Below are 576,716 nucleotides of genomic sequence, written 5' to 3'. Positions count from 1 at the left end.
CTGCCTCTCTCCTCCTTTCTCTGCTTTGCTCTCTGCTCTGCTTCACTTCTGTTCATTTGTGCTCCTTCTGCTTCGCACTACACTCTTCCTCGTTTTTATCTCACTCTGCTCTCTTTCTCTCACTTTCACTCTCTCCTTCTCTCTTTCCCTGCCGCTGCTGCCCCTGTGGCACCAACCCCCTCCTCTCTGTCTCGCACTGCACTCCCGCTGCTGCCCCTGCAACCCTGCCCCCTTGTTTGCGGCCCACACCCTTTTTTGCGCTGTTTTTCTCCCCGTTCCCGCCTCCCAGCTGTCCTCTCCTCCCCCCCACCTCCCTGCTTAATGATGGCCAAAGGCAAGCCCATCTACGCCCATCCACGTCTGGACCGCACCTAGCGCCACAACCTCTGGCTCCCGTCCCTCACACCACTGCCACTCATGTCTGCACTACGACACCGCCACCCTCTGCGCCCTCAACACCAGCCGCTCTCCCACCTGCCTTCAAGCCTCCCCGCATACCACCCATGGACCCTTCTCCTGCCGGAACTGCACCTTCACCAGCCTCCATTCCAATGACCCACCCACCAAGACAGGATGCAACCATCTCAGATGTATCCTCCTCAACACCCGCTCCATCCAAAAGCACGCAGAAGAGCTCTGGAATCTGCTCGACTCAGCCTCCCCAGACATCGCTTTCCTGACCGAGACCTGGATGAACCCCTCCTCAGCACCTGGCATCGCCATAGCCATTGTGGACAGCTACAAGATCACCCGCAGGGACCGCTCCAACAAACCAGGAGGAGGCGTAGCCATCATCCACAAGAACACCCTCAGTGTCACGACCAGCAACGAAGACACCCTCAGCACCGCCGAACACCTGCACTTCCAGATCCACACTGACGCAAACACCACCCTCAGAGGGACTCTCATCTTAAGGCCCCTCAGCCCCCAACAGCAGTTCATCGACTCCATCACCGACATCATCAGCATGCACATTCTTGCATCCACTGACTACATACTCCTCGGGGACTTAAACTTCCACCTCGAGAACACCAACGACAACAACACTGCCACCCTGCTCAACAACCTCTCCAACCTCGGCCTCAAACAGCTCGTCACGACACCAACCCACTACGCAGGACACACACTCGCCCTATTTTCTCTGCCAGCAATCATGTCTCCTTCAGCCACACCACCAAACTCCACTGGACAGATCACCACTGCATCCACTTCTCCTTCAAGAAACCCACAACACACCACCACCCTACAACGGATCCCCCACCGCAGTTGGAACAAGGTCACCAAAGACCAACTTATCACGACCCTCTCCCGGAACCCACCCATCCACACCACCAACACTGATTTAGCTGCCTGCAACTTCAGGCAATGGGTCAACACCTGTGCCAATACTCTCACCCCAATCAAGAATCCCTCCAACAGACGAACCGACAGAAAGGCCTTCTGGTTTACCGCCGACCTTCACAAATCTAAGCAAATCTGCCAAAGACTCGAAAGAAAGTGGCACCAAGATCAGACTCTGTACAACCACGCAGCCTTCAAAAACACCACCCTCAGACACACCAACTATTCCAAGCCTCCAAGAAAACCGCCTTCAAAGACCGAATCAACAACAACACACAGCTACAAGGAGCTCTTCAACGTTGTGAAGGAATTCTCCAACTAAATATTGGAGACCTAGGCACTCATATTATATATCAATATAGTATTAAATAAAGCTCTAACATACAGTGTAGTATAATTCACTAATTAATGGAGCAAGTTGATTGACGAATCCATCCTTTATTGTGACAATGAACCAGCCCGTGACTTTATCAAGGCTGTAAAGAACCCAATATACAATATATATTTAAATTGAAATTATAAATAACAATGCATGTTCACACGTATTTAATTACCAATATTAGTTGTCAAAGCAGGAAATAAAGCTTACAACAGAACGGCAATAGCCAGCTCTTCATTATAATACAATTAGAAACAAATTCAAAAACTAATCATGTAATACATGCCATAACATATGAATATACATTTTTTGAAGGTAACAACCATCACAGCCCAGTGTGACAAACGAGAAAAGGAGACCAAGGCAACACCCACAGTTAACCAACTCTCATAGTGAAAAAGTGAACTAAGTTCAACATTTTAGCCAGTGTGAACAATGTTTACAAATGACCCATCAAAAAACCTTCCAATAAAGTGACAATAACCAGTGTGCAAAGTGTCAAGAACATATAAAACCCCAGTGAAATTGTCATACCTCAATCAATAATAATGCAAGAAGACTTTGTGCTGCTATCATCGTAATCAGCATATATCTCATCAAATGCTGAAAATAAAATACAATACGAGGTATAACAGGTGGCTAAAGAACTATAATGGTCAAGTGCTTTCCCTAATATCAATATCGAGCACCTACCCGCTTAAGGCCATCCAGCCATATCAACGTTAAGATGAAAAAGAATATCCACAACGTCTTACTGTCGAAAATATTACCGAAAAAGCGATTAGAACAATATCGTATTTAAAGTGATTATCAATGTTAACAAGCACCCATATAACTATAACCAGTATTAGTATCTTACCAAATCTTCTTACAAAATACATATGAAAGACCGGAACCGAAAATTGCAGTTCCGATCGCACCGGCCGTAAAAGAAACCTGACTCCATTACGATAACTCCTTAAATAACCCCCATTGGCCGGCGCGCGTTTTGCAAATCAGAAAAGAAAGAGGTGCGCGACTTGTTAAAGTGTCGATTCCAAATTGCCGGCAACTCGCGGGCGCCATCTTGAAAAATAATAAAGCCATCATTCATTGCTACCCCGACATCCTCAAACTATTATAGTTGCTATCATTGGTATCAACCCTAAAATAAGATCAGAAGAAAACAAAAACCAAGCGTAATCAGTACAGAAAATATAAAAATATACCGATTGTAATTATAAAACAGAAAATAATCACGCACATAATTCAATCCACCAAGGTATACCATTGAACAGTTATCTCCTCATGTATCTGAGCAACAATTTAAAAGTCACAAAGATAAACTAACACTTTGCCTTGGCCCCTGTCTCTAAAGTCAAGCCGGGCAGTGATAGGTCAATTGAAATTACAACAGTTAATATCAGCTATATAAGTATCATAGCGACTCTACAATAATCCAGCAACATCAAATGGAGAAGGCTATTTAATAAAAAGAAAAACCTTTTATATGCTTGAGATAAGTGTACCATACTATAAATGCAGTACATGATAATCATCTAATACAATGGTTATTAATGTTGTTTTTGTATTTCATTTTGAGATGGAGAAGACCCATATATTAATGTCAAAACAGCAATATAATAACATAATACCTTCAGTTATATTCCATCAGTCTAAATAGTATTCCATTTCATAATTCGAATTCAGACCCATTTCTACTGCTCTAAGCTTGAGAATCCATTGGCATTCCCTCTTCCTTAGTTGTAACTCCCAGTTTCCGCCACGTGGATTGGCACCAACAGTCTCAAAGCCAAAAAATTCAAAGGTCCATCTGTCCGTCTGATTCGGACACTGACTCATATGTGTAGTAATGGGATAACACTCATCTCGATATGTAAGAGCTCTGTAGTGCTCACTAATTCTAACTTTTAGGGGTCTAATAGTACTGCCAATGTAGTATAAGCCACATTTACAAATTATCATATATATGGTGAAACAGCTATCACAAGTGATGTGAGTAGTAATAGAGAATTTATCTCCCATCAAACTGACAAAATTAGAAATACCAGATCTACTAAGCTTGCACATCGCACATCGGCCACATTTGAAAAACCCCTTGTTATGGGTAGTGAGCCAATTATCATGTAGTAAAAACTTAGGGTAGCTTGGACATAGGATATTCTTAAGTGTTTTACCTCTACGAAAAGTAAATAGCGGTGAATCGGATAAAAGATCCTTAAGAGTTGTGTCTGCCTTAAGTATATACCAAAACTTCCTCATACATCTCCGTAGAGCCATTGTAGCAGGGGTATAATCAACTACACATCTAATGTGTTTATCTGAAACTGAATTTTTATGCTTTAAGGTTTCTACCCTGGGGACACACATAATTTTGTCACATGCTTTCTCCAAAACCCCAGTAGGGTACCCTCGTGATTTGAATCTAGCTGTAATGTCACGAACATTTTCAATAAAATCTGACTCAACACTACAGTTTCTTCTAGCACGTATCATTTCCCCATAAGGAATAGAAAAAATCTGATGTCGCGGATGTGCGCTGTTAGCGTGAAGAATTGAATTACAAGCGGTACTTTTTCTGTGTAGTCGACTTTCAATTTTATCTTGAAGAATAAAGAGTTCCACATCAAGAAATGTAATATTAGTGTTACTATATTCCCAGGTAAACCTAATGTTGAATTGATTGGAGTTTAAATATTCAACAAACTCCTTCAATTGGATAATGTCTCCAGTCCAAATCATGATAACGTCATCGATATACCGACCCCAGAAAAGTATATATGAATTCCATATTTGTGCTTCAGGACCCCATATGAGTTTGTGTTCAAGATACCCCATAAATAGGTTTGCATATGATGGAGAAAAGCGAGATCCCATAGCTACACCCCTCTTTTGACGAAACCAATTGTTTTTGAATAGAAAAAAGTTGTTATCCAATATCAATCTAATCATCTCCAACACCATTGTAGTGTGTCCATGTAAACTGGCCGATTGGCTGTATAGAAAATGACGTAAAGCTATCATACCTAAGTCGTGATCAATACTAGTATATAATGAGGTCACGTCTAACGTCACTAGTGTCATGCCCTGTTCCCAAGTGATATCACTTAGGATACCAAGAATATGTTTGGTGTCCTTAATGTACGAGGGGAGATTGCTAACAAATGGCTGTAAGAATATATCTACATATTCGGACAACCTCTCAGTCAGACCACCCATTCCCGATACAATAGGTCTGCCCGGAGGTGAGCAAGCATCTTTGTGAATTTTGGGTAACGTGTACAGACAGGGAAATCTAGGTCTGCATACCTGTAAATATAGGTACTCATCCTCCCTCAGTAACCGTTGATCAAAACAAGCTTTAAGAAATTTATTGATCTTATTAGAAAGAGCTGTATGGGATTATGATGAATTTGTTCATAACAGGCAGGATCCTCTAATTGTCTCAAAATCTCTAAATTATAATCATAGGTATTCATTATCACAATGTTGCCACCTTTGTCTGCCTCCCTTATGGTAATATCCTCACAAGTACGTAAGCTTTTAAGACATTCCATTTCATTCTGAGTTAAGTTATTATGCTGCTTCCGATAGTGAGCCTTGTTTTTACATTCAGACTTCAAAAAATCCTGCCACACCAATTTGAAAAAGGTATCTACGCTGTTGCCTCCACTCAGAGCAGGTATCCATCTAGATCTAGATTTCAAGCCACTTGCTCTAGTCTCTGGTACCACATCCAAGTCTTCTAACACCTTAGTCACTACCATGGGATCCTGCTCATAATCTGTAATAGAGAGCAATACCGCTGTGTCATGTATATCTTTAATAGAAAGAGGGTAATAATCCTTATTAACAGCCGAAAGGATGTCCCTATCCGTAGTCTTATTGTTAGCACTAAAAAACTTTTTAAGTTTTAGTCTCCTCACAAACTTTAAAAAATCGATTTTGGTTTTTTGAAAATCCCCAGAACTAGTCGGGCAAAAGCCTAGTCCCTTGGTAAGTAATGTAATGGCATGAGTAGAAAGTTCAAAATTCGATAGGTTGACAATATCAATGGACCCATCGTTTGTGTCCCTCATTTTCTCCTGTTCCAAGATCTGGTTTGAACCCCTACTCTGGTTTCTTTTTGCCCCCCCCTCTCTTACTTCTTCTAGTTTTGCGGGGTCTTCTACCCTTCTGTTTGTTTCTCTTTGTCCCTGTCTGAGTCTCTGCATTTCGGTTAAAAAAGACCTTGTTCCCTGTTTATTAGAAACTTCCTGATCTGAGATATTAGAAACCTCACTGGATTCACTATTAGTGGCAGAAATATTACTAAGTGATGACTGCGAGCTCGAAAGTTGGGCCGGTTTGCCATCACTATCCTTGATTAAATGATCATATCTATGTGAAAAAGTAAAAACTCTACCTCTCACTGATTTAGCTGCCTGCAACTTCAGGCAATGGGTCAACACCTGTGCCAATACTCTCACCCCAATCAAGAATCCCTCCAACAGACGAACCGACAGAAAGGCCTTCTGGTTTACCGCCGACCTTCACAAATCTAAGCAAATCTGCCAAAGACTCGAAAGAAAGTGGCACCAAGATCAGACTCTGTACAACCACGCAGCCTTCAAAAACACCACCCTCAGACACACCAACTATTCCAAGCCTCCAAGACAACCGTCTTCAAAGACCGAATCAACAACAACACACAGCTACAAGGAGCTCTTCAACGTTGTGAAGGAATTCTCCAACCCCAGCTCCAACGCCAACAACATCCCGCCATCCCAAGACCTCCACGACTCCCTAGCCTCCTACTTCACTGCAAGATTGCAGACATCCACAACAGCTTCAGCACCCAGACCCCCCAGGCAAACACCACCATAACAGATTCACCTCCGACTAACCTCCTGCTCTCCTGGACCCCCGTCAATGAAAACTACACCATCGAAATCATGAACACCATCCACTCCAGCTCTCCATCTGATCCCTGCCCTCACCACAACCTCAACAAAGCAAGCTCCATCATCGCACCTCAACTACGGAAGATCATCAATAGCTCCTTTGAGTCCGCCACCTTCCCGGAGAGGTGGAAACACGGCGAGATCAACACCCTCCTCAAAAACCCAAGGCAGACCCAAAGGACTTCAAGAACTTCCGGCCTATCTCTCTGCTCCCCTTCCTGACAAAACTCTTCGAGAAGGCTGTCAACAGACAACTAACCCGCTTCCTCGAGGAGAACTGCAACCTTGACCCTTCCTGTTGGAATATTTTGCTTATGCAGGGTCATCCCCAATCTTTTTGCCTCCTGCCTCCTACTTTTTTCTGACATGTTGCTGTTGGTTTTTTAACTCTGAGCACTTTACCACTTCTAACCAGTGCTAAAGTGTATATGCTCTCTGTGTAAATTGTATTGTTGATTGGTTAATCTGTGATTGGCATATTTGATTTACTAGTAAGTCCCTAGTAAAGTGCACTGGAGGTGCCAGGGCCTGTAAATCAAATGCTACTAGTGAGCCTACAGCACTGGTTGTGCCACCCACATAAGTAGCTCTGTAATCATGTCTCAGACCTGCCATTGCAGTGTCTGTGTATGCTGTGTTAACTGTAAATTCGACTTGGCAAGTGTACCCACTTGCCAGGCCTAAACCTTCCCTTTTCTTACAAATCAGACACCCCTAAGGTAGGCCCTAGGTAGCCCCAAGGGCAGGGTGCAGTGTATGGTTAAGGTAGGACATATAGTAATGTGTTTTATATGTCCTGACAGTGAAATATTACTAAATTAGTTTTTCAGTGTTGCAAGGCCTGTCCCTCTCATAGGTTAACATGGGGCTACCTTTAAATCTGATTAAAGTGTAGATTCCCTTTGGGAGCGGATGGACATGTGGAGTTTGGGTTCTCTGCGCTCAGAATTTAAAAATACACCTTTTAGTAAAGTTGATTTTAAGATTGTGTGTTTGAAAATGCCACTTTTAGAAAGTGAGCATTTTCTTGCTTATAACATTTCTGTGACTGTGCCTGTTTGTGGATTCCCTGTCTGGGTCAGTTTGACATTTGGGCTGGTTGCACCTCACACTAGACAGTGACACAAAAGGAGCTGGGGTGCAGTCTGCATTTCCTGATGAGCCATCAGTGCTAGGAGGGAGGGGGGGAGTGGTCACTCACACCTGAAAGGGCTGTGCCTGTCCTCACACAATGCAGTCTCCGACCCCCTGGAGAGTGTCTGGGGCCTGGCCTGGGCAAGGCAGGATTTCACATTCAAAAGAGACTTTACTTTGAAGTAGGCCTACTTCGAAGGAGAAATTGGATAGAAGAAGGGCACCCAAAACCACAGACTTTAGATCACTTCTTGACATCAAGAGTAACCTCTACCGGGAGAAGAGCTGAGGAGAAGTGCTGCGCTGCCTGTGACTGTGCTTTGTGGAGCTATCCTGCAGTTGCTGCTTCTGCCAGAATAAGAGGGCAAAGACTGGACTTTGTGTGCCTTACATCTTGTGAAGAAATCTCCAAGGGCTTGATTTAGAGCTCGCCTCCTGTTGTTTGAAGTCTCAGGGACAGCAAAGACTTCTCTCTGCCAGCACCTGGAGTCTCTGGAGAGACTCCTGCTCTGACAAGTGGTGCCCTATCCAGTCCCTGGGCCCTTGAAAGGAAAGTTGGTGTAAATCCAAGGAAATCGACTTCGGACGACTTCGGACTGACGTCGCTGCTGAATCCGGTGACGCCGCCTGCAACCGACATTGTGATCTTCGCTCGAAGTGCGCGGATTCAACTTTTCGCACAGATGCCGCGATCCCCGACTTCGCACATCGACTTGTTTTTACTCTTCACCAAAGGTACTGTACTTGGGGGTCTACGCGACTCGTGTCCGGCACCGCTGGTGTCGGCTTGTTGGGAACGACTCTGTCACGACGCCGTGTTAACACCTCATTGAAGCAGTTTCGTGTTTCTAAGCGCTATTTTTTAGTTTAATCTTTAAAAATTCATAACTTGACTTGTATATGTCTGATTTTTGTCGTTTTGGTCTTGTTTTGATAAATACTTCCTATTTTTCTAAACTGGTTTTGTGTCATTTTGTAGTGTTTTCATTAAGTTACTGTGTGTGTTGGTACAAATACTTTTCACCTAGCACTCTGTAGTTAAGCCTACTGCTCTGCCAAGCTACCAAGGGGGTAGGCAGGGGTTAGATGAGGGTGATTCTCTTTTACCCTGACTAGAGTGAGGGTCCTTGTTTGAACAGGAGGTAACCTGACTGTCACCCAAAGACCCAATTTCTAACACTTCCTAATCCGGATTCTGCAGCAACCTCCCTCGTCGCCGCCACCGACGACATCACAACCATACTGGACAACGGCGAAACCACGGCCCTCATCCTCCTGGACCTCTCAGCCGCATTCAACACCGTCTGCCTCCTCACCCTACTCTCACGCCTCAGTAATGCAGGAATCCGTGACAGAGCCCTGGACTGGGTCACCTCCTTTCTCACCGGCAGAACCCAGAGAGTCCGCCCCCCCATTCCGCACGGATGCCACCAAAATCATCTGCGAACCCAGGGTTCGTTCCTCAGCCTGACCCTCTTCAACGTCTACATGGCCCGGCTCCCTAACATCGCCAGATCCCACAACCTCAAAATTATCTCATATTCCGACCACACCCAGCTGATCCTCTCCCTCACCAAGGACTCCGCCAAAATCAACCTCCACAAAGGAATGAAGGCCATCGCCAAGTCCTCATCTTCGGCTCCACTACCTCCACATGGGAGGACTCCTGGTGGCCTGCCACTCTCAAAGCCGCTCCAACTCCCACCAACCACGCACGCAACCTAGGACTCATCTTGGACTCCTCATTATCCATGACCCAGCAAGTCAACGCCATCTCCTCCTCCTGCTTCAACACCCTCTGCATGCTCCGAAAGATCTACAAATGGATACTCACTGAAACCAGAAGAACAATCACCCAAGCCCCAATCGCATTGCACCCCCAAGGCTCTCAGAGGATAACGTTTATAGCAAGGTGAAAAGTAGATGATAAAGGTATGGGCTTCACTGTTTCTTTAAGGTGTGGGGAGTGTTTTTATGAAGGGCTTTCAAAACGATGAATGGGATGTGGAAACAAGACTTAGGTTGCTCATTCTCTTTGACAATGATTTGGATTAATGTGATGAGCAACACAGATCATGAAAATAGAGAACTAAGATGTTGAATTACGGAAAAAGCAACTGTTTGTGTAAGTAAGGATTATTATGATATGGCAATGATTATGATTGGGCTTGAAAGCGGCAATTATGGATGATTTCCATGTATTGAGATATGAATCCTCATTGGTGATAACTCGTGTGATGAGATATGAATCCTCGTTGGTGATAATATGCAAAATTATGACAGTGATTTAGTAACAATGTGATGCGTAACATTGAACATGAAAAAGAAGAACTAAATTGTGGTATTCTTGAAAAAGTCATTGCCTGTGTAAGTAAGGATTACTGTGATATATCAATGACCATGTTTTGGTTTAAAGGGGGCCATTATATAAGACATTTAGGTAACTAATGTGTCGAGATATGAGTCTGTTTTTTTGTGTCAATATGTAGAATGTTGATAATAGGGTTGTGATTGTCCCTCTTAATAGAGATATATTGAATGTCACTGCGGGAGATATAGATGTTAGGCAACTACATGTAGATGTACAGATACCCTGTGGGTATACTTACTTTTATGAAGATTAATATAAAAAAAAAAAAAAATGTTTTAGTTAGTGTATCATAGATTTTGATTTGTATTTTGTATGACTGTTTTGTATGTCCTGAAGATGTCTCTGTTTAGAGATGAAACGCTTTGGCTTGGTCTATGGCTGGGATTACTGTCATGGAAAATTGAAAATAAGGATTGCACCATAAAGACATGGAGAACATTTCTGTGACATATGATGGATAGAGATTTGTGAGATAAGAGAGACCAACCATCAATTGATGTTTGAGATGTTTATTCAAGGAAAACGGTGTAGATACTCCTGTTCTAGCTACAGTTCTGGCCCATACCTGAATCCAGAAAATAGAAACCTTTGGGCATAGCAAAAACAATTGAACGTAGGAGACAGATTGGGAATTACAACACCAACAAGTATCTTCTTTGAGAAGCTTGAGCTTAAAATCGAGCTGGAGTGTAAAATAATCTATTGGTAAGTAGTCTAATGTTTGTGTTAAATTGGCCGGATGATCAGTGGAATTAATTTTCATCCAAAGTTTGTCCCAAATAGAGAGAGGTCAACTGGACTGTAAATCAGATTCCCACAAACTTTACTGCTTGGACTTAGATCTATCATGATGAGTGTAGTGAGTTTTTGGAAACGAGTAAAGCTGTACACGTTATAGTTGGTGAGAAAGGAGTAGACGGCATATTATTGGTTCGAGCTAAAGAATATAAGAAGGATTTAAGTGTATTTAGAAGACAATCTTTCAGTAACTTTTCAGTAACTTACACTCTCTAAGGAATGTAGATGGTAGATTGGATGAATGAGGGGGGAATTCAGAGAGAAGAGCTGAATTGTTGTAAATGAGTTGTGATATAGTAAAAAGCTCCCTATCAATCCATCTCCTCCACATGAGAGGCTTCCCATTTATTATGAGCTGTTTATTATAACAGATGGGGCATTGCAGAAATTGGCCATATGAGGATTTGTTGGAGATAAATAATGGTTTGAGCAGGGAACAAGAATGCTACATTACTAATGACAACCAAAGGGTGAATAAGGCACACTCAGGTTACCATAGGAATATTTCCCTAGTTCTGGTAAATCCTAGGGACCTTGTCAATAGTTTGCATTAATTCACTGCAGGACCTTAGGTCAATCTAACTTAATGAGAAACCAGAAAATTCAAAATATTTAAAAGGGTGTCATGCTTCATCATCGGCCATCCTACCACACCACTGCATTCTCTAGTGGCGGGTCAGCTTCACCAATTATATAATTGGGAGCCTATCTTGGAAGAAGGCTGGGTTGGGATCCACAAAAAACACAGAGAATAAATATTCCAGAGACACTTACAAAGGTCTGCCTTTATTTGGTGCTAAGAGTGGTGGGATGAATAATATCAAATATACAGCGATGAGTGAAAGTCTCCACTACTCCAGCATCTATTAGGTAAAAAAGTTTCAACCAGTTGGGCCAGAAGGTCCACGGCTTTCTTTAGGGCTAGGTGCCGTTATTCCCTTTATTCTAAACTCATAACTAAATGCACGTAGGTACACATGCGCATCATACCCATTGGTATAAGTCTTTATTTTCTTCTGCTAATTGCAGCTGCACTTAGCATGTAGTTTATGAGGTACTGCAGAGACATAGAGACATAAATAAATGGGAATTTTAACAGATAGAAAATCAAATGATAAACAAAAAACATGTAGCCAGGAGGGATTGCTCCTTAATAGCCACTGAATTCAGAATCTCATAAGATGAAAATGAGGTCAAATGCACTTCAAAAATGAAACAAGGTCAAATGCACTTCACTGCACAACGTGAAAAAATGGAGAGTGTTCCAAATGCAGTGCAATATGGTGTTTGAAATGCATCAGTGATGATCGCACACCTGCATGCAAAAGTTATGGTGCACGATCTTATGTACATACTCGGTACTAAACTGGGGAACTCCCCATGGAGGAGATAAACAAGGGTGGCCCTGTAGTCACGCACTGAAAATGAGAGATGTTACAAAAAACACAATCAAGTAATTACACAAGCATGCTAGAAAGGCCCATGGTTATGAGACCGGTATTGCTATTCCCTTTATCAAAGGTTACACCCTTCTAATTTAAGGCGTCTGGTCTTACCCCTAACGATGCGGGGTGTGTAGGAGGGCCAGGCTATATGCAGAAAGCAAAGCATATGCTGAAGTCAAATGGGAATGTTGCATTGTGTGATCGTGTGCATGCAATGGGGTAGGCCTAAAAGTGGTCACATGAGAGGCAGGATCATGTGTACGCAATGGTGTAGGCCTAAAACGGGTCACATGAGAGGCAGGATTTCTGGTATTTTGAGCCTGTCCTTTGACGATTCAGGAATAGTTTCAAGTAAGGAATCTATAGTATTGTTACAGGCACGTTTCTTTGCTTTCTTCAGAATTTTCTTGGGAAATAGTCTAGTCTAGTCATTAGCTTGTTGGTAAGGTTCTGAACCTGTTCATCAAAAGTTGCTATATCGATCAATTTCACCTGATACAGAGAAACTGTCTGAAATGGAGGTTCTCCGTGAGTGATCTTGGATGGAAACTGTAAAGAGTGAACGGAGAGCCACGCGGGCTCTCCGTGTTTCAGTAGCGTGCTCAACGTGTCCGGGAGGGGCACTGAGCACTAAGCTATAAATAAAGGACGGAACTGTGGTGACGCAGTTCCGAGTGTGGCAGCTAAGATACTGGTCTATGCGTGGTCTTTAAACAATACTGCGCCACGAGTACAATGGCGAAGAGCGGGATGCGAGTCATCGCGCAATAATTACCAAATATAAAAGGTTGTAAAAGCCTGAGAAAAAAAAAACGACGTACCGAATGAATGGTGCAGACAGCTGCTGGAAAAGTAAACCATGTGGCGCGGCGTCAACCCGGTGAGGAGCGAAGCCCGTGGCCTCCTGGTGTGCCTCGCATTAGCGGAGGCTGGTGCCGTCTGATTTCCCGATCGGGGAAACCCAGGAAGGTGAGCCCTGCCCCGCTCCGCCCCCAGAAGAGGATCGTGGACGGGAGCGAATCGCTCCGTAGAGTGCCCTGCCCTAGGGCGTGTCCTTGCTGCCGGGAGAGCAGCTGAAATTGACGAGGCTCGTCAATTTCAGCTGAGCGCTCTCTCTCTGAGCGTCTCCAGACGGAGTGAAAGCGGCGAGTGAGGAGCGCTTTCCCCGAGGCTGGGGAACCTTTGGAAATAGACGTGTTTTCCCCGAGGCTGGGGAATTCCTAAAATCGACGGAGCGCTTTCCCCGAGGCTGGGGAATTCCTAAAATCGACGGAGCGCTTTCCCCGAGGCTGGGGAATCTTTGGAAATCGACGTGTTTTCCCCGAGGCTGGGGAATTGTTAAATAAAAATAAAAAAAAACGGACACATGTGCTCCCTGAGACTGAGGTATCATATATAAAAAAAAAAAGGAAAAAAAAAGGTAGAAGACCTGCCAAAAGGAAAAAAAAACTAGAAAAAGGGAAGGAGATATCTTAACCTGTGCAAAGCACTAGAGTGAGACAGTGCAAATATGAGTGCCCCACTACAAGACAATGCTAATAATGCCAATCCTCCTCAACCACCAGGAAATCCTCAACTTCCAGCACAACTAAATAATAGTATTCACTCCTCACTTACTTCTTTACCACCGTTTAGCCAGCTGATTGATCCAGCCACAGCTGCGCCAAGGTGGCGTCTGTGGATAAATCGCTTAGAAAATTATTTTTGTGCTACCCGAGAGACGGATGGAGCAGTAAGCAGGTCTGTGATGCTTTTGATGGGTGGAGATGAGTTACAGGAGCTTTTTGATTCTCTCCCTGATACAGGGGATAAATCTGATTTTGACGCAGCGGTGACTGCTTTGAATAGGCATTTTGATCCTCAACTTAACTCCGATTATGAACGTTTTAAGCTCAGACAGGCGCAACAGACCGAGGTAGAATCGATGGATATGTTTTATGCCAGGTTGAGAAAACTGGTAAGTTCGTGCACGGGTCTCAACCAACAAGAAGAGATCCGAGCACAGATCATTCAAGGACGTCGGTCGAATGCTTTGAGAAAACTTATCCTTCGGCAACAGGGAATGTCCCTTGATGACATTCTGATTCTGGCGAGGTCGCATGAACTGTCGGCGGTACGAGCAGATGCCATGGCGGCAGTGAGAGGTCAGTCAATGGCTGCAGCGTCATCGACTCGCGTGGTTCAAGTTAAGGAGGAACAAGTAGATGCCGTCCAGACACGTCCGACAACACCTCGTAAGCTGAACCCCTCTAAACCTAGCGAGAGAGCCTGCGGAAGTTGTGGCTATGAACATCGATCGAATGCTGGGTGTCCCGCAAAAGGGCAATCATGTAACCGCTGTGGTAAGCCGAACCATTTTGCTAAAATGGGCAGGTCCAGGAGAAACAAGCCAGGTGAACAGAAAGGAAGAGAAACGAATGTCAGAGCTGTATCCAAAAGTGCGGAGGAAGCAAGGGATCAGGCGACAGCGAGTGGTCCGGTATTTGAGGAAGATGAAGATGAGGACATTTTTGTTATATCTTTCACGGGAGGAAAACCAGGGAAAAAGAGGCCGCCGCCCATGAGTGATGTCTACGTCAATGGCACGCGGGTTTCTGTACTTATTGACACTGGAGCGTCTGTCAATGTCATGGATGAAACCCTTTTCAAAAAATTAGTACCTGCCCCGCCACTTATGTCAACAGCTACTAAAATATATAATTATGGGGGAAGAGAGCCACTTCCCCTCAAAGGAATCGTGGAAGTGGCCGTAAGCAGTGGAGATAGATCAGCAGATGCAAAGTTCTATGTCGTAGCCGGGGATCGCGGCACTTTGCTAGGGTGTCACACGGCTGAAGAGTTAGAGCTGGTATTCTTTGCGCGTCAAATTTATGACACTCAAGTGGAACGCCTCCTCCATGAATTCTCACAGTTGTTTGAGGGACTAGGACGTTTGAAAGGAAAACGCATCAAGTTGCACATAGACCACACTGTGGTTCCTGTGGCTCTACGACATCGTCGGGTGCCTTTTCATCTACGGCCAGTTGTTGAGGAAGAGTTGCGGTCGTTGGAAGAACAAGGAGTCATTGAAAAAGTGGATGGGCCTACGCCATGGGTATCACCGTTGGTGATCGCACCGAAGCCGAAACAGCCGGGAGCGATTCGTCTATGTGTTGACATGCGCCTGCCAAACAAGGCCATCAAGAGAGAGAGGCACATAACCCCCACTATGGATGACATTATTGCGGATCTGAATGGGGCCCAATGGTTCTCCAAGTTAGATCTTAATGCAGGGTATCATCAGTTGGAGTTGGACCCTGAAAGTAGGAACATTACTACTTTCTCGACACATGTGGGGCTAAGAAGGTACAAGAGACTGAGTTTTGGAGTGTCGTCAGCTGCTGAAGTATTTCAGAATGCGATTCGAGAAACGTTGTCCGGATTGCCCGGGGTAATTAACTTAAGCGATGATATCTTGATATACTCCAAGACGAGAGAAGAGCATCATCGTCATTTAAGGTCAACGTTGAAACGATTGATGGAAGCAGGGCTAACACTTCATAAGAAGAAATGTGCTTTCTATCAAAACTCGGTAGAATTTTTCGGATATGTATTTTCAAAAGATGGTTTGCAAGTGGATCCCCGGAAAGCTGAAGCGATCCGTCAAGCCGCTGTTCCGCAAAATCCAACGGAAGTTCGTAGTTTTCTAGGGATGGCCACGTATTGCGGAAGGTTTATACCACAACTTGCCACCATGTCTGAACCTCTTCGACGACTCACAAAAGGGCAACACAGGTGGGACTGGACTCCGGATGCGCAACAAGCATTTGTGGACATTAAAAATGCGTTGCTGGATAAAGCGACTATGGCTTATTTCAACCCTGGGAGGAAAACTGAAGTGGTGGTGGATGCGAGCCCCGTTGGGCTTGGAGCTGTGCTCTTACAAGAACAGAGGCATCAAGAGTGGGTCCCTGTTGCCTACGCTAGTAGGGCGCTGTCGACAGTTGAAACCCGGTATGCGCAAATCGAGCGTGAAGCTCTAGCCATTCGCTGGGCGTGCCGCCATTTCCACCTATATTTGTATGGGCATGAGTTTCAAGTAGTGACTGACTACAAGCCGTTGGTTCCCTTGTTTGCGGGTAGTCCACGTTTGGCACCTCCGAGGATTGAACGGTGGGCTGTTCTACTTCAACCTTATAGGTTCACGGTTGTATATCGGCCTGGTGTGAACAATCCTGCAGATTATCTGTCTCGACACCCGCCTCCGAAGTTGTTTGATGATCATCAAGAACAAGATGAAGAAAACACTGAACTTTTTGTTAGCATGGTTGTGCAGTCGGCATGCCCTAATGCACTTCTCGTAACTGACATTGTGAACGCTACCCAGGAAGATGTAATGTTGAGTCACGTCAAAGAAGCATTAAGTCACAAAACGTGGAAATATTTTCTAGAGAAGACCCACATGTCCTGCCCTGATCAAAGAGTTGCTATGCAGAGTATTTGGAAGGTACAGGATGAGTTATCTACTGACAATGATGGGTTGGTTCTGAGAGGAAGGCGAATTGTGCTTTCCCAATGTCTCTGGTCGAAGGTGATCGAGCTGGCTCATCAAGGGCACCAAGGAGCTGCTAAAACCAAAGCGAGACTACGGGCGAAAGTTTGGTTCCCAGGTATGGATACTCAGGTTGATGAAATGGTAGGGAGATGTCATTCCTGCATTATCACGTCAACAGAACCTTCGAGCTGCCCAGTAATAACTGAACCGGCCACTCTGAAACCATGGGCTAAAGTGAGCATGGACTTTGGGAGCTTCCCAGATGGCCGACTGACTGCTGTTTTGATTGATTCATATACCAAGTTCCCAGTGGTAGAAGTTGTAGCGTCAACGGCGTTTGAAAATGTACGACCCGTTCTACAAAAGACGTTTGCTTTGTTTGGTTTGCCTGACGAAATCCGAACTGATAATGGTCCTCCCTTCCAAGGGCAAGAGTTTAGATCCTACCTTGACTGTCTGGCAATTCGTCATCGTAAGATAATGCCTTACTGGCCCCAGGCAAACGGGGACGTGGAAAGGTTCATGCGAACTTTGAACAGAGCTCTAAGGATTGGAGTAGAACAAAATGAAAATAGTGAACAGTGTCTGTATCAATTCTTGAGTGCGTATCGTCAAACGCCTCATAGCACCACTGGCTGTGCTCCCTCCTCTTTGATGTTCAAAGTGTCTCCACATGATTGTATTCCTTCCAGTTCTAAATGGAAACCTCCTGCATTGGACGTAAAGGCCACTCAGAACCGGCGAGAAGCCACCAACCAACGAGCGAGTGTCCGACGGCGAGCGAAGTATCGAGGGTTCCAAGAAGGGGATCGAGTGGTCGTGAAACATCGGTGAGGAGGAGGAAAGTTCCGAACGCCGTTTGAGCCGGACGTATGGAAAGTAATTGGCATGAAAGGGTCCATGATAACTGCAGCAAAAGGGAGACAAAGGGTAACACGAAATGTATCGCATTTTAAGAGGGCTGGTCTGAAAGAGTCGGCCAATGATGAAGGAGAGATAGAGGACTTTTCCGATGATATACCACTACCGGCTGAGGAAAGGAAGGATGCTACAGAGCCAACAAGGATCGAGCAAACTAGACCTCGTTGTGCTCTTGAACACGGGAGTGGTAGCACCAGAAGTGCGAGGTATAACTTACGCCCTAATCCTGTGCCGAATAGTCAGCTGAGAGACTTTGTTTGTTGAACAAGGTGCAATGACCTCCCGCCATCTAATTTGGACCTTGTGAGTGACATGAAGGTTTAGGGTGCTAAGAAACAAGTTTGTAGTGTTCTCAGTTATTAATTATTTGTGTTTATTCATTCAATTTTATATTGAGGGTTGTTTCGAATGGAAATGTTTTCGTTAATTGTTTAAGTTCATTTTGTTTGTCCCCTTCCATGTGGAGTAAAACATGGGAGGGATGTAAAGAGTGAACGGAGAGCCACGCGGGCTCTCCGTGTTTCAGTAGCGTGCTCAACGTGTCCGGGAGGGGCACTGAGCACTAAGCTATAAATAAAGGACGGAACTGTGGTGACGCAGTTCCGAGTGTGGCAGCTAAGATACTGGTCTATGCGTGGTCTTTAAACAATACTGCGCCACGAGTACAGAAACTGTGGAAACATAATAAGCCATTCTTATCTACAGGCTTCTCAAAGACCTTAGTGACGAATTGGCCATTCCTTACTTCTATATTCAGGTCAAGAAAAGTGATGTTCCTATTTGCAGTAGCATGGGTAAATTGAAGATAGGGGTCAATGGTATTGACCCATGCAATGAACTGTAGAGCTGACTCCTCATCTTCCTTCTGAATAATGATGATATCATCATTATATCTGCATCAGATTATAATATGCTCCGAGAAAAGATTAGTCAGAGGGTAGATGTAGTCAGTTTTAAACTGATGTGCATACAGGCAGGCATATTTAAGGCAAAAGTACCGTCCGTCAATGTCCCCTGTATCTGGTGGTATATTGTTCCCTTTATACTCAAAGTAGTTCTCAGTCAGGGCAATGCTTGCACATTACATTACAAATTCAATAGGGGTGATGCTATCCACTTCGGTTTGTCTGAGTGTAGTCTCTACTACCTCTAGTGTGCATGCTTGTGAGATACTGGTATACAGGGCTTCTATGTCCATGGCAATGAGGAGAATGTTAGTCATATCAGCGTGCCAATCCTACTGAAGGAACAAGAGGTCTTTGTGTCTTTAACCTATGAAGGGCCAGGGGATTGGGAAACCAATCACAAAATTGTGAAAGGGACTCCAGAATTGTGCCAATCGCAGACACTATTGATCTGCCAGGAGAGGGAAACGTATTCTTGTGTATCTTGGGGAAAATATAGAACTGTGTAGTGTGAGGATCCTCTGCGACAAGAAACTCGCCCACTTGTTTTGTGATCCACCTACAAGATAATGCTTCCTCTGTGATACTGACAATAATATTCCTGTGTCTTCAATTTGGTGCATGGTTTAGAATTTCATAGTGATTGGTGTCAAATTGGAGACAAATACATTCAGCGTCATACATCTCTCCATCCATGACAATAGCACCATCCTTGTCAGGTGGTTTAATTGCAATTGTCTGGTCGTTTTTCAAATCTCTAAGAGCATTCCTTTCTTTTTTTGGAGAAAGTATCAAAGACATGTTCAACTCGGGTGTCTATGAATCCTATTCACTTGGTGACTGCTCTTTTGAATGTGATTACCTCTGATGGTATAGATGAGAGGGGAGTTTGGAAAGTGGACTTAGATCTCAATCCAGTATTCACTTCATGGTCAGCTGTGATAGTTTCAACATCATTTTAGAAAAAAGCTTTAAATGGAATTTTCGTGAAAAATTGTGCCAATTTGAATCTGAGTCCCAATCAATCATGTTGAGAAGTGGTTATAAACCCTAGCCCTTTGTTCAATACCTGTACCTCCTTTTCAGTCAATGTTACCATTGACTGCTAGGACTGGGCTGATTGCCCTTCAGTTTGATCCATGTTATTATTTGTGGTTAGTCTGTCCATTCGACATTGGTGTTCTCTTTTGTGTTCCCCTTCCATGTCATCTGCCTCTCCCTAAAAAAGTAGGGGTGCAGAATTAACAGCCCATAGCACTTTTTGTGATGCTCCGGTGGGGCTAACCACTGCTCCATATTTACAAGGAGGTGTAACGCCACGTTTTTGTGGTGCCACGCCCCATTGTAAATATGGGCCCCTTCGATTGAGTTTTCCGCATCAGAGGGGCGTGCACTGGGTGCTGCTGTGGGTGTTCCACAACAACACCCATTGCTTTTGATGCTGCCTCTGATATGCAAGCTGTCGTAAACCTGAGGCAGCGCCAAAAACTAACACCACTCCAGGGGTGGCGTTAGCATAGCAAAACGAAGGGAATGCTTTTATTCCTCCTCATTTTATGTTTTTTTCTATGTGTGCTGCATTTTGCAGAACACATACAAGAAGCAAAATGCCATGGATGATTGTGTATGTGCAGTAAGGATGTGCTTCTTGCACATAAACAATCATTCCAAAATTACGCTTTGGTACTTCTATGTGTTCTGAATTTTGCAGCCCACACAGAAGTGCCAAATCACCATAATAGATTGTTTATGTGCAGGAAGGGACACCTTCCTGCACTTGGTTATGTGCAGGAATGGGCACCTTCCTGCACATAAACAATCTATCCCCTCAACGCAGACACCCTTGCACTACCGTGCAAGGATGCCTGCATTGGTGCAGGCAGCTTAACTTAACACAGGCGCAAGTGGAAACGCAGGGCTGCGCCATATTCCTCTAAATACAGCATATCCTTGCATTTCAAAAGTGCCACAACGCTGAACCACTTTGGCTTAAATCAGGGCATAGATCTTCTTTGGGAAAAGGGGAACCTTGGAAGAAATGATTTGAAAGGGCTGTACCAGGGATCATAATGGAAGTCCAGTTATGGAAACATGGAAGGTAGATAAGGTTGGTAATTCCCGCTATCTCTTTCGTCACTGCTACTACTCTGGTCATCTGAGCTGAATGTCCGATTCTGTAGTCTCGGTCTCTTTTATATTTGGCTTCTAGGTAAATCAGGTTTCTCGACCAGCATCATAATATTCTTCTGTAGTGTATGGATAGGTAGTGGCATGACTTTTTTATGTCTTTTTAAAGTTTGTTCATTTTTGTCTGCAAAAGAAACTCTCTATATTGTGGCACATCTTTATTGATTTTGTCAAGTCTGTTCTTGTATACTAAGATCTTCACAGTGGTTTTAATGTCATTCTCACTGGTATGGATCCAGACTAGCATTGCATCAAAATATCTTTTGCCCTGTTAACAATCAGACCCCACCAGTCTCTTGTACATTTCCAACTGATGAAAGACCATTCTTTTTGGAAGCTACCACCATCAAGGAAAATCTGAGGCTCATTTAATACAATCAGGCCCCTCGCTGCTACTTTGGCACACATGTATTCAGTCAAAATAACACCATGTAGTGCTGTTTTGAGCTCATTATGATTAAGTTGTGACAGAGAATCCCAGTCACCTAATTGGGCTAATGATTGTGTGATAGTAATATCCCCCACAATTGGTGGACGGATAGTATAGTTGATACTTCACTATCACCAACAGAAAGTTCATTAGGTTCTTCCATATATTTTTTTTTTTTAAAGATATAGGCCCTCATTATGAACTTGGCGCTTCGGCCCGCCAGGCCGGCAGTGGCGGCTGAAGCCCTCAGCCGGCATGGAGGGCCGAACCGCCATATAATAAACACCCACCGCCAGGCTCCCGCCATCAGGCAGCCTGGCAGCGGGATAAAACACCATCCGCCAGGGTAGCGGCGTTACCCTGCGGATAATGTTTCATTTTCCGCCAGCCTTTTCCTGGTGGGATATCCGACCAGGAAAAGGCTGGCGGAGGGGGTGCCCCGGGGTACCCCTGAGGGCCCCTGCACTGCCCATGCGCTCTGCATGGGCAGTGCAGGGGCCCCGGTGTAGAGCCCCGTCGCCCAGGTCACTGCCCGATTTTCGGGCAGTGATCTGCGCGATGGGTGCAACTGCACCTGCAGCACAGAGGCATTGCGTCAATGTCCCGGCTGAGCCTTTCTGAGAGCCGGCGGGCGGAAACAATGTTTCCACCCGCCGGCTCTCAGAACGTTTCATAATCTGGCCACGGGGTTCCGGGCTCGCTGACGGTCAGTGTTTTGACCACCAGCATGAACACCGCAGTTGTTTCCGCCGTGTTCATAATGACCCCCATAGTTTGGTTGATAGTGAGGTAAACTTGAGTGCTGGTATGATATCCTGTTTCTTTTATTGGGGTGTAAGGAGAATCAATTGTATGTATTGTGGATATGAGTGAAGCTGTGGATGTTATAGTTGTTGAGAAAGGAGTAGTCTGCATCTCATTGATTTGACACAAAGAATGTGAGAATAGTTTAAGTATATTTAGAAGATGATCTTACAGCATTATACTCACTAAGGAATGTAGATGACAGACTATTTGAAAGAGATAGGGAATCAAAAGGAATAACTGAATTGTGGATAATTAGTTGTGAGATAGTAAAAATATCCCTATCATTCCAACTCATCCACATGATAGGCTTCCCATTTATTATGAGCTGTTTATTATACCAGATAGGGAATTAGAGAAATTGGTCATATGAGGATTTGTTGGAGATTAACAATGGTTTGAACAGGAAACAAGAATGCAATATTACTAATGACAACCAAAACCTGGGGTGTTTGGACCTGAAAATGATAGGTTTATGAGAGAAAGGAAACATCATGGAAGATTCGAGTAGGAATCACAATTTAGAATTAATATCATTGGGGTCAGAAAAGGAATGCTGAACCTGATTGATATCAAATGCTTTATGGTACTGAATGAAATTTGGAAAATTAACACCACTTGCAAATTTCAGGAGTTTCAATCTACCTAATGACATCTAAGACACTTTCCCATTCCACAGGAAACAAGATAACATTTTATCCAAAATCTTGAAATAATTCTTGGGGATCTGTAGGAGTTACATCTGAAGAAAGAAAGCTTTGATTGGAAGTAACTTCATTTTGATGGTATCTAAATGGCCCCACCAAGGCGGAAAGACAGGTGAGTAATCCTGGAAAGCATACTTTCATTATTGAGCTTCAATGTGTCTCTACTAATATTGGTATAAAAAATCCCCTAACACTTAGGTGGTCATTATGACAATGGCAGTGTCTGTTAAAGTGGCAGTAACACCGCCAACAGTCTGGCAGTAATCACTGCCAAATTATGACCATGGCGATGAAAACTCCCATAGACAGATAATGTACCACACCAGCCACCAGGGTGTTAACACCACTGACCACGGCGGCCGCCATCAACAGCCAGGCGGAGGACAAGGTACCGCCCACCATATTATGAAATAGCAACCCCCATCAAAAGCTTGGTAGAAACAGAACACAGAAGACGAAAGACTCACCATCAGCGACACAGAGAAGATCAACGCCGCCATGGAACCACAACTTCAAGTATTCCCAATGTTCCTGTACGCCATGCTCTACCTGGAATACCAACGCCGACGAAAACAACAACGGTGAGTACAGCCGCCTAGAACACAAGGGAGGGAGGGAGGAAAAGGAGAATGACACACACATGCACAACACACACCATCCACACACACCATACACACAACCAGCTGCAGAGGAAAACCAATCTCACAGGACACATGTCATAATAATGCAAGGACAACATTTAGCTATAACTGACATTGTAATTTGATGCCAACACCCACCATATTGTCCATGTGGTAAGAGAAATTTGAGTAAATGTTCAGAAAGGGACAATGGCCAGTCCAAAGTCCAAAAGGCCCACATGGCCACACGGCACATTCCATGCCCCACCTTGTTCACTGACGAAATCCGCACTATACTGTGCAGGGGTATCATGTTGGAAATGGCCAGACACCTCAGGGGGAAGGGGGTTTAGGGGCACCTCAGCTGAAGTGGGGAACTTGCCCACTGGTTCTGGAGGGGGCTCCATGTCCATTATCCTTTGCTGGGGAGTGCAAGGTCACAGTCTCTGAGGTGGGGAACTTGTCCACTGGCTCTGGAGGGGGATCATTGTACAGCAGTCCTTGGAGGGTGGGCTACATGCCCTCTGCTGGAGGTGAAGGATGCTGTGTCCCAGCTGGAGGTGAGGGCTGCTGTGTCCCCGCTGGAGGTGAGGGCTCCTTGCCCTCTGCTGTTGGAGGGGGCCTCTTGCCTCTTTTAGTTGGTGGAGTGGGAACATTCCCTTTCTCGGGTGGTGGAGTGGGAGCCTTCCTTCTCTTGGGTGGTGGAGTGGGATCCTTCCCTTTCTTGGGTGGTGGAGTGGGATCCTTCCCTCTCCTGGGTGGTGGAGTGGGATCCTTCCCTCTCTTGGATGGTGGAGTGGGATCCTTGCCTTTCTTGGGTGGTAGAGTGGGATCCTTCCCCTTTTTGGGTGGTGGAGTGGGATCCTTTCCTTTCTTGGGTGGTAGAGTGGGATCCTTCCCTTTCTTGACTCCACGACTAGGAAGGCTGAGGTGCTGGGCTGGGTCATTGTGACCCTGCTCTTTCAGGGAGGACAGGGGGAGTGGATGGGGAGGGAAGAGGTCAAGTTGAGCAAGGAAAAGCTTCTTAGGGATGGTGGGGCGGGATGAGGGAGGAGGGATTGGAGTGGAGGTTGAGGGAGTGGTTGTTGGAGGTGTATGTGTCCTGGACTTGGGTGCAGGGGCAGTGTGCTGATGTGAGGTGGATGGCTGTTGGGAGTCTGAGCGCATGTGTTTGTGTCTCTTAGGAGGGGCAGATAGGGTGGGTGAGGACACAGGAGACGCATGGATAGATGTTGTGGAGGTGTATGCATGTGAGGTATATGAGCTGCTTGGTGTGGTGATGGTGGTGGTGGCTGTTGATTCAGTGCATGCAGGTGTGAGTGCGGATGTGACTGTGAGGAGGAGAGTGAGACAGTGGAGGCAGTGGATGTTGTTGTGTGTGCAACTGTCTGTTGTTTGTGTGAGTGCTTGTGGCCTGAAGTGGTAATGTTTTGTGTGCATGCTTCTCTGTATGTGCTCACAGAATGGGTTGGGGCTGAGGAGACCTGGACTGGGAAGTGGTAGTTGGAGGAGGGACGGTAGGAACAGGGACAATGGCTGTCATCAAAGAGGAGGCCAGAGCCTGGAACGATCTCTGTTGTGCCGCTAATCCACTGTGAATGCCCTCCAGGAATGTATTGCATTGCTGGATCTGGGATGACAGCCCCTATGCGGCATTCACAGTGGTTGACTGCCCTACAGAGATGGATCTCAGGAGGTCAATAGCCTCCTCACTGAGGGCAGCAGGGCTGACTGGGGCAAGGCCTGAGTTGCCATGGGCGAAGGAGATGCCCACCCTCCTGGGTGAGCAGGCACGGGCAACTCAGTGAGGGGCCACTGGGAGGGCGGTGCTGATACAGTGGTGGTGGCTGTACCTGTAGCTGGGGTGGTCCCATAGGTGTCTGCTACCACCAGGGAGCTTCCATTGGAGGAGGAATCAAAGTCAGTGTTTTCATCTCCTGTCTCCGCCGTTGTGCTCCCCTCGCCCTCGCACTGGTTCCCTCGGCCTCAGTGGATTCTGCCGATTGGGTGCTGTGAGATGCAGCTCCCCCTGTCACCGGTGCCCCTGCTTCTCCGCCAGATGATGCTAATGCACACATGGACAGGATGACAGAAGAAAAAAGGGAGAGTAGAAAGGGAGCACTGGGTCAATTACAGCACCAACACCACAGATGGCATACACATTACCGTCACACACAAGGATCAGGATTGAGCACCATGAATCGCACTGGCATTCCATTGGCTAGGTACCACAGCAAGCTGTGTGCCAACCACGTCCAATTGCACCCCTCCTGGGAGTCGCTAAGCTCTGTCTGACATGGAATGCAATCTAGCTAGTTTACCAGATTTTTCAATACACCCATTACCCTTGAGCTGGATCATGCTGCAATGTCTGAGCTGGCATTAAAGGGCACCCACTAACTGACACCTACCACCAGGATCCCATACCACCTACCAGTTATATTTGTAATGCCCACTGTACTCACCACCTTGTGGCTGCTGTGATGCCCTCAAGCACCCATCCAGATCTAGGTAGGCCACCACCAGTATGTGGACCATCAGGAGGGTCAGGTTCCGTTGGGAGTCCATCCCCAGCTGTGGTCTTCCGGGCCCAGGGTCTCAGGTCCTCCCCCTTTTCCTACAGTGGGTGCTCCGCCTGCTGTAGAACCTCAGGGTCCGCACATCCTTGGTGATGGCACACATTTGGCCCACACATCCCATTTCCATGTACACTACCACCAGACAGACCAACCCCCAAATGACACAATGCTTGCACACACATCTCAATGCAAACTTGCCACATGCATCGTGCCCAAGGTATACTCACCTGTTGGTCTGGAGGCCCATACAGCTCTTCATACCGGGGTAGGACCCCCATCCACCAAGTGCTCCAACTCTTCCGAACTGAAGGCAGGGGCCCTTTCCCCGGTCACACAGGCTATGGCAGGAACCAGACACAGGCCACAGCAGCACACGCAGTGTAGGTGTTGTCCTGTTGAAAGTCAGGAATCAAGTGAGGATTCAGATAGAAAATGGTGGTCATGCAGCTGATCCCCATTGGCCACTGTACTCCATAGAGCCCCATATTACCCAATGAGGAATTGCACAGCGGTGCAAAACTGCCTTCCGCCATGACGGCCAACGTCCGCGGAGTTACATCACTTCCCCTGTCCCTAGATACAGGACAGGCAGTCACCATTTCATTGTGGTGGACTACATTCAGATAATCCATAACTGCGTCATTGCTACAATTTGCACATACATTGACAATCCCATTGTCCCATCACATCAATGCTCAATGTACACTGAGGTGGTGGTTCCATTGTTTAAATTGTGACAGCCTACTCACTCTTGTGTCCCTTAGATACCTACCACTGCAGATGAATGGGAGGAGGAGGAGGAGACAAGCACCTGTGTACAGACCCCTTGTGGACTTGGCTACACTGGAGGACAGGCACATAATACTCACCTATAGACTGGACAGGGCCACAATCACAGAGCTGTGTGCTCAATTGGAGCCTGATCTGATCGTTCCAGGCTCTGGCCTCCTCTTTGATGACAGCCATTGTCCCTGTTCCTACCATCCCTCCTCCAACTACCACTTCCCAGTCCAGGTCTCCTCAGCCCCAACCCATTCAGCTATCCGTCATCCCACTGGGATCCTCCTGCTTGTTCAGGTTCTATCAGTGCTCCATTTCCTGGCAACTGGTTCTTTCCAAGTGGCAGTAAGTTTGGCAGCAGGAATGTCACAGCCAATGTTCTCAGTCGTGCTGGCAAGGGTTTTGTGTGCCTTGGTCAAACACATGTGCAGCTACATTGCTTTCCCCCAGGTGGAAGATTTGGCCACTGTGAAGGCAGGGTTCTACAGAATGGACATATACCCAATATTATTGGGGCGATTGACGGTACACATATTGCATATGCCCCCCCCCCGCCAGAATGAACAGGAGTTCAGGAATCAGAAGAGTTTCCATTCAATCAATGTGCAAATGGTGTGCCTGGCAGACCAGTACATCTCCCACGTCACTGCCAAGTATCCTGTGCTGGTGCATGAGGCCTTCATCCTGAGGAATAGCAGCATCCCAAATGTGGTGGCACAACTACAGAGGCACAGGGTGTGGCTAACTGGGGAGCCTGACTTTCCACCCAATGTATGTCAGTATATGCCTTCCGGTGTTAACCCCATACCATTTTGTAAGGCTAATGTTTGTCCCTCAATACTTGCAGGCGACTCTGGCTACCCAAACCTATTGGTCTCCTGACCCCTGTGAGGAATGCCAGGACAGGGGCTGAGAATCATTATAATGATGCACATGGGCGAACCAGGAGAATAATTGAAAGGACCTTCGGCCTCCTGAAGGGCAGGTTCAGATGCCTCTGTCTGACAGGTGGATCCCTGTGCTACTCACCCGAGAAGGTCTGCCAGATAGTAGTGGCATGCTGCATGTTGCACAACCTGGCCCTCAGATGACATGTGCCTTATCTGCAGAAGGAGGAGAATGGAAATGCCCCTGTAGCAGCAGTGGACCCTTAGGACAGTGAGGATGAGGAGGCAGAGGATAAGGATGTGGACAACAGAACATCAGTTATATGTCAATACTTCCAATGACACACAGGTGAGACAGTGGAACTGGTCGTTCCTCTGAATATTGATGTTTTCTGTGTGGCTGTGGCTGTGGCAGGATGGCATTCATTTCCTTTGCATCTCAACTTACTGTCACCTATGGCTTCTCATTTTGCAGATGTTGGTGATATAACAACTGTGTACTGAAGTGATGACTACAGACAGCTACATGTCATTATTTGTATGCTATCACAGTGTTCATATCATTTGCACAAGATGTGACTGTTGCCATAAATGGACATTTTCATCACATATAACACTATCACTCCAGTTGTATTCAAGGGTGTTTATTGTAGTGCAAATAATTGATGGAAAAGTGCAATGGAATGGGTGATGGTAGGGGAAAGTCCAGGGTGTTGGTCCAGTCTGTTTGTAGCACAGGTCCAGTGTCCAAGGGGCCATAGGAAGGGGTGCAAAGGCAGTTCAAAGTGGACAAGGTGACATGGTGGGACATAAGGGGGACATTCAGGAGGGTCTAATTTCCTGGCGGTGGTCTTGGTCTTGGCAAGTGTCTCTGGCTTCTCTCTGGGTCGCAGGGAACGTTTGCGGAGTGGTTCACCTTCTGCAGGGGGAGGGGTGCTGGTGGCCTGTGGGTCCTGTGGCAGGGCCTCCTGCCCACTATCTGCAGCACATGTGGTGGGCTGTACAGTAGACTTGCTAGTGGTAGGGGCCCCCTGGCGTGCTGTCCATTACCTCATGATGTTGGCCATATCTGCCAGCACCCCTGCTATGGAGACCACGGTGGTGTTGAGGGCCTGCAAATTCTCCCTGATCTCCTGATGTGTAGCTCCTGCGGCCGAATGTTCTCCTGCATGTTAGTAAGGCTCTGGCCCCATCTTGATCTGGGATTGTTGGTAAGCACCCAGGACCTGGAGAGTCGGTTCCCTGGGTCCTCTCAGTGTCCCTGTCCCCCTGTGCCTCTGTCCCCTGAACAGTGTGCCCACTGCCACTGAAACCAGGTCCCTGATTGTCTTGGGGGTGATGTGTGGACTGGGGTCCCTGTACAGGAGGGCACACTGCTGATTGACGTGTGCTGGGGATAGAGGTGTGGGGACATTGGGAGGGTGCTGTGGTGATGGGTACTGATGGAGGAGGCTCTGTGGTAGACTGTGAGTGGGCTGCGGTGGCCGACTGAACAGTTACTGTCATCACTGTGGGCATCTTCTGTTGGGGGACTGGATAGTCGTGGCACCTCCTCACAGCTGAGATTGGCTGGGGCACCTGTGGGGATGTAAGAGATGTATTATGCTTCATGTCTGTGACATAGGTGGTCATTACAAAGTTGGCGGTGTGGTCTACCATGCCAGCGTTGGTGGGTAAAACCGCCAGCCGGCATGGCGGGCCACACCACCACATAAAGAACCCCATGAGGGTCACCATCGGCAGCCCTCACTCACCCCCAGGCTGCCTCCGTCAGGCAGCCTGGCGGCGGTCGGAAACATTATGCGACAGGGCAGCAATGCTGCCCCTCAGATAATGATTCCTCAGCCAACAGCCTTTCCCTGGCGGGTTTCCCAAACAGGGAAAGGCTGGAGGAAGGGGTGCACCAAGGCACCCCTCGGCGCCCCTGCACTGCCCATGCACATGGCACGGGCAGTGCAGGGGCCCTGGTACAGTGCCCCATCGCCCAGGTCACTGCCTGATTTTCGGGCAGTGATCTGCGTGACGGGTGCAGCTGCACAAGCCGCACAGAGGCATTGGCGGTGGCTACATGTGGAGCCGCCGTCAATGTCCCGGCTAGGCATTCCTGTGGGCCGGCGGGCAGAAACAATGTTTCCGCCAGCCGGCCCACAGGAATGTTACTAATACGGCCGGCGGGGATCCGGGGACACTGGCGGTCAGTGTTTTGACCACCAGCATATTCATAATGAGGGCCATATTGTCCATCCCAAGCTTCCCCTCTACTTTTTCTGTTGCCCTGCCATCTTTGTATGGTGATGTATTGTGTGATTGTTAGTTTTCCATGCTGTGCATGCTTTGGCGATGGGTGTACATGCAGGGCTGGGACGGCTGTCCATGCATTGGTGTAGCATGCAGGGCTTGGCATTGGGGTTAGTCAGATGTGTAGGTGCAGTGTGTGCGATGGAGTGGAGTGATGGGAGTGAGGGTGTGATGGCATGCAGGTATGGGGGGCGATAATAGTAAATATTGACTCACCAGTGTCCAGTCTTCCGGCTATTCCAGTGAGTTCCTCAGAATGAAGGATTGCCAAGACTTGCTCCTCCCAAGCTGTGAGCTGTGGGGGAGAAGGTGGGGTCCACCGCCAACCATCTGAATGGCGAGCTGGTGCCTTGCCGCTATGAAACATACCTTCCCCGTAGGTCGTTTCACCTCTTCCTGATGTTGTCCCTTTTTCTTATATGCAGTCCCATGGCGTTCACCCTGATCATGATCCTCCGCCATAGCTCCATCCCCCTGGCAATGGATATCTGCTGCACCTGTGCTCTAACCAGCTGTGGCTCTACCTTGACTATTTCCTCCACCATGACCCGCAACTGCTCACCATTGAAACAGGGGTGCCTTAGTGGGGACATGGGTGTTGTGTGGTGTGTGTTGTGCAGAGGGTGTTGAGTGATTTGGTGGGGTGTGGGATGTGGGGTACATGATGGATGGATGGGTGTTTGTGGTGTGTGTGTGCAGTTGTCTCAGTGGTCTTCGTGTTAGCCTCGTGGCGATTATTGGTGTTCATAAAGGGCTGTGTGTGATGTGTTTTATAGTGCTGTGGGTGGGTCTGTGTGGTGTGTGTATCAGTGTCAGGTGTGTGATTTTCGTTTAGGCCAATGTTGTGCTGTTTTGAATTTGAGTGGCCATTCTAAGCATTCCGGTGTGTACAGCCAACGGTTTCCCACCATTGAATGTCTGCCATGGTGATCCATGGGTCATAATGTGATGGGTGTTGTTTTGTTGGCGTAACGGTATGGGTGTTCATACTGACACTTTACTACTGACCTTTGGCCTAGCAGATTTGTTTATGTGGCAGTATTCTGTTGGTTTGGTGTGTGTGTGTCATAATATGGCGAATGGATATTCGCCACCGCAGCAGTATGTTGGCGGCCGTCATCGCGGCGGTAAGCAGCATTTGCCGCCAAAGTCATAATGAGGGCCTTAATCTAAATAGGATTCCAAAGTAAGCCTGCCCCAACAAAGGAATCCTTTATACAACAATATTTATTTAGGGGCAAAACATCGGATTTATCTATATTAAGCATATAGCCTGACACTTTAGATTACAATCCCAAATCATTAAAAAAATGTGGGAAAGAAGGAATCATGTTGTGACATTAAAAGGAGAATGTCATCCACATACGAGGTGTATTTAATATGTGTGTCTTTACTTTTGAAGCCAGAAAGCATGCCTGAAGTTTTATTTGATGTCAAAAGGCTTCTAATGTGTGAATAAATAATAACGGGGATAAGGGGCAGCCTTGCTTAGTGCCTTTGTTGGGAGCAAAATAAGGAGATTGTATGCTGTTTACCAGGACATTGATACGAGGGGACCAGTAAAGTAAGAAAATAGTTTAGGAAAGAGTAAATGAGTAAAGTGGAGATAAAATTTGACAGTGAAGCCATCAGGACCTGGTGCCTTACCTTTTGGCAAACATTTGACTACCGATTGTAAATCATCCACTCTTAAGGCAGATTCATGAGGAGAAGTATCCATGGTAGTGAAATTCTGGAGTTTAAGGTAAAAAAGGTAGGAGTCTATACGTTTTTCAGAGGGACTGTTTTTAGGACTGTATAATTGTCAATAATATCCTGCAAAGCAAGCTGCTATATTTACATCATGGATCAATTGGGTTCCTGAAGTAATGTTAATGGATTTAATAGTCATTGTTTTCTTTTCCACACTTTAAGTAGTTAGCCAGAATAGCGCCCACTCTGTTCTTTCAGCCATAGAAACTAGCATTAACTTTAAGGAGCCTGCTAAAAGCTTTTTCAGTAGGACAGTTATTCAATTATATCTTGGCCACAATCAGTGCTTTCAAATCTGCTTTACTATTTTAGATACAAAATAAGTATGTTTAGGTCCTTGATATTAGTTAAAATTCCAGTGGATTCTTTTCCCCTAAGTTTCTTTTTAGAGGAGACAAGGTTAATGATAAAGGCTGTAGAAGCTTCTTTATAAGCATCTTATACAAAATAAAAGGGAGTGTCTCTAGTATCATTTTACTAAAAGAATTTAAGTACTAACGTTTGAAATAAAGTAAAAAAGCATTCATCAGAGAGTAGTGAATTATTGAGCCTCTAGCACAATTTATAATTATAGTCACTGAGGATTTCAAAATCTTTTGAAACAGGGGCATGATCCGAAATCAGAATTGACCCAATTTCTGAATTAGTCAAGTAAAAGTTGAAGTAAAATTTTTATCAAGGTAATATAATTAACCCTGATTTTAGAGTAAAAAGCCTGGGCGGAGTTCATGGAGTCCGACTCCACTGAATTCCACGGAGTTTAAACAAAACTCAGTGGAATTCTACCGAGGCAGAGTTCAGTGACCCGCGGAGTCCTGAATGCACCCGATCTCAGAAGTGCTAAACAGGGTCAGGCCTGGTCAGTGAGACCCTGCTTAGCGCTTCCAAGATCAGGTGCATTCAGGAGGGCCATACGCAGTGAAAGATGCTATTTCAGGCCTCTTCTGCACCGGCCTGTCCCATGTGCAGTACACACAGGGCAGGCCTGTGCACAAGAGGCCTGAAACAACAGCTTTCTTTCACTGCCTACGGCCCTGGTCTGATTTCAGGGCAGGGCCGTAGGCAGCAAAAGAGGCAGCAAAAGCTGCAAGGCCTGTTGTGCACCGGCCTGCCCCGTGTGAAGTGTACAGGGGACAGGCCGGTGCACATGAGGCCTGAAAGAGCAGCTTTCACTGCGTACGGCTCTGGCCTGAATTCAAGCCAGGGATGTAGGCAGAGAAAGCTGCCATTTCAGTTCCTGTTTGTGCACCAGTGTGCACAAACAACAACAACAAAAGAAAGAGATGAGGACTTGCCTGGGTATTCCAGGGGGTCCTCCTCTCCTCCTCATCCGACTGCGATGAGTCTTAAGTGGCAGCCTCCCTCTAGCCTCTGCTCCTGTGCACGCTGCAGTCTAGTTATGTGCTACACAGACCAGAGTAGACTGTCTACGCTTCCACTGTGCAGTCCATAACAGGGCTGCAATGCACACTAGGTGAGATCTGCTCCACTGGCAGGGCTAGCAGAGTTTTTGGATAACTCTGCATTGAAAGCAAAGCTCAGAGTTCCAAAAACTCTGTTAGCTTTGCCAGCTGAGCGGAGCACCTCGCATACCCCTAGTGATGAGGAGTAGAGTAAAAGGAATAGTCCCAAAAATCTGGATTCCAGGAATCCAATATGGAGTGTTGAGATGTACCACGTTGGAAAGCTTTTTGGGCTTTACATAGGAAAAACTTAGTAGAAGAAAGACAGTATAGAAATGGGTCCAAAACCTGATTGCAGTCTCCATCTATTCTAAAGTCAGAATAATGCTCTGTGAACTTTTGGGAAATCTGTTTCTAGAATTCAGGATCCAGGTGTGTGGGACCATATACATTTAATTGTGTGAAACGGGTGTCATCTATCTTATGCTTAACTAATACCCACTGGCCTTCAGTGTCACAGTCATGTGACATAAATGTAACATTTAGGTGTTTATGACAGAGAATAATCATTCCATTTTTGCGAAGAACAGATGGGGAAAAGAATAGTTCACACACCTAACATTGTGTGACAATTTCTTTTGCAGGAAGATGAGCTTCTTGAAGTAAGCCCACTTGACACTTCAATCGAGATAAATGTGACAATACATGTTGATGTTTAATTGGGTTTTTCAAGCCCTTGACGTCCCATATTATAACTCTGAGAGTCACTCTTGAAGATGACAGAACAAAACCATAAGAACATATACAAAGGTGTCAACACTGGACATGAGAGTAAGAGAGAAAACAGGGAACAAAAGAACAAAGAAGTGAGAGAGGAAAGTAAGAGATAGAGGAAGTATTAAAAAAAACACATAAAGAAATTAGGAAGAGGAAAAGCCAATGCAGGAAAAAAATCACTATTTGAGAATGAAATAAAAATGACTAAGGGTCATCCCAAAGGATAAAGGGGATACATGACACCTAATAAAGATGTGCCAATCCTGGATCCAAATGTACAAAACCTAGAACACAACTGTTGTAGAAAGATATCAAAAGAGAGGGAACTAAACAAATAGAGACAACAAGAATACATTAGCAAAACTATACATATTATACAGAACAAACAAAAGAGCTGTACTATACTTACCACAGATGAATAAAAACAATTTGGTGATAATGGAAAAGAATGGGCAGGCATAACAAGGACATAAGTGGGAATCTAACATATGCCCATTGCAGAAACAATGAAAAAGCTAACTGAGAATACAATTAGGATTTAGCATTGGTGACAGGCTCCATATCCTCAAAGTGTATTGATGTAGGATGTCTTGCAAACAATCTGAGTCTTCAAAGGTACATGATTTGTCTTTATAGGAAAGTTTGAAGACACACAGGTGTACTAAACCATATCTAATGTTCATAGACTTCAGCTGAGAGTAACCCTCGACCTTCTAGTTCCTGCACAACTCTCCCCGGCTACTGCTCCTCGTAGTTCAGAGGCACCGTCTCGGTCCTCAATCTCTCCTCGAACTGTTGTTCAAGTCACAGTCTCTCCTGTAGTATTTGTATATTGTCTGTCTTGACTTTTATGATTCCTTTTAATGTAATTATAATTGTTGTGCCTGCATTGTAAATACTGCTCTACAGTATCCCTCCCCCTCACTGCTTTGTTGTTCCTGTGCTTTTTACTGTTTTGTCCCCAATGCAGCTTTACAGCCATTCCCAGTTCCGTGTCCTCCTGCCTCCTAGACAGCCCCTCTCACCACTCAGGACTACTTATAGAGGCCGCTGTGTGGCTTCAGTGAGTAGCCCTCGACCTTCTAGGTCCTGCATGCCTATCTCCCGCTGCCATTCCTTGTAACCCAGAGGCACCGTCTCAGCTCTTGAGCTATCCTCGATCTGTTGTTCAAGCAAGTCTCTCCAGTAGTATTGGTATTGGCTGTCTTCACTTTTGTGATTGCTTTTAATTTAAGTACAGCTGTTGTGCTTGTATTGTAAATACTGTTCTGCAGTATCTCTTCCCCTCTCACTGCTTTTTTGTTATTATTTTTTTTACTGTTTGTCGACCACATTGCTTCCCCATTTTTTCCAGCCGCCTGCCCTCTGGCCTCCGGGACAGCCCATCTGACCTCTCAGGACTACTTATGGAGGCCACTGTGCGGTTCCAGTGACCAGCCCTCAACCTTTTAGGTTCTGCACGCCGCTCCCATGATGCCACTTCTCTTAGCCCAGAGGCACCATCTCGGTCCTCGAGCTCTCCTCGAACCGTTGTTCAAGTAACAGTCTCTCCTGTAGTATTGGTATTGTCTGTCTTCACTTTTGGGAAGGCTTTCAATTTAATTATAATTGTTGTGCCTGCATTATAAATACTGATCTGCAGCATCTCTTCTGCTCTCACTGCTTTTTTTTTGTGCTTTATACTATTTTGTCGCCCACACCGCTTTCCTGCTGTTTCCAGCCCCCTGCCCTCATGCTTCCTGGACATTCCCTCCCACCTCCCAGAACTGCTTATGGAAGCCTGTCTGTACCCGTTCATGCCTGGACCAAGGCCAGTGCCAAGGACGTCAGCCCTCCACAGGCCTACAGATAATCCATTGCAGATTTCTGTGCCCTGAATCCCAGATGCAACAACAACTGCTGCCTCGCATTGCCTCGCTCCATAGCTGCATCTTTTATCTGAAACCGCTGCCAGTTCACTGCCCCCCCCTAGCACCAACCACCATCACACCAACCAGCGCTGTGCCAGCTCCCGCAGCCAAGACCTCCCCCAATGACTCAGCTGCCTCCTGATCAACTCCAGAATGCTCTGCAAACACGCTGTGGAAGTCTGGGACACCATCTCCACCCTCGTCTCCAATGTGACCTTCATCACAGAGACCCAGCTCACCCCCAAATCCACCCAGGGCATCTTTACCGCAACACCCATCAGCTACCACAGGAAACACCAAGACTACACCATCCGACATGGGGGAGGCATCATCATCATACACAAAGAACAAATCACCTTCACCATCACCGATGACGAGACCATGCCGATCATGGACCACATAAACTTCCAGCTCTGCACTGACAAGAAAACCACCTTCAAAGGTACCCTCGCCTACAGACCACCCAGGACGATGAACCGGCTCCACGGATGCCATCACGAAATTCATCACCCCACTCGCCATTCAATCCGAACAATTCGGATTTCTGGGAGACTTCAACTTCCAAATGGACGACCACACCGGCACCAGCTCCACTGACCTCTGGAATGACTGGACAGCATCGGCCTCAACCAGTTGGTCACAGACCCCACATACAAAGCAGGACACATACTGGACCCCATCTTCACATCCAGCAACAGAAACAGGTATAGCCACACAACAGAACTCACCTGGTCAGACCACTCCATCATAAACTTCACCATTGCCGGACTTCCCCGCACCACCCCCAACCGCCACATCTCCCACTTCGCAACTGGCCCAAGGTCACTCAGCACCAATGGACCGAGGCCTTCAGCCTCTCCCAGCTCAACTTTACCACAGACCTGAAGCAGGCAGTGCTGAACTTCAACACCAGGATGAAGAGTGCTGCAGACTCAGTCACTCCCACCAAACTGGCTAGAATGCACAGATCCACCAAATAAGTAAGCTGGTGCACCCCTGAACTGAGAACGGCAAAACACAAATGCAAACAACTGGAAAGAATGTGGCAAACCAGCAGGAACAACATGGACCGAGCAAACCTAAACAGTTACTATGTCCAGCTCAAAGCTGCAAAAAAGGAGGCCCTGACACACCAGATCAAGACCAGCACCAAAAGAACCAAGGTACTCTTCTCCATCGTCAAAGACTTCACCTGCCCATCAGCCACCAAAATCTTGATCCCTTCCTCACAGGGAACTCTGCGGCACCCTTGCCAAACACTTCCACAACAAGATAGCAACCATCTACAAAAACTTTGATCCCCAACCCACCGACCCCCTCAACATTGCATTAACCACCGCTGCCGACTACAGCTCACCACATGGGAACAACTCAGTACAACAAACACTTTAATTAACTCCATCCACTCTGGAGCACCCACTGACCCATGCCCCAACCGACATTTCAACCTCTAATGGGATAAGAGAAGCTGCCAGCTCACCAACATCCTTAATACCTCCATCGCTACAGCCACCTTTCCCAATGCCTGGAAACACTTAGAGGTCAAACCACTCTTCAAGGAACCCTCTGCAGACCCCAGCGAGCTCTAGAACTACTGTCTCATCTCACTGCTCTGTTTCCCACCAAAGTCCTGGAGTAGGCCATCAACCTCCATCTCACAGAAGACCTGGAAAGAAACAACCTGCTGGACCCTTCCCAATCAGGATTCAGAACTAATCACAGCACAGAAACAGCCCTGATTGCCACAACAGATGACATCTCACCCCTACTTGATAGAGGAGAATCAGCCGCCCTCATCCTACTTGACCTCTCTACAGTCTTTGACACCATCTCCCACCACATGCTCATCGAGTGACTATGTCAGATCGTAATCACAAACCATCGACTCAAATGGATGGATTCCTTCCTCACGGGGTGCACCCAGAGTATTTGTCTCCATCCCTTTACCTCTCAACCAAAGAGTACCATCTGCAGCGTTCCTCACGGCTAATTCCTCAGTCCAACCCTCTTCAACATCTACATGACACCACTCGCAGACATTATCAGAGCCCACAACATCAACATTGTCTCCTACACTGATGACACCAAGCTTGTCTTCAAGCTCTCAATAGACACCACCACGACGAAAACCAACTTCCACAACTGAAGAATGTCTCAGCATGGATGAATAACAACTGCCTGAAGCCCTACACAGACAAAACTGAAGAAGTCCGAACTCTGACCCACCCCCACCCTGAAAGACCACTCCTGAAACCTCAGCACCAACCTGGGCAGCACTGTTTCCTCATCCTGCTTCCACACTCTCTGCATGCTCCACAAAGTCTTTAAGTGGCTCCCCATCAGCACCAGGAAAACTGTGACATAGGCCCTCATCACCAGCTGACAGGACTACAGCAACACACTCTATGCAGGCACCACCACCAAACTCATGAGAAGACTCCAGATGATCCAGAATGCAGCAGCCAAACTGATACTCAACCTGCATCTGAGAGACCTCCACTAGCTCCCCATCCTGAAAAGTTTCCTATTCAAGGTCCTGATCCACGCCTACAAAACGCTCCATGACCAAGGACCTGCTTACATGAACCCCTTCATGAATTTCCACCTACCTCCCAGGAACCTCCGCTCCACTCACCTCACCCTCACAGAGGTACCAGGCAAACACTGCTGCTGCACTAGAGGATGCTCCTTCTCTCTCCTCACCACCAAGTACTCAAACACCCTCCCCCTATACCTCTGCACCTCATCCTCACTGACCCACATCAGGAAGGGACACAAGACTGGGCTCTTTGACTGACTCCACACCATCTGGATATCTTCACTAGTGATAAGTAGCGCTCTACAAGTACTGATGGATTGATTGATTGATTGATTGACTGAGAATGCATCTCAAGAAAACGCTTTCTTCGTCCTGCAGGTGCATTGGAAATATCCTGTGAAATGAAGGCCCTGTTCCCTGACCAGTGCAAAATACCAAGTTGTTTGGCTGCTAACAATATTTGCATCAAATCAACGAACTTTAGAAAAAGAATAATGATTCCTCTAGGCCTGAATAAGAGGACAATGATGAGTTGGGACTTATATGGTGAGCTCTTTGAGTGCTGATAGGTCCTCGGTCTTGCAGATGAAAAATTGAGGGAATAGCCTTTCACAAAAAAGCAATCAAATTAAAGCCCTCTGAGCTCTTTATCACGCCATAAAGCCTGAGGTTATTTCTCTGACTCCTATTTTCTAAAACCTCTGTGAGGTTTTTTTAAGCTGTATGATTTATTTTGTCCAACGAGATACATCAGAAATGGAATCTTCTCCATAACTGACACGTTGTTCAATGGCAGAGATTTGTTGCACATGAGAGGGCAATTTATCTTCAACACCCTTAAAAGAAACATTCATTTCAGAGATGAAAGGCTTTAAGGCTTTAACTTCTCCTTTTCTGTGATCCAAGGTGAAAGGCGAAGGTGACTTCAAAGGAGAGTCTAAGGGGGTCATTCTGACCCTGGCGGTCCATGACCGCCATGGCGGAGGGCGGCGGAAGCACCGCCAACAGGCTGGCGGTGCTTCCTGGGCAATTCTGGCCGCGGCGGTAAAGCCGCGGTCAGAAAAGGGGAGCCGGCGGTTTCCTGCCGGTTTCCCGCTGGCCCAGGGTATCCGCCATGGCGGCGCTGCTTGCAGCACCGCCATGGGGATTCCGACCGCCTTCCCGCCAGCCTGTTTCTGGCGGTGTCCACCGCCAGAACCAGGATGGCGGGAACGGGTGCCGTGGGGCCCCTGGGGGCCCCTGCACTGCCCATGCCACTGGCATGGGCAGTGCAGGGGCCCCCTAACAGGGCCCCACAAACATTTTCACTGTCTGCTTTGCAGACAGTGAAAATCGCGACGGGTGCCACTGCACCCGTCGCACCCCTGCAACTCCGCCGGCTCCATTCCGAGCCGGCTTCATTGTTGAAGGGGCTTTCCCGCTGGGCCGGCCGGCGGTCTTCTGGCGGTCGCCCGCCGGCCCAGCGGGAAAGCCAGAATGGCCGCCGCGGTCTTTTGACCGCGGAGCGGTCTTTCGGCGGGAACCGCTTGGCGGGCGGCGACCGCCGACCACCGCGTCAGAATGACCGCCTAAATCTTTTTTGGGCCATTTGACTGATCCAGAAGGTGTTTTTTTAAAATAGCTCCTGAGGCAGGGATCAGAGAAGACCAACTTTAGTCACAGCTGTCCTCCATGATAGCTGAGAGATAGTCTGGAAACAGTTCTTTTTTATGCCAAAACCTCTTCGTGACAGGTTTGGTAGTAGAGTAGGTTGGCTTAGGAACAGTCTCCGTGGGATTTACCCATAAAGAAACAAATAGCCAGGGGAAATATAATTTCCTTATATGCAAGGCCACTGGAAATATGCGATTGTGCTGCCACTGTGATTTGTGCATAGTTGTAGATTTACCGCATTTGACACACAATCCGTCATCTGCTGCATAATTTGCAGATTTTAGCAAAAAACAATTTGTTTCTAGCTCAAACAGTTCAAAAGTTACTAAAAATGCAGCGACACTTGTTGCAGTGGGCTGGAAGGCCCTTTGCAAAGTTGGACTAGCCTGCTTTCTGTTGCTTATTGCTATATATGGGAATTAATCTGGTACTAATTAAGTACAGCCAATGCCCAGACAGTGTTAACTAGTTAAAAATGACAAAATAATTAAGTAATATTGTTACAAATTGTGCCTACGTTATGCCACATAATTTGTGTTCTCTTGCCACATAATTTACTCTACCCTGCCATGTAATTTGGCCCTCATCTGCCACATAATTCCAGTGGCCCTGCTTATATGTGATGGTTGTTCCACTAATCAATGAGGACTGAGCTGGTGCCATGTAGCCTGATCCAAACCACTGACCGTTAAAATTGTCTGAAGGAGGATGTGGAAAGTCAAAAAAAGATTTGCAAGTCATTAATGAAGAAATATGGAGTATTCAAAAAGCACCTCCAACACAAAGATCTACGTGTAGACCATTTACATAGAAACACTGAGCCAACGGTCAAAAATTGAGAAATGCTTGGCAATGGTCAGTGTGGAATGAGGCACCCATTTGTAACAAAACACTTGTGTATAAAGAAGCATAGAAGCATAAAGAACAGTGGAGAAAAGGTTCTGCAGTAGGCAAAGGAAAGGTTGTCAAAATCCTAAAATAAGAGTATTAAATATTACTACTGTGTTACATGGCAAGTACCTCAGTAGATATGACAAGGTTTTTTCAAAATGGTGGCCACTCCAGTGTACCAATCTCTGTGGCTCCAAAACACAGAAAAACCCATTGAAACTGCCTTTAAAGCAGGCTTAAAACGTGATGCATGGCATCCAACATCTCAGTTCAGCTCAGATAAGGGCGAGCCTTGTCTGAAGCTACTGTGACCCATCCGTCCGTCGGAGCCACTCGGGAGCTTCATGGAAGGTGGCCATCTTGTATGGCATCCACCCCCACCCCCAGGACTTGATGTTTAGGCCAGACTTTTTTTTCTCCATATCCTGCCATTGCAATTGTAATACTCAAGCTAATCTAATATTGCTTAAGTAAGACTATGCTTACTCTGACAAATACCATTTTACTTGTCCACTTCATTTAATCTAACATCTTGCTTAGGCCCATATTTATACTCGGTTTGCGCTGAATTTGCGTCATTTTTTTACGCTAATTTCGCGCAAACCTAACTCCATATTTATACTTTGGCGCTAGACATGCCTAGCGCCAAAGTTATGGAGTTAACGTCGTTTTTTTGGACGTGAAAACCTACCTTGCGTCAATGAGATGCAAGCTAGGCGTTCCCGCCCAGAAAAGGACGATATGGCCTTAGCTCCATATTTATCGCCCTATGTTAAAATCCAGCACGGAGAGATGGGGGCCTTCAATAATGGCGCTAAGCTTGCTTAGTGCCATTATTTAACACTTGAGTATGGGCAGGCGTTAGGGAACCTGTAGGCATATTTCCATGGTCAGAGACCATGGAAAGAACCCACAGGTGCCATTCCCTGGCACTAGGGACACCCCCACACACACCAGAGGGACACCACAGGATGGGGGACCCATCCCAGGTAAGTCCCAGTAAGTGTTTTTTTTTTTTCACGCCCGGGGCCCTGACTTGGCGCGCCCCGCATGGTGCTGGCCCCAATGGCCATGCCCAGGGGACATTCGTCCCCTGGCCATAGCCATGTCCATGGGGTTTGTGCGCCAGAAAATGGTGCTGCACTGCTTAGATGCATTTTTTGCTGGCGCTATACTTTTTCACGCAAAACTGCGCTAACGCAGTTTTACGTGAAAAAGTATAAATCTGGGCCTTAGTTCTTGCCAGCTGGTCTGCTCTGTGACCTATGAATAAGGTTACCAATTGTCCATGGGTTTTAGGGACAATTTGAGATTTTTTTGCCTTTTGTCTTGTCTGATATATATCCTGGAGAAGGTATTCTTATTTGTCATCGCTGGTACTATCCATTACCTGACATATAGGCCCATATTTATACTTTTTGACGCTAAACTGCGCTAACGCAGTATAGCGTCAAAAAGTTTTGCGCCGGCTAACGCCATTCTGAAGCGCCATGCGGGCGCCGTATTTATTGAATGGCGTTAGCCGGCGCAAGCAGACCGGCGCTGCCTGGTGTGCGCGAGAAAAACCACGTACACCAGGCAGCGCCGGCGTAGGGGGAAAATGGCGCATGGGCGTCTTAAAATGGGGCAAGTCAGGTTACGTCGAAAAAATCGTCGTAACCCGACTTGCGCCATTTATTTTCGACGCCCATCCCCCATCAACATGACTCCTATCATTGTAAAGATAGGAGTCATGCCCCCTTGCCCAATGGCCATGCCCAGGGGACTTCTGTCCCCTGGGCATGGTCATTGGGCATAGTGGCATGTAGGGGGGCACAAATCAGGCCCCCCTATGCCAAAAAAAATTATTAAAAAAAAATAAAAAAATACTTACCTGAATGTCCCTGGGGTGGGTCCCTCCAGCCTTGGGTGTCCTCCTGGGGTGGCCAAGGGTGGCAGGGGGGGTCCCTGGGGGCAGGGGAGGGCACTCTGGGCTCATTTTGAGCCCACTTGTCCCTTAACGCCATGCCTGACCCAGGCGTTAAAAAGCGGCGCAAATGCGCCGTTTTTAGCCACGCCCACTCCCGGGCGTCTCTTTTGCCCGGGAGTATAAATACCACGTAAAGGCCTGGGAGTCATTTTTTAGACGGGAACGCCTCCCTTGCATATCATTAACGCAAGGAAGGGGTTCACGCTAAAAAATGACGCACATTCCGGGAACTTTGGCGCTATTCGCCTCTAACGCCATAGTATAAATATGGCGTTAGTTGGCGTTAGTTTAGCGTCGAATTTGCGTCGAAAAAAACGACGCAAATTCGGCGCAAACGGAGTATAAATACGGCCCATAATCTCCCAGACCTTTGCAGAGAGATCTGAGCAGCATGGTGGCTTACAAAATCAGTCGTATAGTGAAGGTTATCTCACTGTTGACAAAAGGGTCAGCACTGCATCTTGGGAATTTTCTTATCAACCAACGCCCGTATTTCTTATTTAAAAAACGTTAATGCAGCTATGCGTTTGAATCTCCAATTCTTCATTTATTCTTGTGGCACTAGAATCTGAACCAGCTGCAATCTGTCACAATTATAGGCCCTTATTAGTAAGGACAAGTTTATTTGTGATATGTGTGATAATTCTTGGTACTGCACAAATCACAATTATGATCTTTACAAGGACCTATGTATTTTTTGCATTAGGCAACACAATCTGCATTTTAATTCCCATTTTCAGAAACAAACGGCTAAGTTTGATTTATTTATTAAGACTCGATGAAATCTGACCCAGCAGAGACCGGTTTTATCTGGTGCAATAAATAGCTGCCCAAACAGCGGCCAACTCGTAAAGAGAGGAAAAACGAAGAAATTCTTGGCGGCAAATGGTCATGGAAAGTTGAAGCTTCTATAACATTGAGGTACCTGTATTAGAAGAATAGCTCAAATTTTAATTTCAATTATAGAAAAAAGTGATGGATAAAATGCTTAAATCAATCTCAGCCACCGGTAACTACTCAGGTGCGAATCCAAATCCATCATTTAGCACACCATGCCACCCCAGTTTGGACCCAGCTGCATGCAAATCGGTCTTGACCCTGCAGGGACGTAGGCTGTCCCATGATTAGTGTAATATTCCCTGTGTTCTTTTAACTTCTCCGTAGTAAAAGAATGTAGAAAATTAGAATGTTGAGGTGCGGAGTTCTGAACGAGTCAGTTGGTGGTGGCTGGCTTTGGAGGAAGTCGCGTTCTTTCTCACCAATAAAACCTCAATACTCTTCGATACCAAAGACTTCGTGTGTGGCCTTCATTACTACAATTAGCTTACAAAGATAAATAAACTTGACCATAACACAAGAAAAGACGGCAAAACCTGCTCCTGCAACCAGAGGTACAGTCATCAACTGTTTATGCAGGTGTGCCTTCTGTGTCTCTCTTTGATCTTTTTTCTTTCTCTTCATGAAAAATTTATATCATTTGGCCCACAAGATTAGTCAGCTGGCTCCTCCATGACTAAGGACAGCACGTGCAGCAATAAAGTGTTTGTTTAACTCAAAGATATGCAGGAGGCAGAATCAATGCTTGTAGTACCAGAGGATTCCACTGGAACCAGAGGCCATGCATGAGCATTGGAGTGCGAGCCAAGGATGTCATTGGAAAGTCGCAAGGGGTCGCAGCTGAAACCCTCCCTTGCAACCACTGACAATGTTCTGGCGACTCCAGGCACCTTAGAAGACAAGGACAGTGCCAGGAAGAACAGTGACATTTTTTTGTGAGAACAAATGCCCCGGAGGTACAGAAAACACAGGTGCTGCTCATTGGAAGCAGTTCCCTGAGATTATTGTAGCTACAATTTGCAGGTATTACAATTCAGTCTGCCAAAAAGGGGTGTTACCTGACAGCCCATTATGGGCCAGATTTGAAAGGGACTTGCACCCCTTACATCCACATTTGCGGCAACATTTTTGCCGCAAATGTGATACTAAAGGGCCACTACCATAGTGCCAAATTTACAAGGTGGCACAAACTAGGTTTGGCCACCTTGTAAACCCTTTGCGCCACATCATGCATAGGTTTGCAAAGGGAGAGTTCCCTCATTAGAGGGTCGAAAAAAATGGCCCTCTACAAGATTCCATTGCGCCATTTCTACCATCATTTTAATGCCTGCTTAAAAGCAGACATTAAAATGAGGTTCTCATTGATTTCAATTCTGGCAGTGAAAAGCGTGATGGGGCTGTCCAAGGGGGCTCCTGCACTGCCCATGCCAAGTACATTCCTTGGTCGGTCCAACCACCATGCAAAGGCTGGCGGAAAGGGGACTCATAATCCGGAGGGCAGCGCTGCTTGTAGCACTTCCCTGGCAGATTACGACCACCGAGGCAACCTGGCAGTCCCACTGCCATGCAAAGGCTGGCAGAAAGGGGACTCGTAATCTGGAGGGCAGCACTGCTTGCACAACTTCCATGGCGGATTACGACGGCCGAGGCAACCTGGTGGTCGCACCGCCATGCAAAGGCTGACGGAAAGGGGACTCGTAATCTGAAGGGCAGTGCTGCTTGCCGCTGCCCTGGCAGGTTACAACTGTCGAGACCGCCAGGCTGTCGACTGGTTGCAACCTGGCAGTGCTGGCAGTCAGACCGTGGTGGCTCAGCCACGGTTGTAATGTGGCAGTACAACCGCGAGTGTGGTGGTCTTAAGACCGCCACACTCGTAATGAGGGCCTGTGTCTTCAGAAGAGCCACTATCATGGCAACTGCTCCAAAGGTATGTATGTTTCTCACAGCTGCTCAGCAAAGTTTTTTTTTTACAAATACATTTCCAAAGTAGAAATTAGCTTCTGAAACATAACCCTGAGATCCTGGGAGTTATCTCTCAGCATGTCTGCCTCTTTTTAGTTTTTTCCTCTTCGGGACCGCCACATTTTTCCTCCAGTCTCAAATAGGGAAAAGGTCTAAGGAGGTCTAAGGCATGGCAGGTGGAATCATATTGGGTCAACCAACACTAAATAGAGAGGCCAGACCGAGAGTTTGTTGGACAGGGTTCTCTGTGATATTTGTGGCGAAGTAGTCTGCTTGCAAAATATTAAAGAAGCAGCAAAAGTGCAAATGCTTGCCAGTTCATAACAATGCATGTATATTTAGTGGTTTTGCTTTTTGAGAAAAAGGATTTTAAAAAGGCCACTGGGTGTGTTATGATGCATGCACACATATTTGCTCACATGGCAACTATCTTGAAATTATTTTTCTTTTTGAAAAAATCATTCCACAATGGTGGGCAAGTGCATGCATGCATGTTTATGCACTGTAGTGCACCTGTGGCCTTTTTGGCATGTTTAATTTACTAAGCCATGCCCAAAAGTATTATAGAACAGTAAATTGAAAATAAAAAAAATAAAAAATAAAAATCGTTAAAACGCAGAAAAAGGTGAGTGGGCTGGTAGCAGTTTGCAGCTGCTGGCCTCATGGAGTAAACGTAAAAATATAAAAACTAAGAGAGGTGGTGGACCACCCAGGCGAAACAGGTGAGTGGGGGTTGAGGTAAGCAGACAGAAAAAGTTAAATGTTAAAAAGACCGGGTGGTGATGTGAGGGAGATGATGGAGAGAGCAAGGAAAGATGTGCACTCTCATGGAGTGATAAAGAAAAGAAAAGAGTCCCCTCAAGTAAACAGTGGAAGGACACAACATATCCAATCAGCAGCAATGTTAAGCAGCATTGCTCAGTGGGAGGAGCAAATACAAGAATAAGGAGGAAAGCCATCAAACAAGGAACATAGAATTGAGATACAAAAGAAAGTAATCAAATCAAGACTAAGGAGTTGACTCAGAGCCCACTCTATGTACTATATTGGTCACAGTAGATCTTCTACAACAATGAGATAATGCTAAAGCTGTGTGCAGGCAAGTTCCAGAACCAGCTCCTTATCGTGTAGAGCACATTTGAAATAGCTCAATTTCTGCTGGTCAATGCCTACATTCTAATGTCCCCACAGGATATATACTGCACATGCAGTAATCAAATTCAGTACTCTGGCTTTTTCTGGGGGGGGGGGGGGTTGTGTGTGTGTGTGTGTAACAATCATGTTTAGTGTTTGCACTCAACAGTAGCCATTTACACACATTTGGAAGGGCATTTAGTTACTCTAACATTTCTTTACTTCTGCTATTTCTTGTTTACATGACACACCACCCATTTTTTGAGGGTCTTCAGCCAACTTTCTCCAACAAAGTCAAGAATAAAAAAGGACTACCACCATGGAAAAAATGTACACAGTCTCGGCCACATCTGTGTATCTGTAAAAAGGAACACTCTGCTTCCCCTTTTTTGTGCCAGTGGTTCCTCCCTGCCCTCCTTCTGATGCAGTCTGTGACTATGGCCCTCATTATGAACACAGCGGTAAACACCACACCGCCGGCGGCGGCAATAAAAACCGTCAACAGAGGCACAGTCCGGACTGCCATATAATGAACCAACTGAAACACAGGCATCCTGAAAACCACCCACCGCCAGCAAAGGAGTGCCAGGCACGACGGCAGAGCCCGCCCACAGGCCGACGGAAAGGCCCAACCTGCCCATCAAATAATGAAACACTAGACCGCCGTCAGTTCCGGGGCCGGAACCACCGCCAGGCAAAGCCAGGCGGAAACGAACCACATATAAGGAAACACTCGCTGGAGGCTAACACAACACACAGAAGCAAACATGGATAGAGAGTTGCAGATCATGCCAGCCCTTCTCCTTGCCATGTACCTCCACAACCAAGACCGCCGACGAAGACGACAACGGTAAGTACCGCAACCTATGGAACAAGGGAAGAAAGGGCACAGTTACATACTCACCCACTCCACCCACCCCGCAACGCACCCACAACTCTTCACAGCAGCACCAGCAATACACTCCATAGCAAGAGGGACTTACCCGACACAAGGCAAATCCAACCTGTCCAAAGTATATATGTGTGCCCCACACCCACAAACAATGAAACGAGAGACCAGGGATCCAGAGTGTGCCGCCAAAACACAGCTCTCTGAGCAAACGAATTGTAAATAAGGCCAATGGCCAGTCCATAGTGCTAGAAGTCCCATTGGCCACAATGGCCCCAACCTGACTCCCACAAGTGCTACGGTACTCCACCTCATAGGGGCAACAATGGGGCATCCAGGCACTTCAGGGAACAGGGGTAGGAGGTGGTGGGGATTTACGATGAGGGTGGGCCTTGGATTTGTGTTCAGAAGGTGGAGCGGGTTTAGGTTTGGCCTTGGAAGGTGAGGTGGGGGAATGTGCTTGGACCGGGTGGAGCCAGATGGAATAGGCTCAGCACGGGGCTTCTTCCTCTTTGGGGAAGGGGCACAGAAATGTGAAGGGCGGACAGGGGTGGGGTGTGACGTGGAAGGAGTGGAAAGGGCAAAGAGGTGTGCACGTTTAGGGACGAGACGGGGTGGGCCAGTGGGTTGGAATAGGTCAGCACGGGAGAGGAAAAGTTTCTTTGGTGCAATTGGGTTGGGCCTGGAGGAAGGCGTGGGAGTGGAGGTAGAGGGTGTGGTCGTAAGTGGTGTAGGTGTGGGTGTTGTGGGTGCAGGTGACTGGACAGTATGCTGAGGTGTGGTGGATGTGTGATGGTTGGGTGTTTTGGTGCATTTGTGTGTTTTTGGAGGAGGGGGGGTGGACACAGTGGGACAAGACAGGCTGCCAGTGTGAATGTATATTGTTTGGGTGTCTGCAAGTCTGGTGAGTGTGCTGCATGTGTCAACTAAAGTAGTAATTTCTACTCTGATGCTAGCCCCTGGATGGCATTAACAATGGTTGTCTGCCCTACAGAGATGGTTCTCAGGAGGTCAATAGCCTCCCTGTGAGGGCAGCAGGGCTGACTGGGGTAGGGGAAGAGGTGCCTGGGGCAAAGGAGATGCCCACCCTTCTGGGTGAGCAGGCACAGGCAAATCGGTGGGGGGCAATTGGGAGGGCGGTGATGGTATGGGGGGTGGCGAAAGATGACTAGGGTCCGCCACTGCCAGTGAACCCCCATCAGAGGAGGTATCGGAGTCACTACCTCCAGTGGTAGTTGCCTCCCCTGTGGTACTCCCCTCGCCCTCCAACCCACTGGTCCCCTTGGCGTCGGACGACTCTGCCTCCCAGGATCCGTGGGCCACTGCATCCCCACTTGCTGGTGCCTCAGCTCCCTCGCCAGATGATGCTGATGTACACAAACAACACAAGAGAACAGGGATGGGGAGACAAAAAAGCAGAGACATTTGTAAATAGGTGAATAGAGTGAATATAGTGGTTCATACATACACCCACCCAGATGGAATAGGCTCAGCACGGGGCTTCTTCCTCTTTGGGGAAGGGGCACAGAAATGTGAAGGGCGGACAGGGGTGGGGTGTGACGTGGAAGGAGTGGAAAGGGCAAAGAGGTGTGCACGTTTAGGGACGAGACGGGGTGGGCCAGTGGGTTGGAATAGGTCAGCACGGGAGAGGAAAAGTTTCTTTGGTGCAATTGGGTTGGGCCTGGAGGAAGGCGTGGGAGTGGAGGTAGAGGGTGTGGTCGTAAGTGGTGTAGGTGTGGGTGTTGTGGGTGCAGGTGACTGGACAGTATGCTGAGGTGTGGTGGATGTGTGATGGTTGGGTGTTTTGGTGCATTTGTGTGTTTTTGGAGGAGGGGGGGTGGACACAGTGGGACAAGACAGGCTGCCAGTGTGAATGTATATTGTTTGGGTGTCTGCAAGTCTGGTGAGTGTGCTGCATGTGTCAACTAAAGTAGTAATTTCTACTCTGATGCTAGCCCCTGGATGGCATTAACAATGGTTGTCTGCCCTACAGAGATGGTTCTCAGGAGGTCAATAGCCTCCCTGTGAGGGCAGCAGGGCTGACTGGGGTAGGGGAAGAGGTGCCTGGGGCAAAGGAGATGCCCACCCTTCTGGGTGAGCAGGCACAGGCAAATCGGTGGGGGGCAATTGGGAGGGCGGTGATGGTATGGGGGGTGGCGAAAGATGACTAGGGTCCGCCACTGCCAGGGAACCCCCATCAGAGGAGGTATCGGAGTCACTACCTCCAGTGGTAGTTGCCTCCCCCGTGGTACTCCCCTCGCCCTCCAACCCACTGGTCCCCTTGGCGTCGGACGACTCTGCCTCCCAGGATCCGTGGGCCACTGCATCCCCACTTGCTGGTGCCTCAGCTCCCTCGCCAGATGATGCTGATGTACACAAACAACACAAGAGAACAGGGATGGGGAGACAAAAAAGCAGAGACATTTGTAAATAGGTGAATAGAGTGAATATAGTGGTTCATACATACACCCACCCAGAAGACGCTCCAACAGGCAGCACCTAATGCTATACCCATGGCAATGCCTCTGACTAGTGCCCAGAACCCTGCTCTACAGCAATTCCCCAAACAACTTAAGGACCCGTAGTGTAGGAGATCTGACCAAAACACCCCTACTCCCCACGGGGGCCATAATGTAGATGAACATCAGTCAGAGTCCCTGCAACTAAGCAGCATAAACCCGAATGCACACACAGACATCCATCAAGGGTCAAATATATGCTAGGTGTACTCACCCCCTTGTGACTGCTGTGCAGCCTTCAAGCGCCCATCCAGGTCTGGGTACGCCACCGCCAGGATGCGTAGCATAAGGGGGGTCAGTTCCCGACGAGCACCCCTTCCCTGATGGGAGGACTTCTCCAGCTGGGCAGATTTTTCGCGCCCAGCGCTGCATGTCCTCCCACCTCTTCCTGCAGTCGGTGCTCCACCGGTTGTAGACCCCCTAGGTCCGCACCTCCTTGGCGATGGCATGCCGAAATGTCCTCTTCTGGTTGGTGCTTACCTAAAAGGGACACCAGAAATGTAAAACAGAGGTCAGGCACTGGCCAAACATATACAGCTGGCTATACGTCCACTATGGGATGGACAGCACAAATGGACTAACAGCACATACACAGACAGCATGTCAGGAACCTTGGCACATCGAGGGTCAGAGGTGCACACATGTATGCTGCCAACACCAACCATTACACACATCCATGGCCCCCAATCCTCCTACTCACCTGCACCTCTGGCCGTCCGTAGAGCTTGGCGTACAAGGGCAGGACCCCGTCCACGAGCCTCTCCAATTCCTCTTGGGTGAAGGCCGGGGCCCTTTCCCCTGCAACATGTTCCACTTCCATGACCAGAGGCAGGATACAGCAGTACACTTAGTGGAGTACCTGCTTGCACGAGATCAGGGAGTCAAGTGAAGTTGGGGTCACGAGTTTGCGTACGCACCGCAGTGGTGTGCACCGTTACCGCCGGCGGCGATCATGATACGCTAGGATTCCCCATTGACATCCATGTTAACCAATGAATTTGCACACGGCGGTAAACACCACCTTACGCTGTTACGTCAACCGCTAGCGGTATGAGGTCACTTCCACAACAACAGTTCTGGATTACATGGGGCAGACATTTTGGCAAAAACTACGCATTTATAAAACTCCCATCTGCACAATGCAGGCCCTACTGTTCCCCAAACACACATAGGCATGTGACAATTAACATTACCTCACCTGACAAGCCCTGATCTATCATTGTGGTCAAGTTGATGTTATGTCATAAACATTATGCATTTGTGCCCCGACAATCAAGCTAGCAGTGCTCAATGACTGACAATGTGTGCTAATGTATGTGTGTTCCTCACACGTGTTTCCAACTCCTCCTAGGTACAGACCCTTGTGGCGAGGAAGGGCCCCATCGGTGTACAGACCACTTGTGGATTTGCAGACCATGGTGTAGCGTAACATCATTATCAATTACAGACTCACCCGTGCAACTATTCTTGAATTTTGTGCATTACTGGATCCTGCACTGACTCCGGCAAATCGTAATCAGCATGCCATCCAACTGAAGTGCAGGTGCTTTCTGCACTCCATTTCCTGGCCACAGGCTAATTTCAAGTGATAGTGGGCATGGGTGCTGGTTTTTCAAAGCCATTGTTTAGCATTATACTGACAAGATTCCTGAATGCATTTGTACGACATCTGCAGTCTTATGTGAGGTTTCTCCAAAGTACTGACCTCCCTGCCATCAAGTCGAACTTCTATGCCTTTTCTAACATACCCCATGTGATAGGTGCCATCGATGGCACCCACATACCTATAATCCCCCAGGAGTAAGTGAGCAGGTGTACAGAAACCAGAAAAACTTTCACTCAATGAACATTCAATTGGTGTGTACTGCAGACCAGTACATCACACATGTGAATGCCATGTTCCCTGGTTCAGTCCATGATTCATTTGTGCTGAGGAACAGTAGTGTGCCACAGAAGATGGAACAACTACAAGAGGATAGAGCCTGTCTGCCTCTGCGGCTTGTCATTTTACGTTGTGTTGTTAAACTTTTTCTAGGTGAGTCTGGCTATCCCAACTTGCGTTGGCTCCTGACACCAGTGAGGAATCCTGGAACAGATGCAGAGAGAAATTACAATGAGGCCCATGGACGTACTAGGAGGGTGATAGAGTGCACAATAGGTCTCCTGAAGGCTAGATTTCGTTGTCTACATATCTCTGGCAGTTCCCTGGCCTATGGGCCTGAAAAGGTGTGTAGAATAGTGGTGGCCTGCTGCATGCTGCACAACGTGGCTGTGAGAAATTCTATCCCCCTCTTGGAGAAGGAGGGTGCTGTATATCGAGACCAGCTTCCTCAGAGAGGGGACGAGAGTGATGGTGATGATGATGAAGGGGAAGATGTAAATTCCAGAACCCAACTGATACAACTCTACTTCCAGTAGCTATGTGGGACAATTGGATGAGATTGGTGTATGTGCATCATACTCTCAGTGTGCCTTGTCATTTGGGAGGGGGGTAGAATATACTAATTGCCATTGTGCCCAGCTCTACATAGGATAGAAAACAATTTAGTGTATTTTTTCTAAACATATTTAGGCACAACAACATGTAAGGCCCGTGGCGCATTTCATGCTACGCAGGTACAAATAAAGGAGTTATCAACTAGTTGCATCCATACTTCACTTTGTTCACACATGATGACAGGGGACATTGTAACAGGTGTGATATGTGTTTTATTTTGTGCAGGGATAAAATCGTGCAAATTACAGTGATGGCAGTGAGTCAATGGTGGTTATCCAAAATGGCAACATGGTGGCAGCATTGTTGTCTGTAATGGTAGGTCCATCAATGCTTACATGAGTTTTTAATTATTGTTAGCACTGTTTGGTGGTTGATTGAGTGGGATAGTTGATGGGCAGTTTTTTGCAGAGTCACTTCTTAGAGGGGGTCTTGTTCTTGGCAGGTGTTCCTGTCCCATATCTTGGCCTGAGGGTCAGTTTGGGCGACTGTTGTTGGGCTGTAGGGGATGAGATGGATGTCCCCTGTGTTTCCTCAGAGGGTAGTACATGTGAAGTTGCTGCTGATGCTCTTATTGTCCGGTCTGTCTCCTGTGCTGTAGTAGGGGCTTCCTGTTCTGTGTGGGCCTCAGGCTGTGTTTGGACAAGTTGCTGCAGCACACCTGCTAGGCTTGCCATTGTAGCATTGTGCAGTTTACACTGCTCCATAGCCTCTTGGTGGTGTGCTTGCTGCATCCTCTGACTCTAATCCAGGGTGGATACTATCTGGGCCAATCTGTCCTGGGTATGGTGGTAGGCTCCCAGGGCCTCAGAGATCACGTCCTGGGCTGCAGCATCCATCCTGTGGCCTCCCCCTGGGCCACTGTTGCCCTCCCACTGGGCCTTGCCCCCTGTGCCTGTGTCCCCTGCACAGGTCTCACGGTACCACTTGTACTGGGGCCATCGTCTTCCTGCCTGTTGTTAGGGGTGACTGTGGCCTCTGTACCTGTGTTCCACTAGTCTGTGGCCTGGATACACAGGTGTGGGGACGGTTGCTCTGGGCTGCTGTTATTGGCTGGGTAGTAGGGGCATCAGTGGTATCCTGGGTGGGGCTGCTGGATGGTGACAGTCCAGGACTGTGTGAGGAACCAGCCTGCTCATCAGTGTCTAGGGTTCCATCCCCAGTGTCCTGTGAAGTGCCTCTGTCTCCCTGAGGGGCACTGCCACTCCTTGTCCTGTCCGTCAGGGTGCCATGGGTGGTGGTGCCTGTTGGGGGAAATGGACATGTCTGTTACATTTGCATGGTCAGATGGGGGCAGGCACCTTGGCGGGTTTGTGCAGCGTACACACTTTGGGGCCATGCAAGATGCTTTAGTGGGGATAGCATTGCTTTTAGCTTAGGATGTGGAGGTGCATTGTGGGTGTTATGGGCTATTATGTTTCCTTGCAAGGGTGGGTAGCTGTGCACAGGGGGAGGGATGGTGGCCTGTTAGTGGGCTTGTGGGCATGCAGGGGTAGTGGATTTAGTGCCTGTGGGCTGGGTGGGGTAGTGGTCCTGGTGGGTGTTGGAGGGGTGGGGTGGTGCATGCATTACTGGTGTGATGGATATGGGGAAAATGTAGACGACTTACCCGAGCCCATTCCTCCAGTGAGTCCCTCAGGGTGCAGGATGGCCAGTACCTTTTCCTCCCAGTCAGTGTAGTCGGGTGGTGTTGGTGGAGGCCCTCCCCCAGTCTTCTGGACTGGAATGTGGTGCCTGGATGCCGGTCGTTCCATCTCTTGCGGATGTCGTCCCTGGCGCGTGGGTGGTGTCCCACTGCATTGACCCTGTTGACAATCGTCTGCCATAGCTCCATCTGCCTGGCGATGGGTGTGTGCTGCACCTGAGCCCTGAATAGTTGTGGTTCGACCTTCAGGATCTCGTCCACCATGGTCTTTAGCTCCCTTTCTGTGTAGTGTGGGTGTTTGGGGGGTGCCATGGTGAGTGTCGTGAATGGTGTCTGGTGTCGATCTCAGCGAGGGTGCGCTTCTGTGGTTGGGTGTAAGTATCGTGGATTGTGGCGTTTGGTGTCTGCTTCTGGTGATCTCTGTCTTCGTTGGCCTACTTTCGTTGCAAAGGATTGTGGGGTGTGTCTGTGAGTGTTTTAGGGTGTTGTGGATGTGTGTCAGGTGTGTGGGTTTCTAAATTAGCCAATGTGTGCACTTCTTACTGTTGGGTCCACTTGCCGCCCGTGGTGGTCTGCACTGCCAATGGTCGTTCGGCTTCCACTGACAACCAAGGTGAATTGTGCATCATTATTTGGAGGGCGGAATGTGGGTGTGCTTGGCAGTGGCAGGGTGGGAGGTCCAGCATTTCTGCTGACAAGGTTCTGGCGGAGAATGGTGGATTGGTGATTTTAGTCGGAATCAGATTTTTGGTTCATTATATGGTGGGTTTCTGGTCACTGCCAATGGCGGTCTTCTGTTAACCTTCGCCACGGTGGTCAGCGGTGTTTACCGCTGTGTTCATAATGCCCAACTATGTGTCCCAACCCAGACGAAAACTGCCATTCCTGGATTATGCAATGTAATAGCACATGACTTTGATGCAGTTGGCATTATTCATTTGAAAGGAAAGCACCAACATACAACTGAGAGACCTTATGAAGCCTCCCTGATTAATATAGTCACAATCCCAGACTACTATAACACTTGGAATTCCAGAACCATGAACTCGTTTTTGTCTCGCTACAGACAGCTTTAGTCATCTGGTGCGAGAGCGATTGTCCTTTATACGTCAAAAAGATGCATAAAGAAGAAAAGACGGAGCAAATGATTTGGGGAAGCCTTCTTCAGCCATTGGCTTTTATGTGTTCTTTATAGGTTGCCATTGCTTGGGTGGGTTGTCCGTCAAGGCAATAGCATTTTGATACTGTCCTATTTGAGTTCCCACTACATTTTTGTTGATGGGATCAAGTAGCCCTTTTGTTAGACTGCAAATGCAACATTACACATGTCTACAAATTGAGGCCTAGAGCAAGTTCTTTGGTGTATTTACTTCGTTGACACAAGAACACTCAAGTTGTGATTAATGGTTTTACAGGTTGCTGTTTGGACGCCTAAGCCCATCATAAAATAAATTTACAGTATATCTGATCGCTCTTGAGCATTCTTTTCTTTTACTTCACTATCACAACATATTGTTTGATTTACAGTTTCTTTGGTTACAAAGAAAAGAAGTGCTGGCACACACGTTTCTCAACAAAAACACTGGCCCTCCGTCAGGAGCGTTTTCTATGCAGTATGCATTCACCTCTTTCAGTGCGTGCGAAGAAAGCAAAGGAATAGCTATGGGGGAGGAGGGAACAACACGGAGAGCGGGAAAGTTTGAGGTGAGAAGCAGCAAATCAGGGAGAGAAGCTATCTGTAGGTGAGACCTAAGAAACTACTGGTCTCTAAGCAAAATCTATGGTTTATTAATAGAGGCGCCTGCTTCTCCTCATCGATAACACTTACAGTTTGTAAGCAAGAAGAGAGGGACATAATTTACTAGGGCATACATTGAAATACCAAGCAAAAGAGTTTAATCAAAGTATACCTAACCTACCATAATATATCTAACCTACCATACCAGCCTATGACACCTACCAACCATACCTAATGTACCCAGCATATCTACCTCCTATACCTTCCAAACCTATCAACTATGCCTACCATACTAAAGTTAAATTGCTTAATCTAGCACATACACCTTCCATAACCAACCTAACATACCTACCATACCTTTCATACTTACTTACGATACTTGTCTAACCTACCTGCTTGCCTACGATAGCTACTTACCTATCATGCATATCTCCCATGCCTAAGCTACTAAACAAACATTACCTGCCTATTATTACTATCTTACATACCTATCTACCATACATACTATACTCTACCTTTCAAAATAAATTATCTGCTATAAGTAGCTCACCATACCTGCCTACTTACCACACCTAACATAGCATACCTAACCTATCTACCACACCCTAACTTGCATACGTAGCATACCTAAACTGTCATACTAAGCCTGCCTCCACTACTGCAGCTAGTTTACTTTATGATAGCGTGAAGAAGATGCAAGTTGTCCCAATGGGACCTCTAGCAACGTCTTAAGGTAATGCAACCTACTACAGAAGGTGTTTGTATCTAACTCAAGGGCCCACTTGAATACGACCTAAGGTATTGCAGCCTGCATTATGAAATGACTAACTGCAGCATTTGAAGGGAATGAATGTGTGAATGCCATTGCCTATTTATAAATAGTAAGACTATTTGACTTGGCCAGTGTTTGTTTCCCATAACACTGGGCACAGGGTTAGCTAAAAGCACTGGAGCTTGCAGTACTCTTAGGGGCATTTTTATGAGCCCTTAGTGCCACCTTGCGCCACACCAGCGTCATTATTTTTTACGTTATTGTGACCCGAGGCCAAAATCCCTGCGCCATATTTACAGAGTGGCGCAATGCCTGCATTGCGCCACTCTGTAATCCTTTGCGCTGCATTACGCCTGCGTGAGGTGCAATGTATGCAAAGGGGGCGTTCCCCCGTTAGGGGGGGGTCAAAAAAATGGTGCAAGGAAAACTATGAGATTTCCTTACGCCATTTTTTTCGGCACTTTTAACGCTTGCTCAGAGCAGGCGTTAAAAGGGGGCTTCCATTATTTAGAATGGGCCTCTATGTACCCTGCAGGTGTAGCACCAACATTTTGGCGCTACTCCTGCAGAGTAGATCAATAGCGTCACATTGAATGACGCTATTGCCCCCTACCCTGAGCCATGGTGCGCCGTATTTTAAATACGGTGCACACATGGTGGTGGTAGAGGGGTGCTACGGGGCGCAGGGAAAGTGGTGCTGCACTCAGTGCCTAAAAAGGCTTCTGGTTTTTACAGTTTACATGAAGCAGTAGGTTTACACTGAAACGGAGAACAAGATGAATGGACGAAGAACATTCAAGAGAGAGTGGATTATCACTTTTGTGTGAAACAACGATTATTCGGAATAAATGAGCTGTGGATTTTCACTCTGACACAGAAAGCAATTAATGTGGGTAAGACTCGAAAGCAGATGCGCACCCTGGTGTGCAAGACAGTTAATGGGGTAGAGGGGAGGAATTTAACTGTAAAGAGAACCCTTCTGAGGAATGCTGGTAGAAAATGAAAACGAGAAAAATTAGCAACATATTCCTACCCTAAGACTGAGTGAATAATGGAAAAAAGAACTGCACAGTTCTATGTAAGCAAAAAAGAGTAGACCAAAACACCCTCAGAATCAGCAAGTAATAGGCTCAGATATTTGTATTAGCTGCAGCAGACGATTTGTAGACTTATATGATGCTGGTGGGTGCAAAGTTCTGTTGATGTGTGTTTTTGATGATTCAATAACAAATTACTGCTGCTTTCCGAAGAGTCAAAGAGTTCTGAAACTTCTTAGAGGAAGTTGTTGCCACTTTATTGAAGCATTGAAAAAAAAGATGGATAACACCATCACAGCATTTTAACAACTGGTGCACAGTGGGCTTTTAATTATTAGGTTTTAAAAATAAACCCAAGGTGGCAAGAGGAAGTCACATATTCGTATGTTTAAATAAAATAAAGGCATATGGTTGAATTAAAAAAGAAAACAAACGAATCAAAACCCATTAAACAACACACTTTATACTTTTTTAATATTTGTCCTGATGTAAAGCGTCATAACATTGCCACATTGCCGGAGCGCAATATAAAAGTATTAAATAAATACTCATATTATTTTGGAAGAAGTGGGCGTGGTCAATAACCTTCTATTTTCAACTTGGGACGAAGTTGGCCTTCCAACATTCGCTCTGTCCGCCTTCATTTGTGTTTAAAGGCCGGAGATGTCATGCTTGACTGACTGACCCATTATCAACATTAAAAAGGGACAGACAGATTTTCTTTAAATAATAGTGCCACCTCTTTATTGCTTCCTAAGTGTTACTGCTGGATAGGGATTTGAATGGGGTGGCTTGGAATGGACACACAGCACGCGCTGTAAACATCATTTAATACTCGAGCCTGATGGTTAAACTGAGGCCCCAGGCCCCGAGCCAATTGTGCAGCCCTGTCAAGCTAATGTCTCCAAGAAGTTCTATTTCAGAGAAGGGCTGTCTTTAAAAATGGGATATGACACTATTGATTAGAGTTCCCTAAGTTATGTTCTCAAAGGTCACAGCTGAATGAGCTCAGAAGACCTCTGCAGTCCCCTCGATTACAAGTGTGGATATTGCAAAGCCAAAGATGGACAACAGATCTGTACCAAATGCCAGCCACTGACCTTTTTTTCTGAAGACAGAAAGAACATGAGAATATAATAAGCACAAAGCAAGACGTGAGGAATTACGTCCCTCTGCTTAACTGGCGCATTAATGAGCAGAGGAATCCTGCAATAAATTTAAGGGTGCACCAAACAGTTTCAGGTGTACTTTTTATGCTAAATTGGCACCATGAAACAAACATATTTTAACGCGAGTTAGCCGCTTTGAAGATAACACATATTTATTTATGTGAAACATTTAAGCTTGTTCCATGAATACAAAACAGGGGATGTGTTTTTTTACCAATTTTAAAAAAGCAAGCTATTTACTATGGGTAAGAATCATGGCTTTAAATGGGCAAGCCTTTCCTTGCCACATCATTTAGTTAACCTTGCCACATAATTTGTTCCTCACCTGCTGCACTTTTTCATTGACCCTAAGTAATGTAAAGACTAAAGGCCTCATTACAAGTTTGGCGGGCCGACCGTCGGCCTGTCAGACTTGTGGTGAGGAGACCGCTGTGAAGCTGGAGGCCTCCCCCGTCCTATCACAGTGTTTCCACCAGGCTGAGGGGCGAAAACCTCCATATTATGAGGTTTCTGCCCGTCAGCTGTTGGAAACAGTGTGGAAGCATTAGCCTTGGCTCCTCAGGAAGCCGAGGCCAATGACATCACACAGAGAGTGCCCCCAGCACCCTCAGAATGTGCACTGTCTGCTGGAGCAGGCAGTGCGCATTCAGAGTGTGCTGGGCAGGGGGGGCCCGCATTGCCCACAACATGGTCATGGGCAATGCAGGGGCCACTCTGTGTCCCCAGCACTGCCTTTCTCTCAGCCTTTTCATGGTAGGGACCCTACCATGAAAAGACTGGCAGAAAGGGAAGTTTTGATCAGCATAGCGGTGTTGAACTCAGTGCCACCATGGCTGAACATGACTTAGACAGCTGCCAACCTGTTGGGATCCATGATCCTGTAGGTGCTTCGGTCTCTTGGCAGTCCGACCACCAGGGTCGTAATTTGGTGGTCGGACCACAAGGAATGTGACGGTCCGTCCGCAAGTTTGGCAGTCTCATTACCGCCAAACTCGTAATGAGGCCCTAAGTACCTGAACTTCTTAAATTTGATAGTGAGAGTACCTGTAATTCAATATTATCTGCACTACTCAGTAACATAGGGATACTTTGGGACAGCAAGTATTTTAATTAATGTAATACTATACTTCTATAATTTCATTTAAATCACTTGTTTGAAGTACAAATTAAATTGATTTAAAAATTTCCGTTAGATAATATTGCAAACATCTATATAAAGAAGAGATGTGTGTTGTTGGAAATGGCCCTTCTGCAGGGTTATCCCCACACTTTTTGCATTCCTCCTTCTCATTTTCTGACCTCATTTTTGCTGGTTTTTAGACTCTGCGCACTTTACCACTGCTATCCAGTGTTAAAGTGCATATGCTCTCTCCCTTTAAACATAGTAACATTGGATCATACCCAACTGGATTATTTCATTTACTTATAAGTCCGTAGTAATGTGCACTGTATGTGCCCAGGGCCTGTAGATTAAATGCTACTAGTGGGCCTGCAGCACTGGTTGTGCCACCCACTTAAGTAGCCCCTTAACTTTGTCTCAGGCCTGCCATTGCAAGGCCTGTGTGTGCAGTTTCACTGCCACTTCGACTTGGCATTTCAAAGTACTTGCCAAGCCTAAAACTCCCCTTTTTCTACATATAAATCACCCCTAAGGCGTGCCCTAGGTAACCCCTAGAGCAGGGTGCTGTGTGGGTAAAAGGCAGGACATGTACCTGTGTAGTTTACATGTCCTGGTAGTGTACAATCCTAAATTCGTTTTTACACTACTGTGAGGCCTGCTCCCTTCATAGGCTAATATTGGGGCTGCCCTCATACATTATTGAAGTGGTAGCTGCTGATCTGAAAGGAGTAGGAAGGTCATATTTAGTATGGCCAGAATGGTAATACAAAATCCTGCTGACTGGTGAAGTTGGATTTAATATTACTATTTTAGAAATGCCACTTTTAGAAAGTGAGCATTTCTCTGCACTTAACTCTTTCTGTGCCTTACAATCCACGTCTGGCTTGGTTTAGTTGACAGCTCCTTGTGCATTCACTCAGACACACCCCAAACACAGGGTACTCAGCCTCACTTGCATACATCTGCATTTTGAATGGGTCTTCCTGGGCTGGGAGGGTGGAGGGCCTGCTCACACACAAAGGACTGCCACACCCCCTACTGGGACCCTGGCAGACCGGATTGAACTGAAAGGGGACCTGGTGCACTTCTAAGCCACTCTTTGAAGTTTCCCCCACTTCAAAAGCACATTTGAGTATAAAAATAGAGCCTCTGCCCTACCACCTCAGACACTTCCTGGAGAAGAAACCTGAACCAGAACCTGCACCCTGACAAGAAGAACTGCCTGGCTGCCTAAAGGACTCACCTGTCTGCTTTCTACAAAGGACTGCTGCCTTGCTGTTGGCGTGCTATCTTGCTGCTCTCTTGCTTTGCTGCAGAAGTGCTCTCCAAGGGCTTGGATAGAGCTTGCGTCCTGTTCCCTGAAGTCTCAGGACCAAAAAGACTTCTCTCTTGCAGCTGGACTCCTTGTGCGGCAAAAATTTGACGCACAGCTTGCTAAAAATGACGCACAGCCTATTCCGCAGTGAAAAATTCACCACACGCCTAACTAGGACAACCCTGCTCGACTTAGCAAGGAAAAGATCAAAGCGGCGCCTGCGGTGCCACCGGAACTTCGACACACAGCCCACCGGATCGATGCACAGCCGACCTGGGACGACGACGCCCGACTTCCAGAGGGGAAATTGAAGCAGCGCCTGCTGTGAGGGAGAAATTTCCCCGCATCACCCACCGGAACGACGCAGAGCTGGTCAACAAGCCCAGGATTCCACACACAGACCCCGGGGCGTCCGAAAACTCCGTAACCCGAAGAGGAGACCCGTCCGCACGCCGGAAATTGACACAACGTCTTCCCCGCGTGGGAAATAACGACGCAAGTCCGTGTGCGAAGGGGCGAAACCGACACACACTCCCCGTTTTCCACGCTTCTCCTCCTCTGCAGCCCTTTGCGGAGATTTTTCACTCAAACCAGGTACTTTGTGCTTGAAAGAGACTTTGTTTGCTTTTAAAAGACTAAAGACACTTTATATCACTTTCCAGTGATATCTTTACATTTTCTTATTGCATCTTTTATCGTTTTGACCTGCAAATATCCAGATAAATATTATATATTTTTCTAAACACTGTGTGGTGTATTTTTATGGTGCTATATTGTGTTATTTTATGATTTATTGCACAAATGCTTTACACATTGCCTTCTAAGTTAAGCCTGACTGCTCAGTGCCAAGCTACCAGAGGGTGGGCACAGGATAATTTGGATTGTGTGTGACTTTATCTGACTAGAGTGAGGGTCCTTGCTTGGACAGGGGGTAACCTGACTGCCAACCAAAGACCCCATTTCTAACATGTGTTTTTTACTTAAAATAAAAAAAAAACTTTAAAATGCCTTTGGGGCAACCCATATTGGAAATTTGATGCATGTTGAATTTCTTTCAGAGTTTTTTAGAGAGTGCTTCTTTGTGTGGTTGGTAGTATGTCCCATGCATTGACACATTCCCACCATGCAAAACAGAAAACTTTGCATATAACATTTAGGAGTTTGAAGATGATTGGTTCCTTGGGCAAAAATCAGTACACTCTACTCAGCACAAGGATGATGTGGGTTCTGCTCAAAAGTCACTAAATTAACGTCTGCCTCACTGTCTAGTAGCTTGGCACAAAAGCAATCAGATTTAACTTACAGCAATTCGTAAAGTATTTATGTAGCACTTAAACAGCATTAAAGGGAAACGTAACACAAGAAAAATCCCACACCAATTTTAAATTATGTTACCAAAACAAGAAAAATCCAATCTATAGACCTGGAGTTATGAATTTTAAAGTTTAAATTGTAAAAAATTGCCTGAGAGATCAAAGCGCTAACTGCAGACGTCTAGTTGTGCAAGAATAGTACAAAGTTGAAAGCTATGGATGACCACAATGGAGCGGGGGTCTGACCTCTGCTTACCTTCTCACTTAGAAAAAATTCTGAAGAAAAATGTGTGAAAAGGTAAGAGTTCAATGAGGCAAGGCAGCCAGTGGTGTCCAATGAAGAGGTGTCATTGAGGAGCCACTGTAAAGATTTCTGCATTCTAACGTTTATGGAAGTTGAAAGCCTCCAGCAGCTCTAAGCTGCAGGTTATATCTAATGAGGGTTCCATGAGGCCGCATACCCCTTCTGCGAAGAGCTGTTGAACAGGATTAGCTGGTGCTGAGAAGAACACAGTAGAAGCACTGCAAAGTCAGACTGACCGGCAATACAGATTGGGCGAACCCAGCAAAAACCTAGTCCCCTATGTCCTCTAGGCTCTCAGAGCAATTATTGGCAGAAAAAGTTTGGATTCAGGCTATATTGACATCTTCAGCATCACTTACAAGGATTCAGGACTGGAGAGGCACCACTGAGGGGGTGGGGGGCTTCAAGACTCACTCTGGCTGGGTACAGATGTGGGTTCAAGATGGTTAAAGCCTTTTCTGTCCCTAGGGGCCTGATCAGGAGGCCAGACAACTAGCAAATGGAGTCACTCTTGAAGTCCTAGAGTCAAGTAGAAAAGCAGGGCTTAAGCAGCAGGACAGTTCTTTTAAGGGCACAGAGCAGGCTTCAGGCAGCAGGGAAGTCCTTCTTGGTGCAGCAAGATGGTCCTCTGATGTACACCGCAGAGCACAGGCAATCCTAAGGGAGTCCTCTTGCAGGTCCAGAAGTGAACTGTATACCTGGTGGCCCTTTAAAGTGGGAGAAACTTCCCCCACAGAAGTGTATGGAATTTTCTTCCTCCCTGCCCTGGTCCCAGTCTGTCTGCAGGCACAATAGGCTAGTGTGAAGCTCTCTGTGGGAGAGCTGAGGCACAGTAAATGTAAGTGAAAGTGGGGCAGTGCACAGCTCACCCCCCCATCCTTCCTGAGATGGGCCATTCAGGCAACACCTGTCCCCTCTATTGTGTGTCTGCCTGGGAGGACATAAGGCCAACTACACCTAGTCATGTGACCCAGGAACAGGCTGCAGACACCAAATGGTTAGGACAAGAAAAATTCAGCTTTCTAAAAATGGCATTTTCAGAACTGTGACTTAAAATCTGACTTTACTGATAAAGAGGATTTTAAATTACAACTCCTAATTAAAGTAATAAGATAACCCAGTGTTATCCTATGGGAGAAGTAGGCCTCAGTGAAAAATGAATTTGTGATTTTTTTTTCACAGCTAGGACATGCAAAACTTAAAACTACATGACCAGCATTTATTACAATGCACTCTGCACTATGGACTGTCTAGAGACTACTCTAGCAGTGACTTATGTGTATTCAGCAAAAGGGAGTTTTAGGCCAGGCAAGGAGATTATTTTGCAAAGTCGAAGTTGCCAGTTTAAAACTGCCAACAGGCTGCAATGGTAAGCCTGAGGCATGGTTTAAGGGGCTACTGAAGTGGGAGGCACAATAAGTGCTGCCTGCACACTAGTAGCAATTATTTTGCCAGCCCTGGGTATAATGTCTACCACTTTACTAGGGACGTATAAGTAAATTAAATATGCCAATCAGGTGTAAGCCAATTTTACCATGTTTTGGGGAGTGAGCACAAGCACTTTAGCACTGGCTAGCATGTAGAAAAGGGCACAGAGTAGTAAAGCCATCAAAAATGAATTAAAAAAAATAGAATGGGAGAAGGGAAATGGTTTGGGAAAAGACCAACTTAAGGCTGACAGGTCTTACAACCAGTGTGATGCAATTTACTAAGTAAGGGTCTGAAAGTTTTCAGTGAATTCAGTTTAAATATTAAAGGACAGAAGCACCAGCCTAACTCTAATGTGTATCTGGAGATGCACACATTCGCTTTGGTTTTGCAATTCACTCTGAAACCATATTGAGGAACCAAGTGACTAGTTTCCATTCAATACACTAATTTGTGTTTATATACATGTGCAATGTTCATAGACATCAAGACACAAAAAGGGGTGAGAGGAAAAATTCCATTGTCCCTCCTCCCGACCCCAGAACCACTCTCTCAAAAAGGACAAGGAAAACGGTAGAAATCATAAAGTAGATTCTATTGGATCGTCAAGCTCATGACAATTGTTAAAATATCGGCCCTCACCCACTAATCGTGGCATGCTTCATCATCGGGCTCTTGCTACCACATCCCCATATTCGCCAACGATAGGGTGGGGGAGGGAGACAAAAACAGGACAGTTTGACTAAAGAACCAATAACGGGGATCCATATGCAGAAGAACACTAAAATTGTCTCGTGGGAGTCCAATCAATCTTTGTTATGGGACCACCTGGGCAGGATTAAAAGAAAAATAGGAGCTCCGAGTGGCGGTATGGTGGCACCGGTCCCTTGACCAATGTGTGACTACAGGGAGGTGCTCCCACAGAGCTCCAATTTAAGAAAGTTATAATGAAAACTGGATAAATCAGAGACTGTTACTGACTGGGAACAATTGAGCCCAAGCATCCCTGTTGACACAAAAGCCTTGGACCGGAACAGGTAGGGGAGTGTACTTAAAGGGGATCAAGAGTCCTAATGAAGGCCGATTGATCCATATGGGCAAAAGAAACGGCTGAAACATGTTCACTCAGTAGCAGAGACTTAGGGTAGACGGGTGAATGCAGCCCAAGATCACCACCATGAGCCTATTTTTCTTTTAATCCTACCCCCCTTATGACTCTGTCCCTCTCATTGGGGAATGTGGGGATGTGGTAGCAAGAGCCAGCAGGCCACGAGTAGTGGGTGAGGGCCAATATTTTAACAATTGTCATGCGCCCGATGTTCTGGTAGAATCTACTTTATGATTTCAACCGTTTTCCTTGTCCTTTTCATGAGTGGCAATGCGCATGGATGCCATCGCTTCTTTACTATATGACATCATTACCTCCTCTACACTTCCTTGTCCTGATGCTTAAGTTATGAGATATGTCCCACTCTGGATAAAGGCACCCTGTTACCTCCCTCAAAAAGTAAACTCTCAGAGACTATGGGCCAGATTTAGAAGAAAGTGGCGCATCAGCTTTGATGCGCCACTTTTCTTGCACCTCCCTGCACCCCCCTCAACAACAACATGTGTGCGTTGTATTGTAAATACATTGCACCATGGTGGACGTTAGGATAATAGCGTCAGAATTTATGACGCCATTGTGATATTTTGCAGGATTAGCGCCATACATTTTGGCGTTAATCCTGCAAAGTAAAAGGAGGCCAATTGAAAGTAATAGGTGTGTCATTTTAATGCCTGCTCTGAGCAATGCTTCAATTGCCCCACTTTGAAAATATGGTGAAGGAGAATGGTCTCCTTAAGGCGACAACAGTGTCAAACAATGACACCAGTGTGGCTCAAAGAGGCACTAAGACCTTGTAAATCTGGCCCAAGGAGTGCTATAAAGGACCACCTCTATCCAGAATTTTACTGTTTTGTCTTTCATTTGGGAGGCATGGATCTTATTTCTGCTCAATGAATGCCCCATGGTTGCCCCAAACCTTTGGATAGTTCTCTATTCTTGCTGGCCTCCTTCTTTCTACTGCTGTCTTTTGCTTGGTGCATACAGTGATGTGGACCGGATTGTTTTGGCCCTATTCTTTGTTTCTCTGTCACCACACCTAATGTGATTGAGGTCTTGTAAAAGGGGTGTGACTCTCTGACATGCCCCTTGTCTGAGGCTTGGGCCCTTGGTGGGCCTCCCCTTCTAACGATGTATGCCATGGCAGTGTTGTTGGTGCCTTCTTTTATGGTAATATTCTTCTAGGTCTCTTGTGATTTCCTGGTCTATTGGGTCTTCATCTTAGACCCTTGGAAGCTGTGAAAGTACTTCTTTGGGTTGCTTCCAAGTTGGACCTGCTGCCTTTGGATTCTGGTTTCAACCATGTGCTTATATTTAGGGGGTAGCTTGACTTTCCTTCTGCCTGCGTTGTCTGCTCTTGTGTTTCTTCTTCTTGGGGCCTTGAGCTCCCTCTTCTGATGTGTACTCTTGTCATGCAGTTTGTCTGGCACCCCCAGTTGGGTGCTGGGCAAGGGAAGTATCTGTTCTTGCCTATGAATATTTAGGCCCATATTTATACTCTGTTTGCAAGGGATTTGCGTAATTTATTTTACGCAAATTCGGCGCAACTTAACTCCATATTTATACTTTGTCGCTAGATCCTGTCTAGCGCCAAAGTTATGGAGTTTGAGTCATTTTTTATAAGTGAAAGCCTACCTTGCGCTAATGACATGCAAGGTAGGCATTCCCATTCAAAAAATGACTCTAAGACATGTGCGCCTCATTTATCCTCCAGCGTCAAAATGACGCACAGGAGGAGGCGGGCCTTAAAACATGGCGCCCAGCAAGATTTGCGCGTTTTTTTAACGCCTGGGTCAGGGCAGGCGTTAAGGGACCTGTGGGCTCATTTCCATGGTGGGAGACACCCCCTGCCACCCTCGCCCACCCCTGGAGGATAACCATGGATGGGGAGACCCATCCATGGTGAGGGCAGGCAAGTGCAGGTAAGTATATGTATATTTATTTTTTTAAATGGCATTGGGGGGCCTAACTTGGGCCCCCTTACATGCCACTATGCCCAATTGCCATGCCCAGGAGACAGAAGTCATTTCCATGGGGTTCCATGGGGGTTGTGTGTCAAAAAATGGCGCAAGTCAGGTTAGAGACAATATTTTTGACTGTAACCTGACTTGCACCATTCTTTGGCGCACAACCCCCAGTCTTTCCTTCACCTCCTCTGCCCGGTTACCGTAATTTATATTGACGCTAACCAGGTCGCAGCGCTGGCTAACGCCATTCCATAAATAAGGCGCCCTGCTTGTGCATTGGAATGGCGTTAGCCGGAGGTAAACGTTTTGACGCAAATCTGCCCAAGTGCTGATTTGTCTCAAAAAGTATAAATATGGGCCTTAGTTCCTTACCTCAGGTTCTCCAGTTACTCTGAGCATAATTGTCTGGTTCTACACATGCATTCCTTGTCTGTATTCTCGTGTAGATAAATACTAGGCCTGTGTGAAACTTTAATTATGCCAAAGTAATTAGAGTAATTTCCGTAATTTCATGTTTCTCTTTTGCCACAAGTTATCAATAATTACACAATTACACCAGTTCACGTAAATTTGACCAATTTGGCAAAAAAATCCTACACAGGAGCACAGGAACAACAAAACGTAGCAAGCAGAGCAGCTTCTGACTGCTGATCTTCATGTTGTGTTGCATTCACCACTATTTTGGGCTTAGCTCCTTCATCGTGACATACTAAGTCCGGACCCTTGTCATGGGGTGTACTTCCCCAGGGCTTTCTTTTTTTTACCTTGATGTGCCTCTTCTTTTGGACACTGATCTGCTACCTTGTTGGGGACTGTCAGCCCTGCTTTTGACTTCTCCTTTGTTTTGCTTTAGTAAGTTTCTCATGCGGATGTGCTCAAAAGCCCTGTTTTGATTGTGGCTTAGTGTGTGTTTGTGGCCTTTCTCCTGCAAACTCAAGAGTGCTTGTACTTGGGTTTATTTGGGAGTCTCCTGTCTCAGATCAGGGGCTTCCAATTGGTGTTACAATGTTGGACTTTAGTGAAATACTTTTTCATAGTCTCCTATTTTTGTTTGAGCTATGGAATGCACACTTGCTGTCCTCAATGGCTGTTACACTGCATCACTGGCTGATGAATAGTGCTGCTGTGTTGGCTTCCTTGGCTCCCTTGTGACATCCTGTGAATCACTTGTGTTGGGTTCTCCTAATTCTGGGCTCCTGTTTCTCTGGCCCCATTGTTTGTGTCCGACACCTTCAAGGCTTCTAGTGCTTTTTGGCTCACTTTGGTACTGGCACTTGGAGCTTTTGTTCAATTTTCCAGTTTGGTCCTTCGTCCTTTGCATCTGGACTTTGCTCTTTCTGGCTGCCTATCTTGGTGGGGAATCAATGTCGGTCCTAGTAGCCTTGATATATCCTAATATTGTAAGGACTAGGATAAGGAAGAGATGAAAAGGCAATGCTTTTGTTACTTATTGAAGATTCCATTACTCCGATCTCATTCCAGTCCTTACAGCTCTCCCACCCTCCCTGCTGTGAGTCTCGTGTTGATAATAGTCTCTTTGGCTGCTTTGAGCTTTGACTCAGGAGGTTTCTAGTTAGAGGTTGTCCTTTGTAAGCAAAGCTAAGATGGAGGAGTTTCCATTTTATTCTTTTTTGGAAGTAGTAAGGTGCCTGTCTCCTATCTCTCGCACATGCGTGCACACACATGCACACACACACACACACACACACACTCCTACTTCAATGAAGCCAACAGTCCAGCCAACAGCCAGAAACATCAGTCATGCAGCACAGAGATCCATACTAGAAAGGATTTGGTCTATAATGAAGACTTCCACCAGCCAGGGCCTACTGCAGTAGTCTTCTCCTCCACCTTTCCCCTTTTCCAATATAAATTGCACACTTGCAGTTCCAGGCCCAAACTCCAGTTTCCCTACTCACGCCTCCTCAGCCTTCTCACCAATCAACTCCATTTAAGCATTCACAACACAATTCTTTGTTGGGACCTGTTAAAAATGGGATCTGTAGTTGGCAATGGTTTGCACCCTGTCCAAGTAGGGACCATCACTCTAGTCAGGGTAAGGGAGTCACACAGCTAAGATAACCCCTGCTCGCCCTCTTGGTAGCTTGGCACGAGCAATTAGCCTCATCTCAGAGGCAATATGTAAAGTAGTTGTACACACACACACACAGTAACCCAGTGAAAACACCACAAAAGTACTGCACATCTGTTTTGGAAAATAGCCAATATTTATCTGATGAAAGCCAGACCAAAATGACAAACATCCAACATACACAAGTAAAGATATGAGTTTTTAAAGAGTAAGGCCCTCATTACAACTGTGGCGGTTAGTGTAAAAGTGGCGGTAATACCGCCAACCGGCCGGCGGTTATTACAGCCAAATTATGACCGTGGCTGATAGAACTCAGATAGACAGCCACTTTACCACACCGACCTCCAGGGCGGAAACACCAGGCACCACAGGTGTAGACGCCTACAGCCAGGCGAAAGTCAATGTTCCGCCCACCGTATTAAGACATGCCAATCCGCCACCTTTTCCGGGGCCGTACCAACGAGATCAAAAGCCTGGCGGAAACACTGCACAGAAGTGAAAGGACTCACCATTGGAGACACAGGGAAAAACCACGCCACCATGCAGACCGAGCTGCATGTCTTCCCCATGCTCTTCTATGTGCTGCTCCACCACGAACACCAACGACCGCGAAGACGACGACAGTGAGCACAGCCGCCTAGCACACAAGGTAGGGGGGAGGATTAAGAGAATGACACACACACGCACCATACACACCTGACATACACACACCATACACACAACCAGATGCACAAGAAAACAAGTTATTCCCCCTAAATCGGCTGAATAATGCAACGACAAAATGAATTTACTAAAGTGAGTGTAATAAGATCAACACAGTATAGATAAACATATAGCCAATGTAACAGATATTTACAATTGTACAGTTCAAGGGACACCTCACAGTCTTCAGTTTGCGTGGGCCACAGGCCAAAGTCCAAGGTCTCACTTGTCACCTGCATCAACACGGAGAGAACACTGCAGGGGCAAGAGTTGGTAAATAGGCAGGCACCTCAGGGGGGCACCTTAGCCGGGGGATGAAACAAGACCGCTGGTTCTGGATTGCCTGGACCTGGGGACTGCAAGGCCACAGTCACTCAAGTGGGTGACTTGCCCACATGCTCTGGAGTGGGCAACATGCCCATTGCTCTGTCCTGGGGAGTGCAAGGCCACAGTCTCTCAAGTGGGTGACTTGCCCACTTGCTCTGGAGGTGGCAACATGCCCATTGCTCTGTCCTGGGGAGTGCAAGGCCACAGTATCTCAAGTGGGTGACTTGCCCACATGCTCTGGAGGGAGCAACATGCCCATTGCTCTGTCCTGGGGAGTGCAAGGCCACAGTCCCTCAAGTGGGTGACTTGCCCACATGCTCTGGAGGGGGCAACATGCCCTGTGCTCTGTCCTGGGGAGTGCAAGGCCCCGTTCCCTCAAGTGGGTGACTTGCCCACATGCTCTGGAGGCAAGATGTCCTGTGCTCGGTCCTGGGGAGTGCAAAGGCACAGTCTCTCAAGTGGGTGACTTGCCCACATGCTCTGGAGGGGGCAATATGCCCTGTGCTCAGTCCTGGGGAGTGCAAGGCCACAGTCTCTCCAGTGGGTGACTTACCCCCATGCTCTGGAGGGGGTAACATGCCCTGTGCTTTGTCCTGGGGAGGCTGGGGTTGGGGGTGTCTTACCCACTGGTTCTGGAGGGGGCATTGTGCCCTGTGCTCTTGATCCTGGGGAGGCTGGGGTTGGTGGGTGTCTTACCCACTGGTTCTGGAAGGGGCATTGTGCCCTGTGCTCTTGATCCTGGGGAGTGCAAGGTCACAGTCTCTCAGGTGAGTGTCATACCCACTGGATCTGCAGGGGGCAGGGCGCACAGCAGCCCATGGAGGCAGGGCTACATACCGTCCGCCGGTGGTGAAGGCTGCTCAGTGGTGATAGTGGTGGTGCTGCTGCTGCTGGTGGGGGGAGGCTCCAGCCCATCCCCTGTAGCCTCAGATGGCTGCCCACTGGTGGAGGTGGTGCTGCTGCTGCTGGTGGGGGAGGCTCCAGCCCATACCCTGCAGCCTCGGATTGCTGTACAACCATGGTTGGTGGTGGGGGCTCCGTCAGGGTCCCTGCCCCACGACTGTTGCCCTTCCTGCCTGCTGGTGCTGGCTCCTTAGTCTTCCTGGCAGCAGCTGGAGCAGGCTCCTTGGTCTTCCTGGCAGCAGCTAGGGCCGGCTCCTTGGTCTTCCTGGCAGCAGCTGGTTCATACTCCTTACTCTTGTGGCTGCCTGGTGCAGGCTCATTCACCCTCAGGACATGTGCCCGGGATCCTTTCCCACCACAAGTGGGTGTGGTGACTACTGGGGCCGTGGACTGGTTGGCTGCTCTGCTTGGCTAGGTTTTTGCCACCCTAGCCAGACATGCAGAACAGGAGGGAGGGGTAGGGAACAGGTCAATGGTGGATAGGAAAAGCTTTTTAGGGACATTGGGGCGAAAGAGGGTGAAGGTTTGGGAGTGGAGGAAGAGGGAGTGGTTGTAGGAGGTGTCTGTCTGCTGATTTTGGGTACAGGTGCATGGGCTGGATGCTGTTGGGAGGTGGATGGCTGTTGGGTGTCTGAGTGCTTGCGTTTGTGTACTTTAGGAGGGGGGACAGACACAGTGGCAGAGGACACAGTTGACATGTTCATGGCTGTTGTGGAGGTATCTGCCAGTGAGGTGTGTGTTCTGCTAGTATGGTGGTGATGCAGGTAGTGGATGAGGATGTGGAGCATGCAGGTGTGAGTGCAGATGGAATGGGGAGGGAGGTGGAGGAGGAGGAGGAGGGAGAGAGGACTGTACGACGAAACAACGACTTCAAAAACAACTACTGCCTTAACAACGAGGTCGGAACACCGACCTTGTTGCTACTACTAATGATTTTACCACGAATGCCTTAACAACGATATTTCGTTGTAAAGGCATTCCTGATAAAATCATTAGCAATAGGCACCATTCACTCTACATCCCTCACCCCACCCCCCCCAACCCCACCCCAAAACCTAAAACCCCCTGACCCCCACCCACTCCCCAAAACCTAAAACCCCCTGACCCCCCACCCACTCCCCAAAACCAAAAACGCCCCACCCCCCCAACCCCACCCTAAAACCTAAAACCCCCTGACCCCCCACCTACTCCCCAAAACCAAAAACGCCCCACCCCCCCAACCCCACCCTAAAACCTAAAACCCCCTGACCCACCACCCACTCCCCAAAACCAAAAACGCCCCACCCCCCAACCCCACCCCACCCCAAAACCTAAAACCCCCTGACCCCCACCCCCTCCCCAAAACCTAAACCCACCACTTACCTTCGCCAACTCACTTCTTTGTACCTTAACCACGCATGTTCGTTGTTCAGAACATACGTAGTTAAGGCGCAAAAAAACGGAGTCGTGGTTAAAAAAAGCGTTGTTGCGCTTTCGTTAACCACGACTTTCGGAGAAAAAAAAGTCGTAAAAAAGGATGTTCCCCGGGAGAGAGTGTGGAAATTGTGTATGTTGGTATGTCTGTATCTGGATGGTGTTTGTGTAAGTGTCTGTGGGATGATGTGTGGTGCTTGTGTTTGCCTGTGACACTCGTGTGTTGTCTTGTGTGCATGCTCGTCTGCCTGTGTGCTTGGGATAGGTTGGGGTTGAGGGGAATGGGATTGGGAAGAGGAAGTTGGAGGGGGTAGGGTGGAAAGAGGGACAATGGCTGCCATCAGAGTGAAGGCCAGAGCCTAGATCGATCTCTGCTGAGCCGCCAAGCCAGCGTGAATGCCCTCCAGAAATGCATTAGTCTGTTGCATCTGGACTGCCAGCCCCTGGGTGGCATTCACAATGGTTGACTGCCCTACAGAGTTGGATCTGAGGAGGTCAATAGCCTCCTCAATCAGGGCAGCAGGACCGACTGGGGCAGGGCCTGAGGTGCCTGGGGCAAAGGAGATGCCCACCCTGCTGGGTAAGCGGGCACGGGCAACTCGCTGAGGGGCTTCTGGGAGGGCGGTGCTGGTATGGGGTGGCGGCTGTACCTGTAGCTGGGGTGGTCACAGAGGTGTCCGCCACCACCAGAGAGCTTCCATCAGAGGAGGGATCTGTGTCTGAACTGTCCCCTCCAGTCTCCGCCGTGGTGCTCCCCTCTCCCTCCATCCACTGGTACCCTCACCGTCAGTGGACTCCACCTCCTGGGTCCTGTGGGATGCAGTTCCTTCCATCGCCGGTGCCTCTGCTCCTCCGCCAGATGATGCTAATGCACATAAGGACAGGGTGACAAAACAAAAAGGGGTGGAAGAGACAAAGGATACACTTGGTCAATGGCTGAACCAACACCACTGTTGGCGTACACAGCACACTATGCATTGCACTACCAGTGACATTGCTAGCCACCAAGGCTTCGGGAGGGGCACACACCGGCAAATCCAGCACAACAGGGACCCACGCAGCCTTGACCAGTAGTGGATGCCTACGAGCTAGGTAGCAGGATTATCCCTTCAGGACCCTTGCCACCAGGGGACCTACACTGCAATGTCAGGCCTGGCCCATGGGCACCCACTGACACACATCCCTCACCCGGATACCACCCTACCATGCGTAAGTTCTAATGATGGGCACTGTACTCACCCCTTGAGGCTGCTGCGATGCTCTCAAGTGCCCATCCAGCTCAGGATAGGCCACCGCCAGCATGCGGGCCATCAAGGGGGGTCAGGGTTCGACGGGCACCCCTTCCTCGTTGGGAGGCCATCCCCAGCTGGGCCTTCACCGACTTCCGTGCCCAGCGTCTCAGGTCCTCCCACCGTTTCCAACAGTGGGTGCTCTGCCTACCGTAGTCACCCAGGGTCCGCACATCCTTGGCGATGGCACACCATATACCCTTCTTTTGATGGGTGCTGACCTGCAGAGAGAATACACACAGGAAAATAGTATAAGTCAGTCAGTCCTGCCTGTTACTCTTATGGCCCACCATACCCCTTCACTTCACCATTTCCACACACATGGCCCAGCACACAACCTGTACACCGCCCAGAGGACAACCACCCACTCCCCCTTACATGAGGCCTTAACACACCACTCCATGCATTCATTCCACATGCATCGTGCCAACAGTGTACTCACCTGTTGGTCTGGAGGCCCATATAGCAGTCCGTACTGGGGTGGGACCCCATCCACCAGTCTCTCCAACTCCGCTGAAGTGAAGGCAGGGGCCCTTTCCCCAGTCACATGGGCCATGGTAGGTTCCAAACACAGGTCAAAGCAGCACATACAGTGTAGGTCCTCTCCTGTTGAAGGTCAGGTAGCAAGTGAGGAATCAGATAGAAAATGGCAGTCATGTCCGCAGTTGTGCATACAGTCACCGCCGGCGTACATCACCATTGGCCACTGTAACCCAAATGTTAACCAATGAGGAGTTGCACAGCAGTTCCCGACCGCCTCCCGCAACGGCGCACAACATCAGCAGAATTACCTCACTTCAACCTGTCCCTCCACACAGAACAGGCGGATGCCATTTTGGGGGGGGCAGGCCCTGGATAATTACTGCATAACTGTTTCAATTTGGACATACAGGACAATTCTCACTGACCCATTATAATTTGACAGCATGCATTGTACTGTTGTAGCCCCATTGTTCAGTTTGTGACCTGCTCCTCACCCTTTTGTGCCTTAGATTGCTACCGCTGCGGATGAATAGGAGATGGAGACATACCCCTGTGTACAGATCCCTGGTGGACTTGGCAACAATGGAGGACAGGCACATCATCCTCACCTATAGACTGGACACGGGCCACAATCACAGAGCTGTGTGCCCAATTAGAGCCTGACCTGATATCTGCTATTAGTCACCCCACTGGGATCCCTCCTCTTGTGCAAGTTCTATCAGTGCTCCATTTCCTGGCAACTGGTTCTTTCCAAGTGACAGTGATCTTGGCAGCAGCAATGTCACAGCTAATGTTCTCAATTGTGCTGACCAGAGTGTTGTCTGCCCTGATTAAACACATGTGCAGCTCCATTGTATTTCCCAAGGTGGAAGATTTGGCCACTGTGAAGGCTGACTTCTATGCAATGGGATATATCCCCAACATAATTGGTGCAATTGATGGAACACATAATGCATTTGTCCCCTCCCCTGTCAAAATGAACAGGTGTTCAGAAATCATAAGAGTTTCCACTCAATGAATGCTTGGCGGACCAGTGCATCTCCCATGTCAAGGCTAAGTATCCTGGGTCGGTGCATCATGCCTTTATCCTGAGGAATACCAGCATCCCAAATGTGATGGGCCAAATACAGAGCCACAGGGTGTGGCTAATAGGTGAGCCCTGGTCCCCACCCAGTATATGTTGGTGTATGAGTTTGGTGTGGGCCATATGGGATAGTGTGTGGCTAAATGTTGTCCCTCAATATTCGCAGGTGACTCTGGTTACCCCAACCTATCATGGCTACTGACCCCTGTGAGGAATGCCAGGACAAGGGCAGAAGAACGTTGCAATGAGGCACAAGGGTAAACCAGAAGGATCATAGAAAGAACCTTTGGCCTCCTGAAGGCCAGGTTTTGGTGCCTCCATCTAACAGGTGGATCCGTGTGCTACTCACCCAAGATGGTTTGCCAGATAGTAGTGGCATGCTGCATGTGGCACAACCTTGCCTTGAGACACCATGTACCTTTTCTGAAGGAGGAGGAGCCTGGAGATGCCCCTGTGGCAGCAGTAGACCCTGTCGGCAGTGAGGATGAGGAGGCAGAGGATGAGGATGAGGACAACAGAGCAGCAGTGATACGACAATATTTCCAATGACACACAGGTAAGACAGTGTAACTTCAGATTTCATTGTCATTAATTTGAAATTCTTTGCCACTGGTATGCTGTTATTTCCCACTTCTATGTCCACTTACTGTACGCTTTGGCAATTCATTTTACAGATGTGGGTGCCTCACTATAGCTCCTAGTGTGCTCACTGCAGCCAACTACAGGTCTTTCCTATGTGCTCATTTACAGTACAGTTAAATTGCAATGTTTGTACCTGGTTAAACGTATACATACTTGAAAAATGTGACATACTCCATAGTTTTATTTTTTCCAAGGGTGCTTATTGAAGTGCTACGATATTGAGGGGCAAGTGCAATGGGATGGGGTGATGATGGAGGAAAGTCCAGGGCATTGTTCCAGTCTGTAGCACAGGTGCATTGTGCATGGGGACATAGGAAGGGGAGCAATGCAGTTCAAGGTGGACCGGGTGGCAAAGTGGGACACAAGGGTGACAATCAGGAGATTCCCATTTCCTGGTGGGGGTCTTGGCAATAGTTTCTGGCTTCTGCCTGGATCGCAGGGAACGTTTGCGGGTGGTTCTCTTTCTGTAGAGGGAGAGGTGCTGGTGGCCTGTGAGTCCTGTGGCGGGGCCTCCTGTCCACTAGCGGCAGCGGAGGTAGAAGGCAGTATAGATGTCTGGCTAGTGGTAGGTGCCTGCTGTTGTGTGACTGCCTCCCTCATAATATTGGCCATGTCTGCCAGCACCCCTGCTATGGAGACCAGGGTGGTGTTGATGGCCTGCAAGTCTTCCCTGATCCCCTGGTACTGTCCCTCGTGCATCCGCCTGTTCTCCTGCACATTGTCCAGGATCTGGCCCAACATGTCCTGGGAATATTGGTATGCTCCCAGGATCTCTGGAAGTGCCTCCTGGAGAGTCAGTTCCCTAGGGCTGTCCTCCCCCTGGTGCACAGCCGTCCTCCCAGTTTCCCTGTTGTCCTGTGCCTCTGTCCCCTGAACCGTGTGCCCACTGCCACCGACCCCAGGTCCCTGATTGTCTTGGGTATGAGGTGTGCCCTGGGGTCCCTGTAGAGGTGGACACACTGCTGATTGACGTGTCCTGTGGACAGAGGTGTGGGTACGCTGGGTGGGTGCTGTGGTGGTGTTTCCAGATGGGGGAGGCTCTGTGGCTGTCTGTGACTGGGCTTGGGTAACCGACTGTCCAGAGGTCCCTGTTGGGCCAGGTTGGTCATCCAGATTCAGGAGACCAGCGTTGCTGTCATCACTGTGAGCTTCTTCATTTGGGGGACTGGATATTTCTGGCACCTCCTCTCCGGTGACATTGGCTGGGATACCCTGTGGGGATGTAAATGCTGTGTTATTGTTTCTGTGTGTGACATATTGTGCATCAGTGGCTTGCCCTCTTTGGTTGTATTTGCTCTGGCAGCTTTAACTTGTGTAAGTTGGTATGTGTTGGGCTAGCTGATTCTCTCTAGTGTGCATGCTTTGCTGATAGTTGTCCATGCAGGGTGGTGAGTGATGTCCATGCATTGGTAGTGCATGCAGGACTTGCCATTGGGATTGGTGGGATGTGATGGTGGGGTGTGTGGGAGGTGGTGGAATGATGGGAGTGAGGGTGAGGGTATGTGATGGCATGCATGTAGGGTGATAGTAGTAAAGAGTTGAATTACCAGAGTCCAGTCCTCCTCCTACTCTGGCCAGGCCCTCAGGATGCATGATTCCCAAGACTTGCTCCTCCCATGCTGTTAGTTGCGGGGGAGGAGGTGGGAGTCCACCACCAGACCTCTGTACAGAGAGTTGGTGCCTTGCTGCAATGGAACGTACCTTCCCCCGTAGGTCGTTCCACCTCTTCCTGATGTCATCCCTAGTTCTTGGGTGCTGTCCCACAGCATTGACCCTGCCAACGATCCTCTGCAATAGCTCCATCTTCCTAGCTAACGATATCTGCGGCCCCTGTGCTCCAAATAGCTGGGGCTCTACCCTGATGATTTCCTCCACCATGAACCTTAGCTCCTCCTCTGAGAATCAGGGGTGTCTTTTTGGTGCCATGGTTGTTGTGTGAGGTGTAGGTGAGGGTATGTTGGGTAATGTGTTGGAGTGTGTGATGTGGGGTGCGTGAGTGGTGTATAGGTGTGAGTAGTTTGTGGCTGTGGTTGTGTCAGTGGTCTTGCTGTCCCTCTCTGGGGGCAATTGTTTGTAGTCGTAAAGGGTTGTGGGTAATGTGAATGTGTGTTTTATAGTGGTGTGAGTGGGTGTGTGTGGTGTTTGTAGGGGTGTCAGGTGTGTGTTGTTTGAATTGTCCAATGTGGTGTTATTTTGCTTGTGTGTGTGTGTGTATTTTGAGCGCAGCAGTATGTACCGCCAATGATTACTGCCATTGAATGTCCGCCGTGGTGATTCATGGGTCATAATGTGGTGGGCATTGTTCTGTTGGCATAAGGGTGTGGGTTTGGATACTGCCAGTTTATCACTGACCTTTGGGCTGGTGGAATTGTGTATGTGGCTGAATAGTGACAGATTGGTGTGTGTGTGTCATAATATGGTGAACAGATATCCGCTGCAGCGGTGATATGTTGGCGGCAATCAGCATGGCGGTAAGTGGAATTCACCTCCAATGTCATAATGAGGGCCTAAATGTACTATAGATCTTATAAACACAATAGCTCCAACTAGGGCTATCATTAAATCTTGAAGGAGTCATCTCCAACAGTCCTCTTGAGGAAGTGCAGGCTGATGAGAGTCGCACGGATCCCTGGTTACAGTACCTTGGAAAACTATGAGGTAACAAAGATGTCGGGGAGGTGAGCATCAATGGAGCTGGTGTAGCATCAATTCCTTACTGCCACCGGAGAGGTGAGGCGTTGGTTCGTTACTCCTAGGTAGGGGAGGGGAGGCGAGGCATTGGTTCCTTACAGTTGCAGGGGAGGTGACGTGGCATCAGTGGCGAGGTGTTGGTTCCTTACAGCCTGGCGGCGTTGATGAATTCAGCAGGTTAAGATGAGAGGCGTTGACTTTGCAGAGTTGCGATTTCACCACAGGGCCACAGGTGCTGCAGCAGAGTCGGAGTCAGGTATCCTGGACGTTGGGACATGGCACTCGGGACTCACACTGTGGTGGGACTTTGAAAGGCGCTGCAGTGGCATCAGGCCTGCATTGCAAGTTGCAGTTGTTGCACTCAGCGGGGACCACGGCTCTGGTGCAGGCAGCGGAGTCAGAGAGCTGCGCCAGTCCTGAAGTCATTCTGAACATCACTGCACTAGTTTATTCCTTGTTACACCAGAACACACTCCAAAGGGCCCAGGAACTGGATTTGGCATCACTTGGCAAGTCAGGACTCTCAGCAAGAAAGCACGGGTGCTGGCAGGTGAAGTCCTTGATGTCCCTGAGACATCTTAACAGGAGCAAGCTAAGTCCAAGCCTCTTGAAAACCTTTAGAAGCAGAATGTAGAAAGCCAAGTCCAGTCCTCTCACTCCCAGGACAGAAGCAGCAAGCAGCAGGCCAGTACAACAAAGCAACAGGCAGAGTGGCAGTCCCTCCTACAGCATCCAGCTCTTCGTCCTTCCAGAATTTCTGCAGTCCAGAAGGTTTCTAACCATGTGGTGTCAGAGGTCCGGTACCTATACCCATTTCTTTCTTTGAAGTAGGCAAACTTCAAAGAGAAGTCTTTGTAGTGCACAATACTCTGCCTTTTCCTGCCCTTGCCCCAGACACACTCCAGGGGGTTGGAGACTGATTTGTGTGATAACAGACACAGCTCTATTCAGGAGCAAGCGTCAGCACCTTCCACCACTCTACCTCAGGAAGACCCATCAGGAAATGCAGGGCACACTTTAGCTCCCTTTGTTTGACTATCTAGAGTGAATTCACCAACAGCCCAACTGTCATCCTGACCTAGACATGAACTCTACAGACAGGCAAAGACACAAAATGATTAAGCAAGACAATGCCCACTTTCTAAAAGTGGCATTTTAAAACCTACAATTCAAAAAACAACTGCAGCAAAAGATGTATTTTTAAATTGTGAGTTCAGAGACCCCAAACTCCAGTTCTCTATCTGCTCCCAATGGGAAATTACACTTAAAATGTATTCCAAGGCAATCCCCATGTTACCCTACAGGAGAGGCAGGTCATGCAATAGTGAAAAATGAATTTAGCAGTATTTCACCATCAGAACATGTAAACATATCAGTACATGTCCTAACTTTAAAATATACTGCATCCTGCCCATGGGGCTACTTGACCTACTTTAGGGGTGACTTACATGTAGTAAAAAGGTAAGGTTCAGGCTTGGCAAGTGGGTGCACTTGTCAGGTAGAAATGGCAGCTTAAAACTGCATACACTGACACTGCAATGGCAGGCCTAAGACATGTTTGCAAGGTTACTCAGGTGGGTAGCACAATCAGTGTTGCAGGCCCATCAGTATCATTTGATTTACAGGCCCTGGGCACACATAGTGCATTTTACTAGGGACTTATTAGTAAATCAAATGTGCCAATCAGGGATAACAATCACAAATACCTTTTAAATAGAGAGCATATGCACTTTAGCACCAGTGTCCTAAAGCCAACACAAACAGGTCAGAGGAGGAGGCAAACAGTTTGGGGATAACCCTGCAAAAAGGGCCATGTCCAATAGGACCTGCTAGAAACTGTGTCTCTAGTTGACATAGGTATGCATCCTGCCCAAGGAGGGACTACAATCCTAGACAGGGTAAGTCAGTTACACAACCTAAATAAACCTGTTCTCACTCACTTGTAGCTTGGCACAGAGCAGGCAGGCTTAACCTAAGAGCAGGGCTGACTTTAGCACTTGTGGTGCCATGTGCAACAGTCTTTCTTGGCACCGCCCCACTCTATAACCATCTTCTCTGATTCACTCAATACCACCTGGCATATGTGCCCCTTATCTCCCCTCAGCCCAGCGGTGTAACAAAGGCCCCCCTGCTGTCCTTGCGGTGCAGAGGTGTGGGGGGGTGGGCATCTCCAGTGGGCCCCCACAGCACAATCCACAGTACAAAGGTGACAAGCCCCTGACACGTACTTTGCAGGGGGCTTCAGTTTCGTTACACCACTGCCATAGCCCCCCTTTCACATACATTAATTTGTTTTAAAGCGCTTGTAAAGGCTGGCTCTACTAATCCACTTAGCTATCCACATAAAATATAATTCTGTTCTTTTCAGCAGCCATTTTAAACATATGCGCTACTTTATGGCGAGTCAAAACAGCCACTAGACAAAACTCCCATCTCTCTACCGAGCAGAAACATTAATCACAAGAGGTATCTTGACATTTTAATTGTTTCCTGAAGGCTGGACACAAACGGAACTTTTCAGCAGGTGCTTTTAAATCACAAGTTTTTATAGTTATTGCTAAACCCAGCGCCTCCTTGAGGTCAGCGCCCTACAGTCCAGATCAGCACCTGGTGCGGCTGCCTCACTCTTACCGCCCTAAAGCCGGTCCTGCCTAAGAGGCAATGTGTAACGTATTTTTGCAACACACACAGTAACACAATGAAAACACCACAAAAAGGACTCTACGCAGGTTTAGAAAAACAAAGAATATTTTTTCTGAATAAAATAAGGGTAAATAGAAACAAAATGTAATCAGTCGAAGTTGAGATATGAATTCTTAAAGAATAAACAAAAAATAGTGTTTAGAAGTCAATAGGCATCGAAAGGTTACTTGAGGTCAAGAGGGACCGGTGCAAATCCAAAGTTCAGGCTAACTGTGATGGAGGGTAGGCCAGGTACAGAACCCATGCAGGGTCCGCTGAAACAGTACCTTTGATGGAGCAAAATGTTGGCGTCGAGGGCACAGTGCGTTGGTTCTGATCCTCTCAGTCAGGTCAGGGGTCAGCATTGAACTCTGTTGAAGTGAATGCAATGCGTCATTGTCGAGTTGCACAGAGCATCCTCATTAGGCTACACAGGCTGTGAATTCACTGTTGTCGAATAGCCTCTGTGTCAACAAAACGATCCACCAAAAGTTCCCACACACTTAAGGCGATGCATCGGTTTTTGCACAAATCAGCTGCAGAACCCTCTTCTGAGACCCAGGCCTGGAGGGGACACCTCATGCAAGGGTAAGACTCACAGATGGCAGAGTCCAGCAGCACCCGGAGAGATGCAGGCAGTCTTTGATGTCCCTGAGACTGCAGAAGAAAAGGGGTAAGCCAACAATCCCTTGGAGTCACTCTGGGTTTAGCGGGATGGGCTCAGTCCTTGTCCTCAGCAGGACAGAGATCAGCAGGCAGCAGAGCAGCTCAGCAAAGCAGAGAAGCAGTTCCTTGAAACAGTTAGTCTAGACAAAGAGGCAATCCTTTGAGCACAGTGGTCTTTACTCTAATATAGTTCTTCCCAAGTCCAGAAGTGTACTGATTTGGTGGGGTCAGAGACTTAGGCCCTCATTACAACCCTAGCGGTAAATCCCGCTGACCGCCGTGCTGACGGCCGCTAATATACTGTGTCTGCGGTGGAAATCCGCTCCGGGTATTATGACCCACAGTTAGAAATTCTCCACTATACAGCCACCGACACAAGTCCGCCACACCAAAGGTCAGGGATAAACTGGCGATAGCAAAACCCACACCGTTACGCCAACAGGAATACGCCCACACTATCACGACCCACGAATCAACGCGGCAGTCTTTCAACCGCGGTAAACCATTGGCGGTACACACCGCCGCACTCAAAATACTCACACACTTACAAGACACCACCACATTGGACAATTCGAAATACACACACCTGACACACATACACACACCACACCCACACACTAACACCACTATAAAACACACACCCACATTACCCACAACCCCTTACAACGAAATGTTTGGAAAAAGCAGAGAGAGAGAAAGGCAAAGACAACACCAGCATCCAGAGGCACACAACACCATCACTCATAAACCATCCACGCACCTCAAAGAACACACCCCAAACCATCACACCACATCATGGCACCTCAAAGACACCCCATGTTTTCTGAGGAGGAGCTCAGGGTCATGGTGGAGGAAATCATCCAGGTAGAGCCACAGCTATTCGGATCACAGGTGCAGCAGACATCCATTGCAAGGAAGATGGAGCTATGGCAGAGAATTGTTGACAGGGTCAATGCAGTGGGGCAACATCCAAGAACATGGGATGAGGTCAGGAAGAGGTGGAATGACCTACGGGGAAGGTAAGTTCCGTGGTATCCCCACACAAGGTAGCCGTACAGAGGACTGGCGGTGGACCCCCACCTCCTCCCCCACAACTAACAACATGGGAGAAGCAAGTCTTGGCGATCATGCATCCTGAGGGCCTCACAGGAGTAGCAGGAGGACTGGACTGTGGTAAGTCAAAGCTTTACTACTATATCCCCCACACTACCTGCATGCCATCACAAACTCCTACCCCTTCCTTCACACCCATCACTCCACCACCTCACATACACCCCACTATCACAACCCACACATCCCAATATCAAGCCCTGCATGCAACACCAATGCATGGACACCCATCACAGACCTGCATGGACACCCATCACCACTGCACGTCCAAGGGAGAGACTCACCCAGGGCACACAATCACCACTCACATAAGGGCTAAGGCGATAATGCAAGCACAGTAATAGAGGGAAACAAACCCATTGCACAAGATGGCACACACAGGTACAATAACAATGCATTTACACCCCAATAGAACCCCTACCCAACATCACCGGACAGGAGGTGCCAGCCATATCCAGTCACCCCACAGAAGAGGCCCACAGTGACAACAGCAGCTCTGCACGCCTGGATCAAGATGACCAGCCTGGCCCATCAGGGACCTCCGGAAAGTCGGTTCCCCTGCCAGTAACAAATCACCACTGAACCTCCCCCCTCAGTAAACACCACCACAGCACCCACCCAGCTGGCCCATGCCACTGTCCCCAGGACACGTCAATCAGTAGTGTGTCCACCACTACAGGGACCCCAGGCAACCCCACAAACCCAGGACGATCATTGACCTGAGGTCAGTGGCAGTGGGCACACGGTTCAGGGGACAGAGGCACAGGGTAACAGGGAAACTAGGAGGACTGCTGTGGGACAGTGGAAGAACAGGCCCAGGGAACCCACTCTCCACTAGGCACTCTCCAACATAATGGGAGCATACCACCATTCCCAGGAGACCATGGGCACGGTACTGGCCAAGTTTCAGGGGACCCAGCAGCTGCAGGAGGAACAGTACCTGGGGATCAGGGAGGACTTGAAGTCCATTAACACCACCCTGGTCACCATTGCAGGGGTGCTGGCAGACATGGCCAACACCATGAGGCAGACAGTGCCATACCACTGAGCCCCTGACACCAGCCCGAACGATGAACAGCCTTCCACGTCTGCCGGCGCTAGTGGACAGGAGGTCCCGCCACAGGACCAACAGGCCATCAGCACCCCACCCCCTGCAGAAGGAGAACCACCCCGCAAACGGTCCCTGCGATCCAGGCACAAGACAGAGAACATTGCCAAGACCCCCACCAGGAAATAAGACTCTCCTCATTGTCACCCTTCTGTCCCACTATGTCACCCTGTCCACCATGAAGTGCCATTGCTCCCCTTCATATGCCCCATTGGACAATGCACCTGTGATACAAAGGTACTGGACTCTACCATGGATATTCCTCAACCATCATCCCAGCCCAATGCACACTACTTATTAGCACTTACATAAACACCCTTGAATCACAAAACAATCTGGAGTCAGTCTGTACTTTCACCAATGCATTATTACAACCTCTTATACAAATATCAATGTAAATGTTCATTTGTACATACCAAAGTATGACTGTTGTTGAGCAGTAGTAAACATAGCAGAAGGCAGAATGTGGTACCCAGATCTGTGAAAAGGAAAGCCAAAGTGAACTGTCAGGGTCCATACACAGAGGTTAAAAAGACTGACTTATACAATGTCCTAAAGTAGTCATTTATGAGATGAGCTGTGCCAGTCTCCTACCTGTGTCTCACTGGAAGTACTGCATGATGATGTTGTTTCGGTTGTCATTATCTTCTTCCTCTTCCTCCTCTTCCTCACAGTCCACAGGCTCAACAGCTACCACAAGACCAACATCATAGCCATCCTCCTGCAGAAAAGGCACCTAGCGTTGCAATGCCAGGTTGTGCAACATGCAGCATGCCACAATTATCTGGCACACCTTCTTCGGTGAGTAGTATAGTGAGCCACCTGTTAGATGGAGGCACTGGAATCTGGCCTTCAGGAGGCCGAAAGTCAGCTCAATAATCTGCCTAGTTCGCCCATGTACCTCATTGTAGCATTCCTCTACCCTTGTCCTGGCATTCCTCACTGGGGTCAGTAGCCATGAGAGGTTGGGGTAACCAGAGTCACCTGTAAATGTCGAGAGATATCTGTTAGACATACACCAACCCTTAGAGACAAACCCATACCAGACACCTATTCATACCGTGTGGGGACTTTGGGCTGACCTATTAGCCGCACCCGGTGCCTCTGGAGTTGGCCCATCACATAAGGGATGCTGCTATTCCTCAAAATGTAAGCGTCATGCACAGAGCCAGGATACTTGGCATTCACATGAGAGATGTACTAGTATGCCAAACACACCATCTGCACATTCATTGAATGGTAGCTTTTACGATTTCTGTACACCTGTTCATTCATGTGTGGGGGGACAAATGCCACATGTGTACCATCAATGGCACCAATGAAGTTGGGGATATGGCCCATGGCATAGAAGTCAGCTTTCACTGTGGGCAAATCCTCCACTTGGGGGAAAAAGATGTAGCTGTGCATGTGTTTTAGCAGGGCAGATAGCACTCTGGACAACACTTTAGAGAGCATTGGCTGAGACATCCCTGATGCCATGGCCACTGTTGTTTGAAAGGAACTACTGCCAGGAAATGGAGCACTGACAGGACCTGCACTAGAGGGGGTATACCTGTGGGTTGGCGGATAGCTGACATCAGGTGTGGCTCCAATTGGGCACACAGTTCTTGGACTGTGGCACGATCAAGTCTGTAGGTGATAATCTTCCATTGTCAACAGGTCCACCAGGGGTCTGTAAACCGGAGGATGACGCCATCTCATCATCTGCCCCAGCGGATGTGCCCTATGGATTAGAATGGTGAGCAGAGGGTCATGTACCACATAGGTTGCACAGGTGTTTTGACGCTAATGTGAGTAAATCCTTGTGTGGCATTGTCTGTCCGTATTGCTGCCCAAATGTGCTGTGACATAGTTAGGTGCCATGCCATGTGCCACCCTGAAATGGCGGCTGCCTGACCTGTAAGGAGGGACAAGCGGAAATGAGGTAACTGCGCTGGCGTTGTGCAGCGTCGCGTTAGGCGGTCGAAGACCGCCGAGCCATTCAGCACTGGTTATCACTGGGCCCTATGGGTTCCAGGAGCACCACCGTGGACGTGACCACCATTTTCTATCTGTTCACTCAATTGATACCTGACCTTTAACAGGAGAGTGTAATAGTCTTTAAGGTCAGTGCAAGGGGAAAGTAACCTAAACTTTCACGCATGTAATTAACTTAAAAATAATTTGAAACAATCTCTATGTACTATAAATGTAAAACAAGCAAGATTTATTATCCACATATATTTTATATTATGTTGATTCAGACGATTAACAGTATAAATCCTGTCATAACATGTAATTTACATTTGTTTGGGTAGGTGCTCCTAAAAAAACAGTGAAAGTGCTGAGGTGCAAGTGAGTGATGGTGATATATACAAGTAGTGCAGAGTACTGGTATGCAAATATACTGGATATATATCGGTCTGCAAATTATCGACTTCCAGTGACTCCTAAAATCCAGGAGGCCCTGGAGTGTCACAAAATTTCTATTTATCTCATCCACTCTTTGGAAATGTGTCGACGTTTCGACCCCGTATTCGGGTAAGTCAGGATGGGGTCATCATCAGGACAGGGAAAATTGCGTTGGAACCACCTAAATTCCAGTGGGGGATTAAATCAGGTAACGGCTGTGATCTCCCGGGAAGGTAGTCCCGGAGTCTGGGTATCTGTATCAGTCTGTCGACTAGTGGTGATGGGAGAGTCAAAGATCACTTAACTCCAGTGTTCGGAGGCTCAATGTATTGAGCATACCGGGGGCTAAGACTAGCCAGGGAGCGCCACTTGTATGAGGCTCCAATGATTTGGTATAAAGGTCACTCCCACAGCGGTCAACAGGCCTTATTAATCGGCCAATGCCCGGGTTTCCAAAACCCCTGGGTGAGGTCTGCGAAAAATCGTCAGGAACGCCAGGCAGGTGATTTTCCTAAGAACTGTTAGTGCCTGGCCTAGTGCATAGGGCTCCTCCCTGTGTGTTGTGTCCGCCAACGGTAGTGGTATTGCTGGCATTGACCATGAGTGTCCTCTGTCTTTCCTCCCCTTCTTGTTTTGTCACCCTGTCCTTGTGTGCATTAGCATCATCTGGCAGAGGAGCAGGAGGGAGCTGCAACCCCCTTGGTCCAGGAAGGTGAATGTACGGAGTCTGAAGGCACCAGTAGGACGGAGGGCAAGGGGAGCTCCATGACGGGGACAGGAGGGGACACCTGCGACTCCTCCTCCGATGGGAGCTCCCTTGCGGTGGCGGGCACCTCTCTACCCACTGCAACAACAGGTACAGCTGCCACCCCCCTACCAGCACCGCCCTCCCAGCAGCCCCCATTGTGTTTCCCGTGCCTGCTTGTCCAGGAGGGTGGGCATCTCCTTCGCTCCAGGCACCTCAGGCCCTGCCCCAGTCAGCCCTGCTGCCCTCAGTGAGGAGGCTATTGACCTCCTGATATTCTTCACTGTTGGGCAGTCAACCATTTTGAATGCCATCCAGGGTGTCGAGAGGCATTTGCAGCAAACAAATGCATACCTGGAGAGCATTCATTCTGGCGTGGCAGCCCAACAGAGGGCATTTCAGGCTCTGGCCTCAGCAGAGATGGCAGCCATTGTCCCTGTGTCCAGCCTCCCCCCTCCAACTTCCACTACCCAGACCCAATCCCCTCTATCCCAAGCACACCTACAGACCAACATGCACACACATCAACACACAAAAGTGGCTCAGGCAAACATAAGCACCACGCATCCAACAGGCAGTCACAACAAGCACCATACCCATGCAGACACACCAACATCCACTGCCTCCACTGTGTCCCCCTCCTCCACGTCCTCCACCTCCCTTCCAATCTCGTCTCCACTCACACCTGCATGTACTACATCCTCAGCCACTACCTCCATCACCAGCACGCCCATCACTACACACCACTCACGTGCAATCACCACCCCCACTACCATTCATACGTCCCCTGTGTCCTCTTCCAGTGTGTCTGTGAGCCCTCCTCCCAAAGTACACAAATGCCGGCATACACCCACTCAACAGCCATCCACCTCACAACAGCCTCCAACCCATGCACCTTCACCCAAACTCAGCAGACGTACACCTCCTACAACCACTACCTCTTCCTCAACTCCCAAACCCCCTCCATCTTCCCATCCCAGTGTGTCCCAAAAACTTTTCCTGGCTACTATTGACCTCTTCCCTAAACCTCCCCCCGTCCTTCCCCTAGGACCAGGTTGTCTTGAGCCCCGGCCAGTACCTCAGCCACCAAATCGTCGTCCACTGGGGTCCCTGCAAGTCTGGGAGGATCGAAGGGGGCACCCATCAGGGCTGCCAGTGTGCCCCCTACTGAGGCCAAGGACCACCCTATTCCACCACCTGCCAAAGTAAAGAAGGGGCCAGCATGCAGGAGAGAAAAGCCACACCACCCACCCAGCAAGGCCTCATCCAGAACCACAGAGGACAGTGCCAAGGTCCCAGCAGCGACTGCCAAGGTGGGGAAGGGACACAAGAGCAATGGAAAGTCACCTCAGGGCACGGAGCCTCCTGGTGAGGGACTGGTGACCCCCATTTCTCCAGACAGGCCAGCAACCTCTACCGTTGTGGACACCGCCGCAATAACCGTGACCTGCCCGCCACCTGCACCACAACCTGCACCGCCACCTGCACCGCCACCTGCCCTGCCACCTGCACCGCCACCTGCACCACCACCTGCATGGCAGCTGCCACAACTACAGTCACCAGCATCATCCCCAGTCGGCAGCCTTCCGAGACTGCAGGAGACGGCCTGGTGTCTCCCTCCACTACTACAGACACCTGCACCACGGGCACCACCAGCACCATCTCCGCCGCAGACACTGCCGCAGCCACCGCCACCTGTCCCGCAATGTGCCCAGCCAGTGCCACTACAGAGGACATCACCATCATCCCCAGTGGGCAGCTGTCCGAGGCTGCAGGAGACGTACTGATCCTGCACACACTACATGATGCACCACCACCAGCACTGGCACTACCAGCAGATTGCAGCCTAAGTCATCCCAAGGTGGAGTGTGGCTCTGCCTCCATGGAGTATCATGCTACCTGTTACCGGAAAATCTTGTGGCTCAGACACCTAGGTGAGGGAATGGGAACTGTCACACACCTGGTGCTGCAACACTGGTCACAAAGCCCCCTCCAGAACCAGTGGAGACTGTCATCCACTAACACAGTCCTTGGCAGGATGAAGCACACTGGGCACAAAGCCCCCTCCAGAACCAGTGGAGAAAAGCATCCACTAACACAGTCCTTGGCGGGATGAAGCACACTGGGCACAAAGCCCCCTCCAGAACCTGTGGAGAAAACTGTGGCTTTGCACTCCCCAGGACCAAGCAGTGGGCAACCCACCCACTTGAGAGACTTGAGAGACTGTGGCTTTGCACTCCCCAGGACCAAGCAGTGGGCATGGAGCCCCCTCGAGGAGCAGTGGCGTTGTCCCATAATCCGGCTGAGGTGCCCCCCTCCCCTTCCCCCTGAGGTGCCTGTTTTTTTTCAACCTGATGACCCTGCAGTGTTCTCTCCATTTTGAGGCAGGTGTCATGTGAGGGCTTGGCCCATGCTTTTTGGGACCAATGGTCCACGGACGTTTAATGGGACAGTGTACGGACTTGTGTACTTGCTGTTAATATTTGTATATACTGATGTTTACATTTACCTTGGCCTATCTGATTGTTCAATTATTATATTCGGTAAACTCATTTCATTTGGTCCCTGCCTTCTTCCAGGGAGTGACGGCGTGTATCTGTTATGTGATTGCATATGTGTGTGTGTGTTGTTGTGGGTGGGGGTGTGGGTGTTGCGTGTGTGTGTTACTGTCTTTTCCCTCCTCCTCTTCCCGTGTGCTAGGTGCAGTACTCACCGTCATCGTCGCCGCCGTCTTTGATGTTCCTGGTAGATGAGGAGGTAGACCAGCATCGGCAGGCCCTTTTACTCGGGCTCCATGGTGTCCTGCTTCCTCGTTGAGTGTCGAGAGGTGAGTGGTTTCCCTTCCAGAGACTGGTTCTGCTGTGCTTTTGTTGGCATTGGTAACACCCCAGAAAAGCTGGCAGATTGGTGCCTTGTAATAGTGGGGGCAGTACATTGTCTTCTGCCTGTCTGTTGGTGGTTACCTCTGCGGTGTTTGTCTCTGGCGGTCGGAGTGTTAAAGTGGCTGTCTGTGTTGGCGGTTTCCGCCATGGGTGTAGTTCCATTTTTCTTACCGCCGGCCTGTTGGCGGTATTACCGCCCCTTTATCACCGACCGTCAGTGTTGTAATGAGGACCATAGTTATTATACCCAAATGTGCCTTTGAAGTGGGGGTGACTTCAAAGCAGCTGCTTGAAGTTCACTCACAGAGATCCTTTCTTCCTGGCCCTTGCTCCAGACTACTAGTAGGTGGTCTTCGTGTGGTGACAGGCACTTCCCTATTGAAGTGTGAGTGTTAACTCCCGTCCACCCTTCTAGCCCAGGAAGGCCCATCAGAATGCAGATGAATGTAGATGAGTCATTTGTCACACCCACCCTTCCTCTGTTTGTGGCCGTCTAGAGGGAATGCACAAAGTGTAGCTATCACCTAGCCCACACATGTATTGGAGACAAGGCTGTAAGGCACGCAGAGCAGTAAAAGCAGAGAAATGCCCACTTCCTAAAAGTGGCTTCTCTGAAATAAGAATGTTAAATCTGACTTTACCAGTTGAGTGTTTATCATTACCATTCCAATGATATGAAACGTGATGTAGTTACTCCTTTTTGATCAGGAATTACAGCCAAAAGTATTTAAAGACATTCCCAATGCTGGCCTGTAAGATGAGCAGGCCTCACAGTAATGAAAAGTGACTTTGGGAGTTTTTACGACCAGGACATGTAAAATGTTAAAGTACATGTCCTGCCTTTTACTTACAAAGCACCCTGCCTTTTGGGCTACATATGGCCTACGTTAGGGGTGACATATATAATAAAAGGGGAATTTAAGGCTTGGCAAGGAGTTTTAAATGTCAAGTCCAAGTGGCAGTGAAACTCCACACACAGGGTCCGCAATGGCAGGCCTGAGACAGGTTTGAAAGCCTACTTGTGTGAGAGGCGCACTCAGTGCTGAAGGCCCACTAGTAACATTTAATTGACAGCCCCTGGGTATATGGTCTACCACTTTACAAGGGACCCTCAAGTAAATTAAATATCCCAAAGAGGTGTAAACCAATGTTACCATGTGTAGAGGAGACAGCACATGCACTTTAGCGCTAGTCAGCAGTGGTAAAGTGCTCAGAGTCCTAAAGCCAAAAAAACAAGTTCAAAAAAAGAGGAGGAGGAAGGCAAAAAAAGTGGGATGACCCTGCAGAAAGGGGCGTTTCCAACAGGACCGATAAGCCCATCACATGCAATTAATAACACATGCTCCATTCACACCTTATCTGCTTACCAAGATTCTCCTCTTGCATAGTTTATAACATTAAGAAGACAACAGTTGATCTCTATTCACATGTCACTTCAGTCTTAACCTTAAACACAAAAAACATGGAATAATTTTACTAAGGTAGTGTGAAATTATGGCTTCATGTATGACATTGGGTAAAACAACTTTTTCAGTCAGCCCATCTTCACCTGAAGGCATTATTACTTAAAAATAGTTACAAGGGATCTTTTTCTATGCAGAAATTTGATTTTTCTATTCTTTTTTCTAATGCAAAAACCAACTTGTAGCCATTTTACCTAATTTTCTTTTTACTTCAGTAAGATTTAAAAAACACAAATTATACCTATCCCTAACATGACCATGTTTCTATTTTTCTAAATATTAATGGCCTGTGTTGTTTACTATGGTGTAACATCCACGTTTAATATGTTGCCTACCTTCCAGGACTTTAAGGTGTCTATGAAAGCATTAAACCGTGCTTTGCCAGTAGTCAGCTCTGTGTTGAGTTACACGGAAATGTAGCAGTTATTGGTGCAAACTACAGTCATCTATCAGTCATAACGTGATAAACCTATTCATCATAGATCAGGATGGGTATGGGTCTTACTTTTTATAGAACAATACCAATTATTCAAGAGGGTTGGTATAGCGTAGTGTTTGAAGTTTATGGGCCTACGGATATCCATTACAACGGTGACGGATATCCCATCCAATATGAATCCAATAGGATATAATGTGATTAATATCTTGGCCAACAGGATATCAGTCACTGCTGTGACGGAGGAACTTGTCTGCCAAGATCTCAATCAGGTCCTATGTCTCTTGCCCAGTGGAACAGTCTTGAGAGCGATTGGTGATTTAGAAACATTTTTCAGATTACATTTGTTTTAGCATTTGCATTGAAGGCTTTACACAGAAAAGGAAGTTTATGAAAGCTTGATTAGCAATTGAATCTATTTCTTCAACTAAGCAGAAGCCTGCTGCCTGATGGACATACACACAGTAAATAAGAATGTTCCTAAAGAAACTTCAACATTTTGGTGTTTTAAGACTATGAGGAGAAATTGCTTGCACGAGATGGAATTGTAGTTGGATATGGTTGTAGGGCACTTGGAGCAAGTGGGTTTAGGTTTTTACATCAATTGGTAATGTCTGGCTTTTATGTAAGTAGGCAACATATTATATAATTTGATGATATGGTGCTTTGGAGATTTAGGCCCATATTTATACTTTTTGACGCTAAACTGCGCTAACGCAGTTTAGCCTCAAAAAGTTTTGCGCCGTCTAACGCCATTCTGAAGCGCCATGCGGGCGCCGTATTTATGGAATGGCGTTAGACGGCGCTATCAGACCGGCGCTGCCTGGTTTGCGTGGGAAAAAACCACGTAGACCAGACAGCGCCGGCGTAGGGGGAAAATGGCGCATGGGCGTCTTAAAATGGGGCAAGTCAGGTTACGTCGAAAAAATCGTCTTAACCCGACTTGCGCCATTTTTTAACGACGCCCATCCCCCATCAACATGACTCCTATCATTGTAAAGATAGGAGTCATGCCCCCTTGCCCAATGGCCATGCCCAGGGGACTTCTGTCCCCTGGGCATGGTCATTGGGCATAGTGGCATGTAGGGGGGCACAAATAAGGCCCCCCTATGCCACCAAAAAAAAATATAAAAAATAAAAAATTATACTTACCTGAACTTACCTGAATGTCCCTGGGGTGGGTCCCTCCATCCTTGGGGGTCCTCCTGGGGTGGGCAAGGGTGGCAGGGGGGGTCCCTGGGGGCATGGGAGGGCACCTGTGGGCTCATTTTGAGCCCACAGGCCCCTTAACGCCTGCCCTGAGCAGGCGTTAAAAAGTGGCGCAAATGCGCCGTTTTTTGCCACGCCAACTCCCGGGCGTCTCTTTTGCCCGGGAGTATAAATACCACGTAAAGGCCTGGGAGTCATTTTTTAGACGGGAACGCCTCCCTTGCATATCATTAACGCAAGGAAGGGGTTCACGCTAAAAAATGACGCACATTCCGGGAACTTTGGCGCTATTCGCCTCTAACGCCATAGTATAAATATGGCGTTAGTTGGCGTTAGTTTTGCGTCGAAATTGCGTCAAAAAAAACGACGCAATTTCGGCGCAAACGGAGTATAAATATGGCCCTTAATGATTATAAAAATAATTTACTGTGCTGGAGAAACATGGTTAGCCGGGCACCACATGATGTTCAGTTTGTTGATCATGTCAAGACACCTTCACCATCAAGGTACAAGGACTTCTGCTACCATACTCAGGTGAAAGTCAAACCTAATATAAGGTGAAGCTGATAGAAACCAGCATCTTATGCTCCTAAACTTTGTGTTGTGCTATTTTATGCTGTTGTGTTGTATTGTATGTATGATCCCCTGGTTTGCATAGCTGCACTTGATCTTGGCTGACTGAGATCTGCATAACGGCACATATGGAGCGTGTATTGTAACAGTTGATTTGTAAGCTTCGAAACACACTTCCAAGGAAGTGGAATAACTTGGTTAGTTCATGCAAATGCAAATCTGAAAGACATTCTTTGGTGCACATATCAAGTTGGTCATAAAATATAAGCTGTACTATGTGGCTGTAAAGTTGAGGGCCAAGGACAGACTTAAAAACTATAAATATAGTGTTGCAGGTGCTCCCCCTTGTTGACCTTTGTCCTGGGGTGTGGCCATGTGAGGGTGGTGTCTGTGTGTGTGCATGTGCCTGTAGACTGGGACTGAGCAACTGACATGCAGGAAAGACCTGGTGGTGCCGGACAGTGAAAACTGGCCTTTTAAATGCCCACTCTAAATTGGGCTGGCAGTCAAATGGCGAAACCTCGGACCACCCTTACTCTGTCAGGCCCTCTGAGGTGTATGTTTGTGGCACAGAAGGAGTAGTCTCCCCCCCTGACATACTTTGGTTCCGCCCGGCTTCAAATGAGGTGGGCGGAACTTCAGTTTGGAGAAGAGGGTACTCCATTGACTTTTTTATGTTGTACCCTGTCCAGCAAATTCCATATCAAGCCCTAGGTAGCCACAACCACAGTTCAAAAGACAGAACTTGAATCCATGTCACATACACATGCATGTTATACACCAAACCCAATTTGGGAGTCATTCATACCAGTCTTTGGGTCAAACTAGATCTTCAGGGGGTCTCTTTGTTGTTAATGTATTTATGCCCCAACGCTGTAGGTATATTGGATGCTCCCTTTTTGTTGTTTAGTTAAGAGGATGTCTGTCCCAACATAATTATATTGCTCTTGATGATGTATTGACTAATTATAATGTTTTAATGGTTCATCTAGTCGGATGTGTGGAAGGTGGAGTGTATATTGAAGACAGGCCTGTTGGTGCATTAAGTTCATTATATATATTGCATTGGTTTACATTTGATTGAAGCATTACAATGCAGTGGGTTAGAACTTTTGACATGGAGGTTTTTTGTTTAATTCCTCTCAGATACTCTGTCTTGATCATTAGTAAGTGACTCAGAGTGTCAAATAGTCATATCAATAGTGCCTGGGTAGCTTTGGCTTAGTGCAGGAGTACTGTCTGAAACCAAGTTAAATGGATTCTGTGCAGTGTTCTAGTTTTAGTGATTTACCTTTGCTGAAGAAGAGCATCTTGCTATCTCTTTAGCTTTTGGTGCTGTTAGTTGCACACAGGTGGAACAATGTTGTGTTTGATCTGCTCGTTTGTATCGTGGTCTTAGGTGTTGGAGGGAGAAATTGGAAATTACAGACAAGATTAGAGGCAGTGGAGTTACTGCGTCAAAGCATTACAAGTAAGCACATTAAGTACATAAGAATCATTTAATTCCCTTATCTTTTAAAATATATCACATTGCAGTGGGCCATAGCACAGAAATGTGGTGGCATTGGTATTAAGGTCACTTGTGCGTGATGTCTTGTAACAAAGAGCCGTGTGAATAGTGTCTGAAACTGCCAGATCATTGTACATTGTAATAGTATTAGTGCAAGAGGAAAGGAAGTTAATTGGCTCTGTACCATCTACGTCCTCTCGTTTTAGTGGTTTATGTTGAATATTCTTCCACATGCATCTTTTTGTCTCTTGGGTCTGAGTTAGCTGTATGAATGTGCCTATGTGGATTGTTCAGCGGTTGAAATGTTTAATCAGTGTCTCTTTGTTGGAACTGAAGAGCTTATACTCCTTGGGAGGGTATACTGTCTAATGCAATGAGAATTAATTACTATTCTGTCATGAACGGATGATGAGGAACTCTTTTCATGTGTGCCAGTTTTGTGCTGATGGTGTACCACCTGCATTCAACCACTGTGTGGTCAGATCATGATCACATGTTACCAAAGATGGCACTTGTACTGCTCCTGTGATTAAGCTGATGGCCAAATAGTGCGACTGAATGAGAGTGGTGATGGAGGGAGAAGGACATTTGGAGTGTGTTTGAAGTGAGGATACAAGGGGAGATTAAAGGGAGGCAGGCCAGAGGGGGAGGGTGTAGGGAGAGAGGTGTCAGAGACAGTTAACTAAGGGAAAGACAGCTAAAGGACTATAGGGACAAAGAGAGGAGAGACACTGAATATACAGAGGTCAGGAGTGAAGTGTTTTGGGAATGGCAAACAAAAATGAGAAATGGCGAAAGGAATGAGGAAGTGGTGATGTATGAAAGGAAAGTGAGGGATAATGTAAGGGGAGGGTGAAAGCATTGTAAAAAGACCTAATCAGGAAAATAGAGAGTGACAGAAAGAGGAAATAGAATGCCTGGACTTGGAGTAATGAAGATTACCAGTATGTAACTAGGTCACTTTTCCCTCATCCATCATTCCCGATCGAGTCCTTACATGCAAGACAGTACCCAAGCATACCAGGTTGATTATTATTATAACATTAAGAGAACATCTAAGGTAGAATGCAATAAATGTGATTTAATAAAGGATGTAGTCTACTATGCACACATCAAAACAAATCTCTTTAAACAAAACATGATCACCCAAAGCAAACAACAGTTTCATGTGACTGCACAGAAAATGTCTCTGACAGAGGGTCCCTTACATGAAGTCCATGAGGTGGACAGCCCCTTTGTAGACCTCCCGTGACTCTGAAAGGGAATGCGCTAAACAAAGGCGGGAGACGGAGATTTGAGGGGGAGGTCTATTCTCCTTAATGATTCAATAAGCGTATTTAGAGACCCAACCCAGAAGGGAAAACTTCCACAGAAAAAAGTTTTTTTGTTAGAAGAACTCTCACCCACCAGGGTTACCCCTTGGTGGCATGCTTCATCATTGGGTTTCTTCCCGCTCTGCTTCAGAAAGAGGCGGTGGTATGATAAAAAAAGGGGTATCAGGAGGGTGGGTATATTATGTACCTGTCCTCCTTAGTGGTCTACATGTTTTGGAGTTTACCCCTAAACTCCTCTTCAGGACCAAAGTGATCTCCCTATTATCACTCCTCGTGCGCCTTATACTTGTAGAAGTACTTTAACTATTTACTGTGGTACGTGATATTTACAAATTAAATTAAATTAAATAAATAATACCCATCAGTGTCGATGCTCTGCTGGGCAAATCTGTAAAAGAAAAGATAAAATAATAGATGTAAATGCATCTCTCAGGGGTGTGGTAGAGTTGTCACCATCACCCAGCCAAATGGAATTGATAGTTCATACATAAAAACAAATACAAGACGTACTATATATAGGAAACACTACAAAACACTTAATACATGTGAGACACCTCTAGGAAAACACACGTGGTGCATGTGTGACCTACTTTCAGTGTTTATGCTAATTGCATCATAGGTCCTCCGGGAGCGGGGGTATGCTTGTAGTAGCAGGCTGTAAAAATAAAAATACGGTGAAAGGCAAGCTCAAGGAGTGCGTCCTAATCAATGCCGGTGGTCTAGGGCATGCAGAGTACTTACGTCTTCAAAGCGACACTCAAGCCATAAAACCTTTCTGAAAGGGAATGCTAGCATTTTTTATCTCATAATTATGGAAGATTTAATGATATAGAAATTGTTGCTGTGCAGGGACGAGACCCTTTATTCGGAATATTAAAGGTGACAAATAAGAAGTCTACTTTATGAATAGTTGATATCCTATTAAAATAAACAGAGGAAGACCCATGCACATCAAGAGTGTGTATACTTCCTCTCAGTTGAGGAGTGGTGAGATGGAATACCAGTAGAACAATGTACTCAGAATAGTGAAAAAACAAGGCACTTTGGGCACAATGCCTGATCTAGGGCAAAAATCTGCCTTATCTGGGAGGAAATGTATAAAGGGAGAAACAGAAAGCAATGCTCCAATCTCACCAACTCTTCTGTGCGAGCAGATAGTCATTTAGAAGACCACTTTCTCTGTCAGATATGTGAACTCAGATGAGTCCAAGGGTTTGAAAGGAGGACCTGTCAATGCCAAAGGAAATAAGGGCAAATCCCAAGAAGTGACAGGAGAAAGTATTGATGGCTGCTGAAGAAAAAAACTCTGCAATAAATGGGTTGCCACAGGAGCTACCTCAGCACTCGCTTCCCTGGAAAGATTGAATTGCTGCTCATTTAGCATTGATGGTAGAAACAGCTAAATCTAACACAAATCCATCCAACAAAAAATCCAAGATCTTGGCAGTCTCATAAGCTGTGGGCTCAAGATTCTTATTTAAGCATCAGATCTCAAAATTGCACCAATGCCGACTGTATGACTTACAGGTTAGGGGGTCTTCAGGAAACCTGAATAGAATCAACAACCTCAGATGAACAACCTTGAGTCAAGAGAATCAGGCAATCAGCAGTGAGATGGAATTAGGGAGCAGAAGAGGAGAAGATGGAAGTTTGACTCTGTGTCACAGAGGTCCAGCCAAAGGTAGCTGAACCTCTGGGTCATCTCCTGGAAAGTCTGCTGAAAGAGACAGAGAAAAACAAAGTAGGGAAAGTTCCTGCTGAGCTGGTTGGCAGGCACATTCCCCCTCCCCAGAAGATACACTGCCCTTGGGGAGTGAACATTCTGCTCTAAGCATAAGCATACCTGCTTGGAAAGGAGAAACTGGGACTGAATCACCCCCTTGTCAATTCAAGTATGCTCTGACAACTTGGTTGACCGTTTGTATACAGACAGGTTGACGCCTGATCAAAGGAAGGAAGGAGAATAGAGCTTCTTTTACTGCAGCTACTTCCCCCAATTGGACGAGCAGTGGGTGTGTTGACTGTTCCACCTGCCCTGAGCCTTGGCTGCTCCGTGGTCTGCCCTCATTGCTTTTTGCTGACATCCGTTGCTATTGTACTAATGGAGGGCTAAATCAACTGGTAACCCTTCTGTAAATTGGCTGGGGGAAGCCATCACTGCAGATCTCATCTTATCTGAAGGGTTACTGGAATTGAGGTTACGTAATGCTGGGACGGAGGATTCCAGTGGCTCAAGGATCCCATAGTCTTAAAGATGGCTGCAAACTGCTTTGACATTCTGCTCCTCCTTAAGGAGAGAAGAAGAAGCGATTAACCAGTTATCAAGCTATGGATATAACTGAATACCTCAGTTGTGGAGAATACCCACTAAAGAAGGCAATAGCTTTGTAAAACCCTTGGGGCAGAAGTCAAACCGAATGGGAGAAAACAAAACTGGTAGTGATGAGTACGAGAGGGAGATTTGAGGGAAGGATAGGTGTATAAAGTAAGTGAGGAAGGAGAGGGTGATAAAGGAGGCAGAAATAGAAACAAAGTGCAAATCTAAAATATTTCTGGTGTGCTAGAAAATTTAGAACTGAAGATAAGCATCTGGCATATCCAACGAAGCCAGACAGTCCCCTTTTTTTAAGAGCAGACAAATGCTGAAATGTGAGAAAACTTGCTGAATGGCCCTGTTCAGCAGAATAGACTCTGGCTCTGTGCATGGCTATTGTGACAAGAAGTCATCCTCCTCAGCAGATGGCTCTGGGGCAGGCAGGCTGAGATGTTCATGTAGATGCAGCAATAAATCTGTGAGCTCGGGACCTTGTGTAAAATAGCCCTTCCTCCCCTCCTCCTCAATGTCCATTCTGTGATTGTGAAAAGCCTGGAGAGTGTAGGAGGTGCTACCGCAGGTGTTTTAATAAAATGCACGCCTTTGAAAATGTGATTACGAATAGTGGCCGCCAAAGTTCACGAAGTGTACTTACTAGTGAATTAATATTGTGAAATGTTGAATATATTTTTGACTAATGTAGTAGTATGTCATATTAAGGGTTATACATTATGCTTTAGCTTTATTAATTTTAGGCCTTAACTTAGCAAATGTCTTGGCCTACTTGCCAGGCCTCATGTCAAAGCTGTGTTTCTTAATGTTTACTAAATGGCTGTCCTAGAGAGTTAAACTGTGATTTTCCATTTTTCATTATGTGCTTGTAGTTGGGGAAACTTTCTCATGAGAAGCGACTGCTAAAAGATGCTGTTCTCGTTAATGTAAAATTTTGTGTGTAATGCTTGTGAGACTGACTTTTTCAGGAGGAAAACAATGGAGATACTGACTGGAGTGGAAGCTGCAACAATATTGTAACCTGACAAGCCGGATGATGAAGACATTGCAGGACAAACCAATCAACAACGTGAACAGAGTAATAGTAGAATTCACAGATTTGAAATTTTAGTTTCATTGGACAAAGTGCGAACATACAATTAACTGACCAATGGGGATTTGGGAGACAGTTTTAGGAGATCTAAAATAGTCGGACTGCGCAGAGAGGAGAGACTCATTCAAGATTTTGCCATTGCACCAATTTTATTCTTCTGGAGGGTTTACCTCTATTCTTTCGAGGTGTCTAAAGACTTTGCGTTTTGATGAACTTTGAAGCTGAATCCTGATGCCTTGCTGATCGACTGATGTCCTGAGGACGAAGACTGACTCTGCTTGCTGATCCACATTGAAGATATGTATTATGATTTAGACTGTTGATTATTATGCATATTTGCTTTTTCTCTCTAGGTACCAACTGCATTGTTTTGATAGAGCCATAGTTAGATGTTTTTCCAAATTTGTGTTACTAAATTGTTTTGCTTGAAGCTCAACATGCTGATGCTAATATGGTGTTAGTTAAGGATCCTCACTAATGTAATTGTGCTAACCGGGAATAATGCTTGCTGAATTTCTCTGCTAAACTTGATGTATGTGATTACTTTGACGCAGTAGAATTTGGTATTGATTTGCACCATAACTTTAGAATGTGTTGTAGTTTAAGGTTTGATTAGATTACATTTCTTCTGCTGCTTTGGACAGCCAGTATTGTTTCTGTATGTGTTTCATTTGATTTTGAGATTATTCTACATGACCTTAGCATTGTTAATATAGGGAAATAAATATTTTAACTTTTACTAAAAGATGTGGTTATTCATGACTGAAAGGTCATGGTGTGTGACAATTACTGACTCCATTGATTATTACTGTTATTGATTGTTGCTGATTATTGACTATCGAGTATTGATTATTGATTATGTACTGGACTTATGGTAAGAACAATTTAATTGCGAGTCAAAAGCTTCATCGACCTATTCGCGTCCCCTTGTAAGTTTACTTATTAAGGTCAGACGCGCTAATGGTTAGTCTTCTTAAGTGTTTATCATAGACATCTAGTACAGAGTACCAAGTGTTAACAGAGATGGTAAGAGAGGTAATGGTTAGTCTCCTTAAGAGCTCATCATAGTCATCCGGTATAGAGTATCAGGTGTTAACAGTGCTGGTAAGGAGAGGTGAAGGTTTGTCCCCCAAAGAGCCTACTATAGGTGTGCCCAGAGGTGGTAGCAGTTTGATGAGTTGGTCCTATGAGAGTTCATTTTTATTGAGATTTGGATTTTATTTTCCAATGATGCTAATTGGAGAGGAAATGATGTTCCCTTAAGCCCAGAAATTATTTTCCCAGAACCCTGGATCCTTCTAATGGTTGTTTGAGGATGTTCTTGGAGTTCTAGTGACAGTGTGAATGAGATAGTTTGTGCTTGCACAGCTTATTCAAATCACAGGTGAATTGTGAGGTTTGTGAGGGTTTTAGGGAGTTTGCGTACTCCAAATGAAGTTCTAGAAGGAGTGTGCGTACTCTGCAGTATGAGAGTAGGGAAGTCGTCGAGCTTCACATGCGTGTGGCGCTTTGTGATAAAAAATTGTTCACATGGTTGTTGATGTATGGACCCTGCGTGGTCTAAGACTCCGGAGTATATTGAAAAGTGTATGAGACACTTGGGGCAATATTTATACTTTTTGACGCAAACTGCTCAAACGCAGTTTTGCGTAAAAATTGTTTACCCCGGGCTAATGCCATTTCTTATTTATACTTTGACGCATGGTGGCACAAAGCATAGGTTAGGGTAATTTTTTTTTTACTCTAACCATTGTGCCGTGTCGTAAAGCAAAACAACATTAATGCAGGGAAAATTACTCTAATCCGGTTTGCGACGTCGCAAACCGGATATGCGCCATTTTCCACTGCATTAGCGTCAGAAACTGGTGCAAACGCAGCAAACAGTGCTAAGGGGCCCCAAAATGGATCCCAGAAGCCAGGAGAGACCCCAGGGAGACCCCAATCTACCAGGAGCCAGCCAAGAGGACACAGACAAGACCCAGGGGAGAGACAAGAAGAAAAGGAAGTGTCGTTTCAGTGCAGAGGAGCATGAAATACTGGTCAGAGAGGTGAGGGAGCACCAGCATCAACATTTCATCACCTCAAAATTGCCAATTGGGAGGAGAGAGGCAATTTGACCACAAATTGTTAACAAGATAAACAGTGTGGCAGAGGTACGGAGAACTGTCAGGGAGTGCAAGAAATGCTGGCATAACTGCAAGCGCAGGACGAAGGAAAAAATGGCAAGGAACAGGAAGGCAGCATTGCAGACTGGAGGTGGGAGTCCAGCACCGCAGGAGGCCCCGGACGAAATGGAGGAGATGGTGGCAGCCGTCATCCCAGAGGTGATCGTTACAGGAATCGCAGGACAGGACAGCGCAGACTACCATGAAACAACACATATGCAGGGTAAGTTGCTTGGGGGACAGAAATGCATAAATAATAACTGCACAACTGCATACCTACTACACAATGCATGTCAGCCATGGAAATCAGGCAGTGGAAAAGGCAAAGGGGCATGGCACAGGTGCATGGGCTGTGCAGAGGAATCCAAAGGCACAGCAAAACACAACACCTACATCCTTTGCATGGGGATACTCCGCCATGCCAAGGCTGTTGGAAAGGCAAAGCCAGTCGAGGAGGATAGGTTAGAACGTAAAACTGGGCTGCTGTCACAGGACAACTGGTGTTATCAGAACGTGAACTAGGGGACAATGCCCAGTCTCAGACCATTTCCTCAAGCGGCATTTACCATTGACAACAGTTGCCACTACCACCTGTGCTGTGTGTGCTGGTCAATTAGGAAATGGCAGTTATGTGCCCATGGAGCAAACACACCCAAAATAGAGGGTTCAGGATGATGATGTGATCAATCCCCTTCAATTCCTAACAAAGTGTAAATTCTGCTCATGTCTATAGGTGCAATAAACATCATGTATTGGCACTTACATTATGAAGTACACAGCAGTAATGTCATACCCATGCTGCCCATTCCAGAGTCTACCCTGTGCCTGTGTTACAACAGCTGCAATGCCACCTTGCAACATCTCAACTGTCATACTGCTATGACAACAGCATTGAGGGGGAGGACATATGTGTCTAGCTAGTGAAACACACCCACACAGTCATAAGAGGAAATGGAACACTTCCAGGCCCATCAGTGCAATCCAATGTAGCACACATTGGCAAACATCAACATCACAGGTTTCAGCAACGTATAGGTATATGTGAAATACCATAGACTGGGTCAGTCCCATATTGTTATGTGTGGTGCAATTGGCATCAGAACACCCACAGGCATTGCAAGGCCTCACAATGCTAATGGAAGTAGAAGGAGGGGTGAGTAGGACAAGAAGGTGGCAAGACACAATTTGGACAGAACCTACGCCTAGAGGATGTGACGCAGACAATTCCCCAAACTGCCCACACTACATGTGACATGCAGGTGGGGTATGGGGCTGTGAGAATGCTAATATTAATGACAGGAACAATGAACAGGAACCAAGATTACAATGTTTCACTAATAGGAAGTCAGTGATGTCACATTACAACTGCCACAAAACAGACACACTAATTGTACAATATCTCATTGCAGAGGACAATGGCTCTCCTGTGGATATGCCTGTCCTGTACTACCCTGATGACATGGATGACGAGCTGATAACCATTAGCCATGAAACCCTCCAAGATGTCCTGGGAACCCTCCAGACCCCACCTTCAGTCACAAGGAGGAGCACGGATGTAGCAGCCATCACAGAGGACCCACCCACCACCCCAATAGTACGACCAGCCAGCTCAAACAAAGCTGAGGACACTGATGACACTGGGAGCACCTTCGAGAGGACAATAGTAGGAGTACAGCGGGAGCTGGCCAAGGAGGTGCGTTGGGGATGCAAAATATGATAGCCAGCCTTGAGGGGATGCACATGTGTATGATGACATCCGCAGAACAGTCATCAGTCATCATCAATACATAGCTTTATTCGGTTACTTTCAACCATAAAAGCAAAACAACCACCGGTAAAAAGATAAAAGATAAGTAAAAATTAAGTTAAAAAAGGAAATAAGAGGAATAAAAAAGAACATCCTTTACGGCCTTAAAACACATAAAAACCAAACACCTAATCTCCTACTGACTGTCATTTAAATTAATCATGGGGTTTTGTTCCAGTCTAGGTGTGTGGTTAAGATTTGATGACTAAAACATTCCATTGTCAATTTTTCATATTGTCCTTATTTTTTAAGTAAGTTCCGCATCAGCAATTTTCCCCAAGCGATTAATACGTACATGCCAGGCAGCTGTAATGTACTTACTAACCGCACAGGGTAAGGGGGGGGAACTTTCCCTCATCAGAATTCTTAAGGCAACAATACAATGTCTTACCCCCATATTTCTACACACTGGCCGTAACCACTTTCGACGCGCAATCAAATAGGCAGGACATAAAAACATAAAATGTACAATGGATTCTGAATTATGGTTACAGCTCGGACAAAAATCAGATCTTGTAGTTGCACTCCACATACTGCCATATGATTTGAGAGGCAGACAACCATATCTGAACTGGATATATAAACTCTTACTTAATGGGTCAAGAATTATATCCATAAAAGATTCAAAAGACGGATACCATTTAAAATCAACAAATTGTGAGGTCAATCTGCCGTGAGTAGGGCACAGCAGATAGTTTTCCCTGACATAAGTCCAGTATACAGTTTTCAAATGATTCTTCTGCTCCTTCCTTATACTTTCTGGATGACTCCATAGCTCACTAAGACCCAATTTATGAAACCATTTAGAGATGTGATTGAACCAGGGAATGGTGAGTACATTTGGTCTATCCAAGATGTCTTGGATAGACTCCGTGTAAGTAGATAACTCAGGGGTGGACCAAACACGGACCCAAAAAAGCAGAGGTCGTAGGGCAACTACATCTGAGATACGTGAAAGGCCAAGGTCCCAGAACAATGGCAGCAGTGGGGTACTGCGAGGGCAGGCCAAAGTAGACCTCATGAAATTGTTTTCCCCCACTGCAAGCCTGCCAGTGTTGGAGGACCCCCAAATTTCAGCCCCATAGACCGCAGCACTTTGTGCCTTTGCTCTATAAATTTTAATAATTGGAGTAATCAATCTCTCAGAAGTAGACTTATGAAAACGAAGAATGGCTCCAGATGACTGTACCAGGCGAGCCAAACTTTTGTCAATTTGGGCCCCCCAATGCAGATTGTTGCTAATTCTCACCCCCAAGTAATCTATAGAGCTTACCAAACCTAGGGGCGTTCCATTGTAAAATATTGAATATCTCTTAGTGGGGCCACAACCCAAAGTCATAAGTTTAGTTTTGCTATGGTTAAGTTCCATCAGTCATCAGTCATGTAAGTCCAACAGTCCCTACTGCAAGGACTACAACAGTGTGTGAGGGACTTCACCACAGCAGTTAGGGAGTTGCTACAACAACTGGCATCCCAAACATTTCACTGCATGCATGACTACAATCATGACCCCCTCAGGGCCGACCTGGCTGCCTACCACAGTGATATAGCTGCTATACTCAATAACTAGCAGCTCCTCCTTGCTGCAGTTATGCCCTTAAAAGCCCCACAGTTGGCAGCTACCGGGAATTCAGAGTCCACTTCTTCAAACACTGAAGTGTGTGTTGCCCCCTCAAACCCACCACCGCCAAGGGTAGAAGAGACTACACACACATCAGAAGATGAAGACATGGAACAGATCATCTTCACCCGTAGGAGTACCAGGTAGCACCAATCCATGTCACATGGGCAGTGATTTTCCCATGTCCTGTGCTTGATAAAATGCCAGTCTTGCTACAGTTGGTAACATGCACTGTTCTCCAACACACTGTTTCCCTTACCACTATGGACTGCAATTGTCTCTCACTACCTAATTGGCAATTCATGTTCCTTTACACTGAATGACACTCCATCACAGCATGTCCAATGTCATGTCCCTCATCATTGCACTTGTGTTGCATCACAATAGAATGTGTCACACTAATGAACTTACAATCCTGGACTATGTCAATATTGCACAACAGCACTTTAAAATAAACAGCACCTACACGACCATTTTGTCTCTGTGTAATGTGACGCATCAACTGTGCAGGAGTTTTGTGATGCACGTAACATGTCAATGGGCACAGAATGTCAATCTACTAGTTTAGAAAGAATGTGGGCTGATATCTATGCACAAGGGTCTGGATTTTATCATCATCTGTGCTGCCTTTGGCTTATTTCTGAAGTTAAAGCATCACATACAGTATAATGCTGTGTAGAACATGTATATGTCAGGCCCAAAGTACCTACAAGGTGAAACTCAATGCTGCTCACATCCCCTACAAGATAACCATTGTGTTTGGACAATAACGTCAGCTGGGAGTACAACGTAATAAATCATAGGTGTGATTTATGCATACTGAACTTCATAAGATTATGACACCACTCAGTTTATCAGAGTTCACTTGAACACCAGGCTGCAGGCAGACATCCCACAGTGCCCAAGATTCCAACACAGGACTCAAACGATGACAGCTTTAAAATAACACCAACCTTTACAATACATTGGGAACCATACTCACCTTGACTGGTGGGTTCAATGGATGGCAGATGCATAGAGAAGTAGCTTTGTTGTAACCATGTCAAGAATGGGATGTGGGTGCAGGATAGAACACACAGGCAAAACAAATTTGATTCTGTACACTCATGCAAAGGCCCTGATCCCCAAGCATATGACACATACGCTAAATGAGTACATAAAACTTTATTATATATGTATGAAAGGAAACTTAAACTATGTCAAACACCTAAACTAACCTAAACTATCCTAACTATACATCACCCACAACTGGCCCGAACTACCCTAAGCTAAACTTACTTACCACATGTAACTAAACAATCTAAACATCAACCCCCCCTTATATGATGGGACACGTCTAGGACAACATATACTAACCTAAACACATACTAACTAATCCTAAACAAATATATATTTTTTGTATTTTTTTTTAAATGTTTTTTTTAAATACACATAAACCCCAACATCAACCACCACCCACTCATCCATAAACCGACATGTAATAATATAACTCCTCCTACCCCCAATCCACTTATCCTAACTAAAATGACAGCCTACTCTAACCTATCACTGAGCCCTCTAAACCCACTAAAAAACAGCAAGAGCAAAGAGGAGGGAGGGTATGGAATTAGGGGTGAGGAACAATAAACTCAAAGATTTGCCCTCCTCAGTATTTTCTTCTCGATCTAAATCTCCTGCTGTTGCGAGCCATCTCCTGCTGTAGAGTGTCCATGCACCCAATCATGCGTTGCATGTCACATTGGAGGTGGTGCAAAGCTGCCATGTCCATTACTCCAGCTGTGGTGGTCTGAGTTGCACTTGATGTTGCAGGTGCTGGTGCCGTGGTGGGAGGTCGTGGTGCAGATGGTGCTGCTGTTGGGACTTTGGCTGATGAGGTTCAGGGTCCTGTTGGAGTGGCTGTCATCCCAGTGTTCACTGTGCATGCAGGTGGTGTGGTGGCGGCTGTTGTGGCCAATGCTAGCCCCCCCTTGGCTAAAAACACTTCATGTACCTGTGGCTCTCTCGTGATGATACCGCCTAGCCATCATGTGGTGCCCAGCCTCCACATCCAGGATGTGTCTGTACCACTCTACCCGCTGCTAAAATTCACAGATTTCCTGTCCATTCATATGGGCAGCTGTAAAAATAGAGACAGGCAAACATTAGTGACATCATTGTGTGATACATGTACAGATGATAATCTAGCACTTCCTCAAAAATAGCACATGCAGTCCAACTCGCACTACAAATGATAGAATGTTCCAGAGGAGTGACATGCCAATGCAGCCTACCCATCAACTATCTAACAGCAAAGCAATGCACAACAAGGTGTGTACTTAATTAACTGATCTGTGCATATATGTAGTGCTATTGGTCACATAACAAATTCTGTAAGTATTCAACATGTGCTAGGCCAACTAATCCCTATCTTCTGGATCAAATTCAAGGCACACAAGACCTGTGATTTGTATATAGAATTGGCAGGATGGTATGCAGTTAGTAATGATAAGGGGGCATTGTAGTTTGCCACACATGAATGCTTGAATTACATGTCAGTTGTCTACACTGTGACCATCACACCTAGCTACATATATTTTCTCCCCCTAACCCTGTGGCTCAGGGGGTATGGGCATGCAATACATATTCTAAACCATCAAGGACTACCACAAAGCTTTGTCCAACTCTACATGGATTTAGTCAGTGTGACACTTGTAAGGAGGCCTGCCAACTAGAATTGAGCCAACCATTGGACAATCACATCTACATTCATGTTTCTATTTGTGGACAACCATCATTATCAGATCTCACTGACACATTTCCTAAATCAACCACATTGATGCAAGCACCCATCTGGCCTGAACCTGCATGCACGCCTATAACATATCACTCAAGTGCCACGAAAATGGAGTACAACATGTGGGGCTAGTTGCTGTGGGACAGTCACCCATACAGTGCTACATGTTCATTACTTAACAGGGATGCGCAAGTTTGTGTGTAAAACTGATGCCTCACTGTTTTGTGTGAATTAGGGTGTGACTTGCTGACTAAATTGTCACACTGGGCACCTCCAAATCAATTTTTGGCATACATGTGGCTACAAATCACCTTGTTCACTTGCCCATGCCTAATGCGCAGCACTCGACTCCCAATATATGACACTGCCAGTGAATGTCTAACTCTTCCATGGAATACTATGTCAACCTCCTGTCAAGTCACATATCAGATCATGTGCCAGCTCATCATATCTTGCAATGAGTCCAACACACAGGAGTCAATCCCACAACAGCTGCAAACACAACACAGGAAAAATATCTTCACACTTACTGGATACGTCTGGGTCCTCGAATCGAGCCACTTCACCTATGGTGTAAGGGGCTGGTCCACCTGTAAAACACAGAAGGGTGATATGTGCTCAATGTCTGCTCACTGTACAAACGTAGGAACAACAAATCACTGTGTGTGACATTTTATATGATAGAGCTGCACATCAGGCATGTAGACACCCCAACATACATACCACTGCAAACATGCATTGACACTGCCACTCCAGTGAGTGATACACACACATATGCACACATGCACTGGCCCTAACAATCATGTGGTGCCAAACATGATCACTCAATTTTGTGGATAATACATTCCAGATGGTACTCCATTTCATCTTTTGTAATTGGGAGACACATGCAATGCCACATTCCTTGTGCACTGCAATACCAGTGACTCAGGTATTGTGACTTGTGCATCAAGGGACAATGAGTAACTGTGTGATGGTCATGTGGGTTGATTTGCTTTCAGGAATTCTTGTGCTTTCAGTGGTTCATAATAGGTGTGCCAGTGTCGTATGTAGGTTACATATGCCACATTGGCATTGTAACCTAAGCCGTATATGCCCCCTATGACAACATGATGACGGGGATCCTGTGTGTTAATTGATGACAATGTTACGCTAAACATGGATTGGCCACTTTTCTGTTTCAAAACTGCAAAATGATGTATGCTGACAATTTCTTAGTTGATCATCGTTGACAGAATGCATGGGCACAGGTGTAGTCATTGCACCTGAAATGTGTCATTCTGGGCCATTTGTACCTATATCAGGTATTGTGAATCACACATTGCCAGATTCAGCAACTTACAATTACCAAGTTGGGTGCTCAGAGGTAGTACACCCAAACTGACACTGTTTGCTAATGGAAAATGGGTTTGGCCATGTGAATGATTATTTGTCCTGACGTAAACACACAGAAACAGAGAACTTAGGCCCAGATGTCTAATTTATTTTGTGTCACATTTGCTTCATTTGTTGACTCAACAGCTGCACAAATTAGCAAAATAAATTTGAATGTAGCAAGTGTGCACTACTTTAGCATCCAGAAATTATGCAAATGCAGTACAAACTAAGTAGAAATATGGGCCTAAGATAATAGTGAAGGTAATGAAGAGCTTGGTACATATGGCCCTGAATACTGTTCGGACATGTTTCAACAAAACTGAGGACTGCATTGTTACCATGCATCACCATGTGTAATACATCCCATTCCTGGTACACTAACAGTTTGTTCAACTTGCATTCCACATGTCCACAAACATTGCATGCAGCATGTCACATCTGCTACTGTCACTCCAGAGCATTGTACTGTACGCATTAGTCAATTTGGTACTCACCAATAGGGCCGCCAATCACCACACCCAGGTGGTCCAGCAGGTCCTGCTCTCGGGCCACCAGGTCAGCCCAGCGATGCTTCAGCTGGTGATCATTACGTTGGGTGTTGAAAATGCACCTCAGGTGGAACAGCACCTTTGCCCACCTCAGCTGTCTTGCCTCCGTGTGATACCCCTGTATCACATGGCCCCCAGCCTCCAACAATACCTTTGTTATTTAGGAGGAAGTGGCACACCAGAAACACAAATGCCCCTAGCTCTTCCTCACCCATGCGCCCCAGCCATGGCCTTCCCGACATCACAACAAAACAATAATTCAAAAGTAAAGAGGGAAAACAGGGAATGGAGTTAGCAAAAGGAAACGTATCTAACCCAAAGACAGCCAAAAACTACCCCAACTAATACTACCCTCAAACAGACTCTCAACAGTACAAATACAAATCTAAATACAATTAAAGACACAAATACACTTACACAGGATACAAAATACACTTACCAAACACCAAAAGAGAATATATATATCACACAGGAGACAAAATCACACAATCCACATAGAGACAATCAAAAACACAGCCACACAGTCTAGAATAATCACAGACAGCAAAGTGAAAGTACACCCACTGTACCATTTCTGTAAACAGGATATCCTATTACATCACTTCCTGTCTCATTTGTGGACCGTTTTTTGTCTTGCGTGTAAATTTTTGATGCTTACAGAGTTTGTGTCAAAATCCCATGCATTCATGGATCAATAAATTTTCAATGGATATCCGCATGCCTGGGGTGCACTGGTGGAATTAACGCTAGGGACCCATGGATGTATAATGTGCGTTAGGGTAATTTTTTGATGCGTAGCCCAAGGGAACGTCTCTGGTTAACACAAAGACTGGAACCAGTCTGGCTAACAGGATGCAGGCTCTGTCAGGAACAAACATGAACAATGCAGAAAAACAGTCAGCAGAGTCTGACTGGAACAAGCAGGAACAACACTGTGGAAACAAAGAGCAGTTTCAGGTGTACTCAGCACTGTAATACAATTCAAAAAGGGCTCTGAAACACAAATGAATTGTACTCCAATGCACAACAAGGAGCTTCAGGGAATGGCAGCTTCTAAGCAGTTCCGGGCAGCAGCAAGGGCAGAGCAGAGTCAAATGGCTGGGCTGCATGAGAGTGCTCACAGGTGTGTGTAGCTTCAGTCTCTCCAAAGTCCTGGAGGTGAAAATGCAGTATAAGGGGCCCACTGGACTTTTCCCATGGGAAGCAATAGACAGCAGATTACAGGTCTTACTGACTACCAGGCAGTGCATTATGGGAGCTGAAGTCCATGCAGGCTGATGAAGTAGAACTATGGCATGCCATACTGAAAAGGGAAGCACACTGGAGTCAGAATGGGAGTCTGGGTGAGTGTAGATGATAATTCCCAGGGTACAGATAGTCAATTTACAGCGGGTGGGCAGAGACTTAAAACATGGCAGTGGCAGGACTTATTACCTCTGATGGACTGCGCAGGGCATGTCTTGTGAGCATTGCTTGTCATACCTGGGCCACTCGTGCTATCCATTTTCAGGTTTGATGCACTTCTTGTCACACATGCGCCTTGCAGAGATAGCTGATGTAACACTTACGGCTGTCAAGGGTCTGGTCATACATTCCTGTTACCAATGCAATTTCACATCCACTGCCTCATGTATGATGCACTTTTTACTTTATGATTGATGGTGTCTTAGTTGGGTGTCATATGCTGCAATGGACCATGTTGGCAACACAGATGTGTCTCATAGCTGGGGTCCTATGAAATTGGCCTTCAAATGTGAAATAGACAGGATGTATTTCATAAAAACTGTGTGTGATGTTTGCTGTTCATTCATCCCCACCAAATGTGATGTGGCATCTGAAGTATGCAAATGTGTCTTTCTGCAATGCTCCATGAGGAAATACTCTGATTAGGATTCCTAGAGATCATGTGATGTATAAATAATTACACAGAGCATGATTGAGTGATAAAGTGAGCTGTTTAATTCCATATTGTAACAAAGTGGTGATAGTGACTATTGTTGGAATTATTTTTGTTCTATATGTTGTCTGTGACGCATTCCTGCAGCTGTGCTAGGATGTTCCCCCTCATTTTCCCATGACAGCATCCTCCTCCTCCTCCTCCTCTTCAGGCAGGGGGAGGTCAGGTTCATATAGGGAATGTTCCTCCTAACACAAATGTTGTGCAGGATGGCACAGGTCAAAATTATCTTGCAGACCATTTCTGGGGAATATAGGAGGCTGCCTCCGGTGATGTCCAGGCACCTGAATCTGGACTTCAGGATGCCAAAAGTCCATTCAACTATGGTGCATGTCCTCCAACGTGCTTCATTATAGGCACGCTCTGCTGCTGTGCTTGGGTTGGCAAATGGGGTCATGATCCATGGCTGGATCCCGTAACCCTGATCAGCTGAAAGAGAAAATAGGGGTAAGTATTTTGTTGTTGGTTGCACCAGAAATGTCACTTTGCATGGCAGTTGTTTTCTTGTGTCGTCTGTGACTCATATGTGTTTGTGGTATTGTGTAGGATCCTATGCTTCTGTGAGGTTCTTTCTGCATTGGGTTGTTTGACTAGCAAAACTGGTGTTTGGCTAAACGATCTGATATCACTGGTATATTTAGAAACTTGTAGTTCAGTGTGTATCTCCCATGTGTTATGTAGTGAGAAAGATGTGTCCGTGTGCATTCACTGGAGGTGACATGATACTTCCACAAACACAATAGATTCCACTGTGATGGTAACATGGTTGCACTACATGGCCTGGACATCCCATCCAATTAGACATATGTTATTGCAGGTAAAATGCAACAATGAGGACCTTTGATTTGGCTGGGTGACAATGCACAACACAGCTCCACAAGTTGGCAGCAATGAAGTGTTCAGTATTGACAATGCACAATTATTCCATGTGTGACTAGTTGTATGCAAACCTGTTTTTGTTCCCTCACCCAGTAGGCTCATGTGCAACCATACACCTACACTACTGAACTTGCTCCAGGTGGGCTGGCTAACTTGGTTGTAGGGGTGAATGTTTTAGTGTAGGAAGGTCCATCTCCCTGTACATCTGTTGTGTAGATGGGGAATTGTCTCTTTCAGTATGTGTAGCAGTGTGCACTTTGCATTAGTGTCACATCAACATGTTTTCATTGCACAGTCCACTTCCTTATTGCTAGCTGGCAATGTCACCCCAGGAGTGATGTGGGATGTTGGTACTGCCTCAATAATTCCATGTCACCTTCATTTGAGTCAGCGTCATCATGCTATGTGTTTCATGGTGTTTGACCTACAGCAACACACATTGCACACCCCTTCCACACAACGTATTGCTTGGAAGGGTGTGGGATTGACAGTGGCCTTATGTGATATTGAATGGTTAATCTTCCAAGTTGTACTGGCACTTGAGGCGATGTCATTGACACTGTGCAGTTTTAAATTGGTCCCTTGTGGCTCTAGAGTGGCATCTATTGTTACTCGCAGCCGTCATTTGTCCATAGGTGGGAATCCCATTGGGTCAGGATATCAAATATAACTACCAGTGTCACACCTCAGTGTCTTCCTGCTCAAGTGTCAATGTAGTGGTGTATGTCTTGTGTGCCCTATAGGGTTGCTGTACTGTGTGTATATAACTAGGTTTCTGGACTTACCAACAAGAAGGCCTTTGCCATATCGTCCATCCTGGAAGTGCCGATTGATGGTGCTGTGGCGGAAGATGAAGGAATCATGTACACTCCCAGGATACTTTGCCATGATGTTGGTGAACAATCCCTGGTGATCAACAATGGCCTGCACATTGATGGAGTGGGTATGCTTTCTGTTGCGGAATGGGTGCTCAGTTGCAGCAGGTGGCACAATCCGGACCTGTGTGCAGTCAATGGCACCAAGCACGCGCGGGAAGCCATTAAGTTGGTAAAACCCCTGTTTGGTCTCCTGCTGCTTCTGCTGTGTGTTGGGGAAGCTAATGTGGCGGGTGTGAGGGAGATGATGGCATCAAGTACCTTGGGAAGGAAGGCGGAGAATGAGGGCTGTGAGACCTCGGCAACCAGGGCACCAGTATTTTGAAATGAGCCACTTGCCAACATGTGCAGGATAGCTAGCATCTTGGTCTCCAGGGAATAATGTGGGGTGTCTGCAAGCTGGCTGTTAACTGTGGCTCAATTTGGCGCTGCAGCTGCTGTATGGCTTCCCAGTTGAGTCTGTACTTCTGGATGATATCATGTTCCCTCAGGCCCAGGAGGGTTGTCCTGAATAGCCTCTTCTTCCTGCTCCGTGGCCTTTGGGGTCCACGTTGGTGTGGTGGTAGCTGCTGCTGTTGGTCCTGTGCTCTGTGTCTTCTGGCATGCTGCATGAGTAGCACCTCCTTGTCATCCTTCTAGAGAAATTATGTTGCTTGTGTGAGTTTTCCTTAAGTAGTGGTGTGTTTGCCCCATTTTAAAGCCTGCCCTGACCCAGGTGTTAAAATTTGACGCAAATCGGGATTTGCGTCATTTTCTGGGTCTGCCTCCCACCGTGCGTCATTTTTGCCCGGTTGGATAAATATGGCGCACAGGTGTTTGAGTCATTTTTTTTACAGGAACGCCTACCATGCATCTCATTGATGCAAGGTGGCTTCACGCATCCAGAAAATGACGCACACTCTGAAATTTTGACGTTAGACGGGTCAAGCTTCAAAATATAAATATGGTGTTAAGTTTGCGCCGGATTTGTGTAAAAAAAATGACGCTAATCCGGCGCAAAGGAAGTATAAATATGGGCCTCGGTTTTATGTTGTAATCTGTTTAGATTAGTAGGTTGATCTGGCATGGTCAACAAGTCAGTGTGAGTTAAAGTGAGTGAAAGAAAAATTTGGACTGAGATTTGGCAAGTTCTATGTGCAACAGGACATACCCATTGATCAGTTGAGAGTATAATTTGTGGGTCAAATTTTGCATGTGAATCTGGGAGACCGAGAAAGAAGGAGTAGCTGTAAGTGTGGGAAGAGCCATTAGTGAAAAATCCGTAAGGTTTCTGAAGCGATTGTGTTACCTTTCCTGTAGTAAACCGGCAGATTTGTTTTTGGTTTTGATTAGTGCTCACAATTTTTGCATTAGTTCGTATGAATCTGAGTTAGGAGGACAAGCTGCAAGACTTTGTCAGCCACAGTCCGTGTGAGTGTGAGATCATTGGAGCCGCGCTGGGATAGGTCGGTTAGTGAGAAGGGTCACGCATGGATTGGCAGCTGTCCGTGAGAGGCAATTGGTTGAGAATGTAGATGAAAGGAATCTTGGGATTAAAAGTCACTCCCTGATTTGATTTTGAATAACAAAAAGGTTGAAAAGATGACATTTTTCAAGGCTTTAAAAGAGTTCCCTAAGGAGAGATACATATATTACAATGAGTGTAGGCGAGGCTACACCACCAGAAGGTACACCAGCTTACATCGTCATTAGAAGAGAAGGGTGTTGGGCCATGTCTTTGGCTAAATCAGTGGGGCACATTGACAGAGAAGGATGGGAACTTATAATTTCCTACAAATGGGATGTTTAATTTGAGGGTTTTGGAGCATTTAAGGATGGTGCTATATGAATCGAAGCCCCTTCTGAGACCGGCACAATTTGAGGCATTAGCAAAGTGGGAGCTAGTAGCCAGACAGCAACAGAAATTCGAGAGGAGGATGAGAAAGGCAGAAAAGACTCTAGAAGAGGCTAGATGGGACAGTGTTCAGTGAGTTTGGAGGATGGAGAGTTGTTTCCGCCAATTACGCAGGACAATCAGAAGGAAGGAAGGAAAGCTACTAGGAAGACTAACAGAAGTCTGTCCCAGCGTAGGAAGGCTAAAAAGTCTTCAACAGTGGAGGAGGAATCAGATGATGATTTTGTTACACAGATATTGAGAGATCACCCACCACCATATACAGGATGTGAGGGTGGTCCAAGTACCAGTGCTGATCCGACAGCCCCGACACAGGTTAATAGGACAATTAATCTAATGCAGGTTAATGCTAGCCTGACACAGAATGCGATGCAGAGTGGTCTTAATGTGCATACTACTCCTGTAGTGCAAAATCAGGTGCATCCGCCAGAAGTTCAGAGAATTTATCCTGATGTGTCCATTATGGAAACGACTTTAAACCTAATTGTGCCCACGGAACAGGTTTACCCAAGACTGATGTTGGTTCAGACTGAACCAACTCCATTTTTATTGCTCCAAGTGCAGCTGCAGGTAATGCCAAAGATTTACTCCAATAACATGGACACAGTCAGATACGACTCCAATGATGAATCAAAATATGGGAGTTACTGTCCCACGGAGCGTAAGTGAAAGAACAGCCCAGATGCTATATCGCTACATATTACTGTTGGTCCAGCGGTACACTTATTTGCACAGAAGAAACCTACTGTAGGTGAACAGGGAGTAATGTCCCAGAATATAATGAGGGAAGAAATAATGAAAATGTTCTGGTAGTCTCTCCTGTGGGACAGACTTTTGATGGCTCAAGATCATTGCTTGACGTTAGTCCATTTGTAACACTTCCAGATACTACGGGATGGTCAAACGTTAGTCAGAATTTGAAATTATTGATACCGCAGACCTCGAGTGTAGTTGCACAGCAGGTGCCACTGGTCCAAGCAAGTAACATTTTGTTGCAAGGATTGACAGCTCAGCAGTTGACTGAATGGTTAGACAAGCTGAATACCTCACAGAGTGCTCTTAAGGGAGAGGAGTATTTGAATTGTGCTAGGCTAAGCATGGAATCGGGTGAACTCATTGAGGGAACGATATGGGTGAATAGGTTAGAATCCTACTCAGAGACATAATTGAGATTTTTGTGCCCAAAAACTATGAGAGAAGTGAGCAACGTACATCAGAAACTAGAAACTAGCAGACCTGGCAGAGATGTACGGCATAGAAATAGAGAAAACGAAGCATATGAAAAGGAGTTACAGATTAGATTTTGAGGTTTAAGATTTTGAACACATGAAATCTGCCAGAATGAAGGCACAACTTAAGCAATTGCTTCAAAGTGCTCAGACCTGGGGAGCATTAGACAAATGAAACTAGCCAGATGATTAAGAGTCATTTGCTTTGCTGGTAAGCAAAGCCGATTGATGAGATGTTGCAGTATGCGAAATACTGTAGTGATGTGATCGAGATGAATCTTAAAAAGTTGAAAGAGAAGGCAATGGTGATGCAGATTAAAGCAGCTCAAACAGGGGTGCAAGGGGATTTCCCACAATATTGCTGCAGAAGCACCAGGGGAACATGATATTCCAGGCCCATGTGAAAGGTAGAGGTCGTGGAGGAAATATGACTTGTGGTCCAGACTTGAATACTGTGGTGGTTCAGAATGATGTGCAGGGAATGAAGAAGTTATTGGCATGTCACGTTTGCTCTGTTCGCATAACGTAGAATTTTATAAATGCGGCAGCTGTGCTATGTGCAGGTGGGCATGGCAGGCTAAGAAAGACTTTTGCGACATTGGTGGTAGAAAATACAATATAAAATCACATATAGGGGGTCATTCTGACTCCCGCCGGGCGCGGTCACCGCGCGCCCGGCGGGAGCCGCCAAAATACCGTACCGCGGTCGGAAGACGGCGGCGGGTATTTTGAGTTTTCCCCTGGGCTGGCGGGTGGCCTTCAAAAGGCCGCCCGCCAGCCCAGGGGAAAACGACCTTCCCACCATGAAGCCGGCTCGTAATCGAGCCGGCGGAGTGGGAAGGTGCGACGGGTGCTACTGCACCCGTCGCGTATTTCACTGTCTGCTATGCAGACAGTGAAATACAAGCGGGGCCCTCTTACGGGGGCCCCTGCAGTGCCCATGCCATTGGCATGGGCACTGCAGTGGCCCCCAGGGGCCCCGCGACACCCCCTACCGCCATCCTGTTCCTGGCGGCCGAACCGCCAGGAACAGGATGGCGGTAGGGGGTGTCAGAATCCCCAAGGCAGCGCAGCATGCTGCGCCGCCTTGGAGGATTCTGACGGGCAGCGGAAAACCGGCGGGAGACCACCGGTTTTCCTGCACTGACCGCGGCCAAAGCGCCGCGGTCAGAATGCCCTAAGGGGCACCGCCAGGCTGTTGGTGGTGCTCCCGAGGGTCAGAATGACCCCCATAGTTTGTAACACCAAGTATGTGGTATATATGCTTATTTGTAAATGCGAGAAAATATATGTCGGCAGTACCATTCACCCACTGAAAGTCAGAATATCTGAACATTGGAGAGCGATTAGGCAGGAAGATGAACGGTATCCCATAGCCTCTCATATGAAGATATGTGATGCACAGGGAAGTCATAAGGAATTTAAGTTTTTTGGTTTTGACTGTTGTGAGCTTAACCCACGAGGCAGTAATAGGGAACTGGCTTTAAGGAGAAGGGAATTCACATGGATCATACGATTAGGAGCTGTAGATCGAGGTTTAAACATGGATTATGAGTTGGAATATTTTCTTGGTGACCAATAGGTGATGTTCGTATAGAGGGATGATTTTGAGCTGTGAAGTAGCTGTATAATATTGCCCTTTTGAGTATGAAAAAATCTTTTGGTTATTTGTAGTTTTTTCACTGACAATCTTGTTTAGATATTAGTTTGATTTGGGTCTCAGTACAAATGAATGAATAATCCCTGGGTGTGAATATATTATGGCCCTCATTCTGACCTTGGCGGTCGGCGGAGAGGCGGCGGTCGGACCGCGAACAGACCGGCGGTATAAAAAATGGCATTCTGACCGCGGCGGTCACCGCCGCGACCGACCGCCACTTTCCCACTCCGACAGCCACGGCGGTCATGACCGACGGGCTGGAGTCTGCGCACTCCGGTCCGGCGGTCGACCCAAGACCGCCAACGGTATCATGACCCTGCTTACCGCCGCGGTTTCTGGCGGTCGGGAACCGCCATGCGAACCATGGCGGTAGGCACTATCGGGGCCAGGGAATTCCTTCCCTGGCACTGATAGGGGTCTCCCCCACCCCCACTGCCCCCGAGTCCTCCCCCCACACCCTCCACCCCCCTGCCACCCCCCAGAGGTGGTACGAACCCCCTCCCCACCCCCACCCCGACATGCACATACACGCACCCCGACATGCACACACCCCCAACATGCACATATACACACCCCCTACACACACACATACACAACGGGGACACATACCCGCACACATACATGCCGACATGCGCACCCGCCGAACTACACACATTGCCCATAGGCACAGCAGCACTCCCCGCCCGCATGCACGCACTCACACACCCCCTCTACACACTCACACGCACACCCCCATGCACGCACACATCACACAACACCCCCCCCACCCCCTCCCCTCACGGACGATCAACTTACCTTGTGCGTTGGTCCTCCGGGAGGTGACAGGAGCCATGGGGAGGTGACCGCCAACAGAAGACCGCCAACAGAAGACCGCCACACAGAAATGTGGGTCGTAATTCTGTGGGCGGTGTTCTGCTGGCGTGGCGGTGGAGGTTGACCAGTCTCCACTTTCCCGCCGACCGCCAGTGTGGCTGCTGGCGGTTTTCCGGCGGAACGCTCCCAGCGGTCAGAATGCGCACAGCGGCATACCGCCGCGGTCGGCGGTCTTCACGGCGGCGGTAACTTGGCGGTCTTGCGAAAAGACCGCCAAGGTCAGAATGACCCCCTATATGTTTACCATATGAAAGGTATCTATCATTGGTACATGAATTTATATATATTTATTTATATATATATATATGAGTATGAGATTAATAATGAAACGTTATGTAATGTGATAAGGATTGTGCTTTGTAATTATATTACTTTAAGCCAAAGTTTGAGTTTTATATTTGAATATGTCAGTCTAATAATCGTGTTGAAACATTATGGGGGTCATTCTAAGTTTGGCGGGCGGCGGTTGCCGCCCGCCAAACTTACGCCGCCAAATGACCGCTCCGCGGTCAAAAGACCGCGGGGGCCATTCAGACTTTCCTGCTGGGCCGGCGGGCGCCCGCCAAGAGAGCGCCCGCCGGCCCAGCGGGAAATGCCCTGCAACACAGAAGTCGGCTCCGAATGGTGTTGCAGGGGTGCGACGGGTGCAGTTGCACCCATCGCGATTTTCACTGTCTGCTATGCAGACAGTGAATATCATGCTGGGGCCCTGTTAGGGGGCCCCTGCACTGCCCATGCCAGTGGCATGGGCAGTGCAGGGGCCCCCAGGGGCCCCAGGACACCCGTTCCCGCCATCTTGTTTCTGGCGGTGAAAACCGCCAGAAACAGGCTGGCGGGAAGGGGGTCGGAATCCCCATGGCGGCGCTGCTGGCAGCGCTGCCATGGAGGATTCTCCCAGCCGGGGCTAATCCGGCGGGAAACCGCCAGACCCGGCTGGGCGGCTGCAGCTTTACAGCCGCGGTCGGAATACCACATGAAGCACCGCCAGCCTGTTGGCGGTGCTTCCGTGGACAGCCACCCTGGCGGTCTATGACCGCCAGGGCTGGAATGAGGGCCTATATACTTTTAGGAATATTATTGGGCAGACAAGCAGTAATACGATCAATGGAAATATTGTTCGCGTTTGTTTTTCTTATTTTGTTTCTTTTTTTTTTTGGACACTGATCCCGAGTGTTGTGAAGTAGTCTGTCTTTTATATTGGTTCTGCGTTACGATGATAGTCCTTTCTTTGTTTTGATGTAACCACAGCCTTTTAAAATGGCGCAGTGGGAACTTTCACCTTTGGATGCGATCCGGCGTACTCGCGAAAAGCACTGTAAGGCATTCATAGACTGGGAAGGAGTTGTACAGGTATAGTTAAAGTGAATTGGTGGTTATTTGATTCTACGATATGATTACTGCACTTATGATGACTGACAAATGCTTTTCAACTATAGGAAACGCCGGCTGATTTTTGCATATGGCTTCCTAATATAATATATCTGAGGTCAGGTGGGCGCCACGAATTTCAGCAATTACCTTGGTATATACGGTTTCTGAGACACGACTTAGAAGGCAATGAATGAATAAATCTTGTTCTTTTTGCATCTCTTAGGTCAACAGACACATAGGGGGTCATTCTGACCCTGGCGGCCGGTGGCCGCCAGGGCCACCGACCACGGGAGCACCGCCAACAGCCTGGCGGTGCCCCTTAGGGCATTCTGACCGCGGCGCTTTGGCCGCGGTCAGTGCAGGAAAACCGGCGGTCTCCCGCCGGTTTTCCGCTGCCCGTCAGAATCCTCCTTGGGTATTCTGACACCCCCTACCGCCATCCTGTTCCTGCCAGTTCGGCCGCCAGGAACAGGATGGCGGTAGGGGGTGTCGCGGGGCCCCTGGGGGCCCCTGCAGTGCCCATGCCAATGGCATGGGCACTGCAGGGGCCCCCGTAAGAGGGCCCGCTTGTATTTCACTGTCTGCATAGCAGACAGTGAAATACGCGACGGGTGCAGTAGCACCCGTCGCACCTTCCCACTCCGCCGGCTCGATTACGAGCCGGCTTCATGGTGGGAAGGTCGTTTTCCCCTGGGCTGGCGGGCGGCCTTTTGAACTCAAAATACCCGCCGCGGTCTTCCGACCGCGGTACGGTATTTTGGCGGCTCCCGCCGGGCGCGCGGTGACCGCGCCCAGCGGGAGTCAGAATGACCCCCATAGTTTGGCTAGCAGATGTAAAAAACGAACTTTATTCAATAATTGTAAGATATAGGTGGTCATTGCAACCCTGGCGGTCGGTGGTAAAGCAGCTGTAAGTCCGCCATCAGGCCGGCGGTAAAAAATTAGCAATTACGACCGTGGAAGAAACCGCCAACAAAGACAGCCACTTTAACACTCCGACCGCCACAGCGGTACAAAGAAACAGCGCGGCGGTCACCGCTAACAGACAGGCGGGAGACAATGTACCGCCCACACTATTATGACAGGCTAATCCGCCACCTTTTCTGGGGCGGATTCACCACGGATAAAAACACGGCGGAAACAGGAATCCCGAAGGAAAAACGCTCACCTTTACACACCCCACGAGGACGCCATGGATCCGGAATTCCAAATTCTACCTGCAATAGTCTTCCTGCTCCTCTACCAGGAGCACGAACGCCGGCAGCGAAGACCACGGTGAGTACTGCACCTACGACACAGGGGAGGGAAAAAACAGGGACACTCAACACGCAACACCCCCACGTCACCCACCACAACACACACACTAATGCATATCAATACATCACAGTTACGCCCCCCAAACCCTCCGGAAGAATGCAAAGACAATAGAAAATGAGTGTAACCATTGTAATGTATTAAAAGCAAGTAGGGAGAAACATATATATACACAATGTACAAAATATATACCAAGCATAGTAGTCCAGGTAGTGCTCTAATAAAGTCCGTGGAACACTGGGAGCACACGGTATGGGCGAGGCCCACACAAGATCCCCGACCATGACGGAGAGAACACTGCAGGGGCATCAGAGAGCAACTAAACAGGCACCTCAGGGGGAGGGAAAGGGGGGGCACCTCAGCCGCTTGAGTGCACGACGCCAAATCCACGAGGGGGCAACATGCCCACTGTTCAATCCTGGGGAGTGCAAAGCCACAGTCTCACAAGTCTCTCCAGTGGGTGGTTTGCCCACTGTTCAATCCTGGGGAGTGCAAAGCAGTCTCACAAGTCTCTACAGTTGGTGGTTTGCCCACTGTTCAATCCTGGGGAGTGCAAAGCCACAGTCTCACAAGTCTCTACAGTGGGTGGTTTGCCCACTGTTCAATCCTGGGGAGTGCAAAGCCACAGTCTCACAAGTCTCTACAGTGGGTGGTTTGCCCATTGTTCAATCCTGGGGAATGCAAAGCCACAGTCTCTCAAGTGGATGACAGTCCCCACTGGTTCTGGAGGGGGCTTTTTGCCCAGAGTGCTTCATCCTGCCAAGGAGAGAGGTAGTGGATGTGATACTCCACTGGTTCTGGAGGGGGCTTTGTGCCCAGAGTGCTTCATCCTGCCAAGGACAGAGGTAGTGGATGTGATACTCCACTGGTTCTGGAGGGGGCTTTGTGCCCAGAGTGCTTCATCCTGCTAAGGACAGAGGTAGTGGATGACAGTCTCCACTGGTTCTGGAGGGGGCATGGTGCCCAGAGTGCTTCATTCTGCTAAGGACTGAGGTAGTGGATGCCTTTCTCCACTGGTTCTGGAGGGGACATTGTGCCCAGAGTGCTTCATCCTGCTAAGGACAGAGGTAGTGGATGGATCTCTCCACTGGTTCTGGAGGGGGCATGGTGCCCAGAGTGCTTCAACCTGCTAAGGACAGAGGTAGTGGATGGATCTCTCCACTGGTTCTGGAGGGGGCATGGTGCCCAAAGTGCTTCATCCTGCTAAGGACACAGGTAGTGGATGACATTCTCCACTGGTTCTGGAGGGGGCATGGTGCCCAGAGTGCTTCATCCTGCTAAAGACAGAGGTAGTGGATGGATCTCTCCACTGATTCTGGAGGGGGCATGGTGCCCAGAGTGCTTGAGGTGGCAGTGCCCTGTTCAGCGGTGCTTGAGGCGGCGGTCTCCATTGCAGGGACTCAGCTGCTGGCGGTATTCATGGCCCAGCGGGGCTTTTGCTGGTGGCAGTCCTTCACGGCCCAGCGGCGATTTTCCTGGCGCTCCTTTATGGCCCAGCAGGACTTTTGCTGGCGGTCCTTCATGGCCCAGCAGGGCTTTTTCTGACGGTCCTTCATGGCCCAGCAGGGCTGGTGCTGGCGGTCCTGTCCTGGGCAGGTGGGCTTGTGCTGGCGGTCCTGTCCTGGGCAGCTGGGCTTGTGCTGGCGGTGGCCTCCTGGGCACCTGGGCTTGTGCTGGCGGTCCTGTCCTGGGCAGCTGGGCTGGTGCTGGCGGTCCTGTCCTGGGCAGCTGGGCTGGTGCTGGGAGGTCTTGTCCTGGGCAGCGGGGCTCATGCTGGCGGTCCTGTCCTCGGCAGCTCGGCTTGTGCTTCGGTGGCCTCTTGGGCAGCTCGGCTTGTGCTGGCGGTCATGTCCTGGGCAGCTGGGCTGGTGCTGTCGGTCCTGTCCTGGGCAGGTGGGCTGGTGCTGGCAGTACTGTCCTGGGCAGCGGGGCTTGTGCTGGCGGTCCTGTCCTGGGCAGGTGGGCTTGTGCTGGCGGTCCTGTCCTGGGCAGCTGGACTGGTGCTGGAGGTGGCCTCCTGGGCAGTGGGGATGATGGCGGTCTTCTCCGCCATGCTGCTCTTCCCAGAATTGCCTGGTTTCTTGTGGCCCTTCCCCACCTTGGAAGGTGTCACAGCTGACTCCACACTCCCACCGGGACCCCTGGGTGCAACTTTGGTGGCTGGAGTCTTCCCCCTCTCCCGCCGGGCACTGGCCAACTTCTGAAGCTTGACAGGTGGGGGACTGTCTGTGCTGTGGCTCCGTGCCACACTGGCTGCCCTGGTGGCCGGTGCACTTCATATTCCGGTGACTACAGGCACCACTGGTCCCAGAGATGTTGTGGTTGAGGTGCTAGTTCGGGACCTACGAGACGGAAGGGGTGGGGGAGGTGTGGGAAAGAGATCAAGGTGGACAGGAAAAGTTTTTTTTACACACTGGGATGGGTAGCTGGAGGGGGTTTGGGAGTGGAGGAAGAGGTGATGGTTGTAGGAGGTGTTAGGTTGCTGACTTTGGGTGAAGGTGCATGCGCTGGAGGCTGTCGTGAGATGGATGGCTGTTGGGTGGGTGTGTGCCTGCATTTGTGTATCTTGGGAGGGGGCGTCACAGACACACTGGGAGAGGACACAGGGGATGTGTGAATGGTAGTGGGGGTGGTGACTGCACATGAGCGGGGTGTGGTGGTGGGTGTGCTGGTGATGGCAGTAGTGGCTGTAGACGTAGTGCATGCAGGTGTGAGTGTAGACGAGACAGGGAGGGAGAAGGGAGACGACGAGGAGGGGGACACAGTGGAGGCAGTTGATGTTGGTGTGTCTGCATGTGTGTGATGCTTGCGTGAGTGCCTGTGGGATGTGTGGTGCTTATGTTTGCCTGAGCTTCCCTTGTGTGTTGACGTGTGTGCATGCTGGTCTGTAGGTGTGCTTGGGATAGGCTGAGGTAGAGGGGATTGGGTCTGGGTGGAGGAAGTTGGAGGAGGGAGGCTAGAGACAGGGACAATGGCTGTCATCAGTGCTGAGGCCAGAGTCTGAAAAGCTCGCTGAAGGGCCGCCCTACCAGAATGAATACCCTCCAGGAATACATTTGTTTGTTGCAACTGCTTTTCTAGACCCTGGATGGCATTCAAAATGGTAGACTGCCCAACAGTGAGGGACCTGAGGAGGTCAATGGCCTCCTCACTGAGGGCAGCAGGGGTGACTGGGGCAGGGCCTGAGGTGCCTGGGGCGAAGGTGATGCCCACCCTCCCGGGTGAGCGGGCACGGGGCGAAGGCTGAGGGGCTGCTGGGAGGGCGGTGCTGGAAGGGGGGGTGGCGGCTGTACCTGTAGATGGGGGTGGCACAGATGTTGCCGCCACCACAAGGGAGCTCCCATCAGAGGGCGAGTCCGTGTCACTGGTCTCAGCTCCTGTCCCCGCCGTGGAGCTCCCCTCGCCCTCCATCCCACTGGTGAAGTCCGATTCCGTAGTGTGGCCCTCCATGGCCATGTGGGATGCAGCCCCCTGGTGCTCCAGTGCCACTGCTCCTCCGCCTGATGATGCTAATGCACACAAGAACAGGGAGACCACAAAAAGGGAGGGGGGGCGACAGAAGAAAGACATGTTGAGTGTATGCACTACCGCTACCTTTGGCAGACACAACAGACACAGACCCCCCTGCACTACGCCGCGCTCTTGGGCTCCACTGTTCAATTCTTGGGAAATGGCCTACAGGCTATGGACGACATCTTCACACATAGATGACACAGGGGCATGACTAGGTGTACTTGGCACTCTACAGAGGTGGGGTGGGGTGCCACATGGCCTGCCTTACGGAGCGACCTTGCCTACGGAACTCACCGTGGCCTAGGGAAACCCACAGCCCACCTCCCCCACCCAGACCTCTCCACTGCGCGCAAAGTCAGAAGAATTAGAGTGCACTCAACCCTTGTTGCTGCTGTGATTCCCTCAAGCACCCATCCAACTCTGGGTAGGCCACCGCCAGGATCCTGAACATCAGGGGGATCATGGTGCGACGGGCACCCCTCCCACGTTGGGAGGCCATCCCCAGCTGAGCCTCCGCCGTCTTGTTGCTCCAGCGGCGAATGTCCTCCCATCTTTTCCGGCAGTGGGTGCTCCATCTGTGGTAGACCCCCAGGGTCCGGACGTCCTTGGAGATGGCACGCCAAATATCTTTTTTCTGGTGGGCGCTGACCTACATGAATTGTACAGGGGGAAGAGAAAGTTAATACCAACTGCACCGTCAAAGTGATTGGCCCCCATCACTACCCTTGCCATGTGGCACATGCATTCACCGTTGTTTCATGCACGCCGCACTCTCCCCCCTTCCTTCTTTCATCCTGCCCTCTCCACACAGGTATAGCCCATACATCATGCTCCCAGTGTACTTACCTGTTTGTCTGGAGGACCATAGAGTACTGTGTACTGGGGGAGGACCCCATCCACAAGTTTCTTCAACTCCTCCGATGTGAAGGCAGGGTCCCTTTCCCCAGACACTCAAGCCATTGTCTCTTCCAGACCGAGGTCACAGCAGCACTTGCAGTGTAGGTCCTCTCCTGTCGAAGATCAGGTATCGAGTGATTGAACAGATAGAAAATGGTGGTCACGTTGCAGCGGTGCGTACCGTCACCGCCGGCGTACATCGTCATTGGCTCCTGGGACCCATAGGGTCCAATGCTAACCAATGCAGCATTGCGCCGCGGTCTTCGACCGCCTGCCGCGACGGTGTACAACGCCAGCGCAGTTACCTCACATCCCATTGTCCCACTTTAGAGGTCAGGCAGCCGCCGTTTCAGGGGCCCACATGGATTAATTTTCAACTGCGTCACACATACCTAGGCCTAGACTCAACACACATACAGGCCACCTTTTGTGTATGAATGGTGTTCTGTGTAAACTGTGAGTACGTACCTCTGAGTTGTTTGACTCTGTGCTCGCTGTTTTCCTTCATATTCACCGTCCGCTGGGACATGTGAGGAGATGGCGGCATCCTCCGGTGTAGCGACCGTTGGTGGACCTGTCGACAATGGAGGAGCGACATGTGATTATCACCTACAGGCTTGACTGTGCCACAATCCAGGAACTGTGTACACAGTTGGAGCCAGACCTGATGTCAGCAATCCGCCATCCCACAGGAATCCTCCCTCAAGTGCAGGTGCTGTCAGTGCTCCATTTCTTTGCAAGTGGGTCATTTCAAACAACAGTGGCCATAGCATCAGGGATGTCCCAGCCTATGTTTTCCAACGTGTTGTCCAGAGTGTTATCTGCCCTTCTGAAACACATGCGGAGCTACATCATTTTCTCTCAGGTGGAGGATTTGCCAACAGTGAAAGGTGATTTCTATGCCCTGGGACATATCCCCAACATCATAGGTGCCATTGATGGGACCCATGTGGATTTGGTCCCACCCCACAGGAGTGAACAGGTGTACAGAAACAGGAAGAGTTATCATTCAATGAATGTACAGATGGTATGTTTGGCCGACCAGTACATCTCCCATGTGAATGCCATGTTCCCTGGCTCAGTGCATGACGCCTACATCCTGCAGAATAGCAGCATCCCTTATGTGATGGGGCAACTCCAGAGGCACCGTGTGTGGCTATTAGGTGAGCACCTGGGAGCAAGACAGTGGGAATGGTTGTCTGGGTCTGGGGATATCCCTACAGGTTAGTGCGTATCTAACAGTTGTCCCTTGCCATTTGCAGGTGACTCTGGTTACCCCAACCTGTCATGGCTACTGACCTCAGTGAGGAATCCAAGGACAAGGGCAGAGGAATGCTACAATGAGGCCCGTGGGTGAACTAGGAGGGTGATTGAGCGGACCTTCGGCCTCCTGAAGGCCAGGTTCCGGTGCCTCCATATGACAGGTGGATCCCTATTCTACTCACCAAAGAAGGTGTGCCAGATCATCGTGGCCTGCTGTATGCTTCACAACTTGACTTTGCGACAACAGGTGCCTTTTCTGCAGGAGGATGGTCCAGATGGCGGTGTTGTGGCAGCTGTGGAGCCTGTGGACAGTGAAGACGAGGAAGCAGAGGAAAAAGACATGAACAACAGGGACTCAGTGATCCAGCAATATTTCCAGTGAGACACAGGTAAAAGTACAGACCTGCCTACTACATGTACTTTAACACTGCTACCTCTCTACTGTCTGTCCTTTTCACCCAGTGTGCTGGCACTGAGTTGTCACTTTCCCTTACGATTTCACAGATGTGGGTCCCACTGTGTGACATCTGCTTAGATTCCTCATGGACTAGAGCTGTGTGACATAGGTATGTTGACATTACAATTGTAAGAGCATTTTGTCACTGTAATTTCTAAAACACTATTTCGAAATCACAGACAGACTCCAGATTGTTTTGTGCTTTAGGTGTGTTTATTTAAGTGCTCAATATTGGAGGGGGTAGTAAAATGGTGAGGGGTGATGGCGGAGGAATGTCCATGGCAGAGTCCAGTCTATTAGTCTCACAGGTGCATTGCCCATATGGGCCTAGGAAGTGGAGCTGGGGCAGTTTAAGTATGGACAGGGTGACAAAGTGGGACAGGAGGATGACAATCAGGGTGGTCTCATTTCTTGGCGGGGGTCTTGGCATCGTGCTCTGTCTTTGTCCTGGATCTCATGGACCGTTTGCAGGGTGGTTCTCCCTCTGCAGGGGGTGGGGTGCTGGTGTGGTGGTCCTGTGGCGGGGCATCCTGTCCACTAGCGCCGGCCGGAGGTTGTGGGCAGTTCATCGTCCATGCTAGTGTCAGGGGCCCCTTGTAGTGCCACAGTGTCCCTCCTGGTGTTCACAAGTTCCTTCAGCACCCCTAAGATGATGCCCAGGGTGGAGCTGATGGTTCTGAGTTCCTCCCTGAAGCCCATATACTGTTCCTCCTGCAGGCGCTGGGTCTCCTGAAACTTGGCCAGTACCGTTGCCATCTTCTCCTGGGAGTGGTGGTAGGCTCCCATGATGGAGGAGAGGGCCTCGTGGAGAGTGGATTCCCTTGGCCTGTCCGCCCCCTGTCGCACAGCAGCCCTCCCAGTTCCCCTGTGTTTCTGGGCCTCCGTCCCCTGGACCGTGTGCCCACTGCCTCTGCCCCCAGGTCCCTGTTGTTGTTGGGGTGGTGGGTTAGCCTGCGTTCCCTGTAGTGGTGGACACGCTGCTGATTGACGTGTCCTGGGGACGGAGGTATGGGCCAGCTGGGTGGGTGCTGTGCTGGTGTTTCCAGGGGGGGGAAGGTCTGTAGTGGCCTGTGACTGTGTCAGAGGAACCGACTGTCCAGAGGTTCCCGCTGGTCCGGGCTGGTCATCTAGATCCAGTTGAACAGAGATGCTGTCATCACTGTGGGCCTCGTCTGTTGGTGGTGTGGACATGTGTGGACCCTCCTGTCTGGTGAAGTTGCGTAGGGGTCCTGCAGGGGTATAAAAGGATGTTTATTACATCTGGGTGTGCCATGGTGTGCAATGGGTGGGTGACTGTGTACCTCATTGCTTGCATTTCTGTGTGGGACCTTGTGTCATGATGGTTTAGGGGGTTGTATGGGTATGTGCAGTGGGCATGCCTTGGTGATGGGTGTCCATGCTTTTTTGTTGCATGCAGGGCTTGGTGTTAGGATGTGTGCTTTGTGAAGTAGGGACATTTGTGAGGCGTTAGAGTGATGGGGGTGAGGGTGAGGGTTGGGGTATGTGCTGGCATGCAGGTAGGGTGGGGGATGTAATAGTTAAGATTTGACTTACCAGAGTCCATTCCTCCACCTACTCCTGCGAGGCCCTCAGGATGCAGAATCGCCAAGACCTCCTCCTCCCATGTTGTTAGTTGTGGGGGAGGAGGTGGGGGTCCGCCGCCAGTCCGCTGAACCGCCAGGTGGTGTTTTGAGACCACGGAACGCACCTTCCCCCGTAGGTCATTCCACCTCTTCCTGATGTCCTCCCGATTTCTTGGGTGCTGTCCCACTGCGTTGACCCTGTCCACGATTCCTCGCCATAGCTCCATCTTCCTTGCAATGGAGGTGTGCTGCACCTGTGATCCGAATAGCTGTGGCTCTACCCAGACGATTTCCTCCACCATGACCCTGAGCTCCTCCTCCGAGAACCTGGGGTGTCTTTGCCGTGCCATGGGGTGGTGTAGGTGATGTGTGGGGTGGAGTGTGTGGTGATAAGTGTGCTGATATGTAGTGGTGTGTTGTGTGAGGTTCGTGGAAGTTCTGTGGGTGATGGTGTTGTGTGCCTGTGAATGCTGTTGTTCTTGCTGGTTCTGTCTCTCTCTGGCCTTCTTTCGGAATTTTTGGTAGTAGGGGTTTGTGGGTGATGTGGGTGTGTGTTTTATATTGTATTGGGTGTGTGGGAGTGGTGTGTGTATGTGCATCAGGTGTGTGTATTTAGAATTGTCCAATGTGGCTGTGTTTTGTAAATGTGTGTGTATTTTGAGCGCAGCAGTATGTACCGCCAATGGAATACCGCGGTTAAAAGACCGCCGCCTGGATTCGTGGGTCATGATAGTGTGGGCGTATTTCTGTTGCCGTGACGGTGGAGGTTTTGTTATCGCCAGTTTATCACTGACCTTTGGTGTGGCGGACTTGTGTGGGTGTCTGAATTTTGGCGGATTCCGAACTGTGGGTCATAATAGCTGTGGCGGAATTCCACGGCCGCGGCAGTGTGTGGGTGGTCTTCTGCACGGCGGTAAGCGGCTTTTACCGCCAATGTTGTAATGAGGGCCATAATGTTCTTGTTACTCATTAGAGGTACATAGTCTATTTGGTTTTGGGGTAGCACTTTAGCTGTGCACAAGTTTTGATGCACGTTTGTGGTGGAGTCATCAATATTGTTTTTATTTTTATATTTTTTATTTTTTATTATTTATTTTTTCGGGAAACAGTTAAATAATTTTGGATATGTTAAGCACTTCTATACCATTTGAGGACATACTATTGATTAGAGCACGGTTTCCACTATAAGGCACATACACTTAATTTCACCAGGAAGGGTGTTATTGTAATTACATCATATAAATTGTATACTAATTTGTTAATTATGGGAATATCTTTGTAGGAGGTCCTGAGGAAGTCTAGGGGTAATCCCCTGACGAAACAGTGTTGACAAGCAAGCAGGATTGACGAACGAGTAGGATTATATATGGGAATGTGACTCTCATTTGAAGAATCATTGAAATATGGAATCACTTTTGAGGATTTGATATGTGAACTTCATTTGGAACATTGGCTTTTTTTTAACATTCGAGATGGAATTAATCCTTTTAGAATAAACATTTTTTCAATTTATGGAACAAATTATATCATGGACTTTATTTTGATTTGAATTAATACTATGTAATTATCATTTGATATGAATGTGTGCCACTACACATTGTTGGTTTTGCCAAATAGCCTGTTATCTCAAATGGCGAGGTACTACCATGGTCAAGCACACATTGGGAGGGATGCAATGATTTGATTGTTCAAACTTGATTGGGTTAACCCAAAGTTTAGACAAGTTGCTGAAGCAGTTTGCCATTGTTGTGTCATTTGCCAACAACTAAACGCAGGGAAAGGGACAGTGGTTAATTTGAGTCACATTGGAACAGCGAGAGGTCCATTCAGCAGAATGCAGATGGATTTTATTGAGATACCTGTGTGTTGAGGTTTGAAATATGTGTTGGTGGTTGTTTGCATCTGGATTGAAGCTTACCCTACACGAAGAAATGATAGTCTCACAGTAGCGAAATTACTGCTTAGGGAACTGATACCGCGTTTTGGGTTCCAATCTCTTTAGAATCAGATAGAGGAAGTCACTTCAACAATGAAGTAATTCATTTACTGTGTGCAGCATTGAACATTGAGCAGAAGTTGCATTGTAGTTACCGCCTGGAAGCATCAGGACTAGTGGAACAGAAGAATGGTACGTTGAAGTCAAGAGTTGAAAAGATGTGTGCGTCCACGAATTTGAAGTGGCCTGACGCATTGCCTCTAGTATTGATGTCAATGAGAAACACACCTGAGAGGAAGAAAGGATTGTCGACGCATGAGATCCTTATGGGCTGAGCCATGAGGTTTCCTGTGGTGCCTACAAAATACACTTGTCAAGGTTACAGATGATATGGTGTTGGACTATTGCAAAGGTCTGGCTGATGTGGTTCGCTCTTTCTCTCAGCAGGTGGAAACCACCACACTGCCACCGATCCATGACCCAGGGCAGAATCTGAAAGCTCGAGACTCAGTTGTGGTCCAAAAACACGTAAGGAAACATGTTTGGAGCCCCGTTGGAAGGGACCTTATCAGGAAGTTCTGATAACTACCACAGCAGTGAAGTGTGCTGGAATTCCAAACTGGATTCATGCAAGTCACACAAAGAAATTGGCATGTCCACTGGATCATAAGGAAGAGGAGTTGTTGAGAGTACCAACAACAGTGAGACAAGTGTCAGGGCAGGAAAGAGAACAAAGGGGAGCTGAGACCAGATCTGAGGAAGGTTCAGTCACTCCTGTGAGAGACTAAGGAGAAGACCTCCAGGCGGGTGACGGAGAGCCCATCTCAATTGAGGCAGCAGGAGAGCCTAGTCAGAGGAAGGCTTTCCCAGAAGCAGACGATCTTGAGAGACAAACAGAGCAATTGTCAGAAACAGAGGGCAAAGGAGTTGAGGTAGATCAAAGTCACTGTGATCTGACTCCTTCTGAACTGATTGCAGGTCTCTCAAGAGAGGAAACACCGCAGAAGAAGAGGAAGGTTCAAGTTCGACTCTGAAGAGAACACAGACAAAAGACCCACTGAAAGGATATAAGTGCCTGGAGTTGCAAGTAGAAAAAAGAAAAGAAGTGGTTGCTGAGACAACAATAGAAGAAGTAGATACCACAAGGAGTGAAATCTAAGTGAAGGAGAACTGAATGGTGATCGAAAGTTGAAAAGAAAGAGAATAGCAAATCGAAGATACGCAGGTCCTGAATGAGCGTATGCAATTACAAGTGAGTGTCAGCAAGAGTGTTTGGCTTTTTGTTTTGATTGAGACATTCCGGGTCAGTATTTTGGCACTTGAAGGAAGCTGATGAACTGACTGATAAAACAATCTGAGAGAAATGTTTAAGAAAAAGAGACTGATGAAAGTAACCGGAAGAGACATTAAGAACCTGATTTGACTTTTGAATCCTGATTTTGACAAGCTGCTAACCGGTTTTGACAAGGTATCCTGATAATGAGACTTTGAGCTGTAAATAACTACTGAAAAGAAGAGTTGTCTATTTTTGATTTTTGCTGCAAGTTTTCCTAAATTTTCTTCTGCTTTCTGATTCTTTACAGATCATGAGTAACATTAGTCAACAGGGTAGGAATTTTAGGCGCTGTAAATAAATGAGCATTGGTTTGGCGATTATGTGTGGGATTTTGTTTGTGGTGTTGATTGTGGGTATTTCTGTTCTTGATAAGAGTGAAGCTAACCATACTTCTGCTTTTGAGATTACTACTGCACTGACGGCAATAGAGAAGTTTAGGTTAGATAAGAAATATTTGCATGGGGATACTAATGTGCAAGGAGAACTTTCTTCTAATGTTCTCTATTGCTTGTTGAGGAAGTATGTTAAGACAATGGATGAGAAGAATTCTTATGTGGGTAAGCAGATTCCTTCATCAGTCGGGGAAGGAGTTACCTATCATAGTTTGCCTTTCACCTACAGAATAAGTTGTAGTCTGTTACTAACAAGATTGTATAACCAGGAGCCCATACCGTACTTTTCCACAAATTATGATGTTGTGTTTTCATTTGTTCCTATAATTAGGTATTAGAGTAGAATAGCTCAAGAGAATGACATAGTAATAGTTAGAGGTTTCTTTGAACCTACATTGACGTTTGGCACAGCTTATGCGCATAGAAACAACCTTACATGCTTGCTTACACCTTTAGAGAAAAGCTTCTTAGATCACAAAGATGACAGGAGAAAGGCATTAAAGGAGAAATTAGAGAAAAGCTTAGAGAAAATGACTTACAAGAATGATTATGCTTATAGTGCAATTAAAACACAAGGGAAATTAGCTTTAGATGCGCTACAAGTGGGGAAACTTTGTATATTTAGGCCTAAATCGCGCACTGACACTTTATTTGTGGGAAAGAGTAAATGTAAGCATGTGTTTTTGTTTTAGAGTAAATGGACGTTTATGGGGAATGGACACAACCTGGCAATTCCCGGAATTAACTACATATGTGGTCTTAACCCCTTCGCTGCCAGGCCTTTTCCCACTCAGGTGCCTGGCCTTTTTTGGCTATTTGGAGCAGTTTGGGCTTAGGCCCTCAAAATCTTTTGTCCACATAAGCTACCCATGCCAAATTTACGTCCTTTATTTCCTACATCCTAGGGATTCTAGAGGTACCCAGACTTTGTGGGTTCCCCTGAAGGAGACCAAGAAATTGGCCAAAATACAGAGAACATTTAAACAATTTTTCAAAAAAATGGGAAAAAAAGGGCTGCAGAAGAAGGCTTGTGTTTTTTCCCCTGAAAATGGCATCAACAAAGGGTTTGTGGTGCTAAAATCACCAGCTTCCCAGCTTTCAGGAACAGACAGACTTGAATCAGTAAAAAAACCTTTTTTCAACACAATTTTGGAATTTTACTGGGACACACTCCATTTTTACTATTTTTTGTTGTTTCAGCCTCCTTCCAGTTAGTGACAGATTTGGGTGTGAAATCAATGCTGTATCCCAAAAGGCTAAACATTTTAGAAAAGTAGACAAAATTCGGAATTCAGCAAGGGGTAATTTGTGTAGATCCTACAAGGTTTTCCTACAGCCGAAATACCAAAATATTGAAATTGAGGCAAAAAAACAGCAATTGTTCTCAACGTTTTACCCCGTAACCTTTTCCTGCAATGTCAGATTTTTTAAAGCAATATACCCTTATGTCTGGTGGACTCTTCTGGTTGCGGGGATATATAGGGCTTGTAGGTTCATTAAGAACCCTAGGTACCCAGTGCCAATAAATGAGCTGTACACTGCAATGGGTTTTCATCCTATACCAGGTATCCAGCAATTCATTTGCTGAAATATAAAGAGTGAAAAATAGGTATCAAGAAAACCTTTGTATTTACGAAATGGGCACAAGATAAGGTGTTGAGAAACAGTTTTTATTTGCACATCGCTGAATTCCGGGGTGCCCATACTAGCATGTGAATTACAGGGCATTTCTCAAATAGACGTCTTTTTTACACACTGTCTTATATTTGTAAGGAAAAAATGTAGAGAAAGACAGGGGGCAATAACACTTGTTTTGCTATTCTTTGTTAGTACAAGTGTCCCGATACAAATGGTACCTCACTTGCATGGGTAGGCCTAATGCTCGAGACAGGAAACGTAAAGTTGACACATCACATTTTTACATTGAAATCTGACGTGTTTTTTGCAAAGTGCCTAGCTGTAGATTTTGGCCTCTAGCTCAGCCGGCACTTAGGGAAACCTACCAAACCTGTGCATTTTTGAAAACTAGACAACTAGGGGAATCCAGGATCGGGTGACTTGTGGGGCTCTCACCAGGTTCTATTACCCAGAAACCTTTGCAAACCTCAATCTGGCTAAAAAACACTTTTTCCTCACATTTGGTGATAGAACGTTCTGGAATCTGAGAGGATCCACAAATGTCCTTCTAACCAGCATTCCCCCAAGTCTCCCAATAATTGTGTGGGTAGGCCCAGCACCAGTGACAGGAAATGCCCCAAAACACAACGTGGACACATCACATCTTCCCGAAGAAAACAGACCAGTTTTTTGCAAAGTGCCTAGCTGTAGATTTTGGCCTCTAGCTCAGCCGGCACCTAGGGAAACCTACAAAACCTGTGCATTTTTTAAAACTAGACACCTAGGGGAATCCAGTATGGGGTGACTTGTGGGGCTCTCACCAGGTTCTGTTACCCAGAATCCTTTGCAAACCTAAAAATGAGGCCAAAAAATACACTTTTTCCTCACATTGCAATGACAGAAAGTTCTGGAATCTGAGAGGAGTCACAAATTTCCTTCTACCCAGCATTCCCCCAAGTCTCTTGATAAACATGGCACCTCACTTGTGTGGGTAGGCCTAGCTCTTGTGACAGGAAATGCCTCAAAACACAACATGGACACATCACATTTTCCCAAAGAAAACAGACCTGCTTTTTGCAAAGTGTCAAACTGTGGATTTTGGCCTGTAGCTCAGCCGGCACCTATGGAAACCTACCAAACCTGTGCATTTTTTTAAACTAGACACCTAGGGGCATCCAAGATTGGGTGATTTGTGGGGCTCTCGCCAGGTTCTCTTACCCATAATCCTTTGCAAATCTAAAAATTTGGCCAAAAAAACACTTTTTCCTCACATTTCGGAGACAAAAAGTTCTGGAATCTGAGAGGAGCCACAAATTTCCTTCCACCCAGCGTTCCCCCAAATCTCCCGATAAAAATGGTACCTCACTTGTGTGGGTAGGCCTAGCGCCCATGACAGGAAATACCTCAAAACACAATGTGGACACATCAAATTTTCCCAAAGAAAGCAGACCAGTTTTTTGCAAAGCGCCTAGCTGTGGGTTTTGGCCTCTAGCTTAGCCGGCACCTAGGGAAACCTACCAAACCTGTGAATTGTTGAAAACTAGACACCTAGGGGAATCCAGTATGGGGTGACTTGTGGGCCTCTCACCAGGTTCTGTTACCCAGAATCCTTTGCAAACCTCGAAATGTAGTCCAAAAAATACTTTTTCCTCAAATTTCGGTGACAGAAAGTTCTGGAATCTGAGAGGACCCTCAAATATCCTTCCACCCAGCATTCCCCCACATCTCCCGATAAAAATGGTACCTCACTTGTGTGGGTAGGACTAGCGCCCGTGACAAGACATGCCCCAAAACACATCATGGACACATCACATTTTCCCTAAGAAAACATACCTGTTTTTTGCAAAGTGTCAATCTGTGGATTTTGGCCTCTAGCTCAGCCGGCACCTATGGAAATCTACCAAAGTAGCGCATTTTTGAAAACTAGACACTTAGGGGAATCCAAGATTGGGTGACTTGTGGGGTTCTTACCAGGTTCTGTTACCCAGAATCCTTTGCAAACCTCAACATTTGGCCCAAAAAACACCTTTCCCTCACAATTCGGTGACAGAAAGTTCTGGAATGTGAGATGAACCACAAATTTCCTTCCACCCAGCGTTCCCCCAAGTATCCTGATAAAAATAGTACCTCACTTGTGTGGGTACGCCTAGTGCCCGCAAAAGGAAATGCCCCAAAACACTATGTGGACACATAAAAATTATCAAATAACAAACTACCTGTTTTTACGGGGGTGTGCCTGCGTTTTAGGTCCTGGGCTCAGCAGTCATAGAAGGAAACATTTCTGAAAACTAGACACCTGAGGGAATCCAGGGAGCTGTGACTTGCTTGGATCCCCCAATGTTTTCTTACCCAGAATTCTCAGCAAACCTCAAATTTAGCTAAACAAAATCAAATTTTTCCCACATTTCTGTGTGGGATCACCGCACCGGCACAAATTTCCTACCACCCAGTCTCCCGTTAAAAAGGATACCTCACTTGTGTAGGTGGTCCAAGTACCTGTGACAGGGAAGAGCCAACAACATGTGGAAATTGAGGGGGAACCAAAGTGGGTCCAGAAGGGCAGTTTGAATAAAAACATTTTTAGGCTGACAAGTGGGGCAGAATTTTTATCGGTATAGATGAGACAATGCTGGGTGGTAGGAATTTTGTGGATGCCTGTATATTCCGGAAGGTTCCATCACAAAAATGTGGAAAACATGTGTAATTTCCAGCAAAGTTGGAGGTTTGCAGGGCATTGTGGGTAAGAAAATGGTGCGGGGTGCATGTGAATCACACCACCCTGGACTCACCCAGATGTTTAATTTTCAGATGTGTCTAGGTCTTGTGGATTTTTCTACATGGCAGCGTCCCAAAGTCCAAAAAGTGCAGCCCTCACCATTCCAAGAGGGACGATTTTGAGAGTTAGCCAAGCTCTCATGGCCCAAATATAAAACCAAAACCCCAAATAATCAAATGTCCTCTTGCTAGACATGGGATAAGATGTTTTAGTTTGTGGGGGAGAGCTGAAAAACTGTTACCCCATTCAGTTGGGATGGGGGCATACCCATGCCCAAACTGGTTGGTAGCCACCACCACACTATTTTTTTTTTAATTCCCTGGCATCTAGTAGACTTTCGGCTCCCCCCACCGGGGTGTGGATCAGGGGTAATAGCCCCATCTGCCCACTGGTGGGCAGAACAACGTTGGCCCCATTTACTTGGGGTGGGCGTATGGCCATACCCCCACCCTCTTATTTTGAAAACAAATTCTTCCCTGGTCTCTAGTAGGCTTTCTACCCTCCTTGGGGGCAGATGAGCCTTCCAAAAATAGTCCAAGGAGGGCAGATATGGCCAGCATTAATGTGCCCCCTTGCGAAGCGACCCTTGCCCAAGGGGCTGCTCCCAAACAAAACACACACATAAACACACACCAATCCCTGGTGCCAAAGTGTTTTTTGCCCCCAAGGGGAGCAGAAATGGCCTAAAATAAATTTTTCTCCCCAGGGGAACGACCCTTGCCTAAGGGGTCACTCCCCTTGCATGAAATTGGTGCAAATAAAATAATCCTTGGTGCCTAGTGCTTTCTATCCCCCTGGGGGGCAGATCGGCCTGATAGAAATAGGATGATCTGCCCCCAAGGGGGGCAGAAATGGCCTAAATACAATTTGAGTACAATACAATACAATACAATTTGCCCCCCAGGTGAGCGACCCTTGCCTAAGGGGTCGCTCCCCATCTGTAAAACAACAACAAAAAAACATGGTGCCTAGGGGAAGCGATTCAGCTTCCAGCACTGCCATGGGGGTAGGGGGTGCGGCCCTCAAGGGCCAGTATTAGGACATAATGGTTACATCTGTGGCGCCGCAGCCACGGATGTAACCATTACGTCCTTGGCATCCAAGAAGTTAATGCTTATTACCGTCTTCCAAGAGGATGGTATGGGACATGCTATTTGGGGAAAGTTTCCGAAAGATTTATCAAATTAATGATTTAAATACATTTCTGAAAGTGACTGAATCACATCATATGAGACAGAGGAGGGAGTCCTCTTCTGGTATAGTGGGAAATATATTTGGAGCAGTGATTCCTTCAGTGGGAGTCATTTTGAATTTGATAAAGATTCTAAGTTGTTTACTATTGTGGATAACATGCTGACAAATTTTTCAGGAGCCATACTACTGATAATTACTAAGTTAACTGCTGATAGAGCTATGACTCTTCAAAATCGTCTTGCTTTAGACATTCTTTTAGCAAAGGATGGTGGGGTCTGCAGAATGATTAATTCTAGGCATTGTCATTGCCTAGAATAGAAAGAACCCGGTGTTTGGGAAAAGATTGGCAAAGGTTTTGCTTCAGTGGGAAATTGACTCAGCAACATTTGGAATGGGAAACTACTGAAAATATTGCAAAGGATATTAATTATTGTGGTTTGCTTAGTTGGAATATGGGGAATATGTATATTCTGTAAAAGGATCAAATTGAAGAAGAAACAATAATCAGAGGAGGGAAGAAAAGGAAAGGAAAAATTGTACAGAGAAAATTCAAAGAGGAAACAAAAATATGAAGGGTTTGAATTGACAGAATGTTAGCTGATACAAAAATTTGTGGGTAATAGTTAGTGTGATAACACATTTAGTCATCAGAGGAGGGATTGCTAGCACAGGTGTTTTATAAAAAATGATTAATGAGTGTTCATGTATTCTGAATAAGGGATTTGTGTAGAACATATAATAATAATGTAGAAAAATAATGCACAAATTTGAAAATGTGATTACGAAGAGTGGACGCCAATGTTCTCAAAGTGTACTTACTAGTGAATTGATATTGTGAAATGTTGAATATATGGTTGCTAATGTAGTAGTATGTCATATCAAGGGTTATGCATTATGCTCTAGCTTTATTAATTGTAGGCCTTAACTTAGCAAATGTCTTGGCCTACTTTCCAGGCCTCAAGTCAAAGCTGTTTTTCATAACGTTTAATAAATGGCTGTCCTAGAGAGTTAAACTGTGATTCTGTATTATGTGCTTGTAGCTGGGGAAACTTTCTCATGATAACCGACTGCTAAAAGATGCTGTTCTTGGTAATGTAGCATTTTGTGTGTAATGCGTGTGAGACTGGCTTTCTCAGGAGAAAAACAATGGAGATACTCACTGGAGTGGAAGCTGCACAACAATGTTGTTACCTGACAAGGTGATGAGGACATTGCAGGACAAACTAATCAATGACATGTGAACAGAGTAATAGTAGAATTCATAGATTTGGAGTTTTAGTTTCATTGGACAAAGTGCAAACATGCGAATAAATGACCAATAGGGATTTGGGAGATAATTTTAGGAGATCTAACATAGCCGGACTGCACAGAGAGGAGAGACTCATTCAAGCTTTTGCCGTTGCGCCATTTTCTCTATTCTTCTGGAGGGTCTACCTCTATTCTTTCAAGTTGTCTAAAGACTTTGCGTTTCCTGATCTTTGATGCTGAATCGTAATGCCTTGCTGATCGACTGGTGTCCTGAGGATGAAGACTGACTCTGCTTGCTGATCCACATTGAGGATAGGTATTATGACTTAGATTGTTGATTATTATGCATATTTGCTTTTTCTTTCTAGGTTCCAACTGCATTGTTTTGATCGAGCCATAGTTAAATGTTTTTCCAAATTTGTGTTACTAAATTGTTTTGCATGAAGCCCAACATGCTGATGCTGATCTGGTGTTAGTTAAAGATCCTCACAAATGAAATTGTGCTAACAGGGAATAATGCTTGCTGAATTTCTCTGCTAAACTTAATGTATGTGATTACCATGACGCAGATGACTTTGTTATTGATTTGCACCATAACTTTAGAATGTATTGTAGTTCAAGCTTTGATTAGATTACGTTTCTTCCACCGCTTTGGACAGCCAGTATTGTTTCTGTTTGATTTTGAGATTAATCTACATGACTTTAGGATTGTTAATATAGGGAAATAGATATTCTAACTTTTACTAAAAAGGTGTGGTTATTCATGACTGAAAGGTCATGGTGCGTGACAATTACTGACTCCATTGATTACTACTGTTATTGATTGTTGCTGATTATTGACTATTGTGAATTAGTTATTGAATATGTACTGGAGCTATGGTGAGAACAGCTTAATTGCGAGTCAAAAGGTTCATCGACCTATTCCCGTCCCCTTGTAAGTTTACTTTTTAAGGTCAGGCACGCTAACAAAAGTTAAGGGACTTCCCAGGCCCTAAATGCAGCTTTTACAGCCATTTCAATCATCTGCTCGATTGAAACCATTGAAGGCACCATTCTGGACAGCCCCACTACCTCCTCAATACCCTCCTCCCTGCCCAGCTCAAAAACAGGGCTCACAAACTGGCAGCAAAAACAGACACCCAACGCGCCTGACAATTCCTCTCTCCAGAACTGGCAAGCTTGAGATCGATATCTGACCAAAGGTTCCTGTTTCAGTCGGTATCTAAGTAACCGAAATATTGCTGCTTCCTCCACGACAGGTGTCATCATGGATCGGGGGTCGGCATAGAAAGGATAATCCCAGAACAATCAACTTTGTGTAGCGCTGAGCGCTAAAGGTTTTGTAACAGGAGTATATACCATAGAACTCCTTTTATAGTGAATGTTTGGTTGAAACCATCTGCGTACTTGACCGATGACTGCTAGAGCAAGTCTTGGTCCGGCATTTAGAATGCACAAATTAACCGGCCTGCTAAAGCTATGCATAAGGATCAAGAGTGGGAAAAGGAGGTTGCTGTAACAGATATTTAGCTTTGTTAAAAGGGGAAATTAATAACCACACTTTATTATAGAAAGATAGCATCTTAATCTGCGTCAGCTAGCAGGAAAATGGATGCAGAAAGAAAAAAACATGAAATAATAGTGGAAGTTCCTTTATTATCTAGGAGCTGCTGGATAGTGGGTGCCATATTGGGGGACTACTTTTTGTCAGCAAGGGAACCGGTTCTGAAGAATAAAGATTCCATCTTGCATGCAAGGACTGGATGGGTGAAGAGGGACAAGGAAGTAATGAGAGATAAAGAGCAAAGTATGAAAGGGAGATTTGAGGGAAGTCTAGGTATATAAAGTAAGTGAGGAAGGAGAGGGTGATATAGGAGGCAGAAATAGATACAAAATTATCCATTGATTCTGCAGGCTCCCCACTGTTGCTGAATGATTTTCTTGGGCTTTCCAGTCCGTAACCTCAGCCACAGAACACTCTCCTAATGGACATCAGCAATCCAGTTTTCAGAAAAAAAAGATTCAAATCAAATTATCTTCTGATTCATCAATAACACATTCTTACCAAGGGTGTATGAAATTTGCAAAATTTGCTTTCACGTAGTTCTGGGAAATTTCATTAAAAGTTTGTGTAATCAAGAGAAATGTAAATCTGTCATTTAGCACTATATTTTAGTTTGAAATCTGTCCCTGTGTTAATTTTGTATGCAAAGATATATTTCATATTTAAAAAAGTGAAAAACCAAAGAGCACTACAAACCACAGCTGCTCGTGTTCTGTTATTCACATGCATTTACAGCATGTAACTTCCCAAAATGGCGTAAAGGCATAATTGGGGAATTTCATGTAACAAGCATAACTGGAAATTCACAAAAGTATGCAAATTACACAGGTGTAATGTAAATTTCCCCCAGGCCTGATTCATATCAGGAATTAACATGAGATTATCCAAGTTCATTCATTTTACTAATAAACATGATCCAATCAAAGACATCAACATCATCTTGTACACCTATGACGCCCAACTCATTTTCTCCCTAACGGACAATACAAACACCACCTAAAACCAACTTTGCCAACTGTATCACCATGGTAACTGCCTGAAGCTCAACTCTGACAAGATGGAAGCACTGGTCTTACACAATAAGACCTCCCCATGGGATTCCATCTGGTGCCCGTTGGAGCTAGGAACACCCACACCAACATACTACGCGAGAAATCTAGGGATCATTATAGAAGATAACCCCAACATGACGGCTCCAATAAATGCAGTGTGCACCTCTTGCTTCCACATCCTACACATGCTGCAAAAGGGCTTCGAATGGTTGCCTCAGAAAACCAGATAGACCGTCGCGCAAGCACTCATCACCAGCAGCCTGGATTATGGCAACACTCTCTACAATGGATTCTCCAAACAACTCCTACACAGACTCCCGACCATCCAGAATGCAGCTGCAAGTCACACTCGACTTCCCATGCCGCACCCACATCACAGCGCACCTTGGGAAGCTTCACTGACTCCCTAGTCACAGGTGCAGCCAATTCAAACTTCTCACGCACACATACAAAGCCCTACATAACACAAGATCAAAATACCTGAACAGCCGCATTCACTTTTAACAACCCACCAAACAGCTATACTCTGCCTCACTCTTACTTGCACACACTCCCCGCATCTACAAAAGCAAAATGAGAGATCACCTACATTGACCTACATTGCACCTAAGGCATGGGATGACCTCCCTCCATCAACACATCAGAGCCTCCTCCTCACTTCTTGAGGTCCACAAGAAACTGAAGATCTGGCTCTTCATATAAGCGCCTTGGGACTATTCACCTACACATCTTGCCCTGTCATCTGCATATCCTCTCAGGTGAGTAGTGCGCTATACAAATCAACATAACATAATATAACATAATATAACAAGTATTATTTAGATGTATAGCTGTCATGGTATGGGTTTTGCAAACTGCCATTAAAAATGTAGACACAGTTCAATGGAATAGTTTGGAAAACATTTTGGGCAGGTTTACAGTCGTATTTGGAGCCTTCATATTTAAAAAGCTGCAGTAACTTCTTGAGTCTTATCATGAACAATGCCTGCCTGTGCAAAAATTGGTTTGTGTTCCTCTCACTGAACAGGTGCAACCACATTTCTGTGATTTATGCACATAATCACAATCCCCCTCTTGTGATTAGCACAGAGGCAGATTTGTCATCAGTTAGTGCAAATGTATAAATTTGTTCCTAACTGAGAATGTGGGAAACAAACTTTGGTAAATCACTGGCTAACAGCCTTTTGTCATTGTTAACACTTGCTTTGTTTTCTCATGGTTTTAGTTAAACTGTATTGAGGAAGCTGTTTGACCATAAACACTTTAAATAATGGCTTAAAGAAAATCAATCTTGTTGGTCTCAAAAAGCACACAGTGCCATATTGGTTCCTGGCACTGAAGGAAGCTACTTTGTTTGCAAATGTGCTCCTAGTGAAAGAGCAGAATGCAGTGGCTCAGTGATTCAAGTGGGCTGACCCACTATCCCATGCTGTATGATGAAGTGGGAGGAAGTAAAATGTGAATGAAACAAAAACGGACCAATGGATGGAGAGGGCTGGCTGAAAGGCGCTATATTTATGTATATTTTACCTTTTATTTTATTTTAAAAAACAGATATGGGCTAACGCCAGACCTAAAAACAGCAAGAAATGTATTTGCCATATTCTGTACTTGGAGCAATTTCATAAAACGTGCACTAACGGAGAAAAATGCAGTATTAGCGTACATACTAATCACAACATGGTATATGGATAAAAACGGATGATGAGGCATGTAAATCTCAGAAAACAGACCGCTTCGGGTATCAGACATTCAACCTCTTTATTATCCTGATCTGCAAAATAAGGATGGTTTATCACCCTCCAAAATCTTGTGGTATGCTTCAGTTTGGTGGCTACCAGAAGCTCATCCCATGCTGTATTTCTGATTTCATTTTTTCTCTCTAACAAGACTGCGTTATAATGGCCCATTGCCCTTCTAACTAAATCCCAGGAAAAAGGAGTCGATCTAAGGGCCGTTTTTAGATTTCTATGAGCAGTAGTGCAAGCAGAGTTAAACCATCGGCTGACTACTGGGGCCCCAGTGGTCCTGACATTCATCAGAGCCTCTGAAATAGCATGGCTTAAGTGCTCAAATTCTAATACTAATCAGTCATGATTTTGTTTTTGCGACAAGCATATATTAATGGAGACCAATTTTTGTTCAATAATTTTCTGATTGAAGGTTTTAGGATCAACCTTTTCTCATTTCATACGTAGGCCAGAGTTTTTGTTAAAAAAAAAGTTCCTACTCAGTTCTCTATTGATAGGTGATGATTTTACAAGCAAGATTAATACATAGAGGGTTGCTGGCACAATGCAATATTATCTTAAAATCAGTGATTATATCAGAATCAGGGGAGATAATAAGGATATAGTCAATAATATTTCCTTTGGAATTCCCCTCAAATGTAGGTATTTTTTGAGTAAGTATGGCAGCCTTTTCCCTTGCGAATACAAGATCGAATTTATAGATAAAAGAATTTAAAACTTCACCTTGTTTTGTGTGAATAAAATGAAATAACATCTCTCTATCCTCAATGGGAAAACAGCACCCATATAAGACTTCCGGGTTACATATTGGCATATTAAAATCTCCTGCCCATATAATAATTGACTCATTATCCTGGAACTTATCTCAGGAGTCCATAAAATCTGTTATCTCCTCAAAACGTCCCGTCAGGCGCTCATGTGGGATGTTGTTATAAAAAGTTATTAGCAATATACCCTTACATCCCTCGGTCAGCAGTGAAACAACCATAAAATATGGTGACAACCGGATTAAAGATGCCTCCATTTTGGGAAGTTGTAGGGAGACAAGAACCAAAAGACCCCCACTTGCCCTACCCATTAGTGAAAATGAAAAGTAAAACAGTTGGCATAAGCGGGCTGATTCAAAGTGCGATGGCCGCCATGAGCGCAAAGGAGAGACACAAAAGGAAAAATACGTTTACTCGCAGTCAAATGTATCGGCAATCGTGTAATTATACATGTGACCGGGTCGATATCCAAGGCGGTAACCAAACCGCCACAAAGAGGGACAAACGTAAAGCATTTACCAGAAATAACAAAGGTTTTTTGAAAGGCAAGCCCATATACGAGTGATAGTGATAGGCGTGCAGTGGGTGTGGTTAAAAGCCCACAGATAGATTACAAGTCAGAACACCCTCCATTTCGTGCCACTCAGGAACTTCAAATCACTCACTACACAGAAAATGCTTCATTAAAGCTTTAAGTAGTAAAAATATGGGCCCAGATTTAAAAGAGACTAGCACCTCCTTGCACCACATTAGTGTCCTTTTTTTGCTAATGTGGCCCAACGAGGCAAAAATCTCGGTGCCATATTTACGAAGTGCCGTAATGCACGCAATGCACCTCTTTTTATCCCCTCATGCCACATTATGCCTGCGCCAGGCATAATGTATGGAAGGGGGCGTTCCCCCATTAGGGGGACTGCAAAAATGGCACACTAGAATCTAAGATTCCACTGCGTAATTTTTTGTGGCTACTTTTAGTGCCCGTACAGAGCAGGCATTGAAAGTAGGGGTGGATGGTGAACTCTGCTCCGCTCGTGGAGTTTGCAGAGTCTTTCCTACTCCACCTCCGCTTGGAGTGGGGTTGTTATAAATGGGGTTTCTGGTTGGGTAGGGTATGCACCTAAGCCAGGCAGAACTCACCCACTCTAGTCAGGGCAAGGGAGTTACACGTCCGAGATAACCCCTACTCACCCCCTTGGTAGCTTGGCACGAGCTGTCAGGCCTATCCCAGAGGCAATGTGTAAAGCGTTTGCACAACACACACAGCACATGTGACACACTATCCCCACCACAAAGGAAACACAACACCAAGTTATATCAAATAAACTGTATTGTACACATGTAATTATTAGACCAAACCCAACATGTCAGTAATACGCTGCTACTCAAGCAGTTGTCAGAATGTTACACTATAGTTACTCTGCAGAACCAGCAGTAGTAACACATAACACACAGGTTACTTATTATTCTGCAACATAAGCAGTAGTCAGGAATCACATTACTAAATAAATGCACTTGTCATAGAAATATCATAAATGCCCATATCAGGAACATTCTGAAACATATGGCAAGTCATGAAAACATATCAGCAGGGAATGCCCATAAAAGGAACATCAGCAAAAATATATGTCACATCATTAAAAGAACAGGTTAACATAATAATTTAGCAAGTCATACCAGGAACATTATAAATCATATGACCTTTAGAAAAAGGACCTGTCTTTATGAAAAGTAGGCACCTCTAGAGCCCTGAAGAAAAATAAGGGGGCCCCGGTGCTCATGTGCACACAACGGGGGACTTGTGGTGATTTTGGAGCAGGGGGAATGCATACACCCCCCTGTTTTTATAACAGGCCCCTCCTGGGGCCTGTTATCTCTGGGGGCCCCCAGGCTGCAACTGGCCCTCCAGAGAGGTGGGGGACAAAGCCAGAACAACAATAATGGCACCGAAGGGACCTTGCGGGGCGGGGCACGCGGCATCACTAGTGATGAGTGGGGAATCCGAGGGGGGCAAGGTGAAAGACTCTGATGAGGCTTCCCCCCCCCCACTCATCCTCACAATCAGGGTCTATGGGGAGAGTCTGATGAGGCTTCCTTCCCCCTGCCCGTCTCCCAAATACAGGAAAAAGGCCGCCCGGCCTGCAGCAGTGATCAGCACGCAAGTGGGTGCCTGCTCGCGCCCCAGGGGCAACACCTTTGGTGCGCTTCATCCCGGAGGCACCTCTAAGGACCCACCAGTTGCTGGTCTTCTCTCCCTCATGCCCCAGGGGCACAAGATGTAGGGGTTCTCCGACGTGCTCGGATATTTGGAGAGACCAGGTCGCGGTGGAGGCCCTGGCAGCAGCAAATTGCGTACACGGTGCAAGGGGGTCAATTTCCATCACACCAGATTGTGCTTTCAGGGTGATTTGCAAATCAATAGATAAGCGCTCCTACAGGCGCTAGATTGATGATGAGACAGTTGCAGGGGTCACAGGGTGGCAGGCCCCAGCAGCAGGCCAGCACAAGATGGATGCAGGCAGTTGGCAGTTCCTCCACTTGACCAAGCAGGTCACATGTCAGCACAGCAGCAGGAGTCCATGGTGGTTCCTGGTGAGTCCCTCCAGCAGCATTCTTTGTCCAGTTTCAAAATGTCACCAAATTGTCAATCTATCAATCAGAAAATTGTAAAGCGCACTACTCACTTGTGAGGGTCTCAAGGCGCTGAGGTGGGGGCAGGAGGGGCTGGAGATAACTCCCCTGTACTTATACTCATTTTTACAGTGTGCTAACAAAGAAGGGGAGAGGAGGTTCCATTCAGTTACAACTGGTTCTGGGAGTGCCTCCTCTCTCTCCTCTAGCACAGGCTCCAAACATCAGTTGGGCTAAACAACCCTTTTGTGTGAGGTCAGGGCACAGCCTTTACAAATGCATGCATGCCCCGGCTCTCCTTTCTCTAAGCCCAGGAAGACTATTCAGTATGCAGATGCACCTCTGTGACACCTCCCTGTGTACAGGCTGTCTGAAAAGTATGCACAAGGCCCAACTGTCACTCTGCCCTGATGTGGATTGGAGTCACGCTGCAAAACACCAGAGTCATAAGCACAGAGAAATGCTCACTTTCTAGAAGTGGCATTTCTGTAATAGTAATGAAAAAGCCACTTACACCAGTAAGCAGTATTTCTCACTACCATTACAACCATGCCAAACATGCCTACGCTACCTCTCATAAATCAGACGATACCCCCTAGACACAAGGAAGGGCATTTCCAATGCAATCCCATGAGAAGGCACCACTCACAGCAGTGAGAAAGCAAATAGGCTGTTTGTCACTACCAGGACAGGCCACACTACTAGGCACATGTCCCTCCTTCTACATACATAGCACCCTGCCCATAGGGTTAGCTAGTGCCTACCTTAGGGGTGCCTTACATGTAGTAAAAGGGGAGTTTCAGGCCTGGCAAGTAAATTTAGATGCCAGGTCCCCGTGGCAGAAAACTGTGCATGCAGGCCCTGCGCTAGCAGGCCTGAGACAGGTTTGAAAGGCTACTTCAGTGGGTGGCGCAAGTAGCACAGCAGGTCTACTAGTAGGATTTATTGTACAGGCTTTGGGTATAGAGATACCACTGTACAAGGGACTTACAGGTAGATTAAATATGCCAATTAGGTAAAAGCCTATCATACCAACTTTAGAAGGGAGAGCACCTGCATTTTAGCACTGATCAGCAGTGATAAACAGCTCAGAGTCCTAGAGCCAACAGCGAGAGGTCAGGAAAAATAGGAGGAAGGAGGCAAAAAGTCAGGGGATGAGCCTGCCAAAAGGGCCAGGTCCAACAGCGGTGTTCCAAAAAACTCCACGTATTGGAGCAAATCGCAGTTTTTTCCTCGCTCGCGCTCATCGGCGGTGAGTTGGTGAGGGCGAACAAGGAAAATCTTACTCAAGACCACCTCCCGGCAAGATATCTCAACACGAGCGGTCGCAGATGGTTTGACCGCTCGCATTGAGAAACCTTCCATTCGTATTGAGGTAGCTGCCGCTCGAGTAGAAAATCAACTTGAGTGGCAGAAAAGAAGTAGTGTCCTCTTGCGCTACGCAGGGAGCCGTACAAACACCTAGCGTGAACGGCACAACTTAACGCACACTGCCGCTTGCGGAACACTGCATAGCACGGAAGAGCTTTTTGGGCTCTTTGCGGAGCACAGCGGAGCGCAACTCAGCGAATTCCACCCAGGCGTAGTTAAAAGGGGGCACGCCATTGCTTTCAATTGGCCCCTTTGTACTGTGCAGGATTAGAGCCAACATTTTGGCGATAATCCTACACAGTAGATTAATAGCATCAAAACATTCGACGCTAGTGCCCCTACCCTGCACCCTGATGCGCTGTATATTAAGTATGGCGCACACATGGTGGCAGTAGGGTGGGCGCTAAAGGGTCTGAGAAAAGTGGCGCTGCATTGAATGCAGTACCACGTTTCTTAAATCGGGCCCATGGTGTAAGATCACGCTTAGTCCAGGTTCTCAGACTTTGAAAAGCAGAACCCCTTGCTCACAGAACAAGACCAGACCCCTTGAGTTAAGTGAAACTCCTTAAAATGGCAGCATACATGATGGCCTTCGAATGAGATCACAGACTCTACAGCAGCGACTGAGGAATGGTGTAGTATAGATCACACTGAAGATGAGCTGGCATTCAACTATCCCAACTATCAGCCTTTAACCCAAAAGAACGACCGCCCTATTGTAATAATGAGAGTTTTATAAGGACTAAAAACGACTTTCTGATTAAATACAAAAAACACTTCATAAATAAATGTAACAATGCATAAACGAAGAAAGAAGAAGGAAGCCCCCTTTGACTATCAGTCGAATCACCCGAATTACCATAATTTGGAAATTAAGCGTTCATTTACGTACATGGCAGCTTGCTCCTGCCATGTACAGTGATACCTGAATTACCCTGGGTCCTGAAACCGATAAGATACTAACGGTGGCAGGTAGAGGAATCATAGCTTTACAAAACATGCATAGCATTTACATCGGGGACTTGACATAGATTTAAAAGGCAGCAAAACCTGAAAGTGTTAAAAGAATGCAGCACGCACGAGGAGCCAGACATTGATTTAAAATAGCAGAGACTGCAGATTGCTAGAAAAACAGCACAGGACACATCTAATGGCTGGAATTGACTAAAGAAAGCAACCAGGCCTGAAATTGACTAAAGAGGCGCAGTAGCACTCATCAGGGGGGCTTAAACTGATGATCAAAAAGGCTGCAGCTGCCAATCCAACCTGACGGAACAAGTGCCCTAACGGAGAGGCTGAGGGCCCCTGCTGCTGCTCTGCGTCAAAATTAAAGTTCCACTTCCTGCCTGAAATTGACAAGGGTGAACGCTGCAGCAAGTGAAATCGGGAAGTCTAAGCAAAGCGTAAAATGCAATGTCTGACTTAATTCTAGTGACAGGAAAATAGATTAGCCCAGTCAGACATGCAGAGTGCTGTGTAAAACGCTGGGTTTATAACAATGATAGCGCTAGGCTTGCATATTTTGTTATTCACGTATTACTGTTGTAAAGCTCAAAGAATTACTTGGGTGCATGCGATTTTTTTGTTATAACACATGGTAAGGACTGAAAAACCTGCATGTACACTTATATCTATGACCACTATGCACAGCCCATTACCTCCCCCATCCATAGCTCATCCCATTCCTTACTACATGCACTTTGTGAGCAGTGCTTAATTTGTGAATAAAAAGGTGCTGGTGCCCAAAGCTCGCCTCTGAAACACGTGGCTCTTGCATTTAAAAGTGCGATCACTGACTACTGAGGTAGCGTAATCCTGAAACCATCTCACGCCCCTTCAATCCATCTGCATCCATTCACTGCCCTTTCAGCTCACTCTTGCAACTTTCTGCTTTCTCCTATTGTGACGCTTTTTGGTTTTTCTTTTCCTCCGTCTTTCCCATATGTGTCTTTTGCTCAAAGAAAATGCTTGAGGCAGAAGAATAAGCACCGGCCCTCAAAAATAAATGCCAGTGCTCATCACCGGAAACAACAAGCACAAATTAAGCACTGTTCGTGAGGCAAGGCCTCACCACTACCACACATACGAAGCACACTCTAAAGTGAAAAAAATACAGCTCCACCCCCTTTACTATTAAAGGGAGACAAGGGCAAAGCACATCCTGACATACCAAGCCTCCACAGCCACTCTTTAACAGATAAAGAGGGAGGAAGGGAGGGAATGTAAGTAATGGGACGAAGAACTAGGGAGCAGGGTAATGAAGATTACTGGTAAATTATCCAAACATTACACAAGACACATCCCCATTGTAGTTACTTCATCAGCATTTTATGTTATAAGATGAAACAACTACTTTGGTCCCAGTGCATTGGGGGGGGGGAGAGAGAGTGGAAGGTAAACTCTGTGATGGCATAAACTGCAAAGGCAGAATATTTTATAAGAGAAAAAACACAAAGAGATTGCTGCAAAATAGGGGTATACAAAATGATAATTAAATCAATATTGGCACCATAAATGACACGTCAGAATACTAACACACAAAAAGAACTCCTAAGTGTTAGACCTGGCAACCTTAGGGTGGTCACCCCTACCTTTTTGCCTGCCTCCCTCCACTTTTTGGACACTGTTTTTGCTGGTTTTATGACTCTGCACACTTTACCACTGCTAACCAGTGCTAAAGTGCATATGCTCTCTCCCTTAAAACATGGCGACATTGGTTTATACCCAATTGTCTTATTTAATCATCTACTTGTAAGTCCCCAGTAAAGTGCACTACATGTGCCCAGGACCTATAAATTAAATGCTACTAGTGGACCTACAGCACTGGTTGTGCCACCCACCTAAGTAGCCCTCCAACCATGCCCCAGGCCTGCCATTGCAAGGTCTGTGTGTGCAGTTTCACTGCCACTTTGCCTTGGCATTTAAAAGTACTTGCCAAGCCTTAAACTTCCCCTTTTCTACATAGAAGTCACCCCTAAGGCAGGGTGCTATGTAGGTAAAAGGCAGGACATGTACCTGAGTAGTTTATATGTCCTAGTAGTGTAAAACTCCTGAATTCGTTTTTAAACTGCTGTTGTGAGGCCTGCTTTCATAGGCTAACATTAGGGCTACCCTCATAGACTGAGTGGTAGCTCCGGATCTGAAAGGAGTAACAAGGTCATATTTAGTGTGGCCAGAATGTTAATACAAAATCCTGTTGACTGGTGAAGTTGGATTTAATATTACTGTTTGAGAAATGCCACTTTTAGAAAGTGAACATTTCTCTGCACTTTATTCCTTCTGGCATTACAATCCACATCTGGCTGGGTTAGTTGACAGCTCCCTGTGCATTCACTCAGACAAACCCCAAGTTGGATTTAATATTACTGTTTTAGAAATGCCACTTTTAGAAAGTGAACATTTCTCTGCACTTAAGTCCTTCTGGCATTACAATCCACGTCTGGCTGGGTTAGTTGACAGCTCCCTGTGCATTCACTCAGACAAACCCCAAACAATCAATCAATCAATCAATAATTTGCTAAGCGCTACTCACCCAGTAGGGTCTCAAGGCGCTGGGGGCAGGAGGGGTGCTACTGCTCAAAGAGCCATGTTTTGAGGCGCTTTCTGAAGGCTAGGGGGTTCTGGGTCTTGCGTAGGTTGGTGGGGAGGGAGTTCCAGGTTTTGGCGGTGAGGTGGGAGAAGGATCTGCTGCCGGAAGTGGTGCGTTGGATGCAGGGCACTGTTGTGAGGGCGAGGTCGGTGGAGTGGAGCCGGCGGATCGGGATGTGGAAGTTAAGTCGTTTGTTGAGGTAAGCCGGTCCAGTGTCGTGGAGGGCTTTGTGAGCGTGGATTAAGATTTTGAAGACGATTCTTATGTTGATGGGCAGACAGTCTAGGGTTCTGAGGTGGGCGGAGATGTGCTCGTGGTGAGGGAGGTTGAGGATGAGTCGTGCGTCGGCGTTCTGGATGCGCTGTAGTTTTCTCTGGAGGTTGGCTGTGGTCCCCGCGTAGACGGCGTTGCCATAGTCCAGTCTGCTGCTGACGAGGGCATGGGTGACCATTCTTCTGGTTTCTATTGGAATCCACTTGAAGGTCTTGCGCAGCATATGGAGGGTGTTGAAGCAAGAGGATGATATGGCGTTGACTTTTAGAGTCATGGAAAGAGACGAGTCTAGTATGAAGCCGAGATTGCGTGCGTGGGTGGTGGGTGTCGGGGGCGGTCCTAGGGTGGCCGGCCACCATGAGTCTTTAAATGCTGACTTGTTGGGTCCGAAGATGATGATCTCGGTTTTTCCTGAGTTCAGCTTGAGGTGGCTTGCTGTCATCCAATTAGCGATGGCGAGGAGTCCGGCGTGGAGGTTGTTCTTGGCGGTAGAGGGGTTCCTTGTGAGGGAGAGGATGAGCTGGGTGTCGTCGGCGTAGGAAATGATGTTAAGGCCGTGGGGTCAGACTACGCTGGTGAGTGGAGCAATGTAGATATTGAAGAGGGTGAGGCTGAGTGAGGATCCTTGGGGGACTCCACATATGGTCTGGGTGGCTTTAGACCAGAATGGCGGGAGGCGGACTCTTTGGGTTCTTTTGGAGGGGAAGGAGGTGAGCCAGTCCAGAGCTTTGTGGCAAATTCTGGCATCGAAGAGGCGTGTGCGAAGGGTTTTTTGACATACGGTGTCTAAGGCTGAGGAAAGGTCGAGAAGGATGACGGCAACAGTTTCACCCTTGTCAAGTCTGGTTCTGATGTCGTCAGTGCAGGCGATGAGGTCGGTCTTGGTGATGTGGTTTTTGCGGAATCCAGACTGGGAGATGTTGAGTATGTTGTTGTACTCCAGGAAGCGGGATAGTTGTTTGTTGACTATCTTCTCTATGACCTTCGCGGGGAAGGGGAGTAGAGAGATAGGTGGTAGTTTGTGAGGTCTTCGGGGTCTGCTTTGGGTTTTTTGAGAAAGCCGTTGACTTCAGCGTGTTTCCAAATATCTCGGAAGGTGGCGTCTCGAGGGTGCTGTTGATGACGGACCAGAGCTGGGGAGCGATGATTTGGCTGGCCTTGGTGAAGACGTGGTGGGGGCAGGGGTCTGTTGGAGAGCCTGAGTGGATGGTGCTCATGGTTTTGGTGGTTTCTTCATCGTTGGCGGGGGTCCAGGTGCTTAGTATGTTGGTGTGGCAGGGTGCTGTGGGTTGGCTCTGCCGGTGGTGGTGATGGTGAGTGACGGTGTTATGAAGCTTTTGTGTATGTCTGCAATCTTGCGGTGGAAGTAGTTGGAGAGGTCTAGCGAGTGCGGAGGGTCGATGGCGCAGGATTTGGGTTTGGTTAGTTCTTTGATGATGGTGAAAAGTTCCTTGCTGCTGTGTGCGTTGTTGTCTATGCACTCTTTGTAAAAGGATCTTTTGGTGGTCCGGATGAGCTGGTGGTGTTTGCGCATGGCTGATTTGTGGGCGGAGAGGTTGTTCCCTGATGGTTCTTGGTGCGAGGCTTTCTCAGTTTTCCGGCATTCTCATTTGGAAGAACCAGGGAGCTGTCTTGTTGATGTGGGTGTTGGTGTTTTTTTTGAGTGGAGCGAGGGTGTTTGTGCAGTCATTGAGCCATTGTTTGATGTTGAGGGCAGCGGCGTTGGGGTCGTTGGTAATGGGTGATGTAGATTGGGCGAGGTTGGAGATCAGTTGTTCTTTGGAAATCTTGTTCCACTTGCGGTGAGGGATAGGATGTTGTTGGTGGTGGGCTTCACAAAGGAGAAGTCAATGCATTGGTGGTCAGTCCAATGGAGTTCGGTGGTGCGAGTGAAGGTGATGTGGCTGCTGCAGGAGAATTTGGCGTCAGGCGTGTGTCCGGCTGAGAGGATGGGCGAGGTGACTAGTTGCTTGAGGCCAAGGTTTGCGAGGTTGTCTGGCAGGGCAATGGAGTTGCAGTCGCTGGCGCTCTCCAGGTGGAAATTTAGGTCGATGACGAGCAGGTAGTATGGGGAGGCAAGGGCGTGGGGGCTGATGGTGTTGACGGAGGCGTCACAGAATAGGGGGTGGGGGCCTGGCGGTCTGTAGATGAGGGTTCCTCTCAAGGTGGTGTTGGCGTTGATGTGTATCTGAAAGTGTGGGTGCTCTGCGGCGTCCAGGATGTCGTTGGTGGAAATCTTGATGGAACTTCTGTGTATTATGGTGATTCCCCCTCCTGGTTTGTTGCTACGGTCTCTTCGGGTGATTTTGTATCCCTCTGGGATGGCTATGGCGATGTCGGGTTCTGATGAGGGGTTCATCCATGTTTCAGTGAGGAAGGCGATGTTGGGAGAGGATGTCATGCTCGATGGCATGCTTTTGGACTGAGCGGGGGTTGAGGAGGATGCAGCTGAGGTGGTCGGGGTGTTTGGTGTTGTTGTGGTGTTTGTTGGCTTGATTGCAGGAGAAGTGGCATGAGTGACATGTGAAAGGTCCGTGGGTGTGTCTGGGGTCAGCATGGGTGCAGGCGGTGTGCCGGCCAGGGTTGAGAGTGTGGAGCTCTGCGGTGGAGTAGAGGCGTTTAGGGACATGAGAGGTGCGTGGACTAGGGTGATGGGCGCTGGGCGTGGACGGGTGCGGACAGGCTCAGACGGGCGCAGGCGGCTTGCCTCTGGCAAGCCTCTGGTGCGCCAGCGGCGCAGCCGCACAGCGGTCGCCATTAAGAAGGGGAGGTGGGAAGGAGGAGCAGCTGGGAGGCGGGAGGGAATGGCAAATGGGGGCGCAAGGGAGGCAGGGCCGCAGGGGAGGCAGCGGCAGGGACGGGGAAACCAGCAAGAGCCGGATTGCAAGGAAAAACAGGTCACGCAGGAAAACGCGGAAATGGGCAAAAACGAAGCGGAGTAAACACAGCAAATGGGCACAAAAAATGAACACAAAACACAGGGAAAAACAAAATACAGATGCTACACCTACCACTAGACACCAGGGATGAGGCCTCGAACTCTCGTCAGAAGCAGGGGCGGGGTCTGGGGCACGGAGGCAGGCTGGTGGAGCTGCTGCTCGGCGTGTCGAGTGACTCCTGGCCTTAAGGCAGGTCAGGGGGTCACACTAGGTACCGCGCAGCAGCTGCCATTAAGAAGGGGAGGTGGGAGGGAGGAGCAGCTGGGAGGCGGGAGGGAGTGGCGTATGGGGATGCGAGGGGTGTGGAATCACAGGGGAGGCAGCGGCAGGGACGGGGAAACCGTCAAGAGCCAGATTGAGAGGAAGAACAGGTCACAGAGGAAAAGGCAGAAACTGACAAAAACGAAACAGAGTAAACACAGCAAATGGGCACAAAAAATGAATGCAAAACACAGGGAAAAACAAAATACAAAATACAGACGCTACGCCTACCACTAGACACCAGCGATGAGGCCTCGAACTCTCGTCAGAAGGCAAAGGTCTTCCCGCTCTTTGTCAGGATGGTGGGTAGCTTTCCAAATGGCTCCCACTGCGTTTACTGCCGATTCAGGTGGTGCGTTCTTGATGCGCAGGAGCACGAGGGCATCTCCACAAAGACGGACGAGTATCAATCGCATTGCCAATGGCACACAAGGTTGCTGGAGATGTTTACCCCGTAGTCTATCACGTAGCAAATATAAACGTCGCAGGTGCCTCAGTTGAAGCTCCGCTTCTGGAAAGGACAAGCCACCCTAACTCTTGGGCTTGGCAATGGCAAAACACATGTGTCCGCTCGGAGATTCCATACCAGAAAAACAACTTGAGTCCTTCGTGGAGATGAATTGATGATGCACTGGTGCATAATCTGATTATGATGAGTGGGTTCTATTTTCCTCTCCAAGAACAGGATGCTCAGTCACACTTGCATACATCTGCATATTGAATGGGTCTTCCTGGGCTGGGAGGGTGGAGGGCCTGACTCTTACATGTCAAAGGACAGTAGCCTGCCCTCACACAAAGGACTGCCACACACCCTACTGGGACCCTGGCAGACAGGATGGAACTAAAAGGGGACCTTTTGCACTTCTAAGCCACTCTTTTAAGTCTCCCCCACTTCAAAGGCACATTTCGGTATTTAAGCAGGGTCTCTGACCCTACCAACTCAGACACTTCTGGACAAGATACCACTGGAAAGGAAACACTGAACCAGAACCTGCAACCTGCCAAGAGGAACTGCCTGGCTGCCTAAAGGGCTCACCAGACTGCTTCTCTGCAAAGGACTGCTGCCATGCTGTTGCCCTGATGCTTTGCTGTCCTCTGGCTCTGTTGAGAAGTGCTCTCCAAGGGCTTGGATAGAGCTTGCCTCCTGTTCCCTGAAGTCTCAGGACCAAAAAGACTTCATTCCTGCAAAGAACTCCTTGTGTGGTGAAAATCGATGCACAGCCTGCAAGAAACGATGCACAGCCTGCATCACGGTGAGAAAATCACTGCACGCCGAATCGGAAGGACGCAGCCCAACTTCGCAAGGAGAAGATTGACTCAGCGCCAGCGTTGCGACCGGACATTCGATGCACGTCCACTGGATCGACGCAGAGCCGGAATGACGCAGCCTGACTTCCTGAGAGGAATCGACACAGCGCCTGCCGTGCAGTAGAAATTTCCACGCATCGCCCACCGGATCAATGCAGCTCCTGTGACTTCGCCCTGCAAACGCTGGATTTCAACGCATCGTCCCGGGGTGTCCGAAAACCCCACAACCCGAAGAGGATCCAAGTCCACCCGCCGGAAATCGATGCAAAGTCTTCCTAAACAACGCATTGCCCATGTGCAGCCAGAGAAATCGACGTACACCTCCATGTTTTCCACACATCTCCTCCTCTGTGGTTCCTTGCGGAGAATTTAAACACAAACCAGGTACTTTGTGCTTGCAAGAAACATTTGTTGCTTCTAAGAGACTAAAGACACTTTATATCATTTTTACAGTGATATTTCAACATATACTTATTGCATCTTAACCGTTTTGACCTGCCTCCTATCAGATAAATATTATATATTTTTCTAAACACTGTGTGGTGTATTTTGTGGTGTCATACTGTGTTATTGCATGATTTATCGCACAAATACTTTACACAGTGCCTTCTATGTTAAGCCTGACTGCTCAGTGCCAAGCTACCAGAGGGTGGGCACAGGATAATTTGGATTGTGTGTGACTTACGCTGACTAGAGTGAGGGTCCTTGCTTGGACAGGGGGTAACCTGACTGCCAACCAAAGACCCAATTTCTAACACTAAGCAAAATAGGGGAGAATACGAAAAACACTGGACCAAATACTGGGGCAAACAGCAAAGTATGATGCACAAGATATGGAGACAGAAGGCTTGAACCATAAATGTGCTTGTGTACATTATTGACAAAGTGCTAAAAACCTCACCATAGATTCCAAGAATGTGTTGGGGACATTTCTGAAGCGAGTAGGCAAGTTGAATGCTATTGTACATGTGGAGAGCCAGAGTTCAGATCCTGTCTTCTTTGTTTCGGAACGATCATAAAATACATCTCTTGAAAGAGCACAAGCACAGCTTCCCAGTCCAACAGAACACCCGTCTCCACTATTTTACTCAGTCTTGAATTGTGACGTCTCCACAATCATTCTATCAAGAGTTTGTGTGTGTGTGTGTGCAGGTGTTTCATTTATTCTGTGCTTTCAAACAAAATAAAGTAGCAAGTTGGAACAAATCTTACAGATATACTTTACAGAGTATAACACATTGTTAATCATTATTTTTTCAATCATTATATGCTTTAAATTGGACTTAACACAACATCTGAGTGTGTTTTATTGTTTTTACAATAGGAAAACATCTTAATGCATCCCGGGGGCAAAGACAAATGCTACTGTGTTCTCTGGAGCTTCACCACCCAAGTTTGTATCATGTGGGTCTTCCTCTCATTCTAAGTGCCATTTAGTCCCATTCCTGGTGTCCCCTTCTGGTGTGACAGGTGGGATCTACTCTGTTGTCTCATCCCCATGCCCTCCCAAACCCCTCAAGAGAAGCACCAGAGTACAATCCATCCTCAGGGCAATTGTCCTCTTCTGCAATTTGCGGTGGTGTGTGGATATGCTTCAATACACCCTTTTGGAGATTACTGAGTAAAACTACCCCTATAGTCAATGTGGAACCATCATTGAAAAAAGATTGAGAATGCATAATGCACTGAACCCTGCAGTCATTAGGGAGATATGTTCAGAGAAGCTACGAATGTGAGTTGGGAGTGATCTGGCAAATGACTAGCAATAATAGCTTTTGGTAATAGGTACCTGATTACAGAGATATGCTGCTAGAAGGGTTGGTCATAATGCATGTACATTCATTATACAATTATAGGGCTAACCCTGATTTCACTAGTGAAGCTGGTGATATACAAAGGATTAACAGGATATTCGTTTGGTAAAACACATGATTTTGTTCATGTAAATTCACATTAATACTAAAAAAAATGGGTATATTGTAGTTCTTCAACAAGATTGCTTGGTAATAAACACGCCAGCAAATGTCTCATCCAAGGCTTGAAGAAATATGATTTCATCACCCCTGATAGAACTCCAGTGGCTCCCCTTCCCGGCACAAAACCAGCTGCATCCTTCACAAAGCCATTCCATCTGACACCCCCCACTTATCTTGCAGACAAGCTCACCATCTCAACTGGTCCTCAGCAAATCCTCAGCCAGGTCACAATTAGACTGCAGAATAAGAAGAGCAAAAAAGAAAAAAAAAAAACAAGCCAGAATGTTTTTCCATGTACGCACCTAGGATCTGAAACAACATACCCGTATTCATTACAACTACTCAAAGAAATGCTCCAGTTTAGGAAATACTCAAAGATGAATCATTTTAAATAGCACTACATCATAATGTATTGACTGTCCATAAACACTCTACATCTTCTATCATACAGTGACTTTATCTTTGCCTTTGACTCTGAATAGTGCTATGCTGCTGTAGTGAGGCCTTCTTGGACTTATGCTGGTTTCCTGTATTAGATTGTTTTTATATTTTACACATTTGAGATGCATCTCTTTTAGCAGTGACGTTTTACACACTTTGCTTGCATGATAATATTTGAAGAATACATTATATGAGTTTCTTATTTTAGTTACCCTTTTCTCAACATATAATCAGTACATATTGTCCAAGGTGAAAAAAACAGTACACAATACCCTAGTGCTTGTGTAGCCCATGCAGAGACAGCTTCTAACACCTAGACATAACATTTCATCAGATTTGTGTCTCTAACACAGTGTCGCTTTGATTATATAAATAATACACTGACCCGGAAGGAGCAGAGGGGCACTCCATCCGTGACCATCCCTGGGGCAAATTCTGTTTTCAACATATAACTCTGCTGGTGCCAATCTACCAGCTTCCCAAAAGGGTTGCCATTCATACTACAGGCTGACTCCTGCCACTGTTCTCCAGGTATGGGGCTAAGGCAAACCTCTTAAATCGGAGAAAGGAAGAGGGTACACCCACTATGCTCTCAATATAGGTTTAGGGTTATGTGAGAATATCTAGAAATCATTTACAATGATTGGATTGTTTATTCTCTTTACCATGTTCATAATGCTGGTTACTTTGCTTTGCTTCATCTGCCTAACTATCGCAGCTCACTCTCTCTATGCAAGGCTACAATTGTTTAAATAAATGTATTGAAAAAATATCTCATACTTCTCTTGTGATTTCACCTGTACATGCATGAGTAATACACCAAAAGGGTAAGAACTGTTTTCACGCCTTCCTTGGGAGTCAGAGTGTCTTGTTAAGGTTGCCACAATCCCCTTCCACCACAGAAAGGTTAGGGTTGCAGGTGCGCCGGTGTGAGCTAACCAGGAATTGGGCTGCCAGCTTTTGATGCTGTGGAAGGACTTAGTCCCCCAAGCTCTGAAGTTGTGCCATTCTAATATGCAATCCTAGTATCTTAGTAGGAGCCATAAAACACTGTCTAATGGCTAGGTTGATGCTATAGAAATACCACATATATACATGCGTACAATAAAAAGCAATGTGCTAAGTTATCATATTGACTTCAAATGATGTGATATTTTAAATTGACCATATTTATGTACCAGACCAAGTAGAGATTGTTCTTTTTAATGTCAATAGATGGAAAACAATACAATTGTAAATTGGCATGAGTTTTAGGGCTTTTAGTGCTGACCAGACATTAAACAGTTTACATAACTGGTAATACCCACATTACTAGAAATTAGTAAAAGCAAACACAGGTAGGAAAATGACAGAAGATAAGGAGAATTAGTGGAATTATAATTGGGAGTATGAGAGACAGGACAAATGAGCTTCATTGACAATGCATTCAAGTTCAGCATACGTTTGAAACACAGGGTTAAAACCCCATGATGAAAGACATTTTCCAATGTAACAGATTTTGTTATACTAATTGTCATGTACTCTGAAAAACAGATTGAATCTAGAACAAATAATATTGACATTTTAAATAGGATACAATTTAGGATAATGTGAAGAAGCAAATACGATCCTACGGTCAAAGTTCTAGCATTTTGAGCAGTCTATGGTGGCCTGCTCACTTCAGATACAGCTGAGGACTTAAGAGGTGCTAGTGGATGACATAACAAGTGCAAGTAGCCGATTGTCAGTAGGTCCGTACTGCCCACATACTTGTCTTCAGCCTCCATTAAAAAATCCGCCATTCAGCATTGGTGAATGAGAAAGAGAATACATAGCAGTACTGCCTTATATGTGCATATAGCCACTTTGTACCTCTTTCTTTTCACTTTCCTTTCCAGGAAGACCACAAAGTCATGGATGTCAAATAGATAGCATTAGAGTAAACATACCCTTTGGTATGTTGGGCATCCTCTTGCAAACAGCAAGAACAAAAGTAAACAGAAATCCAAGAACCATGTGCACTTTCTGTAGTTTCTGATGTACAGATCTGGGGAAACCAGTCTTTCCACTACCATGGTCTGGCTGGCACTGGTATCCCTCATGGCAGTGACAGGGATCCCATTCACTGTGATGTGGAAGTGACATCTTCCCCCATCAGGGACCACAAGTCTTCCCCCTGAGTCTATCTCCCAACTAAGGAAGACTGGGGCATGTTCTACCACCTTCCCTGGGGACTACTTCCACTTCAGGGCACATTGGTAAACCTTGTAGAATATCCACCAGTGGGTGGTTTCTTAGGACAGAGAGAGCCCCCTTGCTTATGTCTTAACTGGGAACGCTCAAGGTGGTGGGGTTGGAAATGGGTTGCCCTGGGCCACCGCTCACCAGAACTACCCCCCCTGTTTTTCAGAAGGAGCATGGGAGCCCTTTTCCCCCAGCCCTACTCTGGGACTTGTAAGTGTCTCCCTCGACCTCCCTCAAACTCTTCTGGGGGATCCTGAACCATCCTTCTTGGAGTCACTCCTGTGTACCTTCTTGTGGACCCTGGTCTGAGTCAGAGGTCTGTCTTCTTAGCATGCTCCCTGGGGACAGTGAGATTACTATCCACTAGGTGTTTGGCACAGCTCAAGCAAACAATGGCTTAACATCTTCTCTCTGGCAAATACATTGTACCTCACTTGGTAATCCTTCACATTACTCACCTTCATTCAACTACTCAGTGCCTTGCAAAAGTAATCCAACTAGAACAGTTGGGGCAACTTTTGCCTGTCCCTAAACTTCTGCTTATAATTCCCTGGGATAAGCTCATATTTTCTGATGAGGGGTATCTCATCCTGTCCCCCATTCCTAAGGTCAGCAAGGCATCCCTCCCCTCAGAAGGTATGTCTTCAAAGGCTGCACCCCAGTCCTCTTAAGGGACCCAATGAATCTCCGTAGCAACTTCAAGCCATTTATCTATATCTTTCTCCACAAGAGGGTAGGCACCCGATCATTAGGAATGTGGACACTCTTGCCTCCAGTGGACATTAAGGCCATGCTGCCACCATTGTTGCAGGACTCTATTTGTTTGTCCCTAATGTCCACCTCTTTGAGATTTAGACATGGGCCATTCTCCTTTTCTCGAGGGTGAATAAACAAGAGAGGGTGAAATAGTGAGTAAATGGCGCTCCTACTTTCAAATCAAAGTACCCATATATAAATTACACACGGTGCTCAAAACTAAGGTTTCACCCCCCAACACCCTACATGATAACATAAACGGTTATCAAACATTGCAATAAGTAATGACACACGTGTAAAATTACAATATATTTCAGTACATGAAAATGTCAAATAAACAAAGAAAATTAATTGCGTGTCCAAAATACTGTCCTTTCTTGAGTTCCGAAAAATGTTTATTCACAATTTTAAATTCTGCAGTCCAATCTACATGTTCGATCCATAATTTTCACATGAAATATAGTCCTTTTTCCAAAAGCATTCTCTGATCCAAAAGGTCTCAAATAATTCCGCTTGAAATTCAACAAAATCACATATACAACTCCAAAAAACAAAACCTTCAATATACACTTGCTTGTCCGTCAACACGTGTTTCATCCGGGGAGTGCCCCTGGATTTCTTCAGGACCTCCTTTAAATTAGATAATATTTTCTTACTCAGTGCCTTAGAAACCCGTTCTTCATTGAAAACTTCAATATATCTATATGTATAACACTCTTTAAATAAAGTATCCGTATGTACTGTGTATTATGTTAGTACATAAATATCCCCAACATCGTCTCCTGTGTGAAGTTTACATTCTCACCGCGAGTTCACCAACATACCACTATCCAAACCTGCAAGAAAAATCTCAAACTAAGTTAGAAAATAATGTAAAATGTATTATATTATTGGACATAAAAATCACAAAAATCCAATCAGTAGAACCGGGGATCTGGAATTAAAAAAAATTAAGGTCAATATAACACCTAAAAGCACAAATCCCTACTCAGCAGCATTCTGGGCAATGTGGTCCTGTGAGACCGGGTGAAAGTCAGGCCGGTCCACGATGATATGTGGGCTGGATACAGGGAACAGGTTAGTCCCACTCAAAAAGTTACCTTCTAAAGTCCAGCACGAAAATTCTGTTCACGATAGAGGAGGTTGCAAGGAGCAGGCAGAGCATCGCAGATGGTCATTGCTGTAGCGCGAAGAGGAGGTTGGGCGTCATGGGCGGTGTTTTCTGTGGTTCAAAGATCCTATCCGAAGAAGCAGACGGTTGTTGCTGGAGATTTGCATTGGCATTCACAGGGGGTCATCGCTGGTGGACAATGTAGTGAGAAGAGATGGGTACACCACAGTGTTGTGTTGGTGGGTAGCATGGGTACCAAGATTTTGGTGTGAAGGGGTCCATTCCCAATCACGAAGAGCCCACAACTGCAGAATTTCTCCTTTTCTTCAAGGAGGAGCTCAACTGATGCCACACAAAGAGTCTAGGACCTGACGGGCACTTCTTCTTGGAGACCAATAACTGTGTCCAGCACAGGCCAGCAGGGCTCAAGTAGATCCAGTTGCAGGTCCATTGCAGCAAGTCAGCTGGGCAGTTTTAGAGAGGCCTCTGGAACTTGTTGTGTCCCAGTAGCTCAGAACAGAATGTCAGTCAGCTGACCCTTGGAGTCACTTCAATCTGGGAAGCAGGGTGCATGTCCAGTTTGTCTTTCAGCAAGCATGGCAGGCCTCACGCAACAGAGCTGAGCATCCAGTAGTGTACCCAAGAGTGGGTCTGAGGTTCTCCTTTTTATACCTGGTGACCACTTTGAAGTGTAATAAGCTTCTGGAGTTTCTCCTTCAGATGTGTCTGGACTTTTCTGCCTCCCTGCCCTGGCCCCAGTCTCTCTGGGGGCACAGTAGGCCAGTGTGATGTCCTTTGTGTATGAGCTGAGGCACCCCATTGCAGTGCAAGTTTGGTAGGTGACAGATTATACCCCTCGACCTGCCAGAGATGACCCATCCTGCCAAAACCCAGACCCCCTTTTGTGATCCTGTCTAGGAGGAATACAAAAGGCCAAATGCCAACTATACCTAGTCATGTGACCCAGGAAAGAGGCGGCATGCACCAAACTATTAGGACAGGAAAATGCCAACTTTCTTAAAGTAGCATTTTCAGAATTTCGACTTAAAATCTGACTATACAGTTAAGAAGGGCTTTTAATTGCAATTCTTCAGACACTAAACTCAATCTATCCACCGGCTCTCCCAAATGAAAGTTAGCACTTATTATATGCACTAAGGAAACCCAATGTTATCCTATAGGAGAGGTAGGCCTTGCAGAAGTGAAATATTAATGCAAGACATGTAAAACATAAAAGTATATGCCCAGCTTTTTTAATACAGTGCACCCTGCCCTAAAGGCTGTTTGGCCTAACCTAGGGGTGAGTTATATGTATTAAAAAGGAAGGTTTGGGGCTGGCAAAAAGTTTATTGTGTAAGGTTTAAATGGCACTTTAAAACGGTGCACACTTACTGCAATGGTAGGCCTGGCATGTCTTAAAAGTCTACTTAAGTGGGAGGCACAGTCAGTGCTGCAGGCCCACTAGTAGTATTTAAATAACAGGCTCTGGCAACCTATAGTACCACTTTACTAGGGACTTACAAGTAAATTAAATGTTCCACTTGAATGGAAGCCAATATCACCATGTTTAAAGGAGAAAGCATAAACACTTTAGTGGTTAACAGTGGTAAAGTGCGCAGAGCCCAAAAAGCCAACAAAAATGGATTCAGAAAACAGGGAGGGTGTAGGCAAAAAGTCTGGTGATGACCCTGAAGAGAGGGTCAAGTACAACAGCACAATACTTAAAACATGTTGCTCATATGAAGACTTGCTTCCCGACCCATATCACAGAATGTACAGCAAATGACTGCTATGAGAACTAAGGGCCAGATGTATGAAGAAACCACTTTGCGAATCGCTATTTCTGATTCGCAAAATGGTATGTATCATATTTGTGATTCGGTAATATCGATTTCTTAAAAATCGCAAATGCTAATACCGAATCGCAAATAGCGATTCTGAGCCCATTCACACCTATAACTGCACATTTTTTGCATTTCCCAAATTGCGAATTCCTAACTGGAATTCGCAATTTAGAAAATGCAAAATCCCAGGGTGCTGGGGCCCTAAGGCCCCCTCTGCTGCACCCCAAAAAATATTTGAAGACATGTAAGGCGCACACATGCCAAATTTGCACATGGTTACCACCATGTTTTACTTGGTGGTAATTGCGATTCCTTAATGCCCAATTCACATTAAGGAAAAGCTTGATACATGTGCTTAAGAATTCGCAAATAAGGATTCCTTATATGCGATTTCTTATTTAGAGAATCGCAATTTGCGATTCTCTAAATAGCCTCGCAATTTTAAGGAATCGCTATTTTAGCGATTCCTTAAAATTGCATAGCAAATGCCTTTCATACATAATGAAAGGCATTTTTGCATTCGCAAACGGCCATTCGCACCGTTTGCGAATGCAAATTCGCTTGATACATCTGGCCCTAAATCATCAGACAATATAATTGGCTGAATAAGTTAGCATCACGTTGTCCGCCAGTGGTATTTGACCACTAACAGATTACACTGCTGGGATTCTGTCTCTACTGCAGAAACTGTTTTGCATGGGCCTGTATTATGAGACGAAAACAATAGAAAAACAGCCTAAATCGATTCATCTTTTTGCTTGTCTTATTCTGTATGGTGTTTCAAAGGAGGCAATAGATCGGTCACCAGGATGCCTGCTCGGTTGAAGTGGGAAAAGAGGAAGAGGGTGTTGGACCCCACGAACTCGCAGTAAGTGGGACTGATGGGCCCGAAGAAAAACTCTTCGGACAGGCAAGTCGAATGCTGAAATCTCTCCACTTCTTCATAAAAGAGGGGTCTTTATTACGTTTCCTTTTGGGTGATCAGTACATAAAGTTGCCCCAGGATTTTTTAATTAGTTTATATGCTTCTACTTTTGGAAGATCTATCCACATTTAGACGGCACTGTTTGTAGCTCCGCTGCAAGTGGAAGCTCTAATCGCATTAATTGCGCAACATGAATATGCAGACTCTCATGTCATGCTGATGGTGAATAGAAAGGAAACTACAGATAATAAACACGGCTTTTTATAGCTCTCTTTTCCTCTGTTCCTGCAACTTCCTTCATGACGTATGTACGTGGAAGAAAAGACAGTCCTAGGCATACCAAAGGGCTACCCGAGGGTAGACGTTCTTACCACTGGCTGCCTCAACTTAACATACATACAAGAATGCATTGGAGAAAAATATTAAATTACACTTTTTGGGGGGGCAGTAACAGGTTCTCAGCAAATCTGGTCACACACTCAGGAGTAGCAACTGTCCTACTTTAATGTTAGCAATGAGACAGAGGAGGAAGCAAATCCAAGACCTTCATGAATAAGGAAGTAATGATCTAACACAAGGGGGAAAGGACCAGGAAATTATGCGGTCCCGTGTACAGTCTCCCAATAGTAGTCATACAAATTAGAGTACACTGTTCCAAATTATTCTGGCATCTTCGAGGACCTGAAATCTCAGGAGCAAGAGCCCTCAAGCATCACAATGGATGACTGGCATCATCATCGGGAGGTACTCCTCGCCAGGCCGGCACTGCAATGCCTGACGGGCTCCCCGAGGGGGGCTCTATGCCGTGCTGTGCTGATAGTACTTGGTGAATTATACTATCTAAGCTTGGTTACCTGCATCCAGGCACCAGCGTAAGACAGAGAGAAAAAAAGTGTGTGTAAAATTGGTTATTCATCACCAACACATCATAGTTTTAATCTGTATAAGGTAGATGAAGACCAAGATTAAAATTAACGTGAAAGTAATACTTGAGTGTAATGCTCAGTAACTTTCAAAGACAGTGATCTATAGGGGACTATCAATTATGTAGTGCCTCTAAACCAGGTCAACATGTTTTGCGTCCTTACGGTCCATCCGGTTTCATTGACTCTTCATCAGGACCAAAAAAAAAAAAAATAACCTCTTCTCCAAACCATATAATAATACAAATAATAAACACCCTAACTTAGGCTTGAAAACCGTCACTTACATTGAAGACAACAGGTAAAGTCAGGTCGCCCATCCCCACATTGAGATCAGGCTCCTTGGGACGTTCATTCTAAGGACTCACATCAACAAATTTAGTTGCTGGTCCTGTGTTCTGGACACGTGCGGGACGCCGCTGCAATTCCTTTCCCAAGAAAAGGATAATAAACCATGTTTATTATCCCTTCCTTGCGAAAGGGACGGGGCATTGGGGTCACGAGCAGAGAGGGGAGCGCACAGTGCACTCCCCTCAGAGCGCATGTGTGTTTGGCCGGCCGTCTTGGGCCGGCCAAACACACATCCGTAATTGGCTGTCTACTGCCCAGCAACTGTGTTGCCGAGCTAGCGAGAGCCTGCACAGGCTCCCAGTCTGCCTGGGACTGCCCTGGCTGGGTGCTCCCAGCCAATCCTGACGCTGCTCTGAGCAGGGTCAGGATTGGTGAAGGTCAAGCTGTGAGCCTGTGACTGGGGTAACGACGAGGGAGAGGAGCGTCGCGGCACGACGGAGGAGGTAAGTGTTATTTTTTTTAAATATATTTTATTAATCCCCTTTCCCCGTGCCCTCCCTCCCCCACGCCGCCCGCCCCCATTACACCCACGAGCCGCAACTGGTCTGAACCATAATGCACGTTCTGTGGGTTCATTCAAAATATTTCTGTGCATGAGGGGCCTGATTCACAAAGGTAAAGTTAGACTTTTGGTCTAAGCTTAGACCAAAAGTCTAAGTTTATGACTTTTTGGTATTATGAGTAGTATCTTTACGTCCAACTCGGGGTGGAATCTCTACACTCGGAGCAGAGATCTGCCCAGAGTATTCCACTATGGCTGTAGAGAGTACACTCGGTGTGGGGGTTTCACTCAGAGTACAGAGTGGAATCTTCGCACTTGGGGTGGAGATTCCACCCCTAGTGCCAAGATTCTGTCCTGAGTGCAGACATAAAGATACTACTCATACCTTACCTTTGTGAATACCAAAATGCCTTAATTTTAGACTTTTGGTCCAAACTTAGACTTTTGATCCCCAAGTGGGGAGATTCCACTCCGCACCAGGAGTGTACTTTTCGCACCCGGAACGTACTTTCTGCACCCATAGTGTAATTGCCACACTGAGGATGAATCTCCACTCCGAGTGAGTAGATTCCACCCTGAGTGTGAACGTAAAGATACTACTCTCAACTTACCTTTGTGAACACTGAAAAGTCATAATTTTAGACTTTTGGTCTAAACTTAGACTTTTGAGCCCCAAGTGCGGAGATTCCACTCAGTACCCGAAGTGTAATCTACGCACCAGGAGTGTACTTTCTGCACCCATAGTCGAATCATCATACTCAGGGTGAATCTCCGGCCCAAGTGCGGAGATTCTGCCCCAAGTGTGGATGTAAAGATACTACTCGAAACTTTCCTTTGTGAATACTGAAAAGTCCTAAACTTAGACTTTTGGTCTAAACTGAAGCAGGCCCTGTGTCTACACATTGTGAACATAATTTTAGCGCTGACTCGGTAATCGACACATAGGCCCCATTATAACATTGGCGGTAAGTTCCGCTTACCGCCATGTCCACTGCCGCCAACATAACGCCGCCGCTGCAATTTAGCGCTATCCATATTATGACCCACACATAGCAATCTGTCACTATACAGCCACACACACAAGTCCACGAGCCCAAAGGTCAGTGATAAACTGGCAGAGGCAAAACCCACACTGTTATGCCAACAGAACTATGCCCACAGCATTATGACCCACGAATCATCTTGCGAACATTCAATGGCGGTAAACCATTGGCGGTACATACCGGCACTCTCAAAATACACACACACACATACAAAACAACACTACATTGGACAATTCAAACTACACACACCTGACACACATACACACACCACGCCCACACCACTATAAAACACACACACACTATCCACAACCCTTTACGACAACAGAGAGAGAGAGAGACACCAAGAGCATTCACAGAACCAGAGCCACAAAACACCATCACCCATTCACCATCCGCGCACCTCACAGCACACACCCCAACACATCACCCCACACCCCCTCACACACACCACACACACTACATCCAGGGCACCACAAAGACACCCCAGGTTCTCTGAGGAAGAACTAAGGGTCATGGTGAAGGAAATCATCCAGGTGGAGCCACAGCTATTCAGATCACAGGTGCAGCAGACATCCATTGCTAGGAAGATGGAGCTATGGCAGAGAATCATGGACAGGGTCAACGCTGTGGGACAGCACCCCAGAACAAGAATTGACATCAGGAAGAGGTGGATCAACCTATGGGGGAAGGTACGTTCCGTGGTATCAAGACACCAGATAGCTGTACAGAGGACTGGCGGTGGACCCCTACCTCCTCCCGCACAACTAACAACATGGGAGGAGCAAGTATTGGCAATACTGCATTCTGAGGGCCTTGCAGGAGTAGCAGGAGGACTGGACTCTGGTAAGTCAACTCTTTACTACTTTCACCCCCCCTTCCTGCATGCCATCACATACCCCCACACCTACCCCCACCCCCATCACCCCACCACCTCTCATACACCCCGCCATCACAACCCACCCATCCCAATACCAAGCCCTGCATGCACCACCAATGCATGGGCATCACTCACAGCCCTGCATGGACACCCATCATTAAAGCATGCACATTAGAGAGAATCACCTAGCCCACAAAATCAATACTCACACAAGGCAAAGCTGACAGGGCAATCACAACCATACAGGGCAACACACCTATGCACAAGATGTCACACGCAGAAACAATAATACTGCATTTACATCCCCACAGGTCCCCCACCCAATATCACCGGAAAAGAGGTGCCAGCAACATCCAGTCCCCCCACAGAAGAGATTCACAGTGATGAGAGCAGCTCTGGACACCTGGATCTGGATGACCAACCTGGCCCATCAGCGATCTCCATACAGTCGGTTACCCAGGCACAGTCCCATACCACCACAGAGCCTCCCCCCTCAGGAAATACCAACACAGCACCCTCCCAGCGGGCCCATACCTCTGTCCCCAGGACATGTCAATCAGCAGTGCGTCCGCCACTTCAGGGACCCCAGGCAACCCCACAAACACAGGATGATCAAGGACCTGGGGTCAGTGGCAGTGGGCACACAGTTCAGGGGACAGAGGCACAGGACAACAGGGAAGCTGGGAGGACTGCTGTGTGACAGGGGGAGGACAGGCCCAGGGAACAGACTCTCCAGGCGGCACTCACCAACATCCTGGGAGTATACCACCATTCCCAGGAGACGATGGGCCAGATACTGGACAAGTTGCAGGAGACCCAGCGGCTGCAGGAGAGACAGTACCTGGGGATCAGGGAGGACTTGAAGGACATCCACACCACCCTGGTCACCATTGCAGGGGTGCTGGCAGACATAGCCAACACCATGAGGGAGGCAGTGGCACACCAGCGGGACCCTGACACTAGCCAAACCGATGAACAGCTTTCCACTTACGCTGCCGCTAGTGGACAGGAGGCCCCACCACAGGAACAACAGGCCACCAGCACCCCATTTCCTGCAGAAGGAAAATCACCATGCAAATGGTCTCTGCGATCCAGGCAGAAGCCAGAGACTATTGCCAAGACCCCCGCCAGGAAATATGACTCTCATGATTGTCACCCTTGTGTCGCACTCTGTCACCCTGTCCACTTTGAACTGCCATTGCTCCCATTTCTATGCCCCCTTGGACAATGCACCTGAGATACAAATAGACTGGACTCTATCCTTGACTTTCCTCCACCATCACTCCAGCCCATTGCACATACCCCTCTACTTATTAGCACTTAAATAAACACCCTTTGAAAAAATACAAGTATGGAGTATGTCAAATGATTTAACTATGTATTAGTTTAACAAGGTTGAAACATTGAAAGTCAACTGTACAGAAATGTATACATAGGAATGACCTGTAGTTGGCTGCTGTCAACACACCGGCACAGATATCTCAAAATAGAGATGCCATAGGGTACAGTAAGTTGCCATAGAAGTGGTAGAATCTGCCTGCCATGAACAATGTCAAATACAAAACTGTCAATGCAAAGTGAAGTTACAGAGTCTTACCTGTGTGTCACTGGAAGTACTGTTGTATAATAGCTGTTCTATTGTCCTCATCCTCATCTTCCGCCTCCTCATCTTCACTGTCCACAGGGTCCACTGCTGCCACACGCCCATCTCCAGCCTCATCCTCTTGCAGCAAAGGCACCTGGCGTCTCAAGGCAAGGTTATGCAACATGGAGCATGCCACGATTATCTGGCAGATCTTCTTGGGTGAGTAGTACAGGGATCCACCAGTTAGATGGAAGCAACAAAACCTGGCCTTCAGGAGGCCAAATGTCCTTTCTATGATTCTTCTTGTTTGCCCATGTGCCTCATTGTAACATTCCTCTGCCCTTGTCCTGGGATTCCTCACAGGGGTCAATAGCCACGAGAGGTTGGGGTAACCAGAGTCACCTGCAACTATCGAGGGATACCTGTTAGCCAAACACTAACCCCTATGGCCAACACCATATCCATACACCAACACCAACACCAACTGGGTGGGGACCATGGGCTCACCTATTAGCCACACCCGGTGCCTCTGGAGTTGAGTCATCACATATGAGATGCTGCTAGTCCTCAGGATATAGGCATCATGCACAGACCCAGGATGCTTAGCATTAACATGGGAGATGTACTGGTCCGTCAGGCACACTATCTGCACATTCATTGAGTGAAAGCTCTTTTGATTTCTAAACACCTGTTCATTTCTCCGGGGGGGGAACAAATGCAATATGTGTACCATCAATAGCCCCAATAATGTTGGGGCTATGTCCCATTGCATAGAAGTCAGCTTTCACTGTGGCCAAATCCTACACCTGGGGGAAAACAATGTAGCTGCACATGTGTTTAATAAGGGCAGCCAACACTCTGGTCAGCACTATTGAAAACATTGGCTGAGACATTCCTGCTGCCAAGCCCACTGTCACTTGGAAGGAGCCAGTTGCCAAGAAATGGAGCACAGATAGGACTTGCACAAGAGGGGGGATCCCAGTGGGGTGGCGGATAGCAGATCAGGTCTGGCTCCAATTAGGCACACAGCTCTGTGATTGTGGCCCTGTCCAGTCTACAGGTGAGGATAATGTGCCTGTCCTCCATTGTTGCCAGGTCCACCAGGGGTCTGTACATGGGGGATGTCTCCATCTCCTATTCATCCGCACCGGTTGTAATCTAGGGGGCAAAACGGTGAGCAACTGGTCAGTATTCCACATTTCCAAACACTACACTGCATTGCATGTTGCAAATGTAACAGTATATTGTTGTATAGGCCCAAATGGTGCCTAGGTGTACTGTGTCGCAGTTAGGTGCCATGGCCTGCCCCCCCCAAAAGGCGTCCGCCTGTCCTGTTGGATGGACATGTGGAAATGAGGTAATGCTGCTGAAGTTGTGCACCGTGGCGTGAGGCAGTTGAGTACCGCCGTGCAACTCCTCATTGGTTGTCATTGGGCCCTAATGGTTACAGTGGCCAATGGTGATGTACGCCGGCGGTGACGGTACGCACCGCGTAGACGTGACCGCCATTTTCTATTTGTTCACTCACTTGCTACCTGACCTTCAACAGGAGAGGACCTACACTGCAAGTGCTGCTGTGACCTGTGTCTGGAACCGACCATGGCTCGTGTCACTGGGGAAAGGACCCCTGCCTTCACCGTTGCAGAGTTGGAGAGACTGGTTGATGGGGTCCTACCCCAGTACCGAATGCTGTATGGGCCTCCAGACCAACAGGTGAGTACACTGTGAGCAGGATGCAAGGGGCATGAATGCATGGAGTGCTGTGTGTGAGGGCCTCATTTAGGATGGGTTGGTGGAAGGGTTCTGGACAGCGTGCTGCATGTATGGTAGGCACTGTCTGTGCATAAAGGGAAGTGAGGGCTATGGTGGGCCATGAGTGTAACAGGCCGGACGGTATGACTGATACCTTTTTCTATGTTTCTTTTCCTGCAGGTCAGCGCCCATCAGAAAAAGGGTATATGGTGTGCTATCACCAAGGACGTGCGGACCCTAGGGGTCTACAGCAGGCAGAGCACCCACTGTCACAAACGGTGGGAGGACCTGAGACACTGAGCAAGGAAGACAGCGCAGGCCCAGCTGGGGATGGCCTCCTGATGAGGAAGGGGTGCCCGTCGAATCCTGACCCCCCTGAGGGCCCGCATACTGGCGGTGGCCTATCCTGAGCTAGATGGGCGATTGAGGGCATCACAGCAGCCACGATGGGGTGAGTACAGTTTCCCAGTATACTACTTGCGCGTGGTGGGGTGGTCTCCGGGTGCCCCTAGGCCAGGCCGGACATTGCAGGGTAGGTCCCATGTTGGGCAGGGGCTGACGTACACCACCTCCTACCAAGCTAGTAGGCATCCACTACTGGGCAGGGGTCTTTGGGTGTCAGGTATGCTGCTATTGGTGTTAGGTATTCCTGTCCATGAAATGGTGACTACCATTGTGACTGGTAGTGCTTTGCCTAGTGTGTAGGGCTGTTTCCTGTGTGTGTGTCGTGTACGCCAACGGTGGTGTTGTTACTGCCATTGACCAAGTGTATCCTTTGTCTATCCCCCCCTTTTGTTTTGTCACCCTGTCCTTATGTGCATTAGCATAATCTGGCAGAGGAGCAGAGGCAACAGCAACGGAGGGAGCTGCATCCCACAGGGCCCAGGAGGCAGAATCCACTGACAGTGAGGGCACCAGTGGGATGGAGGGCGAGGGGAGCACCACAGCGGAGACTGGAGGGGACAGTTCTGACAGTGATACCTCCTCCAGTGGAAGCTTCCTGATGCCCACCCCAACTACAGGTACAGCCACCACCCCCGTACCAGCACCGCCCTCCCAGCAACCCCTCAGCATGTTTCCCGTGCCCGCTCACCCAGAAGGGTGGGCATCTCCTTCGACCCAGGCACCTCGGGACCTGCCCCAGTTAGCCTTGCTGCCCAGAGTGAGGAGGCTATTGACCTCCTACGATCCATCTCTGTTGGGAAGTCAACCATAGTGAATGCCATCCAGGGGCTGGCAGCCCATTTGCAACAAACAAAAGCATTCCTGGAGGGCATTCACTCTGGCATGGTGGCCCAACAGAGATCAATCCAGGCTCTGGCCTCCTTCCTGGTGGCAGCCATTGTCCCTGTTTCTATCCTCCCCCCTCCAACTTCCTCTACCCTGTCCCATTCCCCTCAACCACAACGTATCGCAAGCACACATTTGGACCAGCAGGCACCCAAGACAACACACAGGAGTGGCTCAGGGAAACACAAGCACCACACATCATCCAACAGGCACTCACACAAACACCATCCAGATGCAGACATAAAAAAACATACACCACCTCCACTGTGTCCCCCTCCACCTTGTCGTCCACCTCCCTCCCAGTAGCATCTCCACTCACACCTGCATGCACTACATCCTCATCCACTACCTCCATCACCATCACGCCTCTCACTACACACCCCTCACTGGCAGTCACCACCCCCACATCCATGCACATTTCCTCTGTGTCCTCTCCCACTGTTTCTGTGCCCCCTCCTCCCAATGTACACAAACGCAAGCACTCAGACACCCAACAGCCATCCACCTCACAACAGCATCCAGCCCATGTACCTGCACCCAAACACAGCAGACAGACACCTCCTCCAACCACTTCCTCTTCCTCCTCTCCCAAACCTTCTCCCTCTTCCAGCCCCAGTGTCCCTAAGAAGCTTTTCCTCTCCACAGTTGACCTCTTCCCTACCCTCCCCCCCCATCCTTCACGTCGGGCCAGGGTGGAGAGAACCCAGGCAAGCACCTCAGCCACCCAGTCCACGGCTCCAGTAGTGTTGGCAGCTACTGCAGAAGGGAGAGGCTTCAGGGAACCAGCCATCAGCACTGAAAGTGTGCTAGCACCAGTTGCCAAAGGGAAGGGCAAGGAGGCACCACCAGCTGCCAAGGTGAAGGGCAAGAAGGCACCACCAGCTGCCAAGGGTAAGGGCAAGGAGGCCCCATCAGCTGCCAAAGGGAAGAGCAAGGAGGCACCACCAGCTGCGAAAGAGAAGGGCAAAACCGGCAGGAAGGACAGGAGGCCTGGTGCTGGGACTGATTCTGAGCCCCCACCACCAACCATGGCGGTTCAGCCATCCGAGGCTGCAGACGAAGGGCTGGAGCCTCCCCCCACTACTGCCAGTACCGCCACCAGCACCGCCACCAGAAGCAGCAGCCCCAGTCTGCAGCCTTCTGAGGCTGCAGGCGAAGGGCTGGAGCCTCCCCCACCACTGCCTGCACTGCCACCAGCACCGCCACCAGCAGCAGCAGTCCCAGTGTGCAGCCGTCTGAGGCTGCAGGGGAAGGGCTGGAGCCTCCACCCACCACTGTTATCCCCGACACCAGCACTGCCGCTGCCACTACTGAGCAGCCATCACCGCCGGCGGGCAGTGTGTAGTCCTGTCTCCATGGGCTGTAGTGCATCCTGGACCCTGCAAATCCTGTAGGTGTGACGCCCAGGTGAGAGACTGTGACCTTGCACTCCCCAAGTGCCCGGCTCACAGGGCACAAGGCCCCCTCCAGAACCAGTGGAAGAAGCCATCCACTCACCCCCTCCTTGTCAGGACGAAGCACACTGGGCACAAGGCCCCCTCCAGAATCAGTGGACGAAGCCATCCTATCACCCCCACCTTGCCAGGATGAAGCACTTACCCCTCCTTGCCAGGATGAAGCACACTGGGCACAACGCCCCCTCTAGAACCAGTGGAGGAAGCCATCCACTCACCCCCTCCTTGCCAGGATGAAGCACACTGGGCACAAAGCCCCCTCCAGAACCAGTGGAAGAAGCCATCCACTAACCCCTGACTGCCAGGATGAAGCACACTGGACACAAGGCCCCCTCCAGAACCAGTGGAGAAACCATCCACTCACCCTCTCCTTGCCAGGATGAAGCACACTGGGCACAAATCTCCCTCCAGAACCAGTGGGCAAACCACCCACTAGGGAGACTGTGGCCTTGCACTCCCCAGGACTAAGCAGTGGGCAAACAACCCATTTGAGAGACTGTAAAACTGTAAACTTTGCACTTGTATAGCGCACTACTCACCCATTAGGGTCTCAAGGCGCTGTACTCATACCGCTATGGAACCCCTCCTGGCTTTTCCCTGTGAGGTGCCCACTCCTGGGCACCCCCAGGGTGAAGCCAGGCATCCAAGCGCTGTTGGGGCCGTTGTGGAGATTAAGCAAGCTATTGCCCAGAGTTGCAGAGTGGGACCCATTAATTAGATTAGGCACTGAGGCGAGAATTATCTGGTCCAAGGGAATTGAGCCCAAGACCTTCCGAAGCGGAACTTGAACCCTGGTCTTGAGCCAGATATCTGCTTCAGGGTCTGCCACTCTAACCATTGTGCCACACTTCTCCACCCATTTGAGAGACTGTGGCCTTGCACTCCCCAGGACCAAGCAGTGGGCAAACCACCCACTTGAGAGACTGTGGCTTTGCACTCCCCAGGACCAAGCAGTGGGCAAACCACCCACTTATTTCTACTTATTTATCTTATTACACTCACTTTAATCAATTCCTTTTGTCCTTGCATTATTACTGAGGAGCACGGGGGTAATATGTAATGTTACTGCATCTGATTGTGTGTATGGTGTTGGGGTGAGGGTGTTGCGGGTTGCGTGTGTGTGTCACTCTCTTTTTCCTCCCCCTCCCTTGTGTGCTAGGCGGCAGTACTCAACGTGGTTGTCTTTGCCAGTGTTGATGTTCATAATGCATGAAGAAGTATAGCAGCATGGGGAAGAGGAGCAACTCATGCTCCATGACGTCGTCGTTTTTCCTTGCGTCTCCAGAGGTGAGTCCTTTGCCTTCTGTGTCCTGTTTCCGCCGTGCTTTTGATGTCATTGGTACTGCCCCCGAAAAGGTGGCGGAGAGGTGTGTCATATTAATGTGGACTGTGTTGTCTTCCGCCTGGCTGTTGGCAGTTACCGCCACGGTGCTTGTTGCTACTGCCGTGGCAGTCAGTGTGTTAACCCCTTCGCTGCCAGGCCTTTTCCCCCTCCTGTGCCAGGCCTTTTTTTGCCTATTTGGGGCAGTTCGCGCTTAGGCCCTCATAACTTTCTGTCCACATAAGCTAACCAAGCCAAATTTGCGTCCTTTTTTTCCAACATCCTAGGGATTCTAGAGGTACCCAGACTTTGTGGGTTCCCTTGAAGGAGGCCAAGAAATTGGCCAAAATACAGTGAAAATTTCGTTTAAAAAAAAAAAAAATGAAAAAGTGGCTGCAGAAGAAGGCTTGTGGATTTCCCCCTGAAAATGGCATCAACAAAGGGTTTGTAGTGCTAAACTCAGCAGCTTCCTAGCTTTCAGGAACAGGCAGACTTGAATCAGAAAACCCAATTTTTCAACACAATTTTGGCATTTTACTGGGGCATACCCCATTTTTGCAATTTTTTGTGCTTTCAGCCTCCTTCCAGTCAGTGACAGGAATGGGCATGAAACCAATGCTGGATCCCAGAACCCTAACCATTTCTGAAAAGTAGAGAAAATTCTGAATTCAGCAAGGGGTCATTTGTGTAGATCCTACAAGGGTTTCCTACAGAAAATAACAGCTGAAAGAGAAAAATATTGAAATTGAGGTGAAAAAAACTTCAATTTTTCTCTACGTTTTACTCTGTAACTTTTCCCTGCAATGTCAGATTATGGAAAGCAATATACCGTTACGTCTGGTGGACTCCTCTGGTTGCGGGGATATATAGGGCTTGTAGGTTCATCAAGAACCCGAGGAACCCAGAGCCAATAAATGAGCTGCACCCTGCAGTGCATTTTCATTCTATACCGGGTATACAGCAATTCATTTGCTGAAATATAAAGAGTAAAAAATTGCTATCAAGAAAACCTTTGCATTTCCAAAAAGGGGACAAGATAAGGTGCTGAGGAGCAGTGGTTATTTGCACATCTCTGAATTCCGGGGTGACCATACAAGCATGTGAATTATAGGGAATTTCTCAAATAGATGTCTTTTTTACACACTCTCCTATATTTGGAAGGAAAAAATGTAGAGAAAGACAAGGGGCAATAGCACTTGTTTTGCTAATCTATGTTCCCCCAAGTCTACCGATAAAAATGATACCTCACTTGTGTGGGTAGGCCTAGCGCCGGCGACAGGAAACACCCCAAAGCGCAACGTGGACACATCCTAAATTTTGGAAAAAAACGGAGGTGTTTTTTGCGAAGTGCCTACCTGTAGATTTTGGCCTCTAGCTCAGCCGGCACCTAGGGAAACCTACCAAACCTGTGCATTTCTGAAAACTAGAGACCTAGGGGAATCCAAGGAGGGGTGATTTGCGGGGCTCGGACCAGGTTCTGTTACCCAGAATCCTTTGCAAACCTCAAAATTTGGCTAAAAAAACACATGTTCCACACATTTCTGTGGCAGAAAGTTCTGGAATCTGAGAGGAGCTACAAATTTCCTTTCACCCAGCGTTCCCCCAAGTCTCCCGATAAAAATGATACCTCACTTGCGTGGGTAGGCCTAGCGCCGGTGACAAGAAACACCCCAAAGCGCAACGTGGACACATCCTAAATTTTGGAAAAAAACAGAGGTGTTTTTTGCGAAGTGCCTCCCTGTAGATTTTGGCCTCTAGCTCAGCCGGCACCTAGGGAAACCTACCAAACCTGTGCATTTCTGAAAACTAGAGACCTAGGGGAATCCAACGAGGGGTGACTTGCGGGGCTCGGACCAGGTTCTGTTACCCAGAATCCTTTGCAAACCTCAAAATTTGGCTAAAAAAACACATGTTCCTCACATTTCTGTGGCAGAAAGTTCTGGAATCTGAGAGGAGCTACAAATTTCCTTCCACCCAGCGTTCCCCCAAGTCTCCCGATAAAAATGATACCTCACTTGCGTGGGTAGGCCTAGCGCCGGCGACAGGAAACACCCCAAAGCGCAACGTGGACACATCCTAAATTTTGGAAAAAAACAGAGGTGTTTTTTGCGAAGTGCCTACCTGTAGATTTTGGCCTCTAGCTCAGCCGGCACCTAGGGAAACCTACCAAACCTGTGCATTTCTGAAAACTAGAGACCTAGGGGAATCCAAGGAGGGGTGACTTGCGGGGCTCGGACCAGGTTCTGTTACCCAGAATCCTTTGCAAACCTCAAAATTTGGCTAAAAAAACACATGTTCCTCACATTTCTGTGGCAGAAAGTTCTGGAATCTGAGAGGAGCTACAAATTTCCTTCCACCCAGCGTTTCCCCAAGTCTCCCGATAAAAATGATACCTCACTTGCGTGGGTAGGCCTAGCGCCGGCGACAGGAAACACCCCAAAGCGCAACGTGGACACATCCTAAATTTTGGAAAAAAACAGAGGTGTTTTTTGCGAAGTGCCTCCCTGTAGATTTTGGCCTCTAGCTCAGCCGGCACCTAGGGAAACCTACCAAACCTGTGCATTTCTGAAAACTAGAGCCCTAGGGGAATCCAAGGAGGGGTGACTTGCGGGGCTCGGACCAGGTTCTGTTACCCAGAATCCTTTGCAAACCTCAAAATTTGGCTAAAAAACACATGTTCCTCACATTTCTGTGGCAGAAAGTTCTGGAATCTGAGAGGAGCTACAAATTTCCTTCCACCCAGCGTTCCCCCAAGTCTCACGATAAAAATGATACCTCACTTGCGTGGGTAGGCCTAGCGCCTGCGACAGGAAACACCCCAAAGCGCAACGTGGACACATCCAAAATTTTGGGAGAAAACAGTGCCTACCTGTGGATTTTGGCCTGTAGCTCACCCGGCGCCTAGGGAAACCTACCAAACCTGTGCATTTCTGATAACTAGAGACCTAGGGGAATCCAAGGAGGGGTGACTTGCGGGGCTCGGACCAGGTTCTGTTACCCAGAATCCTTTGCAAACCTCAAAATTTGGCTAAAAAAACACATGTTCCTCAAATTTCTGTGGCAGAAAGTTCTGGAATCTGATAGGAGCCACAAATGTCCTTCCACCCAGCGTTCCCCCAAGTCTCCCGATAAAAATGATACCTCACTTGTGTGGGTGGGCCAGGTGCCTGCAACAGAATAAGGCCCAAAACCTGAAGGGATAGAAGGGATAGCACAGCAAGTTTATAAGGGCATATTCTTTTATACATCTTTAGACGGACTCTGCTTTGGGGACCCACATAAGTGAGGTGTCATTTTACTTGGGAGACTGAGGGGAAAACTGGGGAGTAGGAATTTTGTGCTGGAGCGGTGATCCTACTAAGAAAAATCAGGAAAATATGCTTTTTTATGCAAATTTTGAGGTTTACAGAGGAGTCTGGGTAAGAAAATGTTGGGGGAGCCACACAAGCCACACCTCCCTAGACTCCTTGGGGTGCCTAGTTTTAAAAAGTTTCTGGGTTTTGTAGGTTTCCCTACATGACGGCCGCACCCAGGACCAAAAACATAGGTGGGCCCTCCCCCCCAAACACAGGTATTTTTGGAATATATCACTTTGATGTGTGCACATACGTCCGTGATGTGCCAAACACTAAAATTGTGAAAAGAAACACACTTAGGTTATGTGAAGAAGACCCCTCACCCACCAACCAAGTTGGTGGCATGCTTCATCATCGGGGTCCCACCCGAGGCACCTAGCGTGTCTCAAGTGTGCTGCGACGCCTGATTACAGCGGAGCAGGTTTTGTCATTTGTACCACACATACTGGTTGGATTTGGCACGAGGGTGAGTGATGGTTCAGTAGATCAAATTTTATTAACAAGAGATTTCACAAAAGTGAAATGCACTGGTAATAACTGAAAGGCCAAGAAACTGAACCAATGACTCACAGCTCGTGAGCTGTAAAGCCACGACAAGGCGCCAACCGCTTTACAGTCCATTCACACACCTTTCATACATGACATGCACTAGACCATTCACGCCGCCAGCCACGGGCCCAGCACATTACAAGACTCGCATCCACAGACAGCGCCAGTCAAGGGCCCATCACTTTCATACGCCCACATGCCTGATACAGCAATCACACCAGCTGATGAGTGTGCGGACTGGCGTTTGGCCGGCACTGCCAGCCAAGCGCCACACCACCAGCCAAGCGCCACCCCACCCACACCACCAGCCAAGCGCCACCCCACACACACCGCCAGCCCAGCGCCACCCCACACACACCGCCAGCCAAGCGCCACCCCACACACACCGCCAGCCAAGCGCCACCCCACACACACCGCCAGCCAAGCGCCACCACACCCACGCCGCCAGCCAAGCGCCACTCTACACATGCCATCCCCTTTTTTTTGTTTTTAAACAACAAAGAAACCACTAATCATAAATTAGTACAAAACTACAAACACAAAAGCTCTAACTGAATACATGACTAATGCCAACCGTGAAACCGAACATATAAAAATATAAAACACCAGTTTACGCTCACGGAATTTCCAATAATTCTTCTGTGTGTGGTAGCTCCTGAAACAGCAACCCACACACAGCCCAGGCTTTGAAGGACAATCAGGGCAGTACATCCTAGTCTCCTTCCTGATACCTCTTCGAGCACAGACTCTACATCTCTTAGCAGGAAAGTTTTTTTTGGCCGTGGGAGGAATGTGCTCAGCAAAGTGACGATCTTTCAATCTAGCCACATCCTCCACCACTGCTTCTCTAGGAACTCTTGCCTGTTCCAGCACAACAAGGCTAGCTATGATAGACTCCTGAAATTTCACAAATGTCATCCTTGACTCTGGAGAACTATCCTTAAACACAACAAAAGCATTAAAAGTTGCCAAGTGGAACAAGTGAAGCGCTAATTTCTTATACCACACATAAGACTTACGAGCAGCAGTGTAAGGTTCTAACCTCTGATCTACTCTATCAACACCACCCATGTGCTTATTATAGTCTAAGATGCACACAGGTTTGCGCACTTCGGCAACCTGACCCCAAACAGCCACAGGTGAAGTACTCTCATCATGGATGGTGCTTAGCATGTATACATCCCTCTTGTCTACAAATTTCAGAGCTAGCAGCTCATCATTCCGCAAGGCACTGCACTGTCCCTTCTCAAGTTTTTTACAGACAAGCTCTTTTGGATAGCCTTTCCGATTAGAGCGGATTGTGCCACAAGCAACAGTGTCCACTCTGAACAACTCCTTGAACAACCGAACTCCAGTGTAGAAGTTATCTACATATAAATGGTGACCTTTGTTAAACAGTTGTCTACCAAGTTCCCACACAATTTTCTCACTAACTCCAAAAGTGGGAGGACAACCACGGGGGTCAATATTGGAATCCCTACCAGTGTAGACCCGGAAATATAAACATATCCTGTACTACTTTCTGACAGCATATACAATTTAATTCCATACCGTGCCCTCTTGCTAGGAATGTACTGCCTAAAAACCAAACAACCCTTGAACAGGACCAAAGACTCATCTACAGATATTTCTTTCCCTGGAACATAGATCTCTGAAAACCGATCTACCAAATAATCAAGGACAGGTCTAATCTTAAAAAGACGGTCAGAATCAGGATGATCTCGTGGCAAGGCTAAAGCATTATCTACAAAATGCAACATCCGAAGAAGAAGCTCATACCGGTTACGACTCATGATGGCAGGAAATATAGCAGTTGCCATCAAGGGACTAGTAGACCAATATGAAGACAGCGACGGCTTCCTTATCAGCCCCATCAAAAAAGTTAAACCCAATAACTTTTTCAACTCTTCCAGATTTGTGGGAATCCACCGGCTAGCTCTAGAGTGTGGCCTAAGTCTGGCAGCGTTGTCCCTCAAAAACTGCTCTGCATACAAATTAGTCTGCTCAACAATCTCTTCCAAAAATATATCGTCCATAAACAACTCAAAAAAGTTGACGGGCAAAAAGTTTTCCGTATTAACTCGACACCCTGGAAAACCAGTAAACGCAGGCAACTGTGGCTGCTCCATGTTTGGTGCAACCCATGCGTCAGGTCTTCCAATGGGAAGCCTTTCAGCCGCTGGCTCCTGCACCATTGGCACATCACTGTCCTCCTCTAAAACAGGCCCTTCATCAGCACTGAGAGTGGCTTCATCATCAGATGATTCATCTCTGACAGAAAATTCACTTCCAGAATCCTGCACTTCCTCCTCTGCCTCAGATGCAGAGTCAGTCTCATATTCATGGTCAGAAGATGACTCAAAAAGCACACTAACAACCTGCTGAGCGGTCATCCTACGGCTGGCCATGATCCTTCCTACAAAAATTAACTGGACAAATACACCATCAACAACCAGCACTGTGTAAGATAAGTAACAAAGTATAGGTTTATCACTAAGAATTATAAACTCAAAAACTATACTGCTCACTTGCCTGAAAAAGCTTGACTCACCAGCAACTACTCTGCACAGCCACAGCAATCACCAACGATATCCCACTAAAAAGAGAAAAAAAAAAGCAAATTAGTCATAAGACAACACAATAATCATTGTGCATAACTCTAAGGACAATTTCACACACAATCCTGCATTCAGTACACCACCTACAAACATGTCATTCATGCATTGCAACAATACTCACTTGGAGTAAATTTATTTACTTACCTAAAACATGCAACTACGCAAACCGCAGGACAACTACTGCCAAAACTGCAACAAGCCACAGCAAAGTCAGCAAAAGCTTTGAACTAGAACAAAAAGGAGAAAAACTGTTATTATCATAAAAGCAAATACTTTGCCAGTTGACAAACACTCCGCCACTAACTATTTTTTCATTTTCCCTTGTGTCTAGTCTTCTCTGCTTGGGGGAAGATGGTCCTAAAAAAAAATAGGCCAATCTACCCCCAAGGGGAGGGGGCAGAAATCGCCCAGATTACATTGCACCCTTTGGGGGGGGGGCGACCCTTGCCCAAGGGGCCACACCCCCACACAAAGCACACACACACACATATAGTATCCCTGGCGCTATGGGGATTCTGCCCCCCTTGGGGACAGAAAGGCCTAAAAAATAGGCATATCTGCCCCCAAGGGGGGCAGAACTGCCCAAAAATACATGTGGGCCCCTGGGGGCGACCCTTGCCCAAGGGGCCGCCCCCCAACACAAAAAATAAAAACCAACAATAAAATCCCTGGTGTCTAGTGGCTTTCTTCCCCCCTTGGGGGCAGATCGGCGTAAAAATAGGGCCAATCTGCCCCCAAGGGGGGCAGAAACGACGATAAATACATTGCGCCCCCGGGGGGAGCGACCCTTGCCCAAGGGGCAACCCCCCAACACAAAGCACACATACAAACATATCTTTCTGGCGCTATTGGGATTCTGCCCCCAAGGGGGGCAGAAAGGCCTAAAAAAATAGGCCTCTCTGCCCCCAAGGGGGGCAGAACTGCCCAAAAATACATGTGGGCCCCTGGGGGCGACCCTTGCCCAAGGGGCCACCCCCCAACACAAAAAATAAAAATCAACAATAAAATCCCCGGTGTCTAGTGGCTTTCTGCCCCCCTTGGGGGCAGATCGGCCTAAAAATAGGGCCAATCTGCCCCCAAGGGGGGCAGAAACGACAATAAATACATTGCACCCCTGGGGGGAGCGACCCTTGCCCAAGGGGCCACCCCCCAACACAAAGCACACATACATACATACTATTTCTGGCGCTATTGGGATTCTGCCCCCCTTGGGGGCAGAAAGGCCTAAAAAAAATAGGCCTCTCTGCCCCCAAGGGGGGCAGAACTGCCCAAAAATACATGAGGGCCCCTGGGGGCGACCCTTGCCCAAGGAGCCGCCCCCCAACACAAAAAATACAAATCAACAATAAAATCCCTGGTGTCTAGTGGCTTTCTGCCCCCCTTGGGGGCAGATCGGCCTAAAAATAGGGCCAATCTGCCCCCAGGGGGGGCAGAAACGACGTAAAATACATTTGCCCCCAAAGGGGAGCGACCCTTGCCCAAGGGGCCGCCCCCCAACACAAAAAATACAAATCAACAATAAAATCCCTGGTGTCTAGTGGCTTTCTGCCCCCCTTGGGGGCAGATCGGCCTAAAAATAGGGCCAATCTGCCCCCAGGGGGGGCAGAAACGACGTAAAATACATTTGCCCCCAAAGGGGAGCGACCCTTGCCCAAGGGGCCGCCCCTCAACACAAAAAATACAAATCAACAATAAAATCCCTGGTGTCTAGTGGCTTTCTGCCCCCCTTGGGGGCAGATCGGCCTACAAATAGGGCCAATCTGCCCCCAGGGGGGGCAGAAACGACGTAAAATACATGTGCCCCCAAAGGGGAGCGACCCTTGCCCAAGGGGTCGCTCCCCTACACTAGTATGCATTCAAAAGAGAAATCCCTGGTGTCTAGTGGGCATTCCTGCTGCCCGATCGCATCGCGATCGGGCAGCAGGAATGCTCAAAGAGACAACGAGGGAAAGGAAAACCCTTTCCTTTCCCTCAATGCCTCTCTCAGAGCACCCCCACCCCGCACGAAGGTGAAAAACTCACCTTCTCCCTTAGACGCACTGGAAGCAAATGGCTTCCAGCGCGTCTTTCACCCTTTCCATGAAATCAGCGCGCGATCGCGCGCTGACGTCATGGGGGGGGGGGGCGTGAAAGGGGAAGGGATTCCCCTTTCAGCCCTGGCCTGGGGGTGTTGGGGGGCGGCCCTCGGGGGAAGCGCTAGCGCTTCCCCCGACTGCCAGTCCCAGGACGTAATGGTTACGTCCATGGCGCCACACGGGCGCTGCCATGGACGTAACCATTACGTCCCTGGCGGGGAAGGGGTTAAAGGGCTGTCTGTGTGGGTGGTTTCCACCGTGATCATAATTCCATTTTTTTTACCGCCGACCTGTTGACGGTATTACCGTCGCTTTATCACCGACCACCAGGGCTGTAATGAGGGCCATAGTTCCATAGTCTTGCAGCTGTCACAGTGCTTCCCTACAAATATTACCATATTTCTGCTACTGTCACTATGTTTCTGCATTTATGCTGATTAAAGTATTGCTGTCTATACTCAAAGTTAGTTTTGTTGCTGCTAAAAGGCATAGCTTCAAGTGGTGCAGCAGGGCCCAGAACCCTGAGGGGCGCATTAACACTGATAATTGTTGTCTTTTACTTCCCCAACAGCTGTCAAAAGGCCAATTTCCCTTGCCTGCACTAGGGCCCATGTCGACCTTGTTACGCTACTGCCACTGCCGCTGGTACTATGATAACCTGAGAATGGGGCTCATAATCCTGCGTTCATCACATTATTGCTGTTCACATGGGGTCAGTAGTATTTTTCAGAGAAATTTTACTGCACTGTATAATCACGTGTGATTCTGCCATTTTCATGCCCGGGGTGGAGGGAGCAGGGGAAAAATGAGGGAGCAGGGGAAGGTCTTTTTTTTTTGCAGCGGGGGACCATTGAATGCTTCCCCTTTTATTGAAAAGCAAACAGCATAAGACTTGGTTGCTGCTGCCAAAATGATTGTTATTGCAGTTTCCGGGTGAGGGTCATCCACAATTGGTAAAGAAATTTTAGTGCAGAAAAATCTAATCACTAATAATCATATCAATCAAAATTAACACATGAAAGCATGCATTGATTTTGTTCCACCTGGCTTGCAATCAGTCCGATAGCGTGACAGTGTTGCTCAACACAGTGCCTAGAGATAGCTTGCTCCATGCTGTGCACAATAAAAATGTTCTGTTGCAATGTTATGTACTCAAAGTACTGCTAGTTATGCTAAACACTTTGTTCAGGTAGTTCTGCCATGCTCTTTCTCTACTCGTGAGCAGTACACCATCTTGCTTGCTGACTCCTTCTTACAATCATTCCATGGACTGTTAGTTCTGTAACACTATGTGCAGCTAGTACTGCAGCTGCCTTATTGAGCATTTTTGTTCACCAATGATGTGGTACAGGTGGTATCAGTCTGTGACTTAAAGTTTGGGGCCAGATTTACTAACATGTGATGCAACGCAGCAAGGCAACTTGTTCCGCTGCACTGCCTAAAATGGAGAGAGCAAGAATGTCCTATATTGGTTCTGTTGAAGCAGATATGCTAGTTAAGAAAATTATTAATGATGTTTATGTGTTTTAAAATAATGAAAAGCTGTAGAGAAATTAATTGTAGAAAAATAATGTGCACGTTTGAAAATAAAAATATGCCCTCGGGCATGGTAGCCATTTATACGATGTTGTACTAAAATAACTGAAATAGTGTGGAATTACAAAAATATGCATGAATAATGTAGTAATATGTCATAATGGGATATATAACCTTTGTTTTACATTAACTCGCAGTGCTAACTTAGCTGAAATAAAGGCCTAGTCTTCCTAGGCCTTGCATACGAAGAGCTGAATCACTGAACGCTTTACAAGAAGCTGGATGCATAACCTGTCCTTGACTCACCATATGTTAAAGTTGCTTAGCTAGAATTTTCTGCAATGTACTGGCGGACAGGAGATGATGAAGACAATTTGATACAATTATGTGTAGAGTAGGTTAAATATCCTTTCCCAGGAATTGAACAATAGAGGCACTGACTGAAGAGGAACATACAACAATTTCGATACCTGAAGAGCCGGATGATGAGGACATCGTATGGCGAACCAATCCACATCTTGTGAAAAGACTATTGTTGAAATTTTTAAATTTGGTACACAAATACTAAAGGTTAAAGTCATATCTTCTGACTGACTGACCAATAAGGAATTAGGGGGAAGGACTGGGAGACCCTATTAAAAAATCATGACTAGGGGCTAAAACTTCAGATGCGAGGAGAGAAAAGATGACGTCAGAAGACGCTGTTCGAGATTCTGTTGTTGCGCTCATACTCTGAGAGCCTGATGTGTGGCTGGCTAATTGATGACCTGAAGATGAAGACTGACTTTGTTGCTGATCCATTCTGTGGATAGGTAGCTATGAAAATTTGACTGACTAACTTGTGCCTTTTCTTCAAGGTACTAACTGTGCCGTTTATTGTCTTTCACTTAGAAAGATGTTTTCTAAATTCATATTTTTCTCTAAATTGTTTTGCATAAAGCCCCACATGCTGATGCTAATCTTGGTTAGGTAGGCTTCCTAGGGTATACTTCGACAGTGACAAATGACCGACGAGCTATTTGCTGAACTCTGCTATTAACGCTGAAATCTTTATTGGCTTCTAATCAAGCATATGTTTTTCTTCAAGTTCTGACTGACTATGTCATTCGCGTTTCAATTAATAAATTGATATTTGAGTTGATTGAATAAAAAGTGAGCTAACAGATGAATTAGTATTGGAATCAATAGGGAAATAAAACTTGACTAACTCCTTTACTGAGTTGTGGTTATTCATGAGTAGATGGTAATTGAGTGGTTTTTCCACACAATGTTTCTTGATTATTGATGTTACAAATTGATTCAATATTTGCTGCATTACTTGGATACTCCATGCAATCCAAGGTTTATCGACCTATACGGGTCCCCTTGTAAGTTTACTTGCTAAGGACCAGGCGCGCTAGCAGTGCAATCCTACTCTCTCTCTGCACTGGTGCAAAGACAGCTGCCTAGCATCAATTTAGGAACACTTGCACCATGGTGCAAACATGCCTGCATTACAAGCAGTATTGCTATTCTGTGCACAAAAAAACAATCATCAGAGGCATTTTTCTCTTTCTATGTGTGCTGCTGATTGAGGGGAAACAACAAGGAGAAGTAAACATGTTTCTCTTCATTACGCCCCTCTTGGGATGGCGTAGCATTTCAAGGCATTCCCAGGTTTACTATTCTTAGTTAATCTAGGAGTGGAACAAAATCCATGGATGGATGTGTGAGATCACCCACAGTCCACCCATGGAATGCCTTCCCAATGCAGAACAATGTAAAGCAGCACATTGAGCTTCCTTGCATTACTTTGTATTTACTAAGGCAGGCAGAGTCAGGTATGGTAGCTTTGTGTGGATTATTAAATCTGCCTCAAGGGCTTGCATTTCCTTACATTGCCCTGTGTGACACAAGGACAGCAATGGCCTTAGTAAAGGTGGGCCTTGGTGTACATAGTGCTACTCCTATCATGGTGTTTATGTACTGTTGGACCTGGCCCTTTTTGCAGGGTCATCCTCAAACCTTTTCCCTCCTTCCTCCTATGTTTTTCTGACCTCTTGTTGTTGGCTCTAGGACTCTGAGCACTTTATCACTGCTGATCAGTGCTAAGGTGCAGGTGCTCTCACTAATAAAGTTGGTATGATTGATTTACACCTAATTAGAACATTTAATGTACTTTTAAGTCCCTTGTACAAGGGTATCCCTATGTCCAGGGCCTATAAATTAAATTCTGCTAGTGGGCCTGCAGTTCTGCTTGTGCCACCCACAGAAGTAGCCTTTCAAACCTGTCTCAGGCCTGCTAGCACAGGGCCTGCGTGTGTAGTTTTCTGCTACAGGGACCTGGCATCTAAATTTATTTTGCCAGGCCCAGAATTCCCCTTTTCCTACGTGTAAGTCACCCCTAAGGTAGGCTATAGCTAGCACTATGGGCAGGGTGCTATGTATGTAGAAGTCAGGACATGTGCCTGGTTGTGTGGCATGTCCTGGTAGTGACAAACAGCCTTTTTGATTTATCACTGCTGTGAGTGCTACCTTGCTCATAGGATTGCGTTGGAAATGCCCTGCCTTATGTCTAGGGGGTATTGTCTGATTAATGAGGGGTATCATAGGCATGTTTGGTATGTTTGTAATAGAAGTGAGAAATGCTGCTTACTGGTGGAAGTGGGTTTTTTATTATCACTATAGAAATGCAACTTCAAGAAAGTGAACATTTCTCTGTGCTTATGATTCTGGTGTTTTGCAGCTTGACTCCAATCCACGTCTGGGGCTGGGTGACAGCTGGGCTTTGTGCATACTTTTCGGAGAGCCTGTACACAGCAAGGGTGGAGGTGTCACAGCGCTGCATCTGCATATTATATGGTCTTCCTAGGCTGAGAGAAGGGGAGGTGGGGCACACCTGCATTTGTGAAGGCTGTGCTCTGGCTTCACACAAAGGGTTTGTTTATCCCCAACTGATGTCTGGAGCCTGTTCTGGAGGAGAGAGGGGACACTCCTAGAACCAGTTGGAATGGTTTGGAACCTCTTCTCCACTCTTTGTGAGTGTTTTGCAAAATTGAGATATGTACAAGGGATTTTCCCCATGTAAAACACACAAGAAACATCTTAAGGAAATGAACAAAGAATGCTGCTGGAGGGACTCACCAGGAACCGCCTTGGACTGCTGCTGCTGTGCCGAGCTGTGACCTGCAGAGTCACTAGGAGGAACTGCCACTGACTGCATCCTCCTTGTGCTGGCTTGTTGATTGGCCCTGTCGCCCTGTGCTTCCCTTGTGTCCCCAGAGGCTGAGTGCTGTGGCTCCTGCCCTCTGCAACTATTGGCTTCCTAGTGTGAGGACAGCCTTGTGCTTGAGGCTCCTGTGCTGGGGCAGAAGCACTTGGAGAGCGTTCTGTCCTTTCTTTGTTTGGGCCATTGGGAGCGCTTTCCTCTTATTGCCGAGTCTGCTTTAAGTGGGAGTGAAGCGTTTTTATTTTGCAAGTTGCAGTGCGCAACGAGTGCTGGATCGGGTGTAGTGACCCCGAGTGAAGACAGTGCTTTCAAAATGCGCCCCTTGACGTGCCCCCGGGGCACAGGAAAAGTGAAGGCGGGAGCAGGTGCACTCCAGGTGGTGCCCCCGGGGTGCAGCGTGCTGAGGAGTGCCCCCGAGGCACAAGCAGGCACCGGTTTAGGAGAATTCACCACTGTGACCCAGAACCATGAGACAGGGGACGCTTGCCAGGCCGTAAAGAGAAGATTCCCTTGCTGAAGCCCTCCATCGAGACTAAGAATGGCGTGCCTGATTCTGGCCCAGGCAGGGTAACATGCCAGGAAGCTCAGTCCGCCCGTCTTGTGTGTTGCCAGAGATGTGCAGTCTCCAACGAAGGCGGTAGACGGGGCTGGTTGGAGCCACCCCTCTCTCCCCTCACTGCACCCCTTTTCAGCGGACCTGGACTGCAAGGGGTGGGGAGTGAAATCGATTCGAGGTAGGGGGTTGCTGTGCGCAGATTGTACCAGCTGGTCAAAGCGGGAGGACAACCTTGACGGAGGTCCTGTGCTGGCCCACTTGCTTGAGCCCCCCTTTTTCTTTTGAGTAGTCAGGGCGGGAGAGATCCCGAGGGAGTAGAGCGCACCTCAGTTAGTAGAGCAGCGGCACTAGAGGAACCGTGGTTGTTTTGTTTAACCACGAGTACCAGGATAACATGAGTATGTTTCCATGACATGTGCCCTGTGTTATGTACCGCCAGGATGGTGTGTTAGCAATGATGATCATGTGCTTATTATGGTGTGCAGTATGTTGATAATATGTTTTTCATGACTTGCCCTTGTGTTCTCTAATGTTCCTTGGATGGGCATTTAGGAGGGCATGTGTATGAGGACTTGTGCATTTCTTTATAATACCTGACATCTACCAGAGGGGAATAGTTTATGGGTTGTGCCTTTTTGATGCTGTCTTGGCCTCTGATGATGTGTCTACTGCGCCATGTGCAATCATGATTTTGTCATAGTATGATTATTTGTTAGGGTTTGTGCACAGCAAAGAGCATGTCCCCTCTCACTGCACTAGTGGGTTCTGTAATAGCTCCCTTTTAAACTTACTATTGAAAGCCTTTCTTGTTATCTCACCTTCCCCCCCCCTAGGCTTCTGTGTATGTTGTTTAATGTGCTGTTTTGTTTACACATTGGGCCTTGCTTTTACCAAGGCTTCTTTAAAACACTCCTCTCTAGGCCATGTGTTAATTTAACTCATTTGCATAATAACTGAAACTCTGCACACCTTTCAAGAACATGTGCAGCATGTGAGGACCACACCCAGCTCTTCAAACCACACCCAGCTCTGCACACCTTTCAAGAACATGTGCAGCATGTGAGGACCACACCCAGCCCTGTCTATAAAAGGCAGCCCTCGAGCCTCGCCCAGTGCTTGTGCTCGTCTACCTCCCGCTTACCTGAGGACAGATCCCTCGGCGCTGGCACTCCTGCTCTCTACAGACTTTCATTGGCTTCAATGGGCGCAGCTGCTGGCTCTTCCTTCTTCCGGTTTCCGGTTCCTCCTTGCCTCAGCCTCTCTCCTACAAGCAACCTGCAAAAGAGAAAGAAGACAAGGTTAGACTTATCAGTATCTCTTGCCAGCAACAAGTAATTGCAAAACTTTTATTACCTGAAAGAACTTTGACAACAATTTCTGGATTCGTGTATAGACAATTTGAAACAAGATACATTCCACGAACATTGTGATTCAAACTCTTTGTTACAACAATACTTTGCGGAACTTGGTGAAGCAAACATTTTTTTATGGAACTTTTAAGAATCGAACCGTAGAAACCATTAACAGCAAGGCAAACAGTAAATCAAGGACTTGCACAAATTACATGCTGTATTTTGACGTAAAAGTACAATATTTGTTTTATAAAAGATTCTGGAAATATGGGAAAAGTGAGTCTGCTATTGGCAATTTAGGCTTTAGTTATATTAAGATGAATGTTTGATATTGATAATTCTGATAACGGTATTTGTTTAATGTTTTAGAAGCTTTAGAGTAATAGAAAGCACATCCCAGAGCAGTAACACATTCCAAACCTGGAAACTAGAGACCAGGATCCAAGAGGTACTTTTAGAAGAAAATTTCTAATAAATAAAGGGATAGTCAGGAACCCAGTTAGGAATAGGATGTACTTATCTGTTCTTTGTTTATGTTTCATTAGGCACCAGTTTCTACCGAAGTCAGAGAGGGCCGCAGATTTGTGCAGCACTTCAACAGTGGAAACGCAAGAACGCTGTTGTCTCTTTATTTTATTTTATCCACTTCCCCCCTTCCCTTGAACTTCTGTTCTTAGTGCACTGTTTTAAAAACTAGTGTGCTAGAACAAGCAGTTTCAGGGTGGGGTCGGATTGTCTTCAACCTCCATCAGAACTGAACAAGGACTCAGGTGAGCTGGGCTTTGACAGAAGCACAAGCCTTAAATAAAAATAAAAAATTCAGTTCTGGTGGACGATGAATATCGGGGAAGAAATAGAGGGCATTGACGTCACGGATATGGCGCAGGCCCTAAATGAGGACTTGGCTCATAATGAATCAGTGTCTGGCATCTTGCAACATATGCAAGAGGAAATAGAGAGATTAAAGATGGAGAATACCTCTTTAAAACAGGATTTAAGCAGGTATAAATTTAGGGTATCTCAGTGGAACACAGCTTTTACGCCTTTGTTTAAAACCTCCTCAGAGACAGGGGCGCCATCAAAACATACAACTTTGCCTCTCCCAGTTGAGGTCACTGTTAATGTTCCTAATGCTGTGCCCTTAGCAGCACCTGAACGTTTTCATGGAGATAGTAACAAATTCCATGTTTTTATCAATCAATGTCAATTACACTTCGTTTGTAAGCCACAACAGTTCCCTACTGATGGTACGAAAGTGGCATTCGTCTTGTCTTATTTGGGTGGCACAGCAGCCAATTGGTCAATTCCTTTCGTGGAGAGAGATGATCCCATCCTCCATAATTGGAATCAATTTAAACGTACCATGACCAGCCTTTTTGCAAAACACACTTTCATGCAGGCAAGTGATAATGAGCTTTTAAATCTTAAACAAGGTAACAAGGATTTATTGACCTATCTCACTAGTTTTAATCGTTTACTCACCGAGACACACTGGCCAGAAGAAAAGCGTGTCTCCCTTTTCTATAAAGGTTTGAGAGACGAGTTAAAAGACGCGCTGGCTCATATCGTTGATTTGCCAGAAGACTATTCGGACTTTGTAGATTTAGTTGTGAAATTAGAACATAGACTAGGAGAAAGAAAGGGAGATAAATACAAACTGGAATCATGGTTAACTTGTATTAGACACGAGAAGAAAGACCCAGATAATAAACTCCCTGAACCTGAGCCTATGCAAATAGGGACACTCAGAGGTTCACTCACATCAGAGGAAAAAGAAAGAAGGAGAAAACTTCAATTATGTTTATATTGTGGAAGGGCAGGTCACTTTGCCAGAGAATGTCCAGTAAAGCCTAAAAATCCACGAAAGGGTGCTGTTTCCTCCACCTCCTCAACTGAATCGGGAAACGATTAAGCTCGACAAGGGGAGAGGTTACTTGTTCGAGAAAACATCTTAATCAAACCTCTAATGCTGCAGCCTTCATGGTACCGCACATACCTAGACATTTCATAATTCAGGTCGTTTTAATTGTTACTACCCAAGTGAGGCATTCTCTCCCTGTCCTACTGGACTCAGGCGCAACAGGAAATTTTGTGGATAATAAGTTAGCTGAGAACTTAGGACTTCCTATGTGCCTAAAGCCTTGTCCAGAAGCAGTATGTGCAGTGGATGGGTCAGAATTGACCTCTGGATTAATCACAAAACAAACAAGTCCACTTGTTATGGTCTGTCAGAACGGGCACACAGAGGTGATTAGCTTTGATCTGATAGATACTCCTAATTTTGGTTTGATTCTCGGGGTACCCTGGTTAACAACTCATAACCCAAAAATTGATTGGGTGAATAGAAATGTTACTTTGGATTCCTCTTTCTGTAGAACCAATTGCTATCAAGAAGCAGGTACAGAACAGAGCACAGTATTACACTGTGCTAGTGTTATACAAGATGAACCAAGACTCCCTCCTGAATATTCTGACTTTAAAGACGTCTTTGATCCAGTAAAGGCTAGTGTGCTGCCCCCACATAGGTCTTATGACTGTCGTATAGATCTTATCCCAGGGGCCCCTTTACCTAATAACAGACTATATATGCTTTGACTGACGAAGAAACCAAATACTTAAGAACCTACCTAGATGACCTACTACAGTCTGGGTTCATCCGTCATTCCACATCTCCGGTGTCATCTCCACTCTTTTTTATCCCGAAGCCGGATAAATCCCTGCGCGCGTGTATCGATTATAGAGGACTAAATAAGGCTACAATAAAGAATAAATATCCTCTTCCTCTAATACCTGTGTTGTTGGATCAGTTAAGACATTCTACTGTATACACTAAACTAGATCTGCGGGGAGCTTACCACCTGGTCCGAGTAAAAGAGGGGGATGAGTGGAAGACAGCTTTCAAGACAAAGTTTGGTTTATTTGAGTACACAGTAATGCCCTTTGGGTTATGTAATGCCCCTGCGGCCTTTCAGTTCTTTATAAATGAGGTCCTACACGAATTCCTGGACGTTTGTGTCATAGTATACATAGACGACATCCTCATTTACTCTAAGAACTCAGAAGAACATACCCAGCATGTTCGTGCAGTATTATCAAAGTTAAAAGAAAATCATCTTTTTGCTAAGTTAGAAAAGTGTACTTTTAATGTCAGCAAGGTGGACTTTTTAGGATACTGCCTGTCACCTCAAGGAATAACTATGGATGTAAAGAAAATCAGTGCTATTGCTGATTGGCCAGAACCATCCTCTGTAAAAGATATTCAGAAATTTCTGGGTTTCGCCAATTTTTATAGGAAGTTTATTGCACATTTCGCAGACATTGCGGACCCAATAACTACCTTGTTGCGGAAAGGGCAACGATTTCTTTGGACTGATGAGGCGGCACACGCCTTTCAACTCCTAAAACAAAAGTTCACTTCAGCCCCAATTCTGAAACATCCTGATCCTGACTTGCCTTTTTTTGTTGAAGCGGATGCTTCACAAGTAGCTTTAGGAGGAGTTCTCTCTCAACGAGATGCAGTAGATGGCCAGTTACATCCTATAGCCTTCTATTCCAAAAAGTTATTACCAGCTGAACAAAATTACACTGTGGCTGAAAGGGAACTACTAGCTATCAAAGTAGCCTTTTCAGAATGGAGGCACCATTTAATGGGGGCCAAGTACCCAGTTACAATCTTTTCTGACCATAGGAACCTACAGTTTTTTGGATCACTTAAAGCACTAACACCACGTCAGATGCGCTGGTTAAATTTTTTTTGCACATTTGACTTTGTAATAACCTATAGACCAGGTGCACAACAAATTCAATCTGATGTGTTATCTAGATACGGACATACTTCAGACATGAAACAAGATAAAATAGGAGAACCCATTATTCCTCCCCAAAAGTTTTTGGCACCAGTACAACAGAAGGATTTCATCACAGATCTATATAATGCACACATGCAAATAGCACCTCAGGATTGGTTAAAAGATTCCCATAACACAATACAACGAGGTTTATTGTATCACGACAACATGCTGTTAGTGCCCACCTCTGAATTACAAACACAGGTGATAATTTGGCATCACGCCTCACCGTTGGCAGGTCATCCTGGTTGGGTAAAAACCCTGGAAAATGTGCAAAAACACTTTTGGTGGGACACTATAAGAAAGGACATTAAGCAATTTGTCACTACCTGTCCAATTTGTGCAAGACATAAATCTTCTCATAAGGCCCCTGACGGTTTGTTAATACCAATGCCAACACCCAAGCAACCTTGGCACACTGTGAGCGTAGACTTTATTGTAGGTTTACCACCTGTAAAATCTTTCACAACAGTGTTGGTTATAGTGGATTTTTTATCTAAAATGGCACATTTTGTACCATTACGGAAATTACCCACGGTGGCAGAATTTGCCGATATTTTTATAAGGGAAATTGTGCGTTTACATGGTTTGCCAAGCAAAGTGGTGTCAGACCGAGGGAGCCAGTTCAACTCTAAATTTTGGAAAAAATTATTTAAAAAACTGAAAATAGATGTGGCATTATCCACTGCTTTCCACCCAGAGACAGATGGACAGACTGAACGACTGAACCAAACCTTACTTCAAACGCTACGTTGTTTATTGGCTGATTATTCTAGTGAATGGTTGGAAGCTCTCCCTGTAGCGGAGTTTGTTTATAATAATACTGAGCATTCAGCTCTACTTTGCTCACCATTCTATTTCTTGAAGGGGTATCATCTAAGGGCTATACCCATTTTGTTAGAAGATTCTCTGTTACCTGCAGTAACGGATAGACTAACAAGGTTAGGTGACATACAAGACAAAGCCAGGAAACATTTATTAAAGTACAAGGAAAGCATGAAAAGACAAGCAGACAAACACAGATCTGAGGCCCCAATGTATAAAATCGGTGACAAGGTATGGCTCTCCACAAAGAACCTAAACATAGAGGGATCCCGAAAGCTGCAACCACGTTTCATTGGACCCTTTAGTATAACTGCCATAGTAAACCCGGTAACAGTAAAATTAGATTTACCAAAAGAATATCCAGTACATACTACATTCCATGTGTCCTTGCTTAAGCCGTACAATCCAAAAACCCGACCTGAACCACCACCTCCACCCATACCAATTAAGGGAAATCTAGAATATGAAGTGAAAAGCATAAAAGACTCAAAAAGAATTAGTGGACGTCTGTTTTATTTAGTAGAATGGAAAGGATATGATGAATCTGAGAATTCATGGGAACCAGCATCATATGTACATGCCCCACAGCTGATTAGACGGTTTTATTTAAAAAATCCAGGAAAACCCCGTCCTGTAGGAGGGCCTTTGAGGGGGGCAACTGTTAGGGTTTGTGCACAGCAAAGAGCATGTCCCCTCTCACTGCACTAGTGGGTTCTGTAATAGCTCCCTTTTAAACTTACTATTGAAAGCCTTTCTTGTTATCTCACTTTCCCCCCCCCCCTAGGCTTCTGTGTATGTTGTTTAATGTGCTGTTTTGTTTACACATTGGGCCTTGCTTTTACCAAGGCTTCTTTAAAACACTCCTCTCTAGGCCATGTGTTAATTTAACTCATTTGCATAATAACTGAAACTCTGCACACCTTTCAAGAACATGTGCAGCATGTGAGGACCACACCCAGCTCTTCAAACCACACCCAGCTCTGCACACCTTTCAAGAACATGTGCAGCATGTGAGGACCACACCCAGCCCTGTCTATAAAAGGCAGCCCTCGAGCCTCGCCCAGTGCTTGTGCTCGTCTACCTCCCGCTTACCTGAGGACAGATCCCTCGGCGCTGGCACTCCTGCTCTCTACAGACTTTCATTGGCTTCAATGGGCGCAGCTGCTGGCTCTTCCTTCTTCCGGTTTCCGGTTCCTCCTTGCCTCAGCCTCTCTCCTACAAGCAACCTGCAAAAGAGAAAGAAGACAAGGTTAGACTGATCAGTATCTCTTGCCAGCAACAAGTAAGTGCAAAACTTTTATTACCTGAAAGAACTTTGACAACAATTTCTGGATTCGTGTATAGACAATTTGAAACAAGATACCTTCCACAAACATTGTGATTCAAACTCTTTGTTACAACAATACTTTGCGGAACTTGGTGAAGCAAACATTTTTTTATGGAACTTTTAAGAATCGAACCGTGGAAACCATTAACAGCAAGGCAAACAGTAAATCAAGGACTTGCACAAATTACATGCTGTATTTTGACGTAAAAGTACAATATTTGTTTTATAAAAGATTCTGGAAATATGGGAAAAGTGAGTCTGCTATTGGCAATTTAGGCTTTAGTTATATTAAGATGAATGTTTGATATTGATAATTCTGATAACGGTATTTGTTTAATGTTTTAGAAGCTTTAGAGTAATAGAAAGCACATCCCAGAGCAGTAACACATTCCAAACCTGGAAACTAGAGACCAGGATCCAAGAGGTACTTTTAGAAGAAAATTTCTAATAAATAAAGGGATAGTCAGGAACCCAGTTAGGAATAGGATGTACTTATCTGTTCTTTGTTTATGTTTCATTAGGCACCAGTTTCTACCAAAGTCAGAGAGGGCCGCAGATTTGTGCAGCACTTCAACAGTGGAAACGCAAGAACGCTGTTGTCTCTTTATTTTATTTTATCCACTTCCCCCCTTCCCTTGAACTTCTGTTCTTAGTGCACTGTTTTAAAAACTAGTGTGCTGGAACAAGCAGTTTCAGGGTGGGGTCGGATTGTCTTCAACCTCCATCAGAACTGAACAAGGACTCAGGTGAGCTGGGCTTTGACATTATTCTGACATGTTCATTGCTTTTCCTTTAGTGTTAGGTTTTCATGCCATGATATGTGTCTTTACCATGATATGTGCATTGTAGTAGGGTGTACCTGACTACTGCTTATGTTGCAGGATAACCAGTAACCTATATGTTCTATGTGACTACTGCTTGCTTTCGCAGACTAATAGTACTGTGTAATGCTCTGACAACTGCTTGGTTTGCTGGGTATAAGTGACATGTTGTGTTTGGTATAATGATGTTGTGTACAATACAGTTTATTTTTCTATAATTTGGTGTTGTGTTTCCTTTTTGGTGGGGATAGTGCATCACGTGTGTTGTGTGTTGTGTGTGTTGTGAAAACGTTTAACACATTGCCTCTGGGATAAGCCTGACTGTTCGCGCCAAGCTACCAAGCGGGTGAGCAGGGGTTATCTTGAGTGTACAACTCCCTTGTTCTGACTAGAATGGGTGGGTTGTTCCTGGCCCAGGTGCATACCCTAGCCAACCAGAAACCCCAGTTCTAGCATGTACACTTTTAGCACCTAGGACTCTAGCTGTTAGACTGTTCGTGTGCGCCACATGAAGTTAGTACTCATTGTGTCACACTACGTCGGTACGTTTGGTGCACATATTATTCCTGCTATCACACTTCTTCTGTATATGTCCTTCAGAGAGCACTATTACCGCCACATTGATTTTGTGCATTTGCTGCAGACAGTGCTGTGACAATCACTCTTTATATATAGTGGGATATTGATCGCCAAATATTGCGTGTGTTGGTGCATGTCTTATACAAAGCAAGCTTGGGTACAAAAAAGCACACACGCATCCACTAAAAATGTCAACTATTTAAAACAGTGCACCTAGGCTGTAATGTAGGGTGAATAACCACAAAGTCGATCTTGCAAATAAAAGAAGATCCGAAGTTTATTCTCCAAAATGCAGACCCACAACAGAGCCAGCTGCCTCCAGCTACCAGATCAATGGCTGAATGCCCGTCGAACCAGCAGCTCGAGCGCACTACAGAACATGGAATGTCATGACAATAAAATGCTAATAAAAGAATGCTAACCACACTACACATAATACATCACCAAACTGAGAATGTATTTACATCACCTATTACATCACCTCCCCCTTTATACAACACAAATAAATAATAAAGCTATACCTATATACATATTTATACAAGAATGAAATCCTGAAATTTTGTAGGTAATTTGACTGTTCTAGAGCTACGAGTTGTTGTTGCACCCACATTAGATTCCAAAGGCTTTGCAACAACCGCAGAGTTTGAACCTTCATACTGCACAATATCTGAGGTATCAGATAACACATCACCTGGAGAATATGTCGGTTCAATTCTCGAGCATGTACTTGACTCCAAACTTGATTTAGACTGTATAACATTAGCTTTTGATGGTCCATAGCCACTAACATCAGTCAACAGCATAGAACCTCCATCACAGATAGAGCGATAAACATTTTTAAAGATTTGGCCTTGTTGAGCATTAAGCGCTATGACACTATTCTTATTCCACCATCCTCTGCCTTCGATTAGAACAGAAGATTTGGAAATTTTAATAATTCTCACTGGAACAGAAAATTTAGAGTCACCCTTACATACACGAAAAGGTTTTTTGATAAGAACCCAATCGTTAATTTTAAGATCAATTGTTTTAACATTGTTCCTTCTGTCATAATACACCTTTTGTTTAAATTGTTTGTCAGAAATTCTATTTCTTAAATTAACATCCTCCTCCAGACCCTCCTCTTGCGCATGACATTTCTCATGTAGAAAATCAGATAACCAATTTGGGGCAAGTTTGGTCCTAGGATTCCTTCCCCTTAATAATTTGAAAGGAGTAACCCCAGTGGTAGAATGAGGAGTAGTTAAGTAAGCCCAAATTTTTTCCTGTATAAACTCAGCCACATCAGCATTAGATGCTAATGCAGATTGAATTCCTTCTTTGAAAAATCGATTGATCCTTTCCACTAAGCCATTACAAGAAGGGCTATATAATGCCACTCTAAGGTGTTTGATGTCATGTGAAAGTAGAAAATCCGGAAAAAAAATAGAGACAAAATGTGTACCTTTATCGGTAACCACGGTTCCAACCATGCCTTCTAATTTAAATAGTTTACTTAAAAACAAAACAACAGCGTCAGAATCAGGATTGGATACAAAAGCATAGTAGACCCACTTAGAAAAGTAGTCAATAGCAACTATAAGGTATCTCATGTCTTTGGGTAATAAGTGATAAGGACCTGAAAAATCGAGAGCAATTTTATCCCATGGATTCTGTGGAAGTGGAACAGGAAACATAGGTTTGATAGACGTCTTCCAATGTTTATCAGACAATATGCATTCAGGACACCTATTAATGTAGTTGAAAACTTGTTTATCCAAGCCCGGCCACCAGTAGGATAATTTAATCCTTTTAGTGGTAGCGGCAATACCCAGATGACCTTCATGTGCTATTTTAACAATTCTATCTCTGAGATCAACGGGAGGAACCACAAGATCACCTCTCAAGCAAATTTCACCTTCACAAGAAAGTTCTTTAGCTACTTGGCTGAAACATCTGAGTTGATGTGACAATTTTTTCTCTGGAGGCCATTTAGTCTTCAAAAACACCACCACTTTGGATAGAATTTCATCATTTAACATCAAATTTTTAAACTCTTGCTCAGTAATATTATTATCTGCAACTGCCAAAATATCCAGAAAGCCTACAACACATTCCTGTTCCGAATCAGTATCCACAGAAGAATCAATCAGTAAAGGTAGCCAAGACAAGCAATCAGCTCGAAAATTCCTCCCACCCTGTATGTATTTAATGTTTAAATTGTATTCTTGTAACTTTGATAACAAACGAACCAGACGTGCAGATGCTTTTCCCAACCCATCACCATTCAAAAGGAAAGTGAGAGGTTTGTGATCCGTATATAAATCACAACAATTTCCCCAAATATATGTTTTAAATTTCTGAACTGCCCATGTGCAGGCTAACGCTTCCCTTTCAATCGTACTGTAATGTGTCTCTGCCCCTGATAAAGTCCTGGAAGCAAAAGCTACGGTATTTTCTTTACCATTCACCCATTGACCGAGAACAGCACCTAAGCCTTTTAAGCTTACATCAACCATGATAAATGATTTATGCGATGGATTGAACGGTTGTAAAGCAGAGGCATTTGCAACCAAATCTTTCACCTTCTCAAATATTTCACTAACATTCTCATTCCAATCAAATTTAATACCTTTTTTGAGCATTGATCGTAAAGGCTGAACAATCATAGCCTATCCAGGAACAAATCTAGCGTAGTATTCACAAAGACCCAGGAAGGATCTTAAAGCATCTTTGTCGGTGGGAGGTGATGCTTTCCTGACTGCATCTATATTGCTACACTTAGGTCTAATACCAGTGCTTGAAATGCTATGTCCCAAATACTCCACCTCTTCTACCATTAATTTGCATTTGCTAGGCTTGACTGTCATGCCTCTGTCTTTCAGAATACTTAGAACTTTGTTTAACACTTCTACATGTTTGGCCTCAGTGTCAGTGTGGATTAATATATCATCCTGAAATGCTTGTACTTCAGCTAAATCACCAAAAAGTTGATCCATAAGTTTCTGGAATACACTAGCCGCGGAGGCAAGACCAAAGGGTAAGCGTAAGTATTTATATGCACCAAACTGCGTTACAAAGGTAGTTAAATCCTGAGATGATTCAGTCAAAGAGATTTGGTGGTAAGCAGAGTGCAAATCAATGGTTGAAAAAAAATTTGACCCTCCGACCTTGGAAATCATCTCCTGAATGTGTGGAAGGGGATGGCAATCAACAACTATGTTTTTGTTTACTGATCTTAAATCCACACATAGCCTCAAACTATTATCCTTTTTCTTTGTGACTCCAATGGGAGAAACCCATTCTGAGGAATCAGTTGGGGTAATTATACCATCCTTCTGTAATTTGTGTAGCAATGCTTTTAGATCTGCCCTGACACTCAACGGAATAGGTCTTACCTTGTGTATTACGGGAACTGCACCATTCTTTAGCTTAATACAGTGTTCATAACCTTTCACACTACCTACATGATCCATAAAGACTTCGGGAAATGAGCTAATCATTTGGGTCATAGTATCATTAAGAACGGTGACATTAGCAATGTGGCTACATGACAAAGAGGTTGGTAAGTCACCTAAAATGATGGGAGAGTCATGACCAGGCCTGAGAATGATGACTAAACATGCTAAATCTTTCCAGCCTATAATATCTCGCCCTTTGACAGCAACGTAAATTTTGGTATGAATAGTTCTACCTAAACATGTCAAATCAGACCAAAAATATCCAAGTAGATCTATGTCATATCCACCGAATGCTTTCGGAGTAATGTCAGTAGTGAGTAAATTGACAGTGTCATGCCAAAACTTGAAGAAAGTGCGATCAGCAAGAATTGTAATGGGTGCTCCTGAATCTGCTAATACAGGAATCTTAAAAGAATCTATAAAAACATCACAAAAAGCAGCCTTAATAACCTTCACGGGTTTTGCGCTAGTGTCATCCGGAAGATCAACAGCTAATAGAACGTTCGAAAACTTGTTGGAACACTGAGCAACTTCATCATCAAGCTCTATTGTGCTAATCTTAACTTTGTTTGAGTAATTTTTGTTGGTGTTGTGAGCAAGACAAACACTGTGGAAATGACCTATCTTGCGACAGAAATTGCACCTTTTCCCTATTGCAGGGCAAGAAGGATCATTGCCAATGTGTAGTTTGGAACCACAACGAAAGCAAATAGGAGGAGTCTTCCCAGTTCGCCCACGAAAACTGAATTTCCCTACTCTGTCTTGCTTGTTAGACACAGCACAAACAGTATCATCATTAATTACACAATCAACAGTAGCATTCTGATTAGCTAAGACTCTTGAGGTAGTTATCGACCTCTCAATGCTCTTAGCGAGGTCAATCACCTCCTCAAGAGTAGGGTTCCGGCATGCTAAAAGTCTCTCTTGTATTTTCGTGTGAAAACAATAAAAAACAAATTGATCACGAATGTAGGTATCAACATTGATTCCAAATTCTCATTTGGAAGCTAAGACTCGTAGATTGGCGACATATTCCTCGACAGATTCATCAGAAGATTGTTTGCACATAGCGAAGTTAAACATCTCCAGTAAAACACTGGGCTCATCAGAGTACTGTTTCTTCATTCTTGCCAAACCTTCAGTTCCATGCATTATCACCTCCAGCTGGTGGGGTTATAGGAGGTAAATTGTCAAAAACACGTTGGCCTGCAACTCCAAGATGATTGAAAAGTGTGGCCATTTTTCGAACTGGGGAATATTCATTCGCACCAATGGCTGTAAGATAATTATCAAATATACGCAGCCATTCAGTCCATTTGATATCTGGTTTTCCTGGCTTTTGCAAAAAAGCTGGAGGTTGTATTATTCCATGTGTGGCAGCCATTTAATAAGAAAAACAAGTCACTAGAATAAAACTAAAACTTGTTTTGCCAAAATGGTGCCAAAAAAAAAAAACAATATGGTAGCTGTTACAACTTAAATTGAAGTAAAGTACTAGGTAATTTGTAGCACGTTCTGGACAAATGTTAATAAATAACTTGAAGAAATGCACAAAGAAGTAACAAATTGTTGGGCAACTGTTACCACGTTGATATAATGATATCAATAAATCATTGCAACATCATTGGCGCGTGAGAGACGTATTGTAAAGAATGATGGGCGTGCGCACCTTTTCCGCGCATGTAGAATTCCAATCCGATGTCAGGAGCACGCTGATGGGAAACCGGCTGATAAACAAACTCACGCAGTCACGAGAACGCGTTGCTAGGCACCCAGCTGTTCAAACGTGCACACCCTCTTGCGCGTAGATCTATGGCATCCGAAGAAACACGTTGCTAGGCAACCACTTGATGAACTCTCCGCACGCAGTCACGAGAACGCGTTGCTAGGCACTCAGCTGTTCAAACGCGCACACCCTCTCGCGCGTAGATCTATGGCATCCCAAGAAACACGTTGCTAGGCAACCACTTGATGAACTCTCCGTCATGCACAGGAACGAATGAAAAATTATGCCACAAAAATAAAAATAAAAATAGCTCACCTGGGAATGAACAAAATGAAAGTCAAACTGAGTGTCTTTAAATCTGCTCAATTATCAGTGAAAGTCGTTAAAGATTCCATCTGTTCACTCCGTTCGGCATAGTAAATCTGTCGGTGGGTCACAGAAATGTAGTCACCCCACTCCTGGTACCAATTGTAATGTAGGGTGAATAACCACAAAGTCGATCTTGCAAATAAAAGAAGATCCGAAGTTTATTCTCCAAAATGCAGACCCACAACAGAGCCAGCTGCCTCCAGCTACCGGATCAACGGCTGAATGCCCGTCGAACCAGCAGCTCGAGCGCACTACAGAACATGGAATGTCATGACAATAAAACGTTAATAAAAGAATGCTAACCACACTACACATAATACATCGCCAAACTAAGAATGTGTTTACATCACCTATTACATAGGCCTACAGTATGGGCTTACGCTTTCTTCGACAGAACTAAAAACTAAACTGCAAGTTACAGCATGGAAATTAGTTTTAATAACACTAAGCTCTTATTAATCCTTTTCTTCTGACTATAGTTGCAAAGGACTAGCATAACGTTTTATCCTGTACATCAATGACTTTTAAATTAGAGAGAATCTCTGGCAGTAGCTTTCACTCCGTGCTAGGTACTTTCTTTTGATGTACTACTTAGCATGAGAGATTGTTATCAATTGCTGTCATTATTATAATTGCTGAAACATAACTACATTTACTGTACTTACTTGACATGATGATATAATATTTATAGAGTGATTTTGAAAACAATGCCATGCTCGTTTCATATGTTGTAGTTAAACATACCTAACTATATTTGGAAATAAAGAGGAATGATTAATTTCGAGAGAGATTTCTTTTGTTTTTTTGTTATCTGTGCACAACTGATATATATTCGTGCTTTTAAACAGGTCACTACCGTCTTTGGTCAAGGGCTTGTGATCAAGAATTGTTGATGGTTTAAAGCATGACATAAAAGATATGGGGACATACACAAAGCATAATCGGGGATGATGGGGTGATGGACAGCATTCGCTTATGCGTTTAACATAATTGTTCTGGGTACTTTTTTAGACAATTGAAAGCATATGATTTGCAACAACATGAAAGAAAAGATAATTAAATGTAAGACAACTGAACTTGTTTAGATATTTTATTACTAGACATATTTGTAATTTTTCATTCCTTGAATGATTATGGACAAACTACAACCAACCTGTAAATTATATAGGGCCTAATTTAGAGTTTGGTGGAGTAACATCCCATCAAACTAAATATGTGCTCGCTGTATTTAGCATAAAGGGAGCGCTGGGGGACACCAGCAAAGCTGCTGATGATTTTTACTGGTATAAAACTATGCTCCAGCGGTCAGTCAGCAAAGTGGCTGCCAGGTCGTGGTCACGGGTAACCCGTCTTTTTGAGGGCGCTGTGACTGTTGCTATTTTTCCCTGTCTGTGTACACTATACAGTCTATTCTTGACACATACAGGAAAATTGAATAATCCCTACGCATTTGTCCTATTAGCTTTAGTTCCCAAGAGACAAACTCCCACTATAGGTATTTGTTTCTTGAAAACATTACATGAAGCGCCACTTTTCTTGCCCCCTATTGTGCCCCCTAACACCACCATGTGTGCGCCGTAATAATGATACAGTGCACCATGGCGCATGTTAGGATCAATAGCGTCACAATTTCTGATGCTATTGTGGTACTTTGCAGGATTAGCGCCAAAAATGTTGGCGCTAATCCTGCAAAGTACGTAGAGGCCCATTATAAACAAAGATGTGCCTCAATTAAACGCCTGCACTGAGCACGCATTAAAAATGACAAGAAAAATGGCACAGTGGAATCTCACAGATTCCACTGCACAATTTTCTGGGCCTCCTAACGGAGGAACGCCTCCCTTGCATACATTATGCCTGGCACAGGTATAAGGGGGCACAAGGGTTTACAAAGTGGTGTAATGCATGCATTGCACCACTTTGTAAATTTGGAGCAGCATTTTTCCCAACCTAATGCCACATTAGCAAGAAAAGAAAAATGATGCCAAGGTGGCATGGGTGGCGCTAGGTCCTTCTTAAATTTGGGCCGAAATGTTTTCTAAGCATATGCTTTAAATCAGCGGCGTGACGAAACCTGAAGGGGTCCACCAGCAAAGTACATGCAGGCCTCCCTCCACTCAGTGAAGAGCTCTCAGGCCAGGGTACTGTACTGAGGTGGCCAACTGGAGCTGCCCCCCCACGCTCCACAGGGGCTAATGATACACCACTGCTTTAAACATGATCACACAGAACACTTTACTACGGTGAAGGGGGCCACTGCTGATGAAGCACTCTTCATAACAGATACCTTTCCAGCAGTCATGCAGGGATCTCTGGATGGGGTTGGCAATCCTCCAGCATGTGAGCCAGGGCTAAATAAGGCCCATACACATAACAATCGAAAACTCTAAATAGAAACTGAGGGGAAAAAGATTATATGAAATTAAATACAAAACATGTTGATATGGGTTAAACATCCAGAGGTTGGTTGTTTGTACATCTGTTGTATACATGCATTTTCCAACTTTGGAGGTTTCATTTTGTTCCGTGGGCTAACATATATTGCATAAACAGTCATCACTAAATTTATGTGAACACCATTTTTAGTTAATCAAACCAATGCAAGGAAGTAAGATGATGGCAAAAAGAATAATGTCACTTGAAAATCTAATTTGAATCACCACTAAAGGCAATAATAAGAGTACCGACATGCAGTGCTTTGCTGCTGGCAGGCTGACACAGAAACTGTAGATGGTCTCAGCTTCTAAAATAAAATTCATACTGTGGCATAGATTACTTTGGGGAATTACGGAATGTGGTAGTAGATCGGAACAAACACATGAAGCAACTTGTCCGAAATTGTTGTCTGACCACTGTAGGAAATCTGTATTTTTTGCATGGTCATGTTTTATGGACTACATTCGTGCTTGAATTAGGGCTCTGTGTACTATAGCACTGCTAATCAGTGCCACAATGCATGTGCCCCTCAGCTGCAACAAACAACAATACCCCCTCACAGGAACTCTGCAACCACCTTGCGCACTTCTTCTAAGACGACATCCGCAACATATATAGTCAATCCATGGATCAGTAGATGTGTAGATCACTTTTTGTCACCCATGAGGGTATCTGTATGCTGACAGAGCCCAGTCGATAAGTTGAATAGCTAGGTCTTCAGGAATTTTCTGAGCTCTGGAAGAGATGGGGAGGTCTGGCAATAAAAAGGATAGCTTGTTCTATGTATTCACTGCTAGGTAAGAGAAGGAGTGACCTCCACATCTGAATAGTTGGATGTGGGGGTGAGGGTTAGAGAAAGGGAGGTGGAGCAGAGGTGTCTGGATGGCTGATGGAAGTTCATGCAGTGGTTCAAGTAGGACGGTCTGCAGTTGTGTAGGTCCATGTATGCATGGGTCAGGAGATTGCACTGGCATCTTTTCTGTTCAGGGAGCCGGTGGGGTTCCCCGAGGTTGAGGTGATGTGAGTTCATCTCGTGAGTTCTAGGACAAATCTGGTCGTGGGGTTCTGTATGGTCTGTAGTCATCAGCGGAGGTGAGCTGTGATCCCTGCGTAGAGAACATTGCCGTAGTGCTGTCAGCTGGAGATGAGGGCCTGGGTGACGCTGCGTCTTGAGCTTTGGAGTAGTCATTTGATTATCTTATGAAGTATACATAGGATGAGGAAGCAGGAGGAAGAGACAGAGTTGACCTGAGTCATTATGGTTAGCTTGTTCAGAATGATGCCTACGTTCCTAGGGTGGTCATTAGGGGTAGGAGTAGATCTGAGTTCTGAGGGCCACTTGGAGGCATCCCATGGGGAGCTTTGTTTCTGAAGATCAGTACCTCTTCCTTGTCTATATTGACCTTCATCCAGCTGGCAATGTCTGTTGTACAGTTGTGGAAGGTGGACTTGGTGTTGGTGGTGTTTTCGGAGAGGGCGAGGATGAGTTGTGTGTCATCGGCGTACGCTATAAGGTTGAGTCTTTGGGTTTTGGCGATGCTACCCAGAGGTGTCATGTAAGTGCTGAAGAGTTTGGGGCTGAGCTAGGATGCTCAGGCTGCTTCAAAGTGTATTTCCCTGAGCTCAAAGGTTAAAGGGAAAGGCAGACTTTTTGTGTTCTCTTGGTGAGGAAAGAGGCAATCCATCTGAGAGTGGCTCCTTAGATGCCTATGTTGTGAAGCCTTGTGATGAGTGTGTGGTGGAGGGCCATACTGAAGGCTGCCTAGAGGTCTAGGAGGCTCAGAGCAGTCTCTCCCTAGTCGAAAAGGGCTCGGATGTCATCAGTAGCAGTGATCACATCCTTCTTCTCCGGCAGAACTCAGAGAGTCCATCTCCCTCCCCTCCTGTCGGAAGCCACCAAGACCATCTGCGGTGTTCCCCATGGATCTTCTCTCAGCCCAACGTTTTTCAACATCTACATGGCACCGCTCGCCAACATCATCCGATCCCACAACCTCAACATTGTCTCCTACGCCGAGGACACCCAGCTGATCCTCTCACTCACTAGGGACCCTGCCACCACGAAAACCAACCTCCACAACGGACTGCATGCCATCACCAACTGGATGGAGAAGAGCTGCCTCAAACTTAACTCAGACAAAACAGAGATCCTCATCCTCGGCTCACACCACTCTGCATGGGATGACTCCTGGTGGCAGGCCACCCTGGGAACCGCACCAACACCCACCATCCACGCACGCAATTTGGGCTTCACCCTCCGCATGCACTGCAAGATATTCAGATGAATCCCCACGAAATCAGAAGGATGGTCACTCACACCCTCGTCAGCAGCAGACTGGACTACAGCAACGTGCTCTACGCAGTAACCAAGGCCAAGCTCCAGAGGCAACTGCAGCACATACAGAACGTCTCCGTATGCCTCAGCCCCATGATCCCACGCTGCAACCACATCTCAGCCCATCTCAGAGACCTAAACTGGCTCCCCGTCACCAAGAGGATCACCTTCAAACTCCTCATCCACGCCCACAAAGCTCTTCACAACACGGGCCCTGCCTACCTCAATGGGTGACTCACCGTCCACACTCCCACACGCCAACTCCTCCCCGCCAACCTTGTCCTCGCCGCTGTCCCCCGCATCCATCGGACTACAGCCGGCGGCATATCCTCTTCCCTCCTTGTGGCCAAGACTTGGAACACCCTCCCCGCCCACCTACGACAGACCCAGGACATTCTGACCTTCAGGAAATGCCTCAAGACCTAGTAGCAGTCCCCCCCCCCCCAGCGCCTTGAGACCCAAGCGGGTGAGTAGCGCGCTTTACAAATGATTGATTGATTGACTGATTGATTGTTTTATGAGGGCTGCCTCGGTGTTGTGGTTGCTGCGGAATCAAGATTGGGAGTAGTCAATTAGGAGGTGCCATTCCAGATGTGAGGAGAGTTGTTGGTTGATTGCTTTTTCTAATACTTTGGCAGGGAACGGAAGCATGGAGAAAAAATTAAAAGGTCAAAGGCCTGTTGGCCTCGGGTGAAAAGTGTTTTTTAATGTGCCACAAATTCGCAGAGGATCCACAAATCAGCTGTAAGAACTTTTAAAAAGAGATTGGCTCCCGCTCATTTAAAAAAACTACATCCCCAGATGGGCCAGAGCCCAGGGGTGGTGCATTGATAATTATGGGGAAGTGGGTCATGTGCCCCCCCCCCCAACAAAACTTATTACGCTTGGGGACCTCATCTTAGGGCTGTTTTGTTTTAATTAAGGAGAAGGAGGTCCACGTGGCCCCCCTCTCTGAGCCTTATTAGGCCCTGGAAAACCCACCCCCCAGGACCATTACTAATCATAAACAGGAGGGGATCCATGCAGCCCCTCCTACCTGAGCCTCTTTAGACCCTGGGGACACCATTCCCCAGGGCCATACATATATGTTAAAAGGGGAGGGGGCCATTGTGGCCCCCTCACTGAGCTGTTATCGGTCCCAGGGACCCCATCACCCAGGGTCCATATTATTGAAGGTGGGTGCCCTGGTGCCCATACAGGACACCCTCCATACACTTTTTAAGGGCCACAGGGGCTAAGCCCTATCATCCAGCAGGGGCCAGCATTTCTCCCATCTGCAGGGAGAAGCTAAAATTCTGTTCCCTGCAGGTGGGATCAATAATGATATCTGTTTCCCCTCCTCCTGGGTTACTGCAGGCAAGGAAACAGGTCTGATGTTGTTTCTCTCAGCAGGCAGGAGCATTTTAAAAGCTCCTGTCAGCTGGGAGCGGACTTTGTGTTTGCTCATGCTTGGGTGGAGTTTTGAAATTGGTCCAGCCAAGTGATAGTAAACACTGGTATTCCTGCCTGCATGAGGCTGGCAATGAAATTAATGTGTCCCGGGGTGGGCATCCTGGGACATAGCAGGAGCCAGCCCTAAGGGATGGGGTTCCCAGGGTCATTATTGGCTCTGGCAGGAGGGGCCTTTCTTATTGTGGTCAGGCCCCAGGGTCCCCTGGGCTGAAATAGTCCCGGGGAAGGTGGGTGCATGCCCTTCCCCCTTATTAACTTTGGCCCGGCCCTGGAGGATTGAGTCCTAGGGGCAAAATTGGCCTGGGAAGGGAGTTCTGTTTCCCCTCCCACATTTTGATAAGGCCAGGCCCATGGGGATGGGGCTGTGCAGTCCCACCTCCAAACATATATAGAAATCCTACCCCTGGGACTTGGCCCACCCGGGCTTATAAAAAAAAGCAGGCGCTGGAGACCGTGCTTGTTTTTTTTTATTTAGCAGCTGATCCCCCACGAATCCACAGCAAAACCTACAAAATTATATATATATATTTTTGCCCCCAGCAGGATCCGAACACCAGGCAAAGGGGGGTAAAGTAATCTGGTTAGAGTGTTTTTATGTTTTTCTTGGGACTCAAGCCGATTCCTGAGTTTCAAGAGGGTTGCCACAACTTCCTGGTTGAAGCAGATCTCAGTATGAGCATGGTCAGGTCCACGGACCCTCAACATCTCTAGATATACATAAATCTTTTTTCAATTACTTAAGACTACTGAGTGGATTTACACCAAATTAGAAAAGAGATCTTTCTGGACCAAGATCTAGCTATCTGCCAAATTTGGTGTAACTCTGTTCAGCGGTTTGGGCAGTAGTAGTGTCTAAAATCCCAATGGGAAGTTGCATGGGAAAAACATGTTTTGGGACCCCCTTTTTGTCAGACCTTGAAACTTTCAAGACAGCAGTTGAATTGACTGGCACACTAGTTTTGAAAATGTTGTGACAATTCGACAAACGGTGCCAAAGTTAATACCAAAACAAAAAACACCTTTCACATTCTTAATTAGGTCCTAGCTATACCTACTGGTGACTGCCAGTAGGTAGTATATACATATATGTGATGCTGAAATAACAGCATATCAGCCACCATGTCTAGGCCAAGCAAGCAACTTAATCTGGATGCTGGCAACTAGAAAACTAACAAATAATTTTCTGCTCATGGACAATAAGGTCACTATTTTGGTACAGTGACTTACCTCAGGGCAGTGTGAATAACTGCCATCATGTGAATAAGACTGGATTTGTGACAAGCAATAGTTAAAAGTATGACCATTGTCTATTGTCTATTGTGGATATGAATAATGCCTTGTCAGCAAGTTAAACATCTGAAGAGCATACAAGCGGGGGAGTTATGCAGCTCTCCAAACAAACATGCTGGAGATCAGAACATAAGTATAAGCAATAAAAATGTCTTTAAATTAGTTCTAACTTGTCACATTTGCTGTGGTTCAAAGACAGAGGTCAAATGTCAGGCTATGTCTTCTGTGGCCTTGTGCTTAATTTAATATGAAGACTGGTGTTTACTTTTCTCTGACATCAGTGTTAGAAGATTTTGTAAAGTGAACTGTCAGGCAATCTTCCAGGGAGTGTGAAAGGAAAGACTGTAGGATGTCAGTAATTTTATAACACACAACACTTAAAAACTAGAAAAATAACTGCACAAATATTTAACATCATATCAGCAGTAAGGAAAGCACAAATGAAGCATATATTTCGTAATGGAAACAGATTTTACTAGGATCAATACAAATCAATACACTTTACTTGGTGAAGTACAAATGTTAAATATCTGCTGAAAAACAATTTCCACACATTATAGTTTGTGCACTATATGTTTGCAAATGATGCACCATTCTATAGTAATATATTTGTGACAGTAAGCTCCAAAATGGACCACTGACTAGATACCACATCCTTACCATTCTCCTGCTTAATGGGCATAACACACTTGCTACATGCAAGGAAACAGGCTCTTTGCAAGTTACCCCCCCCCCCCACTTGTTTCCCCCATTTGGACTACTAGCTGCCGGCTTTTCAACTCTCGGAGAGCACTGAGACCCGCTAACCAAACCTCAATGCCAGTGTTCTAACCCATTATGAGGGATTTGATAAAGTGGCAATTCCCAGTTGGCATAAACTAACTTACTCATAAGTCCCTAGTATTTTGTACGCAAGGCTGCAGCACTTGTTGTGCCTCCCTGAGTGTGACAATGCACAAAATGACTCCCAGCCTGCCACTGCAGCCTGGAAGAGCAGATATAAAAATGCTAGCCCGACTTTCCCATTTAAACCAATGGCAAAGCCTTAACTTCCTTTATCAATAAATGTAAGGAAGGCTTATCGAGTCCTAAGTCAAGGATCTGTATATTATTAAGTACAACATATATGTTTATTAAACGCTAACAGCAAAACTTCCAAACTGTCTTTTATTGCTGTGGAAGAGTTAGTAGCCCTATTGGCTAACACAGACTTACCAGCTGAACCCTCAGTTGAGTTAACTTGTGAATGGACTACTAAAATAGGTGCTTTGAGGTATGGAATTAACCACTGCATTACACTCAACATGCACAAATCTAATTTAATGTTAATTTAAGGAAAGGCAAATTTTGGAAAGTCGCCACTCTGTTGGCCAGTTTGTCCAGTGGCTTCACACAGCTGTTGGCTGCCAGACAGACTTCTGCCCTCCTGGGGAGTTGTGCAAACGGCTCCCAGGCTCAGGTACAACAGAAGCCTGTTACAAGGAGAGGTGGTACCTTTATGTTGGACTTGCCACTTTCAGTAGGGTCATCCCTGGACTTTTTGCCACCCTCCTCCTATTTTTTAACTGAATTTGTTTTTTATTTGGTGTGGGACACTGCGCGCTTTACTACTGCTGACCAGTGTAGGTGCTTGTGCTCTCCCCTCAAAATATGCTAGTTTGGCTTATACTAAAGTGGCATAATTAATGTACTTGTAAGTCCCTTGTAAAGTAGCACTACATGTGCCCAGGGCCATTAAATTGAGCGGTTCTAGTGGGCCTGCAGCACTGACTGTGCCACCCACTTACATAGCCCTTTAAATATGTCTCACACCTGACATTTCAGCCTGTGTGTGCAGTTTTTAACTTCCATTTTGACCTGGCAAAAGGATTTCGACCTCGCAAAAGAAACCTTTTATCAGGCCTAAACCTTCCTTTTTAGTACATATTAGTCACCCCTAAGAGAGGCCCTGGACATCCGAGAGGACAGGGTGCAATGCTTTTAAAACGTTAGACATGCACTTTTAGGTTTTATATATCCTAGTAGTTAAAAACTCTTAAGTTAATTTTTCACTACTGGAAGGCCTACCTCTCCCATAAGATAACATTGGAATTACCTTATTACATTTTCTAATTGTAATTTCTAAATGGTACCAGGTGATAATTTAATTTTTGGTCATCACTGGAATTGGAATTTAAAATCCTAACTGTTGGTGAGGTTGGATTTTAAATTACAGTTCTGAAATCCCACTTTCAGAAAGATGGCATTTTCTTGCCTTAGCTATTTGGTGCCTGCAGTCTGTCTCTGGGTCACAGCGATTTTGCATTTGACTGTCTAGTAGGAATACGCATGGGTTTAGTATATTCTTTCTAGACACCCACACACAATGGGGAGCTTGCATACACACTGTAGTTAATCTGGAGCAAGGGCCAAGAAGGTAGGGCACCTGTGTACTTCAAAAACATGCCTCTAGAAGATTCTCCTAATTTCAAAAGCACATCTGGGTATAAGTAGTGAACCTCCAACACAAACTCTTCAGAACAATTCTGGACCGTGGATACTCTGCCAGGAAAAAAGATTGCTGTGCTGCCGAAAGCACTGCCATTCTCCTGGACTACTGCTCTGAATAAACTGCTAACTTGCTGTGCTGACCTGCTGCCCTCTTGCTTGGATAAAAAGAGAACTGGACCTGCAATTTCATCCTTGAACCCAGGATACTAGAGTGACTCCTTGGGCTAGTCTGCTGGTTTCCTGATCTGAGCCTCAGGGACATAAAAGGCTCCCCAATATCCTGCACCAGCCCCTAGATACAGTGTCAGTGAGTTACAGACCCCCAAGTGTTGCACCTCAGGTCCTTGACCCTTGGTGTATCTCAAGGGAACTGAATTTAAGCGTTTAGGTTCTTCGTAACCATGAATTGACCTGTTCACATGAGACCTTGCCGCTCGTACCAAGATTCAATGTGAAACTCTTGCAGCCGCTTCTTTACACTACAGCATCGACTGCTCGCAGGGAAACCCAAGGCAAAGCTCCATCACTGCCTACCAGTGACACCAGCCTGCCCTTTGTGCTATGCAAACAGCCTCCTTCAATGGCCCCTCTTTTCCTCATGGCCTCCTCTAACACAAGCAGGAGTCTTGGAACAAATTTGAGAAAGTAAATTTCAGCTGCCCTAACCTGGTGACTGTACCCAACGTGATATCCATGTCATCAGCCTGAAAGTGTGACTTTGACCCAGTTCAGCTCATCCAGATACCTTAGTTGGCAATTTGTGCTTTTGGTGCTATTTTCACTAAAATGCTTTAAAAATCATAACTGTTTCTACTGATTGGAATGTTTTCATTTTGGTCTTGTTTTATTTATAGAATTGCACTCCAGGTTTCTAACTTGATGTGGTATCCTTCTTCTGTGGTGTGGGGTTTTCACTGTATTACTGTTTGAAGTATTGCACAAATACTTTACACATTGCCCCTAAGTTAAGCCTGACTGTTCTGTGCCAAGCTACCAGAGGGATAAGCACAGGTTATTTTAGGGTTGACTTGTGCCTCGCCCTGACAAGGACTGTGGTTGCTACTTGACCAGGGCTCACACCTCAGTCAACCAGTAAGCCAATTTCTCACATTGGTTATCAGTAGTGAGACTTTAGATTTGTGTTTGTATAGTGCCATACAGTGATTTTATGTTCACTCCCATTCCATATCTGAAACCAATTTGTATTTAACTTTTAACTGGTTGAAATTTTTGATTGTTCCAAATTCTCTCTCTGATGCTTGTGCCTGAATTCACCTCTATAAGTGTGTAGTTTTAGCTGGTTAACATGGAGTCCTACACTGTGGTCCAGCTCAAGGAGTTTTGCAAGGAGAGAGGTCTTCCAGCTAAGAGTATTATTAGGATGGTGCTGACAAGGGACTCACACACATTCTGGAGAGGGTTATGTAGAAGATGTTGAAGTGGATGGTAGGGAGCTAAGTGTTTATTTAGCAATTGTCGGGTAATAGAAGGGTACATGTTGAGGGTGGGTAGGGGGAATGGGAGTGGGCAGGCTTTTTCAACATTTGGCGAACCCACCATGTTGTATAGGGCTCCCCTATTTGTCCTCCACCTCTGCGCTTATGTTGGAAACAGGGGCAGATAATTGAGGGGCCCTATTTGAATAACTGGGATTTTTTTACCTTGTGGTTCTGAGTGAGATCACAGACAACATGAGCTTTGCTGTCATCTATTTGATGTCTCTCAGAACCCCTCAGTGGAAAACATCCCCATTATTCACGGTTACAAGTCTGTAATTGCATATGGAGGCCTTATTATAATATATGCAATGTACTGTATCCCATGTAATATAACTGCATTTGCCTATACTGTAACTATTCATCTCTCTTGTAGTTCAACTGTTCAATGCAATTTTATTTCAAGGGAAACCCCCATAATTGTTACTTAGGAAAACCTATGGACCAAGATTATTCCTGGTGTACCATAGATATCAGTTATGAATAATCAAAGGTAGCAGCCTATATGTTACCCCTGGCAGCGGTGTTGTGAGCGCCAGACCCTTCTTTCTTTCGTTCATTCCTTCCTTCCTCAGTCCCTATAGCAGCTGCATGGGAGATTGCATAAATCTTTGATTAGTTCTTTATTGGCCTCTTCTGTCTCACATCTTGCAAACAAAAGCTTATAAAGAACAATGCAAAGGAATACAAGCACAGGGCTAAGGGGTGGTGACCAGGGCTCTTAAATGATCAAATTAAATTGAAGAATACAGAGAAAGAGGAGTGATGAACATGGGTTAAAAGGACAGATAGAGGAAATATTTGAGAGGATAGTACAGAGTAAGGCATGAAAAAACAGGATAAAAGAAGTGAAGATTAAAGATTAAAAGGAGAAGATGAGTTGTAGCAAGAAGGCATGAAGAAAAGGTGAAAAGAGGAAATGTTAAAAGGAATGGTGAAAGATAGGGTAAGAGGAAGAGTGACAGGATGAGTAAAAGAAAGGCAAGGTGCTGACAGAAAGGATAGCTGCAATGATAGCTGCACGGAATGCTGAAAGGATGGATACATGGAAGGGTGGAGGAGTTGATGGATAAAAGACAGAGCGTATTGATGCAAAGATGAACCGGTGAATGGACGAAAGGATGGATTGAGAGGTGCATGGAAGGATGGTCAAGTGAAAAATAGATGAGTGAAGTTATGGATTGATGGATGGAAGAGTGAAGGGATGGATGAATGATCGGTGAATGACAGGATGGATTGCTGTATAAATAGATTAATGAATTGAATGTCCAATGGTTGGGTGGAATATTGAACAAATGGACCTATCTCTGAGAGGATTGATGATGGAAAGGTGAAAGGGTGGGTGTAAGGGTGGTTGGGTGTGTAAACAAATGATTGAAATAGTCTTCACATGTTAGCATAAAAAAACAGCCCTGGCTTGACACCTCCTGCAGCATTCTCCCTCTCCATCTCTGCAGATTCTGCTACTAAATTGGAACACTATGGGAATCAAGGGCAAATTAGGGGATCCTGAATGGGGTACTTTTGTTGATGGCTGCGATATATGTCTATTTCAGGAGACATGGGCATTAAAGTGAGTAGGTGTGGTTACAAAAACCATGGCATTATAAATCTAATGCTGGGTGCCCTTCTGGTGGATTACTAGTATTGGTCTGTTCTACCATAGCCTATGCTATAACCCCCCTCTATATGGATTCCCCAGATGTCCACAGAATAATCCTCTCCTGCCCCAGTTCCCAGACCCACATGATAATCAATGTCTACAAATGGAGTAGCAGCTACAAGCAGGAATCAGAAATGCTGCAGCTAATAAATAGTATGCTAGGTGACCAACTCAATACCCACCACATACTCATAGCAGGGGATTCTAATCTTACATTTGGGCCAAATAATCTGACATGCAAATTGTCTAGGGATGTAAACTTTTCTGGGGCGAACCTTGCTTGCCCCATAAGAAGACAACTTTCTACAGAGGCACTCCTGATTGTGGACCTTACCATATCACATGGAATCCAGGCATGCAATGGGAGATCCCTGTCTGACAAACAGCTTGCACCAACATTCAGATGAGGATTATACTTGAGTACAATCAACTGCTTTGATTGGACATAATTTGTTGGAAAAAGCGTGAAGACATGATAGTGGTAGAGCAAGTGAAGAGTGACCACAACTCTTTGGTATTGAAAATCTTTGACACTTGCTTGCTCTGTAACCTCTGAGCCTGTGCATATGCACCCTATGGACACTAAAAATAGGAAGAACGTGAAATGGGAAAGAGTGGGCTCCTCACCCAAGGGAATTAGGGCCTTATATGCAATTCTGATCACGCAAATGGGAAATATCTATGCCGGGGGAACAGTAAGGTGATACTAACAGAGCATAATGTGGCATTCGCTACTCCTCTGGTGGAGTTAACAGAGTTTTTGGAACTCCGTGCTCCGCTTGGACTCGGAGGACTACGAGGAAAGGAAGAGCCAGGTAAGTCCTTGTCTCTTCTTTTTCTGAAACAGCAGCATTCGCTGCCTTCAGCCTGGCATGAATTCAGGCCAGGGCCTCTGGCAGCAAAAGAAAGCTGACGTTTCAGGCCTCTTGTGCACCGGCCTGCCTTGTGTGCACTGCACACAGGACAGGCATGTGCAAAAGAGGCCTGAAATGGCAGCTTTCACTGCCTATGGCCCTCTCCTGAATGTGCCCAATCTCTGAAGTGCTAACCAGGGTCAGGCCTGGATAACCAGGCCCAACCCTGCTAAGCGCGTTCATGATTGGGCACATTCAGTACTCCGTGGTTCACAGAACTCCACCTCCATGGAATTCCACCGAGTTTTTAATCAGAGTGGAACTCTGTGAACTCCACCCAGGCCTACTCCTCACCAAGGCGTCAAGGGGGTGCCCAAACGCCGTGCAGACTAAGGGCTGAAAAAACCTGAGGCAAACTTACTTCAATTTATCAAATAGTGGTGTAAGCCGGCTATAAGGGAACACAGGGCCATTTATCAGGCCACTTTACGAGAAGCGAAAGGTGCTTGGGAAGACGACATCTGGCCTGACCTATTGGTTGCTGTTATAGCTAATGATCAGAAGAAATTTTGGGCACTCGTCAGCAAGAGCGATAGGAGTGGAGGCAGCCCTGCTGAATCATCCATTCTACCCTGCAACTGGGCTGTCCACTACTACTACTACCCCTGCCCCCATGTCTGGCCCTGTTTGTATGATTTATGACGGCGCTATGTCACAATCTATCCCTCCAGTAGTTTTCCCCATGGAGTAAACTTAGTGAGCTGTGATCTCACTTAGGCCCAGGAAAGCTCTGGGTCTCGACAAAATCCCTCCTGATGTGTTTAAGCTCGATCCTGTAGTGTGGGTCTCCTATATTAACATGATTTCCCATGTTATCGCAAAGCAGGGGATGATCTCTCAATCGTGGAAGGGGGTGGGGCAGAAATTGTGCCCATCTTTCAAAAAGGGGATCCCAATCTGCCCTCCAAACTACTAACCTATCAGCCCGATTGACAACTTACAAAAACATTTTGGGAAGCAGGTGCTGCGGTGTTTGGTGGATTGGTGCTAGTAAAACCACATTATTTCACAGTTGCAAGCAAGCTTCAAGTTTAAGACCAGTGCAGTCGACCAGGCCTTCTGCTTTTGTTTGGTAAAGTGGAAGACGGTGGCTCTGTCCAAGGAGGACCTTTTTGTGCCATTCATCAAACTCCCTGCTGTGTTTGACCTTGTGTCCAGATTGAGTGCTTATTAGGATGGGGCCTCCCCTGATCTTCACCATTTGATCCAGCTTCGCCACAAGGGGAACTATGCACAAGTAAGATGTGGAGTGAAGGGAGAATGAACCGAGGCCTTCTCCATAAATCAAGGCATGAGTCAGGGGTGTGTCCTTGCCCCAACCCTATTCCTTCCATTTATTAACAACTGCAATGCCTACCTATTAAACTGTGCAAGTGACTCTCCAACTTTGGCGGGGGAAAAAATACCATTATTCCTTTTTTGTGGATGACAACTTGCTGCTGTCGAAAACTGAAAAGAGTCTCCAAATTTAATTGATAGCTTTAATCAGTTTTGTAACGATTTTGGCCTTTTAGTTAATATGTCCAACACCATATATATGATCTATACAATGAGAGCGAGAGGGGTCATCAAGGTGGGCTCTGAAGCACTAGAAAGGGTCCAACAGTTTGATTACCTGGGCATTAGGCTGGATGAAACCGGCTCATGGAACCTGCAGATGACCAAGAGCACCATTAGTTGTGAAACACCAAGCTGCAGCAATACATAAATTTGCCGAAAGAGCAGCCTAGGCCCCTGTCCCTCCAGCAATCAAAATTTACAAAGCACTATAAAGGGGGGCTGCGCTATATGGGGCAGAACTTTGTGCTATATGGAGAGGAACTTTGGGGTCATTGCAGTATGAGCGCTTTGAGCACAGTAGAAAACAATTTCCTTGGGTTGCCTTTTGGGCTTAGAGAAAGGCACACCTTTGGTACTTCTTTCCCTTGGTTTGGGGATCAATGAGATTTCTGTGCAGATAGCATTGAGACCTCTACTGTTTTGGGTTAACATCTGGAGTACCCATGAATTGAGCCACCTTAGGGAGGGCCTGTAGGAAGTTATTGGCTCCAACGGGGTGGTGAAGGTTAGATGGCTGGGGTTGCTCCAAAGTGCCTGGATCAAGCTGGGGCTAGAGAAACTTTGGTCTGAGCCCCAGTCCATTCTGCGAGCAGACTCTCTTAAAATTAAAAATCTGGCCCAGGAAAAAGATACTAGCAGAAGGGATTGCTCATCCATGTTAGGTTGCTTACAAGTGCCTTCCTCCTCCACAAATATGTATCCAAGGCAGAGGAATTTCTAGATTTATCCACCGGGTGCGTGCTCAGTCCCTCTTCCTTCAATTTTGGTATGGGACTCTCCCACTAGCTGCTTTTACTGCAAACTGGGGAAAGCAGAGACAGAAATCTGACTGTTGCTTTTATTGAAAAACTGTCCAAGAGAGCAACCAGCACTTGTTACAAATTTGAGTTATAGGCCTTTGATTATGTAAAAGTGTACCCACTTCAATTGTGATTGTGGCTGTTTTGAAGCTTCTGTATACTGCTTGGGCAAGAAGAGCTCAAGCAATAGGTCCAGCATAATTAGGCACACCCCAAAATGAGTTATACATATTTTAATAATTCCTGTTACTTTTAATAGTGTGATAATGTATTATGTGTTTTATAATTAGTTATTGGTGTACACTTGCTGTTAATGCTTTATAGTGTTTTTAATAATTTTGTCAATGTATTTTGGAGGATGAGACTGATGTCTCGAAATATCAATATTAATGAAAATGAAATGAAAAATGAATAAGCCAGTGGACTAATGAAATGGTAAAAGAGTCGATGTTCAGTTGAATGGATGTGTGATTGGAGATAGGTGAGAGGATGGAAAGTCAAGGCGATAGACCCAAAGGTGGTTCTATATAGTCATGGAACTATTTTCGGGTGGATTTGGTTCACCTGCTTAACTCGCTGGATGTCATTAGATGTTTAGTTCACTGTGGGGGTATTTTAGTTTTCTGGCTACTCACTTGACCCCTGCTTTGCCCATTAGAACGCTTTGCACTGCCTCTAGACTCATGGATCATGGAGGCAAACAAAATTAAACGGGTTACTGTTTATTTCCATAGCATGACCTTCCCTGAGCTTCACTGTAAATGAGAAACTGATGATTAGTTTGGATCTTGACAAGATGTCCTTTCTATGTTGTCAGCAGGGGTCATAGGGCGAATATGTCATTTTGGCGAACCCCTTACAGAAAGCTGTTTCCCTATAGAGCTTGATTACTCTCAATTATCTTCTCTGATTCTCAAAAAGACCTGGTTTAGTATGTATAAAACTGGAGAAAAAAATTGTGCCAAAACAAAATCATAGTGGCTTTGGAGTAAACATTATAAAATTTGTTTATAAACTGTAAATTACTTGCCATCATAAAGTCACCAACACTTTGCTTTTATGCAAACCAATTCTTGGATAAAGTTATTCATTCGACGCAGAACGGAGGGAAGTCTTCCGGGCGTTTTAGGGGATACACGTAATTATATGCCACCTGTAGATGTAAAAACATCTCCCCTCCCATGTTTTAAAGTCTTACTAAACTTCTGTAAATCTTCCACGATATTTCAAATGGGTAATCTGGAGAAGTCATCCCTGATGTGGAGCTTAACCATTTAGCACACCAAGATTGGAAAAAAATGAGAAATCATTTCGCTTTCATGAGTTTAAATAATGCATCATATATTTTGTTGTGTTGACTAAAGACAGGGCTATCATAGGACCAATGCATTGCAGGTATATGAGCTCTCTAGGCACTGAGCTTCAGGTATTTGTATGAAATGCCTAAGTCCCTTACACTGGCTATGATCTGGGCTTCTTAGATAATCAATTCTTCGAGACGTGATTCTCCAGTTTATGAGATGCTCAAATTAACCTTACTGAAACGACTCAAGGGCACTGATCACCAGCAGTCCCTCCCTATTGTCGAACCAGTCTTTAAGGACAGAGCACAAGGGGAGATATAACGATTTTTGTCATACACTGTGTTCTACTGACTTAATAGTAGAATGCATTAACCTTCATATTAGTTGTCCTTCAGTGATATGAATAGAGATCACCGGAGATGCCCATGCTCAAGTTCTAAAGCATAAAACAACCAAGGGCACAGACAAAGGCTGAGGAAATTGCCTGTTTTGAAGTATGCGATTTCAAGTGGTTTTAGCAAATGCCTACAGGGTACCTCCTTCCCACGAGACAGTGCTGTAATTCCTAGTTCGGTGACAGCTTGGTTTTCATGTATTCAGCACCTCACACAACTGGTTTATTGTGAAGCCTTCATGTACAATACCACCAGCACCAGCAATAGGTTAAGTATATTAAATACAGCCGAAGCATTATGCGATGAACAAAACCCCGTCAACCACAAGATGCATTTTTGTTAAAACTTCACTTTTTTTCTGTTGCCCGTGTTGCTTAATATACCAAGATTTGAGAACGTTTTAAGATACGGAAGATTGAACAGGACACATTTAAGAGGACTCTGGTTTGGTTAGAAGTCCGCTTCTTAAAATGTGCTGTGGCATATGTCAGGCCAGGGTGAGCTTTGTATGGAAGAATTTTGATTAATGCAAAAGTCAGCACTGGAAAGTCTGCTTTTTCAGCATGGTCTCCACCGGGTTTTCACCTTCTTAGGGCCCCTATTTTTCTGGTATTATGGACTAGTGCACTGATAGATTGCCATTCAGTGCCACATTGAGTATGCTTCTGTCCATAAAATGTTACTGTTAAAACTAGTTTCGCCGATTTGGATATTTAACTTTCCAGTAAGGCCACTCTAAGTTGGAGAAGAAAAGGTGCTAGTGGCATGGAAGATGAATTTCACACAGCAGGGAAAAGTGCTTGGAGCATATAGAAAAATCTTACTTTTAATTATTAGCTAAGTCACCCCCTAAAGTGTGTCTTGTACGTCCACAAGGGTGGGTGTTTAATATTTAGAAGTGGACCAGGCTAGATATTGGATAAGGCATGCTTGCACAGTGAACAGTTACAAAAAGCTGTTCTCAATGCGTAGTTATTTGCATATTCCATGGACAGGGTTAATACCAGGGGCGGCTCCTCCGCTAAGGCAGAGGAGCGTCGCCCCACTGGAATTACCAAAAAGGAAATAATAAAACGATAATAAAGTACACTACATTACCATTTATTTTTCCTTGCAGGGAGGGGTGGGGCTGGGCTGGAGGGAGGGGGCCAGAGTAGGGCTATGTGCACACAAAGGGGGTCATTCTAACCCTGGTGGTCCAAGACCGCCAGGGCTAAAATGACGGGGGCACCGCCAACAGGCTGGCGGTGCCCCGCTGGGCATTCTGACCGCAGCGGTTTGACCGCGGTCAGAAGTGGAAAACCGGCGGTCTCCCGCCGGTTTTCCGCTGCCCATTTGAATCCCCCATGGCGGCGCAGCTCGCTGCGCCGCCATGGGGGATTCTGACAGCCCATACCGCCAACCTGTTCCTGGCGGTTCGCCCGCCAGGAACAGGATGGCGGTATGGGTTGTCGTGGGTCCCATGGGGGCCCCTGAGGTGCCCATGCCAATGGCATGGGCACTGCAGGGGCCCCCGTAAGAGGGCCCCACAAAGAATTTCACTGTCTGCATTGCAGACAGTGAAATTCGCGACGGGTGCCACTGCACCCGTCGCACCTTCCCACTCCGCCGGCTCCATTCGGAGCCGGCGTCCTCGTGGGAAGGTTGTTTTACACTGGGCTGGCGGGCGGCCTTTTGGCGGTCGCCCGCCAGCCCAGTGTAAAACCCAGAATACCCTCAGCGGTCTAATGACCGCGGTGCGGTATTCTGGAGGGGGGAACTCTGGCGGGCGGCCTCCGCCGCCCGCCAGGGTGAGAATCACCCCCAAAGTGTGCATGTCTGTTTGGCCGGCCAAAAAGACATGCACACTTTGCATTTTCTCTACCCGGCTGTATCCCATTCCCAGTCTGAGAGGTGAACCAAGCCGCTCAGACCAATCATGACGCAGCTTTCAGCAGCGTCATGACTGGCTAGGAGCCTATGCAGCCGGGAAGAGGAAGAGGACGGAGGGGAGACAAACACATCTCCCCTCAAAGGTAAGTGTCTTTTCGTTTTTTTTCAGATGTATTATTATTTTTTAAATGTCCCTCCCCCAATCCCTTTGCCCGCTGTCCTGCCCCACCACCCATGTTCAGTGGCAGCCACCACTGGTTAATACAATATATATTGTACCCTAAAGCAGAAGATATAGATCTGCTGGAGTCCCCAACTCTTCCCTGCTATTCTCAGCTCTTCCTGAGGGTGTTGAACACTTGAATACTTCACAAGAGAAGGAACAGGAAACCAGGGAATGAAAAGAAAAGACATAGGGGGTTATTACAACTTTGGAGGAGGTGTTAATCCGGCCCAAAAGTGACGGATATACCACCAGACGTATTACGAGTTCCATAGGATATAATGGACTCGTAATAGGGCTGGTGGTATATCCGTCACTTTACCGTCACTTTTGGGCCGGATTAACACCTCCTCCAAAGTTGTAATAACCCCCATAGTAGTGCTTGTTATTGCAATTCGGCATTGGCAAACCCAGTGTTGCATAGTATCTGTTTGCTTATTAGCCCACCCACTTCCCTGGTGGCTTAGGGAGCAAAGAATAAATTAGTACGATAAAGAGGCAAAGGTAGTAAGCAGGTAATATTTAAATATGTCAGTGGAATGAAACATTAACCCTAACGAAACCCACATGCTTCACTGAATCAAAGGTGGATGCTGAGGTCTTGAGAGCAGATATTGACCAGAATACCAGCATTTCCCCACAGGACACCCAGGTATTGCAAACCAAGAATCAGCAGCAAATGGTCGTGCTCCAAACAAAAGTAGGCAAGACAGACAGGGAATACCGTTGGGATGGAGTATACTTAGAGCTAACTATTGAATCAGGACCTTGGTTTTAAAAGTATAATTCACTGGTGAAGGAAAATGTGTAACTCCTTGCCTGTGATAGAGCGGTCCGTAGTAATAATTTACCTGCGTTTGGACGCTCTTTAGGCCGATGAATCTTTTGACTAAGTGGGAACTCTCTGTACTCTTAATTCGATCAGTCTCATCAAAATCAATAATCAATAACGAACATAAGCAACCCCTTGAACGACATAACACTTTACAATTAATCCAGAATACATTTCGGCGAACCCTGACCTTTCAGTCAGGAATAACCACACCAGTTTATTGCAAAGTTAGTGAATTTATTTCCCTATATTAACAAAGCTAGCACAATATAAATGTGTCTCAACACCAAATGATAAACATATATGAACATTAATAGCTGTCCATAACGTCGAAACAAGTGCAATCTATGAAGCATTTGAATCACAAGGCATTCGATAATAGCAATGCAAATCACTAATACGATAATCTGTAATGAACTAATTGCGTACATTTAGTCAGCATAACAAGATCTCAAATTGCATCGTGCGACATATGGAATCCTCGTCTAACCTCAAATTAGCATCGGCATGTGGGACTTCATGCAAAAACAATTTAGCAACATTAATTTAGAAAAACTCCTAGCTAGGGCTCTTACCAAAATCAGCAGTTGGTTACCTAAAAGAAACACATTGCAATTTTACAATTTCCTTTCATATTTACCAATTACGATCAGCATACAAGGAAGTCTTCGTCTCACAGGTACCGTTCTTCGGTCAGCATGGGTACCGTTTCTCGATCAGCATGGGACGGGACAAAGGGGCAGGGGTGAAAGGGGCAATTGCCTCACGGCGGCAAGGTAAAACTATTACTTCATGCAAAGGGATCATATCAAAGTTACAGTCTCTAGGGCAAGAATCATTTAAAGTCTCTTTCTCTCGATTAGAGAAAGAATCAAAGTCTCTTCCAAAATGGCGTCGCAGCAAAGTGGGCCATAATAGCTACGAAGTCAAAATGGCGGGATGTCCGATGATAGAGAGCAATGAACTCTCAAAAGCCACCTTCATCTCGTGCACCTGGGTTTTATAGACAACAGTTCAAGTCCTGTAGGGTCTCCATTGGAGGGTTCATAGGTTAGCTTCAAATTGACCAATCAAAAACGACAGTTCTCAAGCTTTTACTTAAGCATACATTATCCTTGGAGATGGGTACGCAAGTTGCAACATTGTCTCCCAATTAGCTTACTTTCAGAGCCTCCATTGTCCGCACCTGCAAGTCGACCTTGAATTAAAGAGAAAATATGCCAGGCTGGCACTAACTTTAAGATAAGCATGTGAACAGTTTCTGTGGAAAAGTACAGCTTCAAGCAAGAATACACGTTTATTAGCACAGTGGAAAAATACGAGCATCTAAACCGTGAGACCAGGCAACTAGGCCAAAGCCTCCGCTAAAGTAATGCTAAGCTAAAGCATTTCAAACAAGCAAATCGTAGCACACGTTTATGATTATGTCGGATCAGCGCAATTCTAATTCACCACGTTATATAAAGCACGCGTATAAATGATGGCAAACTACTCTGAGGGCACATTTTGTCCCCGTACAATCTTTATTAGTTCGGTTAATGTCACACATGATTATTTCAGCACTACGTTTAAGCGTTAATAAATCAAAACCTTCATTTTCTGCTTCATCAATCCCTCCTCTGATGACTACTTGTCATCACACAAATCATGCCCACAAATTTTATTCCATTAAAATTCTGTCAGTTCCCTTTTCCTTTTAGTTCCCCTAGTTTGCGCTTTGTATTCTTCTGCCATTCTTTTCATAATTTTCTCCTCCTTTCTTCTTTTAATTCTTTCCATAATCATTATTATTCCCCTTTTTATTCCCCAAATTCCAAATACACAAATTATTACTATTAATATTCCTTCTGTTATCTTCAATAATATTCCATTCCAAATTCCCCCAATCCAATGTCCCACTGAAGCAAGTCCTTTTCCAACCTTCTCCCACACTCCTGGCTCTTTCAATTCCTTCAAATCTGCACTTTCCTTTGTTAGATTAGCAAGCATAGTTTTAATCTTCACACTATTATCGGGTATATAGGTACAACAGTGACGTGCACCAATCATTTTGCAAACGCCTCCATCCTTTGCTAAAAGAATGTCTAAAGCAAGCCTATTTTGAAGAGTCATAGCTCTTTCCGCTGCAAGCTCAGCATCTATCAGGATTATAGCACCTGAAAACTTTGTCAACATGTTATCCACTATAGTAGACAACTTTCGTATCTTGATGGAATTCAACACAACTCCCAATGAAGGAATCATGGCTCCAAATATATCACCTACCACAGCAGCCGCGGTCTCTCTTTTCTGGATACGATGAGATCCAGATGTCTTTTGAATCATCGATACGTCATCCAGCTGATAAACCTTTGGGAACACTATACCCAAATAACATCTCCCCCACCATCCCTTTGGAAGACGATAATAGGCATTATGCCCACAAATGTAATATACACCTGGAATGACAGGGTCAAGTCCGTTCATCATGAATGTCCATTTGGCCTTAAAAATAAACGTATGTTTGCATTCACTCGCTCCTACAAAAATGTTGTCATAATAAGATTCACCTCGATATATACAAAATTTCCCTACATGCCAAGCATCTAAAGCTATTTTCCCTTGTGTCTTTATAGCAGCAAAATCATAATTATCTACTGAAGTCCTCTTACTTAACTCCTTTTCTAATTTCGCATTCATTTGTGCCCTTCTATCATCTGTGCGGTCTAAAAAGCTTATTTCTACGGCAGAGACTGAGCAAGTAAGCTTCTCCCTATGAGCATGAGCCGTTTCAAAAGGTTGCATTGGCTCGAAAAATTCCCTCATTATTTTAGCATCCCAATCTTTAGCAATCTGGCTTAGCTGTGCTATTATAGGAACATAAGCAAAGGTAACATCATAATTCGAGTAAAAATACTGTATGTTAGTTTGACCATAAAACCTAGACATTACTATACTACATGTAATCCCATATGTAAGAGGCATGTGGTGATACGTTACCCCTTCCTTTACTGATGTCGGTATCTGTGTACACACATAACAATCTTTCGCATCCATAGTTTCAACATACTCTGTTAGTAAGCGATAGAAAACGTTATACGAAAGCTCTTTCTTATCATGCAAGAGCCTCTCATCCAATGCTAGTCTTTTCAATGGTGTTAGTTCAGTGACAGTAACAGGAGCAATAGTAGAAGCCTCGATATTCTCACTTTCACCCTTTCCATGCATTCCAATCACAATTGCCATTATTATTATTACACATGTAATTACCAAGCCTATACACACGTATTTACAATATCTCTTTCTATTATTTTGCGTAGCGTACCTAGTCATGATCTGTATAGAATCAGAGAGCTAGAAGCACTTATAAATGAAACTATTTAGCAATTCAGTTACAAAGCTGAACAAGCGCAATGTTCACACCGTCTTCTTCAAAAGGCCAGTCACTTATTGGTTAGCAGCATTTGTCTCAATTCGGCAATAACTCAGTTTTTTTTTTCCAGTTTAGCAAATGTCTCATCCGGTTTAACAATGTCTCAGCTGGTTGTTTCCTTCACGTTAGATTGTAGCGAGCAATATCATTTATTACTCTTTCAATCAACAGAGTCTATGAAACTTTTCTTTTCTATTGGTATCTCTTCTTCTTCTTCGTTCTCGATGCTTAGAGATACAAACTCGTCAGTCCAATCATCATTGACTGCATATGCCCATTCAGGACCGGAATACCTCCTGTTTGGTATCCTTTTTCTTTTCAATTTTGCTTCCCTTTTCGACTCGGCTTCGCTGATACTTTCCTCTTTTGTCAAGTCTTTTTCCTCACTTGACGATTGTTCCACGACAGTCACTTCCTTTCTTTTCTCCTTCACTTTTGGCCTTCCTCCGTCGCTCAAACTTTCTTTACCCTTTTCTTTTATTGGTGAGATACTTAGTCTTCTCTTTGCACCATGTCCATTTGATGGACCTGCGATCTTTTCTGTGGAAGCTTGAACCTTTTCGTTCTGTTCTGCCTTATCCCCTTCTTCCGGGGAATCGATCACGTTCTCCTTTTCTTTTTCTGTATCGTCTGCTTCTGGGAAAGCCCTCCTCTGATCAGGCTCTCCTGCCTCTTCACCTTTTTCGAGCCCTTCGTCACCGTTATTTTCTTCAGGCTCTTTATCACTTTCAGCTGCTTCAGGCTCCTTGTCACCTTCAGCTGCTTCAGGCTTTTTGCTACCCTCAGCTGCTTCAGGTTCTTTGTCACCTGCAGCTTCTTCGTCGCTATCTGAACTTTCCCCTTGGTCTCCCCCAAGTGAGTTGGTGTCTTCGTCGTCGGAGAATATCTCTTTCTCTCCTGCTTCTGCCTGTTCGCTTTCAGTTCGCTTTTGTTCTGTCTCAGCACTCAGCACTGCTTTATCAGGCACTGGTAGTTTCAGCACTTCAACTTCCTCATCTGTGGGACACAACACCTTCTTTGTGTGACTGGCGTGAATCCAGTTGGGAACCCCCGCACACTTCACAGCGGTAGTTGTCGTCAGGATCACTTGAAAAGGGCCTTTCCAGCGGGGTTCCAGACACGACTTTCTCACGTGCCTCTTTACCACGACCCAGTCACCTGCTTTCAGTGCGTGTCCTGGACCTTGGATCGGTGGTAAGGTGGTCGCTTCCACCTGGTGAGAAAAAGAGCGAACCACGTCAGCCAGTCCTTTGCAGTAGTCTAACACCATATCATCTGTAATATTCAAAAGCATGTTTGCGGGAACTGCAGGAAGTCTCATAGCTCTGCCCATGAGAATTTCATGCGGAGACAATCCAGTCTTTCTATCAGGAGTGTTTCTCATTGACATTAGCACTAAGGGCAATGCGTCAGGCCATTTCAAATTTGTTGATGCACATATTTTTGCCATTCTCGATTTCAGCGTACCATTCATCTGCTCCACCAGTCCTGAGGCTTCAGGGCGATAGCTACAGTGCAGCTTTTGCTCAATGTTCAGCGCTTCGCAAAGTAACTTTATCACCTCGTTATTAAAGTGACTTCCCCTATCTGATTCTAAAGAGATCGGGAATCCGAAACGTGGTATCAACTCCCTCAACAATAGCTTGGCAACTGTAAGGCTGTCGTTTCTACGTGTGGGGTATGCCTCAATCCAGTGACTAAAAATGCACACAATCACCAGCACATATTTCAGACCCCCTTGCACAGGCATCTCAATGAAGTCCATCTGCATTCGACTAAAAGGTCCGCTTGCCCTACCAATGTGACTCGCGCTCACAACTGTTCCCTTTCCTGGGTTCATCTGCTGGCAAGTGACACATCGATGACAAACTGCTTCTGCAGCTTGACGAAATCTGGGGTTAAACCAATCAGTTTTGAACAATCTTATCATGGCATCTCTCCCTAGGTGAGCTTGCCCATGATAGAACCGCGCAAGCTGTGATAAGAGACTATTTGGCAACACATATTTTCCCTCATGTGAAACCCATAACTCGTCTTGTCTCTTTATACATTGTGATTTAATCCAGGAATCTCTTTCATCGTCCCTGACATTATTTTGCAATGCTTTCAGTTCATCTATCGTATCTACAACCTTCAAGGCAAATGCTTCAGCCGGTTCGAGTTCTGGCTCATTTATTGTATTCCAATCATCCCTTAGTAATATACAGTTCAGGGCACAAAATCTTGCGACTTGATCCGCATATGCATTTCCCAGAGACACATAGTCCTGTCCTTTCGTATGAGCACTACACTTTACCACTGCAACTTCGGCTGGCACTTGAATGGCATGTAACAATTCCCTTATCCTCTCCCCGTTCTTCACTGGGGATCCTGAAGAAGTCAGGAAACCTCTCTGTGACCATAGTTGTCCAAAGTCATGCACAATCCCAAACCCGTATTGACTATCCGTGTAAATGGTGACTTTCATCAATGCAGACAGTTGACATGCTCTTGTAAGGGCTACAAGTTCTGCCACTTGTGCAGAATAGACTCCTTGAAGCCATCCCGCTTCCAAGACCCCTGTTACAGTACATACAGCATATCCTGCTTTCAAAATCCCCATCCCATCTCTTAGACATGAACCATCAACAAAAAGAATTTGGTCATTTTCATCAAGCTTGGTATCCTTGATGTCCGGTCGGGGTTTTGTGCAAAATTCAGTCACCTGAAGGCAGTCATGCTCGACGTCTTCAGCGTTCTCAATTTCGGCATTTTCTCCAGGAAGCAAGGTTGCTGGATTCAACGTAGTGCACCTTTTCAGCTGCACATTCGGTGAGCCCAGAATTATCGTTTCATACCTTGTGAGTCTTGCTCCAGTCATGTGTTGCGTTCGGGAGCGGGTCAAAAGTATCTCAACTGAGTGAGGGACCATGACTGTTACTGGGTGTCCCATCACTATTCCTTCACTCTGAGTGAGGCTGATGCCAACTGCTGCTACGGCGCGCAAACACCCTGGGAGTGCTGCTGCGACCGGATCCAAAGTAGCTGAAAAATACGCTACTGGTCTGTTTACGCCACCATGGGCTTGTGTCAAGACAGACAAAGAACATGCATCACGTTCATGACAAAACAATGTGAAAGGCTTCGTGTAATCAGGCATACCTAAAGCTGGAGCCCTGCACATGCATTCCTTCAGTTCAACAAAAGCATCCATCTCATCTCCTTTCAGCTCAATTTCATCCAAGGCATCCTTCTGGGTCAATTTCAGTAAAGGCTTTGCTAGAGACGAGAAGTTGGGAATCCACTGGCGACAATAACCCACCATTCCCAAAAACTTCCTCACCCCCTTCCTTGTCTTTGGTGGACTCATTTGGAGTATACTTGTAATTCTTTCCTTCATTATTCTCCGTGACCCTTTCTCTATTTGGTGACCCAAGTATTTCACTTTCTTCTGACAGAACTGTAATTTGGAAGGAGACACCTTATGTCCATTCCTTCCCAAATGGTTCAACAGAGCAATGGTATCGGCTGTGCAGCCACTTTCTGTCTTTGATGCAACCAGTAAGTCATCAATGTACTGTACTAGGGTTGACTCGAAAGGCAATTCTAATGCTTCCAGGTCTTTCTTTAGAATCTGATTGAAGATTGACGGTGACTCAGAAAACCCTTGAGGAATTCGACACCAACTGTATACTCTGTCTAGGAATTTGAAACAAAAGAGGAATTGGCTGTCCTCATGAAGAGGCACAGAAAAGAATGCCTGTGACAAATCGATGACTGAGAACCATTCAGCATCGTAAGGAATTTGAAACATTATCACAGCTGGATTCGGTACGACAGGGCAGCACTTGACTATGATGTCATTTATTTTCCTCAAATCCTGCACGAGTAGGACCTTTCCGCTCGGCTTTATTAGTCCCATTATTGGTGAATTACATGGGCTGCTTAACACTTCTTTCAGTACCCCCTGCTTTACAAATTCGTCAATGAGTTGAGCAACTTTCATGAGGGTATCTTGTGGCATGTGGTATTGTGGGGTCTGGGGAAAGATTGCATTGGGTTTTACAGTCACTTTCACTGGTTCCACTCCTTTCATCAATCCCACCTCTTTCCCTGTCATATCCCACACTTCCTTTCCGACTGTCTCTCGTAATTCAGCTGGAATATCTTCTTCAGTTATCATCGGGAAGAGACAAATCAGAGGATATTCTTAATCTACCGTTTCCATCTCATCCCCCTCTACACTGTCCTCTTCTTCCCCATCACTGCTCGTCTGGATTGTTATTCCTTCGTTCAAACACATGATCGAACAACCCAATTTACACAATAGGTCTCTCCCTAACAGTGCTATCGGGCTTGAGTCACATACCACAAACTGATGTACCCCTTGATAGTTACCGATGCTGACTGGTACCGGATCTGTAATTGGGTTCGTCAGATGTCTGTTTGCTACTCCCACCACTTGAACTGTCCTCCCTGAGAGTGGCAAATTTGGAACTTCACTGCTCTTAACTGTTGAACGCGTGGCTCCCGTGTCAACCAAGAATGAGACACGATGACCCATTACTCTTCCCTCTACATACGGACCCCTTTGATCAACTTCCAAGGATGCCGCAAGCACACAGTCTCCTTCTTCTCCTGAACTTTCACTCTCCCATACGTTGTTTATTCCACTCTCACTGTGTAATGGGAACTGTTGTACGGTGCCATTTGTACTCATTACCTGACCCGTTACCTGTGGAGGAACCATCACTTGCTGCTGACTCATTGGTGCCAATGGTATTTGCATTTGCTGATTAGGTACCATAGGTAACTGCTGTTGCATCGGCTGCATTTGCGTCATCTGCATACGAGGCATCTGCATCTGCTGCGGCTGCATAGGTTGTAATCCCTGCAATTGATTTACGGTCTGAAAATTTGGGCTTGGACCTCTCAATTTCGGTCCCCTCATTGTCTGAAATGCATTAACATAATTGTTTTGCTGACCAACACCTGCACCTGCACCTACACCTACACCTGCACCTACACCTGCACCTTCCTGCACCACCATCGGGCACTCCCGTTTCCAATGACCCACTATTCCGCACACGTGACACGGCATCACCTTCTTCATTGCCTGTACACCCGTCACAACAGTGTTCAAATCCGGACCATTATTCACAAAACCTCCTCTGCCTCTGCCTCTGGCCTGTGGCTGAAACGCCATGTTTCCCTGCAACTGCAACTGCTGTTGCGGTACCTGCTGTTGGAACCCTTGCATTCCTTGCAAACCTTGCAGACCTTGCAAACCTGTCTGAGCTGCCTTAAGCTGCATCATCATCACCTTCTCTTTCAGCTTTTTCTGTTTTACCTCAATTTCGTCGCTACAGTATTTCGCATAAGTCAAGACCTCATCAATCGGTTTAGACTGCCAACAAATCAAATGCGACTTTATCATTTGGCTTATTTCTGGTCTCAGCCCTTCCACAAATCTGAACTCAAAATGGAGCATGTCCTTCGCCTCTATTGTTTCCGTGCCACTATAATTCTTGAACGCCTTCAACAACCTCTCATAGTAACTATGAATCGATTCTTTAGTCTCTTGGGCAGTTCGGTCAATCTTCTGCCAATCCACGTTCTTCGCGGGTACCTTCGTTTTCAAATGCTCAATCACCTTATAGTACAAGCTCATCACCAAAGGTGATGGTGCACCTGTCTCCCTGTCCCTCTCAGGTTCACTTGTCGGCCAACCTACAGCTCTTTTGCAATCCTCCCACAAATCTGCCGGAACCACAATCTCAAAGAGAGTATTCAGGTCTTCCCAGAGACATTTTGCAAGCTTCTCAAACCTATCAGTCTGCTGATACCATTCAATTGGCTTCTCTCTTAGTTTGGGAAAATCGTCCGTAAAGGACTGAATGTCGCTTCTGTGCCATGGTACATGTACTAATTTTCCTGCTGTCTCCCTCATTGGTAACATTGTTACTGTATCACTACTCTGCGGTCTTTTCTCATTGTGTTCTGTAGCACTGTCCCTCCTCTTTTCCTTCCTCTTTACCCACCTGCTTTCCCATTTGTCTAAGCACCTCCACACTTGTGCACTCTGCAGCAATTCTCTAAGGTGTGTCTTCATGCCTGCTGACCTCATGTGTTCAAAATCTGTGGTCCCAAAATCTAGCCTGTAGCTCCTGCTCAAGTGTTTCGTCTTGTCTATGTCAACCCCGTTTCTGTCAGCTGCTTCTTGCAAGCTCTTATGTATCCTGTTCACTTCCTTCGTAATCCTGGGACATAGATACCTCAGCTCTTCTTCCGTGTAGGACTCTAACCTGTTCACACCCATAGTCCCTTCCACCAATTCTTGTGCTTCCATGTTCAACCTGACCCTATTCATATAGTCTTCTCCTTTCCCACTAGCTGAATTTTGTGTGGAATTCAGACTGTTGAACCACTGTGTCAGCTGTTGCGCATTCACCCCCATCAGGGTAGCGTTCACATCGACTGCCATCGATGGCTGCGGCAGCTTTTCAGTGTTCGATGTGAGAGGTATTATCAGTGGGGGGCTCGACCTCACCAGTGTTGACTGAGCACATATGGGACTAAACTCCATCAAGGACCCAGACCCAGTTGGCTGAGCCGCTATCGGAGTTATCCCTGGAGTGTTTTCTATGCACCTTCTTTCTGTCCCATTCTGCAGCATTGATCCCGGACTGTTCAGACCCGAATTAGGCTGACTATACAGAGGTACCGCTGGACCTACAGTAATGGGTAAGGATATCGCGTCTGGGTTCTGTCCATTCCCCATATTCTGTGGCATGTTCATTCCCACACCATGGGTCATCATTGCCGGCATGCCCATCTGGCTCCCCGTCATTTGAGCATGTGCGTTTCCTCCCTGCATCTGCTTTTGAGGCATCAAAAACTGAGTTGATTCAGCTTGTGCCATTGTTGGGTTGTAACCATTCTGTACTCCCCTTACTGTTGGATCTAGAATCATTCCTGCACCGTTATCACTACTGTAGTACCCTGGCATCTGCGGCTGATAATTTTCTGCTGGTTTCAACACGGGCACATCTGGATATATTCTCCTAACCTGCGGTATCTGCGGGGTGAACAGCAGACTCGGGTCCTTAGATCCCGATGACGCTCCTGAACTCTGTGTTTCATTGTTCTGTACCGGTGCTGGAGGGGCAGAACTGGTACTTGGACCTTGCCCATTCTCTGCATAAGGCGGTGGACGGTCGTTCAGCAATTGCATTATCAACTCCTCATCCTCTAACTCCTCTTCTCTTCTCAACTTTTCCTCGTCCTCTCTATCCTTGGAACACTTTCTGTCTGTCTTACAGGTGGCTTTCTTACCTGTCTCTTCTCCTTCCTTAGTAATTGCGGGGAACAATTTTATCCCCTGCAATACATCTGACCTCCACACCTTCTGTGCATTATCCCACCTAGCATCCGCTAGTGTCTTTTCTACCTTCCTCATTCTGGTCTCAAACTTCTTTTGCTGTTGCTGTCTGGCCATTAGTTCCCAAATTGCTAGAGCCTCAAACTGTGCTGGCCTTGGAGGCACCTTCATGTCGTACATCGTGAATCTCAAATTCTCTAAAATCCTTATATTGAATGTCCCATGTATCGGGAACGCTACACTCCCATGTTTCTCTGTCAACTTGTGCCATTGCTTTAGCCAAAGGCACGGAGCTACCCCCTTTTCTTCCATTACAATGTAAGCTGGTGTACCCTCGGGCGGCGTCTCCTCTCCTACGCTCGCTTTAATATAAGACTCCCCCTTCATCGCGCTCCTGAATGCTTTAAAGAATTTCATTTTTTCCTCGTCTTTTATTTAACCAAGTTTATAATCAATAGGTAACTTTAATTCCACAAAATTTGTAATCAATAGGTGACTTTAATTCCCGGAATACTCTTCACCTGCCTTTCCCCTTCCAATCGAGTGCCACGGACTGCGTCCAATCCGTGCGCGACCCTTCTCTGCAACCAACCTATCCCAGCGCTGCTCTTAGTGACGTCACACTCACACACACTGCGGCTGACAAAGCCTCGCGGCTAGTCTTCCTTCACTCACCTCTTTTCGTAACAACTTCTTGCATATATTGCGAGCTACCAAAAAATAAAACAGATCTGTCGGTTTACTACAGGAAGGGTAACACAGTCGCTTCAGGAACTTAGGGACCTTTCACTAGCCTCTGGACTTTTCACTAGCCTCTGGCCGCTATTCCGTCTTTCTCAGTCCCCACATTCGCAAGCAAATCTGACCCGCAGACCTACTCTCAACTTGTCAATGATCTGTTCTAGTGCACTTAGAATCTTGTCAAAGCCCGAAGTCGAAGTTTCTTTCACTCCCTAACACACGTACCGACTCGTTGACCACGCCCGATCAACCTACTAAACCGCCCAGACCACAACATGGATCAACATACTCCGGAGTCTCTTGACCTCGCAGGGCCCGTCTCAACAACAACAACCACGTGGACCTTTTTTTTATGCACGAAGCGCCACACGCACATGAAGTTCGACGACTTCCCTACTCTCACACTCGGAGCCGCACCTCCGCTAACTCTATGAAGTTCGACGACTTCTCTACTTCTACACTCGGAGTCACACCTCCGCTATCCTTAAAAAGAAAAATCCTCGCAACCTTTTCACACACCCTGCGGCAATAAGCTGTGCAAGCGCAAAACCCTAACTTCACTCATACCATCACTAGTACCGCCAACGCTGATCCCACACCTCCGTTCTCCCCATTCGCAAGCTCCGAGATCCCGGGAAAGTCGCGGTGGACCTAGCCCATCATCATTTTGTCAATCTATTTTATCCAAGAAAAATCTAATTCAACTTCTCGAGTGGGGTCTCAAAATGCGTAACCGTTAATTCAACACCATGTACTTTAAGAGTACAGGGTCCCAAAAGACGTAACCGTCCTCTGCTACCATCTACTGATAGAGCGGTCCGTAGTAATAATTTACCTGCGTTTGGACGCTCTTTAGGCCGATGAATCTTTTGACTAAGTGGGAACTCTCTGTACTCTTAATTCGATCAGTCTCATCAAAATCAATAATCAATAACGAACATAAGCAACCCCTTGAACGACATAACACTTTACAATTAATCCAGAATACATTTCGGCGAACCCTGACCTTTCAGTCAGGAATAACCACACCAGTTTATTGCAAAGTTAGTGAATTTATTTCCCTATATTAACAAAGCTAGCACAATATAAATGTGTCTCAACACCAAATGATAAACATATATGAACATTAATAGCTGTCCATAACGTCGAAACAAGTGCAATCTATGAAGCATTTGAATCACAAGGCATTCGATAATAGCAATGCAAATCACTAATACGATAATCTGTAATGAACTAATTGCGTACATTTAGTCAGCATAACAAGATCTCAAATTGCATCGTGCGACATATGGAATCCTCGTCTAACCTCAAATTAGCATCGGCATGTGGGACTTCATGCAAAAACAATTTAGCAACATTAATTTAGAAAAACTCCTAGCTAGGGCTCTTACCAAAATCAGCAGTTGGTTACCTAAAAGAAACACAATGCAATTTTACAATTTCCTTTCATATTTACCAATTACGATCAGCATACAAGGAAGTCTTCGTCTCACAGGTACCGTTCTTCGGTCAGCATGGGTACCGTTTCTCGATCAGCATGGGACGGGACAAAGGGGCAGGGGTGAACGGGGCAATTGCCTCACGGCGGCAAGGTAAAACTATTACTTCATGCAAAGGGATCAAATCAAAGTTACAGTCTCTAGGGCAAGAATCATTTAAAGTCTCTTTCTCTCGATTAGAGAAAGAATCAAAGTCTCTTCCAAAATGGCGTCGCAGCAAAGTGGGCCATAATAGCTACGAAGTCAAAATGGCGGGATGTCCGATGATAGAGAGCAATGATCTCTCAAAAGCCACCTTCTTCTCGTGCACCTGGGTTTTATAGACAACAGTTCAAGTCCTGTAGGGTCTCCATTGGAGGGTTCATAGGTTAGCTTCAAATTGACCAATCAAAAACGACAGTTCTCAAGCTTTTACTTAAGCATACATTATCCTTGGAGATGGGTACGCAAGTTGCAACATTGTCTCCCAATTAGCTTACTTTCAGAGCCTCCATTGTCCGCACCTGCAAGTCGACCTTGAATTAAAGAGAAAATATGCCAGGCTGGCACTAACTTTAAGATAAGCATGTGAACAGTTTCTGTGGAAAAGTACAGCTTCAAGCAAGAATACACGTTTATTAGCACAGTGGAAAAATACGAGCATCTAAACCGTGAGACCAGGCAACTAGGCCAAAGCCTCCGCTAAAGTAATGCTAAGCTAAAGCATTTCAAACAAGCAAATCGTAGCACACGTTTATGATTATGTCGGATCAGCGCAATTCTAATTCACCACGTTATATAAAGCACGCGTATAAATGATGGCAAACTACTCTGAGGGCACATTTTGTCCCCGTACAATCTTTATTAGTTCGGTTAATGTCACACATGATTATTTCAGCACTACGTTTAAGCGTTAATAAATCAAAACCTTCATTTTCTGCTTCATCACCTGGGAGGTCTTTTTTCCATAAAAGGTATTAACACGAAATGTGTGTCCTTTTTCCACATCTTGAGGATTCTAGAGGTACCCAGGCATTGTGGATTCCTCGGACAGAACTGGGAAAACAGTCAAAATATAAAAAAAATTGTTTGTTAAAAAAAGTGGGGAAAATGTGTTGTGCAAGAAAGCCTATGTTTTTCATATAAATCATATCAATACATTTGCCCTACTACAATCACCATCTTCCCAGCTTTCAGAAAAAATGAGTTATAAATGAATATCACATTTTTTTACCACAGTTTTGACATTTTTTAAACAGAAATGGAAAATACTTCTTACTAGCCAAGCATCTTAAAAACGCACAGTATAGAACTGAGGAAGGAAACTAATATTACAATGAATGACATAAGCATGGTGCATTCTGGGTAAAGGTCAGTCCTTTGAGACTAATAGGATTGTTTTCCGTAGGTGAATTCTGAACCTCTTTGAATGGATACACTTACGAATACACACTATGTTAACTTAACAAAGCAGCACAATAAAAATAATTAATAAACGAAATATATATATATTTTTTTTAAAGAATGGCAATATTGTAATGGTATTTCAGAATTTACTTTTATGGAAAAGACGGAACCAGTCCTTGTTCTCCAACCCCTCACTTCTTCCCTCTAGCAAAGTTGTCTTAGTACCAACAGGGCTTGTACGAATTTCAAAGGTGGCCTCTCACTCTCATACCTTAGTGGAACAACATATGTGTTGGTCTGTATAAAGAGGATTGTTGGCTATCTCTCTTAACAGTAGCTTTGGTAGCCCAGCAGGCTGATAATGCCAGACAAGCTCCCTGGGCACCTGTTTTTGAACTTCATGAACAGTGTTTACAGCTTCTGTTTCCTCAATATCAGTCTCCAAGGATGTCAAAGATTCCTCTCTCCATTGTACATGTCTGTACCTAGCTTAAATGCACTTTCATATTCACTTTGAAAAGAGCAGGCCTCTCAGCAAATGATGTCAAATGCAACAATCAATCAATCATCAAACATGATGTATAGAGTGTGGCAAATGTCCCCTCAGGGTATCAGAGCATTGAGAACATAGCTGCTAAGGACATCACTTGAACAGCTAGGACCTGAGTGCTTTCCCAAAATCGAGAAGAGATTATAAGGTTCATAGGCGAAGGGGGAGGTTGTTCTAGGATTTCGTCATGAGGTAGAGGAAGGAGCATCCTCCACTGTATGCTGGTCCTTGATTGCGAAGGGCCTTGTTGGTGAAAATCATGATCATCTTAAATGAACATCTCTTCTGAATGGGGAGCCAGTGGAGCTTCTTGAGGTGGGGGGTGCTGTGGATTCGTTTGGGGAGATCGAGGATGAGTCTAGCTGCTGAATTCTGTGTGGTCTGTAGTCTCTTCATGAGAAGTGGTGATTCCTACGTAGAATGCTTTGCTGTAGTCCAGCCGGCTGGTGACTTGGGCTTGAGTGACGGTTCGTCTGGTGTTGGGGGAGGCATTTGAAGATCTTACAGAGCAGGTGAAGAGTGAGGAAGCAGGTGGAGGAGACTGCATTGATCTTGTTTTTCATGGTAAGCTTGCTGTCCAGGATGATACCAAGGTTGCAAGCGTGGTCTGTCAGAGTGGGTGCTGGTCTTAGTTCAGTAGGCCACCAGGAGTCGTTCCACAGGAAGGTGTTGTGCCAGAAGATCAGCACTTCTGTTTTGCTTGTGCTGAGTTTAAGGCAGTTGTTATTCATCCAGCCAGTGATGCCTGTCAAGCACCTACAGAGGTTGACCTTTATGGTGGAGGGGTCTTCTGATAGAGGCTGGACCGGGTGTTGTCTGCATAGAATATGATGCTCATTCCGTGGGTTCTGACAATGTTGGACAAAGAGGTCACTGAGATGTTGAACAGTGTAGGGCCAAACAGTGAGCCAGGCGCTAAAGTTCTTGACGGCCTGTTCTATGTTGGTTACGATGTAAGGGTGGGAGGTGTTGAGGGCATTGGTCCACTGACTTTCTGATACTTTGTTCCAGCTGTGGTGTGAGGAGTTTGGAGACTTAGTGGCTGTGCAGGGGGATCCTGTGATGGTGAAGTGAACGATTGTGTGGTTCATCCAGGTGAGCTCTCTGACATGGCTGTACTCAATTCTGTTACTGGCTGTGAAGATGGGGTTGAATGTCCTTTGTACTGTGTAGCCTCGGTCACTAGTTAGGTGAGGATGATGTTGTTCATGATGGTGTTGGCATCATTGAGGTCATTGAGGTGAAAGTTGAGGTCTTCGAGGAGGATGTACTGTTTGAAGTCATTGGCAAGCAGGGCGATGAATATGGGGATGGCGTCACAGAAACTGGAGCTTGGTCCTGGAGGTCTGTAGGTGAGGGTGCCTCTAATAGTGGTTGTGCCATCAATTTGAAGATGGAAATCGAGATGGTCCATGATCGGGATGGTGTCATCTGAGGTGGTGGCGCAGTGGATGGTTTGTTTGTGGATGATGACGATTCCACCTCTGTGTTCTTTGATGCAGTTCTGGTGTGCTATCTTGTAGCCATCTTAAGTTGCTGAGGCACTGTCAGGAGTGGATGCAGGGTTGATGTTGAGAGAGGTGATGGTGCCCCAGATCTCAGTGGTATGCTTGCAGAGTGATGGTGCATTGAGCAGGAGGCAGTGGAGTTGTTCTGAAGCAGTTGTGGTTGGAGTGGTTGTCATCGCTGTGTGTGTGGGTGTTCTAGTGGTGCAGGAGAAGAGAGAGACAGGGCCAGCAAGTAAAAGGTCCTACCATTGATCATGGAGAAGTACAGCAGCTGTTGTTGTTGCGGAGTCTGGGATCCAGGACTCAGCGGTGGTGTAACCAGGAGAACCAGGGTTCTAGGCACTGGGCACAGTATAGGCAGAGATGGGCGAACACCGACCTGCTTTGGCTTGCCTTTGGTGCACCCACTGCATGCAACCGTGCTGCAGTCTCCATTGAGTAGATCCTGTGAGGAGGGAGGGGCATTGGGAAGTGGTCGACCTGGCCTGCAATGACAGGAAGCAGGTGGAAGATCCAGCAGGAAAAAGAGGTGGGAAAAACGGTGGGAAAGTGAGCAGGCAGAGAAAGAACAGAAATTGACAGAAGCAGTGCGAAACTAAATAAATATTCAACAAAGATGAGTAAAACAAGGTTGAGCACAATAACAAAGTGAACAATTCGGTAATTAGGGAGGCAGCGAACCAGAAAGAGGGAGCTGTCACAAAGGACCTGCTCAATGAGGCCACACTGCGGCCTCCATTAGGTAGGTCTGGGTAGGAGGATAGTTAGCATATTAACCTTGTTGTGCCTCCTTTCATTCTTTAAAACTTTAGAAACCATGTGAATACATATTGTGAATAATTGATACACTATCAAACTATACTAAAGCAAAAATTATACATTGTACATGTGCTATCAAAACTAAATGCAAAATGCATGTATACATGAAAAATGTGCACTTGAAAGAAATGAATATATGAAATAGATGAAATTCAGTGGGGGTACATAAGAAGAAAATGCAAAGATTATTTCAGTAGTCCATTCTTCCTAAATTTCTTGATTTCTACCAACTTGTGGTTTGTGGTACAAACAGGTGAGAAACACATGAGTGAACACGGAAGGCTATCCATTTTTTTAAAGTGTACTTTCCAAATTCAGCAAGGGATTATTTATATAGATCACTCATGGTTTTCCCAAAGAACCTGATCATTGAAATAATTAAACTAGATAGGATAAAATAGCAGTTGGTGATATTGATTCCATCTGTAATTAATTACTCCATTTGCAAATTTACAAAAGTAATATATATCTATGTCTGTCAGGCCCTATTGGTCAGAGGGATATGGAGTATTTTTTGGTTGTCCAAAAACGTGATACCCAGAGCTATCAACTGAGCTGCATGTTATAATGATTTTTCATTTGTATACCCACTGTGCAGTAATGCAAGTGGTAAAATCTAATGAATGAAAAATGTGTATTACTGAAATGCACACTAAATGCTGAATTTAGGTGTAGGCGTTATTTGAAGAACTTTGAACCTGGGGTCATTCACACTATCATTGATTCAGATGACATTTAGCAAAATGAGTTCTTTCTTGCACACTGGATTACATTTGTAAGCCAAAAATGGATAGAAGTCCTACTGATTATATGAAAAGATCTATCCCTGTATGTTTCTGTCCTTCTTTCAATAGAAATGATGCCCTACTTGCGCTGCTGGGCCTGGCACCTGTGACAAGAAAGACCCCAAAATGTCACCTGGAGACATCAAATTTCTGGTATTAAAAGGACTCAGTTTAGCAATGTGAGTAGCTGCATTATTTGGGCCTGGACATTGCTAAGGGGAATTTACCAAACCCAGATATTTCTGAAAACCCAGGGGAGTCTAAGGTGGTGTGACTTACAGGGGCTCCACTACACTTTCCTACACAATACCAGTCAAACTTTAAACTTTGGTTAAAGTCATGCATTTTCCTCACGTTTCTTTGAGGGAGAGTTTTGGAATCTGTGGTTATTCACAAAATTCCTACCATCCAGTATTTCAAACGTTTCTCAATAAAAACAATACTGCACTTATGTGGCTGACCCTAGCGCCCCTGAGAGGAAAGGCTCCAAAGTGTGACCTGGAGATATTACATTTTTGGCATGAAAAATAAACCAGTATGGCAAATTGGATTTCTACTGAATTTGGTATCAGGCTCAGTTGTAGCCCAGGGAAACCTACCAAAATCAAACATTTCTGAAAACTAGACACCCGGGGGGGGGGGAGAGTGGTGTGATTTGCTTAGATCTGACTAAGTTTTCATATGCATGTTCCCCTGCAAACCGGTGGCTGAAATAATACATAGGGCATATTTATACTCTCTTTGTGCCGAATGTGCGTCAAACTTTTGACGCACAATCGGCGCAAACACTGCCCCATATTTATACTTTGACGTCCGACCCCGCGGGCGTCAAAGTTCAACCATGTGCGTCCTTTTTTAGAAGGGGGAACCAGCCTTGCGTTAATTATATGCAAGGTAGGCGTTCCCTTCCAAAAAATGACTTTAAGGCCTGTGCGCCTTATTTATACTGTGACGTCATTTTGACGCACAGGAGGAGGCAGGCTTTAAAAAACGGCGCCCAGCCTGATGGGCGCCGTTTTTATCGCCTGGGTCAGGGCAGGCGTTAACTGACCTGTGGGCTCAGAAGGAGCCCAGAGGTGCCCTCCCATGCCCCCAGGGACACCCCCTGCCACCCTTGCCCACCCCAGGAGGACACCCAAGGATGGAGGGACCCATCCCAGGGTAGGAAAGGTAAGTTCAGGTAAGTATTTTTTTCGTAATTTTTTGTGTGGCATAGGGGGCCTGATTTGTGCCCCCCTACATGCCACTGTGCCCAATGACCATGCCCAGGGGACATAAGTCCCCTGGGCATGGCCATTGGGCAAGGGGGCATGACTCCTGTCTTTGCTAAGACAGGAGTCATTTCAATGGGGGTTGGGCGTAAAAAAAAATGGCGCAAATCGGGTTGAGGCCAAAATTTTGCCTCAGACCTGACTTGCCCCATTTTTTGACGCCCGAGCTCCATTTTCCCCTACGCCGGCGCTGCCTGGTGTGAGTCATTTTTTTTTACGCACACCAGTCAGCTGCGCCGGCTAATGTCATTCAATAAATAAGGCGCCCGCATGGTGCTTTGGAATGGCGTTAGCCAGCGTTAAAATTTTTGACGCACAACTGCGTTGGCGCAGTTGTGCGTCAAAAAGTATAAATATGGGCCATAGTTCTCAGATTTCTGTGAAGGAAAATTCTGAAATCTGTTGGCATCCACACATTCCTACGACTGAGCATTCCTGCACTTCTTTTGATAGAAATTATATTCCATTTGAGTTGATGTGGCCTACCACCCATAACAGGAATACACCAAGTCAAGGATCAGGCAAAGAACAGATTGACTGCATATGCTTACTATTTTCACCTGTCCCTGTAATGAGAGAGAGGCCGAGCCACACAAGTGTCTTCCCATTTTTATTGGGGAAAATGAGGGAACTCTGGGTTGTAGGATTTTTAACCTGTTCTAGATGGGAGATGCCCCAGTGCCTAGGGGAGCCCCCTCTGCCCCTTTGCTTTTAGAACCCTTTTTCCTTGGTAGCTTTCTGCCTCTTTTGGGGGGGGCAGACTCGGGTAAATACCTGCTCTGTCATGTGGGGCAGAAAGACTGATCGTAGGCCCTCCCCATCTGTCCCCTAGAGGAGAAAAAACTGCCTGGCCTGTTCTGGGTTGGGGTTATGGACCAATGCTTGGAAGGGCCTCCCCACCGCTTCTATTTTATAATTTTTCTCTGGTGTTGAGTGGATGTTTTCCCCCCTGGGTGGCAGATTTGAGGTTGACCCCACCTCCAGTCGGGCCCCGGTTAGGACAGAAAGATGTCTTGGCCCATTTTAGGGAAGGGGCCAAGCCCCATGCCTGGGCAGGCCATCCCCACCACTTCTTCTTTTTCACCCTTTTTTCCTGGTGCCTAGTGGGCTTACTGCTCCACCAGGGGTCAATTTGGGGTAAACCCTCCAAATCTGGCAGTGAGGGTTCAGAAAGACTACTGGACCTGTTGCAATGTTGGAACATGGCATGATGCCTGGGTGAGTCAATCTGATGCTATTTTTGAATTTTTACAAACTCCCTGGTGCTACTGGGCTTCCTGTCCCCCTGGAGTGGGCCGATTGAATAAAATACCCAATCTACCTCTGCCAGGTGGGTGGAAAGACTATGAGGTGGGGGTGAGTAAGGACCATGCCAAAGGGGGCTTCTCCCCCTATGAAATGGCCCTTGCGGTCTAATGGTGGGGGTTCTTGCTTAGGGATCATCTTTCTGCAGCAATCCTTGTCCAGGAATCCACTCAGAAGAGGTACGTACAGTTGGAAAGGGAAGACTCCCTCTTTTCATCTGTATCTCTCCCATGCAAATTGATGCTCAGGGGCTGATCTTTGCCCACAAAATAGTGATTACATTAAAACCAGCCAAAGCTGAAGAGCTTCCGCTGGTTTTACCTTCACTTCTCATGATGTGAGTGCTTTGCTCCCTGATCGCCATTTAGAGGAAAATTCTTACCAGCAACCAGACACAAGACTCTAAAAAGGAAGATTCTGAACAAGATGATATTGCCCTTAACACAATCAGGGCTGCACTGAGGACAAAATCATGTAGTGCTTAGCATTCAAACCGTTAAAAAATACAGTGGAAAAGTCGCAACAGAAAAGTGTATTCTCTTCTGCATGAGAATATTCTTCTTTTGAACTGGTTTGCCTTACAACCCTGCTTCAGAAAATAAATAGACAGCCCTGATGGTTGTCAGTGACCTTTCTAAAAGACAGTTGGCTGACATTTGGGGCAGGAAGGTAGGGTTGTGATAACAGTGGCCATTTAGCAGGAAATAGCCATTTGAGAGATTAACAGGAAACTCTGTTAACACAAATGACAGCTTCCGCAGCTTTTGATGTGAAGAGGAGATGTCAAATGGGTCTATCAGGAGCTACAGCCACTGATACTAAGAGCCACACCAGACTTTCTGTCTGTGAACCCAGCAGTTGGAAAAAACATATTTAGCATTGACAGAAGGAAGGACATCTCACTCTCATTCAGTAGCAGCTAGAGCAAGGGCCAAGGATCCCAGAAGTTAAATAATTCTAATGCCATCTTAGTGGAGGGGTTCAGTGAATGTATGTAGTAACCTGAAAAAGGACGTTTTGAAACAAGTTGGCCACACTGATAGAACATGCTCAGGAATGGCTGTAGGGTATTTTCTATTCACTGGCTAGTGCACATGATCAAACTGGCTTCTCACTGCCACCTCCTCATACCATTTCTGTACCTGAGAAACAAACATCACAAAGAGAGAAGGCTCTGTCTGGCTGCTGGAAGAACTAGGCAACCCAAGAGCTCTTCACTACTGCTGGCACCCAAGGACTGGAACTACTCTTCAATGCTACTGGAACACAAAAATCAGAAGGATTCCTTAGTTCAAGAAGATCCAGCTGACCACTCCTTGTGCCTAGAAGCCTTCCCCGAGGACATGAGGGCTACAGGGGTCACCAGAGGGATCTTTCCCAACAGTTAGAAAATGTTGGGATGTAATCATTTTTCCCCGCTCCAAAGGATGGTCACAAGATGCTGAAGTTGCTCAAGAGGTATTTTTTCCAAGCTGAAAAGGGCTTCAGGAGGCCTTTGTGGTGAAGGTATACAGCTTCAAAAAACCCTGTCCAGCTACAGCTGCAAATCTTGCCCCATCTGTAGATGTCAAGAACTAAAAAAATTACTAAGTTAGAAGGTAAAACAACTGTCCGAGTTGAGATGGCAAATCTACCCCAATGGCAAAGTAACCACCATAGCTATGGAATATGGGTTTTTCCCTCTCAGAGAAAGCTGAAGGCTTCAGTAGGAATTAGATACAAATGCCACTTGCTGGCTTCAGTTTCTATCTATGCTCTCCTGGAGAACTTGGAGCACCAAAATGTAGGCTCAGAAAGTTAGAAAGCTAAATCTTTGAGTGGCCTACTCTCCAGTGCCCTGGACTTGAAATCATGTCTTCTTCATGGTCAACAACAAACTGTAATGTCTGATTGGTGCTTTATGTTTTCCTGGCACTTTTTCTCTCAACTTTAATACATTTTTTCTCTGGTTTCCACTCACTAGATTCTGGTGACTTTTGGCTCGGTGAATTTTTCTGTACTCGTCTGAATTGGTTTGGGAATTTTATTGTGTTGTTTTCTTGATTTTAAAATTGTTTGATACTGCTTCAATAAAACACACAATTCTAAGAGGAATTGTCTGTTGATTGATCAATTGCAACCAGGGCTTGAGCTGAGATTTTATTAGAGCTGTGTGGTGACTAACCAGAATCTGTTTATTAAAATGCGAAGGGCACTCCTTTCCAAAATAAATAACTGACATTGACACAAATCATTAAATATACTATATGTTGGACCTTTCTGCAGGGTAATCCCAGATTTTTGCCTTGGTTGCTGAACCCGTTTTTGTTGGCTTTTAGCAATTGTTTCCTGTAAATCACTGGCAAAGTGAGTGTGCCCCCTCCTTAAAACATTGTAAAATTGGCCTATACCTAATTGGCACATTTAATTTACTTAGAGGTTCCTCGTAACTGGTATTGCTTTTACCCAGACCCTGTAAATTCAATTCTACTGGTGGGTTGCAGCACTTATTCTGCCACTCACAAAGATAGCATTTTAAAGCATGTCTGAGGCCTGCCAGTGCAGCCTGTGGTGCAGTTTTAAACTCAACATTTTAACAGGCCTAAACCTTCTTTTTTAATGTGTATGAGTCACCCCTAAGGTAGGCCAAGACAACTCAGATAGCTGGGTGCATGGTGTTTAGAAAGTAGGACCTGTGTTTAGGTTTTACAGGTCCTGGCAGTGAAAAAATCCTCAAGTTGTTTTCCATTGCTGTAAGACTATCCCTTCCATAGAATAACATTGGGTTACCATATTTCACTTCATAAGTGCTTACTTCAGGTTGGAAACAGATAAGGAAATTATGTTTACACTCAAATTAATTGTAATTTAAAATTGTCCTCAGTGGCAAAGTCAGATTTTAAGTTACTGTTCTAAAAATAGCACCTTTAGAAAGTTGTAATTGTTCTGCCAAAACTAATGGTGCCTTTCAGCCAGTGTCCTGGGTTATAAGACTGGGAATGGCTCTGCTGTTGCAGGCTGTGTATTGCTTCCAGAAATAGGAACAAAGAAGGCATAGCTAGGAAGGGAGTCGGTCTTCCTACGGGATAGCAGGAGAAGAACTGTGCCCTGTCCTAATTACACTTAAAAGGTCCCTGCCTGCAACATACACAAAGGACCATGACACCAGGCATGCCTTTGACATCCTAGACAGTATGGATCCAGGACCAGGGGAAGGGAAAGTACTGACAAGAACTAGTTTTGGGGGTAGCTCAGGGAATTTTCCCAGGCAAAGGGCGGCACCAGGTATAAGAATGCAACATTCAGAACTTCTCATCAGAAAACTCCTGGACCTGTTGAAGATTCAGAAGGACTGCACAGATGTCTGAGGAAGAGGGACTGCCATGCTGAATGAAGTTTGAATCTGCTTGCCTTGACACCAGGATACCAAGAGTAATTCCATGTGTCAGTTGGCTGACCTCATGTGTGAGCTACCAGGACACAACAAGGTTCCAGAGGCCTCCCTGCAAATGTGCAGCTGACCAGCATCAACTGGACCTGGCAGGACTTTCCTGAGCCATGCCTGGCCTCTGCTGAAGTGAGTCTTGATCCCAGGAAGTACCCCCCTAGCCCTGGACCCTTGGCTGTCATCAGTGTTAACTCGTCCAGAGTAACAGGTGAAGATACAGACGTTTTGGGCTCCTCGTGACCGCACTGTGATCTCTTTGTGCTAAGAATTGACCAGCTCTTTGCGCCAACAGTGACCATCTGTGTTGACAGCCAAAGCGAATCTCCAGGAACGATCGGGTCTTTGTGCTAGAGCAGAGTGTTGCGATGTCTCACCTGCTCCTCAGCCAAAAGCCTCCTCCTCTTAATCCCTATCACTGCGAATGGCACCCTTCGCGACAGACTGCTGAAGTTAACGTTACAGTGTGACGAACTTGGTCCCTCTATCCGACTCACACTTCATCATGGTCTCCTGCACTTGTGCCTTTCTCCCAATCTAGCATGACCAGATAAACCCTGAGTACTTTGTGCTTTTTGGTGTTATTTTCACGTAAAATATTCTCTGGATCTACTGCTTTAATTTTTGTTGTTTTGGTGTCATTTTATTTATTTGAAGTTACCCTATTATTCTTCATTGGTTTGGAAATGTTCTTGTGTGGTGTTTTCACTTTATTACTGTTTATGTGCTGCATGAATACTTTACACTCTGCCTCTAAATTAACCCTGACTACTTTGTAAAGCTACTAGGGGTTTAAGACAGTAGTAATTAGTGTCTTGTGTAGTTCACCCTGACAAGGATTGTGTTTATTATTTGCGTGGGACTTCCACCCCTCTAAACTAATAACTCTATTTCTTATACTCTATATGTATTTTACTGCACTTTTCCTGTCGATCAAATCAGACCAAATTGGAAAAAGGGGTCCAGGAATCTCAGCAAGTACTTGCCAGTTCAGTTTGTCTCCTGCTGACACTGAAGCACATCCCAATCATACGTTATGCTTGGACAGAGAGGGATGGAAGGAAAACAATGCTCTGTCTGGCCGGCTGTGAATTAGGGAAAGCAGTCTTCCTTACCACCTGCATAGCCATTTGTACCGTCCAGTCAACTGGATTTGCCATGAAAATGTCTCTATTCAGAGGAGAAGATCATGTTCAGTGCTCTGTGAGTCCATGCAAATGAGGATCTGTACACCAACAGTGATGGCCTCTTATTTCCGCCACCGGGACTTACCAGCCGTTATGACTAAGAGTAGGTTTGTCGGTAGGTTCTCTTGGTTTTAGACCTACCAATCCCTGAATGAATGTTACTGCAGCAATATGTAATACGACACTCACAAGCTGATCACCCACTGTGAAAGAGCGTATCTTGAATCTGCACTATGTCTGTGGGTAAAGAACGTGAAAGGGTGCTCATTTTCTGGATGTCACAGTTTGGTGGTAACATTTTGTATAACATTTAATATGATACATATAATTTCTGCACTGCAAGCATATGAGTGGAGTGCCTCTTTGCATATGGCATACAATCAACATTTTATGACAATCTATTCAAGACTCACATTTTAAAAGTATTATTTTGCATACTCATCTCTATATTCTTAAATTTAGTGTTTAGAATTCAGTTCATTTGAAAGTATATTCATGTTTTATTAACTTGGCTTGGGTGAAGGCCTACACATATTATTTTCTTTTTGCAGCTAACATTCAGCGTGGAGCTGTGTTTCTTAAATGTTTCTTTTGAGATGCATGTGTTAGGAGCGGAGAAGGATTCAACAAGAAGCTCATTGTGTGTGAAATATAGGAAAGCCTGTAAAAAACTATGCAAGGATGAAGAGAGAAGTGTTCTGGGTGTTTGGCAGTCATAACTCTTTTGAATTTGCTGAGGCTAAAGAGTATCAAGATGGAATACATCAGGGGTTGGAAATTTTAACTTCCATTTAATTTTAATTAGGATTTCAATAAAAAAGCTTCAACTGTGATGTCATCTTGGAAACTGTGATTTAAGAAAGGTTTAGTTAGTGAAAGATTCAGACCCTTTCCTATCCTTTGAGCTGAAAGGACCCTTCTGGGGTATACACCTCATACTTTTATATAGCTTCATGCCATCCCACCTCTCTTAACAGAATATTTTACTGAATTTCCATTTGCAGACCTTTCTCAAATATTCCCTTAGTAGTAGGATAGCTAGGTTTTAGGTTAAATGGGTAGGCAGGAGAACTTGTTTCTAGTGACCAAGAATCATATGATTTTCCTAATAATTTGCATTGTTGCAATAGACGTTTTAGTCCTGTACATGCCAGCTAGGTTCAACATTGTACAATGCTTTAACTCTCCCTTGGTGATTTTATATATTTACACTTTGGTTTTGAGACTCATTTAGGTAAGGTTGTCTTTGAGTCTGTCCCTATGAATTGACTCCAAATGTTACTCTTCACCTCTCAGAATTGAGAAGCAAAGATTCATGGGACCTCAGAAATAGTGGAATGTCCCGAATATACATGAACTCCAACATTCTTAACTTTTAAATATGTTTTTATAAAAGCTTCACTTCATTTATAAGTACAGGCGGTTTTCATTTAACATAATTTTGATAACATGAGGTCAATATCTTAGAGTGAAAAGAGGAAGCCTGCCATCTTGAGCGGAACTGCGTTTTCCACCGCATCTGCCTCCTACTTCAATTACATATCTGAAATTGGATTAAACTGATCGAACTATATTAACAATGAAATACGAAAACTCTTCGCCCTCGAGAAGCCGGCTCTCCGACGCGCCCTGGTTTCTATGCAGACATCTTGACAGACAGTAAAACTGTATTGATTCGCGAGACAATTTGGAAAGCAAGTTGCCACGTAGGACAGACTAAGCCATTTTGAGGGATGGGAAAGTAATGACTGCAGCAGAAAGCGGCAGAGCTGAAATCTAATAAAACAAAGGGAAATAAACCGCATGCTATGGAATATTGCTTGCTGCTCATCCAGAGGGGGGATCCGTGGAGATACACCCGCTGTGTTCTGTGTATTGAATGATAAATATCTGCTGGTTGAACAGCATAATTTAGAGCCGCCAAGCAACGTCAGTTTTACTCTGCGTTTAAAAATTACCTCTCCAAATTAGATTTCCTCCCGTTATTCTACAGAGTGCGCTCACAGGGTCAATGTTTATTACAACGGATTTACAGACGCAGCGCTGGTTTATGCTCTGTTTCTGTAAGGTTGCTGTTGCAGTTGTCTGTCCATATGCTAAAATGCATTGGTACAGTACCGTAATCTCAGGGGAAAGCACTTTGTATCCTGCAGTCTGTGTATTATGTCATTACAATTTGAACAGCTGCACTGCTAGAGGTGGTGTGATGCTAAACATCTGAGCACCACCAACATGCCCTCTCCTCATTAAGACTCATCTGGGGCACCGAGCTCCCATTATATCCCAGCTTGACTTTGATGTATGAGTTGCAGTTAATAACGAAAATGGAAACTCAGTTTATGTGAAACCTCAGGGTCTTTTAGCCAGTAGCGCATCTGTTTCTTAAGAACTACAATAGTGCTCACTGTCTATTGTCATTATTTTGAAAAAGTTATGTTTTTTTGTGTGCAATTTCACCCCGGAGACCTAATGCATGTTCTAAGTCCTACTGAAGGCATAAAAGAGATGTGCTGCTATAGTACAGACGTCTGTGGCGATATTTCGACTGATTTAGAGTTTGGTTGACGAAATTTCCGTTAGCTAACATGAACACTGGAGGGCCTTTTCTCAAAGGTAACTGAACCCTGTGAGTAATTTTCATGTGTAATTTACTCATTAACTTTTGAGTAACTTTACTTATTTCAGATTTTCACAAAATCTGTGTGTAAAATTACTAAAAAGTGTGGACTTAACAGGTCTCCATCCTCTGAAAAAATTGTGTAGAGCCAAATTTACAAGTGTAAGTTACTACTGCACAAAAAAGAAGCAGTAGTAAGCCCAGCATCGAACATGTCCAATTACTAACACTCTAATGCTCTCCAATAGAAAATAATGGAGGGAAGCAAGATGCCGGCCATGTGAGGCGGCCGGGAGCAGAGCTCTGCCTCACCAGAGCCAGAAACTGCCGAGGTCACACCTTCTCTTCGGAGCATGTGCCCCAGAACGTTTCACAGCTTCTGGCGAATACTGTGGCAGCTTGGAGAGCTAGGTGGGTGGAATCCATTTCGCATAGCGGCAGGGAGGTGGTTGCTGCCAGCCCTGGGATGCCTCGCGGTCAGCAATGGGGGTAATTACCACCGGAGAGCAGCAGCGAGTCTCATGAGACCGAAGAGTGCGGGCTCCACTATGGCCGCTTTGAAGGCCAGGGCACGGCAAACTCTGCTGTCGGTGGAACCACCAGTAGTACTGGCACTAGACATGGGAAGAAAGGCGGTCGCTTCTGGCAGGGAGCTTTGGCAAGTGTTAAAAAGAGCAAAACCAACCATATGGACAAAGAGGAGAAGATTGATTTGGTGAGCCTCCTCCTGCCCAGACCTTACTAGCCCTCTATAGCAGTTTCTTTTCACACATCTGTTGGGGAGCAGAGGCAAGAGACTGTGGTGTGAGCTGTGGGTGCTATTCAGAACAGAGCAGCCAGCACCCTGCAGAGACGATCAAGTGGCAAGAGAGAGCGTGGAGTAGGGGGAAGTGCGATCATTGTTTCCACTCACAACTCAGGAAGGGAATGGCACCACCCTCCCCCTTTCAGCCAGCACTGGGCACCAACCCACTGTTGGGCGATATCAACAGGTTAGTGAAAATCTGATGGTGGGGACTGTGGGTATTAGGGGGACTATGGAGGGGCCATAAGAATGCCATAATTTTAAGGAAGGGGAGCAGTGGCGGGTACCACAAATCTCAAGGGGGGTGGGAGGGATGAGGGACAGGGAACAATAAAATTAAATTAAATAAAATAAACACTTACCTCTCCACCACCGCCAGCTTTCTTTCTTCTCTCCCAATCATGTTGGTGTCCCAACAGTCCCTGGGACACCAGCACAGGCTCCCCACGCAATCCTGGCACTGCTCTCATGCTATAGTTAGCATGAGAGCAGTGGCAGGATTGGCCTGAGCAGCTTGATCTGGCGCTGGGGCATATAGACCAATTTCACTAATCAATAGCGATGCTAAAATCTATTCAATGATTCTTGCCTGGGTAGGATCATAGCCAAACTGGTTTTACCTTGACAACACAGATTTATTCCTGGTTGAAGGACCACAGAACATATTAGAGGAGACTTTAATATCACAGAAGTGATGGGGAATCCATAGGCTATGATCCTACTAGAAGTGGAGAAAGTTCTTGACTGGGTTTCCTCAGGGTATCTATGGGAAGTGCTTAGGCATAAGGGGTTTGGGCCGGGCCTGATCAAAGCTATAAAAGCACTATACTATAACCCAATTGCCAGGCTTCAAATAATAGGGGTGGGATCTGGAAAGATCCTGTTTATAAGAGGGACAAGAAAGTGATGTCCCTATTTGCCCCTCCTGTTTGCGCTGTATATTGACCTTTTTATTTTCTGACTTGCAAGAAATTCTGTGATAGGGCCAGTTAGTGTAAATGGGTTTGACACCAAAGATCTTGCACATGCAGAAGATATTGCCTTGCTAGGTGCTCTGGCTGAAATAGAAAAGGAGGCTGAACTGTTTGGGGTGTTTTCAGGCTGTTATCTGAATAAAGGGAAAACCCAGATAGTTTGCACTAGTAATATAGAAATGACTGATAGCTGAAGAGTAGAGAGCGCAACTGATTTAGGAATTAAGATTAATGCTAGAGTGGAGAAAATCACAGAAATAAAGCCAGGCAAGTTTTGATGATAATTATTAGCTTACACTTTAGTGGCCAGATGCAATGTGATACAAATTATTTTATTGTCAAGGGTCTTATACTTATTCAGAGCAATACAACTAGAACTAGAAGTACACTGGCTCAAAAAGCTAGATGTTATTTGTGCTAAATTTATATGGCAGTACAAAAGGGCTCAGCGGGCTTTAAGATATATGGTGCTCCCTAGAAACAAGGGGGGATGGGCATTCCCTAATTTTAAGAATTATTACTGGTCATCATTGTTGCAGCATATGGGGACTCTCATCACAGAGAGAGGGAAAAAAAAACTCTACCACAGCCAGAGTTGCCATCAATCTAAGAACTTACTTTGGGAGTGGACACTAGACGATGTTTTTCAAGGAACACTCAGTATAGTTACTATAAAAAAGCTAAGATTAGGAAAGTGAGAGTGGCCTTTAAGGTCTGAAAGCAGCTTAAGTGTAAAATAGTGTTCACAAAATATAATATCCTGCGTTGGTGATCTTCGATCTTCCCATCAATATTTCATGATGAAGTTTGTAATCTATGGGAACAAGCAGAGGTGGTTTGATGGGTGGTTTATTCAGTCATGGTCAATTAAACGCGTTTAATGATCTCCCAAAAAAGTATGGCCTGGAAAATTGTTTTTTAAGTACTTGCATATTAGGGACTTTGGGCCAGATGTAGCAAAGAGATTGTGAATCGCAAACAGCGAAAATCGCCGTTTGCGAGTCGCAAATGCCTCTTTGCTATGTAGAAATGCATTTTGCGAGTCGGATCCGACTCGCAAAATGCATTTCCGACTCGCAAATAGGAAGGGGTGTTCCCTTTCTATTTGCGACTCGCAATGCTATGCAATTCCGCGGTCGCAAATGGAATCGCAGTTACCATCCACTTGAAGTGGATGGTAACCCACTCGCAAACGGGAGGGGGTCCCCATGGGTCCCCTTCCCCTTTGTGACTGGACATAAAAATATTTTTTCAGAGCAGGCAGTGGTCCAAGGGACCACTACCTGCCCTGAAAAATCCGAAACAAAAGGTTTCGTTTTTTTTTTCTAAGTGCAGCTCGTTTTCCTTTAAGTAAAACGGGCTACACTTTGGAAAAAAAAAACTGCTTTATTTAAAAGCAGTCACGGACATGGTGGTCTGCTGTCTCCAGCAGGCCACCATCCCCGTGAGTGCCCAGACTCGCTATGGGGTCGCAAATTGCGACCCACCTCATTAATATTAATGAGGTGGGTCTTTGCAACCCCATAGCGAGTCGCAGAAGGTGTCTGAGACACCTTTCTGCATTCCAAATTGCAAGTTGCAATTTGCGAGTCGCAGGGACTCGCAAATTACAAGTCGCAATTTGGAGTTTTACTACATCTGGCCCCTTATACTTAAGCTTGGTAGCGATCTACTCTCTGTTCACAAAATAAATTCAGCTTTTTGGACTTATTGTGGAAAGCATCAGATGAAATTGAGTGCCATACTGATAGATGGGAGGAAAGACTGGGGATCAAGGGTATAGACCTGCAGAAATCGCTTGAGGTAGGCATGGAAGTGCTGCTTACAGCAGGCCTGAAAATCCAGCATTATCAGACTATTTTTGACCTATATTATAGTGCTGCTAAGATGTTTAGCTGGGGGTAGAGACCTCACAATAAATGTCTCCGTTGTGGGGAAGGCCCAGTAGATATGGCATATTTGTTTTATTTCTGTACAACACTACAGGCATTAAAATATAGATTTGGAGCCTTCTTAAAGGTGGCACTTCAAAGCAAAGTAGACATCACCCCATTATTGATGTTATTCAGTGTAGTTTGGTGCTTTTTGGGTAACAGAGGGAAGCTCTATTCTGTATTCATAGCTGTGGATGTGGCACATCTTATTTTAGTGGCAGGTTGGTTGAATCTGGAGCCTCCAACAGTGCAGCAATGGTACATTGCTGCTTAATATGTATAACCTGGAGAATACTCTTTACAATGATTAGGGGAAGAGGGCTTGGAAAAGCATAGCCCTGATTTAGATGCCAATGTTAAAATGGGTTGAAACAAATTTGGAGTTGGGGGATGGATAGTTTAAGGTGCTCAGTGTGTTACTTCCAACCCAACACAAAGGCTCATATGAATTGTATTAGTAAAATGGAAAGGATAACCCAACTCTATGGTTTATGTTACCAAGCTAGGAATGTGCATTAATGATTAGAGGCTGATAAATGCTTGATGTGGAATGTATTAATGTATATTTTTTACACATCTTTATGAATTTTCGGCAACTAATTAGACATAAGTATCTATGTATCTTTGATTTTGCTCCATAATTAAAATATAAAAAAATAAAATAATGGAGTTGGAGACTTTAAATAAAACTCCACAGGAATTAATCTTAAGTTAAAATAAATTATTTAAAATAGTTATATGAATATCAATAAATATGTTAGTGTAAAAAAATAAACATATTTATTATTTAATTATAAAATCGTTTATGCATTTATAAATTAATGTAACATCTTTTATATTAAAATTATAATTAAACTGCTTTTAATTATTTCTGTACATCACTTTTTAATAAGCTACTAAACATGCCACAAACACACAGTTTGTGAATAGGTTATTGTATATGTACTCATTGAGGACGTCTATATTGATATTGCCCATATAGTTTGTGTTCCTAACAGTTTGGAGTTGTTTCTCAGTACAGCAATAAAACTTAATTGACTTATTAGACACATATACTTATTGTCATTAATATATTTGACTTTGGGTTTAAAGAATTACTATTTTTGTAACCAGTCGGAAAAAATAGGCATAATCTTTCATTCTTTGTGAATTTTATGCCCTGCATTCTTGATATTTCTGTTTGTTGCTTCTGCTTTTGCGATATTTCCATTTATTGCTTATATTTGTCTGCTTTTTCTTTATAACCACAGCTAAAATACACATTCTAGGGTGTAACTAGAATAGTTATGTTAGAATCAAACTATCCTGCTCATGTGTAACAGTATATGCAGTGATGAACATCTGCATTTTGGGGATGACTTCAACATCATTTTTTGTCTTGAAAAAGCAACAATTGTTGCAAAACATGTGTTGGATGTTACATTAGTTTAATATTGCAACTATATATGTATCTTTCTTACACTTTCATAGTATGGATTGTTTGTAAAATATACTGTATGCACATTAATTTTATACTCTAAGAATTGGAAATTTTATATAGTTGTGATTCTATAATAGCTTATTTTTTTATCTTAAATGTGATTTTAGGGTTTTATAATTGCACTCTGAATCATCTTGCTTTCAGTGCTTCATCCATATGTTTATCTTAGTAAATTGTTTGTTAACTTTTTCCGTATTACATGAAAACATAAAATATAATTTACTTTAACCCCTTCGCTGCCAGGCCTTTTCCCCCTCCTGTGCCGAGCCTTTTTTTGGCTATTTGGAGCAGTTCGCGCTTAGGCCCTCATAACTTTTTGTTCACGTAAGCTACCCACGCCAAATTTGCGTCCTTTTTTTCCAACACTAGGGATTCTAGAGGTACCCAGACTTTGTGAGTTCCCCAGAAGGAGGCCAAGAAATTAGCCAAAAAACAGTGAAAATTTCATTTTTTTTTAAAAAATTGGAAAAATGGGCTGCAGAAGAAGGCTTGTGTTTTTTTCCCTGAAAAGGGCATCAACAAAGGGTTTGCGGTGATAAAATCACCAGCTTCCCAGCTTTCAGGAACAGGCAGACTTGAATCAGAAAACCCAATTTTTCAACCCAATTTTGGCATTTTACTGGGACATACCCCATTTTTACGATTTTTTGTGCTTTCAGCCTCCTTCCAGTCAGTGACAGAAATGGGCATGAAACCAACGCTGGATCCCATAAACCGCAACATTTCTGAAAAGTAGACAAAATTCGGAATTCAGCAAGGGGTAATTTGTGTAGATCCTACAAGGGTTTCCTACAGAAAATAACAACTGAAAAAGAAAAATATTGAAATTGAGGTGAAAAAAACATCAATTTTTCTCTAAGTTTTACTCTGTAACTTTTTCCTGCAATGTCAGATTTTCGAAAGCAATATACCGTTACGTCTGCTGGACTCTTCTGGTTGCGGGGATATATAGGGCTTGTAGGTTCATCAAGAACTCTAGGTACCCAGAGACAATAAATGACCTGCACCCTGCAGTGGGTTTTCATTCTATGCCGGGTATACAGCAATTCATTTGCTGAAATATAAAGAGTAAAAAATAGCTATCAAGAAAACCTTTGTATTTGCAAAATGGGCACAAGATAAGGTGTTGAGAAGAAGTGGTTATTTGCACATCTCTGAATTCCGGGGTGCCCATACTAGCATGTGAATTACAGGGCATTTCTCAAATAGACGTCTTTTTTACACACTGTCTTACATTTGGAAGGGAAAAATGTAGAGAAAGACAAGGGGCAATAACACTTGTTTAGCTATTCTATGTTCCCCCAAGTCTCCCGATAAAAATGATACCTCACTTGTGTGGGTAGGCCTAGCGCCCGCGACAGGAAACGCCCCAAAGCGCAACGTGGACACATCAAAGAAAACAGACCTGTTTTTAGCAAAGTGCCTACCTGTAGATTTTGGCCTCTAGCTCAGCCGCCACCTAGGGAAACCTACCAAACCTGTGCATTTCTGAAAACTAGAGACCTAGGGGAATCCAAGATGGGGTGATTTGTGTGGCTCGGACCAGGTTCTGTTACCCAGAATCCTTTACAAACCTCAAAATTTGGCTAAAAAAACACATGTTCCTCACATTTCTGTGGCAGAAAGTTCTGGAATCTGAGAGGAGCCACAAATTTCCTTCCATCCAGCGTTCCCCCATGTCTCCCGATAAAAATGATACCTCACTTGTGTGGGTAGGCCTAGCGCCCGCGACAGGAAACACCCCAAAGCGCAATGTGGACACATCACAGAAAACAGACCTGTTATAGCAAAGTGCCTACCTGTAGATTTTGGCCTCTAGCTCAGCCGCCACCTAGGGAAACCTACCAAACCTGTGCATTTCTGAAAACTAGAGACCTAAGGGAATCCAAGATGGGGTGATTTGTGTGGCTCGGACCAGGTTCTGTTACCCAGAATCCTTTGCAAACCTCAAAATTTGGCTAAAAAAACACATGTTCCTCACATTTCTGTGGCAGAAAGTTCTGGAATCTGAGAGGAGCCACAAATTTCCTTCCACCCAGCGTTCCCCCACGTCTCCCGATAAAAATGATACCTCACTTGTGTGGGTAGGCCTAGCGCCCGCGACAGGAAACACCCCAAAGCGCAATGTGGACACATCACAGAAAACAGACCTGTTTTTAGCAAAGTGCCTACTCGTAGATTTTGGCCTCTAGCTCAGCCGCCACCTAGGGAAACCTACCAAACCTGTGCATTTCTGAAAACTAGAGACCTAGGGGAATCCAAGATGGGGTGATTTGTGTGGCTCGGACCAGGTTCTGTTACCCAGAATCCTTTGCAAACCTCAAAATTTGGCTAAAAAAACACATGTTCCTCACATTTCTGTGGCAGAAAGTTCTGGAATCTGAGAGGAGCCACAAATCTCCTTCTACCCAGCGTTCCCCCACGTCTCCCGATAAAAATGATACCTCACTTGTGTGGGTAGGCCTAGCGCCCGCGACAGGAAACGCCCCAAAGCGCAACGTGGACACATCACAGAAAACAGACCTGTTTTTAGCAAAGTGCCTACCTGTAGATTTTGGCCTCTAGCTCAGCCGCCACCTAGGGAAACCTACCAAACCTGTGCATTTCTGAAAACTAGAGACCTAGGGGAATCCAAGGAGGGGTGACTGGCGGGGCTCGGACCAGGTTCTGTTACCCAGAATCCTTTGCAAAGCTCAAAAATTGGCTAAAAAAAACACATGTTCCTCACATTTCTGTGGCAGAAAGTTCTGGAATCTGGGAGGAGCCACAAATTTCCTTCCACCCAGCGTTCCCCCAAGTCTCCCGATAAAAATGATACCTCACTTGCGTGGGTACGCCTAGCGCCCGAGACAGGAAACGCCCCAAAGCGCAACGTGGACACCACCAAAATTTTGGAAGAAAACAGAGGTGTTTTTTGCGAAGTGACTACCTGTAGATTTTGGCCTCTAGCTCAGCCGGCACCTAGGGAAACCTACCAAACCTGTACATTTCTGAAAACTAGAGACCTAGGGGAATCCAAGGAAGGGTGACTGGCGGGGCTCGGACCAGGTTCTGTTACCCAGAATCCTTTGCAAAGCTCAAAAATTGGCTAAAAAAACACATGTTCCTCACATTTCTGTGGCAGAAAGTGCTGGAATCTGAGAGGAGCCACAAATGTCCTTCCACCCAGCGTTCCCCCACGTCTCCCGATAAAAATGATACCTCACTTGTGTGGGTAGGCCTAGCGCCCGCGACAGGAAACGCCCCAAAGCGCAACGTGGACACATCACAGAAAACAGACCTGTTTTTAGCAAAGTGCCTACCTGTAGATTTTAGCCTCTAGCTCAGCCGCCACCTAGGGAAACCTACCAAACCTGTGCATTTCTGAAAACTAGAGACCTAGGGGAATCCAAGGAGGGGTGACTGGCGGGGCTCGGACCAGGTTCTGTTACCCAGAATCCTTTGCAAAGCTCAAAAATTGGCTAAAAAAAACACATGTTCCTCACATTTCTGTGGCAGAAAGTTCTGGAATCTGGGAGGAGCCACAAATTTCCTTCCACCCAGCGTTCCCCCAAGTCTCCCGATAAAAATGATACCTCACTTGCGTGGGTAGGCCTAGCGCCCGCGACAGGAAACGCCCCAAAGCGCAACGTGGACACCACCAAAATTTTGGAAGAAAACAGAGGTGTTTTTTGCGAAGTGACTACCTGTAGATTTTGGCCTCTAGCTCAGCTGGCACCTAGGGAAACCTACCAAACCTGTACATTTCTGAAAACTAGAGACCTAGGGGAATCTAAGGAGGGGTGACTGGCGGGGCTCGGACCAGGTTCTGTTACCCAGAATCCTTTGCAAAGCTCAAAAATTGGCTAAAAAAACACATGTTCCTCACATTTCTGTGGCAGAAAGTTCTGGAATCTGAGAGGAGCCACAAATTTCCTTCCACCCAGCGTTCCCCCACGTCTCCCGATAAAAATGATACCTCACTTGTGTGGGTAGGCCAAGCGCCCGCGACAGGAAACGCCCCAAAGCGCAACGTGGACACATCACAGAAAACAGACCTGTTTTTAGCAAAGTGCCTACCTGTAGATTTTGGCCTCTAGCTCAGCCGCCACCTAGGGAAACCTACCAAACCTGTGCATTTCTGAAAACTAGAGACCTAGGGGAATCCAAGGAGGGGTGACTGGCGGGGCTCGGACCAGGTTCTGTTACCCAGAATCCTTTGCAAAGCTCAAAAATTGGCTAAAAAAAACACATGTTCCTCACATTTCTGTGGCACAAAGTTCTAGAATCTGGGAGGAGCCACAAATTTCCTTCCACCCAGCGTTCCCCCAAGTCTCCCGATAAAAATGATACCTCACTTGCGTGGGTAGGCCTAGCGCCCGCGACAGGAAACGCCCCAAAGCGCAACGTGCACACCACCAAAATTTTGGAAGAAAACAGAGGTGTTTTTTGCGAAGTGACTACCTGTAGATTTTGGCCTCTAGCTCAGCCGGCACCTAGGGAAACCTACCAAACCTGTACATTTCTGAAAACTAGAGACCTAGGGGAATCCAAGGAGGGGTGACTGGCGGGGCTCGGACCAGGTTCTGTTACCCAGAATCCTTTGCAAAGCTCAAAAATTGGCTAAAAAAACACATGTTCCTCACATTTCTGTGGCAGAAAGTTCTGGAATCTGAGAGGAGCCACAAATTTCCTTCCACCCAGCGTTCCCCCACGTCTCCCGATAAAAATGATACCTCACTTGTGTGGGTAGGCCTAGCGCCCGCGACAGGAAACGCCCCAAAGCGCAACGTGGACACATCACAGAAAACAGACCTGTTTTTAGCAAAGTGCCTACCTGTAGATTTTGGCCTCTAGCTCAGCTGCCACCTAGGGAAACCTACCAAACCTGTGCATTTCTGAAAACTAGAGACCTAGGGGAATCCAAGGAGGGGTGACTGGCGGGGCTCGGACCAGGTTCTGTTACCCAGAATCCTTTGCAAAGCTCAAAAATTAGCTAAAAAAAACACATGTTCCTCACATTTCTGTGGCAGAAAGTTCTGGAATCTGGGAGGAGCCACCAATTTGCTTCCACCCAGCGTTCCCCCAAGTCTCCCGATAAAAATGATACCTCACTTGCATGGGTAGGCCTAGCGCCCGCGACAGGAAACGCCCCAAAGCGCAACGTGGACACCACCAAAATTTTGGAAGAAAACAGAGGTGTTTTTTGCGAAGTGACTACCTGTAGATTTTGGCCTCTAGCTCAGCCGGCACCTAGGGAAACCTACCAAACCTGTACATTTCTGAAAACTAGAGACCTAGGGGAATCCAAGGAGGGGTGACTGGCGGGGCTCGGACCAGGTTCTGTTACCCAGAATCCTTTGCAAAGCTCAAAATTTGGCTAAAAAAACACATGTTCCTCACATTTCTGTGGCAGAAAGTGCTGGAATCTGAGAGGAGCCACAAATGTCCTTCCACCCAGCGTTCCCCCACGTCTCCCGATAAAAATGATACCTCACTTGTGTGGGTAGGCCTAGCGCCCGCGACAGGAAACGCCCCAAAGCGCAACGTGGACACATCACAGAAAACAGACCTGTTTTTAGCAAAGTGCCTACCTGTAGATTTTGGCCTCTAGCTCAGCCGCCACCTAAGGAAACCTACCAAACCTGTGCATTTCTGAAAACTAGAGACCTAGGGGAATCCAAGGAGGGGTGACTGGCGGGGCTTGGACCAGGTTCTGTTACCCAGAATCCTTTGCAAAGCTCACAAATTGGCTAAAAAAAACACATGTTCCTCACATTTCTGTGGCAGAAAGTGCTGGAATCTGGGAGGAGCCACAAATTTCCTTGCACCCAGCGTTTCCCCAAGTCTCCCGATAAAAATGATACCTCACTTGCGTGGGTAGGCCTAGCGCCCGCGACAGGAAACGCCCCAAAGCGCAACGTGGACACCACCATAATTTTTGAAGAAAACAGAGGTGTTTTTTGCGAAGTGACTACCTGTAGATTTTGGCCTCTAGCTCAGCCGGCACCCAGGGAAACCTACCAAACCTGTACATTTCTGAAAACTAGAGACCTAGGGGAATCCAAGGAGCGGTGACTGGCGGCGCTCGGACCAGGTTCTGTTACCCAGAATCCTTTGCAAAGCTCAAAATTTGGCTAAAAAAACACATGTTCCTCACATTTCTGTGGCAGAAAGTTCTGGAATCTGAGAGGAGCCACAAATTTCCTTCCACCCAGCGTTCCCCCACGTCTCCCGAAAAAAATGATACCTCACTTGTGTGGGTAGGCCTAGCGCCCGCCACAGGAAACGCCCCAAAGCGCAACGTGGACACATCACAGAAAACAGACCTGTTTTTAGCAAAGTGCCTACCTGTAGATTTTGGCCTCTAGCTCAGCCGCCACCTAGGGAAACCTACCAAACCTGTGCATTTCTGAAAACTAGAGACCTAGGGGAATCCAAGGAGGGGTGACTGGTGGGGCTCGGACCAGGTTCTGTTACCCAGAATCCTTTGCAAAGCTCAAAAATTGGCTAAAAAAAACACATGTTCCTCACATTTCTGTGGCAGAAAGTTCTGGAATCTGAGAGGAGCCACAAATTTCCTTCCACCCAGCGTTCCCCCACGTCTCCCGATAAAAATGATACCTCACTTGTGTGGGTAGGCCTAGCGCCCGCGACAGGAAACGCCCCAAAGCGCAACGTGGACACATCACAGAAAACAGACCTGTTTTTAGCAAAGTGCCTACCTGTAGATTTTGGCCTCTAGCTTAGCCGCCACCTAGGGAAACCTACCAAACCTGTGCATTTCTGAAAACTAGAGACCTAGGGGAATCCAAGATGGGGTGATTTGTGTGGCTCGGACCAGGTTCTGTTACCCAGAATCCTTTGCAAACCTCAAAATTTGGCTAAAAAAACACATGTTCCTCACATTTCTGTGGCAGAAAGTTCTGGAATCTGAGAGGGGCCACAAATTTCCTTCCACCCAGCGTTCCCCCACGTCTCCCGATAAAAATGATACCTCACTTGTGTGGGTAGGCCTAGCGCCCGCGACAGGAAACGCCCCAAAGCGCAGCGTGGACACATCACATTTTTTCATTGAAAACAGTGCCTACCTGTAGTTTTTGGCCTGTAGCTCAGCCAGCACCTAGGGAAACCTACCAAACCTGTGCATTTCTGAAAACTAGAGACCTAGGGGAATCCAAGATGGGGTGACTTGAGGGGCTCTGACCAGGTTCTGTTACCCATAATCCTTTCCAAACCTCAAATTTTGGCTAAAAAAACGCATTTTTCACACATTTCGGTGACAGAAAGTTCTGGAATCTGAGTGGAGCCACAAATTTCCTTCCACCCAGCGTTCCCCCAAGTCTCCCGATAAAAATGATACCTCAGTTGTGTGGGTGGGCCAGGTGCCTCCAACAGAATAAGGCCCAAAACTTGTAGAGATACAGGGGATAGTACTGCGAGTTTATAAGGACATATTCTTTTATACATCTTTAGACTGACTCTGCTTTGGGGACCCACATACGTGAGGTGTCATTTTATTTGGGAGACTGAGGGGAACACTGGGGAGTAGGAATTTTGTGCTGGAGTGGTGATCGTACGAAGAAAAGTCAGGAAAATATGCTTTTTTTAAGCACATTTTGAGGTTTACAGAGGAGTCTGGGTAAGAAAATGTTGGGGGATCCACGCAAGCCACTCCTCCCTGGACTCCTTGGGGTGTCTAGTTTTAAAAAATGTCTGGGTTTGGTAGGTTTCCCTAGATGAAGGCCGCACACAGGACCAAAAACATAGGTGCCCTCTCCCCCCCCAAACACAGGTAGTTTTGTAATATATCGTTTTGATGTGCCCACATACGTCCGTGATGTGCCAAACACTAAAATTTTGAAAAGAAACACACTTAGGTTATGTGAAAAAGACCCCTCACCCACCAACCAAGTTGGTGGCATGCTTCATCATCGGGGTCCCACCTGAGGCACCTAGCGTGTCATAGGTGTGCTGCGACGCCTGATTACAGCGGAGCAGGTTTGGTCATTTTTACCACACATACTGGTTGGATTTGGCACGAGGGTGAGTGATGGTTCAGTGGATCAAATTTTACTAACAAGAGCTTTCACAAAAATGAAAAGCACTGTTAGTAACTGAAAGGCAAAAAACTGAACCAATGACTCACAGCTCGTGAGCTGTAAAGCCGCGACAAGGCACCAACCGCTTTACAGTCCATTCACACAACTTTCATACATGACACACACAAGGCCATTCACACCGCCAGCCACGGGCCCAGCACATTACAACACTCACATCGACAGACAGCGCCACTCAAGGGCCCATCTCTTACATACGCCCACATGCCTGATACAACAATCACACCAGCTGATGGGAGTGTGTGGACTGGTGTTTGGCTGGCAGTGTGTTGCAGTAGCCAACATCAAGTCAATATGTACAGTCTCAGCCAAGCCCCACTCCACACACAATGGCATCATATTTTTTTATTTTTTTTAAACAGAGGAACCCCTAACTAAGTAGAAAGAATTACAAAACAACAAACACAAAAGCTCTAACTAAGAACATGACAGAAATGCTAACCATGAAACTAAACACATGAAAATACAAAACAGACATGAGTTTACACTCATGGTTGTTCCCAGAAATTCTTCTGGGTGTGATAATTCTTAAAACAAGCACCGACACACAGCCCAGGCTTTGAAGGACAATCTGGGCAGTACATTCGAGACTCCCTCCGGATACCTCTTCGAAAACACACTCTACATTTCTTAGCTGGAAAGTCTTTTTTGGGTGTGGGAGGAATGTGCTCAGCAAAGTGGCGATCTTTCAATCTAGCCACATCCTCCACCACTGCTTCTCTAGGAACTCTGGCCTGTTCCACCACAATAAGGCTCTCTATCACTGACTCCTGAAATTTCACAAATGTCATCTTTGAGTCTGGAGACCTATCCCTAAACACAATAAAAGCATTGAAGGTTGCTAAGTGGAAGAGGTGAAGTGCTAACTTCTTATACCAAACATAAGACTTACGAATAGCAGTATAAGGTTCCAACCTCTGGTCAACTCTATCTACACCTCCCATGTGCTTATTATAATCTAAAATGCACACAGGTTTGCGCACTTCAGCAACCTGGCCCCAAACAGTCACAGGGGAAGTACTCTCATCATGGATGGTACTTAGCATGTAGACATCCCTCTTGTCTGAAAATTTCAAAGCTAGCAGCTCCTCGTTCCGCAAGGCACAGCACTGTCCCCTCTCAAGTTTTTTACAGACAAGCTCCCTTGGATAGCCTTTCCGGTTAGAACGGATTGTGCCACAAGCAACTGTGTCCACTCTAAACAATTCCTTGAACAACTGCACACCAGTGTAGAAATTATCTACATACAAATGGTGACCTTTGTTGAACAGTCGTCTACCAAGATCCCACACTATTTTCTCAGTAACTCCAAAAGTGGGAGGACAACCAGGGGGGTCAATATTGGAATCCCTACCAGTGTACACACGGAAACTATACACATATCCTGTCCTACTTTCAGACAGCATATACAATTTAATTCCATATCGTGCCCTTTTGCTAGGAATGTACTGCCTAAAAACCAAACGACCCTTGAAGAGGACCAAAGACTCGTCCACACTTATCCCTTTGCCTGGAACATAGACCTCCGAAAACCGATCTACAAAATGATCAAGGACAGGCCTAATCTTAAAAAGACGGTCAGAATCTGGGTGATCTCGTGGCAAGGCTAATGCATTGTCAACAAAATGCAGCATCCTAAGAAGAAGCAAATACCGATTACGACTCATGGTAGCTGGAAATATAGCTGTTGCCATCAAGGGACTAGTAGACCAATAAGAAGCCAGTGACGGCTTCCTTATCAACCCCATCAAAAAAGTCAAACCCAAAAACTTTTTTATCTCCTCCAAATTTGTGGGAATCCACTGGGCAGCTCTAGAGTGTGGCCTAAGTCTAGCAGCGTTGTCCCTCAAATGCTGCTCCGCATACAAATTAGTCTGCTCAACAATCTCTTCCAAAAACACATCATCCATGAATAACTCAAAGAAATTGATAGGCATAAAGTTCTCTGTATTGGCGTTATACCCCGGGAGACCAGTAAAGGCAGGCAACTCTGGCTGCTCCATGTTTGGGGCAACCCAGACATCAGGTCTTCTAACGGGAAACCTTTCAGACCCAGGTTGCTGCACTATTGGCACATCAATGTCCTCCTCTAAAACAGAACCTTCATCTGCACTGAGTGTGGCTTCATCATCAGAAGATTCCCCTCCAACAGAAACATCACTGCCAGAATCTCTGACTTCCTCCTCTGCCTCAGATGCAGAGTCCGTCTCATAGTCATGATCAGACTGTGACTCAAAAAGCATACCAACCACCTGCTGAGCGGTCATCCTGCGGCTAGCCATGATCTCTCCTGCTAAAATTAACTGGACAAATTCACCACCAACAACCAGCACTGTGTAAGACAAGTAACAAAGTGTAGCTTTGTTAGTAAGAGTTACAAACTCAAAAACGATACCGCTCACTTGCCTGAAAAAGCTTGATTCACCAGCAACTACACAGCAATCACCAATGATATCCCACTAAAAAGAAAGAAAGAAAGGCAAATTAGAAATAAGACAAAACAAATATCATTGTGCACAAACCTAAGGACAATTTCACACACAATCCTGCATTTAGTACACCCCCTACAAACATGTCATTCATGCATGGCAACAATACTCCTTTGGAGTAAATTGTTTTTACTTACCTAAAACATGCAACTGTGCAAACTGCAGGTCAACCACCGCCAAAACCGCAAGGAGCCACAGCAAATAAAGCAAAAGCTTTGAACTAGAACAAAAAGGAGGAAAACATTTTTTATCACAAATGCAAAGACTTCTTCAGTTGACAAACACCCCACCATCAAACATTTTAGAAATTGGTGCCTAAGTGGATTCTGCCATAGGGGCAGATGGGCCTACTAAAAAAATAGGCCTGTCTGCCCCAAGGAAGCCAAAAAATACCTTTAGTACTGTGTCCCCATGGAGAGCGACCCTTGCCAAAGGGGACAGCCCTCAAACAAAAAAAAACAAAAAAAACACACACAACACTATCCCTGGTGCCTAAGTGGCTTCTGCCCCCTTGGGGGCAGGTGGGCCTAAGAAAATAGGCCCATCTGCCCTCAGGGGGTGTAGAAATGGCCAACAGGTCAATGCCCCCCTTGGGGGGGCGCCCCGTGACCAAGGGGACGCCCCCCCACAAAAATAAACAAATAAAAAAAAATCCCTGGCGTTCTAGTGGTTTCTGCCCCCCTTGGGGGCAGATCAGCCTAAAAATAATAGGCTGATCTGTCTCCAAGGGGTGCAGAAATGGCCTGGGTACATGTGCCCCCAAAGTGGGGGGCGACCCTTGCCCAAGCCCCCCCCATCCACTAACACACACACACACACACACACTATCCCTGGTGTCTACGTGGCTTCTGCCCCCCTTGGGGGCAGGTGGGTCTAGAAAAATAGGCCCATCTGCCCCCAGGGGGGGCAGAAATGGCCAACAGGTCAATGCCCCCCTTGGGAGGGCACCCCGTGCCCAAGGGGACCCCCCCCCACAAAAATAAACACATAAAAAAAATTCCCTGGCGTTCTAGTGGTTTCTGCCCCCCTTGGGGGCAGATCAGCCTAAAAATAATAGGCTGATCTGTCTCCAAGGGGTGCAGAAATGGCCTGGGTACATGTGCCCCCAAAGTGGGGGGCGACCCTTGCCCAAGCCCCCCCCCCATCCACTAACACACACAAACACACTATCCCTGGTGTCTACGTGGCTTCTGCCCCCCTTGGGGGAAGGTGGGTCTAGAGAAATAGGCCCATCTGCCCCCAGGGGGGGCAGAAATGGCCAACAGGTCAATGCCCCCCTTGGGGGGGCGCCCCGTGCCCAAGGGGACGCCCCCCCACAAAAATAAACACATAAAAAAACATCCCTGGCGTTCTAGTGGTTTCTGCCCCCCTTGGGGGGCAGATCAGCCTAAAAATAATAGGCTGATCTGCCCTCAAGGGGGGCAGAAATGGCCCTAAAAGACATGCCCCCCAAAGGGGAGCGACCCTTGCCCAAGGGGGCGCCCCCCCATCCACTACACACACAATACCTGGTGCCTAAGTGGCTTCTGAAAAAAAAATAGGCCGATTTGCCCCCAAGGGGGGTAGAAAAGGCCAACAGTTCTCTGCCCCCTTGGGGGGGGCGCCCCTTGCCCAAGGGGGCACCCCCCCCACATAAATACACATAAAAATAAAAAACCCTGGTGATCTAGTGTTTTCTGCCCCCCTTGGGGGCAGATCTGGCTAAAAAGTAGCCAATCTGCCCTCAAGGGGGGCAGAAATGGCCCTAAAGGACATGCCCCCCACAGGGGAGCGACCCTTGCCCAAGGGGGCGCCCCCCCCATTCACTACACACACAATCCCTGGTGCCTAAGTGGCTTCTGCCCCCCTTGGGGGCAGATGGACCTAAAAAAAATAGGCCGATCTGCCCCCAAGGGGGGCAGAAAAGGCCAACAGTTCTCTGCCCCCTTGGGGGGGGCGCCCCTTGCCCAAGGGGGCACCCCCCCAACATAAATGCACAGAAAATAAAAATCCCTGGTGATCCAGTGGTTTCTGCCCCCCTTGGGGGCAGATCCGCCTAAAAAGTAGGCCAATCTGCCCCCAAGGGGGGCAGAAATGGCCATAACACACATGCCCCCCAAAGGGGAGCGACCCTTGCTCAAGGGGCCGCTCCCCGACACAGAAACAAGAAAGTGAAACAAAAAAAAGAAAATCCCTGGCGTCTAGTGGGCATTCCTGCTGCCCGATCGCAATGCGATCGGGCAGCAGGAATGCTCAAAGAGACACCGGGGGAAAGGAAAAGCCTTTCCTTTCCCCCGGTGCCTCTTTAGCCCAAACCCCCCACCCACCGGGAAGAGGAACTCACCTCTTCTCCGTTCGCCGCACAGGAAGCAAATGGCTTCCTGTGCGGCGAAATCCCCATAATGAAGTCAGCGCGCGATCGCGCGCTGACGTCATTATGGGGGGGTGGAGGGGGTCGGGGGTGGAAGGGGAAGGGCTTCCCCTTCCATCCCTGACTTTGGGGGGGGGGGGGAAGCACACAGAGGGAGCGAGAGCGCTCCCTCTGGGCTGTGTGCCGAGGACGTAGTGGTTACGTCCTCGGCACAGCAGCACTGTGCCGCAGGACGTAACCACTACGTCTGCGGCACAGAAGGGGTTAATGTTGTTTAATATTTTTGTATTGTTTGATGTTTTTATTTTATTATATATGTTATTTTTAAAAATACATTTTAAAAGTAAATAATATTGTCATTTTTTCAGATTGTTGGATGTATTGGGCAATTGGGGTTGTAGTGTTTTTTAAAACATTAATTCATCTTAATACATTTGTTAATTACACTTTATTGTTACATCTTTTTACAAAGATTATTAAAGTCTCCAATTAAGTATTACATTTTAACTTTGGCCTGTTGTTAATGAAGTATTGTGTGGGTAAAATATTGAAATAATTATATATTCATTGGTAATTAATGTGTTGATTGTTTCACATATGTAAATCATTATTCATTTGTTTTGTAGATTATTAAAGTTTGCATTTATGCATTCATTTTTACATTCAGGGTATGTAGTTATTGTAAATACATTCATTAAGTGATGTTAGTAGATTAAGATATTAATTTTGTTAAATTGTAAATTGCATTTTTGACCAAATTTCATATTTATAATGATTGATTTCTATAATTCGTAAGAGTACATTAACGTTTTATTTGGCTTGTGGCATATTTTCTTCAGTTGATTGTGTTTCTAACTATTTGGATATTTTATTTAATATTTATCTTTGTTAACATTTAAAAGGACATTATTTGTTTTGCAAAATAGTTTATGATGGAAGGAATTGCTTTAAAGTGTGTGCATGGGTGTTTTATGAGTGAGTGTGCAGTGTACTTTTAATTTTAATATCCTTTTAAATCATTGTATTATATTTTGTAATCATTTATATTAATTTTAAAAGGTAGAGTAACTATTTTAAAAATGCAATATAATTTATTTTTTTTGTTTAATAATTTCAAAGAGAAATTATATTATTTGGGTGTGGTGAATGTGATCCCTTGTATATTTACTCTTTCCACAATATTTGTTAAATCAAAGTTAGAATAGTTATTCTGACCTCAACATGGATTCACTCTCCTCAAAGTTTGTTATACTGTAGTTAAAATAGTACCTTTGACACTGTCCAATGTATGCATTTTCCCTAACGTTTTTCATACTGGAATAGGAATAGTAAATCTGACTGCCATAATGTATGGACTTGTCCCAAGGTTTGTTAGAATGGAGATAACATTGAAAATGTTACTATCTCCAGTAAATGCACTTGCCCCAGTATTTTTTGTATTGAATTTAGAATAGTAGCTCTAAATCTCCTCACTAAATAAATACCTGTATAGCAATGTTTGTTTGACTCGAGTTAGACTAGTAAATATGACCTCCTTGCCCCACGTATGCACCTTCTACAGTGTTAATTTGACTAGAATTACTATTGAAAATCTGACCTCCCGATATATGCACTTTCCCTACACTTGAGTTAGGATAGTTTATTTGACCCGTTCATGTATGTATTTTTATCAATGTCTTTTAGACGCATGCAGCAACAAAAGCACAATACGTGTAATAAAATAGTGTGTGAAAAACAACATTTCCACATGGCTTTGTGGTGCAAAAAGTACCACTACGATATTAGCTAAAAACATTTGTACATGCATACTTTTTCGTAGTATGTCCAATGAAGTAATATCTATGCCATGTTTTTTAACAGTTTTAAAGTTCTAGTTTATTGTTTATTTTTCTTGCCAACCTTTATGGTAGTTACTTTAGGTGTGCATCTTTTAAAAATATTGTGACAGTCATAATGTGGAAAACTATGAACTGTGCTTGTGGTGGCAATTTGTCAGAAGAAATATGAATAAAGACATCACAAGAAAGAAGATATGGTTTCATCTCAGAGACTCTAAATTCGATGAGACCCTGTAAATTTGTAACAGTGCACAAGCAACATCTGACCTCAGTCAGGGGTAGCCCATTATCCTACAGCTAGACAGAGGATGATACACAATAATACTGCAGCCAAAGGAAATGCCTATGATTCACTGTAACTCTCATGTTTAGTTCAGGCAGAGAGGCCTCCTCAGCAGTCTAGGCGGGCCGTATAGTAATATGCACCCTCGGCAAAATAAACCCATTACTTAAAAGCAGTCTGTTTCATACTGTGATCGAAGCAAGTGGTTTACGCCCACTGAATTATTATAATTCTTCCAATCCTGGCCTGCAGACAATACTCCTCATAAATACTCTGAATGCTACTGGAATCTCATGGCACAAGTTCTGTGGGAGGGCCACATCTCATTTTTGTGAAGTACACAAAGGATTTCGTATTGTAGAAAATAGTTTCTGTGGAAAATACCTTCTGTTTGGGAGTGCTAATAATTTGAAATGCTTTAGTATAAAATGTTGAGCAGTAGAGACCCAGCAGATATTTACATCATCTTGTGCAAGAAGGCCCATAGGATTGAACTTTTTGAGTCAGTGGGATTTTAATTTGTTGCCATTAAAACCAGGCAACAGTATTTTAATTTATCAGAGTTAAATAGCACTGGCATCTAATTTTGTTTGTGAGAAAGCAGATGAATTTTTCTATTTCTTGTAAAAATATATTTACTGAAATACCAGTGGCAACAACGAAAATATATCATATGGTGCAAAACGGTGTTAAATACCATGGGCACAGCTCCTACCGTGAAACTGATTTAGGCCTTTGTAGCAGGAATACAAATACCAATCTCATGGACTCCTTTAATTAAAAAAACTGTCTGTGCATATCAAAAAATCTGCACACCCAAAGCTCTACATGACCAAGCTCTTAAAGAAAGACAAATGTAAAAATTTGTCTGAGATGTCAATATTTTGGCATCTCTTGACAGTGCAGCACACAAAATGAATAACTCACACATTGTACCTTTCTAGGAAAACCTCTGCTGCCACCAGGATTTAATAATGCATTTTCTTGGAATACCGTCTTGATAGAAGGCAGAATTGAAGTGAGGCATCTCTGTGTACCACACGTGCAACTCCATACTATAAATACAAAAATTAAGAAAGCAATTGAGTCTGAAATTTATCAAGAGAAAATTAGTTGCTAATAAACACTCTCCCCGTACTGCCACTTCCCACATAATAAGGAAGCTCTGGAAACCAAGGAGAAAGAATCAAGAATTGACTTGGGTGCACAACACTTTGCAGTCATGAACCTTTAAAAAAAGATTATTAAGACACAAGAATTGCTCTACAACATGAACAAGGGTATGGAAATTCCCACTTTTTTGGGTCCAGATCCAACATAGACTAAGCTTTCTGAGAGTCAACAGATTAAGGGTCTCATTATGTGTATGTTCTGTCCGAGGACCGCCACATTTGCGGTGATGGTCGGGCTGCCACACTCCAGGTGGTCTGGCCACCACATTACAACCCTGGCAGGCGGACCTGCCAGACTACTGCCATTACCACCAGGAACATCACTCCCCATTGGCTGAATGGCGGTCTGAGTTGTACTCAGCCACGGCGGCGCTGAAGTCAGCACTGCCATGCTGATTACAACACAGCTTTCCACCATCCTCGAGGCTAGTGGAAAGTCAGTGCCAGGGGCCACTGGGGGGCCCCTGCACTGCCCATGCCCATGTCAAGAACAGTGCAGGGGCCCCCCATTCAGCACCCTTGGAATGCACTTGGATAGTTGTAGGATAGTTCATAAGCCTATTGCAATCTCATTGACCATGTGCAGGGTAGCACAGTGGAAGGAAAGAGGCACATCTACCTGTCTGTGCCTTCAACTGAATTGTGTGTAAGGTCAGCACTTATTACCTTACCTAACTCTACCTAAGTTGATTTAATTTATTTTGGGCCATATTTTTCATCATTTTGGACTGCTTTCTTTCTTATTGGACTATATTCTTTCTCATGTGTTCATAGTAGTTTTGTAAACATGGCTGTTATTTTGATGGTTGCAGGTCAGCACACATTCCTATAGTGATCTCTCTGAGCTTCTGTAGGACTGCAAGGGATGATAATAGGGACACAGTTGGGCTTGTACGCTACAAACGTTCCTATCCCAAATCCAAAATTCATATACATTTTCGGAAAATCTATAATCAGGGCGGATGCAGAATTTTTAAAAAACAATCCGTCCAAATCAATGTTGTAAGAAGAGATCACCATGACAAAAGAGTAGATATGAAAACATTATTACGATAGGTCACTAAAAAGGAGATGGCAAACAGGGAGACAAAACTACAAATACAGTGAATCAATAGGCATCATTCTAGCAATAAGAAAAATATTGCAAGACTTAAAGGTGTAACTCAATAGATGCAATTCAAAATATTCATAGGCATCTTATTCAAGGATCAGATTGTATTTTACAGGCTGTGTACAAATATGATGAACAGTGTGTGTTCTATTCTGTTTTATTAAAACTCTCCTTATTTAGGAGAGCTTTATCTCACACATCACAAGCCTTGAAATAAAAGTGCTATTGCAACGTTCCCTATTGAGAATGCAGCGGAGAGAATGTTATGTTATTTTATGTTATATTGATTTGTTTAGTGCACTTATCACCCAAGAGGGTTTCCAGGCGCTTGGGCAGGTGAGTACATCTGTGGTCCTCAAAGTGGTTTTGCGAAGAGCCAGGTCTTCAGCTTCTTGCAGAACTCAAGTAGTGAGGAGGAGGGTCTGATGTGGTGAGGAAGATCATTCCATATCTCAGGTGTGATGTAGGAAAATGACCGACCTCCAATTTTGCTCTAGCAGATACTGGGAATGTGTACAGGTGAGAGCGAGGTAAAGCATAGTTGTCTGGTGGGTTGGTGAAAATGTATGCAACTGTTCAGGTATGTTGGTCCTGTGTTGTGTAGGGTTTTGCAGGTGTGATTGAGAAGTTTGAATTGGCTTGGCTTGTAAATGGGGAAGCAGTGAAGCTTCCCGAGGTGCGGTATGATGTGGGTGCAGCATGGGAGGTTGAGTATGAATCTTGAAGTAGTGTTTGGATGGCCTGTAGTCTGTGTAGGATTTGTTTGTAGATTCCATCATGGAGAATGTTGCCCTTGTCAAGACTCAGTGATTGTTTTATGGTCTGTCTGGTGTTCTGAGATTTTTCCCAGCATGTGTAGGATATCGAAGCAGGAGGTGCACACTGCATTGACTTGAGCCCTCATCTTGAGATTTCTTGTGTGGTCTTTGGGCTCCATGTATTACCACTTTTTATAAGAAATTACTTCCCTTCACATACATTTCTATTCTCACTGTTTTAGGGTACAACAAAGCAGCATCTTCACTGAATTCTGAGCACTGACAAATATTATATTATTTAAAAAAAAACTAAACTTCCTACAGTCCCAGGTCAGATAGACCTAAATTGCTACATAGTGATGTTAAAATTTATTCCACAATATTGGCCAGCCAGTTGAGCAGTGTCATTGCTAAGCTGGTCTCACGAAAGGAACATTGGTTAGTTCCGAGAAGCTAAACAATAGATGATAATAATTAAGTAGTCTGGAGTGCCACCTAGCAAATGTAATGTAAGGTGGATATGTGGAGTTCTGCTTGTCAACCGCTAGGGTTTCCAGGCACCAAGCAAAGATTCTACTTGATGCTGGTAAATGTTTTGATACAGTCATATGGTGATAACTTTGGGAGGTCATCCGGGCATTAGGATTTGTCCCAGCTTTATGAAGTCACTTCACGTCTTGTGCAAACAACCTAAAGCCAAGATAAAAAATTATAGGGAAAGCTTCAGCTAATATTCAAAAACCTTGTTGTACCCATGAGGGCTATTCTTGTTTCCCACTTTTGTTTGTGTGCTATTTAGATACGCATTAACAAAAATGTCTGAATTCTGCAACATGCCGGCAAGATTCAATGGTTCTCCAACTACAGCCTTAGCTTAAAAGAAGGACAGCAAAATGACCTCTGGAGTCTACTTCTTTGTCCTGGGTACAAGTAGGAGCCGATCCAGCCTACCAGGTCTCCTTCGGCAGCTACAGTACTGTTCTGAAGAGGGTGCCCAGGGGTGACACATTTATGGCTGGCATTAACCTATGAGTTTGGGTGACCCGCAACCCTCTCCCTAACCAATATGGAAAAAGTTCCCAAGGGTAACCCTACCCACTCTTGTAGTAGTTCCTGTGTGCCCTACTTCAAACAATTACACAGTCTTCTTCCCTATGTAAATCCAACCTAGCAGAACCTTTCTTCCCCTGTACAGTGCTCCTGAGTATACCCTAGAGGCATGATCAGGGAACTCAGCAAACAGTTATCTGTTGTCACTCAAAACTGGTTCTGGGGGCAGCTACTCTCTCGCTGGGATTGGTGCCTGGCTGATTAGTGGGACCAAGGATGGGACAGGCCAAGGTGTTAGGTACACTGGCCTGTGACAGCATTTTGTACTATAGAAAATAGTGCCTGTGACTGGGTAGAGTTCTTTGAAGTTATTAAGGATCACAGTTCAGATGGTGTCCCTATTAGAGAAATAGAACACCTCCCCACACCAAGGCCTTTCTTTCAGCTGTGGGATCCACTTCACACCCTATCAAGGAACAATTTGTCTCCTGGGTCACAGTTTGGGTCACAGTCAGGCATATGTGCTTCTAGAGGCTTTATTCAGGTAAAGGGTGACTTTTTAAAAGTCCATTTTCTAAACAATGTAGTACTATTGTGACATTACCAAAGGAATTGGGCTGTAATACATTTTTTCAAAAAGTCCAAGAATGAACTTGGTAGCTGGTTTCTAGACGAGGAAACCATAATTTCATTTTAATATCATCTGCCAATGCTTTCATATAGAATAGCTAATCTTGCTACAGTGAAAATGGCGTTTAAGGCCTTGTTACTGTGAAGATCTGGTTAACATTGAAATTTTACATGTCTTACTTTTAAATACCATGCACCCTTGCCCCCAGCCTTATGGGCATTTAAGGCCTTCTAGGGGGTGACAGTTTAAAACTGCACAGACAGGCTACAGTTGTAAGCCGGCAGTCATGTTTTGCACCGTCACTCTAACGATGGTACAGTATGTGCTGCAGTCCATTAGTGATATTCAACTTATACGCCCTAGGTGTACTTTGGTGGGAACTTCTAGGTAAGGTTAATATTCCAATTAGGAGTACTGTCATTTTTGGCTTGTTATAGGGGTCAGAGCACATGCACTGACTCATGGTTAGCAGAGTCTCTGTGCACAGAATAAACAACCAGCAGCATCAGTCAAAAATATTAGGGTGATCATTCAAAAAGAGGGATTTTCCTACAATAGTACTTAACATCAGTCTCTTATTGCTTTTCTTTGTCAAACCTCTCTGCAGGAATTAGAGATTTCAGTTTAAGCAGAGTTTTTGTCTTTTTTTCCCCTTCCTAATTCTCCTGGTATGAATGTTTTTTATCATGCCAAATGAGGTCTGCATGCATCAAGTAATCATGGTATCTATCTGGGCCTTGACCCAAAATGTGATTGTCCTTGTTGTCAGATGATCTATTATTCAACAAATATGATACACTCACTTCTTGAATTAATGTTTGTTCTATGAATTGCTTATTTCAATAAAGACAATCATATTTTGTACACAGCACGTATGGTCTGAAAATGTTGTAGTCACATAACTGGCGGTGAAATTTGGGTTGCTTACTCAATGATTTTTCTTTTATTGGCATTGGTTCATGTACAAGTTCTGATCAGTGGCGGTTTGTGGGAGGGAAAAATGGTGGGGTGACACATGGCAGGAGGAGGGGGAGGAATACAATTAAATAATAAAAAGAAAAAAAAACTTTAAATACTTACCTTGATTCCGCACTGCTCTGCTGCTCTGTCCTCGAGTCGACTACAGCAGGCACAGGCTCCAGGCCTGCCCTGCGGCCAATCCTCACGCTGCATAGAGCAGCATGAGGATTGGCTGAGAGCGCCCAGCCAGGGCGCTCCCAGGCAGACTGCGAACCTGTGCATGCTTTCTCCAGCCTGGCAACACAGTGCGGGGCTGGAGAGACCACACTCCGCATGTGTGTTTGGCCGGCCTGAGATGGCCGGCCAAACACACATGCGCTCTGAGGGGAGTGCACAGTGCACTCCCCTCAGAGCTTGTCACAGTCCGTGGCCCTGCCCCTTTTAATGCAAAATGATAATATACGTAGTTTATTATCGTTTTGTATTAAAGGATATGCAGCTGCTGCTGCTGGAGGGGGAGGGGTGAAGCTCCTCTGCCCTAGCGGAGGAGCCCCCCTGGTTCTGAAATCCCTAGATTCTTTAACAGTTAGTGTAATTGCCAATGCACTACATCAATTTATTTGATGACTTGTTTTATTCACAGTGGCATACTTGATTACTGTTTGCATCACCCTCGTTGACGTGTCAGTGAGGTCCATTTTGTACTACTTATAGACATCAGTGGCCTTATTCTGCACTGCGCAAGCACAGAGTGGGCCTGTGTGATTCGTTTTGGCGCCACCGCTCATATATTAACTCGAAGTTCTTTGAGTTAAAGCATGTTTTCCTGACAGCACAGCTCGGTAACACTGACCTGTGTTCTTGAGCTCCGCAGTCAGTAAAACAAGATATTTTGAGTTAATGTATGCTCTCGGGATGCCAATAAAAATCCACACATCCCTCCTACGCTCACTGAGCATACAAAATGGCATCATGATACTGTCCGAGCCCTGAATAATTGTTAAACGAAAGAAGTTGGTAACCTCTGGCATATATAGTTTTGCGCATTGTTTTGAAGAGAAACCATCTTCCAATCTGTTTTTACCTATTTATTTCCGCTTGGGGTTTTCACTCATATTAAAAGGCTCTCTGATTCAGCACTGGTTTTGTTAGTTGAATCTTGTGTGATGCTGCCAAAACTTTTCATGTTTCTTGAGCAATGACAAATACCCTTCCAGCATACAGATTTACATTGCTATGATCAGTGCCACTGGAATTATGCGACTCTGTGGCCTTGTTTTTTTCCAATGATTATGGATTTGACCCATTTGCCACATAATCCTTCATCTGCTGCATAATCTGTATATTTTAACAAAAATACATTTTGGCTGTAGCTCAGACTACGTCACTATGAGTGTGGTAAAATGTGTTTGTGTGCAGTGGAAAGCCCTTCTCAAAGGGTAACTTGTCATCTTTGAGTAGGTTATTTCTGGATTTGGTTGTACAACTGTCACCAATGAGGTGAAATCTTTGCCCAGACAGTATCGCCAAAATAATGAAGTAATACTCTCCAAAAACGTGGTGCATTATGCAGCACAATTTGCCTTTTCTTGCTCCATAATTTAGTCAAACCTGCCACATAATTTGGTGCTTCCCTGCAACATAATTCCAGTCGCAGGAAGGCTCACTGTGAGTAAGAATCTCAAACCAGATTTAGATATTGTATTGGACTTCACACTGCCATACGTACCATCTGAGATGGAGTTTTTCAACATTCTGTGTGCAAAGTCTTCTACAAGAGTGGGCCAGCTGTTGTATTTAGACAGGTTACTGTTTTTTTTTTTTTTTAACGCATTTTATTAACGCATTTAATTGTTTTTCAAGTTTACAAAACAGTTCAACCCCTCATCAAGGGGATTGCCCATATTTCATATTTACAATTGTCAACTGTGGAAATGCTAGACCAGAATAAAGGTACAATCTTCTGGGTGGCGAATAAAATCCCATCAATATCAATAATGCTAATTCAATATCAGTCATGAACAGCAAGAGGAAAAAATTGTTCTGGGCACCGATATCGAACAAATACTTATCAGAACTATAAAGGAACTGTTAAACTGAAACCAAATACCTTCTATTGGGGCCCACTTGGCTCGCTATGCTTAGCTGTAGAGCACATCATGTGAGCATGGGGATGCTGGTGTAGTATTAATCTGTAGTTAGAAAGGGGAGGAGTAATGGGAGACCAGATCATGCAGAGGGCAGACCACTCAGCTCTTGCAACCATCCTCAATCTTCTGAGGGGAGATAATCCTGCCCAAATGGTCTAACTGAGGGCAATCGTGCAATATGGTGCACCATAACTATGCATGATCCGGTGCTCGAAGGTCGTGACACTTCTCACATTCTAGAGCTGGTTCCTCAAAATCAGATCATTTTAATAAATCAAAACGGCAACGGTAAACATTAGGGCCCTGAGGTTCTTTCTATAAAATTGCCATCTGATGGTAGGCCAGCAGCAGTGCTAGACCAATAAATCGAGTTGCGATACCTCTCAGTATAGGCCTGGGGAAGAGTCCCAGTAGGCAATACAGAGGCGGTTTCAGGACGTGTAGGTCTTTGGTGATCATATTTGATTCTGATAACCATTTCCTAATACTTGGATAGGCAGGGGCAAGCCCAGACCATGTGATAAATGTCTGCCCCCACCTTCATGCATGTAGGACATGCTGCTTGCGCAATAGGGATCATTAGGTGTATGCGCTTCAGCGTGATATATGATCTGTATAAGAAATAGTATGGTATGAGTTTAAATCTGGCATTCCTCGAGGTGAATGGAGTATGTTCTAAAATAGAACTCCAATCCTTCTCAGAGGCTGGTAGTCCCATGTCAATAGCCCGCGACCTTGCGGAGTCTCCACATCCCCAGCTGCCTGCCATAGAAGTGCAGCATAAAGTTGAGTGATGGCTTTGAACCTACCTGTAGAGGTGCAAATGTTCTGAAGTGCATCATGAGTCAATGGTTCTATGTCCCCCGGATGCAAGTGTGCTTGAACTGTGGCTCCGTTCAGGAGGAAATGATGGCGGGTATTGAAAAAGCAATAATGTTTTGCATGGACCTTAAAGTGCCGCCCGGGTGAAGGGTAGTCAAGACTGCAAAAGGGAGGCTATTAGCAGAAGGCCGACCCAACTGAGTTCCCTTTAGTGGTCTAGACCATGAATATTCAAGAGTGTCCACTAGTATGTGAGTAGTAGTAGTAGCTTGTGTCTTTCAAAAAGGGTGACGCATCAAGTGAAACCACTCAGCTCGGGTGAAACTACTCCTATGTAACACCTGTTGCAGGCCTCTCTGCGTGCATTTCCCCACTTGGTCGCTGTTAGAAATGGCCTTTCTGTAGGGTCATCCCCAGACTTTTTGCCTTCTTACTTCTCTTTTTCTGACCTCATTTTTGCTGGCTCTAGGACTCTACGCACTTTACCACTGCTAATCAGTGCTAAAGTGCATATGCTCTCTCCTTAAGACATGGTGACATTGTCTCATACCCAATTGGCTTATTGAATTTACTTGTAAGTCTCTAGTCAAGTGCAGTACATGTGCCCAGGGCCTGTAAATTAAATGCTACTAGTAGGCTGCAGCACTAGTTGTGCCACCCACATAAGCAGCCCCTAACCATGTCTCAGGCCTGCCTCTGCAGTGTCTGTGTGTGCAGTGTCACTGCCACTTCGTCTTGGCATTTAAAAGCACTTGCCAAGCCTAAAACTCCCCTTTTTCTACATATAAGACAGCCCTAAGGTATGCCCTAGGTAACCCATAGGGCAGGGTGCTGTATAGACAAAAGGCAGGACATGTACCTGTGTAGTTTACATGTCCTGGTAGTGTAAAACTCCTAAATTCATTTTTGCACTACAGTGAGGCATGCTCCCTTCATAGGCTAACATTGGGGCTGCCCTCATACATTTTTGAGTGGTAGCTGCTGATCTGAAAGGAGTAGAAAGGTCATACTTAGTATGCCCAGAATGGTGATACAAAATCCTGCTGGCTGGTGAAGTTGGATTTAATATTTCTATTTTAGAAATGCCACTTTTGGAAAGTGAGCATTTCTCTGCACTTAAATCCTTCTGTGCCTTCCAATCCACGTCTGGCTGGGCTTAGTTGACAGCTCCCTTGTGCATTCACTCAGACACACCCCAAACACAGGATACACAGCCTCACTTGCATACATCTGCATTTTGAAGGGGTCTTCCTGGGCTGGGAGGGTGGAGGGCCTGACACTTGCATGTCAAAGGACAGTAGCCTGCGCTCACACAAAGGACTGCCACACCCCCTACTGGGACCCTGGCAGACAGATTGAACTGAAAGGGGACCTTGTGTACTTCTAAGCCACTCTTTGAAGTTTCCCCCACTTCAAAGGCACATTTGGGTATTTAAACAGGGCCTCTGCGCCTACTAACTCAGACGCTTCCTGGAGAAGAGAACCTGAACCAGAACCTGCATCCTGCCAAGAAGACCTCCCTGGCAGCTCAAAGGACTCACCTGTATGCTTTCTGTGAAGGACTGCTGCCTTGCTGTTGCCCTGCTGCCTTGTTGCTCTCTGGCTGTGGTAAAGAAGTGCTCTCCAAGGGCTTGGATAGAGCTCGCCTCCTGTTCCCTGAAGTCTCAGGACCAAAAAGACTTATTCTCTGCAAGAAGGACTCCTTGTGCGGCGAAAATCGACACACAGCCTGCCAGAAACGACGCACAGCCTGCACCACGGTGAAAATTTCACCGCACACCGAACCGGAATGACGCAGCCCGACTTCGCAACAATAAGATCGACGCAGCACCAGAGTAGCGACTGGAAATTCGACACACAGCCTCACCGGATCGACGCGCAGCCGAGCCGGAACGACACGGCCTGACTTCCAGAGAGGAATCGACACAGCACCTGCCGTGCGGTAGAAAATTTGATGCAAAGCCTACCGGATCGACTCAGCTCCTGTGACTTCATCCTGCCAGTGCTGGAAATCCATGCATCGTCCCTGGGGCATCTGAAAACCTCACAACCCGAAGAGGATCCACGAACAAGCGCTGGAAATCGATGCACAGCCATCACTGCGTGAAAACGAAATGATGCATCGCCGTGTGCGGCCCAAGAAATCGACGCACACCCGCTAGCTTCCACGCATCTCCTCCTCTGCGATTCTTTGCGGAGATATTTCACGCGAACCAGGTACTTTGTGCTTGAAAGAGACTTTGTTTGCTTTAAAAAGACTTAAGACACTTTATATTACTTTTCAGGGATATCTCAACATTTATTTATTGCATTTTAATCGTTTTGACCTGCATTTATCCAGATAAATATTATATATTTTTGTAAACACTGTGTGGTGTATTTTTGTGGTGCTATATTGTGTTATAGTATGATTTATTGCACAAATACTTTACACATTGCCTTCTAAGTTGAGCCTGACTGCTCAGTGCCAAGCTACCTGAGGGTGTGCACAGGATAATTTGGATTGTTTGTGACTTACCCTGACTAGAGTGAGGGTCCTTGCTTGGACAGGGGGTAACCTGACTGCCAACCAAAGACCCCATTTCTAACGGTCGCCCAGGTCAATTGTGTGGCCAAATAATATAGCTTAAAATCTGGGAGTACCAGACCTCCTTCAGATGTGGGCAGCAGTCACGGCTTGCTGCTATTTAAAAGCGCGGGCGGGTGGGTGCAGTACCCGGGGGAGGGGCACATTTAGTAATAATAAAAAAAATAATGAAGAAAAATCTTACCTTCTCAGTTGGCGCCACTCCTCTGTCCCTCAGCGCTGGCGCTGCAATCACAGCCTCCCAGCCTGCCCTGTGCCAATCCTGACGCTGCTCAAGGAAAATTCGGAGTCTGTGCAGGCTCTCTCCTGCCCGGGATCTGTGTTGCGAGGCTGGAGAGAGCCTACAGCGCATGTGTGTTTGGCCGGCCCGAGACGGCTGGCCAAACACACATACACTCTGAGGGGAGTGCTCGCTGCACTCCCCTCTGAGGCTGTCATCCCCTATGCCCCGCCCCTTTCACCAGAATGGAATAATAAACCTAGTTTATTATTCCTTCGTGGTGAAAGCGTTGCAGTTTCTGCTGCTGGTGGGGGGGCAACGCTCCTCCGCCCTTATGGATGTGCCACCCCTGGTAGGGAGTCAGAGTTTGGCTTACGAGACCCTACAGCATCTTGTATCGCATAGTAAAGTCAAAACTAGATTGCTATTTCCCGGAATACGGTGCAGGTTATTCGTATAGAATGTGGGGAAGAAGTTCAGCGGTTGCGGGAAGATTACCATCTTCACCAGGATTGCCCGACCCATAACTGATAGAGTGTATGGCAAAAATCCATTCTGGGACACAGGGAAGCCAATGTCGTCTGTATGTTACCCTTGACTAATTGTGGGATAGGACGATAGATTCTCACTCCCAAGTAGCAAAAAGTATGGGGTTCCCAGAGAAGCTGCACCCCATGTTCATGGGCCTTGAATCAGTTCCTGCTGCTTGGACAGAGTGCCCTAGGGATATGTCCCAATTCACAGCCAGCCCCAAGACATAGCTAAATTTGTTGAGCGCTGCTATCACACCTTCCACATCGGTGCAATCCACAAGAAGATAGAGCAGTAACTTAGCCACGTAGAGGGAAATGTACAGTGTGGAGGCATCTAACAGTAAACCCTGGTATGCATTGCCTTAGTGAAACGTCAGTGCCAGAGGATCAATTGCTATGGCAAACAACACTGGTGATAGAGGGAAACCCTATCAGGAACCCCTTTCAATTTGGTAATGCACTGAGAGGAAATCCCTGGTCTTCATGCAGGCTTCTGGGTCTGTGTAAAGAGGTTTGCGCCATGTGAGGTATCCCCTGCCCAGACCTATAGCAGTCATTACCAGGTACAAGTACTCCCATTTAAGAGAGTCAAACGCTTTCTCCATGTCCACCACCATTACCATCACTTTATAGCAAGTCGTCAGTGGGGAAGGCATGAGATGGACCAATAGTCTGATATTCAGGGTAGTGTTGCGAGTGAGTATAAATCCAAACTGGTGCAGATGCACAAGTTCCTGTAGATGGTGTCAAAGCCTGGTAACCAGTATTTTTGTAAGGATTTTATAATCCACATTTAAATGGAAAGGGGTCTATAAGATGATAATGCTCTTCCTCTTTCCCTGGTTTTAGGAGTGGCACCAACAAGGCCTCCCGCACAGTGGGGGTAATGTGCCGTTTTCCCTTGCGGCGTTATAAAGCTGTGTCAGCTTAGGGTTTAGGATATTGCTAAAGGTTGAGTAGAAATTGAGGAGAAGTCCATCCGTCCCTGAGACCTTGTCTCATGCCAGGGACTGAATGACCCACAGCACTTCCTGAATTTGGACATCCCCCCCAGAATTAGCACCACTGTGCTGCCCACCCTAGAAGTCCGGATGTTGAGCACATACCTGTGGATGGCTTGTGGGTCAGTGACAGGAGAGGCCCTGTAAAGTCCAGTGTAGTAGTCTTGAAATTCTGCTTAAATGGCAACTTGGGTGTGCACCCTCTCACCAGAAGCCGTGGCAATGGCTATCATTTGCTTGTGGCTCCTGGAGGGTTTGGCAAGCCAGGCTAGTAAGTGACCGGTCTTGTCCTGCTTGCTATGTGATTTGTTGAGATATAGATAGTAATCATCACACCTCAGCCTTTTTTAACATCTCCAATAGTTTCCTCTTAGCCTCTGGGAGTTGCTGCCACAGGGTCGTGGGGACTCCTTTTGTCTAATGCATCTAGTAACTATTCTTGCTGGGTAATCTTGTTGAATAGTTGAATGAGTACTCTACCAGTGTAGCAATGCAGTGTCCCCTCACTACTACCTTGAATGCCTATCATTCAGTCAGTTTTGAAGTTGCAAACCCCTCATTGGCTGAGAAATATTTCTACACTGCTGTTGCCGGGGAGGCCCGGAACACTGGGTCTGCTAAGGTATTGGTGTTTAATTTCAAACTCAGAATCAAGTCAATGGGGTTCCCGGTAAACGTCAGTAGGAATGGGTAGTGGTCTGAGTGCGTCTTAGCCAGATATTGAGTGCTAATCACCTTGTGACTAAGGGCCTGATTGAGATCTTGGCCGAGAGGTTACTCCGTCACAACGGTGACGGATATCCTGCCAGCCAAAATCTAAATCCCATTGAATATAATGGGATTTAGATTGTGGCGGATGGGATATCCGTCACCTTTGTGATGGAGTAACCCCTCCACCAAGATTTAAATCAGGTCCTAATTGTGTTACAAAAAAGCAGTTTGTCCCAAACAGATTGTGCTTGCCAGTATAATAGGAATATTAACTATGCTGGAGGTGGTGTGCCCTCCACACATCTTTGAGACCCCTCTCTCACTGCCGTAACTGAAATTCCCTGGACATTGAATGGATTTGGGAGGAAGATAGGGCAGCGTGTGAACTATTTAGGTCTGTATCAGTAATACTATTAAAGTCCCCATCAACTATCAATGGGTAATGCAAAATCACTAGAAGTGAGGGGACGGCAATTTAAAGAAAACCAGTTGATCAGAATTAGAAGCATAAAGGTTCACCATCCCCACATCTTTACTCTCTAATTTTCCTGATAAACCTATGAATCGTCGCTCCATGTCTATCACTTTGAATTGCTGTAAAAAGGGTACTCCAGGTAGAACCCATATGAGTATTCTTAGGGCAAAGGCAGAGTAGGTTGTAGAGTAGACTCGGCCCATCACCTTTACCCTCTGCCTGAGTAAGGTGGGTTTCCTGCAGCAGGGCGATCTGAACATTACATCTTCGGATGTAGGACTGGATTTGATTTCTTTTTCTAGGGGAGTTCAGATCCCACACATTCCATGTGATGATTTTAATGGTAGAGTGTGACATAGCCATTATCCTGTGTTGCATCGCTCTCGTGTCCCACCCAGGACCCAATTTGCAGTCCCAGATCCAGCAATCCCCATATATCCAATAATAAAGCAAGTGGTAACAGTAATGAAAAAATGAAAATCAAACAAGCCACATACAAACACATCTCAGCTGTGCCCATTCATGATGATAGCACTGTAGCACATTGTCCAAGCTGTGCAATTAGTGAAACAACTTGGTGCGCTTGCTGAAGTCGGCTCCCTACTGCTTTCCAGAGTCATCATTGGGGGGAGGGATAGTTATGCCTATGAAGGACAATAAAGCCACAGACCTGGGCTAAGCAGGAGTATAACAAAACTACTTTTATGGCATGGTGTAACAGTATCATGAAAGAGCAGGAAATGACACGTCAGAATGGGAGTGCAGCTGGGCATGTGGTATTCATGCCCTGAAGAGTCAAATAAGCTCATTTGCTGTGTGCAGTGTGACCATGGGTATCAGGACACTACCATCAGAAGCCGAAGTGCTGCTCAGACTTGACTGAGCATCGTCGTCTGAGCTGGGATGCCACCCCATACCCAGCCTCTGCATGAATCAATGCTGCCACTGCGGCCACAGTTCCTTGCCTCTCCTCCTGTGCCTGCTGCTGAGTTAGGTGCACTTCACCCCATTTCAGGCACATGACTCCCAGTGTCCATGCTGTCCCTTCACTGAGGGGCCCGGTAGTGCAAGGCTCCCCAGGTCACTAGCCATTGCCATACCGCCTCTGGTGTGGTAAAGAATTTAGTAGTCCCATCCAGCTGAATTCAATACTTGGCAAGAAACAACAAGAAATAGATGTCCCAAGCTCACGCTGTCTCTTTTTCATGCCATGAAGGAGGCTTGTTGATGCTGTACTGTCATGGTGACGTCCGGGAAGATGGAGACCGGTGCATTGTCTACTGTGAAGGGACCCATTGTCCATGCCTGTTGGAGTATATAATCCCAGTCTTGAAAGTGTAGTAATTGAGCTATTACTGTCTGAAGTGGGGCCCCAGGCACAGAAGGCTTCAAGAGCATTGTATGCGCCCGCTCCAGGGCAAAGTGTTTTGAAAGGGCTTCAGGTGCAACCACCTCCTGCCATCAATGTTCGAGGTAAGTAAGCATAGAGAACCCCGCAGTACGTTCCGACAAACCTGTCACCCTAATGTTGTTCCGTCGGGCTTGACCCTCCAGGTCCTCCTTGTATGCCAATAGTATTTTGACCTTGCTTATTAGGGATTCATAGTTAGCTGTGTGTGCTCAAGACACAGGCCCCAGGGGTCCCATGTCTGTCTCCACCACCCGGAGGCGGTCCGCCATCTTGCTGTGATCATCTCGCAAAATGCCCATGTCTACCACCAGTGAGTCTAATTTTCTCCCAAGGGCATCCCTTGTGGAGCTTATGGCTGCCAATATGGTATCCAGCTTTTCTATTGGTGGAAGAGGTGATACCCTCCAATGGGGATCACTAGCTAGCATGTCATATTTCTGGCACTGGGATCTTCAGATATAAACAGTAAGGGAAACCCATGGATAACAAGGGGCCAGGGTTCACATATAATTCTTAAAGAAACAATGGTCCCTAATTAAGAGATGAAATATATATATATATATATATATATATATATATATATATATATATATATATATATATATACAGGAGAACAATCATACCCATATGCACAGTCCAATCAACACAAAATATATTTTATCAGCAATTGAATTACACAAAGAAATGTAAGTGGGAAAACATGTTCAATAAGAATAGACTCAAACAAATTTGTGACAAAAATAAATACATCTGATAAGTCACAATTCAACAAAGACACAACATAGCCCTTACACATTTAATGAGCAATTCACATGGGGTCAAGGTGTCAAAGTCCTTCTAGCAATATTAGGATCATCATCAGGACTAAAATAAAAAATTAAGCCTGAGGGCACTGAACATGTAAAGGCAACTACATTAATACGGGTTGACAATGAGCAGTAAAAGTTCAAAAAGCGCTGCTACTCTAATAGTAGGACATGACCAACAAACTTAATAGACAGCGGTGAAAATAACACCGTCATGTCAACCCACAAGAAGAATCGGGATCGGACAATGCCGATGTTATCAGGCCGATTGTTCAGGGAAAGTTCTCTAAACAACCGGCCTGTTAACATCAGCATTGCCTGGTGTCCCTCTATTAAGTTTACTGGTCGTGTCCTAAAATTATTGATTCCTAGTTTAGTATTGTGGAAGGTGGAGTGAAGTATGGTACACAAGGTCGACAAACAGGTACTCACAGTGACCCAGGGACTCTTTATAAGGGGATCATTCCAGTCCACCAGGGCACTGAAAAATGATTGCTGGTGCCTTGTGGGACTTCTGAAGCTGGTTGACAACAATACTATGCCATGGGGTCACTTGGGGTGGTGGCAGGTGACCTTTGATTAGGCCCAGCGATCCATCCTCCTGCCCTGGACCGTACCGCTCTCTGGGTCCCCCAGTGTTAGGCAGTTAGTGGGCCGGCCCTCTCTATCCCACCTCACCTAGCGATGCTCAAGGAAACTGGGCCACAATCAGCAGTCCATCCATGGCCACAGCATGATGCATCACTCGTCAAACCCCCACGGCAACAATCAGCCCAGGGTCCCGGCCGCACAGGCAATCTCCCAATGTCAGACGCAGGCACTTATTTGAATGAAGAGCGTTGTACATGCCACCAAGGGCATGAAGGACTTCTATTATTACACCAGAACATTCGCTCAGCCTGTCGGAGCTTTGATTTGTTTTTCTCAGCATCTATGAACGTTACATTCTTTAATCTGCTGGCTTACCCCAACCTGTCAAAGAAACAGTAGGAAAGTAGGAAAATAAAACAGAATTCAAAGAGAGCTGAAGTGAACTGTTTACATTAGGCTTCATTATTTTTTCATGTTACAAACCAATTATAGTAGTTTTTTTAAGAGAAAATAATTAAAACTAATATACAAGTTTAAATTACTTCCACTTAGCTACCAAACAATGCACATTTCGTTTAGGCACCTTAACTGAACTTAAATAAGATTAATAACCAACGCAGTAAATTGAAATCTCAATTACAAATGAATTATTGCAACGCTACTTTAAAATTTGTCATTGAGTAAAAACCAACACAGGAAGGACTAGAAAGTAAGGATATTATCAATTGATAATACTCGCACAATGGCAGAGGAACCCTCATCATTTGTATGGGGAATCAACAGCAAACGAAATGCTTTGATAGTAAGATTTTTTAGAAATAACTATTAAACCTTTAAACGGCACCTGAGTATTTTACAAGCTGTAGTGTTAGAAGGATCTTGTATTTATCTGAAGTTAGTAATACCTATCTCCCGATATATGTACCGTGAAAATCTATATACATATCAGTGCTTATCAAACTTTTAGAACCACGTTTAAGTACAACTTTCAGAGCAACCTAGCTTGAATCAGCATGAAGCAGGCCTGTTTTTAAAAAGCATTACGTGGTAGAAAATTGTTTTATAGATAAAACGATATTGTACACAAATGGTAATGTGTGAATATTGGGTTAAACTGAATAGTTATTATTTGTGCACCATCAAGTAAAGTGTCTCTATTTGTTCTGATCCTATTAAATCTTTTAAAAACCTCCCATTTCAGAATTACAAAAAAAGGTGCTTCATTTTGCTTTCTAAACTGCTGAATGTGTACAGGTCACTTACATTTTGGTAGGAAAAATGACATAGGAAAAAATGACATCCTCAGCTTTCCTTTCACACTTCAAGCATCCTAGCAGAACTGTCACATAATTCATTTTATTTTACTTTCTCTGACTGCATTTTGAGAGGAGCTCCTTAACACTACTCTCTGTGTTAAAAAGTAAGTGGCAGAAGACATATCATCTGAGCTCAGTCTTTGAAATGGAGGACACAAAAAAACAGAATTTAAAGTCATCTTTATTTTTTTTATTTTCACAGTTTGGGAAACACTGATATCACTGGTGTGTGTGTGTGTGCATATATATATATATATATATATATATATATATATATACATATTTTAACTTTAAAAAAACAAAGGTTACAGGAACGTTATAGTTAGGATCTGATTTTACTCTCACAAAATTATAGAAAGACAGCATTTAATATGGTTAGCTCAAGTAACTATAACTTCTGCCCTAAAGGAACTATAAGCTGCGCCCCCACCATGCACAGTTTTCTTCTCAATAATTTTACTGCAATTGTTACATTGAAATTATCAATGATGTTATCAAAGATGTCATGAGTGATGTTATATGTGGGGCAATTAGCAGTGCATGCCGAGGGTTCAAGTTATAATACCATAATGCACGAGTTACAGCTACTTGAGCTAACTCTAACTATAACTACTGAATTTCGATGATTTTGTGCGAGCATATTCAGATACTAACTTTTTAATTACGTTTCCCAACTATAACGTCCCTGTAACCTTTGCTTTATTCAGTGAATGTCTATGTTATTTTAACATAAAGTAATTTTAATTACTATACATTAATCCAAGCACTGCCATGCATGGCCTTGCAGCCAACCCGCTATAACTACCCAAACTCATGCCACGCACAGCCATCAGCCGTGTGCAGTATGGATTGGCTGCATGGCCTGGCCTGTGGCCAGGCCCTGCAACCAACTCCCTATAGCCACTCAACCCCATGTCACACACGGCCTTTGCTGTGTGCAGTGGGAGTTGGCCGCATGTCCTGGTCTGCAGTCAGGCCCTTCAGCTAACCCCCTACAATCACCCAACTATGCATGCATATGTCTCTGAGGAGGTCTATGAGTGTGTGCATGAGTACCTCAGTGGCTTTGTCAGTGGGGGCATGTGTCTCTGACTGGGCCTCTGAGTGGGTGTGAGAGGGTCTGAGTAGGTCTGTGAGTGGGTGCGTGAGTGTTTGAGTGGGTCTGTGAGAGGGTGCATGAATGTCAGAGAGGGTCAGTGAGTAGATGTGTGAATGTCTGAGTGAGGCTGGGAGTGGGAGTGGGAGTGTCTGTGTGGGTGTATCTGTAACTGTGTGGGTGACTCGGCCACAGAGGTACCTCACCTGCCCTTTTATCCAATAAAAGTCCACAGCTTTGCACAAAATATCGACCTAAGTGGAGCTCTTTCTGCCTCCTTGGGTAAATGTCCAATAGGTATTCTACTTGAAGCTGTGTAATTGAGCACAAGGAAATATCACCAGTGACCTTGTGTGAATTTTGGCAACATGATTCTTCCTGGTGCGTCTTTCTCTAGAATTCTGTGATAACATGAATCGTCCTATAGAGAGGCCAACAAGACTACAAAGGGGTAAATCTTCACCAAACCAGGGTCTTTCCTCTTATCTATGTGACATAAGTGATTATTTTATTTGTGGAGATGTCCTCATATTCCTCAGCATCAAGAATGTGCCACCCAAATTGGTGGCAAACGCATTGGGGGGCCCTTTGGTAAGCTGTCCATCATCCTGGCAAAAGATGGGAAGACCTTTGCATACTAAGGTCGACGGTGCAGGGCCAAGCGGGGGCAGCTTCCAAGTGATTCACACATTTGAAATACTTGTAGCAATTTAAAGGGAGAACCATTGAATCTGCTCTCACCAACAGAAGACAAGAAAGATCCCACTTGTCACAGTCACATACAGATTGTGCTCCAATAGATCAGCGCTGCATTCACCTTCACAAAGGATTTCAGATTTTAAACTAGGCCCCGGGGAGCCCATTCCCCACGGCCCAGCCTTCATTCAAATGGAGAGGGGGCCATGTGTCACCCCTCCCTGGCCAACCTCAGCCCTGGGGACACCATCCTCCAGGGATCAGCCTTCATACAATAGAAGAGGGGGCCACATGCCCCCCCTCCCTGGGCTGATTTCGACCCGATGATCCCATCCCACGGACCCTAGCTATGTTTCTTTGGTGCACCCAGGGCACCCAGTCAGCAGCGTTGGAGACCACAGGAAGCCTAAATGCCCCTGTTGTCCCAGCCGGCTCACAGCCTCCTGCGGGATCCGACATTGCTCTCACACACAGGAAGCTACTAAACATGCAGCTCCCTCTGTGTGAGAGCAAATGTTTCATCTCTTTCCCTGCCCGCATCTCTGTGGACAAGGAAAGAAATGAAATCTTCGCTTCCAGCAGGTAAGGGAACTTTCGCAGCTCTCGCCCACTGGATCCAGAGTGTTTGCTCTGACTTGGCCGGAGCTGTCAGAGCTCCTGCCAAGTTAGAGCAAACAGCTATGTCCTGTGGGTCAGCACCCGGGGACATAGCAGGAGCTGACCCTTGGGTGGTGGTGGTCCCCAGGGCCATATATGGCTCCAGGGGAGTGCCATGTGGTCACCCTTTCTTGCAATTTCAAGGGCCTGCCCCGGGGAGGTGGTGTCCCCAGGGCTTCAATCAGCCCCAAGAGGGGGGTCCACATGGCCCACTCCATTTATTAATTACAGCCCTAGGAGGTGGTGGTCCCTGGAACAAATTTGAGCCCAGGGAGGTGGTAGTCCCCGGGTTTCAAAGAGCATCAGTGGGGGGGCCTCATGCAACCCCCCTCCTTTTTAAAAACAAAATGCCCCCGGACCTCACCCCCCCAGGGGCTCTATTTGACAAAAGCGTGGGAGCCCTTGGTTGTTTTTTATTACATTTTCACCGGATTCAAGGATGCGCCTCGATTTGCAGCTAAACATTTTTAAAAAAAAGCTTTTTTGCCGGACCCCAACACCAGAGCCTAGGGGTCAGAGTTTCTCTACTCTGCTCCCTTTTCTTTTTTTTAATGTTTTGTCTAAAGCCGAGTCCCAAGATGTCTTCCAATATTTCCTGATTGAACTGCTGACAGCCAATCAGATCTCAGCACGAAATTAGGAGGGTTCACAGAGCCTGCGCGTCCCTAAATATACAAATTTGTTTTTACTTTAATATCGTCCAAATAACCGAAAAGAATTACACCTAATAAAAAAAGGGTCATTTCTGGAGTAAGAGCTACCTTTCTGCCAAATTTGGTTTAATTCCGTCCAGCGGTTCAGGCTGTAGTCGTCTTCAAACTCTATAGAAAAAAGCATGGATAAAATAGGTTTTGGGACATCCCCCCCTTTTTCTCTCTCTCATTCCTTAGAACTGTATCTCAGTTAATCTCCATCTTTTTCAATTTTTTTTATCTTACCCCTCTCTCAGCCTCCTTCCTTCTCTCTCTTTTCTCTCCCTCCGTCTTTCTTCTATTAGGTGATTGAATGCAAGCGAAGAAAGCTACACAGCTGAATCCACAGAACAGGCCGGCACTGTTGTGTCAATGAACTAAGTCAGTCATCTGCTCAATTTGTTTACTTCACGGTATTTGTTTTAAGTATATATCCTTGCACACCACCCAAAAGTCTCTTGGGAATCTGAGCATAAGTGCACGGTATTGAAGATTACATGAGTAGAACTAACAGGTCTGAATATGCTTGTTTCTGGGTCAGGGTGGACCTTGCCTGGCAGTTTGGGTTGGACTGTTCCCATGGGGAGCAGGGTAAAGGCTGATTTGCATATGGCTGGGTCCAATCTGAGGTGGCATGGTGAGCAAAACACACAATGAATTTAACCAAGATCTGTGACTGGGGTGAGTGTTTGAAAATGTTCAGCATTCCCTCCATCATCTTTTTGTGTTGCTATAGTTGCCCTAACTGGGAAGGGTATACACAGACATGGGTCCCATGCTCACTGTGGCTCTGGATTCAAGCTAACCTGGCTTATGAGGATGGTACCCCAAAGCCAGTCCCAGGATGCTTGTTTCCAGTTCAGGAGGTACCTGGCCTGGCAATTTGGGCTGGATTGTTAGATTGTTCACTGTACAACACTCCACTGTGTGCAGCTCCACTGTATGTGATTCCCCAATATATAATTCCCCTCTATGCCACTTCACTGTATGCTATTCCACTATATTGCACTCCACTCTATGACACTCCACTCTACTCTAATTCACTGTATGGCACTCCTGTGCATTCTACTCCACTCTACACCACCCCACTCTATGCCATTCTACTATATGCCACTCCACTCTATGCTATTTCACTGTATGGCACTCCAGCGGATGCTTCTCCACTGTACGCTACTCCACTTTATGCCTCTCCACTCCACGCCATTCCATTCTATGCTATTACCTTGGATGACACTCCACTCTAAAACACTCCACTACATGCTCTTCCACTCTGCCCCACTCCACTGTATGCCGCTGCAGTATTTGCAACTCTACCTTTACGCAACTACACTGTCTACATTACACTGGATGTGACCCAGTATATGCTACTCCACTGTATCCAGCTCCACTGTATGCTACTTGACTATATGCTATTCCACTGCACACCACTCCACTGTCTGCCATGGCCCTCTACACTAATTTACGGTATGGCAGTCCACTGTATGCCACTCTAATGTACACCAAACCACTCTACGACACTCCATTTTATGCTATTCCATTGGATGCTACTCCTTTGTATGCCACTCCACAGTATGGCATTCCAGTTTATCACACTGCAGTGTACACCACTCCAGTCTATGCCACATCACTGCACACCTCTTCACTTCTACTCCTCTGTGCAGTAAGCCACTGTACGCCACCCTATTGTACTCCACCGCTCTGTATGCTATTCCAGTGTATGGCACGCCACTTTTCAACCCTCCAGTGTACACTATTTGACTTTCTGCCATTCACTCTTCTGAATTCCATTGTACACTATTAGACTGTAGGGTATTCTACTGTACACTACTCCAAACTTTCAACTACATCCATACCTCATTACACTGTTAAGCACTAATTCTGCCCTTCAGGTTCCCCTGAGAAGACATTATCCCCCATACCTGAGCAAAGGCCTGAAGTCTGCATAAGCAGCTGTAGTGAAACATTCAGCAATCAGCATACAGTTGTGGTCCTCTGGCTGGAATACATAGATGTTACAGGATTGATATTCTGTGTGTAATCATAGTTCAAAGGTCTTGCCATCTCTTGATTCTGAGGTCGTGTTTTACTTTTGTTCCATGTTTCAAAGAGGGGGCTTTGCCCTAATTTCAGAAGAGGTCTCCACCTAATATCGCGGAGACGCATTTAGTCAAGAGTCTATAAATGAGTTACATTTCTATGAATGAATAAATGCATATTTGTTCTAACCTTTATTTTTCAGATCTCTCTCCCTGCGTTTCCCTACCCTAATTCCCTTCCCCCCGACTGGCTTTATCATAACTCTGTGCTATAATAGCTTTCTGAGTTGGTGACGCCGGGGGGTGGGCCTTTTGTGCAGCGATGTGCAGATCCCAAGGAAAGGACCCTGTGACAGCTACTTTTACGATTTTGTTTTATTTATTTCTATCTTGCTGTTCTTGCTTAGGCCAATACTACATTCTCAAACAAGACATTCTTGTTCACTCTGCTTCTTTCAAGGCTGCAGTAAGATAGGCTGCCGGTGAACATGGTAAAGGTTTTGTCTCTGGTATTCATAGAAAAACACACACACTTACGTAGGGACATTTTCCCAGAACATCAGCTGTTTTATTATATAAACACTTCCCTGTCCCTTACACTTTAGAGGGAGATTCCAGCCAGAGGACCACAACTGTAGGCTGATTGCTGAATGTTTCCATGATGGTAGTTAGGGAACTAGCGTCAGAATTTTTTACGCTAGTTTGGTGCTTTGAAGGATTAGCGTAAAAAATATTGACGCTAGTCCAGCAAAGCACCTAGCGGTCAATTTAAAAACAATGGGAGCCTCATTTTAATGCCTGCTCTGTGCAGGCATTGAAAATGGAGCAAAATGGTGCAAAGAAATCTTTTCGAATTGTTTGCTCCATTTTTTCAGCCACCCTAAAGGGAAAACGCCCCCTTGCATACATTATGCCTGGCGCAGGCATAATGTGATACAATGGGTTACAAAGTGGCACAAAGTATGCATTGCACCACTTATTATATATGGTGGGTGGAAAAAGTTACTTTAGCACCACCTTAGTGTTAAAAATTACCCTATGGTGGCATTAAGGTGGCGCTAGGGCCTCTTAAAAATGCCCCAGAGTTGTCTAATGAGCTAAACGTTTAATACAAAGTCACATGCACACAAATTTCAGGCTTGCTTCTTTGCCAAATTAGACACTTATGAACTGTATTAGTAAAGCAAGTTTTTGCCAATGGAAAGACTGCCTTAGCCTGAGTAAGTAGCTCTGATGAATTCTGTTACCGAAGAGATGTGCAAGTTACACACTTGGAATTTCTCACTTCTACTTTATTTAATGTTAGAAGTAGACTAGAAACATTTTAGGAATGTTTAATCTTACATGCGACCACAGCAGCTTGGCCTGCAGAAGTTTTTCAAATCTCTAATGTGAACAATGCGAAGTGTTAATGTGGTAAACACAGAATATCTGCTTTGTTCTAGTTAAGGGTCTTGTGTGCACTTCTACAGTGGTCTTAAATAAAAAGGTAGATATGCCAATTGAGGTTAACCAATTTCTCACCATGATTCAGAGATCAGAGGACATTCACTGGGAGGAATTACCCAGCCTCCTAATGCCCGATGCAAAACAGGACAGTAAATCCAGTTACAAATGTGGGACTGATGCAAAAAGATGCACTTTCCCAAGGGAATATTTTTTCACAAACAAGACTAGAGACTAAAGCTACGTCCTGCTTCAGTCGTGGTGAAAAGTATTTTGGAAAAATAAAACAGCATTCCACTACTTGCTAAATAGAAGACTTCCATAAAATGTAAACATTGCACACAGGAGGAGAAGCAGAGAGGATGTGGCAATTAAGACATTAAAACTAAGAAGCAGTCAAAGACAACAGGCGACTTCAATTCACTCTACACGTTCTCATTTTCATGGTATAAGTACAAATCTGGAAGAGCATTACCACACTCAGTACATGTGATATTATTGTCAATATACCCTTAAATGAAGAATAACTTTTGGATACTGTTAAAAAATGTGTCCACATTAATTGGCACAATCGTAGCAACAACTCTCTGTTGCTGCTAGTAGGTATAAAGTAGTAAACCTATTCCATACAGTAGCCACATGATCAATAATGAACGATAACAAGAACTGTCACGAAGATAACGAAGTTTAAAAGTTATTCAGATTTAAAGGTGAAAGGGACCTCTATGCTTTAGCAATGTCTTTTGGCAGCAGGCTCCAGGATTTTAGTAATAGGTCACTGAATGATTCTCGCACAGCGAAATGTTTATTACATCTGGAATAGTTAAATTATATCACATTAGGCAAATCACAGATTCCTACATGGATTATGACTAGTCATTCTTCATTGGAGAAGGCATGGGATGTGTTTCTTTTCATAGGCAATAGCTAATGTAGCTGTTACTCAGCTGACGATTATAAGCCTGTTGAATAGTGTCATCGAAAGGCGCCCAACTACTGCAGAGGAACACAGTTTTAATGTATGCAAATTAGCTATTCAAAGGACTGTTTATTTATATTCTTTCAAACCCAGTTTTTTTAAATTAGTAAATTACTGCCTCAATTAGAGGTAAGCACTACTCCCCCGTCAAATTTGTAGTTTGCTTGCCCCGATTGGAGAAGGGAGAATCGCCATGTTGCTGAAGAAGGAATCTGAACAAGCTCCGCCATCGGTAACCTTTGTCCTAGCAGACCAGTTGCACCAGAGACACTTCATCACACTTGTGGTAGCACGCACTGGTTAGAGTTTCACAATGTTACAAGTGGCTGTCTACTGGGTGGTGGTGGGGACCAGGGCCTTCACTGGCCCAATGGGCTGGAGAGCCACCTATCAGAGTCAATACAAAGCCCATTCTTTGATTACATTGTAAACACAAGCAGCAACTGTAACTGTGCGAAAGGGCTCTGTTACCTTGTGAAAACCACTACAGAAGTTTGGCAGTGCTGCAGATTACCAGTCTGCAGCCAAATGTTTTCAAGCACATGCAGCACTACACATAGAAGTCAATGATAAGCAACAGTCGCATACTGTGGTCTCTGGGAATCAGTGTTTAATTTGAGCTGATGGTGGCGGGGGTGGGGGGGGTCCTCTGGCACTCATTATTAAGGGTCAGCACTTATTTTTCGCCAGCAGACTTTGATCTAGACCAGGAGAGAGAGAAAAACATAAATGGGGGAAGGAAAGAGGAAGAGAAAGACGAAAAGACTTGCAAAAGGAAAAATAAGGGCTGTAAAATAACATGCAATTGTGAGATAAACAGAAAGGGTGTGTCTGGTGGTGAATAAAATTCATGGGGTGAAATCAAGATTATACAGCCTTGGTATTCAGAAGCCTTTATATTCTAGGCACCTGCTGCTGGCTTCTAGCACAACTTTGGTCCTGGAACTTGGGGACATATTTAAGAGCCCCTAGCGCCTTTCTAACACCACATTAGTGTCATTTTTTTACACTAATGTGGCAATAGAAGGCCAAAAACGCTGCACCATATTTACAAAGTGGTGCAATGCATGCATTGCACCACTTTGTAACCCTTTGCGCTATATTGTGCCTGTGCCTGGCATAATGTATGCAAAGGGGACGTACCCCCGTTGGGGGGGTGAAAAAATGGTGCAAGGAAATCTAACAGATTTCCTTGCGTCATTTTTTTCGGCACTTTTAACACCTGCTCAGAGCAGGCGTTAAAAGGTGGCATGCCATTGAATACAATGGGCCCCTATGTACTCTGCAGGAGTAGCACCATCATTTTGGCACTACTGCAGTACACATCAATAGCATAAAAAAATGACACTATTGCACCCTACCTTGTTCCATCGTGTGCCATATTTTAAATACGGTGCACACATGGTGGCGGAAGGGGACGCACTGTGTGCAGTACCACTTTTCTTAAATATGCCCCTTAGCCTTTTACATATTAAGCACTACATATTACCTGCGCAGTACTCCTCCCTAGCCAGTCAAGGCACTCTTCTTCACTGTAGACAACAGCCAATGTTGACAACAGCCAGCAACCATCTTCAGGAAAGTAAACTATACAGCAGAGTTTATTCAAAATGCTTTCACCAAGAATATAACTTACAGTCTGCAATCATTCTCGTGCTGCATGCATGCTTTTTCCTTAGAGTGACTAAGGGTCTGTTAGCCCAGCTTCAATCTATAATTTGTTCTGACAGCCCTATATTGTGTATGAAAAACACACATTATTTTATGATTCATTCCACACCACTTATAGGCTGAAAAGTGTCACACATATATTTTCAGAAAATATAAGAACACCCCATTACAAAGGAAATGCTCAAATTTACGGCCTCTCTTTACAAATACAGTTGAAAGTAGTAAATGATTTCAGTTGAAATGGGTGGTTTATGAGAAAAGCATTATATAAGCAACTCTATGTGTTATATGACTTTCTTTTGCAGAGGGGAAATCATTTATTACCATGGTCTTCAATGGTGAACGTCTTGTATATGGTAAAAAAAAATGTGAGCACATTTAGACAAGGACGGTGAGCTTATGACAGAAATACCATGAGACGGAAAAATGAGAGAATACAAATATGCACACACTGCATAAAGGGTAATGGTAAAAAGGATAATCATTAATGAGATAATTCAAATGTATCACCATATTCCTACTTTCATTCCTTAAATGGAGAGCAGGCTGTCAACTGAGTTGCTTCTGCAAGGCACATACATGCCCCATCCCAGTCATTCTTACCTCTACGTTGTGTACATAACAAAGTTACATTTTGTTGGCCCTTTAAGGAAGAATTACAAATGACTCATTCTCTCTCACTTTCTTTACTTTGAATGACATTTTATTTTGTGGTTGTGTCAATGTTTATCAATGTTTATCAATTTTTGGGTTGCTTCCCTTTCCATGGAGTTTATCAGTCATTGATGTTTTAGACCTAAAACAAGATAGCCTGACAATAATATTTAGCTCCTTCACTGAAAAGTGCACCTGTCAGGGCAAATCATCAAAGAAAGGCTCGTCCTTCATAGTGAACTCATCTTCCACTGTGAGGCTAAAGCTCAACCTGGGTTCTAACTCATCTCCTGAAGGCCATTTGTTCTGTAGGTTTGATTAATCACCGTCTTACTGTTTTTTAGTGTACGAGGATGGCCCACTGTGTGGTGTTCCACCTTATACTGGGTCCAGGCAACCCTTATTAGATAGAGTTACAGTGTCCAGATAGCCAGAGCTCTCGAGAGGTAGCTGTAGTGAGCGGCCAAGACGTATCTAGGAGGAGTGTGAAGCACTTGCAATACCAGAGTATTCACACAGTAAATTATCACATATGAAATCAACCACACAGTGTTGCAAAACCAAAGGAACTTTATTACAGGAACACCAAACTAGATTACCATAGGCAAACCCCCCTCTCGAGGAAAATACACACAAAATGTACACAGGTAAGTATTGTGAAATACCATAAAATAGCAAGGGCCCTATTGGGGCAGGGGACATACCATATACTAAAAAAGTGGAATGTGAGAATGGGTTCCCCACCAGAGGATACGGAGTAGTTAACCATGGGCTGGGAGAGAGTGGAACCTCAAGAGGTAAGTATCTAAAAGACCCCCAGTGACCAGGAGAGGAGAGGTATGTTACTTGGTCATTTCATAGGCTAACAAGGGGACTCGTAAATGGAATATTGCAAAATCAGGACCAGGCTGGTGGAACCCAACAGTGGATTCTAGATGAAGAAGACCTGCAAAAGCAGGGGACAGACTCCAGTCCACACAGGGGTGTGCAGGTGGGGCAGGAGTCAATGCCCACCCTTCTGTGGGTGAAAATCTGGGTCGACGGTGATGGATGAACTCCAGCTGCAGAGACCAGGAGCTTCAGAGGAGTCCCTAAAGTCACCTAGGAGCTTCCCTTGTCGGTCACTGTATAGCAGATGGGTCAGTGGCCAGGAGGACCACCAACAAGCACATGCAGCTGCAGCTGTTGCAGATTTGCAGAGCTGAAGAGGACCCGAAAGGTCCTGGAGACTTGACCCTTGGAAGGGAGTACAGGCTGACCCTCAGAAGGCAGGATAGCCAGCAGAAGCAGTCTGAGCCCTACAAACAACCCACTCACAGCAGGCACAGTAAGCTGCAGTGAGGCCCAGTCAGCACACCTGAATTGGCGTCCCACGTCACTGGAGCAGCAGAGGGGAGACTGTCCTTGCAGAGGTAGAGTGCTGGGGGCTGGGTCTACTTGAAGACTGAAGATTCCTCAGAGCAGGAGTCAACAAGCCTTGTTTAATGCAACAATTGTGCTGCACAGGGATTCTGTCTTGGAGGAAGAGGTAAGGATTCACAGTCTCCCAAGTTGGACAGAAGGCAGAAGGATCCAGAGGACTCCTGAGAACCACCACCTGGTTTGGAGAAACTTTGCAAGTCCAGAGGACAGCAGATCCCAGCAGCCGTAGGTCGTTGCCATAGGTGCCTGCGAATGCAGGGGAGTGAATCCTTCACTCCGAGGGAGATTCCTTCTTGCTTCTTTGGTGCAGCTGAAGTCTTGCTGACCCTAGAGGATGCACAGCCATGGAAATGTTGCAAGTTTCTGACACGAGCCGCAGAAACTATGTTGCAAGGAGAGACAAACTTGGTGCTGTCATTTTGTTTGGATCCTGTGAAGTCCAGCAGCAGTTCCAGTGGTCAGGAGCAGAAGATGTCTTTGCAGAAAGGTCCTGGTGGAGTCTTGCACAATGATTCTGGGGACCCTCCCACAAGGGAGTCCCTAAATAGGACAAATATGGGCTTGGTCACTCTCTGAGGTGACCACCTATCAGAGGGGGTCACTGATGTCAGCTACCTAACCTGACCAGTCAGATGCTCCCAAGGGGCCTCTGTACATCTTGTTTCCAAGATGGCAGAATCAAGTGGCACCTGGAGGAACTCTGGGCACCACCCGAGGTGTAGATGGACAGGGGAGAGGTCACTCCCCTTTCCTTTGTGTGCTTTGCGCCAGAGCAGGGGCCGGGGTCCCTGGACTGCTGCAAACAAGGGTATGCAAGGAGAGCACCAAATGTGCCCTTCAAAGCAAACCAGTGGCATGGGGAGGATACCCTTCCCCAAGCCCGGTGACACCTATTTCCAATGCAGAGGAGGTTGCATCCCCTCTCCCACAGGAAATCCTTTGTTCTGCCTTCCCCTGCTTGAGTTGGTCAAGCAGCAAGAGGGCAGAATCCTGTCTGAGGGGCTGCAGCAGCTTGGGCTGCCCACAGACCCTGAAAGACAGGTAGGAGTAGTACTGGGGGGTCCTCTAAGGGTCCCCCTGAGTGCATTTAATCATGCCACCAACATTGGCATTAGTATTGGGGTATGATTCTGACATGTTTGATACCAAACATGCCTAGGTTCAGAGTTACCATTTGTAGCTGGACCACAGGTAGTGACCAGGGCCAGTATGTAGCTAAAATGGCTTCCATGCACTTACGAAGTCCAGGGAATTGGAACTGGAGTTCATGCAGGGGTGCCAACACCCACAGGGACCTGCACCCTGCCCTTTGGACTAGAAAGGTCTACCATAGGGGTGACTTATAGTAACCTGGTGTAGTGACCAGAAGTGAAAGGGTGCATGCACCTTTTCATGCAGGCTGCAAATGGCAGCCCTGCAGACACAGTTTTCATGGGCTGCCATGGGTGGCAAAATACATGCTGCAGCCCATTGGGAGATCCCTGGTGTACCAATGCCCTGGGTACTAAGTACCATATACTAGGGACATACATGGGTACACCAGTATGCAATATTTGGGTGTAAGGAGTACCAAAGCATCTACATTTGGAAGAGAGAGCACAATCACTAGGGTCTTTGTTAGCAAGATGCCAGTGAAAACAGTCTAAGCACACTGACATCAGAAAAAAAGTGGAGGTAACCATGCCATAAACAGAGGACTTTCCTACATTAAGAATAAATCAATTTCATTGGGATGAAGGTGACGAATTAAAAGTATTGGTGTCTAAAGTGCTTTTTCACTGCGTTCACAAATGCCAGCTACTCAACTGCAACCACTGGTCAGCAGTGCCAGCTCTTCACACTGTTTACCATACCCAGCTAATTTGTCTGGCCACCATTTCTAATCCTTACGTTGCCCACTAGTGACTGCTTTCACACTGGCCTTTAGTGCCAGCATCTAAAAAGGCCCACCAACAGCCCCACCCATTGCACTCACCACCATATTCTCACTCATCATACTAATCACCAGTGTCAGTTCTCCAGTGACCAGCAATGCAAGCTTACCACATTGCTCACCAGGGACAGATCTTTACACTACCCACAGTACTAGCTCAACTCCTTTCCATGACCACAAGTACCAGCCCCTCTCATTGTCCACTAGTGGAAGCTGCTCACACTTCCCTACAGTGTAGGATCTTCACACTGCCCACAGGTGCCCTCTTATTATTCTTCCCTGTACTATCTACTCACACTGCCAACCAAGGTATCCATCAGGAAGTGATGCCATCCTCAGTGTGAGGCTGCTATTGAGACTCCTTCTCTGCTGACTTATTGAAGGTATCATTGTGAACAAGTCCTGCACATTCTAAGTGTACCTTTTCCCTGCTCCCTTCATAAATGCTTAAGGCTGCAGGCTGTCTTTATTAGCAGAGAATGGTGCTCCTCTACCTAGTACGTGTTCCCATCAGTGATAGTCACAGTGTCAGCCCACTCAAGGCATATGGGCAGCATAGAGTTAGAGACTGGTGATGGTCATTTCTGCCAAGCCGGTACCCAGCACCCTGGCCCATAAGTAAACTTCTATACCCAGTGCTCAGTACCCCAATTTTCCACTCATAAAAGGACGTGGAATGCTGTGTACTCGGTTGCAGTAGTTACAAGGCCTTTTCTAGAGCTTCTGATTGCTTAACAGTGGGGTACTTCTGATATTTATCTCTTTACATGGACGTCATTGCTTGGTCTTACTCATAATAAAGTGTCACTTTAACTGTCACACATTTGGCAATGGAATTCCACTCATTTCTTTTTTTTTCATATGTTTTTATTATTATTTCAACAGTGAGATACAGAAATCAGATGATAGTTGTGATACATAATTGTACAATTTTTTACGTAATCCAATGCTGATCATTCCATTATCTATGCACTCTTAGCAAAGTGGATATGTCTGTGCGATTCAGATAAGAATCTTGGAAACATCATGTTCACAATGAAAGTAGAAAGAGGAGAGAAACATGTCAAGAGTGATGGCAAAAAACTGAAAAAGAAAAAAAAAAAGAGTGAGGATTGAGTGATAGTAGAATAGAATCAGGACATGTCTGGGGCCAGCGCGCGCAGTGGAAGGGGGGGTGAGGGAGAAGGGCGCCACCAGGACCCCCAGGAGTAGAGCCCCCGGAAGACACCAGGGCTACTCAGCATGAACTCTTATTATGATCAGGAGTCAGGACAAGCGTGGGGGCCCCAGCAGCCGCTCACACTCCGGTAGGGGGGCATGGGAGGGCAACCGCCCAGGAAGGGTGGGGCCACGGCAGCAGGGCCATCCAGGATAATCTTTGTGCCAATGTGCGTTCTCTCCCTTGGACTGATTTGCTACCAGCGAGCGCCTATTACACATTCTGTTAATGGCACATGTGCTTTTAACCACCACCGGTTCTATTGTTTCTAGCTGGCATGCGATTGTATTGTGTTTACTGGGTTACTCTATTACGTCCCTGTCTCAGACATGACCTATCGACTGCTAGGTATTGCCTATCACTAACATTGATTATTTATTTATTTATTCAGGGGGGTCGATTATCGTCTTTGCTTTCGATGGTGATCACAAAGGTGTTCCATATGTCCACTCCTTTGACCCGGATCCCTTTATCTTGGAGTGACTGTAGTGTCTGGGCTTCCGCCTTGGCCCATCGCAACAACTCGGTGTGCCACTGAGTAATACTTGGCGCACTAGGAGCTTTCCAATGCATGGCTATTAGACAGCTATACATCACTAGTGCTAGTGCTATGCATCTGTGAGTCTGTTTTTGCCTTTTGGGTCTTGCCCCTATCCCGAGTAGGCACAGTTCCGGCTTGAGAGTTAGCGGGATGCCGGACCATTTGGTTAGCATAGTTAATATGTCGTTCCAGGCGCGCAAAATTGGGGGACAATCCCATGTCATATGGAAAAAAGTGCCCGCTGTGGTGCCACATCTGGGGCACTTCTGTAGTGTCTAGGGGAACATATGCGCTAGACGGTGGGGTGATAGATATACTTGATGTAAATAATTAAACTGGGTATATCGGAACCGGGGATTACGTGATACTTCGTAGATCATTTTCATGGCCTGGTTCCATGTGTTCTGTGAGAGCGGTTCCGGTAGTACCTGATTCCATCTGTTTTTAGCCTGTTCCTGTCCATGTTTGATGTGTGCTGTCAGAATACTGTAGGTCCTCGATACATTCATTGGGGTAGCTATGGTGTTGATCAGGTCATGTAGTATGGGAGCCGTATTTGGTTCTCTATTTCCACTATTCCAGATTGAAAGTACCAAGTGTCGTATTGCGGCGAAAGCAATAAAACTTCCTTGACCCAGAGTATATGTGTTCGCCAGTGCCTCATATGTTAGGAATTGCCCTTCGCTGTAGATATCACCCACAGTGAGTATGCCCTTCTCTGGCCATATGCTCAAGCCTACCTCAGTTGCAATCTTTGCAATTTTTGGGATGGCCAGTAGTGGGATCTTGGGGGAGTAGTGTGTTTTTTTATCTCCTGATAGAGCGTAGCATCCCCATGCCCAATGAGCTATATTCAGTAAGATATTCTGTGAGTGTTTAGAGCCATCTTGATTCATCAGGTGTTGCAAAATATCAGTGTGTCCGAGGTCCGAATGTATCATCTGAGTTTCTACACCCGTAGGGTTACCAAGCCATTTAGATATCCATTGCAACTGGGCGGATGCATAATATAATTCAAATCTAGGTGCTCCTAGCCCTCCTATTGTAAGTAGTTGACATATTTTGGATAGTGCCACCCGCCGCCGGCCATTGCCCCAAATTAGGTCTATTAATATGCTATTCAATGGACTGAAAAAGGAGGAGGGTAATGCTAGTGGGAGTGCCATGAAGAAGTACAATAGACGTGGTAGTATTAGCATCTTTGCTATGGCCACTCTGCCCATGGGCGAGAGCGGAAGCGAGCACCAGAAGGGCAAAGAGCCCCTGATGGATCTGATCACTTTTCCCAGGTTACCGTCTTCGAGGTCCTGGGGATCATGATACACATTTACTCCTAAATATTTAAAAGTGGTGTAACACCATTTCAGGTCTTCCGGATTGGAGGTTAAATGAAATATTTCCGGAACCGGTTGCATGGGGAATAAGCATGATTTAGACCAGTTCACTTTTAATCCGGATATCGAGCCGAATTGGTGCAGAAGTTTCAATTAGTCAGGTAGAGAGTCTGTATAATTTTGTAGGAATATTAGTGCATCATCCGCGTATAATGACACTATGCGGTGTGTGTGGCCGTCCGGGATGCCCCGAGCCAGGGCAAGTGTGCGGAGTCTGGCAGCCAAAGGTTCTATAACTAGAGCAAATAACAGTGGGGGCAGTGGGCAACCCTGCCTGGTGCCTCTTTCGATGCTGAACTTATCGGATATCACGTCACCTGTTTTGACTCTCGCTGTTGGGTTAGAGTAAAGTACTCTCACCCAGTTAACATATGTCATGCCGAAGCCCATGCAATTAAGAGTTTCTAACTGAAAGGGCCATCCTATCGTGTCAAACGCTTTTTCAATATCTAGTGATACTGCTACCCGATTGTGGTCGCCCTCTGTGGAATCTGCCATAAGGCGTAGTAGATTTCGTATGTTTATGAAAGTGTTGCGGCCCGGTATGAAATTGTATTGGTCATGGTGGACCAGATCCGGCAACCATGGGAGCAGGTGATTCGCTTAAATTTTACAGAGCAATTTGTAGTCTGTATTTAACAACGAAAGCGGTCTGTATGAACGAACATCTAGCGGGTCCCGGCCTGTTTTAGGCAGTACCGCTATCAGTGCCTCACGTAAGGTGTCCGGTAGTTGACCGCATTTTAGGGCCTCATGTAACATTGCTAGGTAAGGTGTCAACGTTTGTTTCGGGAATGTGCTATAATACACTGCGGGAATGCCGTTAATTGTTGTAGGGCTTGTTGTACCTCTGCTAACTCTATCGGTTTCTCCACGTCCACCAACTGAGTAGCAGTTAGGCGGTTTAATTTGATTCCCGAGAAGAACTCATTTAACTGTTCTGTTGAGGGAGGGCCTTGTATAGTGCACTATAACACTCTCTACAGGCGCTGTTTATTTCCACTTGAGTATTCACGATTATCCTGTATCCAAGCGGATGGCCCCAATAGGGGGATTCCGACGTTCATTTTTTAATAGCCATGCCAGTAGTTTTCCTGATCTATCTCCTTCCGCATGTGTGCGGGCCATGTAGTGGCTGTGATCATAGTGCCTTAAGCGCCTATCTGCCTCACTCCATTGTATGCGTAATCTGTTGAGCTTTGCAACAGTGATGGTGCCCTCTGTTTGTTTGCATTCAGCAATGCGGACTTCCTGTTCTAATTTGCGGAGCTTTTGCGACAGTGTATGCCACACTCCCACTGTCATGGATATGCATATGCTCCTTATAACTGCCTTGTGTGAATCCCATTCAATTGCCCTGGAGCTCGAGGTCCCGTTATTTATGGTAAAGTACGAGGAAATGTGTGTGGCTATTTCTTTTCTGAACGGGGGGTCTTGTAGTAACCGGGGTTGCAGACGGCAGGTTGGGATGCAAGCACGTGGTCTCCCCCACCTGATATGGACAATAAGTGGGCAATGATCTGATATTACCTTAGCGGTGTATTCTGCTGCTGTGAATCTGTGTGTTAAGTCCTGTGAGGCAAGAATAAGATCTATGCGGGTGTGTAGCAAATGCACAGGGGAGTGGTAGGAGTATTCCCTTTCTTGTGGGTGTAGGTGTCTCCATACATCTATCAGGCTGCGGTCTGTTATCCATGTTTGTAGCATCTGTGAGTTTTTTGCTACAGGAGTGGCCACCAGTGGGGGGTGTGATCTATCCATATCTATTTGCTGGACACAGTTAATTTCCCCGCCCCAAATGCTGGGTAAAGTTAAATCGCTTGATAAGTGAGAGACCGTTTTTTTGTAGGAATTCGCCTTGCTTAACATTTGAGACATATAACTCGTTTATCACTAGTGTTTCACCATCTAGTGAGGCTACTAACTGTAGGTACCTGCCTTCTTTGTCCGTAGTGCAGCGTTTTACTGTGTAGGGAACCCTTAGAGCAATACAAATCAGTACTCCTCTGGCAAAAGTCAATGTTCCAGAGCTATATATTTGTCCCACCCATCTACTCTCAATCTGTGTGATATCTTCAGGTGTAACATGTGTTTCTTGCAGTATGGCTATGTGTATATGATGGCGTTTTAAATGTGAATATACCCTATTACTCTTAGATGTTCCCGCCATGCCTTTCACATTCCATGTTAGTATGTTGTAAGTAGGTTCCATGTGCATTATATCATGTGGTATTATTTAAAACCATGGGGATTCCCACAGCGGGACGTAGCCCAACTCCCCGAATAGCCACCCAGCCCCCCCGGGTGCACGCCCCACCCGTCCAACAGCCCGGGCCCCAAAACCCCGCGCCGTACACCATTGACCCTGGAGAAAGAGGATAGGCCCCGATATATGGAGATAAAAAAAATATATATAAGGAAGTCAACAGAAAAGGATATTTTGGGCAAGGCCCAATTTGAAATGGAGTGGCACAACCGGTGCCTAAACTAGAGTCTGGGGAGTTCAGTTCCATTCGGGTACCATTCAGGTGGTGGGGGACGTGCAATAGTCGAGGTAGGCGCACTCTTGGCCCACCTCCAATATGCTTCTTTCCATGCGTATATCAGAGTATGATTAAATAGTCCGGTGCTAGTTTCGCCGAGGCCTGTAGGATCGTGATCGGATCAGCCTTTATTCAAGAATGACCATGTGTATCAGTTTCGACACTCAGTGAAGGGGGGACCCGCACCCGATTGTTTGAGGTCCAAATAGCTCGATTGAGGTACATCTTGCAGGTTCTCAGATTTCGTCTGCCAGACGTGGGGTAAGATTAGGTCCCGTCCAACAACTGGGACAAGGATGAACTGGACCTGCTACCTGGTGAGTCGCTTTCGTTGATATCCACTTCGCTCCTGAATCGACCGTGCAAATGTGCTAGCTTCTTGTAAGATTTGCGCCTGATCAGCAGCCATCTGTGATGTTGTTGGGCGCACCGTAGTGTTTTTCTTTTTCTTTCTCCTAGAGCTGGGAGTGTTCCATTCCTCATTTGCTGCGACATCTGCTGGTGAGATGGCCAGGCCTTTGGCTTGTATCCATGTCCAAGCGTCTTCCGGGGTGGAGAACATAAGAGTCTTTTCATCACTTATTATTCGGAGGCGAGCTGGGAGGATGAGTGAATAAGTAATTTTGTGTTCACGCAGTTGTTGTTTGATTTTGAAGTATGATGATCTTTTACGTTGTACTTCCATTGTGTAATCAGGGTAGGCTGATACGTTGCTGTTTTCCAAACTGATTGTGCCTGTGGTTCTGAAATGTTGTAGCACCGGATCTCTGTCTCTGTAACTTAGGAACCGCACTATCAGAGGACGGGGGGGCATCAGGCCGCGGGGGTCTTCCTGGGATTCTGTGTGCTCTTTCTATCACTGGGACCTTGGTGTCGTCCTGTATTTTCATTATCTTTTTCAGCCAGATCTCTATGAATTCCTCTGCTTTGGGAGTCTCTGAGCGTTCCGGGATGCCCAGGAATCTGATGTTATTACGTCTGGAGCGACCCTCCGCGTCCTCAGCCCTGTGTTGCAGTTGCATTAATTCCAGTTCCATTTGTTGGATCTTGGTGCTCATGCCTGTGACCTCTGGTTGAACAGTTTTTAGTGCTGTTTCTGTAGTGTTGACCCTGCCAGTGAGCTTGCGATGATCTGCACGAAGTAATCAGACTTCTGCCGCAGCATAAATTTTACCTTCTAATGTTGTCTTAGTGTACATTATTGCTTGCAATTGTTTGTCGAATTGCAAGGAGTGTGTGCGCAGCGTTTCGCGCACCTGGAGAAGTGTTGTGGTTTGCGTATCAGAATGACTTAAGGGGGGGATGCCACCGTCCATGTGGGTCCCCGGCTTGGGGTGTTTTGGCTTAACCATTGTGCCACAGGGCGATAGACACTGCCGGGTTGCTCACTGAGACTGGTTACGGATTAAGTTGCCCAGGGGTGCAAGGCAGTCGCCCAAGGTTACTCACGACTGAGCGGCACGGGCGTAGGTTGCCCGGAGTTCCACCTGAGCTGCTGTTATTGTGTCTCCCCGGTGGGAACCTCCGGGGTCTAGTATGTTATTTTTTCGGGTGTTTCACTTGGCGAGATTCCCGTAAGGAGGCCCAATTTGCCGCAGTGTTCCGGAGTACGCTAGTTTACTGCCCGAGAATGGAATAATTCACAGCTAACTTCATCGAGATCTGGAGATTCTGGGTCGTAACGTTCCGCCCTACTGTCGCTTATGGTTGTTAGGTGGGCGATTTAACCAATCTCAATGTTTCGGGATACTTAGTGAGCTCCTATAGGGCTTCTTGTCGATTGTTTCGCCTTTGCGTCAGTTCATCACACTGCCTGCAATTTTCTGCGAGCGCCTGAGGGGGTTTTCAGATAAGTCTTCGTAATCCGGCGTGGTGCGTTAATAGGGGTAAAGCTATTGATGAATAGCCCTTCCTGTTTGTGCCTTCACACTGTGACTCCGTGCGTGGTTCCCTGTGTGGCGTCACTGGAGGACCACAGGTGCCCTGTTTACCTGTAATCCTGCGTAGATGAGCAATACGTGCTGGTGCGTGAATTGTGTAATTTTCTCTGTCTGTCCTTTTTATGTATTTATATATTTTTTTCCCCTTCCTTTCTACTTCTTTCTTTGTCTTCAACCTTTCTGATTATTTTGTGTAGTTATTTTTTCTTTTACTTTATTTTTTCCCCCTCGACTCCGCGCTGGTGGGCAATCAGCTGTGCACTCACCAGGCCAAGGTCCTGCCGCGGGGTCCAAGGCTAAGGGGGAGCAGGGGCAGGCCGCACCAGGTCCCGGCTGCAGCCCACCCGACGCGGCCCGAGGGCACGAACCCAGACACTCGCCCCTATGAAGCGCATCGCGTCTCACCACAGTGGCCGGGGCCTCCCAGGTGGAGACCAGAGGAAGACTGTTCAGCTGCGGTTGCGGCGGCACACACTGCCCGGCCGCACCGCCTGGGGCGTGCGCGGGACCAGCCGAGCCCACGAAAGGGAAGGCCCGATCCCCCACGCCCACACGGCGAGGAAAGGCGCAGCTCGGGGTCCGCCTCCCCCTCCCCGTGCGCGGGGAGGCTCTCCAGGTCCAGGCGCACGTCGCGGCCCCTCCTCAAGGCCGGGGAGGCAGCGAACCACCAGGCAGCGTTCGGGTTAGTTTTTTTTTTTTTTTTTCGCTGGCGTGCTCCGGGGGTCCCAGCAGGTCGTTAGCTTTGTAAGAGAGACCGCAGGTATCAGGATAATTGCTGTAGTTGGTGGGCCGAGAGCGGAGCTCCTGGATCAAGCGTCCGCTCCGGCTGCCATTTTAGCCACACCCCATGGAATTCCACTCATAAACATCCAGAAACAGTGAAAATGTCCCACATAAGCAACCTTAACTCTTGGTAGGTCTGACTATAGTGACTTCAAGACCTGAGGCCGATGTATGGTAGCCTCACAGATGGTCCCACCAGGGAGGTAAGAGAGCGGCAACTAAAGGAGGTAGAGCCAAGTCACTCCCTTGTAAAAGGCTACTCTGATCATTGCCCACATCCTCTGTACACAGATAGAGAGGAACTATAAGGAAAACGAAACCACATGCAACCATAAATCAACGGTTTCTGAATAAATCCACCAAGTGCAATGTTAAATAAGAAAAACTGAACCTCCACTTACATCCTTATCTCGGTAAAACAGTAAAGGGAAGAAGAGTAACAACTATAGCAGCGGAAAGTAATGTAGTGACCAAAAAGACATACCATAGTGCAGTTCTTAGATACCCTCAGATTGATAGATTGCTTCACTCTGTATGCCACTATAACACAGTACTGTGTATACAACAACCAATGATGCAGGATCATCATACTAGAAAATGTAGATAGAGTCTGAAGAGGTATATCCAGAACTACCCAATGAAAGAGGAGAAGACCAATTCAAGATTTGTTTACTCACTGAGAGCCAACAAATAGTTAAGGAGGATACCTCATCCTTCAGTTGAGAACAAACTGTAAGTATGGTGAAAAATCAACCTGAAATGACTGCGGTGTGTGCAAGGGACCAAAGCCATCACGCCAAGGCAAAACATGTGGGATGAACTGTAGCGCTCAATGAAGATTTAACAATGGCTTCACAGTGAATAAAACAGTGTTTCATTAGGTCTCAGCTACAGACAACTTTAGCTTCAGTTGGCAAGACCTACAGTTTCTACTATATTTTTAGTGGCCTTCAGTCGACCCTTTGCTTTGATGAAGGGCATTGTTATCTTAGTTGTCGCCTCCTGATTCAATTACTTTTCTCCCTGTTCATGTGTTTGACCCACTCAAGAGCATTTCAGTCTCACAGTGCTCTGATTGGTGCACTTGCCTTTCCACTGCTGGTGTTACTTGCATTCAAAGAACTACTTTATTCTTTTGTTTTAAGTATCCAATAGAAGTACATGTTTTTTCACTCTTTTCCTTGTGCTGTTTCTTCACTCCTGTCTTTCTCTGCATGTTGCTTCCTCTACTTCTCCCTATTCCACTGGGTTTTATTAGTAACATAACACCCTTTTCCTCTACCATTCTCTTCTTTCATCCTCTCTCCCTCTGCTTCCAGTGCTCGCCCCCTGTTCCACTTCCCACCTGCTACCCTTGAGATTTTGTAAACTATTTTTTGGAAGAGGTGTCAGAAGCTTCAGAGCAATGCAGGGCCACTAGTAACCTTTTCCACACTTCACAAAATGTTCTTCTCTTTTTTATCTTTTGAATTCATTGATCTAACATGGCTGTCTGCCATGTTAGATTGGTAAATAAAAAACAACCAGTGCCACAGTACTAGGCATGCAAGCACTACAACAAGCATGTGTGCATGTGTTAAGACAATAGTGGCCATTATGGAATGTGTTTTCTTCATTAGAAAACCCACTCCAAAACATCCATGCACATGTGCACCTGCATGCATGCATGTGATTGCAAAAACCATTAGCAGAGCTTATAGCTCAACATTTTAGAGCCTTGTCCTGTTGGCTTAGTCAGCGCTTGTTCTATCATTAGCAGCTAGGAAGGATATTTAAGAAATTGTTGAAAGGATAGCAGTGAATAAAAACAGCAGACGGGGCCTTAATTTAAAACAACATAGATCAAGTGCCCATCACTACGGCAATGGATTTTGATGCTGAATTTATGAGGGAACCCCAAAAATACGTTGATGCTAGAGGATGTTTGGGTGATACATATAAAGGGAAAAGTTAAAACTAGTGATCCGAAACAGGTCTGCATAAAGTGTTTACCTCAATTTAGGAGGAATCAGGAAGATTTATGATGGAAATGGATGGATTGCATAGGGTAAGGAAGACGCACAGCAATGTGAAGATTCTAATTCTAAACTTTCCAGTGAAAAGGGTGTAGTCTGGGTCTTTTGAGAGTTATCAAATGGTATCAAATCATACCATGTCTGAGAAAGTGCCTCTTTTGACATGATTAGCCCCCCACCTTTTTCCTGGTATATGATGTGGTTTCAAAGTTGTGAGTGCCCAAGGCCCCTTCTAAATGGGTTCCCAGGGCCAGATCTCTTTCCCCAAAAATGTTGTGGTGCATTTACACTATTGGCAATACATTTAGTGGCCACTATGAGCCCCTAATAAACGGTACTAAAGTACACAGGGTATAAGGTACTAAGGGTAGGCCCCGAGGGCAGCAGCACAGATTGTGCCACCCTCAGGGACCCTGTGCAATCAGGGATTTAAGTGCACTTAGCCCTGCCATTGCAGGCTCAGTGTCCTGGTGAGATCCTGACATGCAAACATGACATGGCACATAGGCCCTCATTCTGACCTTGGCGGGCGGCGGAGGCCGCCCGCCAAAGTCCCGCCGTCAGGTTACCGTTCCGCGGTCGAAAGACCGCGGCGGTAATTCTGACTTTCCCGCTGGGCTGGCGGGCGGTCTCCTTCAGACCGCCAGCCAGCCCAGCGGGAAAGAGGCTTCCACGATGAAGCCGGCTCGGAATCGAGCCGGCGGAGTGGAAGCTGTGCGACGGGTGCAGTTGCACCCGTCGCGTATTTCACTGTCTGCGCAGCAGACAGTGAAATACATGTAGGGGCCCTCTTACGGGGGCCCCTGCAATGCCCATGCCAGTGGCATGGGCACTGCAGGGGCCCCCAGGGGCCCCGCGACCCCCCCTACCGCCATCCGGATCTCGGCGGTCCGACCGCCGGGATCTGGATGGCGGTAGGGGGGGTCGGAATCCCCGCGGCGGTGCAGCAAGCTGCGCCGCCGCGGAGGATTCAATGGGGCCGCGGTACACTGGCGGGACCCCGCCAGTGGTGCCGGTCCGACCGCGGCTTTACCGCCGCGGTCGGAATCCCCATTGGAGCACCGCCGGCTTGTCGGCGGTGCTCCCGCGGTCCTCCGCCCTGGCGGTCAAAGACCGCCAGGGTCAGAATGAGGGCCATAGTCTGTGTGACCTGTCCACTGCACACTGCATGCCATATAGGTAAGCCACCCCTCTAGAAGGCCTTAAAGCCTAAGGCAGGGTGCACCATAATGCATGTGTGGGCATAGGTGCATGAGCAATATGCCCCTACTGTGTCCTTGTCAAACCTGGAACATAGTAAGTGTACAGAAGGGTCATTTTAAATGTGTGTGTTGGACACTGGTCAGTATGAGTTCCACAGCTACATGAAGCCCACTCTGATCCCTGGGTTGTTTGGTATCAAACAACTCAGAATAACAAAACCAAACTGGTGCCAGTACTGGATTTATTGCTAAATGTACCCTGGGGCCAACTTAGAGGTGACTTCTGCAAAGCTAACTAGCCCTGGCATGGTTGTTGGCTGGTTCCAACCAGCCTGCCACCACCAGACACGATTCTGGATCTGTGGGGTGAGGGCCTTTGCTCTCTGGTACCAGAAAACAAAGTCCTTCCTTGGCAGAGCTGTGACACCTCCTCCCCCAGGATTGTGCACTGCCCTGCCTGCGAGCTTCAAAGGGCTTGCCACCCTTAAAACTCGACCCCCAGCCCTGCTGCTAGCAGCAGGTGGCCTCCTCCATTGCAAACCCCCATTTTTGGTGGGAGTAACGGCAGGAACATGCTCAAAGACTAGGATTGGACACCCTCTGTCTGCATCACCCCTCAGGTGATGCAGGTAAGGTGACCTCTCCATTTTATTTTCCTCCATCTTGCATGGTAGGAAAATAGCCAATCAGGGTAGGGATGTGACCTCTCCTCACAGGAAGTGGTCACATATTGGTTGCAGCCACCCTAAGATAGATGGCCCATTGGCCACTACATGGTGCTCCCCTAAATGCCCCCCTAAATGCAGTATTTAGTAGGCATCTCTAGCCCTGCCTTTCAAATTCGACAGACACAAGTAGACCAGTGACAAAGAAGACAAGAGCCTCGAGAACAGAAGTCCTACTGAAAGAAGAAAAAGGCACCAAACTCTGCCTGCTGCACCCAGGACTCGACAATTGCCAGTAAGGGGTCCACTGGACATCAGGCGGGCTCTAATAAAACCCCAGAGGACCTCCAACCTTCTAAAAATTGCCAAGAACCTCCCACCAGAGTGAAGGAATCACTCCCTGCAACCAGCAAGCAAGATCCAGTGAAGAACAGTTCACTAACTGGCCGCTGACCAAGGAACCGGACACAGCAGCCAGACCAAATTTTCTGTGACAGACCCAGAGGACAAACCATGCAAGTGTGCCAAGTGTGGTGGCACTGCAACCTCCAGTGGCTGAACCATTCAATAGCCAGGGGTATTGGACCACCAACTTTGGGCACACAGAACAAAAGTCCACTCAAGACTCTCCGAGGACCAGTAGTAAGCACCAGTCAAGGGTCTTCAGGACACCCAAGAACCACCCACTAGAGCGGCCCGAATGACCTGCAATTCCCCTCCAAGTGACCTGCCCCCTGATTCCAAAGGATTTTGGCTGGCCTATCTGCTCTGCACCTGGCCTCCCCGGCCCTTGCATCGGAGAACCAGTTGTGGTCTAGGGATCCGCAACCCGTGTGACCTCTACACCCCACTGGGACCCACAGGACTCCCCTTTAAACCCAGAGGTGCAGTGCATTTCCAATTGGTCCCCCTTGCCTGTCCTGCACCAGCTCCAAGACTTTCAGTCGCTGCTCCCGCTCGAACCGGGAACCATCCAAACTTCTCCAGCTGACCAACAGGACATCTCAATGACCTCAACCTAAAACCAGAAGGTGACAGTTGTGAAAGCATTGCCTGATTTTATATGCAATTTTAAAGTTTTCTTCCATTGATTTCCATGGTACATAATTATGCACAAAAGACGATTTTTGCTAAACTTTGAAAACTCATAGCTGATTTTAAAAAGTACTTACCTGATTTGGATGATCTTAGTCTTTAACATTTTATAAAAATCAGAAGTATTTTTGTAAACTGGTCTTGAGTTATTCTTTTGAGTGTGTCCACATTTATTCATACTGCGAGTACAGTAAATGTTTAGCACTTCTCCGAGATTGTCCTAACTTCTCGCCCAAGCTACCACAAAAATTAGAGCATTAGGTGGTCTAGTTTTTACCAACATGGGGTTGCTCGGACTCTCTGCACAGTGGACATCGTTTTTGTACCCTATATAGAGAGCCAGCCTCCTACACCATGTTGAATATTTTTCTTTACTTTAAACACAAAAACTTAGGCCCGTATTTATACTTTTTGACGCTAAACTGCGCTAACGCAGTTTAGCGTCAAAAAATTTTGCGCCGGCTAACGCCATTCTGAAGCGCCATGCGGGCGCCGTATTTATTGAATGGCTTTAGCCGGCGCAAGCAGACCGGCGCTGCCTGGTGTGCGTGGAAAAAAACCACGTACACCAGGCAGCACCGGCGTAGGGAAAAATGGCGTTAGGGCGTCTTAAAAATGGCGCAAGTCAGGTTGACGCTAAAAAATCGTCTTAACCCGATTTGCGCCATTTTAAACGACGCCCAGACACCATTTACATGACTCCTGTCTTAGTAAAGACAGGAGTCATGCCCCCTTGCCCAATGGCCATGCCCAGGGGACTTCTGTCCCCTGGGCATGGTCATTGGGCATTGTGGCATGTAGGGGGGCACAAATCAGGCCCCCCTATGCCAAAAAAAAAAAACAAAAAAAAAAAAATTTATACTTACCTGAACTTACCTGATTGTCCCTGGGGTGGGTCCCTCCATCCTTGGGTGTCCTCCTGGGGTGGGCAAGGGTGGCAGGGGGGTCCCTGGGGGCATGGGAGGGCAGCTGTGGGCTCATTTTGAGCCCACAGGTCCCTTAACGCCTGCCCTGACCCAGGCGTTAAAAAGTGGCGCAAATGCGGGGTTTTTTGACCCGACCACTCCCGGGCGTGATTTTTGCCCGGGAGTATAAATACGACGCATTTGCGTCGCAGTCATTTTTTGGGACGGGAACGCCTACCTTGCATCTCATTACCGCAAGGAAGGCGTTCACGCTAAAAAATGACGCTCTTTACTCATACTTTGGCGCTAGACGCCTCTAGCGCCAAAGTATAAATATGGCGTTAGTTTTGCGCCGAATTTGCGTCGAAAAAAACGACGCACATTCGGCGCAAACGGAGTATAAATATGCCCCTTAATTGAAAGGTTTTTTTTTACAAAAACATCTGTTTCATGCACACTCTATATAATTAGTTTAGAAATTAAATTATTGATGTATTTTTGATACTAAAAAGGACAGCACATTTGCCACAAATGAATGCGTTCTGATGACCACTAGCAGATGCAACTGTGTGGGCCTGAATACCATTGCATCTTCAGTTTTAGCTTCTGTCTGTGTACATCTCCGTGCTCTTTTCAGAAGACATAAAATCATTTTAATGAGAACATACTGTGCCTAAATAGGATTTTTCCACTACTTGTCTCGAGATACAATTTTCGCTCTAATGAGATTTTCCCTGGGAGAGGCAGGCTAACTAATTTTAACTGCAGGCTCACAAAAACCTCATGCGCTGATCGAATAACTCGAAGAAACAGAGTTGGCACCCAGGAGGATTTAGATCTGGTTTGCCAGCAACATTGGTAAAACCTTGCATTCTATTGTTCTCACTAAGGGACTGCTCACTAATGCTTACACTGCACACAGCTGTCAAACCATTTCACACAAGTGATATGATGTGCGGGCATCAGCATGTTCAGAGAAAATATAATTGGAAGCTCCTTGGACGGGGAAGACTATGTAATTCATTATTTGTTGCTGAATGCATGCTTCCCCTATGACCTCATTACAAGTTCAAACCCATTTATTTTCTTCTGAGGCGAATACTTTTCAGTAACTAAAATGAGCCTCTCGTTGGATGCATCCCTGTAGGTCTACATAGAATAGCGATTCCGGCATATTGGACCTAACAAAGACACTGTATTTTTTTCTATGCTTTAACTGATAAGTCTTTGCTAATCAATATATGCCACTTTCCAGCCACTTAAAAGGGCAGTGAAAAAAAAAGATAAATAGGACAGTTGATCAGCTAAGACATATTCTGCCATTTTCCACCTTGGCTGAAATGCCCCTTATCTAGAGGTGATAGGACACGTAATAAATTGTGAAAGCCTTGAAGCAGAAGGAAAACATTTGGGGCCAGGTTTACTGTATTGTAATTGTATTTATATAGCGCTTACTATCCTTGACGAGGCGTCAAAGCAATTTTCAATGAGTAGCACGCTACTTTGGAACCCAAAAGGATTAGTGGTGGATTGGTATAGGGAAATATGAGCACAGTATTAGTATGAGTTAATTTGAGCAGAGGATATGTGTGTTTGTTGGTTGGATTGAATAGCGTAATGGAGGGATAGAGGAGGGAAAAATCCAGAAGTGTTATTTGGGAGTTTATAGTAGTAGGATGAGGCTTGGGATGAGTAAGGAGAGATGGAGAATGGAAGAGTCTGTAGAAAAGGGTTAGGGAGATCATAGTAGTAGACGGGGTTTTGGATGAGTCAAATGTGAGATAAATGAGGGAGCATTTAGTTGGGTTGTTCGGGAGATCATAGTAGTAAATTGAGATTTGGGGTGAGCCAGAGACGGTAGATGATGGAAGAGCGTAGGTAGGGTTATTTTGGCGATTATAGGAGAAGAATGGGTTTGGGATGAGTCAGAGAGTGGGGATGGAGGATAGATTGATAGAGGTATAGGGTGATGGGGAGACAAAGTAAAGCATTTTGTTTCTCTTGTACACTAAGACTTATGTAATAAATACTTAATACTTAAATGCATAGTAAGGGAATATATGTGTAAGGAATATAATAATGGATATAATATTTTGATAAGATTTAAAGTTTTATTCTATAAACGACAGACTTTCAAGATTTGCAATATTTTAAGTTAATTTAATTGTGTACTTTTCTAACATTCTGTCCTCAATATTTCAATAGTGAAATGCTTAAAGATAAATAGTTAAGATAAAATTTGTTCATTGTGATAAACAAAATAAAAACAGATATTCATAAGTATCTAAATATAACAATTTAGCTTGGAACTATGCAATGACCTATGAACATGTTAAGCATAGAATAATATACACATATATAGGTATATATACACACACACACAATATACACATATCATGATGTCAGAAGTCATTATTGACATTATCAGAATGTAAAGTTGGAGTCTTGTGCTATCCTTGCTCAAACAGAATAAGGGACAGCAGGCGCTGATCAGTATAATATCTGATCTTGATGCCGGTTTTTCGCATGCCAATTGGGGCAGAGGCGGAAAGTTTTTTTTTCATCATTCCAAGTGTGTTGAGTGAATCAGTCAATGGCGAATTGCTGAGCTAGGCAGACTTTTAAAAGTCAGATCTCGCCCAATTCTTTTAAGTTTTCCCATCAGTGAATGATGCATTTTAGTCACCGAAGGGTCAGTGAAACCGCGTCAGAACTTTGAACCCGGAGCTCCAAAGGAGACATCCGAACCTGATGGCTGAAAAAATCAATCTAACAAAGAAGCCAATGACCATGCTAATACAGGCTATAGGAGGAGTCACTCCTTTTTTGAGTGACTCAAAAGACTTTTCGAACAAAGACAGCTTTCAATATCAGAGCCCAGCACTAGATGGCAGGAGTATGAAAAGCATATGTATCTGTGCTAATTCTCTCTGTGCCTGCCCCAATGTTAAGAATAAAACAGGTGGGCGGCGTGGCCACGCAAGATGGCTGACAGAACGTGTTCCTGAACAGCTCAGAGGCCGCCCTGCTGAAATCCTGAATAGTCCTGTGGTTGCAGTGCATAAAAAAATTAGCGGATTACAGGCCCACCTCCTGTATATTTATTTTGGAGAAGCGGGCCACCTTTCAGCATGGTCCACGTGAGGAATTGGCCCTGGATGGCATGGACGGGTCGGTGGTGGCCGCGTGGAGGGCTGGACCAGGGTGTTATTGCGGCTGAGTGCTGGCTTGCCTGCAGGGGGTCGGTGCACGGCAGAGGTAGCAACCTGCGCAACCGCCTCATTGGAGGTGGTACTACAGGGGCTGCTTGCAGAGCAGGACTAATCAGGTTCATGACACCATTGGGTCCACAGAACTTTTATTTTTTCACCCCATCTTCCACAAACATCTACAATCGAAGAGCCTTGGTATTAAATCACAGTGGTCTGATTTGGTCTCAATCCAAGGGTCTTTACAAAATACTTTTGCCAGAAGTGGCCTACTTCAGGTAAGGACAGCAGGGTTTCCTAAATAAGAAAATGGCTGATTAAAAAAGGTCTTCATTCAGGGCACCTAAAGCATCCACAAAAGCCAGTCAGAGGCTTTATTGTAAATTGGAGCTTTCCCTCCAAGAAATGTCATCAATTATCAGCAGAAGATGCATACAATTCTTGAGGCAATCCTGTAAATCTCAAAGGGAAAGGGTTCAACCCAACCGGGCAACTGCAGAGAAAATGCTTGACCTTAATATGCCCTCCTCAAATCCCTCCTTCGGATGATGTCATTCTGTACCTCTTAAACCCTGTCCTGCCATTAGCGCCTGTGGTGACTACCGGAGAAACTTGACAACAAAGCAGGTAAGAAAGGAGTTCTACCATCGTTGACTTAAAATGAGAACACAGATTGGTCTGTACTTCCACCAGGGCACAGCATAGTATGTAATGACAATTGATGTCTCATGGCAGGACTGGAAGCTCACTTTCAGAAGTCTGTTACCAGTGGGGAATGGATGTGAGATGAAAATAAATTGCACATATCCTGCTGGATACATCTGCATGTACCTAGATAGTGCAACAATTTCTCAACCACTCAAAGTAGAATTTTTAAGAAAATAACAGAAAGCAACTGATTCGCTGAGGTAGAAATCTGATGGTACTTTGTGCATACACCTTGAATTCAGTCATATTACTGGCTTGTCCTTAGAGAACTGGAGTAAGGGTTTCTTAATCATCATTGTATGTAATTCTATTACTCCTCAAAAGAGAACCCAAAGCAAGAAGTAGTAAAATGCTCCATGAGAGAAACTTCAAATTCAACTGGATTGGCTGAAATAGCCTTAAGGTGGCTAAAGACCATGTTCATTTCCCTGGGAACTATGTGGCTGCCTCACTGTGGGAAGGGCACAAAAAACCCTTTCATACATTATTTGATGATCCTTTCTTAGTAGAAAGACTGTCCTACAGAACAATCTGTTTCTGGAGAAAACCACCAGATGTACTTTCAGTGAAGTATATTGGAAACTAGTCTTTGGCATTACCTAAAGAGGTTGTAATGCCTCACGGTTGCATTCCTCAGTCTGAACCAAATCGCCCTACAGTCTCACAAAAAAACGTTTCCAAGCTCTGACGAATGACACAGAGCTACCAATGCAATTAATCATTTTTTGTAAAGTGCGGCTACTCACCTGTGAGGGTCTCAAGTCACTTGGGGGGTTGGGGCTTCATCCGAAGAGCCACGTCATGAGGTTCTTCCTGAAGATGGTGAGTGACGGGCTTTGTCTGAGGTGCAGCGGGAGGTTGTTCCAGCACTTTGCTGCGACATAGGGGAAGTATTGTCCTCCAGCGGTGGTTTTATGGATGCAAGGGATGATGGCAGAGCGGAGGGATCTGGCGGAGTGTGGAAGGAGACGCAGTGGTTCAGGTAGGCTGGTCCTGCATTGTGTATGGCCTTGTATGTGTTGGTGAGTAGCTTGAAGGTGATTCGTTTCTCGACCGGGAGCCAGTGGAGGTTCCTCAGGTGTTGAGAGATGTGTTCTCAGCGTGGGAGGTCCAGGATGAGTCTGGCAGCGGCATTCTGGATGAGTTGTAGTTTTTTGATGTTTCTAGTTGAGGTGCCGGTGTAGAGGGCATTGCCATAGTCGAGCTTGCATGTGACGAAGACATGGGTGACTGTCCTGTGACAGTCTGCTGAGACCCATCCGAAGATCTTTCGAAGTGCCAGAGTGGGTGCCAGCTGGAGGAGGCGACTGAGTTTACCTGGCAGGGCATAGATAGGGAGTAGTTTAGGATGATGCCTAGGTTGCGGGTGTGCTCAGTTGTTGCAGCGGGGACACTGAGGGATGTGGGCCACCAGGAGTTGTCCCAAGCTGAGGTGGCATTTCCAATAATGATGAGCTCAGTTTTGTCAGAGTTGAGCTTGAGTCTGCTTTCCCTCATCCAGATGGTGATGACTTTCATTCCTGATTGGAAGTTTCTTTTGGCTGTGTCTGGGTCTTCAGTGAGGGAAATGATGAGTTGTGTGTCATCGGCATATGACACGATGTTCATACCATGGCTTCTGACGATGGTTGAGAGAGGGGCCATGTATACGTTGAACAGTGTGGGACTCAGTGAGAATCCTTGGGGGACTCCACAGTTGACTCCTGTAGGTCTGGATGTGTAGGGCGGGAGTCTGACCATCTGCTTCTTCCCAGAGAGGACGGAGTGGAGCCATTCCAGGGCTCTTCCGTGGATTCATATGTTGTGGAGTCTGGTGCGTAGAGTGCTGTTGGAGCCGGTGTCGAAGGCTGATGAGAGGTCAAGGAGTATGAGCGCTGCGGTGTGGCCACAGTCTAGGAGTAATCGGATGTCATCAGTGTCTGCCAGGAGGGCTGTCTCCATGCTGTGGTTGCTGCGGAAGCCAGACTGGCAGCTGTCCAGGGAGTTGTTGGCCATGATGAAATTCCGTAGTAGTGCATTGATTGCTTTCTCCAGTTCTTTGGCAGGGTAGGTTAGCAACGAGATGGGCCGGTCAAAGGTTTTTTCAGGAGAGGGCGTACTATGGCGTGATTCCAGTCCTCTGGAAAGGTGCCAGTGTTGATGGAGCAGTTAATTGTGTGCAAATGAAGTCTATTTTCAGCCACAGACCATCTGACAGTCCTGGTAAAGTCCTGCATGTTTTTTGGCTCCTCATTCTTTTATAAACATCTGTTGTCATTATCTCTTGCTGAGGATGCTAAGCCAGAAGACATTTGAAAGGTTTGCTGGCGTTCTCTATCGCAAGAATACCTGTTTTAGCCACGCTAGCCAACAAATTGTCATCCCATGAATCTGTGGCCTACCACCAAAGAAGCTGTACCTCCAGTTGGATCAACCACTTCACAAGCCTGCAACTTTAAAATTAGTGTAAGGCATGAGCATAGGAATCCTAGTGGCAATTTTAACTGCCTGACCAGGTTGAAAGAGACCAGATATAGAAAGGACTAGGACTGCCAGTTGTGCCACTTGGACCTGGTTACAGAATGGTTTTTCATGTCAAATTTTGAGATATACTCCTGGCAGGGTTAAGGCAGTTACTGGTGAGAGTTTGTTCTCATTTAGCAGGAACCATCCAATGAAAGGTGACAGGCAGCCACTTGTAGAGTCTGTACGAAAGTGCCCCTTTTGGCATGGTTACCCTCCCCCCAACTTTTTGCCTGATGTCTGATGTTAACTTGACTGAGTGTGTCCTAGGAACCTGCTACGCAGGCCCCAGCACCTATGGTCTTTCCCTAAACTGTATTAATGATTACACAATTGGCACACCCGTGGCTCACAGCTAAGTCCTTTGTTAAAGGTACCAGTGGTTCCAAGGACTCTGTGGCCAGGAAGGGTCCCTAAGGGATGCAGCATGCATTGTGCCACCCCAAGGGACCCCTCACCAAGCACATGCACACTGCCATTTATTTGTGTTGCCTTGAGTCGCGTATGGTGATGCAAGGGCAATGCAACCCTTAAGATAGATTTACCAAGCCATGTAAAGCAATCTTGCGTGGTCCTGCATGGCTTGGTAAATTAAGAGAAAGCAAAGCAGCACAAGCCTTATGTTACTCTGACCCAGGAAGGCGTTACACGGATGGTTGTAGGGGTGTTTCCATGCATCCACCCATGCTTTTTTGCATATTCGCAGAATTACTAATACTATTAACCCTGGGAATGCCTCAGAATGATATGCCTTCCTGATAGAGGCACAACAAGGAGAAATATCTTAATACCTTTGTTTCTTCTGGTTGCTTCCTCTTTCTAAGTGTGCTCTAAGGATAGTTTGCAATACAGGCATGCTTGCACCATGGCGCTAGTGATGAAAAAGAATAAGGAAAGTTCACTTATTTCTTCGGGAGACCCTCACCCACTACAGCAGTTGAATGATTCATCATCGGGTCTCGTTCTGGTCCCTAAAAACCAGGATGGGCTCAACCATCTTTCAGGAAGCCCTTTAAATATTGTTCCTAGCCGGGGCACTAAAAAGATAAAAATACCACAAACCAACTGTGGTAGCCCTTTAATAATGGTTGTTTGGGCATAGTTAAAATTAACTTACAAGGAAGGTGGGTTAGGGATATAATTATCCTATTACCATGAACTCTTCTCAATCCAGGCTTCTTTTGAGTAGTGATTTTGTACATTAGGCAGAGGATACCTTTTATGTGATTACTCCCTAGACCCAGAAGTCATTAGTCCGCTTTGCTACACTATCATTGATACAGAATGCTAAGCCAATTCTTCCCCTCATGAAGTAAGCTTGAAGTGGTATTAAAGCACAGTGCATGTTAGGAGTGATGCAACAGAAAAATGATGGGGAACCCATGCAGGTTCAAGGTTTCCATGCTACTGTCATACGGATGGACCAACTTCACATTTAGCTGTTTCCCGTATACATCATGGTTGAGCCTTTGACAATTCAAACCGGGCGAGCTTTTCTTTTTTTTATGCTCGCCTGTGCAACATTACATCTCTCCCATAATTCAAACCAAAGAGTAAGCATATCAACAGCAAATGAGCATAACAAGAAATGAATAAAGGACTATTTAGTAGAAGATGAATGCTATGAATCCAGCAGTTCAGAACACAGAGGATTATGTAGAATTTGGGGGGGTGAGATTAATACCATAAATCAACATTTCTTCCCACGTGCCAAACTCACAGTTCCCCACTCAATTTATCGCAGGAAACAGCTAACTAGTCGCTGGTGGAACCACCAATTCTAAGGCAGAGACCCATTATCCACAGGATCAGTGTCCTCCTGAGGCATATGTTCCCTGTCTGTATCCCCATACAAGGGATGGTGGACCCCAGCAGTAAAACCAACTATGTATATCACAAACAGGGAGAAAACTCCCTGCACATAAGGGCCATTGTTCTTTTTTAATTTTTAAGAGACAATATCATGCTGTGAGGGTTTGTTCGGAAAAAGAAAAAAAATGGAGAACAACGCAAAAAATACTGCACCCTGCTTGGCATTCATTTCTACTGAAAGTACATCAAACACACCAGCGCATGTGCAGTTTTAGCGAAGAGATACCTGCCAGATGTACAGGAAGTGTTCAACACAGTGATCAGTCCTCCTGTAGGCAGTAAAGTGAAGGTCTCTGCTGGGCTGGCAGGCTGGCTGGCTATTTGACTGCAATAGTCATTAACCACTGGCTCAGAGAAGGGTATTTCCAATATGCAAGACCTCACATCTCACAGCAGTGACGGCCTGGTAGTTATTGCAATAGCAGCTACGACTGAAGCACAGTTATCCGTGTTGGAAGCAATAGTAGGCAACCTCTCAGCTATCTTAGCCTGACTGGCCGCAGAAGAAACATCATCCATCTGCTCCTCATTTCAAAGGATTCCCATTTTCATGAGCATTAGCCCTGTTTCAAGAGTCACTGCTGCCCAATGGCCCTTCTTGAAGAATGATACTTTGTGCGTCAGTTGTTTTGACTTTCAATGTACAGTGTCCTAAGTTCCTTTGATGCCATATATCATTCACAGAAACCATTTGAAAGGCAGTCAGAACTTGAACACCCTCCTTTTGCAGGCTCCTTTTGGTGTTTTCTTTTCATCTGGTGCATACTTCTAACTCATTGATGCCCATAAGCTGCTATGCTAATAGTCATCACCACTGGTGGGTGTTGCGATATTCCCTCAAACAGCATAAATGGTCCAGTCCACATTCGCACCCATGGCACATGAAATCTTTAGGGTCTTGTCAATGTTCTCATGAATCTTTCAGCTTCTATCTTGGTTTGAGACCTGTGGAGGTTAAAATGTATGTAATTGATTTGCAGGGATAACACATATTCAGCACATTATTACCACTGAAATGTGTGACCTTTTTAGTGTGCAGCTCTTGAATTAGGCCAATGAGGGGACATTCATTTTTCAATCTGTAGGGTCATTTTGTTGGCTATAGTCTGTATAATTCCTTCTTCTGAGTCCTTTCTGTTGTCCTCAATCATGTCCAAAAAGGAGTGGTCATTTGTTGTACTTTGTAAGACCTGACAAACAAATTTATATAAAACAAGTCTGCACCCTTGGTCTGCCTATTAATGCGACCAGATCCACTCACTTGTCTTTGGGTGGTGGAGAGCAATCCATGCGCTGACAAATCTTTGCCTTGATTGTGCACTTGATGAATGTACATACACCAAGTTTAATTGTGCCATACATCCCTTAATCACATCCAGGTCCACTGGAATTTTGCATCGTGGAAGTACCAATTGTGCAGCAGAGTTAACTATATTATGCAGCAAACATTGGTAAATTATGTATCATATTGCGTCACATTTTGTGATAGTATTACTTCATTATTTTGCCACATTTCCGCTTTCCACTGTCTGGGTATAGGTTGTATTCCATTAGTACCAGTTAAACACCTAAATATAGCAATAAGCAACAGAAAGTGAACAGACAACCTTTGCCACACAGCAGCAACATGTGCCTCTGTGTTTTTAGTAACTTTTGATCCAATTGTTCTAGAAGCAATTTTTTGTGAAAATCAGCAGATGATAGCGAATTGTGTAAAATGTGGAAAAGACAGAATTATGTAGAAAACGCGTAATTCCAGAGGGCTTGATCATATTATTAAATCTGCTTTTGCGAATTTGTATGAATGTGCCATTAATGCTTTTGTGCCTTTATGTTGTGTTACATCATGTTATGTGTTGGTATGCTATGTGGTGCAATCTCACATCGTGTGATTTTATTTCATGCTGTTTGGTATATATTTTTCCAAATCATCACGTCAAGTTTTATTAAAACGTGCTCTCGAGGTTTCACCAGGCAAATATTAAGCATTACAAAGTCAATAGTGTATTTAAATATTTTTTAGAAAAATCATACAAACCATAACAGTTTAAGAAAGTAGAAACTCTCACTTCTATGTATGAGTTGTCCTAAGCACCCCTAAGATCCCTATCTGGCAGCTTCAATGAATTACAGAGGCGGCTGGTGATGTTTTAATGTGATTATGCCTAAAACATGGGCCCAAATTGCACCAAGTAAGCCAGTCCAAATGTCTTTTTGGGGTTCAGGGTGGTTCTCCTTTGGAAAAAACTTGATGCAATATGAACCTATATTGACTGATCTTAAGAAGCTAGCCGGGCGCTCCCTCTGGAATTTTCGGGGTCAACCCTGAGAAAAAAGGTACATAGAAAAAAGACAGTGTGATGTAGACATTGGGGAAATCGCAAATTAACCTAGCCTAACGTTTTTAAGAACACCTACTTTTACTCTGGTAGAGCGTTCCGGCTTAATAAATTACCTGTATGGGGACGCTCTTGGGGTCGATGAATCTTTTGACCTAGTGGGGCTCTCCTCACCCTTGAGTAATCAATTTAATCAAATCAATAATCAATAACGAACATAAGCAATGCCCTGATCAACATAACACTTCACAATTAATCCAGAATACATTTCGACGAAACCATGACCTTTCGGTCATGAATAACCACACCAGTTTATGCAAAGTTAGTGAATTTATTTCCCTATATTAACAAAGCTAGCACGATATAAACATGTCTCAACACCAAATGATATATGTAGATGAACATTAATAGCTGTCCATAACGACGAAACAGATGCAATCTATGCAGCATTTGAATAATAATGCCTTCAATAATAGCAATGCAAACCACTAAAACTATAATCTGTAATGAGCTGATTGCATACATTGGTCAGCATAACAAGGTCTCAAATTGCATCGTGCAACAAATGAATCCTCATCTAACCTCAAATTAGCATCTGCATGTGGGACTTCATGCAAAAACAATTTAGCGACATTAATTTGGAAAACTCCTAACTAGGGCTCTTATCAAAATCAGCAGTTGGTTACCTAAAAAGAACACAATGCAATTGTACATTTTCTTTCATATTTACCAAATTCAATCAGCATTCAAGGAAGTCTTCGTCTCACAGGTACCGGTTTCGATCAGCATGGGACGGGGCAAAGGGGCAGGGTGGACGGGGCAATTGCCTCACAGCGGCAAGATAAAAGGACAACTATTACTTCATGCAAAGGGACGAATCAGAATTAAAGTCTCTAGGGCGAGAATTTCTTAAAGTCTCTTTCTCTCGATTAGAGAAAGCATCAAAGTCTCTTTCAAAATGGCGTCGAACATCAAAGATGACGAATGGCTGCTGGGTGCAATGGCTACTTTCCTCTTGTGCACCTGGTTTAAATAGACAATAGTTCAAATCCAGTAGGGCCTTCCATTGGAGGGTTCATAGGTTGGCTTCAAATTGTCCAATCAAAAACTACAGTTCACAAGCTTCTACCTAAGCATACATTATCCTTGGAGTCGGGAACGTAAGTTGCAACATATTTTACCAATTAACTCACTTTCAGAGCGTCCATTGTCTGCACCTGCAGATTGACCTTGGAGCAAAGAAGAAGATGCCAGGCTGGCACGAAACCTTAAAGATAAGCATGTGAACGATCCCACTGGAAAAGTACAGCTTCAAGCAAGAATACACTTTTATTAGCACGTTGGAAAAATACGAGCATCTAAACCGTGAGACAGGCAACTAGGCCAAAGCCTCCACTAAAGTTATGCTAAGCTAAAACATTTCAAACAAGCAAATCATGGCACACGTTTACGATTATGTCAGATTCGTACAATTCTAATACATCACGTTATATAAAACACGCTTATAAATGTTGGCAAACTACTCTGAGGGCACATTTGTCCCCGTACAATCTTTATTAGTTCGGTTAAAGTCACACTCGATTATTGCTGCACTACGTTTAAGCGCTAATAAATGTAAAACCTTCATTTCTGCGTCATCAACTCCCTCGTTTCTCTGCTGTTCACTGTTCTCTCCCATCCTTTTCAAGTAGACTCTCAGTGATATTTTATGAGCAAGAGTGCAAGATGAAAAATAAAAACAAAACATTGTGAATTTACTGGTTCATACAGTAGTGTTAATGCTCAGGACATGGAGACCTTCCTTACTGGTTTAGTCATCAGAAAGTAGCATCAGTCTTAGAGTTTAGGGGCACTAACAATATCAACTTTAATCCTACCTCAAGACATGCAAATATTTTATCCCCAAATATCAGATTGCTGGGTTATTAAAATAAATAGATTTGATTATCAAGGCCTCGCGTTTCCTTTTCAGTATGGAAAACCAACTCAAATGTGCAAAAGGAGCGATTACAATAATTATGAAAAAACACGTGTGCTTTAATAACAGATCATAACTTTGAATGACTGTTTGCCGCTCACACATCAGTGTGTTATGCCATCAAATACTCCTTTGCACTACTGCCACACATGGACGCATCCTGCCTTGCATGTAACGTTTCACCATCTCATGTTATGAAAATCCATGACATACTTAAAAAGTACTTTTGTTGCATCAGGGCTAGTGTTATACCAGAGGTGAGTAGGGTCATGCCATGCACGCCCACAATATGCCAAGAATTACTGCCATCACACTAGAGCAAACATTATGCCAATGGCAGGCACCATTAACCTTAAACGCCTATAAAATGACAATAGGCTGGGGCTAGCATTTAAACCAAGGATCACCATTTTTGGCATCAGTGGCCATAATATACCATGAACGCAAACTTGTATTCTCGTCCCAAAAACATGCCTGGGGTGAGCTCAGTCATGCCATGATTCTCCACAATAAGCTAACAGTACCACCGATATGCCCTGGCTAAAATTATATCAGGGGTGCTTGTAACTCGTTCACTTCCACACACACATAAGCATATCCGTATTCACACATAGACATGCACAAGACCTGTAATACAGCCAATAACCATGTGGCTTGAACCTGATATTGGTTTTCGGAGCGCTGGCCTACTGTGCTGTGCTGAAAAGCAACAAGGCGCCGTTTTAGGCAACACTCCTCTAACAAAGATCAGCCTATAATGTGTCCAAAGTGTATTTAATGTAGTGCGTCTATGAGCAGAGATTGGCCGCGCATCATATATAATCTGATATTTTTTTGCTCTCATCCCAAAAATATGGTGCTGAGTGACAGAGGTAGCGCTACGCAACTTATTGACTAAAACCTAAGCACAATTATTCTTCTGAGCCCATCCCTGTAAAAGGTGTTTTCTATATTTCTTTTTTGGATACCCTGCATGTGTGGTTATTCAATGGGACGAGACTGTTTAAACAAGCATTGTAACAATTATTACACAGTTCTTGTCTTTTCGTTGCTTTATTTTGCTTCAGGATGCAATAAACCTAGAATGTTGAGTGTTGATTGAATGGACAAAAAAACATTAAGGATCTCACTCCATCCTGATGGTTAGCAGTGACTGATTGTGCAACGTTGATGTCCAGGATGTGCAGATGGTAGGTACCAGGATAGGACAAAAGTGAGTGAGAGGAGGCTGAGAAGAATGAAAGAGATAGTACAAGAGAAAGAATTATGACAGGAAAAAGGAGAGTGTTGTGTTTGCAAAATCCTGCAAGTGAGAGGGTGTTTTGGAGAGGAGGCAGCACAAGTGTTAGGTTGGGGCATTTAAAAGAAAGCATTGGTGAGAGGGCATGAGAGGAGCATGGGTGGAACGATGATGAGAAGTGAGTACGAGGAGTAAAAACCTCAGGAGTGAGCAGTGCCAAAGTAAACCCTGTGGAGGCATTTAGGCAGTCGAAACTTCGCCCCCCCTCGAAAATTATCTCCTAATACGTTTTTAATTTTACCAACCAACAATTTTAATAAACAAATTTTACTACACAAAACTAAATATTACACGTACGTAGTTTGCACCGAATTTTTTTACAAACTGACTGCTGACAGAAAATTAGCTTTTAAGGGACAATCTGTTATGTGAATCTGATGTCTATGGTTTCTGTACTTACATTAATACAGTATTTTCTCTATAGAGACTTTAATATAAAGTTTTCGTTTCTTTAAATTGATTCATTTTTTTCTCATTTGGAAACAATTTAAGAAAGCTTGATTGTAATTTTCTTTCAAGATAAATCAATATTATTTTGATCCATTGTCGCGGGGCCCCCTAAAGAAGTGGGGCCATAGGCCAGTGCCTACTTTGCCTATTTGGTAATCTGGTACTGGGAGTGAGAAACAGTGAGAGCCCGAATAGTGTGACTGTGCTCCTGTCTATCCATGTTCGATTCTAGATGCTTATACTCAGTATGCTCACGTTTTCCGGCCATACCTTTGACTACCAGCCTTCCTTCACCCCATATAAGTGGGACTGCATTGCCTCTCCATATGCTGTTTCCATAGGACAGCCTGGCTTCTGGTGGGGCTTGGTGTACAGAGTGTCTACTTCACCCCAACAATACTCATTACTAGTCGCGGCTCGCAGAGATTCATGAGGGCGGGGTGGGAGGAGGATCGGGGTTGCATAATAATTCAAAATAACATTACATTTTAAAACACTTACCTCGGCTCCTGTGCCATGCTGCTCCTCGCTCTTCTGAAGGCTGCAGGCACAGGCCCCCAGCCTGCCCTATGGCCAATCCTGATGCTGCTCAAAGCAATGTCAGGATTGGCTGGGAGCGCCCTGGCTGGGCACTCCCAGGCAGATTGGGAGCCTCTGCAGGCTCTCTCCAGCTTTGCTGGGCTGGAGATAGCCTATTACGCATGTATGTTTGGCCAGCCGGAGACAGCCGGCCAAACATACATGCGCAGTGAGGGGAGTGCACAGTGCACTCCCCTCTGCTGGTCATCCCCGTGGCCCGCACATTTCACAAGGAAGGGATAATAAACACAGTTTATTGTCCCTTCCTTGGGAAAGGATTCACAGCTGTTGCTGCTGGTGGGGAAGCGGCGCTCCTCCACCCATATGAAGGAGCCACCCCTGCTCATTACACAAAACAATGTAATTCCCAAACTATACTCTATTCACATTCACTGCTTTAGTGATTTCATTCAGGTAGTGTTGGTTTTCTAAAACAGCAGCGTTACACTGCTTTCCTCCCTTGATTACCTTGCTTCTCCCCTATAGGAGTGACAACTCGTCCGACAAAAATCACAAAACCGTATCCTTTTCCTTACAATCAACAAACCACTGAATAAAACTTCTCACACTGAATAGACCTCTACGTCACTGATTTTCCCTTCACTGAAATATATCAGTGGAGTAGAGAGCTGAAGAAGAAAATTAACTAAGAAAGAAAAAGGAGGAAACTCAAAATGAAAATATTTTGGACTCAAAGTACCACAGCAGGTACAGGAGAATAAGAAATGAACCTTTACTAAAACAAGAGAGACCACAGGATTTGGGAAACCCAGAGATAGGTGATAGTAGGACATGTGCAGTTCAGTACAGAACCCATAGCAGCTTAAGCTATCAATTGATCACTTCATCACCAGCACTATCATCCACTAATCCAGATGATGGGTCCTAACCAGCTAATTTAATAAAGAGCCCACAAAGGCCCAGACATCAGACCACAGTTTGACACTTGACTGTTTTGCCATCCTTTACCCTCCACTGTAACACTGCAGGGAAACCCATCAATGTATCAGCCACACATATTTTGACACCATGTCATAAGACCCACCCACCTTGGACCAATCTACAGGAAAAACACAACAATCATACCACACCAGGCTTACTCATTGGACCCAGACATGTTTGCTTCCATCCTCCCTGCCCCGTTAGCAAATCCATATCTGCTGACAATCTGCACCAAAGCATTAATGAAAGATCAATTAATTTGCATGTTTGCACTATATAAAAATTGTGTTACATTACACTACATACTTGGATTTAACATTTTTTTAAAGTCAGTGAATTTGAAAACCTAGGCATGGAACGTTAGCTAAGTTAGAAAACATTATCCTTGGCAGAGTTTGCTTAGTTTGATGAGTTTCCCAAGTTCACTAGCAGGAGAATTGTCACAGTAAAAGGGCTAATTGCAAGACATTTCTCACATTCCTGTTTAATTGAGTTTTTCTTTCAGAAGAAGAATTTTAGCATACGTTTTATTTTGCTGTTACTTTTATTTGCTAACTTATTAAAGTTCACGAAGATTGCATTCAGAGATTTTAAAATTCAAAAGATTGTATGGCAAATTTGAGATAAAAGCCTGAATATGACCTTCTTGGGTGCAGAAAGAACTTTGAGGTGTTAGGATTGGTGGGTATTGCTTGATACTTTTCCCACCCCATATTTTATATGAAAACAGTCCTTCTGTCTAGTGGGCTTTCTGCCTCCCTAGTGTGGGCAGATGGGTAAGCCTCCAATCCCCCCCAGGAAGCATAAAGACTTTTGGGCGCCCAGGTGGTTGAGGGTAGCAAATGCCCAATGCTTGGTGGGCAGGTGGGGTGCTATCCCACAACGTACAAAATTCTGCTGTCTACTTGGTGGATCCCTGCTTCCACATCACCCTCATGCGGTGATTCACAAACAAGGATCTACACTCGATCAGTACCATTGGTAATTCCAACAGTACCTCTTGCATAGCAATTGGTTGTCAGAGAGCTCAGATATGCTGTAAGCACTGATCGAACTGAGCTCCAGCTGCTTTCAGTTTTACAGTCTATGATGTCAATGTGCAAGGCATGGTCCATATCACAGAGAAAAAAAACATTTGAATAGGAAGGGAATCTGTTCCCTTGCATCTTAAGTTTATATTTTGTAAAAGAATATTGCTCTGGTGTGACCACCAGAGCATCGTTCTTCTTTTAGTGGGAGAACAAGACATTCTCATCCACTATACTGGAAAGGTAGTGCAGAGGAAGTGAATGTCTCATCCTCTTCACTAAAGTGTATCATTTATATAGCAGGGATCTAACCTCAAGGGAAGATAACTTTATAGAAAATACCAGTACAAGGATATAAAAGGTAAACTTAGATCCAGGAAAAAGGATGGAATAGACTGTGAGGCCTATTGACTGAGTCATTTTGGAGTATGTAAAGCTTTACTCTTCAGGAACTCTTTGACATACACATCCATGACTTTGTAAATTCACCATAATACATCTAAAATGGGACTATTCTGGGAAGGTTAATATACAAGTAGTAGACCTAGAAATTACTGTGGACAATTTGCACTCTTTCTAAAAAAGGGTTGGATGTTTCAGGTCAATTAACAAACACATGTAACGGTACATAATATAGTACTCCTGTAGTGCTATTTTGAATACTCATAAATGCTGCTTTTGTGGATCATTATCTACAGGTCTGGAGTCCTGCATCCTATAACTTGTTGATTCTTCTGGTCAACACCCTCCTGGATTGTCTGGTCACTGTCCCATAAATTATTTAAAGATAAAGATATTACTTGAACAGTAACTTGTAACCTCAAACCCTGCCATCCACAAAATGTTGCATAATGAAACAAACGTATTTTTATACTATAGTAGTTCCTGTAAAAAGCTCTCCAACACCCATGTGATCTAGTCCATGCTACAAAAAGCTTCACACCAAAAAATAAATAAGGAAATATAGATGCCACTACCAAGAAAGAGGAAATGAGATCCTACCAAGGGCTGGCAGAACTGAACAGAACTGAAGAGAAAATATGAAATCTACCATATATATTTAAAGGACATGGGTAAGAAGATAAAGGTGATGATGGCTTTTCAGGGGCTAGCGCAAAGCTCTCTGTCCCTCTTCTAATCTCTCTTTGGGAGGATTTTAACCACACCCATGTTATGTCAGTCACTTTCATTGGTTCGTGGGCTTTCCTTTTAAAATCCGCTTGTTTTCATTCGTGAAAGGCATGCATATCCCATGCCTTTTCCGGTGTTTAGCCCTCCTCGAGGGCACCAGTAAAGTACTGGAAACATACCATGTTTTCCAAGTGGTTTCTGGACTACTTTTTCTCTTTATTTCGCAGCGCAAACGCGCTTGTTTTTTTGTTTTTTTTTCATTTAATGTGGCAAGAAAAGTCCGGTTAGGAGTTTACATCGCTAATAGCACTAACTCGACGTAATACGAGACCAGTTCCATAACAAATGCCTGTTTTGCGGAGAGATCAGTTCAATTAAAGTATTATCCAGAAGTCTTTCTGGCAAGTCAAAATCACAAATGTCGAAGATGCATGCAGGTAACAGCAAGAAGTGTATTTATGTAAGACCCATAGATTCCAAAGAAGCATGAGAGGTATCAAGCAGGATAAACAACTCAATACCCAGCCGAACTCATCCTAATAAGCGCATGATTGTGAAGTCTTCGAAATTCCTATTTGGGGCAGTTAGATCCGGAGTCCTCGCGCTGGGACTTGGGCTGATAAAAGAAGCCAAAATCTCTGGGTGAAACTTTATGAGGAAAAGACAAATAACTGTGGGAATCGGGTGCAGTATTCCCGATCGCGCCGGTAAATCTTAATTTTTGAGGGCATACTAGGAGTCCCACTCATATTTCAATAGAATTATCGTCAGTTGGGTTTGGTGAAAGGAATACAGCCTGAAAATCAGAGAATATAGCAATGCAGCCTTAGGAATTCAATTTAGAACGCAGAACCCCCCTCAAGCATTCAGTCTTCTGTGTAACATCAGGATCACCAGCGTGATGACACAGTGTTGCTCCCTTTTAGTCTGGCAATTAATGGTACATTTTCTATTCAGATACTTTAGGTGGCCGGAATCAATAGCCCAGGGGGCTACACAGCAGGTTTTGAATATTACACAGGAAAACAGAGCGAGACGATGGCGTTTGATCAAAGTAAGAGGTCCAGGAACAGTTTTCTTTACTGTGATGAACAGTCGAGGGATGAATTAATTTTAGCAGCCCTTTTAATAGCTTGTTTCCTGAGTTGACCTGAATGTGACAAGATTGGACACCTCTTCTAAAGACACTTTGTGAAGAAAAGTTTAAATTTATGGAAAAATACAGCTATTGTAAAGCTCATTTGTGAATTCCTTTAAGTCAATTAGAGAGAGGTCGGCGTCCAATGTGAAGCCTTGTGAATTAGCTTAAGCCACAAGCTTCAATGAGTTTCCAAAGAATAAATATTTTTCAAACAGTGCTTAATGTGTGATGTGCTTCTGTTATACTTCAAAGAAAACTAAGAAGGGCTGATTTCTGGGTGAGTTCCAAAATATTTGTGGGTGTCTGAGAAATGTAACATTGTCCATATTGGTATCTTACAGTGGATGTGATATGGATTTATAGGGCAGCGGATATTTCAAATTCATTTTATAGATCTTCTCTGAAAAGAATTTAGAGAGCTTAGATGTCATGCAACACAGGTAAGGTAACATGGGATGAGTAGAGTAGTCATGCAATATTTGAGCGTAGTAAAAAAGCTCTGTAAAGCTGTTTGAGACTGTCTTTTTATCAGTTTTGGAAGTATTGTCCTTTGAGATGATTTAGCCTTATGATCCTAGTGTAGTAGCCAGTTGACTCAGGTGCTGCAGTATAGGGAGTTACACGATTGCCATGCTGGCAACAAATGCAGCCCTTATGTCTTGCGCACAATCTGCAAGTTTGATACCTTATTGATGCAAAGACATAAATCTAGCTCACTGGGCCCTTCTCCACTCTATTTCAGCAGACCATGCACTTGGTTCTTTTCTTCCCTCATCAAAGTGGAATAGAAATTAAAAACATTGGAAGTATTATTTATTCTTACTAACACTGTAAGTGAATACAGTCACCAAACTGCATTCTGCCATGTTTGCCAACTACGAGGAATCATCCTTTTAGGCTAGCTACGTGACAATCACCTTGATTTCAAATATGGTGGCATCTGGCTTGTACGTAGTGCCCTCTCAAAGTCCAGAGTGCTGAGAGTCACATGATTATATTTGTTAGAAATGGGGTCTCTAGTCAGCAGAGGTATACACCCTTTTCCAAGTAGGGACCACAATCTTAGTCAGGATAAGTCACACACAATCCAGATTATGATGTGCCCACCCTCTGGTAGCTTGGCATTGAGCAGCCAGGCTTAACTAAGAAGGCAATGTGAAAAGTATTTGTGCAATAAATCATGCAATAACACAATGAAAACACCACATAAATACACAACACAGGTTTAGAAAAATATAAGGTATTTATCTGAGTAAATGAGATCAAAATGTTCAAGATTTGATAAGCACAAGTTGAAGTATCACTTTTGCAATGATAAGAAGAGTCTTAAGTCATTAAAAATCAACAAATGTCTCTTGTGTGCACAAAGTACCTGGTATGTGCCAAAATTACACGCAAGGAGACCACAGAGGAGGAGATGTGTGGAAAAAGTAAGGTGTGCATCAGATTTCTGGATGCGCACAGATAATGCATCTATTCTTTCCAAGCGGCAAGGGCTTTGCCTCGAATTCCAGTGCTCAGGCTTGAATCCTCACTTCGATGCGGGTCTTTTGATGTTCAGGAATGATGCGTGGAAACCCTGGGCGTGCAGGACGAAGTCACAGATGCTGCGTCAATCTGGTGGGTGATGTGTGGAAGTTTCTGTTGCATGGCAGCTGCTATGTTGATTCTTCACGCAAAAAGACGGGCTGCGTCGTTTCAGCTCGGTGATGCGTCGATCCAGTGGTCTGTGCATCAAGGTTCCGGTCACAGCGCTGGCGCTGCGTTGATCTCCACTCGGGAAGCCGAGCTGTGTCACTCTGGGTTGGTAATGCAGTGCTTTTTTACCGCTAGGCAGGCTGTGCGTCGATTCCGGCAGGCTGTGCATTGTTTTTCGCCGCACAAGACATTTCTTTGCAGCAATTAAGTCTTTTTGGCCCTGAGACTTCAGGAACTGGAGGCAAGCTCAATCCAAGTCCTTTGAGAGCACTTCTCAGCAGAGCCAGAGGCCAGCAAGGCAGCAGGGCAACAGCAAGGCAGCAGTCCAGGTGAGTCCTTTGGGCAGCCAGGCAGCTCCTCCTGGCACGTTGCAGGATCTGGTTCAGTGTGTCTGTCCCAGGAAGTGTCTGAGTTGGTAGGGTCAGGGACCCAGTTTATATACCCCAAAGTGCCTTTGCAGTGGGGGAGACTTTCAGTACAACCCTGTCTGCCAGGGTCCCAGTAGGGGTTTTGGCAGTCCATTGTGCGAGGGCAGGCCACTGTCCTTTGAAATGTAAGTGTCAGGCCCTCCACCCTTCCAGCCCAGGAAGACCCATTCAGTATGCAGATGAGTGTAGGTGTGACTGAGCATCCTGTGTTTGTGGCTGTCTGGGTGAAATGCACAAGGGAGCCATCAACCAGCCCAGCCAGACGTGGATTGGAGACAGACTGTAAAGCACCGATGGATTTTAAGTACAGAGAAATGCTCACTTTCTAAAAGTGGCATTTCTAAAATAGTAATATAAAATCCAACCTCACCAGTCAGCAGGATTTTGTATTATCATTCTGGCCATACTAAATATGACCTGTCTATCCCTTTTTTATCTGAATCTACCATTCAAACAGTATATGAGGGCAGCCCTAATGTTAGCCTATAAAAGGAGCAGGCCTCACAGAAGTGGAAAAATAATTTAGGTGTTTTCCACTACCAGGACATATAAAACACACATGTGCATGTCCTGCCTTTCACCTACATAGCACACTGCCCTATGGGTTACCTAGGGCCTACCCTAGGGTTGACCTATATGTAGAAAAAGGGGAGTTTAAGGCTTGGCAAGTACTTTTAAATGCCAAGTCGAAGTGGCAGTGAAACTGCACACAAAGGCCTTGCAATGGCAGGCCTGAGACATGGTTAAGGGGCTACTTGTGTGTGTGGCACAATCAGTGCTGCAGACCCACTAGTATCATTCAATCTACAGGCCCTGGGCACATATAGTGCACTTTACTAGGGACTTACAAGTAGATCAAATTTGCCAATTGGGTATGAACCAATGTTACCATGTTTTAAGGGAGAGAGCATATGCACTTTAGCACTGGTTAGCAGTGGTAAAGTGTGCAGAGTCCTAAAATCAGCAAAAACAGTGTAAACAAAAGTGGAGGGAGGCAGGCAAAAAGTTGGGGATGACCACCCTAAGGATGTCATGTCTAACAATATTCATTTCCAAACTGAAACATATCACACTAGCCCTGATGACCCTTCACTGCCAGTTGATTAAAGAAAGATCACACTAGGATACCTTAGCTCAATCTGCTATGTCTCAACAACTTTTGTTAGTATGTCAGTTTCCCAGAATTTGCCTGCAGACATAATTTTTCCTCAATAGAACAATGCTATTTTCTGGATGGTGAATTGATCTACAAAAGATAGGTTCTGTGGGAAAGAAGGATTTGTCAGCAAAACCTACCTATTGCTTGCATTTCGTCCTCAATTTATTTTTACCTCTGCTGACGTGAAGTTGACAAAAATATAATAACATTTACCAAAAATTTGTAAAGTCCTCAATCTTTCACAGTCTAAATAAGATGAGGGAGAAACATTTTATCTGTGGAGGGGATGCAGGGGCAAAGTGGCAACCAGTGTGGAAGAGAGACAGTGGGGTCTGTGGCGTTAAAATAAGGGGAGCTGCAAATAGGCAAAAGACGTGACACTTTTTAATGTTGAAAACAAACACTAAGGGGGTCATTCTGACCCTGGCGGCCGGTGACCGCCAGGGTCACCGACCACGGGAGCACCGCCAACAGGCTGGCGGTGCTCCCGAGGGCATTCTGACCGCGGCGGTTCAGCCGCGGCCAGAAAGGGTAAACCGGCGGTCTCCCGCCGGTTTACCACTGCCCTTGTGAATCCTCCATGGCTGCGGAGCGCGCTCCGCAGCCATGGGGATTCTGACACCCCCTACCGCCATCCTGTTCCTGGCGGGTCTCCCGCCAGGAACAGGATGGCGGTAGGGGGTGCCGCGGGGCCCCTGGGGGCCCCTGCAGTGCCCATGCCCATGGCATGGGCACTGCAGGGGCCCCCGTAAGAGGGCCCCGCAAAGTATTTCAGTGTCTGCTAAGCAGACACTGAAATACGCGACGGGTGCAACTGCACCCGTCGCACCCCTGCAACTACGCCGGCTCAATTCTGAGCCGGCGTCATCGTTGCAGGGGCATTTCCTCTGGGCCGGCGGGCGCTCTTTTGGAGAGCGCCCGCCGGCCCAGAGGAAATTTCTGAATGGCCGCCGCGGTCTTTTGACGGCGGTGCGGTCATTCAGCGGCGGTACCTTGGCGGACGGCCTCCGCCGTCCGCCGAGGTCAAAATGACCCCCTAAATCTTCTGCCGATGGAAAGGTGGTCAATGTCATGTCTGCAGATTGATTGCTATACATGCTTTTAGGAAGAAGCGTTAATGGAAAGATTTAAAAAAACTTGCTTGTCACTGATGACACATACATGGAAAGTAAAATAAATTTGGAAAATGTAGTTAGAAATGTTGGCCACCCACAGCGGAAGTTGGCACATTTGTGTGACATGCATGTTACTGGTCTCAGAGCATAGCTCAAATCTAATAATCAGCTGTATGTTCTTTATTTAGTCAAGGCTGCCTCCAAAATGCTTGAGCTGACCTAAACAGGGCCCATTGTTTGCTGCTGAATACACAGGCTGCCTAGTTTTGATTCCATCTCATGCCACTTACTTCCCCCACACTATACTTCCTTCGCTTTACCTCATTCTTGCAGGTTTTTTTGTCGTCTCTAAGTCCTTCCTTTGTCACTGATTTCCTGTCTTTCTTTTCCTCAATTTTGAGTGATTTTCTGCCTTCCTCTCTGGGCCAAAGTCTGATGATAGAAAATAAGTCCCGGTCCCTGATAATGAACGCCAATATTAACCAGGCTCAAATTAAGTACTGACGCCCATATTTATACATTTTTTGCGCCACAGTTGGGTCATTTTGTTATGCAAAAGCGGCGCAAACTTACAAAATACAACTATATTTTGTACGTTTGCGCCACTTTTGCATAAAAAAATGACGCAAATGAGGGCATAAAAAGTATAAATAACGGCCTGAGTTCTTCCTCACGTTATTGTTCGATAGTTTCTGATATAACACGAAACAGGTTGAATGGGCACTTTAGAGAAACCATTCAATTGCAGAAGGAACATCATAAACTTGAATTTAGTAGATCAAGCAGTACTGTGAATGTGGTGATTGATTCTAGTTAAAAATAAAATGTGTTAAGGAGGGAGTGGAACAATATATAAGTGTGACAAAACTAAACACTGTAGTGTTGGGGGCCCTTTGCCCTCATGTTACAAAATAAAGTGGCACAGACACAGTAGCATGGTCGTTACAACTGGCCATGGGCGCTCGTCCATTTTTATTGGCAGGGTCACCTGACTGGTGATGCCTGTGTTGGATGGGTGTGGGGTGTGAGGTGTGCTGTGTGTGTGTCTGAAGCCAGCCCTCAGCCAAGTGGCTGGTGAAACACTAGAACGTATCCAGCAGGACACTACAAACACCACACTGTACAGTTTCCTGTTTTTATTACCACCCCTATTTTACAATTCAAGTCATATGAAGATAAAACTTAGTAATGCTTGAAGTTTGTGTAAGTAGGGGAACCAGAACTAGAACCAAGGACTCGACATTCAACTCAATCTAATTTTCTTTAACTATTAACTGGGTGCTATGTTGAGATGCACATCAGATTGAAAATCAGAAAATCTACTAATTGGTTGTTCTGTTAGTTGGGGAGGATTTTCCACTGAATTTAAATTTGTGAATCGTTTCATTGTTCTGCAGATATATTCTTTAAAAAACATTTTTTTACATCGCCACTTACAGAGACGTTTCAAGGCATGGGCAAAGTGGGCCCTGACCCAGAACCCCAGCATTTCACAGGCCCCGACATAGCTAGCTCTGTTCTGTCCTTATGACCTAGAATTATTCTTAAACAGGTTGTTTTAAATACTGTTTTCATTTAATTTATTTTCAATGTGGGTGATATGTGAGAGTCTATTACAGGCACTTTGCAGAGAAATGTTGGCCCATAGTTAAGAAAGGTGGCACTGCACACAGTGCAGCCCCACTTCTCTTGAGCCCCTTAGCACTCCCTTAACGTCGCTATGTGTGCACCATATTTAACACACAGCGCACCATGACGGTAGTTAGGGGACTGGCGTCTCAATTTTTTACGCTAGTCCAGCGCTTGGCAGGATTAGCATCAAAAATTCTGACACTTATCCTGCAAAGCACCCAAAGGCCCATTGTAAGCAATGGAAGCCTCCTTTTAAAGCCTGCTCTGTGCAGGCATTAAAAGTGCCCAAAAAAATGGCACAAGGAAATCTCTTAAATTGGTCCCACTAATGAGGGAACGCCCCTTTTGCGTACATTATGCATGGCGCAGGCATAATGAAGCGCAAAGGGTTACAAAGTGGTGCAATGCATGTATTGCACCACTTTGTAAATATGGTGCAGCGTTTAAGAGAAAATTAATGGGGTGCAGAATGAGGAAATGAGGCGCTAAGGATGGCAAATTACCCTAAATATTATGACCGGGGAACCAAACAAGGGAAACACCCTACCCTTAGAGGCATAGATCACCCCACTTATGGAACCAAGTACAGAACAGTGTGATGAATAGACAGTATCATAAGAGTCCATGGCTCATAGAACAAGCTTTAGAGTCCATTGATGAATCCAAAAGTTTATTGAAAATATTCAGAGCATCAAAGGTAGATTGCACTTCCAACCACTTCCAGCCAACACGTGTTTCGTCTTGGGAAATGATAACATCCCTAACGACTTCTTCAGGGCTAGAAATCATAAAGATAACACACGAGTTAAGATCAAAGTTCTCAAACGCCCAGTTCACAACAAGTGTGTAACACAAAAACCAAAGGAAGGAGTTAGTGTTTATATTCACATATCAAAAAGAGGTTAGAGGAAATAGGTCAACAACAAAAACCCATCTAAAAGACGTTTGCTAAAACACCTTTGAATAATAAGAGAACACCAGCTACAACATGTTAACCTACACGTGAAAGACCAAAGACAGAACACCAAATAAAATCACCTATAGCCCATAGTGTGTTAAAGTCCCAAAGAAAAATCAATTACACTCAAATACCTTGTAAATCCACCAGAAATTCAAGAGACAAATAGTCATCAATATGTATCCATCCAATTACGTTCTTCAAACAAAACTGCTATCTATCAATCTATGTTTCAAATCTAATCTGAAGAAAAGGGAGAAATAAATATGTTGCAATAAACTAGTAGTTCGTGAAGGCAGATACTTTTATAGCTCTTACTTGTACAGAATATACATTGACTAATGATCCATATTTGTGACACCCAAACAGGGATCATACCATACAACCGAGAGTAACTAATAAATCGTAGTAAACAAGTGCGAGAAAAATCTCCAAAGTGCCGATAATAACTTAATTTGTACATTTAAACTACTAGCATAATGTGCACATACCTAACAAGCTCCAAATATCATTATCGATAACTTACCCCAAATTATTCCATAAACATATAAGTATTCAAGAGAAAAAAAGTTTTAAGAGAAAAACGGCGTCTTTCGGTATGGACGCCTAGCGTGTGCGCTAAACGCGTACACCCGAACCCGGAGGTTAAATATACTTCCGGGTTCGACGTCCCGATTGACCGGGGCGTTGACATCGAAGACGGACAACCACTACGTCTACCATTGTGGTTGTAATACAATTCAGTGAATCACACACACTAACCAAAAATAAGAAGGAAACGAAAAATCGGGGGAGAAAAGACAAAAGATACAATAAATCTTCATGAGTACGGAAGTATTTTGCGCAACACACATCAATTACTTAACCAATATCTAGACCCCACTATTTAAATTGAATTATCAAAAGAAATCAAATACAGCACAATAGCTGCTCGTTACACTAATGTTATAAGCCAAAACCACATTAAATAAAAATAAAATAAAATAAAATAGATAAACCACCAGAAACAATGCACAGATAAGGCACTTACACTATTAAAATACAAGTAAATAATAATCTTTCTGACGAACTGAATATATCATTTTGCCATTCCTATGCTATAAGTCACCTCCTATTTCAAAAGTCAAAAAGAAGAGGAATAAAGTCAAAAGGGGAAAAAGATCAAATCCCCACTTACTAGTTGTGAGTAATTGCACGTTTGTGAACCACTGATCATCACTTCGTATGTGCACAATATACGATGAAAGTCAGTAGTACACTAAAAGCACATTTATGACACAAATTATTTACAAGTATACAGGATAACGGATAATGAGAGCTAATCAATTACATCATACAGGAAGTAGTAGTTTTTCAGTTGGTGCAGCGTTTAGCATTCTAACGCTACATTAGTGTTAAAAACTGACACTAATATGGCGTTGGAATGACAATAGGGACTCCTAAATATGACCCGTTGTGTTTATGTTTCATGCAACATTGCAACATCCATAAAAAAGCTTCTTTCAGATCAAAACAGGATCTCACACATGAGGGGGTCACAGAGATTATTTGCAGTATTAGTGACATTTTGCTGTGTTACGGTATTGAAACATATGTCATTATCCCTGAATAGTAGATGCAAACACATTTAGAATTTGGACGAGTGTGAGTATGCCTGTACGCAGTGACCTGGCCAAAGAGTGCATGAAAGAGCTGAAATTGGATCATAACTTTAAAGCTGTTCTGAACAGAGGCCCCCAAAATATGTTGGGCACAGGGCCCCTAAAATCCCTAAGCTGTCCTAACCATTTACATCTTTTTAAAATATTTATTTTTAGAGAATTCAAAATATTTTTGTCAGGAATCGATTAGTTTTCCCAGACAAAATATTTTGCCCATTATAAGGAGTTAGTTGGGAGAGAAACTAGACGCTAACATTTGACTAATTTGTTTTTTATTGTTTTGTGGGAATTAGACTAGACGGGACCATCCTCGTGGAAGTATTGGGCTGATGGTCTATTAACACGCCTGTCTGAGATAAGTCGTGGTAAAGTCGGTGACGTGGTTGTTCAGAAAAAGCGGAAGCTCAGAGAAAGGGGCTTCGCTTGCATCCCGGCCTATTTATTTTCCTGCGTGTGTTTTCTCTGTGAGTTTTTGGTCTGTAAGTTCCGTGAACATTATCGTTCTACATGCAACAGTGACCTCTTGCGCATTGAGCGAGCACTGCATACGACTGTCACAGATTTATCCAGTGAAAAAACATTCTGATTACCATTCCATATTCCATGCATTATTTAAAGTGGTATTAAAGCGGAAGAACATTTACATTTATTTCGCGTGGAGCATTTAAAACGAATGCGCAGTCGGCTTCCACAAGTGAGTGCACATCTTCAGACCACATTATGACTGACGAATAGCTTTTCATAACCCATCCTTCAATAGCTGTTCATCCGGTTTGTGCCAGGAGAAATGACAGCAATGTCTCTCCACCCTGTGTCTGCAGTGGGAAATAAATGTGTCTTCTAAACGTATATTGTAAAGCACAGAATGGCACGTTTCATCTCTGAAATTTTAGAAGGAAGAGAATGGCATAGAAAGGGAGTATTCAAAAATTGTCATCAGAAATGGCTTGAGAACTAACTGTACTTTAAATGAGATGTGAAACATTGCTAAAAATGATCACCAGTAATATTAGGGAAAAGTAATTATTAGAGGTCAGCCTGGCAGGTAGGGGGTGGGACAGTAGATCATTTTAGTTCAGCGCTCACAACCCTTGCCTGTTTCTGCAAGGCAAACTTGGTCATCTGCCTAGAGTGCCACCAGCTAAGGGCATCAGACTGTCCCAGGAGCTTCAAACGTGGCCCGAAACTGACACAAAATAAAAGGCGTTTGGCACTGGGCGTTCCAACTGATTTCCAGGCAAAGGACAAACAGCAATCACAGTACCTCACTGTGCCTGGGAATATAGGAATCTTGCTGTCCCACCTCTTGTAGACACGCTCTTCAGTCTAGAATTGATGCTGCTGAAAGTAAAAATAATCTAAGGAAAAGGGGTGCAAAATATTATTTTTCTAGGGGCTCAAAGGCCCATATTTATACTTTTTAGCGCCGCATTTGCGCTGCTTTTTGAAGCAAAAGCGGTGCAAACGTACAAAATACAATTGTATTTTGTAAGTTTGCACCGCTTTTGCGGCAAAAAATGGCGCAAATGCGGCACTAAAAAAGTATAAATATGGGCCAAAATACCTTACCCTATCACTCATCCCAGGCGCCAGGAGTTTTCTCATCCTTTAAAAAAACGCGTGGGCCGAGCTTAGAGGGATGCCGGGGTGCACTTTTCAACAACTCAGTGAAGAGATGGATAAGGTTTCAACAGCATAATTAAGAGAATGAGGGGCATATTTATACTCCGTCTGCGCCAAATGTGTGTCAAAATCCTGCCGTGTGCGTCATTTTCTAGATGCGGGAAACCACCTTGCGTTAATCATTTGCAAGGTAGGCATTCCCGTCCAAAAAATGACTTAAACGGCCATGCATCGTATTTATGCTTCTGGGCAAAAAAGGTCACACAGCCGGGAGGCGGAGTCGGAAAATGACTCACAGCCCGATTTGCGTAAAAAATTAACGCCTGGGTCAGGGCAGGCGTTAAAGTGGGGTAAACACACCTGTATTTAATCAGAACACACAGAAGCAACAGCAGAGCAGCAAAAGTGAGACATGGAAGTGCTTCTCATCCAGCATGCACGCAGACGCAGAGCCCAGCAACAACAGCAGCTACCACAACACCAGGAAGGCAGGAGAGGATATTCTGCACCAGAACAACCCTTCATGGCCTCAGAGAACATGACATCATCCAGAGGTACAGGTTGAAATGGCAGGCCATTCAGCAGCTGCTGCACAACATAGAGCCACAGTTGGCACCCACCTTGCTGACACCCCGCACCATCCCAACAGAAACCAAGCTGCTAGCTGTGCTTCACGTTTTGGCAAGTGGCCCCTTTCAAAGCACTGGTGCCCTGGATGCCAGAATATCACAGCCATCATTCTCTGCCTTCTTGCCCAAAGTACTGGATGCCATCATTGGACTCACACCCACCACATCTGCTTCCCAAACACACTGCAGAAGCCGCAGGAGACAAAACAGGGGTTTTACCTCATTAATGGATTCCCACACGTCCTTGGTGCCATCGACTGCACACATGTACGCCTCGTGCCACCTGCTGCAACTGAACACCTCTACTGTAACAGGAAGCACACACGCTCCATAAATGTGCAAGCCATTGTGGATCACCAGGGATTGTTCACCAACATCGTGGCGAAGTATCCTTGGAGTGTCCATGACTCATTCATCTTCCGTCACTCTACCATCAATCAACACTTCCAGGATGGACGATATGGCAATGGACTACTTGTTGGTAAGTACAAAAACCTACTTATATACACACTGCACAGCAACCCTCAAGGACACACAACACATACACCACGACAGCAACATGTGGACAGGAACACACTGAGGTCGTCACATCACTAGCCATGTTTGATAGGTCTGTAGTGAACATGTCACACATCTGAAATTAGTGTATAGTCAAATGTTAAGATGTCAATGATCACAATGTATGGAGAGGTTTGGCTAATTGTCACCTTGCAAAATGTAAGCGTCTCACTGATGTTTAAATTAATCCATTGTATAAGTCTGAAGGTATGGGATGTCCAGGGTACATAGATGACAACTTGTTACCACCGCTGTCAATTTGAATCTGTGTATGGAACTATCATCTTACCCCAAGTGAAGACACAGGGACACCTGTATCACAAGTCACAATGCTAGGGAGTGCACACTGTACTGCAAATACCCAAACATACTGCTGACAACCGGTCAGCAGGCAAACACTTGTTCAGCCAAGGAAACAACACAATGCAGATGGTACATCCTACAAGCCTATGAAGGAACACACAAAAGAGTCACAGACAACACAAGACAACTACTGCCATGCAAGGTGATAACAATGGGGTAAGCAACATCAACATGATCCCATTCATTTGCTTTTTCAGCTGATCAGGGGTATGGGATCCAGCCATGGATTATGATACCATTTGGCAACCCAAGCATTGCAGCAGAGTGTGCCTACAATGAGGCACATAGGAGGACACGCACCATAGTGGAGAGGACCTTCGGCATCCTCAAGTCGAGATTCAGGTGCCTCGACATCACTGGTGGCAGCCTCCTATATTCACCAGAAATGGTCTGTAAGATCATTTTAACATGTGCCATCCTGCACAACATTTGCATACGAAGGAGCATTCCCCTCTTAGAACCAGAGCCACAAATGCCTGAAGAGGAGGAAAATGAGGATGCTGGCCTGCAACATGGGGGGAACAACAAAACACAGCTGCTGGATTGCGTAGGCGCCAACATATTGCGAACTATTTCTTTTAAAACAACTCACCATCACCACTGTGTTAACTAATGTAAATAAACACCAATAATAATCACCATATAATGGTCTGGCTAATCATTTTTGCTCACCTTTATCTCTAACTATCAGAATAACAGTGTAGCCTCATGGAGCATTGCTGATATACTGATCAGGACACAGAAATTTCCAAAGCAATTGTGATACGTATTATACAACAGTCACATACACACACAATGTAAATGACATATATCCTGTACATTTCACCTTTGAAGGTCAATAGCAGAGGACCACACATATTTTACACATACATGTTGGCAACATGGTTCATCGCAGCATATGGCACACAACTAAGACACCATCAGTCTATAAGTGAAAAAAATGCCTCATACATGAGGCAGTGGATGTGGTATTGCATTGGTAACAGGAATATATGTCCAGATCCTTGACAGCAGTAAGTCGTACAGCATCTATCTTTGCAAGGACTATCTGTGACTAGAGTTCCATAGAAGCAGAACATAGACAGCACAAGTGCCACACCTATGACAAGCATTGCGCACATGACATTCCATGTACAGGTCAGTCCATTTCCTAACTCCTGACACACCCATGCTCTGGGTCTCAACCCACCTGTCTGAAGAGGTCCCTGGATGGTAATATGTGTACCCCGATATTCCCTCCTCTACACACACAGACTAACAATAGTAATACAGTATGCTACACCCTTTCCTATGGTATGTCATTGTCATAGTACATCTGACTGCATGGACGTCAGGTCAGTTAATACACTGGCTTGTAGTTTCTAAGCCCTGTTATCACCTGTAGATTGCTTCCCATGTGTAAGGTACTGTTGGCCATTTGAACTGGAATATCACCTACAGGAATTGTGATAAACGGATGCAGCACACACCTGTGATCACCTCCATGCACAACACCCATTTGAACATGCACTGCCCCTGCAGATGCTTGGAACAGCATAGAAGTTGCCATTTTGTCACATACACTGTTATGCATTGCTAGTAATTAAGCCGTGTAACACAGCCCGTGCGTTTATGTGTCACCTTCCAAAACACAGGACAAACACAGTTTCCCATGTCAACTGTCTTGTTTTTCCTCCGACCAGTCTTAGTCAGACCACTGAGTATGTACCTTGTGAAATTGCTGGATCCTGATTGACCCTGCATCCTGTCAGCCAGACTAGCACCTGTCTGTGCGTCACCCTAAAGGTTCCTTGTGGCTACAAATGTACCACACATTCTTTACCAAACCTCAGATTCCTCAGGGGGTATTTTGTCAGGTGCTTCCTCAATGCATACCCAAATACATTGCATAGCATCATCTGCTTTTTAATTGTACCATATTTGTAAACTTGTCTTGGAATACCAAAATCATGGCCTATCCCCTGTCTGGGTCTCATGTATGCATGAACGACAAAGTGTGACAGTGTACCAGGGCCGTATGCAGGGATTGTGTATTGTGCCCCCAGCAGAACCAGCTACCTCTGATAATGTGCATGAAAAGTCCACTCATGTTTGGACCCTGACAGTTCACACGCTGAATCACATTGCTCACAACATATTGATGGCCTGTGCTTGCTGAATAGCTTCAAGATTAATCAGCACAGAGGCTATGATGTTCTCAGATGCAGTGGGAACTTTACAGGCCAACCTGTGTACAAATGTTGTTATGACACCTTCCGGAACATGACTCCTGAGATATCATCTCACTCAGCACACCAAGGTTGCCCTGTTGACAGTCTCATAACACATCTGCAGTGACAGGGTGGGACCATCCCCATGTAGGTTCTCATGTCCTCATCGATTTTACTTTACTACCATTGATCTCAGAAGGATACTCAGTAGATACAGGAATAGCCACCACTGACTCATGATTAGACCTGGACATTACTGTGACAACATATACCCCTAAAATATACAGGATCAACATTGGACCACCCACAGGAACCAGACACCTCTGTGCAATTGATCACTGGAAATATGTGGCCACGTGCTGCCTCATCTGCTGGTCCACCACTGCCACAGGAGAGTTGTGGCTCAGTCATATGACCACAACTGTGGCGTGATATTACAGTTGTGGGTCACCCTTGGCTGTCTGCGCCAATAACATGGTACCCACTTTGTCTGTACATGTGCCTGACTCACGGTGGGTTCACCAACAAGTGCCTACGAAGCAGTTTCCAAATTTCCGGGGAAAGGGATGGGCAACTTTTGGACTATTGACATAAACAAGCGTCTGACATCTATCCAGTGCATGCTTTGTCATTTGTGGTGTCTACGTCACCCAAAATCTTGGAAGTGCACACAACAGATGTAACGCATGTCCTCTCTCACACTGACTTGCATCTAAGGTTTGGACACATTGACTTCACATTCATACAAGCATATTTTCACTAATGCATCTTGTGATGCACACACACTGGGTCAACAACTACATTAGTAGCCAATGCACACACTTTGAGCCATAGGCATTGAGGTATTGAACTTATGTGTGTCACCTTGCTATCCTCTCCTCACGCCAAACATGCCCAATTTGTGCAATACATATATGTAGGGCACACATATGGCCATCTAGTGCGTCAGCCAAGAGTAAAAATCCTGTTAAGGACGTAGCGGATCATGGTCCGCAGCAGTATGATGTCTCACATGTGACCATACACTGTCAAGACCAAAGTGGGTGCAATCAGCATATCTCAGTTGTGTCACAAATGTAACATTACATTAAAATGGCAAAATGACCCAAACCCAGTTAATGCCCTGAAATGTTGACGCATATGCGTCAAAAAATGACGCACAAGCGTCAAAAAATTACGCTTATGGGCGAAAAACAACGCATTATGCCCTGAAAATTGGGTAAGTGCTAGACTATTTCCAAATATATGGATGCGGCCTCACTTTTACTCCTGTGCGTCAAAAAAAATGACACACATAATGTATGCCTGGAGACCCTTACGGGTGAGTAGCGCGCTCTATAAATGCCTTGATTGATTGATTGATATGCGTCAAAATTCTTTGACGCATAAAGATAAAAATGGTGGCCATTTTATGCAGGAAGTGATGTAATAGGATATCCTGTTTACAGATTATGTACAGTGGGTGTACTTTCACTTTCATTTTGCAGTCTGTGATTCTTCTAGACTGTGTGGCTGTGTTCTGAGTTTTGTCCATTCAAATTGTGCTTTTGTTTCCTGTGTGGTCCATTACTTGTTAGTTTGTAAATTAAATATTGTTGTTGTATTCTGTCTGAGTGTTTATTGTGTACTATTGTCCGGAATTGTATTGTCTTTGTTGTTTGTGGGAGTCTGTTGTGGGTAGTGATAGTTTGGGGATAGTTGGGTTCTTTTAGTAGTTTAGTTTACTTTTTTCTTATCAAATCAAAACCATGAACTCCATCCACTCCGTATCCCCATCAGACCCCTGCCCTCACCACGTCTTCAACAAAGCCAGCGCAGCCATCGCGCCCCACCTCCGGAAAACAATCAACTGTTCCTTCGAGACAGCAACCTTCCCAGAAAGATGGAAGCACGCCAAAATCAACGCCCTTCTGAAGAAGCCCAAGGCGGACCCCAAGGACCTCAAGAACTTCCGGCGCATCTCCCTGCTCCCTTTCCCGCAAAAGTGACCGAGAAGATTGTCAACAAACAGCTGACCCGCTACCTCGAAGTCAACAACATCCTGGACCCTTCCCAATCCGGTTTTCGCAGTAACCACAGTACCGAGACCGCCCTCATCGCCGCCACTGACGACATCCGGACCCTGATGGACAAAGGAGAAACAGCCGCCCTCATCCGACACGGTCTGCCACCGCACCCTATCAGCACGCCTCCATGACGCCGGTATCTAAGAGAAGGCCCTGGCCTGGACCACATCCTTCCTCTCCGGCAGAACCCAGAGCGTCCGCCTCCCACCCTTCCGCTACAAAATCACAGAGATCATCTGCGGCGTCCCACAGGGATCCTCCCTCAGCCCAACACTGTTCAATATCTACATGGCCCCCCTCGCCCACGTCGCACGACAACACAACCTCAACATCATCACCTACGCCGACGACACCCAGCTGATCAAATCCCTCACCGAAGATCCCCACACCGCCAAAGCTAACCTCCACTGAGGAATGAAGGCCGTAGCCGACTGGATGAAGGACAGCAGACTGAAGCTGAACTCAGACAAGACGGAAGTCCTCATTCTCGGACCCACCCCATCAGCCTGGGATGACTCTTGGTGGCCCCCGTCACTAGGCACAGCCCCGGAACCCACGGACCACGCACGCAACCTGGGGGTCATCCTCGACTCCACTCTCTCCATGACCAGGCAAGTCAACGCCATCTTCGCGTCCTGCTTTAACACCCTCCGTATGCTCCGCAGGATCTTCAAATGGATCCCCTTCGACACGAGAAAAAACGTTACCCAGGCCCTCATCACCAACAGACTCGACTACGGGAACGCCATCTACTCAGGAACTACAAACAAGCTCCTGAGACGACTCCAACGCATGCAGAACGCCTCGGCCCGACTCATCCTCGATGTCCCCCGCCGCAGCCACATCACACTCCACCTGAGAGGCCTGCACTGGCTCCCCGTCAACAAAAGGATCACCTTCAAGCTCCTGATCCACGCACACAAAGCACTGCACAACACCGGACCCACCTACCTCAACAACCGACTTAGCTCCCACACCCCCACCCGAAGCCTCCGCTCAGCCAACCTCGCCCTCGCCCCAGTCCCCCGCATCTGAAAAACCACTGCCGGCGGAAGATCCTTCTCCTACCTCGCCGCCAAGACCTGGAACACTCTCCCCACCATCCTCAGACAGACCCAGGACCTGCTGGCCTTCAGAAGACTCCTCAAGACCTGGTTCTTCGACCAGTAGCACCCCCCCTCCCCAGCGCCTTGAGACCCTCGCGGGTATGTAGCGCGCTTTACAAATGCAGTGATTGATTGATTGATTGATTGATTCTACTTTCCCCTATTCTCCTTTGTTCTTCTTTATCCCCTATTTCCCCTTTTTCAGTGCTAAGATGTTGGGTAGGCCTCGTCTTGGCAAGATGGGTGAGGAGGAGCTTGGGTGGTTCATATGGCTGGTGTGCCATTTCCTCCCCCTTATGATAGAGGCAGGTGGGCGGGTGATAGAGGGGTATCACACCGAGGCACAGAGAATCCGGTGGGGAAAGGTTCTGCATCACTTGCAATGTGTGTATCGGAGCCAGAGAAATGACCACCAGCTGAAGCACCACTGGGCTGACCTCATCTCCAGGGAGCAAGATCTGCTGGACCACCTGGGAATTGTGATTGGTGGCCCTGTTGGTGAGTACAAATCATGTAAATGTGCACGATTAAAAGCTCTGTAGTGACATCAGATGATTTGTACAATATCTGCCGGCTATGTTTTTGAGTGTGTGGAATGCTTTGGAAACATACAGGGTCATTGATGCACTATGTTAAGGACCGCAATTGCTAGCTGTCAGGAAGCAAGTGCTCTGCAAACTTACTGAATAATTTTCTTAATGTAAGTTGGTGCCGCCTTTGTGTCAGACAGCAACACCAATCAGGAGCCAATTATGTATATATAGGTCACATTTGCCAGTGAGGTGTAGATTTTCCAAAACATTACCGACCTTTGTTGACGCAACAGCTAGACTCACTTTCGAAACACTACATGATGCAGAAAATGAGTGCATGCTTCACGTCAATTGTTGATAGCAATGTGGCCCAGACATATGTCTCATGTGTGTCTGGTGAGTGTGTAAGGAAAACAATCACGTAAGTTCTATAAATGTTAGGGATTATTGTGGTCCTTCATCATTTCGGATACATGTCAGATCTGGATTTGGAGACATAGGGAAAAAGTGCAAGGTGCCCTCAGCTAACATCTTACACTGGTATTTGCTGTTTGTTGTCCACATTTCGTTTAGGCATGGCATACATTTGTCATGGCCACAATGGCTGGTTGAGTGGTAATGCACTCCTCAAGGAAACTGGCTTTGGATGTCTCTCTTGGATACACATGATGAGACAAATACACTCCATTATTATGTCTGCTCACTAATGAAGAAGCATGTTTGCCACCACATGATAGTTAGGGCCACTGCATGTGTGCAGATATGTGTGTAAATTTCACTGGGGACCCATGGTATGTAAAAGTTAGCCGTGCTATATCGGATGCAGTATCATCATGTCTGAGTGGATTGACTTACTTATGTAATCTTACACATAGTATTTGTCTTTGGAGTTGTTGGTCAGTGCACAGATTTTGAGCACATTTCTCCCTTCCATGCCTTACAGGTGGACCCGCACCCTACACTGTGGGCGAGGTAGCTTCATTTGAGGACCCCGACAACTCTAGTAAGTGTTGATGTGTCTGGTCTGTTATGTGTTGTGTTTGCTGGTGATGTGTGATGGACTCCTGTGTGTTGAACAAATAGCAAGTTGTGATGCGCTGGCCCATCATTTGTCTTGTTCCATGAGTGGGATTTCATTTTCTCACCATTTTCAAGTTGGCCAATCCTTATCCTATTGTCTTATTTAGGGATTGTAGGTCAGACCTGTAGGCCCCGTAATGTGAATGGGGATGAGTCATGTGGATAACACTTGTATCAGCAAGAGTCGCACTGGACCTAATCTGTGATTTAGACAGCCTCTTAGACCCACATTCTCCCAGAATGGGCCTGCAAAATGCTTACCCACAGACTTCTGCTTCCCTATTCAATAATGTACTGATTAAACTGTTGGTTGAACTTCCTAGCAGCATGTAGCTGCACATGTAGTGCTACGAGTATGTGGCACTTGAGTGCAATGGCCTAGGTGTGCATGCAAATCATGGCCAGGGGTGTTCTTGCATCTCTGTGTTAGTTGTAAGTCATGGCTTACTAGAAGTATATGATGTGGACAAAGGTCTGCATTGCCAGACATGTATGGCACTGGGATTGTTCAAGGGTTTGCTGTCTCCTATTTGTAGATACACCTTACCTGTGGTGTGTGTGCTGAGCCAAACACATGTCCAGCTTTCATAAGCTTCCTGGGTGTCCATGTTGTTTGAAAATGTTAGTTGTTTCTCCAACCCCCCACCCTCAAACACAGGCATGGGTTTGTGAATAGTGTACCTGGGACTGATGATACAAGTTTGTTACACAGACATGTAAATCAGTGAATCTTTGGTCTGAACCTAGTATACACACTCAGGTTTAGCACATGAGTACTATACTGGCAAGTCAATTTACAAATTGCAGATCATGTGGCCCTAGATTTCCATCCCGTACACTGACATTTGTAGCCCTGGCATTGGCAGAGGATGTGCAGCATGATTGTTAGCTGACAACTGGCAGAACTCTGATGCCAAAATCATGCTAGTTGTTACCCATCTTGTAGGGTTTGGATGTGCTATGTGTGATACGACCTTTGTAGGCTGGCCTGCCATGTACTTCCTCAGGGACATTCAATGATCTGTCTGATGATATGAGCTGTTACAAGTACAGTAGATGTACTGTCCGATTTACTTCTTGTTCCATTTCACACAATGCAGTTCCTAATGTAAATTTTTTCATTTGTCTTCACAGCTGCTAATATGACACCCATCCAGGTGTGTGAATTCCAGAGGCAGGCAATGCGTTACCAACATATACTGCAGGTAGAGTCAGGGTACAGAAGGATGGCCCAAAGATACAGGACCGAACGGGCCTCCGGAGCCTGGAAGGCATTCCCACAGGGTGGCCCTTCTTTGCCCACCACAGCCACCACCAGCACCAGCACCACCACCACCACTACCACCCAGGTGGCACCAGCAACAGCTGTGACCATTGTGCCAACAACATCTGGAAGTGCTCCAGGCCCTAGCACTGGACCACCTTCAGGGCAGCCCACAGGCATTGACCATACACAGCCCCACACTTCCACCGCTGGCACCCAGACCACCCCAGCTGCAACAATTGACCCTGCTGCTTTTGTGGACATGCAGCACAAAATGGACCGTGTCCTCAGGAAAATGAGTCGCCTGCGGCAGGATGTTCGCCATATCAGCCGGCGGGTGCGGTCCATTAAGTTGACCCTCTGGAGGGCCAACCTCTAGACTTTTTTGATGGACATGATTCCCTCCCCTCCCTCCTCTTTCCTTATTCTTATTCTTTATGGGTTTAGGGGGCTTACTGTTAGGTTAGTATAGGCTGTTAGTTTAGTTAGTGTTAGTGGATGGGGGGTCCTGAGTATTTCAATTTTTTCGTTTTGAGTGTGTGGGTTTATGCTGGGGTTCTTGTGTGTTTTGAAAATAAAAGAAAAAAAATATACATATATAATTTTTTTTTTACAAAAAAAATACATTTATTTAGTATAGGATAGTATGTGTTTAGGTTAGTATCTGTTGTCCTCCATGTGTCCCGTCTCATAAGAGGGGTGGGGGGTTTATGTTTAGAACGTTTCATTACATGTGATAAGTAAGTTTAGCTTAGGTTAGTTAGGGACAGTTGTGGATAATGAGTAGTTAGGGTAGATTAGGATAGGTAAGGCTTTTCCCCGAGTTTTCTCTTCTGTTGTTACCGTTTAATAAATATCTAGTGAACCCTTTACAGTATGTGTGAAATGCTTGTAGATCAGGGCCTTGGCATAAGTGTACATGAATTCTGTTGTATTACATTTGTGTCCTATGCTACGGACAAACCCCAACTGAGCTGTAACATTGGCAGCTACCCCAGAGCTACCTTGCTTAGACCATTCATTGCAACCACCAATCACAGTTACTATGGATCCCAACGAGTTTTTTTCATTAAGTATGTTTTCAATGTCACATACAGTGCTTCCAGATTTATGATTGGGGACGCTGTGTTATGTCTGATGTTCAAGGAAACCCTTATTAGCTAAGCACTCTTGTAGTATCATGTTCATGACTCACATAGATAATTTGTGACACTGCTCAGCATTATTACTTGTTTGGATGTAAACTCAGACACCTTCATTCATGCAGTTTGTTGACTGTTTGCTTAGATTTGTGGGCAATGTTATATGTGTTAGTATTGCATGGTACCAACATTTTGCTGCCACTATTTAATGGCTTAGATATCCCTTGAGGAAGCATTATTCTGTCCAACACAGCATTATGTTGTATGGTTTCTATTTTCATCAGATATTACCCTCAGGAAGGGCAGAGTATGGTGCAATCCAGGCCACTGTGCATAGTTAGCAGACTACATTATTTCAGGACAGTTGTATTGAAAAGCTATGTAATTTGACAGGAGGCAAATTTCAGTGATCTACTGCACTGTTGATGTGTCACATTACACACAGACAAAGTGGTTGTGGAAGTGCTATTTATTGAAAAGTGCTGTAGTGCTATGTGTACATTGTCTATGATTGTGAATCCATTATAGTGATATTTTCCATTGTGATCCTACACAAGTGCTAAAGGAAAATGCATTTGACATGCTGGGGTGATGTGTCAGACAGTGCAGAGGGACAGGATTTGCCAATGAGTAAGAGAGAGACAAGCACAGGGCAGGCTGACAAGATATACAGTGGTTTGCAGAACAGTCATCAAGTACATTTGTTGCAAGACTGGCATGTTACAAAGCGCAGGACCTTGGTAATAGGTGGCCATGTGGCAGGGACTAGTGCTTCAGGGTACTTCTACGTGTGAATGTGATCTGTTCCATGTCTTCTTCTTTTGATGTGTGTGTTGCCTCCTCTGTCCTTGGTGGTGGTGGTTGTGAAGGGGCAACACACACCTCAGTGTTAGAAGACGTGGAGTCAGACATCCCGGTCGCTGCTACCTGTGAAGAGCAGTACTGCTGCAAGGAGGATCTGTTAGTTCTTGAGAATAGCAGCCACATCACGATGGTAGGCAGCCAGGTCGGCCCTGAGGGGTTCAATGTTGCATTCGTGCACGCGTTGACAGGATTGCTGTTGTAGGTGTTGGGTCAACTGTATTACAGCTGTGCTGATTTCCTTCAGCCTTTTTCAAGTTCCTGCAAGATAGTTGTTTGCCCTTGCATAGCTGATGCCTGTTCTTCAGTTGACATCATGCACGAACACACCCCCTCTAGGCTGGCTGCCATAGTTTGCATCCCCACCCACACCTCCTTGGCCAGCTCCTGCTGTACCCCGACTCCAGTTCTCTCAAAGATGGTGCCTGTGTCATCTGAGTCTTCAGCTGTATTGGAGCTGGCAGGTCTTACAATTGGGGTTGTAGGTGGGTCCTCTGTGATGGCTGCTTGTTCTGTGCTCCTCCTTGTGATTGAAGGTGGGGTCTGGAGGGTTCTAAGGACATCTTGGAGGGTCTGGTGGCTGATGTTTGTCACCTCGTCATCCATGTAATCAGGGTAGTCCTGGACAGGCATATCCGCAGGAGATCCATTGTCCTCTGCAATGAAATAGGGTACAATTAGTGTGTCTGTGTTGTGGCATTGGTCATGTGACATGCCTGCCTTGTGATGATTTCACATTGTGATCTTGTTTCCTGTTCATTGCTCCAGTCTTTCAGATGGGCATTCTCCCAGGCCTATGCCCCACCTGCATGTCACATGTATTGTGGTAAGTTATTAGGCTTGTCGGTATCATCTCCTCTAGTGTTGTCTTAGGCCAAATAGTCCATTACCACCTTCTTGTCCTACTCAACCCTCCGTCTACATCCTTTCTCATGGTGAGACCGTTCACTGGCTGTGGGTGCTCTGATCGCACTAGCACCACACTTAACAATCTGGACCTGCCCCAGTCTCTGATCTTTCACATCCACTTATATGTTGTTGAAATGTTGCATATTCTATGCATAGCATTGTTATGGCACGATATGGATGTTAGCATTGGTAATGTGTACAGCTGATGTTGGGGAATGTGTGGAGATTGGATTGCCATGATAATCGTAGCAGTGTCCTATTCCCTCCTCTGACTGTGCAGGTGTATTTCAGTGACCAGTTACATGTGTCCTCCCCCTCAATGCTGTTGCCTGAGCAGTATGACATTTGGGATGTTGCATTGTGCAGCATGGGTGTGACCTTAGTGCTGTGTAGCTCCTCATGTTGATGACATTGGCTGATGTTTGCGGCACCTATGGGCATTCACATTTGACAGGACTGGAACATTTGTCTTGTTTCAGGGAATTTTTAAAGTTGTCATCCTCAACCCACTAATTTAGGTGTGTATGATCCATGGGGACGTTACCGCCATTGGATTCTTGAGCTGCACACACAGAGGAGGTGGTAGTGGCAAGTGTTGTCACTGTTACATTCCAGTTGTTGGTATGGCTAGAGGTTGTTAATTGGGCCTTAGTTTATGTAGGGGGCATACTGGCTGATGTGTGACGGGATGTCAGTTTGACGTTGTGCCCTTCCCTGCTGGCGTGGCTTTACCTTTGCTCCATCGTTGGCACGGAAGCATACCCCCATGGAACTGTTGTTGGTGTTGTGTTATGGTGTGCCCTAGCTTCTCTCTGTACAGGCCATGCCCCCATGCCATACCCCTTTACCCATGCCACTCCATGTATATCATGACTTCCATGCATTTTGTGGTCGGTATCCCCCCTCAGTTGTAGTTGACATTAGTGCATTTTAATTCCCCATGCGACTTACCCTGCATGTGTGTTGCCTCCTCATAGTCTGTGCTGTCCTGTCCTTGAATCCCTGTGACGATCACCTCAGGGATGACGGCTGCGACCTCCAGTCTGCAGTGCTGCCTTCCTGTTCCTGGCCATCTTTTCCTTGGTCCTGCGCTTGCAGTCATGCCAGCGTTTCTTGCACTAGATGACTGTTCTGCGTACTTCTGCCACACTGTTAATCTTGTCAGCAATTTGTTGCCATATTGCCTATCTCCTACTGGTTGGCAACTTTGAGGTGACAAACCGTTGGTGCTGGTGTTCCGTCACCTCTTTAACAAGAATTTCCCGCACTGAAGCGACACTTTCTTTTCTTCTTAAAACTGTCCTGGTTCTTGTGTGGGTCCTCCTGGCTGGTTCCTGGTCTGTTGTCATCTTCCTGGGGTCTGAACAGGCATCTGGGATCCATTTTGGCTCTCCTCTGCTGAAATGGCTGTGTTTGCGGGAAGGTTTGACGCTATTGCATCAAAAAATGCCACATATCCGGTTTGCAGGGTCGTAAATCGACCCACAGTCATTTCCGTTGCGTTAACGTCATTTGCCTGAATGACTTGACGCTGCGGTGTGCGTAAAAAAAAATGACTTACACCTGTGGTTTGCGCCGCCGTACATCAAAGTATAAATTTGATGCCCGCACAGCGCACCGAAATGGCGTTAGCCGGCGGTAATATTTTTGATGCAAAATTGCGCCAGCGCAGTTTTGCATCAAAAAGTATAAATAAGGGCCTAAAGAACTTAAGGTTAACGTCACGGTTTAATAAAATTAGTAAACATTGATAACTAAATTAAGTAAAAAAGTTAGGACATAAAAACACAAAAAAGGTGAAAAAACATAAGCATAATCTTTTTTGATGTAAGTCAAGGAGGCCAAGCCTTAGCAAAAGTCAAGAAGAAATGATAATTTATGGGAAATGGTGGGAGAAATAAACAATTTTTCAAGTTTCTCTAGGAGTCTTTGTAACTGGACCAAAAAGAAAAGTTATGCCATGGCATGTACAAGGACAGCCTCACTCGCCACAAACGTTGCGTAGGCAGTCACCATTTTCTCTCCATGTATTATGTCCACAGTACCAGATCAACTACAAAACGTGTCACAAAAAGTGGCTGCAAATTGTGTACTGACATTTTGCGATCAGTCTTAAATTTTGCGATGCAACCTGTCTAGTGATAGGTTGAATTGCAAAATTTTCAGTAATGCGGTATTGCAGAACACATGCCTACTTATTATTAACTTGACAAGGCCTTATTTATGACACCCTCTGATTGGCTACAAGCAGAGAGAAGGTGCCTAAAAGAAACAAAATACCACCATTGCTTAATTTGCATTCCCAAATGAGAAACCGTTTTTTAAGTTAAGCAACCCATGTTCCTTCAAGGAACCAGTGCTGACTCTGCAATGTTTCAATGGTTTGTGGCCACAATTCCAGTAAAAAAACATTGATACATGCTGATGTGGACAGGGAAACATATCTTTGCTCCCATCTGGTGGGAGCTTTTTTAAATATCCCGTCAGACAGGAGCAAACATGCCTTCCCTGCCTGCAGGAGTGCAGGCAAGGAAAGCAAGTCTGCCCCCAGCCGGCTGGAGATTTAAACATGCTCCGCCAGGTTTGAACAGACTTCTGTTTCCACATTGCTCCTGCCCGGAGGGAGCAAGCATAAACAATTGCTCCCTCTGGGCGGCAGCAATGCCCGGTCCCACACTATGTGGGGAGCCGGTGGGGGCCATGGAGCTCACCCGCAGCCCCCAAGTTCAGGTTTGTGGGTCCCCCGGTGGGCACCATGGGATGGGCTCCCCGGAGCCGATGAAGAGTTGGAGAGAGGGACCGTAAGGCTCCTCCCCTTAATTATGGCATTTGATGCGTGTGGCGTGGGGTTGCCTGATTGTGAGGGATTGGCAGCAGGCTCTGACAGCAGGCCATGTTTTGCAACTGACCAACTCCCCAAAGGCCATGCACAGAGGTGGTTAGCTTTACAAATGGTAATAAAATATTCCTTTACATTAAAAAAACCTAGAAATTCACTGAAAAAAACAAAAGGTTAAAGTAACGTTAAAGTTAGGTGTGATAAATACATCTGATTTTGTTTAAAAACCTTAACAATTCACTGAATATGTCAGCACCAACATAATGTGTTAAACTAAAATAAAACACAGAATTTCACCAGTTATAATTAGCATAGCTAACTATAACTTGTATCCCTACTATGGACTGCTTATAACCTCACATATTACATCCCTCATGACATGTTCTATGATATCATTTATGACATCTCTGATGACATCTCAAATGACATTATTGATTACATCACTGATGACATAATCCAATGAGTGTGTTAGGTTGTTCAATAATTTGGGTAGTGGCTGGTTACCACTATATTACTTCTCTACATAATGTTGTACAGCCTGTCTCCAGCTAATGGGTGTAAGTGTTTACAAACTAATGGTCTCCTGATGCATCATAACTGTGTACTACAATAATGAACTGTAGCCAGTGGTATATGGAATCCAATTTAAATTTAACTTTAAATTTTAGTTCATGTCATTTCTGCAACATTAGGTTGGTCAAAGGGGGAGAAGAAGGAGGTAAGTTTGTGGAGAAGAAAAGAGGATTGTAAGGGGAATCTCCCTTGAATAAAAGTACTAGCCTGGTAGTAACATGGGTTTTCTTTTAGCCTTCTGTGATATCTGGGATCAGGTAAATGAGGGCTCTTCACATTCTGAATGGGGTGAGTTGATTGTTTAACTAAACAGAGAGCTCTAAAGGACCTTTTCTCAATAGAAGTGGGTTGTTGGCCAGTCATACACACAGCATACATTGATGTGTATAGCCAGGGACAGTGATTTGTCCAAGACTGTCCAATAATGATGACATTAGTGAGTAGTGCCTGCAATTCTACTGTTTGCATGACTGTCAAAATGACACATACGTCAGGGTGAGATTGACACCTTAAATCCTTTGTTGTCTCAGATAAGAAGGGTTCCATAATATCTAGATAAAGTAAATACCAGAAAGGGAAGAATTGATCTAAAAACGTTGGAAATTGAAGTTCAAAATAAAAACTCAAAAATGCCACAGACTGATTTGAGGATATGAATGGCACAGGTAACTCTGCAGGACAGAGAAGGGAAAGGTTAGGAAACCCACATGAATGTCAGTGGTGTAGTGATGAGCAAGCAGGAATATCACGTAAAAAACGCTAAAATGAGAGTAGAACGAAAGCGCCGGGAACAGTGGGAAGTAAATGTCATCAGAAATTGCTACAGAGTGGACAGCATGAACAGTTAGAAAACAAAAATACTTCAGGCTTCTGAATAGCAATGCGCCCTTGCATGTCAGTTGTGAGAATCGACTGTTACATTGTATTGCTTAGTTAAGTCTTTTATTTTTTTGCTTCAGAGATTTAATGGAAAAGAACAGAGCTTTGCACATCAAACTGAACTTCTTGAAGAGCTAATTTACAGTTGAATCCTTTTAGTTTGTCATTTTGGTTCTGCCTTTCAAATGATCTCTTTTTGAGTTGTAGGTGAACATCTAATCTTTAGCAAATATTAATTTTTTGTTCAAGACTAATTCTGACTAACAGACACAATCATCCATGAGCAAATATAACATTGCCTTAGTCTGGCAACATAGAGAAAAGCTGAAAGCACACCTTAAAGCACACAATAATAAGATATGAGATTTGTTTGTCAAATCGTACCAGCCTTTAGCTTAACACACACTTAAAAAGCATTGGTAAAGCCACTAGCTCTGGCTTGCATTTTAAGTATTGGATAATGTACCAAAACAACTTTTTGCAGTGAACAAACAAAAATCAATTGTGTTTTGTATACACTGCACCTATGAAGTACCAAAGTTATTGTGTCATTATTCAGTGCAGTGTTAACCAAACTTTCAGCTGGATTTTGGTGGGTGTTAAAAGAATGAGTAATAACAAAGTTGCCTTTAAATTTTGTGTTTATCTTATCACATTTGCAGCTGCTTCTGGGCCAGAGGCCAAACGTCAGGCTTGGTCTTCTGATAAATTGCTGTTTACTCTTTTAACATGGCATTAGTGTTTACTTTTTTTTTGTGATTCTAAAGTGTGAGTAGTTTTTAAAGTGAATTATGTGACGATCTTCCTGGAGTACAGGGAAAGTGAATGGAGGGTATGTCGGATATCAGTATTTTTTTTGCAAAACACCATAAAATGAATATGCATTTAAGTGAACTGTATGCATTCAGCAATTAGGAAAGCAAAAATAAACCAAATTTTTTGTAATTTTGAAGTGTGCTGGAAATCAATTTTAAAAGGATCAAAACAAGTCAAGACACTTCACGTTGTGAGGCACAAATGATCAATATTCGCAGTCTGCAAAGTTAGTGGCCATTTCAATGGAACATGTGCTGTCTGTAAATGACAATGCACTACCACACAATGCTTTAGTTACATTAAAAAATTGTCCCTCCTCACATCTAATGTGCATTAAAGACAGGTGGCTCGCAAAAGTTTGACATTCCAAAAAAGTGGGTCATGGTTCTAAAAAGTTTGGGAACCTGTGATATAGTGCATTTTCGTGATGTATAGTACTCTATCATACATTGCAATGCAAGCATTCAAAAGTAAAATAATCTACCAAATAGCCAATAGGATGAGTTGAGAAAGAAATGTTTCTTTGGGTGGAGCCAAAGCCTAGTCTCTAAATATTTTAAAGCATTCCTAGGCATTGTAGACAGCAACATTGTCAATCCAGATCTAAAATGTACAGTATATTACAATGCAAAATGGCATAGTGGATAAAGTCGGAATAATCGAAGTAAGAAAGAAAACATGGAACAGAGTGGCACATATTTGGGGAAAGGAAGAAGAAAAAAACACAAACGTGTTTTTTTGTTCTCTCTTTAAAACGTGGTAGTAAAAAACAATATACTTCATTTTATAATATCCACATGGCCACTTCATCAATTGTTTGGTGATCATAAAGTGTCTGCCAGAAATTTTGTCTGTTTTGTTGTTTTTAAAATATCTCTTATTATCAAGCTTACTTGTTTATTAGCATGCATCAACTGAATTCCATCGTGTATCAAAGTTTGTCCCTGTGTGTTCTGATAAGTTCATGCTATTGACAGTGTTATCTCATCCTGTAATATTTTCCTTCTCCTTTCAGCATGCGTGATAAGGATTTTACTCATCATGCTGTAGGTTGCTTTCAATTTATGTTTTCATTTTATTTCATCTGTTTCACGACCTTCGAGCTCAGGAAAGAAAGGGACGAAAACGACGCACAATCCTCTTGGGAACCTGACACATTCTCTGTATTTTTGTAATGTTGTGCCATCACACATGAGATCTCTTCATATCTGATAATCTACTTCTGTAACCCATCAGGGATCTCTGTTTCTGGTGTTTGTATTATTCTTGTTGCTAACAGGAATGGTTACACATTTTCATTACTTTACATTACAGTACATACCCCACCAGCACTTGTATTGACTCCATCTTATGACTCAATTGTTATTATTGTGTCAGGCCATACAGAGGACTCGAGTTTAGTATTTTAGTATGTGTATTGACACGGACGTCTGTGTTCGTGTATCAGGTAAGTTTTTGGATTTGTTTTGCACAAATCCTTTTCTCACTGGTTTAGCGTCAGAGACATTTGTGGCAGACTTAGGCCAATCTGATCTTAAATTGTGTTTGTTATTACCTTGACCCTGCCATCTTGGCAGCCTGAGTGCAATTTTAGTGACATCGTTGCATACTTAGGAGTTATGTTTCATTCCACTTTGATACTTATTTGTGGTGTTGATCTCCCTTTCTGCACATACACGTCCTCTCTTACTTCAGTCCTCTAGTTTAATACCACTTGCTATAATGTTTTGATCTATTTCAATGGACTAATATTTCTAGGATGCAGCTTATTGGATTTAGAAATTAATCACTATCTCACCGTAAATAGCACAGCGTTAGTTGCCTTTCTTTAACTCAAAGATGTGGGTATGGTTATGGCTTGCTGATGTCTTTTCACACTGTTGTAGGCAAAATCGCCATTGTGGTTAAAGCTAAGGTTTTATGGGAGTAATTTCACACGATTTTAACAATTTCTATTATGTAAGGACAATTATTATAAAGTATGTGCTGCTTCTTCCTATGCACAGCACTCTTTGTAAGTCATTCTGTGAATTCAATCTTGAAAAAGTTCTCACTAATCCAGACAAAACACTTTTCAAAGCTTACCTCACTTGCAATATTTCCCACTACTACACACTCAGGGATGTAGATATCACTAGTGCAGCAGGTGGAGTGGTAACGGAGCCCGGAGCCTGAAGGACCTATTGCACCCCAGTTGGTGGCCAGTTTCATTCCCTGCATTACTCTACACACTACCTAGCTAAGTAAACATTATACAGTAACAGCTTTTTTTTTGGCATGGTGAGTTGCTAGTATATTATACATATTACTTATACTTATTGTACTTATAGCAGACACTCCTGTGCTGCAACTACTATTGTGGAGAGCTAGTGGTAAGCAAATATAAAATCAGCAAGCATAATGTAAGTCTCCTTAAAAATGGATGGCAGGGCTAACTTTTCAGATGCATATCTCAACCCACATTCCTTGTAAGCACAGATAATGAGACCCATTGACATAATTAGTACCAGTTACATCATTGAAAAGTCCTGCTGTATTGTAGGAAAACATTGCAGCGGTGGTCACATGTCAATGGGGGTGGCAGGGTGAGGGGTTATTAAAAAATTAAATTAAATTTAAAAAAACTTACCTTTATGTTAGGAGAGATGTTTTCGTCCCTCCTTTCTCTCTCGGAGTCTGAGTTAGAGACCTCATTTCAAGGTAATGAGGATTGGGGGCTCTTCTCATGGCATTGGCAGATTAGGTTTAACATACCTAGCTCTCTTTTAGGTTAGAGGTTAGGCCTATTATGCTAGGGTATTAGGACATATTTCACATCTCATGTCATTACATGTTATTGCAAGATGGTGGGGGTCTTTGTATTAATGACTGTTCATTATCCTAATCATTGCAGCCCATGCGACTTATTGTAGATTGCAGTTCTGCTAAATAAAGCCTATTGAAACTTAACTGTATCTGTTTCACTGCCTGTGTTTGATTGAGATATGTTGTTCATGTGAGAAAGGGGTAATCTCAGTTTAGCCACAGCACTCCCTGAGATGTCACATTCTTGAGTCCATGTGTAAAGGCTGCCACAAATCACCTTTTACTGTTTGGGTGTTTGGTGAGGTGCTGCTTGTGAGCCGGGAGGGTTGGGGCGACAGTTGTGATTTGTTTTAGGATTGGCATAGTCGCCTACAAACGTAAGTACTGTCATCCTTAAACCAGCAGTCTTGCCTAGAGCAAGAGTCCAACTACGACATGGTGCCACCAACGATGGTGTTTAGGCACTGATTTACAGATACCATGACTATCACTGTCTCACATACAACAGGTACCCTAAGTACCCTTACACGGAGATGTCTGTGATCTTGGGGAAGATCCTCTTCAGCTGAACAGGGAGCACCTAATTAGGCTGTTGGTTGTTCGAGCTTGAACTCATAAAAGGACTTTGCTCCCCTTTTGCTGTTCCATCACTTATACCCATTATACAATATGGCTAATTCCATAAACATTCCTGAGAATGCTAGACAAGCATTAACACTACACCTAGTAGCTCATGGCTTAACAGATGAGAGCAGGGATGTCACATGCGTAGTAGAAGCTAGTGAAGCCTACCAAACAGAAACATTCTATTCCTGGGTCACCTTTCCTGAGGAAGACCAAAGATCATTTACATTCCACACATACAGAATTGCAAACGTACCTCAACCGGTTTAATGGTGCCCTACCACATGTAATACAACCTGTGAGATTTGGTCCCTTAGGTAATGATGGACCTATGTGGCCTAAGTTTTCCACATACACACCTCACCCAGGTATACATAATATGCAGGCAGCAGACCTGAGAAACTTATATCTTGAAATAGTAGCACTCTATAGACACCAGCGTGTTCAGCTCCACCAGTATCTGCTGGCTATCAATTGGCTATTGGGATTAATCCACAAACAGTACACACTATTATGGGTAAGGTACCCACAGAACGAGCGAAAATACCATTCTGGATAGCCCAGAAAACAAATCAGCTGGAAGCTGTGTTTCCCCATATGGGACCACAGGGGAAACATAGAAATGTGCTTCCCCTTCAGGATGGTTCCCTCAGTGGATGACTGTGCCACATGGGGTACTGCAATTTATACTACCACACATGGTACCCCAAATCTTGCCAATTTACCTGAAGTGTTAAAACAAATACAGATGAGCACAGGGCTTCACCAGCCCTACATTTGGGGATGAAATTAATGCATAATTGTGACGCAGTCTCCTCAATAATACTTAGTAATATCAAAGGGGTAGCACTGGCTATACGCCAGCGTCTCAGAGAGATTCCACATTTGGACTGGGAGAAAGAGATACTAAAAAGTATTTACCGATACCAGTATATGACAGGATAATGTTAGAGCCAAGTCGAAGAAGCTTGAAATACAGAATACCACCCCTATGGAAGGTAGTAAACAGGCACAGGAGTGTTCTAAGAAGTGCAGGGATAAGCAAAAACAATTTAAAGATAGACAAAATCAGACAGCAGATTCTCCAAATCCGGAGAACTCCAAAAGGAGATACTCTCAGAAATAGAGAAAATATAAAAGCTCCTGACAGATATACTGATTCACGTCCCTCTCGTTCCTTTCAGCAAGAAAGGGGCTGTCCTGATCAACATTCTGAATATGTGAAACAGAAGAAAGACTCACCACAGCCTTCAGACATAAAAGAAGACAAGTCCCCACAACAAAAGCCACACTTAAAAAAGAAAAAGATAGCAGCACTGTCAATTAAAAATGCCAGTACACTTGAGAAGATTGCTGAAGAACAAGACGTGGGCAATGACACTGTTAAGCAGCACAGCAGAGGTCATGATATGTCGCGAGAGACTGGAAGATCATCTGGATGCAACAGCAACTATCGATTTCATTGTAGTTGAGACTGCGGATGGCCGCGTTCTCCGACCCGACAAGGTTTGTGATTTGAAAATTCAAATTGATGGAGACGTAGAGTGCACCATTGGTGTGCTATTTTGGGATGAACTTAGTTGTGATATCCTGCTAGCCAAAAGGGACTGGCCACCCGAGCACGTCTGTAAGCTCCCACATGGGGAAGATGTCATTTTGCTTTCTTTCTCGGACATTGTTCCAGAGGCAGTAAAACAAGCCTATGCTGTCAATTGGGCTTTGGTGCAGGCACCTGCGTTGTACCGCAATAATGTATGTTGGGACAAGGATTCTCCTTGTAATGTAATACCTATCAGGTCTACACACCAACCTCAGCCACAATATCCTATTAAGCACAAAGCAAAAAATCCAGTGAGGGAGATCGTCACTCAGCTTGAGTACCAGGGAGTAATTGAACCCAGCGTCACTGCAATGAATAACCCATTATTCCCAGTTGCAAAACCCGACCATTCTTATAGAATGGTCTTAGATTATAGACACTTAAATATTTATACACGTACATACGCTATACAAAATTCACATAGCACAGCACTAATTAACAATATAGTGCACAAAAAATACAAAACAACGTTGGATATTTCCAATGGGTTCTTCTGCCAAAACTTACCACATGAAAGTCAGGACCTGAGTGCATTCTCATTTGGCTCACAGAAACACTTCTGTTGTTTGCCCCAAGGCTACAAGAAGAGCCCTGGGCTGTTTTAAGCCCGACTAACATCAATATTGCATGATATTGATCTCGAGGCATTGTCCTATGTGGATGACATCTATCTCACAGATGACGGCTTCAACATTCATCTTGCCAGGGTCGATCGGATCGTCTTAGGATTCGCAGTCCTTGGCTACAAATTCAATTTTAGAAAAACTAAAATAGTCTTTCTCGGCGTACTGTTCCTGGAATAGGAGATATCAAATATCAAAGGTGGAGGAATGTCCATGGCAGATTCCAGTCTATGGTGCCCACAATGGGCATAGGAAGTGGAGCTGGGGCAGTTAAAGTATGGACAGGGTAACAAAGTGGGACAGTGGGAGGACAATCAGGGTGGTCTCATTTCCTGGCGGGGGTCTTGCCATCTTGCTCTGTCCTGTTCCTGGATCTCAGGGACCGCTTGCGTGGTGGTTGTCCGTCTGCAGGGGGTGGGGTGCTGGTGTGGTGGTCCTGTGGCGGCCTGTCCTGTCCACTAGCGCCGGCGGAGGTGGTGGGCAGTTCATCGTCCATGCTAGTGTCAGGGGCCCCTTGGAGTGCCACGGTGTCCCTCATGGTCTTTTGTATGTCCTTCAGCACCCCTACGATGGTGCCCATGGCGGAGCTGATGGTTCTGAGTTCCTCCCTGAACCCCAAATACTGTTCCTCCTGCAGGCGCTGGGTCTCCTGAAACTTGGCCAGGACCGTCGCCATCGTCTCCTGGGAGTGGTGGTATGCTCCCATGATGGTGGAGAGGGCCTCGTGGAGAGTGGGTTCCCTTGGCCTGTCTGTCCCCTGTCGCACAGCAGCCCTCCCAGTTCCCCTGTGTTCCTGTGCCTCCGTCCCCTGGACCGTGTGCCCACTACCACTGCCCCCAGGTCCCTGTTGTTGTTGGGGTGGTGGGTTATCCTGGGTTCCCTGTAATGGTGGACACACCGCTGATTGACGTGTCCTGGGTACGGAGGTATGGGCCCACTGGGTGGGTGCTGTGCTGGTGTTACCAGAGGGTGAAAGGTCAGTGTTGGGCTGTGCCTGTGCAAGGGGAACCGACTGTCCCGAGGCCCACGATGGTCCGGGCTGGTCATCAGGATCCAGTAGGGCAGAGCTGCTGTCGTCACTGTGGGCCTCTTCTGTGGGTGGAGTGGAAATGTCTGGACCCTCCGGTGTTGTGACTTTCCTTAGTGGTCCTGCAGGGATATGAGAGCATGATTATTGCATCTGTGTGTGTAATGGTGTGCAATGGGTGGGTGTGCGTGTACCCCAGTGCAAGCATTCCTGTGTGTGGGTTTGTGTGATGATGGTTTGGGGCTTGTTATGGGTATGTGCAGTGAGCATGCTTTGGTGAGGGGTGACCATGCTTAGTTCTGTCATGCAGGGCTTGGTGTTGGGATGAGTGGTTTGTGTTATTAGTACATTAGTGAGGATTTGTGGTGATAGGGGAGGGTGTGAGGGTGGGGGTGTGATGGCATGCAGGTAGGGTGGGGGATATGATAGTTAAGATTTGACTTACCAGTTTCCATTCCTCCACCGACTCCTCCGAGGCCCTCTGGATGCATGATGGTCAAGACTTGCTCCTCCCATGTTGTTAGTTGTGGGGGAGGAGGTGGGGGTCTGCCACCAGTCCGCTGTACCGCGATGTTGTGCCTGGAGACCACAGAATGCACCTTCCCCCGTAGGTCGTTCCACCTCTTCCTGATGTCCTCCCGATTTCTTGGATGCTGTCCCACAGCGTTGACCCTGTCCACGATTCTGCGCCATAGCTCCATCTTCCTGGCTATGGAGGTGTGCTGCACCTGTGAGCCAAATAGCTGTGGCTCTACCCGTAGGATTTCCTCCACCATGACCCTGAGCTCCTCCTCGAAAAACCTGGGATGTCTTTGGCGTGACATGGGGTGGTGTGGGTGATGTGTGGGGTGGTGTAAGTGTTGATGTGTGTGGTGATGTGTAGTGGTGTATGGTGTTTTGTGCGTGGAATGTTGTATGGGTGATGGTGTTGTGTGCCTCTGTGTGGTGGGGTTCTCAATTGCTGTGCTCTCTGTCTCTCTGGCCTTCGTTCGTGAATTATGGTCGTAGGGGTTTGTGGGTGATGTGGGTGTGTGTTTTATATTGAATTGGGTGTGTGGGAGTGGTGTTTGTATGTGTGTCAAGTGTGTGTATTTTGAATTGTCCAATGTGGCGGTGTTTTGGAGATGTGTGTGTATTTTGAGCGCAGCGGTGTGTACCGCCAATGGAATACCGCGGTTGAAAGACCGCTGCGTGGATTCGTGTGTCGTGATAGCATGAGCGTGTTTCTGTTGGCGTGACGGTGGAGGAATTGTTTTCACCAGTTTAACACTGACCTTTGGTGTGGCGGAGTTGTGTGGGTGTCTGAATTTTGGCGGATTCCGAGATGTGTGTCATAATAGCTGTGGCGGTATTCCGCGGCCGCAGCGGTGTTTTGGCAGTCTTCTGCACAGCAGTAAGCGGCTTTTACCGCCGATGTTGTAATGAGGGCCTATGTTTGTTAGGGAATAAATCCTGTTGGACAGAGTGTTCATGCCGTTATCGACAACAGCTAAAGCCTTTTCTAGGTTTTCCTTATCTATTTGCCTTAAACGCGCAGCAGCTTCTATCTGAGAAAGCTTACAGATCTCATTATACATAGCACAGATGAATCTTTTAGAGCGCGGCTTTCTAGGACTTAGCAAAAAGTCTCCATCTTCAGAAAGAGTGTTAAGATGTTATTTAGCTGAGGCTAACGTGTTAGAATGTACCCATTGTTGGCACAGTTTACCCACACTGTATGTTGTAACTACACTGGTGTGTTGACCTGGGATGAAGCAAGGGTCTGACCGGCTAATCTTGAAAGCCTCTGAGGAATTCAAAAAACGTCCCAGAGATACATTGGTGTCTATTGGCCAAATCAACCACCCGCCGGGACTAGAAAGTGAAGAGTTATAGGTACCAACCTGAACCTTTGCATCTAGCTCTTCCTCAGTGACATTCAGGAAGAATTGCCAATCGTTAAACTTTGCCGGTGTGGGGAAACTGGGCATGTTCATTTCTTTTATTTTTGCTAACCCCAGACAGGATGTCTCTTGAATGGTGTCATTTAAAAAGATTATTTGCACAGGAATCAGGCATGCTCTAAATACTGCTTCCCTATCCTGTACTTGCCAATCTTGTGTTCCCCATACACTTTTTAAATCAACAGTGATCCTCTAGTATTTGTAACCTTCAACTGCAAGACGTGAAATAAAGGAATCTGAATAAATGAGCTTTGTGTCAGTTAGCAAAATGTTCCTAATTTTTTAAGGAGGTAATTTGAAATAGTATGACTCTGGATGTTTTGAGTCATGCCAAGAAATATAAGCACATTTATCTAAATAACGTTTTGGGCTCCCCACAGGTGGTGTTGAACAGTGTTCCCACTGTGTGCAGTTAAGAAGTGGTCTGTGTCAAGTGGCACTGTGCAGGTAGTAATGTCCCCAATTATTGTGGCAGAACATTTCCCCATAATTCATTGTATTTCCACCGTCCCCCATCACCATTTTACAACCCCCCTCCATTTTTGAGCACTTAAATAAACACCCTTGAACCACAAAACAATCTGGAGTCAGTCTGTGATTTGGTAAATTTGTATTATCAATTACAGTGTCAAAATGCGTTTTCTATTGTAAAGCCAACATACCTATGTCACACATCACAAGTCCTTGAAGGATGCAAGCAGATGACACATGTTGGTAACCACACCTGTGAAACCATAATGGAAAGGTACAACTCAGTGACCAAATAGTGTTATGGAATGACAGACATGATAGAGGTAGAAGTGTGAAAGTGAATGTAATGGTAAGAAAGAAATGTTCTCACCTGTATGTCACTGGAAATATTGCTGTATGACTGACTCCCTGTTGTCTATGTCTTCTTCCTCAGCTTTCTCCTCATCACTGTCCACAGGCTCCACAGGCTCCACAGCTGCCACAACACTGCCACCTGGACCATCCTCCTGCAGAAAAGGCACCTGGCATCGCAAAGCAAGATTGTGAAGCGTCGAGCAGGCGATGATGATATGGCATACCTTCCTTGGTGAGTAGAATAGGGAACCACCTGTCATATGGAGGCACCTGAACCTGGCCTTCAGGAGGCCGAAGGTGCGTTCGATCACCCTCCTAGTCCACCCATGGCCCTCATTGTAGCGTTCCTCTGCCCTGGTCCTGGGATTCCTCACTGGGGTCAATAGCCAGGACAGGTTGGGGTAGCCAGAGTCCCCTAATGGCCACACACGGTGCCTCTGGAGTTGACCCATCACATACGGGATACTGCTATTCTGCAGGATGTAGGCGTCATGCACAGAGCCAGGGAACATAGCATTTACCTGGGAGATGTACTGGTCTGCCAAACATACCATCTGTACATTCATCAAATTATAACTCTTCCGGTTCCTGTACACCTGTTCACTCCTGTGGGGGGGGGGGGGGAACAGAGCTACATGGGTGCCATCAATAGCACCTATGAAGTTGGGGATATGTCCAAGGGCATATAAGTCACCTTTAACTGTAGCCAAATCTTCCCCCTGAGGGAAAGTGATGTAGCTCCTTACGTGTTTCAGCAGGGCAGACAACACTCTGGACAACACGTTGGAAAACATAGGCTGGGACATCCCTGATGCCATGGCCACTGTTGTCTGAAAAGACCCACTTGCAAGGAAATGGAGCACTGACTGCACCTGCACGTCAGGGGGGATTCCAGTGGGATGGCGGATTGGTGACATCAGGTCTGGCTCCAACTGGGTACATAGTTCCTGGATAGTGGCATGGTCCAACCTGTAGGTGATAAATAAATGTCGCTCCTCCATTGTCAACAGGTCCACCAGCGGTCGGTACACCGGAGGATTCCGCCATCTTCTCACATGTCCAAGCTGACGGTGCCTAGGAAGGACAACAGCGACCACAGAGTCAACAAATTTCCAGGTAGGTACCCACAGATACACAGAACACGACACCAAACACAAAACTCTTCCTGTATGTGTGTTGAGTGTAGGCCTAGGTATGTGTGACGCAGTAGTAAATGAAGCCATGTGGGACCCTGAAATGGCGGCTGCCTGACCTCTAAACTGGGAAAATGGGATGTGAGGTATCCGCGCTGGCGTTGTACACCGTCGCGGTAGGCGGTCGTAGACCGCGGCGCAATGCTGCATTGGTTAACATTGGACCCTGTGGGTCCCAGGAGCCAATGATGAAGTGCGCCGGCGGTGATGATACGCATTGCCGCGGACGTCACCGCCGCGGACGTGACCTCCATTTTCTATCTGTTCATTCACTCGATACCTGATCTTCGACAGGAGAGGAGCTACACTGCAAGTGCTGCTGTGACCTCGGTCTGGAAGAGACAATGGCTGCTGCGTCTGGGGAAAAGGCCCCTGCCTTCACTGCTCAGGAGTTGGAGAAGCTCGTGGACGGGGTCCTCCCCCAGTACACGCTACTCTGCGGTCCTCCAGACCAACAGGTAAGCACACAGGGAGCACGTTGTATGGGCTATGCCTGGGTGGAGAGGGCTGGTTGTAAGAAGGAAGGGGGCAGAGTTCAGGGAACATGAAGGTCTGTGAATGCGTGTGCCACATGGCCAGGGTAGCGATGGGGGTCACTCACATCGACGGGGCAGTTGGTAATGACTTCTCTTCTTCCCCTGTGCATGTCATGTAGGTCAGCGCCCACCAGAAGAAGGACATTTGGCATGCCATCGCCAAGGACGTCCGGATCCTGGGGGTCCACCAGAGACGGGGCACCCACTGCCGTAAAAGATGGGAGGACATTCGCCGCTGGAGCAAGAAGACGGCGGAGGCTCAGCTGGGGATGGCCTCCCAATGTGGGAGGGGTGCCCGTCGCACCATGACCCCCATGATGTTCCGGATCCTGGCGGTGGCCTACCCGGAGTTGGATGGGCGCTTGAGGGCATCACAGCAGACACAAGGGGGTGAGTACACTCTCATTCTGGGGACTTTGCGCGCAGTGGAGGGGTCTGGGTGTGGGAGGAGGGATGTGGGTTTCCCTAGGCCAGGGCGACTTACGTAGGCTAGGCCCCTCTGTAATGCAGGCCATGTGCCACTCCACCCCACCTCAGTAGAGGGGCAAGTACAGGTATACATGCCCCTGTGGCATCCATGTGTGCAGATGTCTACCATAGCCATGTAGGCCAGATCCCAGGAATTGCATCTGTAGTGGGCAAGAGCACGGTGTATTGCAGAGGGCTGCTGTGTCTGTATTGTCCGCCAACGGGAGCGGTAAGCCATGCACTCAACCTGTCTTTCTTCTGTCGTCCCCCCCTTTTTCTGCTCTCCCTGTTCTTTTGTGCATCAGCATCATCAGGCGGAGGTACAGTAGCACCGGAGCACGAGGGAGCTGCATCCCACATGGCCATGGAGGGCCACACCACAGACTCTGAATACACCAGTGGGACGGAGGGCGAGGGGAGCTTCACGTCGGGCACAGTATCACCAACCAGCGACACGGACTCCTCCGCCGATGGAGCTTCCTTGTGGTGGCGGCACCATCTGTACCCCCCACTTCTACAGGTACAGCCACCACCTCCCCTACCAGCATCGCCCTCCCAGCAGCCCCTCAGCGTTCGCCCCGTGCCCGCTCACCCAGGAGGGTGGGCATCACCTTCGCCCCAGGCACCTCAGCCCCTGCCCCTGTCACCCCTGCTGCCCTCAGTGAGGAGGCCATTGACCTCCTCAGGTCACTCACTGTTGGGCAGTCCAGTCTACCATTGTGAATGCCATCCAGGGTGTATAAAGGGAGTTGCAACACACTAATGCATTCCTGGAAGGCATTCATTCTGGTCAGGCTGCCCATCATCGAACCCTGCAATCTCTGGCCTCAGCACTGATGGCAGCCATTGTCCCTATGTCTAGCCTCCCCCTTCCAACTTCCTCCACCCAGACCCAATCCCCTGTTCCCCAGCCGATCCCAAGAACTACATCAAACAAGCATGCATACACCTCAACACACACAAGTAGCTCAGGCAAACATAGGCACCACACAACCCACAGGCACTCACGCAAGCATCACCCACATACAGACACAGCAACATCCACTGCCTCCACTGTGTCTCCCTCCTCGTCGTCTCCCTCCTCCCTCCCAGTGTCGTCTACACTCTCACCTGCATGCACTACATCTACAGGCACTAGGACTCCCACCAGAACACCCAGCACCACACCCCGCTCACCTGCACTCACCACCCCCACTCTCATTTACATGTCCCCTGTGTCCTCTCCCAGTGTGTCTGTGACGCCCCCTCCCAAAGTACACAAACGCGGGCACCCACACACCCAACATCCATCCACCTCACGACAGCCTCCAGTACCTGCACCTGCACCCAAAACACCTAAAGTTACACCTCCTACAACCACCTCCTCTTCCTCCACTCCTAGACCCCCTCCAGCTACCCATCCCAGTCTTCTTCAGCAACTCTTCCTCAGCAACGTTGACCTCTTTGCCACCACCCCCACCCCTCCAATTCATAAGTCCCGTAGTAGCACCTCAGCCAAAAAAACACCAGGACCTGTGGTGCGTGTTCAAGGTGTGTGGAGTGAACCGGCCACCAGGGCAGCCAGAGTGACACGGAGCCAAAGCACTGCCAGTCCAGTCCCTGTAAAGCACCTCAAGTTGGAAAGTGGCCGACGGGACAGGGTGAAGACTCCTGGCGGCAAAACTGCTCAGAAGGGTCCCAGGGGGATTGCAGAGTCAGCTGTGACTCCTCCAAAGGTGGTGAGGGGCCAGAAGAAGTCTGGTAAGAGCAGCACGGCGGAGAAGGGCGCCATCCTCCCCGGCGGCCAGGACGCCACCGCCAGCACCGTCATCAGTGGTCAGGAGACCACCGCCAGAGTCAGTGCCCAGGAGGGCAGCACTATCGTCACTGGTCAGGAGACCACCGCCAGAGTCAGTGCCCAGGAGGGCAGCAGTATCGTCACTGATCAGGAGACCACCGCCTGAGTCAGTGCCCAGGAGGGCCCTGGCAGCCACAGCCCCGCTGGGCAATGAGGGAGCGTCATGCCACACACCAATGCACAGGTCAGAGAACGCCATGGCAAAGCACCGCTGAACAGGGCAAAGCACCGCTGAACAGGTCAGAGACCGCCATGGCAAAGCACCGCTGCACAAGGAAAAGACCGCCATGGCAAAGCACTGCTGAACAGGGCAAAGCACCGCTGAACAGGTCAGAGACCGCCATGGCAAAGCACCCGCTGAACAGGGCAAAGCACCGCTGAACAGGTCAGAGACCGCCAAGGCAAAGCACCGCTGAACAGGTCAGAGACCGCCATGGCAAAGCACTGCTGAACAGGTCAGAGACCGCCATGGCAAAGCACAGCTGAACAGGGCAAAGCACCGCTGAACAGGTCAGAGACCGCCATGGCAAAGCACCGCTGAACAGGGCAAAGCACCGCTGAACAGGTCAGAGACCGCCATGGCAAAGCACCGCTGAACAGGTCAGAGACCGCCATGGCAAAGAACCGCTGAACAGGGCAAAGCACTGCTGAACAGGTCAGAGACAGCCATGGCAAAGCACCGCTGAACAGGGCAAAGCACCGCTGAACAGGTCAGAGACCGCCATGGCAAAGCACCGCTGAATAGGGCCAAGCACCGCTGAACAGGTCAGAGACCGCCATGGCAAAGCACCGCTGAACAGGGCAAAGCACCGCTGAACAGGTCAGAGACCGCCATGGCAAAGCACCGCTGCACAAGTAAAAGGCCACCATGGCAAAGCACCGCTGAACATGGCAAAGCACCGCTGAACAAGGAAAACACTGTCACATCAAGCATCGTTATCCCATGTGCAGCTGGGACAGTGACAGAACAGGAACCGTAACAGGGAGCCTGATGCAGTCTGGGCACCATTCCCCCTCCAGAACTAGTGGACACATGCATCCACTCCGTCTGTCCTTAACAGGATGAAGCCCTCTGGGCACCAGTCCCCCTCCAGAACCAGTGGAGAGTGTTATCCACTTGAGAGACTGTGGCTTTGCACTCCCCAGGATTGAACAGCGGGCAAACCACCCACTGTAGAGACTTGAGAGACTGTGGCTTTGCACTCCCCAGGATTGAACAGTGGGCAAACCACCCAAACCACCCACTGTAGAAACTTGAGAGACTGTGGCTTTGAACTCCCCAGGATTGAACAGTGGGCAAAACACCCACTGTAGAGACTTGAGAGACTGTGGCTTTGCACTCCCCAGGACTGAACAGTGGGCAAACCACCCACTGTAGAAACTTGAGAGACTGTGGCTTTGCACTCTCCAGGATTGAACAGTGGGCTAACCACCCACTGTAGAAACTTGAGAGACTGTGGCTTTGCACGCCCCAGGATTGAACAGTGGGCAAACCACCCACTGTAGAGACTTGAGAGACTGTGGCTTTGCACTCCCTAGGATTGAACAGTGGGCAAACCACCCACTGGAGAGACTTGAGAGACTGTGGCTTTGCACTCCCCGGGATACATCAATGGGCATGGAGCCCCGTCGTGGATCTGGCGTGGTGCTGTAATCCGGCTGAGGTGCCCCCCCTTCCCTTCCCCCTGAGGTGCCTGTTGTATTTCTATCTGATGCCCCTGCAGTGTTCTCTCCGTTTGTGGACAGGTATCTAGTGTGGGCCTCGCCCATGCATTTTTGGACCAGTGGTGCACGGACATTGATATGTGCATACCTGCACTACTTCTCATAATGTATATAATTTTGAATGTGTATATATATCTGTATATATTTGGAACTGTATTTTGATACATTACAATGTTTGGACTGATTTCCTTTTGTCTTTGCATTCTTCCGGGGGGGTTGTGGGTTGTTACTGTGATGTTTGGAAATGCATTTGTGTGTGTGTTGTAATGTGCGAGGGTGGGGGTGGGGGTGCTGCATGTGTGTCCCCCTGACTTTTGCCTCCCCCTCCCTTATGTCGTAGGTGCAGTACTCACCGTTGTCTTCAGCGCCGCCGTTGCTGGTGTTCGTAGATGAGCAGGAAGACTAGGGCAGGGAGTATTTGTAATTCCTGATCCATGGTGTCCTCCTTCCTCGTGGAGTGTGTTGAGGTGAGCGTTTTCTCCATTGCAAAAACTGTTTCCGCTGTGTTTTTATCCACGGTGAATCCACCCCGGAAAAGGTGGCGGATTGGCGGGTTGTGATACTGTGGGCGGTACATTGTCTTCCGCCTGTCTGTTGGTGGTGACCACCGCACTGCTTGTCTGTACCGCTGTGGCGGGCGGTGTGTTAAAGTTGCTGTCGATGTTGGCGGTTTCCACCACGGTCATAATTCCCTTTTTTTGTCCGTCGGCCTGTTTGCGGTATTACCGCACCTTTAACACCGTCCGCCAGGGTTGTAATGACCCCCATAGTGTCATCTGCGATTGATACCATTTAGACAGACATGTCCCTTTTATATCATGGACAAAGTCAGCTGCGTTCCATCATGCAGTTAGGTTGGACGTTACAGACTTTGAAAAATGGCTGAATTCCATGGAAGTACATTAACGGTAGTGAATTGTTCACCACCTTTAATTTATCCAGGGAACAACAGGCAATGGCTAAAAGGGAAGCGAGTTTCACCGTGCTTCACATAGAGAAGTTAGAAAAGTTGCCTTTCACAGTTGCAGAAAGTGCCTCTTTGAATAATTGCCTACAGTGTGTCTTGCTGTTACTCTAGTGCCTCCTATGGAATAAGCACTGCTGATGTCCCCGGTGAGGGGTCATTCACGGTCGTGCTCCTTGAGAGTAAGGCTGATTCGTGAGGCCACTTATGAGCCACCCTTGGTGAACGATCTGGCTCTTTTTGCCACTATGGAGGATGCCACTCCAGCAGGTGGACCTGCACAAGAGACTACTATGCACTACTGCTCCGTGGATCCGTCTGCGTATCCTGTGATTGATCGAATATCTGACGATGTGACCTCTTTCCTGAGGTCCTTTCCATTCGATGGCTTCAAAGAGGCTCTTCAAGATCATGAATATTGTTAGAAAATTTGAGGATTGGTTTATTATATCACATCCGAAATGTACATTTATTACCCTTACTTTGGCCTGCTGTGCTTGTCATGATCAACATTATATCTCTTTGTATGTTTTTAGCTATTGATTTTTAATTTAACACGTTTTAAAATGTTTTTTTTTATCTAGTTTTTATGCTTTTAGTCCACAGCATTTTTAGCATTAGGATTTATTCACCTTCAGTGACATCAAGTTATGGCACCATACTTGTTACGGCAATGGGGAGGATGTAGAGAATCCTAGTTTGTTTTAAGTGGATACAGGAGTTAGCTTAGCTTTTGGCTTGCAGACTCGTGCCCCCGTCACCTAGTGACTTTTACCCTACTTAGCTTACTCTGTTTTAGAGCATTTATTTAATTAAATCCTGTAAGATGGCTGCCTTGTTTTAGTTAGGCCCATGTTTTAGTTTGCATTATCAGTGTCAAAATGCTAAGGCATCAATATCAAACAACAAAGATAAACGAACTGTAGGTGTTCACATTGTTAGCGCATCAGAGCCTTAATAAGTAAACTTACAAGGAGACGGGTCTAGGTCGACAAACCTTTGGACCGCGTTGGGAGACTTCCCAGTACGAAGTATTTTCTTACATCATCAACCAACAATATCAATAAATAATAATGACAATCACTAATCAATGAACAATGAATAAGAATCGAAAATTTAACACACCATGACCTTTCAGTCAGGAATAACCACACCAGTTTAATTGAGTGTTAGAATGTTTATTTCCCTATTAGTTACAATCTAATATCATGTCTAATTAATCTCAATAGCAATAAACTCATCAGAAAACGCTTCCGATTAGCAATCAGAGCACAACTTAATCAATGCATAGACTATATTCATCCAATATTTATGCACATCATTAATCTGAATCATCTTAGAAGAGTCTCATTAGTACATGAATCAACAAAGCAAGATCACAATCATTTGTCTATTTGCACAAGGTATTAGTGAACACCTTAACTAACCTCAAATTAGCATGTTGGGCTTCATGCAAAACATTTAGTGAACACAAATTTGGAAAACATCTCAACTAAGGCCTCTATCAAAATAGCAGTTGGTACCTAGAAAGAAAAGGCAAACAGACAATCACAATTTGCATCGGATAGTTACCACTCCAACAGATCAGCAAGCAGCATCATTCTTCGTCCTCAAGATATCAGTCGATTCACCATCAGCAGAGATAGGACGGGGCAAAGTCTCAAGATAGCATAGCTAAGGAACGGATTACTTCCCTCAGATGGAGGAGAAGATACTATCACGCAAAGATGGGCAGAGGATGGTTTAAGGTGACAGGACAACTAAACTAAAATATGGCAACTGGCAAAAGTCCTCTAGCAAAAGTCTCATGGCAAAGGAATGGCAAATGGAAAAGGGTAGAAGTCTCGGTTTTTCCTTGGGTCACGCCGTTAAATCAAAACTGTCTAACTATTCCTAAATTCCTCATTGGATAAAGTTTGGTGCATCATTATCTCTGTCCAATAATTTGGTAAGCACCTCACTAGAATTTTCCACAGTTCACAGTTCCCATATAACGGATTGGTCCATGTTATTGACGTCTTTAACCTCTCAGCTGCTGGGCCTTCCCCCCCCCCAGTGCTGAGCCATTTTTTGGCTATTTGGGGTGGTACGCACTTAGGCCTTCATAACTTTTTGTCCACATAAGCTATCCACGCCAAATTTGCGTCCTTTTTTTCTAACATTCTAGGGATTCTAATGGTACCCAGAGTTTGTGGTTTCCCTTGGAGGAGACCAAGAAATTAGCCAAAATACAGTGAAAATTAAGTTTTTTCCAAAAAAGGGCAAAAAAGTGCTGCAGAAGAAGGCTTGTGTTTTTTTTCCCTGAAAATGCCATCAACAAAGGGTTTCTGGTGCTAAAATCACCATCTTCCCACCTTTCAGGAACGGGCAGACTTGAATCAGAAAACCACATTTTTCAACACAAATTTGGCATTTTACTGGGACATACCCCATTTTAACTATTTTTGGTGCTTTCAGCCTCCTTCCAGTTAGTGACAGGAATGGGTGTGAAACCAATGCTGGATCCCGGACAGCTAAACATTTTTGAAAACTAGACAAAATTCTGAATTCAGCAAGGGGTTATTTGTGTAGATCCTACAAGGTTTTCCTACAGAAAATAACAGCTGGAAAAAAAAAATATTGAAATTGAGCTGAAAACAACAGCCATTTTTCTTTATGTTTTACTCTGTAACTTTTTCCTGCGATGTCAGATTTTTTAAAGCAATATACCGTTATGTCTGCTGGACTCTTCTGGTTGCGGGGATATAAAGGGCTTGTAGGTTCATCAAGAACCCTAGGTACCCAGAGCCAATAAATGAGCTGCACCCTGCAGTTGGTTTTCATTCTATTCAGGGTACACAGCAATTCATTTGCTGAAATATGAAGAGTGAAAAATAGGTATCAAGAAAACCTTTGCATTTCCAAAATGGGCTCAAGATAAGGTTTTGAGGAGCAGTGGTTATTTGCACATCCCCGAATTCCGGGGTGCCCATACTAGCATGTGAATTGCAGGGCATTTCTCAAATAGACGTCTTTTTTACACACTCTCTTATATTTGGAAGGAAAAAATGTAGAGAAAGATAAGGGGCAATAAAACTTGTTTTGCTATTCTATATTCCCCCAAGTCTCCCGATAAAAATGATACCTCACTTGTGTGGGTAGGCCTAGCGCCCGCGACAGGAAATGCTCCAAAACACAACGTGGACACATCCCATTTTTTGACAGAAAACAGAGCTGTTTTTTGCAAAGTGCCTACCTGTAGATCTTGGCCTCTAGCTCAGCCGGCACCTAGGGAAACCTACCAAACCTGTGCATTTTTAAAAACTAGAGACCTAGGGGAATCCAAGATGGGGTGACTTGTGGGGCTCTGACCAGGCTCTGTTACCCAGCCTTTGCAAACCTCAAAATGTGGCTAAAAAGACATGTTTTCCTCATCTTTCGGTGACAGAAAGTTCTGGAATCTGAGAGGAGCCAAAAATTTCCTTCCACCCAGCATTCCCCCAAGTCTCCCGATAAAAATTATACCTCACTAGTGTGGGTAGGCCTAGCGCCCGTGACAGGAAATGCCCCAAAACTCAACGTGGACACATCCCATTTTTTGACAGAAAACAGAGCTGTTTTTTGCAAAGTGCCTACCTGTAGATTTTGACCTCTAGCTCAGCCGGCACATGGGTAAACCTACCAAACCTGTGCATTTCTGAAAACTAGAGACCTAGGGGAATCCAAGATGGGCTGACTTGTGGGGCTCTGACCAGGTTCTGTTACCCAGAATCCTTTGCAAACCTCACAATGTGGCTAAAAAAACACGTTTTCCTCACATTTCGGTGACAGAAAGTTCTGGAATCTGAGAGGAGCCACAAATTTCCTTCCACCCAGCATTCCTCCAAGTCTCCCAATAAAAATTATACCTCACTTGTGTGGGTAGGCCTAGCGCCCGCAACAGGAAATGCCCAAAAACACAACATGGACACATCCCATTTTTTGACAGAAAACAGAGGTGTTTTTTGCAAAGTGCCTACCTGTAGCTTTTGGTCTCTAGCTCAGCCGGCACCTAGGGAAACCTACCAAACCTGTGCATTTCTGAAAACTAGAGCCCTAGGGGAATCCAAGATGGGGTAACTTGTGGGGCTCTGACCAGGTTCTGTTACCCAGAATCCTTTGCAAACATCAAAATTTGGCCAAAAAAACACTTTTTCCTCTCATTTCGGTGACAGAAAGTTCTGGAATCTGAGAGGAGCCACAAATCTCCTTCCACCCAGCGTCCCCGCAAGTCTTCCGATAAAAATGATACCTCACTTGTGTGGGTAGGCCTAGCGCCCGCGACAGGAAATGCCCCAAAACACAACATGGACACATCACATTTTTTCATAGAAAACAGTGCCTACCTGTGGATTTTGGCCTCTAGCTCAGCCGGCACCTGGGGAAACCTAGCAAACCAGTGCATTTTTGAAAACTAGAAACCCAGGGGAATCCAAGATGGGGTGACTTGTGGGGCTCTGACCAGGTTCTGTTACCCAGAATCCTTTGCAAACATCAAAATTTGGCCAAAAAAACACTTTTTCCTCTAATTTCAGTGACAGAAAGTTCTGGAATCTGAGAGGAGCCACAAATTTCCTTCCACCTAGCATTCCCCCAAGTCTCCCGATAAAAATGGTACCTCACTTGTGTGGGTAGGCCTGGTGCCCGCGACAGGAATAGATCACACAACGGTCAATGTTGGTCCTTACATGAGGCAGCTGTTGACCCTGGGGTGATCCATTCCTGACGCAGGCACTAGGTGTAGGCACTCAAGTGGGGTAGTGTTTTTATCAGGACAGATGAGGAATCACTGGGTGGTAGGAATTTTGTGGATCCCAGCATATTCCTGTAGTTTGTGTGACAGAAATGCGAGAAAAATAGAGTTTTTATTCAACATTTCAGCTTTGCAGGGTATTCTGGGTAAGAAAACTTTGGGGAATCCACACAAGTCACACCTCTGTGGACTCCCCCGAATGTCTAGTTTCCAGAACTGTTTGGGTTTAGTGTGTTTCTCTATATGGCCGCCGAACCCAGGACCAAAAACACAGGTGCCTGCCTTACAAAACCAGTTTGTTTTGCGATAGATAATTTTGATGTCTCCACAATACGATTTGGGCGGTGGAATTTGGACTGAACTAAATTGGGGAGCTCCCAAGAGAGCACTCTCTCTCTCTCTCTGCTTGCCGCCGCATTCACCTGCTCTCTGGGTTGGGCTAACCCACTATTACCCAGTTGCACAGACTGCTTGCGAAGGGACAGCAGGACTGTCCTCATCTCCTCCCTCATAATGTACTGGAAGAGGAGTTATCGAATGGGACTCCTCCGACTGAAAAATCACTCCCAGAGTCTGCGCCATTGTCCTATCCCTCAGATGCTGTCTCAGTATCTGATGTCTCAGTCTCTGATCCTATGTCAGAGCTGTCCTCTATAACCCGAGTGCCGGCAGCAGTCATCCATCAAGATGCCATCTCTGCTATTGGCTAAACTGTTGCTCTAAGACACTAGCCTATGTAGACAGTCACAAAATCGATGGTGTGTGTGAGATACGTGCAACAGTAGAGGCCACCTTACCTGCGCTTCTTCCCTCAATCAGCACGTTCTTTCAAGACACTCAAAAAACACCTTGTCACATACCATTCGTCACAGTCTTTAGCACCTCCTGCGCCCAGTCCAACAATCATTATTGGTGCTCCCACTCCCTCCTCCTCGGATTCCCTCATTACCACCCAGCAAAAGTGCCCTTCATCTCTCCATAGCCGCCCCGCACATACATTTCATTTGTATTATAGCGCAGGTAATGGCTGACTTTACTAATGTACTCAGCTATTGACATAAAATACAGATTTGCTCTTTGCGGTAGGCATATAAACCTTCTGCGCTTCTTTATGGCACTAAAACTGCCACTAGACAAAAGTCTGATCCTTTCGTAGCAGAAACATAATCACAATACTTACTTGACTTTTTTATTGCTGCCTAAAAGCTACAGGTGAAATGCGTCAGTTGAAGTATGTGCATTGCTTTGAAGATGCAAGCTGCAACTGCAAGACAATTGGTGGCAAATCTATATATAAATATATATATATATATATATATATATATATATATATATATATATATATATATATATTTATATATATATATCACTTTTATATGTGGGTCTGGTTTTCCTGGGGGCCGATCGCAGCCCCCAGGGAAACCACACACATATTGACAAAAGTGATATATATATATATATATATATATATATATATATATATATATATAGATATATCCATGTACATAGATATATCTACATATATAGATCTATATATATATATATATATTTTTTTTTTTTGTATGGTTTCCTTGGGGGCCAAAATGGCCCCCGGGAAACCCTACAACAACAAAAAGAAATATTGCCCCCACAGGGGGTCGCCCTGCCCACGGGTGACCCCCTGTCCATTTATTTTATTTAAAGAAAAAATAAAATAATTGGCACTGAGGGGGGAAGGGGGGGCACCTACCTTTTAAAAAAAAAAAAAATTGCCCCCGGTGGGGGGGCGGCCCATTTTCCGAGGGGGTCGACCCCCCCAAGTGAAATCGCTGGTGTCTAGTGGTGTTTCCTGGGGAAACACTTTCAGAAGGCCTCGTAAGAAAGGGGAGACTCTCCCCTTTCTTACGAGGCCTTCCTGAAACTGTTTCCTGGCCCCCGATCGCAGCTGTGTTACCTACTGGTATGTCTGTTCAAGCACCATCCCCATGAAAATGTGATTTGCTACCCTAGATTTCCATGAGGACCCCTAATTAGTACTTGACAAGGTAAACTCAGTCAGAGCATGGTGTTTGTAGAGTGTTGCAGTACATGGGATCTAGAACCATATTTCAGTGCTTGCTTGATTAACTGAAGTTGGTTGCGCTTCTGGAGATGCGGCTGAATGCCTGGAAGATATAAATTAGTTTCTGCTTAGATACAATGAACTCCTACATATGCTGATAGTATGGACATCTGTAGTAAACTGACTCCATCCCCTTGTAGAGCAGAGTTCATTCACAGATCGAGTTATTGATTTTTTTTCCAGTTTTATATAGCACAAACATGACCTGAAGGTAATGGGGCACTTTACATGAGCACCAGTTAAATTACACAAGGTCAAATTAGCTTTTAGGCACAGGGAGATTAGGTGATTTGTCCAGTATCACAGGATGTAAAGCTGACACTGAGATTCAAGCCTAGTTCCCAAGTTCCAAAGTGAACATCTCTTGTCCTAATACCACAGCTGAGTCCCTGCATACATAGTTCTGAATCCCTGCATAATTAGAGCAGAGTTTATGCACAGATGGATATTCTGTTAAGTTTCTTTAGGGACAGTTTATTTCTTGCACTAAACCAGAGCAGAGCCCCAGCATACATGGAGCTCAGCCCCTGCACAGCATGAGTTGTGTTGATTCATGGATTGTGTTGGGCGAGTCCACAGGCAGCTCTTTTAGAATTCATTACTACAGTGTTAAATCTGAACTTCTGTGACCATCTTCTAATGTGTGTGAGTTCCACAGGCCTCTCACCCAGGTTAGTCTCTGACATGGACTGTCGCTGAAAGGGAGTTAGAAGGAATAAGTAGGAGGATGGATGAGAATGAGAGAGAATGAATTGAGGCATGACATTTTGGAGAAAGAGAGACAGAGGTGTGAGAATAGTTATAGAAAAGAGGGAAAAAGTTTGAGTGAATTTAGAGGGAAGAAAAAATTAAAAGGATATGATAGGTGAACATGACCAAAATGTTCAAAGAGGAGAGAAAGGCCCTCATTCTGACCCTGGCGGTCAGTGTTAAAGCGGCGGCCAACCCGCCAACAGGCTGGCGGCAAAAAAATATGAATTCTGACACTGGCGGGAACCGCCAACACAGGCCGCCGCTTTAACACCCCGACCGCCACGGCGGTACAAACAAACAGCGCGGCGGTCACCGCCAACAGGCAGGCGGCAGACAATGTACCGCCCACCCTATCACGACCCACCAATCCGCCACCTTTTCCGGGGCAGGAGCCCCGCCGATAAAAACACAGCGGAAACAGACATCTCTAATGGAAAACGCTTACCTCAACACACTCCACGCGGAATCGGAACAGCATGGAACCCGAACTCCACATCCTTCCAGCCATTGCCTTCCTGCTCTTCTTCCAGGATCACGAACCTCGCCGCAGACGACAACGGTGAGTACTGCACCTACGACACAGGGGAGGGGGGAGGAGGAAAGGTTACGGGCACACACATACGCCACACACCCACCCCCACCCTCACCCCCACCGAAATACCTACACACCTATGCAGATAAAAAAGTCAGAGTGACACCCCCAACCCCCCCCAAAAACAAAGACAAAAGCCAATGAATGTAAAAGTAGAACCATATTATTGCAACAATAAAGTATAGCGACCTTAGCAATATATGAAGAATGAACACACATCTAGAACTCTATCCATACAAGCAGCAAAAGTCCGGCCCAGTCAATCAAAGTCCAAAGGTCCGTGGGCCAATGTGCAGCAACACATGGGCAAAGCCCACACACGAGATCCAGTCCATTGGAGAGAACACTGCTGGGGCATCACTAAAATAAAAAGACAGGCACCTCAGGGGGAAGGGAAGGGGGGGCACCTCAGCCACATGAGTCCTTGACGCCAGATCCACGAAGGGTCTCCATGCCCACTGTGCCATCCTGGGGAGTGCAAAGCCACAGTCTCACAAGTCTCTACAGTGGGTGGATTGCCCACTGTGCCATCCTGGGGAGTGCAAAGCCACAGTCCATCAGGTGGATTACAGAGACCACTGGTCATGGAGGAGGCATGGTGGGCAGAGTGCGTCGTGAAGGCCTGCCCGACACAGAACCGGGACTGCCAATGTGCCAGCGGTGCTTGAGATGAAGGGCCCAGCGGAGCGGTGCTTGAGATGAATGGCCCAGCGGAGCGGTGCTTGACAGGAAGGGCCCAGCGGAGCGGTGCTTGAGATGAAGGGCCCAGCGGAGCGTTGCTTGAGATGAAGGGCCCAGCGGAGCGGTGCTTGACAGGAAGGGCCCAGCGGAGCGGTGCTTGAGATGAAGGGCCCAGCGGAGCGGTGCTTGAGATGAAGGGCCCAGCGGAGCGGTGCTTGAGATGAAGGGCCCAGCGGAGCGGTGCTTGAGATGAAGGGCCCAGCGGAGCGGTGTTTGAGATGAAGGGCCCAGCGGAGCGGTGCTTGAGATGAAGGGCCCAACGGAGCAGTGCTTGAGATGAAGGGCCCAGCGGAGCGGTGCTTGAGATGAAGGGCCCAGCGGAGCGGTGCTTGAGATGAAGGGCCCAGCGGAGCGGTGCTTGACAGGAAGGGCCCAGCGGAGCGGTGCTTGACAGGAAGGGCCCAGCGGAGCGGTGCTTGAGATGAAGGGCCCAGTGGAGCGGTGCTTGAGATGAAGGGCCCAGCGGAGCGGTGCTTGACAGGAAGGGCCCAGCGGAGCGGTGCTTGAGATGAAGGGCCCAGCGGAGCGGTGCTTGACAGGAAGGGCCCAGCGGAGAGGTGCTTGACAGGAAGGGCCCAGCGGAGCGGTGCTTGAGATGAAGGGCCCAGCGGAGCGGTGCTTGAGATGAAGGGCCCAGCGGAGCGGTGCTTGACAGGAAGGGCCCAGCGGAGCGGTGCTTGAGATGAAGGGCCCAGCGGAGCGGTGCTTGAGATGAAGGGCCCAGCGGAGCGGTGCTTGACAGGAAGGGCCCAGCGGAGCGGTGCTTGACAGGAAGGGCCCAGCGGAGCGGTGCTTGAGATGAAGGGCCCAGCGGAGCGGTGCTTGAGATGAAGGGCCCAGCGGAGTGGTGCTTGAGACGAAGGGCCCAGCGGAGCGGTGCTTGAGATGAAGGGCCCAGCGGAGCGGTGCTTGACAGGAAGGGCCCAGCGGAGCGGTGCTTGAGATGAAGGGCCCAGCGGAGCGGTGCTTGACAGGAAGGGCCCAGCGGAGCGGTGCTTGAGATGAAGGGCCCAGCGGAGCGGTGCTTGAGATGAAGGGCCCAGCGGAGCGGTGCTTGACAGGAAGGGCCCAGCGGAGCGGTGCTTGAGATGAAGGGCCCAGCGGAGCGGTGCTTGACAGGAAGGGCCCTGTTCAGCGGTGCTTCTCACGGCGGGGCCCTGTTCAGCGATGCTCCTCACGGCGGGGCCCTGTTCAGCGGTGCTCCTCACGGCGGGGCCCTGTTCAGCGGTGCTCCCCACGGCGGAGCCCTGTTCAGCGGTGCTCCTCACGGCGGGGCCATGTTCAGCGGTGCTCCCCACGGCGGGGCCAGTTCAGTGGTGCCTGTCTTGTGTTTCCAGTGAACCACACCTGGCCAATACTTGCCGCTCACTCTGCATCGGACCTTTCCGTTGCGGGGCCCTCCTGTGATGGAGTCCTGGGACCCTGGCTCTCCTTCGATACCCCCGGAATGGGGCTGGTGGGGCCCTCATGGCCAGGTCGGCTGCTCCCTGCCTTTCGCTCCTTGCTGCCCTTGCCCTCCTTGGCAGACTGTCCGTGGCCCTTGGCTCCCTTAGCCGATGTGGCAGGTGACGGTGCAAGGCTACCCTCCTTGGGGGCAGGCGTATCAGGCCTGTCGCGCCTGCCCTTCAGTTTTTTGGTCCTCTTCCCAGGGGGGGGGGGCTGGCTGTGCCTTTGCTGCTGGACGATGTCCCAGCCCAAGGAAAGGGCGGACTCCAAAAACCAGGCACGACGTTCTTTGGAGTTGCTGGGCTGGTGGTGGGTGAGGTGTTTGTGGAACTCTTACGGGATGGAGGGGGTGGGTCAGGTGAGGAAAAGAGGTCCACTTTAGAGAGGAACATTTTCTTTGGAGCCATGGGAAGGGTGGCTGGAGTGGGTATGGGAGTGGAGGAAGAGGATGTGGTTGTAGGAGAGTCAAGTGTGCTGTCTTTGGGTGCAGGTGCTTGGGCAGGAGGCTGACGTGAGGTGGATGGCTGTTGTTTGGGTGCCTGCCTGCGTTTGTGTGGTTGGGAAGCAGGGGTGACAGACACACTGGGAGAGGACACAGGGGACGTGTACATGGCAGTGGGGGTGGTGACTGCACGTGTGCGGACTGGTGTGGAGGGTGTGCTGGTGATGGGTGCACTGGCTGATGGTGGTGTGCTTGCAGGTGTGTGTGGAGACGTCACAGGGAGGGAGGAGGGAGACGAGGAGGTGGGGGACACAGAGGAGGTAGTGGCTGTTGGCATGTCTGCATCTGGATGTTGCTTGGGTGAATGCTTGTGTGTCCTGTGGTGCTTATGTCTGGATGACCTGCCCTTGGGTGTTGAGGTGTGTGCAGGCTGGTCTGTAGGTGTGGATGGGATAGGCAGAGGAACAGGGGAGTGGGACTGGGTGGAGGGAGTCAGAAGAGGGAGGCTGGAGAAAGGGACAATCGCTGCCGTCAGTGCTGAGGCCAGAGCGTTGAACGATCGTTGATGGGCAGCCTGACCCAAATGAAGGCCCTCCAGGTATGCATTGCTTTGATGCACCTCCCTCTCCACACCCTGGATGGCATTCAAAAGGGTAGACTGCCCAACAATGATGGTCCTCAGGAGGTCAATGACCTCCTCACTGAGGGCAGCAGGGGTGACTGGGGCAGGGCCTGAGGTGCCTGGGGCGAAGGAGATGGCCGGCTTCCTGGCCTTGCGGGCACGGGCCGAAGGCCGAGGGGCTGCTGGGAGGGCGGAGCTGGTGCGCTGGGTGGCGGCTGTACCTGTTTCTGCGGTGGGCACGGATGTTGCCGCCACCGCAAGGGAGCTCCCTTCCGAGGACGTGTCGGTGTCGCTGCCGTCTCCACGGGTCCCCGTGGTGGAGCCCTCCGTCTCACTGGTCATGTCGGAGTCCGTTGCATGGCCCTCCGGGGCCATGTGAGATGCAGCTCCCTCTTGCGCCGATGCCACTTCTCCTCCGCCTGATGATGCTAATGCACACATTCACAGAAAAACAAAGAAAATGGGGGGGTGGAAAACAAAGACAAGTTGAGTGCATGCATTGGGGACACCGTTGGCGGAGAGGACAGACACAGAAGCCCCCTGCACTACGCTGCGCACTTGGGGTACACTACTCATTCAATGGGACATGCCCTACAAGCCTATGGGCGACAACTGCCCACACAGTATACACTGGTCCATGAATTGCGTTACTAGGCACCCTACAGAGGTGGGGGGGCGGGGGCACAGGACCATACTTCACGGACGGGCCTATCCTACAAAAATCGCCTTGGCCTAGGGATACCCACAGCCCTCCTCCCCCACCCAGGCACCTCCACTGCGCGCAAAATAGCTGAATGTGCTGGTACTCACCCCCTTGTGTCTGCTGTGATGTCCTCAAGCGCCCATCTAAATCGGGGTAGGCCACCGCCAGGATCCGGGACATCAGGGGGGACAAGGTACGACTGACACCCCTCCTAGGTTGGGAGGCCATCCCCAGCAGAGCCTCCGCGGTCTTCCTGCTCCCGCGGCGGATGTCCTCCCACCTCTTGCGGCAGTGGGTGCCCCTTCTGGTGTGGACCCCCAGGGCCCGGACGTCCTTGGCGATGGCACGCCAAATGTCAATCTTCTGATGGGCGCTGACCTATGTGACATGTACAGGGGGGGAAGAGAAACATTATCACCTTTCTGCATGCTCGATGTGAGTGGCCCCCCCTCCCCAACCTTGCCATGTGGCACATGCTCTCATCTGTCGTGCCATGCATTCGTCATTCGCTGCCCTCCCCTCCATCGTACATCCTCCCCACTCAGCCCAGGCATTTGGCACTATGCATTGCCCCCCGTGTACTCACCTGTTGGTCTGGAGGCCCGTAGAGTAGCGCATACTGGGGGAGGACCCCGTCCACGAGCTTTTCCAACTCCTCGGAACTGAAGGCGGGGGCCCTTTCCCCAGTCGCAGCAGCCATTGTCACTTCCAGACCGAGGTCACAGCAGCACTTGCAGTATAGGTCCTCTCCTGTGGATGCTCAGGTCTCGTGTGATGAAGCAGAGAGAAAATGGCGGTTACGGCCGCGGCGGTGCGTACCGCGGCGGCGCGTACCGCGACCGCCGCCGCTCACCGCCATTAGCTCCTGAAACCCATAGGGTTCAATGTTGTCCAATGCGGCTTTGCGCCGCGGACTGCGACCGCCTACCGCCACGGTGTGCCACGCTTGCGCAATTACCTCACTTCACATTGTCACACTTCACAGGTCAGGCAGCCGCCATTTCAAGGGCCCACATGGCTTCATTCCTACTGCGTCACACATGGCTAGGCCTTGCACCGACAATCATACTAGCCATTCAATCCCGAGAGATACGTGTACTGGGCATGCTGTGGGCACTTACCTGTGGGTTGCTTGACTCTGTGCTCCATGTTGTCCTTCCTAGGCATCGTCCGCTGGGACTTGCGAGGAGATGGAGGAATCTTCCCGTGTACAGACCGCTGGTGGACCTGTCGACAATGGAAGAAAGACACGTCATACTCACCTACAGACTCAACCGTGCCACTATACAGGAACTGTGTGCCCAGCTGGAGCCAGACCTGATGTCACCCATTCGCCAACCCACAGGGATTCCGCCTCTAGTGCAGGTGCTGTCAGTACTGCATTTTTTGGCAAGTGGATCATTTCAAACTACCGTGGCCATTTCATCTGGGATGTCTCAGCCTATGTTTTCAAAGGTGTTGTCCAGAGTGTTGTCTGCCCTGATGAAATACATGCGGAGCTACATCATTTTCCCTGAGGTGGGTGACTTGCCTACAGTGAAGGGTGATTTCTATGCCCTTGGACACATTCCCAATATCATTGGTGCCATTGATGGTACCCATGTGGCTTTGGTTCCCCCAAAAGACGATGAGCAGGTGTACAGGAACCGTAAAAATGATCGTTCGATGAATGTCCAGGTGGTCTGTTTGGCTGACCAGTACATCTCCCATTTAAATGCCAAGTTCCCAGGGTCAGTGCATGACGCGTACATCATGCGAAATAGCAGCATCCCTTATGTGATGGAACTGCTACAGAGACACCGTGTGTGGCTAATTGGTGACTCTGGTTACCCAAACCTGCCTTGGCTATTGACCCCAGTGAGGAATCCCAGGACCAGGGCAGAGGAACGGTACAATGAGGCCCATGGGCGGACTAGGAGGGTGATTGAGCGGACCTTCGGCCTCCTGAAGGCCAGGTTTAGGTGCCTGCATATGACTGGTGGATCCCAAATGTACTCACCAAGGAAGGTGTGTCATATCATCGTGGCCTGCTGCATGCTTCACAACCTGGCTTTGCGACGCCAGGTGCATTTCCTGCAGGAGGATGGTCCAGATGGTGGTGTTGTGGCCGCTGTGGAGCCTGCGGAGAGTGAAGAGGAGGAAGACGAAGAGGACGACACAGACAAGAGGGACAGAGTGATACTGCAGTATTTCCAGTGACACACAGGTAATATTCTACTCCAGCATTGTATTATATCTGTAACTGTAGTGGCTCTCTACTGTCTGACCTTTCACCCCAATGTATGGTAACTTAGTTGTGTATATCACTTCCTATTTCAGTGATCTGATCCCCACGGAGTGCCCTCTGGTTTTTTTCCCCATGGACTACCGCTGTGTGACAATTGTATGTTGTCATCACAATGTAACTAGAAATGTTTTGTTGGTTATATCGAATACATTTGGTTTAAATAAATAGATAGCAGAATCCAGTTGGTTAACCCCTTCGCTGCCAGGCCTTTTCCCCCTCCTGTGCCGAGCCTTTTTTTGGCTATTTGGAGCAGTTTGCGCTTAGGCCCTCATAACTTTTTGTTCACATAAGCTACCCATGCCAAATTTGCGTCCTTTTTTTCCAACATCCTAGGGATTCTAGAGGTACCCAGACTTTGTGGGTTCCCCAGAAGGAGGCCAAGAAATTAGCTAAAAAACAGTGAAAATCTCATTTTTTTAAACAAATTTGGAAAAATGGGCTGCAGAAGAAGGCTTGTGGTTTTTTCCCTGAAAAGGGCATCAACAAAGGGTTTGCGGTGATAAAATCACCAGCTTCCCAGCTTTCAGGAACAGGCAGACTTGAATCAGAAAACCCAATTTTTCAACCCAATTTTGGCATTTTACTGGGACATACCCCATTTTTACGATTTTTTGTGCTTTCAGCCTCCTTCCAGTCAGTGACAGAAATGGGCATGAAACCAACGCTGGATCCCATAAACCGCAACATTTCTGAACAGTAGACAAAATTCTGAATTCAGCAAGGGGTAATTTGTGTAGATCCTACAAGGGTTTCCTACAGAAAATAGCAACTGAAAAAGAAAAATATTGAAATTGAGGTGAAAAAAACATCAATTTTTCTCTAAGTTTTACTCTGTAACTTTTTCCTGCAATGTCAGATTTTCGAAAGCAATATACCGTTACGTCTGCTGGACTCTTCTGGTTGCGGGGATATATAGGGCTTGTAGGTTCATCAAGAACTCTAGGTACCCAGAGCCAATAAATGACCTGCACCCTGCAGTGGGTTTTCATTCTATGCCGGGTATACAGCAATTCATTTGCTGAAATATAAAGAGTAAAAAATAGCTATCAAGAAAACCTTTGTATTTCCAAAATGGGCACAAGATAAGGTGTTGAGAAGCAGTGGTTATTTGCACATCTCTGAATTCCGGGGTGCCCATACTAGCATGTGAATTACAGGGCATTTCTCAAATAGACGTCTTTTTTACACACTGTCTTACATTTGGAAGGGAAAAATGTAGAGAAAGACAAGGGGCAATAACACTTGTTTTGCTATTCTATGTTCCCCCAAGTCTCCCGATAAAAATGATACCTCACTTGTGTGGGTAGGCCTAGCGCCCGCGACAGGAAACGCCCCAAAGCGCAACGTGGACACATCACAGAAAACAGACCTGTTTTTAGCAAAGTGCCTACCTGTAGATTTTGGCCTCTAGCTCAGCCGCCACCTAGGGAAACCTACCAAACCTGTGCATTTCTGAAAACTAGAGACCTAGGGGAATCCAAGATGGGGTGATTTGTGTGGCTCGGACCAGGTTCTGTTACCCAGAATCCTTTGCAAAGCTCAAAAATTGGCTAAAAAAACACATGTTCCTCACATTTCTGTGGCAGAAAGTGCTGGAATCTGAGAGGAGCCACAAATGTCCTTCCACCCAGCGTTCCCCCACGTCTCCCGATAAAAATGATACCTCACTTGTGTGGGTAGGCCTAGCGCCCGCGACAGGAAACGCCCCAAAGCGCAACGTGGACACATCACAGAAAACAGACCTGTTTTTAGCAAAGTGCCTACCTGTAGATTTTGGCCTCTAGCTCAGCCGCCACCTAGGGAAACCTACCAAACCTGTGCATTTCTGAAAACTAGAGACCTAGGGGAATCCAAGATGGGGTGATTTGTGTGGCTCGGACCAGGTTCTGTTACCCAGAATCCTTTGCAAACCTCAAAATTTGGCTAAAAAAACACATGTTCCTCACATTTCTGTGGCAGAAAGTTCTGGAATCTGAGAGGAGCCACAAATTTCCTTCCACCCAGCGTTCCCCCACGTCTCCCGATAAAAATGATACCTCACTTGTGTGGGTAGGCCTAGCGCCCGCGACAGGAAACACCCCAAAGCGCAATGTGGACACATCACAGAAAACAGACCTGTTTTTAGCAAAGTGCCTACCTGTAGATTTTGGCCTCTAGCTCAGCCGCCACCTAGGGAAACCTACCAAACCTGTGCATTTCTGAAAACTAGAGACCTAGGGGAATCCAAGATGGGGTGATTTGTGTGGCTCGGACCAGGTTCTGTTACCCAGAATCCTTTGCAAAGCTCAAAAATTGGCTAAAAAAACACATGTTCCTCACATTTCTGTGGCAGAAAGTTCTGGAATCTGAGAGGAGCCACAAATTTCCTTCCACCCAGCGTTCCCCCACGTCTCCCGATAAAAATGATACCTCACTTGTGTGGGTAGGCCTAGCGCCCGCGACAGGAAACGCCCCAAAGCGCAACGTGGACACCACCAAAATTTTGGAAGAAAACAGAGGTGTTTTTTGCGAAGTGACTACTTGTAGATTTTGGCCTCTAGCTCAGCCGGCACGTAGGGAAACCTACCAAACCTGTACATTTCTGAAAACTAGAGACCTAGGGGAATCCAAGGAGGGGTGACTGGCGGGGCTCGGACCAGGTTCTGTTACCCAGAATCCTTTGCAAAGCTCAAAAATTGGCTGAAAAAACACATGTTCCTCACATTTCTGTGGCAGAAAGTGCTGGAATCTGAGAGGAGCCACAAATGTCCTTCCACCCAGCGTTCCCCCACGTCTCCCGATAAAAATGATACCTCACTTGTGTGGGTAGGCCTAGCGCCCGCGACAGGAAACGCCCCAAAGCGCAACGTGGACACATCACAGAAAACAGACCTGTTTTTAGCAAAGTGCCTACCTGTAGATTTTGGCCTCTAGCTCAGCCGCCACCTAGGGAAACCTACCAAACCTGTGCATTTCTGAAAACTAGAGACCTAGGGGAATCCAAGGAGGGGTGACTGGCGGGGCTCGGACCAGGTTCTGTTACCCAGAATCCTTTGCAAAGCTCAAAAATTGGCTAAAAAAACACATGTTCCTCACATTTCTGTGGCAGAAAGTTCTGGAATATGGGAGGAGCCACAAATTTCCTTCCACCCAGCGTTCCCCCAAGTCTCCCGATAAAAATGATACCTCACTTGCGTGGGTAGGCCTAGCGCCCGCGACAGGAAACGCCCCAAAGCGCAACGTGGACACCACCAAAATTTTGGAAGAAAACAGAGGTGTTTTTTGCGAAGTGACTACCTGTAGATTTTGGCCTCTAGCTCAGCCGGCACCTAGGGAAACCTACCAAACCTGTACATTTCTGAAAACTAGAGACCTAGGGGAATCCAAGGAGGGGTGACTGGCGGGGCTCGGACCAGGTTCTGTTACCCAGAATCCTTTGCAAAGCTCAAAAATTGGCTAAAAAAACACATGTTCCTCACATTTCTGTGGCAGAAAGTTCTGGAATCCGAGAGGAGCCACAAATTTCCTTCCACCCAGCGTTCCCCCAAGTCTCCCGATAAAAATGATACCTCACTTGCGTGGGTAGGCCTAGCGCCCGCGACAGGAAACGCCCCAAAGCGCAACGTGGACACCACCAAAATTTTGGAAGAAAACAGAGGTGTTTTTTGCGAAGTGACTACCTGTAGATTTTGGCCTCTATCTCAGCCGGCACCTAGGGAAACCTACCAAACCTGTGCATTTCTGAAAACTAGAGACCTAGGGGAATCCAAGGAGGGGTGACTGGCGGGGCTCGGACCAGGTTCTGTTACCCAGAATCCTTTGCAAAGCTCAAAAATTGGCTAAAAAAACACATGTTCCTCACATTTCTGTGGCAGAAAGTTCTGGAATATGGGAGGAGCCACAAATTTCCTTCCACCCAGCGTTCCCCCAAGTCTCCCGATAAAAATGATACCTCACTTGCGTGGGTAGGCCTAGCGCCCGCGACAGGAAACGCCCCAAAGCGCAACGTGGACACCACCAAAATTTTGGAAGAAAACAGAGGTGTTTTTTGCGAAGTGACTACCTGTAGATTTTGGCCTCTAGCTCAGCCGGCACCTAGGGAAACCTACCAAACCTGTACATTTCTGAAAACTAGAGACCTAGGGGAATCCAAGGAGGGGTGACTGGCGGGGCTTGGACCAGGTTCTGTTACCCAGAATCCTTTGCAAAGCTCAAAAATTGGCTAAAAAAACACATGTTCCTCACATTTCTGTGGCAGAAAGTTCTGGAATCCGAGAGGAGCCACAAATTTCCTTCCACCCAGCGTTCCCCCACGTCTCCCGATAAAAATGATACCTCACTTGTGTGGGTAGGCCTAGCGCCCGCGACAGGAAACGCCCCAAAGCGCAACGTGGACACATCACAGAAAACAGACCTGTTTTTAGCAAAGTGCCTACCTGTAGATTTTGGCCTCTAGCTCAGCCGCCACCTAGGGAAACCTACCAAACCTGTGCATTTCTGAAAACTAGAGACCTAGGGGAATCCAAGGAGGGGTGACTGGCGGGGCTCGGACCAGGTTCTGTTACCCAGAATCCTTTGCAAAGCTCAAAAATTGGCTAAAAAAACACATGTTCCTCACATTTCTGTGGCAGAAAGTGCTGGAATCCGAGAGGAGCCACAAATTTCCTTCCACCCAGCGTTCCCCCACGTCTCCCGATAAAAATGATACCTCACTTGTGTGGGTAGGCCTAGCGCCCGCGACAGGAAACGCCCTAAAGCGCAACGTGGACACCACCAAAATTTTGGAAGAAAACAGAGGTGTTTTTTGCGAAGTGACTACCTGTAGATTTTGGCCTCTAGCTCAGCCGGCACCTAGGGAAACCTACCAAACCTGTACATTTCTGAAAACTAGAGACCTAGGGGAATCCAAGGAGGGGTGACTGGCGGGGCTCGGACCAGGTTCTGTTACCCAGAATCCTTTGCAAAGCTCAAAAATTGGCTAAAAAAACACATGTTCCTCACATTTCTGTGGCAGAAAGTTCTGGAATCCGAGAGGAGCCACAAATTTCCTTCCACCCAGCGTTCCCCCACGTCTCCCGATAAAAATGATACCTCACTTGTGTGGGTAGGCCTAGCGCCCGCGACAGGAAACGCCCCAAAGCACAACGTGGACACATCACAGAAAACAGACCTGTTTTTAGCAAAGTGCCTACCTGTAGATTTTGGCCTCTAGCTCAGCCGCCACCTAGGGAAACCTACCAAACCTGTGCATTTCTGAAAACTAGAGACCTAGGGGAATCCAAGGAGGGGTGACTGGCGGGGCTCGGACCAGGTTCTGTTACCCAGAATCCTTTGCAAAGCTCAAAAATTGGCTAAAAAAACACATGTTCCTCACATTTCTGTGGCAGAAAGTGCTGGAATCCGAGAGGAGCCACAAATTTCCTTCCACCCAGCGTTCCCCCACGTCTCCCGATAAAAATGATACCTCACTTGTGTGGGTAGGCCTAGCGCCCGCGACAGGAAACGCCCCAAAGCGCAACGTGGACACATCACAGAAAACAGACCTGTTTTTAGCAAAGTGCCTACCTGTAGATTTTGGCCTCTAGCTCAGCCGCCACCTAGGGAAACCTACCAAACCTGTGCATTTCTGAAAACTAGAGACCTAGGGGAATCCAAGGAGGGGTGACTGGCGGGGCTCGGACCAGGTTCTGTTACCCAGAATCCTTTGCAAAGCTCAAAAATTGGCTAAAAAAACACATGTTCCTCACATTTCTGTGGCAGAAAGTTCTGGAATCTGGGAGGAGCCACAAATTTCCTTCCACCCAGCGTTCCCCCAAGTCTCCCGATAAAAATGATACCTCACTTGCGTGGGTAGGCCTAGCGCCCGCGACAGGAAACGCCCCAAAGCGCAACGTGGACACCACCAAAATTTTGGAAGAAAACAGAGGTGTTTTTTGCGAAGTGACTACCTGTAGATTTTGGCCTCTAGCTCAGCCGGCACCTAGGGAAACCTACCAAACCTGTACATTTCTGAAAACTAGAGACCTAGGGGAATCCAAGGAGGGGTGACTGGCGGGGCTCAGACCAGGTTCTGTTACCCAGAATCCTTTGCAAAGCTCAAAAATTGGCTAAAAAAACACATGTTCCTCACATTTCTGTGGCATAAAGTTCTGGAATCCGAGAGGAGCCACAAATTTCCTTCCACCCAGCGTTCCCCCACGTCTCCCGATAAAAATGATACCTCACTTGTGTGGGTAGGCCTAGCGCCCGCGACAGAAAACGCCCCAAAGCGCAACGTGGACACATCACAGAAAACAGACCTGTTTTTAGCAAAGTGCCTACCTGTAGATTTTGGCCTCTAGCTCAGCCGCCACCTAGGGAAACCTACCAAACGTGTGCATTTCTGAAAACTAGAGACCTAGGGGAATCCAAGGAGGGGTGACTGGCGGGGCTCGGACCAGGTTCTGTTACCCAGAATCCTTTGCAAAGCTCAAAAATTGGCTAAAAAAACACATGTTCCTCACATTTCTGTGGCAGAAAGTTCTGGAATCCGAGAGGAGCCACTAATTTCCTTCCACCCAGCGTTCCCCCACGTCTCCCAATAAAAATGATACCTCACTTGTGTGGGTAGGCCTAGCGCCCGCGACAGGAAACGCCCCAAAGCGCAACGTGGACACATCACAGAAAACAGACCTGTTTTTAGCAAAGTGCCTACCTGTAGATTTTGGCCTCTAGCTCAGCCGCCACCTAGGGAAACCTACCAAACCTGTGCATTTCTGAAAACTAGAGACCTAGGGGAATCCAAGGAGGGGTGACTGGCGGGGCTCGGACCAGGTTCTGTTACCCAGAATCCTTTGCAAAGCTCAAAAATTGGCTAAAAAAACACATGTTCCTCACATTTCTGTGGCAGAAAGTTCTGGAATCTGGGAGGAGCCACAAATTTCCTTCCACCCAGCGTTCCCCCAAGTCTCCCGATAAAAATGATACCTCACTTGCGTGGGTAGGCCTAGCGCCCGCGACAGGAAACGCCCCAAAGCGCAACGTGGACACCACCAAAATTTTGGAAGAAAACAGAGGTGTTTTTTGCGAAGTGACTACCTGTAGATTTTGGCCTCTAGCTCAGCCGGCACCTAGGGAAACCTACCAAACCTGTACATTTCTGAAAACTAGAGACATAGGGGAATCCAAGGAGGGGTGACTGGCGGGGCTCGGACCAGGTTCTGTTACCCAGAATCCTTTGCAAAGCTCAAAAATTGGCTAAAAAAACACATGTTCCTCACATTTCTGTGGCAGAAAGTTCTGGAATCCGAGAGGAGCCACAAATTTCCTTCCACCCAGCGTTCCCCCACGTCTCCCGATAAAAATGATACCTCACTTGTGTGGGTAGGCCTAGCGCCCGCGACAGGAAACGCCCCAAAGCGCAACGTGGACACATCACAGAAAACAGACCTGTTTTTAGCAAAGTGCCTACCTGTAGATTTTGGCCTCTAGCTCAGCCGCCACCTAGGGAAACCTACCAAACCTGTGCATTTCTGAAAACTAGAGACCTAGGGGAATCCAAGGAGGGGTGACTGGCGGGGCTCGGACCAGGTTCTGTTACCCAGAATCCTTTGCAAAGCTCAAAAATTGGCTAAAAAAACACATGTTCCTCACATTTCTGTGGCAGAAAGTTCTGGAATCCGAGAGGAGCCACAAATTTCCTTCCACCCAGTGTTCCCCCAAGTCTCCCGATAAAAATGATACCTCACTTGTGTGGGTAGGCCTAGCGCCCGCGACAGGAAACGCCCCAAAGCGCAACGTGGACACATCACAGAAAACAGACCTGTTTTTAGCAAAGTGCCTACCTGTAGATTTTGGCCTCTAGCTCAGCCGCCACCTAGGGAAACCTACCAAACCTGTGCATTTCTGAAAACTAGAGACCTAGGGGAATCCAAGGAGGGGTGACAGGCGGGGCTCGGACCAGGTTCTGTTACCCAGAATCCTTTGCAAAGCTCAAAAATTGGCTAAAAAAACACATGTTCCTCACATTTCTGTGGCAGAAAGTTCTGGAATCTGGGAGGAGCCACAAATTTCCTTCCACCCAGCGTTCCCCCAAGTCTCCCGATAAAAATGATACCTCACTTGCGTGGGTAGGCCTAGCGCCCGCGACAGGAAACGCCCCAAAGCGCAACGTGGACACCACCAAAATTTTGGAAGAAAACAGAGGTGTTTTTTGCGAAGTGACTACCTGTAGATTTTGGCCTCTAGCTCAGCCGACACCTAGGGAAACCTACCAAACCTGTACATTTCTGAAAACTAGAGACATAGGGGAATCCAAGGAGGGGTGACTGGCGGGGCTCGGACCAGGTTCTGTTACCCAGAATCCTTTGCAAAGCTCAAAAATTGGCTAAAAAAACACATGTTCCTCACATTTCTGTGGCAGAAAGTTCTGGAATCTGAGAGGAGCCACAAATTTCCTTCCACCCAGCGTTCCCCCACGTCTCCCGATAAAAATGATACCTCACTTGTGTGGGTAGGCCTAGCGCCCGCGACAGGAAACGCCCCAAAGCGCAACGTGGACACATCACAGAAAACAGACCTGTTTTTAGCAAAGTGCCTACCTGTAGATTTTGGCCTCTAGCTCAGCCGGCACCTAGGGAAACCTACCAAACCTGTACATTTCTGAAAACTAGAGACATAGGGGAATCCAAGGAGGGGTGACTGGCGGGGCTCGGACCAGGTTCTGTTACCCAGAATCCTTTGCAAAGCTCAAAAATTGGCTAAAAAAACACATGTTCCTCACATTTCTGTGGCAGAAAGTTCTGGAATCTGGGAGGAGCCACAAATTTCCTTCCACCCAGCGTTCCCCCAAGCTCCCGATAAAAATGATACCTCACTTGCGTGGGTAGGCCTAGCGCCCGCGACAGGAAACGCCCCAAAGCGCAACGTGGACACCACCAAAATTTTGGAAGAAAACAGAGGTGTTTTTTGCGAAGTGACTACCTGTAGATTTTGGCCTCTAGCTCAGCCGGCACCTAGGGAAACCTACCAAACCTGTACATTTCTGAAAACTAGAGACATAGGGGAATCCAAGGAGGGGTGACTGGCGGGGCTCGGACCAGGTTCTGTTACCCAGAATCCTTTGCAAAGCTCAAAAATTGGCTAAAAAAACACATGTTCCTCACATTTCTGTGGCAGAAAGTTCTGGAATCTGGGAGGAGCCACAAATTTCCTTCCACCCAGCGTTCCCCCAAGTCTCCCGATAAAAATGATACCTCACTTGCGTGGGTAGGCCTAGCGCCCGCTACAGGAAACGCCCCAAAGCGCAACGTGGACACCACCAAAATTTTGGAAGAAAACAGAGGTGTTTTTTGCGAAGTGACTACCTGTAGATTTTGGCCTCTAGCTCAGCCGGCACCTAGGGAAACCTACCAAACCTGTACATTTCTGAAAACTAGAGACATAGGGGAATCCAAGGAGGGGTGACTGGCGGGGCTCGGACCAGGTTCTGTTACCCAGAATCCTTTGCAAAGCTCAAAAATTGGCTAAAAAAACACATGTTCCTCACATTTCTGTGGCAGAAAGTTCTGGAATCCGAGAGGAGCCACAAATTTCCTTCCACCCAGCGTTCCCCCACGTCTCCCGATAAAAATGATACCTCACTTGTGTGGGTAGGCCTAGCGCCCGCGACAGGAAACGCCCCAAAGCGCAACGTGGACACATCACAGAAAACAGACCTGTTTTTAGCAAAGTGCCTACCTGTAGATTTTGGCCTCTAGCTCAGCCGCCACCTAGGGAAACCTACCAAACCTGTGCATTTCTGAAAACTAGAGACCTAGGGGAATCCAAGGAGGGGTGACTGGCGGGGCTCGGACCAGGTTCTGTTACCCAGAATCCTTTGCAAAGCTCAAAAATTGGCTAAAAAAACACATGTTCCTCACATTTCTGTGGCAGAAAGTCCTGGAATCTGGGAGGAGCCACAAATTTCCTTCCACCCAGCGTTCCCCCAAGTCTCCCGATAAAAATGATACCTCACTTGCGTGGGTAGGCCTAGCGCCCGCGACAGGAAACGCCCCAAAGCGCAACGTGGACACCACCAAAATTTTGGAAGAAAACAGAGGTGTTTTTTGCGAAGTGACTACCTGTAGATTTTGGCCTCTAGCTCAGCCGGCACCTAGGGAAACCTACCAAACCTGTACATTTCTGAAAACTAGAGACCTAGGGGAATCCAAGGAGGGGTGACTGGCGGGGCTCGGACCAGGTTCTGTTACCCAGAATCCTTTGCAAAGCTCAAAAATTGGCTAAAAAAACACATGTTCCTCACATTTCTGTGGCAGAAAGTTCTGGAATCTGGGAGGAGCCACAAATTTCCTTCCACCCAGCGTTCCCCCAAGTCTCCCGATAAAAATGATACCTCACTTGCGTGGGTAGGCCTAGCGCCCGCGACAGGAAACGCCCCAAAGCGCAACGTGGACACCACCAAAATTTTGGAAGAAAACAGAGGTGTTTTTTGCGAAGTGACTACCTGTAGATTTTGGCCTCTAGCTCAGCCGCCACCTAGGGAAACCTACCAAACCTGTACATTTCTGAAAACTAGAGACCTAGGGGAATCCAAGGAGGGGTGACTGGCGGGGCTCGGACCAGGTTCTGTTACCCAGAATCCTTTGCAAAGCTCAAAAATTGGCTCAAAAAACACATGTTCCTCACATTTCTGTGGCAGAAAGTTCTGGAATCTGAGAGGAGCCACAAATTTCCTTCCACCCAGCGTTCCCCCACGTCTCCCGATAAAAATGATACCTCACTTGTGTGGGTAGGCCTAGCGCCCGCGACAGGAAACGCCCCAAAGCGCAACGTGGACACATCACAGAAAACAGACCTGTTTTTAGCAAAGTGCCTACCTGTAGATTTTGGCCTGTAGCTCAGCCGCCACCTAGGGAAACCTACCAAACCTGTGCATTTCTGAAAACTAGAGACCTAGGGGAATCCAAGATGGGGTGATTTGTGTGGCTCGGACCAGGTTCTGTTACCCAGAATCCTTTGCAAAGCTCAAAAATTGGCTAAAAAAACACATGTTCCTCACATTTCTGTGGCAGAAAGTTCTGGAATCTGAGAGGAGCCACAAATTTCCTTCCACCCAGCGTTCCCCCACGTCTCCCGATAAAAATGATACCTCACTTGTGTGGGTAGGCCTAGCGCCCGCGACAGGAAACGCCCCAAAGCGCAGCGTGGACACATCACATTTTTTCATTGAAAACAGTGCCTACCTGTAGTTTTTGGCCTGTAGCTCAGCCAGCACCTAGGGAAACCTACCAAACCTGTGCATTTCTGAAAACTAGAGACCTAGGGGAATCCAAGATGGGGTGACTTGAGGGGCTCTGACCAGGTTCTGTTACCCAGAATCCTTTCCAAACCTCAAATATTGGCAAAAAAAACGCATTTTTCACACATTTCGGTGACAGAAAGTTCTGGAATCTGAGTGGAGCCACAAATTTCCTTCCACCCAGCGTTCCCCCAAGTCTCCCGATAAAAATGATACCTCAGTTGTGTGGGTGGGCCAGGTGCCTCCAACAGAATAAGGCCCAAAACTTGTAGAGATACAGGGGATAGTACTGCGAGTTTATAAGGACATATTCTTTTATACATCTTTAGACTGACTCTGCTTTGGGGACCCACATACGTGAGGTGTCATTTTATTTGGGAGACTGAGGGGAACACTGGGGAGTAGGAATTTTGTGCTGGAGTGGTGAGCGTACGAAGAAAAGTCAGGAAAATATGCTTTTTTTAATTTTTAAGCACATTTTGAGGTTTACAGAGGAGTCTGGGTAAGAAAATGTTGGGGGATCCACGCAAGCCACTCCTCCCTAGACTCCTTGGGGTGTCTAGTTTTAAAAAATGTCTGGGTTTGGTAGGTTTCCCTAGATGAAGGCCGCACACAGGACCAAAAACATAGGTGCCCTCTCCCCCCCCAAACACAGGTAGTTTTGTAATATATCGTTTTGATGTGCCCACATACATCCGTGATGTGCCAAACACTAAAATTTTGAAAAGAAACACACTTAGGTTATGTGAAAAAGACCCCTCACCCACCAACCAAGTTGGTGGCATGCTTCATCATCGGGGTCCCACCTGAGGCACCTAGCGTGTCATAGGTGTGCTGCGACGCCTGATTACAGCGGAGCAGGTTTGGTCATTTTTACCACACATACTGGTTGGATTTGGCACGAGGGTGAGTGATGGTTCAGTGGATCAAATTTTACTAACAAGAGCTTTCACAAAAATGAAAAGCACTGTTAGTAACTGAAAGGCAAAAAACTGAACCAATGACTCACAGCTCGTGAGCTGTAAAGCCGCGACAAGGCACCAACCGCTTTACAGTCCATTCACACAACTTTCATACATGACACACACAAGGCCATTCACACCGCCAGCCACGGGCCCAGCACATTACAACACTCACATCGACAGACAGCGCCACTCAAGGGCCCATCACTTACATACGCCCACATGCCTGATACAACAATCACACCAGCTGATGGGAGTGTGTGGACTGGTGTTTGGCTGGCAGTGTGTTGCAGTAGCCAACATCAAGTCAATATGTACAGTCTCAGCCAAGCCCCACTCCACACACAATGGCATCATATTTTTTTTTATTTTTTTAAACAGAGGAACCCCTAACTAAGTAAAAAAGAATTACAAAACAACAAACACAAAAGCTCTAACTAACAACATGACAGAAATGCTAACCATGAAACTAAACACATGAAAATACAAAACAGACATGAGTTTACACTCATGGTTGTTCCCAGAAATTCTTCTGGGTGTGGTAATTCTTAAAACAAGCACCGACACACAGCCCAGGCTTTGAAGGACAATCTGGGCAGTACATTCGAGACTCCCTCCAGATACCTCTTCGAAAACACACTCTACATTTCTTAGCTGGAAAGTCTTTTTTGGGTGTGGGAGGAATGTGCTCAGCAAAGTGGCGATCTTTCAATCTAGCCACATCCTCCACCACTGCTTCTCTAGGAACTCTGGCCTGTTCCACCACAATAAGGCTCTCTATCACTGACTCCTGAAATTTCACAAATGTCATCTTTGAGTCTGGAGACCTATCCCTAAACACAATAAAAGCATTGAAGGTTGCTAAGTGGAAGAGGTGAAGTGCTAACTTCTTATACCAAACATAAGTCTTACGAATAGCAGTATAAGGTTCCAACCTCTGGTCAACTCTATCTACACCTCCCATGTGCTTATTATAATCTAAAATGCACACAGGTTTGCGCACTTCAGCAACCTGGCCCCAAATAGTCACAGGGGAAGTACTCTCATCATGGATGGTACTTAGCATGTAGACATCCCTCTTGTCTGAAAATTTCAAAGCTAGCAGCTCCTCGTTCCGCAAGGCACAGCACTGTCCCCTCTCAAGTTTTTTACAGACAAGCTCCCTTGGATAGCCTTTCCGGTTAGAACGGATTGTGCCACAAGCAACTGTGTCCACTCTAAACAATTCCTTGAACAACTGCACACCAGTGTAGAAGTTATCTACATACAAATGGTGACCTTTGTTGAACAGTCGTCTACCAAGATCCCACACTATTTTCTCAGTAACTCCAAAAGTGGGAGGACAACCAGGGGGGTCAATATTGGAATCCCTACCAGTGTACACACGGAAACTATACACATATCCTGTCCTACTTTCAGACAGCATATACAATTTAATTCCATATCGTGCCCTTTTGCTAGGAATGTACTGCCTAAAAACCAAACGACCCTTGAAGAGGACCAAAGACTCGTCCACACTTATCTCTTTGCCTGGAACATAGATCTCCGAAAACCGATCTACAAAATGATCAAGGACAGGCCTAATCTTAAAAAGACGGTCAGAATCTGGGTGATCTCGTGGCAAGGCTAATGCATTGTCAACAAAATGCAGCATCCTAAGAAGAAGCAAATACCGATTACGACTCATGGTAGCTGGAAATATAGCTGTTGCCATCAAGGGACTAGTAGACCAATAAGAAGCCAGTGACGGCTTCCTTATCAACCCCATCAAAAAAGTCAAACCCAAAAACTTTTTTAGCTCCTCCAAATTTGTGGGAATCCACTGGGCAGCTCTAGAGTGTGGCCTAAGTCTAGCAGCGTAGTCCCTCAAATGCTGCTCCGCATACAAATTCGTCTGCTCAACAATCTCTTCCAAAAACACATCATCCATGAATAACTCAAAGAAATTGATAGGCATAAAGTTCTCTGTATTGGCGTTACACCCCGGGAGACCAGTAAAGGCAGGCAACTCTGGCTGCTCCATGTTTGGGGCAACCCAGACATCAGGTCTTCTAACGGGAAACCTTTCAGCCCCAGGTTGCTGCACTATTGGCACATCAATGTCCTCCTCTAAAACAGAACCTTCATCTGCACTGAGGGTGGCTTCATCATCAGAAGATTCCCCTCCAACAGAAACATCACTGCCAGAATCTCTGACTTCCTCCTCTGCCTCAGATGCAGAGTCCGTCTCATAGTCATGATCAGACTGTGACTCAAAAAGCATACCAACCACCTGCTGAGCGGTCATCCTGCGGCTAGCCATGATCTCTCCTGCTAAAATTAACTGGACAAATTCACCACCAACAACCAGCACTGTGTAAGACAAGTAACAAAGTGTAGCTTTGTTAGTAAGAGTTACAAACTCAAAAACTATACCGCTCACTTGCCTGAAAAAGCTTGATTCACCAGCAACTACACAGCAATCACCAATGATATCCCACTAAAAAGAAAGAAAGAAAGGCAAATTAGAAATAAGACAAAACAAATATCATTGTGCACAAACCTAAGGACAATTTCACACACAATCCTGCATTTAGTACACCCCCTACAAACATGTCATTCATGCATGGCAACAATACTCCTTTGGAGTAAATTGTTTTTACTTACCTAAAACATGCAACTGTGCAAACTGCAGGTCAACCACCGCCAAAACCGCAAGGAGCCACAGCAAATAAAGCAAAAGCTTTGAACTAGAACAAAAAGGAGGAAAACATTTTTTATCACAAATGCAAAGACTTCTTCAGTTGACAAACACCCCACCATCAAACATTTTAGAAATTGGTGCCTAAGTGGATTCTGCCATAGGGGCAGATGGGCCTACTAAAAAAATAGGCCTGTCTGCCCCAAGGAAGCCAAAAAATACCTTTAGTACTGTGTCCCCATGGAGAGCGACCCTTGCCAAAGGGGACAGCCCTCAAACAAAAAAAACACACACAACACTATCCCTGGTGCCTAAGTGGCTTCTGCCCCCTTGGGGGCAGGTGGTTCTAGAAAAATAGGCCCATCTGCCCCCAGAGGGGGCAGAAATGGCCAACAGGTCAATGCCCCCCTTGGGGGGGCGCCCGTGCCCAAGGGGACGCCCCCACACAAAAATAAACACATCAAAAAAAATCCCTGGCGTTCTAGTGGTTTCTGCCCCCCTTGGGGGCAGATCAGCCTAAAAATAATAGGCTGATCTGTCTCCAAGGGGTGCAGAAATGGCCTGGGTACATGTGCCCCCAAAGTGGGGGGCGACCCTTGCCCAAGCCCCCCCCCATCCACTAACACACACACACACACACACTATCCCTGGTGTCTACGTGGCTTCTGCCCCCCTTGGGGGCAGGTGGGTCTAGAAAAATAGGCCCATCTGCCCCCAGGGGGGGCAGAAATGGCCAACAGGTCAATGCCCCCCTTGGGGGGGCGCCCCGTGCCCAAGGGGACGCCCCCCCACAAAAATAAACACATAAAAAAACATCCCTGGCGTTCTAGTGGTTTCTGCCCCCCTTGGGGGCAGATCAGCCTAAAAATAATAGGCTGATCTGTCTCCAAGGGGTGCAGAAATGGCCTGGGTACATGTGCCCCCAAAGTGGGGGGCGACCCTTGCCCAAGCCCCCCCCCCTCCACTAACACACACACACACACACACTATCCCTGGTGTCTACGTGGCTTCTGCCCCCCTTGGGGGCAGGTGGGTCTAGAAAAATAGGCCCATCTGCCCCCAGGGGGGGCAGAAATGGCCAACAGGTCAATGCCCCCCTTGGGGGGGCGCCCCGTGCCCAAGGGGACGCCCCCCCACAAAAATAAACACATAAAAAAACATCCCTGGCGTTCTAGTGGTTTCTGCCCCCCTTGGGGGCAGATCAGCCTAAAAATAATAGGCTGATCTGTCTCCAAGGGGTGCAGAAATGGCCTGGGTACATGTGCCCCCAAAGTGGGGGGCGACCCTTGCCCAAGCCCCCCCCATCCACTAACACACACACACACACACACTATCCCTGGTGTCTACGTGGCTTCTGCCCCCCTTGGGGGCAGGTGGGTCTAGAAAAATAGGCCCATCTGCCCCCAGGGGGGGCAGAAATGGCCAACAGGTCAATGCCCCCCTTGGGGGGGCGCCCCGTGCCCAAGGGGACGCCCCCCCACAAAAATAAACACATAAAAAAACATCCCTGGCGTTCTAGTGGTTTCTGCCCCCCTTGGGGGCAGATCAGCCTAAAAATAATAGGCTGATCTGCCCTCAAGGGGGGCAGAAATGGCCCTAAAAGACATGCCCCCCAAAGGGGAGCGACCCTTGCCCAAGGGGGCACCCCCCCATCCACTACACACACAATCCCTGGTGCCTAAGTGGCTTCTGCCCCCCTTGGGGGCAGATGGACCTAAAAAAAATAGGCCGATTTGCCCCCAAGGGGGGTAGAAAAGGCCAACAGTTCCCTGCCCCCTTGGGGGGGGCGCCCCTTGCCCAAGGGGGCACCCCCCCCCACATAAATACACATAAAAATAAAAAACCCTGGTGATCTAGTGTTTTCTGCCCCCCTTGGGGGCAGATCTGGCTAAAAAGTAGCCAATCTGCCCTCAAGGGGGGCAGAGATGGCCCTAAAGGACATGCCCCCCACAGGGGAGCGACCCTTGCCCAAGGGGGCGCCCCCCCATTCACTACACACACAATCCCTGGTGCCTAAGTGGCTTCTGCCCCCCTTGGGGGCAGATGGACCTAAAAAAAATAGGCCGATCTGCCCCCAAGGGGGGCAGAAAAGGCCAACAGTTCTCTGCCCCCTTGGGGGGGGCGCCCCTTGCCCAAGGGGGCACCCCCCCCAACATAAATGCACAGAAAATAAAAATCCCTGGTGATCCAATGGTTTCTGCCCCCCTTGGGGGCAGATCCGCCTAAAAAGTAGGCCAATCTGCCCCCAAGGGGGGCAGAAATGGCCGTAACAAATTGCCCCCACAAGGGGAGCGACCCTTGCCCAAGGGGCCGCTCCCCGCCAACAAGAAACAGGAAAGAACAACAAAAAAAAAAAATCCCTGGTGTCTAGTGGGCATTCCTGCTGCCCGATCGCAATGCGATCGGGCAGCAGGAATGCTCAAAGAGACACCGGGGGAAAGGAAAAGCCTTTCCTTTCCCCCGGTGCCTCTTTAGCCCAAACCCCCCACCCACCGGGAAGAGGAACTCACCTCTTCTCCGTTCGCCGCACAGGAAGCAAATGGCTTCCTGTGCGGCGAAATCCCCATAATGAAGTCAGCGCGCGATCGCGCGCTGACGTCATTATGGGGGGTGGGGGGGTCGGGGGTGGAAGGGGAAGGGCTTCCCCTTCCATCCCTGACTTTGGGGGGGTGGGGGGAAGCACACAGAGGGAGCGAGAGCGCTCCCTCTGGGCTGTGTGCCGAGGACGTAGTGGTTACGTCCTCGGCACAGCAGCACTGTGCCGCGGGACGTAACCACTACGTCCGCGGCACAGAAGGGGTTAATGTGCAATAATTGTGTTTATTGAAGTTTTAAGATAGGTGCATAGTTCAAACAGGGTGATGGTGGAGGCATGTCCATGGCAGTGTCCAGACTGTTGTTCCTACAGGTCCATTGTCCATATGCCTGTGGAAGGTGGAGCAGGGGCAGTTAAAGGTTGGACAGGGTAAACAAGTAGGACAGTGGGATGACATCCGGGGGTTTCCGTGCATGGCGGGGGTCTTGACATCCTACTCTGTCTTCTTCCTCGATCTCAGGCCTTTCTTGCAGAGTGGTTCTTGTTCTGCAGGGGGTGGGATCCGGGAGGGCCGTTGCTGTTGTGTCGGGGCCTCCTGACCACTAGCGCCGGCGGAGGTGGTGGGCTGTTCTTCCTCCATGCTAGTGGCAGGGGCCCTTTGGGGGGCCACATGGTCCCGCAATGTGGTGACAATCTGGTTGAGTGCCACCACGATTGTACCCATTGCGGAACTCATGGTGCGCAGTTCTTCCCGCAACCCCATGTACTGGCCCTCCTGCATGGCCTGGATCTCCTGGAACCTGGCCAGGACCGTCGCCATCGTCTCTTGGGAGTGGTGGTACGCTCCCATGATGGTGGTGAGGGCCTCTTGGACAGTGGGTTCCCTAGGCCTGTCCTCCCTCTGTCGCACAGCAGCCCTCCCAGTTCCTCTTTGTTCCTGGGCCTCTGTCCCCTGGACGGTGTGCCCACTACGTGTGCCCCCAGGTCCTTGTTGTTGTTGGGGTTGTGGGTTACCCTGGGTGCCCTGTACTGGTAGACACACCGCTGCTTGACCTGTCCTGGAGACAGAAGCATGGGCCCGCTGGGTGGGTGCTGTGCTGGTGTTTCCAGAGGAGGGTAGGTCTGCTGTGGGCTGGGGCAGACTGAGGGTAACCGACTGTCCAGAGGTCCCCGATGGTCCGGGCTGGTCATCAGGTTCTAGGTCGGCAGAGCTGCTGTCATCACTGGGGGCCTGTTCTGGGGGTGGGATAGACAAATCTGGACCCTCCTGGCCGGTGTGTTGGCGTTCGGGCCCTGCAGGGGTAGAAGAATATGGTTATTGATTTTGTGTGTGCCGTGGCGTGCGATTTGTGGGTGCCCTTGTCCCCCAGTGCTGGCAGTCCCATGTGGGAGGAGTTGTGAGTGTGGTTTGTGGGGGGGGATGGGTATGTGCAGTGGTCATGCTTAGGTGCTGGGTGTCCATGGTTTGTGCTGGCATTCAGGGGATTGGGTTGGGTTGGGTGGGTTGTGCTGGTGAGACATTAACAGGGAGTATGTGTGCTGGGGGGTTAGGGGTGAGGGTGGGGGTGTGGGTTGGCATGCTGGTGGTTGGGGGGGGTGAAGTAGTTGAGATTAGACTTACCAGAGTCCATTCCTCCGCCTACTCCAGCGAGGCCCTCAGGATGCAGGATGTTCAAGACATCTTGCTCCCATGCTGTGAATTCGGGTGGAGTGGGTGGGTTCCGCCGCCAGTCTTCTGCACAGCGATGTTGTATCTTGACACCATCGCCCGCACCTTCCCCCGTAGGTCGTTCCAGCGCTTTCGGATGTCTTCCCGATTTCTGGGATGCTGTCCCACAGCGTTGACCCTGTCGACGATCCTTTGCCATAGCTCCGCCTTCCGGGCTATAGTGGTGTGCTGCACCTGTGTGCCGAAGAGCTGGGGCTCTACCCTGATTATTTCCTCCACCATGACCCTGAGTTCTTGGTCCGTGAACCTGGGGTGTCTTTGGGGTGCCATGGGGTGGTGTGGATGAGGTGTGGGGTGGTGTTTGTGGTGATGAGTGTAGTGGTGTGTGGTGTTTTGTGCGTAGATGTGGTGTGGGTGATGATGTTGGGTTCCTGTGTGTGTTGTGGTTTGCGTTCCCTGTGCTCTCTCTCTGTGTATTGCGCCTTGTCTCTGAATTTCGCTTTGTGGGGGTTTGTGGGTGATGTGGGTGTGTGTTTTATATGGTGATGGGTGTGTGGGAGTGGTGTTTGTATGTGTATCAGGTGTGTGTATTTGGAATAGTCCAATGTGGCTGTGTTTTGTAAAGGTGTGGGTATTTTGAGCGCAGCGGTGTGTACCGCCAATGGAATACCGCGGTTGAAAGACCGCCGCGTGGATTCGTGGGTCGTAATGGCATGGGCGTGTTTGTGTTGGCGTGACGGTGGAGGTTTGGTCATCTCCAGTTTATCGCTGACCCCTGATGAGGCGGGCTTCAGTGGATGTCAGGTTTTTGGCGGTTTGGCAGTTGTGGGTCAGAATGACCGTGGCGGTTTGCCGCGGCGGTATGATGGCGGTCTTCTGACTGGCGGTAAGTGCCTTTTACCGCCAGGGTCAGAATGACCCCCAAAGTGTGTGAAATGGGATGGCAGATTTAGGGCCGTGTGAACAAGCAGCTAGCAATGATGCTAAGGCAAATGTTGTACATTTCACCTACTACTTTTGCTCTCTTGTTCACCAGATGTCTGACTGTCAACTTGTGAGTGGGCGATGCCACTGCTGTTTGTGGATGATGCAGGTACAAAGAAATATTTTGGATAACAGCACTTGCATTTTTATTTCTATGTTTTTACAAACTATACACTGGGCCGGGGTGAAGATGCTGCACACATAACAGTCACTTGTCAGCCATGTTTTAAAATTGTAGAAGGTGTTATAATCGGTTTTGAAACTCTGCTTCATGTGGGACATCAGACATTAACATTTCACATATTTTGGTAATTAGTCTTTTATTAGGATCACAAATAAAAATAAATATTGATAAATCAATTTTGTTTGCTTAAGATGCTGTAATAGATACTTCTGATACACCCTGAATTTTATGAAGCTCTTACATTGAGTTCTGCTGTTACTGCAACTCCTACTTTTACATATCTTGGAGGCTTGCTGATGTCTCTGTTTCTTGCTTTCAGTGGCTACAGGTCTTAACTCTGCCATGCCCTGCAACTCATGCTCTTGTCACCACAAGAGAGTGCTGCTGCTCATCTACTGTCAGTTCCTGCTCCTGTCACTCTGAATACTGCTGTTAATGGATATAACTCATGCCAGTGCCCTGGTTCTTCAGGCATTCATGCACAATGCTGTCTTCTACTGGTGGTCCAGCTGTCAGTCCCTCTACTGCCAACTCCCCAGGCTTCATTACACCAGACAAACCCAGAATTGAGTGAATGGATGTGAGAAGTGTAAGGGGTATGAGAGCAGTTCAACTTCAAGGGTATAGTAGGCGGGATTTCCTTTATTAGCCTCAGGCTCCAATCATGGTTCCCTCAGCAGGAAAGAGTCTGAGAACTGCTCTAGACTGCTAACTGTTCCTTTCAGCACCCTGAGAGAGGTCCTCAGCCATCTGTTCAGGTGTAGGAATATGAGCTTATCATTGGCTGGTGGTGCAGGTGTTGTCCACCAACTGGAGCAACAGGATCCCAGAGTGAGGGGCAGGAGGTTCATGGGCATTCTCACACCTTCCCATATACATCAGTCTATCCCCTGTTCTCTGTCTGGCAATCCTCATATCTCCCAACCTAATCCTGCATCAGTGTCTTTTGCTGTGGATATATACCATAACAAGGTATAATGCAATTTTTACACAGCTTCAACTCCTTCATAAACATGGCTGACAAAATTATTTACCATAACAAATTTCTGATGCAGTATGCATACATTTAAATGTTGGCATCTTTAGCCAACACTCTCATTCGGACAAAAATAAAATGTGTCTGAGTGCAAGTTTGGTATAGGCATGTGTCTGTATGTTTTAAATGTATTTAACCTGCAGCTCACAAACAGAAACTAGCTTTATCATTGTAATTTGCAATATTAGCACTTTCCTGTCATTGCAGCGGATAGCCATTTCAAGAAAGAATTGAAGGGCCAAAGACTGAAAAAAAGATTAATCAACATTTTGTATACTGTTTTAATTTATATAAATTAGCACAGTAAAACAAAAGATACACTCATTATCTGGACCATGATCTTTGTTACACCTTGAAGCTACATCACTAATAGTAAATCATTACATTGTTGAGAGAAAATTAAATATTTATGTTATTTATCATGTTACACTTCAACCCATAGTGCATATGAGCATAGACAAACCTGAACCTTAAACGACTGACAATGTAATTAAGGTGCAACTCCTGTGTAATTCCTACATATCACAATAATAAGCATTCAGTCTACTCACTAAATACCATGGGGAGCAGAGCATAATTACTATAGAAAATATCAAGGGAATTTAAGTGTTCACAAGGCTTGATGAAGGTGAATGTTAGGAGAATTTTCAACGCAACCTTTTTAAAGTTTTTTATTACATTAACTAAGGTAGAAGATGTAATGTAATGACTTAAGTCCTGATTCAGATCTCAGCGGAGGGAATACTCTATCACAAATGTGATGGCTATCCCATCAGCTATATTATGATCCCCATAGGATATAATGGGATGGTAGTATGGCAGACGGCATATACATCATGTTTGTGAAGCATTCCCCTCTGCTGATCTAAATCAGGCCCTAAGTCAACCTGGGGACCTGGCTTTGAATCCAGCTTGGAAATTGACTAAAAATTGTGCAGTTCTAAACAAATCACTTAGGCCCTCATTACAACCCTGACGGTCGGTGCTAAAGCGGCGGTAATACCGCAAACAGGCCGGCTGAGAGTAAAATGGGACTACGACCGTGGCGGAAACCGCCAACATCAGATACTGCTGATGATGGTCTTCCTTCTCTTCTATCAGGAGCTCCAACGACGGTTTGCCCACTGCTTTATCCTGGAGAGTGCAAAGCCACATTCTCTCAAGTCTCTCCAGTGGGTGGTTTGCCCACTGCTTTATCCTGGGGAGTGCAACGCCACAGTCTCTCAAGTCTCTCCAGTGGGTGGTTTGCCAACTGCTTTATCCTGGAGAGTGCAAAGCCACAGTCTCTCAAGTCTCTCCAGTGGGTGGTTTGCCCACTGCTTTATCCTGGGGAGTGCAAAGCCACAGTCTCTCAAGTCTCTCCAGTGGGTGGTTTGCCCACTGCTTTATCCTGGGGAGTGCAAAGCCACAGTCTCCCAAGTCTTTCCAGTGGGTGGTTTGCCCACTGCTTTATCCTGGGAAGTGCAAAGCCACAATCTCTCAAGTGGATAACAGTCTCCGCTGGTTCTGGAGGGGGCTTTGTGCCCAGAGTGCTTCATCCTGTCAAGGACTGAGGTAGTGGATGTCATTCTCCACTGGTTCTGGAGGGGGACTTTGTGCCCAGAGTGCTTCATCCTGCCAAGAACTGAGGTAGTGGATGTCATTCTCCACTGGTCCTGGAGGGGGCTTTGTGCCCAGAGTGCTTCATCCGGCCAAGGACTGAGGAAGTGGATGTCATTCTCCACTGGTTCTGGAGGGGGCTTTGTGCCCAGAGTGCTTCATCCTGCCAAGGACTGAGGTAGTGGATGTCATTCTCCATTGGTTCTGGAGGGGCCTTTGTGCCCAGAGTGCTCCACGTGCAGTGTGGCCGGTGCAATACACTCGCCTGGGTGTGTGTGCCACGAGTTTGCCGAGGTACAGGTAGCATGATACGCCATGGAGGCAAAGACATGCCCCACACTGCTGTGGCTTCGCATTCCATATGCAGGTGACAAAAGTGATGACAGTGATGCTTCATGGAAGCTGCCCAGGGTCCTGTAACTCACCACCAGCCCCGGACGACTGACCACTGGGGATGGTAGGCATGTCTGCGGTGGTGCCACTGTCTGAGGATGTCACGGGGCCGCTGGCGGTGCTTGCGGCGGTGTCAGTCGTGGCGGTGCTTGAGGTGGTGTCAGTCGTCGCGGTGCTGGCTGCGGGGTCTGTGGCGGAGGAGCATGTGTCAGCACCTGCTGAGTGAGAAAGCAGGATGTCTCCTGCAGCCTCGGACGGCTGCTCTCCGGGGAAGAGGCTGGGGACTGTCGCAGCGGCTGTAGATGTGCCGGAGGTGGTGCAGGTGGCGGTGCAGGTGGCAGTGCAGGTGGCGGTGTTCGCCGCCATACAGGTTGGCGGGAACGTGGACAGAAGGTGTGACACTGGTCCCTCAGTAGGTGCCACCATGCCCTCTCCTGACCTGCCCTTCAGTTTTTTGCCCTTCCCCACCTTTGATGGTGGCGCAGTTGTCTTGCCACTATACTCTTTCGTTTTCGCTGACCCCTTGGTGGCAGGTGTTTTCGGCTTCTTCCTCTGGGATGTGGGCACCTTTTTAACCTTGGCAGGTGGCAGAATGTCCTTGCTCTCGCTCCATAGCACACTGGCAGCCCTGATGGGTGGCGCACTCCATGACCCCGCAGTTGCTGGCACCACTGTGCCTGAGGATGTGGTGGCTGAGGTGCTGGGCTGGGACCTGGAAAGCCTGGCCCTAGGGGAAGGACGGGGGGAGGGAGGTGAAGGGAAGAGGTCAAGGTTTGACAGGAAAAGATTTTTAGACACACTGGGACGGGTAGATGGAGGTAGTAGCTGAGGATGTAGTGCATGCATGTGTGAGTGGAGATGAGACTGGGAGGGAGGAGGGAGACGTGGAGGAGGGGGACACAGTGGAGGAAGTAGATGTTGGTATGTGTGCATGGGTATGATGCTTGTATGAGTGCCTGTGGGATGTGTGGTGCTTATGTTTTCCTGAGCCACTCTTGTGTGTTGATGTGTGTGCATGCTGGTCTGATGGTGTGCTTGGGATAGGCTGAGGTACAGGGGATTGGGTCTGGGTAGAGGAGGATGGAGGGGGGAGGCTGGACACAGGGACAATGGCTGCCATCAGTGCTGAGGCCAGAGCCTGAAATGCTCTCTGTTGGGCTGCCTGGCCAGAATGAATGCCCTCCAGGTATGCATTTGTTTGTTGCAAATGCCTCTCATCGCCCTTGATGGCATTCACAATGGTAGACTGCCCAACAGTGAGGGATCTCAGAAGGTCAATAGCCTCCTCACTGAGGGCAGCAGGGCTGACTGGGGCAGGGCCTGAGGTGCCTGGGGCGAAGGAGATGCCCACCCTCCTGGGTGAGTGGGCACGGGACACACGCTGAGGGGCTGCTGGGAGGGCGGTGCTGGTAGGGGGGGTGGCGGCTGTACCTGTTGATGCGGTGGGTACAGGGGGGCCCGCCACCACAAGGGAGCTCCCATCAGAGGAGGAGTCGCTGACGCTGGCCTCTGCTCCTGTCCCCGCCGTGGAGCTCCCCTCACCCTCTGTCCCACTGGTGGCTTCAGACTCCGTTGCTTCACCCTCCAGGGCCAAGTGGGATGCAGCGCCCTCTTGCTCCATTGTCAATGCTCCTCCGACTGATGATGCTATTGCACACAAGAACAGGGAGACCAAAAAAAGGGGGGGAGACAGGAGAAAGACATGCTCAGTGCGTGCAACACCACTACCATTGGCAGACACAACAGACACAGCAGCCCTCTGCACTACGCCATGCACTTATAGTTCCTAGATTAATCACATGCCCATGGGGTACAAGGCCTAAGCCCGATTGCTGCACACCTGGAAGTCACAGGAGCCTGACTAGGTGTAGATGGCTCTAACCACTAGTGGGGTTGGGGTGCCACATAGCCTGCCTCACAAGGGACCTTGCCTACCAAGATCGCCCTGGCCTAGGGGAACCCACTGCCCACTTCCCCCACCCAGACACCTCGTAATGCGCGCAGAGTCAGCTGAATGAGAGTGTACTCACCCCCTTGTGGCTGCTGTGATGCCCTCAAGCGCCCATCATACTCCAGATACGCCACCGCCAGGATCCGGAACATCAGGGGGGTCATGGTGTGACGGGCACCCCTCCCACGTTGGGAGGCCATCCCCAGCTGGGCCTCAGCCGTCTTCTTGCTCCAGTGGTGCAGGTCCTCCCATCTTTTACGGCAGTGGGTGCTCCGTCTGTGGTGGAGCCACAGGGTCCGGAAATCCTTGGCGATGGCACACCAAATAGCCTTCTTCTGGTGGGCGCTGACTTATAGGAATAGTACAAGGGAAAGGAAAATCTTTATCCGTCCGGACCGTCATACTCATTGGCCCATGTTCCCCCCTTGCCCTGATGCACATACACTCACCGTCCGCACATGCAGGCCTCAGCTCCCACCCATGTATCTTCCATCCACACCACTCCAAACAGGCATTGCCCATGAAGCATGCTCACAGTGTACTCACCTGTTTGTCTGGAGGACCGTACAGTTGCGTGTACTGGGGGAGGACCCCATCCACTAGTTTCTCCAACTCCTCCGAAGTGAAGGCAGGCCCTTTCCCCAGACACTGTAGCCATTGTCGCTTCCAGACACAGGTCACAGCAGCACTTGCAGTGTAGGTCCTCTCTTGTTGAAGGTCAGGTATCAAGTGAGTGAACAGACAGAAAATGGCGGTCACGTCCACGGCGGTGCGTACTGTCACCGCCAGGCGTACATCGTCATTGGCTCTTCGGACCCATAGGGCCCAATGTTAACCAATGCAGAATTGCGCCGCGATCTTCGACCGCCCACCACGACGATGTAGAACGCCAGCACAGTTACCTCATATCCCCTTGTCCCACCTTACAGGTCAGGCAGCCGCCATTTCAGGAGGCCACATGGCATTAATAATAACTGCGTCACACCAATTTAGGCCTGGAATACACACAGTTACAGGCACATTGCGGATTAATGAATGTGTGCAAATGATATTTTGTGATACCTCAGTGTTGGATGACTCTCTGCTCGCTGTTCTCCTCCATAGGGCACGTCTGCTGGGGCAGGTGATGAGATGGTGGCATCTTCCGGTGTACAGACCGCTGGTGGACCTGTCGACAATGGAAGAGAGACACATCATAGTCACATACAGACTTGATTGTGCAACAATCCAGGAACTGTGTGCCCAGTTGGAGCCAGACCTGATGTCAGCTATCCGCCATCCCACAGGGATGCCCCCTCTAGTGCAGGTCCTGTCAGTACTCCATTTCCTGGCAAGTGGTTCCTTTCAAACAACAGTGGCCATCGCATCAGGGATGTCCCAGCCAATGTTCTCTAACGTGTTGTCCAGAGTGTTGTCTGCCCTGCTGAAACACATACGCAGCTACATCGTGTTCCCTCAGGTGGAGGATTTGCCCACAGTGAAAGGTGACTTCTATGCCCTGTGACATATCCCCAATATCATTGGTGCCATTGATGGGACACATGTGGCATTGGTACCCCCCCCGCAGGAGTGAACAGGTGTACAGAAACTGGAAGAGCTACCATTCGACGAATGTGCAGATGGTGTGTTTGGCAGACCAGTACATCTTCCATGTCAATGCCAAGTTTCCTGGCTCAGTGCATGACGCTTACATTTTGAGGAATAGCAGCATCCCTTATGTGATAGGGCACCTCCAGAGGCACCATGTGTGGCTAATAGGTGAGGCCAAGGACCCTATACAGTGTGAATAGGTGTCTGGGTATGGGGTTGTCCCTAAGGGTTAGTGTGTGTCTAACAGTTGTCCCTCGATATTTGCAGGTGACTCTAGTTACCCTAACCTGTCATGGCTACTGACCCCAGTGAGGAATCCCAGGACAAGGGCAGAGGAACACTACAATGAGGCACATGGGTGATCTAGGAGGGTGATTGAACGAACCTTCGGCCTCCTGAAGGCCAGATTCCAGTGCCTCCATATGACAGGTGGTTCTCTCTACTACTCACCAAAGAAGGTGTGCCAGATCATTGTGGCCTGCTGTATGCTGCACAACCTGGCTTGTCGACGCCAGGTGCCTTTTCTGCAGGAGGATGGTCCAGCTGGTGGTCTTATGGCAGCTGTGGAGCCTGTGGACAGTGAAGAAGAGGAGGCAGAAGAAGAGGATATTGACAACAGAAACAACATAATCATGTAATACTTCCAGTGAGACACAGGTAAGAAGATGTCACTGCCTCCCATATCTCATACTATTAGTGGAGCTAGCATAAGTCTGTCATTTTCACTCAGTGTATGGACTCTGACTTGTCACTTTGCCTTTCCATTTCACAGATGTGGGTCCCACTTTGTGCCCTCTGCTATATTTCCTCCAGGCCTACAGCTGTGTTACATCCGTATGTGCAGAAGTAAATTGACATTGCTATATTCCATGGTTATTGCAATTACACGTTTGTGAAAGCACAGACTGACTCCAGATTGTTTTGTGATTGAAGTGTGTTTATTTCTGTGCAAAGAAGTGGAGGGGGTTGTAAAATGGGCTAGGGGGTTGGTGGAGAAATGTCCCTGGTAGAGTCAAGTCTATTTGCTACACAGGTGCATTGCCCAAAGGGGCATAGAAAGTGGAGCAATGGCAGTTTAAGGATGGTCAGGGTAACAGGGTGGGACAGAAGGGTGACTTTCAATGGGGTCTCATTTCCCGGCGGGGGTCTTGGCAATGTTCTCTGTCTTGTTCCTGGTTCTCAGGGACCGTTTGCGGGTGGTTCTCTATCTGCAGGGTGTGGGATGCTCGTGTCGTGTTCCTGTGGCGGTGCCTCCTGTCCACTAGCGCCGGTGGAGGGCTGTTCATCATCCAGGCTAGTGTCAGGGGCCCCTTGTTGTGCCACTGTGTCCCTCCTGGTTTTGACAAGGTCTTGCAGCACCCCTGCAATGGTGACCAGGGTGTTTTTAATGGACTTCAGGTCCTCCCTGATCCCCAGATAGTGTTCCTCCTGCATCCACTGGGTCTCCTGAAACTTGGCCAGTACCGTTGCCATTGTCTCCTGGGAATGATGGTAAGCTCCCATGATGTTGGGGAGTGCCTCGTAGAGAGTGGGTTCCCTGGGCCTGTCCTCCCCCTGTCGCACAGCAGTCCTCCCAGCTTCCCTGTTTTCCTGAGCCTCTGTCCCCTAAACCGTGTGCCCACTGCCCCAAGGCCCCTGATCGTCCTGTGTTAGTGGGGTTGCCTGGGTTCCCTGTAGTGGTGGACACACTGCTGATTGACGTGTCCTGGGGACAGAGGTATGGGCCCGCTGGGTGGGTGCTGTGGTGGACATGCTTTGGTGATGGGTGTCCATGCTTTGGTGTCGCATGCAGGGCTTGGTATTGGGATGGTTGGGTTGTGATAGTGGGGCATATGTGAGGTGTTGGAGTGATGGGGGTGAGGGTGAGGGTGTGGGTATGTGATGGCATGCAAGTGGGGTGGAGGATATGGTAATTAAGATATGACTTACCAGAGTCTAGTCCTCCTGCTACTCCTGCGAGGTCCTCAGGATGCAGTATTGCCAAGACTTGCTCCTCCCATGTTGTTAGTTGTGGGGGAGGAGGTGGGGGTCCACCGCCAGTCCTCTGTACAGCAATCTGGTGTCTGGAGACCACGGAACGCTCCTTCCCCTGTAGGTCATTCCACCTCTTCCTGATGTCATCCCTAGTTCTTGGATGCTGTCCCACTGCTTTGACCCTGTCGACAATTCTGCGCCATAGCTCCATCTTCCTTGCAATGGAGGTGTGCTGCACCTGTGATCTGAATAGCTGTGGCTCTACCCGGGCGATTTCCTCCACCATGACCCTGAGCTCCTCCTCAGAGAACCTGGGGTGTCGTTGAGGTGCCATGATGTGTTGGTGTGTGTTGTATGAGGTTCGTGGATGTTGTGTAAGTGATGGTGTTGTGTGTCTGTGGATGCTGGTGTTGTTTAAGGTAGTATCTCTCTCTGGCGTGGTTTCAGAATTCTGGTAGTAAGGGTTTGTGGGTGATGTGGATGTGAGCTTTAGATTGGAATTGGTGTGTGGGTGTGATGTGTGTATGTGTATCAGGTGTGTGTATTTCGATTTGTCCAATGTGGTTGTCTTTTGTAAATGTGTGTATTTTGAGCGCAGCTGTGTGTACCGCCAATGGAATACTGCAGTTGAAAGACCACTGCGTTGATTCGTGGGTCGTGATAGTGTGGGCGTATTCCTGTTGGCGTGACGGCGTCGGTTTTGTTATTGCCAGTTTATCACTGACCTTTGGTGTGGCGGTCTTGTGTGGGTGTCTGTATTATGGCGGATTCCAAGCTGTGGTTCGTAGTACCTATAGCGTGATTCCACGGCCGCTGTGGTATGTTGGTGGTCTTCTGCATGGCGGTAAGTGGCATTTACCACCAGGGTTGTAATGAGGGCCTTAATCTGTGAAAATGGTGTAATTTTGTGTAACTGTTTACAAGTCAAAGATTTAAGCCACCACTTGTATGCAGTCTTGCTTCATCTCCATCAATACCCATATTAAACAACACTTTGTTGCTCATTAGCTAAGTCTGTGCTATAACAATATAAACAAATACATATTTTTACATTGTGAAGTTACCCTGCTTATTCCACTCTGTGAATGCCCCTTCTTTCTGAGCTAACGTTCTTTACCCCAGTATGTGTGCCACAGGTTCTTATAAGTGTACTTCTTGATGTCTTATGGAGCACTTTCTTGTATTTATTGAAAGATCCCCCATGCGCATCCTCTTGTTCCCTGAAGCAATTGTTATTATGTGTCTGTTAGAAATGGGGTCTTTGGTTGGCAGTCAGGTTACCCCCTGTCCAAGCAAGAACCTTCACTCTAGTTAGGGCAATGGAGAAACACACCTGGTTAACCCCCACTCACCCCCTTGGTAGCTTGGCTCGAGCAGGAAGGCTTATCCCAGAAGCAATGTGTAAAGTATTTGTACCAACACACACAGTAATACAGTGAAAACACTACAAAATGGACACCACACCAGTTTAGAAAAATAGGCAATATGTATCTAAATCAAACAAGACCAAAGCAACAAAATTCCAACGTACACAAGTAAAAATATGAATTTTCAAAAGAATAAGAGTCTTAGGGCCAGATGTAGGAAGCCTTTTGCACCTCGCAAACAGCGAAAAAACGCAGTTTGCGAGGCGCAAAAGGCTGAACGCGATGCACAACCTCAAATTGCGAGTCGGTACCGACTCGCAATTTGAGGCTGCTACTCGCAAATAGGAAGGGGTGTTCCCTTCCTATTTGCGACCGCATCGCTATGCAGAGTTGGTTTGTGACTGCGAATGCGGTCGCAAACCAACTCGCAGTTACCATCCACTTGAAGTAACTCATTCGCACCCCTTCCCCTTTGTGAATGCAAAAAAATATATTTTTTCAAGGCAGGCAGTGGTCCTATGGACCACTGCCTACTCTGAAAAAAACGAAACTAAGGGCCAGATGTATCAAAAAATCAAATTGCATTTCTTAAATAGCGAATTTTAAGAAATCGCTATTTAAGAAATGCAAAATGGTATGTATGATTTTTGCGATTCGGTAATAGCGATTTCTTAAAATTCGCAAATGCTATTACCGAATCGCAAATAGAGAATCCAACTCCATTTGCACCTATGGGCCTGCTGCAAATGGTTTTGCATTTCCTAAATTGCGAATTCCAGTTAGGAATTCGCAATTTAGGAAATGCAAATCCCTGGGTGCTGGGGGCCTAAGGCCCCTCTGCTGCACCCCAAAAATATTTTTACGGCCTTAGGGGCATGTGTGGGCTACATGTCAATTTTAAAAATGCATTTAAAATGCATTTTTAAAATTTGCACATGGTTCCCACCAAACTTTTGTTGGTGGTAATTGCATTTCCTAAATGCCCAATTCGCATTTAGGAAATGCTTGATACATGTGCTTAAGAAATCGCAAATAAGGATTCCTTATTTGCGATTTCCTATTTAGAAAATCGCAATTTGCGATTCTCTAAATGGGGTCGCAATTTTAAGGAATCGCTATTTTAACGATTCCTTAAAATTGCACTGCGAATGCCTTTCATACATTCTGAAAAGCATTTTTGCATTCGCAAACGGCCGAATTTTGCGATTCGCACCAATTGCGAATGCAAAATCGCTTGATACATCTGGCCCTAAATGGTTTCGGAATTTTTTCTTTTTGCAGCTCGTTTTCCTTTAAGGAAAACGGGCTGCAAAAAGGAAAAAAAAACTGCTTTATTAAAAAAGCAGTCACAGACATGGAGGTCTGCTGACTACAGCAGGCCACCATCCCTGTGAGTGCCTAGACTCGCTATGGGGTCGCAAAATGCGACCCACCTCATTAATATTCATGAGGTGGGTCTTGCGACCCCATAGCGCGTCGCAGAAGGTGTCTGGGACACCTTTCTGCATTTCATTTTGCGAGTTGCAAATTGCGAGTCGCTAGTACTCGCAATTTGCAACTCGCAAAATGAAACCTACCTACATCTTGTCCTTACTCCATAGAAAACAATGGAAACCTTGATTTTACACAAAGTACCTGGTTTGCATAAAAAATAAAGGCGCATGGGTGAGCGTGCATCAGAAAAGTCAGCTATGCGTCAATTCCTTCCTCGCAAGGGAGGTCGTGCATTGTTTCTTCTGCAGTTGGGTTGGCAATGTGTCATTTTTCTCCCTTGCAAGAGCGTGATGCATCAAATTCCAGGTGGGGCACCTCAGATCCACGCAGGTTCATGATGATGCCAAGGATGCCTGGTCTAACAGTGTCTTATATTGCTTTTAGTAAAAAAAGACGCCTTTACAGTAAGGCTTTCTTTTCTGTGTTTCAGACATGCACACAGGCAGAAGATTCGCTTGGTACGAAACATCTTGCAGACATCCTATGCTTGCTGGTCTGATGGATGTTCTCAAAAAAGCTCCAGCAATGCTTAGTTTCTGAGTGGAAATTATTGCTAAAGCCAATCTGCCTTTATTTTGCTGATGCATGAAAATATAGGCCTGCATGAATGCTGTTTGCATGTGTTAGCATATTAAAGGCAGATAAATTGGCAATGTATGCTCATATACTGGCTCTGAGAATGTCTCTGCCTGCATTGTCTGGAGTGGTAGCCCCACCACTGCCACTTGAAGTACTAGCACCCACCCTGAAGTTTGTGTCTAGTTTGGGTCTAGTTGCGCCCCTGATGCCTACTCAGGGGTTCTGTAGTTGTTTAGGAAATAAATAATATTAGCTGAAAAATAAAGTATATACACATATGAAAGCAGAATGTAAATTTGAAAAATTGAAAGCACTCTTCAAATGTGAAGAAATTTGAAATTGGTGTCTAACAAATAAGCTGCCATACTTAGATTGATTTGTGGCATCAAAACAAGTACAGCAAATTGCAGTATGAATGATTGTGGATCTCAAATGAAGAACTGGTATGTTCCGGCAAAAAGAGGGGATGCATTAGGAGCAATAAAGATGAAACAATATGCTAGAGTCTAGAATATTGCTGTGTCTTTTAGATATAAAACTAAATTTTTGAAAAGCTCCAACATTCACACTAAAATTAAAATTGTGATGTGTGCATATTTCTTGTTTGTGAATTATAGAAAATATTTCATAATTTGTGTATTTGATGTGCAAATGTTTCTGTAGTTTTATTGTTGTTTTTTTTTAAGTTCATAGCAATGGCATTTTTTAGATCGTGGTCCCTGACTTCTAATAAGAGATGCCTTACTGATAAGGAACCCGACTTCCCCAACCACCTCCCTCACGTAATGGCTACTAGGAAGAAAGTATTCAGGGTGAGTAATTTTAAATCTACCTTCTTAAGAGGTTCAAAGGAAGGCCTCTGCAAAACATCCAAGACAAAAGAAGGAGAAAGAAAAAAAGAAATATCCAACAATGGGTAAATCAGTCTAGACAGAAGTCTGAGATTGAGAAAACCCTTAAATAGTCTCTGGATGAGCCCATCTCCGTCTTGCAGATTACCCAAATATGTCCTAAAAGCCCTACTGGCTGGCCATTGGACCTTAAGATTGGAGATCTTCAATCCTAGTGCAAAACCATTCTGTGACAAATCCAAAACCTTGACAGGCTCAACAGACTGTAGAGCCAAGAGCTTAAGTGCACACCATTTCTGAAAAGTGGCCAAATGTCTAGAATAGGAGGAAAGTGTGTAAGCTCTCCTGGACGCCTGAAAATAAGAAGCAACTATCTCAGAGACCCCGCCCCCTTTTACTGTCAACCCTGCTCTTTCAAACTTCAGACCATCAGCCTGAGGGTTTTCAATAATGGGCTGCAGACAGGGAAACGGTAGGGGAGTTTAAGGTAGCAAATGGTAAATATTTAAAAATAAAATAAAATGAATATAATATTAATTGAATATATTCTGCTAATATATACAACTGTATATAACTATATGCTTATAAGGACACACAAACACATGTTTGTATTTATATGAATGAAACAAAATATTTATTTTACATTGTATTCATTGTCTAATATTTTAGATGTGTGGATATGAAAATATATATGTATCTGTACACATATCCATAACAATACATTTAAAATATTAATAGCGTTAATAAATTACTATCATGTTCTATAGATAGATAGATAGATAGACATCGTTAGACCTGGCAGCCTTGTTGTTGTCTTACCCCAGACTTTTTGCCTTTACCTCGTATTTTGTTGCTGTATCTTTTTTATTGGCCTTAGGACTCTGAGCATTTCAGCACTGCCGATCAGTGTTAAAGTGCATGTGCTTCTCCCCTAAAACATGGTAACTTTGGTGCATCCACAAATGGCATATTTATTTCACCTGTAAGTCCCTTGTACAGTGGTATACCATACACCCAGAGCCTGTAAATTACATGGTACTAGTGGGCCTGCAGCACTGATTGTGTTACCCACTTAAGTAGCCTTGTAAACACGTCTCAGGCCTGCCACTGCAGGGTCTGTGTGTGCACTCTAATTGCCTCTGCATGGCTTGGCACTTAAAACCTCTTGCCAAGCCCAGAACCCCCCTTTTCTACATATACGTCACCCCAAATGTAGGCCCTAGATAGCCCATAGAGCAGGGTGCCAAGTAAGCAAAAGGCAGGACAAATGTTTTAAGTTCTCATGTCCTAGTAATGAAAAACTCCCCAAAGTTATTTTTAATTACTGTGATGCCTGCCCTTCTCATAGGCCAGCTTTGTGATTTCCTTATAACTCCTTTAAGCTGTAATTCCTGATCTGAGAGGAATAGCTGCATCATGTTTAGAACCATTAGAATTGTAATAACAAATCCCCTTTACTGGTAAAGTCAGATTTATTATTGCTATTTAAAAAAAGAAACTTTTAGAAGGTAGGCGTTTCTCTGCAGTTACTGCCCTGTGTGCCACAACCTATCTCCAATACACGCCTGGCTTTGGCTAGGTGACAGCTACACTTGTGCATTCCCTTCAGACACCCAGAACATAGGATACTCAATTCAATCTGCATGCATCTGCATGCATCTGCATACTGATGGGTCTTCATGGAGAGAAGGTTAGAAGGGCTCACACTTAAACCAAAAAGGGTAGAGTCTACAGCTGACACAAAGGGGCTGATTACCTCTAACTGACAGTCTGGAGCCAATGCTGACCTGAAAGTTGGACCTGTGCACTTCAGAAGATCTCTTTGTAGTCACCGCACAACAAAAAGGGCCTTTGAAGTATAAGTACTGGGTCTCTGACCCCCTAAAATCTCTACACCTCTGGACTCAAGAAAATGCTTCTGGAGTAAAGACTGCTATGTGCCAGGATTGCCACCCTGCCAGGATTGACCGCTCTCAGGAACTGCTACCCTCCTTTGCTGTGCTGCCCGCTGTCTGCTTATCTCTGCAAGTAGCCCAAGTCTCATCCTCCAAACCGAGAGGGACTCCAAGCTACTTCTGCTTTCCTTTGCCTCTCACCTTCAACTTCAGCCTGAGCCGTTTTTACCAAACTTTGCCGCTCACATCTGTAACCTACCCAGAGTGGCCCTGCTTTCTTTTGCTGCTCACCTTCAATTTCAACTCAAGTGGCTTTTGCCAAACTTCACTGCTCTCATCGGTAGCTGGTCCAGAGTGACCCTACTTTCCATTACCACTCACCTTCAACTTCAACCCGTAAGCTTTTGCCAAACTTCTCCAATCACATCTGTAACCTGCCTCGAGCAGCCTTGCTTTCCTTGGCCACTTACCTTTAAATTCAATCTCAGCAGCTTTTGCCAAACGTTGTCGCTCGCATCAGTAACCTTCCCAGAGCAGCCCTACTTTCCTCTGCCACTGACCTTCAACTTCAATCCGAGCAGCTTTTGCCAAACTTTCCGCTCGCTTCGGTGACCTGTCCGAAGCAGCCCTGCTTTCCTTGGCTGCTCACATTCAATTTCAACCCGAGCAACTTTTGTCGAATTTTGCCACTAGTATCTGTGACCTGCCCAGAAGAGCCCTGCTTTCCTTTTCTGATCACCTTCAATTTCAAATTGAAAAACATTTGTCAAACTTTGAGGAATATTACTTTGAAACTCAACCCGAGTGGCTTCATCAACATTTGCCGCTTTCACCTGTCAGGAGCGGACCTGCTTCCTTCTCCCCTCGCTGCTCTCAGTCAAACCAAGCATCTCTGCCCAACCCAGCCCAACACTGCTCCCAAAGAGGAGCACTACCAAGACAGAAATGGAGTACATTGAGACATTGTGCACCCATGCCATGGAGTCGCCGGCACCATCCCTCTGATCTCTTATATTTGATCAGTAACATTGCTATCTTTGAGTCTACAAAGCCTGTACTTCGCTATTTGTGAATTGGACCCGTATCCTGCTGAACTTAAAAGTGACAAGATAAACAAGCTTTATTTTTCTACATCTGTGTGAAGTATTTTTCTGTGGTGTGTCTCATGAGGTTATTGTGCGTCTGTTGCACAAGTACTTTACACATTGCCTTCTTTGTTAGGCCTGCCTTCTCTGTGACATGCTACCAGAGGGTGAGCACAGGTTAATTTATGTTGTGTTACTTACTTACTGTGACTAGGATTGTGATCCTGCTTGGAGAGGTTGCATACCTATGCCAACTAGAGACCCAATTTCTAACATTGGTGGTCAGCGGTGGGATAGGACTTGTGTTTGTGAAATGCCTCTTAGACATTTAGGGTATACTACAACTCCACACTTAGACATATTCTCTTATTCTTGCCTAACCTGTACCAATAGCCATTTTTTTTTTTGGATTTTTTAAAATTCTCCCTAATTAGCCTTTTTGAAAGCTTCTGCTAAATTATGTCTCACTCTGGAGAAGCCGTACCTGCACCCGCAGTAGTTGACTTTGAGCTGACCAGGTTGGAATCTTACACTGTGCAGCAGCGGAAGGATTGTTTCAAGGACTTTCATGTGGTTACAAGATGTTTTACCAGGCCGGTGGAACTACAGAAGGCTTTGAGGGCCTAGGCAGGAGCCCAGGTTGCAGGGGTAGACATCTCAGACAAGGAGCAAGAAATTATTGAGGAGGAGGATGACCTGATCCTGGATTCCCCTGAGGAAGTGGAACCGCCTGTGGAAAGGGCTAACAGTTCACCAGAAGCAAGAATGGTTTCCAGACAAGGGAGCAGTGTCACTTCTAGGAACCTATCACCAGATGAGCTGGCGGACAGGAGGGAGGAGTGGAAACTCAAGTTGGAACTCTCCAGATTGGAGCAGGCCCATGAGGAGAGGATACTGGCTCTTGAGGAGTAGAAATTGGCCAGTGAGCTCAGTTTTAGAGAGCTGGACAAAAAAGACCTGGAAGTGGGATCCAGAAATGAAACAGTGGCAGCATGCCTGCAATGTCTTTAAGGCCCTCATTACAACCCTGCCGGTCAGTGGTAAAGCAGCGGTAATATCGCCAAGAGGCGGGCGGAAAAAAAAATGGAATCATGACCATGGTGGAAACCGCCAACATAGACAGCCACTTTAACACTCTGACCGCTACGGCGATTGAAACAAACACCGCGGCGGTAACCGCCAACAGACAGGCGGAACACAAGGTTCTGCCCACTGTATTACAACACGCCAATCCGCCACCTTCTCCGGGGCAGTACCAACGCCATCAAAAGCACGGAGGAAACAGGACTTGGAACAGAAACCACTCACATTTCGACAATTTACGAACGACCAGGACACGATGGAGCCCGAACTACAGGTCCTGCCCATGCTGGTCTACCTCCTCTTGTATCAGGAGTAGCAAAGACGCCGGCGACCACCACGGTGAGTACTGCACCTAGCACACAGGGGTGGGAGGAGGGAAAAGAGAGTGACACACACATGCAACACACAACACCCCCACCCTCACCCACAACCCCATACACACAAATACATGCAGCAACATTACATATACACCCCGTCATCCCCTGGAAGAACGCAAGGACAAAATGAAATGATTGTAATGAGTGTAATCAACAAAAATCAGATAGGCCAAATTCAAAAATCAGTATATACAAATATGTACACCAACTACACAAGTCCGGATATTAATTAAATCATTGTCTGTGGATCAGTGTCCCAAAATGCATGGGCGAAGCCCACACAAGATACCTGACTCGAAACGGAGAGAACACTGCAGGGGCATCAGATGGAAAATAAACAGGCACCTCAGGGGGAGGGGGAGGAGGGGCACCTCAGCCGGATGTATGGACGACGTCACTGCTCCACGAGGGGGCACCATGCCCACTGATTAGTCCCGGGGAGTGCAAAGCCAAGTCAAGTCTTTCCAGTGGGTGGTTTGTCCACTGCTTTATCCAGGGGAGTGCAAAGCCACAGTCTCTCAAGTCTCTCCAGTGGGTGGTTTGCCCACTGCTTTATCCTGGGGAGTGCAAAGCCACAGTCTCTCAAGTCTCTCAAGTGGGTGGTTTGCCCACTGCTTTATACAGGGGAGTGCAAAGCCACAGTCTCTCAAGTGGATAACAGTCTCCACTGGTTCTGGAGGGGGCTTTGTGCTCAGAGTGCTTCATCCTGCCAAGGACTGAGATAGTGGATGTGAATCTCCACTGGTTCTGGAGGCGGCTTGGTGCCCAGAGTGTTCCATCCTGCCAAAGACTGAGGTAGTGGATGTGAATCTCCACTGGTTCTGGAGGGGGCTTGGTGCCCAGAGTGCTTCACATGCAGTGTGGCAGGTCCCATTCCCTCACCTGGGTGTGTGTGCCACGAGATTGCCTGGGAACAGGTAGCATGATACTCCATGGAGGCAGAGACACACTCCAACCTGCTGCGACTTCGCCTGGCACCTACTGGTACAAGCAGTGCTGGGAGTCATGCCTCATGTACGCTGGGCAGGGTCCAGGACTTCTCCTGCAGTCTCGGACGGCTGGCCACTGGGGATAATTGCCATGTCAGCTGTGGTGGCACTGTCTGAGCACGTTGCGGGGCTGGTGGCGGTGGTTGCGGCGGTGTCTGTGGCAGAAGCGCTGGGGGTGGTACATGTGTCATACATGTGTCTGCACCTGTTGAGAGACACAGCAGGACGTCTCCTGCAGCCTCGGATGGCTGCCCACTGGGGATGATGCTGGGGACTGTAGGTGAGGCAGCAGACGTGCAGGTGGCGGTTCTGGTGGCGGTGCAGGTGGCGGTGTCCACCGCCGTACTGGTTGATGTTGTGGTTGACAGAAGGGGTGACTCTGGTCCCTCAGCCGGAGCCTCCGTGCCCTGTCCTGACCTGCTCTTTGGCTTGTGTCCCTTCCCCACCTTTGATGTTGCTGCTGGTGCCTTGCCACGGTCCCCTTTTGGCTTGGAGGAGCCATTGCTTGCTGGTAGGTGCGGCTTCTCCCTCCAGCATGTGGGCACCTTTTTCACCTTGGCAGGTGTCGGAATGGCCTGGTCTTTGGCCTCGCTAGGTGGCACACTGGCAGCCCTGATGGGTGGCGCCACAATGTGACCGGACATGCTGAGACCACTGTGCTGGAGGATTTGGTGGCTGAGGTGATGGGCTGGAACCTGGACAGCCTGGCCCTAGGGGAGGGACGGGAGGAGGTGTAGGGAAGAGGTCAAAGTTTGCGAGGAAGAGTTTCTTAGACACATTGGGATGGAAAGATGGAGGGGGTTTGGGAGTGGAGGAAGAGGTAGTGGTTGTAGGAGGTGTACGGTTGCTGAATTTGGGTCTGTGGCTCTCCAGACTACTTCTGATCACAGGTTCATCCTGGTGGATTATGCCACTTTGTACCAAGAGGCCATACCTCTGAGAACCACCACTGCACCTGTAGTGCCAAGAACCCTTATGGAGATTTCACCCAGGTGGGTTTCCTAAAGGAAGAGGTGTCTGACAGATGCACCAACTTCATGTCTGCTTACATACAGACCATGTGGAAAGAGTGTGGAATAACGTACACGTTCTCCACCCCCTACCAGCCTCCAACCAAAGGCTTGTTGAGAGGTTTAACAAGACCTTAATGCCTGAGGGTCTGGGGAGAAAGTAGGATATCCTCTTGCCCTGTTATTTTGTTTGCCTGCAGGAAGGTATCACAGAAGAGATTGGGCTTCAGCCCATTAAAGCTCCTGTGTGAGAACCCTCTCAGGGGACCTTTTAGCTTGGTTAAGGAGGGTTGGGAACAGACTCCCAAGAAAGTCCCCCAAGAATCAGTAAACTGCATGCTGGCCTTCTTAAGCCAAATGGCTAAGTTGTGGAAGCAAGCTTCTAACAAATTAGAAGCCAGCCAGGCTAGAATGAAGAAGTGGTACAACCAAAACTCTACCATTGTGGAATGTCAACCTGGGCAGAAAGTGTGGGTGATGGAGCTTGCGGTGCCTGGGGGCTTTCAGAATCACTGGTCCAGACCCTAGAAGGTAGTTGAGAAAAAGAGAAGTTCAGCTACGTGATAGACCTTAAGACCACTAGGCAACCCTATAGGGTGCTTCATATCAATCACCTCAAACCGCACTTTTAGAGGTCTGAGGTCACTGTATTGCTGTTGACTGATGGGCCTGATGAGGAGATGAGTGAACTTCTGCCTAACCTCTTAGCCGCCAAGGAGATTGATAGGTCTGTGGAAGGAATGATCTTTTCCACACCTTGACTTCTGGGCAGCAAAAGGACTGTCTACAATTACTGGAACAGTTCTCCTCCCTTTTCTTCCTTACTCCACCCACCTGTGTACCCATGATGTGGATACAGGAGACAACCTCCCTGTCAAGCACTATTCTTAAAGGTTGTTGAATATGGTGAGGGCCAGCATCAAGAGTGAGGTCAGTAAGATGATGGATTTGGAGGTGACAGAACCCACCAATAGCCCAAGGTCCACCTCTGTGGTACTGGTTCAAATTCTGCCCCACTAGTAGCCTGAACTGAGGTGCTGTGTGGATTACAGAAGGCTCAGTTATGTGACCTAGACTGATGCTCATCCCATCCCCCAGGCAGATGAGCTCATTGGTAGGTTAGGGCTTCCAAATACTTAAGTACCTTTGATTTGACATCAGGGTACTGGCATATCACTCTAACTGTAGGTGCCAAGGAGAGGTCAGCCTTCTCAACTCCAGAGGGCAATTACCAATTCAAAGTGATGGCCTTGAATAAAAAAATGCTCCTGCCACCTTGCAGAGGCTGGTGAACCAGGTACTCACTGGTTTGCAGGCCTTCTCTGCTGCCTACTTGGATGACATAGTGGTCTTCAGTAGCAGCTGGGAAGATCATCTCTTACCAACTCAGGGACGTACTTCAGGCCCTGCAACAAGCAGGCTTGACTATCAAGGCCAGTAAGTGCCACATAGGGCAGGGGTCTGTGGTGCCGGTATAAGGTGCAGCCCCTCCAGGCCAAGATTGAGGCTATCATGATCTGGAAGCCCCCTAAAACCCAGACAAAAGTCAGACCCTTCTTGGGCCTCACTAAGTAATTTCAGAGGTTTGTGAAGGTCAAGAGATACTGCACCATTGTTGCCCCCTGGACTGAACTGACTTCCAAGAAGCAGCCCAGAAATGGGATTTGTACAGCGGCATTCCAAATAGTGATTGACTCCCTCAAGCAAGCCATGTGCACAGTTATCATAACCCCCATTTGTAATGGGCCACTATATATGTTGTTTGTGGGTGTGGTGCCACCTATTTGCAAACTGCACCCCGCTCATGGAAACAACACTCATGAATATCAGGACCAAGAGACTAAGGTACTCTCACAATAAACAGTACAAGACATCCTACATTTAAAACATTTAAACATGTGAAACACACCAAACAGCACACACCTGGTGCATGCGTAACCTACTCAGTAGTATTTGGATTCTCATATCATAGCTCCTCCGGGAAGGGGGGGTGCTTGTAATCACACGCTAAAGATTTTAGCAAATTTTTAGAATCGATTCTTCTTACCGTATCTGTAGCACCATGTAAACAATGTTCAAAAGGCACTTACTTCCTCAAAGCGACACTCCCGCTCTGTACCTAATGCTCACATCGCTGGAGTCTGAAACTTGAATGCTCATATGGGAGCCGAGTTTAAATGTGCAGCAGCTCTTACATCTCGCCATGCTAAAGCGTGCAGCACTAGACCGCTAACTTCTCCAAGATGACGGCCTACCATGAAACAAAGGGGGGTCTGTGAGGACCCTAAAAATAGATATCCTTTGTGGGTGCCTGTAATTGCACGGAGGTTATTGGGGCTTCATGGGTTACAGAGGCAGAACTGGGGATTCCCATATCATTTTGATAATTATTTGGGAGTTTCTTTCTTGTATTTAATGAAGGGTTACTCATTCCCTTCTTACTGCGATGATGACGTAAATCAGAGTGGCTACTATTTATTGTTGAGAGTTTGCTCACTGTGACATAATGGAATGTAAAGGAATGAGAAGGACATGGGACCTTTTGGGCTGCCTAAGTGTACCATTCATTTTAGGAGATGTACATCCTAATAATAATCAATGTGATATGAATACTCCGTCAGCTAGCTCCAAGGTATGTTCTCATTGAGGCAAAATTGGTGTGTGTGTAATTTATAAACCCATCGTTGTTCTTTTTCAAACAGTGTAGACGCACAATTAATCTCTTTATGGTGTTCTGGGATAACTCACTAGTGATCCTCCACTGTGTGTGCTTTCTCTTTGAAATGAGTGGACACTTTAGTCGTAGCCGGTCCACATCTCAGGTTACTACTGTGTTCGCAGATGCGAGTCTTAATCTTGCGGGTGGTCATCACCACATAATGTAGGTTGCATTGACAAGTGATCATGTATACTGCTCGCTGAGTGTTACAATTGAAGAATTCTCTAATGTCCCATGTTGTGTTGTTGTTAAAGGTGACCTGTTTAGAGACCTTTGTTAGATGGCACACACTACAGTTACCACATGGATAATGTCCATTGGGTAGTGGTAGGTAGTTAATATCTTCTCTTGCCAAACCCAGATCTCCCCTTTTCTTACATATGCGCCCCCCCCAAGGTAGGCCCTAGGTAACCCATAGAGTAGAGTGCACTGTAAGCAGAAGGCAGGACATATACTTTTAGGGCAGGGTGCCATGTAAGCAAAAGGCAGGACATATACTTTTAAGTTCTCATGTCCTAGTAATGAAAAACTACCCAAAGTCATTTTTCATTACTGTGAGACCTGCCCCTCTCATAGGCCAGCGTTGGGAATTCCTGATCTGAGAGGAGTAGTTGCATCATTGTGGTACCATTACCATGGTACGAATAAATCCTCTTTGCTGGTAAAGTTGGATTTATTATTACTATTTTAGAAATTCCACTTTAAGAAGGTAGTTATTCATTTGCATTCATTGCCCTGTGTGCCACAACCTATCTCCAATACACATCTTGCTTGGACTAAGTGACAGCTACCCTTGTGCATCCCCTCAGATACTCACAACACAGGATACTCAACTGCATATGCATGCATCTTCATACTAATGGATCTTCCTGGGGAGGAGTTTGGGAAGGCTTCACACTTACACCTCAAAGGGTAGTGTCTAGAGTCCACACAAAGGGGCTGATTACCTACTACTGATAGTCTGGAGCTGAAGCTGGCCTAAAAGGTGGACCTTGGCAGTTCACAAGAACTTTTTATAGTCACCCGCTACATCAAAGACATCCTCTAGTATAAGTACTGCTTCCCCGACCACCTAAAATTAGTACACTTCTGGCCTCAAAAAAATGCTTATGAGTCAAGCCTGCTGTGTGCCGGTATTGCAACTCTGCCAGGATTGACTGCGCCCAGGGACTGCTGCCCTGCTTTGCTGTGGCAGCCTGCTGTATGCTGATCTCTGCCAGCTAGCCAAAGACTCGTCCTCCAAACCTAGAGTAACTCAGAGGGGCTTCTGCTTTCCTTTGCTTCTCGCCTTCAACTTGAGCGATCTGTAACCTGTCTTTGCTCTCACCTTCAAATTCAATAGGAGTGGCTTTTACCAAACTTCGCTGCTCGCATCTATAACCTAACCAAGGCAGCCCTGCTTTTCTCTGCCGCTCACCTTCAACTTCAATATGAGTGGCTTTTGCAAAACTTTGCCACTCGCTACTGTAACTTGCTCAGAGTGGCCCTGCTTTCTCTGGCCGTTCACCTTCAATTTCAACCTGAGCTCTCGCTACTTTCAAACTCAACCCGAGAGGCTTGTTCAACCTTTGCCACTTACACCTGGAAACCGTCTGGAGCGGTCCTGCTTTCCTTCACCGCTCATTGCTCCCAGTAAAACCGAGTGGCTCTGCCCAGCCTACCCGCACATTGCTCCTCGAAAGGAGCGCAACCAGAACAGAACCAGAGTCCATCAGAGCAATGTACACCCATGCCGAGGAGTCCCCAGCACCACCCCTTTGATCTATTACATTTGCTCATTAACCTTGTACCTTTGAGTCTACAAAGCATTTGCTGTTTGCGAATTGGATCTGTTTCGTGCTGAACTTAAAAGTGACGAGATAAACAAGCTTTTTTTTTCTACATCTGTGTGAATTCTTCTACTGTGGTGTGTCTCATGAGGTTATTGTGTGTGTTGCACATGTAATTTGCACATTGCCTTCTAAGTTAGGCCTGCCTGCTTTGCGCCAAGCTACCAGAGAATGAGCACAGGATAATTTATGCTGTGTTACTGAGTTACCCTAGCTAGAATTGGGTCCCTACTTGGACAGGGTGTACACCTCTGCCAACTAGCAACCCCATTCATAGCAGATATCGATAGAGATAGAGCTATAGATATAGATATAAATATATACCAAACCATCTACATGACGCGTTTCTGCCTCATGGCCTTGATCACATTACCCACAGAGCTCCTCACACATGTGATATACACTCCTGTCAGTCATAGAAATCAAAGAAGGTTCAAAGGATATGAATGTTGTAGTTACCATTGGTGCCATCTTAAAGTGGCAGAAGTTAATATAAATATACTACTTTGTTGCAATGCCATTAAAGAAAAATGAAAAATTCAAAACAAACGCACATAGACCTATTATTCATACATATACATTTTCTTAACAAGATATGACACCAAAAATGAATCAAATAATTAAATGTTCTTTGCAGAACATCCTACACGGTATATATGTCCCAAGTATACATAGAAAAGAAAAAAGGGGAGAAACAGTATATCAACACAAACATCCACGTAACATAACCTGATCCCTTCTGCTGCCCCACAGCCAAACATATAAAGCCCAAGTGGGTGCTGGTGAAATTCCAATGGGAAAATTCAAGGCATGGGTGTAATAAACAAAATAAAGCCAATAAATTAGCCCCAAGTAACACGAACAGACAAAAACCTGTCATAGGAGAAGCAAAAGAGAAGAGAAAGAAATATTACCAAAAACATCTATTAATACATTCCAGCAGCACCCCAACCACAGATTATCCCCAAAATGGGAAGAACACTCTATAGTCAGTCCACAGTACTAATATCAACAAAATGCCAAATCTTATTAATTAGAAAATGTCTTATGTGTACAGCAGTATTCCATACTACTATTGTGATGGAAGAAGAAAAGGGTAGGGCACCACCCCACCAGAGGTAAGGCTCCCTTCCTTTTATCCTGTGAAATAAATGGAAAGAAAAAGCATATCAGAACACATGAAAACATGGAATTTAAACACACAGAAAAGTGTAAAAAATAGTACAGCAAGCGGCAAAAAGCATCTAGTCATTTAATACCTAATGAATCAATTTACTCAGATCCCAGGTCTACTTTGAGTTCTTCCTCTGTTTTCCTCGCCCAGGTATGTGGGTGTTAAGATTTATTTTATATTTAGATTCTCAATGTCTGAGGTTAAGTTCCCTGTTTCCACCTCTGCTATTCTAAGGGATTTGTTTAATAGCAAACTAGGACAATTTACTTCAATCACTGAAGTGACTCTCCTGAAAATATCTTGCCCCAGGGTAGTGAGGATTCCCTTTGTCAATTGCTCTGACTTGTTCTAAAAATCCTCTTTTTCACAGGGTGGATAGTACTGCCTACATAGTGTTTGTTACAGACGTGCTCCGAGATGTATACAACAAAGGGTGAGTTACATGTCAGAAATTGGTTTATAGTTTGTGTACCCTTCCCATAGGGCAGGTTGAAGTCTTTCCTGTAACAGCTCGTTTTACAGGCCTTCCAATATTTACATGGAAAGAATCTTTTTAACTGTTTGACACTGGATGTCATGGTGATATCACTTCTAACTTGAAGGTCCTTAATGTTCTTCCCTCTCTTATATGTGAAGCTAGGTCTATCATCCAGCAAATGGCCTACAGAAGAGTCACAATTAAGACTATTCTAATGCTTTTTCATGATTCTAGTCACATCACTAGATTTGTTATTGAAAGTAGTGATAAACCTAGGGGTCTCCTTTGCTTCACACACAACAGGCTTATTTGGAAAAAGAATGTTACCTCTAGAGATCTTTTTGATGCAAGCCTTCACCTTTTCCAAAACCCCCTCTGGGTATCATCTCTCTCTGAATTTCTGAATCATGATTTTCTCTTCTGCAGTGTAGGATTCTGCACAGTTACAATTCCTTTGTGCCCTCAGCAGTTCCCCATCTGTAATGCTCCACTTCATAGTATCAGGATAACTGTTGAGAGTATGTAGGACATTGTTTTACTGTTGTAGGGACCCTTTGAACCTGGTTTGGGCATCTTTAGCTTAACTCAGTTCCCCAGTTTGTGCCTTTTTGAACGTAAATGTTTTATTTACATTTTATTCCTCATTTTAGCAAAGCCTGCTTTTAACAATTATTTTACATACTTTATCAGCTGCCTCTTCTAGGAAGGCAGAGTTCACACTGTACATTTTATCAAGCAATTGTGCAACATGTAATCTGTACCTTTGTCCAAGGTTGCCATGTACAGTACATGGCATGGCGATTTGTATTTTGAGGTCTATCCTCAAAGCACATTATCACATCAGTCCTTTTCTCTGAACTCTATAAGGGTTATTATATGAAGAACACATAGACGTAAAGGGGGTAGAGGGCATTCCAGTCATGACCGACCCAGGATGAGTACCACACTGCAGACAGCTTTGAAACTCCTTGTGCTGACTCTTCAGCTTTCCAAAAGGATTGCCATCCAGACAGCAGGCAGACCCCTGTTATTCTATTCAGATAGGGGGCTGGGGCTAATTCCTTGGGTCGGGCCAGGCAGAAGGGTTACAACCACTCTTATCTCAGATCTAGACATAGGGATTGGTAGGAATTTTTAGAATCCCTAGGATTTCTAGAATCACACAACATGGTTTAGTTGTTCATCTTCTTTACTTTCATTGAATTGATGAATATCGTGGTATATTTCATCTGCCTTATTATCGCAGCACATGCTTTTTATACTATGATGCAATTGCTTCAATAAATGCATTGAAATCCAGTTTGCATCTTGTGTCCTGCCTTGGACTACGTGAGTAACTGAGTAACTGAATGAAAGGGGTATGATCTGTTTCCACAACTTCTCTGAAAGTATCAGGTTTAGATTACCAGAAAACATCTCTCCCCTGTTAGGGTTGGGTGAGGCACTGCAAGATTGACAGGAGTTAGGCTGACAGCTACCAAATGGTGTGGGGTGGACTTGTTCTTTCACACTCAGTGGTGCTGCAGCCCCAAACATGCAGTCTTATTACCAAAATAGGAACTGCAAGACAGTACCTGCTGTAGATTTTCAATACAGGATAGTTTTGAGTTTATTACCTGTGAAAGTAACTAGCACATCCTAGAAATTACAGTCTATTCTTGCTACCCTTGAATGTAAAGTTCAGATTCAAATTGTTATTCTTCAGTTTGCCAACAAATTCTATGGTAGACTGCCCAGTATTACATAATTAACATAATAAATATCAATCATATAATTCAATGCATTACTCATTACCTGATTACCTGCTCACCCTTTCCCCCTACAAACCCAACAAACTGCTACAGCAGTGTAAATTACTAATGAAGATTAAACAAAAAAAATATAAATCACTTAAAATTACATGGTATGTTTTAAAATCAAACAATAGTAACATAAAACAATATAGCAACTAAAACACATTAAAATAATTAAAAAACAATATTTTGACTATTACATTAGTTTAAACAATATTAAAATCATTGATATTAGTTAAAACGATAATACCTCAATAAACAATATTCTTGTAAACAATTTGTGCATCACAATATTTTTGTGTCACAATATTTAATTTCTGATATTTCTGCTTCCTGATATTTTTAACTCAATATTTTGTCCAAGCACCATTATAAAGGATGAGGTGTCCTACATAGGTCTTTTAGTGCCGGAGCCATACCAGATTTCAATGATGTCGTCATGTAACACACATGAACTGTGCCTATGAAGGTTTCTATACTTGGACATTTCTTGTGAAATGAGAATGTGTCACAGTAGGCTATGCTGTTGCTTTACTTTGGTCAAAGTGTATTTTAAGTTGGATGTGTAGCTGATTTCTGAAGCATTTTAGTTCTGAATGAGTATCCAAGTGTAAATGTGTTTAGGTGCTTTCATAATTGAACCCTGTAAGAACTACTGGCATGTATGGGTGATTATGGAATGTTGAGCTGGTTATAAAGTTTGTGTGTGTGGCAATTAATATTTGGAGATAGACAGAGAGGGAGAGAGACGCAAGGTGTGATTCAATCACGCCTGCTGAAGAGCCATCATTCATGAAATCCAAAGAAGACCATCAGATAGTGGATTATTAATTTAGGAAGGTGAGACCCTTACCAACTTAATATACACACCTGGCTAGCTCTAAACAGAATTCACAGTGAAACTCCACTCAACCCCTGGTAGCTATGGCACAAGCAGAAGGCAATTCCCTCAGAGAAATACATGTTAAATTCCAGCAGTAACAACAACCTTAAAGTCATGAAAACCACACAACAATACAATAAAACTCTGATTCTTAAGTCAGGTTAGAAAACTATAAAAAATTGTATTATGCAAAGGAAACATTAACTTTTTCAAATGTTATGGGTAAAAGTGTTTATAAAAAGTAAAGTGTCATTCAGAAATATCAGGTCGTGATTGACCAGGATATAGATGCAATTTCAGGCTAAATGTGATACAGTAGAGTTTGAATACAACACAAGGGTTGTCCCTGTCAACATTTTTACCTACTGATTTAGTCTATGTTTTGAAAAGACTTATTTATACAGCAGCACATGGTCTAAAACAGAAGCCCATGACAGTTACTTGAAGCTGGACACATGGTTGTCGAGTTCCTACTGAAGCCATGCGTTTTAGTGCCAAAAGCTCTAGGTAGAACAAAGTTGGATATCATTGCTGACTAGATCACTTTGCAGCTGTGATATGTTTGCTGCCGCACCACAGTCCAAGGTTGCAAATTTAGACTTAGTCACTGTATTGGTTCTCAAAATCCCCAGCGAGATACAGCTGTAGCCAACCAGGTCTGCCAAGGGCCAGTTATCTTAACCACCAATTTACTCAATCTGTTTTCAGATCGGCAAAAGTGCCAAGTGGGACAAACCTGGTTTTATGGCCTGCCGTGGGTGAGCACTCCTAGAACAAGCCCCAGCAACCCGTACTGACCTTTAGAGGTGGATAAAATGGCAACATCCCACTTTCACCACTGTTGGAAAAATTATTTCTAGTCAGTCCTGTACCCCTAGACCCCCTGGGAAAATTTCAAGGCACCATGTCTCGCTCCAGATAGGGCACCATGCAGTGGCAGCGGGTGAACTTTGAAAGTGACGGGCGTAAACACCTACCATTAACACTATTGAGGGAGAGATGCAACAGAGCATGAGTGTTTCTACAGTGTTTTGGATGGGTTTTCCGACTGCAAATGTTTTAAGTAGTGTGAAATAATAGTGGATTGCACAGCACAATGTTCATGTACAGTTGTTAAAAATTCAGATGTTTTGAATGCATTCTTCCAACATTTTTGTAGTTTGCCTGGCCAGCCATGTTTTCAAAAGGATAACTTTAACTAAAGAGCTACATGTATTATATGTAGTAAGAACCAATCTGCTTATTCCATGTCACCTGGTGCACCATTTATCAAAATGTACATAGAATTGTTCATTACTTCATTTTTCAACCATAATTTATAACTCATTTTCAACCTTGAGGGGACAGGCAGGGAAAATCAAAGGTTCTGAAAATCTACACATCACCCTCATCCTGAAGGCTCCACTGCTGGAAACATGGCTGGTCACGACAGCCCCCTGGAGGTGCGTTCCCCATTTTTGAATGTTGAGCATGCCCGCAGGGATGTGATGCCTCCCCCAGGGCCTGGGGCACCGCCGTGTTCCATCACTGCCCATTTCTTTCACTACAGGGACCGTGATGTGATCCTCCAAGAGGTGTGAAACAATGGACAGCCAAGCTATTATGGGCACCAAATATTGGTAATTCCGGACTACACCCAGAAGGTGCAGAGTCTCAGAAAATCCTTTATGAATGTCAAGAAAAAGACACAAGATTTAAATCTATGCTACAGCTTAGTGTTTACGGCAAAACTCAGAGTAATTCATAATAACAAGGTTCATTTCTTACTGACCAGCAAGAAGCAAGTGACTGAGCGGACCTGGTGTCCCTAAGTGTGGGACCCTATGGGGTTTCGGAGACGGACAGACTGGGAGCACGTAGGGACCGGCATGCAGGGAAACGTGTCCAGAAACCATCGCAGAGCGGCACCCCGGGGCTAGCTTCAACAGGTAGAATTACTGTGCAAACAGATGCAACTCTGGCTGATGAGGCAGACAAACTGAATGGTCACGATGAAACTGGAGGACAGCACAGACACTCTGACTCAGATACAGATCTTACAGGAAATGGTGAGCCTTGATAGTGTTGAAAAGACGGAACTGCCTACAGCACTGTGGTTCTAGGAAATGAGGGGGGAAATTACACCAGATACATGAAAGGAAGATGATGGTACAGGTCCTGAAAGTGACTCCTGCTGGCCAATTCTGCTTAGGCTGTGCACAATGATTTATGTGTTAACAAAAAATGTTAAATGTCCTATACCAATGTGTAGGGCTGGTTGGCTCTCTACCCCCACAGCGGTGCATGCGGAGTCCTGACTACTGGAAGCTCTGCCTCATGGTCCAGCTCGGTGATGACCTCTTACGAAACATAATGATACACATAATTGGCCAATAGGTTACTAATGTAATCTGTTTTTATTGCCTATTCGAGTCATGATGCGGGGCCCTTCGACCTCTAACCCATGTTGGTTCATATAGGAAGGGGCCGTGTCACTGCCTATGGGTAGGGGAAAGTTGGGGAATGTTCTTTTTTTAGGTATTTAATAGTGGATTTTACTGCTTGTGATGGTTTTTGGGAAAGTGTATTTCTCGGTCCTGATGAGCAGAATGATTGTCTTGGAGATATGTGCTGAGCTGTAAATATGACAGACGCATACACACTAATTTAATGGAATGTGCGAGGTTTGAACCAGTCAGCTAAGCGGCGCCAGGTACATGCTTATCTACGGTGCTATCGAGCTTACATAGCAATGCTACAGGAGACGTATGTGGGGGAGCTGTATCCCTAGTCTTCAGAAACTCAAGAGGGGCCAAATATATTCAACTTCTTATTCTGGCTATGCAAGGAGGGCATTGATTTTTATAGCCCCTGGAGACCCATTCCAACACAAAGGCCATGTGCTAGATCCAGATGCTAGATATGCGGTGTTGTTTGGTAACCCAGAAGGCTGGGAAATATGCTTGATAAACGTATATGCTCCAAATGTAGACAGTGGGACTTACTTTGGGGAAGTAGTGCGGGCTGCCTCCCCATATCTAACAGCAGAAATTATTCTGGCTGGAGACTCTAACTGTGTCCTAGATGGTACGTTAGACCAGGACCCCGCGGCAGCGTACGAAACACCACAATTGGTAGATACCATGCGAGAGCTTCAGTTGCAGGATCTCTGGCGTCATAGGAATCCCACTCTTAGAAAGTACTCCTGTTACACTCCAGTGGCAAATACTTACAGTAGACTGGACTATTGCTTGGTGTCTGAAACCTTGTCCCCGCTGATCCAGGCCATTGCATACTTGGCCTGTTACATATCGGATAACTCCCCTCTCCTAGTAAAATTTAAAAAAGGCTATACACGACCTGCAGTCCTGACGTGGCATTTGCTTCTGGAAGCCTTGTCGGATGCTCCATTTGAAGGGGCAGTCTGGGACGGGTTGATGCAGTACTTTGATGCAAACTGTGAACGTCCACGACCAGGGGATGTGATTGGGAGGCAATGAAGGTTGTTCTCAGGGGTCTTTGCATGCAGACTACTTATGGCGTTAGGCCAAGCTCTGTGACTTGGAGAAATGCCTACCAACGCAGCCGCAGAGACTGGACAAATGGCTTCAGACTCATCGGTCGCTCCTAGATGACTGGCAACGACTAGAACAATATGTTTATAGGGCATACCGTCAGAAGCTGCATGCGGAGGGTGATAAGGCGGGTGTGCTTTTGGTGCTGCTCAAACAACAAGCTAACCTTATGCCTGTCACTGCCCTAGTAGATAGTGCAGGTAGAAGAGTATGTACGCAGGAAGCAATTAACATGGTGTTCCAGGATCACCTTGACAGACTAAATGCTTTGTCCAAGGGCTCTATCAGATGCTCCTCTCAATGGGGAAGAAATACAAGGGGCCATAAACTGGTTTAAAACATCGAAAACACCTTGTTCTGATGGGCTCCCAGCAGAGTTCTGTCAAAAATATGTTGATATCCTTTCTGAGAAACTATTGGCAGTATACCAAGAGGCATCTCCTATGATTCCCTGCCGGATTAGATGAGGGAAGCCTGGTTGGCTTTTATTCCTAAACCAGATAGAGATCCAATGGATCCCACTGCATGTAGGCCATTGACGCTCCTGAATGTGGATGTTAAGATACTAAGTAGCGTTCTGGCGGCGAGCTTGCTCCCTCATTTAGCCTGTCTCATACATGAGGATCAATGTGGTTTCATACCTCACCGCAGCACAATGTTTAGTATTTGTCGCCTTGCTCATATATAGCACACATATCTGCAGTGGAAGGAACCAGTAGCGTTTGCGCTCCTGGAAATAGAACAGGCTTTTAACTCTGTGGATTGGGGGTGTCTTTGGCAAATAATGGCCAAATTCGGTCTTGGCCCAAAGTATATTGCTTCAGTCCAAATATTGTATCAGCGCCCAGTCGCATGGGTGTGAACTGGGAAGTGGTTTCAGAGGCTGTTCAATTGCAGAGAGGGGATTAGACCGGGCTGCCCGATGTCCCTTCTCCCATTTTCTATGGCAATGGAGCCATTGGCGGTGCACTTGCATGAGCTGCTGAACCCCTGGAGCTTACGCATTGTGGGGACTACTCACGTGATATCTCTATATGCGGATGACGTGCTAGTCTATGTGTGCCACCCGAAGGCATTGATTCCTGTTCTTTTACATGCCCTGGAGAAATTTGGGGGGTGTTCCAGACTCCGGGTAAGCCTCCGTAAGTCCTACCTGTTCCCGATGGGTGCTATAGCTAGGAACCTGATCGGTACACTCCTGTCTGTGGGATTGCCATGGGGGCGGAGGTTCTTCGTGATCAAGGGATATGATTGGCACATACTGCTGAAAAATATTATAACCTCAATCATGGCAGAGTGCTTGAGGGGTTGGAGACTTCTGTCAGGTTTTGGGAGGACTTACTGCTTTCCCTGATGGGTAGGGCGGCCATTATTAAGATGGTTGTCCTGCCGCGCTGCTTATACGGGCTACAGAATACCCTATACGAAGTGCCTAGATCACACTTTTCACTAACAGATAGTGTCATCCTAGAATTGCTATGGGCAAAGAAGAGGAAGAGGGTGGTACTGACCATGCTGCATCAAACTTGGACGGTGGGGGAATTTAAATTCCACATGTGGAGCTTTATTACTTTGCCTCAAAACTGCTGCATGTGTTACTCATGCTCGACTTTGACATCAACTGGGAGAAGATTGTGTGAGGGACACACCCTGCTGTCCTTATTATTGGGGAATTGAATGGTGTGAGATTGAGCCCCCTACATAGTGAAACAGGTTTGCAATGTATGGACCTGAGTGGTGTTCTCTGACATCCTTACTCTAGGGAGGTACCCATATGGGATATGCAGGCGTTTGCAAAAGTTGCCTTGGACATTCCTATGAAGAAATGGAAGGACAGGGATGTTAGGTAGCGGCAGGGTTTTTCCTTGGAGGGAAATTTATAACCCAGCAGGATGCTATGGACTGTTTCCAGTTAGGGAGAGGGCATTTCTACAGTATGCAAAGCTGGCGGCAACAGTTTGTGATCTGTGGCCTGGGTTTCCTGATGAACCTCTGGCCTCAGCTACTCTGGATGCATTGTTGTCCCTAGGAGGAGGGCAGAGGCTGATTTATAAAGCCCTGAGAGAGGATGTGCTGCATATTACCCCAGTGGTGCAGCGTAGGTGGGGGGCAGTGCTGAAAGAGGAGATTTCAGCCAAAGACTGGAAACGCATATATGAGGGGACTAGGACCAGCAGTTCTAATGCCGGGTTCAAACTTATACAATATAATTATAATCACCAACGTACCTAGCTCCCAATATCCTTCAGCATATATACCCAGCGAGATCCCCTTGTTGCTCGTGCTGCAGAGTTATTCCATATTGTATGACAGTGTAGTGCACTGGCCTCGTACTGGGAGGCTATAGTGACGGCATTGGAGGGGGCCACTGAGTGGAGGCTGGCTCGCAGCCCCTGAGTGATACTGCTGGGTCTACTTCCCACGCATAAGGGGAAACTTTTAACCCGTAAATTTATAATGCTGCGACTATTATTGGCAAAGCATCGCATTGTGAATAAATGGTTCAACCCCACCCCGCCGAGATATGAATACTGGTACCGGGACTTCAAGCGAATGGGCAATAGCATAAGAATTCCAGATGAAACATGTTTGCACAGATCCAAATAAGACAGATGGTATAATGGCTTGGGCAGAGATTATGCAAGATCTCAAAGCACCGAATAACCTACCAAGAGAAGTTGGGGAGGCTTAGAACATTGGCAAGCACTGGGAATTACCAGAGTGAGCTGTGATATAGGACAATTGGAGTGGGAATGATAAATGTTTATGTATCTGATGACTGTGCAGCTTCAACACAGCAGGCGTAGCTGATGGGGCTAAAATGTACAACGATATGGAAAGAAGACACTTAATTTACTAATATTTTAGGTCCTGAGAACTTACCAGAGGCAGTATGAAGGTTGGGGGGACAGTTGGGGGATTTCCATCCACTTGCTAATTTGAAATTGTAAGATAAAGAGAAACAATGATGATTGTTCCGAGCATTACAGCGACCCAGAGTAATGATCATCTGTAATATTGTTTATATGTGGTGTGCTACAGCAACAAATAATAAAATATTTATTTTAAAAATCCAGAAGACTCCACTGGCTCTTCTTTCCAGTGTGCACCAACTTTAAACCCTGTACAGCTCTCTCCTGCCTTTCCGCAAGGTTTGCTGTCACATGCCTCAGAGACAAGACCCAGGCAAATCTTACATGCACACACAATATGTTATTCCTTAATTATGTGGCGCTTAAAAGATGAAACAGGCTACAAGATGTGTACTGGGTTGAAAGTTACATGGAGCCACAGGTCAGGGTTACTAGTTCGGTGGAAGTTTCACAGTGAGAACCCAGGAGAACAATAAGATCTAGACTAAACTCACAGCATGTCTCAAACCAAAATAAGTAAACAGCTTTTTAGAATTTGCAGTTTTAGAATCTAGCAGTGACAGCCTCAGTCTTCGTCTCAAACTGGTCATCACTCCTCTCCAGGGAAATGCCTACACACATGACCATCCTCTTTATCTTGTCCACTGCAACTCTAATCCTCATTCAGATAAAATGCTGGCATTAGACGGCATACCAGGCACACAGTATATTGTAAAGGATATTCACCCAGACATGGGTCCCGTGCTCACTGTGTCAATGGATTCGAGTTAGCCTGACTGATGAGGGATGATACCCCAAAGCCGGTCCCAAGATGCTTGTTTCCGGTCCAGTGGGAACTGGCCTGGCAGTTTGGACTTGACTGTTCCTATGAGGAGCAGGGTCAAGAATGATTTCATATGTCTGGGTTCAAACTGGTGTTATTTCATGAGCAAAAAGACAATGGATTAAACCCAGATCTGTGACTGGGGGTGAATATTTGCATTGTTCAGCATTATGTCCATCATCAGTTCTTTTTGTTTTGTCGACCGAAATGGGAACGATATGCCCAGACGTGGCTCCTGTGCTTACTGTGCCGCTTGATTCCAGCTAGTCTGGCTGATGAGGGGCAATACCCCAAAACCAATCCCAGGATGCTTGTTGCCAGGCCAGGGAGGGCCTGGCCTAGCAGTTCAGGCTGGGCTGTTCCCATGGGCACAAGGGTCATGACTGCTTTGCAAATGGCTGGGTTCAAATTGGAGTGGCATAGTGATCTGTGAATGGGGGTGAATGTTTGCATTGTTCAGCATTCCATCCATTATCTTTTCTTTTTGCTTATGTCAGAATCAGGTGATTTTTCCTGGGTTAAATAATTTGTTCTCCCCAATTTAGATAAAATCCACCTTGCAGTACAGCAATCGGGTTTCCTCTAGCAAATCAGTAGCTGCATGCATTGAAGATCTCAAAGAGACACTGGACACCAATATGGCCACCAGCGATACATCCTCTAACACTGACACAAGTCACTGTGTATCAGGAGCATGTAACAGGATTCAAATCCCTGGCCCGCACTACATAAGTAATCTGGGATTCGAGCGTGATTTCTTCCCCATCCAGTGGACTGTTCACGCAGCAGCTGCACTCATGCATGTATGGACAGCATGACAAACTACAACAGGAGGTGTGTTCGGCCCTGTAGCACTTTGTGGATCTCCTCTTTCCTCTCTGGCAGAACCCAGAGAGTCCACCTTCCGCCCTACCTGTACGAATCCTCCGAAATCGTCTGTGGTGTCCCTCAAGGATCCTCCCTCAGCCCAACACTTTTCAACGTTAACATGGCTCCCCTCGCCAATGTCGCACGATCCCACAACATCAACATAGTATCCTACGCAGTCGACACCCAGCTGATCATCTCCCTCACGAAAGACCCCACAACAGCAAGATACAACCTACACAAGGGACTTCACGCTATCGCCAACTGGATGGTTTCAAGCCGCCTCAAGCTAAACACAGACAAAACAGAGGTTCTCATCATCGGCAGCAACCTCTCCGACTGGAACGACTCTTGGTGGCCTACATCCCTCGGAGCCGTCCCCACCCCCACCACCCAAGTACGGAACCTGGGCATCATCCCTGACTCAGCACTCAGCATGACTCAACAGGTCAACGCAGTCTCCTCATCCTGCTACATCACCCTCTGCATGCTCCGCAAGATTTTCAACTGGATTCCTGTAGAAACCAGAAAAACCGTCACCCACGCCCTAGTCAGCAGCCGGCTGGACTTCAGAAACATGCTCTATGCAGGAACCACAGGCAAACTACAAAAGAAAATGCAACGCATACAAAACACCTCCGCCCGACTCATCCTTGACGTCCCACACCTCAACCACATCTCAGCCCATCTCAGAGAACTACACTGGCTACCCATATGGAAGAGGATCACCTTCAAACTACTCACCCACGCACACAAAGCCCTCCCCAACACAGGGCCGGCCTTTCTCAACGACAGACTCACCGTCCACACCCCCGCCCACCAGCTCCGCTCTGCCAGCCTCGCCCTTGCCTCCGTCCCCCGCATTCACCGCTCCACCACCGGATGAAGATCCTTCTCTTACCTCGCCGCTAAGACCTGGAACTCCCTACTGCTCCAACTACGCCAGACCCAAGACCTCCTGGACTTCAGAAAACGCCTCAAGACATGGCTTTTCGACCATTAGCTCCCCCCCCCAGCGCCTTGCGACCCTAACGGGTGAGTAGCGCGCTTTATAAATTGCTTGATTGATTGATTGTGCATATTGAGAAAGAGTGGCACTAATACGAGTAGGTAACCAGTTGATATGTTTAACAATTGCATTTTAGCAGATTGATTGTGCTCTGTGAGGAAGAATTATAAGAATATTCCCTCCGCAGAGTTTTGTTCACTGGTGTGCAGATTGTATTAAGTGATCATCAGGCTAAACCCCATCAATTTCAGGCAGTTGTGGATAAAGAGCTGTTCCTTGTACCATGCGACAAATGTTAGCCTTGCATTTTGGCTACCATCCCTTGTACATTTTAGTAACTAAGCATACCAACTCATTATTTGTGAAAGGATAGGCACATACTAAGGTGACTGAGTAGCTTGAGGGGCTAAAGGTACACAATGCTGGTCCAATAGTAAGATGGGGCACACTGACTGAGTGGGAAGCGTTGCATATGATGGTTTGAGGAATCTGGCTTACATGCACTGGCATGCCAAACAAGCCATTACAAGCAGCACATAAGCACGTTTTAGAGGTCGGCCATGTTGTGTTTGGTTGTTCTCTTTCTGTTTCTATGTCCTGTCTACTTCACTCACCTTTTTGCCCAATTTTTAGGTTTATCAGCAATAAGTAAATTAGTGTTTTTATTGTAGGACATTTTCCTTGACTTCCTTGGTCCTGAAGAGGCCTAGAGAGAGTAGAGACCGAAATACATTTGCAAACATTTGAGGAAGGGGTCCATGAACTAGGACAAAACGTAAATACATCCAGGAGGACCAGTAGGCTTTGCGCCTGGTCACCCAGGTTAGGATAAGAACTTTCTTCAGGTGGATATTATATGAAAAGGTTTTTGGACAATCACCCCATTCTTGGTAAAATTTAGGAAGCCACAAGGAAACACATGTAAATATATGTAATTCACTGTAAATTGTAATGTCTTTGGTTATGCTTCATACATAAATATGTGACGACAATGAGACTACGAACTCTGTATAGAATATTGTCATCCCGGGCATGGTCTCCCCTAACCTTTTGCCTCTACATTCCAGGTTGCTGCTGTATGCTTGACTCTAGTTTTGCTGTTTTTGTTACTCTGGGCACTTTACCACAGCTGACCAATGCTAAAGTGCAAATGCTCCCTATGTGAAATTGTATGTGTAATTGGCTTTTCCATGATTGCCATATTTGATTTGCTAGTAAGTCCCTAGTAAAGTGCACTAGAAGTGCCTAGGGATTGTAAATCAAATGCTACTAGTAAGCCCGAAGCACTGATGAGCCACCCACATGAGTGGCCCTGTACACATGGCTCAAACCTGCCACTGCATTGTCTGTGTGTGCAGTTTTAAACTTTCAATTTGACTTGGACAGTGTACCCACTTGCCAAGCCCAAAACCTTCCCTTTTGTACATGCAAGGCACCCCTAAGGTAGGCCTTAGGAAGCCCCATGGGCAGGGCGCAGTGTATGTTAAAGGTGGGACATGTACTGAGGTGTTTTACATGTCCTGACAGTGAAATACTGCCAAATTCAGTTTTCACTGTTGCAATGCCTATCTCTCTCGGAGGTTAACATGGGGGCTGCCTTTAAATCTTCTTAAAGTGCAGTTTCCCTCTGAGAGCAGATAGAACTATAGAGTTTGGGGTCTCTGAACTCATTGTTTAAAAATATATCTTTCAGTGAAGTTAGTTTTTAGATTGTTAGTTTGAAAATGCCACTTTTAGAAAGTAGACATTTTCTTGCTTTAACCATTCTGTGACTCTGCCAGTTTGTGGATTCCCTGTCTGGGTAGGACTGACAGTTGGGCTGTTTATGAATCTCCTCTAGATAGTGACACAAAGGGAGCTGGGGTGTAGCCTGCATATCCTGATGAGCCATCTGGGGTAGAGTGAAGGGAGGAATGGTCACTTACACCTGAAAGGGCTGTGCTTTCCCTCACACAATGCACTCTCTAGCGCCCTGGTTTGTGTCTGGGGCCAGGCCTGGGCAAGGTAGGATCCTGTAACCAGCAGAGCCTTTTCTTTGAAGTTGGGTAAATTCAAAGACAGAAAGGGGTATAAGTATTGGACCAAAAACCCTAGACTTTAGATTTTTTCAAGATTTGTTTCTGGAACCAAGAAGAACCTCTGCCAAGGAGAAGAGCTGAAGAGAAGTGCTGCCCCTGCCTGTGACTGTTCTTTGTTAGGCTATCCTGCAGTTGCTGATTCTGTCTGTGAGAAGGGACAAAGACTGGACTTTGTGGTATATGCCTGCTTGAGAAGAATCTCCAAGGGCTTGGACTGAGCTTGCCTCCTGTTTTTGAAGTCTCAGGGATAGCAAAGTCTTCACCAACCAGCCTCTGAGTCTGCATGCTGTGGACTCTAGCTTGTCAGAGGGTGCCATTTCAGTTCCTGGGCCCCTGAGAATGAATTTCTGGTAAAATCCTGTGAAACAATGCTGGGCGATGCCATGGGACTTTGGAAAGATGCCGCTGGCCGGAACCCATGACACCACCTGCACCTGAAGCCATGGACCTTGCAGAAGCTTGACGACCCCACCCACATTGCAGGCCCATCGTCACTGACGCCGCTGACGACCCAAGATCTCGCAAGATCGGAGTGTCGTAGCATGACGTTTGTGACACCCGACTCCATCGCAGCGCTTGTGACCCTGTGACGTGAACGCGACCCCATGATGTCACCCCGCAGCTTCATGACTTCGCCAGACATTGATTTTTCTGGAGGTGCCCAGGGACCAACTCCTCGCAACCGACGTCTCCACACCTCCACCGCTCCGCAGTAAGAACTCAGCGCCTCTTTGTGACGCCACCTCAGATCCAGCAACGCCTTGCTCCCCAACTCCGTGCACCCGCCTGTTTTCCACACTTTTGCTAAGGTATTGTACCAGGGGGTCTGTTTGACTCAGTAAATGGTGACAGTGGTATCGCATTGTGGGAAACAACTCCATCACGACAACGCTTAACATCAAGTTGCAGCATTGGTGCTTGTAGGCACTATTTTTCTGTTTTTAATTGCTAAAGTCATATTTTTGATTGTGTATTGTGGATTTTTATTGTATTTGGTCTTGTTCTACTTAGATAAATATTTGCTATTTTCCTAAACCAGTTTGGCATCCAATTTGTAGCGTTTCACTGTATTACTGTGTGTGTTGGTGCAAATACTTTACACATTGCCTCTGGGTTAAACCTTTCTGCTCCTGCCAAGCTTCCAAGAGGGTGAGTGGGGGCTCACCAGGTGTATTTCTCCTTTGCCCTGAGTAGAGTGAGGGGCCTGGCGTGGACAGGGGGCAACCTGACTGCCAACCAAAGACCCCATTTCTAACAAATATGCTTGTGGTTTTAGCGGTCGGCCATGTTGTGTTTGTTTAATGGTGTCATTGTTGATGAATAGAAAAGACAATTGATTTCCTCTTGTTCCATTGTGCTTGGTTGTTTCAGTTATGCCCAGGTACTGAGGGGGTATGTGGGAAAACCCTAATGGCTATGTTGTGTTAGGCCTCACAAAAGGTTAAATTACAATAACTCACTTTGCTATCTTCAAGATGCGCAAAAAGTACAGTTTGCCTGGTGCATGTTTGTCAAAGAAGTCTTGAGGACTGACAGGCTGCATCACTGATTGGTAATGATAAATGGCCACAGAACTTAAATTACTAGAATGGGCAGTAGGTTGTGCTATATATATATATATATACATATATATATACATATATATATATATATATATATATGTATATATATATATATATATATATGGCCTTGTACGTGCTAATGATATATAGACTGCTGCTGAGACTTGTTTTGTGTGGTAGGTGTGGCCTTTTATTCTTCTGAAGACCTAAAATGTGTGTTCTTAAATAATCAATTCACACATTGTTTCCAGGTCATCTCATACCCCCAAGCACATCCCCCACCACTAACCTTTTTCCAGGCTCGTGTAGTTTGCGCTTGGGTTTTAGAGTGGTGCCGGCGTAGAGGGTGTTTCCGTAATCAAGTCTGCTGCTGATGAGTGCGTGAGTGACTGTTTTTCTGGTCTCTGTGGGGATCCATTTGAATGTCTTTTTCAGTATACGGAGTGTGTTGAAGCATGAGGAGGTGAGAGCGTTGATTTGTTGGGTCATCGAGAGGGAGGAGTCTAGGATGATGCCGAGGTTGCGTGCGTGGTTGGCGGGGGTGGGTGCAGGGCCTAGCGTGGTGGGCCACCATGAGGGGTCCCAGGTGTTTTTGTGTGGGCCAAAGAGGATTATTTCGGTTTTGCTTGAGTTGAGTTTCAGGTGGTTGGCTGTCATATATATACCACTTTTGTCAATATGTGTGTGGTTTCCCTGGGGGGAAAAGGGTCAGACTTGTCTAGTGGCAGTTTTAGTGCCATAAAGAAGCGCAGAAGGTTTATATGCCTACTGCAAAGAGCAAATCTGTATTTTATGTAAATAGCTGAGTACATTAGTAAAGTCAGCCATTACCTGCACTATAATACCAATGAAATGTATGTGTGGGGTGGAGGGCGGCTATGGAGAGATGAAGGGCACTTTTGCTGGGTGGTAATGAGGGAATCCGAGGAGGAGGGAGTGGGAGCACCAATAATGATTGTTGGACTGGGCGCAGGAGGTGCTAAAGACTGTGACGAATGGTATGTGACACAGTGTTTTTTGAGTGTCTTGAAAGAACGTGCTGATTGAGGGAAGAAGCGCAGGTAAGGTGGCCTCTACTGTTGCACGTATCTCACACACACCATCGATTTTGTGACTGTCTACGTAGGCTAGTGTTTTAGAGCAACAGTTTAGCCAATAGCGGAGATGGCATCTTGATGGATGACTGCTGCCTGCACTCGGATTATACAGGACTGCTCTGACATAGGATCAGAGACTGAGACATCAGATACTGAGACAGTATCTGAGGGATAGGACAATGGCGCAGACTCTGGGAGTGATTTTTCAGTCGGAGGAGTCCCATTCGATAACTCCTCTTCCAGTACATTATGAGGGAGGTGATGAGGACAGTCCTGCTGTCCCTTCGCAAGCTGTTTGTGCAACTGGGTAATAGTGGGTTAGCCCAACCCAGAGAGCAGGTGAATGCGGCGGCAAGCAGAGAGAGAGAGAGTGCTCTCTTGGGAGCTCCCCAATTTAGTTCAGCCCCAAATTCCACCACCCAAATCGTATTGTGGAGACATCAAAATTATCTATGGCAAAACAAACTGGTTTTGTAAGGCAGGCACCTGTGTTTTTGGTCCTGGATTCGGTGGCTATATAGAGAAACACACTAAACCCAAACATTTCTGTAAACTAGACATTCGGGGGAGTCCACAGAGGTGTGACTTGTGTGGATTCCCCAAAGTTTTCTTACCCAGAATACCCTGCAAAGCTGAAATGTTGAATAAAAACTCTATTTGTCTCGCATTTCTGTCACACAAACTACAGGAATATGCTGGGATCCACAAAATTCCTACCACCCAGTGACTCCTCACCTGTCCTGATAAAAACACTACCCCACTTGAGTGCCTACACCTAGTGCCTGCGTCAGGAATGGATCACCCCAGAGTCAACAGCTGCCTCACGTAAGGACCAACATTGATCATTGTGTGATCTATTCCTGTCGCGGGCACCAGGCCTACCCACACAAGTGAGGTATCATATTTATCGGGAGACTTGGGGGAACGCTGGGTGGAAGGAAATTTGTGGCTCCTCTCAGATTCCAGAACTTTCTGTCACCGAAATGTGAGGAAAATGTGTTATTTTAGCCACATTTTTAGGTTTGCAAAGGATTCTGGGTAACAGAACCTGGTCAGAGCCCCACAAGTCACCTCATCTTGGATTCCCCTGGGTTTCTAGTTTTCAAAAATGCACTGGTTTGCTAGGTTTCCCCAGGTGCCGGCTGAGCTAGAGGCCAAAATCCACAGGTAGGCACTGTTTTCTATGAAAAAATGTGATGTGTCCACGTTGTGTTTTGGGGCATTTCCTGTCGCGGGTGCTAGGCCTACCCACACAAGTGAGGTATCATTTGTATCGGGAGACTTGGGGGAACTCTGGGTGGAAGGAAATTGGTGGCTCCTCTCAGATTCCAGAACTTTCTGTCACCATAATGTGAGTAAAACGTGTTTCTTTAGCCAAATTTTGAGGTTTGCAAAGGATTCTGTGTAACAGAACCTGGTCAGAGCCCCACAAGTCACCCCATCTTGGATTCCCCTAGGTCTCTAGTTTTCAAAAATGCACAGGTTTGGTAGGTTTCCCTAGGTGCCGGCTGAGGTAGAGGCCAAAATGTACAGGCAGGCACTTTGGAAAAAACAGCTGTGTTTTCTGTCAAAAAATGGGATGTGTCCACGTTGTGTTTTGGGGCATTTCCTGTCGCGGGCGCTAGGCCTACCCACACAAGTGAGGTATCATTTTTATTGGGAGACTTGGGGGAACTCTGGGTGGAAGGAAATTTGTGGCTCCTCTCAGATTCCAGAACTTTCAGTCACCATAATGTGAGGAAAACGTGTTTCTTTAGCCAAATTTTGAGGTTTGCAAAGGATTCTGGGTAACAGAACCTGGTCAGAGCCCCACAAGTCACCCCATCCTGGATTCCCCTAGGTCTCTAGTTTTAAAAAATGCATTGGGTTGGTAGGTTTCCCTAGGTGCCGGCTGAGCTAGAGGCCAAAATCCACAGCTCGGCACTTTGCAAAAAACAGCTCTGGTTTCTGTCAAAAAAATGGGATGTGTCCATGTTGTGTTTTGGGGCATTTCCTGTCGCGGGCGCTAGGCCTACCCACACAAGTGAGGTATAATTTTTATCGGAAGACTTGGGGGAACGCTGGATGGAAGGAAATTTGTGCTCCTCTCAGATTCCAGAACTTTCTGTCACCGAAATGAGAGGAAAACGTGTTTTTTTAGCCACGTTTTGAGGTTTGCAATGGATTCTGGGTAACAGAACTTGGTCAGAGCCCCACAAGTCACCCCATCTTGGATTCCCCTAGGTCTCTAGTTTTAAAAAAAGCATTGGGTTGGTAGGTTTCCCTAGGTGCCGGCTGAGTTAGAGGCCAAAATCCACAGCTAGGCACTTTGCAAAAAACAGCTCTGTTTTCTGTCAAAAAAATGGGATGTGTCCACGTTGTGTTTTGGGGCATTTCCTGTCGCGGGCGCTAGGCCTACCCACACAAGTGAGGTATCATTTTTATTGGGAGACTTGGGGGAACTCTGGGTGGAAGGAAATTTGTGGCTCCTCTCAGATTCCAGAACTTTCAGTCACCATAATGTGAGGAAAACGTGTTTCTTTAGCCAAATTTTGAGGTTTGCAAAGGATTCTGGGTAACAGAACCTGGTCAGAGCCCCACAAGTCACCCCATCTTGGATTCCCCTAGGTCTCTAGTTTTAAAAAATGCATTGGGTTGGTAGGTTTCCCTAGGTGCCGGCTGAGCTAGAGGCCAAAATCCACAGCTCGGCACTTTGCAAAAAACAGCTCTGGTTTCTGTCAAAAAAATGGGATGTGTCCACGTTGTGTTTTGGGGCATTTCCTGTCGCGGGCGCTAGGCCTACCCACACAAGTGAGGTATAATTTTTATCGGAAGACTTGGGGGAACGCTGGATGGAAGGAAATTTGTGGCTCCTCTCAGATTCCAGAACTTTCTGTCACCGAAATTAGAGGAAAACGTGTTTTTTTAGCCACGTTTTGAGGTTTGCAATGGATTCTGGGTAACAGAACTTGGTCAGAGCCCCACAAGTCACCCCATCTTGGATTCCCCTAGGTCTCTAGTTTTAAAAAATGCATTGGGTTGGTAGGTTTCCCTAGGTGCCGGCTGAGTTAGAGGCCAAAATCCACAGCTAGGCACTTTGCAAAAAACAGCTCTGTTTTCTGTCAAAAAAATGGGATGTGTCCACGTTGTGTTTTGGGGCATTTCCTGTCGCGGGCGCTAGGCCTACCCACACAAGTGAGGTATCATTTTTATCGGAAGACTTGGGGGAACGCTGGATGGAAGGAAATTTGTGGCTCCTCTCAGATTCCAGAACTTTCTGTCACCGAAATGAGAGGAAAACGTGTTTTTTTAGCCACATTTTGAGGTTTGCAATGGATTCTGGGTAACAGAACTTGGTCAGAGCCCCACAAGTCACCCCATCTTGGATTCCCCTAGGTCTCTAGTTTTAAAAAATGCATTGGGTTGGTAGGTTTCCCTAGGTGCCGGCTGAGTTAGAGGCCAAAATCCACAGCTAGGCACTTTGCAAAAAACAGCTCTGTTTTCTGTCAAAAAAATGGGATGTGTCCACGTTGTGTTTTGGGGCATTTCCTGTCGCGGGCGCTAGGCCTACCCACACAAGTGAGGTATCATTTTTATTGGGAGACTTGGGGGAACATAGAATAGCAAAACAAGTGTTATTGCCCCTTATCGTTCTCTACATTTTTTCCTTCCAAATATAAGATAGTGTGTAAAAAAGACGTCTATTTGAGAAATGCCCTGCAATTGACATGCTAGTATGGGCACTCCGGAATTCAGAGATGTGCAAATAACCACTGCTCCTCAAAACCTTATCTTGAACCCATTTTGGAAATGCAAAGGTTTTCTTGATACCTATTTTTCACTCTTCATATTTCAGCAAATGAATTGCTGTATACCCAGTATAGAATGAAAACCAACTGCAGGGTGCAGCTCATTTATTGTCTCTGGGTACCTAAGGTTCTTGATGAACCTACAAGCCCTTTATATCCCGCAACCAGAAGAGTCCAGCAGACAAAACACGGTATATTTCTTTCGGAAATCTGACATCGCAGGAAAAAGTTACAGAGTAAAACATAAAGAAAAATGGCTGTTATTTTCAGCTCAATTTCAATATTTTTTTATTTCAGCTGTTATTTTCTGTAGGAAAACCTTGTAGGATCTACACAAATGACCCCTTGCTGAATTCAGAATTTTGTCTAGTTTTCAGAAATGTTTAGCTTTCCAGGATCCAGCATTGGTTTCGCACCCATTCCTGTCACTAACTGGAAGGAGGCTGAAAGCACCAAAAATAGCAAAAATGGGGTATGTCCTAGTAAAATGCCAAATTTGTGTTGAAAAATGTGGTTTTCTGATTCAAGTCTGCCCGTTCCTGAAAGGTGGGAAGATAGTGATTTCAGCACCAGAAACCCTTTGTTGATGGCATTTTCAGGGAAAAAAACACAAGCCTTCTTCGGCAGCCCTTTTTTCCAATTTTTTTTGAAAAAACGAAATTTTCACTGTATTTTGGCTATTTTCTTGGTCTCCTCCAGGGGAAACCACAAACTCTGGGTACCATTAGAATCCCTAGGATGTTAGAAAAAAAGGACGCAAATTTGGCGTGGTTAGCTTATGTGGACAAAAGGTTATGAAGGCCTAAGCGCAAACTACCCCAAATAGCCAAAAAAGGGCTCAGCACTGGGGGGGGGAAGGCCCAGCAGCTAAGGGGTTAAATTATGATACTCGTTCATTACAAGAACAAGTGACTAGGGTTTGCTGGATCCATTTTAACCTTTTACGCACCATTTGGAAAGTATTCCGATGCATTCCAGTGTTTTGGAGAAGAAACATTGTTCAAGCCTTGATTATGAGCAGGTTGGACTACTGGAATGTGTTTTATGTAGGTATGGCAGAGTACTTGTTCAAGTGGTTCCTGACTATCCAGAGTGCAGAGGCAAGATTTATCTGTAATAAGACTAGTAGGAGCTCAGCTTCGGCTTGTCTCAACTATCTCCATTGGCTCCCAGTTAAAAAAAGAGCTATTTTTAAGCTAATGTGCCATAGCACAGAGCACTGTATAGGGCCCAGTAATATTACAGACCAGAGATGCTTTTTAGAAAGCCTATAGGAATCTTCTTTCAGCCAACCCGGCCTTAATATCTTGTAAATGAATTAAGAAATTTAAAATGGGGGGCTGCTCTTTTAATTTCTTAGCAGCAATCCACTAGAATATTCTTCCTCAGAATGTACAAGCAATGTCCGATGTGTTAGCTTTTCGGAAGAAACTGAAGACCTGGTTATATGAGCTTTAGATCTTCGACCTGAACTGCTTAAGATTACGTTAATCTCTATCCTTTTAGGCATGAGAGTGCACTTTATAAATATAAAAATATAAATACAAAATAAAAGCAAAGGTGACTTTGCTATACTGACAAAGGAAGCGAAGGCAATACTAAATAAATGAAGGTGATAATGTTGGTGACTGGTTCCTCTCAACAGAGTCAGAAGAATTGAATACCTCAACTAGTGTGAAGAAGAGTCTCTTACAGTCTCATTTTAAAGAATGCACTGGAGAAAGGTTATCCTAAAGTATTTCAGGTATGTTCCCAAAAGGTAGATACCATGGAAGACAAGGTCATATTGAATGGAATTCCTTCAAAAAACAAGTTTAGTCAAGTACACTGCATGGGCGAAAATGTGATTTAAACCGGGCTAAATATTTATTCAAATGTTCACTTTTTTCTGCTGTTCGTCTGAGAAAAATAAACATATGGCTTGACATAAGCTGATAGATTCGTTTACCCAGAAATTGGCATGTGTCCCAGTAAATGTGAGAATCCTATTGCCATAGCTGGACTGCATTAAACTATATTTTATCTGAATAGTATGGAGCCTGAGATTCCTGCAGAACTGAAAGAATATTGATTCCTCCCTATTGGCACTGTGGTTGATTTTACTTTTGCTCTAACCGCAGGAGTACCTGGATAACCAAACGAATGCGCAGATAAGATAATGACACCAGAAATTGTCTTTAAACAGAGAAATGCATGAATGGACGCTAGAATTATGCACCTAGTTTTTGTGATCTACAAACAATAGGATGTTAAACGTCCTAATACCGGTGTTGACATTGACTTTTAGTGAACTACTGCATGAAGTCGGGACATTTTATAAAGATGTCCCAGTCCACACTTTTTTTAGGATACTTATGCAGAGTGGAGGCATCATGACTTATTCCTTTTGTGGTTAGCATGATTTAGACCTATGCACGTAATTCCCTGCTGTGGTATTCAGCTTACACTGGCACACATTTGCAAGAGTCAAGGTTGATCAGTCTTGCCAATGCAAGAGAGTGAGATCTCCTTTTCAGTTTTGATGGTGGAGCTTCATTCAGCTTGAGTAGCGCACTGAAGGAGGACGATGACACCACATTACCAGGATTACCCGTTACAGGTATGTTTACGTAGAATTAATTTAAATACATCTCTATTACAAAGTCAGTAGCCACCCTAAAATAATTGGCATTGATTCAGCACTCCCAGATATACATACTTTTGGGGCACAGCACAGATTTAATTGGGACACAAAGGAGCACTATACTTCGAAAGGAAAATAAATGTAGCCGTGTACATCACCTGGGGAGCTGAAGGGTGAAGCTGAATCTCTTATGTGATAGGGCCAGGTCAGGAGTGGAGCTCGAAGGCTCCTCATCAATGTCAGATAGTGTGCTTCTTCATGAGATGGATCTTCAGCACTATAGATGGCAGTTATTTCAGACAGGTAGTTATTCACTTCTCAGGCTCAGCATTCATGACAGGTAAACCTGTCTAGTTGAAATGCACCCAGAAACATTTACACACTCAAGTTTTGAATTCAGTATAGTTACAGTTTATATTAGCTCGAAGGTAGCCTCTTGTACATTTGACTTTCAAGTGTCATCCGAACCACAAAATCCCTAGCAGCTGTTTTATGTTCATTGGTTGTATATGTATACGTAAAGTACATTCTTGAAATACAGAGGTTGAGCAAGTGGAAATAGACTCATATTTCGGGATATTCTCTTGTTTTATTCTTTCATTTGTTGCAGTTTGCACTAAAATCCAATGCATTAAACAGTAAGCACTCCATGCATTATTATCTCTGTTGCCATAGTTACACTACATTGAGAAATATCACAGGCTAAACTCAGCCAGAACACTCATTATAACTTCTGATGGAAACCATTTGTTCCTGCCACCTGGGTTTTGAAATTCAACAAAGTCAAAAATATTAATGTCATTCAAGAACTTCCTGTTTACTTCAATTCCCGTGCCACAAAGCCAAGTAGAAATTTAAATAGCGCTGGTCTGGAAGTTGCCAAGCAAGACTCTAAAACAATAAGTGCATGTTTAGCATACATTAATCTGTACATTCCGTACAGATAACAAAAGGCTGGGCTGTTGGAATGGGAACCGGACACGAATTCAATCATCCTTACCGAAGGCAGTCAAAAATAATATACCTAAGGGATAACACAACAAGCAATACAAAAGCCAATAGTTGGCCACTTAACAGCGCATGCATGCATTCAGACACACAACATCCATGCAGACTTTGATCTAGATGACAGATATATTCGACTATGGATACAGAGCAATCAGCATACACACATCCATCCCCTACAGACAATCACACCCACAACTGCTCATTTCTATAGACCAGCAGGCAAAAAGGCATAACAGCAGGCAAACCTACAGGCACCCGTACAAATAGACCTGTTGTCATACAGGGCCTGATTACGACCTTGGCAGATGGGATACTCCGTCACAACCGTGACGGATATCCCCTCTGCGTTTTGCAAGTTCCATTATATCGTATGGAACTTGTAAAACGGCAAGTGGGATATCCATCATGTTTGTGACAGAGTATTCCATCCACCAAGGTCGTATTCAGGTCCATAGTCACTGATGCACACAGACCAATAGATGTGTTGCATTATCTTGGTTGAATGCACAGCCCTGTATTCTACTATTAACCGCCTCAAAGAGATGGATGCAACAAGAGATATGAAAATGGAATGTAACAAGGAAGAGAAAATGAGAAAGGAACTTTATAGCGGAATGATCATCCACAAAACAAAGTGGTAGTCAGTAGCTTACTTAAGACGTCTGCTTGCTAAAGAGTAAACAGGAGAAGGAAATAGTTTGTAGGAGAGGGAATAGAGAGAAGGAAAGGATGCTACGTACAAATCAAGATGTGGATAACAACATGAATAACTGGGTCCTGACACGAAAGTGGATTATGTAGAGGACTAGTGGACTGTTAAAGAGATGCCACTGCAAGCCAGAGAGACTCAGGTCTCCATGTCCATAAATTAACACACACAGACTGACCCACAGTACAATATGCTCACAAATCCCATCCATCTTAGATATGATCACTTATCTCATAGGCAAGGACACATACTGGGACTGGGAGACAGAATACTATGGGCCAGATGTATCAAAAAAACGAATTGCATTTCTCAAATAGCGAATTTTAAGAAATCGCTATTTAAGAAATGCAAAATGGTATGAATGAATTTTGCGATTTGGTAATAACGATTTCTTAAAATTCACAAATGCTATTACCGAATCGCAAATAGAGAATCCGACCCCATTCGCACCTATGGGCCTGTAGGTCCATAGTTGCGAATGTTTTTGCATCCCCAAATTGCGAATTCTAGTTAGGAATTCGCAAATTAGGAAATGAAAATCACAGGCTGCTGGGGGCCTAGGGCCCCCTCTGCTGCACCCCAAAAACTTTTTTTAAGGACATGTGAAGCACACACACGCCTTAGGGGCATGTGTGCGCTACATGTCAATTTTAAAAATGCATTTATAATACATTTTTAAAATTTGCATATGGTTACAACCAAACTTTAATTTGTGGTAATTGCATTTCTTAAATTCTTAAATGCCCAATTCGCATTTAAGAAATGCTTGATACATGTGCTTTGGAAATCTCAAATAGGAATTCTCTATTTGCGATTTCCAATTTAGAGAATCGCAATTAGCGATTCTCTAAATGGGGTCGCAATTTTAAGGAATTGCTAGTTTAGCGATTCCTTAAAAATGCACAGTGAATACCTTTCATACATTGTGAAAGGCATTTTTGCATTTGCAAATGGCTGAATTTTGCAATTTGCACCGTTTGCGAATGTAAAAAAGCTTGATATATCTGGCCCTATATCTCAACCCATCTAAACTGGGCAGGCCGACACTTGGCCATTTCTCCGATGGCTCTTACACTCTACTGTTTGAAGTGCTTCATAAATACTTTACACATTGTCTTCACGTTAAGCCTGACTGCTCTGTGCCAAGCTATCACAGCGTTGAGCGCAGGTTCATTTGGGGTTTGGTTGTGCCTCACCCTGACAAAGATTGCAGTTGCTGCTTGAATAGGGGGTTATCCCTCCCAACCAGTAATCCAATTATCACAAATAATATTTACACTCCTTTCTGAAGAAATCTAATTTGAGGTTGAGGATAGATTGGCATCAATTCCTAACCAATCCTTTGTCTCTCCTTAGAAAAATGACTTTGACTATTCAATTTCTACCTTTTTTGCAAAATCACTTGCTAGAAACAATAAACAATATAGTGCTCCCTGCATGCCTGCTCCATCCTTTGTTGTTATAGCAATATAGAGATAGAGCACTGCACATCAGTAGCAAAATTCATTTGAAACTAACTGAAGGCATCCATATGTTTATTGGATCATCCCATCTCTGTCAAACGTTGTGCACCCTGTCTTGGTCTTTCTAGTAGCAAATCATTATCAGATGAATTGATAAACTGATGCAAACCAAGATTACATTTCCCAGAATGCACTATTTTATTAAATGAAAGTCCAGGCTTAACAACATGGTGCTCATCCTACATGAGAAAGCTAGCTAAAAAAGAAAATGGTACACCTACAGTTGAGTTAGTTTACTGCGATAAACATAAATTTGTTGATTCCGGTGTCTAACTTTGGAGTTTCTACTTTTGTAAGAGTTACATGTTTATTGACATTGACAATCACTACCTTCTTTTTAATTCTTTTACTTCTTTGAAATGTGGGTTATTGGATAAGGGTGGTTGAGCCCCACTCAGGTCACAACCATAATCCTTGTCAGAGTGAACCAGAAAAGTCACTAAATTAACCTTTGCTTAACCCTACAGAAGCTTGACACAAAGCAGTCAGGCTTAACTTAGAGGCAAAGTGTAAAGTATTTATGTAGCACATAAACAGTAATAATGTAAAAACACAATACAAGAAAAATCCCAAACCAATTTAGAAAAATAGAGTAGGTTTTAATAAATAAAATGATACCAAAACTACAAAATTCCAATCAGTGGAACCAAAGATATTAGATTTTAACATTTTAAGTAAATATGGTGCATTAAAGCACAAAGTGCTCATTGCAGTCATATGGTTGGGCAGACTGGCGGAAAGTCAAAAGTTCAGGCTGACCATGATGGGGGCAGACCGGATATGGGAATAAGTAAGTTGTTTTAAAAAAGTTTCCTTCTGTGGAGGGTAAGGAGAGTGTCACAAATGGCTGCAGCTTTTAGCGCAAAGAGCAGGCCGGACCGCATGTGTAGTACCGCAGTGCTGTAGAGTGAGTTGGAAAATCTGCGTTGCTGCTTGTTGCTGGCTGTCATTGCAGCTGTTCAGGCTGGAATGTCCCATTGAAACCGGCCAAGACTGATTTGCATATGGCTCTACCCAAACTGAAGTGACATGGCGTGCAAAATAACAATGGGCTAGGGTGCCCAAGTAATTACCAGTGGCTGAGATTAATTCACTCATTCCACCCATCGCTTTTTGCACACTTTAATATGTTGTCTTTTGTGGGACAGATATTTCCAGAAGTGGGTCTCATGTACACTCTGTCACTGGAATTAAGCTATACCTGTCTGATGAGCCCTAACTAGTGTGAAACCGGTCCTGGGTTACTTGTGTTCCTGTTCAGGGAAGACCTAGCCTGGCAAATTCAGACTGGACTGTTCACACTGGAGCAGGGTCAAGACTGATTTGCATACGGCTGGGTCCAAACTGAGGTGACATGGTGTATGGAATAGACTATGGGCAAGAGAATTTACCAGAGGCTAATGCAATTCAAGCTTTCTGTCAATTGATTTTTTTTATACTTTAGTGTGTCGTCTGAAGTGGGCTGGGTATGCCCAGATGTAGGACCTGTGCACAAAGTGTCACTGGAACCAAGGTATACCTGGCTGATAACCCCCTAACTAGAGTGAAACCAATCCTTTGTTGCTAGTGTTCTGGTTCAGGAAGGACCTGGTCTGGTAGTTTGGGCTGGACTGGTTCCACTGGAGCAAGGTCAAGACTTATTTGCATATGGCTGGGGCCAAACTGATATGGCATAGTATGCCAACTAAGGATGGACTGGGATGTGACCCAAGATTAATTGAACATTCCATCCATCACCTTTTGTATACTTTTCTCATACCTTAAGACATCAAGACAAATTTGAGTATTTTAGACTTGACATTTGATGTTAAAAAATATTTTTTGGTAAGCTTCAACATATTTATACGGGTGTACAGGGCTCACATTCACACATAATTCAGTATTGTGAAAGTTACATTGAGCTTGAGTGTTGATGGTTTCTCTGTATCTTACTTTCTCCTGACAGGTATATAACAAGGGTGAATCTTGAGTGGCCTTTCCAGGTAGTTGCACCCATTAAATTATGATTTCTATCACTTACATTGGAAAAATTAGCTCTTTACGGTCCTGTCAAATGTCCCCACACATCATTGAATCCAACATTCGGGTAGAAACACACTGACTAGATTTTTACTGTGGGATTGAATCTCTTCCTCTGTTTTGTTTTTAAACCTATCATTAGGGAAACAGAGGGAGGTTCTCTTTGTCACAGGGAAAGGCTTATTAGTCGTAATATAATGCAATATGTACGTTGCTTCAATCTTATATAGTATATTCACTGCAGTTCTACCATGACCATAGTACTGTGCCTGCTGGCACAACATTTTTATTGTATTGAGCCTGGGATGTTGTTGACTGTACTGCTAGCAATAAAAATTAGGCTTAAAAAGGGTTGGAGACTAAATAAACTAGTGGAGATCCACAAAAAGATGGTTTTGGTTTCCTTAGTCACATTCTGCAAAATCACCAACTCCCTTTATTCGCATAATAGATATAATGTAAGAAGAATTCCTCCTGATTCCAGGGCTCGTAGCCAAACTCTCAGATGATTTTGTGTTGTGAGAAGGAACGATATAATGAAGCATATCAAGGTTAGGTGAGGGTTCTCTTCCTAAGAAAAATCTATTTTCAACATGCTAGAGACTGCACCATTCTTCACTGAGTGACAACAAGGGGCAGATTTTCTTGTGTCCCTTAGTGCCCCCCTCCTGCCACCATGTGTGTGCTGTATTTAAAATACAGCGCGCCACAGAGCATGTTAGGGGGCAATAGCATAATTATTTTTGACGCTATTGATGTACTGTTCAGGGTTAGTGCCCAAATTTTGGTGCTAACCCTAAACAGTGTATAAGAGCCCATTGTAACCGATGCTGTGCCCCCTTTTAACGCCTGCTCTGAGCAGGCGGTAAAAATGGCGAAAAAATAACGCAAAGAAATCTTTTAAATTTCTTTGTGCCGTTCTTTCGGCTTCCTAATGGTGGAACACACCCCTTGCATACATTATACCTAGCACAAGCCTAATGTGGCGCAAGCGGTTACAAAGTAAATATGGTGCAACATTTTTGCCATAGTATTGCCACATTAGCGTAAAACAATGGTGCTAATATGGCGCTATATGGCACAAGGTGCTTGTAAATCTGCCCCAAATATCTTAACAGTGTACTGGCCCAGGTACACGTTGTGTTTTTGATGTAGTATTGTGATTAGTTACTCACTGGTCTTTAAGTACTCCTTGACCCCTTTTGTGTTTTGTATTAGGTGTAATAGTCAAGACAATTATGCATATTTTTCAAAATGAATATTGTAATTTCACCAGCCACAATTTGCGAATTAGGTACAAAGTGAAGATAATTTTTGCTCTGTGAAATGGTGCAAATACTGAGGATAGCATTGCTAAGAGAGAGGCCGACTATAAGGGAAAATCTATATATACAATGATCAACAAGAATAATACACATGAAAACGTGTGTGGGTTGTGAATCATTGCTGTAGCTAGGTGATGCGGTGGTCACTTGACATTAGCTAGAAATCTTTTTTACAAAGCCTAGAAGGCATTTATTATCCAATATAACAATGTTTCGTGTTATATATATCCTTTTATCATCATAAGCTAAAGGGATTTATCTAGGAATGAATAACTGTGCAGTGTAAGGCTGGCGACTGATAGCAACCCCATGGTGTGCTTCAATATGTCAAAATATAACCCTTATTTTCATCCTATTTTTCATGTGTGACACAACCATGTCAGGATACATTTCTATCACAAATGCAGGTTAAAATAAAATATAACTGCCTTCATTAATCTTACTTAGCTTTGCGGCTAATGTGTCTTGACATTTACAGAACAGGTAATTATAAGGAATGGTTTAAAATCCCTAATCCATTATATTTGTTTAGGATCAGTACAGTCTGACTGTCTCTTCAAGGGCAAAACAAGAGACGAAGCCAACAAATCAATCATTCACCTCAGTGGATTGTGCTCATAAGACATGAAGGTTTCATAAACACAGAGGCAGCCGATGTAATTAGCACAGAGCCAGGGTAGACAGGAACGTAACGCAGCCAGACTCTGCCCTAAAGGTAAAACGAACTCAGATGGCGAACGAGCAGCAAGGCGTGTTTAGGGGGCAGGTCAGACGAAGGTGCATTTCCAAGCAAGAAAATGCTACAAATTCGAGGCTAGTTGGACGTTTGTTTTAAGAGTTTAATTATTCACTGCAATACACCTATCACATTTTAGAATGGGGTATAATATATATGCGTTGTCTGCAACATAGGTGTGACAACTAGGCAATTCGTCGAATGCCTGTAATTGCTCAGCAAATCAAGAAATAACAGGAAATCTAGTAGAATAGGTGCTGGCACTAGAAAAGCTGAATTCCAGAAATCTATATATTAGGGAGGGGTGTGTACTGACGCGACAGAAACAAGATGGATTCTACAAGGGCATAGTGATTTCGGTCACTGTTTATGAGGAGTCAATACCAGCCAGTCAGTGGTCTGCCAATGCATATACATTTCAATATCTAGCCAAATAATGCTTTCAAGTAAAAATAGTTGTGGCTTACTTTATTAGTCATGTATGTAGGCTGTGATATCCGCGTTGATATAGCAAATCTTTATTTTAAAAGGGTAACCTAGTTCAGGCAATTTATGCACTTGCTGCAGATATAGCTGGTGTGCAGGGGGTGGGACGGGGGCAAGCGTAATTGTGTATGTGTGTGTGGATATGGATATGTATGAGAAAGGGTCTACTTTCACATGGTAACCCCTCGCTTTTTGCCTGGAAAATGATGTGGTTTCAAACTATAAGTGCCCTGGGCCCCTGCTAAATAGGTTCCTAGGGCCAGATCCCTTCCCCCAAAACTGTACTATGTTTGGCACTTCATCCATCTTTGTAAGTCCCTAGTAAATGGTAATCCTGGTACCTAGGGCATGGGTACTGAAGAGGGCCCCTTAGGGCAGCAGCGTGAATTGTGCCACTCCGAGAGGCCCCACACCAGCCTCATGCAGACTTCCATTGCAAGGGAATGACAAGGTGAATCAAAAGTTGCATCCTGGAGGTGACACCTACCCAGAGTGCCATGCCCACTAACACTGCATGCAATATAGGTAAGTCACCCCTCTGGCAGACCCTACAGCCCTAAGGCAGGGTGCACTATAATGTATGTGAGGGCATATGTGTGCATGAGCAAATATGCCCCTACTGCATCTTTGCTAATCCTTAAGACATTGTAAGTGTCCAGGGGAGCTATAGCAAATGCATGTGCTGACACTGGTCATTACGAACTCCCCAGCTAAATGATGACCTCTCTGAACCCTTGGTTGTTTGGTATCAAACTACGCAGAATAATAAACCCACACTGTTGGAGCTATTATAAAATACACCTAGATGGCACCTTAGAGGTACCCCTGCAAAACCTAACAGCCCTGGCATGGTTGTTGACTGGTCTTAATTAGCCTGCCACCACCAGACATGATTCTGGACTCCTCGGGTGAGAGCCTTTTGCTCTCAGGAACCAGAAAACAAAGCCTTTCCTGGGTGGATGTGTTACGCCTCCTCCCCCAGGCAAACACCCTGCACCTGCGGTCAGCTAAAAGTCTTCGCCGTCTTTGAAATCTGACCTCCGTCTCTGCTGCCCCCACTTTAGGTGGGAAAACCAGCAGAAAAACTAGCAAGGATAGGAGGAGTGGTCATCCGCAACCTGCACCACCCCGCAGGTGTGGCAAGAGAGGTGACCCATCCATTTCATTTTCCTCCATTTTGGGTGGCAGGAAAATAGCCAGTCAGGGTTAGGGATGTGACCCCTTCCTACAGGAAGTGGTCACTTAGTGGATGCAGTCACCCTAATGTGAGTGGCCCATTGTCCACTACAAGGTACTCCCCATAACACTCCCCATAACACCCACTGAATGCAGTAGTTAGTGGGCATCCATAGACCAACAGATCAGATTCAATGGACACAAGAAGACCAGGAACTGACCTGCAAACTACCCTCCAAGTGACCTGCTCCTGGCTCCAAGGATTCCAAAACACAGGACTCCTGGATGACCGATCTGCGCTGCACCCGGCATCCCTGGTCCCTGCATTGACAAACCAGATGTGCTCTAGAGGTCCCTATCCCTTTGCAATCTTCACCCTCCAAGGGGACCCACTGGATCTACCTTTAAGTCCATCTGTGCAGTGAGTTTCCTAGTGGTCCTTCCCTCCATAGGGCACTAGCTCCAAGACTTTCAGCCGCTGCTCTCGCTTGAACTGGGAACCACCTAAACTTGTCAGGCTGGTCCACAGGACATCTCAACGACCTCAATCAAAAATAGAAGGTGACACTTGTGAGAGCATTGCCTGATTTAATATGCACTTTTAAAGATTTTTCCATTCATTCCTATGGTGCGCAATTCCACACAAAAACAGAACAGTTTCTAAACTTTGAAAAATCATAACAAAAAAAATACTTACCGTAAACTGGTGATTTTGATCTTGCAAATTTTGTAAACCTTGGAAGTATTTTTTTTAATTGTTCTTGAGTGTGTGTCCACATTTATTGATACTGTGAGTACAACAAATGCTTAGCACATCTACAAGATAAGCCTAATAGCTCGCCCACACTACCACAAAAACAGAACATTAGGTGGTCTGCTTTTTACCACTGGATACCAATGTGGGGTTGGTTGAACTCTCTGCACAGTGCACATCATTTTTGTACACTATATAGAAAGTCGCCCCCCTACAATATGGACACAGCTCCTCCAAGCCAAATTAAAAACACGAAACAAACTTGGCAACTGATTTAGTGCAACTGTCCTTACCAATTCTACTGCAAGAAATGCAGATGAAGGGGGCACAAGGGGACATATTTAAAAGCCCTGGGCGCCACCGGAGTGTCACTTTTTTTGACGCTCCGACAGCCCAGAACCATCTCTGTGAGGCCACTCAAATCCACATTGTCTGGCTTTTCATGGCCTCATATATATGAAGTAAGGCAAATCAGCTCAAGTCACTATGTTGCCTTAATCTACATCAGGGGGATTTCCATGTGTAGCGCTCCCCCTGATGGCCAGGCACCCCCCTCCCCTGGGCAGGAATCGCTTCCCCTTCCACCCCCACCCCCGCCCCCCTGTACCCCCCTGTGGCGTGCGGGCTGACCTCATCAGAGGCCTTCCCTCCGGCGCTGGAAGCTCAGCTTCCATCGCCGATCAGAGGAGAAATGCAAAAGCATTTCTCCTCCGATCACGTGGAGGGGGCAGAGAAGCCTGAAAGGAGAGGAAAGGCCTTTCATCTCCTTTCAGGCTTCTCTGAGCAATGCAATTGGGCAGCAGAAATGCCACTAGACACCAGGGATTTGTTTATGTACATTTACTGATAAGGGGAGTGGCCCCTTGGGCAAGGGCCGCTCCTCGGGGGCAATTTATTTCTTGGCATTTCTGCCCCCCCGGGGGCAGATCGGCCTATTATTTTTAGCCCCTTCAGTTCGGGTGGGGGCATAACCAGGCCCATACTGGTTGGTAGCCACCACCCCACTATTTTCTTTTATTTTTGTATTCCCTGGCATCTAGTAGACTTTCTGTCCCCCCGGGGTGTGGATCGGGGGTAATTGTCCTATCTGCCCACTGGTGGGCAGAACAACTTTGGCCCCATTTATTTGGGGTAGGGTATGGTCATACCCCCAACCTCTTATTTTGAAAACAAAATCTTCCCTGGTCTCTGGTGGGCTTTCTGCGGCTGAGCTCGAGGCCAAAATCCACAGGTAGGCGCTTTGCAAAAAACACATCTGTTTTCTTTGAGAAAATGTGATGTATCCACTTTGTGTTTTAGAGCATTTCCTGTCGCGGGCACTAGGCCTACCCACACAAGTGTGGTACCATTTTTATCGGGAGACTTGGGGGAACGCTGGGTGGAAGGAAATTTGTGGCTCCTCTCAGACTCCACAACTTTCTGTCACCGAAATGTGAGGAAAAAGTATTTTTTAGCCACATTTTGAGGTTTGCAAAGGATTCTGGGTAACAGAACCTAGAGAGAGCCCGACAAGTCACCCTATCTTGGATTCCCCTTGGTCTCTAATTTTCAAAAATGCACAGGTCTGGTAGGTTTCCCTAGGTAGCAGCTGAGCTAGAAGCCACAATCCACAGGTAGGCACTTTGCAAAAAACACCTCTGTTTTCTTTGAGAAAATGTGATGTGTCCACTTTGTGTTTTGGGGCATTTCCTGTCGCGGGCACTAGGCCTACCTACACAAGTGAGGTACCATTTTTATCAGGAGACTTGGGGGGAACATAGAATAGCAAAACAAGTGTTATTGCCCCTTGTCTTTCTCTACATTTTTTCCTTCCAAATGTAAGATCTGAGAAATGCCCTGTAATTCACATGCTAGTATGGGCGCCCCAGAATTCAGAGTTGTGCAAATAACCACTGCTCCTCAACACCTTATCTTGTGCCCATTTTGGAAATACAAAGGTCTTCTTGATACATATTTTTCACTCTTTATATTTCAGCAAATGAATTGCTGTATAGCCGGTATAGAATGAAAACCCACTGCAAGGTGCAGCTCATTTATTGGCTCTGGGTACCTAGGATTCTTGATGAACCTACAAGCCCTATATATCCCCGCAACCAGAAGAGTCCAGCAGACGTAACGGTATATTGCTTTAAAAAATCTGACATCGCAGGAAAACGTTACAGAGTAAAACGTAGAGAAAAATGGCTGTTTTTTTCACCTCAATTTCAATATTTTCTTATTTCAGTTGTTATTTTCTGTAGGAAACCCTTGTAGGATCTACACAAATTACCCATTGCTGAATTCAGAATTTTATCTACTTTTCAGAAATGTTTAGGTTTCTGGGATCCAGCATTGGTTTCACACCCATTTCTGTCACTGACTGGAAGGAGGCTGAAAGCACAAAAACAGTAAAAATTGGATATGTCCCAGTAAAATGCCGAAATTGTGTTGAAAAATTGGGTTTTCTGATTCAAGTCTGCCTGTTCCTGAAAGCTGGGAAGCTGGTGATTTTAGCACTGCAAACCCTTTGTTGTTGCCAGTTTCAGGGGAAAAAACACAAGCCTTCTTTTGCAGCCCTTTTTTCCAATTTGTTTTATAAACAAACAACATTTTCACTGTATTTTGGCTAATTTCTTGGTCTCCTTCAGGGGAACCCTCAAAGTCTGGGTACCTCTAGAATCCCTAGGATGTTGGAAAAAAGGACGCAAATTTGGCGTGGGTGGCTTATGTGGACAAAAAGTTATGAGGGCCTAAGCAAGAACTATTCCAAATAGGCAAAAAAAGGCCTGGCACAGGAGGGTGAAAAGGCCTGGCAGCGAAGGGGTTAAGATACAAATATTAAATTGGTTGGGACAGCTTTGCTCCTTTAGGGCTTGAGACACAGATTTTTTCCCCTATATCACCCATTTCCCTAATGGGACACCTCCTACATTCATTGATATGCCTCAATATAATGAGATTTTCAGCCTTGTGGCTACACCAAACAAAAACTAGTTTTATACATGGTGCCTTAGATCACCACACTGTATGTCCCTCCCTTCTTCTCACAATGACTTTGCCTGTGCTTTTGCAATGGAGTATATTGAAATTAATAATGTACCTAGTATGCAACCACACAGCTTTCCCCTGAATAAAGACTACATATCCCATCTTCCCTGTAGGTGAAGTCATGTATGGTAATGTCACAATCGAGCACCATAAAGCACCACCAGTCACAGGTGCGGCGAGTTGAAATGAGATGCGGGATTGCGTCTTGTGTATTATATATTTCCACCTACTCTGGCTCCCAGTGTGCATAAAACCAGGAGTGCGACACCGAGTAGTCGCTATGGCAGTTCCAGGACCCTTGGAGTAGTGAGTAACGGTGACAGTCTGACGGATCTTATACCATTGTGTTCAGTGTCATTTTCTTCATCCTATCTTCTCCCTGTGTATTATTTGAGTGACTTTACATGTGTTTTCATTGGCTTTTTCAACCCAATCACAATTATAGAGTGTGACTACAGGGCCCAACCTATGCCCCACTTTGAGGAGCCTAATAAGCATACCTGTCTATGTAAGTGATCTATAGATGCCATAATGACATCTGTAACTTACCACACATTCAGTCTGTAGAAGCTGGACTATTGTTTCACTCAGCATTATTATTGCATGGTGTGCAGTGTCCATCTTTTGGTTGTGTTGTTTGTTTATATATGAGGGCTCAATAATAGTCCGGTGATCATTAGGTTCTATGAGTGTGTAAGCAGCAAGCAGTGTAGCTGCATCACTAAATGTGTTAGATGTTTTATGATGATGTCAGAGCGATATGCTTTGGCCCTCATAATGACATTGGCGGTAAATTCCGCTGCGGTGACTGCCACCAACATACTGCCATGGAGGGAAACATCCGTCTGCCAGATTATGACAAATACACACAAAACCAACAGAAAACAGCCACAATCACATATCTGCCAGACCCACTGAATGTGATAAACTGATGGAACTACCACCCATACCATTACACCACCAATACTACGCCCTCCAAATAATGACCCACAAATCAGCACATCGGACATTCAATGACGGCAAACCATTGGCAATAAACACCGCCGCAGCAGCTATGGCCACGCAAATACAAAACAAGACAACATTGGCCAGAACATAAAACCCACACCCAACACAAATACACACACCCCACACACCCACCAAGGGCACTATAAAACACACACCCACATCACCCACAAACCTCTGCAAATGACAAGACGGTTACACTTAGCTATGTAAATCCAAAATAGAACTGCACACATATCACAACCATCTATTCATCCATCACACACCACACACCACCACATCACACATCACCCCTGCTCAACCTACACACAGCACACAACACCCATGTCCCCACAAAGGCACCCCCGTTTTACTGATGAGGAGTTGTAGGTTATGGTTGAGGAAATAGTCAGGGTAGAGCCACAGCTGTTTAGAGCACAGATCCAGCAGATATCCATTGCCAGGAAGTTGGAGCTATGGCAGAGGATCGTGGACAGGGTGAACGCCGTGGGACAGCATCCATGAACAAGGGACGATATAAGGAAGAGGTGGAACAACTTGGATGGTGCGTTCCATAGCAGCAAGGCACCAGCTCACTATCCAGAGGACTGGCGGTGGACTCCCGCCTCCTCCCCCACAGCTGACAGCATGGGAGAAGCAAGCCTTGGCAATTCTTCATCCTGAGGGACTCACTGGAGTTGCCGGAGGACTGGACACTGGTGAGTCAACATTTACAACCTATCACTCCCCCATACCTGCATGCCACCACCACCACCATCCCTCACCCTGACACCAATCACCCCACTCCATCCCAAACAGTGCACCACCACAATTAACAAACTTAAATGCCAAGCCCTGCATGCCATACCCACTGCATGCACATCCCTTCCAGCCCTGCATGTACACCCACCACAAATGCATGCACAGCATGGAGAACTAAAAATCCCAAAATCCATCAACATACACAAACAATGGTGGTAGGGCAATAGCTAGTGATGCAGAATATGTCACAGACATGTAGCATAATACACCACTTACATCCCCACAGGTTCCTCAGCCAATCTCAGTGGCGAGGAGGTGGCACGGCTGCCCAGTCCCCCACCAGAAGATGCACCCAGTGATGACAGCAACTCTGGAGTTCTGGAGGAACTCCCTGGTCCTTCAGGGACCTCTGGTCATTCGGCTACCCCAGACACCACAGAACCTCCCCCCTCAGTATCCAACACCACAGCAGCCACCCAACGTCCCCAGACCTCTGTCCCCTGGACATGTCAATAAGTAGTGTGCCCACCTCTACAGGGACCCCAGTCCACACCTCATAGGCAAGACAATGAGAGCTCTGGAGTCAGTGGGCTCACCATTTAGGGGACACAGACACAGGAGGCTAGCGACGGTCAGAGGACAGCTGTGTGCCAGGGGGAGGACAGCCCAGGGAACCGACTGCCCAGGAGGCACTCACTAATGTCCTGGGGGCTTATCAACAATCCAAGGACAACATGGGTCAGATGATAAACATCATGCAGGAGAACCAGCGTCTGTCGGAGGAACACCACCAGGAGATCAAGAAGAATTGCAGGCCCTGAACACCACCATGGTCTCCATTGCAGGGGTGCTGGGTGATATGGCCAACATCATGAGGGACTACACAGCACACCAGCAAGCTCCTTCCACCAGCCAGTCTACTGACCAGCCCTCCACATCTGCTGCAGCTAGTGTACAGGAGGCCCTGCCACAGGACCCACAGGCCACCAGCACCCCTCCCCCTGCAGAAAGTGAACCACGCCGCAAACGGTCCCTGCGACCAAGACAGACACCAGAGACACTTGCCAAGAACAAGACCACCACCAGGAAATGAGGCTATCCTGAATGCCCCCCTTGTGTTTCACTGTGTCACATTGTCTACTTTGACCTGCCATTGCTCCCCTTCCTATGGCCCCTTGGACACTGGGCCTGTGCTACAAACAGACTGGCCCACTACACTGGAAACAACTTGAGTAATAGTGCTTTATCTACAGGTAAGGTACAATGTATTGAACTGTAATGAACTGCATGATCCTGTGTAAATGTCCAGTAACATGTTGATCCATCCAACAAATGTGTCTCAGCTGTCTGTAAACATCACAGCAGTACACTGTTGGAACAACACCAACATCTGCAATAAGGGAAGGCATAGGTGACAGTCAGGTGGGATGCAAAGGTAATGACTTGCATTATGCTGCAGTCACACAGCACAACACTAAAATGTAGAAATGTTTAGTTCAACAGTCTTATCTGAGTGTTATTGGAAGTGCTGCAGGAACAAATGTGACCTGTTGCCCACATCCTCCTCCTCTTTCTCCTCCTCACTGTCCTCAGTGTCCACTGCTGCCACAGCTGCATTTTTCACCCCCTCCTCCTGCAGATAGGGTACATGCCGTCTGAGGGCCAAATTGTGCAACATACAGCACACAACAATGATTCTCCAGACCTTCTCAAGGGAGTAGCATAGGGATCCACCTGTCAGATGGAGGCACCTGAACCTAGCCTTCAGGAGCCCAACGGTCCTTTCTACAATCATCCTGGTACGCCCATGAGCATCATTGTACCTGTTTTCACCTGCAAGAAATAAGGGACACACATTAGTCTTGCTCAATGGCATGGGCTATGACTCCTGAAGACATACACTGACATACATTGGGTGGGGACTCAGGCTCACCTATAAGCCACACTCTGTGTCTCTGTAGTTGTGCCATCAGCTGTGGGACACTGCTATTGCTCATGACAAAGGCATCATGCACCAACCCTGGATACTTGGCAGTGACGTGGGAGATGTACTGGTCAGCAAGGCACACCATCTGGACACTGAGTAAGTGGAAACTCTTCCGATTCCTGTACACTTGTTCATTGTCTCTGGGGGGGACTAAGGCAATATGGGTCCCGTCGATGGCCCCAATAACATGTGGTATATGTCCCATTGCATAGAATCCAGCAGTCACAGTGGGTAAATCATCTACCTGGGGGAGTGTGATATAGCTGCACATGTGTTTGAGCAAGGCTGCCAAAACCCTTACAAGAGCAATAGAGAACATTGGCTGTGACATCCCTGCAGCCAAGCCCACTGTCACCTGGAAAGAGGCAGTTGCCAGGAAATGGAGAACGGAGAGTACCTGTACAAGAGGGGGGATTGCTGTTTGGCTGCAGATAGCAGGTATCAGATCAGGCTCCAATTGTTCACACAGCTCTGGGATTGTGGCCCTGTCCAGACAATAGGCGAGTTTGATGGGCCAGTTCTCCAGTGTAGCCAAGTCCACAAGGTGTCTGTACACAGGTGATTGCCTCCTCCTATTCCTCTTCAGTGGTTGGTACCTAAGGGACCCAAATGTAAGAAAGCAGTTGTTAGAAATTGGGTTTCTAGTTGGCTAGGGTATGCACCTAAGCCAGGCAGAACCCACCCACTCTAATCAGGGCAAGGGAGTTACACGTCCAAGATAAACCATGCTCACCCCCTTGGTAGCTTGGCATGAGCAGTCAGGCCTAACCCGGAGGCAATATGTAAAGCGTTTGCACAACACACATAACACACATGACGCAATAAATACCCCACAAAGGAACACAAGACCAAGTTATGTAAAAATAAACTGTATTGCACAAAACATAAGTAGACCAAACACAACATGTCAGAAATACCCTGCTACCTTAGCAGTTGTCAGAACATTACACAGGTTACTAATATTCTGCAAGAATAAGCAGTAGTCACATTAGAACAAGTCACATTAGAACACATAAGTACTCAGAATTCTGCAACATAAGCCGTAGTCAGTAATCACATTATAAAACCAATACACTTATCATGCTATTACCATAAATGCCCATAAGAGGAACATTAGAAAGTATAGGTTATGTTATAAAATACATAGGTTACATCCCAGGCCCATAATGCCTATATCAGGAACATTAGAAAAGAATGGGTAGTCTTTAAAAAGTACCTGTTTCCGTATGAAAGGCACCTTCAGTGCCACGGAGATCAAAGGGGGGCACCCAGCACTCATACGTGTAAAACAGGGGGCACGTGTTGATCCCGGGGGTGGCGGTACGTAGCCCCTCTGGTTTTTGATGTCAGGGCCCCTCCTGGGGCCAATGCCTAAATGGGCGTGACACGTTCTGGGCCCCCTCACGGGTCGCAACTGACCTTTCTTGGGGATGGGGGGGATGAAAACAACAGTTGGAGACCCTGCAGTGCGGGGAGCCTCCGGCAAGGCTTCTGCCCTGCCCGCGGTCTCCAAGGGCCAAAACCTGGGCTCCGGTGGGCAGGGGGAGTCTCCGATAAGGCTTCCGTTCCCTCTGCCCTTCCACCAACACAGTCAGAGGCCTATTGGGGCGGGGAGCCACCGATGAAGCTTCCTTTCCCAGCTCAGCTTCCAGGCAACAAAGCTGCGGTGCCTGCTTGTGCCCTGGGGGCACTCCGCAGAGCGCGCTTCACCCCCGGGGGCACAGTAGGAGCACACTCGCTCCTTTCCTGAGTTTGAGGGTGCCCCGGGGGCAGCGCAACTGCGACACACTCGAACGTGCAGAGATCCCAGGTCAGTGAAACAGACACAGCATTGCGCTTCCTCAAAGCACCGGGGGCAGTTCTGTGAAGCCCGGGTCGCGATGATGGAAGGGGCACAGTGACGTGCTTTTCCAGGGCTGAGAAGCCCAAAGATGCAGGGGACATGGGCCATGGCTCCCAACCCCTGGAGGCAGAACAGGAGGGAACACAGGGCGGCAAGGCCGAACAACAGGCCAGCACAAGGGGTACAGATGATGGCAGATCCTCCTAGTGACGCAGCAGGTCACAGGTCAGCACAGCAGCAGCAGTCCAAGGTGGTTCCTGGTGAGTTCTTCTAGCAGCATTCTGTATCCAGATTTAAATAGGTTTCTTGTCCATTCATGTCGAAATTGTGGGGAATAATCCCCTGTATTTATACTCAGTTCTGCAAAGCATTTTCAATGAGGAGGAGAGGGGGTTTCAACTAGTTACAACTGGTTCTAGGAGTGTCCCCTCTCTCCTCTAGCACAGGCTCCAAACATCTGTTGGGTGTAAACAGCCCTTTTGTGTGAGGTCAGGGCACAGCCTTTACAAATGCAGGTGTGCCCCTTCTCTCCCTTTTCTCCGCCCAGGAAGACTATTCAGTATGCAGATGCACCTCCGTGACACCTCCACCCTCCTTGTGTACAGGCTGTCTGAAAAGTATGCACAAAGCACCAACTGTCCCTTTGCCCAGATGTAGGTTGGAGTTAAGCTGTAAAACACCAGAGTCATAAGCACAGAGAAATGCTAATTTTCTAGAAGTGGCATTTCTGTAATAGTAATAAAAAAATCCACTTGCACCAGTAAGAAGCACTTCTCACTACCATTACAACCATACAAAAAACATGCATACGCTACCCCTCATAAATCAGACAATACCCCCTAGACATAAGGGTGGGCATTTCCAATGCAATCCTATGAGAAGGCAGTACTCACAGCAGTGAGAAACTAAATAGGCTGTTTGTCACTACCAGGACAGGCCACACCACTAAGCTAGGGCCTACCTTAGGGGTGACTTACATGTAGTAAAAGGGAAGTTCTTGGCCTGGCAAGTAAATTTAGATGCCAGGTCCCTGTGGCAGAGAACTGCGCACGCAGGCCCTGTGCTAGCAGGCCTGAGACAGGTTTGAAAGGCTACTTCAGTGGGTGGCTCAAGCAGAGCTGCAGGCCCACTTGTAGCATTTAATTTACAGGCCCTGGGTACAGAGATACCACTTTACAAGGGACTTACAGGTATATTAAATATGCAAATTAGGTATACGCCAATCATACCAAGTTTACAAGGGAGAGCACATGCACTTTAGCACTGATTAGCAGTGGTAAAGTACCCAGAGTCATAAAGTCAGCCAAAAAGGGTCAGAAAAAATAGGAGAAGGCACAAAGTTTGGGGAATGACCCTGTAGAAAGGGTCAGGTCCAATAGGAGTGACAACAGGAACCATGAACACATTACAGGCGTGTATATAGAGCATGCTTGTATGTTTGACACTGGAATTGTGTAGGTGAGTACATTCGACTACAATGACACACTTATCAATCTGTACATGTGTACCAGCATTATAAAATGGCACCCACCTGTCCTGTATTCACGGACAGGTGGAAGTGACCTCACTCCGCTGGCACCACCCTTCAATTCCTTATTGGCTAACATGGCCCTCTATGGAGAATGGGAACCAATGATGATAAACTCCTGCGGTGACGGTGCTCACCACCGCGGATGTGACCACCATTTCCTTTCTACTACTTCACTTGATTCCTGACTTTCCACATTACGACATCTCCACCGTGTATGCTGCTGTGACCTGTGTCTGGAACCTGTCATGGCTCGTGCAACAGGGGAAAGGGCCCCAACCTTCACGTCGGAGGATTTGGAGAGCCTTTTGGATGGGGTCCTACCCCAGTATGGGCAGTTGTATCGGACTCCAGACCAACAAGTGAGCACACCATGGGTACGTTGCATGCGACGCGGCTGCATGGAGATGTGTGTGTGTGCTGGCAGTGTGTCAGATGGGGGGTATGGCTGGTATGGCAGCGCTAATGCAGGGGTACGGGTCACGTGTGTGCCTGATGAGGGGATAATGCTTTTTGTGGGCCATATGTGTGACAGGCTGGATTGTCTGGTTCATGGTGTCCCACCTTCTGTGTTTCCTCTGCAGGTCAGCACCCACCAGAAGAAGGGTTTGTGTCGTGCCATCGCCAAGGACGTGCGGACCCTGGGGGTCTATAACAGGTGGAGTACCCACTGCAGGAAACGGTGGGAGGACCAGAGAGGCTGGGCATGGAAGACCGCAGAGGCCCAGCTGGGAATGGCCTCCCAACGACAGAGGGGTACCCGTCTGAACCTTACCCCCCTGATGGCCCGCAAACTGGCTGTGGCCTACCCAGAGCTGGATGGGCGCTTGAGGGCATCACAGCCACCACAAAGGGGTGAGGACAGTGTATTTGTCAACCAACTCTGTTGCCTGGCATGGGATTTGGGTGCAGGGTACTAGTCAGTGGATGCCCCAATATGCCAGTTCAGACATTGCTGCATGGTCCAGCTCAGGTTAATAGGGTGGAAGCATGCATTAGATAGCTAGGCAGGTGGCTTCCTATCTCAGACAGGGCTTAGCTGGTCCCAGTTGGTGTGTAACTTGCAGTGTTTGGCTCCTACCTGCTGTGGTAATTAGCCAATGGTATCCCAGTGTGGTCCATAATGCCCATTCTCAGTCTCAGTGTGTGAAAGTGATGTGTCTGCCATCGGTGCTGTTGATGCTGAGTTTGACCCTATTCTCCCTTTCTCTCTCTCACAGTAGCATCATCATCTTGTGTAGGAGCAGGGGCACCGTGGCTGAGAGAGCTGCAGCCCATGGTACCCAGGAGGCAGAGTCCACTGACGCCAAGGGGATCAGTGGGACGGAGGGCAAGGGGAGCACCACAAGAGGTACATGAAGTAATACCACTGACTCTGATTTGTCCTCTGATGGGAGCTCCCCGGTGGTGGCGGACCCCTTTGGGAAATATGGCAGCGGCAGAAGTTATGGTGTTCATTGTGTGTTGCACACAATAACTGGTGAATTTAAGGGCTTTGTTGATTAAGTAGTCGCAGAACAATAACTGACCTTTATCATTAATTATACACACACATGAAAATTCATCCCAAGAATAAGACAAAAAGTTTGTAAAAAAAAATAATCACTAATGTCTCTGATAAACTAGATTCAATGTTCAAATACTTCAAAGTTGATATTCCCAAACATGACTTAATTCCAGAGTACTTCTCTGTATTTCCACACTGTTTCCAGCAAGCTCTTAAGGAAACAACAACTGTTCTCCAGCAATTCAAGAATTCAAGTACTATGGTCCGGGCTGAAAAAACATTATTTCATGATTGCTTAGCAACAATGCTATAGGACATTAAAAAACGTATATTTGATTATTCCAATTGGGCAATACCATCTCCAAACAAACTGAGTGTACAAGGATTCATGAGAAATAAAGGGCCTCAATACGACTTTGGCAGTCGGAAAACTCTGACTGCCAAAGAGCAGGGAGGAGGCAGCTGTCATTCCGGCTGCCTCTCCCCCAGTCGTATTATGATATTCCCACCAGGCCAACCAGCGGGAACATTGTATTATCATGTTCCCGCTGATCGGACTGACGGCAACAGTGCTACAATATTGGTCTCGGCTCCCTTAAGGGAGACGAGGCCAATGCCATAGCACAACAGCACCCTCAGATGCGCACAGCCTGCAACACAGACAGTGTGCATTCTCAGGGTGTTTGGCAGAGGGGCCCCTGCACTGTGTTTCTGCCAGCCTTTCCAAGGCGGGGTCCCTGCCATGGAAAGGCTGGTGGAAACAGGAGTCATGATCAGCATGGCGGCACTGAGTTCAGCGCCACCGTGGATGACCATGAGTCCAACCACTGTCAGTCCGTCAGGAACCTTGTACCCTGCAGTGATGGTGGTCCCCTGGCGGTCCAACCGTCAAGGTAGTAATGTGGCAGTCAGACCTCCTGGAGTGTGGCAGTCTGACTGTCACTATGATTCTGTTGGTCCTTGGAGCCCCAGAATCGTAATGAGGCCCATGGTCTTGTTCTGTCATGCAGTGTGTTCTCTAGAGACAGGAAGTGGTTGTGGTGTCTGCGGGTGTGGTGACTAGGTTGGATGTCTGAGGGTCTGCTGGGGTGTGGTGTCCGTAGGTGTGCCCGATGTTGTGTGTGTGTGTGATGTTGGAGGTGGGGAAATGTCAGTGGGAAATCATGACTGTTAATGTGTCTGCAGGTGGATATTGTTTGTGTGCGTGCCAGTGGTGTGTCTTGTAGTGCTTATGGTTGTGTGCGCTAGCCTTGTCTGATGATGTGTGTGCATGGGAGTCTGTTTGTGTGCTTTTGGTGGGTTGGGGAAGGGGGGATTTGGACTGGGAAGAGGAAGATGGGGGGGGACTGAAGACAAAGGGTGACTGGCTGCCATCAGTGTGGAGGCCAGAGTCTGAAATGATCTCTGTAAGCCAGAGACAGCACTTTGAATGCCCTCCAGAAGCATATTGCCTTGCTGGATCTGGCATGTCAGTCCCTTGATGGCATTCACAATGGCCGTCTGAACCACGGAGATCAACCTCAGGAGGTCAATAGCCTCCTCACGGAGGGCAACAGGGTTAATAGGGGCTGGGGAAAGGTGTGCCTGCGGCAAAGGAGATGCTCACCCTTCTGGGTGAGTGGGCATGGCCAACGGGGTAAGGAGCAACAGGGAGGGTGGTGATAGAATGGGGGTTGGTGAACAAAGATGGTGCTGGGGTGGTCCCCAGTGGGTCTGCCACCACCAGGGAGTGGCCACTGGAGGAGGAATCTGATGATGTCGAGCCAGGTCCAGTCTCTCCTATGGCACTCCCCTCACCGTCCAGGCCACCGGGTTCCTCGTTGTTGGTGATCTCATGACCTGAGATCCCATGGCCAGATGCTTCCCCACTTGGCTCAGCCCCATCTACTTTGTCTGCCACTGCTGATGCTGCCAAAAGAAGATGATGTATATCAAGACACAGCAATTACAACTCTGGTAGACAAAACATACCATCATGTCAAGTGGCCCACTGCATAAAGTGACAGCAAAGTGGCACCGTCTTCTGCCGATACAATGCCATGCATCACATCTGGAATCACAAAGGTGACACCTGAGCTAATCCTGGTCACAGATAACTACAATAGCCGGATGAGGTGTAGCTACCACACTAACCATTACACAACTAGGTGAGCACTCCGCATCAAACTTGTCCTACATGAAGCCCACCACATGGAACCAGTAGCCAACAATTGGATACCATTGTTAGGTACCCTACCAATTATATTTATACAGTCCTATGCACACATCTAACGTTCACGAATATGATTTTGCAACAGTAAGTGATATTGGTAAGAAAGGGCAGACAACACTGGTGCTAGCATGCCATGCCTGGATTAGGTATCAGCTTTGTCACAATGGACGCCTCACAACAGTGTACTGTTCCAAAAGTTATGCCATTCAAAAATGAGTCAAGGAGGTAATAGCAAGGTCACCCAGATGTGCACCACATGTGCTCTTGCATAGAACAACAAAGAAGCCAGGTCCCACAACTCATGGAGATGTCTCCAGATTACACACAAGAATGGCCCTGTTAGGCCCAGGATATCCCCCACCAGTGTCTCACACTCATATCCATGTTTACTTCTGAGTGTTGGTGTAGTAGACATTCAGGAAGGAGGGGCACAGACCTAGGAATCACTATCAAGAGAAAACCAAATTGTTGTTGTTAGAAATGGGGTCTTTGGTTGGCAGTCAGGACCCTGGCTCTAATCAGGGTAAAGGAGAATCACCCTCAGTTAAACCCCGCTCACCGCCTTGGTAGCTTGGCACAAGCAGGCAGGCTTAACCTCATAAGCAATGTGTAAAGTATTTGTACCAACACACACAGTAATCAAGTGAAACACTACAAAATGGCCACCACACCAGTTTAAAAAAACAGGCAATATTTATCTATTTATCTAATCAAACAAAACCAGAATGACAAAAAATCCAACATACACAAGTCAAGATAGGAAAAGAATAAGAGTCTTAATCCTTAGAAAACAGTGAGAATGCTATTGTTGCACAAAGTAACTGGTTAGCATAAAAAATAAAGCAGCACGGGCGAGCGTGCATCGGAAAAGACCAGAGGGGTTGATTTCACACTCGCAAGCGAGGCCGTGCATCATTCCTTCTCTGGTCGGCTCTGGTTGGATCGGCGTGCGTTGTTTTCTCTCTACTGGAATAGAGAGCGATGCATTGATTCCCAGGTGGGCACCTTAGGTCTGGGCAGGCTTTGCTTTGATTTTTCAAGCCCAGCGATGTTGCGTTCGAAATCCGGATGCAGTGTCAGGAAACTGCGCTGTGTAGGGCTTGCGTCATTATCAGCAACCGCTAGCGGGTGTTGCATGTCATTTCTCGAGCCTCGATGCGTCAAACTCCCAGCGGCGATGGAGATGGAGCATCGATTTTAGCCACAAGGCCGGCGGCCTGTCGTTTATCAGCCACGTTGCTGATGGTGCATCGAAGGTTTCCCTTTGAGACGGTCTGTGCATGGATTTCTGTACTTTTCCATCAGATTTACCTTTCAAGGGCCCAGAGACAGGTTAAGGCACCACTTGGCAGGGCAGGAGTCTCAGCAGAGAGTCCAGGTGCTCTGAGAGAAAAGTATTTGATGTCCCTGAAACTTCAACAACAGGAAGCAAGCTCAGTTTAAGCCCTTGGAGATTCTTCACCAGAGATTCTTTACCAGTGGGAAGTCACACAAAAGTCAGTCTTTGTCCTCTCTCAGGCATAAGCAGCTACTGCAGACCAACCCAGCAGAGCACAGTCACAGGCAAAGGGGCAGTACTCCTCCTCCAGCTATTCTCCTTGGCAGAGGTTCCACTTGGTTCCAGAAGTAATCTGATTTTCAGGGGGTTTGGGTCCAATATCTATACCCCTTTCTGCCTTTGAAGTAGGCCTACTTCAAAGGGAAGTCTATGTTGTTCACAAGATCCTGCCTTGCCCAGGCCAGGCCCCAGACACACACCAGGGTGTTGGAGACTGCATTATAAGAGGGCAGGCACAGCCCATTCAGGTGTAAGTGACCACTCCACCCTCCACTTAAGCACAGATGGCTCATCAGGATATGCAGGATACACCCCATCTACCTTTGTCTCACTGTCTAGAGGCGATTCACAAACAGCCCAACTGTCACACTGACAGGGAATCCACAAACAGGCAAGGTCACAGAATGGTTTAAGAAAGAAAATACCTACTTTCTAAAAGTGGCATTTTCAAACTAACAATCTAAAAACCAACTTCACTAAAAGATGTATTTTTAAATTGTGAGTTCAGAGACCCCAAACTCCAAATTTCTATCTGCTCTCAAAGGGAAACTGCACTGTAAGAATATTTAAAGGCAGCCCTCAGGTTAACCTGTGAGAGAGATAGGCCTTGCAACAGTGAAGACTGAATTTGGCAGTATTTCACTGTTAGGACATGTAACACACACCAGTACATGTCCTACCTTTAACATACACTGCACCCTGCCATTGGGGCCACCTAGGGCCTACATTAGGGGGGCCTTACATGTATAAAAATAGAATGTTTAGGTCTGGCAAGTGGGTACACTTGCCAAGTTGAATTGGCAGTTTAAAACTGCATACACAGACACTGCAGTGGCAGGCCTTAGCCATGTGTACAGGGCTACTCATGTAGGTGGCACAGCCAGTGCTGCAGGCCCACTAGCAGAATTTGATTTACAGGCCCCAGGTACCTCTAGTGCAATTTACTAGGGACTTACTAGTAAATCAAATATGCCAATCATGGATAAACCAATCAACAATACAATGTACACAGAGAGCATATGCACTTTAGCACTGGTTAGCTGTGGTAAAGTGCCCAGAGTCCTAAAGCTAACAAAAACATGTCAGAAAAAATAGGAGGAAGGAGGCAAAACATTTAGGGATGACCCTGCAAAAAAGGCCATATCCAACGTTATATAATTACAATCTACATCACTACCCACATATCAGACATTACAAGCATGGCAACTGTATGTGGATGATTACCTGAGTCCTAACATATGTCATCCAAACATCACTGCAAGTCAATCCATGATGTATCCATACAGTCAGGACACAATTCCTAAACAACAAACAGGTGCTGTGAACCGACAACCATCATACCATATCAAGAGTACAAATCATCATTATGTGGATTAACAACCTGCCATACCTCTCATGTCCATCCTAGCTACTGCAGTTTCAGATGAATCAAGACATACTATGTGACCTTAGTGTTCATATATGACTACATATCATGGTGACACAGTCATGTCTGGAGCATCACAGTAACTGGGCAATCTTTGCAGATGTGTCATAATGACAAAAGGACCCCATGAACATACATGTAAGAGTTTCACAACATCATCCACTATGCATGGCTAGCACATGCCATACATCTATTGCACATATATATGTCTCTTCGTGGGAATTGATCACATTCAGACATGTTGGCACAAGGTATGTGTACTACACTGATGACACATCAGCCATGACATGCACATTCACCACTTACCAAGGCAATGTAGTATGCTACAGCGGCCAAAATTTATCATGTAAGTTATGTCAAATGTGTGATGGACACTCATGCATCACAGACTGCTGTGAGGCACCAGCACCCAATATACAATGGATAAGATGTCAACCTACACATATCCCCGGACACATGAGATAGGACAATGACTCATATCCTACTTTCCTTTGGACTGTAACATTTGTTCAGGAGTGATCTGTTGGTGGAAAGTAACAACCATCAGGGAAGTCAAAACAGGATATCTGAACAAAAAACACAGTTATATCTGCTCCATTCTGGGCATTTAGACTGAGGGTTCACCATTGTTTATTCCTAGACCCCAGCCACAAAATCATGAGCACACCAGTGTGTAACACATAGCATGTCCTCACCAATTTGATCCCAGAAGACATGTGACACATGCTACATTGTCAAGGGGAACAGTTGGCCCCTTACTCAATCACCTGCAAAAGGTTCAATCATGATCATTCTATGTACTCACCCCCCTATGGCTGCTGTGCTGGCCTCAATCAATCAATCAATCAGAAATTTGTTAAGCGAGCTACTCACCCGGTAGGGTCTCAAGGTGCTGGGCGGGGGGAGGGTGCTACTGCTCGAAGAGCCAGGTCTTGAGGTGCTTCCTGAAGGTCAGGAGGTCCTGGGTCAGACGTAGGGTGACAGGGAGGGAGTTCCAGGTCTTTGCGGAAAGATGGGAGAAGGATCTGCCCCCGGCTGTGGTACGGTGGACGCGGGGGACGGTGGCGAGGGCGAGGTTGGCAGAGCGGAGGTGGCGTGTCGGAGTGTAGAAGATGAGGCACTCGTTGAGGTAGGCAGGACCGGCATCGTGTAGAGCCTTGTGGGCCTGGATCAGGAGTTTGAAGGTGATCCTTTTGTTGACGGGGAGCCAGTGGAGGTCTCTGAGGTGGGATGAGATGTGTTCGTGGCAAGGGAGTCGTGCTGAGGCATTCTGGATACGCTGGAGTTTTCTCTGGAGCTTGGTAGTTGTTCCTGCGTAGAGTGTGTTACCGTAGTCCAGTCTGCTGCTGACGAGGGCGTGGGTGACCGTTCTTCTGGTTTCAATGGGAATCCATCTGAAGGTCTTGCGAAGCATGCAAAGGGTGTTAAAGCATGAGGATGAGATGGCGTTGACTTGCTGGGTCATAGTGAGCGATGAGTCCAGTATGAAGCCGAGGTTGCGTGCGTGGGTGGTGGGTGTTGGGGCGGTTCCCAACATGGCAGGCCACCAGGAGTCGTCCCAAGCTGCTTTGTTGGAGCCGAAGATGATGATTTCGGTCTTCTCCGAGTTTAGTTTGAGGCGGCTTGCCTCCATCCAGTTGGCGATGGCGTGGAGACTGGTGTGGAGGTTGGTCTTGGCGGTTGCGGGGTGCTTCGTGAGAGAGAGGATCAGCTGAGTGTCGTCCTCGTAGGAGACGATGTTGAGGCCATGGGATCGGACGATGTTGGCGAGTGGAGCCATGTAGACATTGAAGAGGGTGGGCTGAGTGAGGATCCCTGGGGGACTCCGCAGATGGTCTTGGTGGCTTTTGACAGGAATAGTGGGAGGTGGACTCCTTGGGTTCTGCCCAAGAGGAAGGATGTGAGTCAGTCCAGGGCTTTGTGGCGGATTCCAGCATTGTGGAGGCGTGTGCGAAGTGTGTGGTGACAGACCGTGTCGAAGGCTGCGGAGAGGTCAGGGAGGATGAGGGCAACGGTTTCACCTTTGTCCAGCCTGGTTCTGATGTCATCGGTGGCAGCAATAAGGGTGGTCTCAGTGCTGTGGTTGTTGCAGAAGCCGGACTGGGAGATGTCGAGTAGGTTGTTGTCCTCCAGGAAGCAAGATAGCTGGCTGTTGACTATCTGCTCGATGACCTTCGCAGGGAAGGGGAGCAGGGAGATAGGCCGGTAGCCTCAAACTCTCAACCAAGGCCAGATACGCCACCACCAAAATGCAGGCCATTAGAGGGGTCATGGTCTGACCGGCACCCCGTCTTCATTGGGAGGACATCCCCAGCTGGGCCTCAGCGGTCTTTGGGACCCAGCGTCTTAGGTCCTCCCACCTCTTCCGATAGTGAGTGCTCTGCTGGTGGTGGACCTCCAGGGTCTGCACCTTCTTTGCGATGTCTCTCCAAATCCCCTCCTTCTAATGGGTGTTAACCTGCATGGATGCAAAGGACAAGATAGAATATTATGTCCACAAGTCCCATACAAAATGGTTTAGTCACGTACATGTCCGTGCACCTAGTTAAGTACATCCTGTCCTACCATACTGTGCACCTGTGGTACATAGCATGCATTGGACTCATGGACATGACTGCAAACACTTCAAATTAGGGAGCAGTATATACACTCTCCAGCTCAGGGACTGAACTGACCAGGTAGAAAATCAGTGACTTGGATGGGGAATGAGCTAATCACATTATATTAACCAATAAAATGATGGAACACATCTCACAATGTGGCACTTGACAGGAAAAACACACTGCAAAGAATGCACAAATACATCCAGTACCACTAAATGTAATCCACTGCATACAGTCCTGACATGTCACAGCAGTCCAACATAGAGACCCCTTGGGCTTAGACCACATTTAAAAGTGTGACATGTTGAGCACACAAGGCTAGCCTGCCCATGTGTGGACATGTGCAGATACAGATGCAGGCACCTGCAAGTTCTGGTGGTGGTGGTCTGTGTGTCACATCAACATTTAGAGACACACATCCACACGTGTGTTCACAAAACCTATAGTACTGAAAGAGAAACCTGGTCTTACTTTGTACACTGTCAGCCTCATAACCATAACAGCTGATTCCAATATCATGGCACATCACTCAAAGGCACTCTGCATGCAGATGTGCAATGTCTAAAATATTATGTGCATGCACTGGACACATCAGAGCTGGATGAAAGAGACGACAGGGGAGCAGCATCAAGGGATCGGTATAGTCTATGTGACACACATTGTCAGATATGATATGAGCACATCAATCACAGATTATGACCCTGCCCCTAATGCAAATCGCATAGTAATCAGTGGACATGGCCTCAAGAAGCTGCATATTGGCTGTGAGGTATGATTTGGCCCCATCACATGCTGCCCCGGGATACAGGGAGTGTGCACTGTGTCACACTTGTTGTGGAAATGGGAATCAGTACCAGCCCAAATGTCCAGGTATGGAGTGACTGGCAATACACAGGCCCCCTTCTCTGCAGGCTGTGCAGCCATAAGACATACCTACATAATATACCATGTCCAAAAACATCACATACATCACAGTACATCACAGCCCACAGCCAATTTACATTGGCTGCCTATGTGCAGAGCTGAGGGGCAGAGTGAGTCATTCCTTGGCTTCAGAGCAACAGTCCAACAAGGTCATATGTGGTCATAGATCACTGTTCAAACACAGAAGGAGCACACATGGTGGCCAACCAGCACATACAACATGCATTCAACTCTACAGCTGTCATGCAACCACATGTGACTATACATTACAGACATCTAGTGGCAAGATTAGGCTGGGGATGGCTGTCAGAACACCTCACCGAGACATGTGCATCAAACGCAAGTTGGTTCAGGGAACAACACTCCATGCACGCTCACCACATTGCCTCAGAACTACAAACCTGTCAATTGACATAGATACATGCCCATTGACTCAACCATTTATATATACTGAAAGCACCTACAGGGCTTTAGGGACACAATCATGCAATTGGACTTAAGCCTAGTATGATGAAAGATGATATAAGTAGGGGTACAGAGAAAAGTGTGCACATGATGCACTTACCTGCTCCTCCGGTGCAGCATAGAGGTGTTCTTACAGGGTACACCAGCTTCTCCAGCTCTTTGGGTGAGAAGGCAGGGGCACACTCACCTGTAGGACGTTGCATGATTGCTCCCAGAGGTGGTACACAGCAGCTCAGGTCGTGGAGATCTTGCGGGCAGCAGTGTCAGGAGTCGAGTGAGAGAATATGTAGAAAATGGCATTCACGTCCGCCACGTACAAGACCATCACCGCCGTCGGACACTGCCATTGTACCAAGACCGCCACAAGCAGCAATGTTATCCTATAGCAGTGTCTGCCGTGGTGGCATTTGCCTACCGCAATGATGACTTCCGCCGGCAGTCGCGGGCGCTTCCTAATATCCAGTGGAGTAGGTCAGGCAGCCACCATTTTAGAGCTATACAATGCAATTACACAATATATTGTGATGTGTCACAAGCATAAACATTATGTGCCTGTCAATATTGCATGCTGGCCTTGTCCTGTCATGTAAGTCAATTGTTTCCATTACAACATAGGTATGTAGTCCTTCAGATGTAACACCATTATTAGGGGGACAGCCACCACCCTCTCACACACGTATAAACCATGATTTGGGGCATTGATTCACAGGCAGTTTACCGTCCACTAGCAGACTTGAAGACCATGGAGAATAGACATGTCATACAGTTGTACCACCTGGATAGGCAGACAATCATGGATCTCTGTCACCAGTTGAAGCTAGATCAGATGCCAGCCATACGTCAACCAGATAACATACTGCCCATAGTACAAGACATGTCAGTGTTGCACTTTCTGGCCACAGGGTCTTTCCAACACAGAGTGGCCCTATCTGCTGGGAGGTCCCAGCCTATGTTCAGTTCTGTATTGAAGGATGTTCTCTCATCAATGTTGAAACACGTGGACAACTACATTTATTTCCCTCAACGTGAGGATTTTTACCCATGTTAAAGCAGAGTTCTATGGTTTGGCACATATGCCACATGTTGTGGGAGCCATTCATGGTACCCATGTAGTCCTGGTTTCACTGCATTGGAATGAACAGGTCTATCAAAACAGGAAGAACTTCCATTCCATCAGTGTCCAAGTATTGTGTTTGATGGACCTCTACATTTCTCAAGTGTGTGCCTAGTACCTGGGTTCAGTCCATGATGCCGTCATCATGCAGAACAGCTCTATTCCCCAGCTGATGACAGTATTGTACCCAGAGAGGTCCTGGCTGGTTGGTAAGTCACGTATGTCATGTATGTATGTATACAATGTCTGCTGGTACTGAGACGTTGCTCTGGACTGATGGCTGCACACATGTCACATTTCCTTACAGGGGAACCTGCCTACCCAAACCATCCCTGGTTGTTGACATCAGTGAGGAACCCAACTACGCCAAGGGAAATCCCCTTCAAAGAGGCACATGGAAGAACATGTTGTGTTGTGGAGCGGGCTTTTGGGCTCCTGAAGGCAAGAGTCCGCAGCATTGACAATTCCGGTGGAGCCCTCCTCTACTCACCCAAAAAAGTTTGTAAGATCATGTGGTCTGCTGCATGCTCCACAACCTTGCCCTGAGGTGAAACATCCCATACAGCCCTGATGAGGGGGAGCTGACAGTGTCACCGGGTGAGCCTCCTAAAATGCCAAATGAGGATGACAGTGAGGAGGATGAAGGTGGGGCATGCGGGCAGATCTCATCAATCAGTACTTCACATGAGTACTGATTGATGTATTGAGTAGGTGATGTTCTGTGATTACTTTGACTGCATGGGGTACTGTAGGGGTCAGGACTTGTGAGGAAGGGTATCTCTGTCACCATGAGACAGGGCATCACATTCTGTGTATCATACAGGCCAGATTTGATGGCTACATCAGACTTGATGATGTGCCTCTCTTGAGGATCTCCTGTGTTTGGGTCTGTCACATTGCACTGTCAGGGAAAAAAACAGAAGTTTAAAATTATTTTTGTGTCACCTGTATGCCTTTGCCTGCCTAAACTCCTTGTATGTCACTTTCTCCTTCCAGGTCTCTTCAACATGTCATCCTCATGTGGGCATTTCAGAGTTGTCATTGGCAGGTGGCTGTAGCTGGTCCGACATGTGAATGGGACATGGAATTGATCCAGGTACTGTTTGTCGCATATTTGGGTTGTGTGAGTTCCATGCCCAGGCTGCCATAACAGTGGGAGGATAGTTATCTGAGCTGCAGAATATACCTGTTTGCCCTGGTATGTTGGTCCATTGGTTTCATGTGTGTGATCATGTGGCCTTGTAACATGTCACACAATGCAATCCATGCCTTCTCCCCCCACATTGTGTTGATAATGATCCTGTATGCCCTATATGTAAATGTCAATGTGTTTCCTCATTACAGGTCATAGTGCCTGTGCCACAACACTGACATAGGTGTGTAACATGCCACTAGATGCCTAACCATTGTAAAGGAATGGGCCTCTGACTAGGGACTGTTGTACTGTCCTCTGCCTGTATAATGGGGTATGTTAAATTGGATAGACCTGGTTTTGGTATGTGGTAAGGGTCAAGCTGGTGACAACATCCACCTATCGATTCACCTATATTACGGGACAGGGTCTGACATAGCACTTTCGTCAGTGGATAGGGGGATAGTACTTTGAGATATGTAGCCAGAGGGAACAATGCTTCATCATTAGTCATCTAAAGAGTCCCTCATTTGCATCACATGAATTTCACATTGTACATCCCACAATGATGACAAATCACTAATAGGCATTCATTATGTGCTAGTTGAGTTTATTCACATGTGCTCTGAACGTAAAGGTGGATTTTGATTAAACCACAAACGCAAACAGTGAATGAATCAGCCATAGTGGTTATAATCATTAGGGTATCTGCCACAACATTGAAGTCCAAAGTTCAGTGTCCTACTATTTTGGAAAATGGATAGTGTGTGAAGAACAGTCAACAGAGAGATTCTATGGCACACAAAGTGGCTCCATCAGCAAGAGGTGACTTCCTGGCTGTGGTTGAGGTCTTGGCATATGCACCTCCTGGTTGTTTGGGAGAACGTCCCCGCTTGCAACGGGGGTTCTTCAGCTACAGAGGCAGGGGTGTCTGAGGCAGGTACTTACACTTGCAGAGCCCCCCTTCTACTGGCTGCCACCGAGGCCGAAAGGGCCAGATGTTACTAGGCAAATGTGAGGGGTCTGGTGTTGTCCTCGATCCCTGCTCATGGTTGTGTTCTTGTCCATCAGCACCCCTGTTAGGAAGGCCAGGGTGGCCTTGTGGGCCTCCCACTGTTGCAAAATTTAATGGTGGTAATCCCTCTGCAGCTGCATGATCTCCCTTAGTTCGGTGAGTACCTCGTCCATCATGCCTTGGGATTGTTGGGATACTCCCAAATCTTAGGTGATGGTGTTCTGGCCAGGACCATCCCAGGCAGCCTCATTCAGCTGACCCATACCATCCCTTCCAAGCACCCTATCCCCACGTGCCTGGACCCTTTGCACAGTTTGGCCCCTCACCACTGGGTCCAGGCCAATCATTGTCATAGTTGTCTAACTGTAATACAGGTACCTGGACTGGGTGGGGAGGGGCACAAGATTGTTGAATCTGTCCTCTGGTCCCAGGTTTGGGTGTGAGTAGTTGCCTGAGATGTTGATGCAACGGGGCTGGGAGGAGTCGATGTGGTCAGAGTGAGGCTGACGGGTGTCATATGACCAGGTTCGCCAGATGGACCAGCTCCATCCTCAATGTCCACACGTCCAGGAGTGGTAGCCTCACTGAGGGCTTTATCCATGAGGGGAGCAGCAGTGTCTTGATAGGTGTCTGTGTACCCAGTGGCAGGTAGACCTGTTAGAGTGAAAGACAGTACATTTCAGTTGTATTGAGACATGTACCGCCAACAGTTTACACTGACATTTGACTAAGGCCATGTACATTGACTTTGCATTTTTCCCTTCTGTGACCTGCTATCAACTGTATAGACCTGACATTTGGGGAACACCCAAAACATCATGTCAAGTCACCTTGCTACAGAATGTCTGAGTATCTTTTTTCACTTGGATGTCTGTTCATGGACTCCTGCTGTTCCAGCAGGGCAGTCAAAACAGTGGATGTGCATGATGTGGCTTAGGTCATCCCAAGACCCCGTGGACTGTTATGCAGGCAGACCTGGATTCTTGTTGCTGTATATCTTAGTTGTCATCATGTGGTCAGTGCACTGTGAATATGTGTCCTGCCACAAACATTTAGATGATGCATCTTGGTACCTTTGAATTGTCCTTTATTCATTGGGCGCATAGGTTGGACTGTCCTTCCTGTCCACATTATTTTCATCTTGCCTTATCTCCTCAAGATGGATCTAGTTGATTAGGCAGATCACAGAGTATAGCATTATCTGTATGTTGGTCCTTCCCAGGTAGGAAGCCTGCATTTGTGATTTAACAAACAGCAGCACAATGTCATATTCAACAGTGTCCTGGTTATTGGAGTTAGAGGTACTATTCCTCTTAGCATTTACAGTCGCTTAGACGGCCACAACCCTGATCTACATGAGGACGGTGTCTCTCTAGACTACAGGCTTCCTATTCCAGGTATGAGAGATGGTGTTCTCCCAGGGGGAAACCAGAAGGGCAGATTAGGTTTATTATGCTGTGTTCAAACATATTGTAGGTAGGAGAAATATATATTGCTCCTAGTGACAGTATGTTGGCACTGTTTTTGTGTTTCACTCTCCGTGTCACCTGCTTGCTTTTATTGTGTTTTATCATCCTAGTTATTGCAATACATGCCATTCTATCTAAGATGCAGTTACTTCAATAAATCCTTATTGAACTATATTCTGCCTCTGTTGTCTTTGCCTGCGTGAGACTTGGGTAACTGAGAGAAAGGGATGAGTTCTGATTGACCACAATTCCCCTGAGGAGTCTTTCTAGTCATGTGCCCGGTTGCCACAATCATCCCTGTTCTTGGACAGAGATGAGGTGCTGCTAGTTACCTGGAAAACCAGGATTAGGCCAAAAGGCATCGTATAGTGTGGAATTGTACTTAGTACCCATCATCTATGTGATTCTGCTGCCCAAATCCAGTAGCCTCATTAGCATAATGAGAACCTACGCAACATGGCGCCGCCAGCATTTGGTCTGGCACTAATATTCAGATCCTCCTAAGTATCGCAGTCTCACTAAAGGCTAAAGACACCTCAATACTATATACAGAGACGTCCGTGGTATTGAGGATTTCCTCCTCAGCTAAATAGGTAGTCCCTATGTCAAGCTGTAGGTTGTTCAAGCTTGAACTTTAAAAGGACTGATCCCCAGTTGGTGTCCTTTTCCCTGAATCCTAATATTAACATGGCGAACCTGCAACGGGTAGCAATTGTAGTAAATATGCGACAACCCCTTATTGGACATTTATTGGCATATGGCCTAACATCCCAGGGGGTGGGGGGGCAAGTCACATTTGTTGTTGAGGCTCATCCAGCCTACAGAACAGAAATTTGTATTCTTGGGTTACCTTTCCAGCAGTTGATGTGAACACAAACACATTTCATCACTATACACCTGCAAATACACCTGCACAATACGAAGCTTATGCATATTTAGAAATACCTTTATCTTATCAAGTCCATAATAATTGTCTTGATGGTGCCCTACCACATACAATATTAGACATTAGGTTAGGTCCTCTGAGTAAAGATGGCCCGACCTGGCCTTTATTGACCACATCTACACCACACCCTGAAGCAGCAACCTTAGCGGTAGCTGAGGTCCTCCACTTGTATACAGAGCTCACGACAATATACAGACTGTTGGTGCAGTTTGTACTGCAAACATTAAATACAAAACCAGCACGAGCAGCCCCAGCACAACCACATGCAGTTACGCCAGGTATTAACCCTGCAACTGTACATTCGATCATGGGTAAAGCACCTTTCAAGAGGGAAGAAATTCAGTTTTGGTAAGCTCAAAAAATAAACACGCTGAAAGCAGTTTTTCCCCATACGGGTCCTGAGGATAAACATAGAATTCTTACTATGTGCTTGCCATTTGGGATGGTTCCCACAGATAATAACTGCAATAGATGGGGCACGGTATTTGCCATGCTGTATACCACCACACACGGTACACCAACACTTGCCAATATTCCAGAGGTGTTTAAACAAAATTCAAAGTGAATACAGGGCTGCCCCGGCCCTGGATTTGGGTATGCAATTAATGGGTATCTTTGCTACTGTGTCTTCAATTATTTAAAGTAATCTTAAAGGGGAAGCAGTTGCACTAGCTGTGTTCATGCAGCTCCGGGACGTTCATGCACAGCATCAAGAACGTGAGCTCTCAAAGATTATCGCTGGGACTTACTCTAGTATTGGTTGAGATAGTCTGGGGGCCAGATCCGTCAAACCACAATTTCAAGGTAGACCTAGTAAAGATTCTACCAAGCAAGTACCTGATGGTTCCAAAAAATGCTGGGATAAAAAACAACAAACACCTAAAAAAGAAATGGGAGAATCTCTGCATGCGGAGACCCCACAGAATAGATATCATCTTAGAAATAGAGATAACATAAAAACGCCTGACAGAAATCAATATACTGATACATGCCAATCTCGTTCTTTTCAGGACTCACCGGAAAAGCGCAGTGAGAGAGGTGGGCAGTCAGAGCAGCGGACCGAGTACGTGAAACCAAGAAAGGACTCACAATGCTGGTCTGACGTTTCAGTTAAAAAAAGAGAAACTTCCCCAACAAAAAACACAATTGAAAAAGAAAAAAGTTTCAGCAGTTATGATACGACATGCTACTCAGGAAGAGGGCTTTACTGAAAAAAGGGAAGTGGGCAAAAGCACTGCTAGACAATGTGGCAGAGGTCACAATAGTTCGCCAGGATCTTCAAGAGCATCTGGAGCTGAAAGCAACTGATAACTTCTTACAAGTTGAGCCTTCGGTCATGAGTGTCTCCACACCCGACAGTGTGTATAAAGTAACTATTCAGTTAGAGGGAGACATTGAACGTATAATAGACGCCATCTTTTGGGACCGCGTTGTCTCCATTTATGATATTTCGCAGGCCAAAAAAGATTGGCCACTGTAATTTGTCCACGATCTCCCTTATGGAGAGGAGATTATTGAAAAATCCTTCTTGCCCCTTGTTCCCAGAAAGCTTGTTGAAATGTATGCCATTGATTGGGCATGGCACAAGCACCTGTGTTATATCGCAATCACACAGGGTGGAATAAAGATTCCCCCTATCACGTAATACCAATAAAAACCCAACCCAAACCTCAACCACAATATCCAATAAAGTACAAAGCTAAAGCACCTGTGAGGGAAATCCTCAAACAATTAGAGTACCAGGATGTAACTGAACCCTCGGTTTTACCAATGAACAATCCACTATTTTCAGTCGCTAAACCTGACCATTCATATAGAATAGTCTTAGACTAGATACATTTAAACAGTCACACATGCACATTTGCAATACAAAATGCACACAGCACTTATGAACAACATAGTGTGCATATAATACAAGACAACCCTGGATATATCCAAAGGGTTTTTCTGACAAAATCTAGTGCCTGAAAGTAGGGACTTAACAAGTTTCAGCACCCTTGGCTCTTAGAGAAAATTCTGCTGACTCCCACAAGGGTACAAGAACAGTCCAGGACTGTTCTCAGCTCGTGTGACATCTATATTACACGACATTGACCCTGAGGCTTTGTCATATGTGAACAACATCTATCTCAGAGACGACAACCTAATGCAACATTTAAGACGGGTAGCCCACATTGTTGTAGGATTTGCCAAAATTGGCTACAAATTCAAATAAATAAAAAAAATAGCCTTCCTTAGTGTCCTGTTCTTGGGATACAAACTGTTGGATGAAGGCAAGAGCCTTGCAACCCAAAGTTTTAGAGCAATGTGTTCAACGACAATCACCAATCACAATAAAAAAGCTCCAGTCAGTGTTGGGCTTTTAACATTTTGGCAGAACATATATCTCAGATTATGCACAACGCATTAAACGATTATATAGCTTAATATATCCTAAATTTACCAGCAGATTCTGGACAGTTGAACAGACATGCATCCTTAGAGCACTGCAGAAAGACATGCTTGAAGCAAAACACCTACATACAAGGGACAATAAAAAATATTTCATTATCAGGGTAATTGCTGGTGCCACTGGTTTCACCTACGTGACATTCAGTGAGGATGAGACCGTCCCGATTGCATACAAATCACACTTATATTTAACAGATGAACAACGCTTTGCTCCCACTGAGAAAATCCTCACTGCTGTTCAGATGGATGTCCTTAAAAAGAGACCTCTGGCCCAAGGGAAACGCTTCATTGTTGTATCCTTCATTCCAGCCCTTGAGGTTGTTACCAAAGCTAGCGTTACTAATGCTAAAGCATTACATCCATGTCAGATCCAATGGGCAACGTCTCTGATGGCCACTGATGTTAATAATGTTTTTGACTCCAAATTACAAACCCAAGAATTCGTACAATATGAACTTGAATATTCAGTTCCAGCAAACACACTGCCTACTGAACAATATCAGACAATTTTGTATACTGATGGTTCAGCCCAACCAGCAATAGGCACCAAACATCAATATTCTGCCGCTTGCGCAGTCATGAGTGGCTATGTGAAGGATGGCAAGTTCCATCCACAAAATACTTACATGCAGACTTTAGGGGACTGCACTGCACAACTCCCAGAGCTCAAGACTCTGGTGATGGCACTGGAACATACGGATATTGAGCTGATGACACTGATTGTCTGTGATTCGAACTATTGTGTCCAGTCCTTCAATAAATATCTGCATTACTGGCTCCAAAATGGGTTCAGAGAATCAAAAGGTAACACAAGTAAACACAGACCTCTGTGGGGGAAAGTAGCAGGTCTGAAATAAACGCTACCTAATGTCCATGTTGAACACTCACTAGGACATCAGTGTGTTGTAATACACGTTGAAGGCAACACTTTGGCTGATGAAGCAGCCAAATCAGCAGTAGCTATGGCTTCTGTTGCTACAGTAACTCGTTCTAAAACAAAAGTGGATGATGAAATACTGGCTGCTGTGAAAGCTTCAGCTGATGGCACGCCCTTACCAAAAGCATTTCCTGCTAAATATTCCTACTGTATGGAAAGCCTGTTTACAGCCCTAGTAGTGATACCAGAGGTGGGAAATCGAGTGATTCCCAATAAAGACCAAAGAGCTAAGTTAATAAAAGCAGTGCATGAGGGAGTTGCTTCTGCCCATGCTGGTGTGGTGGCTACAATTTCACTTTTACAAGAACGTTATTGTTGGCCAGGTCTCTACAAGCAGACCAAGCAGTATGTCCTTTGTTGTGACATCTGCCAGCAAACTAAAGGATCCCCCATCAAGCTCCCACCGCAGACACCCCTCCTCATCTCCAACAAACCATTACAATGTGTGTACTTGGAGCATTGTGGTCCCCTGACACCAGGTAGTGCATACAAATACATCTTAGTCGCTGTTGACTCATGCTCTAGATTTCTATGGGTTTGGCCACAATGCTCAGGCTGATGCTCGAACTTAATAAAGATTTGCAAGTCTTTTTCAGCACATATGCTGTTGCAGCTTTCCACTCAGACAAGGGCCCTGCTTTTGCCTCAAGGGCTTTCAGGAATGCCATGGCTTCATTAGGGGTCCAACTGCATTCCTCGTCTCCATTTCATCCTGAGGAAAATAGTGTTGTGGTGCGACGAAACCGAGATTTAGCTGTCAGTGGGGTCACTGACATCAACACATCTGGCACACCAAGCACCAGTACAGGTAATTGCAATATTGAAATGTAACCCCATATGTGTATGTACAAAGGTCCCTTAGGAATTAGCAAGTAGTGCAAAGCATTGTGAGAAGCAGTCCATTCCACATCTTAGAAGCGGCACAACAATGTCTTATGAGAGTGGTAGTCCACAACGCAGAGCTGAAAGTAGCACATAGAATGTAATTAGGCAGAGCGACACCCAGAAGAACACAACACCCACTAGATAGTGATATGATGGAACTGTACATTTATCACCATTGTTGAACCTTTGGTGATACACACAAAACTGACATGCTGCACATTGTCGTTGCAGGTGGCCCAGGCCCAGCAGCATCTGCAAGTGCCGTTGTGGGGGATGCTGAAACCCACCCTGCATCTGACTCAAACACCAGTGAGTCACGGAATATTGCACCTATCAGACGCAGGGCCAGGGCTGTACCGCTACCCAATTTGAGCCAGGACTCAGACGACATGCGGGATGATGGCCACACACCTTCCCCAGATGGCAGATCCACTGTTATGCAGGAGTCCCAGCCCCTGCGTAACTCAACACCCCACAGGAGGCCTCAGTATGCAGGCGCACAGCACATGGAAGCAGGAGAGGGCCCATCAGTCTTCAGTGGCCTGGAATCCGCTATGCTGAAACAGCAGCGACTGCAAAACAGGAAAATTTCAGCAATGCAAAGGCAGATGCAGGCACACAATGCCAACATGGGAGGCCTGCATCGGCAGCTAGTGTGCCTAAATTCCAACATCTCAAAACTGCATAAGGGACAGGTCACAGCTTCAGAGAACACCAGGGAGCTGACAATTGCAGTGAGGGAACTCTGCACAGAGCTGCGGCACGACAGAGTCAGTCACCGCAGGCAGGAGAGGCGTTTTATGGGCATGTTTGGTGGATTCTGTCACTCGGTCAATCGCCTCGCTACTTCAACAGCCATCATATCGCGGCGTGCTGTGGCCGCAAAGGTGGAGGCAGCGCACAGCAGTAGGGATGTGGCACAGGGACTGGTCCAGTTCACTAATGTGCTGGATAATATGCTGGGTAACCGGTCTGCTACACCCAGTGAACTTCGACTAGGGGAGACTGAGGACTCATCTAGCCTCAGCAGCGTAGCAGTGCCCACCACTGATGCTAGGCGTCGCAATGCCAGGCACAGCACTGCCACTGAGGTTGATAACAGAGGTGCCAGTGAGGCCGCTGCGCACTCGAGTGGCTTGCGTGGCCGTAAAAAGTGACTGTAATGGCCACAGGGGACTGTTTGCTTCTTGTGTGGTACAGTAAACTATGAATCAATAGTAAGAAACTGTTATCTGCTTATTTTAAGACACATATTACTTATGTTACCTGACGTTAAGGTAATAAATGTTCTAACTACCAGTACACATGTCAGTGAAGTTGTGTTGGTATTACTTACATCTGAAATGGTTCTTCGTGATGTCTGCACGCCTTTGCCTGCCCTCTGCTTCACTCGTCCTGTCTGCTGGCTGTAGGGGGGGTATGGGATCATCATCCTCATCAGGGTCTGAATCAGATATTTCCACAGGTATGCCCCTGGTGGTAGCTATATTGCGCAGGATTGCACATGTGGCCACTATTCTACAGGTCATCTCCGGGCTGTTCTGTAGTGCCCCTCAACTTTTGTGGATGCACCGGAAGTGACTCTTCAGCAGCCCAAAGGTGCGCTCCACCACATTGCGGGTTGCCCTGTGTGATTAATTGTATCTCCGTTCTGCTGGTGTTGTAGGATTGAGGTAGGGTGTCATCATGTAGGTGCGCACTGCGTAGGCACTGTCTCTTGGAAGGAACAGAGGGTATAATGAGTAAGTGAGCCATCTGACGTCACAACGCCATCAGTGCGCCAGTGTACAGTGGGACAATACCTAGTAGATATCCTTCACCAAACTCCCCAGCTAGCAGTCTTGTGTGAATGCTGTTGTGACAAAAGATGTATGAATCATGTGTGCTCCCTGGGTACCTGGCCACAAGATCAGTAATGATGTAGGAGGCATTGCATATCACCTGTATATTCATTGAATGTTGGTATTTACGGTTGCGGTACACATACTCTGTGGCCGATGGTGGACAGATTTCAACATGTGTCCCATCTATGGCACCTAAGACGTGGGGGAACTGTGCTATCTGGTAGAAATCTATTTTTGTCTGTTGTATTTCCTGTGGGATGTGGGGGAATCTGATGTACTGGTGTATCCTACTCAGCATGGCGTTGATAAATGCATTGAAAAATCTAGAGAGGGCACTCTGTGATACTCTTCCAGCTGCTGCTATGACCCCTTGATAGCTCCCTGAGGCAAGTAGGTGGAGGGAGCATAATACCTGCACATGTGTGGGTATGCTATGAGTCCTATGTGTTGTGCGCTGCAGTATGGGTTGTAGCTCAGCTATCAGGTCAAGTATCATGGCTGAGTTCAACCTGTACTTCTCAAAAATCTCCTCTTCAGTCTGGTCAAAAAGGGTTATGCGCACTTTGAAAATGCGCTCCTGTCTCCTCCTCCCTCTTCTCAAACCTGACAAGGTCCTCATTCTCCTCGCCATGACGTAGAGTGCAGCCATTGTGGAAAAGAGTCTGAAGCATTCTGAGCCTCTTTTTATAGGTTGCACCTGGTTACCACCTGGTTTCACCTAGTGGTAATTTGCATGTGCAAAAGACCGATTTTTTTCTGCATCGAATTGCGACTTGGTTTTGCGTGTCGCATTTTGCATCTCGCAATTTCTGACTTGAAATACCGAATCGCTAATGGCGATTCGGTATTTCATTTCGCAAATTGCGAGACGCAAATTGCGACACGCAAAACCAAGTTGCAACGCAAAAAATCGCAATTTTTGCGATTCCTTATTTTTGGTCTGCGAATGCCTTTCAGGCATCGCAGACCACATTTTTGCTTTCGCAAACGGCCAAATTTAGTGATTCGCACCGTTTGCGAGTGCAAATTCGTTTGATATAACTGGCCCATAGTACAGAGTGACGTGTCATCTTTACACCATGGACAAAGTCAGCTAAGGTCCATTATGCAGTTAGGTTGCACACTACAAACTCTGAAAGCAGGTCATGTTTCCTGACAAAAAGTGAGTGCAAGGGATATTTTTTTAACAGTCAATTTAACGTGACAAGAACAAATAATGGGTAAGAAGGAAGCAACATATGTCATGTTAAATGTTGAGAAATTAGAACAGTTGCCTTTTACTGTGGCTGATATACCATCTGCTGAATGGCTAATACATGGCGTTATAAATCTGCCTATTTCAACACTTCAATTCACTTCTTGTTTGAAACACAGTCCAGTAGGCAGATATGAAAGGCTGGGAAATAGTTACATACACGAGGTGTGGGAGCTTCCTTTTAGTACAAATGTTTAAATGGCATGAAAGAGGTCTTTCTCAGCGGAAGTGAATGCAAGACTTCTGTGAGCCATTCAATGGTTTGTAAACAGTTGTCCTTGCACAGGGCATGTAATGCTTCAGCAGCCAATTTGGCTTGTTATCTGAAGGGAGTTCCAGTCCCCTTGATTAGACCTGCATTCCAGGTGGTCTCAAACGGCAGCTGGTGCTCCTTAACAGTGAGCGCTGTTGTGGAATGCGAGCCGGAATAGCTTATGTTGTTTCGGTCTCCCAAATAGTTATGTATTGCGGGAATGTCCTTTTCCCCCCTACGCAACTGAAAGGAGTAGCTGACATTTGGCCTCATATTGCTACTTCTGATGTGAATTTTGACAGGTTGAGCAGACTCAAGGCCTTATTGTTTCAAAAACATGTGGCACTTACATCTGCATGCGAGCCCTATTCGCTTCAGGTTGCAAGGTCCTCAGCGGAGATTGAGTCCCTTTTAAGTACAAATTTTCCTAAACACTTTGATGAACTCATGGAACAAATATTCAATGCATCCAGTACTACTGGAATTTCTCACTTTTTTAAGGCTGTTGGTTCTGGTTTTATTCACACCTTCTCCTCTATATTCGGCTTAATACCTTCAGCCATACACAATGGCTGTCCCTTACCAGCAATGAGAACTGAAAGCGCTTCCGCCAGCGCAACTGTGTTGTGAACGCATGATGCAGTATTTCGGAGCACCACTCCTGGAACAACTAGAGTGTGACTGGTCTTTGTCATTCCAACCAGTTTTGGATTGTGTGCAGCCCGTGTTTCGATGCCTCTGGTGCCTCTTTGAATGTGCACAGAAAGTCTGTCTTTCTACAGGGCGCTTACTTTCATTGGGCGCTGATCTGTTGATGTTCTTGATGAGGGCTCATTATCAGACATGCGCTTTGAGGATGCGCTTGCTACGGGAAGCCGTCTATGAGTTGCCCTTTGTGGAGTCTGAGACTCTGAACTCAACGGTGGGCACGACTCGGAATGCAGCTGCCTCAGCTGGAGCTCAGGCTTTGGAACATGAGTGCTCTATGATTTTCCTTGGACACAATCTGGATATTTTACCACCTGCCGAAGTAGAACATTTCCTGGATTCAACTGTCCCGGATACAATTGGCGATTTTCAAAATTACACTGAGGTGGTCATTTTGAATTTGGTGTTTTTTTACACAGCACGCCGAAGCCGCAGACGCCAGAAGACCGCCAGAGCTGGCGGTCTTCCGACTGCCACATTACAAGTACTGAAGTATTTCCACTAAAATTTGGATGGAAATCCTTCAGCAGTCATGTCGGCAGTCGGCAATGCAAAGGCGGTTCCACAGCTGTCATTGCCACCCCAAAAGGACTCCGTCCGCCGTATTACGAGCAGTAATGCGGTGTGGTGGTGTCCTGATGGCAGAGTGCTGCCGGCAGTGGAAGCATCTGTGCCCGTTCCCTGGCAGACGACCTCCTCGTCGGACAAGGTAAGTCGATCGTCCAACAGGGAAGGGGGGAGAGGAGAATGGGGGTGTAGTGTATGCGTGTGTGATTGTTGAAGTGAGTGCTTGTTGGTATGTCTGTGTGAATGCATGCCTGTTGGTGTGAGTGAATGCGTGTAGGTATGCATGTTGGTGAATGCGTGAAGGGATGCGTGTTGGTGAATGCGTGTAGGTATGCGTGTTGGTACATATGTGAAGGTGAGCGTGTTGGTGGATGTGTTTATGCGGGATGCGTGCGTGTGTGTGTGTGTCCGTGTATGCGGGAAGGGGGCTGCTGTCTTGGAAGGGGGGGTGGGGTGCTGTCTTTGAAGGAGGGGTGGGGGTACTGTCTTGGAGGGGGTGTGGGGGAGTCATTTTTACTGGCAGGGTTTTCGTGGAGGTGTGACTGCCGCGGAAACCCCAGCGGACAGGCGACTCCCAATACCGCTGGTGGTCTTCAGTGGACAGCCGGCACGGAGGTGCTGTCCTCCAGCCCGGCTGTCCTATCGCCCTGGCGGTACCAGCGGGGATGTGGCAGTTTGTCAGAGGCTGTCTTCACCACCGACCAGTCGGCAGTGAGACTGCCACCACGGCCTTCGCGGTCTTCGGACAGGGTCAAAATGTGACCCTGAATACTGAATTTGGCTTTCTTTGGTGCCACTTGTGGCTTTTTAAATTGTCCTTTTTCTTCCTGCTCAAGTGTCTCTTAACTTGTCACTATTGACATTTATGTTTATATGCTTTTATTGATAGGGTTTTCTTGGACTTTATTTTACTTTGAGCTTTTTACACCATCGTTGACCGTCAAGGGGAGAGTGTTGTATAGCTATTTTAGCCATATTTTACGCACATTATTTTAGCAAACTAGGCCTGCCGCTGTGCACTTTAACCCAGTTACATTTTTATTCAGCATTGCTTTATTTCTAGTAATAGTCACATTTTGCGGTGCTGTTTTATTTTTTCTATCTCATTGTTCTTTCGCTTAGGAAAGCTTTAGGTTCTTAGAAGGACATTTATTTCACTCTGTGCTTTCTCCAAGGCTACAGTCAGATAGGGTTGCCAACAAATGTGGTATGCTGTGTCTCAAACATTCACAGAAAAACACACACTCCTATGTGGAGGCCATTTCTTAAAATGTTAACAATTTTATTATAAAAACACTCCTTTGTCCCAGACATGTTAGAGGGAGATTCCAGCCTGATGACCACAACTGCATGCTGATTGCTGATTTCCTTGCTTCAGCTGCTCACTTAGACGGCTGAACGCCTGATCTACATGGGGACAATGTCTCTTTAGACTACAGGCTTCCTATTCCAGGTATGAGACATGATGTTCTCCCAGGGGGAAACCTGAAGGGCGGATTAGCCTTATTATGCTGTGCTCAAACATAGCGTAGGTAGGAGAAATAAATATATTGCTCCTAGTGACAGTATGGTGGGCTGTTTTTGTGTTTCACTCTCCTTGTCACCTGCTTGCTTTAATTGTGTTTTATCATCCTAGTTATTGCAATACATGCCATTCTATCTAAGATGCAGTTACTTCAATAAATCCTTAATGAACTATATTCTGCCTCTGTTGTCTTTGCCTGCGTGAGACTTGGGTAACTGAGGGATAGGGATGAGATCTGATTGACTACGATTCCCCTGAGGAGTCTTTCTTGTCATGCACCCTGTTGCCACAATCATCCCTGTTCTTGGACAGAGATGAGGTGCTGCTAGTTAGCTGGAAAACCCAGATTAGGCTGACAGGCATCATATACTGTGGAATTGTACTTAGTACCCACAACCTATGTCATTCTGCCACCCAAATCCAGTAGGCTCGTTAGCATAATGAGAACCTACACCCTATACAGTACAAGGTAAAGGCTGAGTAGAGAGGGAATGGTCCTAGTAGCAGTGAACACAGTATTGGTTGAGTGGAGTGGCATTACTAGCGCCTGCTAACCTTGGCATTGCTGTCTTGGCCTGTCCTACCCACACATTATCCAGTTAATATCCCCATGGGTGAGTGCATGGCAAAGGCTGAGTAGAGGGGGTATGGTCCTAGTAGCAGTGAACACAGTATTGGCTGAATGGAGTGACATTACCACTGCCTGCTGACCTTGGCATTGCAGTCTTGGCCTGTCCTACCCACACCCTATCCAGTCAATATCCCCATTGTTGAGTACATGGCAAAGGCGGAATAGAGGGGGAATGGTCCTAGTAGCAGTGAACACAGTATTGGCTGAGTGGAGTGACATTACCAGTGCCTGCTGACAGCATTGCTGTCTTGGCCTGTCCTACCCACACACTGTAAAGTTGAATCCTCTCATATGGGTACACTCCAATGTGGAGTTGACAAAGGTGGTGATTTGGATTGGGCTACAGTGTTCTGGTCTTAGTGATAGTGGAACAGTGCCTGCTGGGAGTTGTAGTGCTGTCAATCCCTGTACTACACCCACTATACAGAGATGTTGTTCCTGTCAACATCAGGACAGTGCGCGCTCTATGGGCGACTAAAATGCAAAAACCCAGTCTTTATGCAAGAGCATAATTCATGCATTGTGTTTATATGCAGTTTGTTAACCTTTTGCATTGCAGAGTTTTACCTTGAAACCACTATTAATGATGTTTGCAAATAATGTTCATTTGCAAGGTATTGCTGTAGGCTTTCAGAGTGTATTAGGGTGTGGTCCCTTTCTAGGACCTTCTAGAAGCTTTCCCTGCAGCATGACTGGGTGTGGTTTGTGGGCTGGGCCAGACTCTATATAAGGGAGCCAGCCCAGCTCCATGTGCTCACTATTCAGACGTCCCGGTGCAGAGCATCAGCAACTTCCTGAGCTCCTGTTCCAGAGGCCTACTTTGACCTTCCAGGCCTTGCCCTTCATTGTATTAGTGATCCTTGAACAGGGCGGTAAGACGGAGGTCGGGCTGGGCCCCCAACCCTGTTTTCAAAGGCATTTGAGTTTTTGGGCTTAGCTTTCATGTTGAAAGATTTTCCTTGTGCATGTGAATGTGCTCGTGGTTTCTGACATTTACATGTTGGTATTCGAATCAGCAAGACGCGCGATTAATTCTTGGCATTTGACATTTGAGATTCGGGTTGGCAACAGTGTGCGCGACCATTTCTTGACATTTGCATATTGGCTTTCGAATCGGCAAGACGCATGATTCATTCCTGGCATTAAACTCTTGTTATTCAGTGTGCACCACCATTTCTTGGCATTTGCATGGTGCATTCGAATCGGCAAGACGCGCGATTCATTCCTGGCATTAAACTCTTATTATTCAGTATGCGCTACCATTTCTTGGCATTTGCATGGTGGCATTCGAATCGGCAAGACGCGCGATTCATTCCTTGCATTTAACTCTTGATTCTCATTGTGCGCGACCATTTCTTGGCATTTGCATGGTGGCATTTGAATAGGCAAGAAGCGCAATTCATTCCCGCATTTAAACCTTGATGTTCAGATCGCTTACAGAGTGCGCAATCATTTCATGGCATGTGCATATACTTGTTGGAATTGGCAGTGTGCGCAATTCATTTCCCGCATTTAAACCTTGATGTTCAGATCGCTTACAGAGTGCGCAATCATTTCATGGCATTTGCATATTCCTGTTGGAATCAGCAGTGTGCGTGATTCATTCCTGCATTTAAACCTTGATGTTCAGATCGCTTACAGAGTGTGCGATCATTTCATGGCATTTGCATATTCTTGTTGGGATCGGCAGTGTGCGCGATTCATTCCTGCATTTAAGCCTTGATGTTCAGATTGCTTACAGAGTGCGCGATCATTTCATGGCATTTGCATATACTTGTTGGAATCGGCAGTGTGCGCGATTCAGTTCCCGCATTTAAACCTAGGTGTTCAGATCGCTTACAGTGTGCGCAATCATTTCATGGCAATTAAAACTTTGATGTGTAGTGTTTCCTGAAGTGCACACAATTATCCAGGGCCTTTGCATTTTCTGCAAATGTGCTAAATTCAAGATGTCACATTCTTTGTGCATATTGAGTCCTTAGTACAATACCTATTGTTTTCCAGGGATTGTTTCAGATTACCTTTGGTCCTCATGTAAAGATGCAATGTTTGTTCTGAAACATTATTCTAGAAGGTTCTTCTATTCCTAGACAGTATGTAACAACTCATGAAAAGTCCATATGAAACACTGTATTAACCATTCTTGATTCCTTTCCAGGTACCTAGATTTCATGAGGCCTAGTTAGAGTCTAGTTCTAGGCCATTCATGTTTCTTCAGTCTAAGTGTTATTTCATGTTCCAAGTATCATTGAAATCTAGATTCAACAGAGTGTTATTTCATGTTCCGAGTATCATTGAACTCTAGATTCAACAGAGTGTTACTTCATGTCCCGAGTATCATTGAACTCTAGATGCAACAGAGTGTTATTTCATGTTCCGAGTATCATTGAACTCTAGATTCAACAGAGTGTTATTTCATGTTCCGAGTATCACTGAACTCTAGATTCAACAGAGTGTTATTTCATGTTCCGAGTATCATTGAATTCTAGATTCAACAGAGTGTTATTTCATGTTCCGAATATCATTGAACCCTAGATTCAAGAGTGTTATTTCATGTTCCGAGTATCATTGAACCCTAGATTCAACAGAGAGTTTTTAATGAACCTCAATGTGATTATATCTTGATATGCTTCTTACAGGTCTCCTTCCCAGCTGTTCCCTTCCTAATCCCCTTTTCCCCACTTGGACTCTCTTAGGCTCTGTGATATTTCTATCAGAGTTTTGGAGCTGTCTTGTGGTGGACATGTTGGGAACGTGCGCAGACCCCGAGGATCTGGTATCCCTGACAGTTCCCCCAAGTGTGTGTGATTAGCATGTAGGAGGCCAGAAAGGGGTTTATGTACAGGTGGGCACTGGACTGTTAAGTGGTGTGACATTGTAGGTGGGGAAAGGTGATCAGTGAGCATGCATGCCAATTCATTTGGTGAGCAAATTTTGTTGATGTGACTTACCGTACTCAACTCCCCCAGACATTCCTGTCAAGCCCCCAGGATGCAGGATGGCCAAAACCTTCTCCTTCCATGATATGAACTGTGGGGCAAGAGATGGGGGACCACCGCCAGTCTTGTGGACCGCTAGCTAGTGCCTGGCAGACATGGAACGTACCTTCCCCCTGACGTTGTTCCACCTCTTCTTGATGTCATCCCTTGTGCGTGGGTAGCTGCCTAAAGAGTTTACTCTGTTGACTATCCTTTGCCACATTTCCATTTTCCTAGCGATAGTGGTCTGCTGGACTTGGGCTCCAAAGATATGTGGCTCTACTCTAATGATTTTATCCACCATGACTCTTAACTCGTCATCTGTGAAATGGGGATATTATTGTGGTGACATGGTGGTGGTGAAGAAATGATGAGGAAATAGTGTGATGAGTTGCAAATATGTGTGTTGAGAGTGTTGTGAGGATGTGTGATATGTGCTTTGTGTGAGATGGTGGGGTGCCTAATCTATGGTTTGATGTGCTTTGATGTTGCTCTGTCTTTTATGTTTGGCATGGGACATGCAAAGGATTGTGGTGTGTGGAATTTGTGTTTTATAGTGTGGTTGCTATCTGTGTCGAGTGTGTGAATGTATGTCAGTTGTGTTTTTTCAAATCTATTCAATACAGTGTTGTGTATAACTGTGGGGAGCAGCTACCGCAGCAGTTCACGCTGCCATTGGAAGACCACCATAGCAAGACCCCCATGGTGATTTTCAACTTGTAATAGGTTAAGTGGTTGGTTGTCGGGCTGGCGATGCCGGTGATCGGATGACCTCTTTCCCGCTCTACAGAGTCCTGGTGGTGTTGGGGTTTTGTCTGTCTTTTTGTGGGCATGGCTGCGTAACCCATAATACAGCAGTCTGTATGGCCACCAACATGATGGTTTTTTAATTGCTACCACCGAGTCGGTCTGGCATTCAGAACACCAAACTCGTAATGAGGCCCTAGCAACAAATAATAAGGGGGTGCCATTATTAAGCAATTTGAAAAAAGCAATGTGGAGCAAGTCACAGTGGTTAGACCTTAATGGGACTTAAAAGACCTCTATGAACAGTAATTTGTGGAACTTACACTAAGATCATTTTTGAAAAAAACAGTTGCAAAATTGTGCATTCAAATCTCATTGAACCAGGTGTATTGGTGAAAACATGGTAAACTATAAACTCCACTTCAAATCTCTAGTCACCTTTTTGTCATATGTACCTAGCTCTCATTTTCCCTCTTGAGGCTCTATTTTACTTTGTCTCGTCTCTCCTCATCTCTTAATCTATGTCCACACTGCCTCATACCCTTTTCCCAACTATCGCTTTCTGTTTGCTGCTGCAACTGTCTACCTTCAACCTTCCTGTCTCTCCTGTTCTCTTTTGCTTATTCTATTTAATCTTTCTCTCCTTCTCCTCTCCTTTTCTAGAACCTCTTCTCAGTAGCCTCTCTATACTCAATATTCTTTATTTTCTCTCTAACCCACATCTCCATAGACAATTTATGGCAACTGAATCTTCCTATTGGTTGCACTTGACCATTAGGAGTCAGTGCCACCTTTCTTTATCTACTGTGCTTTTCGCTGTTCCTCAGTCCGAGAAGCCTATAATTATGGGGATCTATGGGGATCTTTTGGAAGTGCAGAAGTTCCCTGTGATCATAGAACCAAGAACTTAGTGTGGATCCCAATTACTTTTCTTGCCTAGAATACTCTGCAAAACACCAAACTTTGGCTAAATCACAGATTTTCCTCAGATTTCTGTGAAGGAAAATTCTATCACCTAGCATTCCAGCACTTCTCCCAGTAAAACGGTACTCCAAATGTACACCCAGTCCATTAAATACATAGGATCTCATAACAGCAATTATTTGGTATGACCAGTCAGTAAGTTTCAAAAAGAAGATTCATATTATAAGCATCTGAGATTTCAATATATGAAAATCAGGAAATGTTATTAGATATTGTGCAGAGGTTTCTAAAGTGCTCAATTATGATACAAATGCTTTCAGCCTCAGATGCTCTGTGTTAGACCTGACAGCCTTAGGGTCGTCTTTCCCAAAACTTTTTGCCTTCCTCCTCCATTTTTGCTGATCTCATTTTTGTTGCCCTGAGGACTCTGTGCACTTTACCACTGCTAATCAGTGCTAAAGTGCTTATGCTCACTCGTTTAAACATGGTAAAATTGTCTTCCACCCAATTGGCACATTTATATTGCATGTACGTCCCTGGTAAAGTGGCATTACATGTGACCGGAGCCTGTAAATTAAATCCTACCAGGGGACTTGCAGCACTGATTGTGCTACCCACTAAAGTAGCATTTTAAACATTACAGCCTTCGACCTTGCAAAATAAATTTTTGCCAGGCCGAAACCTTTTTTAATACACATAGGTCACCCCTAGGGTAGGTTGTAAACAACCCAGAGCGCAGGGTGCAGATCATTTAAAGAGTTGAACACATACTTTTTTCCACCTTTATTCAGTGTCCACTGATTTACAATGCACAGTACTCTCAACACACAGTAAGCATCTGGGTTGGACCAAAAACAATACAAAAGCTTCAAGTGTCATTGTTACAATGAATGAAAGCCAGCATTAGTTGTTAAATGGAAGATATAAAGTGTACACTGTGTTTTGTTGGCCAACAGAGAGTGTTAGGAGAGGAGATTTGACGTCTGCTGCATTTACTCATAAGATGTGACTGTCTCAGATGACGTTGACATTCCATCCAATCCCGAGCATTGAAGGACAGGATGTCTACCTATAAGGACACCCCATATCACTGACCGATCATCATGTAGGAATTAAATGGAGCCCATGTCCTCTCGAATTTAGGCAAGTTATCATGTATTAGAGCTGTTAATTTTTAGCTTGCATAGATTACCCATATTTTGGCCCACCAAACATGACTAGGGGTGGATTAGAGTCTGTTTCCAGAATGGAGCTAGGGTTAGACGAGCAGCTAAGAACAGGTGAGTTATGTGTTTGTCTGACATGGTGGTCGATAGGTATGCAGAAGTGTCTCACGGGGTCCCCAACAATAGAATAAGGGGATCCATGGGCAGATTTATTTTCCTAATCGCTTCTACTTCCTGAAGGATCTGCTCCCAAAAATTGCGAGTTGAAGGGCATGACCACCACAAGTGGATCAGGTCCCCTTTCTCCCTACATCCCCACCAGCAGAGATCCGGTCTGCTCAAAATCTTGCGTTCCCACCTGGACAATCAGACCTCGGCATCTTTAGCTGGAATGATGGGACTCCTTCCCGATTGTGAGATTTCTATATAGAGGGGACACCAGCTGACGGCCCACTTGTAAGGCAAAATTTAAGCTTCAACCCTATGACGTATCTAGCATTGTACTGGACAAGGGCGGGGGAGGCCCAGACCAATACCCTCAAGGAAAAGACCAAGTTCAAACAGCTGTTTTACAATAATATCAAGACAAACCAGACCTCACTTCTTTACACCACACCGAACCAATCCTCTGCGTGGTGCCTTCCCACTTACACCATAGCATGCATGCATGCATGCATAGCAAGTTGTGTAATACCTGACAAAATGTGGGGAAAGATATGCACCAGAGCAGCAAAATCATCCATATGTGTAGCATAAAGAGAATGCTTACAAGCTATTATCAAGGTGATACTTTACACCAGTCAGGACACATACTTTATATTTAAATCTCCTCGTCATAAAAAACCTTTTAAATATCATATTTGATAAGTGCTAACTTTCAATTGGAATGAGGTAGGAAACTAGAGTTTGGTATCTAAATAATTGTAATTTAAAGCCCTGTTGAATGGTAAAATCGGATTTTGAGTCACAGATCTGAAAATGCCACTTTTAGAAAGTTGGCATTTTCTCGTCATGACCATTTGGTGTCTGCTGCCTGTATCCTGGGTCAAAGGACTAAGGCCCTGATTCTAACTTTGGCGGGCGGCGGAGGCCGCCCGCCAAAGTCCCGCCGACAAATGACCGCACCACGGTCAAAAGACCGCGGCGGCCATTCTTACATTCCCGCTGGGCCAGCGGGCGCTCTCCAAAAGAGCGCCCGCCGGCCCAGCGAAAATGCCCCTGCAATGAGGATGCCGGCTCCGAATGGAGCCGGCGGAGTTGCAGGGGTGCGACGGGTGCAGTGGCACCCGTCACGATTTTCACTGTCTGCTCAGCAGACAGTGAAAATCATGGTGGGGCCCTGTTAGGGGGCCCCTGCACTGCCCATGCCTGTGGCATGGGCAGTGCAGGGGCCCCCAGTGGCCCCGCGGCACCCCTACCGCCATCCTGTTCCTGGCGGGAGACCCGCCAAGAACAGGATGGCGGTAGGGGGTGTCAGAATCCCCATGGCGGGGGAGCGCGCTCCGCCGCCATGGAGGATTCTCCCGAGCAGCGGAAAGTCGGCGGGAGACCGCCGACTTTCCGTTTCTGACCGCGGCTGAACCGCCGCGGTCAGAATGCTCGACGGAGCACCGCCAGCCTGTTGGCGGTGCTCCCGTGGTCGGTGACCCTGGCGGTCACCGACCGCCAGGGTCAGAATGACCGCCTAAGTGTAGCTTGCAGTTGATATTTGTGTATTGCTCCCAGACAGTGAGACAAAGGGATTTAGGTGTTTGCAGGACAAGCCATCTCTGACTTGATGAGGGCGAGGAGCTGTCACCTATCATACTTGCACAATACAAAGGCTCTGCCTGAGCATACGGATAGAGGGTTGACGCTAGTCTATTGTGACCTCAGACAATCTGGGCCCAGTGTAGGAAGTCAAGTAGTACCAAACACCTCCAGGGGTGGAAATCTCTAGAACTTTCTCCTACATCAAAGTGGGTGCTAGGTATAAATGTTGGACCCTCAGACCCAACTCTACAGTACACCTCTGGACCTGTAGAAGACTCGGAAGGACTGCTGTTTTGCTCTACCAGAAGGATTGCAAATATGTTGTTCTGCTGCCCTGCTGCCTGAGGGACTGGGCCTGCATCTTGATCCCAGTACCTCCAGACTGACTCTAAGAGCAAGCTGCCTCACCTCCTGATCAGAAGTCCAAGGGAGAGGACAGGCTCCAACTACCTTAAACCCAGCACCTGGACTCAGTCTGCTGTGGGTCTTGTGCCCCAAGTGGTGCCACCCCAGTCCTGGACACTTGGAAATGGACCTGAAGCTGCTCTGCCAGCCCGGCTGCGGTCCTGTTCGCAGAACCAATACAGCACAACCCATCTCCTCCCAGCTTTGTTCCAGAACCGCCACTACATGATGCATCCTCAAAGCAGCAAGCCCCTCATCAACTGCATACTTGACGATGATGCAGAACCTTGCATCACAGCCTCCCTGCTCCTCAGAACCGCCAATGCGCGATGCATAATTCACTCAGGATCTCACACCACTCTGCAACCTGGATTGAAGGTACTCTTGTTTAGTGGGTCTAACTTGGTCCCTGTGTCCAGCCGGGTTCCGTCGCAGTTGGTCTGAACTTGTGACTTTGTCTAGTCCAGCGTGACCAAACACCACAGTTGATGCTTTGTGTTTCCAGATACTATTTTCGCTTAACTCTTTAAAATTGTGTATCTTCAGTTCTACTGATTTGATTTTTGTCATTTAGGTCTCAAATAATTTATTAAAGTGTATTCCAACTTTATTACTGTTTGAAGTGCTGCACAAATAGTTTACACATTGTCTCCAAGTTAAGCCTGACTACTTTTGTGTGAAGCTACCAGAGGGTTCAGCACAAGTTAATTTGTGGATGCTTGTGTTTCACCATAACAGACATCGTGGTTCCTGCTTGAGTAGAGTTTCACCTCTCTCAACCAGCAACCCAATTTCCAATGTTGGTGTTCAGTTTTGAGATTTGCACTTGTGTTTGTGTAGTGCTATACAGTGTCATTGTGTTACATTAAAATCCCAGATAAATATTTTGATTCCATTTTGAGGTTTTTAAATTTGTCTTGATTTGTTCCTCTTGCTTTGATCAAATTTACTCTCATTCTACCTGTGTTTCTGTGACCATACCTTCAGAAATGAAATTCGAGCTCATCAACCTGGAGAGCTACACTGTGGTTGAGCTCAAGCGGTTCTGTAAGGAAAGGGGACTGCAAACCAAGAAAGGCACCAAGAAGGTGGATCTTTAAAAGCCCTGGGGTATGGGAGTGGTTCACCTCTTGACAGTAACAGACAATGGGAATGAAGAGGGTGATGTGGAGGAGCAGGGCCCTGACATACAGCACTCAGGATGGGGGATGACTTGTCTCCTGAATTGGAACTCCCTGCCAGAGCGGAGAGTGTGTCTTCACAAGGCCTGTCCCTAGTGGAGCTGGCAGACAGGAAGGCAGAGAGGGGGGTTTCTATTGCAACTGGCCAAGCTCAAGATGGAGGAAAAGAAATTGGCAATGGAAGAGAGGAGAATGGTCCATGAGCTAAGTCTAAGAAAGCTGGACATCAGAGCTAGACAAGCAGAGTCCAGCAACCATGGTGGCAGAATGTCCACAGTGTCTGAAGGGGACAAGAAAGTTCACATACCCAAAGATCTGGTGCCTAACTATGTAGTAGGGGAAGACACAGGCCCTCATTACAACCCTGACAGTCGGTGTGACAGAGGTGGTAATACCGCCAACAGGCCGGTAGTAACAAAAATGGAATCATGACCATGGGGAAACCGCCAACATAGACAGCCACTTTAACACTCCGACTGCCACGGCGGTAGAAACAAACACCGCGGGGGTAACTGCCAACAGACAGGCGGAAGACAATGTTCTGCCCACTGTATTACAACACGCCTATCCGCCACCTTTTCCGGGGCGGTACCAACGCCATCAAAAGCATGGCGGAAACAGTACTTGGAACGGAAACCACTCACCTTTTGACACTTTACAACCAGGACGCCATGGAGCCCAAGTTACAGGTCCTGCCGATGCTGATCTACCTCCTCTTGTATCAGGATCAGCAAAGACGCCGGCGACGACCACAGTGAGTACTGCACCTAGCACACAGGGGAGGGGGGAGGAAAGAGAGAGTGACACACGCAACACGCAACACCCCCACCCCCACCCTCACCCACAACACCATACACACAAATACATGCAGAAACATTACATATACACCCCGTCACCCCCTGGAAGAACGCAAGGACAAAAGTAAATGATTGTAACAAGTGTAATCATTGAAAGGTCAGATAGGCCAAATTCAAATATCAGTATATACAACTACACAAGTCCGGATATGAATGAAATCATTGTCCGTGGATCAGTGTCACAAAATGCATGGGCGAAGCCCACACAAGATACCTGACTCGAAACGAAGAGAACACTGCAGGGGCATCAGATGGAATATAAACAGGCACCTCAGTTGGAGGGGAGGGGGGGCACCTCAGCCGAATGAACGGACTACGCCACTACTCCACAAGGGCGCTCAATGCCCACTGATTTTTTCCTGGGGACTGCAAAGCCACAGTCTCACAAGTCTCTCCAGTGGGTGGTTTGCCCACTTCTTTATCCTGGGGAGTGCAAAGCCACAGTCTCACAAGTCTCTCCAGTGGGTGATTTGTCCACTGCTTTATCCTGGGGAGTGCAAAGCCACAGTCTCACAAGTCTCTCCATTGGGTGGTTTGCCCACTGCTTGATCCTGGGGAGTGCAAAGCCACAGTCTCACAAGTCTCTCCAGTGGGTGGTTTGCCCACTGCTTGATCCTGGGGAGTGCAAAGCCACAGTCTCTCAAGTGGATGTCAGTCTCCACTGGTTCTGGAGGGGGCATTGTGCCCAGAGTGCTTCATCCTTCCAAGGACTGAGGTAGTGGATGTGAATCTCCACTGGTTCTGGAGGGGGCTTTGTGCCCAGAGTGTTTCATCCTGCCAAGAACTGAGGTAGTGGATTTAAATCTTCACTGGTTCTGGAGGGGGCTTTGTGCCCAGAGTTCTTCATCCTGCCAAGGATAGGGGAGTGGATGTGAATCTCCACTGGTTCTGGATGGGGCTTTGTGCCCAGAGTGTTTCATCCTGCCAAGGGCTGAGGTAGTGGATGTGAATCTCCACTGGTTCTGGAGGGGACTTTGTGCCCAGAGGGCTTCATCCTGCCAATCACTGAGGTAGTTTATGTGAATCTCCACTGGTTCTGGAGGGGGCTATGTGCCCAGAGTGCTTCACATGCAGTGTGGCAGGTCCCATTCCCTCACCTGGGTGTGTGTGCCACGAGATTGCCTGGGAACAGATAGCATGATACTCCATGGAGGCAGAGACACACTCCACCCTGCTGCGACTTTGCCTGCCACCTGCAGGTACAAACAGTGCTGGGTGTCGTGCCTCATGTATGCTGTGCAGGGTCCAGGATGTCTCCTGCCGCCTCGGACAGCTGCCCACTGGGGATGATTGCCATGTCAGCTGTGGTGGCACTGTCTGGCCACATCACGGGGCTGGTGGCGGTGGTTGCGGCGGTGTCTGTGGCGGAGGTTCTGGCGGTGGTGCATGTGTCTGCACCTGTGGAGGGACACAGCAGGACGTCTCCTGCAGCCTCAGACGGCTGCCCACTGGGGATGATGCTGGCGACTGTTGTTGAGGCAGCAGATGTGCAGGTGTTGGTGCAGGTAGCGGTGCAGGTGGTGGTGTCCACCGCCGTACAGGTTGATGTTCTGGTTGACAGAAGGGGTGACTCTGGTCCCTCAGCCAGAACCTCCGTGCCCTGTCCTGACCTGCTCTTCACCTTGTGTCCCTTCCCCACCTTTGATGTCGCTGCTGGTCCCTTGCCACTGTCCCCTTTTGGCTTGGAGGAGCTCTTGCTTGGTGGTAGGTGCGGCTTCTCCCTCCTGCATGTGGGCACTGTTAGACTTTTCATCCTTGGCGTGGTCTCCCTTAACTTTTTGCCTCTGTTCCCCAGGTTGTTGATGTGTGCTGGACTCTGATTTTGCGGTTTTTGTTACTCTGGGCACTTTACCACTGCTAACCAGTGCTAAAGTGCAAGTGCTCCTGTTTAAATTGTATGTAAGTGGTTCATCCATGATTGGCATATTTGAGTTACTAGTAAGTCCCTAGTAAGGTGCACTAGAGGTGCCAGGGCCTGTAAATCAAATGCTACTAGTGGGCCTGCAGCACTGGTTGTGCCACCCACATAAGTAGCTCTGTAATCATGTCTCAGACCTGCCACTGCAGTGTCTGTATGTGTAATTTTACACTGTAAATTCGACTTGGCAAGTGTACCCACTTGCCAGGCCTAAACCTTCCCTTTCCTTACATGTAAGGCACCCCTAAGGTAGGCCCTAGGTAGCCCCAAGGGCAGGGTGCAGTGTATGGATAAGGTAGGACATATAGTAATGTGGTTTATATGTCCTGACAGTGAAATACTGCCAATTTCGTTTTCACTGTTGCAAGGTCTGTCTCTCTCTCATAGGATAATATGGGGGCTACCTTTAAATATGATTAAAGTGTAGATTCCCCTAGAGAGTAGATGGACATGTGGAGTTTGGGATCCCTGAACTCACAATTTAAAAATACATCTTTTAGTAAAGTTGATTTTAAGATTGTGCGTGTGGAAATGCCACTTTTAGAAAGTGAGCAGTTTCTTGCTTAAACCATTCTGTGACTCTGCCTTGTTTGTGGATTCCCTGTCTGGGTCAGTTTGACAGTTGGGTTGTTTTTCACCTCACACCAGACAGTGACACAAAGGGAGCTGGGGTGTGATCTGCATTTCCTGATTAGCTATCTCTGCTAGGAGGGAGGGGTGGAGTGGTCACTCTCATCTGAAAGGACTGTGCCTGCCTCTGACAATGCTGTCTCCAGCCCCCTGGTGTGTGTCTGAGGCCTTGCCTGGGCAAGGCAGGATTTCACAAGAAGGTGTGAGTCCCCTTTGAAGAAAGGTGACTTCAAAGACTAAAATGGGTATAAGGAGGGCACCCAAACTTACAAACTTTAGAAACACTTCTGGAACCAAGAGGAACCTCTGCCTGGAGAAGAGCTGATGGCTGAGGAAAACGTGCTGCCCTGCCTGTGACTGTGCTTTGTGGAGCTTTCCTGCAGTGCTGCTTCTGCCAGAGTAAGAGGGCAAAGACTGGACTTTGTGTGCCTTCCATCTTGAAGAAGAAATCTCCAAGGGCTTGATGTAGAGCTTGCCTCCTGTTATTGAAGTCTCAGGGATAGCAAAGACTTCTTCCTGCCAGCACCTGGAGTCTCTGGAGAGACCCCTACTCTGCTCTGTGGTGCCCTTCCAGTTCCTGGGACCATGAAAGGAGAGGCTGGCAGCCTAAGGACAAAAATACACGCACCGAGCGCCGTGCGGAGAAAAGATCGACACGAATCCGATCGCGGCTGAGAAAACGACGCGACGCCGGCTCCGCAGCTGAGAAACGACGCCGCAGGAAACGCGACCGAGAGAATCGACGCCCGGAGCAGGAGAAACGACGCGCAGCATCGCTGACGAAGGCTGAGAGATCGCAACCTGCGCCGCGGGACTTTCGGACCGTCGCGTGGCTGGCTGTTTCGACGCGCATCGCCGTGCCGAGTTGTTTTCGACGCATATAACCGTGCAGGGTTATTTTCGACGCACACCGCCCGTGCGGGGTTATTTTTGCCGCAAACCAAGTACATTTTCACGCTAGCAGCGCTAGTGTGGTGTTACAACTACCTAAAGACTCTTTTTATTTTTAAACCTTTAAAAAATCATAACTTGACTTGTGTATGTTGGATTTTTGTCGTTTTGGTCTTGTTTTGTCTAGATAAATATTTCCTATTTTTCTAAACTGGTGTTGTGTCATTTTGTAGTGTTTTCATTAAGTTACTGTGTGTGTTGGTACAAATACTTTACGCCCAGCACTCTGAGGTTAAGCCTACTGCTCTGCCAAGCTACCAAGGGGGTAAGCAGGGGTTAGCTGAGGGTGATTCTCTTTTATCCTAACTAGAGTGAGGGTCCTTGCTTGAACAGGGGGTAACCTGACTGTCAACCAAAGACCCCATTTCTAACATTGGTGACCAGCGGTCGGGATTGGACTTGTATTTGTACTTGACATACAGTAATTAAGTGTACACTACGGTTTTGATCTCAGACCACTACGTGACCACATACTACTAGTCTTGTGATTTTTTTAGTTTTTTTACTTGGACTGTTTTTTCTCTGCATTCAGTTTCTTTTTTTTTTCCGCTGATCCCGTGATTGACTTTTCTGGAACTTCATTTGAGAACTTGCTTTTCTGTTTTTGGAACTGTGCATATTTTTTTAACCTCTCATCATGTCTCAGTCTGGAGATGCCCTAGCTGAAGCTGCTTTTGACTTGGAGAAATTGGAGAGCTACAAAGTGGCTCAGTTGAAGCAGTTTTGTAGTAATGTTGGCTGTCCCATTAAGAGCTCATCCAAGAAGGATGAGCTGCAAAAGGCGCTGAGGGCCTGGGTGACAGCCAAAGCAGCTGAGGGGCACACAGATGAGGAGCCAGAGGGGGAAGAGGAGTTGCAAGTCACTCACACTGATGTAGTGGGTGGGCCTGCTATGTCTCAGGGGAGAATCTCCAGGGCAGGTAGCAGTGTGTCCTCCAAGAGTCTGACACCTGGAGAGTTACAGGACAGACAGGCAGAGAGGGAGTACCAATTGGAGCTGAAAAAGCTCAGTCTAGAGGTGGAACAGAGGAAGCTGGCCCTTGAGGAAAGGAAGATAAACATGGCTCATGAGCTCAGTTTAAAAGAGATTGATCAGAGGAGTCAGTCCAGTAAGGATGGTGGCAGCAATTCTACAGTGCAGCCTGAGAGAAGGGTACACATCCCAAAAGACCTTGTAAGGGATTATAAGAGGGAGGATGATATCTACTTGTGGTTCAAGGGTTATGAGTCAGCTCTCCACATGAACCTGGTCCCTGAAGCTCATTGGGGGGCAGCCCTGTGGAAGCATTTTGAGGCAGAGGGGAGGGACACACTGACGGCCTTAGGGGATGCTCAGAGTCTCACCTACCCTGCCATGAAGGAGGCCTTACTTACCAGGTATGGTCTCACCCCTGAGCAGTACAAGGAGAAGTTTAGGTCCTACAAGAGAAAGGAATCCCAAACATGGTTGGAATGTGTTGATTCTTGTTGCAGGTCACTGGATGGTTGGGTGAAGGGCAGTAAGGTAAACACATATGAGGGGCTTTACAATTTAATTGCTTGGGAGCACTTGTACAGTTTATGTTTTCCAGAGCTGCGCCAGCACCTCATTGACAGCAAGCTGACTGACCCCAGGAAGCTTGCACAGGAAGCGGACCGCTGGGAGAGCACCAGGGTCCAGAAGAGGTATGGGGGAGACCACGCCAAGGGTGGGCAGGGTCCCTCTCAGAAGAAAGGGGGGGGTAAGGGCAAACAGGATGAGTTCTCTAAAGGGCCCCAAACTGATTCCCAGGGTAAGGATTCCCAACCCCCCAGTGAAAAGAAGTCATGGTTTTCCAAAGGGAAGCCAGTGACAGGTGGTCCCCTACGTAAGTGCTATTCATGTGACCAGGTGGGTCATGTGAGGGGGGACCCCAGATGCCCCAAAAGTACACCGGCACCCACTGGTGCACCGTCCCAGGGTTTGGCCAGTGTAGCGCTTGGGGAGGAGTTGGTTTCAGGTGGGTGGGAACCAGCAGAAATGACCCTTGTCTCACTAGGGGACAGTGAGATGGTCCAGAGAAACCTAGTGCCTGATAACACTAAGAAGTACAGGCAATGGGTGACCATCAATGGACAGAGGGTGGAGGCTCTAAGAGACACAGGAGCCAGTGTGACTACAGTGAGGAGTCACCTGGTGTCTGAAGAGCAGATTGATCCCCGGGTACTTCACCAAGTAGTTGCAGTAGACAATTCTGAGCGCCTCTGCAGAGTGGCGCAGGTTCCCTTTGAATGGGGGGGGGTCTCAGGTTCCTGGAAAGTAGCTGTGAGTCCAACCATGCCTGTTGATTGTTTGCTAGGCAACGACCTGGAAGATTCCCCTTGGAAGGAGGTGGAACACAGGTCTCACTTGGAGATGTTGGGTCTGCCTGGGTGGGTATGCGTATCCACCCGGTCTATGGCAGCCAATCAGGGTAGTCAAGAGCCCCTGGAGCCTGAAACAGTGGCCCAGGGGACCGCCAAGAAGAGGAAAGGCAGGAGGCGCGGGAAACCCGCCCCAGAAGTTCCCACGGTCCGGGAGGAGGCAGAGCCTGAGGGTGATGCCCCGGAACCTACAGGGGAACAGGTGGCTGAACTGGGGGAGGTCCCTGAGCTGTCGCAGTGGCAGCAGGAAGGGGGACCCACCAGGGAAGTATTCTGCACAGCGCAGAAGGAGTGCCCTACTCTTGAGGGACTGCGGCAGCAGGCTGCAGCCCAGGCGGCTGGCAAGGCGCCAGGTACTCACCTGATTTATTGGGAGGATGGCCTCCTGTATAGTGAGCCTAAGGTTCCTGAGCCGGGGTCAGCTCGTATGCTGGTGGTACCCCAGGACTTCAGGACCTTCCTACTGGACTTGGCTCATGATGTGCCTTTGGCAGGACATCTAGGGCAGGACAAGACCTATAAGAGGCTTGTCTCCCACTTTTACTGGCCCTTGATGAACAAGCAGTCGGCTGCTTATTGTAGATCTTGTCAGACTTGTCATGCAAGTGGCAAGAGTGGGGGGAAATGCAAAGCTCCCCTCCAACCTTTACCGGTAGTCAGTACTCCCTTTGAAAGGGTAGGAATTGACATTGTGGGGCCTCTGGATCCCAAGACAGCCATGGGCAACAGGTTCATCCTGGTCTTGGTGGACCACGCCACACGGTACCCAGAAGCTATTCCTCTAAGGACGGTCACTGCCCCCGTGGTGGGACGTGCCTTGATGGGGGTTTTTACCCGCATGGGGTTCCCCAAGGAGGTGGTATCTGATAGAGGTACAAACTTCATATCCACTTATATGAAGTCTCTGTGGAAGGTGTGTGGGGTAACCTACAAGTTCACCACCCCTTACCACCCCCAAAGTAATGGTCTGGTTGAGAGATTCAACCGCACCTTGAAAGGCATGATTCAGGGCCTGTCCGAGCCCTTGAGGCGTAAGTGGGACGTCCTCTTGCCATGCCTTCTGTTCGCTTACAGGGAGGTGCCTCAAAAGGGACTTGGCTTTAGCCCCTTTGAGCTCATCTATGGCCACCCTGTGAGGGGACCGCTCAGTCTGGTGAAGGAGGCTTTGGAGGAAGCTCCTAGTAAACCACCCCAGGATGTATTTAGCTACATGCTGGCACTAAGAAACCAGACTGCCCGCTTCAGGAGTCTCGCTCAGGAGAACCTGGAAGCAAGCCAGGAGGATATGAAACGGTGGTACGACCAGAATGCCACTCTGGTTGAGTTTCAGCCTGGGCAAAAAGTGTGGGTCATGGCACCAGTGGAGCCTAGGGCTCTCCAAGATAAGTGGACTGGGCCTTTTGAGGTGGTGGAAAGAAAGAGTGAAGTCACCTATCTGGTAGACTTGCAATCCCCCAGGAACCCCTTAAGGGTCCTACATGTCAACCGCCTCAAACCACACTTTGAGCGAACTGAGCTATCCATGCTCCTAGCGACAGATGACGGGGTGGAGGAAGAGAGTGAGCCTCTTCCTGACCTCCTGTCTGCAGGAGAGAAAGATGGGTCTGTGGAGGGAGTGATCCTCTCCCCCTCCCTGACTGAGGAACAGCAGAGGGACTGTCGCCACGTGCTGGGACAGTTCGCCTCACTGTTTTCCCTGATCCCAGGAGTCACACACCTGTGCACACATGATGTGGACACTGGGGACAGTACACCTGTTAAACATAAGGTTTACAGGGTGACTGACAGGGTGAGGGCTTGCATTAAGGAGGAAGTCTCCAAAATGTTAGCCCTAAGGGTTATTGAGCACTCCAGCAGTCCTTGGGCCAGCCCAGTGGTCTTGGTCCCAAAGGCTACTGCTCCTGGTGCCACTCCAGAACTTAGGTTCTGTGTGGACTACCGGGGTCTCAATGCGGTCAGCAAGACTGACGCACACCCCATCCCCCGAGCTGATGAGCTCATTGATCGGTTAGGAGCTGCCAAGTACCTCAGTACGTTTGATTTAACATCTGGGTACTGGCAGATTGCCTTAACTGAAGGGGCAAAGGAGAGGTCAGCATTCTCTACCCCAGATGGGCACTTCCACTTCAATGTGATGCCCTTTGGGATGAAGAATGCCCCTGCCACCTTTCAGAGGTTGGTCAACCAGGTGTTGGCAGGACTGGATGAGTTCAGTGCCGCCTACCTGGATGACATTGCTGTGTTTAGTTCCACATGGGAGGAACACCTGCAACACCTCTGGAGAGTGTTAGAGGCCCTGCAGAAGGCAGGCCTCACTATTAAGGCGAGCAAGTGCCAAATAGGGCAGGGTTCTGTTGTGTACTTAGGACACCAGGTGGGGAGTCGCCAGGTGGCACCCCTACAGCCTAAGATTGACACGATCCTGGCTTGGGAGCCTCCCAAGACCCAGACTGAAGTGAGAGCCTTTTTAGGTCTCACAGGATACTATCGGAGGTTCGTTAAGGGATATGGTACCATTGTTACCCCCTTAACTGAGTTGACTTCTAAGAAGCAACCCAAGAAAGTGATCTGGACAGAGGCTTGCCAGAACGCTTTTGATGCCCTGAAGGCTGCCATGTGCACAGCACCTGTGCTGAAGGCACCTGACTACTCCACGGAGTTTGTTGTGCAGACAGACGCCTCAGAGCATGGTATTGGAGCAGTACTCTCACAGCTGAATGAAGAGGGCCTAGACCAACCCGTAGCCTTCATTAGCAGGAGGTTACTACCCAGGGAACGTAGGTGGAGTGCCATAGAACGTGAAGCGTTTGCTGTGGTCTGGGCACTGAAGAAGCTAAGACCCTACTTGTTTGGGACTCACTTCCGAGTTCAGACCGACCACAGGCCCCTCAGATGGTTAATGCAGATGAGGGGTGAGAATCCAAAACTGTTGAGGTGGTCCATTTCCCTACAGGGGATGGACTTTACGGTGGAACATCGACCCGGTACAGAGCACGCCAATGCTGATGGTCTGTCCAGGTTCTTCCGCCTTAGTGATGAGAACTCCCATGAGGTTGGGTAGTTGCTCCCCACTTTTAGCTGGGGGGGACACGTGTTAGACTTTTCATCCTTGGCGTGGTCTCCCTTAACTTTTTGCCTCTGTTCCCCAGGTTGTTGATGTGTGCTGGACTCTGATTTTGCGGTTTTTGTTACTCTGGGCACTTTACCACTGCTAACCAGTGCTAAAGTGCAAGTGCTCCTGTTTAAATTGTATGTAAGTGGTTCATCCATGATTGGCATATTTGAGTTACTAGTAAGTCCCTAGTAAGGTGCACTAGAGGTGCCAGGGCCTGTAAATCAAATGCTACTAGTGGGCCTGCAGCACTGGTTGTGCCACCCACATAAGTAGCTCTGTAATCATGTCTCAGACCTGCCACTGCAGTGTCTGTATGTGTAATTTTACACTGTAAATTCGACTTGGCAAGTGTACCCACTTGCCAGGCCTAAACCTTCCCTTTCCTTACATGTAAGGCACCCCTAAGGTAGGCCCTAGGTAGCCCCAAGGGCAGGGTGCAGTGTATGGATAAGGTAGGACATATAGTAATGTGGTTTATATGTCCTGACAGTGAAATACTGCCAATTTCGTTTTCACTGTTGCAAGGTCTGTCTCTCTCTCATAGGATAATATGGGGGCTACCTTTAAATATGATTAAAGTGTAGATTCCCCTAGAGAGTAGATGGACATGTGGAGTTTGGGATCCCTGAACTCACAATTTAAAAATACATCTTTTAGTAAAGTTGATTTTAAGATTGTGCGTGTGGAAATGCCACTTTTAGAAAGTGAGCAGTTTCTTGCTTAAACCATTCTGTGACTCTGCCTTGTTTGTGGATTCCCTGTCTGGGTCAGTTTGACAGTTGGGTTGTTTTTCACCTCACACCAGACAGTGACACAAAGGGAGCTGGGGTGTGATCTGCATTTCCTGATTAGCTATCTCTGCTAGGAGGGAGGGGTGGAGTGGTCACTCTCATCTGAAAGGACTGTGCCTGCCTCTGACAATGCTGTCTCCAGCCCCCTGGTGTGTGTCTGAGGCCTTGCCTGGGCAAGGCAGGATTTCACAAGAAGGTGTGAGTCCCCTTTGAAGAAAGGTGACTTCAAAGACTAAAATGGGTATAAGGAGGGCACCCAAACTTACAAACTTTAGAAACACTTCTGGAACCAAGAGGAACCTCTGCCTGGAGAAGAGCTGATGGCTGAGGAAAACGTGCTGCCCTGCCTGTGACTGTGCTTTGTGGAGCTTTCCTGCAGTGCTGCTTCTGCCAGAGTAAGAGGGCAAAGACTGGACTTTGTGTGCCTTCCATCTTGAAGAAGAAATCTCCAAGGGCTTGATGTAGAGCTTGCCTCCTGTTATTGAAGTCTCAGGGATAGCAAAGACTTCTTCCTGCCAGCACCTGGAGTCTCTGGAGAGACCCCTACTCTGCTCTGTGGTGCCCTTCCAGTTCCTGGGACCCTGAAAGGAGAGGCTGGCAGCCTAAGGACAAAAATACACGCACCGAGCGCCGTGCGGAGAAAAGATCGACGCGAATCCGATCGCGGCTGAGAAAACGACGCGACGCCGGCTCCGCAGCTGAGAAACGACGCCGCAGGAAACGCGACCGGAGAATCGACGCCCGGAGCAGGAGAAACGACGCGCAGCATCGCTGACGAAGGCTGAGAGATCGCAACCTGCGCCGCGGGACTTTCGGACCGTCGCGTGGCTGGCTGTTTCGACGCGCATCGCCGTGCCGAGTTGTTTTCGACGCATATAACCGTGCAGGGTTATTTTCGACGCACACCGCCCGTGCGGGGTTATTTTTGCCGCAAACCAGGTACATTTTCACGCTAGCAGCGCTAGTGTGGTGTTACAACTACCTAAAGACTCTTTTTATTTTTAAACCTTTAAAAAATCATAACTTGACTTGTGTATGTTGGATTTTTTTCGTTTTGGTCTTGTTTTGTCTAGATAAATATTTCCTATTTTTCTAAACTGGTGTTGTGTCATTTTGTAGTGTTTTCATTAAGTTACTGTGTGTGTTGGTACAAATACTTTACGCCCAGCACTCTGAGGTTAAGCCTACTGCTCTGCCAAGCTACCAAGGGGGTAAGCAGGGGTTAGCTGAGGGTGATTCTCTTTTATCCTAACTAGAGTGAGGGTCCTTGCTTGAACAGGGGGTAACCTGACTGTCAACCAAAGACCCCATTTCTAACAGGCACCTTCTTCACCTTGGCAGGTGGCAGAATGGCCTGCTCCTTGGCCTCGCTAGGTGGCACACTGGCAGCCCTGATGGGTGCGGCCCGCGATGTGACCGGACTTGCTGAGACCACTGTGCTGGATGATTTGGTGGCTGAGGTGCTGGGCTGGGACCTGGACAGCCTGGCCCTAGGGGAAGGACAGGGGGGAGGTGTAGGGAAGAGGTCAATGTTAGCCAGGACGTTTCTTAGACACACTGGGACGGGCAGATGGAGGGGGTTTGGGAGTGGAGGAAGAGGTAGTGGTTGTAGGATGTGTTCTTCTGCTGAATTTGGGTGAAGGTGCATGGGCCGGAGGCTGTTGTGAAGTGGATGGCTGTTGGGTGGGTGTGTGCCTGCTTTTGTGTACTTTGGGAGGAGGGCTCACAGACACACTGGGAGAGGACACGGGATGTGTGCATGGTAGTGGGGGTGGTGATTGCACGTGAGTGGTGTGTGGTGATGGGCGTGCTGGTGATGGAGGTAGTGGATGAAGATGTAGTGCATGCAAGTGTGAGTGGAGATGAGACAGGGAGGAAGGAGGAGGACGTGGAGGAGGGGGGACACAGTGGAGGCAGTGGATGTTGGTGTGTCTGTATGGGGATGGTGCTTGTGTGAGTGCCTGTGGGATGTGTGGTGGTTATGTTTACCATGTCCACTCTTGTGTGTTGATGAGTGTGCATGCTGGTCTGATGGTGTGCTTGGGATAGGCTGAGGTACAGGGGATTAGGTCTTGGTAGAGGAAGTTGGAGGGGGGAGGCTGGACACAGGGACAATGGCTGCCATCAGTGCTGAGGCCAGAGCTTGAAATGCTCTCTGTTGGGCCACCACACCAGAATGAATGCCCTCCAGGTATGCATTTGTTTGCTGCAAATGCCTCTCAACACCCTAGGTGGCATTCAAAATGGTTGGTTGCCCAATAGTGAGGGATCTCAGCAGGTCAATAGCCTCCTCACTGAGGGCAGCAGGGCTGACTGCGGCAGGTCCTGAGGTGCCTGGGGCAAAGGAGATGCCCACCCTCCTGGGTGAGCGGGCACGGGAAACTCGATGAGGGGCTCCTGGGAAGGCGGTGCTGGTAGGGGGGGTGGCGGCTGTACCTGTTGTTGCGGTGGGCACAGAGGTGCCCGCCACCGCAAGGGAGCTCCCATCAGAGGAGGAGTCGCTGGTGTCTGCTCCTGTCCCCGTCGTGGAGCTCCCCTCGCCCTCCGTCCCACTGGTGCCTTCGGACTCCGTTACTTCACCCTGCAGGGCCATGTGGGATGTAGGTCCCTCCTGCTCCAGTGCCACTGCTCCTCCTCCAGATGATGCTAATGCACACAAGGACAGGGTGACAAAACTAAAAGGGGGGAAAGACAGAGGAGACACATGGTCAATGCCTGCAACACCACTACCTTTGGCGGACACAACACACAGGGAGCAGCCCTATGCACTAAGCCATGCACTAACAAGGCAGGGGAAAAGCACATGACCATGGGGGACTCTGTCCAGAACCATTTCATGCACAGCTGGAAGCCATAGGAGCCAGACTAGGTGTAGAGGGCAAATACCACCTTTGAGGTTGGACTGGGAATGAGGCTGCAAATCAATGGATCTACCTTTGCGTGTCTGCCCTGGCCTCGGGGAACCCACAGCCCACCTCCCCCACCCAGACACCTCTTCAAGCGCGCAGAGTCAGCTGAATGAGAGTGTACTCACCCCCTTGTGGCTGCTGTGATACCCTCAAGAACTCATCCAACTCAGGATATGCCACCGCCAGGATCCGGTACATCAGGGGGGTCATGGTGCGATGGGCACCCCTTCCATGTTGGGAGGCCATCCCCAGCTGGGCCTCCACCGTCTTCTTGGTCCAGCGGCGCAGGTCTTCCCATCTTTTTGGGCAGTGGGTGCTCCATCTATGGTAGACCCCCAGGGTCTGCACTTTCTTGGTGATGGCACGCCAAATCCCCTTCTTCTGGAGGGCGCTGACCTAGAGGAAAAGTGAAGTAAGAACAGATGTTACTCCCCTGTACATTTCTTCTCACACATTGGCCACAAACCTCCCACCCCGGCCTAGAAATACATACACACACCATCCTCACATGCTGGCCTGTCACCTACCCCTATCTCTTCAATCTACGACACTCCATTCAATCATATTCCATCCACCATGCACACAGTTTACTCACCTGTTTGTCTGGAGGACCGTACAGTTGCGTGTACTGGGGGGCCGGACCCCATCCACCAGTTTCTGCAACTCCTCCGCAGTGAAGGCAGGGGCCCTTTCCCCAGACAATGTAGCCATTGTTGCTTCCAGACGCAGGTCACAGCAGCACTTGCAGTGTAGGTCCTCTCCTGTTGAAGGTCAGGTATCAAGTGAGGGAACAGATAGAAAATGGCGGTCACGTCTGCGGCGGTGTGTACCGTCACCGCTGGCATACATCGTCATTGGCTCCTGGAACCCATAGGGCCCAATGATAACCAATGCTCAATTGCGCAGCGGTCTTCGACCGCCTACCGTGCGCTGCACAACGCCAGTGCAGTTACCTCATTTCCCCTTGTCCCACCTTGCAGGTCAGGCAGCCGCCATTTCAGGGGGCCAAATGGCAGGCCAACTAACTGCGTCACACCTATTTAGGCCAGGAATACGGACAGACAAAGGCACATAGATAAAATTTAACAATTGTGCTAAACAGCCTTGTGAAACCTATGTGGTGTATGACCCTCTGCTCACCGTTCTCCATAGGGCACGTCCGCTGGGGCAGATGATGAGATGGCGGCATCCTTCGGTGTACAGACCCCTGGTGGACCTGTCGACAATGGAAGGCAGACACATCATTATCACTTACAGACTTGATCGTGCAACATTCCAGGAACTGTGTCCCCAGTTGGAGACAGACCTGATGTCAGCTATCCCCCATCCCACAGGAACCCCCCCTCTAGTGCAGGTCTTGTCAGTGCTCCATTTCCTGGCAAGTGGGTCTTTTCAAACAACAGTAGCCATGGCATCAGGGGTGTCACAGTCAATGTTCTCTAACGTGTTGTCCAGAGTGTTATCTGCCCTGCTGAAACACATGCGCAGCTACATCGTTTTCCCTCAGGTGGACGATCTGCCCACAGTGGAAGGTGACTTTTATGCCCTGGGACATATCCCCAACATAATTGGTGCCATTGATGGGACACATGTGGCATTTGTCCCCCCCCCCCTGCAGGAATGAACAGGTGTACAGAAACCGGAAAAGCTACCATTCAATGAATGTGCAGATAGTGTGTTTGGCAGACCAGTACATCTCCCATGTGAATGCCAAGTATCCTGGCTTAGTGCATGACGCTTACATTTTGAGAAATAGCAGCATCCCTTATGTGATGGGGCAACTCCAGAGGCACTGTGTGTGTCTAATAGGTGGGCCTAAAGTCCCCACACAGTTTCATTTGCTGTCTGGGTATGGGAGATTCCCTAATGTTTGGAGGATGTCTAACAGTTGTCCCTCAATATTTGCAGGTGACTCTGGTTACCCCAACCTGTTATGGCTACTGACCCCAGTGAGGAATCCCAGGACAAGGGCAGAGGAACGCTACAATGAGGCACACTAGGAGGTTATAGAGTGCACCTTCGGCCTCCTGAAGGCCAGATTCCGGTGCCTCCATCTGACAGTTGGATCCCTATACTACTCACCGAAGAAGGTGTGCCAGATCATTGTGGCATGCTGTATGTTGCACAACCTGGCTTTGCGACGGCAGGTGCATTTCTGCAGGAGGATGGGCCTGATGGTGGTCTTGTGGCAGCTGTGGAGCCTGTGGACAGTGAAGAAGAGGAGGTAGAAGAAGAAGATGTAGACAACCGTAACAACATCATCGTGCAATACTTCCAGTGAGACACAGGTAAGAGGATGGAACTGCTTCCCACATCTCATACTATTGTAGGACCTAGCATAAGTCTGCCTTTTTACCTCTGTGTATGGACCCTGACTTGTCATTTTGGCTTTCCAATTCACAGATCTGGGTCCCACTTTGTGCCCTCTGCTATGTTTACTGCTGGTATGTGAACAAGTACATTGACATTGCTATATTTCAAAGAGGTTGCAATTACTCATTTGTGAAAGCACAGACTGACTCCAGATTGTTTTGTGATTCAAGGGTGTTCATTTCTGTGCTAATAAGTGGAGGGGTGTGTGAAATGGGCTGGGGTGATGGTGGAGGAATGTCCATGGTAGAGTCCGGTCTCTTGGTCTCACAGGTGCATTGTCCAATGGGGCATAGGAAGGGAAACAATGGCAGTTTAAGGTGGACAGGGTGACAAAGTGGGACAGAAGGGTGACATTCAGGAGGGTCTTCTTTCCTGGCGGGGGTCTTGGCAATGTTCTCTGTCTTGTCCCTGGATCTCAGGGACCGTTTGCGGGGTGGTTCTCCTTCTGCAGGGGGTGGGGTGCTGGTGGCCTGTTGGTCCTACGGCGGTGCCTCCTGTCCACTAGCGCCGGCAGAGGTGGAGGGCTGTTCATCGTCCAGGCTAGTGTCAGGGGCCCGTTTGTGTGCCACTGTGTCCCTCATGGTGTTGACAAGGTCTGCCAGCACCCCTGCAATGGTGACCAGGGTGTTGTTAATGGACTTCAAGTCCTCCCGGATCCCAAGGTAGTGTTCCTCCTGCAGCCGCTGAGTCTCCTGAAACTTGGCCAGTACCGTGCCCATGGTCTCCTGGGAATGGTGGTATGCTCCTATGATGTTGGAGAGTGCCTCGTGGAATGTTGGTTCCCTGGGCCTGTCCCCCCCCTGTCGCACAGCAGCCCTCCCAGCTTCCCTGTTATCCTGTGCCGCTGTCCCCTGAACCGCCCACTGCCACTGAACCCAGGTCCCTGATTTTCTTGGGTTGGTGGGTTTGCCTGGGTTCCCTGTAGTAGTGGACACACTGCTGATTGACGTGTCCTGGGGACAGAGGGATGGGCCTGCTGGGTGGGTGCTGTGCTGGTGTTTCCTGAGGGGGGAGGTTCTGTGGTGGCTTGTGACAGTGGCAGAGGAACTGACTGTCCAGAGGTCCCTGATGGGCCGGGCAGTTCATCTTGATCCAGGCGTGCAGAGCTGCTGTCATCACTATGGGCCTCTTCTGTGGGGGGACTGGATATGTCTGGCACCCCCTGTACGGTGAAGTTGGGAATGGGTCCTGTTGGGGTGTAAATGCATAGTTTTAGTATCTGTGTGTGCCATCTTGTGCATTGGGTGAGGTACCCTCTACTCCTGTGCTTGCATAATTGTGTTTGCCCTTTTGTTATAGTTGGTTTGGGGTCTGTGTGGGTATCTGTACTGGGCATGCTTTGGTGATGGGTGTCCATGCTTTGGTGTTGCATGCAGGGCCTTGGTATTGGGATGTTTGGGTTGTGATAGTGGGACATATGTGAGGTGTTGGAGTGATGGGGGTGAGGATGGGGGTATGTGATGGCATGCAGGTGGGGTGGGGGGATTTGGAAAATAAGATATGACTTACCAGAGTCCAGTCCTCCTGCTACTCCTGCGAGGCCCTCAGGATGCAGTATTGGCAAGACTTGCTCCTCCCATGTTGTTAGTTGTGGGGGAGGAGGTGAGGGTCCACCGCCAGTTCTCTGTACAGCAATCTGGTGTCTGGATACCACTGAACGGACCTTCCCCCGTAGGTCGTTCCACCTCTTCCTGATGTCATCCCGTGTTCTTGGATGCTGTCCCACTGCGTTGACCCTGTTGACGATTCTCCGCCATAGCTCCATCTTCCTAGCAATGGAGGTGTGCTGCACCTGTGATTCGAATAGCTGTGGCTCTACCCGGATGATTTCCTCCACCATGACCCTGAGCTCCTCCTCAGAAAACCTGGGGTGTCTTTGAGGTGGCATGATGTTGTGTGGGTGATGTGTGAGCTGCTGTTTATTGTGCTTTGTGATGTGTTGTGTTGGTGTGTGTTGTTTGAGGTGCGTGGATGTTGTATGAGTGTTGGTGTTGTGTGCCTGTGGATACGGGTGTTGTGTTTGCTATTCTCTCTCACAGCTTTTTCAAAAAATGTCGTTGTAAGGGGTTGTGGATAATGTGGGTGTGTGTTTTATAGTGTTGTAGATGTGGTGTGTGTATGTGTGTCAGATGTGAGCGTGGTGGTGTGTACCGCCAATGGATTACCGCGGTTGTAAGACCGCCACGTTGATTCGTGGGTCGTGATAGTGTGGGCGTATTCTTGTTGGTGTGACGGTGTAGGTTTTGGTATCGCCAGTTTATCACTGACCTTTGGTGTGGCGGACTTGTGTGGGTGTCTGTATTGTGGCGGATTCCGAGATGTGGGTCGTAATACCTGTAGCGGAATTCCGCCGCCGCAATGGTATGTTGGCGATCTTCAGCACGGCGGAAAGCGGGATTTACCGCCAGGGTTGTAATGAGGGCCATAGTGTTTTTCTGACTATGAGGTGGCCATTAAGATACGTAGGGTACAAGAAGGGTTTTGGGACGGTCTGACGGTAGTTGTGTTAAGTTTTATGTTGTACAACATTGCCCTGTAGAGGAACTTTTCCTTCATCACTGTGAGCATCCCAAAGTGATGTTTGTGAGGTACGTTAGCAAGAAAACAGTGATGAGTTTTGAGGTAGTGGCCACTGATGTGCACTCATTGAAAAAAAAATTGCCTGATGGTACGTGTAATTAAATGCAATATAAATATATATACAAAATTGACATATCATTTTCTACAAGGTTTGATACTAATACAATTCCCAGGATATTTTGGGACATTTTAGGAAAAAGTATTTTTTAGGTTAATTTTAATAAAAGTTCACTAATATATATTTGAAATGTGACATATAAAGATGGGTATGCTATGTGGATTATATTTGTTACCGCTGTTGATGTTTATTCTGAGGCACAATACTAGTTAGATTTTAATCTGCAACAGTTTGTTAAAAACATATAAACTTCTTAATCCTTCATAGGTCAGGTTTTTCTGTTCCCTCCTGGAGAATTAGCAAATAATTGTAGGTATATTGTAGTCTTGCACAGAAACTGATGATGGAGAGATCTGCATTGCAATGTGCCTTAACATTGATACAATTTGTTTTCCAAATAATGTCTTAACACTTCCTCTTAGCCATGTAGTGAAGCCAGTGTTACTGTGTTTCATCTAAGGTAAATGACACATGTTGAGTGTGTCTCCAAGTTTAGAACTAGTTCTTGATTAGGTCAATGCAGCATATCAGTAGAAGGTGGTAATATTCTATGATTAAACTGAGCATAATAATTGTATATAGAATGAGCCCAGGCCCAGAGTGTGGCTGAAAACTCCCATTTGTGTACATGATTTGAAGAAGAAACTGCCAAAAAATAACTGACTTTTATTTTTTCAACTAAGTAGATTTATCTACTTTTCATTATCTAGTTTTTTTTTTGTTAAGCATCCTATACATTTGCTAATGCTGCGTTATCTCTGCATGATTTCAATTTTGACAATTATTTGTAGACTTTGCTGGCATATATTTCTCTCTTGTTGATCTATTTTGTTCTAGAATATGTATTATAATACAAATATTTGAATAAATCCCAGTAGGGGAACTTACAAAATGAGTTGCTAGTCATTTACAATTTTTTGTGTGTGAAGTGTGTATTGTGTATAACCAATAAAAGTGTGTTTAAATTATAACCTTTATGACAGTTTGTATGTTTAAAATAGTATTTAATGCATCATGTACTTTTATTTGAATAATGTCACAATGCAGATTATTTGTATTAATTTTGTATTAATATTATAAAAATATAATACCTTATAATTTCACATTCCCAGTAAATGAGGTAATATGTATGTTGAATGAGAAGTGAACAATGAACCTACAGTTGGTTAGAGTCCTTTCCCAGACGACAGTCCATAAGTGGATTTTAAATATGTGAACAGAAGGTGGATGGGGTGAAAAGTCCATATGCTCACATTAGGACATTATTTTTTGTGTCTCTTGGAGGTAACTTATTGGGTGTTGTCCTCAACCGCGCTAGACTAATAGCCTCCCTCCTAAGGGCCACTTATATGGCCTGAGTGTCAAGTGGGGAGGTGGTAAAAGGTGGCTCCATGGGCAACAGTGTCTCTCTTTCCATGGAGCTGCCAGCTGGAAATGCTTCTGAGACAAAGCTAGTAGCAGCTGTTGCTTGACCACAAAAAGGACCATGGGCCAGCTAAATATGTACCACTCCAAAGCCATCCTGCACCACCCCAGAATGTAAAGTATTGCTACTCGTGTGCTGTTCCAGTAGATCATTTTGGACCTTCTGGCTTTCATTCTTGGCACTCATGCGCCCTTGGAAGTTTCATAATCTGGCCCAGCTATTCCTCGTGTGTAGCTGCAGCCATCAGCTTTTTGCCAATGAGGATTGCATTGGTAGCTACAGCCTCTCCACAGCATTGCTTGCCTCAGCCATGTCAAAACAGCCCTGTGACCTTGGACACAAGTTTGTATGTCCTGCCTGCACAATAGTAATGAGCATGGTTGTCACAATAGCCACAGCAGAGGAGGCCACAGTTGGTGGTGGTATGGGGCCATATGGGTCTTGTGGGGCACAGATGTACATAATGGTGGATAGGACTCCGCTGCCTGCTGTAGGTGTAAGGTGAGGTGCAGGACGCTGGCCGCACAAACAAGATGAGCCACGCTGCTCTTTAAGATGTTCGTCATTGGCAGGAGTGCTACTCCCACTGAGGACTTCTGATCTTCTTTCTGTAGAAACAGGTAGTGGCCAATAGAGTTGAAGCTGGCTATGAGTTCTTGATAGTTCACACTAAAAAAGAAAAAAACAGTAAATGATGGTATATTTATTTAAATTAATATAATAACTTCCTAACATTTGGCCCTGATTTACAATTGACCAGAGGAGCTTTTCTGGCAAAAACATGAAATATATCCCTGACTGAGCGAATTGAGGATCCTTAAAGATGTTTTCATCCTTAATAATATTAAAACTGTTTATATATGTTCATAGTGAGTAAAGTGAAGTTAAATTTGATTTCACAGTATGGGGCTGCAAAAGGTAAATGTGAACTTTCTAAAGTAGGGTTGTTAGGCCCTCCTGCCCCAGGTTCTATTGTATTGTGCCTTAGTAACAGTCTTTATAGTTGAAATACAAAAATAATTGTAGTTCATTAACCTAATGTTTAACCTATCCTAGCTTGGCTATGATGTTTATTTAGAGTATTCCACACCATAATACATCAATACTGAATGTGCTGTATATTTAAAAATTTGAAAAATTCTAATGAATAATTAGTAATTATAAGCACAATTAAAATTTAAAATGTCTTACGATATCAAACATGATTTTGAAAAATTGTCTGACAGGCAATATGAGAAACAGAGATTTATGTGAGACAGCGGAAACACTCTTGTTAGTAGATACAGGACACTTTGCAGAGCCTTTGCTAGATTTATACAGGCACTGTTCTACTTCATCTTTTGTGTAAATGAGTTCATGTTCTCAGTATTGTGGTTGATATTAGAATGCGCAGTTGGACATTTTTTAAAGGAACAAGTGAAGGATCCTTAGTTATGTTAATATGGTGTGCAAAAGGAGACTTATACTTTCTAGGAAAAATGCAGAATATTAATTTGGACTCCATGTTGCCATTCCTTAGCTGTTAGTTATAATTCGAAAGCTATTCTCTTGAAAAATATACCTAAAAATGAAAAAAAGAATTTCCCACTGTTGGAAATGGCCCTTTTGGCAGGGTTACCCCAAACTTTTTGCCTCCTTCCTCGTCTTTTCCCAACTTTGTTTTTGTTGGCTTTAAGACTCTGAGCACTTTATCACTTCTAACTAGTGCTAAAGCACATGTGCTCTCTTCTCTAAACATGGTAACATTGGTATGTCCACAATTAGCATATTTAATTTACTTGTAACTCCCTTGTAAAGTGGTAAACCTTATACCCTGCCCTGTAAATTAAATGCTACTAGTGGGCCTGCAGCACTGATTGTGCCACCCACTTAATTAGCGCCTTAAACATTTCTCAGGCCTGGCATAGCAGGACCTGTGTGTGCAGTTCACTGCCACTCCGACTGGGCATTTTGAAAACATGTTGCCAAGCCTTTTAATCCATGTAACTCACCCCTAAGGTAGTCCCTCGGTAGCCCAAAGGGGAGGATGCTATATAAGTAAAAGGCAGCACATGTACTTTTAAGTTTTACAGTAGTGAAAAGCTCCCAAAGTAATTTTTCACTATTGTGAGGCCCAGGACTGGGATGAAAGGGGATCCTGTGCACTTCAAGTATCTGCTTTGATGTCCACCCCAAATTCAAAGGCACATTTGGGTATACGTTCTGGGGCACCGACCCTTCCAAATCAGTACACTACTGGGCCTTGGGAGAACTCTGCTGGAGTAAAGACTGCAGTGCTACAAGGATTGCAATTCTGCCTGGACTGACTGTTTGAAGAAACTGCTTCTCTACTTTGCTGAGCTGCCCTGCTGCCTTCTGATCTCTGCCCAGCTGATAATAAGGACTGGACCCAGCTCACTTGAACTTAGAATGACTCCAAGGGCTTCCTGGCTTGCTCCTTATTCTCCCAGAGTCCAATGATCACCAAAGACTGCCTGCAACTCTCCTGGTGCTGCTGGACTATGCCAGTTGTGAGCCCTACCCTTGCCTGAGGTGCCTCCTCCAGTCTTGGCCCCAGAAGTGGGGTCTGTAGCTGATCTCTTCACAAACTGATCCATCGTCACCATTGCACCGTCGGAACATATGCATCGCTCTTTCAATGCCAACGCAGAGGCTGCTCGATGGCAGTGGATTCACAACCTGCACGGCCCGATGATGATGCTCTGCATGGCTCGAGGATGACGCATTGCAATTATCTTTACAGAAATTGATTTGGGATCCATTTGCAAGAAAAAAATCACTGTATTGCTTTCACATTTGGTCCTTGACATCAACGCTTGCTTTATGCAAGGTACTGCTTCTGTGGACCCTGCGTGGGTTCTATAGCCGGCCTACCCTCCAACGAAGTCGACCTGAACTTTGGATGTGCAATGGTCCCTTGTGACCTCAAGTAACCTTTCAAGCACTATTTTTAGTTTAATCCACTATTTTCCTAATCATGTGTGGAGTCTTTTTGTGGTCTTTTGTTTTCATTGTGTTACTGTGTGTGTGCCTCTTACGTTAAGCTTGCCTGCTCTGTTCCAAAGTACCAGAGGAAGAGCACAGTTAATTTAAAGTGTTTATCTGATTTACCCTGATTGTGGTCCCTACTTGGACAGAGTGCATACCTCTGCCAACTAGAAACCCAATTTCTAAAACCCACAATGTAGTAAGTTGCAATGTTAAAAAACAGAGTTGGAACATTGTAGTCCTAGCAGCATGGAGTCATCTGTTATAACTTCTACTTCCACAAATCATTTGCTTTATATAATTTACATTAAATGTATTAAATTGTTAGATATTTGCATTACATATGAATAGTGTGCTTTATGCTCCAAATAGGAAAGTACACCTGTTTGGATGAGTTTCTCTTATGAGCTGCGTTAAGGAAAAGGGTGTAACAGAGTGATTAAATGATAGATAGTGATTAGGTAAGGTTTTATTTATTTGTGATAGATATCTTGTGCATAAGGGATGAAATTGGAAGTAGCAGAGAGATAATATTTGTATTTACTAGTCTCCATTCCCCCCCTCCTAAAGTTTTTGCAAATCTTTCCGTGTGGACTATGGGCAACATATTTTCTTTTTATGGAATGGGGTTGAGGTGCCTGGGAGAGCCATTACTCATTGCCATGGCATCATGGTGGGCCCTGGAAGTAAGGAAATGTATAATGCCCCATAGATCATTTCACAATTTACAGATGTCCTCCTATGAGTGTCTGGAAACATCATTCCCCTTAACCACGATTCTGTTCCACATTTGCCTTCTCTGAATCATGGTTGTTGTCTGGAACAGGGCTCAAAACCACAGTGGCTGAACCCTAATTATATCATCCACCGTAACAGATAACTATGTCTTCTTCCAGACATTTTAAAAAGAGAAGCAGATGTAGGTCTCTTGTTTTGTGTTGCGAGTGGTAAATGGTTTATGAGGTTTGAGGAGCATGTTTTGTAGTGTGAGGCACAGGTATTGTTGTTAGGTTGATTTTGAAGAGATGTGTTGATGGACGTGCCCACCAACATGATGGACACATCAATCAGAAAACTCCCTTTCTCCATTGTTGCCCTCCATTGTGAGGGTACCATATCCCACTCTGATGTCTGACCACTATAACTATAGTGGGCATTTGCCAGTCAACATTGATGGAATAGTGTCCATTGATGGTGGACAGGGAGGCAGACTCCAGAGGCCTAAGGATCAGCCAACATTATGATGGATGGTGGTCCTTGAGCCAAAATATTAAATACAGTGGACAGAATTGCATAATTCTGAAGGACAGAGCAGTTTCTTCATGACCGAGAAACCACGGCCCACCCCTTAAACTCAAAATCAGGCCCCAAGGCATTTATTTAAGGCCTTATTTTCACAAATGACCTCACATTACACAGACTTTCTCTAATTCTGACAAATTCCTTTAAACTGGGTTGAATCACTGACATAATATCGGAACCAATATTATTGTGCAAAATAATATTGTTAACAAAAATTAGTTTTCTTATACTTATAAAAGTACGTACAAAAATATCAAAAACAAATATCGTTTCACACTAATATCATTAAAAAAAAATATATATATTATTCCTTAATATATGTATAGTTTAAAGCAGCAAATCATATATATCTCAATATATACCATTAATATTGTTCTGGGTCCATTTTAGTTAGTCACTTGGCTACAGTGATAGCTTAGGCTTGCAGCCTGTGCCCTTTGATCCAGGTCTTATGCTTTGTATTCCTGTATTCATTTTTATTCATTTTATTATTGCTTCTTTAGTGGCATTTTTTTAATGTCATTATCAGCCGCTATTCTGAGAAAACGTCATTATCAGTTCTATGGATGACATACTTTACATCATGTTCTTTTCCTACGATTTACAAGAACAGAAAGCAAGGCACACAGAATAATATTTTGTACATGAGGTGTGGGAGTTGCTTTTTGATTATAGATGTATGAATAGCGAAACAGAGGTCTTTCTTAGCAGAAGCGAATGTGAGACTGCTGTGAGTCATTCTATGATTTGTAAACAGGTATCCTTGCACGGCCTTTGCAATGCGAAGGTCAAAATTTGGCATGCTATCTAAAGGGTACTCCAGTCTCTTTGATTCGCCCTGTATTTCAGATCTTCTCCAGTGGAAGTTATGTGGTTCTGAGCGATCAAAGCTGCTGCGGAATGAACCCACAAACCACATACATGATTTCAGTTATTCAAATGGTAATTTGTTGCGCCCACTTTTATTCCCCCCAGACAAGAGATAAAAGGGGCAGACTTGTGGCCCCACATTGCTACTTATAATGTAAACTTTGACAAGCTTAGCAGACTAAAGGTGCTTTTGTTTAAAAAACATGAGGCCCTGACATTAACCAGAGAAATGTACGCTCTCTAGATAGCAAGATCATCTGCCGAGATCCAATCCAATACCAACTTCCCAAAGCATTTTGGAGAACTGGTGAGCAGAATATTCAATTCATTGAATACTGAAGGATTGCACACTTTTTTAAGGCTGTCGGGTCTAGAATTGTCTGCACCTTCCAGACCATGTTTTCCTGCAGCCATACATTCACTCTTTTTGAGTGAATAACTTTTGCATGATTCGGTATTCTGCTGTTGCTATTTTTGATATTCAATGGTTGTTTTCTCTCATCATAGCGAGTGATGGAGCTACCAACAGCCCAGCTGTGTCGTGAATTCATGATGCAGTATTTCAGAGCTTCCTTGCTTGGGGAGCTGGAACTCGGTTGGTCTTTGATTCAAACAGGTCTTGATGTGTGTCCAGCCAGTCTTCCATTGCATCTGGTGCCTCCTTGAATGTGCACCTAAGGTGTTTCTTGCCATACAGCCCCCACCTCCTGCAGACAAGGATCTGTTAAGGTTCTCGATGAGGGTTAATTCATGAACATGCCCTGTGGGACTGCGGTTGATTCACCAGGTATCCTATGAGCCACAGCTTGTGAATTTGCTTGCTCTAGCGAAATCTGGCACAAGTAACAGTGCTACCTATGCAGTTCATCCTGCGCCGGGGGCTGCTGCACACTTCTGTTCTGTGGATCCTTCTGCCAACACATTGATGAACTTGTCACCTGCCGAAGTGGAATCCTACTTGGTCTCAATCTCCCTTGATGAACTGAGAGATTTCCTGCAAGACCATGTTACTGTTAGAATTCGACCATTGGCTTTTTTTTCAAAAAGTAAAATGTGACACCAAATTGCCTTATAAATTCTGTCTGTCTGTTGGCCTGCTGGGCTTGTTGATTTAGACATTTGTCTCTTATGTATAATTTTAGAGTTATGCTTTTAGAATTTTATGATTTTAACTTACAACATTTTTAATAGTATCCTTTGGACTTCTCACCCTTGTTCCAGCAATAGGGGAGGGTGCTGTGGATCCGTTTTAGTCGCTTAGGCACAGTGATAGCTTAGCTTACGCTTGAGGCCTGTGCCCTTTTACCTAGTTATTATGCTCTGTATTCCTGTGCAAAAACATCATTATCAGTGCTATGGATGACATACTTTGCATCATGTGCTTTTCCTCTGATTTACAAGAACAGAATGCGAGCCACATAGGATAATATTTTGTATTGCCAACCCCAAGACTGCATAAACAGTCCAGCTCTTTGGTACATACCTACATCAGGCTTCTGTGCATGAAAATAAACAAGGGGACATGTTGTAGGACAAAGGGCATTAAAGGGGGTTCCAACCATAATTTCCATCCGTGCTGCATGTAGGTTTTCGGTCAACCTCAGCCTTTGTGTCTTCACGGATCGTGATCTCGAAACTGGCGGCTTGACCTTGTACCAAGATAACAGGGGTGGAGTGTGCCTTTCATAGACTCTGTACAGACAGATTTGGCTTACATAGCCATGCCCTCGCTCAGGGGCTAGAGATTAGGCTGGTAGGTTGGAATTGTATGCTTGTGACAAATATGTTGGGGTTGTTTATGTTTATGTTTATGTTTATGTTTACAGCTCTAATTTTCACAATCCTGATTTTGTTATACCTCATTATCTTAATCATTGCAGTTCATGCATTTTATCACAGATTGCAGGCTTTTCAATAAAAGCTCTGAAACCTGTACTTCATCTCTTTTCTTGTCTACGTGTGTTTAAGAGACTTGTATGTGGAGAGAAAATGGTAAGGCTTTTTTCACCACAATTTCCTTGAGGGGTCTTCAGAGTTCCATGCAAGGCTGCTACAAATTACCTTTACCGGTTGGGTTTTGGTGAGGTGTTGCTAGAGCGCTGGGAGGATTGAGCCGACAGCTGCCAACTGGTGTGGGGGTGACTCAGTCACCTACAACGCAGAGGTGCTTCTGCCCCAAATCCTGCAGTCTCCTTATAATGCGAGAGTCCTTATGAAAATATAGGGTTAGTTAAATACATTTCACTAATATTTATTACTATGTAAAAACATACACACATATAGGAGTGTGTATGTTTATATATATACATATATACATACATATATACATATATTATTATATATACACACATGCATATATAACACAATTGTGAAAAGTATATATTTTACATTCAAATATGTTTTGTTTAATTATTTAAAAGTACTACTATAAAAAGCACATTTGACATACATATGTACTGGTTCTGTACTGACAGCTGTTAGGGTGCTACAAGTATAAGGGGATTCAGATTTACTAGGGCACCTATGTGCACACTCTTTTGTGCATACGTTTCTGTGCAAATAGGCAGATATGGCTGGAATCATTAATGCTTAAAGCAATGATTTAAATTGTTAGGTTTCGGCTACTATTTATCATGCCTTTCATGGTGTGCTACAATGATTGTATGAAAAATATTCTAACATTTTCCACATAATGCACAGAGCGTAAAATGCAAGATGAATACAGAAAAGGTGCCCCCCCACCAGGGCTTGATAGTTTCTGCACTTGTCAGTTGTTCGTTTGCCACTTGAAGGAGGGTGATACAAGACCCATAATATCACTGCCGCAAAAATGCCTTTTTGTTTTTTTCATTCAAGTCTGCCTGCTGAGGCCATATAGTTGACACATGAAGGTGATCCATGCTATGGGCAGGTTGAAGTTACCACTGGCTTTGATTGGAGACCAATTAGCCACAGTTGGCACACTGTTAATACCAAAAACAAAGAACGACAAATGTATATTTATTAGAAACCTGCATGACAATGCACTCATGATAAGGCTGAATTTAGTTACAATGCAACACACTCAAATATTTTTTTCTATACATTAGCCGCAAGGCACAAGAATATTGGTGCACAAAGCTGCAACATATTGAGGCAACTTTTGCTTGAATCAGTTTTTACAATGCAATTTTTGTTAATGTAATTTCAAGTGCCAGCCACTTTTTTACAGTGTATTATTTGAGAAGCAAGCCACTAGAAGATGGCGTTCTCTTGTTCACTTGGTGATCAGTGCTCCCTTGCTAGTCCTTTGTTTAGTTAAAAAAAGTTACAACGCTGTGATTGGTAATAAGGTGATATGCACTGGGTGTACACAGGAGTCATGACCCGTAATCAAGGGGAAGACTTTATCGAAAGGCGTTGGGTAGTTTGTTGATACCAATAAAGACCTGTTGGCTTTAGCAATCGGTCCACGCTGGTTTAGTTCGCTGCATTCCCAGAGAAGGAACTTTTTAGTCAAAGGAACTTGTGACTTGAGATATATATATATATATATATATATATATATATATATATATATATATATATATATATATATATATATACACACACACACATATATATAGATATGTACCAACCTATAGAAATTCACCTATTACAGTTAGAGTTATCTCAAGTAACTATAACTCATGTGTTTACTCGCGCCCCCATCATGCACAGTTTTTTTTTCAAAAATGTTAATGCAAATATTACATTGATATTATCAGTGATGTTATCAAAGATGTCCTGAGTACCATTATTTGTGGAGTAATTAGCAGTGCATTGCGAGGGTGCGAGTTATAGTCACCTTAGGATACGAATTATAGTCACTTGAGATAACTCTAATGATAACAGGAGAATTTCTATGGTTTGGTACGTTTAAAATGTGAGTCTAACTATAAAGTCCCTGTAACCTTTGTTTTTTATGTGAATTTCTATGTTTTTTTTATTGCATTTCCTTATTATAATTGGCAGGGGTTGCCTACAAGGCTTGGCCTGCAGCCAAACCCTGGAGCCAACACCCCTAACCACCCATCCCCACCCTTCACACGGCCCTTTGACTGTGCACGGCATGATTTGGCTGTGGGCTGTCTCTCTGGGTGTGAGAATAGGTGTGAGAGGGTGTATCTGGGGGTAAAGTAGCTGTGACGTAGTTGAACTCTTGCTCCTAGATGAGACTGCTGGTTTAGGTATGACAGCACTTTTGTTGTAGGCAACTGAACCAATCATAAAACAAGTCGCAACTGTCGGCCCAACCCTGCCGGCTCACAAGAAGTACCCCACCAAAAACTCAAACAATAAAAGGTGATTTCTGGCAGCCTTACACATAGACTCTAGAGTGCAACACCTCAGGGGAGTCATGGTGGAACGAAAGTTACCCTTTTCTCACATTAGTAATAAGTCTCAGTCACACACAGACAATGAAGGAGATGCATGAGAGTTTTCAATATATTTAGTGCAAGGACTTTAATCTACGGTAAAATGCATGAGCTGCAATAGTTAGGATAACGAATAATAAAAGAAACATCATTGTGAAGCTTAGAGTCATTAATACAAATACCCCCGCCATCTTGCAACAAACATGAAATGTAAAATCCCTAGCATGGAGAATCGAATCTGTAACCTAATGAGAGCTAAATGTGATAATCCTAATCTGCCAGTACCATGTCCATGAGAAGCGCCACCCAAACCTTGTATCCTTGGAATGAGGTTTCTAGATCAGACTCCGCAGGGACACAAAGGCTAATTTCTGCAGCAGGGTGACATGCAGCATTGATGGCGTTGATGACATCTAGTAGGAATCCCTCTAATAACCCTGATAACCCTGTCTGTGTGAGGTGTATTTATACAGACCATATAGGACCCCTGATGCAGGTATGTTCTAAAACAATAGAGAAGGAGACATACTTTTGGCAGCAATTATGTAAACAATTCCGACAAGTGTATGTTATGTTCCTGTCGCCCATAAGTGAGAAGGGGGCGTGATGTGCCTACCTACGTTCATCACTTGATTATGACACTGATAGTGACGCCTCCACAGAGTGGCACTGATAACGCAAAATCAAAACATTTCACTAACTATAAACATGGCAGCCATTTTAAAAAAAATAATTAAATAAATGGGCTAAAACAGAGCACACTAAGTAGGTTAAAAGTCACTAGGCGACGGGGCACAGGCCTGTAAGCCAAAGGGCTGAGCTAGCCTCCTGAGTCCCAATAAAACTAACCGGATCTACTACATCTGTGAGAGTGTCTGTCTGGGTTTGAGAGTAGGTGCATCAGAGTTGTAGTGGGTGCATCAGTGTCTGTGTGGGTCTGTGAATGGGTACGTGAGGGTTTCAGTGGGTCTGTGAGTGGGTGTGTGTCTAAGGGTGTCTGTGAGTGGGTGCAGGAGTGTCTGAGTGGGTCTGTGAGTAGGTGCATGAGGGTCTGAGTGGGTCTGTGAGTGGGTGTGTAAGGATCTGAGTGGGTGTGTGAGTGGTAGAAAGATTGAAAAATAGAAATTGAGAGAGAAAGAAAAAGAGAGTAACAGGGAGCCAGATAGAGAGTTTTTAGGCTTTGATGAATGATATACTTAGAATGAGATATTTCTAGACAAATTGAAAAGAAAAATTTATTTGTCAATTATAAAGAGTGAGGTCATCTTTCAGTATGAACCTTAAACTTTTGAAGTTTAAGAGAAATTAAAGAAGGAAAATGACCATGGGCACACTTGAAGTAGAACCCTCAACTTTCAGTGTGTGGGTCTGTGACCTTAACCTTCAGGCCACCGGTGACTCCTTACTGCGATGCTGCTAGACACACCAGTAAAACCACGCATTTGGAAAGAAACGTTAATGTTCCATCACTAGGAAGGTTTACTACACTAGTAAATAAACAAACACACTGCCAGGCGATACTAGGATTTGACCATTCAGCTTACTGAGTGACAGCACAAGATCTGGACCATTAGGCTAAAAGTGACTATGTTCTGCCCTGCATCCAAACATAACTATAGCATTCATACCAAACATCTTGCTAGTCTAAATCTGTGAAGTTATTGCAATGAAAACATCTCTCTCTCTCTCTCTTTCTCTCTCTCTTCCATCCCATTATGGGATGAAAAAGAGTTAGAGAGTGACAGGACCGCAGGGGAAGCCTCAATGCCCCCACAGTCCTAGCCGGCGCCTCATGTCCTGCGGGAGCTGGCTTTGCACCCAAAAGCAGGGAACCGCTTTAAATAGCAGCTCCCTGCTTGGGGAGCAATGATTTCATCTCTTTCCCCGCACACATATTTGTGTGCAGGAAAACATATGAAAACTCTGCTTTCCACCAGTTGGAGCTGTTTGACACCCCTTCCAACAAGCAAAAGCAAACAGCTATTTCCTGGGGGTGGGTAAACCGGGACGTAGCAAAATCAGGCCGTGGTGGGTGGCAGTCCCCGGGACCGTCCATGGCTCCTCAAGGGGGGTTAGGGCCCCCCTCCAACGAGCATTGCCCTGGAGAGGTAGAGGTCCCAGGAGCTGCTAGGGGACTCCATGGCCCTCCGCATCATATCAGTTCAAAGCCCCATGGGGGTGGCAGTCCCTGAGAGGCACCCGCATATCAATTTTAATAAGTGCCTCGAGGAGGTGGCGGTCCCCGGGGCCTCATGGGGCAGACAGCCCCGCACCCATTTTAGATAAAAGCCCCAGGGAGGTGGCAGTCCCCGGTTCTGTGGGATGGGCAGACACCCCAATGCAAAATGTATTTTCCCCTGGGACCTGGACCACCCAGGAGCTGTTTACAAAACAAGCACAGGAGCCTCCACTTGTTTTTTTTTTTACATTTTCCACAGATCCATGATAATGAAAATGAAAAAAATGCTTTATAAATCCTGGGGGGGGCATCTGGGACCCTAGCACCAGAGCTAAAGGGTCAGGGTGTCCCTACCCTAGCCCTTTTCTTAATATTTAACTTTTTTTTTCAGCTGAAGCCGAGTCCCCACACAGCTGCCAGCACTTCCTTGTTAAAGTGTTGGCAGACAATCATATCTCACCACGAGATTGGGAGGGTTCACAAAGCCTTTGCATCCCTATATATAAAATGTGTTTTTTCTTTAATTACTAAACAATTACTGAATGGATTTACACCAAATAACAAAAAGGTTGCGTTTTGGACCAAGAGCTACCTTTTCTTTCATTATTACTGGACGTCCTATCATATCCCTCCACAAACCCAACAATCCGCCACAACACTATCAGTTACTATTAACAATCAAATAAAAAACTCTAAATCACTTAAGTCACACAAACTATATTAAATAAATTAATAGCAAGTATACAAACAATAACACATAAAAGTAATATATGAACTAAATTCCATGAACATAACTAAGAAATGCCATTCTTTACAACTATATGATTGAAAAACATACTAACAACAATAAGATTTTAAATAACCATATCACTTACCTGAAAAAAACAATATTCTTGACAGCGATATTTCTACATCCAAATATTTTTTGCTGATATTTCTGTGTTCCTATATTAAAAACTCAATATGTTGTGCAAATATCACTGACTCGACATAGACCTTTTGAGTGTGAGTCGACCCTAGTGAGTGGGTGAAATAAGTGAATTTGTCTCTTACTTCTGAGTTTAGGACATTGGTGATAAAAGATTTATTAACTGCTTGCTCGATTAAACTAATTGGCCAGCCACTGTGGGATAATGGGTAGGTAAAAGGCACCATGACTGGCCACTAGACTGGTCTGGGCCAAGACATGTGCAGGGAAGCTTGTCTACTGTGACCCCGTGCATCTGCACTTATGCTTTGAATAAATAGGAAGGATTAGCCAGGCACATGATGAGTGCTGAGTAACTGGACAATTGTGCTTCCCAAACATAAGTAATGTTACACGAGGAGCAATATACCACATGGCACCAAGTGGCTCAATGCTTTTTACACCCTAAAGGAGGCTTGCTCAGAGAATACAGTAAACGGATAGCACAAAGGACACTGTCAAGCTAAAATATTAGAATATAGGTATAAAAAAAGCACTTTAGAACCAGGATGAAAATGAGAATTGAAAGTTATAACTATATTTGGTAAAAACGGATTCAAATTTCTAGAAATGGCTTGTGTGGTTTTCAAATAAATAGGAAGTCACAGCCCGGTGCCTGATAAGTGTTAAGTAACTGGACCGCAGCCCTAGTTGAGGTTGTACAATAATTTTTTTGCGGTTGTTTTGAACTGTATCATGGCATCATTTAAAGAATCCCCAAAATGTATACTGATACTTGTAATAAATGGCAATAAAAAAATTATATCTTAGAAATGGGGGTTCTGATTGTCACAGAATCTGTACTATGTGCATGCAGGAACCAACATTCTAGTCAAATACACACTTAGGGGGTCATTCCTACCCTGGCGGTCTATGACCGCCAGGGTAGGTGACGGAGGAAGCACCGCCAGCCTGTTGGGGGCATTCTGACCGCGGCGGTAAAGCCGCGGTCAGAAAAGGGAAGCCGGCGGTTTCCCGCCGGCTTCCCGCTGCCCCAGGGAATCCTCCACGGCAGCGCTGCAAGCAGCGCCGCCATGGGGATTCCGACCCCCTTCCCGCCAGCCTGGTTCTGGGGGTTTTCACCACCAGAACCTGGCTGGCGGGAACGGGTGTAGTGGGGCCCCTGGGGGCCCCTGCAGTGCCCATGCCACTGGCATGGGCACTGCAGGGGCCCCCTAACAGGGCCCCACATAGATTTTCAGTGTCTGCGTGGCAGACACTGAAAATCGCGACGGGTGCAACTGCACCCGTCGCACCCCTTCCACTCCGCCGGCTCCATTCGGAGCCGGCATCCTCTTGGAAGGGGGTTTCCCGCTGGGCAGGCGGGCGGCCTTCTGGTGGTCACCCGCCAGCCCAGCGGGAAACTCAGAATGACCGCCGTGGTCTTTTGACCGCGGTACGGTCTTCTGGCGGTTCCCGCTTGGCGGGCGGCGACCGCCACCCGCCAATCTAGGAATGACCCCCTTAGTCCTGTGCTCACCCTCTGGTAGCTTGGCACAGAGCAGTCAGGCTTATCTAAACAGGCAAAGAATTTGTGCCACACACAGACACAGTAACACACTGAAAACACCACAAAATATACTCCACACAGAGTTGAAAAATAAATTATATTTTTACGAGTAAAACAAGACCGAAATGACAAAAATCCAATCAGTAGAAGTTGAGATATGAATTTCAAAAGAATAAACCAAAAATACTGCTTAGAAGGCAATGGTGCTAAAACGTTAGATGAGGTCACACTAGACCAAATCCAATGTTCAGGCCAACCACGATGGAGGGCTGGCCAGCTAAAGAACCCACACAGGGTCTGCTGAGAAAGTACCTTGGATGGATGAAGCATTGATGTCAAGAACTTGATGCGTGTAGCAGAAGAGGAGATGTGTTGCTGTCGATCGAGGAGATGTAGGCGATGCATCAGTTCTGAGCTGCACACGTCAAGGATGCATCAAAGATCAGGCAGTGTTGGGCATCAAGTCAATGCGTCGTCATTGAACTGCTGGGTTGGAGCAATGTGTCGGCACCGAGCTGCGCAAGGTCAGAGACACACCTGACTCTCAGGACGATGCATGGAACAGTCTGCAATGCGGTGTCCGCTGCAGTGCGTCAATGTTGACAGGAATTGCCAATTCCGATGAGCACAATGTCGTACATGAGTTGATTTCCTTGGTTGCACCACAGATACTTACGTCCAAGGGCCAAGGGCTGGATTGGTATCACTTGACATAGCTGGACTCACAGCACACAGAGTCCAGATGCTGGGTGAAGGCTGCAGGGCAGTCGTTGATGTCTCTGAGACTGTAGGACAACTGGGGGCAAGCCAATAGGCCCTTGGAGTCACTCTGGGTTCAGATGAGAGGGGTACTTCCTCAGCAGGGCAAAGATCAGCAGGGTAACTTATCAAAGCAGAGAGCAGTCCTTCTTGAAAAGCAGTCCAGTAGAGTGGCACTCCTTGTGGCAATGAACTGGCAGCGTTCTTCTCAGGTCCAGCAGTGAACTGATTTGATGGGGTCAGACCCAGTTCTTATACCCAAATGTGTCTTTTGAAGTGGGGGTGACTTCAAAGAAGGGTCTTTGAAGTACACAGAGCTGTCATCTTCCTCAGCCCTGGCTCCCGACTATCAGTAGGGTGGGTAATCAGCCCTTTTGTGGGGGCAGACACGCCCTATTCAGGTGTGTCAGTTCCCATCCACCCATCCTGACCCGGAAGAGCCATCAGAATGCAGATGAATGCAGATGAGTGTTCAGACACACCTAACCTTCCTGCGTTTGTTGCTGTCTGGAGGGAATGCACAAAGTGTAGCTATCACCCACCCTAGACGTGTATTGGAGACATGCTGCAGGCACACAGAGATGTAAGAGCAGTGAAAAAGGCCCACTTTCTATAAGTGTCATTTATAAAATAGTAATAATGTTAAATCCGACTTTCCCAGTAAAGAGGATTTATCATTGCCACTCCAATGATATGAAACATGATACAGCTACTCCTTTATTATCAGGAATTACATCTTAAAAGTGTGTTAAGGAATTCCAAATGCTCACCAATGAGAGGAATAGGTCTCACAGTAGTGAAAAACGACTTTGGGCAATTTGGGAGTTTTTCACTACCAGAATACTTTAAACTTAAAGGTACCTACCTTTTAGTTACATAGCACCCTACCCTCTGGGCTACCTAAGGCCCACCATAGGGGTGACTTATATGTAATAAAAAGGGAGTTTAAGACTTGGCAAAGGGAGTTTAAATGCAACGTCAATGTGGCAGCGTAACTGAACACACACAGGCTCTGCAGTGGCAGGCCTGAGACATGTCATCAATAATTTTATATGGATGGATGGAAGCATGTTTTCAGGGGATTGGTATTGCATCAACTTTCTCCTAGCATGACTGTCAAGACTCTGTATATGATTAATACTGCAACCTCAGCTCTCTGAATTACACCCTGTCCTGTTTCAATTGCATTTGGAATCATCAGGCGAGCATTTCAGCATCTCATTTTCTTAGTTCAGATAGCACAACCAACTCAGAGCAGCTGTGGTGTGTATTTGTAACTCTATTGCGAAATAGAGAGCCAGCATTTGTTTCATGACTTTCATTCCATCTATGTGGGTGAAATGTGCAGTGGTCAACTATTGTCAACCTTAGTCATCAATAATTGACAGCAGATAACTGAATAATAAACATGGTTTGTCCATGAACATAACATTGGGGGTAAGTTTTTATCTTTGTTGAAAGGTTGATAGCATGAAGTGATCCTTCTCTACCATGGAATAGAGATAGGCAACTAGAGGATTTTTTCCAGCATTTTCAGCTGACCTGCAGTTTGGAGATAAGTATGAACAGATGTTGCTCAAATAGTGCAAAACTAGTTACAAAACAACAGAGCAATCCAACCAATGTTATTATAGTTGCTATTGTGGAAGAAAGGGGGTGAATAGGCAAAGGAGCAGGGATGAAGCCTCATGGATGGATGTTTACAGTTAAGGTGCAGGCTGTGGGCCGAGGCTTACAGGGAAGTTTAGTTCAATGAAGGATAGAGGTGTGATGGGTTCTAGTGGGTTTGGGAAAGCTTCAAAGGTGATAAGGTATCCGGTAATTGACTCTTGGATGAGCTGGCACTTGAAGAGTCAGGGTTTCAGCTACTTTTGGAAGTGGAAATGGGATGAAGCATAAAGAACAGACCTGCTTGCATACTGTTGAAATAGTTTCCACTGAGGGGCCTGTGATGCAGTGCTTAAAATGAGCATACATGAAGGTGGCTATTTCAAATGTTGGAGTAAGGCAATTGGAGATGTTAAGAATAGATGAAAGTGAAAACACCAAAGGCCATGCCATTTTGTAGATACATACTCTCTTGAACTTTCTAATAAAGTTATGTTGTGCTAAACAACGACTGAATGCATCACCACCTTTTTATGCCAAAGACCACTTCCCTGAACACATTTTCACACATCATGCACTACGCTTGAAATGGTAATTCAGCTGATGCGTTTTTATTTTATTCAGGAAATCTGTAAATTGTATAGGGCAGTAGAGGAAATACAATCTGCTCAATTAAAGAACATCAGACATAAAGGTATTAAATATCAAGCATGTCAAAGGCCATTATTCCGAGTTTGCCCAAATGAAGTTGCTATTTAACATTGTTAATTGAGTGCAATAAACAGCACCTATTGTGAGTGTTTTGGTAATATCATGCTTACCACAGAAAATGTGCATGATACCATAAATACCCAACATGTTTTCCTTTTTAAATTCAATTAGGTTTGAACTGCCGAAATGTAACAACAGGTGAGACATTTGGCACGCTCTAAGTACCGGATGTGGTAAGCAGTGCCCATTCTATTCCCTGCTGAAACAGTCAGAAAATTCCGACCAACTTGTAATCAGGGCCAAAGTTGGTTGAATATATCAGGGTCTGATGTTGTGAGGTCAGGCGTACAATGATATATTTTTTCTAGCTCAGCTTATCAGCAGGCAATATGCTGATAACACGAAAAAGACATGTGACCTGATTCACAAAGATTTTGAGGTTACTTCCTCTTAAGGTACTCCAAGCTCACCCCTGAATTTCACTTTTAAGACAGGAGTAATATAAAATTAAATCAGACCTACCACACACCTGCATACAATTCTGTTCCTAGGATCCAGCCACCAGTGCTTAATTTGAGCCTGTGGTTGCTGGTGGAAGACACAGGCACTAATTTTTTGGTAACCAACACTTAGGGGGTTATTCCAACTTTGGAGGAGGTGGTAATCCGTCCCAAATGTGACGGATTTACCACCAGCCGTATTACGAGTTCCATAGGATATAATGGACTCGTAATACGGCTGGTGGTATATCCGTCACTTTACCATCACTTTTGGGACGGATTACCACTTCCTCCAAAGTTGGAATAACCCCCTTAATGTTCTGCATCAGACATTTACAGAGAGTAAGAGAGAAGAGAACACCAGAAAATCTGTCACAAAGGGTTCTTGCAAGAGTGAAAAAAGAAACAGTGAGTGTCTGATAATGGATAAAGAGGCAGGAGATGGGTTCAGTACGATGAGGTGTTGGTATTTGGTGTGCCAACATTTAATTGTGCTGGACACTGGCTTCTGAGCAGAGCTTTCTGCACTGGTGTCATATGGACTGTAGCAAAGTAACAAGTCTGCTGGATTTGGGGCAGCAGCACCCCTGCATTGTATTGAACTGAGTAACTCCTACACCAGATGGCAACTGCCTGCCCAACCCTCCAGACTCACTAACAGCACCTCACCAAAACCCAACCTATAAAGGTGATCTGTGGCACCCTTGCATGGACACTGAAAAACCCTCAGGGAAATTGTGGTGGAAGCAAGTCTTACCCTTTTCTCTTCACATACAAGGATCTCACACGCACATAGGCAAAAAAGAGATGCAGGACAGTTTTCAATATATTTATTGAAAGGACTGCAATTCAAGATAAAATGCATGAGCTGCAATGATTAGGATAATGATGGACAACAAAATCAGGATTGTGAAAATCAGACGTGAATATAAACAACCCCAACATATTTGTAATAACATGAATACACAATTCCTACCTAAAAGCCTAATCTCTAACCCCTATGCGAGAGCATGGCGATGTAGGACGAATCTGTCCGTACGGTGTCCTTGAGAAGCACACCCCACCCCCGTTACCTTGGTACAAAGTCAGGCAGCCAGTCTCCAGATAAGGATCCATGGAGATACAAAGGCTGAGATAGGCTGAAAACCGACATGCAACATGGATGGAAATTCCGGCTGGAACACCCTCTAATGTCCTTTGTCCTACAAGATGTTTTTATAGGGGACATGTTTATGTTCATGCACACAATCCTGACGGGGTATGTACTTAAGCACTGGACTGTTTACGCAGTCTTGGGGCTGAAAATACAAAATATTATTCTGTGTGCCTTGCATTCTGTTCTTGTAATTCCAACGTAAAAACAAGATGCAAAGTATGTCATCCTTAGCACTGATAATGATGCTTTCACAGAATAGCAGTTGATAATGGAATTAAAGAAGCAATAATAACATTTTAAAAATTGAATACAGAAATACAGAGCATGAATACTGGGTAAAAGGGCACGGGTCAAAAGCCTAGGCTAAGCTATCACTGTGTCCAAGCAACTAACTAAAATGGACCCGCCATACTGGCACTCATTCTTTTACATATTAGGCACTGCCAGCTACCTCTTCTATCTCTCCTTGACTGCATGCTGCCTTTGACCCTGTGCAGCGCTGCACTGGCAAGATTCGTGCTGTCAAAACACCATATACATGCACACATACACCCCTAATTACAGCAAAATCTTTGTGAGTGAGGCTCATATTGACATTTCAACAGAATTGTTTCTGCGTGAGCTCTACACGGATTGCTTGGCAAAATCAAAGGTAGTTTCGCTCACACTTTCTCAGCTGTAATTGGGCTTCTTCCATCAATGACCATGGTGCAATCTGCCAGTGTTAACGAGATTTAAGTGGCATGTCCTATTACAGTTAGAGAAATGTTACTTAATTGACCAGCTCGTTTTGTTTCAAAATTTGAAAAACCCCAAATCAATATGGAATGTGTTTACATCTCGTTGCTGGCATCATAGAACCTATAAAATAATATATTTTTGCAATGTTCTTTGGCAACTATCATTATAGGGGTTTAATTTCGGAATATTTTTCAATATTTCACAGTTCTAAAAACATAATGCTTGGCGCACGCTGGGCTAAGTGTTGGTTGGAATGTTCTGGGCCAACAGCCAATGCCAGTTTGTTATGGCTCTGTCTGGCATCTCTTTGAGAGACAGGGCTCCAGATCCATGCGGTAGGAAACTGGGGCCAACCTTTTGGAACTGGTTTATAGAAATGGCTTATATTAAGAAGGAACAGGCGCAGTTTAAACATCAGAAAATACGAGGAACGCATTTAATGAGTTTAATGAGCGTGCTACTATTTTTTGTAAAACAACCTGTTAAAGAAATATAGGGCAAGTAATTGTTTTAGATGCGGCAGATTGAGAAAGGGAATCAATTATGTTTTTTGTATTTATTTCTCTAATTGTTTTGTAAAGCACTGGTATGTCACAGATATCCATTTCGTAGTTAGCCATCATTAAGTATTGTTCAGGAAAAAAGCTAATTGTAGTCCTTTTACTATAGAGCTGACACCATGGGGGTTACAGTGAACATCAACGACGGATTACAAGCAATGCTATTGCATTGTGAAAGAGCTGGCGACAACAATATCACATTAATATGCCACGCAAAAAATAATGATCATTTTGAAAACTACCCATCTTTTCAATAATTGATTGTCTCGTGTTCTAGTATCCAGAGAGTGAAGACCATAAATAAATGAAGGAAATGTTAAGGTGAACATATTTCGCAAAACCTAACCAAATTTTCGACAATGCAATTTACATTCAGTGGATGTGCTTCCCGCGCAAGCCTAGGTATTTTAGTCCACTGAGATGTTTCCCATCTGTTTATAAGTATTTTACTGACTTCTTATATTTACTATGGCACTGTTTGTGACTTACATTCTGTTTCACTATCTAGAAAACGCCACACCCCATGCAGACTGAACATTGTTGCTCAGTGTTTCAAAAGAAAAATGTAACTGTTTTTTGCACGTTTCGAAAACGCATCAGCCTCTGACCGCAGAGGAGGACTCTTCTGTCATCTTTGATCCACCAAACACAGCATGCCATAGTACTTGAAGTAACAATGGTATGAAGTGGATTCTGCCTGTTTTAAACCCTTCCTGTTAAGGCCTGTTTTAGGCATGACCTTTGGATTTCACTGAGATTGTATGTATACTCACATAAAGGGGTCTGGAGCCTCCTTTCTTCATCCATTGGTCTCTGTCATTCACATTTTGCTTCTGCCCACTAAAGCATGGAGCAATGGGTCAGCCTACTTCAGCAACTGGCTGACTTCACTTTGAGTGACTGTATTTAGCCCTTGCAAAAGGAGTACATCAGCACACAATGTAGTTTCCTTCAGTGCTAGTGTTTTGGTGTTTTCTACTTTAGTGTTGCCTTCGGTTATAGAGCCTGGTGTGAGGGCAAAATGCTCTCTGCCAAATGAGAGCACAGGGCACATTCCAGCTTTATCAGTTCCTGTCTCCTGCCAATTCTGTTTCAAATTCTTTTGAAATGGCCTTTGTTTATCTGACTGCTGCTTTTTCACACTATACCAGTAGTTCGCATGAAGTCTGAGTATAAGGTAATGAGGCTCCTCAAGCTTAGCAACCTTGACTGTTACTCTTTCTTTCTTTCTCTTTCTTCACAATGAGTTACAGCTTGCTGCCTTTTCACAAGGAGCACATCAACACACAAAGTAGTTCCCTTCTGTGCCAGGGACTGCTATGGCATAGTGTGAATATTTGAGACCAAAACTAACTTTTTTGCCTTCAGTCAATGGTTTTATTTAGATTGGCAATGGCCCAGCAGTTTCCCACACAGTAATGTTTTGCAAAATCCACAACAAAACAAGAGTTGCCAAAAGGCTGGCAGCCAACACCAGACCTATTGACTTTGCCAATGTTTATTTAGGTCTGATGTTAGCCAAGACTTTTTGATTTTGCTAAAATATTTTTGTAAATGAGATCTCCCTGAAGGGGCGTTCAACCACCTCTATTCCTCCATTGGTCTTTCACATTTTTCTTCCACCCACTACACTACAGCATGAAGCAAAGGGTCAGTCTATTCAGCAAATGTTTACCTTTACCATAAGTGACTGCTTTAAACTCTTTCACAATGAGCACATCTGCACACAAGTTAGTTCCCTTCATTGCCAGTGTTTTTTCTTTTACATTATAATTACTTAAGTGTTGGCTTTATGTTAAGAGCCTGAGGTGAAAGCAGGACCTTTCTACCAGATGTGAGCACAGGCCACATTCCAAGTTTTATTAGTTCCTGTCACCTGCCAAAGCTGATGTGAATTATTTTTGAAGTGTCCTTTCTTTATGTCAGTGTTGGTTTTCACAGCTTAACATATTGCATGCATTTGAAACCATTCTGTATTAGGTTATGCTCTCTTTACTGTGCGTGCAGTACAAAAACCGAAAACTTCAATATTATACATGTGAAATCATAAGAGGAAAAAGTTTCTGAACATATTTATTATGGACTCAATTTCACCAATACTTCTTTAATAACCATCGGACAGGAAGAAAATCAGCCTTTATCATGATTAATTTGCAGCATTTGTAACACTTTTTAAATGTCTTTCTTTCTCACTTGCTTTCCTATTTCTTTATTTTATTTCTTTTTTGTTTATTAATTTCCATCTTTCCTTCCTTCTTTCTTTCCATCTTTCTTTTTTGCTCTTCCCTTTTGTTCTGCTTTCTTTCCATTTTCCTTTCCTTTCTTCCTTCTTTCTTATCTTACCTTTCCTTCTTTCGTTCTTGCTTTCTTTTTTCCTTCCTTTTTTCTGTCTTTCTCTCCTTTCTTTCATCCTGTCTTGATTTTCTTCTTTCATGGTTTATTTCTTTTGCCTGCTTTCCTCCCTTCTTCACTTCTTGCCTTCTTTCTTTCTTGCCTTCTAATTAATTTCAATCTTCCTTGCTTTCTTTCTTTCTCTTTCTCTCTTCTTTATTTCTTTTTTCCCTCAAAAATAAGAGGCTGGCAGCCAACGGCATAACGATTGGCATTTTTAGATCTGTGCTAGCCAAGACCTTTGGATTTTACTAAAATTATGTGTATGGAATAATTATAGGGATTTCAGTCACAAATCATCAATTTGTCTGTGGTTGTGTCATTCACATTCTTCTCGAACCCACTTAAGCATGAATCAAGGGTCAATGCTCCAGCCCACTTCACCCATCGGCTGACTTCACTATGAGTTATGGCATGCTTCCCTTTCACAATGAGCACATCCACACACAAAGTAGTTCCCAGTGCTATGGAGGATTATGATAATGTGTGCCTTTTTGAGGCTAAGAAAACATTTTTGCCTTTAGTCAATTTTAGTTTCAGATTGCCAAACACCTGGCATCTTGATTAACAATAAGGTGTTGTAAAACCATGACATAACAAAACAAGAATAGCCCAAAGATTGGCAGACAATGCCAGACTGTTTGGATTTCCCAGTGCTTGTTTAGCTTCTGGTTCTCCGTTTATTTACCTCTGCTGTGCCGTAAGAATCTGTATGCAGCAGTGCTTTAAATGGGCCGGTACTCTCCGGTACTGAGTACCGGCACTTTTTTATTTTGAGAGGGAGAGTACCGGCATATCTCAAGAAAAACGTAATACTTTTAATTGGAGAGTACCAGCACTTCTCAGAAACAAGCAGGTACTCTGCTACAGAGTACCTGCACTTCTATTTTTCCATTTAAAGCACTGGTATGCAGTTTCATTTATTCTCATGCCACATGTTAATTGATGTTGAGCTCCAAAGCCACCCTCTCCTCCTTTTCAAATATTATCTGCTTGTGGACAGCTGGAGTAAGTGGTTCTAAGCATGCTGCATGTGAAACAGATTATCATGTGTAGACGTAGGCTGAGCAAGGATTACTGTCATCTGGCTCAGCCCAGCATCTGCACATGGGTAGCATTGTGGGAGATGGAACCCACACCATGGCCTAAGCCTTAAAGGAGGTAATGTCTACCATCAAAATAAAAAAAATTAACATTGGCCTGCTAAAATATTGATACAAATATCGACTCCAAGAATATCATGAATTTAAGAATAGATAAGGTTGAACAGGGGTTTACTAATCTTAATTAGAAACATATCTACCTTGACTAGATGCTTCTCTTCAAGGTATGGAGATGTGGATTTAAGAATAGTAAGGCTGAGGAATAGGTGCTACTGACTAATGGCATAGGCAAACAGATAATTTATTCCTGTTGAAATTAACAGTTAAGTCACATGGAAAGAAGAACTTGAACAGAACATCTATGTGCTATTGTGCAGTCCCTTACTACGTGAACATCTTCATGAACAAATTGGAAATGGACTCTATATAGCGAAAAGCTGATTGGAAGAAAGAAATTGTAGTCTACTACAGATATATAGATGACATAGTCTTAATGTGTTGAGATAGAAAATGATGAACCCATCACCAAAATAAGGGAACTAAATATGATTAGAACATTGGAAGTTGGCAGCTCCATTGAAAACAATGGAGTGCTGCGGGCTTTTACTGGCCGGTAAAAGCCCGCAGCGCCAACATTTCAATGGGCTTTGTTCACAGCAGCAGCTGTGAACAAAGCCTCACGGAGCCCGAGGGGATTCTAATCCCCTCGGGCTCCGTGAGCAATTTGTTTTTTTAAAGAGAATATTCTGCCCTGAGTGGCAGAATGTTCTAATAGCCTTAGAACCCGCCATAGTGGGCTCTACCGGCTATTAAAGGCCCTCTCCCTTGTTAAATGCCCTCGCCTTCGGCTCGGGCATTTAACTAGGGAGCGGGCCTTTAATAGCCGGTAGAGCCCGCTACGGCGGGTTCTAAGGCTATAATAATGGCTGCATTTATCTTTACACATGATATATAAGGAGACTGCATCTTATATTTGGATGTTAAAATGTTAAAAAGGAATAACTACATTTGGAATGCAGCAGACACAAACAATTTGCTTCAAAACAGGTTTTCCTCCAATAAATCTGAAAAACATTCATCATACACACAATTATTGAGAACTTAGAGAATTGCATCTTATTCTGATAAATACATTGGAAAAGAGACTAGTATGTTGAAAGAAAAGAAAAGAACACAGGTACCCTCATGTAATTTTGGGAAAAACAAAAAGAAGTGTTTCCCCAAAAACACATGGGGGGTCATTCTGACCCTGGCGGCCGGTGACCGCCAGGGTCACCGACCACGGGAGCACCGCCAACAGGCTGGCGGTGCTCCCAAGGGCATTCTGACCGCGGCGGTTCAGCCACGGTCAGAAAGGGTAAACCGGCGGTCTCCCGCCGGTTTACCGCTGCCCCATTGAATCCTCCATGGCGGCGGAGCGCGCTCCGCCGCCATGGGGATTCAGACACCCCCTACCGCCATCTTGTTCATGGCGGGAAACCCGCCATGAACAGGATGGCGGTAGGGGGTGCCGCGGGGCCCCTGGGGGCCCCTGCAGTGCCCATGCCAATGGCATGGGCACTGCAGGGGCCCCCGTAAGAGGGCCCCACAAAGTATTTCAGTGTCTGCTTTGCAGACACTGAAATACGTGACGGGTGCAACTGCACCCGTCGCACCCCTGCAACTACGCCGGCTCAATTCTGAGCCGGCGTCCTCGTTGCAGGGGCATTTCCGCTGGGCCGGCGGGCGCTCTTTTGGAGAGCGCCCGCCGGCCCAGCGGAAATGTTTGAATGGCCGCCGCGGTCTTTTGACCGCGGTGCAGTCATTTGTCGGCGGTACCTTGGCGGACGGCCTCCGCCGTCCGCCAAGGTCTGAATGACCCCCATGGTCTCTCTTCATAGAAAAACAATAAATCTGATACACAAAGAGCAATATTCCTATATAATCACATAAATGTAATAATAGCTATTTTATGTCATTGGTTAAAATTGATGACTGAACTACATTTCAGAGACATTTTCAATCAGCCACTGTTTTTCACATTCCAATGCTCCACAAACATTAAAAACATGGTGAGCAGAAGCGAACATGAGTAAAGATCATTTGAGAAACCCAATACAGTCACATAATTGTGCCTTAATTGTGGCCATGGGGCATCAAAAAATAGGTGATGGATGAAATGCTTGCATTAATCTCAACCACTGCCAATCACTCAGGCTGCATCCCAATGCCATAATTTTTTGCCCATCATGCTACCTCAGTTTGGACCCACAATATGCAAATCAGTCTCAACCCTACTTCAATGGGAACAGTGCAGTCCAAACTGCCAGGCCAGGTCCTCCTTAAAATGGATAAAAATAAACCCAGGTTGTGATTCACCCTTATTGGGGCTCATCAGTCAGGTATATCTTGATTCCAGTGGCACAGTGAACACAGAACCCATGTCTGGGCATATGCGTCACACCTAGGGCATTTGAAGCCAGGTGGTAATTTTGTATAAATCTTAGCCAGTGGTAGTCGCTCATGCCCCATCCCATTCCATCGGTCTTTGGCCTTTTCAACAACATTAATCAAAGCAATGAAGATGAATAGGCCTACAATGGAAAGAAATGCAAAATTACAGATGCTTCCGTATGTAACTCTACGCATTTACTTTTGCATGCTCAAATGCCAATGTTGGCTTGAGTTTTCTGTAGGAAAACAGAGTGGAAGACAGAAATAAGACTTTATGAATACAAAATGAGCATTTAAATCCACGATTTGAAATCCATGTTATACTTTCATTTGCAAGAAAGGAATCATAACATACTTTAATAGAAATCTGAGTACTTGAGAAACATGAAGACAGACCTGGCATGTACATAATTAAGCATTGCTTCAAATAATTCATAGGATGAGGCTTTTGAATAGCCAACAGACAAAGACAGTGGATGAAAAAAGTGGCATATCTTGTTTTTATAATATCTATTCGTATGCATTTTTGTATGTTTATTTTATGGTATTTTGCTTTGCTTATGTCGACATGCTAATTTTGTGCATACCATTACGTTTTACATGTTTTGAATATAGTAGCAATAAGATTATAATGCGTTCTCACTTATTTAACCTCCAGTAGCTCTTGCTACACTTTCGCTTTTTAAAAAAAAATGCCCATACTTGGAAACTGGCAAAGATTTAACTCTAAACATAAGCTTCTGTTTAGGTTTCCATGCACATTTGGGCCATCTTTGGAAAATGTACTTATCACATTTTTGGGGGGTGAACACTGATATGTTATTTATGCAACAAGGGGGACCAACAAGCCAGGCTTTGTGTTTGAAAGGCCATGATAATTTGGTGAACACATTTTATAACTGATATTAATCAAATCTAAAAAAAAACAGTCATCAAGATCTACACTGTATATTTGGTGTACTTATAGTTCATAGCCAAGCACAACTAACAAAACACTTGAGACACAAGAGTGTCTAGATTGGTTAGAAAGGTTTCTACAATATTTCAGTTCTTGACACAATTTGGCCCAAATCATCAAAGTAACACTTGGTTGTATACATATAGGCCCTCATTGTGACATTGGCATTAAATCCCACTTACCGCCACGCTGACTGCCTCCAACTTACCGCCGCCACAGCAGATATCTGTCCACCATATTATGACACACACACACCAATCGGTCACTATTCAGCCACATACATAATTCCGCCACACCAAAGGTCAGTGATAAACTGGTGGTATCAAAACCCACACCATTACGCCAACAGAACAACGCCCATCACATTATGACCCACAAATCACCACGGCGTACATTCAATGGCAGTAAACCATTGGAGGTACATACCGCTGCACCCAAAATACACACACACTGTTGGAAAATGGGCTATTGGTAAGGGCAGGTAAGTACCTACACTTAGCAATAGGCCACTAACCTCCACTTAGGTCCAGTTAGGTCTCAGTAAAATAAACCCAGCTCGACCCTTGGTAGCTTGGCAACGAGCGACAAGGCTTAACTTAGGAGACAAAGCGTAAAGCATTCAAATATCACAAAACAGTAATTAAATAAAACACAGGAAACAGTTTGAAAATCCAAGATCAATTTATAAAAATAGATTATATTTTTATCTTTAAAATGACACCAAAACGAATACAATCGGACAAGGGGAACCGGAGATATGAATTTTTGAAGAATTATTGTTTTCTAGCGCCTAGAAACAAAAAGCGCCAATCTGGTCATCTGGTCGCACCTCGACCAGGGCAAAGTCAAAGTTTAAGGCTGACCACAATGGAGCCCGGCTCGGCTACAGCCCGCGGGAGGCCTCAGTCAAAAGTTTACCTTCGGACTTTGTCGTTTTCCTGAAGATTTTCTTCAGTGGAATGAACCTGCCAATCCAATCCGACCTCCTGGAACTCTTCCTCGGATATGCGTCACGGGAGCACTCAATGGAGATTTTTACCTTCGGACTTAGTTGTTTTTTCGGATGAAAATCCTTCGACCGGGGAAAACCTGGGTCCTGATCCGACGTCCTTGGAGCCCTCCTTGGATACGCTGGCTGGGAGGTCTCGGTCAACTTCCGACGTTCGGACTTAGTCTCTTTTTTGGAGATTTTCTTCACCTGGATGAACCTGCAAGTCAGGCCGGGTCGCGGTTGAGGCAAGCCGGCTAGAGTTGCCGCGGCGGGTCAGTCCCTCTATGGAGATTTTTTCAGAAGTTCTCCAAACTTCTCTAAACTTCTGGATCTTCTTCCAGATGTTCCTTTAAGGTTCTTTTGGGGTCCACAGCTCACCCCAAGGTTCCAGAAGCTCTGAGATGATCCTTGGGGGTGTGGACAGCAACTCCCAGAATGCACCTGGCGCAAACTCCTTTTTGGCCACTGGACAGTGGTCAGCTGGTTGGTTTCTTCAGGAGTTGGTGCAGGGGACTCTGGTTAGCAATTTTTCACCTGTAGCAAAGAGGGAGTCCCTCCTTGAACCAGTTGAAGCCAGGCAAAGTCCTTCTTGTGGTGAAGCCCAAGTGTGCAGCTGGTGCAGTCCTTCAGAGTGCAGGGTCCAGGTGCAGGCCAGGGGTTAAGCATGGCAGTCCTTCTTCTCCTGAAGTTCTTCCTTGTTGGAATCTGATGGGGATCTGAGGTGTGGGTGCAGGTCTGCCAGTTTTATCCCTGCTCCTGGGTGAAAAACAGGGGGGCCCTGGTTCTCCAATCAGGGCAGGGTCCTTCCCCCTGTGATGACTACTTCCTGGGAAGTGTGGCAAAAATCAATCCCAGGGAGCAACATTCCTCAAAAATCCATCATGGCTGAAAGTGATTTTTGGAGGTTACATCTGGCTGAGCCCACCCACTGGTGTGGCTAGAAATCCCAAACACACCCCTCTCCTGCCCTCTCCTAATCTAATCAAGGGGGCACCTAATTGTCTGGGTTTGCAGGATGAGGGGGTGTTGCTGGGTTGCTCCAAATGTCCTGCTTTGCCTTTGAAGACCAGCTTGGCAGCCCTTCCCCTTCCTGCCTGACCATCTGCTGAGGGGAGATCTCCTCCCACAGGCACATCTCTTTGTGTGAAGCCAGGCCACTTCACACCTCATCAAGGCAGCCTGGCCAGGCTGCCAGAAGCTGGGCAATCAGAGTACAGCAGCAAAAACACTGCAGGGCTGGAGTTGGCAACTTTTCAGGTAAAGTTTAAAACTCTTTACCTGAACAAGTTATATTAAATCCAACAACTGGAAGTTGTTGGATTTATTATAACATTTAATTTGATACCAAACTTCTAGTATCTGTTACTTAAGGGGACTTTAAAAATTAAAATAAAGTCTCCCCTTTCTAGCCTATGGAGGCCATTCACTACAATGAGGGAAAAACTATTTTGGCTGTTTTACCTCACCAGGGCTTATAAAACTATTTTTATAAGGTCCCTGCTTATAGTTACATGGCACCCAGCCCTAGGGGCACATAGGGCACACCTTAGGGGTGACTTATATGTAAAATAAGGTAGTTTAAGACTTTGGAACTACTTTTAATTCCAAAGTCGAATTTGCATATAAGTTTAATTTAAAAGCAGCCAGCAAGGCAGGCCTGCCTTTAAAATGACACTGGGCACCTCAGCAATGCACCTATGGGTGCACTACCCGTGCTGGGGTCCCTAAACCTATATGTCCTACCATATACCATGGACTTATAGGAAGGTTGACTTAGCCAACTATAATTAGCCTAATTTGCATACTGATTTTACACAGAGCACAGGCCCTGGGACTGGTTAGCAATACCCAGGTCACCATCAGAGTCAGGAAAACACCAGCAAAAAGTGGAAAATGGGGACAAAACGTTAGGGAGCCTCTGCAATCAGCCCTGTTCTCTCACACACACAAACAAAACAACACCACATTAAACAATTTAAATAACACACACCTGACACCCACACACACACCACACACACCCTCTCACACCACTAGAAAACACACACCCACATTACCCACAACCCTACACCATTACAAACAATTGCCACCAGAGAGACAGCAAGACCACAGACCAGAGCCATACACTACCTACACCTATACACCACCCACGCACACCACATCACACACCTCAACACATTACCCTACACATTACCCTACACACCCTCACCTGCACACCTCACACAACCCCCATGGCATCACAGAGACACCCCCGAGGAGGAGCTAAGGGCCATGGTGGAGGAAATCATCAGGGTAGAGCCTCAGCTATTTGGAGTACAGGTGCAGCAGATATCGATAGCTAGGAAGATGGAGCTATGGCAGAGAATCATGGACAGGGGCAACGCCGTGGGACACCACCCAAGAACTAGGGGTGACATCAGGAAGAGGTGGAACGACCTAGGGGGAAGGTACGTTCTATTGCAGCAAGACACCAACTCGCTGTACAGAGGACTGACGGTGGACCCCCACCTCCTTCCCCCACAACTAACAACATGGGAGGACAAAGTCTTGCCAATCATGCATCCTGAGGGCCTGGCCGGAGCAGGAGGAGGACTGGACTCTGGTAAGTCAACTCTCTACTATTATCACCCCCTTACCTGCATGCCATCAGATACCCCCACCCTCACCCTCACTCCCATCACACCACAATGTCCTACACCCTCCACCATCACATCTCACTCATCCCAATGCCAAGCCCTGCATGCCTTACCAATACATGGACACCACTCACAGCCCTGCATGGACACCTATCACTTAAGCATGCACACTAGAGAGAATCAGCTATCCCACCACATACCAACTTACACAACTGAAAGCTGCCAGGGCAAATAGAACCAAAGAGGGAAAGCCACGGATGCACAATATGCCAAACATAGAAACCATAACACATCATTTACATCCCCACAGGTACC

The sequence above is a fragment of the Pleurodeles waltl genome, chromosome 11, assembly GCF_031143425.1.
Source record: "Pleurodeles waltl isolate 20211129_DDA chromosome 11, aPleWal1.hap1.20221129, whole genome shotgun sequence".
Lineage (NCBI taxonomy): Eukaryota > Metazoa > Chordata > Amphibia > Caudata > Salamandridae > Pleurodeles > Pleurodeles waltl.
Note: the sequence above shows the minus strand (reverse complement) of the source record.